Source organism: Bombus pascuorum, chromosome 6, assembly GCF_905332965.1.
Source record: "Bombus pascuorum chromosome 6, iyBomPasc1.1, whole genome shotgun sequence".
Lineage (NCBI taxonomy): Eukaryota > Metazoa > Arthropoda > Insecta > Hymenoptera > Apidae > Bombus > Bombus pascuorum.
Genome location: NC_083493.1, coordinates 978,098 through 1,554,813, shown reverse-complemented (window position 1 = coordinate 1,554,813; position 576,716 = coordinate 978,098). Strand labels below are relative to the sequence as shown.

General features: G+C 33.8%; 12 protein-coding genes and 1 long non-coding RNA gene across 24 annotated transcripts; 4 read left to right on the top strand and 9 right to left on the bottom strand.

Moving 5' to 3' along the window:
* Nucleotides 1–226,900: 226,900 nt before the first annotated feature.
* Nucleotides 226,901–290,541, bottom strand: LOC132908403 (DNA-binding protein D-ETS-4). Of its 3 annotated transcripts, none has more exons than XM_060962394.1 (6): nucleotides 251,341–251,499; nucleotides 244,173–244,558; nucleotides 243,316–243,998; nucleotides 241,958–242,112; nucleotides 235,980–236,175; nucleotides 226,901–234,401 (listed from the first exon to the last, which is right to left on the bottom strand). In XM_060962394.1, the coding sequence occupies exons 2-6, from the start codon at nucleotides 244,556–244,558 to the stop codon at nucleotides 234,049–234,051; spliced, it is 1,773 nt and encodes a 590-aa protein (XP_060818377.1). In that variant the 5' UTR covers nucleotides 251,341–251,499; the 3' UTR covers nucleotides 226,901–234,048. The 3 variants fall into 3 exon arrangements, with proteins under 3 accessions (XP_060818377.1, XP_060818376.1, XP_060818378.1); XM_060962393.1 differs by lacking the exon at nucleotides 251,341–251,499 and adding an exon at nucleotides 289,579–290,541 and having other exon boundaries at nucleotides 229,976–234,401; XM_060962395.1 differs by lacking the exon at nucleotides 251,341–251,499 and adding an exon at nucleotides 289,579–290,541 and having other exon boundaries at nucleotides 234,397–234,491.
* A 12,586-nt stretch (nucleotides 290,542–303,127) lies between these two features.
* LOC132907923 (mucin-2-like) lies at nucleotides 303,128–324,129 on the bottom strand (the record flags this gene model as incomplete). Its single annotated transcript, XM_060961380.1, has 17 exons — nucleotides 303,128–303,261; nucleotides 303,542–303,856; nucleotides 304,394–304,608; nucleotides 304,744–305,542; nucleotides 306,694–306,762; nucleotides 306,855–307,481; nucleotides 307,645–307,824; nucleotides 308,022–308,102; nucleotides 308,214–308,387; nucleotides 309,715–313,524; nucleotides 315,922–316,077; nucleotides 316,231–317,880; nucleotides 319,466–319,552; nucleotides 320,647–320,802; nucleotides 321,270–321,326; nucleotides 321,906–322,573; nucleotides 322,941–324,129. Coding segments are annotated over 17 exons (10,302 nt in total), but the record flags the coding sequence as incomplete, so codon positions are not given.
* Nucleotides 324,130–324,146: 17 nt separating this feature from the next.
* LOC132908351 (uncharacterized) lies at nucleotides 324,147–559,408 on the bottom strand. Of its 2 annotated transcripts, XR_009658352.1 has the most exons (4): nucleotides 559,398–559,408; nucleotides 347,323–347,390; nucleotides 344,142–344,232; nucleotides 324,154–324,282 (listed from the first exon to the last, which is right to left on the bottom strand). It is a non-coding gene; the product is annotated as an uncharacterized LOC132908351 (long non-coding RNA). The 2 variants fall into 2 exon arrangements; XR_009658351.1 differs by lacking the exon at nucleotides 559,398–559,408 and having other exon boundaries at nucleotides 324,147–324,282; nucleotides 347,323–347,852.
* Nucleotides 351,170–357,057, top strand: LOC132908404 (phospholipase D2). Its single transcript, XM_060962396.1, has 15 exons — nucleotides 351,170–351,443; nucleotides 351,950–352,132; nucleotides 352,249–352,609; nucleotides 352,688–352,808; nucleotides 352,870–353,293; nucleotides 353,361–353,596; nucleotides 353,789–354,056; nucleotides 354,129–354,291; nucleotides 354,390–354,653; nucleotides 354,735–355,008; nucleotides 355,075–355,295; nucleotides 355,372–355,608; nucleotides 355,695–355,935; nucleotides 356,015–356,344; nucleotides 356,426–357,057. Exons 2-15 carry the CDS (start codon nucleotides 351,985–351,987, stop codon nucleotides 356,525–356,527), a joined length of 3,390 nt encoding a protein of 1,129 aa, XP_060818379.1. The 5' UTR covers nucleotides 351,170–351,443; nucleotides 351,950–351,984; the 3' UTR covers nucleotides 356,528–357,057.
* Nucleotides 362,394–364,231, top strand: LOC132908133 (signal recognition particle 9 kDa protein). Of its 2 annotated transcripts, XR_009658317.1 has the most exons (4): nucleotides 362,394–362,689; nucleotides 363,088–363,156; nucleotides 363,237–363,465; nucleotides 363,805–364,231. XR_009658317.1 is itself a non-coding variant. In XM_060961810.1 (3 exons), exons 1-3 carry the CDS (start codon nucleotides 362,483–362,485, stop codon nucleotides 363,330–363,332), a joined length of 372 nt encoding a protein of 123 aa, XP_060817793.1. In that variant the 5' UTR covers nucleotides 362,394–362,482; the 3' UTR covers nucleotides 363,333–363,639. The 2 variants fall into 2 exon arrangements, 1 of the variants encoding a protein (XP_060817793.1); XM_060961810.1 differs by lacking the exon at nucleotides 363,805–364,231 and having other exon boundaries at nucleotides 363,237–363,639.
* Nucleotides 363,028–425,887, bottom strand: LOC132908129 (band 4.1-like protein 4A). Of its 6 annotated transcripts, XM_060961804.1 has the most exons (18): nucleotides 425,782–425,887; nucleotides 425,076–425,201; nucleotides 424,050–424,358; nucleotides 417,095–417,288; nucleotides 391,340–391,444; nucleotides 390,300–390,439; nucleotides 379,203–379,300; nucleotides 368,531–368,651; nucleotides 368,273–368,360; nucleotides 368,067–368,183; nucleotides 367,443–367,955; nucleotides 367,100–367,314; nucleotides 366,551–366,626; nucleotides 366,324–366,409; nucleotides 365,545–365,703; nucleotides 364,461–364,734; nucleotides 363,852–363,958; nucleotides 363,028–363,571 (listed from the first exon to the last, which is right to left on the bottom strand). In XM_060961804.1, the coding sequence occupies exons 4-18, from the start codon at nucleotides 417,206–417,208 to the stop codon at nucleotides 363,535–363,537; spliced, it is 2,250 nt and encodes a 749-aa protein (XP_060817787.1). In that variant the 5' UTR covers nucleotides 417,209–417,288; nucleotides 424,050–424,358; nucleotides 425,076–425,201; nucleotides 425,782–425,887; the 3' UTR covers nucleotides 363,028–363,534. The 6 variants fall into 6 exon arrangements, 5 of the variants coding, with proteins under 5 accessions (XP_060817787.1, XP_060817788.1, XP_060817786.1 ...); XM_060961805.1 differs by lacking the exon at nucleotides 424,050–424,358; XM_060961803.1 differs by lacking the exons at nucleotides 424,050–424,358; nucleotides 425,076–425,201; nucleotides 425,782–425,887 and adding an exon at nucleotides 423,437–424,031.
* LOC132908128 (thyroid receptor-interacting protein 11-like) lies at nucleotides 426,184–470,261 on the top strand. 3 transcript variants are annotated; one of them, XM_060961799.1, is made up of 13 exons: nucleotides 426,184–426,468; nucleotides 426,684–426,763; nucleotides 429,847–429,921; nucleotides 461,277–461,444; nucleotides 461,998–462,105; nucleotides 462,762–463,170; nucleotides 463,285–466,008; nucleotides 466,162–466,265; nucleotides 466,367–466,466; nucleotides 469,005–469,086; nucleotides 469,247–469,436; nucleotides 469,823–469,918; nucleotides 469,993–470,261. In XM_060961799.1, the coding sequence occupies exons 1-13, from the start codon at nucleotides 426,366–426,368 to the stop codon at nucleotides 470,143–470,145; spliced, it is 4,392 nt and encodes a 1,463-aa protein (XP_060817782.1). In that variant the 5' UTR covers nucleotides 426,184–426,365; the 3' UTR covers nucleotides 470,146–470,261. The 3 variants fall into 3 exon arrangements, with proteins under 3 accessions (XP_060817782.1, XP_060817783.1, XP_060817785.1); XM_060961800.1 differs by lacking the exons at nucleotides 426,184–426,468; nucleotides 426,684–426,763; nucleotides 429,847–429,921 and adding an exon at nucleotides 437,857–438,200; XM_060961802.1 differs by lacking the exons at nucleotides 426,184–426,468; nucleotides 426,684–426,763; nucleotides 429,847–429,921 and adding an exon at nucleotides 441,508–441,959.
* LOC132908130 (protein lethal(2)essential for life-like) lies at nucleotides 471,724–472,712 on the bottom strand. Its single transcript, XM_060961808.1, has one exon. It carries the CDS (start codon nucleotides 472,572–472,574, stop codon nucleotides 471,876–471,878), a length of 699 nt encoding a protein of 232 aa, XP_060817791.1. The 5' UTR covers nucleotides 472,575–472,712; the 3' UTR covers nucleotides 471,724–471,875.
* On the bottom strand, nucleotides 475,243–476,547 carry LOC132907905 (protein lethal(2)essential for life-like). The gene is made up of 2 exons (XM_060961361.1): nucleotides 476,012–476,547; nucleotides 475,243–475,896 (listed from the first exon to the last, which is right to left on the bottom strand). Exons 1-2 carry the CDS (start codon nucleotides 476,154–476,156, stop codon nucleotides 475,784–475,786), a joined length of 258 nt encoding a protein of 85 aa, XP_060817344.1. The 5' UTR covers nucleotides 476,157–476,547; the 3' UTR covers nucleotides 475,243–475,783.
* LOC132908131 (protein lethal(2)essential for life-like) lies at nucleotides 476,746–479,143 on the bottom strand. The gene has a single exon (XM_060961809.1). It carries the CDS (start codon nucleotides 478,826–478,828, stop codon nucleotides 478,229–478,231), a length of 600 nt encoding a protein of 199 aa, XP_060817792.1. The 5' UTR covers nucleotides 478,829–479,143; the 3' UTR covers nucleotides 476,746–478,228.
* Nucleotides 480,736–481,818, top strand: LOC132908346 (protein lethal(2)essential for life-like). The gene is made up of 2 exons (XM_060962290.1): nucleotides 480,736–481,226; nucleotides 481,433–481,818. Exons 1-2 carry the CDS (start codon nucleotides 480,905–480,907, stop codon nucleotides 481,678–481,680), a joined length of 570 nt encoding a protein of 189 aa, XP_060818273.1. The 5' UTR covers nucleotides 480,736–480,904; the 3' UTR covers nucleotides 481,681–481,818.
* Nucleotides 482,521–483,431, bottom strand: LOC132908345 (protein lethal(2)essential for life-like). Its single transcript, XM_060962289.1, has one exon. It carries the CDS (start codon nucleotides 483,275–483,277, stop codon nucleotides 482,693–482,695), a length of 585 nt encoding a protein of 194 aa, XP_060818272.1. The 5' UTR covers nucleotides 483,278–483,431; the 3' UTR covers nucleotides 482,521–482,692.
* Nucleotides 485,858–508,705, bottom strand: LOC132907621 (uncharacterized). The gene is made up of 4 exons (XM_060960874.1): nucleotides 508,699–508,705; nucleotides 486,795–486,863; nucleotides 486,569–486,703; nucleotides 485,858–486,473 (listed from the first exon to the last, which is right to left on the bottom strand). Exons 2-4 carry the CDS (start codon nucleotides 486,847–486,849, stop codon nucleotides 486,181–486,183), a joined length of 483 nt encoding a protein of 160 aa, XP_060816857.1. The 5' UTR covers nucleotides 486,850–486,863; nucleotides 508,699–508,705; the 3' UTR covers nucleotides 485,858–486,180.
* Nucleotides 559,409–576,716: the final 17,308 nt, after the last annotated feature.

Sequence of the window (576,716 nt, the reverse complement as noted above, 5' to 3'; positions counted from 1 at the left end):
ACTATTACGTAATGACTTATAACGTTATATACTATCACGTAATAACGTATAACGTTATATACTATTACGTACTAACGTATAATGTTATATACTATTACGTACTAACGTATAACGTTACACTATTACGTAATGACGTATAACGTTATACACTATTACGTAATGACGTATAACGTCATATACTATTACGTAATAACGTATAACGTTACATACTATTACGTACTAACGTATATCGTTATATAGTATTACCTTATTACGTATAACGTTATATAATACTACGTACTAACGTACAACGATATAAACTATTACGTAATAACGTGTAACGTTATGTCCTATTACGTAATAACGTATAACGTCATATACTATTACGTAATAACGTATAACGTGATATACTATTACGTAATAACGTATAACGTTATATACTATTACGTAATGAAGTATAACGTTATACAGGGTGCGCCGTTAGAATCCGGACAAAAGAAGTTTTGTGCAGAAAGTTGTTTATTTAAGTCAATACACAAAAACACATGAAAATGTTGTTATATCTCATTTAAAGGGTCCTTGCTGAGAACTTTTATTCTATGTAACCACCCTCTGCCTCTATGACCTGCTCTATTCTTGCTCTAAAGCGCGAGCACGCTGACTTCAACTGGTCGCGTTTAATTGTCGCGAATTCTGACTCGATAGCAGCTCGTAGGGAGTTGACGTTGGGGTGCCTGCATTTATTAGTTTGTCTCTCGATAACGCCCCACACGTAATAGTCCAATGGGTTTAGGTCGGGACTGTTAGGAGGCCAGAAATCTTTCGACCAAAACATGTCCACATTGTCAGAGAGCCAATTTTGAACAAGATGACTTGTGTGAGCAGGTGCGCCATCTTGTTGAAATAAATACGGCCTTCCAGAAGCCGTAATTTCCATCCACGGCTTTATTACTGTCTTCAGGACCTTCAAATAAACCTCCTTTGTGATTCTTTCGCCTTTTTGGAAGAAGTGCGGAGGCATGACGTCGCCCTCACTTGAGACAACGCTCAAAACGTGAACACTTGCTGGAAATTTGGTTTTGCCCACAACAGGAACATCTTCGAGATTGTGGGCCAGCCAACGGTCGTTCCTCCGATTCACTTTGGCATCCACCCGGCGCGAAGACTTTCTATAATCGCCGCTCTTCTATCGTATTCCGGGTTTTGCTTAACGAGTTCTGTCATTTTGAGGTTATAGAAGACTTATTGACATATTTAACTAACTTCAGAGTCAATCAGCACAAACATCTGAATTCTAATATGGTGGGAACTACAAATTGAATTCTGTCCGAATTCTAACGGCGCACCCTGTATACTATTACGCAAGGACGTATAACGTTATATACTATTACGCAATAACGTATAACGTTATATACTATTACGTACTAACGTATATCGTTATATAGCATTACCTTATTACGTATAACGTTATATAATACTACGTACTAACGTACAACGATATAAACTATTACGTAATAACGTATAACGTTATATAGTATTACCTGATATACTATTACGTAATAACGTATAACGTTATATACTATTACGTAATGAAGTATAAAGTTATATACTATTACGAAATTACGTATAACGTTATATACTATTACGTAATAACGTATAACGTTATATAGTATTACCTAATATACTATTACGTAATAACGTATAACGTTATATACTATTACGTAATGAAGTATAAAGTTATATACTATTACGCAATGACGTATAACGTTATATACTATTACGTAATAACGTGTAACGTTATATAGTATTACGTACTACGTATAACGTTATATGATACTACGTGCTAACGTATAACGATATAAACTATTACGTAATAACGTATAACGTTATATACTATTACGTAATGCCGTATAACGTTATATACTATTACGTACTAACGCGTAACGTTATATATTATCTAGCTGATACCGTATAACGTTATATACTATTACGTAACCACGTATATCGTTATGTAGTATTCACTTATGACGTATAACTTTATGTAGTATTACCTTATAAAGTATAACGTTATGTAGTATTACCTTATAACGTATAACGTTATATCCTATTACGTACTAACGTATAACGTAATATACCATTACGTAGTAGCGTATAACGTTATATACTATTACATAACAACGTATAACGTTATGTCCTATTACGTAATAACGTATAACGTTATATACTATTACGTAATAACGTATAACGTTATACACTATTACGTAATGACGTATAACGTTATATACTATTACGTACTAACGTATAACGTTATATACTATTACGTACTAACGTATAACGTTATACACTATTACGTAATGACGTATAACGTTATATACTATCACGTAATAACGTATAACGTTATATACTATAACGTACTAACGTATAATGTTATATACTATTACGTACTAACGTATAACGTTACACTATTACGTAATGACGTATAACGTTATACACTATTACGTAATTACGTATAACGTTATATACTATTACGTAATAACGTATAACGTGATATACTATTACGTAATAACGTATAACGTTATATACTATTACGTAATGAAGTATAACGTTATATACTATTACGCAAGGACGTATAACGTTATATACTATTACGCAATAACGTATAACGTGATGTACTATTTCGTACTAACGTATATCGTTATATAGTATTACCTTATTACGTATAACGTTATATAATACTACGTACTAACGTACAACGATATAAACTATTACGTAATAACGTATAACGTTATATAGTATTACCTAATAACGTGTAACGTTATGTAATACTACGTGCTAACGTATAACGATATAAACTATTACGTAATAACGTATAACGTTATATACTATTACGTAATGCCGTATAACGTTATATACTATTACGTAATAACGTATAACGTTATATAATATTACGTACTAACGCGTAACGTTATAGAGTATTACCTGATTACGTATAACGTTATATACTCTTACGTACTAACGTATAACGTTATATAGTATTACGCAATAACGTATAACATTATATACTATTACGTAATAACCTATAACGTTATATACTATTACGTACTAACGTATAACGTTATATACTATTACGTAATAACGTATAACATTATATACTATTACGTAATAACGTATAACATTATATACTATTACGTAATAACGTATGACGTTATATACTATTACGTACTAACGTATAAAGTTATATAGTATTACCTGTTTACGTATAACTTTATATAGTATTACCTGATTACGTATACCGTTATATACTCTTACGTAATAACGTATAACGTTATATACTATTACGTAATGCCGTATAACGTTATATACTATTACGTAATAACGTATAACGTTATATAATATTACGTACTAACGCGTAACGTTATATAGTATTACCTGATTACGTATAACGTTATATACTCTTACGTACTAACGTATAACGTTATATACTATTACGTAATAACGTATAACATTATATACTATTACGTAATAACGTATGACGTTATATACTATTACGTACTAACGTATAAAGTTATATAGTATTACCTGTTTACATATAACTTTATATAGTATTACCTGATTACGTATACCGTTATATACTCTTACGTAATAACGTATAACGTTATATACTATTACGTAATAACGTATAACATTATATACTATTACGTAATAACGTATAACGTTATATACTATTACGTAATGACGTATAACGTTATATACTATTACCTAATGACGTATAACATTATATACTATTACGTAATAACGTATAACGTTATATACTATTACGTAATGACGTATAACGTTATATACTATTACCTAATGACGTATAACGTTATATGCTACTACGTAATAACGTATAACGTTATATACTATTACGTACTAACGTATATCGTTATATAGTATTACATTATTACGTATAACGTTATATAATACTACGTACTAACGTACAACGGTATAAACTATTACGTAATAACGTATAACGTTATATAGTATTACCTAATATACTATTACGTAATAACGTATAACGTTATATAGTATTACCTAATATACTATTACGTAATAACGTATAACGTTATATACTATTACGGAATGAAGTATAACGTTATATACTATTACGCAAGGACGTATAACGTTACATACTATTACGTACTAACGTATATCGTTATATAGTATTACCTTATAACGTATAACGTTATATCCTATTACGTACTAACGTATAACGTAATATACCATTACGTAGTAGCGTATAACGTTATATACTATTACATAATAACGTATAACGTTATGTCCTATTACGTAATAACGTATAACGTTATATACTATTACGTAATAACGTATAACGTTATACACTATTACGTAATGACGTATAACGTTATATACTATTACGTACTAACGTATAACGTTATATACTATTACGTACTAACGTATAACGTTATACACTATTACGTAATGACTTATAACGTTATATACTATCACGTAATAACGTATAACGTTATATACTATTACGTACTAACGTATAATGTTATATACTATTACGTACTAACGTATAACGTTACACTATTACGTAATGACGTATAACGTTATACACTATTACGTAATGACGTATAACGTCATATACTATTACGTAATAACGTATAACGTTACATACTATTACGTACTAACGTATATCGTTATATAGTATTACCTTATTACGTATAACGTTATATAATACTACGTACTAACGTACAACGATATAAACTATTACGTAATAACGTGTAACGTTATGTCCTATTACGTAATAACGTATAACGTCATATACTATTACGTAATAACGTATAACGTGATATACTATTACGTAATAACGTATAACGTTATATACTATTACGTAATGAAGTATAACGTTATATACTATTACGCAAGGACGTATAACGTTATATATTATTACGCAATAACGTATAACGTTATATACTATTACGTACTAACGTATATCGTTATATAGCATTACCTTATTACGTATAACGTTATATAATACTACGTACTAACGTACAACGATATAAACTATTACGTAATAACGTATAACGTTATATAGTATTACCTGATATACTATTACGTAATAACGTATAACGTTATATACTATTACGTAATGAAGTATAAAGTTATATACTATTACGAAATTACGTATAACGTTATATACTATTACGTAATAACGTATAACGTTATATATTATTACCTAATATACTATTACGTAATAACGTATAACGTTATATACTATTACGTAATGAAGTATAAAGTTATATACTATTACGCAATGACGTATAACGTTATATACTATTACGTAATAACGTGTAACGTTATATAGTATTACGTACTACGTATAACGTTATATGATACTACGTGCTAACGTATAACGATATAAACTATTACGTAATAACGTATAACGTTATATACTATTACGTAATGCCGTATAACGTTATATACTATTACGTACTAACGCGTAACGTTATATATTATCTACCTGATACCGTATAACGTTATATACTATTACGTAACCACGTATATCGTTATGTAGTATTCACTTATGACGTATAACTTTATGTAGTATTACCTTATAAAGTATAACGTTATGTAGTATTACCTTATAACGTATAACGTTATATCCTATTACGTACTAACGTATAACGTAATATACCATTACGTAGTAGCGTATAACGTTATATACTATTACATAACAACGTATAACGTTATATACTATTACGTAATAACGTATAACGTTATACACTATTACGTAATGACGTATAACGTTATATACTATTACGTACTAACGTATAACGTTATATACTATTACGTACTAACGTATAACGTTATACACTATTACGTAATGACGTATAACGTTATATACTATCACGTAATAACGTATAACGTTATATACTATAACGTACTAACGTATAATGTTATATACTATTACGTACTAACGTATAACGTTACACTATTACGTAATGACGTATAACGTTATACACTATTACGTAATTACGTATAACGTTATATACTATTACGTAATAACGTATAACGTGATATACTATTACGTAATAACGTATAACGTTATATACTATTACGTAATGAAGTATAACGTTATATACTATTACGCAAGGACGTATAACGTTATATACTATTACGCAATAACGTATAACGTGATGTACTATTTCGTACTAACGTATATCGTTATATAGTATTACCTTATTACGTATAACGTTATATAATACTACGTACTAACGTACAACGATATAAACTATTACGTAATAACGTATAACGTTATATAGTATTACCTAATAACGTGTAACGTTATGTAATACTACGTGCTAACGTATAACGATATAAACTATTACGTAATAACGTATAACGTTATATACTATTACGTAATGCCGTATAACGTTATATACTATTACGTAATAACGTATAACGTTATATAATATTACGTACTAACGCGTAACGTTATAGAGTATTACCTGATTACGTATAACGTTATATACTCTTACGTACTAACGTATAACGTTATATAGTATTACGCAATAACGTATAACATTATATACTATTACGTAATAACCTATAACGTTATATACTATTACGTACTAACGTATAACGTTATATAGTATTACCTGTTTACGTATAACGTTATATAGTATTACCTGATTACGTATAACGTTATATACTCTTACGTACTAACGTATAACGTTATATACTATTACGTAATAACGTATAACATTATATACTATTACGTAATAACGTATGACCTTATATACTATTACGTACTAACGTATAAAGTTATATAGTATTACCTGTTTACGTATAACTTTATATAGTATTACCTGATTACGTATACCGTTATATACTCTTACGTAATAACGTATAACGTTATATACTATTACGTAATAACGTATAACATTATATACTATTACGTAATAACGTATAACGTTATATACTATTACGTAATGACGTATAACGTTATATACTATTACCTAATGACGTATAACATTATATACTATTACGTAATAACGTATAACGTTATATACTATTACGTAATGACGTATAACGTTATATACTATTACCTAATGACGTATAACGTTATATGCTACTACGTAATAACGTATAACGTTATATACTATTACGTACTAACGTATATCGTTATATAGTATTACATTATTACGTATAACGTTATATAATACTACGTACTAACGTACAACGGTATAAACTATTACGTAATAACGTATAACGTTATATAGTATTACCTAATATACTATTACGTAATAACGTATAACGTTATATACTATTACGGAATGAAGTATAACGTTATATACTATTACGCAAGGACGTATAACGTTACATACTATTACGTACTAACGTATATCGTTATATAGTATTACCTTATAACGTATAACGTTATATCCTATTACGTACTAACGTATAACGTAATATACCATTACGTAGTAGCGTATAACGTTATATACTATTACATAATAACGTATAACGTTATGTCCTATTACGTAATAACGTATAACGTTATATACTATTACGTAATAACGTATAACGTTATACACTATTACGTAATGACGTATAACGTTATATACTATTACGTACTAACGTATAACGTTATATACTATTACGTACTAACGTATAACGTTATACACTATTACGTAATGACGTATAACGTTATATACTATCACGTAATAACGTATAACGTTATATTCTATTACGTACTAACGTATAATGTTATATATTATTACGTAATAACGTATAACGTTATATACTATTACGTAATAACGTATAACGTTATACACTATTACGTAATGACGTATAACGTTATATACTATTACGTACTAACGTATAACGTTATATACTATTACGTACTAACGTATAACGTTATACACTATTACGTAATGACTTATAACGTTATATACTATCACGTAATAACGTATAACGTTATATACTATTACGTACTAACGTATAATGTTATATACTATTACGTACTAACGTATAACGTTACACTATTACGTAATGACGTATAACGTTATACACTATTACGTAATGACGTATAACGTCATATACTATTACGTAATAACGTATAACGTTACATACTATTACGTACTAACGTATATCGTTATATAGTATTACCTTATTACGTATAACGTTATATAATACTACGTACTAACGTACAACGATATAAACTATTACGTAATAACGTGTAACGTTATGTCCTATTACGTAATAACGTATAACGTCATATACTATTACGTAATAACGTATAACGTGATATACTATTACGTAATAACGTATAACGTTATATACTATTACGTAATGAAGTATAACGTTATATACTATTACGCAAGGACGTATAACGTTATATACTATTACGCAATAACGTATAACGTTATATACTATTACGTACTAACGTATATCGTTATATAGCATTACCTTATTACGTATAACGTTATATAATACTACGTACTAACGTACAACGATATAAACTATTACGTAATAACGTATAACGTTATATAGTATTACCTAATATACTATTACGTAATAACGTATAACGTTATATACTATTACGTAATGAAGTATAAAGTTATATACTATTACGAAATTACGTATAACGTTATATACTATTACGTAATAACGTATAACGTTATATAGTATTACCTAATATACTATTACGTAATAACGTATAACGTTATATACTATTACGTAATGAAGTATAAAGTTATATACTATTACGCAATGACGTATAACGTTATATACTATTACGTAATAACGTGTAACGTTATATAGTATTACGTACTACGTATAACGTTATATGATACTACGTGCTAACGTATAACGATATAAACTATTACGTAATAACGTATAACGTTATATACTATTACGTAATGCCGTATAACGTTATATACTATTACGTACTAACGCGTAACGTTATATATTATCTACCTGATACCGTATAACGTTATATACTATTACGTAACCACGTATATCGTTATGTAGTATTCACTTATGACGTATAACTTTATGTAGTATTACCTTATAAAGTATAACGTTATGTAGTATTACCTTATAACGTATAACGTTATATCCTATTACGTACTAACGTATAACGTAATATACCATTACGTAGTAGCGTATAACGTTATATACTATTACATAACAACGTATAACGTTATGTCCTATTACGTAATAACGTATAACGTTATATAGTATTACGTAATAACGTATAACGTTATACACTATTACGTAATGACGTATAACGTTATATACTATTACGTACTAACGTATAACGTTATATACTATTACGTACTAACGTATAACGTTATACACTATTACGTAATGACGTATAACGTTATATACTATCACGTAATAACGTATAACGTTATGTACTATTACGTACTAACGTATAATGTTATATACTATTACGTACTAACGTATAACGTTACACTATTACGTAATGACGTATAACGTTATACACTATTACGTAATTACGTATAACGTTATATACTATTACGTAATAACGTATAACGTGATATACTATTACGTAATAACGTATAACGTTATATACTATTACGTAATGAAGTATAACGTTATATACTATTACGCAAGGACGTATAACGTTATATACTATTACGCAATAACGTATAACGTGATGTACTATTTCGTACTAACGTATATCGTTATATAGTATTACCTTATTACGTATAACGTTATATAATACTACGTACTAACGTACAACGATATAAACTATTACGTAATAACGTATAACGTTATATAGTATTACCTAATAACGTGTAACGTTATGTAATACTACGTGCTAACGTATAACGATATAAACTATTACGTAATAACGTATAACGTTATATACTATTACGTAATGCCGTATAACGTTATATACTATTACGTAATAACGTATAACGTTATATAATATTACGTACTAACGCGTAACGTTATAGAGTATTACCTGATTACGTATAACGTTATATACTATTACGTAATAACGTATAACATTATATACTATTACGTAATAACGTATGACGTTATATACTATTACGTACTAACGTATAAAGTTATATAGTATTACCTGTTTACGTATAACTTTATATAGTATTACCTGATTACGTATACCGTTATATACTCTTACGTAATAACGTATAACGTTATATACTATTACGTAATAACGTATAACATTATATACTATTACGTAATAACGTATAACGTTATATACTATTACGTAATGACGTATAACGTTATATACTATTACCTAATGACGTATAACATTATATACTATTACGTAATAACGTATAACGTTATATACTATTACGTAATGACGTATAACGTTATATACTATTACCTAATGACGTATAACGTTATATGCTACTACGTAATAACGTATAACGTTATATACTATTACGTACTAACGTATATCGTTATATAGTATTACATTATTACGTATAACGTTATATAATACTACGTACTAACGTACAACGGTATAAACCATTACGTAATAACGTATAACGTTATATAGTATTACCTAATATACTATTACGTAATAACGTATAACGTTATATACTATTACGGAATGAAGTATAACGTTATATACTATTACGCAAGGACGTATAACGTTACATACTATTACCTACTAACGTATATCGTTATATAGTATTACCTTATAACGTATAACGTTATATCCTATTACGTACTAACGTATAACGTAATATACCATTACGTATTAGCGTATAACGTTATATACTATTACATAATAACGTATAACGTTATGTCCTATTACGTAATAACGTATAACGTTATATACTATTACGTAATAACGTATAACGTTATACACTATTACGTAATGACGTATAACGTTATATACTATTACGTACTAATGTATAACGTTATATACTATTACGTACTAACGTATAACGTTATACACTATTACGTAATGACTTATAACGTTATATACTATCACGTAATAACGTATAACGTTTTATACTATTACGTACTAACGTATAATGTTATATACTATTACGTACTAACGTATAACGTTACACTATTACGTAATGACGTATAACGTTATACACTATTACGTAATGACGTATAACGTCATATACTATTACGTAATAACGTATAACGTTACATACTATTACGTACTAACGTATATCGTTATATAGTATTACCTTATTACGTATAACGTTATATAATACTACGTACTAACGTACAACGATATAAACTATTACGTAATAACGTGTAACGTTATATCCTATTACGTAATAACGTATAACGTCATATACTATTACGTAATAACGTATAACGTGATATACTATTACGTAATAACGTATAACGTTATATACTATTACGTAATGAAGTATAACGTTATATACTATTACGCAAGGACGTATAACGTTATATACTATTACGCAATAACGTATAACGTTATATACTATTACGTACTAACGTATATCGTTATATAGCATTACCTTATTACGTATAACGTTATATAATACTACGTACTAACGTACAACGATATAAACTATTACGTAATAACGTATAACGTTATATAGTATTACCTAATATACTATTACGTAATAACGTATAACGTTATATACTATTACGTAATGAAGTATAAAGTTATATACTATTACGAAATTACGTATAACGTTATATACTATTACGTAATAACGTATAACGTTATATAGTATTACCTAATATACTATTACGTAATAACGTATAACGTTATATACTATTACGTAATGAAGTATAAAGTTATATACTATTACGCAATGACGTATAACGTTATATACTATTACGTAATAACGTGTAACGTTATATAGTATTACGTACTACGTATAACGTTATATGATACTACGTGCTAACGTATAACGATATAAACTATTACGTAATAACGTATAACGTTATATACTATTACGTAATGCCGTATAACGTTATATACTATTACGTACTAACGCGTAACGTTATATATTATCTACCTGATACCGTATAACGTTATATACTATTACGTAACCACGTATATCGTTATGTAGTATTCACTTATGACGTATAACTTTATGTAGTATTACCTTATAAAGTATAACGTTATGTAGTATTACCTTATAACGTATAACGTTATATCCTATTACGTACTAACGTATAACGTAATATACCATTACGTAGTAGCGTATAACGTTATATACTATTACATAACAACGTATAACGTTATGTCCTATTACGTAATAACGTATAACGTTATATACTATTACGTAATAACGTATAACGTTATACACTATTACGTAATGACGTATAACGTTATATACTATTACGTACTAACGTATAACGTTATATACTATTACGTACTAACGTATAACGTTATACACTATTACGTAATGACGTATAACGTTATATACTATCACGTAATAACGTATAACGTTATGTACTATTACGTACTAACGTATAATGTTATATACTATTACGTACTAACGTATAACGTTACACTATTACGTAATGACGTATAACGTTATACACTATTACGTAATTACGTATAACGTTATATACTATTACGTAATAACGTATAACGTGATATACTATTACGTAATAACGTATAACGTTATATACTATTACGTAATGAAGTATAACGTTATATACTATTACGTAATGCCGTATAACGTTATATACTATTACGTACTAACGCGTAACGTTATATATTATCTACCTGATACCGTATAACGTTATATACTATTACGTAACCACGTATATCGTTATGTAGTATTCACTTATGACGTATAACTTTATGTAGTATTACCTTATAAAGTATAACGTTATGTAGTATTACCTTATAACGTATAACGTTATATCCTATTACGTACTAACGTATAACGTAATATACCATTACGTAGTAGCGTATAACGTTATATACTATTACATAACAACGTATAACGTTATGTCCTATTACGTAATAACGTATAACGTTATATACTATTACGTAATAACGTATAACGTTATACACTATTACGTAATGACGTATAACGTTATATACTATTACGTACTAACGTATAACGTTATATACTATTACGTACTAACGTATAACGTTATACACTATTACGTAATGACGTATAACGTTATATACTATCACGTAATAACGTATAACGTTATGTACTATTACGTACTAACGTATAATGTTATATACTATTACGTACTAACGTATAACGTTACACTATTACGTAATGACGTATAACGTTATACACTATTACGTAATTACGTATAACGTTATATACTATTACGTAATAACGTATAACGTGATATACTATTACGTAATAACGTATAACGTTATATACTATTACGTAATGAAGTATAACGTTATATACTATTACGCAAGGACGTATAACGTTATATACTATTACGCAATAACGTATAACGTGATGTACTATTTCGTACTAACGTATATCGTTATATAGTATTACCTTATTACGTATAACGTTATATAATACTACGTACTAACGTACAACGATATAAACTATTACGTAATAACGTATAACGTTATATAGTATTACCTAATAACGTGTAACGTTATGTAATACTACGTGCTAACGTATAACGATATAAACTATTACGTAATAACGTATAACGTTATATACTATTACGTAATGCCGTATAACGTTATATACTATTACGTAATAACGTATAACGTTATATAATATTACGTACTAACGCGTAACGTTATAGAGTATTACCTGATTACGTATAACGTTATATACTATTACGTAATAACGTATAACATTATATACTATTACGTAATAACGTATGACGTTATATACTATTACGTACTAACGTATAAAGTTATATAGTATTACCTGTTTACGTATAACTTTATATAGTATTACCTGATTACGTATACCGTTATATACTCTTACGTAATAACGTATAACGTTATATACTACTACGTAATAACGTATAACATTATATACTATTACGTAATAACGTATAACGTTATATACTATTACGTAATGACGTATAACGTTATATACTATTACCTAATGACGTATAACATTATATACTATTACGTAATAACGTATAACGTTATATACTATTACGTAATGACGTATAACGTTATATACTATTACCTAATGACGTATAACGTTATATGCTACTACGTAATAACGTATAACGTTATATACTATTACGTACTAACGTATATCGTTATATAGTATTACATTATTACGTATAACGTTATATAATACTACGTACTAACGTACAACGGTATAAACCATTACGTAATAACGTATAACGTTATATAGTATTACCTAATATACTATTACGTAATAACGTATAACGTTATATACTATTACGGAATGAAGTATAACGTTATATACTATTACGCAAGGACGTATAACGTTACATACTATTACGTACTAACGTATATCGTTATATAGTATTACCTTATAACGTATAACGTTATATCCTATTACGTACTAACGTATAACGTAATATACCATTACGTAGTAGCGTATAACGTTATATACTATTACATAATAACGTATAACGTTATGTCCTATTACGTAATAACGTATAACGTTATATACTATTACGTAATAACGTATAACGTTATACACTATTACGTAATGACGTATAACGTTATATACTATTACGTACTAACGTATAACGTTATATACTATTACGTACTAACGTATAACGTTATACACTATTACGTAATGACGTATAACGTTATATACTATCACGTAATAACGTATAACGTTATATACTATTACGTACTAACGTATAACGTTATATACTATTACGTACTAACGTATAACGTTATACACTATTACGTAATGACGTATAACGTTATATACTATCACGTAATAACGTATAACGTTATATACTATTACGTACTAACGTATAATGTTATATACTATTACGTACTAACGTATAACGTTACACTATTACGTAATGACGTATAACGTTATACACTATTACGTAATGACGTATAACGTTATATACTATTACGTAATAACGTATAACGTTACATACTATTACGTACTAACGTATATCGTTATATAGTATTACCTTATTACGTATAACGTTATATAATACTACGTACTAACGTACAACGATATAAACTATTACGTAATAACGTGTAACGTTATGTCCTATTACGTAATAACGTATAACGTCATATACTATTACGTAATAACGTATAACGTGATATACTATTACGTAATAACGTATAACGTTATATACTATTACGTACTAACGTATAACGTTATATACTATTACGTACTAACGTATAACGTTATACACTATTACGTAATGACGTATAACGTTATATACTATCACGTAATAACGTATAACGTTATATACTATTACGTACTAACGTATAATGTTATATACTATTACGTACTAACGTATAACGTTACACTATTACGTAATGACGTATAACGTTATACACTATTACGTAATGACGTATAACGTTATATACTATTACGTAATAACGTATAACGTTACATACTATTACGTACTAACGTATATCGTTATATAGTATTACCTTATTACGTATAACGTTATATAATACTACGTACTAACGTACAACGATATAAACTATTACGTAATAACGTGTAACGTTATGTCCTATTACGTAATAACGTATAACGTCATATACTATTACGTAATAACGTATAACGTGATATACTATTACGTAATAACGTATAACGTTATATACTATTACGTAATGAAGTATAACGTTATATACTATTACGCAAGGACGTATAACGTTATATACTATTACGCAATAACGTATAACGTGATATACTATTTCGTACTAACGTATATCGTTATATTGTATTACCTTATTACGTATAACGTTATATAATACTACGTACTAACGTACAACGATATAAACTATTACGTAATAACGTATAACGTTATATAGTATTACCTAATAACGTGTAACGTTATGTAATACTACGTGCTAACGTATAACGATATAAACTATTACGTAATAACGTATAACGTTATATACTATTACGTAATGCCGTATAACGTTATATACTATTACGTAATAACGTATAACGTTATATAATATTACGTACTAACGCGTAACGTTATAGAGTATTACCTGATTACGTATAACGTTATATACTCTTACGTACTAACGTATAACGTTATATAGTATTACGCAATAACGTATAACATTATATACTATTACGTAATAACCTATAACGTTATATACTATTACGTACTAACGTATAACGTTATATAGTATTACCTGTTTACGTATTACGTTATATAGTATTACCTGATTACGTATAACGTTATATACTCTTACGTACTAACGTATAACGTTATATACTATTACGTAATAACGTATAACATTATATACTATTACGTAATAACGTATGACGTTATATACTATTACGTACTAACGTATAAAGTTATATAGTATTACTTGTTTACGTATAACTTTATATAGTATTACCTGATTACGTATAACGTTATATACTCTTACGTACTAACGTATAACGTTATATAGTATTACCTTATAACGTATAACGTTAGATAATACTACGTAATAACGTATAACGTTATATACTATTACGTACTAACCTATACCGTTATATACTATTACGTACTAACGTATAACGTTATATACTATTACGTACTAACGTATAACGTTATATACTATTACGTACTAACGTATAACGTTATACACTATTACGTAATGACGTATAACGTTATATACTATTACGTACTAACGTATATCGTTATATAGTATTACCTTATTACGTATAACGTTATATAATACTACGTACTAACGTACAACGATATAAACTATTACGTAATAACGTGTAACGTTATGTCCTATTACGTAATAACGTATAACGTCATATACTATTACGTAATAACGTATAACGTGATATACTATTACGTAATAACGTATAACGTTATATACTATTACGTACTAACGTATAACGTTATATACTATTACGTACTAACGTATAACGTTATACACTATTACGTAATGACGTATAACGTTATATACTATCACGTAATAACGTATAACGTTATATACTATTACGTACTAACGTATAATGTTATATACTATTACGTACTAACGTATAACGTTACACTATTACGTAATGACGTATAACGTTATACACTATTACGTAATGACGTATAACGTTATATACTATTACGTAATAACGTATAACGTTACATACTATTACGTACTAACGTATATCGTTATATAGTATTACCTTATTACGTATAACGTTATATAATACTACGTACTAACGTACAACGATATAAACTATTACGTAATAACGTGTAACGTTATGTCCTATTACGTAATAACGTATAACGTCATATACTATTACGTAATAACGTATAACGTGATATACTATTACGTAATAACGTATAACGTTATATACTATTACGTAATGAAGTATAACGTTATATACTATTACGCAAGGACGTATAACGTTATATACTATTACGCAATAACGTATAACGTGATATACTATTTCGTACTAACGTATATCGTTATATTGTATTACCTTATTACGTATAACGTTATATAATACTACGTACTAACGTACAACGATATAAACTATTACGTAATAACGTATAACGTTATATAGTATTACCTAATAACGTGTAACGTTATGTAATACTACGTGCTAACGTATAACGATATAAACTATTACGTAATAACGTATAACGTTATATACTATTACGTAATGCCGTATAACGTTATATACTATTACGTAATAACGTATAACGTTATATAATATTACGTACTAACGCGTAACGTTATAGAGTATTACCTGATTACGTATAACGTTATATACTCTTACGTACTAACGTATAACGTTATATAGTATTACGCAATAACGTATAACATTATATACTATTACGTAATAACCTATAACGTTATATACTATTACGTACTAACGTATAACGTTATATAGTATTACCTGTTTACGTATTACGTTATATAGTATTACCTGATTACGTATAACGTTATATACTCTTACGTACTAACGTATAACGTTATATACTATTACGTAATAACGTATAACGTTATATACTATTACGTAATGAAGTATAAAGTTATATACTATTACGCAATGACGTATAACGTTATATACTATTACGTAATAACGTGTAACGTTATATAGTATTACGTACTACGTATAACGTTATATGATACTACGTGCTAACGTATAACGATATAAACTATTACGTAATAACGTATAACGTTATATACTATTACGTAATGCCGTATAACGTTATATACTATTACGTACTAACGCGTAACGTTATATATTATCTACCTGATACCGTATAACGTTATATACTATTACGTAACCACGTATATCGTTATGTAGTATTCACTTATGACGTATAACTTTATGTAGTATTACCTTATAAAGTATAACGTTATGTAGTATTACCTTATAACGTATAACGTTATATCCTATTACGTACTAACGTATAACGTAATATACCATTACGTAGTAGCGTATAACGTTATATACTATTACATAACAACGTATAACGTTATGTCCTATTACGTAATAACGTATAACGTTATATACTATTACGTAATAACGTATAACGTTATACACTATTACGTAATGACGTATAACGTTATATACTATTACGTACTAACGTATAACGTTATATACTATTACGTACTAACGTATAACGTTATACACTATTACGTAATGACGTATAACGTTATATACTATCACGTAATAACGTATAACGTTATGTACTATTACGTACTAACGTATAATGTTATATACTATTACGTACTAACGTATAACGTTACACTATTACGTAATGACGTATAACGTTATACACTATTACGTAATTACGTATAACGTTATATACTATTACGTAATAACGTATAACGTGATATACTATTACGTAATAACGTATAACGTTATATACTATTACGTAATGAAGTATAACGTTATATACTATTACGCAAGGACGTATAACGTTATATACTATTACGCAATAACGTATAACGTGATGTACTATTTCGTACTAACGTATATCGTTATATAGTATTACCTTATTACGTATAACGTTATATAATACTACGTACTAACGTACAACGATATAAACTATTACGTAATAACGTATAACGTTATATAGTATTACCTAATAACGTATAACGTTATGTAATACTACGTGCTAACGTATAACGATATAAACTATTACGTAATAACGTATAACGTTATATACTATTACGTAATGCCGTATAACGTTATATACTATTACGTAATAACGTATAACGTTATATAATATTACGTACTAACGCGTAACGTTATAGAGTATTACCTGATTACGTATAACGTTATATACTATTACGTAATAACGTATAACATTATATACTATTACGTAATAACGTATGACGTTATATACTATTACGTACTAACGTATAAAGTTATATAGTATTACCTGTTTACGTATAACTTTATATAGTATTACCTGATTACGTATACCGTTATATACTCTTACGTAATAACGTATAACGTTATATACTACTACGTAATAACGTATAACATTATATACTATTACGTAATAACGTATAACGTTATATACTATTACGTAATGACGTATAACGTTATATACTATTACCTAATGACGTATAACATTATATACTATTACGTAATAACGTATAACGTTATATACTATTACGTAATGACGTATAACGTTATATACTATTACCTAATGACGTATAACGTTATATGCTACTACGTAATAACGTATAACGTTATATACTATTACGTACTAACGTATATCGTTATATAGTATTACATTATTACGTATAACGTTATATAATACTACGTACTAACGTACAACGGTATAAACCATTACGTAATAACGTATAACGTTATATAGTATTACCTAATATACTATTACGTAATAACGTATAACGTTATATACTATTACGGAATGAAGTATAACGTTATATACTATTACGCAAGGACGTATAACGTTACATACTATTACGTACTAACGTATATCGTTATATAGTATTACCTTATAACGTATAACGTTATATCCTATTACGTACTAACGTATAACGTAATATACCATTACGTAGTAGCGTATAACGTTATATACTATTACATAATAACGTATAACGTTATGTCCTATTACGTAATAACGTATAACGTTATATACTATTACGTAATAACGTATAACGTTATACACTATTACGTAATGACGTATAACGTTATATACTATTACGTACTAACGTATAACGTTATATACTATTACGTACTAACGTATAACGTTATACACTATTACGTAATGACGTATAACGTTATATACTATCACGTAATAACGTATAACGTTATATACTATTACGTACTAACGTATAACGTTATATACTATTACGTACTAACGTATAACGTTATACACTATTACGTAATGACGTATAACGTTATATACTATCACGTAATAACGTATAACGTTATATACTATTACGTACTAACGTATAATGTTATATACTATTACGTACTAACGTATAACGTTACACTATTACGTAATGACGTATAACGTTATACACTATTACGTAATGACGTATAACGTTATATACTATTACGTAATAACGTATAACGTTACATACTATTACGTACTAACGTATATCGTTATATAGTATTACCTTATTACGTATAACGTTATATAATACTACGTACTAACGTACAACGATATAAACTATTACGTAATAACGTGTAACGTTATGTCCTATTACGTAATAACGTATAACGTCATATACTATTACGTAATAACGTATAACGTGATATACTATTACGTAATAACGTATAACGTTATATACTATTACGTACTAACGTATAACGTTATATACTATTACGTACTAACGTATAACGTTATACACTATTACGTAATAACGTATAACGTTATATACTATCACGTAATAACGTATAACGTTATATACTATTACGTACTAACGTATAATGTTATATACTATTACGTACTAACGTATAACGTTACACTATTACGTAATGACGTATAACGTTATACACTATTACGTAATGACGTATAACGTTATATACTATTACGTAATAACGTATAACGTTACATACTATTACGTACTAACGTATATCGTTATATAGTATTACCTTATTACGTATAACGTTATATAATACTACGTACTAACGTACAACGATATAAACTATTACGTAATAACGTGTAACGTTATGTCCTATTACGTAATAACGTATAACGTCATATACTATTACGTAATAACGTATAACGTGATATACTATTACGTAATAACGTATAACGTTATATACTATTACGTAATGAAGTATAACGTTATATACTATTACGCAAGGACGTATAACGTTATATACTATTACGCAATAACGTATAACGTGATATACTATTTCGTACTAACGTATATCGTTATATTGTATTACCTTATTACGTATAACGTTATATAATACTACGTACTAACGTACAACGATATAAACTATTACGTAATAACGTATAACGTTATATAGTATTACCTAATAACGTGTAACGTTATGTAATACTACGTGCTAACGTATAACGATATAAACTATTACGTAATAACGTATAACGTTATATACTATTACGTAATGCCGTATAACGTTATATACTATTACGTAATAACGTATAACGTTATATAATATTACGTACTAACGCGTAACGTTATAGAGTATTACCTGATTACGTATAACGTTATATACTCTTACGTACTAACGTATAACGTTATATAGTATTACGCAATAACGTATAACATTATATACTATTACGTAATAACCTATAACGTTATATACTATTACGTACTAACGTATAACGTTATATAGTATTACCTGTTTACGTATTACGTTATATAGTATTACCTGATTACGTATAACGTTATATACTCTTACGTACTAACGTATAACGTTATATACTATTACGTAATAACGTATAACATTATATACTATTACGTAATAACGTATGACGTTATATACTATTACGTACTAACGTATAAAGTTATATAGTATTACTTGTTTACGTATAACTTTATATAGTATTACCTGATTACGTATAACGTTATATACTCTTACGTACTAACGTATAACGTTATATAGTATTACCTTATAACGTATAACGTTAGATAATACTACGTAATAACGTATAACGTTATATACTATTACGTACTAACCTATACCGTTATATACTATTACGTACTAACGTATAACGTTATATACTATTACGTACTAACGTATAACGTTATATACTATTACGTACTAACGTATAACGTTATACACTATTACGTAATGACGTATAACGTTATATACTATTACGTACTAACGTATATCGTTATATAGTATTACCTTATTACGTATAACGTTATATAATACTACGTACTAACGTACAACGATATAAACTATTACGTAATAACGTGTAACGTTATGTCCTATTACGTAATAACGTATAACGTTATATACTATTACGTAATGAAGTATAACGTTATATACTATTACGCAAGGACGTATAACGTTATATACTATTACGCAATAACGTATAACGTGATGTACTATTTCGTACTAACGTATATCGTTATATAGTATTACCTTATTACGTATAACGTTATATAATACTACGTACTAACGTACAACGATATAAACTATTACGTAATAACGTATAACGTTATATAGTATTACCTAATAACGTGTAACGTTATGTAATACTACGTGCTAACGTATAACGATATAAACTATTACGTAATAACGTATAACGTTATATACTATTACGTAATGCCGTATAACGTTATATACTATTACGTAATAACGTATAACGTTATATAATATTACGTACTAACGCGTAACGTTATAGAGTATTACCTGATTACGTATAACGTTATATACTATTACGTAATAACGTATAACATTATATACTATTACGTAATAACGTATGACGTTATATACTATTACGTACTAACGTATAAAGTTATATAGTATTACCTGTTTACGTATAACTTTATATAGTATTACCTGATTACGTATACCGTTATATACTCTTACGTAATAACGTATAACGTTATATACTACTACGTAATAACGTATAACATTATATACTATTACGTAATAACGTATAACGTTATATACTATTACGTAATGACGTATAACGTTATATACTATTACCTAATGACGTATAACATTATATACTATTACGTAATAACGTATAACGTTATATACTATTACGTAATGACGTATAACGTTATATACTATTACCTAATGACGTATAACGTTATATGCTACTACGTAATAACGTATAACGTTATATACTATTACGTACTAACGTATATCGTTATATAGTATTACATTATTACGTATAACGTTATATAATACTACGTACTAACGTACAACGGTATAAACCATTACGTAATAACGTATAACGTTATATAGTATTACCTAATATACTATTACGTAATAACGTATAACGTTATATACTATTACGTACTAACGTATAACGTTATATACTATTACGTACTAACGTATAACGTTATACACTATTACGTAATGACGTATAACGTTATATACTATCACGTAATAACGTATAACGTTATATACTATTACGTACTAACGTATAATGTTATATACTATTACGTACTAACGTATAACGTTACACTATTACGTAATGACGTATAACGTTATACACTATTACGTAATGACGTATAACGTTATATACTATTACGTAATAACGTATAACGTTACATACTATTACGTACTAACGTATATCGTTATATAGTATTACCTTATTACGTATAACGTTATATAATACTACGTACTAACGTACAACGATATAAACTATTACGTAATAACGTGTAACGTTATGTCCTATTACGTAATAACGTATAACGTCATATACTATTACGTAATAACGTATAACGTGATATACTATTACGTAATAACGTATAACGTTATATACTATTACGTAATGAAGTATAACGTTATATACTATTACGCAAGGACGTATAACGTTATATACTATTACGCAATAACGTATAACGTGATATACTATTTCGTACTAACGTATATCGTTATATTGTATTACCTTATTACGTATAACGTTATATAATACTACGTACTAACGTACAACGATATAAACTATTACGTAATAACGTATAACGTTATATAGTATTACCTAATAACGTGTAACGTTATGTAATACTACGTGCTAACGTATAACGATATAAACTATTACGTAATAACGTATAACGTTATATACTATTACGTAATGCCGTATAACGTTATATACTATTACGTAATAACGTATAACGTTATATAATATTACGTACTAACGCGTAACGTTATAGAGTATTACCTGATTACGTATAACGTTATATACTCTTACGTACTAACGTATAACGTTATATAGTATTACGCAATAACGTATAACATTATATACTATTACGTAATAACCTATAACGTTATATACTATTACGTACTAACGTATAACGTTATATAGTATTACCTGTTTACGTATTACGTTATATAGTATTACCTGATTACGTATAACGTTATATACTCTTACGTACTAACGTATAACGTTATATACTATTACGTAATAACGTATAACATTATATACTATTACGTAATAACGTATGACGTTATATACTATTACGTACTAACGTATAAAGTTATATAGTATTACTTGTTTATGTATAACTTTATATAGTATTACCTGATTACGTATAACGTTATATACTCTTACGTACTAACGTATAACGTTATATAGTATTACCTTATAACGTATAACGTTAGATAATACTACGTAATAACGTATAACGTTATATACTATTACGTACTAACCTATACCGTTATATACTATTACGTACTAACGTATAACGTTATATAGTATTACCTGTTTACGTATAACGTTATATAGTATTACCTGATGACGTATACCGTTATATACTCTTACGTACTAACGTATATCGTTATATAGTATTACATTATTACGTATAACGTTATATAATACTACGTACTAACGTACAACGGTATAAACTATTACGTAATAACGTATAACGTTATATAGTATTACCTAATATACTATTACGTAATAACGTATAACGTTATACACTATTACGTAATGAAGTATAACGTTATATACTATTACGCAATGACGTATAACGTTATATACTATTACGTAATAACGTATAACGTTATATACTATTATGTACTACGTATAACGTTATATGATACTACGTGCTAACGTTTAACGATATAAACTATTACGTAATAACGTATAACGTTATATCCTATTACGTCATAACGTATAACGTTATATACTATTACGTACTAACTTATATCGTTATATAGTATTACCTTATAATGTATAACGTTATATACTGCTACGTACTAACGTATAACGATATAACCTATTGCGTAATAACGTATAACGTTATATTCTATTACGTAATAACGTATAACGTTATACACTATTACGTACTAACGTATAACGTTATATACTATTACGTAATAACGTATAACGTTATATACTGTTACGTAATAATGTATAACATTATATACTATTATGTAATAACGTATAACGTTATATAATATTACGTAATGACGTATAACGTTATACACTATTACGTAATGACGTATAACGTTATATACTACTACGTAATAACGTATAACGTTATATACTATTACGTACTAACGTATAACGTTATATACCATTACGTACTAACGTATAACGTTATACACTATTACGTAATGACGTATAACGTTATATACTATCACGTAATAACGTATAACGTTATATACTATTACGTACTAACGTATAACGTTATATACTATTACGTACTAACGTATAACGTTATATACTATTACGTACTAACGTATAACGTTATATAGTATTAGCTGATTACGTATAACGTTATACACTATTACGTAATGACGTATAACGTTATATACTATTACGTACTAACCTATAACGTTATATACTATTACGTACTAACGTATAACGTTATGTAGTATTACCTTATAACGTATAACGTTATGTAGTATTACCTTATAACGTATAACGATATATCCCATTACGTACTAACGTATAACGTTATATACTATTACGTAATAACGTATAACGTGATATACTATTACGTAATAACGTATAACGTTATATACTATTACGTAATGAAGTATTACGTAATATACTATTACGTAGTAACGTATAACGTTATATACTATTACGTAATAACGTATAACATTATATACTATTATGTAATGACGTATAACGTTATGTAGTATTACCTTATAACGTATAACGTTATATCCTATTACGTACTAACGTGTAACGTAATATACTATTACGTAGTAACCTATACCGTTATATACTATTACGTACTAACGTATAACGTTATATAGTATTACCTGTTTACGTATAACGTTATATAGTATTACCTGATGACGTATACCGTTATATACTCTTACGTACTAACGTATATCGTTATATAGTATTACATTATTACGTATAACGTTATATAATACTACGTACTAACGTACAACGGTATAAACTATTACGTAATAACGTATAACGTTATATAGTATTACCTAATATACTATTACGTAATAACGTATAACGTTATACACTATTACGTAATGAAGTATAACGTTATATACTATTACGCAATGACGTATAACGTTATATACTATTACATAATAACGTATAACGTTATATACTATTATGTACTACGTATAACGTTATATGATACTACGTGCTAACGTTTAACGATATAAACTATTACGTAATAACGTATAACGTTATATCCTATTACGTCATAACGTATAACGTTATATACTATTACGTACTAACTTATATCGTTATATAGTATTACCTTATAATGTATAACGTTATATACTGCTACGTACTAACGTATAACGATATAACCTATTGCGTAATAACGTATAACGTTATATTCTATTACGTAATAACGTATAACGTTATACACTATTACGTACTAACGTATAACGTTATATACTATTACGTAATAAAGAATAACGTTATATACTGTTACGTAATAATGTATAACATTATATACTATTATGTAATAACGTATAACGTTATATAATATTACGTAATGACGTATAACGTTATACACTATTACGTAATGACGTATAACGTTATATACTACTACGTAATAACGTATAACGTTATATACTATTACGTACTAACGTATAACGTTATATACTATTACGTACTAACGTATAACGTTATACACTATTACGTAATGACGTATAACGTTATATACTATCACGTAATAACGTATAACGTTATATACTATTACGTACTAACGTATAACGTTATATACTATTACGTACTAACGTATAACGTTATATACTATTACGTACTAACGTATAACGTTATATAGTATTAGCTGATTACGTATAACGTTATACACTATTACGTAATGACGTATAACGTTATATACTATTACGTACTAACCTATAACGTTATATACTATTACGTACTAACGTATAACGTTATGTAGTATTACCTTATAACGTATAACGTTATGTAGTATTACCTTATAACGTATAACGATATATCCCATTACGTACTAACGTATAACGTTATATACTATTACGTAATAACGTATAACGTGATATACTATTACGTAATAACGTATAACGTTATATACTATTACGTAATGAAGTATTACGTAATATACTATTACGTAGTAACGTATAACGTTATATACTATTACGTAATAACGTATAACATTATATACTATTATGTAATGACGTATAACGTTATGTAGTATTACCTTATAACGTATAACGTTATATCCTATTACGTACTAACGTGTAACGTAATATACTATTACGTAGTAACGTATAACGTTATATACTATTACATAATAACTTATAACGTTATGTCCTATTACGTAATAACGTGTAACGTTTTATACTATTACGTACTAACGTATAACGTGATATACTATTACGTACTAACGTATATCGTTATATAGTATTACCTTATTACGTATAACGTCATATACTATTACGTAATAAAGTATAACGTTATATACTATTACGTAATGAAGTATAACGTTATATACTATTACGCAATGACGTATAACGTTATATACTATTACGTAATAACGTATAACGTTATATACTATTACGTACTAACGTGTAACGTTATATACTATTACGTATTGACGTACAACGTTATGTATTATTACCTTATAACGTATAACGTTATGTAGTATTACCTTATAACGTATAACGTTATATACTATTACGTATAACGTTATATACTAATACGTAATAACGTATAACGTTATATACTATTGCGTACTAACGTGTAACGTTATATACTATTACGTACTAACGTGTAACGTTATTTACTATTACGTATTGACGTACAACGTTATGTAGTATTACCTTATGACGTATAATGTTATGTAGTATTACCTTATAACGTATAACGTTATATCCTATTACGTACTAACGTATAACGTTATATACTATTACGTATAACGTTATATACTATTGCGAACTAACGTGTAACGTTACATAGTATTACCTGATGACGTATAACGTTATATACTATTACGTACTAACGTGTAACGTTATATAACACTAGGTACTAACGTACAACGATATAAACTATTACGTAATAACGTATAACGTTATATAGTATTACCTAATAACGTGTAACGTTATGTAATACTACGTGCTAACGTATAACGTTATATAATATTACGTACTAACGTGTAACGTTATATAACACTAGGTACTAACGTACAACGATATAAACTATTACGTAATAACGTATAACGTTATATAGTATTACCTAATAACGTGTAACGTTATGTAATACTACGTGCTAACGTATAACGTTATATAATATTACGTACTAACGCGTAACGTTATATAGTATTACCTGATTACGTATAACGTTATATACTCTTACGCACTAACGTATAACGTTATATACTATTACGTAATAACGTATAACATTATATACTATTACGTAATAACGTATAACATTATATACTATTATGTAATGACGTATAACGTTATGTAGTATTACCTTATAACGTATAACGTTAAATCCTATTACGTACTAACGTATAACGTAATATACTATTACGTAGTAGCGTATAACGTTATATACTATTACATAATAACGTATAACGTTATGTCCTATTACGTAATAACGTATAACGTTATATACTATTACGTACTAACGTATAACGTGATATACTATTACGTACTAACGTATATCGTTATATAGTATTGCCTTATTACGTATAACGTTATATAATACTACGTAATAACGTATAACGTTATATACTACTACGCACTAACGTATATCGTTATATACTATTACGTAATGAAGTATAACGTTATATACTATTACGCAATGACGTATAACGTTATATACTATTACGCAATGAAGTATAACGTTATATACTATTACGTACTAACGTATAACGTGATATACTATTACGTAATATCGTATAACGTTATATAGTATTACGCACTAACGTATAACGTGATGTCCTATTACGCAATGAAGTATAACGTTATATACTATTACGTACTAACGTATAACGTGATATACTATTACGTACTAACGTATAACGTAATATACTATTATGTAGTAGCGTATAACGTTATATACTATTACATAATAACGTATAACGTTATGTCCTATTACGTAATAACGTATAACGTTATATACTATTACGTACTAACGTGTAGCGTTATATAATACTACGTACTAACGTACAACAATATAAACTATTACGTAATAACGTATAACATTATATACTATTACGTAATGACGTATAACGTTATGTAGTATTACCTTATAACGTATAACGTTATATCCTCTTACGTACTAACGTATAACGTAATATACTATTACGTAGTGACGTATAACGTTATATACTATTACGTAATAACGTATAACGTTATGTCCTATTACGTAATAACGTATAACGTTATATACTATTACGTAATAACGTATAACGTTATATACTATTACGTACTAACGTATATCGTTATATAGTAGTACCTTATTACGTATAACGTTATATAATACTACGTACTAACGTACAACGACATACACTATTACGTAGTAACGTATAACGTTATATAGTATTACGTAATAACGTATAACATTATATACTATTACGTAATGACGTATAACGCTATGTAGTATTACCTTATAACGTATAACGTTATATCCTATTACGTACTAACGTATAACGTAATATACTATTACGTAGTAACGTATAACGTTATATAATATTACGTAATGACGTATAACGTTATATACTATTACGTAATAACGTATAACGTTATATACTATTACGTACTAACGTGTAACGTTATATACTATTACGTATTGACGTACAACGTTATGTAGTATTAGCTGATTACGTGTAACGTTATATACTATTACGTACTAACGTATAACGATATAACCTATTACGTAATAACGTATAACGTTATATACTATTACGTAATAACGTATAACGTTATATACTATTACGTAATAACGTATAACGTTATATAGTATTACGCACTAACGTATAACGTGATGTCCTATTACGCAATGAAGTATAACGTTATATACTATTACGTCCTAACGTATAACGTGATATACTATTACGTACTAACGTATAACGTAATATACTATTACGTAGTAGCGTATAACGTTATATACTATTACATAATAACGTATAACGTTATGTCCTATTACGTAATAACGTATAACGTTATATACTATTACGTACTAACGTGTAGCGTTATATACTATTACGTATTGACGTACAACGTTATGTAGTATTACCTTATGACGTATAACGTTAGGTAGTATTACCTTATAACGTATAACGTTATATCCTATTACGTACTAACGTACAACGACATAAACTATTACGTAGTAACGTATAACGTTATATAGTATTACGTAATAACGTATAACATTATATACTATTACGTAATGACGTATAACGCTATGTAGTATTACCTTATAACGTATAACGTTATATCCTATTACGTACTAACGTATAACGTAATATACTATTACGTAGTAACGTATAACGTTATATACTATTACGTAATAACGTATAACGTTATATACTATTACGTACTAACGTGTAACGTTATATACTATTAGGTATTGACGTACAACGTTATATAATATTACGTAATGACGTATAACGTTATATACTATTACGTAATAACGTATAACGTTATATACTATTACGTACTAACGTGTAACGTTATATACTATTACGTATTGACGTACAACGTTATGTAGTATTACCTTATGACGTATAACGTTATGTAGTATTACCTTATAACGTATAACGTTATATCCTATTACGTACTAACGTATAACGTTATATAGTATTACCTGATTACGTATAACGTTATATACTATTACGTACCAACGTGTAACGTTATATAATACTACGTACTAACGTACAACGATATAAACTATTACTTAATGACGTATAACGTTATACACTATTACGTAATGACGTATGACGTTATATTCTATTACGTAATAACGTATAACGTTATACACTATTACTTACTAACGTATAACGTTATATACTATTACGTAATAACGTATAACGCTATATACTACAACGTACTAACGTATAACGTTATATACTATTACGTACTAACGTGTAACGTTATATACTATTACGTACTAACGTATAACGTTATATACTACTACGTACTAACGTATAACGATATAACCTATTACGTAATAAAGTATAACGTTATATACTATTGCGCACTAACGTATAACGTTATATAGTATTACCTGATTACGTATAACGTTATATACTATTACGTATTAACGTATAACGTTATACACTATTACGTAATAACGTATAACGCTATACACTACTACGTACTAACGTATAACGATATAACCTATTACGTAATAACGTATAACGTTATATACTATTACGTAATGCCGTAGAACGTTATATACTATTACGTAATAACGTATAACGTTATATACTATTACGTACTAACACATATTGTTATATCGTATTACCTAATAACCTGTAACGTTATATAATACTACGTGCTGATGTATAACGATATATACTATTACGTAATAACGTATAACGTTATATACTATTACGTAATGCCGTAGAACGTTATATACTATTACGTAATAACGTATAACGTTATATCCTATTACGTCATAACGTATAACTTTATATACTATTACGTACTAACGTATATCGTTATATAGTATTACCTTGTAACGTATAACGTTATATAATACTACGTACTTCCGTAAACCGATATAAACTATTACGTAATAACGTATAACGTTATATACTATTGCGCACTAACGTATAACGTTATATAGTATTACCTGATTACGTATAACGTTATATACTATTACGTATTAACGTATAACGTTATATACTATTACGTGCTAACTTATAACGTTATATAGTATTACCTAATTACGTATAACGTTATATACTATTACGTACTAACGTATAACGTTATACACTATTACGTAATAACGTATAACGCTATATATTACTACGTACTAACGTATAACGATATAACCTATTACGTAATAACGTATAACGTTATATACTATTACGTAATAACGTATAACGTTATACACTATTACGTATTAACGTATAACGTTATATACTATTACGTACTAACGTATATCGTTATATAGTAGTACCTTATAATGTATAACGTTATATACTACTACGTACTAACGTATAACGATATAACCTATTACGTAATAACGTATAACGTTATATACTATTACGTAATAACGTATAACGTTATATACTATTACGTAATAACGTATAACGTTATATACTATTACGTTATAACGTATAACATTATATACTATTACGTAATGACGTATAACGTTGTACACTATTACGTAATGACGTATAACGTTATATACCATTACGTGCTAACTTATAACGTTATATAGTATTACCTAATTACGTATAACGTTATATACTAATACGTAATGACGTATAACGTTATATGCTATTACGTAATAACGTATAACGTTATATACTATTACGTACTAACGTATAACGTTATATACTATTACGTACTAAAGTATAACGTTATATACTATTACGTAATGACGTATAACGTTATATACTATTACGTAATGACGTATAACGATATATACTATTACGTAATAACGTATATCGTTATATACTATTGCGCACTAACGTATAACGTTATATAGTATTACCTGATTACGTATAACGTTATATACTATTACGTAATAACGTATAACGTTATATGAATTACGTAATAACGTATGACGTTATATAGTGTTACCTGATTACGTATAACGTGATATACTATTACGTACTAACGTATAACGTTATATGGTATTACCTGATTACGTATAACGTGAAATACTATTACGTACTAACGTGTAACGTTATATACTATTACGTATTAACGTATAACGTTATATCCTATTACGTACTAACGTATAACGTTATATAGTATTACCTGATTACGTATAACGTTATATACTATTACGTACCAACGTGTAACGTTATATAATACTACGTACTAACGTACAACGATATAAACTATTACGTAATGACGTATAACGTTATACACTATTACGTAATGACGTATAACGTTATATTCTATTACGTAATAACGTATAACGTTATACACTATTACTTACTAACGTATAACGTTATATACTATTACGTAATAACGTATAACGCTATATACTACAACCTACTAACGTATAACCTTATATACTATTACGTACTAACGTACAACGTTATACACTATTACGTAATGACGTATAACGTTATATACTATTACGTAATGACGTATAACGATATATACTATTACGTAATAACGTATAACGTTATATACTATTACGTACTAACGCGTAACGTTATATAGTATTACCTGATTCCGTATAACGTTATACACTATTACGTACTAACGTGTAACGTTATATCCTATTACGTGCTAACTTATAACGTTATATAGTATTACGTAATGACGTATAACGTTATATACTATTACGTAATAACGTATAACGTTATATACTATTACGTAATAACGTATAACGTTATATACTATTACGTACTAACGTATAACGTTATATACTATTACGTACTAAAGTATAACGTTATACACTATTACGTAATGACGTATAACGTTATATACTATTACGTAATGACGTATAACGATATATACTATTACGTAATAACGTATATCGTTATATACTATTGCGCACTAACGTATAACGTTATATAGTATTACCTGATTACGTATAACGTTATATACTATTACGTAATAACGTATAACGTTATATAAATTACGTAATAACGTATGACGTTATATAGTATCACCTGATTACGTATAACGTGATATACTATTACGTACTAACGTGTAACGTTATATACTATTACGTACTAACGTATAACGTTATATGGTATTACCTGAATACGTATAACGTGAAATACTATTAAGTACTAACGTGTAACGTTATATACTATTACGTACTAACGTATAACGTTATATACTACTACGTACTAACGTATAACGTTATAACCTATTACGTAATAACGTATAACGTTATATACTATTGCGCACTAACGTATAACGTTATATAGTATTACCTGATTACGTATAACGTTATATAGTATTACCTGATTACGTATAACGTTATATACTATTACGTATTAACGTATAACGTTATATACTATTACGTGCTAACTTATAACGTTATATAGTATTACCTAATTACGTATAACGTTATATACTATTACGTACTAACGTATAACGTTATACACTATTACGTAATAACGTATAACGCTATATACTACTACGTACTAACGTATAACGATATAACCTATTACGTAATAACGTATAACGTTATATACTATTACGTAATGCCGTAGAACGTTATATACTATTACGTAATAACGTATAACGTTATATACTATTACGTACTAACGTATATCGTTATATACTATTACGTAATGAAGTATAACGTTATATACTATTACGCAATGACGTATAACGTTATATACTATTACGCAATGAAGTATAACGTTATATACTATTACGTACTAACGTATAACGTGATATACTATTACGTAATAACGTATAACGTTATATACTATTACGTAATTACGTATAACGTTATATACTATTACGTACTAACGTATATCGTTATATAGTAGTACCTTATTACGTATAACGTTATATAATACTACGTACTAACGTATAAAGACATACACTATTACGTAGTAACGTATAACGTTATATAGTATTACGTAATAACGTATAACATTATATACTATTACGTAATGACGTATAACGCTATGTAGTATTACCTTATAACGTATAACGTTATATCCTATTACGTACTAACGTATAACGTAATATACTATTACGTAGTAACGTATAACGTTATATAATATTACGTAATGACGTATAACGTTATATACTATTACGTAATAACGTATAACGTTATATACTATTACGTACTAACGTGTAACGTTATATACTATTACGTATTGACGTACAACGTTATGTAGTATTAGCTGATTACGTGTAACGTTATATACTATTACGTACTAACGTATAACGATATAACCTATTACGTAATAACGTATAACGTTATATACTATTACGTAATAACGTATAACGTTATATACTATTACGTAATAACGTCTAGCGTTATATACTATTACGTAATAACGTATAACGTTATATACTATTACGTTATAACGTATAACATTATATACTATTACGTAATGACGTATAACGTTATACACTATTACGTAATGACGTATAACGTTATATACTGTTACGTAATAACGTATAACATTATATACTATTACGTAATAACGTATAACGTTATATACTATTACGTAATGACGTATAACGTTATTCACTATTACGTAATGACGTATAACGTTATATTCTATTACGTAATAACGTATAACGTTATACACTATTACTTACTAACGTATAACGTTATATACTATAACGTAATAACGTATAACGCTATATACTACAACGTACTAACGTATAACGTTATATACTATTACGTACTAACGTATAACGTTATATACTATTACGTACTAACGTATAACGTTATATAGTATTAGATGATTACGTATAACGTTATACACTATTACGTAATGACGTATAACGTTATATACTATTACGTACTAACCTATAACGTTATATACTATTACGTACTAACGTATAACGTTATGTAGTATTACCTTATAACGTATAACGTTATGTAGTATTACCTTATAACTTATAACGATATATCCCATTACGTACTAACGTATAACGTTATATACTATTACGTAATAACGTATAACGTGATATACTATTACGTAATAACGTATAACGTTATATACTATTACGTAATGAAGTATTACGTAATATACTATTACGTAGTAACGTATAACGTTATATACTATTACGTAATAACGTATAACATTATATACTATTATGTAATGACGTATAACGTTATGTAGTATTACCTTATAACGTATAACGTTTTATCCTATTACGTACTAACGTGTAACGTAATATACTATTACGTAGTAACGTATAACGTTATATACTATTACATAATAACGTATAACGTTATGTCCTATTACGTAATAACGTGTAACGTTTTATACTATTACGTACTAACGTATAACGTGATATACTATTACGTGCTAACGTATATCGTTATATAGTATTACCTTATTACGTATAACGTCATATACTATTACGTAATAAAGTATAACGTTATATACTATTACGTAATGAAGTATAACGTTATATACTATTACGCAATGACGTATAACGTTATATACTATTACGTAATAACGTATAACGTAATATACTATTACGTACTAACGTGTAACGTTATATACTATTACGTACTAACGTGTAACGTTATATACTATTACGTATTGACGTACAACGTTATGTAGTATTACCTTATGACGTATAATGTTATGTAGTATTACCTTATAACGTATAACGTTATGTAGTATTACCTTATAACGTATAACGTTATATACTATTACGTATAACGATATATACTAATACGTAATAACGTATAACGTTATATACTATTGCGTACTAACGTGTAACGTTATATACTATTACGTACTAACGTGTAACGTTATATACTATTACGTATTGACGTACAACGTTATGTAGTATTACCTTATGACGTATAATGTTATGTAGTATTACCTTATAACGTATAACGTTATATCCTATTACGTTCTAACGTATAACGTTATATACTATTACGTATAACGTTATATACTATTGCGAACTAACGTGTAACGTTACATAGTATTACCTGATGACGTATACCTTTATGTAGTATTACCTTATATCGTATAACGTTATACACTATTACGTAATGACGTATAACGTTAAGTAGTATTACCTTATGACGTATAACGTTATATAGCATTACCTTATAACGTATAAGGTTATATACTATTACGAACTAGCGTATAGTGTAATATACTAATACGTAATAACCTATAACGTTATGTACTATTACGTAGTCACGTATAACGTTATGTAGTACTACCTTATGACGTATAACGTTATGTAGTATTACCTTATAACGTATAACGTTATATCCTATTACGTACTAACGTATAACGTTATATAGTATTACCTGATTACGTATAACGTTATATACTATTACGTACTAACGTGTAACGTTATATAACACTAGGTACTAACGTACAACGATATAAACTATTACGTAATAACGTATAACGTTATATAGTATTACCTAATAACGTGTAACGTTATGTAATACTACGTGCTAACGTATAACGTTATATAATATTACGTACTAACGCGTAACGTTATATAGTATTACCTGATTACGTATAACGTTATATACTCTTACGTATTAACGTATAACGTTATATACTATTACGTAATAACGTATAACATTATATACTATTACGTAATAACGTATAACATTATATACTATTATGTAATGACGTATAACGTTATGTAGTATTACCTTATAACGTATAACGTTAAATCCTATTACGTACTAACGTATAACGTAATATACTATTACGTAGTAGCGTATAACGTTATATACTATTACATAATAACGTATAACGTTATGTCCTATTACGTAATAACGTATAACGTTATATACTATTACGTACTAACGTATAACGTGATATACTATTACGTACTAACGTATATCGTTATATAGTATTACCTTATTACGTATAACGTTATATAATACTACGTAATAACGTATAACGTTATATACTACTACGCACTAACGTATATCGTTATATACTAATACGTAATGAAGTATAACGTTATATACTATTACGCAATGACGTATAACGTTATATACTATTACGCAATGAAGTATAACGTTATATACTATTACGTACTAACGTATAACGTGATATACTATTACGTAATAACGTATAACGTTATATAGTATTACGCACTAACGTATAACGTGATGTCCTATTACGCAATGAAGTATAACGTTATATACTATTACGTACTAACGTGTAACGTTATATACTATTAGGTATTGACGTACAACGTTATATAATATTACGTAATGACGTATAACGTTATATACTATTACGTAATAACGTATAACGTTATATACTATTACGTACTAACGTGTAACGTTATATACTATTACGTATTGACGTACAACGTTATGTAGTATTACCTTATGACGTATAACGTTATGTAGTATTACCTTATAACGTATAACGTTATATCCTATTACGTACTAACGTATAACGTTATATAGTATTACCTGATTACGTATAACGTTATATACTATTACGTACCAACGTGTAACGTTATATAATACTACGTACTAACGTACAACGATATAAACTATTACTTAATGACGTATAACGTTATACACTATTACGTAATGACGTATGACGTTATATTCTATTACGTAATAACGTATAACGTTATACACTATTACTTACTAACGTATAACGTTATATACTATTACGTAATAACGTATAACGCTATATACTACAACGTACTAACGTATAACGTTATATACTATTACGTACTAACGTACAACGTTATACACTATTACGTAATGACGTATAACGTTATATACTATTACGTAATGACGTATAACGATATATACTATTACGTTATAACGTATATAGTTATATACTATTACGTACTAACGTATATCGTTATATAGTATTACCTAATTACGTATAACGTTAAATACTATTAGGTACTAACGTATAACGTAATATACTATTACTTAGTAACGTGTAACGTTATATACTATTACGTAGTAACGTACAACGCTATATACTACAACGTACTAACGTATAACGTTATATACTATTACGTACTAACGTACAACGTTATACACTATTACGTAATGACGTATAACGTTATATACTATTACGTAATAACGTATAACATTATATACTATTATGTAATGACGTATAACGTTATGTAGTATAACCTTATAACGTATAACGTTATATCCTATTACGTACTAACGTATAACGTAATATACTATTACGTAGTAACGTATAACGTTATATACTATTACATAATTACGTAAAACGTTATGTCCTATTACGTAATAACGTATAACGTTATATACTATTACGTACTAACGTATAACGTGATATACTATTACGTACTAACGTATATCGTTATATAGTATTACCTTATTACGTATAACGCTATATAATACTACGTACTAACGTACAACGACATAAACTATTACGTAGTAACGTATAACGTTATATAATATTACGTAATAACGTGTAACGTTATGTCCTATTACGTAATAACGTATAACGTCATATACTATTACGTAATAACGTATAACGTCATATATTATTACGTAATAACGTACAACGCTATATACTACAACGTACTAACGTATAACGTTATATACTATTACGTACTAACGTACAACGTTATACACTATTACGTAATAACGTATAACGTTATACACTATTACTTACTAACGTATAACGTTATATAATATTACGTAATAACGTACAACGCTATATACTACAACGTACTAACGTATAACGTTATATACTATTACGTACTAACGTACAACGTTATACACTATTACGTAATAACGTATAACGTTATGTCCTATTACGTAATAACGTATAACGTTATATACTATTACGTAATAACGTATAACGTTATATACTATTACGTACAAACGTATATCGTTATATAGTATTACCTTATTACGTATAACGTTATATAATACTACGTACTAATGTAGAACGACATAAACTATTACGTAGTAACGTATAACGTTATATAGTATTACGTAATAACGTATAACATTATATACTATTACGTAATGACGTATAACGCTATGTAGTATTACCTTATAACGTATAACGTTATATCCTATTACGTACTAACGTATAACGTAATATACTATTACGTAATGAAGTATAACGTTATATACTATTACGTAATAACGTATAACGTGATATACTATTACGTAATAACGTATAACGTTATATACTATTACGTAATGAAGTATAACGTTATATAATATTACGTAATGACGTATAACGTTATATACTATTACGTAATTACGTATAACGTTATATACTATTACGTACTAACGTGTAACGTTATATACTATTACGTATTGACGTACAACGTTATGTAGTATTACCTTATGACGTATAACGTTATGTAGTATTACCTTATAACGTATAACGTTATATCCTATTACGTACTAACGTATAACGTTATATAGTATTACCTGATTACGTATAACGTTATATACTATTACGTACCAATGTGTAACGTTATATAATACTACGTACTAACGTACAACGATATAAACTATTACGTAATGACGTATAACGTTATACACTATTACGTAATGACGTATAACGTTATATTCTATTACGTAATAACGTATAACGTTATACACTATTACTTACTAACGTATAAACGTTATATACTATTACGTACTAACGTGTAGCGTTATATCCTATTACGTGCTAACTTATAACGTTATATAGTATTACCTAATTACGTATAACGTTATATACTATTACGTACTAACGTAAAACGTTATACACTATTACGAAATAACGTATAACGTTATATACTATTACGTACTAACGCGTAACGTTATATAGTATTACCTGATTCCGTATAACGTTATACACTATTACGTACTAACGTGTAACGTTATATCCTATTACGTGCTAACTTATAACGTTATATAGTATTACGTAATGACGTATAACGTTATATACTATTACGTAATAACGTATAACGTTATATACTATTACGTAATAACGTATAACGTTATGTACTATTACGTACTAACGTATAACGTTATATACTATTACGTACTAAAGTATAACGTTATACACTATTACGTAATGACGTATAACGTTATATACTATTACGTAATGACGTATAACGATATATACTATTACGTAATAACGTATATCGTTATATACAATTGCGCACTAACGTATAACGTTATATAGTATTACCTGATTACGTATAACGTTATATACTATTACGTAATAACGTATAACGTTATATAAATTACGTAATAACGTATGACGTTATATAGTATCACCTGATTACGTATAACGTGATATACTATTACGTACTAACGTGTAACGTTATATACTATTACGTACTAACGTATAACGTTATATGGTATTACCTGAATACGTACAACGTGAAATACTATTACGTACTAACGTGTAACGTTATATACTATTACGTACTAACGTATAACGTTATATACTACTACGTACTAACGTATAACGATATAACCTATTACGTAATAAAGTATAACGTTATATACTATTGCGCACTAACGTATAACGTTATATAGTATTACCTGATTACGTATAACGTTATATACTATTACGTATTAACGTATAACGTTATATACTATTACGTGCTAACTTATAACGTTATATAGTATTACCTAATTACGTATAACGTTATATACTATTACGTACTAACGTATAACGTTATACACTATTACGTAATAACGTATAACGCTATATATTACTACGTACTAACGTATAACGATATAACCTATTACGTAATGACGTATAACGTTATATACTATTACGTAATAACGTATAACGTTATACACTATTACGTATTAACGTATAACGTTATATACTATTACGTACTAACGTATATCGTTATATAGTAGTACCTTATAATGTATAACGTTATATACTACTACGTACTAACGTATAACGATATAACCTATTACGTAATAACGTATAACGTTATATACTATTACGTAATAACGTATAACGTTATATACTATTACGTAATAACGTATAACGTTATATACTATTACGTTATAACGTATAACATTATATACTATTACGTAATGACGTATAACGTTGTACACTATTACGTAATGACGTATAACGTTATATACCATTACGTGCTAACTTATAACGTTATATAGTATTACCTAATTACGTATAACGTTATATACTAATACGTAATGACGTATAACGTTATATGCTATTACGTAATAACGTATAACGTTATATACTATAACGTACTAACGTATAACGTTATATACTATTACGTACTAAAGTATAACGTTATACACTATTACGTAATGACGTATAACGTTATATACTATTACGTAATGACGTATAACGATATATACTATTACGTAATAACGTATATCGTTATATACTATTGCGCACTAACGTATAACGTTATATAGTATTACCTGATTACGTATAACGTTATATACTATTACGTAATAACGTATAACGTTATATGAATTACGTAATAACGTATGACGTTATATAGTGTTACCTGATTACGTATAACGTGATATACTATTACGTACTAACGTATAACGTTATATGGTATTACCTGATTACGTATAACGTGAAATACTATTACGTACTAACGTGTAACGTTATATACTATTACGTACTAACGTATAACGTTATATCCTATTACGTCATAACGTATAACGTTATATATTATTACGTACTAACGTATATCGTTATATAGTATTACCTGGTAAAGTATAACGTTATATAATACTACGTACTTCCGTAAACCGATATAAACTATTACGTAATAACGTATAACGTTATATACTATTGCGCACTAACGTATAACGTTATATAGTATTACCTGATTACGTATAACGTTATATACTATTACGTATTAACGTATAACGTTATATACTATTACGTGCTAACTTATAACGTTATATAGTATTACCTAATTATGTATAACGTTATATACTATTACGTACTAACGTATAACGTTATACACTATTACGTAATAACGTATAACGTTATATACTATTACGTACTAACACATATTGTTATATCGTATTACCTAATAACCTGTAACGTTATATAATACTACGTGCTGACGTATAACGATATATACTATTACGTAATAACGTATAACGTTATATACTATTACGTAATGCCGTAGAACGTTATATACTATTACGTAATAACGTATAACGCTATATATTACTACGTACTAACGTATAACGATATAACCTATTACGTAATAACGTATAACGTTATATACTATTACGTAATAACGTATAACGTTATACACTATTACGTATTAACGTATAACGTTATATACTATTACGTACTAACGTATATCGTTATATAGTAGTACCTTATAATGTATAACGTTATATACTACTACGTACTAACGTATAACGATATAACCTATTACGTAATAACGTATAACGTTATATACTATTACGTAATAACGTATAACGTTATATACTATTACGTAATAACGTATAACGTTATATACTATTACGTTATAACGTATAACATTATATACTATTACGTAATGACGTATAACGTTGTACACTATTACGTAATGACGTATAACGTTATATACCATTACGTGCTAACTTATAACGTTATATAGTATTACCTAATTACGTATAACGTTATATACTAATACGTAATGACGTATAACGTTATATGCTATTACGTAATAACGTATAACGTTATATACTATAACGTACTAACGTATAACGTTATATACTATTACGTACTAAAGTATAACGTTATACACTATTACGTAATGACGTATAACGTTATATACTATTACGTAATGACGTATAACGATATATACTATTACGTAATAACGTATATCGTTATATACTATTGCGCACTAACGTATAACGTTATATAGTATTACCTGATTACGTATAACGTTATATACTATTACGTAATAACGTATAACGTTATATGAATTACGTAATAACGTATGACGTTATATAGTGTTACCTGATTACGTATAACGTGATATACTATTACGTACTAACGTATAACGTTATATGGTATTACCTGATTACGTATAACGTGAAATACTATTACGTACTAACGTGTAACGTTATATACTATTACGTACTAACGTATAACGTTATATCCTATTACGTCATAACGTATAACGTTATATATTATTACGTACTAACGTATATCGTTATATAGTATTACCTGGTAAAGTATAACGTTATATAATACTACGTACTTCCGTAAACCGATATAAACTATTACGTAATAACGTATAACGTTATATAGTATTACCTGATTACGTATAACGTTATATACTATTACGTATTAACGTATAACGTTATATACTATTACGTGCTAACTTATAACGTTATATAGTATTACCTAATTATGTATAACGTTATATACTATTACGTACTAACGTATAACGTTATACACTATTACGTAATAACGTATAACGTTATATACTATTACGTACTAACACATATTGTTATATCGTATTACCTAATAACCTGTAACGTTATATAATACTACGTGCTGACGTATAACGATATATACTATTACGTAATAACGTATAACGTTATATACTATTACGTAATGCCGTAGAACGTTATATACTATTACGTAATAACGTATAACGTTATATACAATTACGTAATAGCGTATGACGTTATATAGTATTACCTGATTACGTATAACGTGATATACTATTACGTACTAACGTGTAACGTTATATAATATTACGTAATAACGTATAACGTTATATGTTATTACGTGCTAACTTATAACGTTATATAGTATTACCTGATTACGTATAACGTTATATACTATTACGTATTAACGTATAACGTTATATACTATTACGTGCTAACTTATAACGTTATATAGTATTACCGAATTACGTATAACGTTATATACTATTACGTACTAACGTATAACGTTATACACTATTACGTAATAACGTATAACGCTATATACTACTACGTACTAACGTATAACGATATAACCTATTACGTAATAACGTATAACGTTATATACTATTACGTAATAACGTATAACGTTATACACTATTAAGTATTAACGTATAACGGTATATACTATTACGTACTAACGTATATCATTATATAGTAGTACCTTATAATGTATAACGTTATAAACTACTACGTACTAACGTATAACGATATAACCTATTACGTAATAACGTATAACGTTATATACTATTACGTATTAACGTATAACGTTATATACTATTACGTACTAACGTATAACGTTATACACTATTACGTAATAACGTATAACGCTATATACTACTACGTACTAACGTATAACGATATAACCTATTACGTAATAACGTATAACGTTATATACTATTACGTAATAACGTATAACGTTATACACTATTACGTATTAACGTATAACGTTATATACTATTACGTACTAACGTATATCATTATATAGTAGTACCTTATAATGTATAACGTTATATACTACTACGTACTAACGTATAACGATATAACCTATTACGTAATAACGTATAACGTTATATACTATTACTTACAAAAGTATAACGTTATACACTATTACGTAATGACGTATAACGTTATATACTATTACGTAATAACGTATATCGTTATATACTATTACGTACTAACGTATATCGTTATATAGTATTACCTTATAACGTATAACGTTATATATTACTACGTACTAACGTAAAACGATGTAAACTATTACGTAATAACGTATAACGTTATATGCTATGACGTACTAACGTATAACGTTATATACTATTACGTACTAACGTATAACGTTATATAGTATTACCTGATTACGTATAACGTTATATACTATTACGTATTAACGTATAACGTTATATCCTATTACGTACTAACGTATAACGTTATATAGTATTACCTGATTACGTATAACGTTATATACTATTACGTACCAACGTGTAACGTTATATAATACTACGTACTAACGTACAACGATATAAACTATTACGTAATGACGTATAACGTTATACACTATTACGTAATGACGTATAACGTTATATTCTATTACGTAATAACGTATAACGTTATACACTATTACTTACTAACGTATAACGTTATATACTATTACGTAATAACGTATAACGCTATATACTACAACGTACTAACGTATAACCTTATATACTATTACTTACTAACGTACAACGTTATACACTATTACGTAATGACGTATAACGTTATATACTATTACGTAATGACGTATAACGATATATACTATTACGTAATAACGTATAACGTTATATACTATTACGTACTAACGTGTAACGTTATATCCTATTACGTGCTAACTTATAACGTTATATAGTATTACCTAATTACGTATAACGTTATATACTATTACGTACTAACGTATAACGTTATACACTATTACGAAATAACGTATAACGTTATATACTATTACGTACTAACGCGTAACGTTATATAGTATTACCTGATTCCGTATAACGTTATACACTATTACGTACTAACGTGTAACGTTATATCCTATTACGTGCTAACTTATAACGTTATATAGTATTACGTAATGACGTATAACGTTATATACTATTACGTAATAACGTATAACGTTATATACTATTACGTAATAACGTATAACGTTATATACTATTACGTACTAACGTATAACGTTATATACTATTACGTACTAAAGTATAACGTTATACACTATTACGTAATGACGTATAACGTTATATACTATTACGTAATGACGTATAACGATATATACTATTACGTAATAACGTATATCGTTATATACTATTGCGCACTAACGTATAACGTTATATAGTATTACCTGATTACGTATAACGTTATATACTATTACGTAATAACGTATAACGTTATATAAATTACGTAATAACGTATGACGTTATATAGTATCACCTGATTACGTATAACGTGATATACTATTACGTACTAACGTGTAACGTTATATACTATTACGTACTAACGTATAACGTTATATGGAATTACCTGAATACGTATAACGTGAAATACTATTAAGTACTAACGTGTAACGTTATATACTATTACGTACTAACGTATAACGTTATATACTACTACGTACTAACGTATAACGATATAACCTATTACGTAATAACGTATAACGTTATATACTATTACGTAATGCCGTAGAACGTTATATACTATTACGTAATAACGTATAACGTTATATACTATTACGTACTAACACATATTGTTATATCGTATTACCTAATAACCTGTAACGTTATATAATACTACGTGCTGATGTATAACGATATATACTATTACGTAATAACGTATAACGTTATATACTATTACGTAATGCCGTAGAACGTTATATACTATTACGTAATAACGTATAACGTTATATGGTATTACCTGATTACGTATAACGTGAAATACTATTACGTACTAACGTGTAACGTTATATACTATTACGTACTAACGTATAACGTTATATCCTATTACGTCATAACGTATAACGTTATATACTATTACGTACTAACGTATATCGTTATATAGTATTACCTTGTAACGTATAACGTTATATACTACTACGTACTAACGTATAACGATATAACCTATTACGTAATAACGTATAACGTTATATACTATTGCGCACTAACGTATAACGTTATATAGTATTACCTGATTACGTATAACGTTATATACTATTACGTATTAACGTATAACGTTATATACTATTACGTGCTAACTTATAACGTTATATAGTATTACCTAATTACGTATAACGTTATATACTATTACGTACTAACGTATAACGTTATACACTATTACGTAATAACGTATAACGCTATATATTACTACGTACTAACGTATAACGATATAACCTATTACGTAATAACGTATAACGTTATATACTATTACGTAATAACGTATAACGTTATACACTATTACGTATTAACGTATAACGTTATATACTATTACGTACTAACGTATATCGTTATATAGTAGTACCTTATAATGTATAACGTTATATACTACTACGTACTAACGTATAACGATATAACCTATTACGTAATAACGTATAACGTTATATACTATTACGTAATGACGTATAACGATATATACTATTACGTAATAACGTATATCGTTATATACTATTGCGCACTAACGTATAACGTTATATAGTATTACCTGATTACGTATAACGTTATATACTATTACGTAATAACGTATAACGTTATATAAATTACGTAATAACGTATGACGTTATATAGTGTTACCTGATTACGTATAACGTGATATACTATTACGTACTAACTTATAACGTTATATGGTATTACCTGATTACGTATAACGTGAAATACTATTACGTACTAACGTGTAACGTTATATACTATTACGTACTAACGTATAACGTTATATCCTATTACGTCATAACGTATAACGTTATATACTATTACGTACTAACGTATATCGTTATATAGTATTACCTTGTAATGTATAACGTTATATAATACTACGTGCTGACGTATAACGATATATACTATTACGTAATAACGTATAACGTTATATACTATTACGTAATGCCGTAGAACGTTATATACTATTACGTAATAACGTATAACGTTATATACAATTACGTAATAACGTATGACGTTATATAGTATTACCTGATTACGTATAACGTGATATACTATTACGTACTAACGTGTAACGTTATATACTATTACGTAATAACGTATAACGTTATATGGTATTACCTGATTACGTATAACGTGAAATACTATTACGTACTAACGTGTAACGTTATATACTATTACGTACTAACGTATAACGTTATATACTACTACGTACTAACGTATAACGATATAACCTATTACGTAATAACGTATAACGTTATATACTATTGCGCACTAACGTATAACGTTATATAGTATTACCTGATTACGTATAACGTTATATACTATTACGTATTAACGTATAACGTTATATACTATTACGTCATAACGTATAACGTTATATACTATTAAGTACTAACGTATATCGTTATATAGTATTACCTTGTAATGTATAACGTTATATAATACTACGTACTTCCGTAAACCGATATAAACTATTAGGTATTAACGTATAACGTTATATACTATTACGTCATAACGTATAACGTTATATACTACTACGTACTAACGTATAACGATATAACCTATTACGTAATAACGTATAACGTTATATACTATTGCGCACTAACGTATAACGTTATATAGTATTACCTGATTACGTATAACGTTATATACTATTACGTATTAACGTATAACGTTATATACTATTACGTGCTAACTTATAACGTTATATAGTATTACCTAATTACGTATAACGTTATATACTATTACGTACTAACGTATAACGTTATACACTATTACGTAATAACGTATAACGCTATATACTACTACGTACTAACGTATAACGATATAACCTATTACGTAATAACGTATAACGTTATATACTATTACGTAATGCCGTAGAACGTTATATACTATTACGTAATAACGTATAACGTTATATACTATTACGTACTAACACATATTGTTATATCGTATTACCTAATAACCTGTAACGTTATATAATACTACGTGCTGATGTATAACGATATATACTATTACGTAATGCCGTAGAACGTTATATACTATTACGTAATAACGTATAACGTTATATGGTATTACCTGATTACGTATAACGTGAAATACTATTACGTACTAAAGTATAACGTTATACACTATTACGTAATGACGTATAACGTTATATACTATTACGTAATGACGTATAACGATATATACTATTACGTAATAACGTATATCGTTATATACTATTGCGCACTAACGTATAACGTTATATAGTATTACCTAATTACGTATAACGTTATATACTATTACGTACTAACGTATAACGTTATACACTATTACGTAATAACGTATAACGTTATATACTATTACGTACTAACACATATTGTTATATCGTATTACCTAATAACCTGTAACGTTATATAATACTACGTGCTGACGTATAACGATATATACTATTACGTAATAACGTATAACGTTATATACTATTACGTAATGCCGTAGAACGTTATATACTATTACGTAATAACGTATAACGTTATATACAATTACGTAATAACGTATGACGTTATATAGTATTACCTGATTACGTATAACGTGATATACTATTACGTACTAACGTGTAACGTTATATACTATTACGTAATAACGTATAACGTTATATGGTATTACCTGATTACGTATAACGTGAAATACTATTACGTACTAACGTGTAACGTTATATATATTACGTACTAACGTATAACGTTATATCCTATTACGTCATAACGTATAACGTTATATACTATTACGTTCTAACGTATATCGTTTTATAGTATTACCTTGTAACGTATAACGTTATATAATACTACGTACTTCCGTAAACCGATATAAACTATTACGTAATAACGTATAACGTTATATACTATTGCGCACTAACGTATAACGTTATATAGTATTACCTGATTACGTATAACGTTATATACTATTACGTATTAACGTATAACGTTATATACTATTACGTGCTAACTTATAACGTTATATAGTATTACCGAATTACGTATAACGTTATATACTATTACGTACTAACGTATAACGTTATACACTATTACGTAATAACGTATAACGCTATATACTACTACGTACTAACGTATAACGATATAACCTATTACGTAATAACGTATAACGTTATATACTATTACGTAATAACGTATAACGTTATACACTATTACGTATTAACGTATAACGTTATATACTATTACGTACTAACGTATATCGTTATATAGTAGTACCTTATAATGTATAACGTTATATACTACTACGTACTAACGTATAACGATATAACCTATTACGTAATAACGTATAACGTTATATACTATTACGTAATAACGTATAACGTTATATACTATTACGTAATAACGTATAACGTTATATACTATTACGTTATAACGTATAACATTATATACTATTACGTAATGACGTATAACGTTGTACACTATTACGTAATGACGTATAACGTTATATACCATTACGTGCTAACTTATAACGATATATAGTATTACCTAATTACGTATAACGTTATATACTAATACGTAATGACGTATAACGTTATATACTATTACGTAATAACGTATAACGATATATACTATTACGTACTAACGTATAACGTTATACAGGGTGCGCCGTTAGAATCCGGACAAAAGAAGTTTTGTGCAGAAAGTTGTTTATTTAAGTCAATACACAAAAACACATGAAAATGTTGTTATATCTCATTTAAAGGGTCCTTGCTGAGAACTTTTATTCTATGTAACCACCCTCTGCCTCTATGACCTGCTCTATTCTTGCTCTAAAGCGCAAGCACGCTGACTTCAACTGGTCGCGTTTAATTGTCGCGAATTCTGACTCGATAGCAGCTCGTAGGGAGTTGACGTTGGGGTGCCTGCATTTATTAGTTTGTCTCTCGATAACGCCCCACACGTAATAGTCCAATGGGTTTAGGTCGGGACTGTTAGGAGGCCAGAAATCTTTCGACCAAAACATGTCCACATTGTCAGAGAGCCAATTTTGAACAAGATGACTTGTGTGAGCAGGTGCGCCATCTTGTTGAAATAAATACGGCCTTCCAGAAGCCGTAATTTCCATCCACGGCTTTATTACTGTCTTCAGGACCTCCAAATAAACCTCCTTTGTGATTCTTTCGCCTTTTTGGAAGAAGTGCGGAGGCATGACGTCGCCCTCACTTGAGACAACGCTGAACTTTTCTCGCCGGAGAAGGAGAACCCTTCTCGAACCACTCTGAGGCTGCGTATCTCTTAGCAATGTCGTATACCGTCGATCTTGGGTAGCTAAAGAATTTTATAATTTCGACCGGCGTTCTCCCGGCGCGAAGACTTTCTATAATCGCCGCTCTTCTATCGTATTCCGGGTTTTGCTTAACGAGTTCTGTCATTTTGAGGTTATAGAAGACTTATTGACATATTTAACTAACTTCAGAGTCAATCAGCACAAACATCTGAATTCTAATATGGTGGGAACTACAAATTGAATTCTGTCCGAATTCTAACGGCGCACCCTGTATACTATTACTTACTAAAGTATAACGTTATACACTATTACGTAATGACGTATAACGTTATATACTATTACGTAATAACGTATATCGTTATATACTATTACGTACTAACGTATATCGTTATATAGTATTACCTTATAACGTATAACGTTATATATTACTACGTACTAACGTAAAACGATGTAAACTATTACGTAATAACGTATAACGTTGTATGCTATGACGTACTAACGTATAACGTTATATACTATTACGTACTAACGTATAACGTTATATAGTATTACCTGATTACGTATAACGTTATATACTATTACGTAATAACGTATAACGTTATATACTATTACGTAATAACGTATAACGTTATACACTATTACGTATTAACGTAAAATGTTATATACTATTACGTACTAACGTATATCGTTATATAGTAGTACCTTATAATGTATAACGTTATATACTACTACGTACTAACGTATAACGATATAACCTATTACGTAATAACGTATAACGTTATATACTATTACGTATTAACGTATAACGTTATATACTATTACGTGCTAACTTATAACGTTATATAGTATTACCTAATTACGTATAACGTTATATACTATTACGTACTAACGTATAACGTTATACACTATTACGTAATAACGTATAACGTTATATACTATTACGTAATAACGTATAACGTTATATACTATTACGTTATAACGTATAACATTATATACTATTACGTAATGACGTATAACGTTGTACACTATTACGTAATGACGTATAACGTTATATACCATTACGTGCTAACTTATAACGTTATATAGTATTACCTAATTACGTATAACGTTATATACTAATACGTAATGACGTATAACGTTATATACTATTACGTAATAACGTATAACGTTATATACTATTACGTACTAACGTATAACGTTATATACTATTACGTACTAAAGTATAACGTTATACACTATTACGTAATGACGTATAACGTTATATACTATTACGTAATGACGTATAACGATATATACTATTACGTAATAACGTATATCGTTATATACTATTGCGCACTAACGTATAACGTTATATAGTATTACCTGATTACGTATAACGTTATATACTATTACGTAATAACGTATAACGTTATATAAATTACGTAATAACGTATGACGTTATATAGTGTTACCTGATTACGTATAACGTGATATACTATTACGTACTAACGTATAACGTTATATGGTATTACCTGATTACGTATAACGTGAAATACTATTACGTACTAACGTGTAACGTTATATACTATTACGTACTAACGTATAACGTTATATCCTATTACGTCATAACGTATAACGTTATATACTATTACGTACTAACGTATATCGTTATATAGTATTACCTTGTAATGTATAACGTTATATAATACTACGTACTTCCGTAAACCGATATAAACTATTACGTAATAACGTATAACGTTATATACTATTGCGCACTAACGTATAACGTTATATAGTATTACCTGATTACGTATAACGTTATATACTATTACGTATTAACGTATAACGTTATATACTATTACGTGCTAACTTATAACGTTATATAGTATTACCTAATTACGTATAACGTTATATACTATTACGTACTAACGTATAACGTTATACACTATTACGTAATAACGTATAACGTTATATACTATTACGTACTAACACATATTGTTATATCGTATTACCTAATAACCTGTAACGTTATATAATACTACGTGCTGACGTATAACGATATATACTATTACGTAATAACGTATAACGTTATATACTATTACGTAATGCCGTAGAACGTTATATACTTTTACGTAATAACGTATAACGTTATATACAATTACGTAATAACGTATGACGTTATATAGTATTACCTGATTACGTATAACGTGATATACTATTACGTACTAACGTGTAACGTTATATACTATTACGTAATAACGTATAACGTTATATGGTATTACCTGATTACGTATAACGTGAAATACTATTACGTACTAACGTGTAACGTTATATACTATTACGTACTAACGTATAACGTTATATCCAATTACGTCATAACGTATAACGTTATATACTATTACGTACTAACGTATATCGTTATATAGTATTACCTTGTAACGTATAACGTTATATACTACTACGTACTTCCGTAAACCGATATAAACTATTACGTAATAACGTATAACGTTATATACTATTGCGCACTAACGTATAACGTTATATAGTATTACCTGATTACGTATAACGTTATATACTATTACGTATTAACGTATAACGTTATATACTATTACGTGCTAACTTATAACGTTATATAGTATTACCGAATTACGTATAACGTTATATACTATTACGTACTAACGTATAACGTTATACACTATTACGTAATAACGTATAACGCTATATACTACTACGTACTAACGTATAACGATATAACCTATTACGTAATAACGTATAACGTTATATACTATTACGTAATAACGTATAACGTTATACACTATTACGTATTAACGTATAACGTTATATACTATTACGTACTAACGTATATCGTTATATAGTAGTTCCTTATAATGTATAACGTTATATACTACTACGTACTAACGTATAACGATATAACCTATTACGTAATAACGTATAACGTTATATACTATTACGTAATAACGTATAACGTTATATACTATTACGTAATAACGTATAACGTTATATACTATTACGTTATAACGTATAACATTATATACTATTACGTAATGATGTATAACGTTGTACACTATTACGTAATGACGTATAACGTTATATACCATTACGTGCTAACTTATAACGATATATAGTATTACCTATTTACGTATAACGTTATATACTAATACGTAATGACGTATAACGTTATATACTATTACGTAATAACGTATATCGTTATATACTATTACGTACTAACGTATATCGTTATATAGTATTACCTTATAACGTATAACATTATATACTATTACGTAATGACGTATAACGTTATATACTATTACGTAATAACGTATATCGTTATATAGTATTACCTTGTAATGTATAACGTTATATAATACTACGTACTTCCGTAAACCGATATAAACTATTACGTAATAACGTATAACGTTATATACTATTGCGCACTAACGTATAACGTTATATAGTATTACCTGATTACGTATAACGTTATATACTATTACGTATTAACGTATAACGTTATATACTATTACGTGCTAACGTATAACGTTATACACTATTACGTAATAACGTATAACGTTATATACTATTACGTACTAACACATATTGTTATATCGTATTACCTAATAACCTGTAACGTTATATAATACTACGTGCTGACGTATAACGATATATACTATTACGTAATAACGTATAACGTTATATACTATTACGTAATGCCGTAGAACGTTATATACTTTTACGTAATAACGTATAACGTTATATACAATTACGTAATAACGTATGACGTTATATAGTATTACCTGATTACGTATAACATGATATACTATTACGTACTAACGTGTAACGTTATATACTATTACGTAATAACGTATAACGTTATATGGTATTACCTGATTACGTATAACGTGAAATACTATTACGTACTAACGTGTAACGTTATATACTATTACGTACTAACGTATAACGTTATATCCTATTACGTCATAACGTATAACGTTATATACTATTACGTACTAACGTATATCGTTATATAGTATTACCTTGTAACGTATAACGTTATATACTACTACGTACTTCCGTAAACCGATATAAACTATTACGTAATAACGTATAACGTTATATACTATTGCGCACTAACGTATAACGTTATATAGTATTACCTGATTACGTATAACGTTATATACTATTACGTATTAACGTATAACGTTATATACTATTACGTGCTAACTTATAACGTTATATAGTATTACCGAATTACGTATAACGTTATATACTATTACGTACTAACGTATAACGTTATACACTATTACGTAATAACGTATAACGCTATATACTACTACGTACTAACGTATAACGATATAACCTATTACGTAATAACGTATAACGTTATATACTATTACGTAATAACGTATATCGTTATATACTATTACGTACTAACGTATATCGTTATATAGTATTACCTTATAACGTATAACATTATATACTATTACGTAATGACGTATAACGTTGTACACTATTACGTAATGACGTATAACGTTATATACCATTACGTGCTAACTTATAACGTTATATAGTATTACCTAATTACGTATAACGTTATATACTAATACGTAATGACGTATAACGTTATATACTATTACGTAATAACGTATAACGTTATATACTATTACGTACTAACGTATAACGTTATATACTATTACGTAATAACGTATAACGTTATACACTATTACGTATTAACGTAAAATGTTATATACTATTACGTACTAACGTATATCGTTATATAGTAGTACCTTATAATGTATAACGTTATATACTACTACGTACTAACGTATAACGATATAACCTATTACGTAATAACGTATAACGTTATATACTATTACGTATTAACGTATAACGTTATATACTATTACGTGCTAACTTATAACGTTATATAGTATTACCTAATTACGTATAACGTTATATACTATTGCGCACTAACGTATAACGTTATATAGTATTACCTGATTACGTATAACGTTATATACTATTACGTAATAACGTATAACGTTATATAAATTACGTAATAACGTATGACGTTATATAGTGTTACCTGATTACGTATAACGTGATATACTATTACGTACTAACGTATAACGTTATATGGTATTACCTGATTACGTATAACGTGAAATACTATTACGTACTAACGTGTAACGTTATATACTATTACGTACTAACGTATAACGTTATACACTATTACGTAATAACGTATAACGTTATATACTATTACGTACTAACACATATTGTTATATCGTATTACCTAATAACCTGTAACGTTATATAATACTACGTGCTGACGTATAACGATATATACTATTACGTAATAACGTATATCGTTATATAGTATTACCTTGTAACGTATAACGTTATATACTACTACGTACTTCCGTAAACCGATATAAACTATTACGTAATAACGTATAACGTTATATACTATTGCGCACTAACTTATAACGTTATATAGTATTACCGAATTACGTATAACGTTATATACTATTACGTACTAACGTATAACGTTATACACTATTACGTAATAACGTATAACGCTATATACTACTACGTACTAACGTATAACGATATAACCTATTACGTAATAACGTATAACGTTATATACTATTACGTAATAACGTATAACGTTATACACTATTACGTATTAACGTATAACGTTATATACTATTACGTACTAACGTATATCGTTATATAGTAGTTCCTTATAATGTATAACGTTATATACTACTACGTACTAACGTATAACGATATAACCTATTACGTAATAACGTATAACGTTATATACTATTACGTAATAACGTATAACGTTATATACTATTACGTTATAACGTATAACATTATATACTATTACGTAATGATGTATAACGTTGTACACTATTACGTAATGATGTATAACGTTGTACACTATTACGTAATGACGTATAACGTTATATACCATTACGTGCTAACTTATAACGATATATAGTATTACCTAATTACGTATAACGTTATATACTAATACGTAATGACGTATAACGTTATATACTATTACGTAATAACGTATAACGTTATATACTATTACGTACTAACGTATAACGTTATATACTATTACTTACTAAAGTATAACGTTATACACTATTACGTAATGACGTATAACGTTATATACTATTACGTAATAACGTATATCGCTATATACTATTACGTACTAACGTATATCGTTATATAGTATTACCTTATAACGTATAACGTTATATATTACTACGTACTAACGTAAAACGATGTAAACTATTACGTAATAACGTATAACGTTATATGCTATGACGTACTAACGTATAACGTTATATACTATTACGTACTAACGTATAACGTTATATAGTATTACCTGATTACGTATAACGTTATATACTATTACGTAATAACGTATAACGTTATATACTATTACGTAATAACGTATAACGTTATACACTATTACGTATTAACGTATAATGTTATATACTATTACGTACTAACGTATATCGTTATATAGTAGTACCTTATAATGTATAACGTTATATACTACTACGTACTAACGTATAACGATATAACCTATTACGTAATAACGTATAACGTTATATACTATTACGTATTAAATTATAACGTTATATACTATTACGTGCTAACTTATAACGTTATATAGTATTACCTAATTACGTATAACGTTATATACTATTACGTACTAACGTATAACGTTATACACTATTACGTAATAACGTATAACGTTATATACTATTACGTACTAACACATATTGTTATATCGTATTACCTAATAACCTGTAACGTTATATAATACTACGTGCTGACGTATAACGATATATACTATTACGTAATAACGTATAACGTTATATACTATTACGTAATGCCGTAGAACGTTATATACTATTACGTAATAACGTATAACGTTATATACAATTACGTAATAACGTATGACGTTATATAGTATTACCTGATTACGTATAACGTGATATACTATTACGTACTAACGTGTAACGTTATATACTATTACGTACTAACGTATAACGTTATATACTACTACGTACTAACGTATAACGATATAACATATTACGTAATAACGTATAACGTTATATACTATTGCGCACTAACGAATAACGTTATATAGTATTACCTGATTACGTATAACGTTATATACTATTACGTAATAACGTATAACGTTATATACTATTACGTCATAACGTATAACGTTATATACTATTACGTACTAACGTATATCGTTATATAGTATTACCTTGTAATGTATAACGTTATATAATACTACGTACTTCCGTAAACCGATATAAACTATTACGTATTAACGTATAACGTTATATACTATTACGTCATAACGTATAACGTTATATACTACTACGTACTAACGTATAACGATATAACCTATTACGTACTAACGTATAACGTTATATACTATTGCGCACTAACGTATAACGTTATATAGTATTACCTGATTACGTATAACGTTATATACTATTACGTATTAACGTATAACGTTATATACTATTACGTGCTAACTTATAACGTTATATAGTATTACCTAATTACGTATAACGTTATATACTATTACGTACTAACGTATAACGTTATACACTATTACGTAATAACGTATAACGCTATATACTACTACGTACTAACGTATAACGATATAACCTATTAGGTAATAACGTATAACGTTATATACTATTACGTAATGCCGTAGAACGTTATATACTATTACGTAATAACGTATAACGTTATATACAATTACGTAATAACGTATGACGTTATATAGTATTACCTGATTACGTATAACGTTATATACTATTACGTATTAACGTATATCGTTATATACTATTACGTGCTAACTTATAACGTTATATAGTATTACCTAATTACGTATAACGTTATATACTATTACGTACTAACGTATAACGTTATACACTATTACGTAATAACGTATAACGTTATATACTATTACGTACTAACACATATTGTTATATCGTATTACCTAATAACCTGTAACGTTATATAATACTACGTGCTGACGTATAACGATATATACTATTACGTAATAACGTATAACGTTATATACTATTACGTAATGCCGTAGAACGTTATATACTATTACGTAATAACGTATAACGTTATATACAATTACGTAATAACGTATGACGTTATATAGTATTACCTGATTACGTATAACGTGATATACTATTACGTACTAACGTGTAACGTTATATACTATTGCGCACTAACGTATAACGTTATATAGTATTACCTGATTACGTATAACGTTATATACTATTACGTATTAACGTATAACGTTATATACTATTACGTACTAACGTATAACGTTATACACTATTACGTAATAACGTATAACGTTATATACTATTACGTACTAACACATATTGTTATATCGTATTACCTAATAACCTGTAACGTTATATAATACTACGTGCTGACGTATAACGATATATACTATTACGTAATAACGTATAACGTTATATACTATTACGTAATGCCGTAGAACGTTATATACTATTACGTAATAACGTATAACGTTATATACAATTACGTAATAACGTATGACGTTATATAGTATTACCTGATTACGTATAACGTGATATACTATTACGTACTAACGTGTAACGTTATATACTATTGCGCACTAACGTATAACGTTATATAGTATTACCTGATTACGTATAACGTTATATACTATTACGTATTAACGTATAACGTTATATACTATTACGTACTAACGTATAACGTTATACACTATTACGTAATAACGTATAACGTTATATACTATTACGTACTAACACATATTGTTATATCGTATTACCTAATAACCTGTAACGTTATATAATACTACGTGCTGATGTATAACGATATATACTATTACGTAATAACGTATAACGTTATATACTATTACGTAATGCTGTAGAACGTTATATACTATTACGTAATAACGTATAACGTTATATACAATTACGTAATAACGTATGACGTTATATAGTATTTCCTGATTACGTATAACGTGATATACTATTACGTACTAACGTGTAACGTTATATACTATTACGTACTAACGTATAACGTTATATGGTATTACCTGATTACGTATAACGTGAAATACTATTACGTACTAATGTGTAACGTTATATACTATTACGTACTAACGTATAACGTTATATCCTATTACGTCATAACGTATAACGTTATTTACTATTACGTACTAACGTATATCGTTATATAGTATTACCTTATAATGTATAACGTTATATACTACTACGTACTAACGTATAACGATATAACCTATTACGTAATAACGTATAACGTTATATTCTATTACGTAATAACGTATGACGTTATATAGTATTACCTGATTACGTATAACGTGATATACTATTACGTACTAACGTATAACGTTATATACTATTACGTACTAACGTATAACGTTATATAGTATTACCTGATTACGTATAACGTTATGTACTATTACGTACTAACGTATAACGTTATATAGTATTACCTGATTACGTATAACGTTATATACTATTACGTACTAACGTATAACGTTATATACTATTACGTAATATTGTATAACGTTATATACTATTACGTAATAACGTATAACGTTATATACTATTACGTAATAACGTATAATGTTATATACTATTACGTAATAACGTATAACGTTATATACTATTACGTACTAACGCGTAACGTTATATAGTATTACCTGATTCCGTATAACGTTATACACTATTACGTACTAACGTGTAACGTTATATCCTATTACGTGCTAACTTATAACGTTATATAGTATTACCTAATTACGTATAACGTTATATACTATTACGTACTAATGTATAACGTTATACACTATTACGTAATAACGTATAACGTTATATGGTATTACCTGATTACGTATAACGTGAAATACTATTACGTACTAATGTGTAACGTTATATACTATTACGTACTAACGTATAACGTTATATCCTATTACGTCATAACGTATAACGTTATTTACTATTACGTACTAACGTATATCGTTATATAGTATTACCTGATTACGTATAACGTGATATACTATTACGTACTAACGTATAACGTTATATACTATTACGTACTAACGTATAACGTTATATAGTATTACCTGATTACGTATAACGTTATGTACTATTACGTACTAACGTATAACGTTATATAGTATTACCTGATTACGTAGAACGTTATATACTATTACGTACTAACGTATAACGTTATATACTATTACGTAATATTGTATAACGTTATATACTATTACGTAATAACGTATAACGTTATATACTATTACGTAATAACGTATAATGTTATATACTATTACGTAATAATGTATAACGTTATATACTATTACGTACTAACGCGTAACGTTATATAGTATTACCTGATTCCGTATAACGTTATACACTATTACGTACTAACGTGTAACGTTATATCCTATTACGTGCTAACTTATAACGTTATATAGTATTACCTAATTACGTATAACGTTATATACTATTACGTACTAATGTATAACGTTATACACTATTACGTAATAACGTATAACGTTATATACTATTACGTACTAACGCGTAACGTTATATAGTATTACCTGATTCTGTATAACGTTATACACTATTACGTACTAACGTGTAACGTTATATCCTATTACGTGCTAACTTATAACGTTTTATAGTATTACCTAATTACGTATAACGTTATATACTATTACGTAATGACGTATAACGTTATATACTATTACGTAATAACGTATAACGTTATATACTATTACGTACTAACGTATAACGTTATATACTATTACGTACTAAAGTATAACGTTATACACTATTACGTAATGACGTATAACGTTATATACTATTACGTAATGACGTATAACGATATATACTATTACGTAATAACGTATAACGTTATATACTATTGCGCACTAACGTACAACGTTATATAGTATTACCTGATTACGTATAACGTTATAATCTATTACGTAATGCTGTAGAACGTTATATACTATTACGTAATAACGTATAACGTTATATACAATTACGTAATAACGTATGACGTTATATAGTATTTCCTGATTACGTATAACGTGATATACTATTACGTACTAACGTGTAACGTTATATACTATTACGTACTAACGTATAACGTTATATGGTATTACCTGATTACGTATAACGTGAAATACTATTACGTACTAATGTGTAACGTTATATACTATTACGTACTAACGTATAACGTTATATCCTATTACGTCATAACGTATAACGTTATTTACTATTACGTACTAACGTATATCGTTATATAGTATTACCTTATAATGTATAACGTTATATACTACTACGTACTAACGTATAACGATATAACCTATTACGTAATAACGTATAACGTTATATTCTATTACGTAATAACGTATGACGTTATATAGTATTACCTGATTACGTATAACGTGATATACTATTACGTACTAACGTATAACGTTATATACTATTACGTACTAACGTATAACGTTATATAGTATTACCTGATTACGTATAACGTTATGTACTATTACGTACTAACGTATAACGTTATATAGTATTACCTGATTACGTATAACGTTATATACTATTACGTACTAACGTATAACGTTATATACTATTACGTAATATTGTATAACGTTATATACTATTACGTAATAACGTATAACGTTATTTACTATTACGTAATAACGTATAATGTTATATACTATTACGTAATAACGTATACCGTTATATACTATTACGTACTAACGCGTAAGGTTATATAGTATTACCTGATTCCGTATAACGTTATACACTATTACGTACTAACGTGTAACGTTATATCCTGTTACGTGCTAACTTATAACGTTATATAGTATTACCTAATTACGTATAACGTTATATACTATTACGTACTAATGTATAACGTTATACACTATTACGTAATAACGTATAACGTTATATACTATTACGTACTAACGCGTAACGTTATATAGTATTACCTGATTCCGTATAACGTTATACACTATTACGTACTAACGTGTAACGTTATATCCTATTACGTGCTAACTTATAACGTTTTATAGTATTACCTAATTACGTATAACGTTATATACTATTACGTAATGACGTATAACGTTATATACTATTACGTACTAACGTATATCGTTATATAGTATTACCTTGTAACGTATAACGTTATATAATACTACGTACTTCCGTAAACCGATATAAACTATTACGTAATAACGTATAACGTTATATACTATTGCGCACTAACGTATAACGTTATATAGTATTACCTGATTACGTATAACGTTATATACTATTACGTATTAACGTATAACGTTATATACTATTGCGCACTAACGTATAACGTTATATAGTATTACCTGATTACGTATAACGTTATATACTATTACGTATTAACGTATAACGTTATATACTATTACGTGCTAACTTATAACGTTATATAGTATTACCTAATTACGTATAACGTTATATACTATTACGTACTAACGTATAACGTTATACACTATTACGTAATAACGTATAACGCTATTTATTACTACGTACTAACGTATAACGATATAACCTATTACGTAATAACGTATAACGTTATATACTATTACGTAATAACGTATAACGTTATACACTATTACGTATTAACGTATAACGTTATATACTATTACGTACTAACGTATATCGTTATATAGTAGTACCTTATAATGTATAACGTTATATACTACTACGTACTAACGTATAACGATATAACCTATTACGTAATAACGTATAACGTTATATACTATTACGTAATAACGTATAACGTTATATACTATTACGTAATGACGTATAACGTTGTACACTATTACGTAATAACGTATAACGTTATATACCATTACGTGCTAACTTATAACGTTATATAGTATTACCTAATTACGTATAACGTTATATACTAATACGTAATGACGTATAACGTTATATACTATTACGTAATAACGTATAACGTTATATACTATTACGTACTAACGTATAACGTTATATACTATTACGTACTAAAGTATAACGTTATACACTATTACGTAATGACGTATAACGTTATATACTATTACGTAATGACGTATAACGATATATACTATTACGTAATAACGTATATCGTTATATACTATTGCGCACTAACGAATAACGTTATATAGTATTACCTGATTACGTATAACGTTATATACTATTACGTAATAACGTATAACGTTATATACTATTACGTAATAACGTATAATGTTATATACTATTACGTAATAACGTATAACGTTATATACTATTACGTACTAACGCGTAAGGTTATATAGTATTACCTGATTCCGTATAACGTTATACACTATTACGTACTAACGTGTAACATTATATCCTATTACGTGCTAACTTATAACGTTATATAGTATTACCTAATTACGTATAACGTTATATACTATTACGTACTAATGTATAACGTTATACACTATTACGTAATAACGTATAACGTTATATACTATTACGTACTAACGCGTAACGTTATATAGTATTACCTGATTCCGTATAACGTTATACACTATTACGTACTAACGTGTAACGTTATATCCTATTACGTGCTAACTTATAACGTTTTATAGTATTACCTAATTACGTATAACGTTATATACTATTACGTAATGACGTATAACGTTATATACTATTACGTAATAACGTATAACGTTATATACTATTACGTACTAACGTATAACGTTATATACTATTACGTACTAAAGTATAACGTTATACACTATTACGTAATGACATATAACGTTATATACTATTACGTAATGACGTATAACGATATATACTATTACGTAATAACGTATAACGTTATATACTATTGCGCACTAACGTACAACGTTATATAGTATTACCTGATTACGTATAACGTTATATACTATTACGTAATAACGTATAACGTTATATACAATTACGTAATAACGTATGACGTTATATAGTATTACCTGATTACGTATAACGTGATATACTATTACGTACTAACGTGTAACGTTATATACTATTACGTACTAACGTATAACGTTATATGGTATTACCTGATTACGTATAACGTGAAATACTATTACGTACTAACGTGTAACGTTATATACTATTACGTACTAACGTATAACGTTATATCCTATTACGTCATAACGTATAACGTTATATACTATTACGTACTAACGTATATCGTTATATAGTATTACCTGATTACGTATAACGTTATATACTATTACGTCATAACGTATAACGTTATATACTACTACGTACTAACGTATAACGATATAACCTATTACGTAATAACGTATAACGTTATATACTATTGCGCACTAACGTATAACGTTATATAGTATTACCTGATTACGTATAACGTTATATACTATTACGTATTAACGTATAACGTTATATACTATTACGTGCTAACTTATAACGTTATATAGTATTACCTAATTACGTATAACGTTATATACTATTACGTACTAACGTATAACGTTATACACTATTACGTAATAACGTATAACGCTATATACTACTACGTACTAACGTATAACGATATAACCTATTACGTAATAACGTATAACGTTATATACTATTACGTAATGCCGTAGAACGTTATATACTATTACGTAATAACGTATAACGTTATATACAATTACGTAATAACGTATGACGTTATATAGTATTACCTGATTACGTATAACGTTATATACTATTACGTATTAACGTATATCGTTATATACTATTACGTGCTAACTTATAACGTTATATAGTATTACCTAATTACGTATAACGTTATATACTATTACGTACTAACGTATAACGTTATACACTATTACGTAATAACGTATAACGTTATATACTATTACGTACTAACACATATTGTTATATCGTATTACCTAATAACCTGTAACGTTATATAATACTACGTGCTGACGTATAACGATATATACTATTTCGTAATAACGTATAACGTTATATACTATTACGTAATGCCGTAGAAAGTTATATACTATTACGTACTAACGTATAACGTTATACACTATTACGTAATAACGTATAACGCTATTTATTACTACGTACTAACGTATAACGATATAACCTATTACGTAATAACGTATAACGTTATATACTATTACGTAATAACGTATAACGTTATACACTATTACGTATTAACGTATAACGTTATATACTATTACGTACTAACGTATATCGTTATATAGTAGTACCTTATAATGTATAACGTTATATACTACTACGTACTAACGTATAACGATATAACCTATTACGTAATAACGTATAACGTTATATACTATTACGTAATAACGTATAACGTTATATACTATTACGTAATGACGTATAACGTTGTACACTATTACGTAATAACGTATAACGTTATATACCATTACGTGCTAACTTATAACGTTATATAGTATTACCTAATTACGTATAACGTTATATACTAATACGTAATGACGTATAACGTTATATACTATTACGTAATAACGTATAACGTTATATACTATTACGTACTAACGTATAACGTTATATACTATTACGTACTAAAGTATAACGTTATACACTATTACGTAATGACGTATAACGTTATATACTATTACGTAATGACGTATAACGATATATACTATTACGTAATAACGTATATCGTTATATACTATTGCGCACTAACGAATAACGTTATATAGTATTACCTGATTACGTATAACGTTATATACTATTACGTAATAACGTATAACGTTATATACTATTACGTAATAACGTATAATGTTATATACTATTACGTAATAACGTATAACGTTATATACTATTACGTACTAACGCGTAAGGTTATATAGTATTACCTGATTCCGTATAACGTTATACACTATTACGTACTAACGTGTAACATTATATCCTATTACGTGCTAACTTATAACGTTATATAGTATTACCTAATTACGTATAACGTTATATACTATTACGTACTAATGTATAACGTTATACACTATTACGTAATAACGTATAACGTTATATACTATTACGTACTAACGCGTAACGTTATATAGTATTACCTGATTCCGTATAACGTTATACACTATTACGTACTAACGTGTAACGTTATATCCTATTACGTGCTAACTTATAACGTTTTATAGTATTACCTAATTACGTATAACGTTATATACTATTACGTAATGACGTATAACGTTATATACTATTACGTAATAACGTATAACGTTATATACTATTACGTACTAACGTATAACGTTATATACTATTACGTACTAAAGTATAACGTTATACACTATTACGTAATGACATATAACGTTATATACTATTACGTAATGACGTATAACGATATATACTATTACGTAATAACGTATAACGTTATATACTATTGCGCACTAACGTACAACGTTATATAGTATTACCTGATTACGTATAACGTTATATACTATTACGTAATAACGTATAACGTTATATACAATTACGTAATAACGTATGACGTTATATAGTATTACCTGATTACGTATAACGTGATATACTATTACGTACTAACGTGTAACGTTATATACTATTACGTACTAACGTATAACGTTATATGGTATTACCTGATTACGTATAACGTGAAATACTATTACGTACTAACGTGTAACGTTATATACTATTACGTACTAACGTATAACGTTATATCCTATTACGTCATAACGTATAACGTTATATACTATTACGTACTAACGTATATCGTTATATAGTATTACCTGATTACGTATAACGTTATATACTATTACGTCATAACGTATAACGTTATATACTACTACGTACTAACGTATAACGATATAACCTATTACGTAATAACGTATAACGTTATATACTATTGCGCACTAACGTATAACGTTATATAGTATTACCTGATTACGTATAACGTTATATACTATTACGTATTAACGTATAACGTTATATACTATTACGTGCTAACTTATAACGTTATATAGTATTACCTAATTACGTATAACGTTATATACTATTACGTACTAACGTATAACGTTATACACTATTACGTAATAACGTATAACGCTATATACTACTACGTACTAACGTATAACGATATAACCTATTACGTAATAACGTATAACGTTATATACTATTACGTAATGCCGTAGAACGTTATATACTATTACGTAATAACGTATAACGTTATATACAATTACGTAATAACGTATGACGTTATATAGTATTACCTGATTACGTATAACGTTATATACTATTACGTATTAACGTATATCGTTATATACTATTACGTGCTAACTTATAACGTTATATAGTATTACCTAATTACGTATAACGTTATATACTATTACGTACTAACGTATAACGTTATACACTATTACGTAATAACGTATAACGTTATATACTATTACGTACTAACACATATTGTTATATCGTATTACCTAATAACCTGTAACGTTATATAATACTACGTGCTGACGTATAACGATATATACTATTTCGTAATAACGTATAACGTTATATACTATTACGTAATGCCGTAGAAAGTTATATACTATTACGTAATAACGTATAACGTTATATACAATTACGTAATAACGTATGACGTTATATAGTATTACCTGATTACGTATAACGTGATATACTATTACGTACTAACGTGTAACGTTATATACTATTACGTACTAACGTATAACGTTATATGGTATTACCTGATTACGTATAACGTGAAATACTATTACGTACTAATGTGTAACGTTATATACTATTACGTACTAACGTATAACGTTATATCCTATTACGTCATAACGTATAACGTTATATACTATTACGTACTAACGTATATCGTTATATAGTATTACCTTATAATGTATAACGTTATATACTACTACGTACTAACGTATAACGATATAACCTATTACGTAATAACGTATAACGTTATATTCTATTACGTAATAACGTATGACGTTATATAGTATTACCTGATTACGTATAACGTGATATACTATTACGTACTAACGTATAACGTTATATACTATTACGTACTAACGTATAACGTTATATAGTATTACCTGATTACGTATAACGTTATATACTATTACGTACTAACGTATAACGTTATATAGTATTACCTGATTACGTATAACGTTATATACTATTACGTACTAACGTATAACGTTATATACTATTACGTAATAATGTATAACGTTATATACTATTACGTAATAACGTATAACGTTATATACTATTACGTTATAACGTATAATGTTATATACTATTACGTAATAACGTATAACGTTATATACTATTACGTACTAACGCGTAACGTTATATAGTATCACCTGATTTCGTATAACGTTATACACTATTACGTACTAACGTGTAACGTTATATCCTATTACGTGCTAACTTATAACGTTATATAGTATTACCTAATTACGTATAACGTTATATACTATTACGTACTAATGTATAACGTTATACACTATTACGTAATAACGTATAACGTTATATACTATTACGTACTAACGCGTAACGTTATATAGTATTACCTGATTCCGTATAACGTTATACACTATTACGTACTAACGTGTAACGTTATATCCTATTACGTGCTAACTTATAACGTTTTATAGTATTACCTAATTACGTATAACGTTATATACTATTACGTAATGACGTATAACGTTATATACTATTACGTAATAACGTATAACGTTATATACTATTACGTACTAACGTATAACGTTATATACTATTACGTACTAAAGTATAACGTTATACACTATTACGTAATGACGTATAACGTTATATACTATTACGTACTAACGCGTAACGTTATATAGTATTACCTGATTCCGTATAACGTTATACACTATTACGTACTAACGTGTAACGTTATATCCTATTACGTGCTAACTTATAACGTTATATAGTATTACCTAATTACGTATAACGTTATATACTATTACGTACTAATGTATAACGTTATATACTATTACGTACTAACGTATATCGTTATATAGTATTACCTTGTAATGTATAACGTTATATAATACTACGTACTTCCGTAAACCGATATAAACTATTACGTAATAACGTATAACGTTATATACTATTGCGCACTAACTTATAACGTTATATAGTATTACCTGATTACGTATAACGTTATATACTATTACGTATTAACGTATAACGTTATATACAGGGTGCGCCGTTAGAATTCGGACAGAATTCAATTTGTAGTTCCCACCATATTAGAATTCAGATGTTTGTGCTGATTGACTCTGAAGTTAGTTAAATATGTCAATAAGTCTTCTATAACCTCAAAATGACAGAACTCGTTAAGCAAAACCCGGAATACGATAGAAGAGCGGCGATTATAGAAAGTCTTCGCGCCGGGAGAACGCCGGTCGAAATTATAAAATTCTTTAGCTACCCAAGATCGACGGTAATTTAATTTTGTTGTGGGCAAAACCAAATTTCCAGCAAGTGTTCACGTTTTGAGCGTTGTCTCAAGTGAGGGCGACGTCATGCCTCCGCACTTCTTCCAAAAAGGCGAAAGAATCACAAAGGAGGTTTATTTGGAGGTCCTGAAGACAGTAATAAAGCCGTGGATGGAAATTACGGCTTCTGGAAGGCCGTATTTATTTCAACAAGATGGCGCACCTGCTCACACAAGTCATCTTGTTCAAAATTGGCTCTCTGACAATGTGGACATGTTTTGGTGGAAAGATTTCTGGCCTCCTAACAGGCCCGACCTAAACCCATTGGACTATTACGTGTGGGGCGTTATCGAGAGACAAACTAATAAATGCAGGCACCCCAACGTCAACTCCCTACGAGCTGCTATCGAGTCAGAATTCGCGACAATTAAACGCGACCAGTTGAAGTCAGCGTGCTCGCGCTTTAGAGCAAGAATAGAGCAGGTCATAGAGGCAGAGGGTGGTTACATAGAATAAAAGTTCTCAGCAAGGACCCTTTAAATGAGATATAACAACATTTTCATGTGTTTTTGTGTATTGACTTAAATAAACAACTTTCTGCACAAAACTTCTTTTGTCCGGATTCTAACGGCGCACCCTGTACTATTACGTGCTAACTTATAACGTTATATAGTATTACCTAATTACGTATAACGTTATATACTATTACGTACTAACGTATAACGTTATACACTATTACGTAATAACGTATAACGTTATATACTATTACGTACTAACGTATAACGTTATATACTATTACGTACTAAAGTATAACGTTATACACTATTACGTAATGACGTATAACGTTATATACTATTACGTAATGACGTATAACGATATATACTATTACGTAATAACGTATAACGTTATATACTATTGCGCACTAACGTACAACGTTATATAGTATTACCTGATTACGTATAACGTTATATACTATTACGTAATAACGTATAACGTTATATACAATTACGTAATAACGTATGACGTTATATAGTATTACCTGATTACGTATAACGTGATATACTATTACGTACTAACGTGTAACGTTATATACTATTACGTACTAACGTATAACGTTATATGGTATTACCTGATTACGTATAACGTGAAATACTATTACGTACTAACGTGTAACGTTATATACTATTACGTACTAACGTATAACGTTATATCCTATTACGTCATAACGTATAACGTTATATACTATTACGTACTAACGTATATCGTTATATAGTATTACCTTGTAACGTATAACGTTATATAATACTACGTACTTCCGTAAACCGATATAAACTATTACGTAATAACGTATAATATTATATACTATTGCGCACTAACGTATAACGTTATATAGTATTACCTGATTACGTATAACGTTATATACTATTACGTATTAACGTATAACGTTATATACTATTACGTGCTAACTTATAACATTATATAGTATTACCTAATTACGTATAACGTTATATACTATTACGTACTAACGTATAACGTTATACACTATTACGTAATAACGTATAACGCTATATATTACTACGTACTAACGTATAACGATATAACCTATTACGTAATAACGTATAACGTTATATACTATTACGTAATAACGTATAACGTTATACACTATTACGTATTAACGTATAACGTTATATACTATTACGTACTAACGTATATCGTTATATAGTAGTACCTTATAATGTATAACGTTATATACTACTACGTACTAACGTATAACGATATAACCTATTACGTAATAACGTATAACGTTATATACTATTACGTAATAACGTATAACGTTATATACTATTACGTAATAACGTATAACGTTATATACTATTACGTTATAACGTATAACATTATATACTATTACGTAATGACGTATAACGTTGTACAATATTACGTAATGACGTATAACGTTATATACCATTACGTGCTAACTTATAACGTTATATAGTATTACCTAATTACGTATAACGTTATATACTAATACGTAATGACGTATAACGTTATATACTATTACGTAATAACGTATAACGTTATATACTATTACGTACTAACGTATAACGTTATATACTATTACGTACTAAAGTATAACGTTATACACTATTACGTAATGACGTATAACGTTATATACTATTACGTAATGACGTATAACGATATACACTATTACGTAATAACGTATAACGTTATATACTATTACGTACTAACACATATTGTTATATCGTATTACCTAATAACCTGTAACGTTATATAATACTACGTGCTGAAGTATAACGATATATACAATTACGTAATAACGTATAACGTTATATACTATTACGTAATGCCGTAGAACGTTATATACTATTACGTAATAACGTATAACGTTATATACAATTACGTAATAACGTATGACGTTATATAGTATTTCCTGATTACGTATAACGTGATATACTATTACGTACTAACGTGTAACGTTATATACTATTACGTAATAACGTATAACGTTATATGGTATTACCTGATTACGTATAACGTGAAATACTATTACGTACTAACGTGTAACGTTATATACTATTACGTACTAACGTATAACGTTATATCCTATTACGTCATAACGTATAACGTTATATACTATTACGTACTAACGTATATCGTTATATAGTATTACCTTGTAATGTATAACGTTATATAATACTACGTACTTCCGTAAACCGATATAAACTATTACGTAATAACGTATAACGTTATATACTATTGCGCACTAACGTATAACGTTATATAGTATTACCTGATTACGTATAACGTTATATACTATTACGTATTAACGTATAACGTTATATACTATTACGTGCTAACTTATAACGTTATATAGTATTACCTAATTACGTATAACGTTATATACTATTACGTACTAACGTATAACGTTATACACTATTACGTAATAACGTATAACGTTATATACTATTACGTACTAACACATATTGTTATATCGTATTACCTAATAACCTGTAACGTTATATAATACTACGTGCTGAAGTATAACGATATATACAATTACGTAATAACGTATAACGTTATATACTATTACGTAATGCCGTAGAACGTTATATACTATTACGTAATAACGTATAACGTTATATACAATTACGTAATAACGTATGACGTTATATAGTATTACCTGATTACGTATAACGTGATATACTATTACGTACAAACGTGTAACGTTATATACTATTACGTAATAACGTATAACGTTATATGGTATTACCTGATTACGTATAACGTGAAATACTATTACGTACTAACGTGTAACGTTATATACTATTACGTACTAACGTATAACGTTATATCCTATTACGTCATAACGTATAACGTTATATACTATTACGTACTAACGTATATCGTTATATAGTATTACCTTGTAACGTATAACGTTATATAATACTACGTACTTCCGTAAACCGATATAAACTATTACGTAATAACGTATAACGTTATATACTATTGCGCACTAACGTATAACGTTATATAGTATTACCTGATTACGTATAACGTTATATACTATTACGTATTAACGTATAACGTTATATACTATTACGTGCTAACTTATAACGTTATATAGTATTACCTAATTACGTATAACGTTATATACTATTACGTACTAACGTATAACGTTATACACTATTACGTAATAACGTATAACGCTATATACTACTACGTACTAACGTATAACGATATAACCTATTACGTAATAACGTATAACGTTATATACTATTACGTAATAACGTATAACGTTATATACTATTACGTACTAACGTATAACGTTATATACTATTACGTACTAAAGTATAACGTTATACACTATTACGTAATGACGTATAACGTTATATACTATTACGTAATAACGTATATCGTTATATACTATTACGTACTAACGTATATCGTTATATAGTATTACCTTATAACGTATAACGTTATATATTACTACGTACTAACGTAAAACGATGTAAACTATTGCGTAATAACGTATAACGTTATATGCTATGACGTACTAACGTATAACGTTATATACTATTACGTACTAACGTATAACGTTATATAGTATTACCTGATTACGTATAACGTTATATACTATTACGTAATAACGTATAACGTTATATACTATTACGTAATAGCGTATAACGTTATACACTATTACGTATTAACGTATAATGTTATATACTATTACGTACTAACGTATATCGTTATATAGTAGTACCTTATAATGTATAACGTTATATACTACTACGTACTAACGTATAACGATATAACCTATTACGTAATAACGTATAACGTTATATACTATTACGTATTAACGTATAACGTTATATACTATTACGTGCTAACTTATAACGTTATATAGTATTACCTAATTACGTATAACGTCATATACTATTACGTACTAACGTATAACGTTATACACTATTACGTAATAACGTATAACGTTATATACTATTACGTACTAACACATATTGTTATATCGTATTACCTAATAACCTGTAACGTTATATAATACTACGTGCTGACGTATAACGATATATACTATTACGTAATAACGTATAACGTTATATACTATTACGTAATGCCGTAGAACGTTATATACTATTACGTAATAACCTATAACGTTATATACAATTACGTAATAACGTATGACGTTATATAGTATTACCTGATTACGTATAACGTGATATAATATTACGTACTAACGTGTAACGTTATATACTATTACGTACTAACGTATAACGTTATATGGTATTACCTGATTACGTATAACGTGAAATACTATTACGTACTAACGTGTAACGTTATATACTATTACGTACTAACGTATAACGTTATATCCTATTACGTCATAACGTATAACGTTATATACTATTACGTACAAACGTATATCGTTATATAGTATTACCTTATAATGTATAACGTTATATACTACTACGTACTAACGTATAACGATATAACCTATTACGTAATAATGTATAACGTTATATTCTATTACGTAATAACGTATGACGTTATATAGTATTACCTGATTACGTATAACGTGATATACTATTACGTACTAACGTATAACGTTATATACTATTACGTACTAACGTATAACGTTATATAGTATTACCTGATTACGTATAACGTTATATACTATTACGTAATAACGTATAACGTTATATACTATTACGTACTAACGTATATCGTTATATAGTATTACCTTATAACGTATAACGTTATATATTACTACGTACTAACGTAAAACGATGTAAACTATTACGTAATAACGTATAACGTTATATGCTATGACGTACTAACGTATGACGTTATATAGTATTACCTGATTACGTATAACGTGATATACTATTACGTACTAACGTATAACGTTATATACTCTTACGTACTAACGTATAACGTTATATAGTATTACCTGATTCCGTAAAACGTTATACACTATTACGTACTAACGTGTAACGTTATATCCTATTACGTGCTAACTTATAACGTTATATAGTATTACCTAATTACGTATAACGTTATATACTATTACGTAATGACGCATAACGTTATATACTATTACGTAATGACGTATAACGTTATATACTATTACGTAATGACGTATAACGATATATACTATTACGTAATAACGTATAACGTTATATACTATTACGTAATAACGTATAACGTTATATACTATTACGTACTAACGCGTAACGTTATATACTATTACGTAATAACGTATAACGTTATATACTATTACGTAATAACGTATAACGTTATATACTATTACGTACTAACGTGTAACGTTATATCCTATTACGTGCTAACTTATAACGTTATATAGTATTACCTAATTACGTATAACGTTATATACTATTACGTACTAACGTATAACGTTATACACTATTACGTAATTACGTATAACGTTATATACTATTACGTACTAACGCGTAACGTTATATAGTATTACCTGATTCCGTATAACGTTATACACTATTACGTACTAACGTGTAACGTTATATCCTATTACGTGCTAACTTATAACGTTATATAGTATTACCTAATTACGTATAACGTTATATACTATTACATAATGACGCATCACGTTATATACTATTACGTAATAACGTATAACGTTATATACTATTGCGCACTAACGTATAACGTTATATAGTATTACCTGATTACGTATAACGTTATATACTATTACGTAATAACGTATAACGTTATATACAATTACGTAATAACGTATGACGTTATATAGTATTACCTGATTACGTATAACGTGATATACTATTACGTACTAACGTGTAACGTTATATACTATTACGTACTAACGCGTAACGTTATATAGTATTACCTGATTCCGTATAACGTTATACACTATTACGTACTAACGTGTAACGTTATATCCTATTACGTGCTAACTTATAACGTTATATAGTATTACCTAATTACGTATAACGTTATATACTATTACGTACTAACGTATAACGTTATATCCTATTACGTCATAACGTATAACGTTATAAACTATTACGTACTAACGTATATCGTTATATAGTATTACCTTGTAACGTATAACGTTATATAATACTACGTACTTCCGTAAACCGATATAAACTATTACGTAATAACGTATAACGTTATATACTATTGCGCACTAACGTATAACGTTATATAGTATTACCTGATTACGTATAACGTTATATACTATTACGTATTAACGTATAAGGTTATATACTATTACGTGCTAACTTATAACGTTATATAGTATTACCTAATTACGTATAACGTTATATACTATTACGTACTAACGTATAACGTTATACACTACTACGTAATAACGTATAACGCTATATACTACTACGTACTATCGTATAACGATATAACCTATTACGTAATAACGTATAACGTTATATATTATTACGTAATAACGTATAACGTTATACACTATTACGTATTAACGTATAACGTTATATACTATTACGTACTAACGTATATCGTTATATAGTAGTACCTTATAATGTATAACGTTATATACTACTACGTACTAACGTATAACGATATAACCTATTACGTAATAACGTATAACGTTATATACTATTACGTAATAACGTATAACGTTATATACTATTGCGTACTAACGTATATCGTTATATAGTATTACCTTATAACGTATAACGTTATATATTACTACGTACTAACGTAAAACGATGTAAACTATTACGTAATAACGTATAACGTTATATGCTACGACGTACTAACGTATGACGTTATATAGTATTACCTGATTACGTATAATGTTATATACTATTCCGTAATAACGTATAACGTTATATGTATACTATTACGTACTAACGTATATCGTTATATAGTATTACCTTATAACGTATAACGTTATATATTACTACGTACTAACGTAAAACGATGTAAACTATTACGTAATAACGTATAACGTTATATGCTATGACGTACTAACGTATGACGTTATATAGTATTACCTGATTACGTATAACGTTATATACTATTCCGTAATAACGTATAACGTTATATACTATTACGTACTAACGTATATCGTTATATAGTATTACCTTATAACGTATAACGTTATATATTACTACGTAATAACGTATAACGTTATATACTATTACGTAATAACGTATAACGTTATATACTATTACGTAATAACGTATAACGTTATATACTATTACGTACTAACGCGTAACGTTATATAGTATTACCTGATTCCGTATAACGTTATACACTATTACGTACTAACGTGTAACGTTATATCCTATTACGTGCTAACTTATAACGTTATATAGTATTACCTAATTACGTATAACGTTATATACTATTACGTACTAACGTATAACGTTATACACTATTACGTAATAACGTATAACGTTATATACTATTACGTACTAACGCGTAACGTTATATAGTATTACCTGATTCCGTATAACGTTATACACTATTACGTACTAACGTGTAACGTTATATCCTATTACGTGCTAACTTATAACGTTATATACTATTACCTAATTACGTATAACGTTATATACTATTACGTAATGACGCATAACGTTATATACTATTACGTAATAACGTATAACGTTATATACTATTACGTACTAACGTATAACGTTATATACTATTACGTACTAAAGTATAACGTTGTACACTATTACGTAATGACGTATAACGTTATATACTATTACGTAATGACGTATAACGATATATACTATTACGTAATAACGTATAACGTTATATACTATTGCGCACTAACGTATAACGTTATATAGTATTACCTGATTACGTATAACGTTATATACTATTACGTAATAACGTATAACGTTATATACAATTACGTAATAACGTATGACGTTATGTGGTATTACCTGATTACGTATAACGTGAAATACTATTACGTACTAACGTGTAACGTTATATACTATTACGTAATAACGTATAACGTTATATCCTATTACGTCATAACGTATAACGTTATACACTATTACGTAATAACGTATAACGCTATATACTACTACGTACTAACGTATAACGATATAACCTATTACGTAATAACGTATAACGTTATATACTATTACGTAATAACGTATAACGTTATACACTATTACGTATTAACGTATAACGTTATATACTATTACGTACTAACGTATAACGTTATATAGTATTAGCTGATTACGTATAACGTTGTACACTATTACGTAATGACGTATAACGTTATATACTGTTACGTAATAACGTATAACATTATATACTATTACGTAATAACGTATAACGTTATATACTTTTACGTAATGACGTATAACGTTATACACTATTACGTAATGACGCATAACGTTATATACTATTACGTGCTAACTTATAACGTTATATAGTATTACCTAATTACGTATAACGTTATATACTATTACGTACTAACGTATAACGTTATACACTATTACGTAATAACGTATAACGCTATATACTACTACGTACTAACGTATAACGATATAACCTATTACGTAATAACGTATAACGTTATATACTATTACGTAATAACGTATAACGTTATACACTATTACGTATTAACGTATAACGTTATATACTATTACGTACTAACGTATAACGTTATATAGTATTAGCTGATTACGTATAACGTTGTACACTATTACGTAATGACGTATAACGTTATATACTGTTACGTAATAACGTATAACATTATATACTATTACGTAATAACGTATAACGTTATATACTTTTACGTAATGACGTATAACGTTATACACTATTACGTAATGACGTATAACGTTATATACTGTTACGTAATAACGTATAACCTTATATACTATTACGTACTAACGTATAACGTTATATAGTATTAGCTGATTACGTATAACGTTGTACACTATTACGTAATGACGTATAACGTTATATACAATTACGTACTAACGTGTAACGCTATCTAGTATGACCTGATTACGTATAACGTTATATCCTATTACGTCATAACGTATAACGTTATATACTATTACGTAATAAAGTATAACGTTATATACTATTACGTAATGCCGTATAACGTTATATACTATTACGTAATAACGTATAACGTTATATACTATTACGTACTAACGCGTAACGTTATATAGTATTACCTGATTCCGTATAACGTTATACACTATTACGTACTAACGCGTAACGTTATATCCTATTACGTGCTAACTTATAACGTTATATAGTATTACCTGATTACGTATAACGATATAAACTATTACGTAATAACGTATAACGTTATATACTACTACGTACTAACGTATAACGATATAACCTATTACGTAATAAAGTATAACGTTATATACTATTACGTAATGACGTATAACGTTATACACTATTACGTAATGACGTATAACGTTATATACTGTTACGTAATAACGTATAACGTTATATACTATTACGTACTAACGTATAACGTTATATAGTATTAGCTGATTACGTATAACGTTATACACTATTTCGTAGTCACGTATAACGTTATGTAGTATTACCTTATCACGTATAAGGTTATGTAGTATTACCTGATTACGTATAGCGTTATATACTATTACGTATTAACGTATAACGTTATATATTATTACGTGCTAACTTATAACGTTATGTAGTATTAACTAATTACGTATAACGTTATATACTATTACGTACTAACGTATAACGTTATACACTATTACGTAATAACGTATAACGTTATATACTATTACGTACTAACACATATTGTTATATAGTATTACCTAATAACCTGTAACGTTATATAATACTACGTGCAGACGTATAACGATATATACTATTACGTAATAACGTATAACGTTATATACTATTACGTAATGCCGTAGAACGTTATATACTATTACGTAATAACGTATAACGTTATATACTATTACGCAATGCCGTATAACGTTATATATTATTACGTAATAACGTATAACGTTATACACTATTACGTATTAACGTATAACGTTATATACTATTACGTACTAACGTATATCGTTATATAGTAGTACCTTATAATGTATAACGTTATATACTACTACGTACTAACGTATAACGATATAACCTATTACGTAATAACGTATAACGTTATATACTATTACGTAATAACGTATAACGTTATATACTATTATGTACTGACGTATATCGTTATATAGTATTACCTTATAACGTATAACGTTATATAATACTACGTACTAACGTAAACCGATATAAACTATTACGTAATAACGTATAACGTTATATGCTATGACGTACTAACGTATGACGTTATATACTATTACGTAGTAACGTATAACGTTATGTAGTATTACCTTATGACGTATAAGGTTATGTAGTATTACCTGATTACGTATTGCGTTATATACTATTACGTATTAACGTATATCGTTATATACTATTACGTGCTAACTTATAACGTTATATGGTATTACCTAATTACGTATAACGTTATATACTATTACGTACTAACGTATAACGTTATACACTATTACGTAATAACGTATAACGCTATATACTACTACGTACTAACGTATAACGATATAACCTATTACGTAATAACGTATAACGTTATATACTATTACGTAATAACGTATAACGTTATACACTATTACGTATTAACGTATAACGTTATATACTATTACGTACTAACGTATATCGTTATATAGTAGTACCTTATAATGTATAACGTTATATACTATTACGTACTAACGTATAACGTTATATAGTATTAGCTGATTACGTGTAACGTTGTACACTATTACGTAATGACGTATAACGTTATATACCATTACGTAATGACGTATAATGTTATATACTATTACGTAATAACGTATAACGTTATATACTATTACGTACTAACGTATATCGTTATATAGTATTACCTTACAACGTATAACGTTATATATTACTACGTACTAACGTAAAACGATATAAACTATTACGTAATAACGTATAAAGTTATATGCTATGACGTACTAACGTATGACGTTGTATAGTATTACCTGATTACGTATAACGTGATATACTATTACGTACTAACGCGTAAAGTTATATCCTATTACGTGCTAACTTATAACGTTATATAGTATTACCTGATTACGTATAACGATATAAACTATTACGTAATAACGTATAACGTTATATACTACTACGTACTAACGTATAACGATATAACCTATTACGTAATAACGTATAACGTTATATACTATTACGTAATGACGTATAACGTTATACACTATTACGTAATGACGTATAACGTTATATACTGTTACGTAATAACGTATAACGTTATATACTATTACGTACTAACGTATAACGTTATATAGTATTAGCTGATTACGTATAACGTTATACACTATTTCGTAGTCACGTATAACGGTATGTAGTATTACCTTATCACGTATAAGGTTATGTAGTATTACCTGATTACGTATAGCGTTATATACTATTACGTATTAACGTATAACGTTATATATTATTACGTGCTAACTTATAACGTTATGTAGTATTACCTAATTACGTATAACGTTATATACTATTACGTACTAACGTATAACGTTATATACTATTACGTACTAACGTATAACGTTATATAGTATTACCTGATTACGTATAACGTTATATACTATTACGTACTAACGTATAACGTTATATACTATTACGTAATAACGTATAACGTTATATACAATTACGTAATAACGTATGACGTTATATAGTATTACATGATTACGTATAACGTTATATACTATTACGTAATAACGTATAACGTTATATACTATTACGTAAAAACGTATAACGTTATATACTATTACGTAATAACGTATAACGTTATATACTATTACGTAATAACGTATAACGTTATATACTATTACGTACTAACGCGTAACGTTATATAGTATTACCCGATTCCGTATAACGTTATACACTATTACGTACTAACGTGTAACGTTATATCCTATTACGTGCTAACTTATAACGTTATATACTGTTACGTAATAACATATAACGATATAACCTATTACGTAATAACGTATAACGTTATACACTATTACGTAATAACGTATAACGTTATATACTATTACGTACTAACGTATATCGTTATATAGTATTACCTTATAACGTATAACGTTATATACTATTACGTTCTAAAGTATAACGTTATACACTATTACGTAATGACGTATAACGTTATATACTATTACGTAATGACCTATAACGATATATACTATTACGTAATAACGTATAACGTTATATACTATTGCGCACTAACGTATAACGTAATACACTGTTACGTATTAACGTATAACGTTATATACTATTACGTACTAACGTATATCGTTATATAGTAGTACCTTATAATGTATAACGTTATATACTACTACGTACTAACGTATAACGATATAACCTACTACGTAATAACGTATAACGTTATATACTATTACGTATTAACGTATAACGTTATATACTATTACGTACTAACGTATATCGTTATATAGTCATACCTTATAATGTATAACGTTATATACTACTACGTACTAACGTATAACGATATAACCTACTACGTAATAACGTATAACGTTATATACTATTACGTACTAACGTATAACGTTATATAGTATTAGCTGATTACATATAACGTTATATACCATTACGTAATGACGTATAATGTTATATACTATTACGTAATAACGTATAACGTTATATACTATTACGTACTAACGTATATCGTTATATAGTATTACCTTATAACGTATAACGTTATATAATACTACGTACTAACGTAAAACGATATAAACTATTACGTAATAACGTATAACGTTATATGCTATGACGTACTAACGTATGACGTCATATACTATTACGTAGTCACGTATAACGTTATGTAGTATTACCTTATGACGTATAAGGTTATGTAGTATTACCTGATTACGTATAGCGCTATATACTATTACGTATTAACGTATAACGTTATGTACTATTACGTGCTAACTTATAACGTTATATAGTATTACCTAATTATGTATAACGTTATATACTATTACGTACTAACGTATATCGTTATATAGTATTACCTTACAACGTATAACGTTATATATTACTACGTACTAACGTAAAACGATATAAACTATTACGTAATAACGTATAACGTTATATGCTATGACGTACTAACGTATGACGTCATATACTATTACGTAGTCACGTATAACGTTATGTAGTATTACCTTATGACGTATAAGGTTATGTAGTATTACCTGATTACGTATAGCGTTATATACTATTACGTATTAACGTATAACGTTATATACTATTACGTGCTAACTTATAACGTTATATAGTATTACCTAATTACGTATAACGTTATATACTATTACGTACTAACGTATATCGTTATATAGTATTACCTTACAACGTATAACGTTATATATTACTACGTACTAACGTAAAACGATATAAACTATTACGTAATAACGTATAACGTTATATGCTATGACGTACTAACGTATGACGTTATATAGTATTACCTGATTACGTATAACGTGATATACTATTACGTACTAACGTATAACGTTATATACTATTACGTACTAACGTATAACGTTATATAGTATTACCTGATTACGTATAACGTTATATACTATTACGTACTAACGTATAACGTTATATACTATTACGTAATAACGTATAACGTTATATACTATTACGTAATATCGTATAACGTTATATACTATTACGTAATAACGTATAACGTTATATACTATTACGTAATGCCGTATAACGTTATATACTATTACGTAATGCCGTATAACGTTTTATACTATTACGTAATAACGTATAACGTTATATACTATTACGTATTAACGTATAACGTTATATACTATTACGTACTAACGTATATCGTTATATAGTCATACCTTATAATGTATAACGTTATATACTACTACGTACTAACGTATAACGATATAACCTACTACGTAATAACGTATAACGTTATATACTATTACGTACTAACGTATAACGTTATATAGTATTAGCTGATTACATATAACGTTATATACCATTACGTAATGACGTATAATGTTATATACTATTACGTAATAACGTATAACGTTATATACTATTACGTACTAACGTATATCGTTATATAGTATTACCTTATAACGTATAACGTTATATAATACTACGTACTAACGTAAAACGATATAAACTATTACGTAATAACGTATAACGTTATATGCTATGACGTACTAACGTATGACGTCATATACTATTACGTAGTCACGTATAACGTTATGTAGTATTACCTTATGACGTATAAGGTTATGTAGTATTACCTGATTACGTATAGCGCTATATACTATTACGTATTAACGTATAACGTTATATACTATTACGTGCTAACTTATAACGTTATATAGTATTACCTAATTATGTATAACGTTATATACTATTACGTACTAACGTATATCGTTATATAGTATTACCTTACAACGTATAACGTTATATATTACTACGTACTAACGTAAAACGATATAAACTATTACGTAATAACGTATAACGTTATATGCTATGACGTACTAACGTATGACGTCATATACTATTACGTAGTCACGTATAACGTTATGTAGTATTACCTTATGACGTATAAGGTTATGTAGTATTACCTGATTACGTATAGCGTTATATACTATTACGTATTAACGTATAACGTTATATACTATTACGTGCTAACTTATAACGTTATATAGTATTACCTAATTACGTATAACGTTATATACTATTACGTACTAACGTATATCGTTATATAGTATTACCTTACAACGTATAACGTTATATATTACTACGTACTAACGTAAAACGATATAAACTATTACGTAATAACGTATAACGTTATATGCTATGACGTACTAACGTATGACGTTATATAGTATTACCTGATTACGTATAACGTGATATACTATTACGTACTAACGTATAACGTTATATACTATTACGTACTAACGTATAACGTTATATAGTATTACCTGATTACGTATAACGTTATATACTATTACGTACTAACGTATAACGTTATATACTATTACGTAATAACGTATAACGTTATATACTATTACGTAATATCGTATAACGTTATATACTATTACGTAATAACGTATAACGTTATATACTATTACGTAATGCCGTATAACGTTATATACTATTACGTAATGCCGTATAACGTTTTATACTATTACGTAATAACGTATAACGTTATATACAATTACGTACTAACGTGTAACGTTATACAGTATGACCTGATTACGTATAACGTTATATACTATTACGTACTAACGTGTAACGTTATATCCTATTACGTCATAACGTATAACGTTATATCCTATTACGTCATAACGTATAACGTTATATACTATAACGTAATAACGTATAACGTTATATACTATTACGTAATGCCGTATAACGTTATATACTATTACGTAATAACGTATAACGTTATATACTATTACGCAATGCCGTATAACGTTATACACTATTACGTAATAACGTATAACGTTATATACTATTACGCAATGCCGTATAACGTTATACACTATTACGTAATGACGTATAACGTTATATACCATTACGTAATGACGTATAATGTTATATACTATTACGTAATAACGTATAACGTTATACACTATTACGTAATGACGTATAACGTTATATACCATTACGTAATGACGTATAATGTTATATACTATTACGTAATAACGTATAACGTTATATACTATTACGTACTAACGTATATCGTTATATAGTATTACCTTATAACGTATAACGTTATATACAATTACGTAATAACGTATGACGTTATATAGTATTACATGATTACGTATAACGTGATATACTATTACGTACTAACGTATATCGTTATATAGTATTACCTTGTAACGTATAACGTTATATAGTACTACGTACTTCCGTAAACCGATATAAACTATTACGTAATAACGTATAACGTTATATACTATTGCGCACTAACGTATAACGTTATATAGTATTACCTGATTACGTATAACGTTATATACTATTACGTATTAACGTATAACGTTATATACTATTACGTGCTAACTTATAACGTTATATAGTATTACCTAATTACGTATAACGTTATATACTATTACGTACTAACGTATAACGTTATACACTATTACGTAATAACGTATAACGCTATATACTACTACGTACTAACGTATAACGATATAACCTATTACGTAATAACGTATAACGTTATATGCTATGACGTACTAACGTATGACGTTATACACTATTACGTATTAACGTATAACGTTATATACTATTACGTACTAACGTATATCGTTATATTGTATTACCTTATAACGTATAACGTTATATATTACTACGTACTAACGTAAAACGATGTAAACTATTACGTAATAACGTATAACGTTATATGCTATGACGTACTAACGTATGACGTTATATAGTATTACCTGATTACGTATAACGTTATATACTATTCCGTAATAACGTATAACGTTATATACTATTACGTACTAACGTATATCGTTATACAGTATTACCTTATAACGTATAACGTTATATATTACTACGTACTAACGTAAAACGATGTAAACTATTACGTAATAACGTATAACGTTATATGCTATGACGTACTAACGTATGACGTTATATAGTATTACCTGATTACGTATAACGTGATATACCATTACGTACTAACGTATAACGTTATATACTATTACGTACTAACGTATAACGTTATATAGTATTACCTGATTACGTATAACGTTATATACTATTACGTACTAACGTATAACGTTATATAGTATTACCTGATTACGTATAACGTTATATACTATTACGTACTAACGTATAACGTTATATACTATTACGTAATAACGTATAACGTTATATACTATTACGTAATAACGTATAACGTTATATACTATTACGTAAAAACGTATAACGTTATATACTATTACGTAATAACGTATAACGTTATATACTATTACGTAATAACGTATAACGTTATATACTATTACGTACTAACGCGTAACGTTATATAGTATTACCCGATTCCGTATAACGTTATACACTATTACGTACTAACGTGTAACGTTATATCCTATTACGTGCTAACTCATAACGTTATATACTGTTACGTAATAACATATAACGATATAACCTATTACGTAACAACGTATAACGTTATACACTATTACGTAATAACGTATAACGTTATATACTATTACGTACTAACGCGTAACGTTATATAGTATTACCTGATTCCGTATAACGTTATACACTATTACGTACTAACGTGTAACGTTATATCCTATTACGTGCTAACTTATAACGTTATATAGTATTACCTAATTACGTATAACGTTATATACTATTACGTAATGACGCATAACGTTATATACTATTACGTAATAACGTATAACGTTATATACTATTGCGCACTAACGTATAACGTTATATAGTATTACCTGATTACGTATAACGTTATATACTATTACGTAATAACGTATAACGTTATATACAATTACGTAATAACGTATGACGTTATATAATATTACCTGATTACGTATAACGTGATATACTATTACGTACTAACGTGTAACGTTATATACTATTACGTACTAACGTATAACGTTATGTGGTATTACCTGATTACGTATAACGTGAAATACTATTACGTACTAACGTGTAACGTTATATACTATTACGTAATAACGTATAACGTTATATCCTATTACGTCATAACGTATAACGTTATATACTATTACGTAATGACGCATAACGTTATATACTATTACGTGCTAACTTATAACGTTATATAGTATTACCTAATTACGTATAACGTTATATACTATTACGTACTAACGTATAACGTTATACACTATTACGTAATAACGTATAACGCTATATACTACTACGTACTAACGTATAACGATATAACCTATTACGTAATAACGTATAACGTTATATACTATTACGTAATAACGTATAACGTTATACACTATTACGTATTAACGTATAACGTTATATACTATTACGTACTAATGTATATCGTTATATAGTAGTACCTTATAATGTATAACGTTATATACTACTACGTACTAACGTATAACGATATAACCTATTACGTAATAACGTATAACGTTATATACTATTACGTAGTAACGTATAACGTTATATACTATTACGTTATAACGTATAACATTATATACTATTACGTAATGACGTATAACGTTATACACTATTACGTAATGACGTATAACATTATATACTGTTACGTAATAACGTATAACATTATATACTATTACGTAATAACGTATAACGTTATATACTTTTACGTAATGACGTATAACGTTATACACTATTACGTAATGACGTATAACGTTATATACTGTTACGTAATAACGTATAACCTTATATACTATTACGTACTAACGTATAACGTTATATAGTATTAGCTGATTACGTATAACGTTGTACACTATTACGTAATGACGTATAACGTTATATACCATTACGTAATGACGTATAATGTTATATACTATTACGTAATAACGTATAACGTTATATACTATTATGTACTGACGTATATCGTTATATAGTATTACCTTATAACGTATAACGTTATATAATACTACGTACTAACGTAAACCGATATAAACTATTACGTAATAACGTATAACGTTATATGCTATGACGTACTAACGTATGACGTTATATACTATTACGTAGTAACGTATAACGTTATGTAGTATTACCTTATGACGTATAAGGTTATGTAGTATTACCTGATTACGTATAGCGTTATATACTATTACGTATTAACGTATAACGTTATATACTATTACGTGCTAACTTATAACGTTATATAGTATTACCTAATTACGTATAACGTTATATACTATTACGTACTAACGTATAACGTTATACACTATTACGTAATAACGTATAACGCTATATACTACTACGTACTAACGTATAACGATATAACCTATTACGTAATAACGTATAACGTTATATACTATTACGTAATAACGTATAACGTTATACACTATTACGTATTATCGTATAACGTTATATACTATTACGTACTAACGTATATCGTTATATAGTAGTACCTTATAATGTATAACGTTATATACTATTACGTACTAACGTATAACGTTATATAGTATTAGCTGATTACGTGTAACGTTGTACACTATTACGTAATGACGTATAACGTTATATACCATTACGTAATGACGTATAATGTTATATACTATTACGTAATAACGTATAACGTTATATACTATTACGTACTAACGTATATCGTTATATAGTATTACCTTACAACGTATAACGTTATATATTACTACGTACTAACGTAAAACGATATAAACTATTATGTAATAACGTATAAAGTTATATGCTATGACGTACTAACGTATGACGTTATATAGTATTACCTGATTACGTATAACGTGATATACTATTACGTACTAACGTATAACGTTATATACTATTACGTACTAACGTATAACGTTATATAGTATTACCTGATTACGTATAACGTTATATACTATTACGTACTAACGTATAACGTTATATACTATTACGTAATAACGTATAACGTTATATACTATTACGTAATAACGTATAACGTTATATACTATTACGTAATAACGTATAACGTTATATACTATTACGTAATGCCGTATAACGTTATATACTATTACGTAATGCCGTATAACGTTTTATACTATTACGTAATAACGTATATCGTTATATACAATTACGTACTAACGTGTAACGCTATCTAGTATGACCTGATTACGTATAACGTTATATACTATTACGTACTAACGTGTAACGTTATATCCTATTACGTCATAACGTATAACGTTATATCCTATTACGTCATAACGTATAACGTTATATACTATTACGTAATGACGTATAACGTTATATACCATTACGTAATGACGTATAATGTTATATACTATTACGTAATAACGTATAACGTTATATACTATTACGTACTAACGTATATCGTTATATAGTATTACCTTATAACGTATAACGTTATATACAATTACGTAATAACGTATGACGTTATATAGTATTACATGATTACGTATAACGTGATATACTATTACGTACTAACGTATATCGTTATATAGTATTACCTTGTAACGTATAACGTTATATAGTACTTCGTACTTCCGTAAACCGATATAAACTATTACGTAATAACGTATAACGTTATATACTATTGCGCACTAACGTATAACGTTATATAGTATTACCTGATTACGTATAACGTTATATACTATTACGTATTAACGTATAACGTTATATACTATTACGTGCTAACTTATAACGTTATATAGTATTACCTAATTACGTATAACGTTATATACTATTACGTACTAACGTATAACGTTATACACTATTACGTAATAACGTATAACGTTATATACTATTACGTACTAACACATATTGTTATATAGTATTACCTAATAACCTGTAACGTTATATAATACTACGTGCAGACGTATAACGATATATACTATTACGTAATAACGTATAACGTTATATACTATTACGTAATACCGTAGAACGTTATATACTATTACGTAATAACGTATAACGTTATATACTATTACGCAATGCCGTATAACGTTATACACTATTACGTAATGACGTATAACGTTATATACCATTGCGTAATGACGTATAATGTTATATACTATTACGTAATAACGTATAACGTTATATACTATTACGTACTAACGTATATCGTTATATAGTATTACCTTATAACGTATAACGTTATATACAATTACGTAATAACGTATGACGTTATATAGTATTACATGATTACGTATAACGTGATATACTATTACGTACTAACGTATATCGTTATATAGTATTACCTTGTAACGTATAACGTTATATAATACTACGTACTTCCGTAAACCGATATAAACTATTACGTAATAACGTATAACGTTATATACTATTGCGCACTAACGTATAACGTTATATAGTATTACCTGATTACGTATAACGTTATATACTATTACGTATTAACGTATAACGTTATATACTATTACGTGCTAACTTATAACGTTATATAGTATTACCTAATTACGTATAACGTTATATACTATTACGTACTAACGTATAACGTTATACACTACTACGTAATAACGTATAACGCTATATACTACTACGTACTAACGTATAACGATATAACCTATTACGTAATAACGTATAACGTTATATATTATTACGTAATAACGTATAACGATATACACTATTACGTATTAACGTATAACGTTATATACTATTACGTACTAACGTATATCGTTATATAGTAGTACCTTATAATGTATAACGTTATATACTACTACGTACTAACGTATAACGATATAACCTATTACGTAATAACGTATAACGTTATATACTATTACGTAATAACGTATAACGTTATATACTATTGCGTACTAACGTATATCGTTATATAGTATTACCTTATAACGTATAACGTTATATATTACTACGTACTAACGTAAAACGATGTAAACTATTACGTAATAACGTATAACGTTATATGCTATGACGTACTAACGTATGACGTTATATAGTATTACCTGATTACGTATAACGTTATATACTATTCCGTAATAACGTATAACGTTATATACTATTACGTACTAACGTATATCGTTATATAGTATTACCTTATAACGTATAACGTTATATATTACTACGTACTAACGTAAAACGATGTAAACTATTACGTAATAACGTATAACGTTATATGCTATGACGTACTAACGTATGACGTTATATAGTATTACCTGATTACGTATAACGTGATATACTATTACGTACTAACGTATAACGTTATATACTATTACGTACTAACGTATAACGTTATATAGTATTACCTGATTACGTATAACGTTATATACTATTACGTACTAACGTATAACGTTATATAGTATTACCTGATTACGTATAACGTTATATACTATTACGTACTAACGTATAACGTTATATACTATTACGTAATAACGTATAACGTTATATACTATTACGTAATAACGTATAACGTTATATACTATTACGTAAAAACGTATAACGTTATATACTATTACATAATAACGTATAACGTTATATACTATTACGTAATAACGTATAACGTTATATACTATTACGTACTAACGCGTAACGTTATATAGTATTACCCGATTCCGTATAACGTTATACACTATTACGTACTAACGTGTAACGTTATATCCTATTACGTGCTAACTTATAACGTTATATACTGTTACGTAATAACATATAACGATATAACCTATTACGTAATAACGTATAACGTTATACACTATTACGTAATAACGTATAACGTTATATACTATTACGTACTAACGCGTAACGTTATATAGTATTACCTGATTCCGTATAACGTTATACACTATTACGTACTAACGTGTAACGTTATATCCTATTACGTGCTAACTTATAACGTTATATAGTATTACCTAATTACGTATAACGTTATATACTATTACGTAATGACGCATAACGCTATATACTATTACGTAATAACGTATAACGTTATATACTATTACGTACTAACGTATAACGTTATATACTATTACGTACTAAAGTATAACGTTGTACACTATTACGTAATGACGTATAACGTTATATACTATTACGTAATGACGTATAACGATATATACTATTACGTAATAACGTATAACGTTATATACTATTGCGCACTAACGTATAACGTTATATAGTATTACCTGATTACGTATAACGTTATATACTATTACGTAATAACGTATAACGTTATATACAATTACGTAATAACGTATGACGTTATATAATATTACCTGATTACGTATAACGTGATATACTATTACGTACTAACGTGTAACGTTATATACTATTACGTACTAACGTATAACGTTATGTGGTATTACCTGATTACGTATAACGTGAAATACTATTACGTACTAACGTGTAACGTTATATACTATTACGTAATAACGTATAACGTTATATCCTATTACGTCATAACGTATAACGTTATATACTATTACGTAATGACGCATAACGTTATATACTATTACGTGCTAACTTATAACGTTATATAGTATTACCTAATTACGTATAACGTTATATACTATTACGTACTAACGTATAACGTTATACACTATTACGTAATAACGTATAACGCTATATACTACTACGTACTAACGTATAACGTTATAACCTATTACGTAATAACGTATAACGTTATATACTATTACGTAATAACGTATAACGTTATACACTATTACGTATTAACGTATAACGTTATATACTATTACGTACTAACGTATATCGTTATATAGTAGTACCTTATAATGTATAACGTTATATACTACTACGTACTAACGTATAACGATTTAACCTATTACGTAATAACGTATAACGTTATATACTATTACGTAGTAACGTATAACGTTATATACTATTACGTTATAACGTATAACATTATATACTATTACGTAATGACGTATAACGTTATACACTATTACGTAATGACGTATAACATTATATACTGTTACGTAATAACGTATAACATTATATACTATTACGTAATAACGTATAACGTTATATACTTTTACGTAATGACGTATAACGTTATACACTATTACGTAATGACGTATAACGTTATATACTGTTACGTAATAACGTATAACCTTATATACTATTACGTACTAACGTATAACGTTATATAATACTACGTACTAACGTAAACCGATATAAACTATTACGTAATAACGTATAACGTTATATGCTATGACGTACTAACGTATGACGTTATATACTATTACGTAGTAACGTATAACGTTATGTAGTATTACCTTATGACGTATAAGGTTATGTAGTATTACCTGATTACGTATAGCGTTATATACTATTACGTATTAACGTATAACGTTATATACTATTACGTGCTAACTTATAACGTTATATAGTATTACCTAATTACGTATAACGTTATATACTATTACGTACTAACGTATAACGTTATACACTATTACGTAATAACGTATAACGCTATATACTACTACGTACTAACGTATAACGATATAACCTATTACGTAATAACGTATAACGTTATATACTATTACGTAATAACGTATAACGTTATACACTATTACGTATTAACGTATAACGTTATATACTATTACGTACTAACGTATATCGTTATATAGTAGTACCTTATAATGTATAACGTTATATACTATTACGTACTAACGTATAACGTTATATAGTATTAGCTGATTACGTGTAACGTTGTACACTATTACGTAATGACGTATAACGTTATATACCATTACGTAATGACGTATAATGTTATATACTATTACGTAATAACGTATAACGTTATATACTATTACGTACTAACGTATATCGTTATGTAGTATTACCTTACAACGTATAACGTTATATATTACTACGTACTAACGTAAAACGATATAAACTATTACGTAATAACGTATAAAGTTATATGCTATGACGTACTAACGTATGACGTTATATAGTATTACCTGATTACGTATAACGTGATATACTATTACGTACTAACGTATAACGTTATATACTATTACGTACTAACGTATAACGTTATATAGTATTACCTGATTACGTATAACGTTATATACTATTACGTACTAACGTATAACGTTATATACTATTACGTAATAACGTATAACGTTATATACTATTACGTAATAACGTATAACGTTATATACTATTACGTAATAACGTATAACGTTATATACTATTACGTAATGCCGTATAACGTTATATACTATTACGTAATGCCGTATAACGTTTTATACTATTACGTAATAACGTATATCGTTATATACAATTACGTACTAACGTGTAACGCTATCTAGTATGACCTGATTACGTATAACGTTATATACTATTACGTACTAACGTGTAACGTTATATCCTATTACGTCATAACGTATAACGTTATATCCTATTACGTCATAACGTATAACGTTATATACTATTACGTAATAACGTATAACGTTATATACTATTACGTAATGCCGTATAACGTTATATACTATTACGTAATAACGTATAACGTTATATACTATTACGTACTAACGCGTAACGTTATATAGTATTACCTGATTCCGTATAACGTTATACACTATTACGTACTAACGCGTAACGTTATATCCTATTACGTGCTAACTTATAACGTTATATAGTATTACCTGATTACGTATAACGATATAAACTATTACGTAATAACGTATAACGTTATATACTACTACGTACTAACGTATAACGATATAACCTATTACGTAATAACGTATAACGTTATATACTATTACGTAATGACGTATAACGTTATACACTATTACGTAATGACGTATAACGTTATATACTGTTACGTAATAACGTATAACGTTATATACTATTACGTACTAACGTATAACGTTATATAGTATTAGCTGATTACGTATAACGTTATACACTATTTCGTAGTCACGTATAACGTTATGTAGTATTACCTTATCACGTATAAGGTTATGTAGTATTACCTGATTACGTATAGCGTTATATACTATTACGTATTAACGTATAACGTTATATATTATTACGTGCTAACTTATAACGTTATGTAGTATTACCTAATTACGTATAACGTTATATACTATTACGTACTAACGTATAACGTTATACACTATTACGTAATAACGTATAACGTTATATACTATTACGTACTAACACATATTGTTATATAGTATTACCTAATAACCTGTAACGTTATATATTATTACGTGCTAACTTATAACGTTATGTAGTATTACCTAATAACGTATAACGTTATATACTATTACGCAATGCCGTATAACGTTATACACTATTACGTAATGACGTATAACGTTATATACCATTACGTAATGACGTATAATGTTATATACTATTACGTAATAACGTATAACGTTATATACTATTACGTACTAACGTATATCTTTATATAGTATTACCTTATAACGTATAACGTTATATACAATTACGTAATAACGTATGACGTTATATAGTATTACATGATTACGTATAACGTGATATACTATTACGTACTAACGTGTAACATTATATACTATTACGTACTAACGCGTAACGTTATATAGTATTACCTGATTGCGTATAACGTTATACACTATTACGTACTAACGTGTAACGTTATATCCTATTACGTGCTAACTTATAACGTTATATAGTATTACCTAATTACGTATAACGTTATATACTATTACGTAATGACGTATAACGATATATACTATTACGTAATAACGTATAACGTTATATACTATTGCGCACTAACGTATAACGTTATATAGTATTACCTAATTACGTATAACGTTATATACTATTACGAAATGACGTATAACGTTATATACTATTACGTAATAACGTATAACGTTATATACTATTACGTACTAACGTATAACGTTATATACTATTACGTAATGACGCATAACGTTATATACTATTACGTGCTAACTTATAACGTTATATAGTATTACCTAATTACGTATAACGTTATATACTATTACGTACTAACGTATAACGTTATACACTATTACGTAATAACGTATAACGCTATATACTACTACGTACTAACGTATAACGATATAACCTATTACGTAATAACGTATAACGTTATATACTATTACGTAATAACGTATAACGTTATACACTATTACGTATTAACGTATAACGTTATATACTATTACGTACTAACGTATATCGTTATATAGTAGTACCTTATAATGTATAACGTTATATACTACTACGTACTAACGTATAACGATATAACCTATTACGTAATAACGTATAACGTTATATACTATTACGTAATAACGTATAACGTTATATACTATTACGTTATAACGTATAACATTATATACTATTACGTAATGACGTATAACGTTATACACTATTACGTAATGACGTATAACATTATATACTGTTACGTAATAACGTATAACATTATATACTATTACGTAATAACGTATAACGTTATATACTTTTACGTAATGACGTATAACGTTATACACTATAACGTAATGACGTATAACGTTATATACTGTTACGTAATAACGTATAACCTTATATACTATTACGTACTAACGTATAACGTTATATAGTATTAGCTGATTACGTATAACGTTGTACACTATTACGTAATGACGTATAACGTTATATACCATTACGTAATGACGTATAATGTTATATACTATTACGTAATAACGTATAACGTTATATACTATTATGTACTGACGTATATCGTTATATAGTATTACCTTATAACGTATAACGTTATATAATACTACGTACTAACGTAAACCGATATAAACTATTACGTAATAACGTATAACGTTATATGCTATGACGTACTAACGTATGACGTTATATACTATTACGTAGTAACGTATAACGTTATGTAGTATTACCTTATGACGTATAAGGTTATGTAGTATTACCTGATTACGTATAGCGTTATATACTATTACGTATTAACGTATAACGTTATATACTATTACGTGCTAACTTATAACGTTATATAGTATTACCTAATTACGTATAACGTTATATACTATTACGTACTAACGTATAACGTTATGCACTATTACGTAATAACGTATAACGCTATATACTACTACGTACTAACGTATAACGATATAACCTATTACGTAATAACGTATAACGTTATATACTATTACGTAATAACGTATAACGTTATACACTATTACGTATTAACGTATAACGTTATATACTATTACGTACTAACGTATATCGTTATATAGTAGTACCTTATAATGTATAACGTTATATACTATTACGTACTAACGTATAACGTTATATAGTATTAGCTGATTACGTGTAACGTTGTACACTATTACGTAATGACGTATAACGTTATATACCATTACGTAATGACGTATAATGTTATATACTATTACGTAATAACGTATAACGTTATATACTATTACGTACTAACGTATATCGTTATATAGTATTACCTTACAACGTATAACGTTATATATTACTACGTACTAACGTAAAACGATATAAACTATTACGTAATAACGTATAGAGTTATATGCTATGACGTACTAACGTATGACGTTATATAGTATTACCTGATTAGGTATAACGTGATATACTATTACGTACTAACGTATAACGTTATATAATATTACGTACTAACGTATAACGTTATATAGTATTACCTGATTACGTATAACGTTAAATACTATTACGTACTAACGTATAACGTTATATACTATTACGTAATAACGTATAACGTTATATACTATTACGTAATAACGTATAACGTTATATACTATTACGTAATAACGTATAACGTTATATACTATTACGTAATGCCGTATAACGTTATATACTATTACGTAATGCCGTATAACGTTTTATACTATTACGTAATAACGTATAACGATATATACAATTACGTACTAACGTGTAACGCTATCTAGTATGACCTGATTACGTATAACGTTATATACTATTACGTACTAACGTGTAACGTTATATCCTATTACGTCATAACGTATAACGTTATATCCTATTACGTCATAACGTATAACGTTATATACTATTACGTAATAACGTATAACGTTATATACTATTACGTAATGCCGTATAACGTTATATACTATTACGTAATAACGTATAACGTTATATACTATTACGTACTAACGCGTAACGTTATATAGTATTACCTGATTGCGTATAACGTTATACACTATTACGTACTAACGTGTAACGTTATATCCTATTACGTGCTAACTTATAACGTTATATAGTATTACCTAATTACGTATAACGTTATATACTATTACGTACTAACGTATAACGTTATACACTATTACGTAATAACGTATAACGCTATATACTACTACGTACTAACGTATAACGATATAACCTATTACGTAATAACGTATAACGTTATATACTATTACGTAATGCCGTATAACGTTTTATACTATTACGTAATAACGTATAACGTTATATACAATTACGTACTAACGTGTAACGCTATCTAGTATTACCTAATTACGTATAACGTTATATACTATTACGTACTAACGTATAACGTTATACACTATTACGTAATAACGTATAACGCTATATACTACTACGTACTAACGTATAACGATATAACCTATTACGTAATAACGTATAACGTTATATACTATTACGTAATAACGTATAACGTTATACACTATTACGTATTAACGTATAACGTTATATACTATTACGTACTAACGTATATCGTTATATAGTAGTACCTTATAATGTATAACGTTATATACTACTACGTACTAACGTATAACGATATAACCTATTACGTACTAACGTATAACGTTATATACTATTACGTAATAACGTATAACGTTATATACTATTACGTTATAACGTATAACATTATATACTATTACGTAATGACGTATAACGTTATACACTATTACGTAATGACGTATAACATTATATACTGTTACGTAATATCGTATAACATTATATACTATTACGTAATAACGTATAACGTTATATACTTTTACGTAATGACGTATAACGTTATACACTATAACGTAATGACGTATAACGTTATATACTGTTACGTAATAACGTATAACCTTATATACTATTACGTACTAACGTATAACGTTATATAGTATTAGCTGATTACGTATAACGTTGTACACTATTACGTAATGACGTATAACGTTATATACCATTACGTAATGACGTATAATGTTATATACTATTACGTAATAACGTATAACGTTATATACTATTATGTACTGACGTATATCGTTATATAGTATTACCTTATAACGTATAACGTTATATAATACTACGTACTAACGTAAACCGATATAAACTATTACGTAATAACGTATAACGTTATATGCTATGACGTACTAACGTATGACGTTATATACTATTACGTAGTAACGTATAACGTTATGTAGTATTACCTTATGACGTATAAGGTTATGTAGTATTACCTGATTAGGTATAACGTGATATACTATTACGTACTAACGTATAACGTTATATAATATTACGTACTAAAGTATAACGTTATATAGTATTACCTGATTACGTATAACGTTATATAGTATTACCTGATTACGTATAACGTTATATACTATTACGTACTAACGTATAACGTTATATACTATTACTCTAATAACGTATAACGTTATATACTATTACGTAATAACGTATAACGTTATATACTATTACGTAATAACGTATAACGTTATATACTATTACGTAATGCCGTATAACGTTATATACTATTACGTAATGCCGTATAACGTTTTATACTATTACGTAATAACGTATAACGTTATATACAATTACGTACTAACGTGTAACGCTATCTAGTATGACCTGATTACGTATAACGTTATATACTATTACGTACTAACGCGTAACGTTATATAGTATTACCTGATTCCGTATAACGTTATACACTATTACGTACTAACGCGTAACGTTATATCCTATTACGTGCTAACTTATAACGTTATATAGTATTACCTGATTACGTATAACGATATAAACTATTACGTAATAACGTATAACGTTATATACTACTACGTACTAACGTATAACGATATAACCTATTACGTAATAACGTATAACGTTATATACTATTACGTAATGACGTATAACGTTATACACTATTACGTAATGACGTATAACGTTATATACTGTTACGTAATAACGTATAACGTTATATACTATTACGTACTAACGTATAACGTTATATAGTATTAGCTGATTACGTATAACGTTATACACTATTTCGTAGTCACGTATAACGTTATGTAGTATTACCTTATCACGTATAAGGTTATGTAGTATTACCTGATTACGTATAGCGTTATATACTATTACGTATTAACGTATAACGTTATATATTATTACGTGCTAACTTATAACGTTATGTAGTATTACCTAATTACGTATAACGTTATATACTGTTACGTAATGACGTATAACGATATATACTATTACGTAATAACGTATAACGTTATATACTATTGCGCACTAACGTATAACGTTATATAGTATTACCTAATTACGTATAACGTTATATACTATTACGTAATGACGTATAACGTTATATACTATTACGTAATAACGTATAACGTTATATACTATTACGTACTAACGCGTAACGTTATATAGTATTACCTGATTGCGTATAACGTTATACACTATTACGTACTAACGTGTAACGTTATATCCTATTACGTGCTAACTTATAACGTTATATAGTATTACCTAATTACGTATAACGTTATATACTATTACGTAATGACGTATAACGATATATACTATTACGTAATAACGTATAACGTTATATACTATTGCGCACTAACGTATAACGTTATATAGTATTACCTAATTACGTATAACGTTATATACTATTACGTAATGACGTATAACGTTATATACTATTACGTAATAACGTATAACGTTATATACTATTACGTACTAACGTATAACGTTATATACTATTACGTAATGACGCATAACGTTATATACTATTACGTGCTAACTTATAACGTTATATAGTATTACCTAATTACGTATAACGTTATATACTATTACGTACTAACGTATAACGTTATACACTATTACGTAATAACGTATAACGCTATATACTACTACGTACTAACGTATAACGATATAACCTATTACGTAATAACGTATAACGTTATATACTATTACGTAATAACGTATAACGTTATACACTATTACGTATTAACGTATAACGTTATATACTATTACGTACTAACGTATATCGTTATATAGTAGTACCTTATAATGTATAACGTTATATACTACTACGTACTAACGTATAACGATATAACCTATTACGTAATAACGTATAACGTTATATACTATTACGTAATAACGTATAACATTATATACTATTACGTAATGACGTATAACGTTATACACTATTACGTAATGACGTATAACGTTATATACTGTTACGTAATAACGTATAACCTTATATACTATTACGTACTAACGTATAACGTTATATAGTATTAGCTGATTACGTATAACGTTGTACACTATTACGTAATGACGTATAACGTTATATACCATTACGTAATGACGTATAACGTTATATACCATTACGTAATGACGTATAATGTTATATACTATTACGTAATAACGTATAACGTTATATACTATTATGTACTGACGTATATCGTTATATAGTATTACCTTATAACGTATAACGTTATATAATACTACGTACTAACGTAAACCGATATAAACTATTACGTAATAACGTATAACGTTATATGCTATGACGTACTAACGTATGACGTTATATACTATTACGTAGTAACGTATAACGTTATGTAGTATTACCTTATGACGTATAAGGTTATGTAGTATTACCTGATTACGTATAGCGTTATCTACTATTACGTATTAACGTATAACGTTATATACTATTACGTGCTAACTTATAACGTTATATAGTATTACCTAATTACGTATAACGTTATATACTATTACGTAATAACGTATAACGTTATACACTATTACGTATTAACGTATAACGTTATATACTATTACGTACTAACGTATATCGTTATATAGTAGTACCTTATAATGTATAACGTTATATACTATTACGTACTAACGTATAACGTTATATAGTATTAGCTGATTACGTGTAACGTTGTACACTATTACGTAATGACGTATAACGTTATATACCATTACGTAATGACGTATAATGTTATATACTATTACGTAATAACGTATAACGTTATATACTATTACGTACTAACGTATATCGTTATATAGTATTACCTTACAACGTATAACGTTATATATTACTACGTACTAACGTAAAACGATATAAACTATTACGTAATAACGTATAAAGTTATATGCTATGACGTACTAACGTATGACGTTATATAGTATTACCTGATTACGTATAACGTGATATACTATTACGTACTAACGTATAACGTTATGTACTATTACGTACTAACGTATAACGTTATATAGTATTACCTGATTACGTATAACGTTATATACTATTACGTACTAACGTATAACGTTATATACTATTACGTAATAACGTATAACGTTATATACTATTACGTAATAACGTATAACGTTATATACTATTACGTAATAACGTATAACGTTATATACTATTACGTAATGCCGTATAACGTTATATACTATTACGTAATGCCGTATAACGTTTTATACTATTACGTAATAACGTATAACGTTATATACAATTACGTACTAACGTGTAACGCTATCTAGTATGACCTGATTACGTATAACGTTATATACTATTACGTACTAACGTGTAACGTTATATCCTATTACGTCATAACGTATAACGTTATATCCTATTACGTCATAACGTATAACGTTATATACTATTACGTAATAACGTATAACGTTATATACTATTACGTAATGCCGTATAACGTTATATACTATTACGTAATAACGTATAACGTTATATACTATTACGTACTAACGCGAAACGTTATATAGTATTACCTGATTCCGTATAACGTTATACACTATTACGTACTAACGCGTAACGTTATATCCTATTACGTGCTAACTTATAACGTTATATAGTATTACCTGATTACGTATAACGATATAAACTATTACGTAATAACGTATAACGTTATATACTACTACGTACTAACGTATAACGATATAACCTATTACGTAATAACGTATAACGTTATATACTATTACGTAATGACGTATAACGTTATACACTATTACGTAATGACGTATAACGTTATATACTGTTACGTAATAACGTATAACGTTATATACTATTACGTACTAACGTATAACGTTATATAGTATTAGCTGATTACGTATAACGTTATACACTATTTCGTAGTCACGTATAACGTTATGTAGTATTACCTTATCACGTATAAGGTTATGTAGTATTACCTGATTACGTATAGCGTTATATACTATTACGTATTAACGTATAACGTTATATATTATTACGTGCTAACTTATAACGTTATGTAGTATTACCTAATTACGTATAACGTTATATACTATTACGTACTAACGTATAACGTTATACACTATTACGTAATAACGTATAACGTTATATACTATTACGTACTAACACATATTGTTATATAGTATTACCTAATAACCTGTAACGTTATATATTATTACGTGCTAACTTATAACGTTATGTAGTATTACCTAATAACGTATAACGTTATATACTATTACGCAATGCCGTATAACGTTATACACTATTACGTAATGACGTATAACGTTATATACCATTACGTAATGACGTATAATGTTATATACTATTACGTAATAACGTATAACGTTATATACTATTACGTACTAACGTATATCGTTATATAGTATTACCTTATAACGTATAACGTTATATACAATTACGTAATAACGTATGACGTTATATAGTATTACATGATTACGTATAACGTGATATACTATTACGTACTAACGTGTAACATTATATACTATTACGTACTAACGCGTAACGTTATATAGTATTACCTGATTGCGTATAACGTTATACACTATTACGTACTAACGTGTAACGTTATATCCTATTACGTGCTAACTTATAACGTTATATAGTATTACCTAATTACGTATAACGTTACATACTATTACGTAATGACGTATAACGATATATACAATTACGTAATAACGTATGACGTTATATAATATTACCTGATTACGTATAACGTGATATACTATTACGTACTAACGTGTAACGTTATATACTATTACGTACTAACGTATAACGTTATGTGGTATTACCTGATTACGTATAACGTGAAATACTATTACGTACTAACGTGTAACGTTATATACTATTACGTACTAACGTATAACGTTATGTGGTATTACCTGATTACGTATAACGTGAAATACTATTACGTACTAACGTGTAACGTTATATACTATTACGTAATAACGTATAACGTTATATCCTATTACGTCATAACGTATAACGTTATATACTATTACGTAATGACGCATAACGGTATATACTATTACGTGCTAACTTATAACGTTATATAGTATTACCTAATTACGTATAACGTTATATACTATTACGTACTAACGTATAACGTTATACACTATTACGTAATAACGTATAACGCTATATACTACTACGTACTAACGTATAACGATATAACCTATTACGTAATAACGTATAACGTTATATACTATTACGTAATAACGTATAACGTTATACACTATTACGTATTAACGTATAACGTTATATACTATTACGTACTAACGTATATCGTTATATAGTAGTACCTTATAATGTATAACGTTATATACTACTACGTACTAACGTATAACGATATAACCTATTACGTAATAACGTATAACGTTATATACTATTACGTAGTAACGTATAACGTTATATACTATTACGTTATAACGTATAACATTATATACTATTACGTAATGACGTATAACGTTATACACTATTACGTAATGAGGTATAACATTATATACTGTTACGTAATAACGTATAACATTATATACTATTACGTAATAACGTATAACGTTATATACTTTTACGTAATGACGTATAACGTTATACACTATTACGTAATGACGTATAACGTTATATACTGTTACGTAATAACGTATAACCTTATATAATATTACGTACTAACGTATAACGTTATATAGTATTAGCTGATTACGTATAACGTTGTACACTATTACGTAATGACGTATAACGTTATATACCATTACGTAATGACGTATAATGTTATATACTATTACGTAATAACGTATAACGTTATATACTATTATGTACTGACGTATATCGTTATATAGTATTACCTTATAACGTATAACGTTATATAATACTACGTACTAATGTAAACCGATATAAACTATTACGTAATAACGTATAACGTTATATGCTATGACGTACTAACGTATGACGTTATATACTATTACGTAGTAACGTATAACGTTATGTAGTATTACCTTATGACGTATAAGGTTATGTAGTATTACCTGATTACGTATAGCGTTATATACTATTACGTATTAACGTATAACGTTATATACTATTACGTGCTAACTTATAACGTTATATAGTATTACCTAATTACGTATAACGTTATATACTATTACGTACTAACGTATAACGTTATACACTATTACGTAATAACGTATAACGCTATATACTACTACGTACTAACGTATAACGATATAACCTATTACGTAATAACGCATAACGTTATATACTATTACGTAATAACGTATAACGTTATACACTATTACGTATTAACGTATAACGTTATATACTATTACGTACTAACGTATATCGTTATATAGTAGTACCTTATAATGTATAACGTTATATACTATTACGTACTAACGTATAACGTTATATAGTATTAGCTGATTACGTGTAACGTTGTACACTATTACGTAATGACGTATAACGTTATATACCATTACGTAATGACGTATAATGTTATATACTATTACGTAATAACGTATAACGTTATATACTATTACGTACTAACGTATATCGTTATATAGTATTACCTTACAACGTATAACGTTATATATTACTACGTACTAACGTAAAACGATATAAACTATTACGTAATAACGTATAAAGTTATATGCTATGACGTACTAACGTATGACGTTATATAGTATTACCTGATTACGTATAACGTGATATACTATTACGTACTAACGTATAACGTTATATACTATTACGTACTAACGTATAACGTTATATAGTATTACCTGATTACGTATAACGTTATATACTATTACGTACTAACGTATAACGTTATATACTATTACGTAATAACGTATAACGTTATATACTATTACGTAATAACGTATAACGTTATATACTATTACGTAATAACGTATAACGTTATATACTATTACGTAATGCCGTATAACGTTATATACTATTACGTAATGCCGTATAACGTTTTATACTATTACGTAATAACGTATAACGTTATATACAATTACGTACTAACGTGTAACGCTATCTAGTATGACCTGATTACGTATAACGTTATACAGGGTGCGCCGTTAGAATCCGGACAAAAGAAGTTTTGTGCAGAAAGTTGTTTATTTAAGTCAATACACAAAAACACATGAAAATGTTGTTATATCTCATTTAAAGGGTCCTTGCTGAGAACTTTTATTCTATGTAACCACCCTCTGCCTCTATGATCTGCTCTATTCTTGCTCTAAAGCGCGAGCACGCTGACTTCAACTGGTCGCGTTTAATTGTCGCGAATTCTGACTCGATAGCAGCTCGTAGGGAGTTGACGTTGGGGTGCCTGCATTTATTAGTTTGTCTCTCGATAACGCCCCACACGTAATAGTCCAATGGGTTTAGGTCGGGACTGTTAGGAGCAGCTTCGTGTTTTAACGAACACAGAATCAAATGACAACGGGCAAATCTTTTAAGCTTGGCGGCCTCGGAGAGCATCTGACGGACTTTGAGAACGTAGGAGGCATATCTAAGATCCTCTTGAGCTATTCGACGGACAATCGTTTCACTCACCCCCAAGACGGAGGCTAATTTTCGGAGAGAAGTTCCCGGATCTTCCAAAATCATGTCTTGGGCCCTTTGAATAATTTCTGGCGTCCTTGTTGATTTTTCCCTAACCTGAACTTTTCTCGCCGGAGAAGGAGAACCCTTCTCGAACCACTCTGAGGCTGCGTATCTCTTAGCAATGTCGTATACCGTCGATCTTGGGTAGCTAAAGAATTTTATAATTTCGACCGGCGTTCTCCCGGCGCGAAGACTTTCTATAATCGCCGCTCTTCTATCGTATTCCGGGTTTTGCTTAACGAGTTCTGTCATTTTGAGGTTATAGAAGACTTAGTGACATATTTAACTAACTTCAGAGTCAATCAGCACAAACATCTGAATTCTAATATGGTGGGAACTACAAATTGAATTCTGTCCGAATTCTAACGGCGCACCCTGTACTATTACGCAATGCCGTATAACGTTATACACTATTACGTAATGACGTATAACGTTATATACCATTACGTAATGACGTATAATGTTATATACTATTACGTAATAACGTATAACGTTATATACTATTACGTACTAACGTATATCGTTATATAGTATTACCTTATAACGTATAACGTTATATACAATTACGTAATAACGTATGACGTTATATAGTATTACATGATTACGTATAACGTGATATACTATTACGTACTAACGTGTAACATTATATACTATTACGTACTAACGCGTAACGTTATATAGTATTACCTGATTGCGTATAACGTTATACACTATTACGTACTAACGTGTAACGTTATATCCTATTACGTGCTAACTTATAACGTTATATAGTATTACCTAATTACGTATAACGTTATATACTATTACGTAATGACGTATAACGATATATACTATTACGTAATAACGTATAACGTTATATACTATTGCGCACTAACGTATAACGTTATATAGTATTACCTAATTACGTATAACGTTATATACTATTACGTAATGACGTATAACGTTATATACTATTACGTAATAACGTATAACGTTATATACTATTACGTACTAACGTATAACGTTATATACTATTACGTAATAAAGCATAACGTTATATACTATTACGTGCTAACTTATAACGTTATATAGTATTACCTAATTACGTATAACGTTATATACTATTACGTACTAACGTATAACGTTATACACTATTACGTAATAACGTATAACGCTATATACTACTACGTACTAACGTATAACGATATAACCTATTACGTAATAACGTATAACGTTATATACTATTACGTAATAACGTATAACGTTATACACTATTACGTATTAACGTATAACGTTATATACTATTACGTACTAACGTATATCGTTATATAGTAGTACCTTATAATGTATAACGTTATATACTACTACGTACTAACGTATAACGATATAACCTATTACGTAATAACGTATAACGTTATATACTATTACGTAATAACGTATAACGTTATATACTATTACGTTATAACGTATAACATTATATACTATTACGTAATGACGTATAACGTTATACACTATTACGTAATGACGTATAACATTATATACTGTTACGTAATAACGTATAACATTATATACTATTACGTAATAACGTATAACGTTATATACTTTTACGTAATGACGTATAACGTTATACACTATAACGTAATGACGTATAACGTTATATACTGTTACGTAATAACGTATAACCTTATATACTATTACGTACTAACGTATAACGTTATATAGTATTAGCTGATTACGTATAACGTTGTACACTATTACGTAATGACGTATAACGTTATATACCATTACGTAATGACGTATAATGTTATATACTATTACGTAATAACGTATAACGTTATATACTATTATGTACTGACGTATATCGTTATATAGTATTACCTTATAACGTATAACGTTATATAATACTACGTACTAACGTAAACCGATATAAACTATTACGTAATAACGTATAACGTTATATGCTATGACGTACTAACGTATGACGTTATATACTATTACGTAGTAACGTATAACGTTATGTAGTATTACCTTATGACGTATAAGGTTATGTAGTATTACCTGATTACGTATAGCGTTATATACTATTACGTATTAACGTATAACGTTATATACTATTACGTGCTAACTTATAACGTTATATAGTATTACCTAATTACGTATAACGTTATATACTATTACGTACTAACGTATAACGTTATACACTATTACGTAATAACGTATAACGCTATATACTACTACGTACTAACGTATAACGATATAACCTATTACGTAATAACGTATAACGTTATATACTATTACGTAATAACGTATAACGTTATACACTATTACGTATTAACGTATAACGTTATATACTATTACGTACTAACGTATATCGTTATATAGTAGTACCTTATAATGTATAACGTTATATACTATTACGTACTAACGTATAACGTTATATAGTATTAGCTGATTACGTGTAACGTTGTACACTATTACGTAATGACGTATAACGTTATATACCATTACGTAATGACGTATAATGTTATATACTATTACGTAATAACGTATAACGTTATATACTATTACGTACTAACGTATATCGTTATATAGTATTACCTTACAACGTATAACGTTATATATTACTACGTACTAACGTAAAACGATATAAACTATTACGTAATAACGTATAAAGTTATATGCTATGACGTACTAACGTATGACGTTATATAGTATTACCTGATTAGGTATAACGTGATATACTATTACGTACTAACGTATAACGTTATATAATATTACGTACTAACGTATAACGTTATATACTATTACGTAATAACGTATAACGTTATATACTATTACGTAATGCCGTATAACGTTATATACTATTACGTAATGCCGTATAACGTCTTATACTATTACGTAATAACGTATAACGTTATATACAATTACGTACTAACGTGTAACGCTATCTAGTATGACCTGATTACGTATAACGTTATATACTATTACGTACTAACGTGTAACGTTATATCCTATTACGTCATAACGTATAACGTTATATCCTATTACGTCATAACGTATAACGTTATATACTATTACGTAATAACGTATAACGTTATATACTATTACGTAATGCCGTATAACGTTATATACTATTACGTAATAACGTATAACGTTATATACTATTACGTACTAACGCGTAACGTTATATAGTATTACCTGATTCCGTATAACGTTACACACTATTACGTACTAACGCGTAACGTTATATCCTATTACGTGCTAACTTATAACGTTATATAGTATTACCTGATTACGTATAACGATATAAACTATTACGTAATAACGTATAACGTTATATACTACTACGTACTAACGTATAACGATATAACCTATTACGTAATAACGTATAACGTTATATACTATTACGTAATGACGTATAACGTTATACACTATTACGTAATGACGTATAACGTTATATACTGTTACGTAATAACGTATAACGTTATATACTATTACGTACTAACGTATAACGTTATATAGTATTAGCTGATTACGTATAACGTTATACACTATTTCGTAGTCACGTATAACGTTATGTAGTATTACCTTATCACGTATAAGGTTATGTAGTATTACCTGATTACGTATAGCGTTATATACTATTACGTATTAACGTATAACGTGATATATTATTACGTGCTAACTTATAACGTTATGTAGTATTACCTAATTACGTATAACGTTATATACTATTACGTAATGACGTATAACGATATATACTATTACGTAATAACGTATAACGTTATATACTATTGCGCACTAACGTATAACGTTATATAGTATTACCTAATTACGTATAACGTTATATACTATTACGTAATGACGTATAACGTTATATACTATTACGTAATAACGTATAACGTTATATACTATTACCTACTAACGCGTAACGTTATATAGTATTACCTGATTGCGTATAACGTTATACACTATTACGTACTAACGTGTAACGTTATATCCTATTACGTGCTAACTTATAACGTTATATAGTATTACCTAATTACGTATAACGTTATATACTATTACGTAATGACGTATAACGATATATACTATTACGTAATAACGTATAACGTTATATACTATTACGTAATAACGTATAACGTTATATACTATTACGTAATAACGTATAACGTTATATACTATTACGTAATGCCGTATAACGTTATATACTATTACGTAATGCCGTATAACGTTTTATACTATTACGTAATAACGTATAACGTTATATACAATTACGTACTAACGTGTAACGCTATCTAGTATGACCTGATTACGTATAACGTTATATACTATTACGTACTAACGTGTAACGTTATATCCTATTACGTCATAACGTATAACGTTATATCCTATTGCGTCATAACGTATAACGTTATATGCTATTACGTAATAACGTATAACGTTATATACTATTACGTAATGCCGTATAACGTTATATACTATTACGTAATAACGTATAACGTTATATACTATTACGTACTAACGCGTAACGTTATATAGTATTACCTGATTCCGTATAACGTTATACACTATTACGTACTAACGCGTAACGTTATATCCTATTACGTGCTAACTTATAACGTTATATAGTATTACCTGATTACGTATAACGATATAAACTATTACGTAATAACGTATAACGTTATATACTACTACGTACTAACGTATAACGATATAACCTATTACGTAATAACGTATAACGTTATATACTATTACGTAATGACGTATAACGTTATACACTATTACGTAATGACGTATAACGTTATATACTGTTACGTAATAACGTATAACGTTATATACTATTACGTACTAACGTATAACGTTATATAGTATTAGCTGATTACGTATAACGTTATACACTATTTCGTAGTCACGTATAACGTTATGTAGTATTACCTTATCACGTATAAGGTTATGTAGTATTACCTGATTACGTATAGCGTTATATACTATTACGTATTAACGTATAACGTTATATATTATTACGTGCTAACTTATAACGTTATGTAGTATTACCTAATTACGTATAACGTTATATACTATTACGTAATGACGTATAACGATATATACTATTACGTAATAACGTATAACGTTATATACTATTGCGCACTAACGTATAACGTTATATAGTATTACCTAATTACGTATAACGTTATATACTATTACGTAATGACGTATAACGTTATATACTATTACGTAATAACGTATAACGTTATATACTATTACGTACTAACGCGTAACGTTATATAGTATTACCTGATTGCGTATAACGTTATACACTATTACGTACTAACGTGTAACGTTATATCCTATTACGTGCTAACTTATAACGTTATATAGTATTACCTAATTACGTATAACGTTATATACTATTACGTAATGACGTATAACGTTATATAGTATTACCTGATTCCGTATAACGTTATACACTATTACGTACTAACGCGTAACGTTATATCCTATTACGTGCTAACTTATAACGTTATATAGTATTACCTGATTACGTATAACGATATAAACTATTACGTAATAACGTATAACGTTATATACTACTACGTACTAACGTATAACGATATAACCTATTACGTAATAACGTATAACGTTATATACTATTACGTAATGACGTATAACGTTATACACTATTACGTAATGACGTATAACGTTATATACTGTTACGTAATAACGTATAACGTTATATACTATTACGTACTAACGTATAACGTTATATAGTATTAGCTGATTACGTATAACGTTATACACTATTTCGTAGTCACGTATAACGTTATGTAGTATTACCTTATCACGTATAAGGTTATGTAGTATTACCTGATTACGTATAGCGTTATATACTATTACGTATTAACGTATAACGTTATATATTATTACGTGCTAACTTATAACGTTATGTAGTATTACCTAATTACGTATAACGTTATATACTATTACGTAATGACGTATAACGATATATACTATTACGTAATAACGTATAACGTTATATACTATTGCGCACTAACGTATAACGTTATATAGTATTACCTAATTACGTATAACGTTATATACTATTACGTAATGACGTATAACGTTATATACTATTACGTAATAACGTATAACGTTATATACTATTACGTACTAACGCGTAACGTTATATAGAATTACCTGATTGCGTATAACGTTATACACTATTACGTACTAACGTGTAACGTTATATCCTATTACGTGCTAACTTATAACGTTATATAGTATTACCTAATTACGTATAACGTTATATACTATTACGTAATGACGTATAACGATATATACTCTTACGTAATAACGTATAACGTTATATACTATTACGTAATAACGTATAACGTTATATACTATTACGTAATAACGTATAACGTTATATACTATTACGTAATGCCGTATAACGTTATATACTATTACGTAATGCCGTATAACGTTTTATACTATTACGTAATAACGTATAACGTTATATACAATTACGTACTAACGTGTAACGCTATCTAGTATGACCTGATTACGTATAACGTTATATACTATTACGTACTAACGTGTAACGTTATATCCTATTACGTCATAACGTATAACGTTATATCCTATTGCGTCATAACGTATAACGATATATGCTATTACGTAATAACGTATAACGTTATATACTATTACGTAATGCCGTATAACGTTATATACTATTACGTAATAACGTATAACGTTATATACTATTACGTACTAACGCGTAACGTTATATAGTATTACCTGATTCCGTATAACGTTATACACTATTACGTACTAACGCGTAACGTTATATCCTATTACGTGCTAACTTATAACGTTATATAGTATTACCTGATTACGTATAACGATATAAACTATTACGTAATAACGTATAACGTTATATACTACTACGTACTAACGTATAAAGATATAACCTATTACGTAATAACGTATAACGTTATATACTATTACGTAATGACGTATAACGTTATACACTATTACGTAATGACGTATAACGTTATATACTGTTACGTAATAACGTATAACGTTATATACTATTACGTACTAACGTATAACGTTATATAGTATTAGCTGATTACGTATAACGTTATACACTATTTCGTAGTCACGTATAACGTTATGTAGTATTACCTTATCACGTATAAGGTTATGTAGTATTACCTGATTACGTATAGCGTTATATACTATTACGTATTAACGTATAACGTTATATATTATTACGTGCTAACTTATAACGTTATGTAGTATTACCTAATTACGTATAACGTTATATACTATTACGTAATGACGTATAACGATATATACTATTACGTAATAACGTATAACGTTATATACTATTGCGCACTAACGTATAACGTTATATAGTATTACCTAATTACGTATAACGTTATATACTATTACGTAATGACGTATAACGTTATATACTATTACGTAATAACGTATAACGTTATATACTATTACGTACTAACGCGTAACGTTATATAGTATTACCTGATTGCGTATAACGTTATACACTATTACGTACTAACGTGTAACGTTATATCCTATTACGTGCTAACTTATAACGTTATATAGTATTACCTAATTACGTATAACGTTATATACTATTACGTAATGACGTATAACGATATATACTATTACGTAATAACGTATAACGTTATATACTATTACGTGCTAACTTATAACGTTATATAGTATTACCTAATTACGTATAACGTTATATACTATTACGTACTAACGTATAACGTTATACACTATTACGTAATAACGTATAACGCTATATACTACTACGTACTAACGTATAACGATATAACCTATTACGTAATAACGTATAACGTTATATACTATTACGTAATAACGTATAACGTTATACACTATTACGTATTAACGTATAACGTTATATACTATTACGTACTAACGTATATCGTTATATAGTAGTACCTTATAATGTATAACGTTATATACTACTACGTACTAACGTATAACGATATAACCTATTACGTAATAACGTATAACGTTATATACTATTACGTAATAACGTATAACATTATATACTATTACGTTATAACGTATAACATTATATACTATTACGTAATGACGTATAACGTTATACACTATTACGTAATGACGTATAACATTATATACTGTTACGTAATAACGTATAACATTATATACTATTACGTAATAACGTATAACGTTATATACTTTTACGTAATGACGTATAACGTTATACACTATTACGTAATGACGTATAACGTTATATACTGTTACGTAATAACGTATAACCTTATATACTATTACGTACTAACGTATAACGTTATATAGTATTAGCTGATTACGTATAACGTTGTACACTATTACGTAATGACGTATAACGTTATATACCATTACGTAATGACGTATAATGTTATATACTATTACGTAATAACGTATAACGTTATATACTATTATGTACTGACGTATATCGTTATATAGTATTACCTTATAACGTATAACGTTATATAATACTACGTACTAACGTAAACCGATATAAACTATTACGTAATAACTTATAACGTTATATGCTATGACGTACTAACGTATGACGTTATATACTATTACGTAGTAACGTATAACGTTATGTAGTATTACCTTATGACGTATAAGGTTATGTAGTATTACCTGATTACGTATAGCGTTATCTACTATTACGTATTAACGTATAACGTTATATACTATTACGTGCTAACTTATAACGTTATATAGTATTACCTAATTACGTATAACGTTATATACTATTACGTACTAACGTATAACGTTATACACTATTACGTAATAACGTATAACGCTATATACTACTACGTACTAACGTATAACGATATAACCTATTACGTAATAACGTATAACGTTATATACTATTACGTAATAACGTATAACGTTATACACTATTACGTATTAACGTATAACGTTATATACTATTACGTACTAACGTATATCGTTATATAGTAGTACCTTATAATGTATAACGTTATATACTATTACGTACTAACGTATAACGTTATATAGTATTAGCTGATTACGTGTAACGTTGTACACTATTACGTAATGACGTATAACGTTATATACCATTACGTAATGACGTATAATGTTATATACTATTACGTAATAACGTATAACGTTATATACTATTACGTACTAACGTATATCGTTATATAGTATTACCTTACAACGTATAACGTTATATATTACTACGTACTAACGTAAAACGATATAAACTATTACGTAATAACGTATAAAGTTATATGCTATGACGTACTAACGTATGACGTTATATAGTATTACCTGATTACGTATAACGTGATATACTATTACGTACTAACGTATAACGTTATATACTATTACGTACTAACGTATAACGTTATATAGTATTACCTGATTACGTATAACGTTATATACTATTACGTACTAACGTATAACGTTATATACTATTACGTAATAACGTATAACGTTATATACTATTACGTAATAACGTATAACGTTATATACTATTACGTAATAACGTATAACGTTATATACTATTACGTAATGCCGTATAACGTTATATACTATTACGTAATGCCGTATAACGTTTTATACTATTACGTAATAACGTATAACGTTATATACAATTACGTACTAACGTGTAACGCTATCTAGTATGACCTGATTACGTATAACGTTATATACTATTACGTACTAACGTGTAACGTTATATCCTATTACGTCATAACGTATAACGTTATATCCTATTACGTCATAACGTATAACGTTATATACTATTACGTAATAACGTATAACGTTATATACTATTACGTAATGCCGTATAACGTTATATACTATTACGTAATAACGTATAACGTTATATACTATTACGTACTAACGCGTAACGTTATATAGTATTACCTGATTCCGTATAACGTTATACACTATTACGTACTAACGCGTAACGTTATATCCTATTACGTGCTAACTTATAACGTTATATAGTATTACCTGATTACGTATAACGATATAAACTATTACGTAATAACGTATAACGTTATATACTACTACGTACTAACGTATAACGATATAACCTATTACGTAATAACGTATAACGTTATATACTATTACGTAATGACGTATAACGTTATACACTATTACGTAATGACGTATAACGTTATATACTGTTACGTAATAACGTATAACGTTATATACTATTACGTACTAACGTATAACGTTATATAGTATTAGCTGATTACGTATAACGTTATACACTATTTCGTAGTCACGTATAACGTTATGTAGTATTACCTTATCACGTATAAGGTTATGTAGTATTACCTGATTACGTATAGCGTTATATACTATTACGTATTAACGTATAACGTTATATATTATTACGTGCTAACTTATAACGTTATGTAGTATTACCTAATTACGTATAACGTTATATACTATTACGTACTAACGTATAACGTTATACACTATTACGTAATAACGTATAACGTTATATACTATTACGTACTAACACATATTGTTATATAGTATTACCTAATAACCTGTAACGTTATATAATACTACGTGCAGACGTATAACGATATATACTATTACGTAATAACGTATAACGTTATATACTATTACGTAATGCCGTAGAACGTTATATACTATTACGTAATAACGTATAACGTTATATACTATTACGCAATGCCGTATAACGTTATACACTATTACGTAATGACGTATAACGTTATATACCATTACGTAATGACGTATAATGTTATATACTATTACGTAATAACGTATAACGTTATATACTATTACGTACTAACGTATATCGTTATATAGTATTACCTTATAACGTATAACGTTATATACAATTACGTAATAACGTATGACGTTATATAGTATTACATGATTACGTATAACGTGATATACTATTACGTACTAACGTGTAACATTATATACTATTACGTACTAACGCGTAACGTTATATAGTATTATCTGATTGCGTATAACGTTATACACTATTACGTACTAACGTGTAACGTTATATCCTATTACGTGCTAACTTATAACGTTATATAGTATTACCTAATTACGTATAACGTTATATACTATTACGTAATGACGTATAAGGATATATACTATTACGTAATAACGTATAACGTTATATACTATTGCGCACTAACGTATAACGTTATATAGTATTACCTAATTACGTATAACGTTATATACTATTACGTAATGACGTATAACGTTATATACTATTACGTAATAACGTATAACGTTATATACTATTACGTACTAACGTATAACGTTATATACTATTACGTACTAAAGTATAACGTTATACACTATTACGTAATGACGTATAACGTTATATACTATTACGTAATGACGTATAACGATATATACTATTACGTAATAACGTATAACGTTATATACTATTGCGCACTAACGTATAACGTTATACACTATTACGTATTAACGTATAACGTTATATACTATTACGTACTAACGTATATCGTTATATAGTAGTACCTTATAATGTATAACGTTATATACTACTACGTACTAACGTATAACGATATAACCTACTACGTAATAACGTATAACGTTATATACTATTACGTGCTAACGTATATCGTTATATAGTCATACCTTATAATGTATAACGTTATATACTATTACGTAATAACGTATAACGTTATATACTATTACGTAATGACGTATAACGTTATACACTATTACGTAATGGCGTATAACGTTATATACTGTTACGTAATAACGTATAACGTTATATACTATTACGTACTAACGTATAACGTTATATAGTATTAGCTGATTACATATAACGTTATATACCATTACGTAATGACGTATAATGTTATATACTATTACGTAATAACGTATAACGTTATATACTATTACGTACTAACGTATATCGTTATATAGTATTACCTTATAACGTATAACGTTATATAATACTACGTACTAACGTAAAACGATATAAACTATTACGTAATAACGTATAACGTTATATGCTATGACGTACTAACGTATGACGTCATATACTATTACGTAGTCACGTATAACGTTATGTAGTATTACCTTATGACGTATAAGGTTATGTAGTATTACCTGATTACGTATAGCGCTATATACTATTACGTATTAACGTATAACGTTATATACTATTACGTGCTAACTTATAACGTTATATAGTATTACCTAATTACGTATAACGTTATATACTATTACGTAATGACGTATGACGTTATATAGTATTACATGATTACGTATAACGTGATATACTATTACGTACTAACGTGTAACATTATATACTATTACGTACTAACGCGTAACGTTATATAGTATTACCTGATTGCGTATAACGTTATACACTATTACGTACTAACGTGTAACGTTATATCCTATTACGTGCTAACTTATAACGTTATATAGTATTACCTAATTACGTATAACGTTATATACTATTGCGCACTAACGTATAACGTTATATAGTATTACCTAATTACGTATAACGTTATATACTATTACGTAATGACGTATAACGTTATATACTATTACGTAATAACGTATAACGTTATATACTATTACGTACTAACGTATAACGTTATATACTATTACGTACTAAAGTATAACGTTATACACTATTACGTAATGACGTATAACGTTATATACTATTACGTAATGACGTATAACGATATATACTATTACGTAATAACGTATAACGTTATATACTATTGCGCACTAACGTATAACGTTATACACTATTACGTATTAACGTATAACGTTATATACTATTACGTACTAACGTATATCGTTATATAGTAGTACCTTATAATGTATAACGTTATATACTACTACGTACTAACGTATAACGATATAACCTACTACGTAATAACGTATAACGTTATATACTATTACGTATTAACGTATAACGTTATATACTATTACGTACTAACGTATATCGTTATATAGTCATACCTTATAATGTATAACGTTATATACTACTACGTACTAACGTATAACGATATAACCTACTACGTAATAACGTATAACGTTATATACTATTACGTTATAACGAATAACATTATATACTCTTACGTAATGACGTATAACGTTATACACTATTACGTAATGACGTATAACGTTATATACTGTTACGTAATAGCGTATAACGATATAACCTATTACGTAATAACGTATAACGTTATATACTATTACGTAATGCCGTATAACGTTATATACTATTACGTAATAACGTATAACGTTATATACTATTACGTACTAACGCGTAACGTTATATAGAATTACCTGATTCCGTATAACGTTATACACTATTACGTACTGACGCGTAACGTTATATCCTATTACGTGCTAACTTATAACGTTATATAATATTACCTGATTACGTATAACGTTATATACTATTACGTACTAACGTATAACGTTATATACTATTACGTAATAACGTATAACGTTATATACTATTACGTAATATCGTATAACGTTATATACTATTACGTACTAACACATATTGTTATATAGTATTACCTAATAACCTGTAACGTTATATAATACTACGTGCTAACGTATAACGATATAAACTATTACGTAATAACGTATAACGTTATATACTACTACGTAATAACGTATAACGATATAACCTATTACGTAATAACGTATAACGTTATATACTATTACGTAATGACGTATAACGTTATACACTATTACGTAATGACGTATAACGTTATATACTGTTACGTAATAACGTATAACGTTATATACTATTACGTACTAACGTATAACGTTATATAGTATTAGCTGATTACGTATAACGTTCTGCACTATTACGTAATGACGTATAACGTTATATACCATTACGTAATGACGTATAATGTTATATACTATTACGTAATAACGTATAACGTTATATACTATTACGTACTAACGTATATCGTTATATAGTACTACCTTATAACGTATAACGTTATATACAATTACGTAATAACGTATGACGTTATATAGTATTACATGATTACGTATAACGTGATATACTATTACGTACTAACGTGTAACGTTATATACTATTACGTACTAACGTATAACGTTATATCCTATTACGTCATAACGTATAACGTTATATACTATTACGTACTAACGTATATCGTTATATTGTATTACCTTATAATGTATAACGTTATATACTACTACGTACTAACGTATAACGATATAACCTATTACGTAATAACGTATAACGTTATATTCTATTACGTAATAACGTATGACGTTATATAGTATTACCTGATTACGTATAACGTTATATACTATTACGTACTAACGTATAACGTTATATACTATTACGTAATAACGTATAACGTTATATACTATTACGTAATATCGTATAACGTTATATACTATTACGTACTAACACATATTGTTATATAGTATTACCTAATAACCTGTAACGTTATATAATACTACGTGCTAACGTATAACGATATAAACTATTACGTAATAACGTATAACGTTATATACTACTACGTACTAACGTATAACGATATAACCTACTACGTAATAACGTATAACGTTATATACTATTACGTATTAACGTATAACGTTATATACTATTACGTACTAACGTATATCGTTATATAGTCATACCTTATAATGTATAACGTTATATACTACTACGTACTAACGTATAACGATATAACCTACTACGTAATAACGTATAACGTTATATACTATTACGTTATAACGAATAACATTATATACTCTTACGTAATGACGTATAACGTTATACACTATTACGTAATGACGTATAACGTTATATACTGTTACGTAATAGCGTATAACGATATAACCTATTACGTAATAACGTATAACGTTATATACTATTACGTAATGCCGTATAACGTTATATACTATTACGTAATAACGTATAACGTTATATACTATTACGTACTAACGCGTAACGTTATATAGAATTACCTGATTCCGTATAACGTTATACACTATTACGTACTGACGCGTAACGTTATATCCTATTACGTGCTAACTTATAACGTTATATAATATTACCTGATTACGTATAACGTTATATACTATTACGTACTAACGTATAACGTTATATACTATTACGTAATAACGTATAACGTTATATACTATTACGTAATATCGTATAACGTTATATACTATTACGTACTAACACATATTGTTATATAGTATTACCTAATAACCTGTAACGTTATATAATACTACGTGCTAACGTATAACGATATAAACTATTACGTAATAACGTATAACGTTATATACTACTACGTAATAACGTATAACGATATAACCTATTACGTAATAACGTATAACGTTATATACTATTACGTAATGACGTATAACGTTATACACTATTACGTAATGACGTATAACGTTATATACTGTTACGTAATAACGTATAACGTTATATACTATTACGTACTAACGTATAACGTTATATAGTATTAGCTGATTACGTATAACGTTCTGCACTATTACGTAATGACGTATAACGTTATATACCATTACGTAATGACGTATAATGTTATATACTATTACGTAATAACGTATAACGTTATATACTATTACGTACTAACGTATATCGTTATATAGTATTACCTTATAACGTATAAGTTATATACAATTACGTAATAACGTATGACGTTATATAGTATTACATGATTACGTATAACGTGATATACTATTACGTACTAACGTGTAACGTTGTATACTATTACGTACTAACGTATAACGTTATATCCTATTACGTCATAACGTATAACGTTATATACTATTACGTACTAACGTATATCGTTATATTGTATTACCTTATAATGTATAACGTTATATACTACTACGTACTAACGTATAACGATATAACCTATTACGTAATAACGTATAACGTTATATTCTATTACGTAATAACGTATGACGTTATATAGTATTACCTGATTACGTATAACGTGATATACTATTACGTACTAACGTATAACGTTATATACTATTACGTACTAACGTATATCGTTATATAGTATTGCCTTATAACGTATAACGTTATATATTACTACGTACTAACGTAAAACGATATAAACTATTACGTAATAACGTATAACGTTATATGCTATGACGTACTAACGTATGACGTTATATAGTATTACCTGATTACGTATAACGTTATATACTATTACGTACTAACGTATAACGTTATATACCATTACGTAATAACGTATAACGTTATATACTATTACGTAATAACGTATAACGTTATATACTATTACGTAATAACGTATAACGTAATACACTATTACGTAATGCCGTATAACGATATATACTATTACGTAATGCCGTATAACGTTTTATACTATTCCGTAATAACGTATAACGTTATATACTATTACGTACTAACGTAGATCGTTATATAGTATTACCTTATAACGTATAACGTTATATAATACTACGTACTAACGTAAAACGATATAAACTATTACGTAATAACGTATAACGTTATATGCTATGACGTACTAACGTATGACGTTATATACTATTACGTAGTCACGTATAACGTTATGTAGTATTACCTTATGACGTATAAGGTTATGTAGTATTACCTGATTACGTATAGCGTTATATACTATTACGTACCAACGTATAACGTTATACACTATTACGTAATAACGTATAACGTTATATACTATTACGTACTAACACATATTGTTATATAGTATTACCTAATATCCTGTAACGTTATATAATACTACGTGCTGACGTATAACGATATATACTATTACGTAATAACGTATAACGTTATATACTATTACATAATGCCGTAGAACGTTATATACTATTACGTAATAACGTATAACGTTATATACAATTACGTAATAACGTATGACGTTATATAGTATTACCTGATTACGTATAACGTGATATACTATTACGTACTAACGTATAACGTTATATACTATTACGTACTAACGTATATCGTTATATAGTATTACCTTATAACGTATAACGTTATATATTACTACGTACTAACGTAAAACGATATAAACTATTACGTAATAACGTATAACGTTATATGCTATGACGTACTAACGTATGACGTTATATAGTATTACCTGATTACGTATAACGTTATATACTATTACGTACTAACGTATAACGTTATATACCATTACGTAATAACTTATAACGTTATATACTATTACGTAATAACGTATAACGTTATATACTATTACGTAATAACGTATAACGTTATACACTATTACGTAATGCCGTATAACGATATATACTATTACGTAATGCCGTATAACGTTTTATACTATTCCGTAATAACGTATAACGTTATATACTATTACGTACTAACGTAGATCGTTATATAGTATTACCTTATAACGTATAACGTTATATAATACTACGTACTAACGTAAAACGATATAAACTATTACGTAATAACGTATAACGTTATATGCTATGACGTACTAACGTATGACGTTATATACTATTACGTAGTCACGTATAACGTTATGTAGTATTACCTTATGACGTATAAGGTTATGTAGTATTACCTGATTACGTATAGCGTTATATACTATTACGTATTAACGTATCACGTTATATACTATTACGTGCTAACTTATAACGTTATATAGTATTACCTAATTACGTATAACGTTATATAATATTACGTAATAACGTATAACGTTATATACAATTACGTACTAACGTATAACGTTATATACTATTACGTACTAACGTATAACGTTATATAGTATTACCTGAATACGTATAACGTTATATACTATTACGTACTAACGTATAACGTTATACACTATTACGTAATAACGTATAACGTTATATACTATTACGTACTAACACATATTGTTATATAGTATTACCTAATAACCTGTAACGTTATATAATACTACGTGCTGACGTATAACGATATATACTATTACGTAATAACGTATAAAGTTATATACTATTACGTAATGCCGTAGAACGTTATATACTATTACGTAATAACGTATAACGTTATATACAATTACGTAATAACGTATAACGCTATATACTACTACGTACTAACGTATAACGATATAACCTATTACGTAATAACGTATAACGTTATATCCTATTACGTCATAACGTATAACGTTATATCCTATTACGTCATAACGTATAACGTTATATACTATTACTTAATAACGTATAACGTTATATACTATTACGTAATATCGTATAACGTTATATACTATTACGTACTAACACATATTGTTATATAGTATTACCTAATAATCTGTAACGTTATATAATACTACGTGCTAACGTATAACGATATAAACTATTACGTAATAACGTATAACGTTATATACTACTACGTACTAACGTATAACGATATAACCTATTACGTAATAACGTATAACGTTATATACTATTACGTAATGACGTATAACGTTATACACTATTACGTAATGACGTATAACGTTATATACTGTTACGTAATAACGTATAACGTTATATACTATTACGTACTAACGTATAACGTTATATAGTATTAGCTGATTACGTATAACGTTATGCACTATTACGTAATGACGTATAACGTTATATACCATTACGTAATGACGTATAATGTTATATACTATTACGTAATAACGTATAACGTTATATACTATTACGTACTAACGTATATCGTTATATAGTATTACCTTATAACGTATAACGTTATATACAATTACGTAATAACGTATGACGTTATATAGTATTACATGATTACGTATAACGTGATATACTATTACGTACTAACGTGTAACGTTATATACTATTACGTACTAACGTATAACGTTATATCCTATTACGTCATAACGTATAACGTTATATACTATTACGTACTGATGTATATCGTTATATTGTATTACCTTATAATGTATAACGTTATATACTACTACGTACTAACGTATAACGATATAACCTATTACGTAATAACGTATAACGTTATATTCTATTACGTAATAACGTATGACGTTATATAGTATTACCTGATTACGTATAACGTGATATACTATTACGTACTAACGTATAACGTTATATACTATTACGTACTAACGTATATCGTTATATAGTATTACCTTATAACGTATAACGTTATATATTACTACGTACTAACGTAAAACGATATAAACTATTACGTAATAACGTATAACGTTATATGCTATGACGTACTAACGTATGACGTTATATAGTATTACCTGATTACGTATAACGTTATATACTATTACGTACTAACGTATAACGTTATATACCATTACGTAATAACGTATAACGTTATATACTATTACGTAATAACGTATAACGTAATACACTATTACGTAATGCCGTATAACGATATACATATACTATTACGTAATGCCGTATAACGTTTTATACTATTCCGTAATAACGTATAACGTTATATACTATTACGTACTAACGTAGATCGTTATATAGTATTACCTTATAACGTATAACGTTATATAATACTACGTACTAACGTAAAACGATATAAACTATTACGTAATAACGTATAACGTTATATGCTATGACGTACTAACGTATGACGTTATATACTATTACGTAGTCACGTATAACGTTATGTAGTATTACCTTATGACGTATAAGGTTATGTAGTATTACCTGATTACGTATAGCGTTATATACTATTACGTACTAACGTATAACGTTATACACTATTACGTAATAACGTATAACGTTATATACTATTACGTACTAACACATATTGTTATATAGTATTACCTAATAACCTGTAACGTTATATAATACTACGTGCTGACGTATAACGATATATACTATTACGTAATAACGTATAACGTTATATACTATTACATAATGCCGTAGAACGTTATATACTATTACGTAATAACGTATAACGTTATATACAATTACGTAATAACGTATGACGTTATATAGTATTACCTGATTACGTATAACGTGATATACTATTACGTACTAACGTATAACGTTATATACTATTACGTACTAACGTATATCGTTATATAGTATTAACTTATAACGTATAACGTTATATATTACTACGTACTAACGTAAAATGATATAAACTATTAAGTAATAACGTATAACGTTATATGCTATGACGTACTAACGTATGACGTTATATAGTATTACCTGATTACGTATAACGTTATATACTATTACGTACTAACGTATAACGTTATATACCATTACGTAATAACTTATAACGTTATATACTATTACGTAATAACGTATAACGTTATATACTATTACGTAATAACGTATAACGTTATACACTATTACGTAATGCCGTATAACGATATATACTATTACGTAATGCCGTATAACGTTTTATACTATTCCGTAATAACGTATAACGTTATATACTATTACGTACTAACGTAGATCGTTATATAGTATTACCTTATAACGTATAACGTTATATAATACTACGTACTAACGTAAAACGATATAAACTATTACGTAATAACGTATAACGTTATATGCTATGACGTACTAACGTATGACGTTATATACTATTACGTAGTCACGTATAACGTTATGTAGTATTACCTTATGACGTATAAGGTTATGTAGTATTACCTGATTACGTATAGCGTTATATACTATTACGTATTAACGTATCACGTTATATACTATTACGTGCTAACTTATAACGTTATATAGTATTACCTAATTACGTATAACGTTATATAATATTACGTAATAACGTATAACGTTATATACAATTACGTACTAACGTATAACGTTATATACTATTACGTACTAACGTATAACGTTATATAGTATTACCTGAATACGTATAACGTTATATACTATTACGTACTAACGTATAACGTTATACACTATTACGTAATAACGTATAACGTTATATACTATTACGTACTAACACATATTGTTATATAGTATTACCTAATAACCTGTAACGTTATATAATACTACGTGCTGACGTATAACGATATATACTATTACGTAATAACGTATAAAGTTATATACTATTACGTAATGCCGTAGAACGTTATATACTATTACGTAATAACGTATAACGTTATATACAATTACGTAATAACGTATGACGTTATATAGTATTACCTGATTACGTATAACGTGATATACTATTACGTACTAACGTGTAACGTTATATACTATTACGTACTGACGTATAACGTTATATAGTAATACCTGATTACGTATAACGTGATATACTATTACGTACTAACGTGTAACGTTATATACTATTACGTACTAACGTATAACGTTATATCCTATTACGTCATAACCTATAACGTTATATTCTATTACGTAATAACGTATGACGTTATATAGTATTACCTGATTACGTATAACGTGATATACTATTACGTACTAACGTATAACGTTATATACTATTACGTACTAACGTATAACGTTATATAGTATTACCTGATTACGTATAACGTTATATACTATTACGTAATAACGTATAACGTTATATACTATTACGTACTAACGTATATCGTTATATAGTATTACCTTATAACGTATAACGTTATATATTACTACGTACTAACGTAAAACGATATAAACTATTACGTAATAACGTATAACGTTATATGCTATGACGTACTAACGTATGACGTTATATAGTATTACCTGATTACGTATAACGTTATATACTATTACGTACTAACGTATAACGTTATATACTATTACGTAATAACGTATAACGTTATATAGTATTACGTAATAACGTATAACGTTATATACTATTACGTAATAACGTATAACGTTATATACTATTACGTAATAACGTATAACGTTATATACTATTACGTAATGCCGTATAACGTTATATACTATTACGTAATAACGTATAACGTTATATACAATTACGTACTAACGTGTAACGTTATATAGTATTTCCTGATTACGTATAACGTTATATACTATTACGTACTAACGTGTAACGTTATATCCTATTACGTCATAACGTATAACGTTATATCCTATTACGTCATAACGTATAACGTTATATACTATTACGTAATAACGTATAACGTTATATACTATTACGTAATAACGTATAACGTTATATACTATTACGTAATAACGTATAACGTTATATACTATTACGTAATGCCGTATAACGTTATATACTATTACGTAATAACGTATAACGTTATATACAATTACGTACTAACGTGTAACGTTATATAGTATGACCTGATTACGTATAACGTTATATACTATTACGTACTAACGTGTAACGTTATATCCTATTACGTCATAACGTATAACGTTATATCCTATTACGTCATAACGTATAACGTTATATACTATTACGTAATAACGTATAACGTTATATACTATTACGTAATGCCGTATAACGTTATATACTATTACGTAATAACGTATAACGTTATATACTATTACGTACTAACGCGTAACGTTATATAGTATTACCTCATTCCGTATAACGTTATACACTATTACGTACTAACGTGTAACGTTATATCCTATTACGTGCTAACTTATAACGTTATATAGTATTACCTGATTACGTATAACGTTATATACTATTACGTAATAACGTATAACGTTATATACTATTACGTACTAACGTATATCGTTATATAGTATTACCTTATAACGTATAACGTTATATATTACTACGTACTAACGTAAAACGATATAAACTATTACGTAATAACGTATAACGTTATATGCTATGACGTACTAACGTAAGACGTTATATAGTATTACCTGATTACGTATAACGTTATATACTATTACGTACTAACGTATAACGTTATATACTATTACGTAATAACGTATAACGTTATATAGTATTACGTAATAACGTATAACGTTATATACTATTACGTAATAACGTATAACGTTATATACTATTACGTAATAACGTATAACGTTATATACTATTACGTAATGCCGTATAACGTTATATACTATTACGTAATAACGTATAACGTTATATACAATTACGTACTAACGTGTAACGTTATATAGTATGACCTGATTACGTATAACGTTATATACTATTACGTACTAACGTATATCGTTATATAGTATTACCTGATTACGTATAACGTTATATACTATTACGTACTAACGTATAACGTTATATACCATTACGTAATAACGTATAACGTTATATACTATTACGTAATAACGTATAACGTTATATACTATTACGTAATAACGTATAACGTAATACACTATTACGTAATGCCGTATAACGATATATACTATTACGTAATGCCGTATAACGTTTTATACTATTCCGTAATAACGTATAACGTTATATACTATTACGTACTAACGTAGATCGTTATATAGTATTACCTTATAACGTATAACGTTATATAATACTACGTACTAACGTAAAACGATATAAACTATTACGTAATAACGTATAACGTTATATGCTATGACGTACTAACGTATGACGTTATATACTATTACGTAGTCACGTATAACGTTATGTAGTATTACCTTATGACGTATAAGGTTATGTAGTATTACCTGATTACGTATAGCGTTATATACTATTACGTACTAACGTATAACGTTATACACTATTACGTAATAACGTATAACGTTATATACTATTACGTACTAACACATATTGTTATATAGTATTACCTAATAACCTGTAACGTTATATAATACTACGTGCTGACGTATGACGATATATACTATTACGTAATAACGTATAACGTTATATACTATTACATAATGCCGTAGAGCGTTATATACTATTACGTAATAACGTATAACGTTATATACAATTACGTAATAACGTATGACGTTATATATTATTACCTGATTACGTATAACGTGATATACTATTACGTACTAACGTGTAACGTTATATACTATTACGTACTAACGTATAACGTTATATAGTATTACCTGATTACGTATAACGTGATATACTATTACGTACTAACGTGTAACGTTATATACTATTACGTACTAACGTATAACGTTATATCCTATTACGTCATAACCTATAACGTTATATACTATTACGTACTAACGTATATCGTTATATAGTATTACCTTATAATGTATAACGTTATATACTACTACGTACTAACGTATAACGATATAACCTATTACGTAATAACGTATAACGTTATATACTATTACGTACTAACACATATTGTTATATAGTATTCCCTAATAACCTGTAACGTTATATAATACTACGTGCTGACGTATAACGATATATACTATTACGTAATAACGTATAACGTTATATACTATTACGTAATGCCGTAGAGCGTTATATACTATTACGTAATAACGTATAACGTTATATACAATTACGTAATAACGTATGACGTTATATAGTATTACCTGATTACGTATAACGTGATATACTATTACGTAATAACGTATAACGTTATATACTATTACGTACTAACGTATATCGTTATATACTATTACGTAATAACGTATAACGTTATATACTATTACGTAATGCCGTATAACGTTATATACTATTACGTAATGCCGTATAACGTTTTATACTATTACGTAATAACGTATAACGTTATATACAATTACGTACTAACGTGTAACGTTATATAGTATGACCTGATTACGTATAACGTTATATACTATTACGTAATAACGTATAACGTTATATACTATTACGTACTAACGTATAACGGTATATACTATTACGAAATGACGTATAACGTTAGACACTATTACGTACTAACGTATAACGTTATATACTATTACGTATTAACGTATAACGTTATATACTATTACGTGCTAACTTATAACGTTATATAGTATTACCTAATTACGTATAACCATATATACTATTACGTACTAACGTATAACGTTATATACTATTACGTAATAACGTATAACGTTATATACTATTATGTAATAACGTATAACGTTATATACTATTACGTACTAACACATATAGTTATATAGTATTACCTAATAACCTGAAACGTTATATAATACTACGTGCTAATGTATAACGATATAAACTATTACGTAATAACGTATAACGTTATATACTACTACGTACTAACGTATAACGATATAACCTATTACGTAATAACGTATAACGTTATATACTATTACGTAATAACGTATAACATTATACACTATTACGTATTAACGTATAACGTTATATACTATTACGTAATAACGTATAACGTTATATACTATTACGTAATAACGTATAACGTTATATACTATTGCGTACTAACGTATAACGTTATATACTATTACGTAATAACGTATAACGTTATATACTATTACGTAATAACGTATAACGTTATACACTATTACGTATTAACGTATAACGTTATATACTATTACGTACTAACGTATATCGTTATATAGTATTCCCTAATAACCTGTAACGTTATATAATACTACGTGCTGACGTATAACGATATATACTATTACGTAATAACGTATAACGTTATATACTATTACGTAATGCCGTAGAGCGTTATATACTATTACGTAATAACGTATAACGTTATATACAATTACGTAATAACGTATGACGTTATATAGTATTACCTGATTACGTATAACGTGATATACTATTACGTAATAACGTATAACGTTATATACTATTACGTACTAACGTATATCGTTATATACTATTACGTAATAACGTATAACGTTATATACTATTACGTAATGCCGTATAACGTTATATACTATTACGTATTAACGTATAACGTTATATACTATTACGTGCTAACTTATAACGTTATATAGTATTACCTAATTACGTATAACCATATATACATACTATTACGCACTACCGTATAACGTTATACACTATTACGTAATAACGTATAACGTTATATATTACTACGTACTAACGTAAAACGATATAAACTATTACGTAATAACGTATAACGTTATATGCTATGACGTACTAACGTATGACGTTATATAGTATTACCTGATTACGTATAACGTGATATACTATTACGTACTAACGTATAACGTTATATACTATTACGTACTAACGTATAACGTTATATAGTATTACCTGATTACGTATAACGTTATATACTATTACGTACTAACGTATAACGTTATATACTATTACGTAATAACGTATAACGTTATATACTATTACGTAATAACGTATAACGTTATATACTATTACGTAATAACGTAAAACGTTATATACTATTACGTAATGCCGTATAACGTTATATACTATTACGTAATGCCGTATAACGTTATATACTATTACGTAATAACGTATAACGTTATATACTATTACGTACTAACGCGTAACGTTATATAGTATTACCTGATTCCGTATAACGTTATACACTATTACGTACTAACGTGTAACGTTATATCCTATTACGTGCTAACTTATAACGTTATATAGTATTACCTGATTACGTATAACGTTATATACTATTACGTACTAACGTATAACGTTATATACTATTACGTAATAACGTATAACGTTATATACTATTACGTAATAACGTATAACGTTATATACTATTACGTACTAACACATATAGTTATATAGTATTACCTAATAACCTGAAACGTTATATAATACTACGTGCTAATGTATAACGATATAAACTATTACGTAATAACGTATAACGTTATATACTACTACGTACTAACGTATAACGATATAACCTATTACGTAATAACGTATAACGTTATATACTATTACGTAATAACGTATAACGTTATACACTATTACGTATTAACGTATAACGTTATATACTATTACGTAATAACGTATAACGTTATATACTATTACGTAATAACGTATAACGTTATATACTATTACGTACTAACACATATAGTTATATAGTATTACCTAATAACCTGAAACGTTATATAATACTACGTGCTAATGTATAACGATATAAACTATTACGTAATAACGTATAACGTTATATACTACTACGTACTAACGTATAACGATATAACCTATTACGTAATAACGTATAACGTTATACACTATTACGTATTAACGTATAACGTTATATACTATTACGTAATAACGTATAACGTTATATACTATTACGTAATAACGTATAACGTTATATACTATTGCGTACTAACGTATAACGTTATATACTATTACGTACTAAAGTATAACGTTATACACTATTACGTAATGACGTATAACGTTATATCCTATTACGTAATGACGTATAACGATATATACTATTACGTAATAACGTATAACGTTATATACTATTACGAACTAACGTATATCGTTATACAGTATTACCTTGTAACGTATAACGTTATATAATACAACGTACTTCCGTAAAACGATATAAACTATTACGTAATAACGTATAACGTTATATACTATTGAGCACTAACGTATAACGTTATATAGTATTACCTGATTACGTATAACGTTATATACTATTACGTACTAACGTATAACGGTATATACTATTACGAAATGACGTATAACGTTAGACACTATTACGTACTAACGTATAACGTTATATACTATTACGTATTAACGTATAACGTTATATACTATTACGTGCTAACTTATAACGTTATATAGTATTACCTAATTACGTATAACCATATATACTATTACGCACTACCGTATAACGTTATACACTATTACGTAATAACGTATAACGCTATATATTACTACGTACTAACGTATAACGATATAACCTATTACGTAATAACGTATAACGTTATATACTATTACGTAATAACGTATAACGTTATATACTATTACGTACTAACGTATAACGGTATATACTATTACGAAATGACGTATAACGTTAGACACTATTACGTACTAACGTATAACGTTATATACTATTACGTATTAACGTATAACGTTATATACTATTACGTGCTAACTTATAACGTTATACAGTATTACCTAATTACGTATAACCATATATACTATTACGCACTACCGTATAACGTTATACACTATTACGTAATAACGTATAACGCTATATACTACTACGTACTAACGTATAACGATATAACCTATTACGTAATAACGTATAACGTTATATACTATTACGTACTAACACATATTGTTATATAGTATTACCTAATAACCTGTAACGTTATATAATACTACGTGCTGACGTATAACGATATATACTATTACGTAATAACGTATAACGTTATATACTATTACGTAATGCCGTAGAGCGTTATATACTATTACGTAATAACGTATAACGTTATATACAATTACGTAATAACGTATGACGTTATATAGTATTACCTGATTACGTATAACGTTATATACTATTACGTAATAACGTATAACGTTATATACTATTACGTACTAACACATATAGTTATATAGTATTACCTAATAACCTGAAACGTTATATAATACTACGTGCTAACGTATAACGATATAAACTATTACGTAATAACGTATAACGTTATATACTACTACGTACTAACGTATAACGATATAACCTATTATATAATAACGTATAACGTTATATTCTATTACGTAATAACGTATAACGTTATACACTATTACGTACTAATGTATAACGTTATACACTATTACGTACTAATGTATAACGTTATATACTATTACGTAATAACGTATAACGTTATATACTATTACGTAATAACGTATAACGTTATATACTATTACGTAATAACGTATAACGTTATATACTATTGCGCACTAACGTATAACGTTATATACTATTACGTACTAAAGTATAACGTTATACACTATTACGTAATGACGTATAACGTTATATCCTATTACGTAATGACGTATAACGTTATATCCTATTACGTAATGACGTATAACGATATATACTATTACGTAATAACGTATAACGTTATATACTATTGAGCACTAACGTATAACGTTATATAGTATTACCTGATTACGTATAACGTTATATACAATTACGTATTAACGTATAACGTTATATACTATTACGTGCTAACGTATAACGTTATATAGTATTACCTAATTACGTATAACCATATATACTATTACGTACTAACGTATAACGTTATACACTATTACGCTATATACTACTACGTACTAACGTATAACGATATAACCTATTACGTAATAACGTATAACGTTATATACTATTACGTAATAACGTATATCGTTATATAGTAGTACCTTATAATGTATAACGTTATACACTATTACGTTCTAATGTATAACGTTATATACTATTACGCACTACCGTATAACGTTATACACTATTACGTAATAACGTATAACGCTATATACTACTACGTACTAACGTATAACGATATAACCTATTACGTAATAACGTATAACGTTATATACTATTACGTACTAACACATATTGTTATATAGTATTACCTAATAACCTGTAACGTTATATAATACTACGTGCTGACGTATAACGATATATACTATTACGTAATAACGTATAACGTTATATACTATTACGTAATGCCGTAGAGCGTTATATACTATTACGTAATAACGTATAACGTTATATACAATTACGTAATAACGTATGACGTTATATACTATTACGTACTAACGTATATCGTTATATAGTATTACCTTATAACGTATAACGTTATATATTACTACGTACTAACGTAAAACGATATAAACTATTACGTAATAACGTATAACGTTATATGCTATGACGTACTAACGTATGACGTTATATACTATTACCTGATTACGTATAACGTGATATACTATTACGTACTAACGTATAACGTTATATACTATTACGTACTAACGTATAACGTTATATAGTATTACCTGATTACGTAAAACGTTATATACTATTACGTACTAACGTATAACGTTATATAGTATTACCTGATTACGTAAAACGTTATATACTATTACGTACTAACGTATAACGTTATATACTATTACGTAATAACGTATAACGTTATATACTATTACGTAATAACGTATAACGTTATATACTATTACGTAATAACGTATAACGTTATATACTATTACGTAATGCCGTATAACGTTATATACTATTACGTAATGCCGTATAACGTTTTATACTATTACGTAATAACATATAACGTTATATACAATTACGTACTAACGTGTAACGTTATATAGTATGACCTGATTACGTATAACGTTATATACTATTACGTACTAACGTGTAACGTTATATCCTATTACGTCATAACGTATAACGTTATATCCTATTACGTCATAACGTATAACGTTATATACTATTACGTAATAACGTATAACGTTATATACTATTACGTAATGCCGTATAACGTTATATACTATTACGTAATAACGTATAACGTTATATACTATTACGTACTAACGCGTAACGTTATATAGTATTACCTGATTCCGTATAACGTTATACACTATTACGTACTAACGTGTAACGTTATATCCTATTACGTGCTAACTTATAACGTTATACACTATTACGTATTAACGTATAACGTTATATACTATTACGTACTAACGTATATCGTTATATAGTATTCCCTAATAACCTGTAACGTTATATAATACTACGTGCTGACGTATAACGATATATACTATTACGTAATAACGTATAACGTTATATACTATTACGTAATGCCGTAGAGCGTTATATACTATTACGTAATAACGTATAACGTTATATACAATTACGTAATAACGTATGACGTTATATAGTATTACCTGATTACGTATAACGTGATATACTATTACGTAATAACGTATAACGTTATATACTATTACGTACTAACGTATATCGTTATATACTATTACGTAATAACGTATAACGTTATATACTATTACGTAATGCCGTATAACGTTATATACTATTACGTATTAACGTATAACGTTATATACTATTACGTAATAACGTATAACGTTATATACTATTACGTAATAACGTAAAACGTTATATACTATTACGTAATGCCGTAGAGCGTTATATACTATTACGTAATAACGTATAACGTTATATACAATTACGTAATAACGTATGACGTTATATAGTATTACCTGATTACGTATAACGTGATATACTATTACGTAATAACGTATAACGTTATATACTATTACGTACTAACGTATATCGTTATATACTATTACGTAATAACGTATAACGTTATATACTATTACGTAATGCCGTATAACGTTATATACTATTACGTAATAACGTATAACGTTATATACAATTACGTACTAACGTGTAACGTTATATAGTATTACCTGATTCCGTATAACGTTATACACTATTACGTACTAACGTGTAACGTTATATCCTATTACGTGCTAACTTATAACGTTATATAGTATTACCTGATTACGTATAACGTTATATACTATTACGTACTAACGTATAACGGTATATACTATTACGTAATAACGTATAACGTTATATACTATTACGTAATAACGTATAACGTTATATACTATTACGTACTAACACATATAGTTATATAGTATTACCTAATAACCTGAAACGTTATATAATACTACGTGCTAACGTATAACGATATAAACTATTACGTAATAACGTATAACGTTATATACTACTACGTACTAACGTATAACGATATAACCTATTATATAATAACGTATAACGTTATATTCTATTACGTAATAACGTATAACGTTATACACTATTACGTACTAATGTATAACGTTATACACTATTACGTACTAATGTATAACGTTATATACTATTACGTAATAACGTATAACGTTATATACTATTACGTAATAACGTATAACGTTATATACTATTACGTAATAACGTATAACGTTATATACTATTGCGCACTAACGTATAACGTTATATACTATTACGTACTAAAGTATAACGTTATACACTATTACGTAATGACGTATAACGTTATATCCTATTACGTAATGACGTATAACGTTATATCCTATTACGTAATGACGTATAACGATATATACTATTACGTAATAACGTATAACGTTATATACTATTGAGCACTAACGTATAACGTTATATAGTATTACCTGATTACGTATAACGTTATATACAATTACGTATTAACGTATAACGTTATATACTATTACGTGCTAACGTATAACGTTATATAGTATTACCTAATTACGTATAACCATATATACTATTACGTACTAACGTATAACGTTATACACTATTACGCTATATACTACTACGTACTAACGTATAACGATATAACCTATTACGTAATAACGTATAACGTTATATACTATTACGTAATAACGTATATCGTTATATAGTAGTACCTTATAATGTATAACGTTATACACTATTACGTTCTAATGTATAACGTTATATACTATTACGCACTACCGTATAACGTTATACACTATTACGTAATAACGTATAACGCTATATACTACTACGTACTAACGTATAACGATATAACCTATTACGTAATAACGTATAACGTTATATACTATTACGTACTAACACATATTGTTATATAGTATTACCTAATAACCTGTAACGTTATATAATACTACGTGCTGACGTATAACGATATATACTATTACGTAATAACGTATAACGTTATATACTATTACGTAATGCCGTAGAGCGTTATATACTATTACGTAATAACGTATAACGTTATATACAATTACGTAATAACGTATGACGTTATATACTATTACGTACTAACGTATATCGTTATATAGTATTACCTTATAACGTATAACGTTATATATTACTACGTACTAACGTAAAACGATATAAACTATTACGTAATAACGTATAACGTTATATGCTATGACGTACTAACGTATGACGTTATATACTATTACCTGATTACGTATAACGTGATATACTATTACGTACTAACGTATAACGTTATATACTATTACGTACTAACGTATAACGTTATATAGTATTACCTGATTACGTAAAACGTTATATACTATTACGTACTAACGTATAACGTTATATAGTATTACCTGATTACGTAAAACGTTATATACTATTACGTACTAACGTATAACGTTATATACTATTACGTAATAACGTATAACGTTATATACTATTACGTAATAACGTATAACGTTATATACTATTACGTAATAACGTATAACGTTATATACTATTACGTAATGCCGTATAACGTTATATACTATTACGTAATGCCGTATAACGTTTTATACTATTACGTAATAACATATAACGTTATATACAATTACGTACTAACGTGTAACGTTATATAGTATGACCTGATTACGTATAACGTTATATACTATTACGTACTAACGTGTAACGTTATATCCTATTACGTCATAACGTATAACGTTATATCCTATTACGTCATAACGTATAACGTTATATACTATTACGTAATAACGTATAACGTTATATACTATTACGTAATGCCGTATAACGTTATATACTATTACGTAATAACGTATAACGTTATATACTATTACGTACTAACGCGTAACGTTATATAGTATTACCTGATTCCGTATAACGTTATACACTATTACGTACTAACGTGTAACGTTATATCCTATTACGTGCTAACTTATAACGTTATATAGTATTACCTGATTACGTATAACGTTATATACTATTACGTACTAACGTAAAACGATATAAACTATTACGTAATAACGCATAACGTTATATACTATTACGTAATAACGTATAACGTTATATACTATTACGTACTAACACATATTGTTATATAGTATTACCTAATAACCTGTAACGTTATATAATACTACGTGCTAACGTATAACGATATAAACTATTACGTAATAACGTATAACATTATATACTACTACGTACTAACGTATAACGATATAACCTATTACGTAATAACGTATAACGTTATATTCTATTACGTAATAACGTATAACGTTATACACTATTACGTACTAATGTATAACGTTATATACTATTACGTAATAACGTATAACGTTATATACTATTACGTAATAACGTATAACATTATATGCTATTACGTAATAACGTATAACGTTATATACTATTACGTAATAACGTATAACGTTATATACTATTGCGTACTAACGTATAACGTTATATACTATTACGCACTAAAGTATAACGTTATACACTATTACGTAATGACGTATAACGTTATATCCTATTACGTAATGACGTATAACGATATATACTATTACGTAATAACGTATAACGTTATATACTATTACGTACTAACGTATATCGTTATATAGTATTACCTTGTAACGTATAACGTTATATAATACGTACTTCCGTAAAACGATATAAACTATTACGTAATAACGTATAACGTTATATACTATTGCGCACTAACGTATAACGTTATATAGTATTACCTGATTACGTATAACGTTATATACTATTACGTATTAACGTATAACGTTATATACTATTACGTGCTAACTTATAACGTTATATAGTATTACCTAATTACGTATAACCATATATACTATTACGTACTAACGTATAACGTTATACACTATTACGTAATAACGTATAACGTTATATACTACTACGTACTAACGTATAACGATATAACCTATTACGTAATAACGTATAACGTTATATACTATTACGTAATAACGTATAACGTTATACACTATTACGTATTAACGTATAACGTTATATACTATTACGTACTAACGTATATCGTTATATAGTAGTACCTTATAATGTATAACGTTATATAATACTACCTACTAACGTATAACGATATAACCTATTATGTAATAACGTATAACGTTATATACTATTACGTAATAACGTATATCGTTTTACACTATTACGTATTAACGTATAACGTTATATACTATTACGTACTAACGTATATCGTTACATAGTAGTACCATATAACGTATAACGTTATATAATACTACGTACTAACGTAAAACGATATAAACTATTACGTAATAAGGTATAACGTTATGTACTATTACGTACTAACGTATAACCTTATATAGTATTAGCTGATTACGTATAACGTTATATTCTATTACGTAATTCCGTATAACGTTTTATACTATTACGTAATAACGTATAACGTTATATACAATTACGTACTAACGTGTAACGTCATATAGTATTACGCAATAACGTATAACGGTATATACTATTACGTACTAACGTATAACGGTATATACTATTACGAAATGACGTATAACGTTAGACACTATTACGTACTAACGTATAACGTTATATACTATCACGTAATGACGTATAACGTTATGTAGTGTTACATTATGACGTATAACGTTATGTAGTATTACCTTATGACGTATAACGTTTTATACTATTACGTACTAACATATAGTGTAATATACTAATACGTAATAACGTATAACGTTATATACTACTACGTAATGACGTAGAACGTTATATACTATTACGTACTAACGTATAACGTTATATACTATTACGTAATGACGTATAACGTTGTGAAGTATCACATTATGACGTATAACATTATGTAGTATTACCTTATGACGTATAACGTTATGTAGTATCACCTTATAACGTATAACGTTATATACTATTACGAACTAACATATAGTGAAATATACTAATACGTAATAACGTATAACGCTATATACTATTACGTCATAACGTATAACGTTATATACCATTACGTAATAATGTATAACGTTATATACTATTACGTACTAACGTATAACGGTATATACTATTACGTAATGACGTATAACGTTATCTAATACTACGTACTAACGTATAACGATATAAACTATTACGTAATTACGTATTACGTTACATCTTATACGTCATGACGTATAACGTTATATACTATTACGTAATAACATATGATGTTATATACTATTACGTACTAACGTATAACGTTATATACTATTACGCAATAACGTATAACGTTACATACTATTACGTAATGACGTATAACGTTATATACTATTACGTAATAACGTATAACATTATATACTATTACGTAATGACGTATAACGTTATGTAGTATTACCTTATGACGTATAACGGTATGTAGTATTACCGTATAACGTACAACGTTACATACTATTACGTAATAACGTATAACGTTATATACTATTACGTAATAACGTATAACGTTATGGAGGATTACCTTATAACGTAAAACGTTATATACTATCACGTAGTAACATATAATGTAATATACTATTACGTAATAATGTATAACGTTACATACTATTACGTAATAACGTATAACGTTATATACTATTACGTAATAACGTATAACGTTATATACTATTACGTAATGATGTATACCGTTATAAACTATTAAGTAATAACGTATAACGTTATATACCATTACGTACTAACGTATAACGTTATATACTATTACGTAATAACGTATAACGTTATATACTATTAAGTAATAACGTATAATGTTATATAATATTACGTTATAACGTATAACGTTATAAACTATTATGTAATAACGTATAACGATACATACTACTACGTACTAACTTGTAACGTTATATACTATTACGTAATGGCGTATAACGTAATATACTATTACGTAATAACGCATAATGTTATATAGTATTACGTAATAACGTATAATGTTATATACTATTACGTAATTGCGTATAACGTAATATACTATTACGTACTATCGTGTAACGTTATATAGTATTACGTAATAACGTATAACGTTATATACTATTACGTAATAACGTATAACATTATATGCTATTACGTAATAACGTATAACGTTATATACTATTACGTAATAACGTATAACGTTATATACTATTGCGTACTAACGTATAACGTTATATACTATTACGTACTAAAGTGTAACGTTATACACTATTACGTAATGACGTATAACGTTATATCCTATTACGTAATGACGTATAACGATATATACTATTACGTAATAACGTATAACGTTATATACTATTACGTACTAACGTATATCGTTATATAGTATTACCTTGTAACGTATAACGTTATATAATACAACGTACTTCCGTAAAACGATATAAACTATTACGTAATAACGTATAACGTTATATACTATTGCGCACTAACGTATAACGTTATATAGTATTACCTGATTACGTATAACGTTATATACTATTACGTATTAACGTATAACGTTATATACTATTACGTGCTAACTTATAACGTTATATAGTATTACCTAATTACGTATAACCATATATACTATTACGTACTAACGTATAACGTTATACACTATTACGTAATAACGTATAACGTTATATACTACTACGTACTAACGTATAACGATATAACCTATTACGTAATAACGTATAACGTTATATACTATTACGTAATAACGTATAACGTTATACACTATTACGTATTAACGTATAACGTTATATACTATTACGTACTAACGTATATCGTTATATAGTAGTACCTTATAATGTATAACGTTATATAATACTACGTACTAACGTATAACGATATAACCTATTATGTAATAACGTATAACGTTATATACTATTACGTAATAACGTATATCGTTTTACACTATTACGTATTAACGTATAACGTTATATACTATTACGTACTAACGTATATCGTTACATAGTAGTACCATATAACGTATAACGTTATATAATACTACGTACTAACGTAAAACGATATAAACTATTACGTAATAAGGTATAACGTTATGTACTATTACGTACTAACGTATAACCTTATATAGTATTAGCTGATTACGTATAACGTTATATTCTATTACGTAATGCCGTATAACGTTTTATACTATTACGTAATAACGTATAACGTTATATACAATTACGTACTAACGTGTAACGTCATATAGTATTACGCAATAACGTATAACGGTATATACTATTACGTACTAACGTATATCGTTACATAGTAGTACCATATAACGTATAACGTTATATAATACTACGTACTAACGTAAAACGATATAAACTATTACGTAATAAGGTATAACGTAATATACTATTACGTAATAACGTATAATGTTATATAGTATTACGTAATAACGTATAATGTTATATACTATTACGTAATTGCGTATAACGTAATATACTATTACGTACTATCGTATAACGTTATATAGTATTACCTCATGACGTATAACGTTATATACTATTACGTAATGACGTATAACGTCATATACTATTACGTACTAACGTATAACGTAATATACTATTACGTACTAACGTATATCGTTATATAGTGTTACCTTATAACGCATAACGTTATATAATACTATGTACAAACGTATAAGGATATTAACTATTACGTAATAACGTATAACGTTATATACTATTTCGTACTAACGTATAACGTTATGTACTATTACGCAATAACGTATAACGCTATATACTATTACGTACTAACGTATAACGTTATATCCTTTTACGTAATAAAGTATAACGTTATATACAATTACGTAATAACGTATAACGGTATATACTATTACGTAATGACGTATAACGGTATATACTATTACGTAATAACGTATAACGATATGTCGTACCTCCTTGTGACGTATAACGTTATGTAGTATTGCCTAATAACGTATAACGTTATATTCTGTTACGTACTAACGTATAACGTTATATCCAATTACGTAATAAAGTATAACGTTATACACTATTACGTAATAACGTATAACGGTATATACTATTACGTATTGACGTATAACGTAATATACTATTACGTAACAACGTATAACGTTGTATACTATTACGTGATAATGTCTAACGTTATTTACTATTACTTACTAATGTATATCGTTATATAGTATTACCTTATAACGTATAACGTTATACACCACTACGTACTAACGTAAAACGATATAAACTATTACGTAATAACGTATAACGTTATATGCTATGACGAACTAACGTATGACGTTATATAGTATTACCTGATTACGTATAACGTGATATACTATTACGTACTAACGTATAACGTTATATACTATTACGTACTAACGTATAACGTTATATAGTATTACCTGATTACGTATAACGTTATATACTATTACGTGCTAACGTATAACGATATAAACTATTATGTAATAACGTATAACGTTATATACTACTACGTACTAACGTATAACGATATAACCTATTACGTAATAACGTATAACGTTATATTCTATTACGTAATAACGTATAACGTTATACACTATTACGTACTAATGTATAACGTTATATACTATTACGTAATAACGTATAACGTTATATACTATTACGTAATAACGTATAACATTATATACTATTACGTAATAACGTATAACGTTATATACTATTACGTAATAACGTATAACGTTATATACTATTGCGTACTAACGTATAACGTTATATACTATTACGTACTAAAGTATAACGTTATACACTATTACGTAATGACGTATAACGTTATATCCTATTACGTAATGACGTATAACGTTATATACTATTACGTACTAACGTATAACGGTATATACTATTACGTAATGACGTATAACGTTATCTAATACTACGTACTAACGTATAACGATATAAACTATTACGTAATTACGTATTACGTTACATACTATTACGTCATGACGTATAACGTTATATACTATTACGTAATAACGTATGATGTTATATACTATTACGTACTAACGTATAACGTTATATACTATTACGCAATAACGTATAACGTTACATACTATTACGTAATGACGTTAACGTTATATACTATTACGTAATAACGTATAACATTATATACTATTACGTAATGACGTATAACGTTATGTAGTATTACCTTATGACGTATAACGGTATGTAGTTATACCGTATAACGTATAACGTTACATACTATTACGTAATAACGTATAACGTTATATACTATTACGTAATAACGTATAACGTTATGGAGGATTACCTTATAACGTAAAACGTTATATACTATCACGTACTAACATATAATGTAATATACTATTACGTAATAATGTATAACGTTACATACTATTACGTAATAACGTATAACGTTATATACTATTACGTAATGATGTATACCGTTATAAACTATTAAGTAATAACGTATAACGTTATATACCATTACGTACTAACGTATAACGTTATATACTATTACGTAAAAACGTATAACGTTATATACTATTAAGTAATAACGTATAATGTTATATAATATTACGTTATAACGTATAACGTTATAAACTATTATGTAATAACGTATAACGATACATACTACTACGTACTAACTTGTAACGTTATATACTATTACGTAATGGCGTATAACGTAATATACTATTACGTAATAACGTATAATGTTATATAGTATTACGTAATAACGTATAATGTTATATACTATTACGTAATTGCGTATAACGTAATATACTATTACGTACTATCGTGTAACGTTATATAGTATTACCTCATGACGTATAACGTTATATACTATTACGTAATGACGTATAACGTCATATACTATTACGTACTAACGTATAACGTAATATACTATTACGTACTAACGTATATCGTTATATAGTGTTACCTTATAACGCATAACGTTATATAATACTATGTACAAACGTATAAGGATATTAACTATTACGTAATAACGTATAATGTTATATACTATTTCGTACTAACGTATAACGTTATGTACTATTACGTAATAACGTATAACGTTATACACTATTACGTACTAATGTATAACGTTATATACTATTACGTAATAACGTATAACGTTATATACTATTACGTAATAACGTATAACATTATATACTATTACGTAATAACGTATAACGTTATATACTATTACGTAATAACGTATAACGTTATATACTATTGCGTACTAACGTATAACGTTATATACTATTACGTACTAAAGTATAACGTTATACACTATTACGTAATGACGTATAACGTTATATCCTATTACGTAATGACGTATAACGATATATACTATTACGTAATAACGTATAACGTTATATACTATTACGTACTAACGTATAACGTTATATAGTATTACCTTGTAACGTATAACGTTATATAATACAACGTACTTCCGTAAAACGATATAAACTATTACGTAATAACGTATAACGTTATATACTATTGCGCACTAACGTATAACGTTATATAGTATTACCTGATTACGTATAACGTTATATACTATTACGTATTAACGTATAACGTTATATACTATTACGTGCTAACTTATAACGTTATATAGTATTACCTAATTACGTATAACCATATATACTATTACGTACTAACGTATAACGTTATACACTATTACGTAATAAGGTATAACGTTATACACTATTACGTATTAACGTATAACGTTATATACTATTACGTACTAACGTATATCGTTATATAGTAGTACCTTATAATGTATAACGTTATATAATACCACGTACTAACGTATAACGTTATATCCAATTACGTAATAAAGTATAACGTTATACACTATTACGTAATAACGTATAACGGTATATACTATTACGTAATGACGTATAACGTAATATACTATTACGTAACAACGTATAACGTTGTATACTATTACGTGATATCGTCTAACGTTATTTACTATTACTTACTAATGTATATCGTTATATAGTATTACCTTATAACGTATAACGTTATACACCACTACGTACTAACGTAAAACGATATAAACTATTACGTAATAACGTATAACGTTATATACTACTACGTACTAACGTATAACGATATAACCTATTACGTAATAACGTATAACGTTATATACTATTACGTACTAACCTATATCGTTACATAGTAGTACCATATAACGTATAACGTTATATAATACTACGTACTAACGTAAAACGATATAAACTATTACGTAATAAGGTATAACGTTATGTACTATTACGTACTAACGTATAACCTTATATAGTATTAGCTGATTACGTATAACGTTATATACTATTACGTAATGCCGTATAACGTTTTACACTATTACGTAATAACGTATAACGTTATATACAATTACGTACTAACGTGTAACGTTATATAGTATTACGCACTAACGTATAACGGTATATACTATTACGTACTAACGTATAACGGTATATACTATTACGAAATGACGTATAACGTTAGACACTATTACGTACTAACGTATAACGTTATATACTATCACGTAATGACGTGTAACGTTATGTAGTGTTACATTATGACGTATAACGTTATGTAGTATTACCTTATGACGTATAACGTTATATACTATTACGTACTAACATATAGTGTAATATACTAATACGTAATAACGTATAACGTTATATACTATTACGTACTAACACATATTGTTATATAGTATTACCTAATAACCTGTAACGTTATATAATACTACGTGCTAACGTATAACGATATAAACTATTACGTAATAACGTATAACATTATATACTACTACGTACTAACGTATAACGATATAACCTATTACTTAATAACGTATAACGTTATATTCTATTACGTAATAACGTATAACGTTATACACTATTACGTACTAATGTATAACGTTATATACTATTACGTAATAACGTATAACGTTATATACTATTACGTAATAACGTATAACATTATATGCTATTACGTAATAACGTATAACGTTATATACTATTACGTAATAACGTATAACGTTATATACTATTGCGTACTAACGTATAACGTTATATACTATTACGCACTAAAGTATAACGTTATACACTATTACGTAATGACGTATAACGTTATATCCTATTACGTAATGACGTATAACGATATATACTATTACGTAATAACGTATAACGTTATATACTATTACGTACTAACGTATATCGTTATATAGTATTACCTTGTAACGTATAACGTTATATAATACGTACTTCCGTAAAACGATATAAACTATTACGTAATAACGTATAACGTTATATACTATTGCGCACTAACGTATAACGTTATATAGTATTACCTGATTACGTATAACGTTATATACTATTACGTACTAACGTATAACGTTATACACTATTACGTAATAAGGTATAACGTTATACACTATTACGTATTAACGTATAACGTTATATACTATTACGTACTAACGTATATCGTTATATAGTAGTACCTTATAATGTATAACGTTATATAATACCACGTACTAACGTATAACGTTATATCCAATTACGTAATAAAGTATAACGTTATACACTATTACGTAATAACGTATAACGGTATATACTATTACGTAATGACGTATAACGTAATATACTATTACGTAACAACGTATAACGTTGTATACTATTACGTGATATCGTCTAACGTTATTTACTATTACTTACTAATGTATATCGTTATATAGTATTACCTTATAACGTATAACGTTATACACCACTACGTACTAACGTAAAACGATATAAACTATTACGTAATAACGTATAACGTTATATACTACTACGTACTAACGTATAACGATATAACCTATTACGTAATAACGTATAACGTTATATACTATTACGTACTAACCTATATCGTTACATAGTAGTACCATATAACGTATAACGTTATATAATACTACGTACTAACGTAAAACGATATAAACTATTACGTAATAAGGTATAACGTTATGTACTATTACGTACTAACGTATAACCTTATATAGTATTAGCTGATTACGTATAACGTTATATACTATTACGTAATGCCGTATAACGTTTTACACTATTACGTAATAACGTATAACGTTATATACAATTACGTACTAACGTGTAACGTTATATAGTATTACGCACTAACGTATAACGGTATATACTATTACGTACTAACGTATAACGGTATATACTATTACGAAATGACGTATAACGTTAGACACTATTACGTACTAACGTATAACGTTATATACTATCACGTAATGACGTGTAACGTTATGTAGTGTTACATTATGACGTATAACGTTATGTAGTATTACCTTATGACGTATAACGTTATATACTATTACGTACTAACATATAGTGTAATATACTAATACGTAATAACGTATAACGTTATATACTATTACGTACTAACACATATTGTTATATAGTATTACCTAATAACCTGTAACGTTATATAATACTACGTGCTAACGTATAACGATATAAACTATTACGTAATAACGTATAACATTATATACTACTACGTACTAACGTATAACGATATAACCTATTACTTAATAACGTATAACGTTATATTCTATTACGTAATAACGTATAACGTTATACACTATTACGTACTAATGTATAACGTTATATACTATTACGTAATAACGTATAACGTTATATACTATTACGTAATAACGTATAACATTATATGCTATTACGTAATAACGTATAACGTTATATACTATTACGTAATAACGTATAACGTTATATACTATTGCGTACTAACGTATAACGTTATATACTATTACGCACTAAAGTATAACGTTATACACTATTACGTAATGACGTATAACGTTATATCCTCTTACGTAATGACGTATAACGATATATACTATTACGTAATAACGTATAACGTTATATACTATTACGTACTAACGTATATCGTTATATAGTATTACCTTGTAACGTATAACGTTATATAATACGTACTTCCGTAAAACGATATAAACTATTACGTAATAACGTATAACGTTATATACTATTGCGCACTAACGTATAACGTTATATAGTATTACCTGATTACGTATAACGTTATATACTATTACGTATTAACGTATAACGTTATATACTATTACGTGCTAACTTATAACGTTATATAGTATTACCTAATTACGTATAACCATATATACTATTACGTACTAACGTATAACGTTATACACTATTACGTAATAACGTATAACGTTATATACTACTACGTACTAACGTATAACGATATAACCTATTACGTAATAACGTATAACGTTATATACTATTACGTAATAACGTATAACGTTATACACTATTACGTATTAACGTATAACGTTATATACTATTACGTACTAACGTATATCGTTATATAGTAGTACCTTATAATGTATAACGTTATATAATACTACCTACTAACGTATAACGATATAACCTATTATGTAATAACGTATAACGTTATATACTATTACGTAATAACGTATATCGTTTTACACTATTACGTATTAACGTATAACGTTATATACTATTACGTACTAACGTATATCGTTACATAGTAGTACCATATAACGTATAACGTTATATAATACTACGTACTAACGTAAAACGATATAAACTATTACGTAATAAGGTATAACGTTATGTACTATTACGTACTAACGTATAACCCTATATAGTATTAGCTGATTACGTATAACGTTATATTCTATTACGTAATTCCGTATAACGTTTTATACTATTACGTAATAACGTATAACGTTATATACAATTACGTACTAACGTGTAACGTCATATAGTATTACGCAATAACGTATAACGGTATATACTATTACGTACTAACGTATAACGGTATATACTATTACGAAATGACGTATAACGTTAGACACTATTACGTACTAACGTATAACGTTATATACTATCACGTAATGACGTATAACGTTATGTAGTGTTACATTATGACGTATAACGTTATGTAGTATTACCTTATGACGTATAACGTTTTATACTATTACGTACTAACATATAGTGTAATATACTAATACGTAATAACGTATAACGTTATATCCTACTACGTAATGACGTAGAACGTTATATACTATTACGTACTAACGTATAACGTTATATACTATTACGTAATGACGTATAACGTTGTGAAGTATCACATTATGACGTATAACATTATGTAGTATTACCTTATGACGTATAACGTTATGTAGTATCACCTTATAACGTATAACGTTATATACTATTACGAACTAACATATAGTGTAATATACTAATACGTAATAACGTATAACGCTATATACAGGGTGCGCCGTTAGAATCCGGACAAAAGATGTTTTGTGCAGAAAGTTGTTTATTTAAGTCAATACACAAAAACACATGAAAATGTTGTTATATCTCATTTAAAGGGTCCTTGCTGAGAACTTTTATTCTATGTAACCACCCTCTGCCTCTATGACCTGCTCTATTCTTGCTCTAAAGCGCGAGCACGCTGACTTCAACTGGTCGCGTTTAATTGTCGCGAATTCTGACTCGATAGCAGCTCGTAGGGAGTTGACGTTGGGGTGCCTGCATTTATTAGTTTGTCTCTCGATAACGCCCCACACGTAATAGTCCAATGGGTTTAGGTCGGGACTGTTAGGAGGCCAGAAATCTTTCGACCAAAACATGTCCACATTGTCAGAGAGCCAATTTTGAACAAGATGACTTGTGTGAGCAGGTGCGCCATCTTGTTGAAATAAATACGGCCTTCCAGAAGCCGTAATTTCCATCCACGGCTTTATTACTGTCTTCAGGACCTCCAAATAAACCTCCTTTGTGATTCTTTCGCCTTTTTGGAAGAAGTGCGGAGGCATGACGTCGCCCTCACTTGAGACAACGCTGAACTTTTCTCGCCGGAGAAGGAGAACCCTTCTCGAACCACTCTGAGGCTGCGTATCTCTTAGCAATGTCGTATACCGTCGATCTTGGGTAGCTAAAGAATTTTATAATTTCGACCGGCGTTCTCCCGGCGCGAAGACTTTCTATAATCGCCGCTCTTCTATCGTATTCCGGGTTTTGCTTAACGAGTTCTGTCATTTTGAGGTTATAGAAGACTTATTGACATATTTAACTAACTTCAGAGTCAATCAGCACAAACATCTGAATTCTAATATGGTGGGAACTACAAATTGAATTCTGTCCGAATTCTAACGGCGCACCCTGTACTATTACGTCATAACGTATAACGTTATATACCATTACGTAATAATGTATAACGTTATATACTATTACGTACTAACGTATAACGGTATATACTATTACGTAATGACGTATAACGTTATCTAATACTACGTACTAACGTATAACGATATAAACTATTACGTAATTACGTATTACGTTACATCTTATACGTCATGACGTATAACGTTATATACTATTACGTAATAACATATGATGTTATATACTATTACGTACTAACGTATAACGTTATATACTATTACGCAATAACGTATAACGTTACATACTATTACGTAATGACGTATAACGTTATATACTATTACGTAATAACGTATAACATTATATACTATTACGTAATGACGTATAACGTTATGTAGTATTACCTTATGACGTATAACGGTATGTAGTATTACCGTATAACGTACAACGTTACATACTATTACGTAATAACGTATAACGTTATATACTATTACGTAATAACGTATAACGTTATGGAGGATTACCTTATAACGTAAAACGTTATATACTATCACGTAGTAACATATAATGTAATATACTATTACGTAATAATGTATAACGTTACATACTATTACGTAATAACGTATAACGTTATATACTATTACGTAATAACGTATAACGTTATATACTATTACGTAATGATGTATACCGTTATAAACTATTAAGTAATAACGTATAACGTTATATACCATTACGTACTAACGTATAACGTTATATACTATTACGTAATAACGTATAACGTTATATACTATTAAGTAATAACGTATAATGTTATATAATATTACGTTATAACGTATAACGTTATAAACTATTATGTAATAACGTATAACGATACATACTACTACGTACTAACTTGTAACGTTATATACTATTACGTAATGGCGTATAACGTAATATACTATTACGTAATAACGTATAATGTTATATAGTATTACGTAATAACGTATAATGTTATATACTATTACGTAATTGCGTATAACGTAATATACTATTACGTACTATCGTGTAACGTTATATAGTATTACGTAATAACGTATAACGTTATATACTATTACGTAATAACGTATAACATTATATGCTATTACGTAATAACGTATAACGTTATATACTATTACGTAATAACGTATAACGTTATATACTATTGCGTACTAACGTATAACGTTATATACTATTACGTACTAAAGTGTAACGTTATACACTATTACGTAATGACGTATAACGTTATATCCTATTACGTAATGACGTATAACGATATATACTATTACGTAATAACGTATAACGTTATATACTATTACGTACTAACGTATATCGTTATATAGTATTACCTTGTAACGTATAACGTTATATAATACAACGTACTTCCGTAAAACGATATAAACTATTACGTAATAACGTATAACGTTATATACTATTGCGCACTAACGTATAACGTTATATAGTATTACCTGATTACGTATAACGTTATATACTATTACGTATTAACGTATAACGTTATATACTATTACGTGCTAACTTATAACGTTATATAGTATTACCTAATTACGTATAACCATATATACTATTACGTACTAACGTATAACGTTATACACTATTACGTAATAACGTATAACGTTATATACTACTACGTACTAACGTATAACGATATCACCTATTACGTAATAACGTATAACGTTATATACTATTACGTAATAACGTATAACGTTATACACTATTACGTATTAACGTATAACGTTATATACTATTACGTACTAACGTATATCGTTATATAGTAGTACCTTATAATGTATAACGTTATATAATACTACGTACTAACGTATAACGATATAACCTATTATGTAATAACGTATAACGTTATATACTATTACGTAATAACGTATAATGTTATATAGTATTACGTAATAACGTATAATGTTATATACTATTACGTAATTGCGTATAACGTAATATACTATTACGTACTATCGTATAACGTTATATAGTATTACCTCATGACGTATAACGTTATATACTATTACGTAATGACGTATAACGTCATATACTATTACGTACTAACGTATAACGTAATATACTATTACGTACTAACGTATATCGTTATATAGTGTTACCTTATAACGCATAACGTTATATAATACTATGTACAAACGTATAAGGATATTAACTATTACGTAATAACGTATAACGTTATATACTATTTCGTACTAACGTATAACGTTATGTACTATTACGCAATAACGTATAACGCTATATACTATTACGTACTAACGTATAACGTTATATCCTTTTACGTAATAAAGTATAACGTTATATACAATTACGTAATAACGTATAACGGTATATACTATTACGTAATGACGTATAACGGTATATACTATTACGTAATAACGTATAACGATATGTCGTACCTCCTTGTGACGTATAACGTTATGTAGTATTGCCTAATAACGTATAACGTTATATTCTGTTACGTACTAACGTATAACGTTATATCCAATTACGTAATAAAGTATAACGTTATACACTATTACGTAATAACGTATAACGGTATATACTATTACGTATTGACGTATAACGTAATATACTATTACGTAACAACGTATAACGTTGTATACTATTACGTGATAATGTCTAACGTTATTTACTATTACTTACTAATGTATATCGTTATATAGTATTACCTTATAACGTATAACGTTATACACCACTACGTACTAACGTAAAACGATATAAACTATTACGTAATAACGTATAACGTTATATGCTATGACGAACTAACGTATGACGTTATATAGTATTACCTGATTACGTATAACGTGATATACTATTACGTACTAACGTATAACGTTATATACTATTACGTACTAACGTATAACGTTATATAGTATTACCTGATTACGTATAACGTTATATACTATTACGTGCTAACGTATAACGATATAAACTATTATGTAATAACGTATTACGTTACATACTATTACGTCATGACGTATAACGTTATATACTATTACGTAATAACGTATGATGTTATATACTATTACGTACTAACGTATAACGTTATATACTATTACGCAATAACGTATAACGTTACATACTATTACGTAATGACGTTAACGTTATATACTATTACGTAATAACGTATAACATTATATACTATTACGTAATGACGTATAACGTTACATACTATTACGTAATGACGTTAACGTTATATACTATTACGTAATAACGTATAACGTTATGGAGGATTACCTTATAACGTAAAACGTTATATACTATCACGTACTAACATATAATGTAATATACTATTACGTAATAATGTATAACGTTACATACTATTACGTAATAACGTATAACGTTATATACTATTACGTAATGATGTATACCGTTATAAACTATTAAGTAATAACGTATAACGTTATATACCATTACGTACTAACGTATAACGTTATATACTATTACGTAAAAACGTATAACGTTATATACTATTAAGTAATAACGTATAATGTTATATAATATTACGTTATAACGTATAACGTTATAAACTATTATGTAATAACGTATAACGATACATACTACTACGTACTAACTTGTAACGTTATATACTATTACGTAATGGCGTATAACGTAATATACTATTACGTAATAACGTATAATGTTATATAGTATTACGTAATAACGTATAATGTTATATACTATTACGTAATTGCGTATAACGTAATATACTATTACGTACTATCGTGTAACGTTATATAGTATTACCTCATGACGTATAACGTTATATACTATTACGTAATGACGTATAACGTCATATACTATTACGTACTAACGTATAACGTAATATACTATTACGTACTAACGTATATCGTTATATAGTGTTACCTTATAACGCATAACGTTATATAATACTATGTACAAACGTATAAGGATATTAACTATTACGTAATAACGTATAACGTTATATACTATTTCGTACTAACGTATAACGTTATGTACTATTACGTAATAACGTATAACGTTATACACTATTACGTACTAATGTATAACGTTATATACTATTACGTAATAACGTATAACGTTATATACTATTACGTAATAACGTATAACATTATATACTATTACGTAATAACGTATAACGTTATATACTATTACGTAATAACGTATAACGTTATATACTATTGCGTACTAACGTATAACGTTATATACTATTACGTACTAAAGTATAACGTTATACACTATTACGTAATGACGTATAACGTTATATCCTATTACGTAATGACGTATAACGATATATACTATTACGTAATAACGTATAACGTTATATACTATTACGTACTAACGTATAACGTTATATAGTATTACCTTGTAACGTATAACGTTATATAATACAACGTACTTCCGTAAAACGATATAAACTATTACGTAATAACGTATAACGTTATATACTATTGCGCACTAACGTATAACGTTATATAGTATTACCTGATTACGTATAACGTTATATACTATTACGTATTAACGTATAACGTTATATACTATTACGTGCTAACTTATAACGTTATATAGTATTACCTAATTACGTATAACCATATATACTATTACGTACTAACGTATAACGTTATACACTATTACGTAATAAGGTATAACGTTATACACTATTACGTATTAACGTATAACGTTATATACTATTACGTACTAACGTATATCGTTATATAGTAGTACCTTATAATGTATAACGTTATATAATACCACGTACTAACGTATAACGTTATATCCAATTACGTAATAAAGTATAACGTTATACACTATTACGTAATAACGTATAACGGTATATACTATTACGTAATGACGTATAACGTAATATACTATTACGTAACAACGTATAACGTTGTATACTATTACGTGATAACGTCTAACGTTATTTACTATTACTTACTAATGTATATCGTTATATAGTATTACCTTATAACGTATAACGTTATACACCACTACGTACAAACGTAAAACGATATAAACTATTACGTAATAACGTATAACGTTATATACTACTACGTACTAACGTATAACGATATAACCTATTACGTAATAACGTATAACGTTATATACTATTACGTACTAACCTATATCGTTACATAGTAGTACCATATAACGTATAACGTTATATAATACTACGTACTAACGTAAAACGATATAAACTATTACGTAATAAGGTATAACGTTATGTACTATTACGTACTAACGTATAACCTTATATAGTATTAGCTGATTACGTATAACGTTATATACTATTACGTAATGCCGTATAACGTTTTACACTATTACGTAATAACGTATAACGTTATATACAATTACGTACTAACGTGTAACGTTATATAGTATTACGCACTAACGTATAACGGTATATACTATTACGTACTAACGTATAACGGTATATACTATTACGAAATGACGTATAACGTTAGACACTATTACGTACTAACGTATAACGTTATATACTATCACGTAATGACGTGTAACGTTATGTAGTGTTACATTATGACGTATAACGTTATGTAGTATTACCTTATGACGTATAACGTTATATACTATTACGTACTAACATATAGTGTAATATACTAATACGTAATAACGTATAACGTTATATACTACTACGTAATGACGTAGAACGTTATATACTATTACGTACTAACGTATAACGTTATATACAATTACGTAATGACGTATAACGCTATATACTATTACGCCATAACGTATAACGTTATATACCATTACGTAATAATGTATAACGTTATATACTATTACGTACTAACGTATAACGTTCTATCCTATTACGTAATAACGTATAACGATATAAACTATTACGTAATAACGTATAACGATCTGTACTACTACGTAATGACGTATAACGTTATCTAATACTACGTACTAACGTATAACGATATAAACTATTACGTAATAACGTATAACGTTTCATACTATTACGTCATGACGTATAACGTTATATACTATTACGTAATAACGTATGACGTTATATACTATTACGTTCTAACGTATAACGTTATATACTATTACGCAATAACGTATAACGTTATATACTATTACGTAATAACGTATAACACTATATACTATTACGTAATGACGTATAAGGATATGTTGTACCTCCTTGTGACGTATAACGTTATGTAGTATTGCCTAATAACGTATAACGCTATATACTATTACGTACTAACGTATAACGTTATATCCTATTGCGTAATAACGTATAACATTATATACTATTACGTAATGACGTATAACGTTATGTAGTATTACCTTATCACGTATAACGTTATGTAGTATTACCTTATAACGTATAACGTTATATACTATTACATAATAACGTATAACGTTATTTGCTATTACCTAATAACGTATAACGTTATGTAGGATTACCTTATAACGTAAAACGTTATATACTATTACGTACTAACATATAATGTAATATACTATTACGTAATAATGTATAACGTTATATAATATTATATAATGACGTATAACGTTATATACTATTACGTAATAACGTATAACGTTATAAACTATTAAGTAATAACATATAACGTTATATACTATTACGTACTAATGTATAACGTTACATACTATTACGTAATAACGTACAACGTTATATACTATTACGTAATAACATATAACATTATATACTATTACGTAATAACGTATAACGTTATGTAGGATTACCTTATAACGTATAACGTTATATACTATTACGTAATAACGTATAACGTTATATAGTATTACGTAATAACGTATAACGATATAAACTATTACGTAATAACGTATAACGATCTGTACTACTACGTAATGACGTATAACGTTATCTAATACTACGTACTAACGTATAACGATATAAACTATTACGTAATAACGTATAACGTTTCATACTATTACGTCATGACGTATAACGTTATATACTATTACGTAATAACGTATGACGTTATATACTATTACGTAATGACGTATAACGTTATGTAGTATTACCTTATCACGTATAACGTTATGTAGTATTACGTAATAACGTATAACGATATAAACTATTACGTAATAACGTATAACGATCTGTACTACTACGTAATGACGTATAACGTTATCTAATACTACGTACTAACGTATAACGATATAAACTATTACATAATGACGTAAAACGTTATATACTATTACCTAATGACGTATAGCGTTGTATACTATTACGTAGTAACGTATAACATTATATACTATTACGTAATAATGTATAACGTTATATACTATTACGTACTAACGTATAACTGTATATACTATTACGAAATGACGTATAACGTTAGACACTATTACGTACTAACGTATAACGTTATATACTATTACGTAATGACGTATAACGTTATGTAGTGTTACATTATGCCGTATAACGTTATGTAGTATTACCTTACGACGTATAACGTTATATACTATTACGTACTAACATATAGTGTAAAATACTAATACGTAATAACGTATAACGTTATATACTACTACGTAATGACGTATAACGTTATATACTATTACGTACTAACGTATAACGTTATATACTATTACGTAATGACGTATAACGTTATAAACTATTAAGTAATAACGTATAACGTTACATACTACTACGTACTAACTTGTAACGTTATATACTATTACGTAATGGCGTATAACGTAATATACTATTACGCAATAACGTATAACGGTATATACTATTACGTAATAACGTATAACGTTATATACTATTACGTAATGGCGTATAACGTAATATACTATTACGTACTAACGTGTAACGTTATATAGTATTACCTGATGACGTATAACGTTATATACAATTACGTACTAACGTATAACGTTCCATCCTATTACGTAATAACGTATAACGTTACATACTATTTCGTAATGACGTATAACGTTATATACTATTACGTAATAATGTATAACATTATATACTATTACATAATGACGTATAACGATACGTTGTACCTCCTTGTGACGTATAACGTTATGTAGTATTACCTTATAGCGTATAACGTTATATCCTATTACGTACTAACGTATAACGTAATATAATATTATGTAATAACGTATAACGCTATATACTATTACGTAATGATGTATAACGTCATAAACTATTAAGTAATAACGTACAACGTTATATACTATTACGTTATAACGTATGACGTTATATACTATTACGTACTAATGTATAACGTTACATACTATTACGTAATAACGTATAACGTTATATACTACTACGTGATAACGTATAACGTTATATACTATTACGTAATGATGTATACCGTTATAAACTATTAAGTAATAACGTATAACGTTATATACCATTACGTACTAACGTATAACGTTATATACTATTACGTAATAACGTATAACGTTATAAACTATTAAGTAATAACGTATAACGTTATGTAGTATTACCGTATAACGTATAACGTTATATACTATTACGTACTAACGTATAACGTTATATAGTATTACCGTATGACTTGCAACGTTATGTAGTATTACCGTATGACGTGCAACGTTATATACTAGTACGTACTAACGAGTAACGTTATATAGTATTACCTTATGACGTATAACGTTATATACAATTACGTACTAGCGTATAACGTTCTATCCTATTACGTAATAACGTATAACGATATATACCATTACGTAATGACGTATAATGTTATATACTATTACGTAATAACGCATAACGTTATATACTATTACGTAATGACGTATAACGTTATGTAGTATTACCGTATAACGTATAACGTTATATAGTATTAAAATAATAACGTATACCGTTATATACAATTACGTACTAACGTATAACGTTATATAGTATTACCTTAAAACGTATAACGTTATATAGTATTACCTTATAACGTATAACGTTATATAATACTACGTACTAACGTATAACGATATAAACTATTACGTAATAACGTATAACGATCTGTACTAGTACGTAATGACGTATAACGTTATCTAATACTACGTACTAACGTATAACGATATAAACCATTACGTAATAACGTATAACGTTTCATACTGTAACGTCATGACGTATAACGTTATATACTATTACGTAATAACGTATGACGTTATATACTATTACGTACTAACGTATAACGTTATATACTATTACGCAATAACGTATAACGTTACATACTATTACGTAATGACATATAACGTTATATACTATTACGTAATAGCGTATAACATTATATACTATTACGTAATGACGTATAACGTTATGTAGTATTACCTTATCACGTATAACGTTGTGTAGTATTACCTTATAACGTATAACGTTATATACTATTACATAATAACGTATAACGTTATTTGCTATTACCTAATAACGTATAACGTTATGTAGGATTACCTTATAACGTAAAACGTTATATACTATTACGTACTAACATATAATGTAATATACTATTACGTAATAATGTATAACGTTATATAATATTATATAATGACGTATAACGTTATATACTATTACGTAATAACGTATAACGTTATAAACTATTAAGTAATAACGTATAACGTTATATACTATTACGTACTAATGTATAACGTTACATACTATTACGTAATAACGTACAACGTTATATACTATTACGTAATAACGTATAACGTTATATAGTATTAGCTTATAACGTATAACGTTATATAATACTACGTACTAACGTATAACGATATAAACTATTACGTAATAACGTATAACGATCTATAATATTACGTAATGACGTATAACGTTATCTAATACTACGTACTAACGTATAACGATATAAACTATTACGTAATAACGTATAACGTTACATATTATTACGTAATGACGTATAACGTTATATACTATTACGTAATAACGTATGACGTTATATACTATTACGTACTAACGTATAACGTTATATACTATTACGCAATAACGTATAACGTTACATACTATTACGTAATGACATATAACGTTATATACTATTACGTAATAACGTATAACGTTCTATACTATTACGTAATGATGTATACCGTTATAAACTATTAAGTAAAAACGTATAACGTTATATAACATTACGTAATGACATATAACGTTATATACTATTACGTAATAACGTATAACGTGATATACCATTACGTACTAACGTATAATGTTATATACTATTACGTAATAACGTATAATGTAATATAATATTATGTAATAACGTATAACGCTATATACTATTACGTAATGACGTAGAACGTCATAAACTATTAAGTAATAACGTACAACGTTATATACTATTACGTAATAACGTATGACGTTATATACTATTACGTAGTAACGTATGACGTTATATACTACTACGTAATGACGTATAACGTTATGTAGTATTACCATATGACGTGCAACATTATATTGTATTACCGTATGACGTGCAACGTTATGTAGTATTACCGTATGACGTGCAACGTTATATACTAGTACGTACTAACGTGTAACGTTATATAGTATTACCTGATGCCGTATAACGTTATATACAATTACGTACTAACGTATAACGTTCTATCCTATTACGTAATAACGTATAACGTTATATAGTATTAGCTTATAACGTATAACGTTATATAATACTACGTACTAACGTATAACGATATAAACTATTACGTAATAACGTATAACGATCTATAATATTACGTAATGACGTATAACGTTATCTAATACTACGTACTAACGTATAACGATATAAACTATTACGTAATAACGTATAACGTTACATATTATTACGTAATGACGTATAACGTTATATACTATTACGTAATAACGTATGACGTTATATACTATTACGTACTAACGTATAACGTTATATACTATTACGCAATAACGTATAACGTTACATACTATTACGTAATGACATATAACGTTATATACTATTACGTAATAACGTATAACGTTCTATACTATTACGTAATGATGTATACCGTTATAAACTATTAAGTAATAACGTATAACGTTATATAACATTACGTACTAACGTATAATGTTATATACTATTACGTAATAACGTATAACGTTACATACTACTACGTACTAACTTGTAACGTTATATAGTATTACGTAATGGCGTGTAACGTGATATACTATTACGTAATAACGTATAATGTTATATAGTATTACCTAATAACGTATAACGTTATATACTATTACGTAATGGCGTATAACGTTATGTAGTATTACCTTATAACGTATAACGTTATATACTATTACGTACTAACATATAGTGTAATATACTATTACGTAATAACGTATAACGTTATGTAGAATTACCTTATGACGTATAACGTTATGTAGTATTACCTTATAGCGTATAACGTTATATCCTATTACGTACTAACGTATAACGTAATATAATATTATGTAATAACGTATAACGCTATATACTATTACGTAATGACGTATAACGTCATAAACTATTAAGTAATAACGTACAACGCTATATACTATTACGTAATAACGTATGACGTTATATACTATTACGTAATGACGTATAACGTTATCTAATACTACGTACTAACGTATAACGATATAAACTATTACGTACTAACGTATAACGTTATATAGTATTACCTTAAAACGTATAACGTTATATAGTATTACCTTATAACGTATAACGTTATATAATACTACGGACTAACGTATAACGATATAAACTATTACGTAATAACGTATAACGATCTGTACTACTACGTAATGACGTATAACGTTATCTAATACTACGTACTAACGTATAACGATATAAACTATTACGTAATAACGTATAACGTTTCATACTGTTACGTCATGACGTATAACGTTATATACTATTACGTAATAACGTATGACGTTATATACTATTACGTACTAACGTATAACGTTATATACTATTACGCAATAACGTATAACGTTACATACTATTACGTAATGACATATAACGTTATATACTATTACGTAATAACGTATAACATTATATACTATTACGTAATGACGTATAACGTTATGTAGTATTACCTTATCACGTATAACGTTATGTAGTATTACCTTATAACGTATAACGTTATATACTATTACATAATAACGTATAACGTTATTTGCTATTACCTAATAACGTATACCGTTATGTAGGATTACCTTATAACGTAAAACGTTATATACTATTACGTACTAACATATAATGTAATGTACTATTACGTAATAATGTATAACGTTATATAATATTATATAATGACGTATAACGTTATATACTATTACGTAATAACGTATAACGTTATAAACTATTAAGTAATAACATATAACGTTATATACTATTACGTACTAATGTATAACGTTACATACTATTACGTAATAACGTACAACGTTATATACTATTACGTAATAACGTATAACGTTATATACTATTACGTAATGATGTATACCGTTATAAACTATTATGTAATAACGTATAAGGTGATATACCATTACGTACTAACGTATAATGTTATATACTATTACGTAATAACGTATAATGTAATATAATATTATGTAATAACGTATAACGCTATATACTATTACGTAATGACGTATAACGTCATAAACTATTAAGTAATAACGTATAACGTTATATACTATTACGTACTAATGTATAACGTTACATACTATTACGTAATAACGTATACGTTATATACTATTATGTAATAACGTATAACGTTCTATACTATTACGTAATGATGTATACCGTTATAAACTATTAAGTAATAACGTATAACGTTATATACCATTACGTACTAACGTATAATGTTATATACTATTACGTAATAACGTATAACGTTACATACTACTACGTACTAACTTGTAACGTTATATAGTATTACGTAATGGCGTGTAACGTAATATACTATTACGTAATAACGTATAATGTTATATAGTATTACCTAATAACGTATAACGTTATATACTATTACGCAATGGCGTATAACGTAATATACTATTACGTACTATCGTGTAACGTTATATAGTATTACCTAATGACGTATAACGTTATATACTATTACATAATAACGTATAACCTTATATAATATTGCGTAATGACGTATAACGTTATGTAGAATTACCTTATGACGTATAACGTTATGTAGTATTACCTTATAGCGTATAACGTTATATCCTATTACGTACTAACGGATAACGTAATATAATATTATGTAATAACGTATAACGCTATATACTATTACGTAATGACGTATAACGTCATAAACTATTAAGTAATAACGTACAACGTTATATACTATTACGTAATAACGTATGACGTTATATACTATTACGTATTGACGTATAACGTTATCTAATACTACGTACTAACGTATAACGATATAAACTATTACGTAATAACGTATAACGTTACATACTATTACGTAATGACGTATAACGTTATATACTATTACGTTATAACGTATGACGTTATATACTATTACGTACTAATGTATAACGTTACATACTATTACGTAATAACGTATAACGTTATATACTACTACGTGATAACGTATAACGTTATATACTATGACGTAATGATGTATACCGTTATAAACTATTAAGTAATAACGTATAACGTTATATACCATTACGTACTAACGTATAACGTTATATACTATTACGTAATGACGTATAACGTTATGTAGTATTACCGTATAACGTATAACGTTATATAGTATTAAAATAATAACGTATACCGTTATATACAATTACGTACTAACGTATAACGTTATATAGTATTACCTTAAAACGTATAACGTTATATAGTATTACCTTATAACGTATAACGTTATATAATACTACGTACTAACGTATAACGATATAAACTATTACGTAATAACGTATAACGATCTGTACTACTACGTAATGACGTATAACGTTATCTAATACTACGTACTAACGTATAACGATATAAACTATTACGTAATAACGTATAACGTTTCATACTGTTACGTCATGACGTATAACGTTATATACTATTACGTAATAACGTATGACGTTATATACTATTACGTACTAACGTATAACGTTATATACTATTACGCAATAACGTATAACGTTACATACTATTACGTAATGACATATAACGTTATATACTATTACGTAATAACGTATAACATTATATACTATTACGTAATGACGTATAACGTTACGTAGTATTACCTTATCACGTATAACGTTATGTAGTATTACCTTATAACGTATAACGTTATATACTATTACATAATAACGTATAACGTTATTTGCTATTACCTAATAACGTATAACGTTATGTAGGATTACCTTATAACGTAAAACGTTATATACTATTACGTACTAACATATAATGTAATGTACTATTACGTAATAATGTATAACGTTATATAATATTATATAATGACGTATAACGTTATATACTATTACGTAATAACGTATAACGTTATAAACTATTAAGTAATAACATATAACGTTATATACTATTACGTACTAATGTATAACGTTACATACTATTACGTAATAACGTACAACGTTATATACTATTACGTAATAACGTATAACGTTATATACTATTACGTAATGATGTATACCGTTATAAACTATTAAGTAATAACGTATAAGGTGATATACCATTACGTACTAACGTATAATGTTATATACTATTACGTAATAACGTATAACGTAATATAATATTATGTAATAACGTATAACGCTATATACTATTACGTAATGACGTATAACGTCATAAACTATTAAGTAATAACGTACAACGTTATATACTATTACGTAATAACGTATCACGTTATATACTATTACGTAATAACGTATGACGTTATATACTATTACGTAATGACGTATAACGTTATGTAGTATTACCATATGACGTGCAACATTATATTGTATTACCGTATGACGTGCAACGTTATGTAGTATTACCGTATGACGTGCAACGTTATATACTAGTACGTACTAACGTGTAACGTTATATAGTATTACCTGATGCCGTATAACGTTATATACAATTACGTACTAACGTATAACGTTCTATCCTATTACGTAATAACGTATAACGTTATATAGTATTACCTTATAACGTATAACGTTATATAATACTACGTACTAACGTATAACGATATAAACAATTACGTAATAACGTATAACGATCTATAATATTACGTAATGACGTATAACGTTATCTAATACTACGTACTAACGTATAACGATATAAACTATTACGTAATAACGTATAGCGTTACATATTATTACGTAATGACGTATAACGTTATATACTATTACGTAATAACGTATGACGTTATATACTATTACGTACTAACGTATAACGTTATATACTATTACGTAATAACGTATAACATTATATACTATTACGTAATGACATATAACGTTATGTAGTATTACCTTATGACGTATAACGTTATGTAGTATTACCTTATAACGTATAACGTTATATACTAATACATAATAACGTATAACGTTATTTGCTATTACGTAATAACGTATAACGTAATGTAGGATTACCTTATAACGTAAAACGTTATATACTATTACGTAGTAACATATAATGTAATATACTATTACGTAATAATGTATAACGTTATATACTATTATATAATGACGTATAACGTTATATACTATTACGTAATAACGAATAACGTTATAAACTATTAAGTAATAACGTATATCGTTATATACTATTACGTACTAATGTATAACGTTACAAACTATTACGTAATAACGTATAACGTTATATACTATTACGTAATAACGTATAACGTTCTATACTATTACGTAATGATGTATACCGTTATAAACTATTAAGTAATAACGTATAACGTTATATACCATTACGTACTAACGTATAATGTTATATACTATTACGTAATAACGCATAACGTTATATACTATTACGTAATGACGTATAACGTTATGTAGTATTACCGTATAACGTATAACGTTATATAGTATTTCATAATAACGTATACCGTTATATACAATTACGTACTAACGTATAACGTTATATAGTATTACCTTAAAACGTATAACGTTATATAGTATTACCTTATAACGTATAACGTTATATAATACTACGGACTAACGTATAACGATATAAACTATTACGTAATAACGTATAACGATCTGTACTACTACGTAATGACGTATAACGTTATCTAATACTACGTACTAACGTATAACGATATAAACTATTACGTAATAACGTATAACGTTTCATACTATTACGTCATGACGTATAACGTTATATACTATTACGTAATAACGTATGACGTTATATACTATTACGTACTAACGTATAACGTTATATACTATTACGCAATAACGTATAACGTTACATACTATTACGTAATGACATATAACGTTATATACTATTACGTAATAACGTATAACATTATATACTATTACGTAATGACGTATAACGTTATGTAGTATTACCTTATCACGTATAACGTTATGTAGTATTACCTTATAACGTATAACGTTATATACTATTACATAATAACGTATAACGTTATTTGCTATTACCTAATAACGTATAACGTTATGTAGGATTACCTTATAACGTAAAACGTTATATACTATTACGTACTAACATATAATGTAATATACTATTACGTAATAATGTATAACGTTATATAATATTATATAATGACGTATAACGTTATATACTATTACGTAATAACGTATAACGTTACATATTATTACGTAATGACGTATAACGTTATATACTATTACGTAATAACGTATGACGTTATATACTATTACGTACTAACGTATAACGTTATATACTATTACGTAATAACGTATAACATTATATACTATTACGTAATGACATATAACGTTATGTAGTATTACCTTATGACGTATAACGTTATGTAGTATTACCTTATAACGTATAACGTTATATACTAATACATAATAACGTATAACGTTATTTGCTATTACGTAATAACGTATAACGTAATGTAGGATTACCTTATAACGTAAAACGTTATATACTATTACGTAGTAACATATAATGTAATATACTATTACGTAATAATGTATAACGTTATATACTATTATATAATGACGTATAACGTTATATACTATGACGTAATGATGTATACCGTTATAAACTATTAAGTAATAACGTATAACGTTATATACCATTACGTACTAACGTATAACGTTATATACTATTACGTAATGACGTATAACGTTATGTAGTATTACCGTATAACGTATAACGTTATATAGTATTAAAATAATAACGTATACCGTTATATACAATTACGTACTAACGTATAACGTTATATAGTATTACCTTAAAACGTATAACGTTATATAGTATTACCTTATAACGTATAACGTTATATAATACTACGTACTAACGTATAACGATATAAACTATTACGTAATAACGTATAACGATCTGTACTACTACGTAATGACGTATAACGTTATCTAATACTACGTACTAACGTATAACGATATAAACTATTACGTAATAACGTATAACGTTTCATACTGTTACGTCATGACGTATAACGTTATATACTATTACGTAATAACGTATGACGTTATATACTATTACGTACTAACGTATAACGTTATATACTATTACGCAATAACGTATAACGTTACATACTATTACGTAATGACATATAACGTTATATACTATTACGTAATAACGTATAACATTATATACTATTACGTAATGACGTATAACGTTATGTAGTATTACCTTATCACGTATAACGTTATGTAGTATTACCTTATAACGTATAACGTTATATACTATTACATAATAACGTATAACGTTATTTGCTATTACCTAATAACGTATAACGTTATGTAGGATTACCTTATAACGTAAAACGTTATATACTATTACGTACTAACATATAATGTAATATACTATTACGTAATAATGTATAACGTTATATAATATTATATAATGACGTATAACGTTATATACTATTACGTAATAACGTATAACGTTATAAACTATTAAGTAATAACATATAACGTTATATACTATTACGTACTAATGTAAAACGTTACATACTATTACGTAATAACGTACAACGTTATATACTATTACGTAATAACGTATAACGTTATATACAATTACGTAATGATGTATACCGTTATAAACTATTAAGTAATAACGTATAACGTGATATACCATTACTTACTAACGTATAATGTTATATACTATTACGTAATAACGTATAATGTAATATAATATTATGTAATAACGTATAACGCTATATACTATTACGTAATGACGTATAACGTCATAAACTATTAAGTAATAACGTATAACGTTATATACTATTACGTACTAATGTATAACGTTACATACTATTACGTAATAACGTATAACGTTATATACTATTATGTAATAACGTATAACGTTCTATACTATTACGTAATGATGTATACCGTTATAAACTATTAAGTAGTAACGTATAACGTTATATACCATTACGTACTAACGTATAATGTTATATACTATTACGTAATAACGTATAACGTTACATACTACTACGTACTAACTTGTAACGTTATATACTATTACGTAATGGCGTATAACGTAATATACTATTACGTACTATCGTGTAACGTTATATAGTATTACGTAATGACGTATAACGTTATGTAGTATTACATTATGACGTATAACGTTATGTAGTATTACATTATGACGTATAACGTTATGTAGTATTACCTTATGACGTATAACGTTATATACTATTACATAATGACGTAAAACGTTATATACTATTACCTAATGACGTATAGCGTTGTATACTATTACGTAGTAACGTATAACATTATATACTATTACGTAATAATGTATAACGTTATATACTATTACGTACTAACGTATAACTGTATATACTATTACGAAATGACGTATAACGTTAGACACTATTACGTACTAACGTATAACGTTATATACTATTACGTAATGACGTATAACGTTATGTAGTGTTACATTATGCCGTATAACGTTATGTAGTATTACCTTACGACGTATAACGTTATATACTATTACGTACTAACATATAGTGTAATATACTAATACGTAATAACGTATAACGTTATATACTACTACGTAATGACGTATAACGTTATATACTATTACGTACTAACGTATAACGTTATATACTATTACGTAATGACGTATAACGTTATAAACTATTAAGTAATAACGTATAACGTTACATACTACTACGTACTAACTTGTAACGTTATATACTATTACGTAATGGCGTATAACGTAATATACTATTACGCAATAACGTATAACGGTATATACTATTACGTAATAACGTATAACGTTATATACTATTACGAAATGGCGTATAACGTAATATACTATTACGTACTAACGTGTAACGTTATATAGTATTACCTGATGACGTATAACGTTATATACAATTACGTACTAACGTATAACGTTCCATCCTATTACGTAATAACGTATAACGTTACATACTATTTCGTAATGACGTATAACGTTATATACTATTACGTAATAATGTATAACATTATATACTATTACGTAATGACGTATAACGATACGTTGTACCTCCTTGTGACGTATAACGTTATGTAGTATTGCCTAATAACGTATAACGCTATATACTATCACGTACTAACGTATAACGTTATATAGTATTACCGTATGACGTACAACGTTATATACTATTACGTACTAACGTATAACGTTATATAGTATTACCGTATGACTTGCAACGTTATGTAGTATTACCGTATGACGTGCAACGTTATATACTAGTACGTACTAACGTGTAACGTTATATAGTATTACCTGATGACGTATAACGTTATATACAATTACGTACTAACGTATAACGTTCTATCCTATTAGGTAATAACGTATAACGATATATACCATTACGTAATGACGTATAATGTTATATACTATTACGTAATAACGCATAACGTTATATACTATTACGTAATGACGTATAACGTTATGTAGTATTACCGTATAACGTATAACGTTATATAGTATTTCATAATAACGTATACCGTTATATACAATTACGTACTAACGTATAACGTTATATAGTATTACCTTAAAACGTATAACGTTATATAGTATTACCTTATAACGTATAACGTTATATAATACTACGGATTAACGTATAACGATATAAACTATTACGTAATAACGTATAACGATCTGTACTACTACGTAATGACGTATAACGTTATCTAATACTACGTACTAACGTATAACGATATAAAATATTACGTAATAACGTATAACGTTTCATACTGTTACGTCATGACGTATAACGTTATATACTATTACGTAATAACGTATGACGTTATATACTATTACGTACTAACGTATAACGTTATATACTATTACGCAATAACGTATAACGTTACATACTATTACGTAAAGACATATAACGTTATATACAATTACGTAATAACGTATAACATTATATACTATTACGTAATGACGTATAACGTTATGTAGTATTACCTTATCACGTATAACGTTATGTAGTATTACCTTATAACGTATAACGTTATATACTATTACATAATAACGTATAACGTTATTTGCTATTACCTAATAACGTATAACGTTATGTAGGATTACCTTATAACGTAAAACGTTATATACTATTACGTACTAACATATAATGTAATATACTATTACGTAATAACGTATAACGTTATAAACTATTAAGTAATAACATATAACGTTATATACTATTACGTACTAATGTATAACGTTACATACTATTACGTAATAACGTACAACGTTATATACTATTACGTAATAACGTATAACGTTATATACTATTACGTAATGATGTATACCGTTATAAACTATTAAGTAATAACGTATAACGTGATATACCATTACGTACTAACGTATAATGTTATATACTATTAAGTACTAACGTATAATGTTATATACTATTACGTAATAACGTATAACGTTACGTACTACTACGTACTAACTTGTAACGTTATATAGTATTACGTAATGGCGTGTAACGTAATATACTATTACGTAATAACGTATAATGTTATATAGTATTACCTAATAACGTATAACGTTATATACTATTACGTAATGGCGTATAACGTAATATACTATTACGTACTATCGTGTAACGTTATATAGTATTACCTAATGACGTATAACGTTATATACTATTACATAATAACGTATAACCTTATATAATATTGCGTAATGACGTATAACGTTATGTAGTATTACCTAATAACGTATAACGTTATATACTATTACGTACTAACATATAGTGTAATATACTATTGCGTAATAACGTATAACGTTATGTAGAATTACCTTATGACGTATAACGTTATGTAGTATTACCTTATAGCGTATAACGTTATATCCTATTACGTACTAACGTATAACGTAATATAATATAATGTAATAACGTATAACGCTATATACTATTACGTAATGACGTATAACGTCATAGACTATTAAGTAATAACGTACAACGTTATATACCATTACGTACTAACGTATGACGTTATATACTATTACGTACTAATGTATAACGTTACATACTATTACGTAATAACGTATAACGTTATATACTACTACGTGATAACGTATAACGTTATATACTATTACGTAATGATGTATACCGTTATAAACTATTAAGTAATAACGTATAACGTTATATACCATTACGTACTAACGTATAACGTTATATACTATTACGTAATAACGTATAACGTTATAAACTATTAAGTAATAACGTATAACGTTATGTAGTATTACCTTATAACGTATAACGTTATATACTATTACGTACTAACGTATAACGTTATATAGTATTACCGTATGACTTGCAACGTTATGTAGTATTACCGTATGACGTGCAACGTTATATACTAGTACGTACTAACGTGTAACGTTATATAGTATTACCTGATGACGTATAACGTTATATACAATTACGTACTAGCGTATAACGTTCTATCCTATTACGTAATAACGTATAACGATATATACCATTACGTAATGACGTATAATGTTATATACTATTACGTAATAACGCATAACGTTATATACTATTACGTAATGACGTATAACGTTATGTAGTATTACCGTATAACGTATAACGTTATATAGTATTAAAATAATAACGTATACCGTTATATACAATTACGTACTAACGTATAACGTTATATAGTATTACCTTAAAACGTATAACGTTATATAATACTACGTACTAACGTATAACGATATAAACTATTACGTAATAACGTATAACGATCTGTACTACTACGTAATGACGTATAACGTTATCTAATACTACGTACTAACGTATAACGATATAAACCATTACGTAATAACGTATAACGTTTCATACTGTAACGTCATGACGTATAACGTTATATACTATTACGTAATAACGTATGACGTTATATACTATTACGTACTAACGTATAACGTTATATACTATTACGCAATAACGTATAACGTTACATACTATTACGTAATGACATATAACGTTATATACTATTACGTAATAGCGTATAACATTATATACTATTACGTAATGACGTATAACGTTATGTAGTATTACCTTATCACGTATAACGTTATGTAGTATTACCTTATAACGTATAACGTTATATACTATTACATAATAACGTATAACGTTATTTGCTATTACCTAATAACGTATAACGTTATGTAGGATTACCTTATAACGTAAAACGTTATATACTATTACGTACTAACATATAATGTAATATACTATTACGTAATAATGTATAACGTTATATAATATTATATAATGACGTATAACGTTATATACTATTACGTAATAACGTATAACGTTATAAACTATTAAGTAATAACGTATAACGTTATATACTATTACGTACTAATGTATAACGTTACATACTATTACGTAATAACGTACAACGTTATATACTATTACGTAATAACGTATAACGTTATATACTATTACGTAATGATGTATACCGTTATAAACTATTAAGTAATAACGTATAACGTGATATACCATTACGTACTAACGTATAATGTTATATACTATTACGTAATAACGTATAATGTAATATAATATTATGTAATAACGTATAACGCTATATACTATTACGTAATGACGTAGAACGTCATAAACTATTAAGTAATAACGTACAACGTTATATACCATTACGTAATAACGTATGACGTTATATACTATTACGTAGTAACGTATGACGTTATATACTATTACGTAATGACGTATAACGTTATGTAGTATTACCATATGACGTGCAACATTATATTGTATTACCGTATGACGTGCAACGTTATGTAGTATTACCGTATGACGTGCAACGTTATATACTAGTACGTACTAACGTGTAACGTTATATAGTATTACCTGATGCCGTATAACGTTATATACAATTACGTACTAACGTATAACGTTCTATCCAATTACGTAATAACGTATAACGTTATATAGTATTAGCTTATAACGTATAACGTTATATAATACTACGTACTAACGTATAACGATATAAACTATTACGTAATAACGTATAACGATCTATAATATTACGTAATGACGTATAACGTTATCTAATACTACGTACTAACGTATAACGATATAAACTATTACGTAATAACTTATAACGTTACATATTATTACGTAATGACGTATAACGTTATATACTATTACGTAATAACGTATGACGTTATATACTATTACGTACTAACGTATAACGTTATATACTATTACGCAATAACGTATAACGTTACATACTATTACGTAATGACATATAACGTTATATACTATTACGTAATAACGTATAACGTTCTATACTATTACGTAATGATGTATACCGTTATAAACTATTAAGTAATAACGTATAACGTTATATAACATTACGTACTAACGTATAATGTTATATACTATTACGTAATAACGTATAACGTTACATACTACTACGTACTAACTTGTAACGTTATATAGTATTACGTAATGGCGTGTAACGTGATATACTATTACGTAATAACGTATAATGTTATATAGTATTACCTAATAACGTATAACGTTATATACTATTACGTAATGGCGTATAACGTAATATACTATTACGTACTATCGTGAAACGTTATATAGTATTACCTAATAACGTATAACGTTATATACTATTACGTAATGGCGTATAACGTAATATACTATTACGTACTATCGTGTAACGTTATATAGTATTACCTAATGACGTATAACGTTATATACTATTACATAATAACGTATAACGTTATATAATATTGCGTAATGACGTATAACGTTATGTAGTATTACCTTATAACGTATAACGTTATATACTATTACGTACTAACATATAGTGTAATATACTATTACGTAATAACGTATAACGTTATGTAGAATTACCTTATGACGTATAACGTTATGTAGTATTACCTTATAGCGTATAACGTTATATCCTATTACGTACTAACGTATAACGTAATATAATATTATGTAATAACGTATAACGCTATATACTATTACGTAATGACGTATAACGTCATAAACTATTAAGTAATAACGTACAACGTTATATACTATTACGTAATAACGTATGACGTTATATACTATTACGTAATGACGTATAACGTTATCTAATACTACGTACTAACGTATAACGATATAAACTATTACGTACTAACGTATAACGTTATATAGTATTACCTTAAAACGTATAACGTCATATAGTATTACCTTATAACGTATAACGTTATATAATACTACGGACTAACGTATAACGATATAAACTATTACGTAATAACGTATAACGTTATATACTATTACGTAATGATGTATACCGTTATAAACTATTATGTAATAACGTATAAGGTGATATACCATTACGTACTAACGTATAATGTTATATACTATTACGTAATAACGTATAATGTAATATAATATTATGTAATAACGTATAACGCTATATACTATTACGTAATGACGTATAACGTCATAAACTATTAAGTAATAACGTATAACGTTATATACTATTACGTACTAATGTATAACGTTACATACTATTACGTAATAACGTATAACGTTATATACTATTATGTAATAACGTATAACGTTCTATACTATTACGTAATGATGTATACCGTTATAAACTATTAAGTAATAACGTATAACGTTATATACCATTACGTACTAACGTATAATGTTATATACTATTACGTAATAACGTATAACGTTGCATACTACTACGTACTAACTTGTAACGTTATATAGTATTACGTAATGGCGTGTAACGTAATATACTATTACGTAATAACGTATAATGTTATATAGTATTATCTAATAACGTATAACGTTATATACTATTACGTAATGGCGTATAACGTAATATACTATTACGTACTATCGTGTAACGTTATATAGTATTACCTAATGACGTATAACGTTATACACTATTACATAATAACGTATAACCTTATATAATATTGCGTAATGACGTATAACGTTATGTAGTATTACCTTATAACGTATAACGTTATATACTATTACGTACTAACATATAGTGTAATGTACTATTGCGTAATAACGTATAACGTTATGTAGAATTACCTTATGACGTATAACGTTATGTAGTATTACCTTATAGCGTATAACGTTATATCCTATTACGTACTAACGTATAACGTAATATAATATTATGTAATAACGTATAACGCTATATACTATTACGTAATGACGTATAACGTCATAAACTATTAAGTAATAACGTACAACGTTATATACTATTACGTAATAACGTATGACGTTATATACTATTACGTATTGACGTATAACGTTATCTAATACTACGTACTAACGTATAACGATATAAACTATTACGTAATAACGTATAACGTTACATACTATTACGTAATGACGTATAACGTTATATACTATTACGTTATAACGTATGACGTTATATACTATTACGTACTAATGTATAACGTTATATACTATTACGTAATAACGTGTAACGTTATATACTACTACGTGATAACGTATAACGTTATATACTATGACGTAATGATGTATACCGTTATAAACTATTAAGTAATAACGTATAACGTTATATACCATTACGTACTAACGTATAACGTTATATACTATTACGTAATGACGTATAACGTTATGTAGTATTACCGTATAACGAATAACGTTATATAGTATTAAAATAATAACGTATACCGTTATATACAATTACGTACTAACGTATAACGTTATATAGTATTACCTTAAAACGTATAACGTTATATAGTATTACCTTATAACGTATAACGTTATATAATACTACGTACTAACGTATAACGATATAAACTATTACGTAATAACGTATAACGATCTATAATATTACGTAATGACGTATAACGTTATCTAATACTACGTACTAACGTATAACGATATAAGCTATTACGTAATAACGTATAACGTTACATACTATTACGTAATGACATATAACGTTATATACTATTACGTAATAACATATGACGTTATATACTATTACGTACTAACGTATATCGTTATATACTATTACGTACTAACATATAATGTAATATACTATTACGTAATAACGTATGACGTTATATACTATTACGTACTAACGTATAACGTTATATACTATTACGCAATAACGTATAACGTTACATACTATTTCGTAATGACGTATAACGTTATATACTATTACGTAATAATGTATAACATCATATACTATTACGTAATAATGTATAACGTTATATAATATTATATAATGACGTATAACGTTATATACTATTACGTAATAACGTATAACGTTATAAACTATTAAGTAATAACATATAACGTTATATACTATTACGTACTAATGTATAACGTTACATACTATTACGTAATAACGTACAACGTTATATACTATTACGTAATGACGTATAACGTTATATACTATTACGTAATGATGTATACCGTTATAAACTATTAAGTAATAACGTACAACGTTATATACTATTACGTAATAACGTATGACGTTATATACTATTACGTAATGACGTATAACGTTATGTAGTAGTACCATATGACGTGCAACATTATATAGTATTACCGTATGACGTGCAACGTTATGTAGTATTACCGTATGACGTGCAACGTTATATACTAGTACGTACTAACGTGTAATGTTATATAGTATTACCTGATGCCGTATAACGTTGTATACAATTACGTATTAACGTATAACGTTCTATCCTATTACGTAATAACGTATAACGTTATATAGTATTACCTTATAACGTTATATAGTATTACCTTATAACGTATAACGTTATATAGTATTACTTTATAACGTATAACGTTATATAATACTACGTACTAACGTATAACGATATAAACTATTACGTAATAACGTATAACGATCTATAATATTACGTAATGACGTATAACGTTATCTAATACTACGTACTAACGTATAACGGTATAAACTATTACGTAATAACGTATAACGTTACATATTATTACGTAATGACGTATAACGTTATATACTATTACGTAATAACGTATGACGTTATATACTATTACGTACTAACGTATAACGTTATATACTATTACGCAATAACGTATAACGTTACATACTATTACGTAATGACATATAACGTTATATACTATTACGTAATAACGTATAACATTATATACTATTACGTAATGACGTATAACGTTATGTAGTATTACCTTATGACGTATAACGTTATGTAGTATTACCTTATAACGTATAACGTTATATACTATTACATAATACCGTATAACGTTATTTGCTATTACGTAATAACCTATAACGTTATGTAGTATTACCTTATAACGTATAACGTTATATACTATTACGTACTAACATATAATGTAATATACTATTACGTTATAATGTATAACGTTATATACTATTATATAATGACGTATAACGTTATATACTATTACGTAATAACGAATAACGTTATAAACTATTAAGTAATAACGTATAACGTTATATGCCATTACGTACTAACGTATAACGTTATATACTATTACGTAATAACGTATAACGTTATAAACTATTAAGTAATAACGTATAAGGTTATGTAGTATTACCTTATAACGTATAACGTTATATACTATTACGTACTAACATATAGTGTAATATACTATTACGTAATAACGTATAACGTTAAGTAGAATTACCTTATGACGTATAACGTTATGTAGTATTACCTTATAGCGTATAACGTTATATCCTATTACGTACTAACGTATAACGTAATATAATATTAGGTAATAACGTATAACGTTATATACTATTACGTAATGACGTATAACGTTATGTAGGATTACCTTATAACGTATAACGTTATATAGTATTACCTTATAACGTATAACATTATATTATACTACGTACTAACGTATAACGATATAAACTATTACGTAATAACGTATAACGATCTATAATATTACGTAATGTCGTATAACGTTATCTAATACTACGTACTAACGTATAACGATATAAACTATTACGTAATAACGTATAACGTTACATACTATTACGTAATGACGTATAACGTTATATACTATTACGTACTAACGTATAACGTTATATACTATTACGCAATAACGTATAACGTTACATACTATTTCGTAATGACGTATAACGTATATACTATTACGTAATAAGGTATAACATTATATAGTATTACGTAATGACGTATAACGTTATGTAGTATTACTTTATGACGTATAACGTTATGTAGTATTACCTTATAATGTATAACGTTATACACTATTACGTACTAACATATAGTGTAAAATACTATTACGTAATAACGTATAACGTTATGTAGAATTACCTTATGACGTATAACGTTATGTAGTATTACCTTATAGCGTATAACGTTATATCCTATTACGTACTAACGTATAACGTAATATAATATTATGTAATAACGTATAACGTTATATACTATTACGTAATAACGTATAACGGTATATACTATTACGTAATAACGTATAACGTTATATACTATTACGTCATGATGTATACCGTTATAAACTATTAAGTAATAACGTATAACGTTATATACTATTACGTACTAACGTATAACGTTATATGCTGTTACGTAATAACGTATAAGGTTATAAACTATTAAGTAATAACGTATAATGTTATATAATATTACGTTATAACGTATAACGTTATATAGTATTACCTTATAACGTATAACGTTATATAATACTACGTACTAACGTATAACGATATAAACTATTAAGTAATAACGTATAACGATCTATAATATTACGTAATGACGTATAACGTTATCTAATACTACGTACTAACGTATAACGATATAAACTATTACGTAATAACGTATGACGTTATATACTATTACGTACTAACGTATAACGTTATATACTATTACGCAATAACGTATAAGGTTACATACTATTTCGTAATGACGTATAAAGTTATTTACTGTTACGTAATAACGTATAACATTATATACTATTACGTAATAACGTATAAGGTTACATACTATTACGTAATGACGTATAACGTTATATACTATTACGTAATAACGTATGACGTTATATACTATTACGTACTAACATATAATGTAATATACTATTACGTAATAATGTATAACGTTATATACTATTACGTAATGACGTATAACGTTATAAACTATTAAGTAATAACGTACAACGTTATATACTATTACGTAATAACGTATGACGTTACATACTATTACGTAATGACGTATAACGTTATATACTATTACGTAATAACGTATGACGTTATATACTATTACGTACTAACGTATAACGTTATATACTATTACGCAATAACGTATAAGGTTACATACTATTTCGTAATGACGTATAAAGTTATTTACTGTTACGTAATAACGTATAACATTATATACTATTACGTAATAACGTATAACGTTACATACTATTACGTAATGACGTATAACGTTATATACTATTACGTAATAACGTATGACGTTATATACTATTACGTACTAACATATAATGTAATATACTATTACGTAATAATGTATAACGTTATATACTATTACGTAATGACGTATAACGTTATAAACTATTAAGTAATAACGTATAACGTTACATACTACTACGTACTAACTTGTAACGTTATATACTATTATGTAATGGCGTATAACGTTACATACTACTACGTACTAACTTCTAACGTTATATACTATTACGTAATGGCGTATAACGTAATATACTATTACGTACTATCGTGTAACGTTATATAGTATTACCTAATGACGTATAACGTTATATACTACTACATAATAACGTATAACGTTATATAATATTAAGTAATGACGTATAACGTTATGTAGCATTAACTTATAACGTATAACGTTATATACTATTACGTACTATCATATAGTGTAATATACTATTACGTAATAACGTATAACGTTATGTAGAATTACCTTATGACGTATAACGTTACGTAGTATTACCTTATAGCGTATAACGTTATATCCTATTACGTACTAACGTATAACGTAATATAATATTATGTAATAACGTATAACGCTATATACTATTACGTAATGACGTATAACGTTATAAACTATTAAGTAATAACGTACAACGTTATATACTATTACGTAATAACGTATAACGTTATAAACTATTAAGTAATAACGTATAACGTTACATACTACTACGTACTAACTTGTAACGTTATATACTATTATGTAATGGCGTATAACGTTACATACTACTACGTACTAACTTGTAACGTTATATACTATTTCGTAATGACGTATAACGTTATATACTATTACGTAATAACGTATAACATTATATACTATTACCTTATAACGTATAACGTTATATAATACTACGTACTAACATATAACGATATAAACTATTACGTGTTAACGTATAACGATCTATAATATTACGTAATGACGTATAACGTTATCTAATACTACGTACTAACGTATAACGATATAAACTCTTACGTAATAACGTATAACGCTACATACTATTACGTAATGACGTATAACGTTATATACTATTACGTCATAACGTATGACGTTATATACTATTACGTACTAACGTATAACGTTATATGCTATTACGCAATAACGTATAACGTTACATACTATTTCGTAATGACGTATAACGTTATATACTATTACGTAATAACGTATAACATTATGTACTATTACGTAATGACGTATAACGTTATGTAGTATTACCTTATGACGTATAACGTTATGTAGTATTACCTTATAACGTATAACGTTATATACTATTACATAATAACGTATAACGTTATTTGCTATTACGTAATAACGTATAACGTTATGTAGGATTACCTTATAACGTAAAACGTTATATACTATTACGTACTAACATATAATGTAATATACTATTACGTAATAATGTATAACGTTATATATTATTATGTAATGACGTATAACGTTATATACTATTACGTAATAACGTATAACGTTATAAACTATTAAGTAATAACGTATAACGTTATATACTATTACGTACTAATGTACAACGTTACATACTATTACGTAATAACGTATAACATTATATACCATTACGTAATAACGTATAACGTTATATACTATTACGTAATGATGTATACCGTTATAAACTATTAAGTAATAACGTATAACGTTATATACCATTACTTACTAACGTGTAACGTAATATAATATTATGTAATAACGTATAACGTTATATACTATTATGTAATGACGTATAACGTTATAAACTATTTAGTAATAACGTACATCGTTATATACTATTACGTAATAACGTATGACGTTATATACTATTACGTAATGACGTATAACGTTATCTAATACTACGTACTAACGTATAACGATATAAACTATTACGTAATAACGTATGACGTTATATACTATTACGTACTAACGTACAGTAGCGGACAAAAGTTTAAGACGAAATGGAAGAAATAAATAATTGATTTACTTTCCATAAAAAATATAAATACGGTGTTCTACTTTTGGTATTAACTAATTGTACATTTGTTTGTACACTTAGAAAAAAAATTTCATTTTGATATTTTGCTCAATAGCTAAGTTATAAAAAAGGAACGAAATCTGTATAATATTTCGTCGGTCAAAAGTTTAAGACTATACAAAAAATATTAATTTTTGGTTAAAAAATATACACAATTTTTGTTTAAATTCAATATTTTGTTCAATATCCGTTATTTCTTATCCCTTCGGTACATCTTCTTGGCATAGAATCTATTAATTTTTTATATTAATCTACCGTAATATTATTCCAGGCTGTTTCAATCGTAGAGTAAAGTTCATTTAAATTTTTCGGTTTATAACCTTGTACTGTCTTTTTTATGATGCTTCACAAATTCTCGATTGGGTTAATGTCTGGTGATTGCGACGGCCACGGCAGCACGGTGATATTTTCTTCTTGAAAAAACTGTTTCACAACCCGAGCCGTGTGCTTCGGATCATTATCATTTTGAAAAATAAAATCATCACTCATATTGTTGCGTGCAAAAGGTAACATTGTGTTCTTGAGTATGTCCTTGTATTGAAAACGGTCCATAATTCCATTGATACGACATATCGGACCAGGGCCGCTTCGAGAAAAACACGCCCACACCATAACGTTGCCACCACCATGTTTAAGAGTTTTTAAAACGCACTGTGTTTTCAAACTTTCGCCAATTCGACGTCTAACGTACCGTATCCCGTCAGAACAGACGCGATTGAATTTCGATTCGTCAGAAAACAATACCTTTTGCCAATCTTCACTTGTCCAATGCTTATGAGCTTTAGCAAATGCAAGTCGTCTTTTTCGATTCCTAGAACTCAGCAGTGGTTTCTTTTGGGGTTTTCGTCCTCTTAAGTTAAAGTCTTCTAATCTTCTCCTAACAGTTCTAGCACTAATTTGTGTATCGTTTTCATAGTTTATCTCCGCAGCAATATTATTTGCACTACGAAAACGATCCTTTTCGCTCAATCGATGAATCCGGCGATCCATTTTCGGTGTTGTTTTCCGTGGTCTTCCGTTTTTCGGTTGATCGCAATACATGCCTGTCTTTAAACATTTATACCAAGCTTGTTTACAAGCTGTTTCTGACCTGTTCACTATATTTGCTATTTCGGTGAAGGTTTTACTTTGCTTTCGCAGCCTTACGATTTGTTCCCTTTCGTTTTCAAGTAAATTCTTTGATTTACCCATAGTCTGTTCCTACCTAAATGAATTTTAAGCAATAAAAGGTACACTAAACAATGATTTTGACATTCCAGAATCAAAATGTTCAAAAACTGTACTCGTACTCACGTTTTACACAGATCGTCTTAAACTAATGTCCACTGTTTCCAAGTGCTAGGCGGTAACTAACTGTTGTAACTCCTACATTGTTTGTATTTAACAACTGACTGTCTGAGGTTACGAAGGTCAAACATACAGCTACGTTATTCCAAAGAGACAAACCGAATAGAAGAACAATATGCGTATAAGATGTTTGTAATCCGGTTTACAAATCATCGTCTTAAACTTTTGTCCGCTACTGTATAACGTTATATACTATTACGCAATAACGTATAAGGTTACATACTATTTCGTAATGACGTATAAAGTTATTTACTGTTACGTAATAACGTATAACATTATATACTATTACGTAATAACGTATAAGGTTACATACTATTACGTAATGACGTATAACGTTATATACTATTACGTAATAACGTATGACGTTATATACTATTACGTACTAACATATAATGTAATATACTATTACGTAATAATGTATAACGTTATATACTATTACGTAATGACGTATAACGTTATAAACTATTAAGTAATAACGTACAACGTTATATACTATTACGTAATAACGTATGACGTTACATACTATTACGTAATGACGTATAACGTTATATACTATTACGTAATAACGTATGACGTTATATACTATTACGTACTAACGTATAACGTTATATACTATTACGCAATAACGTATAAGGTTACATACTATTTCGTAATGACGTATAAAGTTATTTACTGTTACGTAATAACGTATAACATTATATACTATTACGTAATAACGTATAACGTTACATACTATTACGTAATGACGTATAACGTTATATACTATTACGTAATAACGTATGACGTTATATACTATTACGTACTAACATATAATGTAATATACTATTACGTAATAATGTATAACGTTATATACTATTACGTAATGACGTATAACGTTATAAACTATTAAGTAATAACGTATAACGTTACATACTACTACGTACTAACTTGTAACGTTATATACTATTATGTAATGGCGTATAACGTTACATACTACTACGTACTAACTTCTAACGTTATATACTATTACGTAATGGCGTATAACGTAATATACTATTACGTACTATCGTGTAACGTTATATAGTATTACCTAATGACGTATAACGTTATATACTACTACATAATAACGTATAACGTTATATAATATTAAGTAATGACGTATAACGTTATGTAGCATTAACTTATAACGTATAACGTTATATACTATTACGTACTATCATATAGTGTAATATACTATTACGTAATAACGTATAACGTTATGTAGAATTACCTTATGACGTATAACGTTACGTAGTATTACCTTATAGCGTATAACGTTATATCCTATTACGTACTAACGTATAACGTAATATAATATTATGTAATAACGTATAACGCTATATACTATTACGTAATGACGTATAACGTTATAAACTATTAAGTAATAACGTACAACGTTATATACTATTACGTAATAACGTATAACGTTATAAACTATTAAGTAATAACGTATAACGTTACATACTACTACGTACTAACTTGTAACGTTATATACTATTATGTAATGGCGTATAACGTTACATACTACTACGTACTAACTTGTAACGTTATATACTATTTCGTAATGACGTATAACGTTATATACTATTACGTAATAACGTATAACATTATATACTATTACCTTATAACGTATAACGTTATATAATACTACGTACTAACGTATAACGATATAAACTATTACGTGTTAACGTATAACGATCTATAATATTACGTAATGACGTATAACGTTATCTAATACTACGTACTAACGTATAACGATATAAACTCTTACGTAATAACGTATAACGCTACATACTATTACGTAATGACGTATAACGTTATATACTATTACGTCATAACGTATGACGTTATATACTATTACGTACTAACGTATAACGTTATATGCTATTACGCAATAACGTATAACGTTACATACTATTTCGTAATGACGTATAACGTTATATACAATTACGTACTAACGTATAACGTTCTATCCTATTACGTAATAACGTATAACGTTATGTAGTATTACCTTATAACGTTTAACGTTATATAGTATTACCTGATGACGTATACCGTTATATACAATTACGTACTAACGTATAACGTTATATAGTATTACCTTATAACGTATAACGTTATATAGTATTACCTTATAACGTATAACGTTATATAATACTACGTACTAACGTATAACGATATAAACGATTACCTAATGACGTATAACGTTATATACTATTACATAATATCGTATAACCTTATATACTATTACGTAATGACGTATAACGTTATGTAGTATTACCTTATAACGTATAACGTTATATACTATTACGACTTACATATAGTGTAATATACTATTACGTAATCACGTATAACGTTATGTAGAATTACCTTATGACGTATAACGTTATGTAGTATTACCTTATAGCGTATAACGTTATATCCAATTACGTACTAACGTATAACGTAATATAATATTATGTAATAACGTATAACGTTATATACTATTGCGTAATGACTTATAACGTTATAAATTATTAAGTAATAACGTACAACGTTGTATGCTATTACGTAATAACGTATGACGTTTTATACTATTACGTAATGACGTATAACGTTATGTAGTATTTCCATATGACGTGCAACATTATATACTATTACCGTATGACGTGCAACGTTATGTAGTATTACCGTATGACGTGCAACGTTATATACTAGTACGTACTAATGTGTAACGTTATATAGTATTACCTGATGACGAATAACGTTATATACAATTACGTACTAACGTATAACGTTCTATCCTATTACGTAATAACGTATAACGTTATATACCATTACGTAATGACGTATAATGTTATATGCTATTACGTAATAACGTATAACGTTATATAGTATTACGTAATAATGTATAACGTTATATACTATTACGTACTAACATATAGTGTAATATACTAATACGTAATAACGTATAACGTTATATAGTATTAACTGATGACGTATACCGTTATATACAATAACGTACTAACGTATAACGTTATATAGTATCACCTTATAACGTATAACGTTATATAATACTGTGTACTAACGTATAACGATATAAACTATTACGTAATAACGTATAACGTTATATACAATTACGTACTAACATATAGTGTAATATACTAATACGTAATAACGTATAACGTTATATAGTATTACCTGATGACGTTTACCGTTATAGACAATTACGTACTAACGTATAATGTTATATAGTATTACCTTATAACGTATAACGTTATATAGTATTACCTTATAACGTATAACGTTATATAGTATTACCTTATAACGTATAACGTTATATAGTATTACCTTATAACGTATAACGTTATATAGTATTACCTTATAACGTATAACGTTATATAATACTACGTACTAACGTATAACGATATAAACTATTACGTAATAACGTATAACGTTATATACTATTACGTACTAACATATAGTGTAATATACTAATACGTAATAACGTATAACGTTATGTAGAATTACCTTATGACGTATAACGTTATGTAGTATTACCTTATAGCGTATAACGTTATATACTATTACGTACTAACATATAGTGTAATATACTATTACGTAATAACGTATAACGTTATGTAGAATTACCTTATGACGTATAACGTTATGTAGTATTACCTTATAGCGTATAACGTTATATACTATTACGTACTAACGTGTAACGTTATATTCTATTACGTACTAACGTATAACGTAATATACTATTACGTACTAACGTATAACGTTATATACTATTACGTACGAACATATAATGTAATATACTATTACGTAATAATGTATACCGTTATATACTATTACGTAATAACGTATAACGTTATATACTATTACGCAATGATGTATAACGTTATAAACTATTAAGTAATAACGTATAACGTTATATACTATTACGTACTAATGTATAACGTTATATACTATTACGTAATAACGTATAACGTTATAAACTATTAAGTAATAACGTATAATGTTATATAATATTTCGTTATAACGTATAACGTTATAAACTATTAAGTAATAACGTATAACGTTACATACTACTACGTACGAACGTGTAACGTTATATACTATTACGTAATGACGTATACCGTTATGTAGTATTACCTTATGACGTATGACGTTATGTCGTACTACCTTATAAGGCATAACGTTATATACTATTACGTACTAACATATAATGTAATATACTATTACGTAATTATGTTTAACGTTATATACTATTATGTAATGACGTATAAAGTTATATACTATTACGTAATAACGTATAACGTTATAAACTATTAAGTAATAACGTACAACGTTATATACTATTACGTAATAACGTATAACGTTATATAGTATTACGTAATAACGTATAACGTTATATACTATTACGTAATGGCGTATAACGTAATATACAATTACGTACTATCGTGTAACGTTATATAGTATTACCTAATGACGTATAACGTTATATACTATTACGTAATAACGTATAACGTTATATACTATTACGTAATGACGTATAACGTTATGTAGTATTACCTTATGACGTATAACGTTATGTAGTAATACCTTATAACGTATAACGTTATATACTATTACATAATACCGTATAACGTTATATAGTATTACGTAATAACGTATAACGTTATATACTATTACGTAATGGCGTATAACGTAATATACAATTACGTACTATCGTGTAACGTTATATAGTATTACCTAATGACGTATAACGTTATATACTATTACGTAATAACGTATAACGTTACATACTATTACGTAATGGCGTATAACGTAATATACTATTACGTACTATCGTGTAACGTTATATAGTATTACCTAATGACGTATAACGTTATATACTATTACATAATAACGTATAACGTTACATACTATTACGTAATGACGTATAACGTTATAGACTATTACGTAATAACGTATAACGTTATATACTATTACGTAATGACGTATAACGTTATGTAGTGTTACCTTATGACGTATAACGTTATGTAGTAATACCTTATAACGTATAACGTTATATACTATTACATAATACCGTATAACGTTATTTGCTATTACGTAATAGCGTATAACGTTATGTAGGATTACCATATAACGTATAGCGTTATATACTATTACGTAGTAACATATAGTGTAATATACTAATACGTAATAACGTATAACGTTATATAGTATTACCTGATGACGTATACCGTTATATACAATTACGTACTAACATATAGTGTAATATACTATTACGTAATAACGTATAACGTTATGTAGAATTACCTTATGACGTATAACGTTATGTAGTATTACCTTATAGCGTATAACGTTATATAATACTACGTACTAACAAATAGTGTAATATACTATTACGTAATAACATATAACGTTAAGTAGAATTACCTTACGACGTATAACGTTATGTAGTATTACCTTATAGCGTATAACGTTATATCCTATTACGTACTAACGTATAACGTAATATAATATTATGTAATAACGTATAACGTTATATACTATTATGTAATGACGTATAACGTTATATAATATTACGTAATAACGTATGACGTTATATACTATTACGTAATGACGTATAACGTTATGTAGTATTACCATATGACGTGCAACATTATATAGTATTACCGTATGACGTGCAACGTTATGTAGTATTGCCGTATGACGTGCAACGTTATATACTAGTACGTACTAACGTGTAACGTTATATAGTATTAGCTGATGACGTATAACGTTATATACAATTACGTACTAACGTATGACGTTATATAGTATTACGTACTAACATGTAGTGTAATATACTATTACGTAATAACGTATAACGTTATGTAGTATTACCTTATAACGTATAACGTTATATAGTATTACCTGATGACGTATACCGTTATAGTATACAATTACGTACTAACGTATAACGTTATATAGTATTACGTACTAACATGTAGTGTAATATACTATTACGTAATAACGTATAACGTTATGTAGATTTACCTTACGACGTATAACGTTATGTAGTATTAACTTATAGAGTATAACGTTATATCCTATGACGTACTAACGTATAACGTAATATAATATTATGTAATAACGTATAACGTTATATACTATTATGTAATGACGTATAACGTTATAAACTATTAAGTAATAACGTACATGGTTATATACTATTACGTAATAACGTATAACGTTATGTAGAATTACCTTACGACGTATAACGTTATGTAGTATTACCTTATAGCGTATAACGTTATATCCTATTACGTACTAACGTATAACGTAATATAATATTATGTAATAACGTATAACGTTATATACTATTATGTAATGACGTATAACGTTATAAACTATTAAGTAATAACGTACATCGTTATATACTATTACGTAATAACGTATGATGTTATATACTATTACGTAATGACGTATAAAGTTATGTAGCATTACCATATGACGTGCAACATAATATAGTATTACCGTATGACGTGCAACGTTATGTAGTATTACCGTATGACGTGCAACGTTATATACTAGTACGTACTAACGTGTAACGTTATATAGTATTACCTGATGACGGATAACGTTATATACAATTACGTACTAACGTATAATGTTCTATCCTATTACGTAATAACGTAAAACGTTATATACCATTACGTAATGACGTATAATGCTATATACTATTACGTAATAACATATAGTGCAATATACTATTACGTAATAACGTATAACGTTATGTAGAATTACCTTATGACGTATAACGTTATGTAGTATTACCTTATAGCGTAATACGTTATATCCTATTACGTACTAACGTATAACGTAATATAGTATTATGTAATAACGTATAACGTTATATACTATTACGTAATGACGTATAACGTTATAAACTATTAAGTAATAACGTACAACGTTATATACTATTACGTAATAACGTATGACGTTATATACTATTACGTAATGACGTATAACGTTATGCAGTATTACCATATGACGTGCAACATTATATAGTATTACCGTATGACGTGCAACGTTATATAGTATTACCTAATGACGTATAACGTTATATACTATTACGTAATAACGTATAACGTTATATAGTATTACCTTATAACGTATAACGTTATATAGTATTACCTTATAGCGTATAACGTTATATACTATTACGTACTAACATATAATGTAATATACTATTACGTAATAACGTATAACGTTATGTAGAATTACCTTATGACGTATAACGTTATGTAGTATTACCTTATAGCGTATAACGTTATATACTATTACGTAATGGCGTATAACGTAATATACAATTACGTACTATCGTGTAACGTTATATAGTATTACCTAATGACGTATAACGTTATATACTATTACGTAATAACGTATAACGTTTCATACTATTACGTAATGGCGAATAACGTACTATACTATTACGTACTATCGTGTAACGTTATATAGTATTACCTAATGACGTATAACGTTATATACTATTACATAATAACGTATAACATTACATACTATTACGTAGTGACGTATAACGTTATAGACTATTACGTAATAAAGTATAACGTTATATACTATTACGTAATGACGTATAACGTTATGTAGTATTACCTTATGACGTATAACGTTATGTAGTAATACCTTATAACGTATAACGTTATATACTATTACATAATACCGTATAACGTTATTTGCTACTACGTAATAACGTATAACGTTATGTAGGATTACCTTATAACGTATAACGTTATATACTATTACGTAGTAACATATAGTGTAATATACTAATACGTAATAACGTATAACGTTATATAGTATTACCTGATGACGTATACCGTTATATACAATTACGTACTAACATATAGTGTAATATACTATTACGTAATAACGTATAACGTTATGTAGAATTACCTTATGACGTATAACGTTATGTAGTATTACCTTATAGCGTATAACGTTATATCCAATTACGTACTAACGTATAGTGTAATATACTATTACGTAATAACGTATAACGTTATGTAGAATTACCTTATGACGTATAACGTTATGTAGTATTACCTTATAGCGTATAACGTTATATACAGGGTGCGCCGTTAGAATCCGGACAAAAGAAGTTTTGTGCAGAAAGTTGTTTATTTAAGTCAATACACAAAAACACATGAAAATGTTGTTATATCTCATTTAAAGGGTCCTTGCTGAGAACTTTTATTCTATGTAACCACCCTCTGCCTCTATGACCTGCTCTATTCTTGCTCTAAAGCGCGAGCACGCTGACTTCAACTGGTCGCGTTTAATTGTCGCGAATTCTGACTCGATAGCAGCTCGTAGGGAGTTGACGTTGGGGTGCCTGCATTTATTAGTTTGTCTCTCGATAACGCCCCACACGTAATAGTCCAATGGGTTTAGGTCGGGACTGTTAGGAGGCCAGAAATCTTTCGACCAAAACATGTCCACATTGTCAGAGAGCCAATTTTGAACAAGATGACTTGTGTGAGCAGGTGCGCCATCTTGTTGAAATAAATACGGCCTTCCAGAAGCCGTAATTTCCATCCACGGCTTTATTACTGTCTTCAGGACCTCCAAATAAACCTCCTTTGTGATTCTTTCGCCTTTTTGGAAGAAGTGCGGAGGCATGACGTCGCCCTCACTTGAGACAACGCTCAAAACGTGAACACTTGCTGGAAATTTGGTTTTGCCCACAACAAAATTAAATTACCGTCGATCTTGGGTAGCTAAAGAATTTTATAATTTCGACCGGCGTTCTCCCGGCGCGAAGACTTTCTATAATCGCCGCTCTTCTATCGTATTCCGGGTTTTGCTTAACGAGTTCTGTCATTTTGAGGTTATAGAAGACTTATTGACATATTTAACTAACTTCAGAGTCAATCAGCACAAACATCTGAATTCTAATATGGTGGGAACTACAAATTGAATTCTGTCCGAATTCTAACGGCGCACCCTGTAGTATTACCTTGTAACGTATAATGTTATATAGTATTACCTTATAACGTATAACGTTATATAATAATACGTACTAACATATAACGATATAAACTATTACGTAATAACGTATAACGTTATATACTATTACGTACTAACATATAGTGTATTATACTAATACGTAATAACGTATAACGTTATGTAGAATTACCTTATGACGTATAACGTTATGTAGTATTACCTTATAGCGTATAACGTTATATACTATTACGTACTAACATATAGTGTAATATACTATTACGTAATAACGTATAACGTTATGTAGAATTACCTTATGACGTATAACGTTATGTAGTATTACCTTATAGCGTATAACGTTATATACTATTACGTAATAACATATAGTGTAATATACTATTACGTAATAACATATAACGTTAAGTAGAATTACCTTACGACGTATAACGTTATGTAGTATTACCTAATAGCGTATAACGTTATATCCTATTACGTACTAACGTATAACGTAATATAATATTATGTAATAACGTATAACGTTATATACTATTATGTAATGACGTATAACGTTATAAACTATTAAGTAATAACGTACATCGTTATATACTATTACGTAATAACGTATAACGTTATAAACTATTAAGTAATAACGTATAACGTTATATACTATTACGTACTAATGTATAACGTTACATACTATTACGTAATAACGTATAGTGTTTTATAATATTACGTTATAACGTATAACGTTATAAACTATTAAGTAATAACGTATAACGTTACATACTACTACGTACTAACTTGTAACGTTATATACTATTACGTAATGGCGTATAACGTTATGTAGAATTACCTTATGACGTATAACGTTATGTAGTATTACCTTATAGCGTATAACGTTATATTCTATTACGTACTAACATATAGTGTAATATACTATTACGTAATAACGTATAACGTTATGTAGTATTACCTTATAACGTATAACGTTATATAGTATTACCTTATAACGTATAACGTTATATAATACTACGTACTAACGTATAAAGATATAAACTATTACCTAATGACGTATAACGTTATATACTATTACATAATATCGTATAACCTTATATACTATTACGTAATGACGTATAACGTTATGTAGTATTACCTTATAGCGTATAACGTTATATACTATTACGACTTACATATAGTGTAATATACTATTACGTAATAACGTATAACGTTATATAGTATTAACTGATGACGTATACCGTTATATACAATTACGTACTAACGTATAACGTTATATAGTATTACCTTATAACGTATAACGTTATATAATACTGCGTACTAACGTATAACGATATAAACTATTACGTAATAACGTATAACGTTATATACTATTACGTACTAACATATAGTGTAATATACTAATACGTAATAACGTGTAACGTTATATAGTATTACCTGATGACGTTTACCGTTATATACAATTACGTACTAACGTATAATGTTATATAGTATTACCTTATAACGTATAACGTTATATAGTATTACCTTATAACGTATAACGTTATATAGTATTACCTTATAACGTATAACGTTATATAGTATTACCTTATAGCGTATAACGTTATATACTATTACGTACTAACATATAATGTAATATACTATTACATAATAATGTATACCGTTATATACTATTACGTAATAACGTATAACGTTATATACTATTACGTAATGATGTATAACGTTATAAACTATTAAGTAATAACGTATAACGTTATATACTATTACGTACTAATGTATAACGTTATATACTATTACGTAATAACGTATAACGTTATAAACTATTAAGTGATAACGTATAATGTTATATAATATTACGTTATAACGTATAACGTTATAAACTATTAAGTAATAACGTATAACGTTATATACTACTACGTACTAACGTGTAACGTTATATACTATAACGTAATGACGTATACCGTTATGTAGTATTACCTTATGACGTATAACGTTATGTCGTATTACCTTATAAGGCATAACGTTATATACTATTACGTACTAACGTGTAACGTTATATCCTATTACGTACTAACGTATAACGTAATATACTATTACGTAATAACGTATAACGTTATATAGTATTACGTAATAACGTATAACGTTATATACTATTACGTAATGGCGTATAACGTTATATAATACTACGTACTAACGTATAACGATATAAACTATTACGTAATAACGTATAACGTTATATACTATTACGTACTAACATATAGTGTAATATACTAATACGTAATAACGTATAACGTTATATAGTATTACCTGATGACGTTTACCGTTATATACAATTACGTACTAACGTATAATGTTATATAGTATTACCTTATAACGTATAACGTTATATAGTATTACCTTATAACGTATAACGTTATATAGTATTACCTTATAACGTATAACGTTATATACTATTACGTACTAACATATAATGTAATATACTATTACATAATAATGTATACCGTTATATACTATTACGTAATAACGTATAACGTTATATACTATTACGTAATGATGTATAACGTTATAAACTATTAAGTAATAACGTATAACGTTATATACTATTACGTACTAATGTATAACGTTATATACTATTACGTAATAACGTATAACGTTATAAACTATTAAGTGATAACGTATAATGTTATATAATATTACGTTATAACGTATAACGTTATAAACTATTAAGTAATAACGTATAACGTTACGTACTACTACGTACGAACGTGTAACGTTATATACTATTACGTAATGACGTATACCGTTATGTAGTATTACCTTATGACGTATGACGTTATGTCGTATTACCTTATAAGGCATAACGTTATATACTATTACGTACTAACGTGTAACGTTATATCCTATTACGTACTAACGTATAACGTAATATACTATTTCGTAATAACGTATAACGTTATATAGTATTACGTAATAACGTATAACGTTATATACTATTACGTACTAACATATAGTGTAATATACTAATACGCAATAACGTATAACGTTATGTAGAATTACCTTACGACGTATAACGTTATGTAGTATTACCTGATAGCGTATAACGTTATATACTTTTACGTACTAACATATAGTGTAATATACTATTACGTACTAACATATAGTGTAATATACTATTACGTAATAACGTATAACGTTATGTAGAATTACCTTATGACGTATAACGTTATGTAGTATTACCTTATAGCGTATAACGTTATATACTATTACGTAATAACGTATAACGTTATATAGTATTACGTAATAACGTATAACGTTATATACTATTACGTAATGGCGTATAACGTAATATACAATAACGTACTAACGTATAACGTAATATAGTATTACCTTATAACGTATAACGTTAATTGTATTACCTAATAACGTATAACGTTATATAATACTACGTACTAACATATAATGTAATATACTATTACGTAATAATGTATACCGTTATATACAATTACGTACTAACGTATAACGTTCTATCCTATTACGTAATAACGTATAACGTTACATACTACTACGTAATAACGTATAACGTTATAAACTATTAAGTATTAACGTATAACGTTATGTAGTATTACCTTATAACGTATAACGTTATATACTTTTACGTACTAACATATAGTGTAATATACTATTACGTACTAACATATAGTGTAATATACTATTACGTAATAACGTATAACGTTATGTAGAATTACCTTATGACGTATAACGTTATGTAGTATTACCTTATAGCGTAATACGTTATATCCTATTACGTACTAACGTATAACGTAATATAATATTATGTAATAACGTATAACGTTATATACCATTACGTAATGACGTATAATGTTATATACTATTACGTACTAACACATAGTGTAATATACTATTACGTAATAACGTATAACGTTATATACTATTACGTACTAATGTATAACGTTATATACTATTACGTAATAACGTATAACGTTATGTAGAATTACCTTATGACGTATAACGTTATGTAGTATTACCCTATAGCGTAATACGTTATATCCTATTACGTACTAACGTATAACGTAATATAATATTATGTAATAACGTATAACGTTATATACTATTACGTAATGACGTATAACGTTATAAACTATTAACTAATAACGTACAACGTTATATACTATTACGTAATAACGTATGACGTTATATACTATTACGTAATGACGTATAACGTTATGCAGTATTACCATATGACGTGCAACATTATATAGTATTACCGTATGACGTGCAACGTTATGTAGTATTACCGTATGACGTGCAACGTTATATACTAGTACGTACTAACGTGTAACGTTGTATAGTATTACCTTATAACGTATAACGTTATATAGTATTACCTTATAACGTATAACGTTATATAGTATTACCTTATAACGTATAACGTTATATACTATTACGTACTAACATATAATGTAATATACTATTACGTAATAATGTATACCGTTATATACTATTACGTAATAACGTATAACGTTATATACTATTACGTAATGATGTATAACGTTATAAACTATTAAGTAATAACGTATAACGTTATATACTATTACGTACTAATGTATAACGATATATACTATTACGTAATAACGTATAACGTTATAAACTATTAAGTAATAACGTATAATGTTATATAATATTACGTTATAACGTATAACGTTATAAACTATTAAGTAATAACGTATAACGATATATACTACTACGTACTAACGTGTAACGTTATATACTATAACGTAATGACGTATACCGTTATGTAGTATTACCTTATGACGTATAACGTTATGTCGTATTACCTTATAAGGCATAACGTTATATACTATTACGTACTAACGTGTAACGTTATATCCTATTACGTACTAACGTATAACGTAATATACTATTACGTAATAACGTATAACGTTATATAGTATTACGTAATAACGTATAACGTTACATACTTTTACGTAATGACGTATAACGTTATAAACTATTACGTAATAACGTATAACGTTATATACTATTACGTAATGACGTATAACGTTATGCAGTATTACCTTATGACGTATAACGTTATGTAGTATTACCTTATAACGTATAACGTTATATAATATTACATAATACCGTATAACGTTATTTGCTATTACGTAATAACGTATAACGTTATGTAGGATTACCTTATAACGTATAACGTAATATACTATTACGTACTAACATATAATGTAATATACTATTACGTAATAATGTATAACGTTATATACTATTACGTAATGGCGTATAACGTAATATACTATTACGTACTATCGTGTAACGTTATATAGTATTACCTAATGCAGTTTAACGTTATATACTATTACATAATAACGTATAACGATACATACTTTTACGTAATGACGTATAACGTTATATACTATTACGTAATAACGTATAACGTTATATACTATTACGTAATGACGTATAACGTTATGCAGTATTACCTTATTACGTATAACGTTATGTAGTATTACCTTATAAAGTATAACGTTATATACTTTTACGTACTAACATATAGTGTAATATACTATTACGTACTAACATATAGTGTAATATACTATTACGTAATAACGTATAACGTTATGTAGAATTACCTTATGACGTATAACGTTATGTAGTATTACCTTATAGCGTATAACGTTATATACTATTACGTACTAACATATAGTGTAATATACTATTACGTAATAACGTATAACGTTATAAACTATTAAGTAATAACGTATAACGTTACATACTACTACGTACGAACGTGTAACGTTATATACTATTACGTAATGACGTATACCGTTATGTAGTATTACCTTATGACGTATGACGTTATGTCGTATTACCTTATAAGGCATAACGTTATATACTATTACGTACTAACGTGTAACGTTATATCCTATTACGTACTAACGTATAACGTAATATACTATTACGTAATAACGTATAACGTTATATAGTATTACGTAATAACGTATAACGTTATAAACTATTAAGTAATAACGTATAACGTTACATACTACTACGTACGAACGTGTAACGTTATATACTATTACGTAATGACGTATACCGTTATGTAGTATTACCTTATGACGTATGACGTTATGTCGTATTACCTTATAAGGCATAACGTTATATACTATTACGTACTAACGTGTAATGTTATATCCTATTACGTACTAACGTATAACGTAATATACTATTACGTAATAACGTATAACGTTATATAGTATTACGTAATAACGTATAACGTTATATACTATTACGTAATGGCGTATAACGTAATATACAATAACGTACTAACGTATAACGTAATATAGTATTACCTTATAACGTATAGCGTTAATTGTATTACCTTATAACGTATAACGTTATATAATACTACGTACTAACATATAATGTAATATACTATTACGTAATAATGTATACCGTTATATACAATTACGTACTAACGTATAACGTTCTATCCTATTACGTAATAACGTATATCGTTACATACTACTACGTAATAACGTATAACGTTATAAACTATTAAGTAATAACGTATAACGTTATGTAGTATTACCTTATAACGTATAACGTTATATACAATTGCGTACTAACACATAGTGTAATATACTATTACGTAATAACGTATAACGTTATGTAGAATTACCTTATGACGTATAACGTTATGTAGTATTACCTTATAGCGTAATACGTTATATCCTATTACGTACTAACGTATAACGTAATATAATATTATGTAATAACTTATAACGTTATATACTATTACGTGATGACGTATAACGTTATAAACTATTAACTAATAACGTACAACGTTATATACTATTACGTTATAACGTATGACGTTATATACTATTACGTAATGACGTATAACGTTATGCAGTATTACCATATGACGTGCAATATTATATAGTATTACCGTATGACGTGCAACGTTATGTAGTATTACCGTATGACGTGCAACGTTATATACTAGTACGTACTAACGTGTAACGTTATATAGTATTACCTGATGACGAATAACGTTATATACAATTACGTACTAACGTATAACGTTCTATCCTATTACGTAATAACGTATAACGTTATATACCATTACGTAATGACGTATAATGTTATATACTATTACGTAATAACGTATAACGTTATATACTATTACGTACTAACATATAGTGTAATATACTAATACGTAATAACGTATAACGTTATATAGTATTAACTGATGACGTATACCATTATATACGATAACGTACTAACGTATAACGTTATATAGTATTACCTGATGACGTTTACCGTTATATACAATTACGTACTAACGTATAATGTTATATAGTATTACCTTATAAGGTATAACGTTGTATAGTATTACCTTATAACGTATAACGTTATATAGTATTACCTTATAGCGTATAACGTTATATACTATTACGTACTAACATATAGTGTAATATACTATTACGTAATAATGTATACCGTTATATACTATTACGTAATAACGTATAACGTAATATAATATTACGTACTGTCGTGTAACGTTATATAGTATTACCTAATGACGAATAACCTTATATACTATTACATAATAACGTATAACCTTATATACTATTACGCAATGACATATAACGTTATGTAGAATTACCTTATGACGTATTACGTTATGTAGTATTACCTTATAGCGTATAACATTATATCCTATCACGTACTAACGTAGAACGTAATATACTATTATGTAATAACGCATAACCTTATATACTATTACGTACTAACATATAGTGTAATATACTATTACGTAATAACGTATAACGTTATATACTATTACGTAATAACGTATAACGTTGTATACTATTACGTACTAACGTATAACGTTATATAGTATTATCGTATGACGTACAACGTTATATACTATTACATAATAACGCACAACCTTATATACTATTACGTAATGACGTATAACGTTATGTAGTATTACCTTATAACGTATATCGTTATATACTATGACGTACTAACATATAGTGTAATATACAATTACGTACTAACGTATAACGTTATATACTATTACGTACTAATGTATAACGTTACATACTATTACGTAATAACGTATAACGTTATATACTATTACGTAATAACGTATAACGTTATATACTATTACGTACTAACGTGTAACGTTATATACTATTACGTAATGACGTATACCGTTATGTAGTATTACTTTATGACGTATAACGCTATGTCGTATTACCTTATAAGGCATAACGTTATATACTATTCCGTACTAACGTGTAAAGTTATATAGTATTACCTGATGACGTATAACGTTATATCCTATTACGTACTAACGTATAACGATATATCCTATTACGTAATAACGTATAACGTTATACACTATTACGTAATAACGTATAACAGTATTTACTATTACGTAATGACGTATAACGTTATATACTATTGGGTAATAACCTATAACGTTATATACTATTACGTACTAACGTGTAACGTTATATACTATTACGTAATGACGTATACCGTTATGTAGTATTACCTTATGACGTACAACGTTATGTCGTATTACCTTATGACGTACAACGTTATGTCGTATTACCTTATAAGGCATAACGTTATATACTATTACGTACTAACGTGTAACGTAATAGTATATAACTATATAATACTATATCGTAATACTATAGCGTTATACGTCAGTATGTAATAGTATATAACGTAATACGTCATTACGTAATAGGTTATTACGTTATACGTTACTACGTAATAGTATATAACGTTATACGTCATAAGGTAGTACTACATAACGTGATACGTGATTACGTAATAGTATATAACGTTATAAGTTATTACGTAATAGTATATAAAGTTATACGTTAGTACGTAATAGTGTATAACGTTATACGTTATAAGGTAATACAACATAACGATATACGTCATCAGGTAATACTATATAACGTTACACGTTAGTACGTAATAGTATATAACGATCTACGTCATACGGTAATACTATATAACGTTATACGTCAGAACGTAATAGTATATAATATTATACGTTATAACGTAACACCATATAACATTAAACCTCATAACGTAATAGTATATATCGCTATACTTTTTAACGCAGCACTATATAACGTAATACGTTATGGGGTAATAGTTAATAACGTTATACGTTATAATGTAATGCTACATGACGATATTCGTTATAACGTAACAATATATAATATTATACGCTATAACGTAATTCTATATAACGATATACGTTATAACGCAATGCTACATAACGATATACGTTATAACTTAATACCATGTAACATTTTACGCTATAACGCAATACTATATAACCTCATAAGTTATATTGAGATAAATATAATGTTATACGTTATATCGTAATACTGTATAATATTGCACGTTATAACGTGATAGCATATAACGTTGTACGTTTTAAATTATCACAATATAACGTTATACGTTATAACGTAATACCACATACCATTATACGCAATAGCGTAATACCATACGTATACGTTTGAACGCAATACTATTTAACATTATACGTTACGACGTGATAGTATACATTGCTTTGCTTTATACTTTATTACTATATAACTTATAATACTATATAACTTATACATTATTACTATATAATCTTATAAGGCAACGCCATATAACTTTATACGTCATAACGTTACGTAATGTAACGTAATATAATATGGCGTAATATAATATAACGTAACATTACATAACGTTATATAATATAATGTGTTAGTGTGTAACGTAATAGAATGTTACGTTTATAATATAGCGGAATGGAATGTATCGTTACATAGTATAGCGTAATAAAATTTGGCGAATAGAACGGGCAGAACTTAGATGAAATCTTTTTACTTTTTTATTTACTTTGTGAACCTCTGTTGTTGGATTTAATATTGGCTAATTTATAACTCATCGTTCTAACTCATAGGTGGTGGCCGATTGATATTTCAGAACATCATATGTTGTCTTTTATTGTTCTATGCGTATTCTGGGGACTTATTTTATTCTTAGCTTATAGCGAGGCGCAGAAAATGCATTGGGTGGTATTCCATATACTATCTATGGTAGTACGAATTCTCGTTCGTGACTTTGATTATTGACTAAGTACAGAATAAACGTGATGCAATATGCTACTTCATATGCCACAGTTTGGAGTCATCTGACCTCTTTACCATTTTGTGTCATATGCAACATTATCGATGCAATATTGAAGCAGTTTAATTCAAAACTAAAGTATTCTATTAAATTACTAATAGAACATAGAACAGATATAGAACAATAGGATGTCTTATAATAGCGTTCAAACTAAGCAATTTTTTTAGTTCTACATACTTCTTCCTGAAAAACTCTCAATACAATTTGTGCATAACTCAAACAGACAAAGTAAACCCAATAAAAAGAGCAAAAGATCAACGACAAGAGTAAGAAAACCAACGAAAGATATAAAAAGACCAACGAAAGAAGCAAAGAGATCACCAAAAATTTACCTCTGTGGATAAACTTCTCGCTCTAAGATAAACAATGTATGTATGTATAAAAAGCGTGCACAATGGGCTTATCCGAGATATATTTTGCATAAAATTAATTCAAACTAAAAGACATGTATCTCACGGTACCTCACGGCGGAGGTATAAGCGCAGCCCAGATCACCAAAAAATTCCGAAGAAGATTTTGGATGATGTATATTAGACTTTGTTAAAGTATTTCTGAAACTGTTATCATTTTTCAATAACAGTACATACTCAGAAATAGTGATATGTGAATTGTTTTACAAGTAGTGGATAACATATTTCTGATATTAAAATTTAATTTATAATAATATTTACAACAGTATTCCAAGCTACTAATATTTGGAAAACGATACCAATTATCAGGTCCCACTACGAGAACGTTTATCGTTAAAATATATGTACATTTTACGTTATACTAAGTTTTGTTTGTTTTCATTTAATGCATAATTGGGGAGATTAAATTGGATAGATTACGTAGAAGGTTTGTGTTTCTATTATGGTTCATGTTCACCAGTAATCGTTATTTATGTTATCAGGAGCATATACTGTAAAATTACGTGATAGTAAAAAATAGTAGTGAAAACTGAAATTTATTAGTGAAGGTCTAAAAGTACTGAGAAGGTTTGTAATATATTTGTTATATCTGATTTTAATATGATATTATTTACATGCGCGCGAGAGTACAAATTATTATCAAAATATAGTGTGCAGGTTAGTGTTATTTATTCGTAAAATATGTATCCTTCATGCGCAATATCATATCTTATTATTAATTATAATTTCATATCTAATTTGTTAAAGGGAATACGGTACAGCATGTAGAAAGTTGTTAAAGATATTTCAATTCAAACATAATTCAATTAAATTATATTTGATTCGCAAATAATTTTATAATTTTTCGAAGCCGGAATTTTTCAAACATCGTTCAGTAAAAGTATATTGAATATTGTTAGTTACTGAAGTATGCACGAATATGGTAGAACTCGTGGGAGTTAATTTCATATCTCAGCTCAAATAATCATATTTGAACATTGAATTCATCACTAAAGCAACTAAATCATAGGTTTTACCAATCGTAGTACGCATTATTGGACGACTACATTTTGTTGCCTTTGATCTGATTGCATTTTGTTTCTTAAATCCCCGATCACGGTTTGATTCCTTGGCTCTGAGCGGACACAAAAGAGTTAGATTCCATCCATAGTCAGTCAACAGTTACACTTCGCATTGGCATTGATTTTATATTAAGTAGTTAAATGAAAAATTAAATATTGTATCTAAAATTAAGTTTAAATAAAATAACATTTCAGGAAGGATTTCAAAGGTTTAGTTATTACACAAAATAAAATAACTCATTAATTTAATTGTTACGGATTGATTGTATTATTACGGTTGTTTATCATTACGGGATTAATTGTTAACTGTTTTAAATTAAGGGTATAATTGTAAGCGTAACAGCGTAATTACTTTTATTTAATAATATATTATTATAAATTAACAACAAAATTGTTTTAAATTAGTGGTATAAGTCTTTTATATTAACGTTACATTTTCGATTAGCACTGTACAAAGCTTCAAGTCTATATAAACTCGCGCGAGAGACGCATGTTCTCTATATACATTTTTGTCAGTATGTATTAGTATCAGATATGTGTCAGATGTTGTCACACCCTCGACAAGATCATGAAAAGTTTTTTTCATTACAACACAATTAAATTTAATTAATTACTGAATAATTTTTAAATTTTTATTGTAAATTGAAGTCTTCACCAATTTATTACAACAATTATTCTTATAATTTCTATATTTTTTACAAGCTAAAATTAAATTTACACTTCAGTGGTACTTGTTTTTCATATAGAATTAGTTTACAGAAGTATTCATTTACATTAAATGCCACTTGTGACAAAAATAATTATACTTTTTTCTTTAAATCGTTTATTTTGCCAAGATTTGTTTTTTTTTTTATACATTTTTGAAATTCACAATAAACAATGAATTAGAGTAAAGTGTGTTAGGCAAAAGTACCGATACGCAACGGTACGACGTAGCCATGCTATATTATGTGTCGTGATTTTACAGTCTTTGTATGTTGTTTTTTTTTTTTTTATTTTTGTTTTTGGAGTTAAGCCGCTGGGGAGCGGAGCTTTTGTGTATTCTTGTTTGTGTTGTATTTTTTGTCCTAAAACTTGGCCGCAAAACAGGACGCTTCGAAAAATAATTATACTATACAGCCAAATATGACCAGTGGTTAAAATTAACCACCGATTCCAAACGGAAAGAAGTTTATATAATATTTCAATTTTTAATAATTACAAATTTTTCAAAATTCTTTTACAGAATATTTAACTTTCACAACCCACCATAATGTTTTACAGCGATTTATAAACTTTCTTAACTTAATTCTAAACATACAACGTTGTTCAACAATTAACTATTAAATATATAAATCTAAGATTATGTTCAATTGTCGTTTTAGTTGGTTTATTAATTTAATTATTTACGTTATATTATTTAATAACGTCTGAAATCTATATTTAATATACTACAGCATTCTATTTATTTGAACCTGTCGTACAACAAATACTTATGTTCTTAATATTCCTCGTTCATATAATAGTAGTTCACGTTCACATAAATGAATTCAACGAGCAGAAGTTTATTTAATCGAAAAATGAGTAAAGTTTTATATAAATAAACGAAGCGCTACATGGTCATAATCGTTACGATGTTATACGCTGCAGGGGGCGTTAGAAACACTCTGATCTTTTTCGAGGTCGGTATTTTAGAACATGATACACGAAGTCAATGACTGTAACGTCTATCCTGTCCTTAATGAATGATATAATTACTGGTATATTCTGTATGTAATCAATGTTTTAATAGAATCATCGAGGTAAATAATTCCTTCGAAGTCCTCGACTGTCGGTAAGATACAAGGAATCGCAATTCCATTCAGTTCGCTGTAGGTCAGTTAGATGTCTCAGGTAGGCTATCTGGTATACTTATGTATACTTGTAATTAATATATACAGGGATCAGCATTGCTTGACTCAACGTCACATAGGGTAAAAGCGACAAGACCGTGTTAATAAGAAAGGAAAAGAAAGTAAAAGGGGAATAGGTGGTTTCATTGGAAACACGTACTTGATGCATGTTCAATTTTACAATCTTTTAGAGAATCATATTCAAATTGTATCTCATAAATAGAATGAAAAAACAAAAGCTCTACAAAGCAAACTTGTACAAATTTTCATTGACGCAATCCTATCAAACAGACATATTGACATCTTCGCCAGAAGTATACTTGACTCGTCCGACCAACGACGAGCGAAGTCTAATATATCTGGGCCGGTTGCGAACCAGGAAGAATCAGAAATTGGCGGAACACGAGATCACGGCGGTATCAAGGCGGTTTTCACGGTAGTTGAAAGAGCAGGAGGATGGCATCCGCGAAACTAGTCAGAGCGATCAAGCGTTCCGATATCGCGACATACGATTTACTGTCATTCGCGCGAACACCGGCTTCTAGATAGATAGAAGAGCTTCTTCCCCTCTGAATCGTAATACCGATAGAAGCGCATGGTTGCGTTATGTTGCCGCTAATTTGGATTTATGTTCGCATTCGCACGTCGCGGCCCCGTCGCTCGACCGTTCGCGCCACTACCGACAGAATCTCCGATCGAACGCTTTTTTTCGCTTCTAGTAGAAATTTCTCTGAATCGTCTCTCGATCGCGATGTTACGATAGAGGAAGAGCATAGAACCAGTTCGAGAGAATGTTGGACGAGCGACGATTTATTTGGTTTTAATATTGTTCGAAAATTGTCTTAGACATGATTTTTTATCATTACGTAACAGATTCCTTTTCACTATTTTTCATGACTATGGAAAAATGTTGATAGACCAAGTTAAAATTCTTATTGCTTCTTGCAATGAATGTTTCAGAAATTTCAAAATTAATACTTTTTCTATTTTGCATCTGTATATTCGCCATATTCATTATTCAAATAAATACAACCGCTCAAAATGATTTCAACATCTAAAGAAATATTACTACTTTCTCTTTGTCTTTATCTACGTTATATGGGCTTCATTGACCCTGTTTAACTATGATCATTGAATTCATTAGGATGTGAATTGCGTTCGTGCAACAAGAAAATCTACTGTTCCATATAAAAATACAAAGTAAGTTAAAAGTTTAACTGTTGGAAATGCTACGTTCTTATTTGCGTTGTATTTTGTAGCATGGTGAGCGTCTTGCGCTGAATAAAAAATCTAACTAAGCGTGTTTTTCTTGTTAATAGAAAATATACAATCACAGCTATTCGATGCGCTTCCTCAAGCTTTTTATCGACTTTCTTAAACAATTTGTATCATTTCGATAGCTACATCAAATCAAATTTGTTCTCTATTATTTCTATCATTATACGACAATACTAGCAAAACGCAAATCCAACGTAACTAAATCTCTCAATTTATCCACAAAAATCTGAACATATTTCAAAATAATCTCTCTCTGTCTTTCTGCCTCTGTCTCTGTCTCTGTTTCTTTCTCTCTCTTTCTCTCTCTCTCTCTCTCAAAAAGGAAAGAAAAACGAGATAAAAAGGAACCTTTTATACGAAAATCTTACATGTAACCCAACAAGCAAGCTAAACAGCCGAGAAAGAGAGAATCGAGTAGGATCACTAAGCGACGGGTAATTCAGCGCGAAAATGTGCATTAAATCCACGACGAGGACAAATGGTAACCTTATATCGATAGATCGAGGCTCATCGACGACAAGGGGTGGTAACTCTGTACGAAAATTGCTTATCCGTCGATGACAGAATGGCACGCAAGAGAAAGAGACAGGGAGAGAGATAAAGTTGAGAGCGGGGGCGGGCGCGAAAAAATGGCAAATCTGATCCGGACAGCGGCGTGGTAGCGAGGGTACTGGCCGAGGTCGTCATTACCCGTCATTATCGTGGCTCGGCCAACCACTGTAATCCGTATTTCATTTTCTGCCGGTTTTTTGCTCCCTTCCCTCTTCCCCCGTCTCTTCCGAGAGCAAGTTGTTACGGCCCTAGATTACAGACATCGTCCAACGACGACCGATAGTTTCCGCGATAGAGCTCCCCTTGGATGTACTCGGCGGTTTGCACCTTCCACCCCTTCGGTTCTCGTCTTTTCCGCGGGTTGTCGTTGCTGCAATCAGCATGGTTGACGAGATCATTTCCATTAAAGTGTTCCACAAGGGAATGAGGAAAGTCTTTCATGGATGTGGAGTTGGATAGAATTTCTTTGGGTTAGATTCTGATTTCAAAGTTTTTGGTATTTGTAACATCTGCTCTATGGATGTTGATCAGTGTCGTGATGAATTGGATCGTTTAATCGAAATGCAAGGTAATTGGAAGATTTGCAGCCCTTCAATTAAAAAGCTCCTAGAATTTCTCAAACTATCCCAACTATAATGCCTTCTTAACGATAATATGAAAAACAAAAGTTTGAAAAAATAAAGAAAATATCAACAATGACCCGGACTTTTGGGAGATAAACAATTTTTTTCCTGTAACTAGCGAAACAAAATGAAACAGAACATTGTGGGTATCGTAGCGCTTGAAACAGTTTCACAGTCGTGCACGCATTGACCTTTCGTTTTGACTCTAACTACATCATGAATTGGAAAAAGGAGGAGATCGACTATTATGGGGATTAAAAAATCGAGTACCAATATCTCGCAATACGCAATTTACCTTGTGTGGACATTGTTAGTGTAAAAAGATAAAGCAAATTTCTTTCTTTATTCGGGGTGTTCGACCGTTCGGGAGGACACGATCACGAAGAAACGCGCAACAAGAGTCGCAAATTACCGTTACGATTTGATAATCGATGCCACGAGTTGGTCGATCCTCTATTTCGGTTAGCATAATAAAGGTGATTGAACTGATGATAACAATTAGTTACCAAATTAATATATGCACTTTATTCCAACAACTTTGTAAATATAAGTAGTTATGCGTGGTGCGTGTAGATGTAATCTCAGGGAAGTATAAACAGTAAGTTAAACTCATGACTGATCAATGAACGGAAAACCAGTCAATAGATAGTGACTGATCTAAGGATGGAGAACCAGTCAAGACATTGCCTGATCAACGGATGAAAAACCAGTGAAGTTCGGTGACGATGCTGTCGCAAAGGAAAATTATTGATGAGTGTTAGTCGCTTGCGGGTGGAAATGATCGTTGAACATGGGAAAAATCCGACCTTCCCACTTTTTACCTGATTGAATAATAAGATTGAATAAGGGCCTTGACGGTAAAATAAAAATGTTTAGTTTTATGACAGTTCCTTAGAATTATTGCGGTCCGACTAATTATATTTGCACAGCTAGTGGCCGCCGTGACCGAGGGATGGATTCTGATTTATGTAGAGAGTCACCGAATGCAACACGGGGAATAAGCATACCCTTCTTTTTCCGATTCTCGACATTGATGTTCCAACGTTAAAACATCGATTTAGGACAGCATCATTTTAAAAGTGGAAAAAGTTGCAAAATGTCGTAGATGATGGTTTGTCTTGAAAATAGTCGAAGAAATTTTATGAGCAACGAGTTTTTGTTTTCGTCTCGTCAGTGTTTATTGAGTTCTTTGGAATTTATTACCTGATTAAGGACTCTTAATTGTGTCATAGCTATTTTTATCTATCTATTTTTATCTACAATGCTCTGGTTAGTATCGCAATAATTGCAGTAATAGGAGTGGAAGTGAATTTGAAATGAATTTGAAAAGCGTGTACTAATTGCTTTATACTGTTGAAATCATTTGATGATCGTTGAATTTCAAACGAGCAAGTATAATATAAATTTTGGTGAAATTTTTTTCTTTTGCTAAATGGTTTTTGCCAAATTCCAAGCTTCTGATACTTTCTACGTGCATACATTAATTTATCATGTAAACAAGTATTTTATCCTCTAAATTGCTAATTATTATTCTCGTGATAAATTAGTAATGTGTTAAATTATCATATTAACTATTTCTGCTTAAGCAGGAGCTTATCAAGAAAATCATTTTTACTTTCTACAGAATGTCACATTTGATCATAGATGGATACGTTTTGAACAATTTAAAAATTATTACGAAATATATTAGGAATGCTACGAACGTCAACTTTTATCCGAATACTATTTTTAAAAATGACATATCGATTACAGTAGCCGTCCAATTTGCATTGTTAATTCACTGATTTTACTAATTCGCATAAAAGGTGCTCCGAAACCAACGAATCATAGCCGTAAATCTCATTTTGCGATAAGATATCGATTCTTTTCGTGTGTAGTCCTCTAAATAGCTGATGATTTCTGATACATCGTCCTTTATAGATCTTAAATTGCCAAATAACTTCCACTGCATTGGTTTGATCTGTGATACGATATTATATATTTTAAACCATTAGGGTAAAAAATCCAAGAATATCTTATAAATTGCAATTTTTATCAAAAACATTTTTTTATAAAAATGGAATTCGATCAAACAAACTTTACGAGACATATTTTCCCACAGATTACGATCAAACACAGTACGTGTAATGTCACGTATATGCAGACTTCCAGAATTAAATAATTTGAACCAGGTGCGTTGAAAGGCTTAGTCATTATAGAGCGGATATTAAAGCATCGATTAAAGGACAGCGAACGAGATTGAATTAATATCTCTCGAGCCTCTAATTAAATGACTCTGGATAAACGAGCTTGGTGATTTTTATTTGTCCCTCGTCATCGTGTGTACTTCTTTGAGATATTACTCGGTGAGCAATTAATTCTATCTTTCTTAACCCCTTTAACCAATCGACCTCTTCCTCTTTGGTTCCGCCGCATCCTTGGAACCGATTACATTCTTGCAGGACAAGGTTGTTGGAAAGGGCGGGAGAAAGACCGGTGAACGTGTCTATGTCGAGGTAATAATATGTAAAAGGACACTCAGGAATACAGAATAAATGAACTTCGCGCGTTAAGACTACGCGTTGAAGGTGTTCGCGAAAGTTGCTAATACTTCGGGTTTTCTTTGATTTTATGAGACAACGTTCGTAGTAAAGTTTTGAAGTTAATATAATTGCTACGAATGAACCGTTCGATATAACGATATGTTCATAAAATATAACAACACAGTAATACGTAACAACGTTGACGTATGGATAAAATAACTTTCTAAGCACTAAAATTGTTCAATCCTCGATCCATTAGAAAGATCATTTTGAGTTTATATTTTAAAACCTGGATAATCGTCTGCAGATATTTCCCACAATTTTTTGGCACGATGGATGTAACGAGTGAGAAACGAGGGAAAAACAAAGCTAAAGCATCGACAAAGGAAGAATTAAACAGGAGGTTAAAGGTTAAGACGATAAGTGGGAATCTCGACAGAAATAGGGAGGGGAAATTAACCTTCTTTCGATAGAAAGATGAGATATACTGGATCGCGAGATAGATAAAGACGGAGGAGATTAATCGTCTGGGATGGCTTTGCTATCGGCAGCTATCAAACGCGCGAGGTTACCTTCTGTCTTGAATACGTACCATACATATATGAACAACTCTGCGATTCAACACCACCCTCTTCCCCTCTTCGTTGCTCGGTCATTCTGTAGATGATTACGATTACGATAATCATCTTGAAAGCAGAAACTCGTTTGGAATATTATGAAATGTGCGCGCAACAATATTTTATTATTAATACCTCCTCCCTGGTACGTTGTTCGATTAATAATTGCTCAATCAATGTCTACGTTTTAGTAACTCGACTCGCTGTTGATGCCCGTCATCGTTTAATATTTATCATTCTCACTTTTATCCTGTTAAATTATTTACTTTGAACGTTTCTTTTTTAATATCGTTGCTAATCTGTAAATGTAGGTTTTCAAAGGGTGAAATATTCTCTATCGTCAAATTTTTGTGGCGAGCTCAATTCTCGAAATTGTTTCTCTTTGCAAAAACGAATCTTATACATTCCCATTATAACTGCAATTTATCAAACAAATAATTTCCCATGAATAATTTTTGATCCCATTATCGCAATCAGGTCAAGACATTGTAGGTAATGGGAAACCTGTAAAAAGTCATCATCAGAGGATTAACAATAATTAGCGTCAACTAGCGAGACGATCATTTACGATATCGAATGAAACGAAAGCAGATCCCTGGGTACATGATCCTTAAACAGCGGCGATAAAAGTTAAATTCGCAAATCGAATCGTTTCTCTTTCGAATTAAACGGAGGTAACACACGTATTTTTCGTAAGATCGATTTACGAATATGAGGACCGGGAACAATATCGAACTGACGTCAGACTCGTTTCCGAGGTCGCACATGGACATCGAGATAAAACGTTGAACACACGGTGATCGTTCAGAGTCGATAATTGAATACTTCTCGCGATTCGGTCGCGGATAAATTGAATATCTCTTTCCGTGGCCAACGGGGACACCGAGCAGACGTAGATAAATCAGATACGCGTGCCGGTGGAATGCAAGGATAAGTGAAAATCGTAGTTCCGATAGGTCGGCCGCGGCATTGTACGCATCTCCGAGATATCATTACGCGAAAATGGACAAAAGCAACTTAGAAAAATCGTTTAATCATTGCTGAAACATATCGGAGATCTCTTGATTCACTGCATATTGCATAGCTTCTTTTTTTAGATAACGGCGGCCAAGGGAGACGATGGAGTTTAAGTTTATTTCGATTTTACGAAGGATTAAGTGCAGTCGTAACTGAGAAAATCCATTTGTCACTACTTTAACCTTGCACAAAATTTTTCTTCGATTATAAGAACGTAAGTTACGATTGATAGAAGTTTCTTTTTATTGAGGAGGAAGTGGTGGCTAATGCTGTAAATGCAAAAGCTTGCCGATTGCCAATGCTGACATGTACATTACACGAGAATGAGAAAAAATTTATGCAGATGAATATTTCAACTCCAAAATATTACTCGTAAAGTTATAATTTATTTACCGCGCTTCAACGGCCAAGTAAATTACTAATGTAACTTCTATAAAGAGCGCAGTGTACGTTTCAAGGCCGATGGATAATCCAAAAAAAGGCGATAATTGTGGTTCGGTAGTACGGAGATCCTTTTTCTTTCACCGAAAGTTTATTCGAGTTCTACGTTTTATACACTTCGATACACTTGGTCCACTCTTAATAGTTTTAATATAATCTGGACAAATTAAGCATCTTTGCCTTCTTTTTATATTAATTTAATAACCAATTGTTATCGATCGATTAATTCAATATTCGCTGTCGCATTTCTACTAATTTCTTGATTACTCTAATTTTTGTTTCACGTCTTGCAAATACAATTTTAATAGTTTTGTTACTTTTATCATACTGTTAACTCTCCGGGAAATGGAATTTTGAATTTCATCGGTTTTTTATTTCCAAGGACATAATATTCTTGGTTCGTTTCTTTCGATTTGTACTATCAGATTACTTTACGCAAAATAATACCAGTGTCCGATCATCGTTCGTGCATTTACTTACCGAGCCACGATCGATCTCCGAATTGGCGCGACAATGCTTGTTGGCCGTAATGAATCTTGGTTGTCGCATAATGAGAGCATAAATTATGCGCTCTGGTACGAGTATCCTTTTCTCTGTGTTGCTCCTCAACGAGATCCAACCCGGTCCCTGCAATAAATTCTATACTATACAGACCATACTTTTGCCCTGCCTCTCTCTTTCCTCCCCGTCTTTCCGTATTCTCCTTCTCTCTTTGTTCTTTCTTGTTTTCTTTTTTCAGTCACTTCGTACCTTTCGCTCTCGGTTTTCCCGTACACCTACACTTCATCTAGACTTCCTTTCCTTCTCCTTCCTTTGCGTTTTACTGGTCTTTCTAAGCTTTTGAAAATTTTTTGCTAATTAATTAGTTTGACAAAGCTAGAAGTTGTCTTATTGTCCTTTAAATTTTTATTTCTTATATATTTGTATTTTCTATCCTTCTACAATTTTTATTTCATTAATTATCTCCTTGTTCTATTGTTAGTGTAAAAAAATATTCACCTCCCCATAATTTCTCTGTCATTGTCATATTTTCTAATTTTCTACAGTGTTCTATCTTTTGAATATCATCTCTTATTTATGCTGCTTTTTCTTTTATTCGTCCTTCACGGTGGTCCCATAATTCACTTTCGTACCTCCCACTTCTTCTCCTTATTAATTTTACCACTCTTATCACTATCTTCCCTTACCTCTTGTGCCAATATCTCGTCTTCGACGTTTCAATTTCTGTGTCATTCCTCTTCAATAAAGAATTCATTCAAAATTACCTGTATTTGTTTGATTATTATTCAAATTACTCTCCAAATTTTTCTATGTGAAATAACTTTTTCCGTGTATCTTACTCTTCTTTTCCATCTTTGCATCAAATTTCCCTTTTCAACAAATCCTTTCCTTGCGTCTCCGCAGGATACATTCCGCAGATCGTTGGTGAAGTTTTTCCACAGTCCTCTTTCACCCATTTTCTCCCCGCGGTTCTATCTTAGCTCGCATCTCATTGTTTGTCCACGTTCCTCTGGTTTGCGCCTCCGCCGCGCTACGTGCAGCGTCGCGGTTCACGTGAAGGTGTATCGGCGCGTGTTCGGCCGCGCTCGACCAGGCTCGTCGCTCGTATATACTTACCTGGCAATTAGTTTTGCGGAGAATGTTGTTGTCCTTGGTCGTACGGACACACGCGCGATTCGCTCGTTTGCGGGGGTGTCCCCGTGCACACGGCAGTCTCTATATCGGCGCGGAACAACGCAGTGGACGGCTTCCACTCGCGGCTTCTCCGAGACCCGTAAAAGCGGCCTCGCAGGAATCGCAGGTGCACACCTCTTAGAAGTTCCACGTTCGTATGTGCCTGGAACTTTTTTCGATTCGCATCCGTTATTCAATTCTCTTCTTCCGTTGATCCATCGTTGCATTAATCAACGTATAATCGGATTTTCAGTTGTTTCCACTCCTGGTTAGGGCCTTCCAGGTAGAAAAGTTTCTTACCGAGAATCAGTAATCTGATGATTTTTGTGAAGGTTTTTGGCAATGATAGATGATGCAGTATAGGAATGTTTAAAAGATGTATAATTACTTTGGAGAAGTTTATTTTAATCGATGTATTTGTTTGTTTCCTAAATAATAAAGTACGATCAGGGAAATAATATCAGGAAATACCAATTTTCCACGTTCACAAGTTTCTACGTTCACAAGATTCCACATTCACAAGTTTTACAAGTTTCCACGTTCGTCTCTTCCAATAAAAGGGAAGTCTATAAATTTAACCAAGAGACTACACGTGTAGTAAGAGGAACAGTACACGATACCTTGAATGATATCTGTGGCTAATCATTTTTAGGTTCGCCCTTTCTATCGACTCGTTATCTCGGGGGAGCGTTAAAACAGGCACGATACCAATTTTTCTCGATTCGAAGCGAAACACATCCACGTTTAAATTACATCTGCTTAAGAGTGTCGGCTACGGGTCCGCTCTCAGATCGCAAAACAATGGCGACCCGATAAAATAACTGGAGGATTCATTTATTCTACGTAACTATACGTGCCTACGTTTTCGTAAAAATACTGACTACCCTACGGATCAGTGATGCGCAATCATTGGCCCCGCATGACCTGTATAAATCTTTGAAAATTTGCTTTTTCGAATTTGGAAAGTAATTTCAAGATGTTTACTAAATTTGCTTCCGTATATAATAATAATAATAATATTATTATTAGTATCCCCTTTGCATGAAGGTTTCTTTTCTTTTATAAGTAATTGAAAATCGTAATAGCTAGTTGCTTATCAGGTATCAAAAAAATTCTTAGATTCAAGGTTGCAAGAAAATGCACCATGCAAAGCAAGATACTTAAAACCTCAGGTGTGTAAAAAAAGATTCTGATTAATCGTAAAATTAGTGATTCGTTTCAAGAAACTGTTGCTGCATTAATTATTTTTCCTACCTTTTAAGAAGCACTCAAGGTGGTCGAGTAAAGTTGAAACACTGCAGACACCAATCAATATTAAACTTTTAATGAGTATCATAATCACCATGAGATCGAAACACTAAATACAATATTAATGGGCAATTCGATATATCTTCGGTAGAAAATTGATTACCTAAAGATTACAATAAAGAGCAGACATAGTTCTTAAAATATTTTCGAACGTCTTCCTTATGTGTTTCTTAATTTTAAATATTATTAATAGCAACCGTAGCTGTATTTAAATATACACAAGGCGTTAATCATTAATTATGACAAATTATTATATTAACACCTTTGAGACGAATATTTCGAGACAATAATCGAATGAAAGAAATATATCGTTTGATTGTTTCTTCATCCACGATTAATAAGATAATTACGAAAAGTATTTGTTCTCATCTTTGTTTTCTAGCGGAATGTCATTGTAATTTAAGATATGCACTTGGACCTAATTAGTATATAAATTCTACAGTAGATACAACGTGGTGCAAATACTTCTCGTAGCCACTGCACATAAAAGGAAATATCCTCATAAATTCGTAACACAAAAGATACGTAACACCTACGTGAAAAAGTAAATCGCCTCCTCATCGAGTTCAATCTTGAATACCTCATCTCGAACTCGTTAAAAATGAACTTTGCGCATCACTGCTCTATCTACGGCCTTAAAAATCCTTCTCCGTCTCTCTTTCTTTAACACTCGCTCCTCAATTTCTGCTCTTTGTTTCCCTTAACCTATGTACACCCTTACTTCGATCGCTTTGGTTAGTTACTCCCCTTTAACGCCGCGGTACTCCTTTTCTGCCAGCGATTCAGCCACGATAGATCGTTGGGAAGAGGCCTAGCCTGTGCTTCTTCGTCGATCCGTCCACCGTTCTCCTACCTCCCTCCTTTACTCTTTCTTCCTTCCTGGAGCAGACGGTTCGATTTTTTCCTCTGGAATCGTGGAGAGTCGGAGGTAACGGAGATACGCGGTGCGAGGTGTTGTTGCAACAAGGTGTTAGATTAATTGTACGATTAAATCGTCGTAAATCTCGAAAAGGGACGCCCACTGCCCTCGTGCCCGCCCCCTTTGCTCCGCGCAGGGATGATCGCAGAAAGGTGAATAAGGAAAAGGAAACCAGAAAAAGAGAGATAGATAGAAAAGAGAAGAGAGCAGCTCGACGTTTCGAGAGCGATACGAATCTTTATGGCAGAGAGATTCTCGCCATCCTTCGGAGTTCAACCCTTTTGTTTTTGCTTGTTGTTGCCGTTGCTCCTTCGCTCGGCCTCTTACTCTCCGTTTGTTTGGCCGAGTTCGCAAATTCGCTATTCCGTTGATTGCGCGGCGTAAATTAGTATGCTCGTATTTGAAGGTGATCAAACAGCTGTCTTTTGCGTGTTTAAGTTTATGTTCAATGTTTGTTTTATGTTAAGCGTTTAAGTTTTGGTGTTGCACTGGTTTGAATATATAGAAGCTCAGGGGTGATGATACCATGTAATCGAACATAATTAAAGTTTTACATTTGTTTTAACGATATACGCAATATTACCAATTCATTAATATTTATAATGAACTTTTTTTTGAACGATTTACATTTTAATTAGTTTATTAAATTTTCATGAATATTGTTATTTTATAATACACTGATTACCTTTAATCGTTTTTCGAAATTTGTGCCAGAATTACAGCTCATTTAACCTATGTCTAACTTCAAACATCTGTTTCTACTTACCGCTTCGTGAAACACAGTTACTTGAGCTACTTATCAATTATTATAGTTATTATAAAGTACACTCAGTTATGAGATCCAAACTTTCTCGATTTTCATGATAGGAAGAAATTTTTTGTATAGACATCTGTTGTGAGATATATGCAGTTATTTTTAACGTGCAGGCTTGTATAAAAGCGTGAAAATCAATAAATTTATTTTATATGTTTCGAATTTGCAGTAAACTGACTAGAGAATATGTAAACTTTCCAACTATCCTTACTATCTGTCGTAATCATTCACACGTTACAATATGTGTGAACGTTACAATTATTTATCGCATCTTATCACACAGTACACTCATGAATACCTGTTTACATTTCCCTTAAAAAATGTTTACCGACCAATAAATCCTGGCCGTTGGTATAAAATTCGCGCTCCAGTTGCCGTGCATCTTCTCATTAATCGACGTAATTACTCCGATGTAGCAAGGGCCAATTAAAACGCTGTAATTGAAATTGCTAGACCGTGGTACCATTAAAGCGACACATTATTGCCTTATTTGTTACTGTTATTTTTAATACCATTAAAGAGGGAGCCATTCTCCTTGAGTTCCTTCTTTTTAATTGACTCGAAAGCAAATGCCAATTTCCATATCGTAAACACATGAAACAAATACGTGAAAATTCATTCGAAAATCTCCTCGATCTTCGATTTCATTTCTCGTCTCGTTTGCTTTTGAAAGCGTCGCAGGAATAATATGAAACATGTTTTTATTTGTATACACATGTTCCTCTGCATTCCTGAAGTTTAATTTTAGAAAATCACAAGCCAGTAACAATTATTTTCTACTTAACGACTTCGTAGTTTTCTTCTTTCCCGCTTTGCCTTTACTTTTTTTATCTTTTCGTGACTGAAACGAAATTCTTCCAAGATTTAATTCCACTGCGATCTGGATATCGTCGTTGAATGAGAAATTTAATCGAGATGAGTCACCTGAATTTATTGTCGATTAGATTCGCATAATTTCAAGACTTTCACTCGCCCATAATCATGAATTACTTTCGCTTCTTTTTACGTTATTGGTTTTTGGCTATGGAAATAAATAGGACTTGAAGTTTTGATCGTGCGTTCGAATATTCTTGCATTCCTCGAGTCAACGAATCCACTTTTTACTTTACTCGGTAGGGATTTCTTGCTTTCGAGTACAATGGAAGATATTGCTAATTACTTTGAAAGTATTTATTTCTTATCCTTCATCTTTTAATGATACTCATTTAGGTAAAGATTGCCTTCGAGATATAAAAAACACTTACGTGACTTTCTAGGAAATATTAGTTGCAGCTTCTAGTGAGTCATTTATTACTCTTTAAAATACTTGTATCGTAAACATGTTCCTTAAATACTTCGTGTATAGGATGCATATAATAGGCTTTCCTCGATCAATTAAAGAATTAGTTAATTAAACAACATTCTAGTTTGTTAATTGGGTAATTACATTTGTACAATTACTATATTTATCAATACTATGATAGATTGATGATATGATAGATGAAGATTTGAAGAAATATCTAAAATATTAACTGAATTAAAGAAAGAAAAAACTACTAGGCATAGACTATGGTAGATTACAAAGGGGAATGTTAATAAAACGCTCTTTTGGGAGGTTTTGCAATCGTTTTTTTTTCTTTTTTTTCTTTTTATCTTTGCTTCGTGTTAGTATCTCGCTTTCAAATCCTGACAGCAAGAACATCGGCATACAATAGAAAATATAATGTATACATATACATACATACATGCGTGTTTGTGGATTTCTGATTTCTATGCAATTAGGTATCGTTGATATTGATATTGATCGTTGTTAATCACTGTGCGCGGTATTTTTAGTTTAATCTTATTTAATAGGGACAATGATAGGACAGGATGATCGACGATGGTATAAATATTTAACTCGTAACAAAATGCCTTACAACAAGACCGATCGTTTTAAGTAACGATGAAACAACTCTTAATCCTAATTAAATAAACTCGTTAACGCTAAGTAACATATTGAATGAATGAGTCTCACTGCCATTGATAAATAATACGCTCGCACCGTTTCGTGATTATGTACAAATTTATAACAACTCGACTAACGGTCGTTCAGAAAAATGGAAGCACGCCTTTCTTCCCCTTTTCTTTTTTATTACATAGTTTCGGGTGTGATGCTGCTTTAAATACAATCAGTTTAATTTATGTAAAATTGAGTAGAGATCATTTCTGGTCTTATAATTTCATTAAATAGAACATTTAATTACTTTCACTTCTTTTCTTTCTTAATAGAGGTTATTTTGTCAATTGTCGCCAAGTTTTCAAATATTGTATACCTCACTTTCATTCGAAACATAAACGTTTTTTACTATTTTAAAAACTCTTAAAAACATCACAGTCTCTTTACAACAGAAAAGACAAGGAAGTATCCGAAAAAGTTGTCTTTCGAGAACTTTCAATCTTCGATTCGTGGAATGTTTTCACATTGCACATTCGTTATTGTACTTGTCTACTGCTTACACCGTCCAATTATAATTATCAGTCCCAGAATCGATTTTATAGCAGCAAGACTTATCTAATTGCCACGCCCCGGATAGTTGGCGTACAACTGTGCTCTGGTACATTATCGACATTGTTCTCTTCGTTCGTATTGGTTTCAACTGTTAGTCACGGCAACGACGAAATCTTGTTGTGCAGCTGCAACTGAAAAGCAAGCTGCTCTCCTCCCAACCACAAACGACTACCTGGATTCTTTAATCTAATCTCTGGGAATAATTCAACGATATTTTTTTACACTGCCCCCTCGCCAGTGACAATAGATCATTTGTAACGTAATAACGGAACCATTATGACGTTCACGATTTTTCTATTACGCTTGGTTTCGTCTTCTCTGCTATTGCAATTCCATCTTCTATATTCTAACGAAACGTGGAACGAAGCACTATGTACTTTTATTTTGAATTTGCGTTGTTTAATAAATTATTCCTATAAACATCATTCTTACAAATTTCGTAAAATTATTGACCGAAAGTAACTCAGTTTGTTTTTCACAAGATGTTTCATCCAAACTTCTATCGAAAGAAAGAATTTCAAAGAAAAATTTCCTCCAGCATTTTTTCAAGATCACAATCGTCCATAAATCCGCCTAAATAAACCGATATTTATTCGTCATTCATTCATTTCACCATCGCGCTTTCTCACTATAATCCCACTAAAATCATCGAGGAGGATCAAGAATTAATCACGAGTAGAAATGCTATTCTCTCTGAATAATCGCTCGTATATATAAGCGTGTTGGAACCACAAAGTACAGCGTGTACTTTGAAACTCGTATACCTTACTGCTGACGGAAGTACCAGCTACCACTAACGCTACGAAACGCCACGAAGCCTGCCACACAATGGATTATCGTAAAATCCCCGAAGGAACGGCCGCGTTAGTAAACCGGTGCACGATTTCTATAAAGTCTCGGGTTGAAAACGAACGATTTGCGACCGTCACGAGAGAATCGACGTGCTACATGGAATGTTTAGGAACTATCAGACTGAAAGCTGCTTAGAAATCTTGGACGCTGTCGCTAGGTTACATGTGGTTAATTACTAGAGGTTGTTTCTTAATTGTTATTGTAACTTGGAGTAAATGATGATTTTGTGAAAAATGTAGGATAATGATCTTGTCCATTTGTAAATTAATCTGGAAGAATATTTAAAGACTATCATCCATACAAATTTTTCTCTGTATAAAATCTTGCAACTAATTCAAAATAAAACATTCTGTCATGATAAAAACAAGAAATCTTCCAAAGAACGCTAAAAACTCAATCGAATTTCAACGAACAAAAAGATCTCGTTAAGAAAGGAAGGAACGATATGGTGTTCGATTAACGATTCTTTTTAAACAGCGGGAAGTGAAAGAAACGGAGAAACAGAATGCAAATCTTTCAGGTTGAACGATTACCTCCACACCGCCTTATCGTTTTTACATCATAACGAACGTCAATTTAAAACCTACACTGTTACTTCAATAAACCTTTCATTTACAAGGACCAAAGCATCTCTCTACAGAAATCCTTGAAAACCTGCAGAGAAACCGCAACATTGACTATCTTTCATTGGTCACAAACGAATCGATTCTTAAGTGAATAGTTTGCATGTTGTTGCTTGTGCACCGATCTCGCCGCTAAAAGGGGGTGGAGATAAATCTGAGAGGTGCCCGATCGAAATCACGTACGTTGCCGAACTGGAAACTGATAATCCGCCGTGGTTTACGATTGTGAGCGATCTTTTCAATGCGTTCGAACGTACGACGACAACAGTCTCTTTTTTCATTGGAGAAGGATCAGGTTATTTTTAAAAGTAATCCTGATAAAAGATGGTTGCGATGTATGTCGTATCGTCAACTTAAGATTCTAATAACAGCAACTTTATGGCGATTGCCGAGCGTACAAGTGCTCGTTCGAGTGGCGACCGAAGAAACAATTCGATTTCGTTTTCTTTCCGTTCGCGATATTACGAGGATCGTGAGGCAGGCTTAAAACGCAGAAACGTGACCGAATTTACATTTCAATCTGGACAAAGTTCGTCAAAAGAAAAGGAACGTTTCCTCGTAGCTTTCTAAATGATCTCGTTTAAGCTTTTGTTTTAATAATTGTTTCGTCCCGAAAAGATATTACTTAAATATTCAGATTGAAATGACTAAAACGTTACTTGTTTATTCCGTTTTATATTGGCTACTTATAAATTACAATATCGTTAAAACTGAATGTGTAACGTTTTATGTCGATGGATATCTGCAGCGTTTGGCATTAAGAGTAAATTCGCAGGTACCCTTGAGGGTAATTCTACTCGTTTATCAGAGCTTATTTTATTTAATTTTATTTGATATTGCACGGGCGATGCAGTCTCTCATATTCAGAACAATTTCTAGAATAAAAAACTAACAGGTTGCTTTCGTTTTGCATTTTTATTTGAAACTGGAATTTTGGAATACGTGATTGAATCATGAGTAATAGCAGTGAGTATTCGTGTTGGCAACAGAAATATTACAGGCTTAAATACTCGTACGTTTGTAATCTCGAAATTCGACCGATGCACCGGTTAAAATTCAACAGGACTCCATGAACGTTTACAACGTTCACGACTTCATGATCCCGATGATAATATACACGTATATAGTCTACAGAATTAACTTTTTATCAGAATTTTAATTCATTAAAATTTGCGAATCACAAACGCGCGGAATTAAGAACGAACATATCTTCCTCTGTCTCTAGATTCGAGAACATAATCGAGCTCGTCGTCATGTTCTTTGGCTTAATGACCTATTTCGAGATTTCGATATATTTGGCGCGGTAGTTGCACATCCAGGACGGGGCGAAAGTTGCAGGTCGTCCTTCGATCGCGTGTCGTCGTATCAATTTCATCGTTTTAAATAATAAAATCTTCCTCGAGTGACTCGTTCTTCTTTATCGTTCAACTTAACATGGTCCGCGGAGACAGAGCCGAAACGCGAAATTGAAACCAGTTCCATAGCATGCCACGCCACGACGACCTCGACATCTTACGTAGAGAACAACTTTCTAACAATGTAACATACATATATAAAATATATTAATACGAATACGAACGAACTCAGTTAAATAAATAATTATTAAAAAATATATAATATAATATAATAATAATAATAATAATAATAATAAAATAAAACGAACATACAAAATGATTACACGTCGAGTATTATATACAACCGATATCGGTGAGCGAAACAATTGGGATGTTAGTAGAACCTATCAATGGGTTCGTTTGGATGAGTTTTTAAATAATCGTAAAATAAAATCGCATTAAATAAACATTACACAGAGACGAATTCCAACTGTTCACTCGATCTTCGATCTCTAAGGTTTTTTCTTAAATATCGAACGAAAAAATCGTTTCTGTTCCAGACTTTAGGACCTGTGGACTTACACCCGGAAGCCTCGAACAGAAGAAGAAGCTCGATACTTCGCTGATCTAAATTCCAGAGGATCCTTATATTTGACCTGTGTAGCCCTAAAATTTTCAAATAAATCATCGTTCGATATTTAAGCCGATATTGAATGAAAGAAAAAAAAAAAAAACGAATAAGGATAGAGAAGACGTATAGAATGAATGCGATCAAAGCTTGATGATTGTGAGGAATTCTATTTTAAGTATTCAGAGCAGGTTTAAATAAATCTTAATAAGAAGCATGGTTAATTAATGATAAGTTAGCACGACGATTAACAGAATTAAACGCTATTTAGATAAAGATTAGAAAAAGAGGAAATGGTGGAAAGGAGGGGAATCTCTTCGAGTAACTTAACAGACGGCTCACGTGAGCCGCCATGATATCTATACGCCTAAAGTGAAACTTACACGCTAGATCGTTCATGGAACATACAATGTTTAATATATCATAGATATATGGGACCAAAATCACCAGAACCAGCCGCGCAAACGTATCAGCTTCGAGCTATTCACGACCGCCATTTTTCTACCGTTTCTTTGTTTTTCCTTTTTTCTCAATTTATTCCTATTTCTACTTCCGTCTTTCGGAGAAACTCTATGCTCTCTCTTCGAGATAGGAAAGACGTGATCGCGCATCCTAGGACGAATCGATCGTCCGTCGATCGTTTCACGCCGCGCGAGTAAAATTTTCCGCACCGCTCGACGCTCGATGCTGCACGTACCTCAAAAGGACGCGTGTCAGATTGCCGGGACTTTCTTCCTTTCTTTATCTTTAAGAACATCGAAGAAGGCACTTTTGAATGTGTAAAAGCTCGGAAAATATGTTTAGAAAAATATGTTCTTTTTGTATATGTCTATAGTATCAAAAATATCTTTCTATTTATACATATACTATAATTTTAAAAATATTTCGCATCAAAAATAGTTAATTGTTTTTATACAAGCGGAAAAATTCATGTTTTATAAACTAGCATTGCCTTGTGGAATATAAATATTGTAAAGATGTTTGATAAAAAATATTCGATTCATAGCACCAAGCATAGATAATCTCAACACTATCAAAGGATTCGATAATTCCCTTTCTTTCTATTTACTCCGATTTCCTATGAAAAAGAAAAATTAAAATGGCGGGACGAATCCAGCATGAGCGAATAGTTCCGCGCGCTGGATCGTCCATAGATCGTGGATCCGTGGATTGGATACAGCTCGAGGCTTTGGCGACCGGCGCTGGTAAGCAATCGTGAGAATAGAGAGGAAAGAGGAGTTTCTTCCCTTTTCTCCAACGAAATCTCCACTGACTCGCTTCTTCCTTGTTGTTCTTCCATCCTCGAACAACAACAATGTTGGCATCACGACGTTGCACGTTCGAAACTCGTAGGACGTACCTCCGAACGAGAACTCGGACGCGTCGATCTTCTCGCCTTTCGATCGCCGCTTTAATAGTCGTAGAAATATCGCGGGTTAACGTAACGTCGCGTTTAAGTGCATCGATAACGTGCTAATGATAATACAACGGTATATAATACCGATTTAATACCACCATCAGTACCTTATAACATTAACATTACGGTTAGTACATCGCTCATAACATTGTAGTAGTATTACTGATATCATGGGAATATAGTAATAATACTAGCAGCATTATCGTACTATGTATATCGTTATCGTTATGTTAGTAAAACGTTAGTGTTAGTACGAGCCATAATATACCGTTGGTGGTTAAGTGGTATCGATACGTTAACACGCGATCATTGATTACGTCGATATTATTATGAAATTATACGTTATTTAAAATTTGATAACAGAAGAAAAAGAATTTAAAAGACAAGTTGAAAACGAAAGATGATATTTCTACGGAAAGCGTACCAGTCGAAAGATTTGAAAACCGACTCTGCAAACGTCCCGACGCCTCCGATAATCGGAACGGGGAAATTGTGGATCGTGAAACGAAGGAGTAACTTACTTTTTAAGGGGTAATCGTTTATGTTACAACGAGAAAAGTCGGGGCAGAAATGAAAAAAGGGACAGAGTGGGGAAGAAAACCTGGGGCGAGGGAGAGGGAAGGAAACAGGATCGCCCAAAACGGGCGTACTTAGTGGTACCCATCCGTGGCACGACGTTATCCTTGGAAGGATAATACACCGAACACGGTGGATCGTATCTTTTTATCTTTGACCTCCGTACTGGTTCTTCACTGTTTTACTTTATCTTCTCATTTTTTTTTTCTTCAAAAGATCAACCACACCGAACAGACACGCACGCAACGAGAGAAACAGGCACGCACACCATCGTTCGTCTTCGCGACGAGTCCTGTGAGAAAAGATTGCACGCAGAAAGAGTCGGAAGCCCTTCGTCGTAACTCCCTTTGAAAACGAATGCCAGCCTCAAGGTATTCAACCTAGACGACCTTGAATCTCGAACCGGCGAGAAGGTGTTAAACTCTTTGCGCTCGTTCGATAAACCATCGATAACTAGAACAATTCGATCGTCCACAATGTCGACAAATTTATCGCCGATGTATACATTCTAATCATATAATATAATATTCTAATCATAAACGAGAATCGACGAGTAATTGCGACAAAGATAGGCGATGCTATTCATCGATGTTACCCCGACACGTATCGCGTTTACATTAAATAATATTATAAATCCTGCGATCGAACGAGATCAAGACTCGACTCGTTCACTCGTCACGTGTTTCGCCGGGAATAAATATGAAACATTTTTGAAAGGCGTCGAGGTAACACGTTCGATGTCCGTGAGCGCAAAGGCTTAACGGAACCGGGATTTACAGACAGTAAGGATGGCAGAACTGATAGACCAGCCTCTGGCTACGTTCCGTCTTCTTCATGATCCCTTTCTTGTAGTACTGTCTGATGCTACGGCTAAGCTTGTCGTAGTTCATGGCCGGCCGATTCTTTCGTTTGCCCCAGAGTCTGGCCACGCGGACCGAGTCCTCGATCTTAAACACGCCCTTGCCACGGTCTAGCCAACGTATACAGGAACCGTGGATGCCAGGGCTTTGCAGCAGCTCCTTCAGGAACTGCCAGAGGTGAATGTGCGAGCCACCGTTACGCATTTTACCACCGCCGCCGCCGCCACCGCCCGTTCCAGCTTGCGAGCCGCAGTCCTCGTCCTCGTCTGCAAAAAGAAACGGCGTCCAGCCAAAACGCCTCGGTTTCGTGAATCATCTAGGACTTTCCCGGATGTGCTTCGTGCGGTGATAGTGTCCTGGCGATTAAAAGTTTTAGGATTTTCTTTTGGCATGCTTCTAACGAGCGGTGTGATGGTTAAGTATATGTAGCTTGATATTCTTGATAATCGGTGCGATGGTTGGCTAGCTTTATTTTTTGTTATTTGGTTATTGGATAGGTATACGGTTATGCGTTATGGGTATGTTCTTTTGAATTCGTTTTTGCTGTTAGCTGATTGATAAGTATACCGAGTGTTCGTTATAACGGTATGCACGATATGATAATGTAGCGAATAATGTAGATAATGTAGCGAAGAAGAAAACATGGTGGAAGGACAAACATTTTGTTGTATCTTTGGGCATGCTCATTTTTAGAGTTATTCTGGGTATTAGGTGTGCGCGTTTGTCATTATAATCATCTTTCCAAGTTCTTGTTTACATAATTTATTGCTAGATTAAAAACTGGAATGAAAGCTTTAGCAGTATCTAATTTGCAAGGTGAATTCTTTCGTTGATTAAATAAGTAGATATATTTATTAAGTTCATGCGTTAGGTATTTGGTTAGTTGGTACATATACACATATACATATAACACGAAGTTCTTTCTAATTAGCATATTAATATTTACGGACAATTATAGCTCGTAACTGGATGAGGTTCAGTGATAAGATACAGTGATAAGGATGCTTGATCCATTGTAATGGTATGGTTAATAAGTGCGCAAAGTTCGTTGCAGTAAAAGGTTATAGTGTTCAGTCGGTGAATAGAAACCATTTACTTTTACAATTACCATATTAATGTTTACTTCCAATTCTAACTATTTCTTCGGGTTATTATAGTCTAAGGTAATTTATTAATCACATCGATGCAAGCTATCTCTACTGTGATGGTAATTTAACGTATTGAAATGTTGTGTTTGTGGTGTATAGTTAATAAATGGTTATGAGAGAATGCATAATTATGGAGTGTATATAATTAATCATAATCAGACATCCTGATTTCTTGTAGTAAGCTAAGATGTTTAGAATATTAAAGTTGGCTTACTGCTATAGCCATTATTTTTTTAAACGTTAGCGGAGTTAATTAATCTGGACATATATATATATGATTATAAAGATGGAAATTTTTATGTTGAAAATTGTAGAGCATATTATGTAGAGAATTGTAGAGCATCATATGTGAGTATTATAATTTTAATAAGTTTGTTTAAGCAGCGAAACGATTCCATCGTTTGAGAAGCTTTATAGTCGTCGCGTGTTTGCAAATGAGATTTTCGTATATTATTATTAAGGAATCTCACTATCTTTAGCACGAATGGAAACTAAGTTCTAGAGATATCCGAACCTTTTGCCTTCCGATTTCTTTTTTGGTTGTTATAAAATATCATTAACTAAATCCTATTATAAAATAATCCTTTTTCGTTAGATTGAAACTGACACGACATTGTAAGACAAAAGAGGTTAAAGTAATCTTGACATATTAAAAGCAGTTATAAAATACTAGACAAGGTTTAAAGATTGACATACCATCGGAGAAATCTCCGCTGCAAGTGGAGCCCTTAACACTGGCTGGAGTTGTATTCGTAATAGGGGATGAGGTGTTATTGTTACTGTTAGATATTTGCACGACAGGGGGAACCCAGGAAGCTGCCAGTGTATTACGTGGAGATTCTTCGACTGTTGCTTTCCAGATTTCTAGTTGCGCATGAAGAATACTTCCACACTAAAACAAAAGAAGCCAAAAGATTGTATAAAAAAGTTAAATAATTATCTAATCAAAGAAATATATTATCGATCTAATCAATCATATTTCTCAAATAGAAATTTTTACTGTTTGACAGGAGAAATTTTCTAAAACTAAACTGTAAAAACATACATATAAATTGTTTTAGTTATGTTATGTTTAAAAACATACATATAAAATGTTCGACAAAAAGATTATCCCATGTTTTCCATCATTTAAAACGAATTGTTCATCGAAATTTCATTACCCACGTTATAACTCATCCGAGAATTTTCCCGTCGAATCGCTCGTGAGAGTCGTTTTCTCTCGCATTCTGAAAAAAATCGCGTTATCTCTAATGGCTCCATATGGAGCCCATTTGCATGAATACCTGTCTCTCGGTACGGTAAGGAGTTCCAAGAATGTACTTTTAGCGGTTGCCATTTGGCAACGGCAGGAACGAACGAGAGAAAAAGAAGGAACGATGGGAAGAGGAGAAGTCAAGAAGAGCCGAGTAGATAAATTTATCATAGCCGAAGATTAATAGCGGCTCGCACAAATTCTATAGTAATATAAAACAATTAAGCTTCACGGTAAACGTATGCACCTAAAGCACCTGGTGGATGAACAGAAATGCAAATTGAAGGCAGTCGACAAAAGTTGCTAAAAAGAATTGGAGTATTCCATGATAACTGTAAATTCACGAGTGAATACTTTTGAAGATGCGACAGATCGTAATTAAAAGGATTTATGAGATTACCATGTACAGTAGAACCGCTGACAGGCGTACAGGAGCAGAAGAAAGAATTTCTTTTATCAATGAAATGTATAATATGCTGATTATGGTAATTAAAATTCGGAATAATTTTTTATTCTCTGCGTGTAATTACATTTAAGCATGTTAGAGATTTTTAAGTACAGACGGGATTCTTTTCTTCGGCGACTCTATAAAGGTTCGATATCATTCAAATAATAATCGTACTTGTAACAATAAACCGAAAGAAGAAATTGCACAAACACGATCCCTAACACATGTACGAAGCGATCTATAAAACGAACTCGATACGCGTTTCGATACTTAATTAAGCAGCAGTAACGTATCTCTTCGACCCGGTTTCAAGGTTCCACCGGAAACCTTAAACTTCACATACGCGCTGTTGAACCCGCTACTACCTTATCAAGGTCGACCAGCAACGTTCCGTAAAGTTGCACGTCCACGCAGCAGCATTCCTTTCTTAATTAACCAACCTAACCCAAGACCATCCAAAACGAGGTAGTACGTTCGAAAGAGCGATAACCAACTAATAGTTATCTGCCAATCAACTAGCAATGAACTTTAACAACGAAGAAATCGTAAATAACAAAAGACAAGAAAGAAGAAGAAGAAGAGAAAGAAGAAGAGTTTGGAGTGGGAGGTTGGAATACGTAAGCGTTAGAATTCCTGCGACGCGACGATGTCGTTGAGCCGCAAGAGAAGAGAAAGCGGCTCCACTGAGACGCAATAGGCAGTCGAGCGAGCCAGGCAAAAGAGCCAGGCATTCAGCCAGCCGTTGACCCACTTTTCGTTCGTTTCTGCTGACCAAATAGCGCGTCCTGTACACGTACACGCGCGATCACCAGTCCTGTTGCACGACTCGCTGGAAGCTGGAACATAGGATCCCACGAGGAGAACCCCGGGGTATCCAACGCACCTGGATGCATGTATGTGCTGCGAGGACCGTGCATACGGTGACTATGTGTCACGCATACTGTAGGGACTCTATGCGCGACGTCAACGGACCTCTACTACTCTAGATAGAGATGGCGATGGCGATAGGTTGCGTGCGTCGAAGTCGTTGCACTTTGGGCAATGGAATGACGCATTAGAACGGTTACACTTGAGGTAGTGGGATGAAATATGGAATTAGAATAAGTTTAGGGTTGTTCTTAGGGTGATTATTTGGATCTCTTAAAATTTTGTAATTTGAATCAGAATTAAAAACATAGCGTGTCAGTGCAGGTATTGGGGGTTGTGTGTTCTTATGGTACCGTATCATGTTTGGTAAGGTTTTAAATTTGCGATTTTATCATCAATTAAGTATCTTTATTTTCATACTTCTTTTAAATGTCTACTTATGAAAGTTCTATATCTGCTGGTAAAAGACATATTTCTTTCATTCGGAATTTTTGAAAAGTACATGAGACACAAAAATAGTAAAGTAATATCACATGATCGTTTCTGATCGCTAAACTACGGATGAACTCATCCATTGAAATACCAGAGCTAGTCAGAGAAAGGCAGGAAATACCAAGAGGGAGGAAGAGGGGATTGGATAAATTACATATTCGTTAAATGCAAATGCTCGCTGGTAATAGAGTGGTCGCAGATTTTTAAATCGGATAGAACTATGTTACGTGGTCTGGTCAGAGGCTCGAATGGCGCACGCGAGCTGGCTCTGTGTAATTTTCAAGCAGTGAGATCGCGACGCGAGCAATGGGAACCCGGCACGATGTTCGATCCACGAAACGTTCGAAGAATCGAATTCTCAGCGGTCGATTATACATACCAGGCCGGGCTCGCACGCCGAACGAATATCCATAACGAATGCGGAATATTACGTTAATAACTTCTTCAGGATTCGCTGCGGCGCCGTATGAATTATTTAACCCGCGGGAATCGCGTTCAATTTCAGGTCAAAGGTAAAACAGTTTGCTTGCGAACCCACCATCTTCTTACTCTAGCCGCATCGCAAACCATAATGGACGAACAATGAGCGGCCACGCTACCGCGTGAAGATCATTATCGAAGAATTCGTGCGAGCACATTTTGATCGAAGCAGGGTGTGAAATTTCTGCCTGTAACGGTGCGTGACTGGATAAGAAAGCACTTTTGTACGAAAGGAGTTGAAGAGTTATACGATGAAAGAAAGATTGTAAGAATGCACACGCTATTCGATAATATATCTACTAGTTCTATATATTAGATTATTGGCTTTCGTATGTCAGATAAATATTAAAAATTTCCTGTTAGCATCTGATTAATAGCGATTTTCACATCGAGACCAAAGGGTACGCGACCGACGAAAGAATTCACGAAATTGGGAATAGTACATGACCGTGAGTTCGATCATGATTCTATGTTAAGAAGTCAGCGGTGGATGCCGTACGGTACAATTATCCAATTACAAGATATAAAGCTGAATCCATTATGCATGACCACTTCTATCTACCTCCGCTAATGCAGGTATATCCAGTCTGTCCGCTATTAATTTCCATTGCGTTCTCGAGATACGATTTTAAGAGACAGGAGGGCTGCCGACGTATCGAGATCACCGGTTTCCGTGCTACGAGTCAGAACGTTAACCTTCGTTCACTCTGCGAAATTACGCTACATCTCATCGCGGATCGTGATCATCATCGAGTTCAGCTTCGGACACTCGTTCGAGACGTTAACCGGGAGTTATTGCCCCCTTTCGTTTACCTATGGACACCGTTAGCGAAGCGTGACATTTTTTAAAATCATCCATATCCAATAATTTACAGAACGTTCTGCGTATATGTCTAATGAATATTCTGTCTCCTCGAAATCATAAAACATGACTAGATGGTAACAAACTATCTCAAAGGACATATCACGTGAATGTGACAACTCAAGCAATAATCAGTAAATCAAGACGAAGACATTTTACATTCATGTTAACAGGAGTTAATTTGTCTTCATCGTGGTTATTTAAGTGGTGCTAGTTGAAAACTGACCAGACATAAATCCACATCTGTATACCTATAGAACCACGCTAAACAAGAAAACGAGATTACATATTATTCTTCGTCAAGATAGGAAAATAAAGCCGGAAACTTTCTCATAAAATTTCATATACGCTACGAAAATACAAATATAGTTTCTCTCTCCTTTTTTGAAAAATTTCTTTATAGTAGACACTTTTTAAATTTGTTGTCGATTTTGCTAACACTCTCCTAGACAAAAAATCGCGAAGTTCAACTATTTTAATTCGTACGTCACGTCGGAGAATTCTCGCTTTAAGGCTCGTTCGACTCTACTCAATAACGGTCTATCGAGCTGAGTACAGAAATCTGCAATCTGTGTGAGGCTAAAAGCACGTATTCCAGCGACGTACAAAAGGTGTATCTGGAGAATTCTGGTTCCGTTAAGCGGCACAAACCGTATTATTACGCCAGTTGCTTACTCATACCGTCGCGTCGCGCCGTTCCTTCCAGCCCGTCCAGCATGGATTACGAGGAAAAAACGTGGACGCACATCGATTCCCAGGAAATTCACTTTCACCGGACCTTGTCCATGAGTGTTTCTCGAGTGACTCGCGCCATTAGTTTCTTCATCGAATGTGGTCAGGTCAGACTTTTTATTTCGTTACGTTTCCCTGCTTTTCGCAACGAGAACCACCAAACCGCAATATTGTGCGTACAAAATGGTGTTCGATAAAACGTAGTTTCGCATATTAGCTTCCACAGGCGTGTATCGGAATTTTTGGACACTTTCTGTCGAACATTGGAAATGTTTTATTCAAATAAAAGTCGTTCTTTGTAGCGATGTAGTTGAAGAATTTTTTATGTATAGATCGGGGAAACTACCTTTTGAATTTGACGACTTTTTGAAACTACTTTTACATTTTTACCTTGATTGATTGGAATTTGTGTGATATTAAACAGCATTGTTTTTAAAAGCGCACACACTCTCTGTACAATTAAGACACTTTGCTGCATTTGATTTAGTAAGTTAAGTTAAGTTGCATTAGTAGCATTTAAAATAACGTAACCGCGTGCATTGTCTGTTAAAAAGAAATTCCGACAGCGATAATGCCAGAAATGAAATTCGTTGTAAATTCTTGGACCGACACTAGATAACCTTCTTTTAAAAATATCGACGCAGATGACATTGTCGACAGATAACGAACGAGAATATTGCCTATACGTAGTAATCGTAATTCATTGAAGCATTTCGCTATCGAGATTATGTTTTTCTCTTTAATTATAAACAAGTGTTCTTTAGTCATTCTACTAAACCGATAAAAGAATTCATAAACGATTAAAAGAACGAATGGTTTATTAATTGAAATGTTATGTCATATTTTAAACTTGTTACATTATTATTACTTTGTACGTTGTGCAACTAGGATGTAATTAAAGATAAAACGATCGCTCATTCAATTTCCAAGGAAACGAAAGATATTTTGATGCTAGATTTATCATAATTTTATTCTGTATCGAAATGAACTTTTCCTCTTAATAAATATAATTTCCTTTTGAAGAAACATCAGAAAATCTTTCAAATCAAATTTTTATCTCCAATTACATTAATCGATATCTTTGGGATAGATGAACGAACTGTTTTCTAAACGAAACTCAAACTAATACTTTCATAGGAGTCGCTAATAACCAATTCTAGTAATTGACGCAATTATATGTAACCAGTGGGTAACAACGATGAAACTTCCTCATCTCGCGGCACGATTCTCTTATTCAGCTCCTGAACATCACCAGCAGGATGACGCGCGTTTATCGTCGCCGGCAATCACCGACAATGACGTTCAACCAAACATTTTGCACCGGCAATTTATCGAAACACCACGAAATTCCATTGACTAATTGCTTCGTTAAAACGGTCTGCGAATAATCATCGTTGGTTGCTGTCTCAAGAACGGCATTGCGTAACGGTACCCGTTGAAAGTGCGACTTATGCGCTGGCCGATTTAAAAGCAGACGAGTCGGCGAACGACAGAACCAGCAGAGCCGTAATCAATCTTTCGTAAGATTATTCTCGACTTACCTGAGGGGCACGCTGACAGAATTCCTCTTCCGTCAGGGAAGCTAACGTAGCACCGTCCACGTTGAAGCTCTCCAGTGGCACCGAGGGCAATTGCAGCTGCCTTCTGGCCCATTGGATCCAGGCTGCTACGTCCGCAGCACTCCAGCGTCGTGGCTCTGCAATTATTCCAATTGTTTCCAATAATTATCGATGCCAATACATTATTAGATATTATATCGATATTAAATTTTTTACTTTGTCACAATGTTAATTTATTTGCGAAGAAGAAAACACGTTTGACGAAGCATAATAATTACGGCGCTAGGTTTGACTAATATAAACACTGCAAAATAAATAAATTTCATTTACATTAGTTTCAAACAATACACTTTGCCATGTATTTTTGTTCTTTTTAGTTTCCAATTCCATGTTATAGTTTTACTACTCGGAATGTCGACATAGATTTTATTTACGTACTCGATACAATACAATTTTATCATACTTACATCTATTGTCACTTCTATTTGACACTTATGCCATTGCGTACACTCATTTCTCATATAGTTGAGACAATTTTTAGCTTTGAAACACACGTATCGAAGTTTCACGACACGCGATCGGTACAGTTACTTTCGATTTCACTGTCGAACTTTCTACGTCCCATCGCGATGCTCGTTCTATTTCGCCGATCTACCTCGCGAACTCTTGTTCGTTGATTGCAAACGATACTACAGCCATTCGCACTAAAATCGTGTCATCCCATTGTGACGCGATCACAGGTATCGAACATTTTTTAGTTAGTTAGACAAGTTGCGGAAGAACGGTAGATGATCTTGGGTGAAGCCCTCAAAATTTCGTAACCGTGAAAGCACGGTGTGACTCCGTAACTTATTCCGAACATGACATCATGCGACCAACTAATAGTCGAACCGGTCGCTCCTACGTCCACGAAGATAACGTCGAACGTTTGCCCGCGGCAAGGTAGCAAGAAGGTCTAAGAGTCTAATGGACGCTCACGCATCTTCTTATTGCTTATCGAGGTTACATCTATCCGTGGTTTACTTATTTATTACGTTGCATTAGTTCGCGATGATAATTTTTCGATTCTGTTTTGTTGAAAGTATGTTCTAACGACACCATTTAATAAGGCACAGGTCTTGCGCGATTTAATAATTATACGAAGAAGAATCATGTTATAAAGAATTAAAAACAGAAATTCAGAAGTCATAATCCGAGTCAGCTATCGCCACATACTTTCTACTTTATCTTTTAATTTTAAAGAACGTGATCGGTCATTATGTAACAACGAAGTATCGTATACTGTATACAGACACGTAAATTTTTTGAATATTAATCGATTAATCAAAGAAATCACTCACCGGGATGAATACCAAGAGCCACGCAAGTATTGTCAAAGTCCTTCTGGAGCTGCTGGATGGCCAGACTGAGGACAGGTTCGATCTGTTCTCTCGTCAGATCACCGACACATTCGCCGGCTTCCATGTCTTCCACGAACCCTGTCCCGACGCTACCCAGATCCACGGGTCTCAAATTGTACTTTCTTTGAAAGCTGGTATCCCTCAGAACCTCTCTGAGCAACTGATGATCGCTCTTTTGTCCGTCCTTGAACAGCTCCTCCTCCTTTTGCAGAGGATTTCGGACCTCGTCCTGTATTCTCTCAAGTTTCAGAACATTTGTTCTCGCCGCGTCCGCGAAATCCTTTCTGGTACCTTTAAACAGCAAGTTTCTCAAAGGAGAACTGTTCTCGAGTTCCACAGGATCTGGTGAGGAAGAAGTGCTCGATGAGGAGGACGACAACGGGGAGGAGGAATTGCTGGTGTTGCCACTGGTACTGCTATTGCTGCTGCTACAACTGGATCGAGGCTCCTCCTTGAATAGGATTTCCTTCAGCAACGGGTGTCCTTGCACTGCGGTATCCTCTTTCTTCGCGAAGAAGTCCGCGTCAAGGCTATTGTAAATATCCTCCTCTGTCCTGGGTGGTGTGCACGGCACTGTACAGTCAGTAGAATCCTCCCTGTAGCCTAGACTCTCGGCTAGGAGTCTGAAATCAGGATTGTGGAGACCGTTTGTTAATATAATATACGATTCAAATTGCAACTTCAATTTGCAACTGCAACTTTAAAACAAACTAGCATTTTATCGAAAACTGTCAAAATAGAGTTTCGTAAATTCGTTTAATTTAAGAAACTAATAAAATAGGCAGAACATAATTTACCTGGACTCCTGCAAAATAGCGAGAAGATCAAGGCTCTTTTCTCTCTTAACCGGTTGCTTCGCGGAAGGTTCTGGACTAGTCGGATAGAATTGAGCACTCTGAGGACTCCTAGGCACGTAGTAGGGACTCGTCGGGTATCCTGGTGAACCTTCGTGCGAGTAGTTAGGGGATAGTTCACCACCGGCACCGGGGTAAGGTGAAGTCGAGTAAGCGGTCGGCGAACCGGGGCGAGGCGATTGTGCTTCCTGTTTGATTTGCGTTGCTTTTAGTGTGCTCTGCGTGTTCGTAGCGGCATAATCGTCCGACAGAAGGGACAAATCGAACTGGAATGTGCTGTAATCGAATGACGGCGAATAGCCGGCTGCAGTAGGTACTGTCTGTGGCATCTGAAACAAACATTTTATGATCGATTTTACGAGTTTTACGTTTCTAGAAGAATTTGTTGCGAAGAATGTTCTATATTTTTTGCAGGATGACCGTCTGTATTTTCGAATTTTGTTGAATGTGGCAGTTGAAATTAGATTAATAAAATACAATACCTATGCATTTCCATATCATTATAATGCACGTATGCATAAAAACTGATGAAATGGTCAACAACTTTAATGATCTGACAAGAAGAAAACGAACTGAACAGAAACTCAACTGAGGTTATAATGTTTTTACTTTCCACCCCCGACGACTCACGATTTATTTCGGCGCGTACAAGTGAAAAAAAGATCTAGTCGAAATGCTACACTTTCTTCGAGAGTACAACGACGGACCAAGGGTCCATTTATCTTTCCGCGTGTTTATTGCCCGTCCCGTGCTTAAACTCGTGTCAGTTTGTTACGCTTCGTAAGTCACTTATGGCTTAAGGCGATCTTCCTACTCATCTCTGAAACTTGCGAACCGGCCGAGGTCGCGATATCGTTCTGTCAACTGTCTAATTCGAACGTTAACGTCATGATCATTTCGATATGAACGTATAATTGCGCTCACAAGCACTTTATCTCTCGTCTTTCACTGGAAATTTTCATACTGCTTTGAGAAAGTTGATAAATAGAAATTTTACACTATGTAAGCGTAATCGGAATTTTATTATATATAATTTTATTACACAAGAAATTATAGTCGACTATTGTTTCATTTTGATCTGGAAATTAACAATCAATAATCGCTATATATACATAGACTGTTTGGTATCAGTATGAAGGTATAGTGACGTAATAAACTAGTACAGTGATAAGCGAGTAAAATTAGGCTTGAAAGAACACCGAAGAATATACTACTGAAATATAGTAAAATGAAAACAAGTAAAACAAAATTTTAAGAAATCTAACATATGAATAGCTTCTAAGTTACATGAAGTTGTATAAGATTAAATTCAATGTATCTTGCGATAACGACGAGCGTTGTAGATGCAGAATGCACAATAACATTAAATTAACCTACTAGCGAGTGCTGGAAAAATCATTTTCATAAATAATATGAGACTCTTTGTGTAAATATTTTATAAATACTTTTTAATTATTTATAATTATGTACGCTACGCCTTACAGCGTCATTAATTCAACGAAATATACAATAAAAATTCCTCTTCTCCATCGGTGAAAGGAAGAGCACACGGTAATTAAAACTTCATCCGGTCGGTCCACCGAGCACGAGTTCACGGGATCAAAGGATTCGATAGGATCAGTCGCGGGATATCGTGGCGTGAAAATAGCGCGGCTTTGCTATCTGGTCTCGCGATCCTCGCTGTAATAATAAATATCTGCCTCGGTTTCCTTGTAAATAATCGTTAACGACTCGCTATTATCTCGAGTCTAGGGTCGAAAAAAAGGTAAAAAATAAAGGTAAAAGTGGGCGAGTAAAGGAAGTCCTAGTGGTTTGAGCCGAAACGAAACGAAACACTTTCCCCGACGTGGTATGCCTGTGCACCTTAAGGGCCCATTTATCTTTCCGTGTGTTTATTGCCCGTCGTGTGTTTGACCTCGCATCAGTTTGTTACGCTTTGTAAGCCCATTACAACGTTCCCAGTGCATCTTCCCTACGCTCAGGCGGGGTCGCGTCTGACATTTTGACGTAGTGCCCCGCAAAGGTCGACGCGAAATAAACGATTATACCCATACACGAGGCCGCGGATTTGCACGCTTACAGTGTATATACCAACGTAGAGACACAATACCATCCCTTCTCCATCTGTAAACGTGTAACATCGCGTATACCGTCATGGCTAGAGAAACGAGGATAGAGAAGAGTAGAAGGAAGAAAGAGAGGACAGCTCTAGGAGAAGAGATACGGGAAGGCCGAGCCACAAAAGAGGACCGCGTATTTCTCGACTTCTCTCTAGCCTCCTGCGAAAGGTCCCGGCAAGAAAGAGAATGTTTATCTATGCTGATGGGATCTATGGACTATGGAATCCCCGGCCGAGCTTTCCTGAATCGCCTGCGCAAAAGAATGGGTTGCTTTAACCCCTCTGCCGCACAAGCAGAATACGGACGGATTGGTATTCCGGAAACCGATCAACTTGTTGGAATGAAATTTTAAATGTTGCCGTTGAGTTTTACTTTTGCGATGTAGATTAGAACAGGTTTATAATTAAGAGTATCCTAGACGAATGATTGATGTTTGGTACTTCAACTCCTTTTTTATAACATCTTGTTTAAGAAAATCAAATCCAATGTTATTTAACAGATTTTAAATAGTTACACGATCATCGATTAATTACTGATCAATCCACGCTTATAATTAAGAAGCTTAAGTCAAACGACATAAAAACAAACGGTATCGTTTGAACTGCTTAATTAACTGACAACATGGGTTGCGGCATATACCCGTTCGAACTAAAGTCTCGTTTTTACGTGATAGGAGGTTAGATACCACAAAATCTTCTCCGCAATGACGAGTTTTTAAGGTTTTCTCAGTTTCCTGCTATCTCCTTAGTCTTTGCTAGGGACCAGTCATTGACGTCACTGGCCAACGGTGCAACTGCGATCTTTCCTTTCGTGCATTAAACGCGGATTCCAACCGAGTTACGGATCCGACCTCATCATTTTCGAGAAATCAACACCTCTTAGTTCGATCGCTCTGTCCAGAAAAACCAGCTTCGACGAGCTGCGATTTAAGAGCTCGATAGATCGATGTATGGTTTTCTCGTCGTAATTAATTTTGCTTAAAAGGCTACTTTTTGCGCGACAAACGAGTATCTCCGCGAAGAGCCACGATAAAATGTCATTTTAATGGCTCGTGCTTGGCCATGAATCGACTCGTAGCTGCATTTTTTGCGGAACTCATTGGAGATATTAATTGGGATGGTTGCAGCGTTTGATATAATTGGACAAAAAGAACAGAGAATATTTTACTTGTCATTTTTTTGCTTCTGATAATATCTGGAAACGTAACGATTTGAAATTGATACTGCTCTTGTTAAATATGTTTATAAATCCAATTTTTATTCTTTTCGTAATAAAATATATCGATTCGTAATTCTAGAGGGAAAATGTTATTTTCATAGATCACGATGCTTTTCTATTGCGTCGTGATAGAAAGACGATTTTTCTAGCCCAACTTAAAGTTACGACTTCGTTATATGTACTTCATATCTATGTTTCATATTACATAAGCGATACAATTTTTCGACACATTTTCGTGATTCGTTTATATTTATAACTCGTGACAACTCTGATAAGACGGTAGTGACTCATTGATTCGCGCTGAATCATTAATTTAATAGAAAGCCTGAAATTTCTGGTGTTTCGCAATCATTGCAAAATAATCAATCTTCTTATTGTCAGCTAAAAGTTCGTATTCATCTAAGTTACATAATTGAAATAACAAAACGTTAAACAAAAGACACATTATGTCGTTAATAGATAAAATTTAAAAAATGTTATATACGACGCCCTAAATTTTACCCTTAAACAGCTGTTTATATGGAAACTTCCAGTCCAGCCGCAAAATAAACGTAGATAAAATGCAAATATCAAAGTCCAGTGTCGAATTTGAAGAAGATCGATAAGAAATTATCGGTTTCACGGTGATATGCACCTTCGAAGAAACAGTTTCCAGAGGAGACCAGTTACCAACGTTTTATGATAACTACGGGATTATCACAGTTGGGATTTCATAACGAACAACGTCTGAGCCAAATGAAATTTGCGCGTGATCGATAATACCCTCAGTTAAAAAATCTTGACTTTCGATAGCGTTCATCGAAGAAAGTCTCTTGACGAATTCCGTTAAACTCTCTCAGCGCGGCGTTTAATTAATTTCCGTGTGTGCATTTGGATTTGTGTTCATCATCTGGCGGCGAATTTATTTTGACCAGAAATCCATATCTCGTGATCAGTCATTCACTTTTATTGCAAGTTTCTCGTCAACACTTGTAAATAAGATATGACATTATACAACATTTCATTTTATTTTCACCTACCAATATAATTCTTGTACTTTGAACCGAGACCGAATTATATCTAAAATTCCAAGATAGGGTTCAAGAGGGGTTCTTGACCCGGCAAGAGAACAACAGCCGGGTTCAAGGACAATAATTTTACGGTTCATAGGATCATACACCTTGGATGATCTCTAATCCATCGTGACGTAACGAATTTAGAAAGGAGAATGACGTCAGCTTTAACAATAATTCTTTTTCAACTTCTTTTTACCGTGATTTTTCGACGGCCACGACGAAATTGTGCCTTACCAAGCTCCGATAAATCTTTTTTCTACTTTTATTCGGTCGATACGGTGGCTTGATTAGTCTGACAATCAATTGTACGAATTGGATCGTTTTCTCAAATACATTTTTTCAGAGCAATCAAAGCAATTTCTTTTGATATTATATCTGTTATATAATAGATAACGATCTAACGATATTTTTGATGCTTGTTATTAAGCACGTGTTTTTTTCTCCGGATATATTTGTAATCGTTTTCATTGAAATTCTAATCGTTTCTTGCGAGACGCGCGTACATTAATCTTTCATTAATCGTTTAGTCGTTCGTAGTTGGCATTGACGGTTGTTGTCAGTCTGCGTATCCACTGTGTTATACAGTGATGGACAGAAGAAAGGAAGGATAATACTTATATCCGAGAATGGATGACTCCATAAAAGTAGATCTGTATTCATAAAGTTTTAAGGTGTGGTAAAAGTTCTTACACGAAGATGAAGAATATCTACACGCTGTTTAAAAATATTGATGGTAAAAAATCTTGTGAATGAAGAAATTTATATATATCGACCTTTTTGTGAAATATTTAATTGAAATAAAATATTATACGTAATATGTAATTATCGTCGTATTATATTCCCAAGATAAGGATGTTCTGATTTATCTTACACTCGGGTTATTATAATATGTATTACTTGGTATAAAGTGTCTACTGATTTTGCAACAATCTTATTTTTTATATATTGATATAAAAGTATAAATTACTGGAAAATTGTCTTCTAGAGTATGAAGCGATGATAACATTGTTTCATAGCTAATTCAACATTTTCATTTAAGTAAAGTCTTTCTATTAAAAACATCTGTTGAATATGAAAACTGTTCTATTTTTTATTTAAACCAGTGCAAATAATTTCAATATCATGTGTGAAACAACGAAAAATGGACGAGGGGAACCACAAGAATTCCATCGCGAGAACTTCTCACGTTGTTTTCATCGAGTTCATTCATTCGCTCATTCACGCGCATCAGTTGCAAACTCCCCACCGGCACTTCATCTTTAAACAACCAGTCAAGTGAAGTTATAAACAATTATACCTCTCGTCTGGCTACTTGCCTTGAGTCAAGCACAAAGGAAAACCAACTTCGCGCATCCTTTTCTTTCCTAAAGAAGCAGTCTCAATGAGGCAAGCTCGGATATAAATAAGCAAATGACCATTATTCGCACAATTTAATCCTTCGGCCATTAATCGGCTGAATTTGTTTAATCCATTCGAGCCTGATATTTTTAAGCTGTAATTATAAAACGATTCCTGGGTTTTAAATTTTTAATTTTTCAACAAATCTGATTGTGAACTATTCATTTCTTAGCTTTATGTTCCATGAATGATAGGCTTATTATATTTTATCTTCGCGCGATTTTATGGCTCCGAATGTTTCTTATGGGTTAATTGGCATTAGTATCTATGCAGGATGCATATACTTTCAATTAAAAATGTTAAGTCAACAATTTTTTATGTCCAAAGAGTTTGGAATCCAATTTTTATGTGACGAGTATTTATAAATCTAGTTTATATTTCACTTCCAAATGTTAAATAAAGAAGTAGTATTCGATTAAAGGAACTAAAGCGTTAAAATCGTAAAAATCGTCTAGATCATTATGGTTCTCTCGATTATACTCATTCGATAGGAAGCCACTGTACAAGGTTACGAACGAGCAAAAAATCGGTGATCGTAACTTTTTGTCGTAATACAGTTGCAAAGACAGGGTCTCGATCACGATCGTTTTATCGTTCGAGAATATTTATGCCAGGGATTTCCCTTGCGAATTATCGTTGCTGTGACAACACACGAGTCGATCGTAATCGTCTATTCTCGCCAATTCAGCCATGTATGTGTCGTTTGCCGGTATTCTGCGTAATTAATTCCAGTTACGTTACACACGGATAACCGATGTCAGCTACCCTAGTGTATGCGTAAATCATACTTCGACTGCATCACATAATTGAACATAACTCCGGAAATGTCATTTTCAGATCGTTGCCTGACGCTTTGTCAATTGGAAGTATTATTTCTGCGAATATGGATCGAATCAATGAACGACGTAACTTATTGCGAAAGGGTTAATCACTAGATTCAAAAAATAAGTAAATTTGCAACGTATATGTACATATGATGATTATGATTAATGTTTTATAATGAAAATATATATATATCTAAATATGTTTCCCTATCAATGTTAAAAGTACCTGTATATTTTTTAATTTTGGAAGAATTTTCTTTTGGAAGAAATTTTCGAACTATGGTCGAAAATGCGATAGGTACTCGGTAATGGGCGAGTCGATCGAAATTGCTTTCAACTTCCTTCGCGTGTTTTTTTTTAAATGGTAACCGCCCTCCTCGTGGAAACGGCAGAGAGACGATTTCGTATTCAGGAATCCAGTTCGATACACTTCCATGAACGAACGAAACGCGCGGCAATATTAATACGCTCGAATGTCACAAGATTATACCGTTACCTGTCATGACATTCTGCGCCGATCCGCATACTTCTCGTTCAGATAATTACCATCCGAGGCGACGTGGAACAAGCCGCGAGCATAGAACTCATCGGGGCCAACTTAACGAAGCCAATCGAATCTCATTCGACACCGTTTGGTCGATCGACAATGTAGGAAAGAAGGTCCAGTCTCAATTAACCTTTGCTTTGTTTTTGTTCCTGAAACGATAGCCCATCGAATAACGGTAGAGAAGTAGTTTTTCATTTGGAACGTTTAATCTGCGAGTATATTGTTTGTAATTGCATGGCAACACGTTGACGACAATCACGACGACAGCACAGGTAATTGTATAATACTTGATGCAAAAAGAAGAAAAAAGTAGAAGAACGATCGATTAATCTTCTTTCTTCGGAGCAATTATGCGTATTCTATTATGTAACGCGATTAACTGGAGTTTATCTACAGGGCAGTGATGAATTACGTAGAATTAGATGAATAGAAAATTGAATAGTCGGAATTAAAGGATTTAATTGAAGTTTGTTCTTTGAGAAATCGATGACGGAAACCGACTTTTACATTGGTAGTCTGCGATTTCAATCAGCTGGGGAATTAGATTTAATGAGAAGAAAAAATTAATAAGTTAAATCGTAATCTTCGTACTATGCTTTTGATTCGGGTTATCGAGACTTCTCTTTTCTGATAATCGGGAGAATTGACCATTTCTATCTAAACTTTGAAAGTAGAGGAAAAACATTGATGAAAAACTATTAAACTAGTGAACAGAATTAACTAATTGCAATTGTTCGAGTAAACTTGTTAAATTGCACGAACAACACTATCCTCACGAATCTTTAGAACATTGTCAAACAACTTGAGAAATTTTAAAAATAATTTCAGAGTATGCTTTTCACTGAAGCTCCAAGTACTGACGTGTATGAAATGTGATGTTAGTAGTCAGATAATTAATGGAAAATAAAACGAACGTCAAAGAGGCTGATGTAAATCTTGCTACGAAGAAATGATAGAAAACGATGTAAATAGGAATTGTCGATTACAAAGATATTTTTCTGAAGTCACGTAACCGATGGAATGAATTATGTCTTTGAATCAAATCGATTATCTGTAGACACAGCGAGAATCAAGAAATAATGTTCCATGCGAGATTCAATTATTTTAGCCTTGACAATCGATCGTAAATTTAAATAATAATATTAAATCACGTATTAAAATCACGTTTCTTAAAAATTCTCGCAGCATCGAAAGAGATGTTATTAAATCATCGACATTGACAATCCACTTCAAAAAACACGGATTTGTAATTTCTTATAAATTATACACACTGTCATATAAAGATTTTTTAATTTTCTATCAATTAGAAGCACTCGTAGCTATAAGATAATCGAAGAACATACTTTTTTCCAATTTCACATCACTGAAATAATCGTTGAACGAAGCATATTAAGTGAATTCAATTTTCATTATACAAAAAATTTAATGAAGGTTTGCATTGTTTTAATTTGTCACGTTATAGAAATCACTGAACCACAGATCACTCTAAGACTCACTAGAATTTTAAGAATTATATTATTATTTATCATAAAGGGTTGACCAGCATCGTGAATGCCAATGTTTTTCTAAATTGCTGAATGACGAAAACACTCCTTGAAAACTGAATATTGTCTTAGAAATCTCACGTGACTACGCGGGCGGTCGAGTACCTGAAACGGACGTGAACGACCGTCGCTCTGAAACACGTGTACCATCCATGACAGTTGCGTACTATCTAAGATCATCGTCCCTCACGATCATCCTACCTCCCATTTCTCTTAGGAGGAGGAGCACAATTTTTCGCGCCTATGAACGGTCTGGTCCCCGACTTAAGTAAGGAACTGAAAAACGGTGATTCCCACATACATTTCTCTCGATTAATTTTAGAATTTCTTCATCTCTTTTACAATTAATTTATACGGTCGTACTTTTATTGCATTGAATCATTGAATTTCTACATTGAGTTTCGATAAGCATTTTGTAGTTTATGGATATTTTAAACAACAATATTTCTCGAGCCTGTTAAGTCATCGATTTACATATATACATACATAAGTACGTTTATTTTCTGTTTCCGAGAAATATTTTTTCTACTTTACTTGCATCTTTTCTTAGAAACGATACTTATTCCTAGATTCTATACTACAGACGATGTGATTGTTAATTTTTACAATGAATCCTTATCTATTTGAGTATCACCAGTAATATCTACCTTGAACTTAAGCGCATAATTTATGCACAAAACATGACTCGAAGTTATGAACGATAGCGAAGAATAAATTTAAAATTCTTTGAAGTCGGATTTCCATAGATTTTTACATAAATTTTTCATTCATGTTCCTTCAAATTTGCAATAAATGACTATTAATATTCCAAGTTTATTTCAATTTTCGTGTTAACTTCTACAATGTTCTTGCTCACCTTTCCAGGCTTTTCTAAAAGAAATAAAAAAATTTAAAACAAAAAAAAAAAAAAAAAAAAAAAAAATAAGAAAAGCATATTTGTCTTTTATTATTCGCAGTTATCCTTTTTCTCTTTCTCGATTACAGGGACGAAAAAATTCTTTTCTCAAGCAAGAGCTTTATGAGAATCACATAAATGTTACCTTAATTATTTTCAATTGCTCCCAGCATACTGTACGAACTCAATTATGATCGAAACCCTCGATACGTCTCGATTATCGATTCACCACAATCTATAACGTACGAACCTCGGTGACCTTACTGCAAAACCTTCGACACTTTTTAATTGTGGATTCCTAAAACTGGTGTTCACGATACTTCTACCGAACCGCTAACTATATCACATCAATAGAATGTCTGGCTTAATAAAATTAATCTAAAATCAAAAAACATAACACAGGAGTGGCTTATTTATAATTCAACCATATAATCCAACTATGCTTAACTGTTCAGATGTTATTTCCTAGAAATAAAAAATTATCTTTTTCCCAACTAAATCAGCTTCAAATTTTGTTATAATACTCATATAATACTAATATAATATTAATTCTGTTACACTAATACAGGTATGGATATCATTCACAAAACTATAAACATTCACAAAACTTTGTCTCATTTCTTCTTAAAAGTTGTTTGTAGGAACCAAAATGAGCAAAGATCGTTCCGTATGTACAACGGATACGATAAATAAGAGCAATAAAATAGTAGACGAGAAAAATTGGGTACAAAGAAAAGACACGGCGAAACAAGCCGGTCGACACACATAAAACAGGAATAAAGAGAAACAGGTGAAAGAGGGCTAGAGGGAAGAAACAGCCAGGAAACAGAAACTGAAATCAGAGTTCCTAAGTAACTTGTACGGAGTTGGTGCGTGTATACGAACCTCTTGAGAGGTGAAATTATGCTCGAACTGGCGCATAACGATAATGTGCATAACTTATGCGCATATAATGCGAGTATGCCGCGCGAACCATCGCATCGTAGCGTTGCACCTTCGTGGCATTGCTATATGGAATGCCGCCACGGTAAACTAACTAAAGATTCCGAATGGTAATAATGTTGACTAAACACGGTCGCGGGAACGAGTCTCCTTATTCCTGCATCTTTCTTCGCTCGAGAAGGAATCCACACCTACACATCCGGTGGCTACCAATGTTCTTTCGAGCTTCGGAATATAGACGGTTTTAGTACAGGCAATTCTTAACGGTTGACTTTATAATTTGTATAAAAGAATTCTTCTTTTGTCAAAGTAAGGCTAATTTTATGAGTTCTAAAATGAGTAAAATTGTGGGATGAGACTGTGAGAAAATTGAAAAAACTGAATAATTTAAAGTCAGTTTAGCAGACGAATGTTATTAGTTAAATTGATAAATGCATAATTAGTTTAAGATTCGATACTAAATCCATTGAAACAGGATAATGATACCGAAAACTCGAATTTAGATTCCACGTATTCGATGTAGCAGAACAAGAATCGCATAGATAAAGTTGTGTAACAATACAAAACGAGATACCCGCCTGGTGATTGAAAAATGCGGAATAACAAGGCAATATTAGCGCTAAGAACCGTAAACCCTTTCAAGTTCTCTGCATTCGAATAGTTAAACGACGTAGTCGCAGACATTAAATGACCAAACGTAACTGTGAGCCTATCGCAGTTCCTTATTCTCACGCTTGTCTTTCGTCGAGTTCACCAGCGAGACTTCATTACAATGCTGCTTCGTTGCATAGAACAAAATAGCAAAAAGATCATACAATTTCAAGGCGATCAAGATAGTGGGATAGAAATTCTAGCCGATATGTAAAATACATTATTGAGATATTTGTAATTTATAATATAAAAAATAGCATGGGGTAATAAAATAAACCGCTAGATAAGGCATAATAATATCTCAGAGAGTAGATATATACGTAACTTGAAAGAAATAATTTTATATGGATACCGGTCGTATACATTATTAAAGAAGATATTGGAGATGTTCTTCAGTTTCAGAGCTATTTCACAGATAACATGAATTCGTTTTGTTAAACAATGTTATACCTCACGTCGTTTTACTTCTTATCTAAAAACATAACATTTTTAATATTTAATGTTCTTCATATCTTTCGATTCATAAAGTTTCACTGCTTGATTTTTTAGATCATATCATATATATTATAAACATAGAGTATATAGTTTAAAAAATGTTATAAAACAACGATCGAATATTTCAAAGTATTCGAGTAAGCGTTTCAGGAAGGACCTTCTTTATTTTACAAATTTGATACCGTTAGAAGGGCACCTGACCCGTAATTTGTAAATACAAGTTAGGCGGCGCGGCACGTCGAAAAATGGTGGAATCGGGAAGAAGATGAAGCGGGAAAAGTGGTCGGCGAGAGAAGACAAATAAATAGGGAGTTGTAATAGCGTAAATAGTAACATAATACCGCATAATGGGGGCATAACGCAGCTTCGTAATGCCGTCGGTGCATCACCATGAACAAGTTACGGCAGGTCTGGCTTTGTCCGCCATGAGCAGCCCTTAAGGCCGCGTTATTAAGCGTTTTATAGAGCTCGTCGGATCTTCGCAAGGCCCTTGTCCTAGAACAGCTACGTGGACGTTATAAATTTGACCTGTTGCCAGTACGAACACCTGGATGTTCGTACTAACCGGCTCAACCCGATATCGCAAACGATCATCTCATGTTTTTGCCATGGAAAAACGATAATATGCCTCGTTCGTATGATAATTTTGCGTTTTTATCGTTGTTATGCGCGATTTACCACAGTGCTGTAATTAAAAAAAAGTTTTGAAGAAATAGAATAGATATTTTCGTTTATGTTTGAATATTGGACAATTATAAGTGATATTTTAAAAGTTTACCTACGTTAAATAAGTTGTATTATTTTAATAGAAATTATTTCGTCTGTTCAAATTTAAGCCTTAGTTGTTTGAAACAATAGTACAGTAATATTAAGATTGCCTGAAATTGTAGTGATACTTGGCTTGCGGAGACTTTGATGCGTGGATAGGAAAGATCGCCGCTTGTACGTCCGAAAATAACATTTCCACATGCACACATGTACTACACATCGAAACAATGAGTCATAAGACATTACAACTTTAAGAAAACTCAAACATTTACTGCACCGTATACTACCTACAAAAATAAATTATCCGAATGGAGAATACCTGGCATTAGAATTTAAGCAAACGAACTGCCTATCGCCCACCGGAATTAGGTATATATTTTCTCAAGAAACAGGATGCTGCCTAAACTTCAAAGCTTAAGAAATGATACGCTTCTTCCGTTTACATATCGAATACAATTTTAACTGTTATCTTTTACATTTAATTAATACTTTGCAAGTTAAAAAGAAAAATCACTGTACATGCAAATTTTATGATTTTAACAAGAAACGTCTTACAAAGAATAATAGAAAGGCACTTAAATCCTTTCAAACAAAACATGTTTCTCTTCAATATGGTTGAAGATGTTATAACAAGGAGAGTGCAACCACGCTATATGTTACAAGATTTTATAGGAACGGTTGAAACTGAAACGTATTTGAAACCATATTCGAGAAACGGTATGTAAGACGCACAATAACGCACTCTCCAGCTAGATTGCATTCAAAACCAAAAGTAAAAAAGTACTTCTCTTGAGTGATCGTAAAATCTCACAAAAAACAGAGCAACATAATTTAGAAGCTACTCAAGATGATTGAGTACCTCGATCCGGATAACTCGAGCGTATTTGAGACAATAAGTGTACATTGTTATGAAGAGAAAGAGAGGAAGAGAGAAAGGAAGAGAAAAACCTAAGAAGCCAATATATTAAAATCTTATCTCGGCAAAATAGAAAACTTTTTCCACTGAATTTTTCAAACGTTATATATAAGTTTCTACATTTTTGGAAAATTTGCATTACACTTTCTCTTAATAAGAAAATAAATCTTTTTTCTCTGTACTCAATCTTCTACTTTTCTGGAAAATTTAGTGCCTACCGTCAATCAATTTCATCAACTCTGTTACTTTCGTGGAAATTTTATTTCCCGCATTCATCGTTCGAAAGAAATGAGAAAGGACAAGATACAAGGTGGGAGATAAATCTTGGTGAAAGACGCGTGAACAGACTAAACGGCACCAGTGCCGCTATTACTTTACGCGAATCAGCTTGAAGGTAAGCTTTTTGCCGCTAAAACGCGGTTCTGCGCACGCTACCTCGACCGCATAATCGAGTCTCGTTAATAATTGCCTCATTATTGCGCACCGTTGCGCCGCATCGCTTGTAGCCGAGATATTGGCAGTGTTCGCTATTAATAACACTTAGCCGCCCACGCATCGCCATTGTTGCGAGTGGGTCCCGCGCGTTACACGTGTGCAACGCCGCGATCACGGTGCATACATTACGATTCAGCGTCGAGGATGCACACAGCGGTCCAACAAAGGCGCGAAAAGCTCGCGTTCCGCATAATCCAACGATTCAATTCTACCGATGCGGTGCGGGGGCCTCCGATCCAGACCGTATTCATCTGCCGCGCTGCGGGCCTTTCTTTCTACTTCTTCGCTCGTTCAGCAATCGAACCGACCGCCAAGGAATGCCACAAATCAGAGGAAAGGGGGCCGAGGAACGTCACCACTCGAATTAACAATCGTAAGAATAATGTAACGGGTCGAAATTGCTGTGTTTTGATAATCGAATGTGCAGGATCATTCTGACGATTCAAGTTTCCGCATAGATGCTATGGATTTTTGCGAGGATAATGTTATGTGTATATTGTAATGGCATCATAGTGTATCGTATTTTATTGAGGAAGTATTGTTCGTAAATTTATATTTTAAGATATTTGAAATTTAGATTTGAAGGTATTCATAACTGCGTGGGTATTCACGAAAGAGTTTTTAGCATATACTTTTTTATTGTAATTGAAAAACACTAAATTTAAAAACACGAAGATTTTATATCTTTCTTTGCAAGATGTCAAATGAGGAAAACATTCATTCAAATTTACTTTCCCAAATTAGCTCTTACAGATTAATGCGATATGAGCGTACTATGTTTGAACGAATAAGATACAATTTTGCAATCAACGATAACTTACCTAAACCCAGTATCCTCTCGATCTACTATGTGCAATTTCACAAGATTTTGCGATTTTCCGCGATGCAGTCATTATCTATAAATTTTCTCATTTTCACCCAATCGTATGAAACAATAGCTACTTAAACATCATCCGGCAATCTTATTCACCGCGCGCGTATATAAATAAACGAATACAACCATTAATTTTCTTAAATGGAGCAGTAGTTTGTATCGCGTAGTTGGTCGATCGTGATCGACTGTAAATCGCGACTAAGTTTGCGATACGTATCGATCGTAACGATCGTTAAATAAGAAAATCAGTGAATAAAGATTTGTATCGGGAAAAACCGTCTCATGAAGTCATGAGTCGTATATCTATTGTTAAAGAATCACGAGCCACGACGCCGATACAATCTACGACTTTTTATGCATTCCCCAACGTGATACGCGGTTTTTTCCAGGCGAACAAATATAAATATAATTCTTGAAAATTGTTCCGCCTGATCGACTTTGCTTTGTTCTCTTTTCCTTCGTTTCTTACCTTCTTTATCTATCCTTCTGTCTTCTGCCGTTCAAAGGAGATCATAACTTCAATAGAAAAAAAGAAGCAAGACTCGAGAGCGAAAGAAAAAGATGTGTATACATAATAATGTGTATACATATTAAACAAGTTGCTTCGCTGCCCGTCGAGTTCCGGATATAGGAGCACAAATCGTTGTTTACGATAAGATAAAACCTTGCTCTGCTTTTAAATTAACTACACGGAAGAATGCCGATCACCCACGTCCGTGGTAGAAAAAACCCAGGGAATCGAACGTATAACGATCGATACGATCGATACACATCAAACGAACGCGTTTACTAAACGATTATTGATTCTTGATCAGGAAAAAAGAAAGAATAGTCCATGGGTGTTCCGGTATTTGAAAAATGACTACTGTTTCTAGTCAACGATCTTTCCTTTTCTTTTTTTCAGTTCGGCGAGTAGTATGTTATTCGTGACATATTTCTACTGGAGAGCGATATTAATCTTCCGCAGTTTGGTTATACCGTGTTTCTACAAATCGAAAAACTTTAAAGTAGAGGGACTGTTTCGACTTTCGTAGTTCAAGTTAAAATTTTGTCTTGTTGCTGTTTCGTCTCCCTTTCGAGTTAAAATTTCAATTCGTCCTCTAATTTTAATTCAGCAATTGAAATCATCGAGCGATCAACTTTACCCAAATCACCCCAAAGAAAAATTGAATTTCCATGGAATCGAATTGAATTTTTTACCACACGACACTCTCGTCTATCTAATCATGATACCGTGTCGAGATAAAACGCTAGCCACCCAACTCTGATCCCTTGTTAAACATTAATATTAACACCCATAAAACATGATGACTAAGTTCACATTCGTCACTCAACCCCGATACGATCAGAGTCACGGAAACGTTACATATTCCGTTGATTCAGAACTATCGCATTTTTCATTTAATATTTGTATCAGTGTCCGTCACAACGCGTCGTATTACCATTAAAATGCACGTTGGCGAGCAGCTTCAATTTTATGTTCCATCAATCCACGCCAGTTGATCGTGCATCTGTCTCGATCGCACACAACTCCTCGATTCTCGCGTGCTACAAGATCGCTAACTCGTGCCATCGTAACGTCACGGGCTCTCATATTCACGGTAAAAAAGTGCATGCGTAAATCGCAATCACAGGTGAGCTAGTCACTCTTTCTGACTCACCCTGTACATCAAACATGCGCGTTTTTTTTTTCTTTCGGTTACGTTGGCACGCACGCACTCGCTTCCTCCTTCTGTTTTTTCTTGCACCCTGTTCTCAGTATACAGAGATATTCTATCTCGTTTACGTTAGATGGTACTTTCGATGGGAGGAAGAGAGACAGAGTTAGGAAGTCGGTCTCGTCATGTGGGACCGCGATTTGGAAAACCCGAAGTGGCCGACCTTGGAGGTGCCAGGCCGTTCTCCACGCGGGAGAAGGACAATCTCCAACCTCCTTTCTCTCTTCCTCTTCTCGAGCTTCTCTCTAGCTCTTTCTTACTGCCTTATTTTTTCCTTTCCCTTCCCTCGTTTCTTGTCTCACTATTCTACAGTATCGTTTTGGAGTCTCTCTCGATCTTTTTTATTGCACCATGATCGTCCGTCTTCGTTCTCTTCTTTCTATAATTTATTCTTCTTCCTTGCCTTTATGGTTCCTTCGATCGCTCTTTTCTCATTTTTTTCTTTTTGCTTCCTATTTGTTCCTACGGTATCTATTTTAGTTCTTCTATAGCGCTACTATTTTTATATTCTTTTTTCTATCCCGCGAACTTGTGTACATTCGTGTTGCTTGTTTGTTGCTCGTTTGTTTTTCTTAGTTCTTTTCTAAACCATACAGTGAGTAGGAGGAGGGGGTATTTTGATCCATCATTTTCTTGGACTGTTCTTTCGCCTCATTCAAAACGACATTCAGAACGACGAACAACGAACTATTTCGAGCGCTACGTGGCGAAGAATGTTATGAGTTACGGTTCTTCGCGCTGTGGCTTGCGCAATATATATACCGATTGAAACGTTGACAGGGTGAAAGTGGTGAGGAGGGGATGGAGACCTCCTATTTGCGTCAAATTTCTTTGTATTCCGCGCATAAGATACGTATAACTTCTAATATCTCGATACCTTACCGTGACGAATCAGTTACATCTTTAACTTTAAAATTTTTGCTTCGTAATATGTTTCGTCTTGAACCTTGGTTTAATAATCCATAGTTGTTTCGCAAGATTGCTATCTTCTATATTTAAAATTTCTAAAAATATTTTTAATCGAATATTTTAATCGCGTGTTGTACTAAGCAAAGAATATATCATGCCACTATTACCCATACGAAGATTCGTCACCACACAATCCACGATTAAAATTCTAATCAGAGTAAATGAGGACTAGGAAAATTTTCACACAATGAACATTTCATTATCGTTCGAAAAACATCGAACGTTTTAATTTCCAATTGCGAACGAGCACGACTGTCTAAAATAATTCCAAAGGCAGTTAACCGGCCGGCAGAACCTGTATAAAAGATTAGACAGAGTAGTTTCTTTTCCTTTATTCAAGGAGGCATCGTGCGGCGCCTTTCTCTTTGCGCAACCGTTCCATTTCCAGACAACAAAAGCCAGTCGATGCTTCACGTATCGCTGAGAAAAAGGTTTAATAGGATTTGCTAAGCAGGTAAATGTCGAACTACATACTTGAATAATTTATTTCGCCCCGTGAACCGTATCTGGTTGATCTCGATTGAAAAACTTAACGTTCGATCCAGCCATCGGCAATCCAAATAATTAACAATTTTTCCGCGAACGTTTTAAATCAATTTACAGATGATAAACAGTTAAATACTCAACATGATCGCGGTGTTTAAACCATCTGGAGTCACATAAAAAATCGCATTGCGATAAATGATCGTTAAGCAACGTGGCAAAGCGGTGAATCCCGTGAATCACCGCGTAAATTGTTTCGTGCAATTTTATCGATTTCCTAATAAACGCCTGAAAGATACGCTCATTAATTATCCATAGTTTGGTCAGAACACGCGTTACATCCGCACTGCTTCGCTCCTCCGGAAAATTAAAATGCATCATTTGCGTTAATTCCAAACGACTTGACCGATTGAAATATTTATTCAACACACGACTTTCTCTTCGAGCCTTTCGACTCGCTTTAAATGGTCAAAGTTTCGCACTTTCCAATTTAATCACTCTGTAGATTTAACGGCAGCAATCCGAAAGATTTAGAAATGTGAAAGAATCGAAACGGCCAGCGCAGGCTCAAGAATACTTGTCCAAAGATTAAATGAACCGATCGTTGTTGTCGATTAGCCGATGTGGAAGTGATAAAACATAATCGAATGTTGTCGAGTGACTGACCATCGAATATTGTTGTTACGAAGATTCAGGATAATGTCATACGATATATTAGGACGTGAATCAGCAAAGTGCAAACAGTAATACAAAGTCTTTCTTTGTTTCTCGATTTTCGATTGATCAAGATTCGATGATATGTTGTAGATTCAAAGACTATAAAATGCACCTTGTGATTTTGTCGAACATGAAAGGTTTGAAAGACATCTTTTATGAAAAAGTATATTTTAAGTATTATAAGTAAGTAAAAGTGTATTTCAAGGTAATTATTTTAGGATTAAATTGAAATAAAAATTTACACGTAAAAGTTAAGTTTCTTCGTGGCCATTTCGAAAATCTATAAGTACATCGTGCATGGACATAAATCGCATCGCTATTTTATGCTCCACTGTTATTATTGAAGCGAGAATAAACTGTCGGAGGCGCAATCACCCGAGGATACATATTTCACTTGAGAACACTATTTTACGCGATGTGTTGATCGTGCCGACTCGTTTCGCGCCAGTTTTCAGAGTGGCACGATAAATCGTAAGATCGAGCAATTGCGCATGTACACCGCAAGAAAATACACGTTGCTCAATCCTTTAATAGTTTTCGCGAAGTTTAACAGTAATAAGGGATAGGTAATTTCATTTTTCGTTATTACATTTCGTTATTACATGTTAAAATTATATTCCCGTTTAATTCTCCGAAGGAATTGAATATTTTATAATGAAAAAATAATATTGACGAAACATCGTATTTTAACAAGTTTGTTTGTACTTTAAAAAGAAACAAACGATCCTTAATTAGATTAAATTCAACCCGTGCAACATGAAAAAGCTATCATCTACTCGCAAATCAATCACTGTCAGACTTACCTCGCGTTCGCAACTATAATAACAATAATAATTAACTCGAACCAAGATCAAACTAAAACAGTAGAACTAATTAAGGTCAACGAGATTTGGTTCACGAGAAACCGAATAATTCGATATCACGGCTAACAAGTAGTTGGTATAAAGCCAGTTTTATACATACTGGATTCGGAGAATTGCTCATCAGTGCAATAGCATGTAGCATATGTATGTACGTATATAGCGTTTATTCGATAAATGACATTCGATGAACGACAATTAGTATTTAGGTTGGTATTGTTTTCCTTCCGTAAGTAGGCTGCTAATATTCACTCGAATTCATATGTTTGTATACACAACATGAATAGAGACTTGTGTTACACTCTAGATCTCATACGAGCAACTTACTTGGACATGTCTACATACTATGTTCGTTCTCGCTCGTTTAAACTTTTCACAAATGTACAAACTTCCGAAATCTATTCGTAAGGATACAAAAATTCTAATCTCAACTCTATCATGGATTCAAGCTTACTCTTGACCCCTTTCACGTCTATATGAGCTACTGCATCAATCCACATTCGACGCATATGGTCCCTCCATGAATGACGAATATTCGTTATTTATTTATTGTTGAATGGCGAATGTATAAATCCGCCTTTGCGTGTTACAACGCGTAGCTTCGTCTGCGAATCTGACATATGAATTATGACCGACTCGTTGCTCCGACATTGAGTCAGGGCCGCCTTCGATTAGTATGGCTCGTAAATGGATTTAATTAAAGGATCGCGGCCGCTCTACTCTATTAGCCGTATGAAATTCATTGCTTTTACGTTTCTTAAACTGTGCTCGTTTACGCGCATTGTGCTCAAGCAGCACGATGCTGGTACAACACGATGAAACACGCGTTTCAGAGCGCATTTGTCAAATCGGGGTTCACTACTCTCGCACACGACCGGTACATCGTGCTGGAAATATGGTTAATTAAGAACGGGATCGCGCATTGCGAACAGGACGAGAGAGACTTTTCTTACGAAGCTTCGCTTCGTGCTTCGCCGCGCAGCGCCGGCCTCGAATGTAGGCAAGTAGATTTGGGTGGGTGCACATGGACACGTATGCGTGCAAGAGGGCGAGTAAGTAGCGTACGGACGCTTCTACTTAACAAGCCGCGCGAATTACGTGATTTTACGCTGGGCTGCGCGTTAAAAATGTCCGAGCACCGGCTGATATGTGAAATTTGTATCGCGATATAAAGAAGGAGTTAATTCGACGAAGGAATACATTCGAACGGAAGATTCCTCTCCCTCTCTTTCTCTCTCTCTCTCTCTCTCTCTCTCTCTCTCTCTCTCTCTATTAACTTATTAAATAGGGAGAACGAATTGACATTTAAAAAAATTGTAGAATATCATTTAGTACTACAATACTTTCATATGACTAGAAAGCTTTGATACTATGAAAATGAAATGTAAAATCTGGTATGACTGCATTGGAAAATAAACGTATGTGTCAATACTGTTTGAAATTATTTTATATAGTAGAGAGGATCAATGAACTATTTGTTCCACTACACGTTAACACCTGTCTTTGCATAATTAAATAGATACGATGAAAACCAATTTGTGAATATAAACTATATGATTTATTCTCTTCCGTGTTTAATAACCTTTTTTCAGACAAATTAATTACAAAAACACTGAAAAGAAAACGACTAAGAACCACATATAATTGCTGGACGGATTGCCTGTCGTGTTATCGCTGCGTTTCCCGTATCTAATTAACATAACCGCACACCGTGGAGCGGCACGTAACACGCCGAGAGTGTTCACAAAGCCCCCCATCTATTACCATTTACGCAACGGGTACCGATCAGACCGTTATGACATAATTTATTCGTTAATAAGCTGGTCGCAACGGCCGACGATTCGCCATGAACGAAAGGCGAGGGAAAACTCGGGGAAAACGCCGGGGAATGTTGACGCGCGTTACACTCCGTGCATTAACAACGAGCCGCGCTGTTAAGGCACGTTGTTAAGTCGCGTTGTTAAGTCGCGCGTTTAATTGAGGATACCGTGAACAACGGTGTAACCAACGAAAGAAACAGGCATAGTCGGCCTGATCTCGAAACGTTGCCGTTCAATGAATACCGAACTTTTTGCATACGAAGCAACACTCGGTATTCGTCGTGCATTCGGACGATCCGCTCCTTCTTCGACCGAACATACGTAATTAGGTTATACATACGTTTCGACTGACGATCGTCAGTTCGTGCTCGATCCAGTTGATTGATGATACTTCCGATTTGGATATTTTCTATGCACGTTTGAAACTATGTAGGACCTTAAGCGTCAGCCTTCTGACTACTTTAGCATTTTTCCTATCTCCGGTTAAAATACTGCTACAAATATATTTTCAATCTTCTACTTTGAGGACCGTTTCTTCCCCTTCGGTACAAATGATCTAGATGCTTTTTCTTGTTTTTGCGAGTTCATCACCACGATTCTACAGATCGAGAATCGAAGATGTTACAACACATGTAATTTATGAAACGAAGGATCTATGAATCAAATACAAAGGAGCAGTGCATTAAATATGACATGTGATAGAATAATTCGAGGGATTTGTATTTTGCACGTCAAAGATCGATGAGAAGCTTATTTAAATTATATATACTACAACATTATATATCCTACAAATTAATCCGAGAGCTTCGTAAATGTGGAATAGAATTTTAGGTTAATATTGAATTCTAAGGAAATCTAGAATTTCTTATTCGTTAACGTTGTCAACTTTAAAGTAGTTTTTATCCTTTTACATTTCATTAACTTCTACTTTGCTTCTAGGTAAAACACAAGCTTCATGCAAATGAGTATTTATAAATGCACATATATTTAAAATTTCTTATTTGAATACTCGTTCTTAAAAATATTTCGACGATTAAATTTCTCAAAATATTTGTCCGCTGAAATAATGGAATATCTTATAGGGTAACAGCTAGTTGATATAAACTGACGCTATCATCATTGCGTCCACCGATAGGTCTTTTATTCATTGTTTATACAGATATGAGTTCAATTTGTGGCGAGCTTTGTGCCCATGTATAGCGTTTAATATCATGGTAATAAAGAAGCTTGAAGCATACGTTTATGCAAACTGGCATCTGTTTTACATATTTTTATTCGCGGAACGTGTTTCCATGGTTACACTCTACAAATTTAACATGTATTTTAGAATCTTTACTACGATACCTATCACCCTTAATAACGAAAAATTACAAACCTGTCATCGTGAATAAAATAAATTTCTTTTTTCAACTATTTATCAGATTACTATCGGAATCCTTCGTTGGCGTTAATTTACTACATATACTTATTATTTTGACATCGTGATATTACTTACTGGAAACTCCTAAGTAATTTTTTCATAATACATGCAGAAATACTATGTTAATTGACAACAAATTACGCGTAAAGAGCGATTGCTTTTGGAGTATCATAGATGCATTATAGGTATAATATACATACGTGAATGTATTATTACATTAATGAACGTATTATGCTGAATAATCTCTTAAATTTCTACGCTGATAAACCATGAAATCGCGACGCTTTCGATCAGCGTTTCCTCAGAAGCACGTCCACTAGGTTTTCAGTTGATAATAATCGACATATTACAGGGAGCGCACGCTAGACTGCGGAAGATCTGGGATTTTCATCGCGACATAGTTTACGACTTTGGACAGATCGATCGATCGATTTTCGGTGGAACGTAAAGCTTTTCCCGGGCTAGAGAAGAAAAGGTGGTATCCCGCGCATTCCGGCGGTGCACGTGGCACGTACACCTACCAACGAGTCGCGTTTTATATCTGCCGGTAACGTTCGCGGCATATTTTATACTCGCTGACTTATGTTTAATTCAGCGGAACACCGTGGCTCCGTAGCTCGCATACGGACAGAGAGAGGATCGGCGAATGCGGGAAGATTGAGCGTAGATTGGCCGGGTCGAGGGAGCAAACGTCGTGAAAAAAGAACGGCCGGAACGGGTTAAAAATTGAAAACGCGGCAATAATTTATTTTCGCTAACATCCAAGCGCGCCTTCCATGTCGACCCGCTCCACGCCTCGAGCATTTCGATGCGCGATCGCCTTTGGTCTTCTCGCCCCTCTGACTTCTCTCACCTACCCCCATGTATTTCCTTCTTCTACGTTCGGATTAGGCGAAGAATCTGTAGAAAAAATGTTCGACGGAGAAAAGATTCTAGATGGATGAAAACATTAATTGTATTGTATGTGATTTGCTCTTAATTGATCTAAAGGGGACTGACTAAGATTAATCCTTTCACGAGGTATCTCTCGTGTCTTTTCACTGACAGTGAGAACGTGCTTACCCTATCCGAGCGACTTCGCCTAAACGATCGGTCAACAATTCGACAGGTAAAATCCACGAAACATTCCCAACTCTTGGTTTATGACGTTTTTATTGAAGAGGTTCTGGTCGAGGCTTTGCCATATTTGCGGTCGGCCAACGCTTTCGCGCCCGATAAAGAGTCGACGGTTGAAAAAGAGCGATTCGCAGGAAAAGGGGATGACAAGATACGCTCTCGGAAACGTCTGGTTGTCGCAGAAAATTGCGAGCTGGCGTAGGAGGTTCTCTGGTCACAATTTTCTTCTGTTCGTCCCACGTTTCGCCGACTGTCGTCACACCCGCGCTTCACAAAACACCGGTGGGTGGACTGTAGTATTTGCTATATCGTCCGGTGCGTGCTGCTTTAAATATAACGCACGTTACACGCTCGCGAGACACACGATGTGTTGTCGTAGCGTGAATTCATGCTCGGATGATATAGTGACGTTCGCTCGAAAAGTCCGGATGATGAATTGATGACGCCGCGCGACGGTACTTCGTGCGACTCGTCGGCACTGTTTCCTTCGGATCGAGATCCATCTTACCGCGGGACGGTATTGTCGAGCCAGAGAATAGATGTCGTGGAAATTATAATTGGTCGGATAGGTTCCATAGATGCGTGAGGCTTTTCGAAAAATTGAGGTAAATCGGTGCGCCGCGGCATAATGATTTACGTCCCTGATATTTCGGACGACTTTGGAAAAGTTGTAATTGATCGATGTAGCGATTTATTTGATAATCTATATTGGTTTTTCTGAAATTTATCATCAATATTTTATGTATATACTCATTTTATTATATCGTATACGAGTTCTGAAAATGTAGACTGTGCTATCTCTAGAAAGACAATCAATAAGATAACGGGTTGGTGTGGTCTTATATCAATAGCTAGTATTATATGTGTAGGTGATTATAAAAGTAACCTAAGCCATATATTTTTCGTTTCGAGATATTTACGATTTTACGTCTGACGCATGAACTGAATTCAAACAACTAACTGCAGCGGCTCAATTTCTATTACTTTGCAAAAATAGTTCTAGATTATTACAAATAGACGCACCGCAAAGTAGCTGTTAAATCCGTCTTTTTTAGATTCTTGATAAGTCACTTTTATAATCATCGGCATATATAAAATTTATAAAACCCATGAAACCTAATCTTTGACGCCAATAATATTATCTGTGTTACGTTATTACTTCTTTCTTCGTGTTATCGTCGATTTACACGTCGATATGGGTTCGATAATTGAGAAGTTTTGTTGGTGCAATTATGATCGAATCTTAATTACGACATATGCATGAGTCTCAATCGGAAACAATTCCTATTTATAATTTTATTCGCAATTATAAATTACCCAGAGAAGTCATAATTTGCACATGAAACTACCTTATCTATACGTATCGAACAATTTATTGTTAAACAATAAAACCGAACACTGATCCCACTTTGAATTACCCTAATCTCCCACGGAGAAAGGAAAACATCCCTAAATTTAAATATAAAATTGCAAGATCATCCAAGAGAAATATAAAAGAACGTTTTGAGCGATAAAATCACCAAGAGGGTTCTACGTGGACCGTCATTCTCGTTTAATATTTTTTCACCGGGTGCTCGTTGTACCGTCTTACGAAAGTACGCGCGTATATGCATCGAATACGGCCCGAAGAGACGTTCACCGTCGTATTTTCTATCGTAAAATCGCGGCGAACACTGTCGCAAGAACGGTCTCGTTCGAAACAGCCGCGATACTTAGAGCAGAACAAGAGCTCCGCTCTACGATTGCATCGACATTGCGGAGGCGAATGTCTCCGCGACTGGACTATCGTTCCACCGACAACGATGCAATCGAGGGCACCGATCGATGTTTCCTGCGAGGCTGCTAAAGACATAACGTTCTCATGTTTACGATACCTGGCCGCGACGATAATTCGCTGGGTAAGGGCGTACGTAGCCGCGCGAACGTATTATTCGCAGTTTGTTCGCAAGAATATGCTCGCGCGACAGGCGCGGCCTTATTCACCGTGTTGATACGGTTTTTACGAACATCGAACAATCTATGGTAAAGGTGTTACGTGTGTGTATGCGCCTTCGCAAAATTTCACACTCGTTTAAGTCTCGATTTTGTGCACGCGCGTGCGATTCCTCGGAGGTTGAGAATGACTTGATCTTTGGATTCGTGATCGAAAGGTCAAACGAGGTATCGACCGAGAATTATGAAGACAATACGTAGAAGAATTGTATATTCGGCGCGAGCTAGTATTTTGACTCAGATATAGCTGGATCCCAATTGTTTTATTCCAAGACGTTTGAGAAGATTTAACCTTTGCATTACGAAAATTAGATAAAAGGCGTTATCCATGTACCACGAACATTCCATCATGGATAGATTCTAGTAGAAGAAATTATTCGTAATTAGTAATGGCGCATTATTCAGAAGAGTTAGACGGACAAAGGAAACTCAAAAACCTATAGAATATTTGATGAAAGTGGCGAGGAAGAATGTCTTTAGAATCGGTAGCACAATGCAACATTCTCCGGAACTCTCTTGAAATATGATATTTCTAGCTCACATTGGAAAGTAATATTAATTGCTCTCGTTTTTCACGATTCAAACGAGATGTAGACTGGCAACAAAGTAGCAGGGAAAGGCAAAGAAGATAAATGATACGGCAAACGCGATAAGAGTGTGAAGAAACAATAAAGGCCAGAAAAGGTGTTCCTGAAATATGATAGGCTAATAATATATCTTTGAATTGGATATTTGCGGTTTCTATTCTTTGTGTAAAGTACGGGTTAAACGAGAGAAAGGTTTCGCGAAAGGTCAATGCGAAAATTTGTGCCAGAGAATCGAAGGAAGTAAAAATAGAAAATCCTCCGGATAGCAACTTGATATTTTCCGTATACCGTTCGAAAATAATCGAATGCCATAACATTACATACTTTGGTATTGTCGTGTGCTATAAGTAGACGGGGAATAGCAGAAAAAAGATAAATATAAAAGTTGGAGTGAAACTATTGGATTAGATGTGACATAACCGGTAAGTGATATAAATGATTTACATTTTACTTTTTCCGCGTATATTTGTATACATTCGTTATTTACAATTAACATTTATATTTAAATAATATTAGCATGTAATAAAGGATGTACAGAAAAAGGAGTTGTGTAAAAGCTGATGTGTATGAGGTTTTTAAATAGGGTGAAAGGTTTAACGAATTAAAAACATAAAAGCATCGGTAAGATATGAATATCTGTGTATTAAAAATTACACGAATTCCTAGAAAAGATAATTCACATTTACTAATTTTCCTCAAATATTTTTTCACCCATCGATTTATCCATCTGTATCAAAACATTCTGATACTTTCTGATATTTCAGACAATGCTGAAACAAAAGATCTAATATAATATCTAAAATATCTAATACACAGAGAATCGATATATTTCTATTGGCTATAAAGTTTAATTAATCGAGTGTCGACGCAACGAAAGCGAGCCATGCATGAAAGAAACGAAAAGGCAAACACGAGAGAATTCATGTCTAGGAAAGAGAAAGGGTTCCAGCAGGCGTTCCTGGAACGTGGTATGGATGGCATCCTCGGAAGATAATACTGTATAGCCGCATACGTAGACGAGTACACGACGCGACGATTGTGCTCGCGTAGTCCGGCATTATAATGGATTCAAACTAAGGGTTTGTATTGAGATATCAGTATGTGGCCGAGCACCGGTAATGGCCTCCTGTTCTAAGAACCCGCCTCCTGTGTATCCAGAGCAGATAGAATATGCACGGTACTCTCTCTTTCTGCATGTGCAATGTGGGGTATAACTATCTATATATGTAACCGTGTAGCTGTAATCTCAGATTTCACCCCCTCTTTTCCTTTCTAACGATGCAAAACGGATTTTAATGTCGTTTATGGGAAACGTCGCAGAACATTATAATTGAATCATTCCAAAATCATCTTGAATTTAGATGAACTTTATTCTTCCTACATTTAATAATTTATATTACTGTTTCTGTAGTATTATTCGGACAATTCGTAGTTAAATTTCCTTGTATCTTTACTCTTGGAACACAATTTTCGTTCGCAAGGTATCCAGATCGCGTCTTTGAATAATTAAAAAAGATGATACTATCTTCAGCAAATTTCTATCTATTACTAAGGCGATAAACATTAATCACATTTTACAAAAATGAATAAAAATGGAAGGGAAGATCTACAGCCGACGCTACGTTCCTAAAGTCTCACATTTCATAGACGTTGCGTGGAATCCAGGATTAGACTAGATCGAAATCGCGGATCCTTATTGAGATATCAGTGGGTGACTGCGGCAATGGTGGGCCTTGATTCTCAGAAGCCGTTCATGTAGCGCGGCTCGCGTGCCCTTCTCGCTTCTGATACGCTGCATCGCTCTCTATCTCGGCATCATAACTTATAAACTTGCATTCATGAACGAAAAGGTGAGAGGGAGAGCGTGGTGCTGTAAATTCTGGCCACGACGTCGTGTACGTGAACGTGTAGAATTAAAACTCGATACTATAACTCCTCGACGGATTTTTCTTTTTCCACCGACGGATCTGACGTTTACGCGTCGGCCCGCCGTTTGACTCAACCTTGATAAATATGAGTTGGAGCCCGCGCAATGCTAGACTACAGGTGTGAACTCTTTCAGGATGCATTAAATCTTTCCAGGCGGAAGACATCGACCAGAAGGATTCAACAGATGGACTGGCGGTGCTGCTGGATCAAGGAAATGAATTTCACCGGAATTTATTAGGGTTGCTGGAGAACGATCGCGTTAAAAGATCGTGCGAATGGTCGGGATCGGGGTTATTCTGAGTCATGTGAGTCAAAATTGTTCGAGTTTGTGTGGATTTGTGAAAATTTGCGAGAAGTTTATGAGAAGAATCATTTGTGGAACGTTACAAAAATGTGATCAAGATTAGTGGGTATGAATTTAGAAAAATGTTTGGCAGATAATACTGATATTTATTTAAAATACTTGCAGATACAACTGCTAGAAGTAGTATCAACACACCAATTTGTCTATTATAGCATTTACGTATTAATCTATTACGCCCAAGTATATTAAACTTCGTATCATCTTTGATACTTTCATATGATTATAGAAATGTAATGCTCTGAAAATATAATGCAATATTTGATTTCAAAAAATGCTTCATTGGAAAATAAGGGTGTGCCAACACTCTCTGTAACCACTGCAATTCAGAGGCAGGAAGTACATGTTGCGACGAAGCAAAATCCTTCCTTTATTGAATATCTTGAACCCCGTGAAAAATGGCGTAGATCTTTAAAAAATGTATGGTCTATTAACTAATAGACTCATTCGTAGATATCTAACATTGATTACCATGGGAGGACATGGTTTTTGTACCCAGAACGAATGAAGAGAAATAGAGAATGAAGTGCGGGAAGACAGAAGCACACGAATTTTGTAATGTCATTAAAAACAGAGGTCGCGGCGAGAGGTGTAGCATGGAAGAAAAAAAAAAAAATAAAGAAGTGGAAAACAGTCACGAGCGGACGAGCCTCAGGTATCGTAAATCACTATCGACCTATTCTATTCAAATGAAACTCGTGTTCTCCCTCTGTGCAACGTCTTTTACTCCCCCCTACCGTTATTTCTTTCTCTGTTCGTACAATGTGTCCATGGATTTTGTTTTACTTGGAATTCTTGCGTTAACGAAAGTATTAGGGACTTATCTGATATTCCGAGCTGGCCGATTACATTTGCGATTAAATTGAAGCCATTTGTTTTCATTAAAAGGGAGAGAACTAAACTATGTTGGGACACTACTAATGAAATCGCATAACCCTTTCATGGTTCGCGTAACAAATAATCTATGAACAAGTTTTAATGTATCATATATAATTCATTGCGGTGTCGCCTGTTAGTTGTTACGTCCTTTAGGATATTTTCATGTTTTTCAACTGTTAACAAATTACTTACGTTTAAGAAAGATCTTTGTAAAACAGTACAAGCTTCTTTATTTATTAAAATTACCTTAGGAATATTTTGTAAGATACACGTATAATCCTAGCTTTAGATATTACACGAATAATAAAAAGATATAGAAAGCACAAGACATACATATATACAAAAGCTATTAAAAACATTCATATGATCAAAATGCTAGTTACATAGTATGAGAAGGATCGACTAGAACCGATAAGAGAAAAATGAGAGCAGAAACGCAGCGGTATAATAAAGGCTGATTCTAGGACTGAGAGAAATCATCCACGGAAGACTTTCTAGCTAATCCAAAAGCGTCCGTGATTTCGATCGTCTTAAATCGAGGAAACGCGTTCCGCGCGCGTATTCAAATTACCACCACCGCCGGATCGTTGGAGCGTGAGCACGAAAAACGAAAAGAACGAGGAAAAAGCTTTGAGAATCCGTCCATTAAACGTACGTAAAGGCCGGCCCGTATGTAGGCGACTCGCGGACAAGAGTATCAAGCGGCCTAACGGTAAAGCCATGTACCGAAGAAACTCGGTTGCTGCACGACTGCCTACGTACTTACCTACCAGAGACACGTACGTATTACGTATATACCTTTGCATTAATGTGCGTGCTCGGGTGCGTGAGCACGGTCACTTACGCGTAGAAAATTCAACCAAACAAGAAAAAAGTTAATTAGCACGAACGTTAAATCTTCGCGAATGACCGGCTACCGTACATATTTTACGATCTTTGTAAAATAATGTGAAAGCATAATTAGACTAACATTTATACATACAAATATATGCGCACCAGTTAACATCGCTATCATCAGCAGCTCGCTTTGATTGTTCTTGAAATTCGTAAAATTCTCGAAATGTGATTCGCGCGTTGACCTACTTTATTTCCAGCGAAATTTGTAACATAGTGTAAAATGTAAAATATTGCAGTTTACAGAGACCATTTATATGATTATGATTTAATCGCCGATGACACATTATGTCGTTAAATATTCGTATTTTTATCATATAAAGTACATTAATTAAAGTTTATCTACTCGACGAATTTTCATTCACCGAAACTAGTCTTAAGATACATACGTCTACGTAATTATTAACGTTATTACCTTCGACTAAACAGTTTGGCAGAACGACGCATAAAAATAATTATCACATTTTAATAACTATACGATTTTTCAAGATGAGAAAAATAATTCTTACGAAACCTAACACTGTACCGTGTAAGTAATATCGTCATCAATCTCTATCATTACAAACACGTTAATAGTATATATATACATATTTATATCGTAGAAAATACGTAGAATTTAGTGACATGAAAAGAACAAGCTCCATTACTAACTTCCGCGACAACAGAAGAGTTTCCTGATAATTTTCTGATTAATAATGGGATAATAATCGCAAATGTCGTAACAAGAATTTATAAAAATGTTCTTTGTCTGCGTTCGTATTCATCTATTGTAATTTTCACGATTTTTACACTGTATAAATCAGAGAGTACGCAAGAGAGGAAACGATAGGTACAATGCAATCTCGAACGTTTGAAAAAATTACCGACATTGATATCCTTGGCACGCGTTACGTGATTAACAAGCTCTTGATGTTTGCAGTTTCACGTCTAACTCGAAAACGTATGCATTCGCGGTTATAAAAGTAGAACGAGGGGAAAGCCAATTACCGCAAGCGTTTCATTCGTACAAGCGTGAACATCCTCCTCGCGTTAGTTGCACTATCATGAAAGTTAACAAACAATTTGATCGGTGGATTCGATATCCGACATCCGATATAATATGTTTAACAGGAATCAAGGTAATAAGAGTTGGAAGCAACCGTCGACGTGGATGACGTATTGATTATTTTTACGGAATAACTCTGCCGAAACATTTTGAAAAATTAGATTTTAGCAGAAATGAACAGAAAATCCCATTTTGTACAATAAAATATATAATTTAATCTAATTTTAATGTAAAATTTATACAACTGTTAATAATTGTACGTAAAAGTTATATTCTAATATATAATATTTAACTCGCGTATTAATCATAAATGAAATTTAATTTTTATAATAATACATTCTTATTAGATTATCCTAGATAAAATCAATTTTACCATGTAGTCATAGTAAACAAAACGATTGAGAGGAAATTAACGAGCGATTATCATAATCTTTATTAATTACTCTTGTCACGCGTCCACGAAACCCGTTACGTTTAATACTAGAAGAGAAAAATTCAACGACAGAGACCCTTGTAATTACGAAACCATCGAGGACGTGACACGGCTGTAACGCTCGCGACGATCGTAAACGAAGGTTATGAGTTTCCACAGACGTTAGCGAATTTTTCACCGATTATTCTTTGCCTTTCCATCGAGTTGTACGCGAAAATAAGATTTATGGACAACTCGCGAGCGCGTCAAACGTTTCGCACTGTCGCACGTGGAAAAAAAGGCTGATTATCATTAGAGGGTTCTATAGTGTAAGAAAAAATATAATTTCTACGGTATAAACGCAGTAGTGTTAAATGAACATCTCCAGGCCGCGATAAAATGATGATTCTTCCAAGAATTTGCAAACTCTGAAAATATTTCATCGCACCCAAGAACGATAATTAATTTTTCTGAACAATCACGTTGCATGTGTTTTCTTAGATTTACATAATTTGCTTAAGACGTTGACCTTTGCATACTGCTGATTCGATGTTATTAAAGTTTAATATTTTCCAAACTGCCAGTATTTATATAATTAATTTCGTTCTTCCGCAATAAGCAATTTACCAACATGCACAGTCAAGTAGTTGTATATTTTCCTTGATAGTAATGTTATTAAACTACTCGAAGATTTCTGTTTTCTCGGTGTTTGCGACTATTACTTTATAAATAAAATCAAAATTCTTAAATGTATGCAACGAAAAAGTAATATCGACGAAATGCTAAAAACACGTTGCTGAGTAGAATGACGAAACACAGTGAAATATGTATGGCATTTGTCAACGAGTGAAGAAATTCCATCATAGCATGGAGATTTTGCTGAACTTTCTTTCATGAAAACGGTACCTACTCGCACAAGGAAAACCGTTCTAACAAAAACAGCGCGTCGTCATAAAATGGTAAAACCACAACACACTGTGGTAACTATGATGTGGTAACTATTTTGCATTAAGGTTGTTACGAGAATAAGAGAAGCAAGTACAACGATATCTATTTGCTTTTAATCATCCACTTTATCGTCTAATTCCACTAAGAAAATTAATTCAACAAAATTTTAAGATTGAAGAAGGGAAGAATGGAACTACAATTAAAATTTACGCGTGAACTCGATCGTCGTTAAAAATGTTTTCCAAATACCTGTTCTAGTGCTTTCCCCCTATAATATCTGCGCACAAAAAAACTGGATGTTTTTTCGAAATTTAGAAAGTCGACTTTCATACAATCGCTGTAGTCCACCTACCAACTAAGTGTTAATAGAAAAACCTTGTCCTTTCTACTCACGTACGCTAATTTCAAACTAAACGTTGTTCGTCGATTACGTACTGGCATTCAACTAATAATGCCGCCCATTACTATTCCATTCAGGTCGTAGCTTGAACCTTCGTCTCTCAGTTCAAGTACGAAGACGTAAAAACAAAATCAGAGAAGCAAAGAAAACGGGGAAGGGGAGAAAAAGAGGAGAAAAAGGAGAAGAGGAAAAGGTATACGGAGGAAAGAAAAAAAAAGGAAAAAGAAAAGAATGTTAGTTTTGTAGCAGGTACGGGACAAAAGCATGAATGGACGAACGGTCCCGCGACGATTCTTAATTATGTTTGCATGACACGCGAGTAGTTACGGATAACGTTAGGGCAGACTTGGGTAATTGAAATGCATCCGCGTAACGCGGTGTAACAGCTGCTTATTGTTCCTCCTTGGTGCATGCACTTTTGCTCCTTCTATCTTCCTCATCCGGATGTGCGTGAAACGGTCGCTGCTATCGCGGAATCCGGTCGCACTTGGACGTCTTACGTTCGAACGTCACAGAACATTAACCGTAAGTATTACTCACCGACCTATTCGCACGCGCATATTTGAGGTCTGGCTATTTACCTATATGCTTTCTAAAGATGATACAGACTGCGAGAGCCGTGCGCGCGTCTTGCATCACGAAACTATTCATTCGATCAATTAATTGATTTTCCAACGTTATTAATGGTCCTTTCCTGACGCTTGGAACGTACGAGGGCTGCTCATTAACCTCGATCGGCTGGTGTATCTCGTATATTTTGCACACGTGTTCTGCGAATATATTTTTTCACGTGATATAATTATGTTTGATGGTCAAACGACGCATATCGATAGGTAAATTCATTTTCAGTGGCGAAGTGTAAGGTTTGCGATTAAAGCGATTGTGGTAATCGATTGCTTGAGTTTTGAAATGGAACTTGAGAATATTACACGACGATGTGATGCAATTATGTTTGGAAAAATGAATGCGGCAGACAAGCTGTGTAGAAGGTTCATTAAAATATGTTGCGACCATTGTTTCTAGTTTAATTAGCTTAGTTAAACTGTGAGAGAATTCACTCGGTTCGACGAAGCATCCTACAATTAGTAGCACAATCACACAAGCTAACAGTAATTGCAATGGATTTATGAAATTTTAGTTATAACGATGTCTGTTGGAATTATTCTATTTGAAATACATACATATTTAGGGAAATACAATCTAAATTGGAAGAGAGAAACGTTATTTTAGAAGATCTGCTGGCTGACAATGAAAGTTATACCCTATTATGTTAATTAAATATCGAATGAAAATTCTAAAGCATCTAGACGCGAAATTTTCTAATATTATCTTGTATTATACATATTTTTTCACATTTTTTTCCAGTCAATAAATTGTTACTAGTAGCAACGGATGTAGGCATTCTTACATAGAATATCTGGTAAATTAAGCAAAACTATACTTAAGATAACAAGTAAATAGTTATCTCATGTAATTATATGTACTTACTAAGTAATAGCGAACTGTTCCTAGGAAAGAAATTATTCAGTTATGTATAAAATATAGTTTCTCCACCGAGAAATTCGCCGTTATAAAAGTTCGAATTTATGCGTAAAGCCATCAAACAACTTTTCTAACATGGAAACCGCTACAGAAATCAAAATATATTTTTCACGTTCTCGTTAAGCAATGTATAATCTCTATATAATTTTCCGAATTAACAAACAACACAGAAAATTATAAAACCAAAGCTAAACGAAAGTTAAATACTAACTGTTTAGTGGCTTTCTTGTAATTTTTTCTTCTAATCTAAAAATTTCATTAAAGCAATAACGTCCACAATATATGTTTATAAGATATTTTAATCAACTGGTAATTTTCTAAAATCACGACATATATAGACACTACATATAGTGATATTCCATCGAAAATGGGAAAATTTTCAGCGCAATAAATAACTAACCAACGAAGCATATTTTACAAACTGAAACTTGTATGAAGCACTCATTAATTCTGGAATACGAGGATCACGTGAAAGGGATAAAGTAACGATGCTAGCTTCCAAGTAACTAGGAATGGATTTGTTAACATCGAATTAACGTCTGAAATCCGTTTATGAGATGCATCCACTCGTACGCGAGCGTTTTGCTGGGGTCAATTGTCGGCAAGAATTCCGTGTAATCGTATAAGATGAAAAGGTGTACGTGTAATAAACGAGGTGAAAGTAAGAGACGGGCGCCAACGTAGTCTAGATCGAGACAACGAAACCTTGAGTGTATCACGATTCGACGAGCAACGACGTTTCGTAAATGATCACACGCGGTATTAGACGGTATCTTATCGTCGTTGATTCCTACAATTCCTTAATTAATAACTCCGCTATCTCACTACATACGACGCTGACAGGCACGAATCTACTGAATGATAGAATAGACGTATGTTTATACGAATGGAGAGTACGAATTGTCCCCTTATACTCCTTTGATAATACGAAATTATTATTAAACTTTTCATATTTTTAAATTAGTTTTCAATATTCGACATTTTGAATCGACAGATACCCAAATTACCAATATCTACAATACTGCATCGTGTCCGCCTAAAGTCCCTAACTATCTACTTTACCACCTCCATTGATTCCAGTAGTAAGGGTCAACGAAAAATGCTCGTCCACTAGAACACAGACATTCCACGCAACTCGAAGAAGCTATCGCGATTTATCGTCGCTTAGGACATAAGCATCGCAGAAAATAAAGTGGAACAACGGTCCATTCTCGCGGATCGCGTATTAAGAGCGTGTGCACACACGAAGCGAGCAAATCGTTCTACAGGACGGGAATCCCCAGGAGGTAAGAACGTTGTTGGTGCGCTGCTCGCCGCGGCAACAAAGTATATTTTAAAGGCGGTACCACGAGCCGAGCGGAGAAGAACGAACGAGGTTGAGCGACAAGACAAAGAATATCAGCTCGTAATGGCCGCTGTAAATTTCGCGTTACCGAGGCCGAAACGATACACCGGCCGACGGACAGACGGATGGACGTTCACGTACGACACAACGCGTAAAGGGACGCATTCGCTCCCAATACAGTGGGGAAGAGATTGTGAGAAACGCAAACTGAGGATCATCTTCTCGTAACCTCTACTTTCTGCCGAAATCCATCGACCATCAAGGATATATCTCGATTCCTTAACTCTATCATGGCCCTTGTATCATTTTTAGTCATTCCTGTTTTTCTTTTGTTAAAGGATTCTCTATTTTTAAAGAAATAGTAAGTTATCATTAACATAGCCTCTCCTATTAGATACTAGAAGTGGTATTTAACGAATAAAATGATAAGGAAAGTTTCGTTTTCCATAAAATTCAAAAATGCTTTTCTCGTGGAACAAGAAGGCGGTTGGGTGGAAGAAATTCCAACCACCATAAGAGGATTAAGTAGGAATAATTCCCCGAAGGCGTTGCACGGGCCGCGATAATTCCACGGCGAAGGACACCCTCGAGAGCTGGCTTCTTGGGCGTCTTTTTGCGAACAAGTGTCACATGGACGCAATGCGGTTTGTCTGTGACGTGTATTATCGATACATATCGAAGATATTGGGTTTTGTGACAAGTTTTTCGAACGACGTTTAATGTTAGCATCAACGTATGGTAACGATATGTTTAATATAAGAAGGAAGTGATGGACGGATCAATTGAGCTTTTGAATAATGGAATCTTGAATGCTGTAATTATATGTAATTACAGAAAATTAGCATTATGACGGTCCATGTTCCATATTTATTTAAGAAATTAAAATTGGTGGTATTTTGGTTAATGGTTCCTTGACTGACCGTGTTGGGAACTTGATAAATTGCCCATTTAAATCATTTTATTTCTGAATAAAATATATCTTAACATCCCAAATATCGATTAAAACATAGTATGAATATTATTTCAATAATTTTTTACTCGGTACTTAATATATTACATGCAAATATTCAATTATATGCGTTTAAACAGCCGAACTAGAATATATAAAATGAGTAAATTAATGAATAAGATTGAAATGAATGAATTAAATTTTAATAAAAAAATATACAGATACTCTGCAACAATATTACTAAATATCGAAATCGTAATTGCGTTTATCATAAATTAACGTCAAAAATAAATCAATCGTTGTTAGCACACATTTAATTCGCCAAATAGTTATCTCATCGTATCTTTATCACGATTTCCTTGCAGCCGATATCCAGGTATATCGCTCGTATTCATGCAACTGGCGTTTCAATATCATTTCACACACGAAGAGTCGTGAGAACTCGCGTGTTTTCAAGTTCCTTAGAAGCTACTTGCTGCTTTCTTTCTTTTTATCGTTCCCTCCTCCTCGAGCCGATCGCCGCGCGTAACTTTCTCGATGCGAACCGGAGAAATATCAAGGGGCGATCGACCTTTGAAAAGTTGCCTTTCGAAAATCGGCGCTCTCTAGCCTCGGCAAAGCCTCGACCTCGCTCGATTTATCTCTCTACTCCGCGGCATATAAAACGCCTGTGTATTGATCATTACTACTATTTGCGTCAATGCTGACCACCCACGTGCACGCACCGAACGCTGATTAATGCCTCCGATTTCGGGCTCCAGATCGTTGCTAGATCGTTGTAGATCGCGGCGGGCCGACACGCGAACCAGCGTCACTTTTGCTACACGTACCGACGTACCGCTCGATCGTAACGGTTGTGCAAGGCCTCGCGCAACCACTTTTCAGGCCTCCGCGAAACGGCCTTTCTATTGGTATTTAAAGATGCCATTGATATTCGTCAGTCAGCAATAAAATCGGGCGTTAGCCGATTTGATTTATAGGAATAACGACAAACTACCTTACCGCATTTCATTTGACGATGAAATAGAGAATTTTAGCAAAATTTTTTTAATCGGCTCTGATAATTATGTTAGAATACGACACGGCTAACATAATAAATATAAATAAATATGATAAATCCAGTTTTGTTGATTTTCTCACCTTAATGTTATTTTATAACTAAGAAATAGTCTATCAACAGACATAATTGAAAATAAGAGAAGATATAAGCCCGTTAAAAGTAATTTTCAAATTAACAAATTTTTGTAAAAAAGAAACTTAAAATACTGCTATTAAAACGAACAATATTTTAATATCGCCCATAGTTTATCATAATCTTTCAGTATGCATTATAGTATTATGACGCAATATTCTTAAAATTTGAAAAATAAGCCAGTACTAAATATCACGTGATCACTTTTCAGACCTTGGTCAAATGACCTTCTTATTGGTGTCTAGAGATACCATTGATCTTCGGTGTGGTTAATACCACAAACTCAGCCAGCATTCGAGTGGATTTATTAATATCATGTAAATCGATACGACTTTTCGTTTTGTCTTGAAATCGAAGCGATGATTTGCGAATTTCGTATGGAATAATGAGTAATAAATGTTTTTCGAATTTCCTTACTTCCAATAAAAACAATTTCATTTAAGTTTAAAAAATTAATAATGTTTGACTATGAAAATTGAAAGGCGATATTTGTGTAAAACTCAAACAATAATCAAACTATTATACTTTCTCGGATCAGAATGATATAATTCCAAGGTACACGCTAGATTACGTCGATGATAACTACTGAAATGATTCTCGCGAGCATTAATTTCCCAAATATGTATTTCCAAGCAAAATTAGATACGAAAAAGAGAATGTTAGGAAGCGAACAATTCTATACTATGTTCTTGATTCGTTATGAACACATTTCTTTTACTTTCTACATAGACTCTACACGCGCTAAAAAAATCTTAAAATACGCCTAGATTGCAAGACTGCTATTTATTGAAAACTGATCCCCCATGTTTTCGTTTACTTATAGAGTATCAAGCGAAACAGCATTGTTTCGTATCTTTTAACGATCATATTCGAAGCAAGTATAACGACTCTTGTAAATATTCTGATCAGTGATATACGTATATCGATGTATGTACATATATCAATGAATCTAGCGTTGGTAGAACGAAAAATCGACAAATCTCACGTATGTAAATCGGCATTGTTCGCAGGACGTTGCAATGATCGCTGTATTGTGCCGTATGCGTGTAAATCCGTGCAACCCAGCTGAAAAGTTCGCAACGTTCGCCGGAGAACAAAGGGGGTAGACACCTGAGTAGCACGCGGGGAAACGCGGTTCCGTCGGTGCACTTAAACATTTTTTCGTTGGAATAATACCGGCGAATTCTTTGGTCCGCTTGGCCCCGAAGCAGCGTAAAGAACGGAGGGTGAAGAACGAGCAAAAGGGCGAAAGGGGACAGGCGCGATGCGGTTCCAAGAAAGTCGAGAAGGTCACTGCGAACTCTTTCTCGGCTACCAGAAACCAATGAAACAATGAATCCACCGAAAGAATCCACTCGAACTTTCGTTCTTACCATTACTTTACTCGAACAGATGGTTTAAAAATAACTAAAAACAACGATCACACAACTGTGCCAATTTCTTAAAACAAAAAAGAAAAAAAACGATTTGATATTTTTATTTTGATATTAAGATACTGATTAGTTAAATCTATATATGTCAAGTTTTCTATTATCTATAAGTCTTCTAATCTGATTTCATATCTGTTCTCTATAAAACTCGACTAAAAAACATTTTATTATAGGCATAATTATCTTTTGTGTATAAAGCAGCAAAGACCGGATTTAGATAAATCATTGGTATTTCGCGAGGCAAATAAAATTTTAAATGACATACATTAAACAAAACATTTAATTCGAAGAAGCATCTTCTGATTTAGAGATGAGAAACAACTAGGCTCCAGTGTCTTATTCAGAACGCCTACTTGGTCTTTCCTGTTTATATAGCGCCGCGTGTCTTCAAGAGTCTGACAATACCTTGTTCACGACGCGTCCTCTGAATACCATGGAAAATCCACTACTTTTTTCATCGCTGACTTCTATCTGTTCTTCCTCATATTATCAAGCGGTGCTTTCTAACTATAAGATATAAATTATTTCTCTAAATATCAAAAAATGAATTATTACGAATATACTTGCTATTGTTATGATAATTTCCCTAGTCCTCTTATTTCTGAAGATACAGATTTCTATGCTAAAACATAACATTTACCATTTGTACTATTTTTCCTTAAGCTCGTGCATCGTCTACTCAGGATCCAAATCGTTCGAATCGCCGTTCGAATTCGGTCACGCTCAGCTACGTGCAACTCATTCAAGGACTCCGGTTATATCGTTTATCAATACGGTCTAAGAGAACTCTATTAATAAACACCGCGATTTTCTTTTCCCCGTGCCTCGACAACGGTACTCCTCTACACTAAGACGCGCAAGATCGTAATTACAATCTCGCGAGTCCAGTTATATAACAAACGCGTCTAACGTTTCGATGTTGCGTATCTCTTTTGTTCCTCCATTACGTACTATGCGTCTGTTTGACACTAACTAAAATGTTAGACAAAGGTCAACACGCGAATACAAGCTACGCGAATGGTGTTCTTCGCATCTCGTGGTGACGCGGTACGCACCGTGAAAGCGCGATAAAAAAAAAAAAACGATGAAGAAAAGAAAACGAAGTCGAATCCGCAAAAGTCGCGTCATGGAAACGAGTCTGGTGCAATTACTACGAGGCCTGCTATCCTCGGACCAGGAACGAACGACCAACCACGCCCTCGCTAATGCGAGACCGGGACAGGATTTCGAATTGCCTCGGCAAGGACATCAACTATATACAACACCCGACACAAAGACCGGCTAGTGAGATTTTTAATTACACCCTGTTTACGTGGTCAGCCGCGAGAGAGTATGTCTGACTGCCAGTTTGTATGTCTGACCAGCTCTAACCGTCTCTTCTCCGACCAACCGATTTATGATACTTGAACGCTATTCACCATGCTTAACTCAAGTTTCGACGATCTGCTTTACGGATAATTATCCGGATGTTTCGCGGTTGTTCGTGAATATGGAATTCCGCCAAAAATCCGTGTTACATAGAAAAAGTTGGGTATGGATATGGTGAATCACGATATGATGAAATAGACTTCTTTTTGACGTATACTTTAGGTTTGAGAAAAAGTTTTGCAAATGGTTGCGATGAACCATGATCGTGTTAGATCGTTTCGTATTCTATGGACATTCGTGACGTTGCAGACATATATTATGCGTAGTTCGAAAATATTCATTTTTCAAATTCAGGATCTTATTTATAAATACGGTGTTTAAATAAAAGGTATATCAAACGAAGGTCGTATGAATCAGGAAAGTATTTACGCTCTTAAAAATCGTAGCGAACAACGTACGCACCTGTGTTGTGTCGCTGTTTTATGAGTAATTTTACGAGCACAATAAGATACAATCTTCATTATAGGCAAAAAAGATTCGCGAAAGAAACTTGTACGGATATTGTGAAAGTGTTAGAATTGTATATCTATTTAAAACTGTAGAAGGTAACACATAAAATAATAAATGATAATAAATTAAAAAATAAAATAATAAGTGATGTGTATCGAATTAAATGATAATAGCGGATACTGAGAAAGCTTAATAGTGCGTATTATGACGTAAACGTTTCAGTGCTATCACGCAACATTACCAAAAGTCTAAAATAGGGTTGGGAAAAGGTGAATATGTTATAGGAATCATCATCGTTAGGTGTAGATGCAAAATGGATCACTGAATGTATTAACGTTAAATATTAATGTATAAACGCAAATGTAACTATAACTACCATGGTAAAATATCGCATAAAAGAGATCGACAAAACTCGATACACACCAAATCGATAAATCCATTACATAAACACAAACAGAGTAGATACTTTATTATTCTTAAAATTTCCACATTAACTTTGCCAATAATTGATCGAGTGCAAATGTCGAAGTGAATACGGAATGAAGTATCGTATTCAAGAAGAGGGAATATTTTAATAGGAACAACAATCCGTTCTAAGAATCCGTTAAATGATTTTAAGAAGGTTGAAAACATCGATAACGTACAACTAGGCTGACTTAAAAGAAAACTTTATGTGCGCAATTGAAAGACAAAGGTGGCAATGCAGAATAGCGAAATTTTAGATACATCTAATACGTGAATATGGTAATGTAAAATTCATGTCGTCGGGCTTTACAGACTTCTTTCATGAATACATAATTCTATTACAGAATATACGCATTAACCACTCGATGAAATGATTTGAGAGGCGAGATAAAGCAAGCCCACATGCGAAATAATTGTCCGCGATATAAAAGCGGAACAACGATACAAATTTCCTATGAGTGACATATAGAGAACTGTAAAACAGAAATAGGTCGAACAGTTACGCACAGCTCGAGGAAGAAACTTCAAAGAAGAACTGCAATTACGTTTTTTTCGAGCGAAGTAAAAATAAGTTGTGAAAGCGAAATTCCTGACCGCTTCTTATTTATTATTATCTGCTATATATACTATACTATTACCTGCTATTTACAAAGAAAAAAAGAAAAGCACCGACGAGCAACAAATAATTTTAGCGACTGCATTACACATCAAGTTTATCGTCAAGTTATCAAGAATGAAAGGAACCAGATAAAAAGGAATGGATTAACCGCTCTCCCCTATCAATTCTCACCTACCGCTTTACCTCGTCTTCGTGTACATAACCAGATAAAAATTCTGTATGCTTTGAAAATAATCCGAATGTTATGTCAACCAGAATACTATAACTGAAAGAAAGTAGTAATTTTTATATCGAGTATCCCGAGGAAGTTTTAAATTAATAATTAAATTTTTTATCTAAATTAATTATCTGTTTACTCTACTTTATCCTGATCGAATGAAATAACAAACTAACCAAATTAAATATTGCAGTTACAAAAGTATAACAGTATGGAAAACTTGATCCTAGTTGATCGAGAGACATCTAATTATGTGATTATATTATGACCAGTAATTGGTACAGTCGTAAAACAAAAAATGCATCTCCTAATGAAATTTCGAGACAGAGAAACAGCACATTTTGCTTCGTTTTTACTGCAAAATTTTCCATTACGCACCAGCTGAGTGAATTTCTCGTACCTGACTATCAACTGTTTAGTTGTAGTAGATTCGAAAGTTAGCCTTCCGCGCGACCGTCTCCGACTGTTTGTATCTTTCTACAGCAGGGCCGTATCTAGTTAAACAAACTGGGACAATGCGTTCATAACAGCGAAACTGCATTTTCATCAATCTGCGCGAAAGATAGTTGTATTGAATAATTTCAATTATACTCAACCTCGATTAAATTGTAGGACAAACACGTCTATTTTGATTCATAGGAAATTATGAAAGAAGAACGCGACGTTCATTTGCATAAAATTCAAAATACACTAGATGTGCTTTGAGTGATATATTATTCAAAATAATTAATATGAATTTACATGTAGCTTTTGTTAGTAAAAGACAATTTTTTACCACAATAAAATTTATGAATTATTTAATATTAAATGGAGTACAGATTTACAAATATCTTCAATTCGTAACAGCATTGAATGAATTATGTTAGTCGTTTAAATGAAGCTCACTTAAATCATATAATATGTGTACAATTACTTTAGAAAGAAGTACACTAGTAGAAATACTAATAAAAGAACACTTTAAAGAGAGAAGTACGAGTATGGAAATTCGATTTAAGTAATGAAACTGCAATTGTATTAAAATGCTACATTAATCGTAAAATTTCTAACGCATATACCAAAACAAATAATGATAAAAATTACGTATTTGTACTTTATATGCCGTTATATATTATTTACAATACACATGTCTGTATGAGCACGAAAACGTTCGTCGCGGAACAAAAATATTATGCAAGGTGTTTCCTAGAATCTTGCCTTTTATCCATCGGTGTAGATATTCCAGTCAGATAAATTTATCTCGCTTATTTGCAAATACATCTCGAGAAGCAGCAATTTTAGAGGCAACTAACGAAAGGACAGATGTTACGTACGGACACAACTTTAATCTTCGCGGAAAAATTATCCTGGTCCTCGTTGACAGGTCGACGACGTTTTTGCTCATTATCGTCAACCAGCCGGCTTAGAATGGCATTTCACTTATAAAACACCCGTTGCCTCTAAAGTGGCTCGCTTAAATTAATTCTAATTGCCGTGCGTACGCCTTGCGTGCAAATAAGTTTTACCTCAAACAGCCTCGAGAGTTTTGTCAGAATCCACTATTAAAAATCGCGTGAGTCCGTTATCCGATTGTCTTCCGAGAATAGCTAATTTTTGAGAACAATCATTAGTCAGTAAACTATAATATATTTTGTAACGTTTTATTAATTTTGAATGACGTTTCATTATCCTAGATTAATTAAAATAACAAGATAGAAAGAAAATAAATATCGCGATTTCTTTTTCTAGTAAAAAATTTTAATGTTGTGTTTATTGTTCTACTGATTTGTAGCTTATAATTATATTTCAGTTGAAATTTTATCTTTTATTCTATCTCATTATACCTTATTTTATTTTATATAATGAAAATATATTGTTGTACATTTTGAGTATCGAGTTAATGTATCAGTTAAAAGTTATGGCATATAGTATGGCAGCGGTTACAAAATTTGCGCTTAATTATAATTGTATTCATGGCGAGGGTACTGTACGTTTAAACAGTGTCAGCTTTGGCGCGAATTCTCTCCCTACTATTACGTACGTATTCAGAACACGACATCTAATTCAAAACACTACTTCGCATACAATACAATTTTTTAAATCTATTTTAGGAAAGGGTTTACATTTACGATATTTTTATTTAAAATTTGATAGTATATTTGCGTTTTTTTCTGACTGAGTAACATTATAGCCTAACAAAATTTGACTTTCTTGAAAAATCAATATGATATTTACCTTTACTAACCCAAGAAATATCTCATAAATGAAATACAATTTTACATTCCTCAAAATGTTAGATAAATAACAGTAAGCAATTGTATAATTAAGATTTATTCGATTTAAATTAGCTACTCAAACGCAATATACACACGCCCAAACTGTTATTGAACATATCTATCCACATTTTATAGCTCGCAGCAAGTAAACAAAAACAAATAGCTCACCGTCTCCACCATGTCGAAGCCACCACTGTATACCATCGTCGTATTCGTCGGTGATTCTCTTTGTGCTATTACACTTTTGACTATTTTTTTCTCCGTCTGCCAATTGACGCTGCCTCGAAGGATAGCAGTCGATCTCTCGAATCGAACAGAGAGATCGACTCACTCGCTAGAGTGGCTCCAGTCTTCACGTGAATGTAACGCTCTATGTAAGATACGCTGTATCGTCTTCTCACCCAATGTTTTGTTTTCTTCGAGTCACTTATTATTTCTTCTCTTCACCTTTTTCAGTCTCTGTCTCTTTCTCTGTTATGTCTCGTTCGCTGTTTCCTCGCGCGTTTACTAACCTCCTCGACTTCTCGAGGACTTCGTTTGTCGCGTGCGACTGACTGACTGACCGAACAGCGAACGCGCGGTCGCCGCGAACGAACTTCGAATTCGAGCGTATCGAACTTAGCCGAGCCTAGCCGAGTTTCATCGAACACGACTCGACCTACTATCGTGCGCGCGCCTCTCTCGCGCGCCTTCCTCGCAAAACTTCCGACAATCCTTACGTACTGGCACCCTCTGCGGAGCCGATCTATTCCTCTGGGTCACTTGAACGATTATCTTTAGAAGTTTCCTCTTCCTTTCTTATATTCCATTCCTTCAAGGCATCCAACCGCCAATTTCAACGTGATAACCTCGAGAAAGCAGCGAGTACAGTACATTCACTTGACATATTCACGTGTTTTTGAGGTTCTGTCAACTCACATATCACTTGATTTTCAAATCTCTCCAAATTACACTTATGTTATACGACAATTACACGAATTCGAGGTAGGTGAAGGTACTTGTTCAATCGATTATAGCGATTTATACGCGTGACATATCTCGAGTCACCTTTGGTATGACTGGTCTGAACGAACGGCGCGGGACGAGTTCGTACAAGCCGTCGACACGACCTACTAAAGATTCCTGCGCATGCGCAGTATCCTCTCCGTTTTTACCGATGATTCTACAACCGTAATTTCTTAATAATTTCTTAACAATTTATAATTGTTAATTATAATAATTTATGAAATAAAAAAGAGACCAATCTTTTAAGATAAGCATTAAGACTTCATTCCAACAAATATATAGTTTAAATAGAGTTATACTTAGACAATTACAAGCATCGAAACAAAATGTTATGACGTATTACATATTAACGTGGACATTACAATAGGAAAACGTAGGACACATGAAGAAAAAGAGAGATATGAAAAAAGATGGTATCATAAAAGGCGAAAATAACCGATGAAAACTTTTGTTATGCCATTCCTTTCGCACGGGGTGCTAGAGTAGAATCCGCTACCAGCCTTGATCCGACAGTAAATATCCCGGTACACGCGTAGCGGGCTCCTTGGAAACGCACTCTAACGATTTGCGCGAGAGCACGCAGGTATTTGCGTGGGCGATTAGTCAGCGATTAGATCCGCGACACGCTTTATGGAGGAAAAGTGGACACAATAGCCCTTTCTGACTTATGGCGGTGCAGGACGATGGCGCCGTTGGAGGATTGTGAAACGGATTCCAGGCCAGACATTTGTAAAACTTTACGGAGATCAAACTATCAATAAAAAGCCGGAAATTACTAATTGTTTATGTTCGATCATGTAAATGCTAAAGATAATGAGAAGATGTTTTTCAAGAAAAACGGTGATTCGAATACAGGAAACAAAAGGGATTATTTGGAAAATGGGAATATAATCTATGATGAAACAAGAAATTAATTCGAGGACCACAATAGATTTAAGAAATATGTACAATAGTACACAATGGTAAAAAAGCATAGAGATAATCGGTTACACCCGTACTCTACGACGAAAACCATTCCATTCAGAGAACTTTATTCTTTATTTGCAATGCATTCTTCGATGAGAATTACAATTTGCTCATTCATACCATACTTTACGAGACCTCGAAAGAGAGAACCAATTTGAAACGCGTTGAATCTTGTGAAAAATAATTTTACAACATATTTAAGTATCATGGCGTCGTTTCTACTATTCTACAATACATACGATCCTACAGAAGACAAATTGCTCAGGATTCTTCAAATGTTTCGTGACAACACTAGCAAAGACGCGTGCCACTGCGCATTATAGATCATGCGATCGTTGACTGATCTGATCGGAAGAAAACTTTTAGCGCGAACGTAAGAATGAGATAAATCGTTTTACTAAAAAAAGTAACGGAAATCGCAAATTACCGTTACGCTTTTATCCGCGGGAAAAGAAAGAAGAAAAAAATGATTAACTTAACTTTGCTAACTTTGAAAGTACAAATTAACTTTTAATTATATCGTTCATAATGTAATTCTGATTAGAGGAAATGATCAATCATGTGGCAACGATCACTATTGGTTTTTGTATCTACGTGCGTCATATATGTAAATTTGTTCCTAAATTCTCCTTTTAAAAAAGCATCGAATGAACTAAGCTCGCACGAGAAATCGAACGATTACGTGTGTCTTTCAAAAAAGGTAGGTAGCATTCGTTTCTCTCTTTTTCTCCTCTTAATTTTCTTCTTTCGACTGTCTTACCTTTACATCAATAACTTTCTAACGTTTTATCCAATGAATCACAATCGGTTGTGTTTAATATTGTGTGGCTCGTTTGCTTAGATTTATACACTTGGATTATTAAATATTTCAACTAATTAACATTATTTTGATTAAATGTATAAAATTTCAGCTACCTAATTATGACATTACGAAAATAGATTATAAGAAGATGATTATTTTTAAACGATTACAAGAGAATGGGGTGGTAGCCGTTGATTCAAAGTTTTGTTTCACGAGATTCTGTTTCGAGCAAGGAAAAAATTCTTATGCAAATATAGGAGATACGTACAAAGCGAGATGATAAATTTTACCGCTCTATTGATCTATCGATTTCAATGGCTCTTACTACCTAATAAAAACACTTTGAGCGTTATTGTAAAACTGTTCACGGGCTAACGATCAGGCCTACCACTCAAGTACGTAGTTTACGTGACTGTGCTCGAATCAGTCTTTCCCCATTGCGAAAGTCTGTATCCGGCTGGGAAATTAATTCGTTTGCATTTGAAAAAATCGACTTACGTTCATTGATGCAAATTATCACTCGCAGATACGCTTTTCTCTCGGGCATTTCGTATAATTTAACCATTCCTTTTTGTTTCCACTACATTTGAATCTCTTGCTAATTTAGATTGATTAAAAAAGTTGTAAATGAGATGTTGCGTTAACGTAAAGTATTACCGTCGATCTTTAATACGTTAAGATAGCAAGATTAAAAAGACTAAATTACTTTAATGGGAGACCATCTTACTTATGATTGTTTTATCGTCGATTTGATTGGATAAGCAGAATTGCGTCATTGGGACGGAAATCGGGGGAACTTGCTTCAGTGAAAACAGTCTCGGTCGTCTCGCGGTCTGTTTTGTGCAGTCTGTTTCGCAGGAGAGGATCGTGTGAGAATAGCAGAAGCGAGTAGAAAATAAAAGCGGTCGACTGGTAGTGACGTCGGTGTTCGCCGCGTTAACGTCGTTCAGCTGTGAGAAAGCATGAGAAAAGAAAAAACGAAGAGGATTTATGTCGGGAAGGAAAGAACTGCAGCTCGTATGCGACTGCTCAAGTACAAGGGCACGTACGCCCTATTCGCAATCTGCGACATTTGTGGCGGATATGCGGTATAAGCTGACATTCAGTACATTTCTTCTTCTCTTTTTGGAAATGAACGAATCAGACTAGAAAGCGTACAGATTTAGAAAAATCGAAGGAACGGAAGTGATTTCGTCGTTATATACATCTTCTTTGATCGGAGATCAAAACAAAAGTAATCAAATAAAAATATTTGAAGAGAAACAGCTAATATGTATTTTTTAAATGACTCCAATAAAAAATTGAAAGGAACAAATCCTATCCCTCTCCACGCTTCATTAAACGAAAATGATAAACGCCTTAATAATCAAGAAACCGTTTAAACCAACTTACCGATACATTAACCTGTAACCATTCGATTAAAGTTCGGAGCAAGCCATAAAACAAAACGGCGAGACATTATCGTATCTCAGGCGTGGCGAGGCTCGAGAGGAAAGTGAACCAGATCACTTTTCCTTTCTTCAAAATTTATCGTGCCCCGGTCATCTGCTAGAATCTTGGCATCCAATTATCGTGATGCCATCGGTAACCGAGGACAGAAATAATTTACGGCCGCCATTATCGTGGAATTTTCACATGTTTTCGTCCGGCCGAAAGAAAATCATTATTTCATCCACGATGAAACATTATCTTCCGGCAATCGAGCAATAATTGTCCACCGTAACCGAGTCGGTCCCGAAGATATCCCATTGTTCGAGGGATCTTGGCTTGAGATACCAGAGATTTTTCATCGTCCTGCATCTTCGTAACGTTCGCGTATTGCGACCACCCTGTGGTATCTTGCATGAGGTCTCCGTAGCATCTTTAGGCCCCGTACACACCCGTATACCGATACCTTCAAAAATTGTGGCTATTGTTTAATCGTAAAGAATATTTCCGATCTATACAAAAATCTTACAATCTATTAAAATCTTTACAATTATTTCTTTGGATGACATCTGCCGTGTCACATGGAGAGTCGATAGTACTTACATGGTATTTAACAGAATTGAAATTTGTACTTTTCAAATATCAAGAAAAGTACTCTTACGATTTGGTAAAATAACCATCTCACAATCAACCGCGTGGGTTTTTACCAACACCTGTAATCGTCTCGCAGAAAAGACCATTCCCTTTCACCGGGACTAAGTAAGCGTTATATCTTCTTTTTCAGGCGAGTTAATAGTCGACGGCGCACTTAACAACCATTCATCTAGATAGTATTGCAATGATCGCCACGTCTAGTTTCTCTTAAGCAGCTAATTAACAAACCAGTCGCTTGTTACGCCCAGCAGATTCGCGTTTCGCGTGGTTCATTAGACGTTTACGTGTTCCTAGCACGACTGTTCCTTAACCGAGGTGAGCAACCCGGCGTACGCTTTGAACCGAACGAAAAACCATTCCATGGAAATGTTTCATGCCATGGAATGAGGTGAAACGTGGCTACGATGACGCCAAACGCCATCGAAAGTTATTAGTTTCGCACCTGCACCCGATGACGCAGATTCATGGCGAAACGAGTCGGCCAGCTTTCGCTAGATAAAATCACCAACGACAGGACGCAGATCGAAAAATCGTGTATCGAACGGGCGTGAAAGCCAGGGCGAGGTAATTACAACACAACAGATAATACCAGCCATTATCTGGCATATTCGCGGTGTACGATGCGGTTCGCGAAAGGTTACGACACGCGGCATTGCAATTCGTATCGTAACCTTTCGCAGATACTGTTGCAACCTTTTAGAATATGCGTTCTTTCTATCGATGCACGGTTTATCATACAAATTAATGCTCTGCGACTTTTTAGCGATCACCTTAATTTATAAGATGCGGCGATATTAGACTACCGTGACTGTGTTCCTTTCTGAATGGAAGTGGTCTACATGCACTTTAATTTTATGTTCCACCTCGCGTGATTATTTTATTAACGAAGATACTGCTAAGAATTCTCATTAATACCAATGAATACCTTTTCATTTTAGATTTATCAATGATTTACCCCATATGCTTGCGTTATTAATGAGAGTTCATTCATTTGGAAGCCAAATTAATCGATTCCAGTTTTAAGAAATACCTCTTGATCTTAATAGATTATTATAATAGATCTTAACAGAAATCAAACGATTATCCTCGGTAGAATGGATCAATTCTGCAAGACTGGATTATCTCGTGTAATTAAACAAATTTTCTAACCAGGAAGTAAAAAAATGAAATAAACGCAATATTCGTTTTTAGCGAACGGCTTTTAGTAATTTAGTAAAGAACTGCATCACGGTTCGTTGGCGATGTAACAACATAGGGTGTTATGGCATGTCTATCCGCGCGTGAGTCATCGGTGTTCGCGCATAGCTCCTCGAGTCATAAGTTTCTTAATGAGCATTCGGTGTTAGAGAACGAAGCATAAGAAACAGTGCGCCTTAATCTTCGTCTTATTGCATTAACATTAAATTTATCAGTGATTTATTGTATTCATACGAAAGCTAAACGTTATGTCTCATGTAATTCTGGGCTAAAAGCTAACATGACAGTAATGGACTTACAAACATCCCAGTCCTATTACACCCCGATCGTACTCTGCCCTCTTTTAATAATAATCTACTGTGCGTAATCTTTCACCAGAGTGACGTTTCACGCGAGTAAGTTTTCTGAAGATACGATAACTCGATCAAGCCGAACGAAACGAAGCATTGAAATGATTGTTGTGAGTCGATCTTAAAGCGATCGGCGCTTATTGAAGAGCAACCTGAGTAGGGGGTGGAGAAAAAAGATAGGAGGAGTACTGCAAGAAGCAGAAGAGGAGGAGGGACTGGGGGAGGGGGAGAGAGGGGACAAGAGAGAAAGAAAGAGAGAGAGAGAGGCAATGGCAACGTGAGAAAAAGAAGAACGAGAAGAAGAAGAAAACGGCGAAGAAGACGAAGGCGGAGAGGAAACGCTGAACGAAAGAGGAAGAAGATAGAGAGAGGGGCGACCACCTCCTCTTCAGGGTGCTCTTACCGTGCGTAAATATAGGGCACACCACGTAGCCGAGTGCACCGTGGAGGGTGACCTCGATAACCCTTGGTACCCGAGGCAGCCGTACGATGAAGAGGAGGCTGAAGAAGCGGGACGAGGTGGAGGACGGTCGAGAGGGTGGGCAAGACGAACGGGAGAGAAACAAGTCGCCGAGCTAGCGAACAGAGGAAAAAGGAAAGCCAAGCAGGGAAGCTCGACCCGTCGAGCCGTGCCAGAAAAGGACCGCGCGAGAACGAACGAGGATAAAAGGGAACAGAGTTCGGAGGGAGGAGGAGAGGTAGTACGCTAAAGAGACGTACGTTCCCACACGAACCCCCCAAGATGCGTCCTGGCATCGTCGGGCCTGAACCCCCGATGCCCAGAAGCTGATAAAAACAGCTACAAAACTGCCTACCGGTGTTTTCTGCCTTTTGCTCCTGCATTACTCCCACCGTGATTCCCTCCATTCCCCTCGTCGCCGCCGTCTTTCTTCGCCACCTTCTTCGCCCCTCTCTTCTTTGCTCCTCTTTCTCGCCTTTCGGTAAAACACGAACCAAGGGGAGAATGCGATGCCGCTGGCTTCGAGCTTGCGGACCTCGAGTTATGCGCGCTACTACCTCGATTGACTCGTTTTCCAAATACCCGCATGATGCTAATTTCCTGTTTCATCTACCGTTTGGCGGCCGTTTCTTTGGAATACCTCCCTCGAGCCAAGAGATTTCCGGTCGCTCCTGTTGTGGTCCGATTTCTCGTATGCTTGAAAGAAAAAAAAAGAAAAAAAAACAGAAATATACGATTCCAATTATTATTATTTGATTTGTTAGATACGTTATAATAATTTTAAGTCGAATGCATTTTGATGGGTAATGCATTTCGAAACGACAGAGATGAAATCTCCTCTGTTGTTATATTCACGATTCCAAACTTTCTATTCGTACAGGATTATAACGACTGCGAGAGACGATAAATATATACGAGCAAGGACGTCTTTAATTATCCGGCGATTGGACAGATCGGTGAGCCAATTTGCGGTTCGATGTGCGCACCGAATCCTTTTCGTACTGAATCATAGAAAATGTGTAGCAATACACGTAGAGAGCTGAGTCACAGCCTGTCATCTCTGGAATCATTGGTTAAAAAGAAATAGCCGCGCTGTTCCTGCGCATTCCCACGATAGATCGGTGTCGCAATCGCTACAATGCGCGGCTCGATTGCGCACACATGGAGAATCGAATCGCAATTACACGGCCTCTGCTCGATCGTCTCTCGTATACGCTACACCGATCGCAAACTTTCGTGAAAATCTCCCCACCGATCAATGAAACGATAAATCGTTCTTGTCCGTTGATGGACGATTTTGCTCTTCGCGGCTTGATTAGCAGTCGCTCCGGTTTGTTACTTTTATCCCTTGAGATCGTTGTTCAATCGATGATACGGAGGTTTGAGTAGCCGTGAAACTTCCAGCCTTGATAGGGTGTCTGTTCGTAACCGGATCATGGTGACGAAAATTAATGTTTGGGAGCTTAATTAGATTGGCGTTGTTTGTAAAAGGATGTGTGTGCTTTGTACGAAGATGATCATCTTTGCTGAGATATCGAATGTTCATGAGGGTACTTAACACATTCGCAACCGCTGACGTAAAACTATGCCTTGTTACAAGGTATGGTTGATCACTATCGAAGTAAAATTGCGTCACCTTACAAGAGTATAGAAAGATGGTAGATGTTTATATAAATATACGTTACAAAAAGAGGAAAAAGGAGGAGCTTCGAAGAGGAATTCGAAGTAAATTTTAAACCAACCAAAAGGGAGAACCTTTCATCAAATCGATAACATTCCATTATACCATTATTAAGCAACCGATTAATATTTATCTACTATTCGGCCTCTTCTCCCAACGCAAATGAATCATTCGAACCGCGATATTCCCATAAATTATCCCCCTCCCACACCCTGTTACGATCCACCCTTTAACGAAGAGAACAAATACGTAGCAAACTGTGCGGCTATCGGTTCGCGAGGAGCAACGTGTACGACACAGAACGATCGGCGTAGCAAGCACGCGCTGCAACAACAACAAGCCGCGGCACAATCTGTAAAGAGAAGAGAAGAAATGAGAACCTGACGAAAATAAATCTTTTGCTCGAGACGTCGGAAAATCCCCGTACAGAGCCGTACCTCTTCATCTTCCGTGGATCTTCCGTACGGTGCGCTCGTCGATCGATCCTATCTCGCCCGTCGTCGATCGTGGAAGTGAGCCAGCCTCGATAATGCCGCGTCTACTTAGCAATTCAACCAATAAATTAAATATCGAAGGAGCCTGCAAGGAACTTGAAACGTTATCGTCGAGTTCTCGAGCAGCATCGTCGACCAGTACACGTACGCAGATCGGTACGCATCTCGCATTCTCAATGACTGCCATTAGCTGTAATTATCCGCGAGAGAAAGAAAAAAGAATTCGCGAAGGCATCGCGAGCACGCGTGGGTGTTCCACTCTTACAATCGTTCGGTGCGTACGCACACGCTTCCTCCTCTTTCATCGTCAACTTCTTCTTGTTCTTCTTATATTCCTCCTCCTCCTTCGATTTCTTCTTCTTCTGCTGTTGTTACTGCTGTTGCTTCACCTCCACCATATAGGCAAACCGGGCCTGGATACGCTTGCTCTCCGTTAATTTATTTAAATTGCCGAGTACCAAGTGGCATGTGGTACCAAACGATTCGAGCCGGTATTGTCGGTGAGCTCTCTTGTTATTTATCGGCGCGAAATTCCGTTTCAGGGATTTTCGTGGCAAGTCTGCCGGTGAAACCTGCACACAGGTTTACCACGTTTTGCCTTTTATCCTCGAGCATGGTTCGCGCTTCCACCATTAAGCCACGGTGAACACTATTGCTCATGGGCTATGGTAGTAATGGTGAAGTATAAACAGTAGTTCGATATCGAAAGTGGTAGACGCATTCTGGTTTCGATCATTAGGAACGTTCCAAAAAGAGAAAGATATGAAAAGTAGTAAATAATGAATTTTTATTTACGTTGATTTATAGTTTCGTTTAAGGCAGAGACATCGTCGTCGTATGCATAGGATGAAAGATTTCTTTGTTAACGAACGGATTATTCCGCTGCTCAAATATGATATTTAATTATCGTAGTTCATTCTTCAAGTACTAACGATGTAATACATTATTGTGATAATATTTTCCTGGCTAGTATATTCCTCTGGTAATTATTCTTTATTCAACTTGGAATAGTTTATTAAGCATTTTCAGTAGCAGTTTTATCAAATGATCGCCGATTATATATTTAATAGGCACGTTCAATTAAGCTACAATGCTCTTTCGTTATCTTGAATTCTTCACATGGTTTCTGTGGAAGACTAATTATACGACTTTTATGATAAAATTTTCCTTACCTTTAAGGAATAATACTGAAATCGATTTCCGTGAAATTTATGTCACTGAATATTGCAGAATGTGCCATAAAACACAGAACGATAGTGCCACAGAGAATCAGATTTTCAAATACGATACTTTGTAAATACTAAACGTCATTAATGTAGTTAAATGTAGTATATATTATTCGATTCGCATCAAACAATCAAGCACTTACGAGCGAAACTTAACTGTATAACGATAGTAACGTTATATGAATACCACATTTATCTTGGAATGCAACATCGTACGTTATGAACGCCAAATGGTACAAGTAAGAATGGATGCACCGCGTTTAAAGTCTGTTAATTATTACAGTTAAATCCCTATATCTTTAGAACTAATTACACTTTCGTTCCAGATACACACATAAAAACATTTCGCTTCTTCTGTACAACCACAGTTTATTCTACGTTTCGAATCATCATTATTATTATTGCAAGTGACTACTATATCAAGGAATTTCTTCATAAAACTGAATGATATCTCTTTGTAATCGTTATAATAATTTAACATATTATCATCCGAAAGCGATCGATTTGTAGAAAAAATGAGAATCATCGTCAAAAAGAAGAAGTAAAAAGTTTTTCGATCTAGCCCGGCAATCTAACGATTAAATCCCGAGCGATTTCGATAATTGCTTTCTGAGTATGTATATATATTTATGACGATGAACGAAGAATGTCTGCACATAGTAAAATTATAACGAATGCAACATGGATCGAGCGAAACAGGTTGAACAATAAAAAAAATGTGCGCGAAGACCCCTATGATTCATCTTTTGAAGAAAGAGAAACAACGTGCCTCGAATTAATTCATTATTTTATTTACTTTATTCTATTTACGTTACCTCGTGCTCTGTCCATGCAACGGAATAAAATGAACCATTTTTATAAATAAAAATATTGATCCATTATTCTATTTACTTTATTTTACATATTTACGGTGTATATGCAACTCCGATTCAGGCGTACATGCAACGGCATAAATCGAACTGTTCTCATAAATACTTGGTAATTATATTGTATGACCTGAAAGGATTATTTATTGTTTCTGTCAGTAGGAGAGGAAGGTTCCTGTCACTTTCTACTTCTTCATACTTTGCATCCTATCTAGTCAGCTGTCCCTAATGACTGTTAAATACGTCATAGCGTGTGATTAATATTCCAGACCGACCCTCGACGTTGTTCTTGCCGAAGAAACGGAATACGAAGCGCAGGAAAAAAGAAAGGAAAGCTACAGTCCCTTTCGTTTTCGTCTCTTTTTCGTCTTTTCTTTACTTTCGTTTTTTTCTTTCCCTTTCTTATAAAAAAGGCATATCCTGCAAACTACTTTGATCCAATTTTAAGTTGGTTGTATCGTTGTTGACAATAGTTGAAATCATATGTCATGCTAATCATGCTAGTGAAACAAGTTTATCTTCACACTCTGATTATTATGGTACGATGACGGATGTTGTATCTGGAATTATCCTGAATAACAATTTCCGTCCTGTTCTACGGTGACACGAATAAAACGGCCATGGTAAGAAAAAATGGCGGCGAATGCGCGTCATAAACTTTTATGGATGAAAGCAATAGCATGTATATATATATTATAGTTGTTTAGTGATTAAGTTCCCAATCGTGTATTTATAAGGAACTTGTAGTTTAGTACGAAAGATACCTGAGCAAACAGTTAAAAATAATATATTGCAATATATTTTACATCTCCGATGTATACGTAGCGTGATTGTTAAAATTTATTGACTAGGAAAATCAGAAAGTATGTTCTATTTATATCTGCCATCAGAAATACAAAAGATCTACTAAAAAAGATTATTCTTTAAATCGTTCTTCCCAAATTCCTCGTTTCTCGTTCGTTTCATTACACTGTGAAGGGGTTAAATAATACATATCTCTACAATTTCTACCTACTTATAAATTTTTATATATCTTTATACACAAAGAAAAGAACGAAAGCTTATTCCTTATATATTAAACCTTATAAATTATTCGGAAGAAAGGTACGATTCTGGACTGAAAAAAAGGATACGTCCGTTTCCCGGTTCTATGTTTCCCGAAACATTTTTATTATTATATTATCCATTTACAAACAAGGCTTCGTGAGTCCTACGATTAACTAATACAGCTAAGCCGGGAAATAAAGGAGACGGATCTCAGGAAAATTGGAATTCCATCGAACTGCTACGACCAATCGACGGAATATCGCGCGATAAAAATTAATATAACAACGTCGTTTGCTACGTGGAATACGCAATGCCGCTAAATGTCCAATAGGAAAATACCCGTCAACGTTTCAACCCTTAACGCGGTAGTTAAGTAACCAAGCTTATTACTAGGCGCTACCATTATCACTGAGCTACCATACGTACGAACGAAAGTCAAACAAGACCCAAGGATCGTGCACCGTGCATACGCTTCCAGCTTTATTATATAAAAAAGAGAAAAGGAACGCAACGCACCAGCGGCGAAAGGTGCTCGCGAACCGTACACACAATGCTCCCTTCACGCTTCTCTGTATACCCTTGTCTTATTCTCTTATATTCTCTTTTTCTTTCTCTCTCTCTAACATTTTGTTTCTTTTATATACATACTCACACGTGCACACACTCTTTCTCATGCTCGCTCTCATTCAAAGATATACGTTTAAGTTACCACCTTCTTCTTAAGCAGCATCGTCGACAAGGTCGTGGTTAAGTCGATCTTTGTGGGTGGGCCCTGCAAATCGATCCGCGTTTCACACGTAGAACGCCGCGAATCGTCACTGTCTCGCAAATCGTGACGAGGCGCGTCGCCTCCAATTAATTACCTTAATTGCAACGAACGTTACAAATGTTTCAAAGAGGTACGGCTCCGTCGAGAGAGAGAGAGAGAGAGAAAGGGCCCTGTCGCGTCGTTCGGCCCTACCCCGAGAAACGTTTGCAAGGCATGGAACTGATCGATCCCATCGCGACTCACATCGCTCGAGACTTTGTATTGATTTCGTCTTCGATGTCGGACCTCTCAGCAGAGAGGTACTTTTGACGCTTAAAACACGGAATAGATATCATTGTTTGTCATTAGAAGCATTCAAATTGTAGCATATAATGAAATTTCCAAGAAACTAAACGATGCAGGATAAGAGAAATTTTGACACGCGATAAAGCAAACAATTTCGATAACGGTCGTTAAGGAACCTCCGTGTTTCAAGAATTAAATTACAGTTAAAATGTCATGCTCGCTATTAGCTAGATCGATTAAATTAAAGTATGTAATCAACCTACAACTATTACAAATAATGCAATTACAAATAACAGAGCAGAATTTGACAAATTTCATCCCAACATCAGGTAAACATTTAATCTACCGATGATATCTTTTAAAAAGACCTGTAAATAAATTGACAGTGAATACATACTTATCGAAGGTATTGCTATCACCGCATCCCTCGAAGCAAAAGTATTTCAAAGTAGATCGTTCTAAATTATCACATTTGCGTCATTCTAAATTTTCACGTGAGCGAATTAATTTTATTTTATAGATTATATTAAATTTCTTTCCTTTTCGTAAGCTTTACCCTACCACTTCGGACACAATTCTAGTACCATTTCTGACCAGTGACTGCAACTGTTGCGCAGCTCCCTGAAACATAAAGAATCAATAGGAATATTATCGAGCTCTATAGTTGAGAAGTATTATTTTTAAAAAACTGATGAAAACTGTAATAGATAACAAATTCATCTTTCTAAATTATGTGCGCTAATCGACAGAATTCAACTATGGTTGGGTAAACGTAATTGGACGTAACGTGACAGGAACGTCTGGCTGATTACCATCTGTTTCCTTCATCATCTATCAACGAGCGTGAAAAACGCGAGCAGCGAGGAAGTTAATGAATAACGATAATAAGAAAACAACTTACGCTTATCGCAGCACCGAGAAATTGACTGAATGCTCTGGTAGCACCAAATAATGCGCTATTTCCAGAATTATCACCGGCTGACTGTGCCGGCGTGCCGTAATTGGAGAAAGAGCTAAAGAGAGGTGGTGGATACGTAGAGCTTGGTGACCACGTTGTAGTGCGTATCCTTGGTCCTGAGGTTGGTCTCAGTGTCACCGTCTTTTTCGTGGTATCCGTTGGTCGGGTTGCAGCAGTAGATGCCGGCCTTGTCGTAATTGTCGAAGACTCGCTAGTAGGGGACGCAGTCGGAGCAGAGGTGACGCTCTGCCCGAGACTCTGTTACAAGACCAGCAATTATTTTCTTTCATCGCGCCCCGCTCTTTGTTGCCTCGCGCTTTGCCCTTGTCATTCGATTAACTATCGCCGAGCTCGCGTCTAACTGGACCAATTTGTAAGAATTATATCAAATTGTTTCGTGTCGTTAAACTTTCCGTTATTACACTCTATGCATTTTTGCAATTAGAAAAATATATCATTCCAGGGTATCCGGATACCTGCTTACTTTTTGTGTAAGAAACAATTTGAATAATGTAATTTAATCATAAAAATTGATGTTCAAATATCCTAAAGTTTCCCACATCAGTTTAGTTATTTCAAAAGTTCTTTATCTTCAGGTTACTTAATTGAGTAAGCTTAAGTCAGATAAAAATGGTCATTCGAAGTAAATTGATATAAAGACTATCGTGATTAATCAAAGTAATGTTATCTGAAATCAATAACTATATTCTACGAATCGTATATTTGCAACATGTACTAAGTACATTGCTGCCAAAATTTCAGCACGTTACAAACTATTTAATTGATAACACTTACGGCTAACTGGAGTTGCTCTCTAATATTATTGGCCGGAGTTGGTGGTTCTATACCCTGAGCTTTCAATAATGCCGCCAACAAAGCGGCGTTACTGACTTCTACCGTCGGTGATGGAGTCGTTGTTGTTAAAGCTCGACCGCTTAAGATCGCTCTTAAAAAGGATTGATCATCCTGAGTTAATCCTGATACTTTCTTCGAGGAACCAGTTTTATTATCTGTAACAAACGTAACGCCACATCTGATACCAATTGTTTCCGTGATCGTATTATTACAGAATTTCAATCAATTTTATATAACATATCCTACCGTACTTTAACCTACTGCTACAAGTATCGTTTTACGATACTTACCCTGTTCAACAGCTCGCAGAAGCTCAACTATGAACTTTGCATCTTCTTCGGGAGAATAGGTCGACGTCACCACACCAGGCAACCTCGGATTTGGATTATTAATCAATGGTTGATCGGTGGTCGAGATTGTAAACGGCGTGGTCACTGATTTTTCCTGTACGATTGAATTTGGACTATTTACTTGAATTTTCGAAATGTCCACGGCCTTCAGAGTCGCACTAGACGGAATTGTTGTCGTTTCTAACTTTTGCATGGTTTGGATTGGTTTCGGCATAATATTAACCGACTTTTGCGTGGTTTTTGGCACCGGTTTAGCTTTTACAGGCTTCGGAGTTGTCGATGATCCGAATAAACCTCCACCGAGGAGAGCCTGCCACAGAAGTCCACCAAAGCCTAGTGGTGCCTGAGTGGTGGTTCTAGGTCGAGAAGTGGTTGCTAGTTTAGCTTTAACAGTTACAGGAGCTTTAGTGGTGCTTATCAAAGTCGTTTTAGCCGTGGTCGAAGGAGAAGCTGTGCTTATTTCCACGCTTCTTCTGGTGCTAGTGGTTGTAACTGGTTTCCAAGTCACTTGCACGGGTGTCAAACTACTAATTACTGGTCTTTGACTGGTTGGTTGCTGTGTTTCCACTGGTTTGCGCGTGGATGTTGAAACTGTAGACGCTGGAGACAAATCGATTATTATTGGCTCAGAAAGAGATGTCGTTGCTGACTTGTAAATCGAGTTTGGCGAAGCATTTTCGATACTGATAGCTTTTGGTGATCGAGTCGGTCCCGGATTTTTCAATGCCAGTTCCAAAATCTGAAAATAAAATATGGAAAGAAAGTTAGGAAATGACAGTTCTGTTCTACACTGCGCAGATTTAATAATGCTTCTCTTTAGGACACCGTATATACGTGTATATGCATGTATATGAGGTATTTAAAACTGGATACCCGTGAAGGTATGGTATGTTTTATTTTATTCATTGATCAGAAAGTAAAACACAATCGAATCAAAGCAAATTTCACGTACAAAAAAGGTTTCGCTTTCCTGTACTTCATAAATCTACAGGAATATTCGGAACTTTAATACGGTCATATTACGACTACTCTTTTTACAAGTCAAATATTTCCAGGAAAAATATTCTCTTTATTTCCCACTACTAATTTCGTTATACGATAACGATGTACATACTAATAGCGTTATCGTCCAATGGGCTATTTATTGCTATTATATTAATGCCATCTACGCACGCATTAAGTTCTGTCGACAGACAACGTTAACGAGAGATGACATATTGAACGGCTGTTGCGAGGAATAGAGAAGGCCGCTGGCAAGGACGTTCCAGTCCATTCACCGTGACTGGTCGATCATATGATTGCGATCGTCGCAGATCCGTCATTATGTCTTTCCGAGAAGGGCGTGACTAAAGATAATCTGCGATCTACCGAATTTTTCGTCTTGTACGACTTCCATCGTTGCAATTTTATTTATACGTTGTGCAGAAACACGAGAAAGAAGTTTAGTCTAGAAGCGAGAAAAAAGAGAATCGACGTGATGTAGCTTAGAAGCTGGAGCTCGATCTTATTAGAAACAGAATACAATTCGTCGCACAGTCATATAAAGGAGTGAAAGGATCGTTTAACGTTAGCGACGCGGCTTGTTCCTTGGTTTTCTCCTCGAACGATCATTGCATTTTGTATTCAAGGAAGATCACAAGTTTACTAAGAATCTTATTTTTAAAATTTCTTCTACTTCATATTTTTAAAGAAATGTGATATCCTATGTAGTATAACATATGTCGATCGCAACAATTTATTCATTTATGTGTATAAAATATAGTAGTATCACATTTGATCAAGGTCGAAATACAGTAATATTGTTTCGATTGCGATTTACTTATTATGATATACTGAATACTTCGTTTTTATATTTTATGCACTATGTAATTTATTGTACACATTACTTACCTTATTTGCCAAGAGTTGCTCCACTTGTGTCAGTGTCTTCTGACTGGTACTCCGCGAATTACTCTGTAACTGTGTAACAAAAAATATATGTATAATATACATAATATTTTACAGAAATTCGCGAAGTTATTAGAAATACGTATAAAAATTTATCTACTTACCAACGAATTCAGGAAGGCCAAATCATCGAACGTAGTACCAAAAGCATTCTGCTGTCGCGTATTCAACAAATTTTTTGGTAAATTAGATGAATTTATTTGAGAAGAAGTTGTTGCTTCAGAAGTAGCTCCTGCCTGTGACGCAATCATCACCCTTTGAACAATTGTTGGTGGCTCCGAAGTGATGGTAGGTGCTGCCATCGTGGTAGTTGTTGGCGTCATTGTAGCCACTGTTGTTGGAGTCATTGTTGTACTTGGAGTGGTAGTTGTAGTGATAGTTGGCGCCATTGTAGTTGTAGTTGTTGGTGCCATCGTAGTAGTAGTTGTTGTTGGTGTCATCGTAGTAGTAGTTGTTGTTGGTGCCATCGTAGTAGTAGTTGTTGATGCCACTGTAGTGGTAGTAGTAGTTGTCGTTGGTGCCATTGTAGTAATGGTAGCAATAGTAGTAGTAGGTACAGGAGTTGTAGGTGTAGTTGTAAATGCAACAGGCGTTGTTGGTGGTGGTGGAGGAGGAATGGATCCTATGTTACCTCTTGGAACTCCAATCGTATTAGAAAATGGAGTAAAGACTTCGACAAATGGATTGATCGGACGAGCTAAGGCTGGGCCATTTGGTTCTGACAAATCGTCCTGAGAACGAGAATCATTTATATAATTTCAACGAAATATATCTATAATAAGTAATATGATATAAATGAAGTATAGAAAAAATAATGCTTTTTCAAGGAAGTACGTAATTGTAAGTTGATTCTGAAAAACAGTGATTCGAAGGTAAAATTTAATGAATACGAACCAGTCTGTTAGATGCCACTGAAGCTGTTATTACCGGCGAGGAGGTAGTAATACCAAAGATTTGGTCCAAAGGATCCCTCCATGGGAATCCAGGCGGAGCTGTGACTCGACCTCCTGGTTGATTGTTCAGGAGATTCTCAAATGATGGTACAGAAGGTGATGGTCCTTCGTTTGCAGCAGTCTAAAGAAAATAATATAGATTGATACGTATATAATTTAGAAATTCAAAATTATTATTTCACGAATAATAGTAAACTTTGATTTCCAAATTTTAAATATTTTACAAACAAATCAAAACCACCCAAAGAATAATATTTCGATAAAATATGCAAGATGAAGATAAGGAGCCGTTGAATTCCTCTCATTCCTTTAACTTACAGCTACTGAATTTATATTCACACTGAGAACGCGCGGGTTAGAGGTGGAAGCCCCATCGGTCCAATAATTGACGAACTTGTCCTGAAACATTCGACGTTGCTCTTTTTTTTCGCTGCAGAGATATGTTGCAGCGCTGAAAGAATCAGCCGCAGCATCGTTGTAAATCATGTTCTGTCTCTCTTGCTTTCTTACCTGTCCGATGTACACGGAGCTGCGTTGACCTCCGGCCTCCTTCGTCCTGGTGGCCTCGTCCCTCTCTCGATCCTGGACGATACGACCGCCCTGCGAATCGGTCGGCGGTCGACCGGTACTTACTATCGGCGTCACCGACACTGTCCTCATTTGCGTATTCAGCAGGGCATTGCTCTAAACAATGCGAAACCATACACGTTCTTTAAACCTTTCAAAACAAACTTACATCTCAAAAACGATACATGAGAAACTTGTAATAGCGAAACTTCGATCGATCGTTCCGATTTCATAAATAGGAAAAATTAAATGGAAAAATAAATAATCATAGTACAACATCATATTCTTTTTTCTTTCTTTTTTTTTTTTTTTTTTTTTTTTTCGAAGGTGAAGAAATCCGTATAATAAAAGTGCAGTGATTCTCATCTGCTTACCTAGTAACGTGATAATAATAAATAAAAAACGATCGATTAATATTTCGCTATATTGGACGGGCCTCGCTAAGTAATCGGTGGGAATGAACGATGAATGAAAATGAAATATTTCTCAAATCCTGTTCCGAAGAGTTTATCGAATACCATAAAATTATTAATTTCTTTCTTCATTTTTCTCATTTTTTTCTTTCCCTACTCTACCATATTTCGCAAAGAGAATTTAAATTTCAAATATTACAATTTTCTGAACTGAAGTAATCGACAATGTAAAGTGCACCTTCAACTTTACTAAACATAAAGTGCGTTTCAAAGTGCGCGGTGCATAAAAATAACAAACATGCGACATATATAAATAATTATTCACAAATTTACAGTGAAATTATACACAACTCCCCATTATACAAATTAAAAAGTTTTATGTGGGATGAAATAACACGTTGAAGTAGGCATTGGATAAATTCTTTTTACGACGATACCGAATCGAAAGAACGAATTAAAACAACGTGAAGTAAGAAACGTAAAGAATTTAAAAGAGAGATAATAGATATAATTAATCCACACGAAATTGGAAAATTAGTACTACCAAAGAATCTACTTTAACAAAACCAAAGCGTTAAATAAGAAGCAAGTGTTCTGTGCCATTATTACCATAAAAATTACGATATTAACTATAAGTAACGAAAAAACTGTCATAAAAAATTTACATACATATGTGCATATAAATACAAGACATAAAGAACACAGAAAAGATGTATATAAATGAAAAATAAAATAAATCAACAAATCGAATCTCAAATATTTACAGAAAACCCGATATATCTAAACAATTACGAATATTTACATCCTAATCCATACACTCAAACGTAGTCAGAATTTTCCAAAAACAAATTTCACCCTTTTACACTTTATGCAACAATGACACAATAATTTTTGAAAAAGAGGCAAAAGTAACACGCGAAATGAGAAAGAGACGACTGGTTCATTTGGAGTAAACCGTATGTTCGCACGAGTTCGAGCGATGCACGCACGGCTAACGATCGATGATGATGAACAGGTGGAATAAGAGATACCATTTCGTTGGTGCTCGGGACACTAGCAGGGGAACCAAGTGGCCCCGTATTATCGGGTCCACCTCCATTGGGGCCGACGATCGCGTTACCAGTAAGGCCAAGATCAACGATGCTGGGGCTTTGGACGTTTCTCATCGGTTCAGCGACAGGTCTATCGTTACTATTGTACACCGGGCCTCGATATTGATTGTAAGTGCCTTGGTTAGCCTGGTTATAATACGGTCTGGGTGGTGGCCTGTTAGTGGTAGTGGAAGTGCTAAGTGAGAACACAACCTCGACCGGGTTCCTAGGTGGATCCGGTATTATCGTTCCATTCGGGAATTTTCGAACCAGCCTGCCGTCCGGGAAGATACCGAATATCACGTACGGGCTGTCCACGTTTCTAGCATCGATCAGGTTATCCTCTGGCCGCTTTCTCACGATCGTTTTGTTCGGGTAGATTCCGTACACTAGGTAGTCTCGTAGAGGGGCTCTGGTAGTCGAGCTTAGGCTGAAACGTGGGGCAGGTGTCAATCTGCTGCCGCCGAAGCGACCTAGATAAGGCATTGTGGAACTCTGAGAAGCTGGCCTAGGTGGAAGGCTGGTAGCTGTTGGCACAGTCGTTCCAGGGGTAGCTTGCATGGGCACGGTTGTTGCTTCCGTAGAAGCAGAAGTTGTACTCGTAGAGTCGTTCGTAGTACCTCCTGACATTGTGGTCGTACTTTCCGACGAAGCAGTTGTCGTCGATGTTCCAACTTCGGTAGATACGAGATTCTCTTCTATATTGACCGTAGTAGTTTCCGTCACAGGGGTGACGGTGATGACGTCCATTCTCGTCGTTTGAGGTGTCGATGTCCCCCCGTCAGGAACGCGTCCTGTACTCGTCGACGTCGCTGTCTCAGTCGTGATCGTCGTCGTCGTCGATTCGACCGAAGATGAAGTGGTTGTAATGAGGGGAACGTCGGGATCCGATGAAGTGGGAAATTCTGAGGACATTGATGAGACGATCGAAGTATCTGGGATCGTAGGAGTTGTGATCTCGGTCGTTTGGCCGATTCCCGAACCTGCCGTCGCTTGGGCGGTTGCTGATGTCGTATCCTGGAAACGGGCAACAATAGTTGGAGATTTGTTTTCAAGATTTGGGGTCGTTTGGGGGACGTTTTCGCTGGGTGCATTAGTAGTGGTTTCCATGACGGGAATTGTAGTCGATGTTAGCGAGAATTGGTTAGTAGTGACTCCCGTATCGTCAATAGAGTTAACATCCTGCTGCGCAGCGGTTGTAATTGATGACGCGGTGGCTTCGATGGTTTCGTTATCAGCGCTTTCGGTGATCAAAGATGCCAACTGAGTCGTGGACTCTGTTGTTTGGTTAGTTTCCACTTCTACGTCATTTACACGTTCAAGCAACTCTACTGTAGGTGCCAATGTGGTTTGTTCGAAGGATATTGAGGGTGTCACAGTGATCGTATTTACAGAGGAAGCGGTAGTTTGAAGAGCTACGGTAGTTATTTCGGGTTGAGTAGTAGTGCCATTGTCTGTCATAAGCCGTGATGTTACGGTTGTGAGACTGGTTAATGGTACGGAGACTCCTGTAGGTTCAGTGACACTTTCTGTAACCTGTTCGGAAACTATTTGTGGATTGGTTGCCGTGATCAGATTAGACGAAAACAAATCGAACGTGTCAGTGGTTAGCTCGAAATTCGTGGCGAATGTGGTTGTCGGTTCTGAACTTTGTGTGCTGGTGGTTGTCTGTGTCTGAGTCGTGGTATCGAGACTAGTGTCAGCATCCAACGATCCGCTAAGCGACAGAGTGACTCGTGGCTCAATTTCTGTCTTAAACGAGGGAGTCGTCGATTCTACGATCTCGGCAAGGGGTCCTAACGCTACTGGTGTGGTTTCGGTCTGTATGCTCTCTACTTCGTCATCGGACATGTTACTCCGAGGGGTTGTTGTCAGTGTATCTGTCAGATTTTCAGAAGATACGGTTGTAGTAAGGTCTACCTCATTCTGTGAGGGATCAACCGGAATAGTAGAAGACTCTACATTTTCTGACATGGCATTGGAGGAAAAAGACGATGTTTCTGCAACTTGGGTAGTGCTGAGTTCGTCGTTGGATAAGCTCGGTCGGTATATCTCGTTTTCCATTAAGTTATCTAATCTAGATGTGACGTTTGAATTTTGCCCGGCTATTTCTTCCTGATTATCGTTTATCTCATCCGAAAAAAGTGTTTTGGCAATGGACATTAACTCCGTTAGTAAAGTGTCGTTGGTGGAAGTGATCGTCGACACAGTTGTTACATCAACGCTTAACGGGGAAGTCGAAGAATCGTTTGAATCGCCTACAGTGGTCGAATCTGTGTCCGATACTGTCTGAAAGTCTTGTGTGATTGTTGTAGATGTTATTGTTGCTGGTGTTGTGGTTGTTATTGCACTTATTTCATCCTGCGTGGTGGTTTCCTGAGTAAATACCATTGTGGGTGACGAAGCAGCAATTGAATCTGCGCTTTGGGTAGTTACTTCTTCGATCGTTCTTAAACTCGATTGCTCCGTTGTAACCGACGCTAGGGTAGTCGTTCCCGATTCTTCTTGATTGATCGCCGTTTCATCCCTCAACTGCGACAGGGACTCCAAATTACGATTGCTACTCGAGTCTGGTATCACGTTCGATGTTTCCGTCGTGGGAGACAACATCGTCGTTGAATCTTGACTCGGTACCGTGGTCGTGGACATAGTCGCTTGCAATCGAAACAGGATATCCTGTGCGAGATCTATCAGCCTAGTTCGAATAGTGGACGTGGGTATCGCCGTAGTTGTCTCTATATCGATCATATTACTCGAATCTGCTTCGGTCGTTAGAGCATCGGTCGAGCTAATATCGGCTGTCTGAGTAGCAGTAGTATCCGACAGCGGTATGGTATTAGTCTCGGGATTTTCAGACGTTGTCGCTGTGTTGGTGACAGTTGTCGAAAAGGTAGTCGTCTCTATTGTATTCTGCGAAAAATCTATTCTTGACGTAATATCGATATTGCCAGTCGTACTCTGCGTTGCCGTACTAACAGTGGTGGAACTCGTATCACCCTCAAACTCGGTACTACTACCTTCGGATGTAGAACTAATAGTCGTAGAAGCATCCGTGATAGAACTCACGAGTTCCTGATTGGTCGAATTGTTGTCTGCCGAAATGGAAGTTTGAACATCTTCCGCACCTTCGACGTTCATCGTCGTTGCATCTGTAGACCGCAGAAACGACTCTGTGCTAGTTGACTCAGTGACATATATGGAATTGATGTTGGTGGAAGTTTGTTCCGTAGTGAAGGATGAATCTCTACCGATGGAAACTCGTTCGGTATTGGAAACCGATTCTGTACTGGTGAAAAGTTGTTCGGTACTGGAGGGCGATTCTGTGCTGGTGGAGGCTTGCTCGGTACTAGAAGACGATTCTGTGCTTGTGAAAACCGGTTCGGTCGTTGAAGGGGTTTCAGGGGCTCCTGTGGTAACCGCGGGGGTGGAGTTGTCCGGATCCTCGGGTAATCTCGGGGTCTGTGTGCTGTCCTGAATAGTGTTCGCGGTGGTGTCTGATGTCTGTGGGCTGATGGTTGCTACAGTGGGGCTTGTGGTGTCATTGTTAGCGTTATCGCCGATATCGTTAACGGCGGTGGCGTTAAAGTCTACCTGGGAAACACTGCCAGCTTGTTGTCTTTGCAGCTGTGCAATCGCGTTTCCCTGTAACTGTTCGTTCCTGATGCTGGCTGACTCCAATGCCTGATAAAGGGTCAAGAATCTCGGCTCGCCAGGACTTGAGACATCGATTGGTGGGGCCGAACCAGAGTTCTAGAAACAGAAATTACGTGCGTGCATGGGGTGCTATACATTAAATTCTGTGCCGAATCGGAACTGGTGACTTCCTTTTATGTACAGTTTCTACGTTGCGTCAATCGGTGTATTTACAATGGAACAAGGGATCTAAAGTACGCGTTGTTCGTTCATTAAGATCGACAGTTGAAAGATAAATCGATGTAAAACGAGGGATTATGAAAGTACATCGGTCATTTCGCAGATTAATTGACCTCATAATTGAGTGAGCATACACCATCTCTTGGTAGAAATACGAACTAGCTAAGGAAGAGGAGAAACCGAGGTTGCTTTAATGCATCAAGAAAATACAGCTATTAGCAAAGGAATGGTGAGCTAGAAACTCGTTCTCCGAGCGAAGGATCGTTTATACAGGCAATAGAGACTGGTTGCCCGCTCACTTTGATTTTTTCCTTTTTATCATAGCTGTTAATCCTCTCTCACAGAGGTCTCCAGTGATATCTCTTTAACAACAGTATCTTCGAACAACATTGAAACGTGATTCCATTTAACAAAAATTTTTAATATTTTTAGAAATTGCTAAGACCTGATAAAGATAACAACGATCAAACCGATTCAGAAATAACATATATCATACGGTATTTGTAGATTTTCACATGTCAGTTGACAAATGCATTAAGCAATATGAAACTAATTTAAAACCTGAATTCGGACAACTTGTTACAGAAATCCGAGATCGAGGCTGCATGAAGGAGAAGTGAATTCGTGACCTTAAGTCGCGTATCCTTATTTTCGTTCATAATGATTTTAATCCACCCACATGTCCTAAATACCATCCACGTTGAGACACTTTTAATGCAAACACATGACGCAGCGTTCATTTACTTTCACTCGTTAGCGCTTCGAACGCTGTGAAACGCGGATCACGAAAATTTGCCTATGTAATCGGAATGCGCTCGTATTAGAAAGTCAAGCCCCGTTACGTCGAATTTCAACAAAATGTTGCCTCGTTGGGAGTATAGTCACGTTACGTTTATTCAATTTTCATAAGTTCGTGGATATCATCGTGAGAGCATTCATTGAAGTCAGAATCGAACAAACCAACTTACATCGTAATCAGTACAATGATATTCTTTCATTATGATTTTCTAGATTTATAGTTTAGAGATCAATAAAAAAGTGTACTTTTGGAATGGCTATTGCTTCTCAATTATGGCATTTCTCTATCTACCTTTAATAATTCTGACAGTAATTTTGATATGATTCGAAAGAATAATTTATGGACGCGATTAAATAAGAACGAACAACTGCATGTCGCGTGCGATCCAAAAACCAAAATATTTATTATCAAAGATATGTATATATATATATGTGTGTGTGTGTGTGTGTGTGTGTGTATAATCTTGTATAACACAATATATGCATTATGGTGTAAGTAAAACAACGTAAGTAGCTGTACATATTAGTAAATGCAAACCCATGATAACAATTAGCATGAATCACAAAACTAAAAATAAACGTTAATCACATAAATGGTTATGTACTTTTTATTCGTTTTCTTGTGTTACTTATAATTTTTTTTTATAATTTAACCATAGAAAACGTTGCGTCTTCTGAACGAGAATTGTTCACACTATTGAAACTTATTGTGCGATACTCGTATCTATGTCGACAATACAAAATTGTACTAGCTGTATGGAATGGATAAAAAGAGATAAAAAGAAACGACTCTTAACATTATTGATAATATTTTAAAGAAAGCTCGGTAAGTATGATAATCCTTTGCGAACGATGAATCGTTATAATATTAATGGAAAAAAAAATGATTAATAATTATTAGTAGCGCGTCTGACTAAGTACAATCCGAATGATTAAATCAACGCAGTTTATTCGTATCGATGTCATTAGAATCGAGACTTCCAGACGGAGTTGTGATGACACCAATGTGATCGGTCCACGATGGTGGTGCGACTGCTCCGATCTTCTCGGCTACCTTCGTGGTGAAAACCTTTTAAGCACAGAAAAAACGACCACACTGACTCACTGTTAACCACCTACAACTTTCTTCTTCTGCCACGTAATCTTACCTCGGTAATCATCGTCACGATCCATTTCTTTCGCATATATACGACCTTCCATAATTTTTTAACGCTACTTTATAGTTTTCTTTTATCGAGAATGAACATAATATTCTTAAATTTTCTCAATAATATCCATTGAACTTATTGTGAAAATTAAGAAATTTGCGGTGCAATGAGATATGATGAGACTAAAGAGTATCTTGCTCGAAGAAATTAGAAAATGAATTTGAAGAATGTAGGAAAGTCTAACATGTTTATAACGTTTAATCTTTTGTTAATACTTCCTGAATGTTGTTGATATCTTTTTAAACATTTAATATCTTAACGATCTTACCTCTAAGGGTGTAATTGGTGTAGTCGACGAACTAGTAATCGATGGCACAGTGGGCTGATAAATATTATTTTGTTTTCTAACGAATAATTCCGCTCCTTTGTATCTCGCACTAAAGCGGGGTGGTTGTCCACTGGGGGTGACTCTGGGTGGTGAATTCTGTTCACAAACAACAGGATCGATTACTTAAATTAAATAAACGTTTTACCGACCTAAATGGAAATTCTTTTTTTAAATAAAGTTTCGAATTATTAACAAAACGAAAGACGATCGACATTTTAATTTTGTCAAATAATCAAGATCAATATTTACCACGTTGTTAACGTTACTGTAAGATCCGGAAAACACAGGCGTCTTGTTACCAAGGGAACTCAGCAGCGGTGCCACCGTGCTTCTCAGTTGCTCCAGCAGTGTACTGTTTCCGCTGAGAAACGTGCTTCTGGTCGGATTGAAGACATTCGAGTTACCACTGTCGCCGTTGCTGCTGCCGGTAATTCCTGGCGTCTCCTGCGCCGTCTCGTTCGCGATCTTCAAGTTTACCTGTGGTCCCTGTGCTACCGATCGAGGAGATATCGTGGAAGTCTTTAAAGTGGCGTGGTATTTTGTCGATCTCGGTGTGATGGCGATTCCTACACCGTCGACCTTCGTACTGGATTCAGTTAAAGTCGTGGGAATTTCTGAATGTCTTCGATAGGTCGCGGTTCTAGGACGAAACTCGATCTTTCTCGTCTGTGCAGATAAACCCTCCGTTGTCGCCGATTTATCATCGATAGATTTTACCGAAGACTTCTTCTTCGAATATCTGCTGGTAGCTACGGGTAGTTTCGTGGTAAAGATAGCTTGATCGTCCATCGTCTTCTTCTCGAAAGATTTCTCGTTGTTTCGTTTGCTGTAACGAGGTCTAAAAATGGGCTTGGTAGCGCTGGTAGCAAACTTCGATTTTTTTGTAATGTTCTCTTCTTGGGACGTTTGCGATTTGCTCTGTGTGGAGGAGTAGGATTTCTTAGGTGCCGACGTCGTGAAACTTTGTTCGATCGTGGCAGACTGCTCTCGTAATTTATTACGTGATTGATAGCTATAGGATTTCTTCGGTTTGATAGTAGTAACGGGATCGATAGTCTCGATGCGTTGAGTGGAGTAAAGCGAAACCTTCATGTTCTTGGTCGGCGTCGAATCCTCTTCCTTCGACTTCTTTCCTCCACGATCACTGGCTAAACGAACCCTCGTCGAGTCGATGGTTGTTGCCGATCCCTGTTCAGCGGAGGTTATCACGGACGGGTTCGTGGTTAGCACATACGGTTTGGTCGTTTCCTCCGCAATGGCTCTCTCTTCGATCGAGATCGAAGTGACCATTCGCTCCGCAATGACCCGCCCTTTCTTTAAACTATACGGTCTGCCGGTAACCTTTAAAGAATCGTCGTGACCTTTCCTCGAACTAGGAAGTTTCAAGGTTTTCACGCTGACCTCTTCCTGAGTGCTTTCTACGGAAGTGGAAGGCCTGTTGCGTCCCGATGCTGCGACAGCGGGCTTAGAGTATTTGGCGACCTTGCTCGTCTCATCGACCACCGGCACGCCGGTTGGTTTCCGTTTGCTGAAAGAGGAGGCCGTGGTTGCGTCGAGATCATTCTCCTCGATGTTCAACTCTGGCTTCACTAACCTCCTAGCCAGCTCCAGTTTCATCCTCGATCTTTCAGCGAACAGAGCGGCTGACGATTTTTTCACCTGAAAGGGTCGTTCAAACAGCTCCGTTTTAAGATAGTGGAAAACCGCTGTCGAGACTGAAGCCGGCTCCGGAAGCTCGAGCGGGAACTCTGTTAGTGTGCCACGGTCTCGACGAGCTTTCCATCGACAGGAGACGTTCTCAAGGTCGCTCGGAAAGCATACACTCACAACAGGTCGGGAAACGAAGGACGGTACCGATTCGATTATGGGAAGACGACATAGCGCGCGGCCGATATTTTCCTACATGAAGAATAGGAGCTTGAGGAAGCGTAGAAACGAGACGATCCAGGCCGCCATTTGACTCGTAACGAGCTCGAGCCACGATTTCACTGTACTGGACAACAACTGGAAAGTTTAATCAATGTTATCAGCACACGCGACTCGAGGATACATTTCATTGAGTGCGAAAGAAGGAGAGCGAAGTGTGAAAACGACCATTTTGTGAACGATCCATAGAGACGGTGACAAACGCGGTGACAAACTAATCGATGTACAAAATAACGCAAGCCTGGCTCCAATGAAGCTTTTCTTATTTCCATTAATCGTATGCTATAAAAATGAATGGTTAACTTCGTACTAATGTGAAACTATCTATCGTTCCAGTGAGGAAAAAAAAATCATGTATCATCTAACAATTATTCGAGGATGGTTCTTAAAAGCGCCGATCAAGCGATTAGCTGCGGTGAGGAGGTGACATAATTCAGTTTCCCGTACAGTCATGAAAGTTCTTCTGTGCTCTTTTTATACTGTAGTCTGGTTCGGTGTAAATTATAGCGAGTCGATTGCAAAACAAAAGAAAATAAGTTTGTAGTTTATAGATCTTTCGTTACTTGTTTTATTAATGAATAATGGGAATTTTGGGCATCGATCGTTTTATCGACGACGTAGAATGAAATCATGCATGTCCGAGAAAATCAGTTAAATTAATCGATTTAATGAAATGAAATAATTTTTCGATGTACTACTTATGGAGTTACTCTACATTCTGACCATCTATTATTGTTAATTTTGTTTGATATCTTTAAATACAGTTTTTACTTGAAGACAAAGGATCTTTACCACAAACTCAATTTCGATGTAATTACGAGACTGAAAGTCGTTCATTTGTTCATGGTTTCGAACAGAGGTAGAATGTATGATCCTACAGAATAAAAAATTTATTGACTCTGTAACAAATTGCGTTTCTCTTCTCTTACGTTTACTTTCTACCACGTTTAATTCTTCTTCTACCTTTCGTTCTAAAAAATTTACTGCTGAACATCCGATATCATCGGAATTAAAGATAATAAAAAATGCCGAAAAGAAATTCCTTGAAAGTAAACCCAACAACTTCTGGTTGTTTAGAAACCGATGATGCAATTAAGAAAATTATTATTTTATGTGAAAAACGTCATTCATGTAAATTTTATTCTATTATTCTAATGTGCTACCTAGGAAATTTTCCCACTTTTTAAAATTTTTAAAGCATTTATTCTTGTTTCCATTTATTATCATATGCGGTAAATATAAGAACAAATATAAGCGACAAATGTAGCAACGATTTAAAGTGAAAGTCACGAAGTTAAGACATCGTGGGATATATAGACGCTCGGCAAATACTTAAGATCATTTTCACAGGAACAAATTTTACTCTACATTCACGATTCATTATTTTCACATAGAATAATTTCTTTTGGCTGCTTTGCTTCATCCCTGTCATTAACCATTCCTCGTGTCTATAATGAAGAAGAAATTTAGAAGTCTAACCATCAATAAAATAGATATCTTACGTAGAAAACCTCTTCCAATAGAAGACATAACTCCGAACTCTACCTATCAAAGTTACCTTGCTGGGAATAAATCGGAACGCGTTATGTTCAGATAAGTCAAATAAACCTTCACTTTCTCCATCGAGAACCCAATACAAAAGCAACTGAACGAAAACCAAAAACCAGTTTATAAACTGCGTAATGCATGTAAGTCCTGAATAAGTCGGGCTCGATAGGTAAGCACATTTCCGCGATAAACGAAAGTAAAAATAGAAGTCCACTTCTGAAGAACGTTTCGATCAAAGTTTTATATTCGTTTGGACCTTGAGAGAACTCCACGTCGAGGATTCGTCGTTCCTCGTGTTAAAGGATATCGTTCGATCCAGTCGCGTTTGGAGGTGAACGATATCATCGAAGCAGTTGGTTACGATGATGTATCGCAAGATCTCAAAAGCATCTGATTTTACCAAAATCGTAAGAACGATGCAGATTTTTCACCAACCACCAGAGGGAAGCTTGTCTTTCAGTTGGCATTTCTTTCCCTTTGTTAATCGCGCATCATTGTCCAGTCTCAGTTGGTCGTCAATGATGTTACAAGCGAACGATTACATAGTTCGTAGCCTTTTACCTCGCCAACAAATTAGTGTTGATTCCAAGGCGAAACTTTAGTACATATATTCGTACGTAAATTGTTTTGAAGCTTTTTAAACATTGCGAAAATAGTGAAAGAAGAAGTATCTTAGACGATCACAGCATTTGCGAATATACAACAGAAGAATTATTTCTTAAACTATTAAAGATACAGTTAACATATAGATATTTACTGTTCTTCGCAAAACACTTTCAAGCGAACAATCTTTCTTAGTTAGGTTTGCGATAGTTTGAGAAATAATTATATAAATCAATCGTACTACGTTTACACATATATGACGTTTTCCTAAACTGCAGCATTTTATATAACAAAATAGTAGCTAAATAAAATTCACAATGACCAAAGCAAAACAGAACGAAACAACGTATTTAAGAATTTTCAAATACTAATGACATCGACATAAATATAGACCAAGCACTTCTATCGACAGATAATCGATAAAACGATAATTAAAAGCCGCTAATCGTTAGAAACGAGACGCATTAGAAACGTTTGCAGTTGGTTTCTCCTAAAAATGGAAGAGAAGCTCTACGAACGCATCGAGGAGAAGATGGATACATAGAACACAAGCGATCACGTAATACAATGATTTATCTGTAGTCTTACGCGTCGCAATCCTGTGCCATTTATCAACGTTAAGGGATTCACGACTAAAGTTTCATCCGTCAAAACATTTGCTGAAGCTGCGGTTTCGAGGTCGTCAGGATCGAACGCCATCGAGTTGTTCCTCGAGCGTCGACCATAGATATTCCTCTCTTGTTCCTACACGAATTGTTTTGACTTCAAAATGCAAATTACTGATTCCTTGACTATTACGATAGAAACAGTACTAGTGTCTATTTTATTGAGCCGTTGGAAAAAAATTCGCCAAAAGAAAAGAACGGTAAAGTGGTAATTGTGTGGTTTGTTACGTGCATGCTGATTAAGTTGTTTAGTGTTAGAAAATGTATAATACATCGTCCCATTTCGTCGCAGTCATCTGTCGTTTTTTAATTTTTTGTTTAGTCCTTCAGCGGTTTATTGTACCATTATTTTACAACAACGCAATAATATCAGTCAGTGTCAACGATTACAACGTCTACGTATTAAGGTACTGTCGTAATGAAAGCTGTAGACTGTTGAACTAGAAGAGAAGCATAGAAATGTATGTTACACTTTATTAATTAAAAAACAAGAGAGTCTTTGTTTAGATGCTGTAAGCTGATATGAAGGGCACTCTGAACTCTTACCTCCAATGGCGTTCTAGAGGTCGTTTTTGAGGCTGGTATTTTCGTGTTGGTATTCTTCTGAAATCATACTTTTCGATTAGGACACACCATATTCTTTCTAGAATTCTATCAATCAGGATAATAACGCTAATCGTTATACGCGTATTAAGTTTTTTCCATATATTGCATATATCATATGTATATTGATTCGGAAATAATTTTAAATATTTCACAAGACATAGAAGAAACTGTGTGTGAAACGTGTTTAAAAAGAAGTAAAGTGTTATATGACTAGTCGTTCGCGTGTAAGACTTATTACTTATTACACAATGAAATTAATTGAAGTAATGAGACAGTTGAGAAATCGTTCGTTCGTAATGGGAGTGACAACACTTAAACATTCTTTAAAGCTGAAAGCATACAATTTCTTGTTTTAAGTTCTCTATTCTTCGATTGATGCAGTTTTATTACAAGTACTATTCATAGTGTTACCACTTCCTTTGTAATTCAATAATTATGTTCGAGTACACATATCTCTCTCTATAAAGCTATCTATATTTCTTTTTATCTGATAAAACTGCAAACTTATAGGATATTTCGCTATTGAAATGTAAGCTTAATTCCAATTAAAAAATCCAATTAAAAAATAGAACTCACCAACTGAGTTAACCTCGCCTTAAACTCAGGCGGATAATTATCACTCTCTTCAAGTGCCGCGGTCACCTTGCCATTTCCAAAGGTTTTGTTGCCTCTTCTGTAGCTCTTGGTCGTGGTTTCAGCCACCGTGGAACTCTCGTCCGTCGTTTGCAGCTTCTTGAAGCCTCTTTTCGTGCCAAACGTGGAACTTTCGATAGTTGTTATAGCTTCGGTGCTGGTCGATTGTTCGTTGGATGGCACCACTTCGTTCGTTTGATCCCTTGGCGAAGGCACGATCGTCTTCGAAATATTTTCAGAGTTAAAATGAGCTGGTCGCCTCCTGAGCGTCCAACCTGGATTTCCATGCGACTGGGAATCGTTTTTCCACGAGACAGTTTTTCTAGACTCTGTCACGTTTGCGGATCCTTCAGGCGAGGGTTTTCGACCTCTGAACCCTAGTCCGTGATTGAAAAAATCCTCTTTCTGTTTTCTACCGTGACTTCCGCTTCTGCCTCTTCCTCTACCTCGTCCTGATGCTTCGAGGGTTGAAGCAGAAGTCGATAATGGTCTTGATGTTGCTCTTGGACTTGGTGTAGTCGCTAATCTTATAGTCGTACTTGTTATTTCAGAATCGGTGACTGTTACGTCGGTAGAAACTGTTGTATCTGATGCAACAGTTGTAGTAACATCTGTTTAAGGAATTTTTATTTAGATAATTTCTATTATAAAATTCTATTTTATTATATTCTTCTATAGATCTTCTATTATAAATTATATTTCTATAATTTTTATTTATATTAGTTGTATAATTTATTATTTATATAAACAAAATTTAATATTTTATAATATAATTTCATTCTTTACAGCTAATTCTAATTACATAATTAACTGTTACGTGTAAAACTGGATGTTTCACTTTCAAGTAAGATAAATGAACCTTTTTATGTACCATTAAAATTATTGCATTAAAATTCAATCTACAATCAGGTTATCAAATATTCTTTTAACAGCAAGACTATATTTAAATTATTATTAATGATTAACTAATTATCTCACCCATAGTAATAGGTGTGGTAACATCCGATCTTGACTTGCCTCTCGATCTTCCACGCATATCCTGAGTATCCTGTCTACGACTGTCGATAGCTCTTGGAGTAACATCGGGAATTCTCGGTCTCCTATCCGAAGAGTTTCTTTCCCCAGCCACTTTCCGCTTCACATTCCTTTCTGAAGCACCGTCCGAAATAGGTTTCGTATTATTTTCCACGTTTCTACCTCTAGACCTGGATCTAGATTCATTCACAGAATTCTTCTTGATCTCGGAACCTCTGGAACGTTCTCTGGAAACCGTATTCCTTCTCGAACTAACAATCTGTTCGTTAGCTTCTGTCGTCGTAGAATCACTGAACTTTGAAGATCCTCTTGGAGAAGCAGATCTGGATGATCCAGAAGCCTCGGAGTCGTTCGACCGTCCACGACTTTTCGATCTTTCGAATCCTGTCCGACCGGATCTGGATGATTCTTTAGCGTCCGATCTTCTCTGAGAAGCTACATCAAATCCAGTGGTTACATTCGAAGCTGGATTTCCTGTTTCACCTACAGTGAGAGGAATATCGACTCTTACACTTTCGGATTCTGATAAAAGAGGATCTGGACCTCTTCGAGCAATAGAATTATTTTCCGCATTGTTCACCTTCGATCTACCAGATCTGGTACTCCTTTCAATCTTTTCTGTAGTCGATCTACCTCTACTTTCTCTTCTAAACGAAGCTGTAGTGGTTTCAACGTCCCTAAATTTCTTACTGTTGTACCTTCTAGACGTAGGGATTTGTGTCTTTAGATCTTTCATCGAATAAGTCGTTTGAATCTTTCTTCCGGTTCTAGACCTCGAAGACTCCGTGGTTGCCAGGAACACGGATGGACCTTTGTTGTCCAATCTCTCAGTGACAGTTGAATTATTCGCTCTTCCATTGGACGTTCTTCGAGAAATGAATTTTTGTTCATTATTTTTTAACTTTGTTCCTTCGTTGCTTTCAGAAAAATATCTTTTGCCGTCTCGTCTGTTAATCGTTGGCTCTATCCTTTTAGTTTCCTCGAATCTTTTGCCTGAAGTTCTTCTCGGCTCGCTTGTGACATCTGTTGTTGTTGAAATACTTCCCCTTTCGGTCGTTCTGATCGTTCTAACGGTCGAATGTTCGCTCGTGTCGAACTTTGATTCTGAATTGATCACAGAAGCTTGGATCGTTCTTTCGAAATTCGAGAGCGTTTTCGATTGCGCTGATCTGTCCCAATTCGTTTTGGATCTCGATGGCGGCGAAGATGATATTGTGGTTGCTTCCTCCAGTGATTTAGAATTGAATCTCAAAGTGCCACGATTTGTAGCTTTATGATCATCGATCTGAACAAATTATAACCATTAGCATATATTATTTTATACTGTTAGTAATTTTTAATACAATAGTATTTTTATAGTACTGAGATTAGTATTAAATTACTCGCAGATCCAAAAAGTTTGTTGTATTTGCCTAAGACAATTTTCCCCCATCACATTCAAGACGCTTGGATGCATTCTAACGGTATAACACCGATACGTCACGGCGATTTAATTAGTTATATTATCTGTTCAAACAGTAATCATTAACGCAACGTGCCTGCATTCCGTGTTTAAGTCGGTGTTTTAAATAAATTAACTCTACACTAGGAAATTCATTCACAATCAGACCCAGACTGCTTTCGATTTGGTTCAAACATTCAAATTTATTCAAATGTATGCATTACACGATCTCCATTTTCATGGTTAAACTTCATAATAATCGTCGCGATGACAGGGAAGAATGGATCGTTGATTTCAGCGTTTATTAGACCGACGTTCATTAGATTCTGGTTAGTGAAAATTGTCGTTTAATCAGATATTTCGCTATTAACTACCGGTTTTGAAATTGTAGAACGATCGATTTGCGGAGCAATTTATAATGCATCAGAATGCGACGAATCTCATTATCTATTTCCATAATGCGACGATAACGCGACGATTTCGCGTGTAAAGGATGTTGCATCAGCGGTTCGACCACGATCGCGATCGATGATTCTTTTGTAAATCCTGTTATGAAGATAGTCGACATTATATACATATACAAAGTAAAGTCGATATACAGGATCGCCGAGGAAAAACTTTATCGTGTTACAGGTGAGCTCCGATGAAGAATGTTGTGCCACGTAATAGGTGACATTTGCTTTGACGATCCTAACGTCGATGAGACAAAGTTAATATCCTTAATAGGCTAACAGATAATTTTAACACGCTCGCGCTTGTTTTGTTCCGTGTAATAGAATGTATTAATTATAGAAGGTACATATGTATATCGATATACAGGGTGCCTTAAATTCTTTTTCACAAACGATACTAGAGTGGTTTGCTATACTAGGGAGTAAAAGTAAAAAGAAAATATTATAATAAATATATGTATATGCCGACACTGTCAATGAAAAGTGTGAGGCAATATTGATATTTTTAGTTGGGAAAACATGTGGCAAAGAAAAAGCGGGAAGCGAAGGGAAACAAACTGCTGATGGATTATTACTACATCAGGAAGAGAGAACAGGTTCATGAGATAAAGTTAAGGTGAAAGCATCATGCTTGAGTAAAATGCAGGAATATTTGCAACTGCTTTGACTTTTTAGAACAGATTATTGATGTTCTTGGGAATGTTGCAGATTAGATTGTGAAATAGTAAACGGAGTTAATGGTTCTCTATGATGCTCTACTACATGCACTGTAATTATTTACAGTGCATGTAGTAGAACATCACAGAGAACCATTAGCCCCGTACATAGAAATGTATGTACATCTTCGAAAATGTTAAAGGTGAAATAGCCAAACTGATAAAAAATCTACAATATTTCCGCACTATGTTGAACTATTTCTACTAAAACTATGTAATTATTGAAATTGAATCGAAATTTAGATCATATAAGCTCGCATGAACCGATATTATTCTGGTTATAGTTAATCGAATAGTAGAAATGTCAGAAATTGAATTACTCTATTAAATCGTGAAAGAATATGCATTAAATATTTATCAGATATTCGCCGAGAATAGTTAAAAAAAAGTTAATAAGTTGACGTTTCATCGTTTAAACAGATAACCGGTATTCATCTTGAATTACAATTCTTCCGTGTCTAACGACAATAAACGACGTTATAACTAGATTCGTGATTTCATTTACTAATCGTTCAGTTCGATCATTGCTAATCGTACCTTCAGTCACGAAATTAATTTGCCAAAAAAAGACTCAAATTTTGATTTCCAATTCCTAGAGAACCCACAATTTTTGTGAATTTAATTACACTTTCAGTTGAGAAGATTAATACAAGAAAAGACCGTCTCTTTGATCTTTCCGTATTAAACTGTGCAAGAAATTAATTGACAAAAAAGATATCGTGAAATAGAGTTCTGAAAGTAGTACTCGTTGCCGGACTGTTATTTTCTTTCCGAGTAGTTAAACATAACATATCAAATAGCAGCAGTTACTATAATTTTCCGTTGTGTTGGCTACGTTAGCGGAAACTTTGTCTATTAGTTACACTCTTTCAATTGCAACAACAAATCAATGCGACTTCTTGAGATTTCTCAACAATAGTACGATAGATAGATAATTAATAAATTTGACTTTTAAACGATACAATTTTCATAATTAGAGTTTAATAGATAACTTATTCTTCTAAGAATGAATCATTCCTTGGTTCCTTGTACACGTGCAACATTATGATTACATTAGCAACGATTCAGGGTAAACATTATCATATGTTAACATTATTCTATATAGATCCTTCCTAAATCATTTCCTATAGAAACTAAGCTTAAAATCTAACATTGTTGATACTCAGAGTATCATCGCATCATACTGTTCTATGGAACTAATAAAATAAAAATTCTTACAACAAAATTTGAAACAAATATCGTTGCATCACGCAATAATGACGCATTGACGATAAAAAAAAAAGATAGTTCTATCGTTTCTGCAATACGAATAACCTCCACAACCACGGGTCAAGTGGCTGTATTTACCTAAGAATTTTTTAAGCATTATAATACAAAGACAGTGATACTTCGACGTGGCTTGGTGTTCCAGTTTCGTTTATCCTTATCTGTCCATAAGGTAGACGTAGCGTGGAATCGACACTGAAAGTAAAAGTCGGTGTTTCACGTCACGTTACCTAGTCAAGCATGCAGCCGAACTCGAGAACAGCCTTAAACACGGCTGGCTGAATGCGCGACTAACTACTGTAAATAGACCTGCAAAATAACGTCTCTGCTGAGTTTCCCAAGCACGAATCACTTCTTTTTCGCGACATTTTTGTCAGACCAGCTGAAATCAGCTAGATAGAACGATTCGACAACAAACTGTTTTATATAGATATACTTCTCCTCCTTTAAACAAAAGAGCGAAAGGACAGGTATCGACAAGGAAGACGATCGAAAGAAGGGGTAAAAGGATCTATCGATCGATCTTCTCGATTGTGAAAGGTGTGTTCTCAAGTCCTGATAAAAGGAAAGACGAATCTCGATAGAAGTGAACGCACTTTCGCTGGATGAGACTCGTGACATGAAACCTTCCCATTCTCGCTCAATTAACTTGGCTATGATTCAAGCGAGCATAGTTACTTGTTGAATCTGAGAATCAAAGAATTAGTATAGATTACTGCAAATAAAATGATAAATTGCTACATGAGTTACACTAGTTGTTCCTCATTTGGCGCACGATATTAATTTCAGGGTTGAGAAATTTTGCCATTTATATCATGTATGGTAGAATGCATTATGTTTTATCTGGTCTGAAATCCAGCACGTGCTTTTATTGTATTTTAGGCATATCTAAAGTGATTTTACGCATTTCGTAATTACAACTTTGTGGACTAGTTTTAATATTAGTTTCTAGCTGGTTTGGTTCATATATTCTAGAATACTACTTTCCATATGTGTCCTACTAAAGATCTTCTTTTGCTGCAACGGTTAATAAAAATTCATCAATCAAGCTTTACTTGTTTAACATAAAAAGAGAAATTTTATTCTGAGATGACCTCGATTTTAATACCATATACCGAATAAGAGACGTCTGATGAAAACGATAATCATCTGTCAACGAAATTCATCAAGTTAACTTTCTTCGCGAAATGCAAATCGAGTATTCAAACTGAAGATTTGCAAAAAGATCACCATTTTCCTTCAATCTCTTTTTATACAGCTGAATCAATCCATTTTCAACTTGTGAAATGTAAATCACTAAATTATACTCTATGTACTCTATGAATTCTGAGAGGCCACTAATTATATTTTCACAATCTGCCATCAATAACGGAGATCCCGACATATCACCCTCGAGCAAAACGAGGTGTACCCTAGAATCCTCTGAAACTGAGTGAAGATATTTGAAATTGCACAATGAGCGCGCAAGTGAAGTTGAAAAATCGCAAAGCGCGTAGGAAAATTAACGCTATGAATAATACCAGAACATTGCCATTCCGTCCTACATCGCAATTATGTCCGCGCTCGCTTTCGAAACAAAGCGAAACAACAATTTTCTTTATTTGGCACAAACCAGTCAAAATGGTGTCCAGATCGGATCTACATAATGGTAATATGGATATTCGCATAAAACTGTATCTGGCTAGCGACAATGGTGTATCTAGCTAACAGGAGAAGCATGTGAGAAATACCGTGAAGGTGGTAGTGTTATTTTCTAATCTCTTTAACTCTATCAAGTATGCGATTTATCGTAATAGTTTTAGGAATTATTAAGCTAAATCCTTTTACGATATTTAACTTATTGAACAAGTTTATATCTCCGACATTTTCGTATTGGTATGTACATAACGTTAACAGATAAATATCAGACATAACATAATTTGCCTAATTTCTATTCTTAAATATTATGTATCTCTTCGTATTTCAATCGTCGTACAATCCGAGTACAATTATTATTTTCTGATTTCAAAATAAAATAACGGTTGTAATTGCCGCGAAATTCATACAAGTAGGACAAAATTAGATGATTCTCTATAATTGCACACTTTCTTACGCTTTTGTAATCGCTATTAACGTTCAAAAGGATTTCCCAAGAACTTTCCTACGAACCAATAAATTGATCCTTTAAAAAGCTGAAATCAAAGTGCAGTTTCTCCCATTTCTAACAAACGTGTGATATTCGATTATTTTTTCCGATAAGATAAAAAATCAGCAAGAGATAATCTTGAATTTTTCCATTCGAACGGCTGTACGTAACAATGAAGATCCTTGCAACACGAATACCTCCCCTATGTAATTACAAATTGCCTGTTTATTTGCGTAATTGGAAGACACGAAACGAGATTCTTGCTAGTTAAGGGAATCTTCGGTCGAACTCTCGCCATTGGTAATTTCAAATACATCTCCGGCGATTATGAACATGCAATACAATATGTAACAATCCTGTAACGGGAAATGGCAAACATAATTGGGCTTGCACGATGTTCCAGTAATTAGAAAAAATGTAACTATAGTTCTGATGTGAAAGATTGGTTCGATTCGTATGTGTAATCTTTATTACATGCAATGAAGTAACATTGTTACGCGATTAATAGGCCAGATATAATTTATTCCTGATAAAAGAAAAATAATAGATTCAATAATATGTTGCATAAAACAGTTAACAGGCTTTGTGCACAAGAGATAAAGTAAATATCGTATAATAAAATAAATAAAAATGTTGCATTCTCTATAATTCAGTTTCTATCAAAGATGTTTTTATATTTTTACAAACATTGCACTGAAAAGTAAAACTTTATTACGCGTAATTAGTACAAACGAATTACTGAATTTTATGTTTAAATGTTTGAAATTGACTGTAACCTTACCTAATCACTTATCATCTAACAAAACAAAAGTAAACGGTTTTAACAATCTTAATGTTTGTCGACGCTTGCGAACAAATTTGAACTTCAATCATAGTCAAATTACTTTTACAATAATTACGTCATGACATCGGTATCATATAATTCCCACATCTTATCTCAAAATTTTGGTAGATAACAAGAAGAATCTGCATACTGTACCATGTCGAAGGTTACATAACTTAGATATTGAAATGCATAAATCTTATTTGTAACCATTTGTATCATCGACAATATGATTGAATGAAAATAGAAATAATCCACATGGTCTGTTATTATTTATTTGAAGCCAAACTTTCCTGTTATCATGTCCTATGTTATTATGTACGTGTTGTCGATATAGCAGCGCAATCGTATGTAATATCGCGCGCTGCAAATTATTGGAAAAGTGTATTACGCTGACAACGGTGAGAGGCCGATTCATATCCTCGAAGGTAGACCGCTTCGCCAGTGTCGAACCAACTCGCGAAGGACACTACCCGAGTGTCCAGAATCAACCAGAATTTTGTTCTCCTTGAAGACATGTCTTCAAGCATTTTAAATCTCAGACCCTTATATGTATTTTCCTTTTTTTTCTTTCTATTATTTAATTTGTTTCAAACGGGTGAAATTACCAATTAAAAGGTGCAAATTGTTATTCCATTGAAATTTACATACATCGGTAAAATAAACATATACTTCATTCTAGACTTAAGAGAGAGTCAAAAGATATCCACCGAATTCGAAGCGTTGGTAAATATTCTAAAATCTTAAGCGTCTTAGGATTAATTGAATAAATGACGAATATACCCATTACCCCCTTATAATAGTTTTTTTCCAAAACTGATATAACTGACTAATGCCTACTTTATTTTAAGTATTCAGAATTTATAAGATCAAAACTTACCGTTCTAACAACTTTTGATTTTTTGTTATCTTTCCCCATTGTGAAAAGAAGGCTACATGTCATTTACATTTAACCGTTGAACGATATAAATAAAAAAGAACAAAAGTGTTCGTCGTCAATGATCGATACTTGAGCGTATTGTCCTTGGATTTCGACAGGGCTCTGATTTGCCAGTTTGCATCTCAATTTCGATGGAAGGTGTACTTTCACCGTCTAGACTTCCGACATCGGTGAATCCGTAAAAGACAGCTGATTACCTAGCGGTTAAGACTACGAAACCGACAGGCTCCTAAAGCCAGAGGACGATTATCACCGGTTCAACCATCTCGATTTAACCAATAAGAAAGCTCTGGCAAGAACGGTGAATTATTCATGGAATTATTAAATATTTTCCACGTCGCTTGACTCCATGATCCGAGACATGGACGCGATTTCACCTAATCAGCACTTCTCACTGTAACCAGAAAATGATGGAACAATCTTGCGAAATCTTCATAATCATTTATTCAAATTCTAGCTAGATCCCAAATAGATATTATCTTGAAGACTAGATGCTATCTTACGGATAAACATTGAAAATGAATTATTATTAATCAATCGTTTCTACCGGATTGAATCGAAGCAATCAGTATTTAAATGCTAGTACTAAAGCTATTGTTCACATTGATACTATTGATCAATCAAAACCGTTACAAAAAGAAAACCTCACCTGAATTTAAATATCTTTCTTGTATCTGACAACACGTACATGTGACTGCAATCAAGTTGGAATAAATGGAACAACGATAGTTAACAAAGAAAAACTTGGACAAAATCCACAACCGGGTTTCGTAACGATTAAACGACAAATCAGGCAACGCATTGACCTAATAGATTTAATGAAATACATCTAAGAAAAGGTAGGCAGAATTGCGCAAGAAAATGTAAATTTCAACCTCTTCATTGAGATCATTTGTACGAGTGGCAGACGTTAATATGCAGAAGCGACCTGAAAAAACTGGTTCACAAACACCAGGGTGTGGTTCCTGTTGGCCCCGTAAAACGATCCACGAGATCCTTTCCAAGTACGATTTTTTTTTTTCAGTATCAGACTTTTATAAGGAACTTCGACGATTTCTCACTTCATACATACGTATATTGTACATGATACAGTTTAAAAGTGTCTTATAAAATATTTTTATTAAAAAGGTACGAATAAAAGAATTTATAATGATTTTATCTGTCTTAATCACTAGCTATGTAAATAAAATATCGTGACGCGATACTTACAAGCATTAAAGCAGTTTCGGCTTTTTTAAAATTCTATTCTATTCTCGTAAAATGTGACACGTTTCTTAAATTTTACTTTATCCTATATCACTCTTTAGTTTAGTCTAGTCGATAATATAGTAATATAATTTCTCTTGAGAGAAACGTAGAAATTTCAGCTGACAATCTTAAAATTTGCACAGTTTTAATTAAAATTCAAATGATATTGGAAAGTTCGTTTCTCTTCATATGATGGAGATACAAGAAGCGTATTCGGAAACGAAAGAGAAATTGGAGGAAGCGAATTAAGCATTTCTCTGATAGTGGTATTAAAAAAGCTAGATCCGTGGACTCGAGATGCCGCAATTTTTATATAATTCGAATTCCTCAGGCACACGATCCGAGAGCAGGGCCCCGTAATGTCACAAAATGGATTCTAGAGTCACTGCGTTCTACACGCAACGTGAAATTGACAACTTAAGCAATTCACTTGGAACATTATGTTATTCTACATTCACTCTAGTCGGTCCGAATTTAAACCGTTCCTCGATCAAAAGATGATATCATTTCCCAGTACTTCGCCGTAATAAGTAAGATCTTTTAAAGACAATTGTTTTAAGAATGATAAATAACAATGGAATTGGACACGAAAACAAAATGATGATTCGATTAAACGAATTTTGCATTGAATCGCATTCTATCAAAATCACAACGACCTTTAACACAATTTCAAACCACAAACCAGAACGGCATCAACTTTCTACGGTGCCGCAAGCAACATAGGTCCCCTTCATCATTTACCTCTACACACGATTTATGAATCGCAAACCCACTAACAGTCCTATTATAGTTTTTTCACTACGTAATAAGTTGATCGAAACCGCCACATATTTGCGATAGCACTGTGGGAACCAAGGTGCTTAATACAAAATTTATATACAGCATTGTCAATTAATAAACTAAAATACTTCTCATGTACATGGAATATCTAAGTATTCTATCGATTTTATCTGTTATTCAAAACTAACTGCTTTTATTATTGTAATTTACAGACACAAACTAGTTAGAACTTAATTTAAAAGATCGTGAAAAAGAAATTGAATATGAGTTAAATAAAATATGCAACCAAGAAGTAATACATACGTCTATCATTTGGTCGTTTCTGCGCTTAGCGGAGTCGATCGATACCGCAACAAGTGCAATTGAAACATTAAGCAAGATTCACGTTGAAGGACGCGAATTTTCAACGTAAGAAATTTAGCAAGACGTGAGCAGTAGATTAATTGACGTGATTTAACAAAGCGTTTCAATCGATTTCTTTCTTTAATATTGAGATTACTACACTGAAGGTATGTTATACACAAACAAACATAAATAATTATATACTTGATACTGCGATTATACTTAATCAGATGATTGATTAAACCATTGAATAAATTTAAATCCACTTTTTTCATCTTTCAAAGAAATCTTCTTGACATTTGTTATTATTATTATTATGTCATCTCACGTTTGTATCATTCCTCGTGTTCAAAATTATATGTACTGTGTAAAATAGCATCTGTAAAAATCAAGACAGAAAGCAATATTGGCATTCGTTCGAAATAAAATTTTTTTTTAGTTTCAGAAATGTCTGTATATTACACAAATGCAGGAATCGTCAAAGAGTAGTGATTCGAAAATGAATGTGGAAGAGATCGATTGTCGCGTCATATTATGTGATCACTTTCGACTTAACTATCACTTCCGACGTGCAACTTCCGCCTTTCCTCTACATTTACATATCGCAGATCTTGGCCGAAAACCAGGAATTTTATCAAACATTATTATCCTTTTTTTTATAAATAATATTATCATCAAATTAAGAATTTAAATTCTATGAACTCTTTCCATTTGGATCTTTTAAATCTTATACATTTCACAAATTCGTAACTCATGTAAAGTGTTAAATACGTTACGTTATTTTACAGACCAGGTTTCTTGATGCATGAACATTAACTGCTTTCAGCGTAAAATTCACGAGTAGTCTTCCGATTCACGATCTTTAACGAAGAGTACTACAAGTTGCGGTTCTAAAGCAGCGAGGTCATTATGAATTATGGAAATCACAGCGTTAGCATGAATTATGCAGAGCTCGCTATTCACACGTTAGACCTAATTTCCAATCACGCTAATTCGGACTACAGATTATCGTGATCCTATGAATTATGAAACTACAATATGCTAATACTACAATTTCTGAGCTCGCGCTATTACTTGATATTACATCCATAATCATTCTACGTTGAAATTGATAACTAATTTACTTATAAGTGTAAGAGTGTACATCATTTCAAGAAAATGAAGAAAACATGCTGATTACTGACGTTCGTCAAATTAGAATTATTTATTCTTTGGTCATAGATGAATTCACTAAAACTTGATATACGTATACATATATATGATTTAAAGCACTGGATGCATGATGTGTAATTACATAAGGACTAAAAATCAATTACACATGAACCAATCGAACCAACTTAATTACGAACAGCATAGTTGTCGAAGAAATGATTGCAAATCCAATCGGAGAATTCATGGCGCCATATTGCACGATATAGTATGAAGCAATTTTCCAAGAAATGAAATGATTCAACGAACGTCTTATCTCTCTGTTATCTAAACATTTTACATCTATCAAAAACGAAATTTTTCTATTCGTTTCGTCGAAGAATTTCTCTCTATTGCGCATAATGCTCGAAAAAATCTACGCGATAAATCTCTACAAAGAATAAAACAATTTTAATCGTACGAGATACCAAGCCTATCGAGAAACCGGAAACGAATTTGCACGAAGAAGCGGTGTGCAATAACAGAGCGAATCCGTGATGAGAATCACCGATTAGCTTTGTTTCTTAAAAAAAAAAAATGAAACTGAAATTAAAGGTAAATACCGTGGTCTCAACACGCGTGTGCTCAGCACGAAAAGTGCAGAATCGCACACGAGCCTGCATACAATGCGAGAAAAGAGAGTCCGTCGACAATGGTGAAAGAAGAATACGGAAAATTAGACAGTGCCAGAGGATCGACGTGAATCGCTTTTACATCGGTCAACTGTGGAGAAATCAAACAGAAGTCTGTCCAACCGTATGAAACGTGAAATAATTACGTCGGTTGTTTCTTTATTTCACCTTTATGCGGTGCTCTCGATTGCATGATTTCTGTGAAGTTACAAAGGAACGCGGAAACATGCCGGTGTGTAACTCTTCTGAAATGCAAACATTTCTTTTGGTCAAATCGTCATAACTTAACGAGACATACGACAATTTCAGCAATAATAACTTTCAGAGTTCGCTTCAGGGAAAATAAATAATACTAAATTACAGACTGACTTGTTACGTAATGTTTCATAATGGGCGCTATTTATTGTTAAATAAGTGGGAATTAAGATAATTCGCGAAATAGATATTTGGTATACGTATTGAAATACATTAAACAAACGATACTGGTACTTATTGCTTCGCTGAATTCGAAAATGATTAGTCTTAAAAATGTGATAAATCAGAGATAAAACGAATGATACAGAATAACATGGAATATCGCAAGATAAATGAAATGGCATAAGGTGAAGAAAAACATCCTTAATGTTCCTAGTAAAATACATATAATACCTGATACACGCAAAAAGATAATTCCACGTTAAGGGTTTTCTACACTAACCAAACCAGAGATAGAAACAAAAAAGACTACAACGACTCCTGGAGTGTGTGTAACACTTATTGATAAGTAATTATCCCAGCGATAGCAACAGAAAAATCATGAGACGTAACATGGATAAAAACATAAAAAATAAATAACGCCGCGGATTTCAGGAAGTCAGTCAAAGTAAACGATGCAGAAGAGACGCTTTCTCCGGTGGAAAATCTGATTTAGATTAGGCTTATGTATGCTTGTGCAATACATCGTGCTGCATACATCGGCGAGCACATATACTTGTATAAAACTTTACACGGCCAATAAACTTGCACCGGTGTAGATGGGTGCACTTGCTCAAATGGAAAGGTTCGGCAAACGCATCGCACTATTACTGACAAATGAACGTCATTTGCATTAGGACAATTAGGTATGCGATATCTGGAAGGATGGAGACGCGAGTCTGTAAATAACTGTAAATAACTGTAAATAACTTAAGTATTCTGGAAGTACTGGCAATATTTATATTATCGTAAACGAATTTGTATTTGAGATATAACATGAAGGATGATATGTACCTAGAAAAATTTGGAAAATTCGAATACTGGCTTTCGAAGAATGGAAAAAAAGTACAAGAAAAAAACGACTGAGACTACTTTATGAAATTGAATTATACGTTAATGTACACCATGGCCAAGCCAACTTTTATTGCAATCGTTCATAATTTCCTCCTGAGTATAATTAGAACGACAATCGCCGGCAAACCACAAAATAACTCGCCTCAACAGTGATGCAACAGAATACACGGAATGTAATAGGTTAGTGTAATGGAACATATTGAACGTAACTACACCTGCAACAGGATTAAAGGCAAGAAATATAAGTAGGCATCTGCTCTTGGTTTCCAGCATTAACCGTCCTCAATGGTGAACAAGCCACGAAAAAATTTTTATTTGATGTATCATAACATTTGGATCGGCAATTGCGTCATTACTACTTGAAATTGTTGGTGAAAGAATTTCCAAAATTCTGAATTGAGAAATCAATATCACTATCTGAATAAGAAAATAGATGATAGAATATTTATTTTTCCCCGATACTAAAGGACATGATTAATTAAAAAATCATAATTTGTCATTTGAATAGAATTTTCTATCCAATGTGAATCATCGCAAGAGAACAATGACACAAGTCAGATTTTCGTATCACCAATTTATCGAATAATAAAGCATCATAGTTAACTCTAATAGTACATAGATAACTCAATGAAATACTTCTATCTTTAATACCTATAATACATATAATCTTTGATTAATTGAAAGCAGTTTTTACTAATATCGAAGGCCTTTTTCCTTTCACGCGTTTCTGACTTTTTCACGCTTAATTTCTATCATTATGCGTTCCCGCATAGAGTAATTACTTAAAGCTACTTGACTATATGTATATGTTGATTAAGGTTATTGCAGGCACCGTTATACGATATCAGAATACAACATTATGAAAACCAAAGGTCATACAATGAAATATTAATACGTAAATATTGCAAGTTATAAATAATATGATAATGCTATACAAAAAAAACCATTATATAATAATATAATTATTGTAGTTCTATTGATTTACAATTTAATAGCTAAAAATGTAAAGTGGTAGTAAAAATTTATGAATGAAACAACTATGTCAGGAAAAATACACCAGCTGTTTTTGTGAGGTATCTAAGTAACGTGTGCAACAAGTAAAGTAAATCTATGGGAATCGTGCCTCAGATATCGTATTATGATACTACTTTACGATTTAATTCAATATTGCTACTTTATTATATTATTTAATAGGTTCCATGATTAATATTCTCGGGATCCCAGTCTCAAGAACAAGAACGGCATACAATACGATCATTCTTATTTGTAATACAAATTAGAACAAATAGTACGCAATACATTTTTACATCTATTGTGTTTTTTAAATATAAAACACTCGTGTTTCTCTTGATTTCTCTTTAACTCCTTCGCCTCAGAGAATTTATTCAGAATATACCCATCGTATTGTTACAAGAAATAAAATGTCCAAAAACCTATCGAAAAATTTCAATGTCACCATAAAAACTAGCTCCTTTCCAACTCTGTCTGCCTTGAATTTAAAAACTTTATTTTTATTGCCATGATTAACCTAAAATTTTATATAATTAATCTACTTAGTTAAATTAATTCAGCAAAGATGAATTTCGTTAAATCCGTTTTCACGATCGAGCGTTATGATCGCAATTTACTAAAACCTGTCAACAAACTAAAATAATATTCTTCGTCCAATCTGTGACCAATAAAAAACAACATTGAGTGAATTCAGAAATAGCTGATACGCTCTAATTTTTTTCGCGTCCAGCATTAATCGATCAAGGATCCTGCTATCTTTCCGATGAGACTGATAAGGATACTAGAAATCCAGTGGTAAGAGTAGACGACCTTGTACCGTGCACCTTATTCCACAAGACGATCTATAAATCCACGGATCGATGCTCGAAATGTTAATGTTGTCCATAATTATATGCAACCAGGGAGATGGATAATAACGGGATATTGCAAAGCATCGTCAAGCCTCATAAAAACCGTTCCAGATTTATAAACGTCTCTCTTTGCGCAATTTTTCCCTTATGTCTACTGCTCTGTCGTTTCTATATCTAAGGTTTACAAAAATTTCTCTTGTGCAACGACATATCGGTGAGTATACGGTCTTCTCGTTAGGTGGATGAGTGAGATGAGCTCTTAATGCGTTTTAGGTACGAGATATGAAGAAACGATAGTTTTCGATATACGCAATATTTGTCCGCTTGGATGATCTTAAATAATGTTTGCGCGTACGGAGGAAGGGAATATTTGTCCGCAATAAAGATTAGAGATCAATTTGTACTGATTCATCGACAGAGAAACAAACGACAACGATCGAATTCGGACATATTTCACGTTTGACGAATGATGTCGACTATAGTCTTCTGTCGCATTCACTACGCTTTATTTACAGATTTATCTTTTCTTCTGTGTTTTTGCTAGAAATCACCAGACGAAACTTGCAGAATGTTTTAATTCCCTTTGGAAAGACATATGGTAATTTATAACGGATAAACGTTATTAACTAAAATTAGACATTTTTTGAATAGTCATAGATAATTTTTTAAATAGATGTATAAAATGCTTACATGACAATAAAAAATTCGAACAAACTGCAGAACACAGATAACTTTCGTCACAAGTTATTCTACGCGCAATTTTAATTCGGCTTGCCACGAATCATCATTATAACGCGCGTATCCACAATTGTTCGACTTTCATTATTCAAGGTTTCACGCTCGTGTTCCCCTGATTATTATAACAAAGATCCACGTTTTCCGTATTTCTATTGTATAATTTAAACATTCAAATACAGATATTTCTCCGTCTTCTTTAATCATTATTATCTCACGATAAGGTCAATCTTGTATAACGAAGGCACGCTATATTACATTATTAAAGTAGCCAGCCCCTTCGTCGAAGAAACGAAATCCGCTGACCTCATCCTGCTGCTTCTTTTTTTCGCATTGCGATTCGATTACGCAAAACCGAGCAAGGAATACGAAGTGCCGTAACACGGGAAGCAACGCCTGTAATAGATGTGTAATTTAGATTAAGGATCGTGGATGATGTGCATTAACTTTCAGTAAGATCGGCCGACCTTTTCTCCTCCGAACTTCATCAACGAACAGCCAACGGAACTATTAATATTTCCAGACGAATTGCGTATTTGTACAAAAGGCATTCAACACCACGACTGTCCTATTTTTTTCTTTTTTTTTTTTTTTTATTCGAGATACGCTTAAATCTCAACATATTTACGAAATGCTAAATGAGTTTCTACTTTGCGCTAATCCTTCGAGAATCAGACCATCGAACTAAACTCAAGACTCGGAACTCATTTAACGTTGCAAAATACATTTTAGGACACGTTGTTGCTTGTCAATTAATACTCTATTTAGGATTAATAATAAAGTTCCAATAATTTTGCGTTACCCAATATTACATTTTATAATACGAAAGAAAACATCGCGGAACAAACAGTTATTTAACTTCTTCATCGATCAACTGCAAATGAAACTAATCTTGGTGCTGGACAAAACTTGTAGATTCTTAGGCTATTAATGAAACATTATTTACCTTTAGAGAGGCGTAAGTGTAACCACCATGAAAGTCGACCACTAATTATTTCTGGTCAATCACATTCCCGTTCGGAACGTATTGTACGAACGTTTAAATACCACATGAAACTTCCGCTACATGTACAATACAAATTGTCAAAATAAAATTAAATGATGAAAAATTACAACGTTTAAATGCTTATGTGCAGTGTAAAGGAGCGTATCGCCGCTACAATTGCATTTCTTTTTCCAAATGTAAATATCATTTCTCATTTCAAATCTGCCTGTGAATATCTACCATGAAATTTCTCGGGACTAGGAAAAGTATAAAAACGACCAATTTTCGAGCCGCGTGTGAACGTGTGAACGAAAATAACTACGTATCAAATTAATTAGTCGCATCTAGGATAATTACACCAGAATAATTGATCGCTCTAAACCGACTAGCTGACTGTTTTCACGATCCTGGCGTATTTAGCGAGCTCAGGTGACACCATATCGAAATCTAAAACAGATAATCCTACAAACTGCGCGCTCGCTGTAACGTATAAATTTTAATAAATAGTTGATATCTAAGTAGCTTATATAACGGGTGGATAGAATACAATTCTCGGTGATTTGAGGGAATGTTAAGAAAACTTATAAACTATTAGAAAAATAGTGGATCCACTGCAATTTAATAAATGATAGGCGTAGACTGTTTCCAAATTATTCCAATTTTAGTCGATGAGTACATAAATATCTATATCTTTAATTGGTCAAATTTCTGCTTATAAATAGCAGAATGAAATAGTTAAACTATAATCAACAATCTGACTCTCGAAGAAGACCGATAGGAATGTAATCGCATAAATAAGTAATATGACCTTCAGAGTGTTGAACTTAAAGTAGCAGACCGCTAGTTTTAATCGCTTCGTATTAATATTCACATTTTATTCATTAAATGAACCTGACATTAAATTCTAAGATCTAAATAAGTACAAAGCTTGGAACAACTATTTTCTATCACGCTCACAACAATGTCACTGTTCAATGACACGCATAATTGCGTCCGGTTGAACCGTTCTATCCACCGTCCACCGCTCCAACAGGCCAAGACTGTGCAAACGCCAGCTGCCACAGGGTTCGTCATGCGAAATTATCTACAGCGATTGGAAAAGCACAAAATTTACGAACACCCGTTGTATTATTTGCTATGAAAGACCGGCGCACGACTAGGCGTGGTCCACGCGAACCTGCAGTTCTCTTTCCTTCCTTTCTTTTCCTCCGCGTTCATTTCTGTCCGTATCTCTCGGCTATCCGCTATCGAGCCGCTTTTCAACGATACACTTGCGAGCTCGTTCGAGGTAAGCACGCAATGTAACCCGCCGGGGTTCGTACAATTTTCGGTTTCACCCGTAGTTAATAAGGTGAACTTCTCTTTTATAAGATATCAGATCTCAACGATTTTTATTTTTGAACTAATTTTTAAAATGACGCGAATTGTCATGTGTATTGATAGCTATTAACGAGTGTTTGTTGGATGTTCGGTTTCATTAGTTTTTAAACAAATTAGTAAGTAAACTGCTAATGTTTACGCAAATTTACATTTTTATGAATACAACTAAATAATTTAAATTCAAATGGAGATTTGTTTCCTCTTCTAAGTAATGTAAAGGTTGCTATTTTTTATACCTTTTTAATTATCCGTAATTTTCTGAACGCTTCTGTCGTGTTCTGTGAATCCTACCATGCGAATTAAACTTGACTGCAATTCAACCCCAATATCGTAATAAAATGAAAATGCATGCCAGTGACGATGATTCCGGTATTTACGCGAGTGAGCTGAAGCGTTTCAGCTATGATTTCGCGAGAGAGGTGAGAATAGGAAAGTAATTACGACAGAGAACGAAAGAACGAGGTATCGTTGTCGAATTCGAACTAGAACGGACCTTGATTGATGGATTCGTTTATGTTGTTAATTTCAAATACTGTTCTAACAACAGTACGTGTATGACAATGCTATGATATTGAAGCAAGAGTGCTATCAAAGTTAGAGACACTCGATGTATGCGATGATCAGTGTAATTGAGATTCAATGTTTGGCATTATTGATGACCATTGAAGGAAGATCATATGACAGAATTTTGAAATTCTTGTTATTTGATCATCTCGTAAAATTCAATAGTTTGAATAAACATAACGTAATAGGTATATTTCCCTTTCCCTTTCCTTCTTCGAGTGATTTAACGAACAACTGTAATGCGTTTGGCGCAACGTTAGAACCGATACCCGTTACTTCTACTTACGATTAAAACTTTCCAATCGTGGACACGTGACTAGGGGCCATGCTTATGACTTTGTTGGACGATGAAAGGATTCGCGACGGTCATTTTTGCAGCTGGCGAACACGTTCCGATAACCTTTGCGTTAGGGGAACGTCCGAGATGATCTTCGTCGTGATTGTACAGTGCAGAGCATCGGGAAATGGATTCGACGATCGGACAACTTTGATCTCTATCTTCCCTATACGAGGTGTATGTTTTGGAATAACAATAATGGGTTTACACAAGAATCTCGTTACGATTATGTTGTGAATGTTTATTTCAGCTTCAAAAGTAAACTGTGGTACTCGAGTTACGTGTAAATTCTAATCAAGTATCAATTATCACTTCGTAAATCAGAATTCTATTACTTTTTACGTTACCTTTATAAGCTTGAAATACGCGCTTCGAATAAAATTTCCATTAAATAGATCTGACATAACTGTTAGAATAAAATGTAAAGTTTATTAATCTCTCAAATAATCTTACTACAAGACACTCTAAAGAACCATTTTTAAATTATCTATTCACAGAAAAATATCAAAATCTCTTAACTTGTTTAAGAATAGAAAGATTCACAGCTTAGATTAAATCATTAACTGAAAATAAGACCAATAAGAGTGAAAATAAAGAAAAAGCAACTAGATTCATCTTTCGATCGAGAAAACAAAATAAAAAAAAGAAGTCGCGGCTCTATTAACGCTCATTTTATGGAAAGTGAATTCATCGATACCGGATACTTTCTATCGAGAAACCAACGCCACGTTTCTATCTTCTAAGTAATGTAATTAGTTTCTTTTGCTATTATAATTTTCTTCTCTCTGCCTCTTTTCAACCGATTTTGTTTAATCATTTTTTATGTTCAAACAGTTTCAAAATAACGCCTACCAATCCCATAGAAGTAAATGGTATAGCGTAAATTGCTAACTTCCAACCATGGTTTACCAACTTAGCAACTCACGTTTCTGCGCATTCACGTGATATTAAAGATTTTTTTCGATTGATAACCTCCCTAAATTGCATGACGCGATTAGGTTAACGTTACACGCGTCAAAGACCAACGGGAAACAGTGAAACGAGCACGATGAAGATGCGACTTAACGACAGGAAGCGAAGGAACGCGTCGCATTTTCCACGATAAAAACGCCTAGGATTTCCTTCTCGAATCACCGCTGTCATACAGGCCATTCACACAAATAACTTGCTTCCTTGATTACTAATTATCCGTATGCAGGTTCAATTACGAGACGTATTCAAATAACAAGGATTAATTCGTTCCACTAGTGCGGTAGCCTTCGTGGAAAAGAAAATAAGAAAAAAGTAAATTAACACCGCCACCTTACTAGACACGGTATCAGCAACAGAGTATCCTTGACACAAAATTGTGATAGAGGTACTCTTGGATCGTATTTTGAAGAAAAAAGATTACTGATAAGTATCGCGAGTAAATAGAAGGACAACTCTGTAACTGATTAAAAATTTGTATAACTAATGTATACGTGGCTTCGGTGAAAGTTTAAAACTTAACAATCTCTGAAATGAATCGATGTTTAAAATTAGAAACAAAATTGTTATGAATAAATGTTCAAGCAAAGAACACATTTAAAGAAACTGAAATAAAAAAAACTTATTAATGTATAAAGGGAATATAATCATTAATTTCTTAATCGGAATAGGATGCAGATATAAATCATGTCTCGAATAAAATAAAACTCTCCAGTATAATTTATAGTTTCAGTAACAATTACGAAAAGTCAAACCATTCATAAACGCATCCGATAAAAAAAATTCTGTTATAAAATCTTCCATAGCACCCTTTATATCTATACTAGAATGTAATATCTATTATATAATTGTTAAATGACATACGTTATCACATAATAAATTATACTCTAAAGATTTCCTACATTTTAAAAGTAACATTAATCAGTATAAAGTTATAATACTAAATCAACCGAAATCGTTTATTATGCGTTAAGACGTAATTAAGTTTTCGCTGCTATCTAAATGTAATCTTTATGCGGAATTGGTTCTTCTATTGTAATCATTTACTTACCTGAGTACTATGCTCGCGAAGACCATCGGTTGTGACGAAAAGCAGCACCACCAATGCCACAACCGTACACCACGAAAATCTTCGTACCATTCTGCAAAACAACATACTTCCTTTAGTTACATTTTTTCACTTATTGTTTCTTGATGGATTAACGTAGTATCTATAACAATTACCTATTTATATATTTTTATAGATACTATATGAATCTATATGATCTTCATCCCCTTTCTCGGATCACCCTATACGCAAGAACACATAATGCAGACGCGTGAAAGTCAAGCACCACCTTCTACATTTAAGTCTACTTTTACTCGTATAATTCTTGGCCTATTAACTGGTGAGTATATTTCTCGGTAACTGTACCATGACGTTAGAGAACACGTAGAAGATCATACTAAAAACTGAGTGATTTTTGTATATCGAATCGAAAAATATTTTTCTCGAAATTAACCCTGATATTAAATTATATCATCGACGTGTCTTGTGTCGGATCAGATTATTTTTACGTCGTTAAGGATGAATACACAATTATCTCTTTTTCTTCTATATCAAAAAGATCGATCGGAACCTTATTTTTATCCCGCAGCGTTGTACCAGAACGCCTTCGCCTCTCTATTCGTTTCATTAAAAATAACAGCAGCTGACACGCTGTCATTTAATAATATCACGATCGTTATTCCGTGGTTTTCCGAGAAACGTCAATTTAACTTATAATTTCCGTTTATGTAATTGTAAATATCGTTAGACACGTTAGGTCGTTTAATTGAATTCGTTGATATCGCAAATAATTCCGCTGCCTGGAAAAGTAACATCTCGAAAGGAGGCCAAGGTACGTTTCGTGTCAACTGGAAAGGTTTAAAAATGCCCATAGTTCCTCCCTACCCTCTGTACTGGATGGTAACCTGAATCAGTTGCAACGATGCTTCTCATACGCTACAATCGATATCAACTTAACTTTTATAGTTATCTTAAAAAAGTGTGCAGAGGCTCGACTGTGAGAACATATTCCTCACTTTGGGAAGCTTTGGGAGGTTGAAGTATACGAATGACAATATTTAAGTATGTGTCTCTAATGGTCTATGAGCATATAGAAATGTTCTCGGAGAAAAGGAAACAAGTTTGACGAAAGGAAAAATTTCCCTCGAGATCTCAATCACTCTAGTAAATTCTAAATACCATTAGAAACTGTGTAATACCAAAGAATCTTTAAGTTCATTAACAAATATAACGTAATGTTCTAATGTAACATACATTGCTACGTAGAAGTGCATTTTTCCACATTTTTTTTTTTTTTTTTTTTCTTTAAAAAATCAATTCTGAACTAAAGAATTGTAAAATTATAGAATTTAATCAGGAAAGCGAGAGAGAGAAGGACCTTCCCTAATTGCAAGATTATTCTAGTTGAAGCATTAATTCTACTTTATCTAAATTAGGAGGATAAAAAATCGGTTTCTATATGCGGAGAATTTGACAAACGGCAGATCTAACGAGGTCGTCTCAAGTACGCGGCCAGTCGTGATGATCGTGAGCTGTTTCGATCCTCTTTCCTCTGTTGGCGCGAAGATCAGTAAGGAGAGGAGGAAGATCAAGATCAGCTATGGATCGGCGACCGTACTCGAAATACCGTTAGACTCAGCTGCGTTGCATTACGATTCATTACCATCGTTCATTCAACTTCTTGTTTTCTACCGACAGATATGTCAACGTTTGTTGCTCGATTTCCATAGCTTTTTCACGTATATTTTGGAAACATGCACTGGTAAAAATTGTCAATAAAATGGACAAAAATTTTAATTGCTTTAGTGAATTGGATTGAAGATCTAAATTTGATTTAACGAATTATTTTTATCGACAATTAAGGAAATTCGTTAATTCCTTTGTAATATTATGTATTACAATCTCTGACTAAAAACGTTCTCGAGAGAACAGTACTCCAGCGTCCGATTCCTTTCCACGATCGTTCGTGCGCACGAATCTGTTACGTGCCAATCGAAAGTAAATTCTCTGCTACGGTATATGCACGTATCAAGTTTCGCTCGCGATTGTAAAGCATATTCCGTAGAGAACTGTATCTTCAATAGAGAATGAATTTTTCGTAAAAGAATCGATTGTTCCTCTTAAACAAAGATATATGTATATACAAGGATATGGACGCCTAGTACCATTTTCGAATAAAATACGAAAACTCGTATAAAGAAAATAATTATAACGCGAACTCGGACTTAATATGACCAACTAAACGCTTTCTTTCAATTGCTCAATTTCGATATATATATAAAAAAAATACATACTTTAATTTCACAAAACAAAGCAATATAGAAAACTGGCAAGATAAGGAAAGAAATTTCTCCGAAGCACGTTGCTCATGCATCGCTGATCTCGAGGCCAATTTTCAGTATTACTATTCGATTTAAATTTCTTTGTCGTGCTCGACGAACAGACTACCGCACCGAACCTCGTCGCAGAGAAAAGATCATTTCGGCACGGCCTGCTCAAGTAACTGAGTTTTACGTAAGAAATGCCGGGAACATCTGGAAGTTTGCGCGCGTGAAAGTGGACTACCAAGTTACAGGCAACGGTCAGTTAATTCCGCGACCGTTCGGTTAATATTCTGCAACACCAGCCAGTTCCCGTAGAGATTACGGAACAGCCAAGCACACAGATTCGATAACCAACTTTTTCATTAACCGACTGTCATTCGAACGGGTTTTTAGATGTATTTCTATTGCAGCTACTCTCAGGAAAATTATTAACTGGTACATCAACGAAACCTTCTTCCCTCAAACACTAAAGTGTTTCGATCGATTTAAATTATTTTAGCTTCGCGTTATCGATGTTGAATACCGAGACGAAGCCGAGGTATTTTTGCACGACCCGATCATCGATATCGCCGATTAAACGCACCAAACGATTACACAACTAGTTTAAGGACGATCGTTCTATGCTCCTTATTATCCGTCCATCGACCTCAAGGATCGTCTCTACTACGTAACCAACCATAAGTCGACTAACGAAACGCAGAACACCAGAAAAAAAATGAAACATAATCTAGGAGGCACATCTTATTTCTCGCTCGTTGCAACAACGACCTTGCCAAGTTTCATTTCAATAGACGACTCATGATTTTCCCATATCAAAACAAAAGAGCTGAATGTTCCGGTCGCACTTGAATTCCACTCACCTTGCAACTTCTTAGACAAACCCGATCCAATGTTTCATTTCAGTCCACCTGTCTTGTTGTGGTTCCTCCTACACGCTCAAAGGTGCCCTCGCTTTCAGCGCACACAAATTATCAGAATCAATCACAAGGATCACGTTTTACTCTGTATCAAGCGTATAGCAAGAGAACATTCAACTATCGAACTATCGAATCAATCCATTTGTTGATTACGTTTTGCACGTCCGCAAATACAAAACGAAAAAGGTTCCTCGAAAATCACTGAGAAGAAATCGAAGTAAGTTTGTAACGAGTGTATTAACCGTACACGTAACTCGATCAAGTCAGATGGAAGCGATCGACGCGCATCTTCGCGAGATATTCGGCTTTGCACCGGTGACAGCGCGTGGTAGTATGTTTGGGACGTTAGTCGACAGAATGCTCGGAGACAAATGGAAGTCGATCGAACGACCGCCGTGTCAAAAAACCTGCCTCTAAATGGGGGAGAAAAAAAGTGTTCGCCCGACTATTTTCCCTTTCGCCCGACTCTACGCCACCACCACCACCACCACCACCACCACCACCACTACCATCGCCACACCACCCAGCGCGTTTCTGTTCTCTGCGTCCTATACGCTGCCCCTACCTCCAGGTACAGGTACTTCGAAAGCATCCCCTCCCGCGACACGTCGCCTCGTTCCTCTTACTGACTGATAGCTACTTTGATATGCGTGATTTCCTGCGATCCGAGAATACATACTTACTTACTAACACATATACGCGTGTTCGATTATGGGCCACTTCGATCATTATCGAACCGAACCGTAACACAAGACGGATGAAATTAAAAGTTGCTTCGACCAGATAATTTTAAAGATCGAATTCTGAACCGATATAAATTCTCTTTCATTTGTAGACCAGATGATCTTAAAGATCGAATCTTGAAGCGATACGAATTCCCTTTTGTTTGCTGATGATCGAGAATTCAAAATGAGAAAATCGTATAAAAGCAAAATTATTGTAAATAGCATATAAAATTACTATTTATTAGGATTTAAGTTTAGATCAATACATAATAAGAAATAGTTAAAGAATTAGTGAAAAATTAGATACGATATAGCTTGTAACCTGAGATGTCAAACGATTTAAATAAGAGTCCCTTTAATTACTTCACATAATGTTATTCCATCAAAAACTAGAAAGTATAACGAATGGCGAATATATCAATAAAGAATGGCTAATCGAATAAGTTCTTATGTAAATGACTATTTACATGATTATTATGTTACGAAGACTACATATTTGTAAGTTAGAAGATGTTTTGATTATCTTCTGAATAATTCTGATAATTCTGAAAGAATATTATAACGCTTAATCCTGGTATTTTACACGATTGTAAATGAACTATAACAGTCTTGACAAGTTTAATAACAACAGCTTTTTTATGAAAATTGCATCATGCAGTCATTTAAAAAATAAAATATGTAGTTCAAAACATGCTAATTTCATCAATTAAAATTTCACTCATATTAATAGAAAATTCCATTAAAAAAATTCCATAAAAAATCAAAATTTTAGTCGAATTATTCACTTTGTGAATTTATATTATCCAATGAAATCTTTTCCACATAATACCAATATAAATATAAAATGAAACACTTCTAACTTGTAATCTATTAATACAATTACATTTAAAGAGCATGTACTTACATGAAGCACTCCCTTATATTGTTTATAAAATGGAATACGTTTATTCGACTCAATAGACAAATCATTTTATATAATTAGTGATGTAGAATCGCGCTTACATATGCCTTGATCCACTAATGTTAATAACTAGATTTACATAATTTATATGCTACATTACACATATTTATATTACGTATAGAACACACAAGAATAAAAACACCATTCCCACACGTAGTGTTAATTATGACGCAAACAATTCTAAAGCATCTTGCTCAAACAGTTCCATCCCCTATTATTTTGAAATCTGTTATTGCACAAACTAAACTATCATAAAAAATGTTGCGTTATTTGAAGCACACTGTTTCGTCACAAATCCTTGATTAATTATCTAAAATCGTCAAGACCAATGATTTCCTAATCGTTTACAGAAGTGTATCTAATCAATGATTTACAATGATATTCGGCCTTAAATTAACATACTACTGCAAGCAAACGTAAGAAAAGAATTTGCAATAGATTTTTCTGTATCTCGATTAATAAGGAGATACGATCATAGGAATAGATAAAAGAATAGTTAAATAATAAGCTTAAATATTTAAGGAAGGTTTTATCATAATTCGATAAAAACTACAGACAACGTCAAGTAAGTTAATAAAAGAATACAAAGAAAATAAAAGATGTTGCTTCTCCTGAATTATTATTACATTACGCGTTCATTGCATCGCTTTCCCTTGACATTCTAATCCAGGAATAAAATCGATCGTTTGCGTTCCAATTCGAAAGTAGATCGCAAAACTGAACAATTACTTTTCCTAATAATCACATGGCTGCGCGCTTCCTGCCTATACTCCGTAATATAAGAAATATCGAGTTTTCGGATTGCAAGCGTAAAGAGTACATATTATTAACGGAAAATGAGGTTACATGAAACCCTTTCATAAAACGTTCCACTTTTCTTTGTATCCGACACATACGCTATATATACGTTAAACTTGATTGTTCGAAGTAATAATAATGTTTGACTGATTATTGTTGTACGGTGAATGTTTTTGCGATTTCAATGACATCTCGAGTCGAAGTTTTGCACATAAAAGAGCGATTCGATTTTCGGCAAGGAATTGTATCTACATGAATTGCCATGATTTTTAATCAATCAATTCATTTTATATAAACGTATCTTTATATAAATACATTTTACCAAGGTCAAAATACAAATTAATTTAATAGTAAGAAATTCTGAAAGGAAATTTTTTCTGTAGCCTTCTATAAATTACGTTTAGATTATTTTGACACAGACTTTACACAAATATCTTTATGTCTTATCAGTGTCTCCTTTGTTGAAACGTACGTATGTGTCAATAAATATCAACAACAAGAAGTTATTGTTAAGATATCGTTGATAATAACTATGCATATGCATGGATTTTTAAATAATTCTTAGAAAATAGTAGCTGAAGAAAACAACAAATGTACTAACAATTATTTGATAATATTTAAAGATTTGAATTACTTTGATGTTTTAGAAACATATTTAAAATTTTGCTATTTGATTTTTAATTAGTATTGTGTGTATCTTACGTAAGTATTACTCGCAATATAATAAACATGAGTAATGGTATATTCGTCAATATTGATAAACAAAGGAAAGAGACAAACATATTATTAAACCATAACGTCTGTGAAAAGATAATTTATCTACAACTCCACAAAAAGAAAGTAATATAGTAATTTATTACGTCTTTTAAGTAAATCTTCATTTACAAGTAAATATGCATATCAATGGATCACGTATAAGAGAGGACGCTACATGACAAACAAAATTCTTAATACACGTTACGAAAAGCAGCTAAAGATTTCAGAACATTATTCGTACGTGAAAAGAAAATACAAGATTTTTATTTTATATATTTGTAAGTACATACATATATATTTTTCTATGGAATTGCTATCTTTGTTGATAAAACAGAATGATCAAACATAGATCATGTCAATATAACAGAAAATAATCTTCATAAATAAAGTCACGTACTTGTGAAAATTTAGTTAGTTAATTTGTGAAATCTATTGGATATTTTTACTTCCAAAATGTAAAATTTTAATAGAAAAAGTTTTAATAGAAAAAAAAACAATTTTAAACTAACGCTTCACACGTTTCAGTAGAAAATATCCATACCGACAGTTCTTAGAGTCCGATCTACAATAGTCAACAAATGTGTATAACAGACGAGATATGTATAAGTCGCTTAATCTGTCATATAATGAACAGCGATGAAATCACTCGTATAATCAATCAATTATGACGATACTACCTATGATAATGGAATTATCTGAGAAGTATATATCAATCTCTTACAATATCATGTAAAATTCATTACCTTAAAACTGTTTATGGAAAGAAGTGATAATATTTATAACCTTAATAACGTGACATGTGACATTTAATAAATAAATAGGTTGTATCCTTTTATTATATCGTTCATAATTTTTATCGTAACTTTAAGTTCATATTTTTAAAGTGTACAATATGAAAAAATTTTAATCGATAGATAAATACCAATAAACATGTAATGAAATAAGTCTGGCAATTTACTTTAGTCTTGTTCATGAGAATTACATCTGACTCGAATTTATAGTCGATATTCTAAATCTTTCCTGCGCACATTAGATCATTTTCTTAATCAAGAAAATACATTAGTTCTTTGTCATCACATTTTTTTTGTTCCACCATATTACTACTTATCTATTCACCTATCTATTAATAATGTACATATTCGTCAGTGTGTTATTCTTAAATAACTTCTACTGTTGTATGTACTATTTCTCATTAATAAAGATAATTTGTGTAACATAAAAAAATTATTTGATATTGCAAGAAACAGGAGTATAATATAAAAGTTATTACAAGTTGAAGGCAATGAAAAGTATATTGTGAAACTAGTTTAACTTAATTACGTATGTTTAGTTATCTATTGATAATTTTGTAGAATACTGTTAACAATGTCTGACAGTATTTTAAACGAAAAAGCTGAGAATTGTGTTTCTCACGATCCTGAATATGATGATACACTGGGTGTACCTGACTCATTAGAAATTACTATAAATGAAAATGAAAATATTAATTCTAATAATGATACTGATAATAATGGTGAGTTTATGACTTTGGTTCGTTATTTCTGTGTTATTTAACTGACTTCCTTTAAAAATAACATTCCAACTATGTTAGTAAAATGTATTGTGCATTGTTTACTTTATTTAAACTAGAACGTCCTGGTGTGATACCTTTCTCTGCTATACACGACTTACCAAAAAATTTTAAAAGCCAGTATCGTAATGTTTTTATTCCTGGTGAAGAAGTGCATGTGGACATTATAGACAATGAACGTAGCGTAACAACACATCCATTGAATCCAAATTTGTATACTATCGAATTTAGGCATGGACCATTTATTTGGACAATTAAGAAACGATACAAACATATCCAAAATTTGCATAACCAATTGAAGATATATCGCACCAGTTTAAATATACCTTTTCCAACTAAAAGTCACAAAGAAAGAAGATCTAGTTTGAAAAGTTTGGGGGATACAAAAGAAGGGAAAGGTCGTAAAGGTGCACTACCAAGGTATAAAGATACATTTAAAAAGAAAATACGTTTATTTATTGTAAACGACCAAAAAATGGGATAAACTATTTTTTTCAGATTTCCAAACAAGCCTGATGTTTTAGTACCTTATGAGCAACTAGAACATAGAAAAAAAGCATTAGAAGAGTACTTAACTAATTTATTAAAAATAAAAATTTATTTGCACCATCCAGAAACAGTGAGTTAATAATTTGCATTTATTTATGTGATGATTACTAACAAGTATAAAACATTTTCAGGTCGATTTTTTAGAAGTCTCACATTTGTCATTTATAGAAGATTTAGGAATGAAAGGCAAAGAAGGAATTGTTTTAAAACGAACTGGATCAGGTGCAAGAAGTAGATGTAACTTTTGTGGTCTTCTTGAGGGCATGTGTTGTATTAGATGTACTCATTTCTGCACATCTCTATGTAGGAAATGGCATTCTCGACATCTTGTTGTTAAAGATACTTTTGTTGCCTATATTGAACCAAAAAATGGTAGCATAAAATCGGTGATTTTAATGGATAATGGTTTCGGAATCAGTTTTGGTCTGTATACAACAGGATTAAGAAATGGTATACAAATAGTAAATCTTAGTAGGCACATACTAATTAAGTGCTGGACAAGAAGAAAGGCCAAAGAATGGCTGGAATTTATACAAGAAGTTAGTAACAGGGAAGGTAAGTTCTTTGACTAGTGCGTAACGTAAAGCTTTGAAAACTTAATTAATAAGTTATGTTAGTACAGGTCGAGACTTTATACAATCGAATCCGCACAACTCGTTTGCACCTTATCGTTCCCCTATTCCAGCCACATGGTTTGTAGATGGATCAAGTTATATGTCTGCTGTTGCAGATGCGTTAGAAGATGCAAAAGAAGAAATTTTTATTGCAGACTGGTGGTTATCACCTGAGATTTATATGAAAAGACCAGCTATTCATAGTGATTACTGGCGATTAGATAATATTTTACAAAGAAAAGCTGTAAGTATATCATTAAAAACATTGTGTTTATTAATTATTCATACTAATATTTTTAACACTATATCCTATCAATGCTGACAGAAGTTGAGGATTCTTGGTAAGGCTAATGTAATTTTGAATATAACATATAACGCTGTCAAAAATTGAAAGAAATCACGTGTATATGTTTATAATAATCAATTCTTTATTTAGTTTGAAGGAATCAAAGTATATATAATGATCTATAAAGAAGTAGAAGTCGCACTGGGCATAAACAGTTTCTATAGCAAACAACGACTAGTTGAAAAATGCCCTGAAAATATAAAAGTATTACGTCATCCAGATCACGCGCGAGTGGGAGTGTTTCTGTGGGCACACCACGAAAAAATTGTCGTTGTTGATCAAAGTATTGCTTTCCTTGGAGGAATCGATCTATGTTATGGTCGATGGGACAACAATGAACATAGATTAATAGACTTAGGTACATGATACTTGAAATTAAATACCGATCATTATTATTAATTGCATTTAATTTTATTGTTCTCAATTACAGGCAGCACCCATCATTCCAGTATTTATATTCCATCCAAAGGTAGATTTACCAATACCAGTAGTAAAAAGGTATCAAATGCCAATGTAAATAAGCATGTTTTATTACCATTAGCTATTGCAACTAACACAGTTGTGATGGCTACTACCAAATCTATACCTGTGTTGTAAGTTTCTTTCTTATTATTCTCCATAAATTTTATATTTCAAATTTTCTTTAAGTTTGGCTCAGCTACTCATTTTATTTGACTTTTTTTTTCTTTAGGCCAATTATAAATAATAAGACGTCGATATCGCCATTCTCGACATCACAGTTAAATGCTGGTGATCTATTACTATTACAACCAATAGAAGAATCAGATACTATGAAATGTGATACACCTAATCTGGAACGTAAAAATTTATTTGGGATGGCAAAAAACACCATGGATAAAATGAAACACAGTATTAAGTTGAAAAGACAAGAATTAATTAATATGGTGTATAATCCACACGAAGAAGATAGTGATGAGGAGAATGTTATGACTACGTAAGTTTATACTTTAGAAAGATATGTACCAAAAACTGGATATATTTTACATCAATTAGAGAATATTACTGACATTTTCAGCTATACAACTCAAACTCCAATTGAAACTAGTCAGTCACTAGCATATAGCGAAAATGAAGTTTCAGAATATCCAGGTGTGGCTAAATTATGGCTGGGAAAAGACTATGTAAATTTTATTGTTAAAGACTTTAATGATCTTGAAAAACCTTATCAAGATCTAGTAGATAGGAGCAACACTCCCAGAATGCCATGGCACGATATAGGAGTTATGGTACAAGGTGCAACAGCAAGAGATGTTGCCAGACATTTTATTCAACGTTGGAATGCAATTAAGGCAGGTACTTTCTAATTTTGTAACAATCTAATAATTAAATAACATTTATATAATTTATATTTGTAGATGGAAAAAGCAAAATTAAATTTATGTTATCCATTTTTGCTTCCAAAAACGTACAATAATTGCAGTAGCTCTGTACCATTTATTGAGAAATCTACTATACACAACGTCAACTGTCAAGTATTAAGATCAGTCAGTTCTTGGTCGGCTGGTTTTCTCGACTCACAAACAATAGAGCGAAGTATTCAAGAAGCTTATATTGAGGCTATTAGTAAAGCAGAAAGGTGAAATTAATTTTTAAAAACATGAAAAATGATTAATTGCCCTACTGCTATTATAATGCACATTTTTCTATTTCAGGTATATATACATAGAGAACCAATTTTTTATAACACTTGCATCCATGCAACGATCTGCAGTAAAAAATCGTATTGGAGAAACATTATTGAAACGCATTTTAAGAGCACACCGTGAGGGTGCAGTATTTAGAGTATTTGTAATAATGCCTTTATTACCAGGTTTTGAAGGCGAAGTTGGAGGACCAACTGGTACTGCCCTACGTGCTATTACTCATTGGAATTATGCTTCTATATCAAGGTAAAAATTCTATTATACAATTAAACTACAACTAAGGATGAAAAGTGAATGAGTTGAAAAGTTGGAAATATTTGCATTATAAATAGGGGTAAAGATGCTATCTTAAGTCGGCTAATTGAAGCAGGAATAGAGGATCCTAGAGAGTACATTACATTCCATGGTTTAAGGACGCACGCAATGTTAAATGGTACATTAGTGACAGAGCTAATATATGTTCACAGCAAACTATTAATTGTGGATGATAATACTGTTATCTGTGGTTCTGCTAATATTAATGATAGAAGCATGACAGCAACAAGGGACAGCGAAATTGCAGTAATAATTCATGTATATATTAATATTATTTTAACTGACTCAACTGTGTAATTTTTTATCATTTCAATATTAACTATTCTATAATTTACAGGATCAAGAATTCGAAGAAGGAAGAATGAATGATATACCGTTTCCTTGTGGTAAATTTGCAGGATCATTGCGGAAACAATTAATTTCTGAACATTTGGGATTATTTAAAACAAATGAAGATATAGATGTAACTGATATAATTAAAAAATCATTCTACAAAGATGTATGGTGTGCTAGGAGTAATCAAAACACAGAAATCTATGAAGAAGTATTTCATGTTATTCCGACAGATAAAGTTGTTAATTTTTCTATGTTAAAGCAATATCAAGATGAAGAGCCACTTTCTTCATCGAATACACTTTTGGCTCAAGAAAAGGTTGAACAGATTAAGGTATAGTTTAAAAACATTATTATTATTATTATTTTTATTATTTTAACAAACTTTATCTTTTCATTTTTAATTTTATTTTAGGGTCATTTAGTAAACATGCCATTGCACTTTTTATGCAATGAGGATTTGAAACCAGCTGCTGGTACTGTAGAAGGAATGATGCCAACAGCACTGTGGACTTAAATTTTTGACATTCGAAACCAATATTAATGAAATCAGTGATTTTAATATTTTTTATAATTGTATACAAGTTAATCTATTTTTAAGTATTTTATTGACCAAAGTACAAATGATCACTCTGTGCTTATGACTAGATATTTTATTATATGTATAAACTGCTAGAACTAAGGTTGTATATCACTATTACTTAAAAGCATTTAGAATATTTGAGAGCATAAAGGATTAAGACGAGTAAAATGCTAATGAAAATTCAGGTCAAGATGATACTTGGATTGTTACTTATGCATTAAATTGATCATAATTGTACTTTAACATTCCATAAAATCTAACTCTCAAAAAGGAATCGGGTTATTAATGTTGATGTGATAATAGTTATTAATTTGAAGATAATTTTATTTCATCAACCATTTAATATGCTGAAACGTCTTTTATTAATAACATCTTTTATAAAAATGCTCATATGAATGTTTAAGTTTTAACGGTGTGCCTTTTTAAAAGTTGAATTTTATATTATAACATTTATTTTATAATACTATTTATTTGTATTAAACGATATATAAAATAAATAACATGTCGTTCTTTACCAAGCTAATATTCTTATTTCTTTATATCTCTGTTACGATTATTCCATATAAATATTTAGTGAATCATTCTTGTATTTCAACTTATCTGAATAGCCAGCAGTTTGATAAATCGAGAGTTAAAATAATCAATGTTGTGCTGTATAATCATGTGTTCCGATTCAAAGTTCCAATTTCTAATGTCAAATTGGTAAAACACGCAGACTTAGAAGAGTATGGCAAAGTCATACAACACCTAAAGACAAGCGTAAGCTAAATAATGCAACAAGAAAATAACCAAAATCTTTAAAAATTATAAAAATGTCTGTTTTCAAAAATATTTTACTAATTTGTCTCCGGAGTTTTCCTTTCGACTGTCGAAGCGTGTGTAAACGTGTGTCTAGTGCCCAGTGAAGTTCAAAATACAAGTGACGACCCTCCGTCGAAAGTGAGTTTTTTCTATTTTTTTTTTTTCTTTTTTTATTTGCTTTTAATTTACAATCAATTCTCGTAGAGAATTTTAAGTAAATTTATCTGGCGTGGTACTATGACATGATTAATAAGTATTTATAGTATGATTCTACTTGAATCTAGTGCTTAGATCTAAGGTGTAATGTCTTTTTAGCCTGCGGATCTGTTCCGACGTGTCGAGTAGTTGAGTAATTAGAGAATTTTGGTGGTTGTTAACTCTTGTGCTATGTCTATTGCTGAATTTGAATATTTCTTCTTTGACTGTGGGTATCTTGATGTCGTGATGTATTGTTTCGTTGGTGACGTACCAGGGTGCATCTATTAGGGATTTTAAGGTTTTCGATCGGAATCGTTGGAAAATTTCTATGTTGGAATTACTTGCTGTTCCCCATAGTTGGATTCTATAGGTCCAAACAGGTTTTAATATGGCCTTGTATAATGTAATTTTACTTTGCGTGTTTAAGTTGGAGCGTCGACCGATGAGCCAGTAGAATTTTTTAAATTTTGCTTTGAGTTGTTTGGATTTATTTACGATATATTGTTTCCTTGTCAATCTTCTGTCCAGAATCATGCCCAGATATCTGACTGGCTCTTTATCTGGAATAGGTATATTGCTTATTGTCATCTGTGGGCAAATTTGTTTCGTGAAAGTTATATGACTGGGTTTGTTTTCATTGACTTTGAAGCGCCATTTGTGGAACCACTCTTCCATGGAATCGAGACCTCGCTGGAGAGTAGAGGAGGCAATTGTCGGGTCTGAGTGCAAGGCTAATAAGGCTGTATCATCAGCAAATGTCGCTGTGGTTATCTATGTCGAAATTGGTAAATCTGCAGTGTAGATGTTGAACAGGAGGAGTCCGAGGACATTGCCTTGGGGTATGCCAGCTTCTATTGGAAATGTTGAGGTTATAGCGTCTAAGTGTTTTACCATGAATTGTCTGTTGGTTAGGTAGAATTTTAGGATGGAGTAGTAGGTGTGTGGTAGGATTTTCTTTAGTTTGAATAAAAGTCCTTCATGCCATACTTTGTGAAATGCCTGTTGAATGTCTAGAAATACCGCAGTGCAATATTTTTTCTTTTCTAAGTCTTGGGTGATTTTATGAGTTAGACGATGAATTTGCCCTATCGTAGAATGTTGCTTCCGAAAGCCGAATTGATGATCCGGCATTGTTTTCAACTCCTCTAAGAATGGAAGGAGTCGTTTCGTTAGCATCTTCTCAAATAGTTTGGACAAAGTGGGTAGAAGACTAATTGGGCGATAAGAGTTAGTTTCCTGTATTGGTTTTCCAGGTTTAGGGATAAGGGTAATTAATGATATTTTCCAGGACTTAGGATAGTATTCAAGGTGAAGAATTGCATTAAAAATAGAAGTAATGAGAGCAATCCCTTTTTTGGGAAGCTCCTTGATAGCTTTCTTACTTATCTGATCATGTTCCGATGCTTTCCTGGGGTTTAGCCAACATATTAATTCAATAACTTCCAGAGATGAGAAAGGTTCAATAGGAGGAGACATCTGGAAGGGACAGTGCAAGTATTCCGTTATTTCGGCGGCAATAGTGAAGGAATACGGTTTGAAGACATTAGTTAGGTGGTTTGCAAACAAGTTGGCTTTTTGTATAGGGCTACGCGTCCACCCATCTTGCGGACAGCGAATGGGGGGCGGAGATTATTTGCGGAGGACGAGTGAGTTTCCTGGATTCCTTCCATGAGTAGTTGAAGTCACCTATGTGAGACAGATTAGCAAGATATTTTTGGAAACAGTCAATTTTTGTAATTTTTAATGATTTTGGTTAGTTTTCTTGTTGCGTTATTTAGCTTACGCTTGTCTTTAGGCGTTCTATGACTTTGCTATACTCTTCTAAGTCTACGTTTTTCTGCGATTTTTATTAGTATGTAATGGGGCTATTCATGTTTATTGACAAAACACTTAGTAGGGGTGGAAGAACGGATCGCGTTTATTATGCTGGTGTTTAAATATTCCGTGGCTGCTTCTATACCTTCGTTTGTTTTTAGGGATATTGAGGCTGATGTTGAATGATTGAATACTTCTCTAAAGAGCTGCCAGTTTGTGAGTTGATTATGAATAAAGCCATTAGGTTGGTTTTCGATAATTGTTGAGTTTATTGTTGACGGGTGAATGATCTGAAGAGAGTTCCACAGAAGGGTTGATTTGTATGTATCTTGGCGAGATGTTTTTGGTTATGAAGAAGTCTAATAGGTCAGGCAGTTTGTTAGTGTCAGTGGGTCAGTAAGTGGGTTCGTTTGCACTGAGGTAGTTAAAAAGGTTTCTGCCTCTTACTGTGACAAGTCTGCTACCCCATTGCGTATGTTTAGCGTTATAGTCTCCTCCAGCTATGAATCTATTGCCCAGGCCTTCGAGGAATTTATCGAAGTTTTCTGTGGAAATAGAATGTCTAGGAGGACAATACTGCTGATGCGGTGATTGGATCATGCCAATCTTCTATTGCTACGTTTGTGGCTTGGAGGTAGTCCTTTTGAAATGATGGAAGCTCATAGTGTTTTATGCTGGTCTTGATGATAATTCCGGTACCGCCGTGGGCCTTTCCACTGGGATGTTGAGTATGGTAAAAGTTATAACCATTTATTTTCAGATACTTTTTATCGGTGAAGTGAGTTTCAGATATGAGCATTATATCGATTTGTTGTTGTTTTAGGAAGAGTTCTAGTTCGTATTTATGCTGAGCTAAACCGTTTGCATTCCAAAGAGCTATGCGTATTGGTTTTATTTTACGTCGAAAAATAAAACAATTTTTTTTTGTTACACACTAAACCTCATAATATTTTTAATTATTTTCAACCAACCGCATATTCTGAGCTCATAATGTTGTGGTATTATACGTTACAGACGAAAAACTTTACACGCGTCATTAAGAAATTAAAGATAGCACACCTGGACTATCTTTTTGACGAAGAGTGTAAGCTGTTAGAACGAATGAATAGTTTTAGACTGCTGATATCTATGCAAAATGTTTTGTACATTTTTTAATACTTAGTATATTTTGCAGCTATTTATATATTTGTATTTATCATAACTGTACAAAAATCCGCGATTTAACTTTAATGCCTAGTATTGACCTAAAAATAATTTCTAATATAATTGTGTGGTAGGCTTTATTTGTATATATTTATACATATTTGCCCTCCTTTTTAAGTTTAACCTTTTCAGAGTTTACTAAATTGACTTTTATTTTACTCTTTATTCTACTTTCACTTTTATATTTTTTTACTTTAAACTTTACTTTAAACATTAAACTTTAAAAAGGTTAAACTCGGCACATGTATATGTACATATCTTTATATAAATATAATTGCAAGTAAATATATGTATTTATTTCGAATACATTCGAGGTTTGCACGTTTGAATGTGGTTTGTAGAATAATATGAGAATACTGTTAATTGTTTAATGTTTATACATTAACGCATAGATTATAAAAATATTGAGCGTACTCTAGGATTGTTAAATCCTCCCTTCATACATTCAGGTGGTCAAGTATATATACACAGTATATACGTATGTATATACATATGTAGCGGCACATGAGTAGAGGACAATTCAAATGATGTTTTGCCTCGGAGTATAAAGATGGTTAGGATATAGGTAATGTAATAATAAATAAACTCCGGGCAAAACAATGTCGCCTCTACGTGCAACCGTCGAACAAAGACGAATTTCTATTTTCCGGCTCTATCTCGACCAGTATAAATAAACGGACGTGATCGCGAGCAAATCAGTATATACCAAGTATCTACTAATTATCGATCAATATCTACGAGTTATCAGCGAGATATTATACACTGTCTTAGCGAATACATTTGAACGAGCGTCTCTCGACAGTATTTATATTTATTAATTTATTTAATTTTTTTAAATATATTTGACGGGTTGCAACAGCAAGTTCTCGTTATTCTGTATTACAATCCTCTACAAGTCCTCTACACATATATATGTAAGTACATGTGTATATATATGTATATATATGTATAATTGGAATTAAAATGAGAGAAAAAATTTTCAAATGTCCTTTTTTTTATATTAATAACAATCATAGCTCCTTACTTTTACGCTTGTTTACTACTCAGTGAAAGTAGCCTTGATTGTCTATAATTGAGAAAAATAAGAAAATAAGAAATTAAAGAATTTTATGAGTAAATTATACACAAATTTTCTTTTATAAAAAAAATCTATTTGATTTTGTAAAACTACTTATGAATGTATTAAAACATTACTATCATTTAGAACAAAAACAAGACTACTATAAAAATATAAAGATATGTATAACAATCACTAAATCCTTTTTTTCTCAATAAATGAGCCTCATATAAATTATTAAATGCATTGATTTCCTCCTAGATTGAGATACAATACAAATTATAAACATGTGTTAAATATACTTTATTTCTTAAAATACATACATGCATGGTGTATCTGTTAAAGAAATTTTTAAAGATGTTTTATTAGTTTTAAATTATTTAGTTTAATAATATTGTGATGCAAATCGAACCTGCAAATGCCCATTAGACGTCCTTTGTCTTTATAACCACAGACGCATGAATACATAAGTTCTGTTGGCTCTTATTAGTATTTTTTTAAAAGTACTTTATCAAATACTCATTGTTTATAAGTAGAGGACGCTAAAAACAGTATAGAATTTCTAAATGGAAATGGCGATTATGTTAAACCAAGAAAATCCATAATGTGATCTGTCTACTCTTATATATTGTCTATGGTTCAGCAGCTCTGTTTATACGACCGTGGTTACGTCTATTGTATACTTCGTACGCGGCCGCAGTGCGGCGCGCCGGCAAGCAAGGGCAATAGACTAACTTATCTTCAGGGACGATCACGAAAACAATTTTTTTCACGTTGATCATTCCAGAATTCCGCTTCCAACACGGCAGCTGTTTATGTTTTCCTCACATTTTGCCTTCCTTAAAATCAACGTCCTTTCTGGCAATGTGTTGAATACAAATTTTTATTTCTTAGAATTATTAACATACTATAATTTTGTTTATATAGTTCTTGCTTTGTTACAAATAAAAATGACATATTTAAGTTCGTGGGAAGAATTTGAAAAAGGTGCTGAGAGGTTATATCTTCAAGACCCAATGAAGGTGTGTTTTAATTAAATTAATGTTCATTTATACATTTTTTATTCATAAAATACATATTGAGATGTATTCTAATTAATAACATAAGGTATAGGTTATAAAACATAGGTTATAAATCGTAACTGAGATGGGTATGACATGATATGTCATATTGAAAACTAAACTCTGCTTAAACAAATTTTTTAACTAAAAAATATATCATATAGAACTGTAAAATTTTTAGAACGTGAATTTTCACTGTATTAATTGGTATATAAATAATACAAATGTATTCTATGCAAAATATTTATTTATTTTAATATTAGATTACAGGTGAAATAAATAAAGTTTATAAAGGCAGATCACATTTATAAATAGTTCAATAATCATGAAGTCTATAATTTATTATTTTGTTATTTTAGGCTCGGTATACAATGAAATATTGCCATAATAAAGGTGTTCTATGTCTAAAACTTACAGATAACAGAACGGTAAGCTTTATCCTTATACAACTTACCTTGTAAGTCTTAAAAATCTACTTAAATAATACATTTATAATTTTCTTCCATAGTGTCTACAATATAAAACAGAGATAGCACAAGATTTAAAGAAGATGGAAAAATTTATAGGAAACCTAATGAGGCACATGGCATCTAAAGATAGCTAAATAAGGACTAGATGAGATTAGGGACACTTTTTTAATCAAGGAATAAAAGTGCTGCGCATTTAATTCATTGTTTACGTTGTTCCATTTCATAAGATTCAGTGATTGATGGGATTATAGATTTAATTTGAATGAGGTATAAAACTTTCTTAAATATACAATATGTGCATAAATGTCTATTTTGTATTTATTTAAAGCTTCATGCTCATTTCGGGCGGTTCCGTTGCCTCCTTGTTAAAGTTCTGAAACAGTATAAAATAAAATGTATCGTGGCATAAGTTTATTTAGAAATAAATTCATTTAAAAATAATTGTTCCAAATAAAAACCATTTCAAAGTACAAAAATATGGTATACTAAAATTTATTTAAAAATACCAATACTTTTCAGAAAGTGTAACTGTGTGCATATGTGTAACAGCAGCATGTAGTGCATTAGTTATTAATAAAGCCGAACTTAATTTTAATTTTTTACTAGATATTATTGTAAAAGAGAAGCACGAAGCAATGAAAAGAAGCACTTACGATATAATGGGCTGAAGAACAGCATCCAGAGTAGTATCAACAGGAGGGTAGATTTCTTGATTTGGAGACAGTTCATAGCGTACCTCTCCCCCTAATTGCATTTGCGGCTATACCAAACAAAACTATTTTACTAATTTACTATGCAGAAGATTGTACGATACAACACACTACATTCTAGCAACAGTATTTCATTGAATCGATTTTTCTTATCGCACTATGATTCAAAAAGAAGAAAAATGATGTAACAAAATACTGTGGCTAGCAGAGAAAGAAATAGCAAGCCTTAACCACATGTATGTGTAAAAAGCATTCAGTGCATCTAAAAGATTTTCGTACAATAAGTGCACAATCTTAATAAAGACAATTTATCTATCATTTAAGATTATAGTAATCCTTCTTTCTTTCTTAAAAGCAAAAAGCTTAAACTACTTGAAGCAAAAGTGTTACCCATTATTTTCTAGTAATATTTTGCATTTCAAGCAATAACATAGTGAAGTATAATTACGTGTAGAAAGCAGAAGTAAAGAAAATAATGAGTTTCACTCGAAACCAAAATCGATAAACGAAAAATTGACGTTGTCATAAACGAACAAGCGAAAAAATACGTACTACCCGAGTAGGCTTAGCGCTGTCGGCGGAACTTGAGCAGCAACTTGAAAATTCCTGCGGTGTACTTTCCCCGAGCCCACTGTCCACATTACTTCCTATTAATATTCTGTTGTTACGAGTATAATAAAAGTCCTTCCTCATATTGCACTCGTTCCTACTACCATCGTAGTATTTTGTCTCGACTGGACTCGGCCTGGTCGGCGGCAAATTATAACTTCCGTCGCGACTATGTTGTATCATTCTTCTGTTTCTTTTGCCAACGGGTCCGATCGTTCTGAAAGTGATTCCTTGACAATCTTGCGATATCACGGCAAAATTTAAGCACAGCCCTGATCGGACACCAACGACATCGATGCATATTTTAGTTTATCAAACGTTCATAACATGGTTAATACATACTACGAGCCATATTGCATTCCCTAACGATACATATTTTTATTCACATTACAACACTAAGTTTTACTTAACAATTTCTCCATTCGTCGATCACTTACATACGTACGCCAATGTATTTAAAAGTCTATAAGTGTTTAAGGAGAGAATAACATTACTGGCTACCTAAAGAGGGGTTCAGGGAATCGAGTCGACTGGCACAATGAAAATCTCGATCTGGATCGTTGACAATGATTATCTACCAGAACTTCAACACTCCCATATACCGATCACAATTAATTAACGATTAACACGATGCATTATACCATTACATAGAAAATACACAAAACATTTCAAAAGAAAACACACACGTACAAATGCTACAATTGTTTTTAGAACGTATTTTTATGGAACAGCAATGTGCTTTCATGGTATAGCGAAAAGCATCAGTATAGGTGCCAGCCAGGAAATAAATAAACAGGTGCGACAAGCTGTTAATCTCATCGATTTATTAAGGACCTATCATGCTTTAAATAAATAATAGGGGGCATGCTTGAAGTAGATCACGTACATGCTCTTAATAAATTAAAAAAAAAAAAAAGAACACCGCATGCAATGGGAAAAATTTCAAACAATGACTACGGATCCCGTCTCATCCTCCAGTTGCGGAGGATGACTCTGGATGTTGCAGGCCATCTTGAGATCATCGTACCTAGGTAGGGACGACGAGTCTGCGTCATCCAATCGAGAATTGCTAGACTGTAGCGTACATTGTTGTACGGATGATTGCGATTGAACCACTGTATATGGTATCTCTCGTCGTTGCTGCTCAGTCATTCCGGAAGTATCGACTAGTCCAAACTCCAAGTGTCTGCAAAATCAGCCATTGTTTCATTGTTTTACATTATGTTGTCTTACACAAGGAAATTCATTATTTTTACAGAAACTTCCTTGCATAAATAAATCATTGTGCAAATTGTTTGGTATAAATAATTCAATTTCATTCACACCAGAAGTAATTAGATTAGTATACATATATTACATGGTAATAATAAGATTGTTCGGTTTATATGTACACGGGATACAGTTGTTTCATTTGGAGGAAGAAATATAATACAAAGTATTTGTGCAATTTTAACATTAAATATGTACATTTGAAATTAGATAAATTACATTTATATTGGAGATGACGAGGTAGATAAAATTCACTTTGGATCATTTGGTTTTCATGCATTTAATATCTAACTTTAACTAATTTAACCATATATCGCTATAAACACAATAAAATAATATTGAAAATTTTATACAAAATAATATTACAAAAAGTTTATACTTAATATTATACTTACCCCTCCAAATCAAACAATTTTTTCACGTGTTCTCTCTTATCTTTATTTTTACCGAACAAACAGCATAAAAAGATGAGAAAGGAAACATCTATTTGATAAATAATTATTTCAGTATTGTTACAATTTCATAAAAAAAACGTACTTCCTAAGTTCGTCTGGCAATGGTTGCTTTTGAGAAGGACTCCGGTGTCTACTTCTATGCCTTCTTCTTGGTTCCGTGTGGCTCACCTATTAAAATATTCATTTTAACCAGTTTACATTTACGATAATAGGTAAAAACGCACAGGAAACTGTACGAAATAGGGAAGACGAAAGCATCACTGAATATTGAATAAAAGAAATAATATTCAACATCTTATTCGAACTTACAACAGCCCGTTGAACTCCTTCGCCTTTCCGCTTCTGCGCTTCTTTCCATTGCGGTTCGGAATCTACCAATTCGTGTCTAAAAAGATTTACGCACGCATATGTAGAATGTTTCAATTCCAAAATATTCGTGCATAGTATAAAGTGTTTTATGATAAACTAAGTTGGCTCGTTCCACTTGTGATTTTACATTAAAGACATACTTCCCAGGCGCGTCGTCATTAAAATAATTATCACCTTTGTATGCTCTACGTACCCTACCGTGAGAATATAATGAGTACAAGGGTCTCCTTCCCGTCCTCACGGTCGATGAACTTGCACAAGATATTCTATCAAGATCTTTCGTTTTCACATCGCTGTCTAAGGGGCCTTTATTATACCGATTAATTACCAATTAGGCTAACTAACGTATATCTTAGAATTTAGACGTCTAATTGTCTCAATGTACGATAACAAATGTAACGATGCTGGTCAACGCAGTTAAGTTGTTTCTTTCGATTAATGCCTAATCGTTGACGACGGTGAGCATAAATAAATACAAGAAAATCCTACCTAGATGATCGGGAGCTTCTGTGCTTTCTACGGTGCTTGCGATGGCCCGATCTTGTATCCGAACCTCTTGATAGTTCGGATTCGCAATCAGAGTGACGACTATGTCTTCGATGACTATGACTATGACTTCTTCTACGGTGACCACCGCGACTATGACTGTCTCCTGAACTTTGGCTCTCTACAGAGCTACTCCGTCGTTGGAGTCTGCTCAAGAGCTAAAAAGTGAATAACGATATAGCATTAACGTTAAGGATATTGAAATTCAACTCATTTCTGGTACACAATACGAAAAACTATAAAATGTAATCAAGTTAATAACAAATAACAGATGTGAAGAACGTACTGCCGGTGCCGTTCCCGCAGAGCGGACCGACCGAGGACTAGACGAAGTGTAAAGACCACGAGGTTGGCTCTGAGTCCACGGCGCGCTCCTGGTGCTCCTGGGACTTGAATTATTCATTTGTCTCGCATTTTGAGCATTGCACAGAACGTTTCCCCCGACCGAATTACTGCTCGGATTTGAATTCACTGTCGCGGGTGTTTCCACGAACGGGCCGACCATTTCTTGGCCTTCGACCACGCGTCGCTGTGCCCTACGACTGGGTGTCCTCTGGAAAATCGGCGGTGGATTCCGTCTGATCACTGTGTGCTTCTCAGAGCTAGACGGAGGACTGTACGAGCGGAAACGAGAGTAAGGACTCAAAGGTGGTGGACCGGTGGCCATCAACCGGAAGAATGCTTGGTGTTCCAAACAACACTTCCATAGATGTCTACAGGCACCTTTTGACGGTGACTCGAAACCGTGCGTTCTCTCCTCAGAATTTTTTTCGCTGACTCTTAGCATGAAATATCTACCCTGAAAGAAGTAATAGGATGATTTTTATGTATTTTAATGCTAATTATAGTAGCAATTTTGATATGTGAAACACATAAGTGAATAATGTTTCGAGAAATGACGTTTACCTACCTTATAATAGATTTTATTGATTCGAGGCCAGTAGTAATTTCCCACTTTGGACTTGTTACGTAGTAGAATTATCCCGCTCGGTGTCAGACCCAAAAAATACTCCACATTATCTTCGCCCTGCGGATCGAGATTACCGGTTTTCTACACATTATTGTGTTTCGTTAAGACATCGGTAACCTTTGTTCGTTTAAACAGCAAGTACCTACCAAAACGGGATGCAAATCAACCCCGTACATTTCCAGCCATTTCACCTTGTCCAAATAATTCAGCTCAGCGGCAGAGGGTAATTGTCCTCTGGAAAAGGAGGTCATTGTTACTTTAAATTACCTTCATTATTAATTGCGTGTATTGTGAAATCTATCACTTTACTTTCTATACTATATGTGAAACAAATGAAAGCGGATATCTCCTTTACAGATGCTAAGGAATTGTGCTAAGGAATGTAATGTAAATGTAAGACGTACACGAGAGTTTTATGAAGTTCTACTATACGATTTTCCAATTCCGTAGTTTGGTTTGCCAAGAACCGAAATTCGGTAACGTAGCCCACAGAATGTCGTCTTGGATCGTAGTCTCCGAGTTCCGCTGAAAAAATTATATTAAGTCAGTGTTATTTTAATTCAATTAATTCAATTCTGGGAATATATCGCTTATTTCTAAAATTTTAAATTAGTTTATCCGGGAAAACAATATGTATAAACTCTTTTTCGTAAAAACACGTGCAATTACGCTCTAAAAATTGATGACTCCCTGGTATATGTTGTATATTGTACACGTAACAGGTCACAAATATTTAATGTTTTCTCATTACGTAATTCCATACATTTTCTTTACACGGACATACGAGTTCATCGAGCATATAAGACGTACACACGTAGAACACGTTCACGATTTATTTTCAAAACATTAAGCAAATCGTCCAGTAACACGCATTCCGTCAACCGGATGCTTGCACGCATTATCTACGCTAGGAAAAAAAAGTATGATAGCACTCTCATCCTGCAATCTACGTACGCACAAGTTGCACCTAGTCCACCCTTCTTTTTCCTCTTTCTCCTTAGTTTCTTACCCTGCACGATCTAAACGCATGCAAGTGGGAGAATTTATGCCTTAAAGTTGCTGTCGCATTTTTCTTAGAATATCGTGCAATGCGAGTAAAAATTAAATGTGGTACAATTTGTAGGATTTTATTGGAGATAAATATATATTGAGATAATTTGTGCATTCTATTGAAGATAAAAAAGGTGAAAATTAGAAAATTAAACATTTTGTGATTACAATATTCAAATAGTTAGATACATGTAATTATTTTTTCGATAACATAGGAAACGATTTCTATCTAAGTGATTGTATTACTCAAGCTTGTTTGAAATTTGAGATCTATATTTCTGATTTACCATTGTCTAGCTGTTGTCCTCGTTTCTTTTGTCTTTGATGCACCTAGTTTATCAAGATATACGAGGTAACCAATTCAATTGTATAAGAAATTCCGTTTTGATGCACCAGTTTAGAACTTAATATATTAAGTTGTCCTAAAAGTTTCTTTTGTTTTGTAAGGAAACAATAGATAATCCATTTTGTTCCAATAGAACCTAATACATTACGGCACAACATTGCATGCAAATTGCAACAGTGAAATTATTCGAACGTAATGCCACTTACGTAGGATATTAGTCTCTATAAAATATCACAACTATAGATATTATTGCTCATATTATAATATACATCATTAAAATTAGTTATTATTAAAATATAAAGGAAAAGTATCTTTTATTTTATCGTTATTATTTAGTAAACTTTTTACTTTTTACTACTTTTCAAACTTTCACAAACCCAGTGACACATGCTGCTGACTGAACGATCGCAGTCTGCTCCAATATGCTACTTTCCATCGTAACGTGTAAATTCCAAATGCAAAAATGCTTAAAAATGTCCCAACAACAGAATCAATTAAATTCACTTGGTCGCGTTGTGTAAAACTAAGATTTCAATGTCTACGCAACTAATCGCATAAATCTAATTTACATAAAGGAATTTTAGCTCGTCGGAATTTCGCTTCTTTCGTCCTATCCCCAAGTTCTGCTTCTTCGAAACCTGTCACCGTCAATTGCTATAGGCTGCAGCACGGAAATGCCCTCCAGAAATCATCCTAGTCGCTTAATTGAATCACTGACTTTGATGAATATCGGCTGAGACCAGCACGAGGGGCACTTTATTTTCTCGCTGGTTTGGTCTCTCTCCGGTCCTTCGCCTACCATACAGAACAGAATTCCTGCACCTTGTCGTCGTCGATTTCTTGTATGTTCATTCGGTCATGTAATTATGAGACCGCTGGTCGTAGACTACGAAACGATCGTAATCAAGCCGCAAAACGCGTTATCAGGGTCCCAGAAGTTTTGTCTAAATGAAGAGGAATTTGTTCGATGATGAAAATGGTATGCGGAAATGTTCGACCATGTGGACGATTATGGAAGAAGAACTGTCTCGTACGTGAAGAAAGAAGTAGTGAGTGGAACCGAGAAATGCGACTCGATCGATAAAAGTCGTCGCTCGTAATTAAAACCTTTGGATTCTACCTTTACATTTAACGAAACAACGATTTGATCGTTGATCGATGGAAATTGGTAATCGAAGGCGAATGAGGTGTATTGAATGGCACGAGGAGCAATCCTTCTTGGTATTGAAAGTTGTTGAAAGTTGCGAATATTAGTTGTGCAGCTTGTTAGTTCGGTTTAGAAGGCGAAGGAGAAGTTCAAGCTCGTTGAAATTAAAAAGAAAATTTAATTAGGCTTAGAACGACGTAAGGGAATATACGGTAATTTATATGTTGACTTGTTGATTAGTAGCTAACTATAATTTTCCTTCTTTGAAATTGTTAAATCTGTAAGTATTATTTTTCAGTTATTTTTCATTTATTAAATGTGAAATTTTTCAATAAATGCAAAAATAAAAGATGTAAAAACGAATATTTTGTAATTGAAAAAATAAACAAAACAAAATGTTTATCGATATGGCTAATTGATCATTCATATTATCCTGGTGGCAATACCGATCGAATGACTTCACGAATACCGTGAGTTCCATAAAATAAATTGCTTAGAACGAAAGTCGTATCATGCTGCTGAATCATAGTCGATAAAGTACGAAACAAATTTCTTTTCAACTATCCAGCTATTAAAATGTTCCTAAAAGGTTTCATGTTAGGAACAATGCATTGCCATTCTAACAAAAACATTTATAATATTTATAAACAAATATTAAAAATTTTTATTTCTGGTTATTATTTGTCAGATAACTTTTATATCAGCTTTTATTAATAACTCTAGTTATTTGAGATTTTATTCCTGGGAGAAACACAAACTTGTTCCAAAGTAGTTTGGTACATCGTAAGCAAGAATCACCCTTTTGATCTACGAAATTGAAATTATATTTTATAAAAAGATACGGAAATCCTTTCAAGTTACATTTCACTGACCGTCCTTTGTACATCTTTGATTCCTATCCGCTTGACCAATAATTTCCAAGGCCCTTTATGCTATTTCTTTTCGCATTTCCAATTACAGAAATGAAATGAGCTAGCCGAATTTCTTCTGTCAACGCAATTACTTCAATGGCGTTTTCGTTTACTAAAAATGTTTCAATCAAAAGTTATATATTCAGTTACGTAACGATATTTTTTATACAAAGAGATATAAAAGTTCAAGTCGCATATTAAAATTAGCTCTGATTGAAAACTTAGTCGATTCAATATTCACTTTGAAATAAAAATCGCTTAAAATAGTAATTTCATTGAGTGGTATTCATCTATATGAAGGTACGCATCATTAAGAGACGACGGGAAGCAACGATAACAGGTTAAACGTACGAAACAATTAAGTTTTCAAATAGGATTCCATTGTTCGTGTTTGAATGAGGCATTCTCGAGAATTTTTCTTCTTGTTCGAAGAACGGAAGGAGTCGCGGAATGACAGTGGGAGTATAAATTAATTTACGAAGCGAAACAGCGCTCTAAAAATGAATCCATCCCGTCCGAGTGAAGGAAGCTCGACAGTGCAAGAAGAAATACGCGTGACAATAATGGAATTCACCCCAGCGAGACTCAAAAAAAAAAAAGAAAAAACGAAAGAAACGCCTAAAGGTGTTTTCGTCGCCGTTGTAATGGCATTGTAAGCTCAAAGCTCCTTGGCTATCTTGTTTGAGATCTCTGTGGAGTTGGACAACGCTTTTCGCCGGCGCAAGCATTATCTCCCATTCGTAAAACGACGACCGGGTCTACTTATTTCCAGAGTAACTCCAATATTTGCGGAAGTTGAGCGTAAAAGGGTTCGTCGCTGGACGAATCAGATTCATTGCTCGAAAGAAAAACGCGTTACCAAAGAGTGGTGCATTTTTAGAGGAGACATTGGAACGAGAAAGAGATAAAAATCATGTACGAGTGACTATCCTGGTTGGCGAGTTGATTAATATTCGTCGTTAAACTGTCTTCCTCGTAAAATTACTTCCCGACGCTGAACAAGCGCGTAATTGCGTGCGCTATATAACGGCCAAGTTTCGCTCTCGTCCCTTCTTTTTTTTTTTTTGTATTCATGGGAGAAAAAGGTTTCTTTAATTGCTGCGAGTCGCATGAACCAAGGAAAATGTGGAATTTTTCAAGGAGACGGTGCAATATCAAGGGTTTGATTAAATAGATGCGATGAATAAGTCATATGAATAAATTTGAAAGATGATTTTCCACGTATAGACATGAAAATATGAATTTCACAAAACAATTCCATTCAGACGAGCTTTGATTATGAAATTCGCTAATATCGTTTTTACTGAAAATATTTCTTTCGCGCCTTGACTTTAAGAAATTTCTCGACTTTTACTTAATTTTTCAACGTTAAGTTGTTTGTTATATATTCTCTGCTCGTTGCTTTGTACTCTTCCTGTTTACTCTTCGTTCTTTGCCAGTTGATTCTCTGTCAATGACTAGTTAATTCAAAGATCCTCGATTATACTGTAGTATTTAAAACTAACAAACTCAAAATCAATATGTATTCTATCACGTATCTTCCCTATATACGTACTTACTCTATCTCTTTACACCATTCCAAGTATTTAATGTTTGCTTATCATTCAACACATGAGACGTTCATTTATGTTGAACGTTACAGCAGTTTATTAGTTTAACCTTTACGATTGCTGAGGCAAAGAAAAAGAACAAAGAAGGATTAAAATTAAGATACAATAAAAAGGATATTAAAATCTTGAATTTCTATTAGACAGTTAAGAAGCTACTTTGAGATAACTCTTTCACCGCGGTAAAAGAAACAGACAGTGACTAGTATTTTTAGTGTTACGCAAATCGCAATCGCGAGATCTCTGGTAGATGAATCACGTTCCGAAACGAAGACTTCTGGTTCGGTAGTATCGAAGGAAAGAGCGCGTCTCGCGTGGAGAAGCGCGGAAAGAAAGGCAAGCAGGAAAGTCGAACACGTAAAATTCTGTTGCTCAAGATGTTGCAATCCATCGTCGTGCGGTGATCTCATCCGTGGCGAACCGCAGTCGCATTCAGAGAAGTTTATCTCCATTTCGCGAAGCAAAACGCGTGCCATGTCCCTTTTTCTCTCTCTCGTCAGTTTCACGCCTTCCTCGTCCGTTCCGCGTTTCGTTGTCAACGGGCAGAGAGACTGAACAAGAAGAAAGGGCATTCATTTCGTCCCTTTTGACGGCGATGAGACGCAAACACGACCGTATCTTTTTCTCTCGTTCTCTTTTCCTCTTCCACTGTATCTACCCTTTCTCTATTTGCATGACTTTGAATCTCAGCAGCAGATAACTAACGCGTGGACCTGGAGCTTTCTTCTGGTTGGCTCTTGCCAACGTCGTCGTCTTTCCATCGCGTGCGTTAGACGAGAACGCGTCGATGTTTCGAAATCTTCAACCGTTAACTTATTTTTTAGTTCTTAGTATTTCTTTTGAGTATTAACTTATACGATATCATTTTCTCCTAACATTTTCGTTCTTCTCGTCATTTTCCTTAATATACCTAAAGTATATCACACGCTATTGTGCAAACGAAAACTTCGACTCAAAGATACAGGAAAGGAGTAAAATCTTTCACGAAGATTGATTACTTTCTCTATTCTATCTATATTTGAACGGAAGTATTTCAGAATAGAAACGAGTATCTGCAAAGGGTGGAAAGTTAGAAGCACTTTAGGAAAGTTTAACTCGTTTCATGGCCGTCTCTTTTCACCGACAATATTGAAATCACATGCCGTTCAAACGTTCTGCGAATTTTTTTACATTACTTTCGTTGAACCGTGTCTTTGCTGGATATTTTATCTGTACTCTGTATTCAGAAGACAAAAGATTCCAGAACTTTTTTCGAAGCGTTCCTTCTATCTGTTACTTTTGACAAACGTCTGAATTGTTTAATTAATTACATTTACGATCAAAATTTTCGTCACGGCGTATAATTTTGTAAGATATTTAATATTTGTTAAATAATATGATAAGAATATAATCAATTAGAAATTTAGTAACACCAAAGAAATGAAATATAGTTTCCATGCTAGATATTTGCCTGCAAGAGTGCAGGATTAATTCAGGTTTTGCAACGGGTTCGCGATTAACATGAGCGAAAACGGGCGAAAACGGGCGAAAACGGGCGAAAACGTGGTGATTTTTCATATCACCGTGTTTTTACCATTGGCGAAAGTGCTCTCGTACAGTCTCTTGATTTCAGACTGTGAAGTAAAAATGAGGATACTCTTTCGTACTTTTCTATTTCATGTTGCTTTTCTTGGGATTCCATTTAAAGGTGAAAAATATATTCAGACGTGCATATTGTTTTTTCTTTTAACTCCTCGATTACGATATACAGCATTCCACTTAAATTAAGAAAATATAGCTTCTTTCAAGTACGGATTTAATGAAAATTTAAATAAAAGGTAGATTGTATTATGCAAAGTAAATAAAATCTGTGAAGAGATCAATTTTGTTCATTTCGAACGAAGATTCTTTCAAAATATATTTGACGACCAGTGAATATTAAATTCTCTCAGCACGATTCGTAATTGTCTTTCGATTCAAGACGTGTAAAGCTAAGTCTACACCGACAAACGATTGTCCCCAGACACGTGTCGCAGACAATCAGTGTTTATCTTTCGTGCAAAATCCGCAGAAAGACAGATGCTGATTGGAAATGTCGACTTAACTTAAAGCTAGTCGCAATTTCCACGTTTATCGGCGTGCAAGTTCATAGAAAATAGAGAAAAGTATGTTTCGTGATTCTGAGCAGGTGAATGCGGTTCTCCAAAAAGATTCGATGGAACGGTGTTGCGCATTGCCTGTTCACCGGAAAGGCGATGAAAAAGAAACGATGGTGAAGTGTAATTTCGACGTGGCGGCTTTGTGCCGCGTGGGTGCATAATGTAGCACCTACCATGCAATTTTGTTTAGACTCTCTCGGAAATAAGCGTGCCCGAGCGTTAGGCGTTGCCCCGTGAAATTTCCACCGGCGCTATCCTTGTCTTGCAATGTTGACGGCTCGGAACCAAGGCGGCGTTATCGCGATAAAAATTGCACACGTTTCATCGTTCTCTTCGTGTTTTGTCTACTTCGACCATAGGGAACGCAGATTGCCGTCGCGTAAAAATCTTATCGGGCACGACTCACTTTCAAGCGGTAACACGGTGAAAAAAGATGGGGATAGAGAGAATAGTGCAACGATTCTTCATTTGAAAGCGTATCAGGTTACATGATGAATGATTCGAGTTACTCAGTTTCTTCCAGGTATATCGTGTTTTGATAGAAAGATCTTTGGATTGAAAGCAATAGTGAAAAATCGGTAGAAATTGAGCAGCAATTCCAAGATATTTTTACAGTGAAATTTTTTTAACCGATGCATGTTAATAAGTAAGTTATTGTTATATAAATCTATTTTAGTTATGTGACAAATTTAAATAAAAAATCATGCGAGTGAAATTGTAAACAAATAATTTTTTATCAATGTAGTAAAATAATTTTGATAAATGAATTTTGACTGCAAAAGAATCAAACTCCTTTTTCCTTACCGTTTCCGATAGAAACATGCTACTGTACAATACTACAGATAAATTGATTACACGCGAAATTATATGCGTTAATTGAATTACTGCATCTAAATCGTATCAAGTTCATTAAATAGAGTGATTAAACGTTAGCATAAATTTGTACAAATCATAGGAAATGAAATTTAACTGAAAAAGCAAAAACGATCGTTAGAATCAAGTTTTTTCTTATCAAAAGCTGTCAATACCACTTAATACTCGAAATACTAGGAATTTATGAGGTACCAAACATCAGTTATTAAGCTAATTATTTTGGACCTTTATCAAGTAACGATGTGCAACATTAAATCTCAAATTATTACAAAATTCTTCAAAAAATTTTCTTAATAATAGTTTTTATTAATAACTTTATATCTACTGAAATCTTTGTGTTTCCTTAACTTCCTTTATTTTCCATCATTATATTAAGAAATAAAATCACCGTAAGCATAAAGTCACGTTTAATTTAGATCTAACCATTAACTGCTTTATTATAAATTTATGCGATCGTAAAATACTCGAAACCTGTGCCTGTAGAATCTTCTCGATAATTATCGACTGTTTATCGTCGATAATTGCGTGAAACTAGCCTTCCGAGATCAAGCATAACGTTATCGTGGGTTACACAAACCCGATTCCGTCTATTTTTTGCATAATGTTATTCCAGATGAGAAAACCAGAACGACCTCTTCTTTGCATGCAAGATTCAAGGACAGTGCAAATCGTACCGGAAGATGATGCCAGGAAAGTCGAGTCGTTGACAGTGAAACAAAAGGAGTTACGCCTCATTTTCAGAATTATAGTGGCATCTCTAATGAGGAACGAGCACTCGGAGGCCATTTGTGGTTCACGTTGGTAATTGTCTCGGCAAGATTACTTGGTTAAGCGATTTTCCTTTACGCCTGCTTGCAACTCGACATTTGCGCGTTCCCGGCCAAGAGCGCTCTGTTTCTTCGAATTGTCTTCCCTTAATTGGATGTGATTCTCGGTTTCAATTAGCGCAGTTCTTTTAGCGATAATTACGGAAGTGTCGTGTTTAACGAGGATCAAAACTGATTTAAGACTATTTTTCTAAAGGTTTCGTTGAAATTCTTGGAATTTCTTTATTAAATCTATTAGAGTAATCTACAAAGAAATACCAATCTCTAGGGAAAATGAGAATATATGTTATTGAACTAAAATTAATCGGTACATTTCACGCGAAAATAATTTGTCTCTAATTGAAATATTTTATGAGAATAGTTAATTTCCTTATATTTCGCGTTTTTGTTAATATATACTTGATAGGAATCGTTACCATTAAATTCCATAAATCGTGTAATGAAATTACACCTTGTATTTGGATTATTATATTATAGTTTTGAAGGAATTAATTTGTGGACTCACGAAGAAAGCTACGATATCAATTAAGTTAAATTCCCCAGTTAGTTAAGAGTATATAGAAGGTACTAAGAATTGAATGGTATAATAAAATTTATCTTATTACTTCACTGTTTTCGTCAGGGTAGTCATCGCTAAAACTTCAGATTTACAAGATCAAAGCAGAATACCTAAAAAGATCGAATGTTCTAGCAGATAAAATTTGAATGAAATTTCCAAAGGAATTTATGAGACCTTTACTGACTGGAACTGGTATTTCACGAACCATTATTTTGCGTCCTTCGTTAAGCATTCACAAAGCCCTGAACGCGTATGTTTAGATTTTTTCTATTGAGAAAGATTATTGTTAAAATTTTAAATAGAAAGATTATCCCTGATTTAATAGAAAATATCAAATAGTTGTCTTTACCACAATTTTTTTTTAATTTACTTAAAGGAAAATATGATTAAATGCATCCGTTGCGCTTATTGATACTAAAATTAAGGTCCTGTTACAAAAGTAATTATTTAACCATTTTTAAGAATACAACTGCATTTCACAATATCAAATACCGTTGTACAATCAACATTAATTAATATTAATTAACACGCTTTTCGGTTTATTTTTGCGATCAAATAGAACTGTGCAACGTTAGCTAGTGTCCCTGAATTCTTAAACCTATTCCTTTTAAAAGAGTCGCTGCTTTACGCCGAAGGAACAGATTCTCTTTTGAATTATTTCGTTCAATTAGCACAGGTTCGAGTTCCTTTTCGTTGAAAAAATTGTCTCATTACTCGGGCCGGGAAAATAGTTAATCCAGCTTTGCAACGAACATGTTTGGAACTGAATGTTAATGCCGCAACGGTATTACCAACTCCTCCCATTCTTCCGCATCTACGAGTTAACTTTCTTTGACCTTGAGAAGATTAATACGCCGGGATTTAATTAAAGCTACCAATTTTAATCATAGCGTTCATTAGAAGCGGTAATAATCTTCGTGCTCAGTCGGCTGACGGAAGCCGCGTTGTGAAAAGAAATCGAGCGAACATTAACCATCTGATTGATTGCACTTGCCGCATTCGCTTCCGTGATACATTTGCATAATACATTTCCCTCGGAAAATTATAGCTTTACCGGTTTGAAAAATCTGTCCTTACTGTGAAATCGCAAAATAGACAGATTTTTGATCGTTTAAGAATAAGATCCTCCATTTTTATTTCCTGTGATCGAGTAACGTAATTTGTTCACGTCGACTATTTGCATCACATTTTCGAGAAACAAACAAATAAAAACCACGCCTAATTATTTCATATTCTTCTCCGGAGAAATAACTTGCATATATATATTTTTGTTGCGCCATAAGTTTACGTGATCGGAAATTGATGGATTTTAAGATCTTCGTTCAATTATTTATGGATACCTTTTTTCTTTTTCACCGATGTCGTCATAGCAAAATTCATCAGCTGAAAAGAATGTTTGCGAACTTTGTCGCATGTTACGTAATACTTTCTAAGACACAACACGCGGTTCATAAATAACGTCTATATATAAATTCATTTCATATACGTTGAAAATATCTATACCTATTGTCGCTTTTGGTAATAAATCATACAAAACCTGCCTCTAACGAGTAACTATAATATTTATTAAAAATGTATATACTTTGCGAAAGTAATGTGAAAAAGGTCATATTCTTACATTGGACAACGTATGCTCCTAATTCCGCGGCCAGGTCGAACGACACAGGAAGTCGTCCTTGAAGAATATCCTGCTTCACTTGGAGGAAAAACTGGTACCTTGAATAAAAAAGAACACATATTTTTATCGTACGAATAAAAAGGAAAAATAAGACGACGAACTTTTCCTTCGATAGTTTTCGATGAAAATTTAATTTTAACACATCTGTTTTATTTCTAATATTAAAATTGTTTTATGTAATATATAACCACACAGCTCGGAAGATAATATAGTATTACATATAATACAATAATAATATATAATGTAGTAATATAAATTTTTATACAATTCTTCTTGCACACAATTTATCGAGATAATATTTTATAAACTAGGTAATAGATCTTTCCTTCTCTCAAAGATATGATAAAGGAAACGTTTGGCAGCCACTGTATGTATGTCGCGTATATAATTAATGACGTATGACACGTATAAACGTCTTGCACACGAGAGAAGCAAAAGAAACGAAGCAAGAGAAGCGAAGCAGAAGTAGCGAAGCAAAAGTGGAAGAAGGAGAAAAAGACGAAGAAGAATGGGAGGGAAAAAAGGAAAAGTTACGAGATGGGGTCAACTTGCGGCTCGACTCGCCGCGAACTTCGATTTTGCCATCGTTGCCCTCGCGGTTTCTCCTCTTGTAAAGTCGTCGTTAAAGGATTTCGTAGTTTCTTTTTCTTTTCTCGCTTGTACCATCCGTTGCCACGACCTTTCTCTGCCGATATCACTTGCCGTCTCTTTCCTTTCGTGCGCGTTCTGCCTTTCGTGCTCGTATGCACATGCCTTTTCCCTCGCAAGCAGATTCCTTTTCGCTAGCACACTTTTTTCCCACTTCTTCTTCCTCGTTTTTTCTTCATTTTCTACCTGCCAATCTCTCGTGCCTTCTCGTTCTTTGCTCATCCACCAGAATCGCTTTCACCCCCCGTTCTGTCTTGGAAAATATCTCACATTCGTTCCGACTGCTTTCCCGTTGTCCTATTTGCAAACACGATTTATCAGCGGCGAGCCTGAGCAATATATTTTTATTCAAGTCCTGTTGACACGGCGTGAAAAGTTCACGAAGAGTTTTGAAAAGAGTTTGAAAGCGATTAAAGTAAATATCAATAAGTATCTTCCTGATTCTTAGAGTCTAAAATAATATTTGATTTAAAAGTCTAATAAAGTTCTTTAAGAAACATAGTAACGTTATAATCTTCCCTCATATCCTTGAGCAGTATCTCTTTTCTTTAGCTCCAGCAATAGGTGTCTTTTATAGAAAACGACATCCTCGCTTAAAGTACCGTTTGCTTGGCTCGTCGCGCGATAAACTCCCTTTCTATTTCATTTTCTTGATATACAGGATCTCCGAACGCTGTTTATTAACGCATGAATAATTCCCCGACCGGTTGTGAATCCTCCACATCCTTCGAAGCCAGACCGAATCCCCGACAGACTTTTTCCTCTTTCATATTCCATTTCTTTCCCATTCCCCCGCGCTTTATCTTTTTCCTCCCTTAGTCTGCTGATGCAAGGATTACCTGCGAAATTCGTTTTAGGGTAATTCCGTAGGATTTACCATCGCTCTTCCGTTTTTCCCGCCTCTCCATCCGCGAATTCTCGTCGCGCATATCGTTCGTCTCAAACACAAATATATACGCGTATATAACTCTCGTCTCGTTTGTACTCTCTCTCAACAGACTGCAAAAGAAATTTAATATATTATCCTGAAATCATTAAGATCCCATTTATTAAGTTCCTCTTTTTCGCTAGAGGGATTCTTCGTCTCTTCTTTTTCCAGTCATCGCCTCAATCAGTCTGCTTTCTTGTCTCGTCTTCCTCGCGTCCCTCCCTCGTTTAACCTCGTCCTCCCCTTCTCTCTCCTGTTTTTTTTTCTCCTGCATACTTGTTCTTTTTTCCTGCTAGGTCCACGTTTTCCTTCCTCTTCTTCTTGCTGCCGATGCAACCTCTGCTCCCTTTTATTCTCGTTTCTCTCTTTCTCTCTTTCTCGGCAACCTCCTGCCTCCATCTCTTGCTTTCTTTTCGCCACCGTTACCCGATCGTGGGGAATACCGCTTATTAACACGCCACGTCAGTGCCTGCCGACTATAAATCTGCTCGCGTTATTAAGGAATTGTCAATTCGCTTTCCGGGCCGCTTTCTCATTTTTCAAAGTCGGATAAAGACGTCTTCACTGCGTTTCCCTCTCGTTTCTCAGGTTCTCGCGCTCTCCTTCGTCTCACCCATACCACTTGAATTCTCGAGGAATTGCCAGGCGATTCAAGTCCCGACCTCTTCGTGCACCGCCTCCATTTACATCGCGTTTCAGACGTTCCTGGTTACGTTAACTTTTTAAGTTTCCGCGTAAACTATGCGGTGTAAATGCCGTGCGCACGCGACGTCAAATGAGATTTGGTTTCAAAACATTTCGACACCAGCTAACGAACTTTTCGCCAATCGCCTATTTTCTTCTTGATCTATTTTACACGTTACAAATTTTCCTTTATTGCCGCTTTTGCGTGCCTTTCTTTTTATCATTTATATCGCCTTCTACCTTCATCCATTTTGAACCATTTTATTTTATTCCTTTCCACGTTCTTTTACTCGTTGCTCGATTTTCGATCTTCGAAAATGTCAGTTCAATGAACACACAAGTATACTTTAATCGTATCAACTTTGAAACGAATTATTCGTTGAATTCTTTTGTTAGAAGTGTAGGATATTTTACAGAAGTAAGATAATCAATGTAACGAAACAGCGAAAATATATTACAGTTAGAATTACCAAAAGGAGTAAGAAAGTAGCGTTAATACCTACGTATGCAAATGGGTTAATCGATTAGCGAATAAAATAAAAAGTCTTTGCAAAAAATTGTAAAGAAATAATAAAAGGTTGCAGAAAGTAAATCAAATTTTATACATTTTCTGCCCTTTGAGCGAATCTCTTTTTGAGAACACCTAATCGACTCGTCTTTCTTCACGGATTCCCTCGTTTCTTTCTTGTGGAACTTTAGTTCGCTCGTTCCTCTGATTCGTTCGCGCGTGCAAGAAACGCTCGCCAAAGTGAGCGATAACGACACGGAGCGGGTCGCGCGCACGCACGAACGAGCGCAGGAACGAATAATTTCGACGCACTCGGAATTCTCAAACGTTACCGGCAATTCTGGAATTCCCTGGAATTTTGAGGTTCGCGATCGACCACGGATCGCATGCAGGCGTGACGTCGAACGAAAATTGTCGGCATTATCGGTGCATGCGCTAAATTTCACGGCAAACGGTGCGTTTTCGCGCTCTCAGAAAATCGATGATCGCTCGTGACTCCAAATGAAAGCACGAGTTCATCGAATACGTGCCTTGAAAAGTGCACAGGAAGAACTGACTGCCGGCAATTTGTTACGGCGTTCTTTCTCTCTTCTTTCATTTCTCTCTGACGTTATTTCTACGGTAAATTATATTCTTTTCAATAAGTATTTCATGTTGTTAATACTGTTTTCTCTTAATCGCGTGTTTTCTCGTCAAATATATTAGAATCTAATAAGTCCGGGCCGACAGAATTCATGACGTTCCAGATGAAATGTGAAGTTTATTGGTTCAGGACGTATCTAAAATCTTGAATATTTCGAAATTAAACGTCTATTTAAAGAAAATAGCAACTGTACCGAAAATGGAAGCTTTTAGTAAATAGCGGAACAATAAACGGCGTGGGTTTACTGGACGACCTAATATATAAATGAAGATAAAACGATATAAACTGGGCAGTAACTTATGACTCACCAAAGTAAATAGCTCGTCGTTTATCCTATTTAATCGTTTCGAACGTCCACGACTGCACCGAGCAACGTGTCGGAGGTGAGCACCTTGCTGAGGAGAGTCTGGGTGACGCGTATCCCATATTCAACGCGCCTTTTTATATTTGCACGCGACCATACACGAACAGATAAAAGTGGAGGATCGTCGAGACGACAATGTCTTATTCTCACCGCACGAACGGATGCGCTACTTCTTGAGCTACGATTTTATGTCACGCAGTCCAGTCGCACAATCTGTATCTGTATTTTATATCCTGTTATATCATGTCGGGGTACGCAGCCAGGGATTTTTGCCGCGTGTTAAGAAGCTTTCACACCGACCGACGACCCGAGGATTTGTGAATCAGAACACGTTACGGAGCCGTGAATTTTTCTCGAGGAGGAAAGCTTTGGGAAAACGGGGAAAGTTTCGTCCGTCTCATCGGGGATTAGTCACAGGTATGATAACATGGAAAGGTAGTATTTCGCTTGGTAGAAGGAATTTTCTACGATGGATTCATAATATTACCTGTGTGATTGGCAATAACTACGTGTAAAGAATTTTTCATTCATGAAAACTTCTTCCTTTTTTCGTCTATATAATTTAATATCACACAATTCATCTTAAATTACATGGATGCATCAAATATGAATATTCAATAAAAATATCGTAACAACCGCCCCATTCTAGAAAAGAATCTTTACAAGTATCCTCTATGCACTTTATCTCGTTTAGTATTTTTATTCAATGAGAAAACTCTGGTAAATTCAGTTGCATGCACATTCCAAGATGCCAATCGAGAAAAATAGTTCACGAAGTTGCACGCTATCGATTTCCATATTGCGCTTGCAATTATAAGAAATTGTACCGGCAAATATCGAAATACAGCCGTGTAAATCGATGTACAAATGGTGCACGGACATATAAAACGGTCCTGTGTGAGCGTGAGCGAGCGAGGTGGAAGCCAGACACGGAATTGCTACGTCAATGAAACATCGTCGAGGGCCTCTGGAACTCGAAGAAAAAGGAAGTTACGATCTCCTGGAGGATCGTGGGCGGACATTAGTAACGATAGGCAGCGGTGCGAGTTGCCTTCTAACGTTTCTGCGCTACCGAGATGAAGAAAAGCCACCTAACGAGATTTTGTGAGATTAGACGATCGTAAAACAACGCGGAGATATCATCGATTATACACGTAATGGTATTCTTGAACAAATCAACGAAATATTCATTGATATAGGAACAAATTAACGAAATATTCATTGGTATAGAATTGCGAATATAAATTAGAAATGATTTTGTAGTTCGTTTAAGATTTATTGAGAAAATTCGAATAATGTTGCATTTTCGTGTTAAACATAATCGTGATCAGATCGGAAATATGTTTATACACATTGTTTATAATCATCTTATGTGAGAAGCTATTTTGTGTATAGAATTACCCTACTCTAAATCAGTATAACGATTTGCTTTATTTTCCTAGGTATACGACAGGAAATAAAAATTTAGAAAAGGTAGACACGGAGAACAAAAGTCGTGAAGAATGACCTACCGAAACGCCTACCGTACGGATTCAGCAATGTTCTTTATAATTTTCATTTTCGGTAGGTAATTATTATCTATCGGTCAACGGTTAATTGCTATGGACCAGCGAGAAATACGCTGCCTTAGGGCTAAATATGCTAATCTATAGTCAAAAACCCGAAGTTAGTTGTTAGACAGAAACGAGAGAGGTGTTTCCGTTTCGATCACCGGAGGGGTCAATACTCTCGTCTGCGGTACTGGTACAGCGAAACGGCTATCAGACGTTTCGCGAACTTTGCATAGTTTTAGCAAAACTCGAACTAACGCATCGACTGATATCTGACCGCCTATTACATATTTTACTCGTTGGGAATTTCTAGAATTTTAAAACGATCAACATGCAATTTGAATAAAATTATAAAATCTCTTTTAATGCTTTTTACTCAACGATAAAAAGCGCCTACATGTAAAAGAAAATATCAATAACATTTTAGAATTAATATTCTAAAAATGCACACTACACGTTATAAAACAAGGAAATAAGAGGGACTTAGACGCGCGACATTTTTATTCGAAATGCATTACTACAGTCGGCAGATCGAATAATTCTCTTCCATCAACCACTCCCTAAACACTCTGCCATTATACACAAATCGTTTATCCAACAACAGTCGTCGTATTTCCCTCGTTATTCGTATTCCATCGTGTAGCTATAAGAAGATCGAGACAACTACGACATAGAATTGGAACGTCCACGATTCTGCCTCGTCGTACAAGCGGAACGACGATGCTAACAGTCACATAAATTTTCACAGTTCGCGTTTTAACACCTTCGAATACCACGATATTGTGAAACTAAATAGTGCTTAACGTTTGTCATCTGCTCGCGAGAACAACAAAACTAACAGCGGTAGGACCGTAAAACGCATATCGCGAACGTGTACGATCGTATCTTTCCTTTGAAAAACTCGCTCCATCTCGGTGAACGCGCCAAAAATCAAGGACGTTTAACCATTTTGCATCAGTGGCCGAGTTATCTTGCGACGTCATTTGTGCGACGTTTTAGGTGAGATGTACATTCATTAAAACGCGAGATATCTGATTTGGATGAAAATTAGTTTGCGAGAAACCTTCGAAGTGCACTGGATTTAAATAATGCCGAACGCAAGATGCATTTAGCATGCACTTTTCACCTAATACGTGTACTCTAATATTCATACAGTCTGTCTTCTTTTATTTTACAGTCTTCTGCATTTGCTTCGAGATTTGCTTAAACATTCTTTCACGAGCATTCGATCCTTTCACGTATCCGTAGAGCTAGAACCTCAGTCTCTCGCAATAAGCGAATAAAAAGAAGCAATCGCACAGAATTCCCGTTCCAACGTTATGGTCTCGATACTGTAACGTTCATTTGGAAATATCGAAAAACAGACATGCGAGATATAGTTATAACCAATCTGCATCGTTTTTGTTATAATTCTCGAATAGCTTTCGATATCTGCGAAAACGAATATGCAGTGATGGCGGGAGCAAATGCGCATCTTACCGGAATTATTTATAAGCGGTTGGTAGCGCGTAGATATTGATATCCCGCGGTTCGTTCATTGTGCAATGGAGTCGAAGATGCAACCACGACGGGGCCTCGACAAGCGTCCATCGATTGCTCATACTCGGGATAAAAGATGAACGCATTTGCATATAGATTGTGTTCGTCTGTTTCCAAAGACGCCTTTTTTTCCTTTTTCCCGGTACACCGGATCGTGTGGCTATACCGAATCAAGCGAATGGGCGTCTTTCCCCGAGTTTTCATTTTAGCGGGAAAATCTTGAACGATGGACGACAAGCTTGATGCCGTGAAACCGCCGAATTTTTCCGCCTTGTCGCGGTAATACATGGTCTTCTAGTGTGACAAATCCTTTTTCTTTGTTAATTTGTTAGTAGCTCTTAACGAATTACGAAAGGGACAATAATACATGGCGATGTTATTGGATTTCGTCGGAACAAGTTGACATCTTAGCAGAAGAAAGGATGGATGAAGATACGGTAAAAGAACGGATAGTGCGATAAAATATTGATTAAGAGCAGGATATTTGGTAATTTGATAGAGCATTATATGACGAGATAGATGTTAGTAATTCATAAGTTAATTTCAAGCAAAGTGATTACGTCTTCGATTCGTTATCGTTGGGCTTTATAACGAATAGGTAGAATTTTTACATGATACTAGGGATTTTTAATTAAGCACTGCCAAAGTATACAAAGGCTAATTGTATGTATATCGATTCGATTGTGCATCGCTTATAACATAACTAATACAGTTTACCAAGAAAAATGAAAACATCATAATGGAAAAAAATAACTAGAAACTCATAAAGCTTGATAAATTTTAAAAATCTGATAGAAAGACAGAATATAAGCTAATATAGCAAGAAAAGAGATCAGATCCTACAAGAAACGGTGAGAACCTGTCTATCTAAATTACTAAAGTTTGGTACCTCGCGACTAATTTGTAATTATATTTGCAGTCTGTATTCATAAACTAAAAACGACGAGAAGTTAAGGATAATGATTTTAACGAAAACCTGCGCTATTCTAGCTTCAAGAAGAGCTAATAAAGAAAACAGGTTTCCTCTGTAATCACGATCATCTATGCAATGCAATGTTAATGTTGCTAGTTTTCAAAATTCTTCCGTACGACAGGACGAAAAAGTTTCTATAACTATCGTACATTGAGACGCACAATTTTCAGATTTCCATGAAAGAGCGATACTTTGCATTTAGATACGTAATAACAAAATTACCCCCGTGTAAGCCCTCGTGAAAGCAATCAAACGAGTCGACGAGTTTCATAGTGTTTCACGAAGTATATACGTAGACACGCGCAATGTATGTATATTTTACAAAAATAAATGCTACGATAATGATACAAAAAACTTACTTGGTAAACAAATCAACATTAATATAGTCAACTACTGAAAGCAACGGCTGCAATCGTTTAAAAAAATTCGTTATTAAATTTATATAAAACATTCTAGGAAACTCTTTGTAGCCCTTTTCCTTTCGTACTACTAAGTTTTACGTTTACCGTCTAATCGCTAATTAATAATTTGCTTCGTGCATCACTTTGTAAGAAATCGAAAAAATAAAAGAATCCCTTACCGTGCTTCCATTACGCGGAAGCGGATCCGGAATATTCGAGATCGACCAAGGCGGTAGTTCTCTTCCTCGACTTCGCACGCGGTCGACCACAAGAGGAAGAAACACCGTGGATGATCGATACCAACCGCAGCGAAGTCGGCAGTCTCAAAAAAATGATTGTTTTATCTTGGCAGGTGGAACTTAAAGGGAAGCAGCGTTCGCAAAGCGGAGGAAAAGGTAAAAGCTAGAATTGTACACAGGGGTTGTGAAACTCCCTTCAGCGAGTAACGAATCAATCGGGTCGGTTTATCGGTGACAGAACCCTCAATTTTTCTCTAGATTTCCATTAAAAAGGTCCGTTACACCCTGCCGTCGACATCGGCATTCGCTTATACTCTTGTCGACGCTCGACCTGCTAAATCGATCCACTCACTGATATATATTGCGTATAAGGCTGATAAAAAGCTGCAAGAAATGACGGTGATTCCTCTCAGAAAGGTAATACCGTTCGTACGAATTTTCGAGATATTTCGCGAATCCGATGGTTACATTGAATTTCTTCGCAACATAGACGCAAGTTTCAATTCAATTTGAAATTACTGGAATCTACAGAAGTTATTGATCAAAGGTAATTGAACAGCTGATTCCAGAGTTAGATATTCAAAGATATATGTACTTCGTCACCGTGGCGTAACTTTATTAAGATCGTTAGAACTTCAGTACAAATCTCTCTGAAGATTCATAACAGAATGCATTGTAGGCTAAGTACAATAGATTCACTCGCAATTGTTGTCTAATAAATTTTAATTATTACTACGTGTTCTCGTTAAAAGCGTTCAAAAGTATTGCTTTCAGTTAATATCTCATACAATGGATCAATAATAACATTGAAATTTACGAAGGACTCATACAAGAGATTACTCGACCTCAAAAGTCTAGTTCCAGTTCTACTTATTATTAATTTATTTACAAAAAATCATCGTATTTCTCTATTGCCTTTAATTCCTTACTTCCATGTTGTGCACTCGATTAATTTTTAGTAACTATCGTCTGTGATTCTGTCGACTGACAAATCTTATACTGCACTAAACAATACATAAAACACAAGATTAACACCCAGACAATTCGTTCTTTGTAATTCGAAGGAAGAATAAAAAAAGAAAAAGGAAAAGATAGTAAGTTACATCGAGTGGAGCGATTTGTTTATCAAAAGAAGAGCGCTTGCTTTACTGGAACGAGTGCAATGTCGGAGAAGGAGTGTTTTAAATTCTTTTAACTCCTTCGCTGGAATGACGCTGAGGTAAAAAGATTTTCAGGCGTGCTTTGAAGAATTTTAAGCCCAACTCATTAGGATAACGAGACAGGCATCCAGTGCCTGTGACACGAGACCTATACTCGTGCAAACGTGTCTGTTTCGTATTCATGATGCGACATGCGACAGAACCGAGAGCTCGTCCGTGTATACAAACACACGCGAACATAAAACGGGAGGTACTTTGCGTTACCAGTGTTGGAACTGATTGAGAGATTACAAAACTTGCTTCGTCCATTAATTCAAGAATCACGACCGGACAATGTAAAACGATGTAAATTTTCGTCAGCGTTAACTACAAAATCGAATTCTATCTCTCCGACTATAATAGCCAAGGAGAACGGCGGGTACTGTTAGGTTCTCGTAATAAACGTGATACCAATCGACGTGTCTCTCGCTTGTGTTGTTTTCTACGCGATTAATCGTTTAGCAATTCAAGCCGAGAAGAAATAACGGAGTGGAAGATTGAGAAGTTCGCGGTATTGTATTTTAAAACGGAAAACGTGTGAATTTAAGATTAATCGTTGTTTCATGTCCTGGATATTATGAGAAGTTTGCGTGGTTCGTAGTGATGATGATGATAATGATACAGGATGAATATGTATAATTTAATTTCTATTAGTACAGCTAACAAGCATACTGACAGCATACATATTTTAAATTGTGAGCAGTATCTACAAAATAAATATTAATAATATAAGATACGAGGCACGATAATTTAATGACACGGAAAAGGAAGTTTCTTCACGACTACGTACATTTCTACCATTGTTATAACATTTTTAATAATTTACTGTAAAGAGTGTTAATAATTTTCATATGTTTATTAATACAAGTTCGATGAATTGTATCTATGTCTGTATCTAACAACCTCGTTCGTAGTACCGTTATTGATAAATTGAAAAATTCTTGAGACGGACAAGATAATAATATTATGAAATGTTTTTATAATCATCGATATTTTCCACGATTATTGATTTTAGTTTGTAATGGTTCACCGATAGCCTGATATATTTCGTTTTATTCAGACACGTCTTGTGACACTTTTGATCCATTAACTTCTCCAATTTGACTCTTTCTGCCATGAGATATATCATATAAATAGCATTCTCGCTCTATTGCATTAATTAAAAAAATAGAGAAACAAAAATATGATCCATCGCATATTTCGCTGAAATAATTCTGTCAAATGTATTTTCCTTAAGCACAGTATTCAAATACAATTATGCCAAAGCTTGGATCGATAAAATTATTTGCGAGAGGGTGGTTTACAGCATCGAGGGTAGTTAGTGGACTATTCGCGTGACAAGATAAATTCAATCTGCTCACCTTGTGATCTCTTCAATGAGCTTGCAGGGGTCCGCCGCGTAGAATTTCACACTGAAGTAGAGAGTGTAGACATCCGAGCTCGGATCTCCTTTTTGGACTTTCAGTTGCTTTCCGATCTTCTTACTCGGGTCGAGCCATTGCTATAAAGGTGCGCGAATAACACAGTAGAGAATTACTTCTAAATAATTAATCCCCTTCCGATCGAGGCGCGTCACGCTGAAACTGTTGATCAAGCAGACCGGAAATTGCAGGCAGCTCGACATTTCCCGTGGATAATAATCCTATCCTCTTATGGCCCGGGGCCGATGCAATCGACTCCCTTCGGGCCATCCTTCCTATGAATTTTTCATCATCGAAATCTAATTAACCGTTCGATATCCAGTTATTGCATTGATCATACTGCTGTTTGTTCAGAGTCACGCCAAAGACGTAACAAGGCACTGCTTCGCGTTAGACCGAGTCAATTTGCCTTTGATTATAATTATAGAAGGGAACGCGTCTGTCTCATACCGTAATTGACAAAGCTTTTCCAGAAAGCGAACAGAATTTCTCACGCGCGCTACCTTGATCTGAAAATTAAGGTCTAAAGAGCTTTCGAAACGACCATATGATATCTAATTCAATTCTCGTGGAAATAAAAAGAAACTTCTTGACATATTTTCATGAAAACAAAAATGAAATTTGAAAACAATGGCGTAGTATATTTTTCAATGAAGTTATTATATGGTGAGATACAATTGCATAATAATTTTAAAGTATGTTAAAAGGTATAGTAAGCGCGGAAAGTACTTAATAAACGTTAGATCAAAAAGATGTCAATGAAAGATTTAATACCTTAATATCGCACCTATATAATCGATACATAAATATCGGGGTAAACACATTTTACTAGTAACAAATTTAACATATCCGGAGTCACCCAACTAGTACATAAACATCAAGATGAAAATATTTGTAAATACTTCCTGCACCTACTATACGCCGTTCGTTGTAATTTCAATCAACTCGATACGGAAGGTCAATAGAAACAACATCCTTACCGTCTGATTGGTGTGATCCAGGTAACGTAGACCGAAGTAAGCAGTCTCTAATAGATTCAGGTGCCTGAACACCCTATCCAGCAGTTCCTGACCAAGGTTCGAGCTCTGGAAAATAGAAAAAAAGAGCAATGTTTGATTTATCCAGTCAATAACAATGCCGACGTTAGCGACACGAGCGGAATTACTTCCTGAACCGACCTACATTAGTATCACCGCGACGACTTTCGATCCGCGCTCGATCGAGCGTGGTGATTTAAATCGTGATGCGCACGCGTCATTGAGCACGTCGTTCGAACTGCATTAGAACGCGTTTATATGCCTTTGTGCACGAGAACCAACTATCTATCGACGCTGATTCAAGGGGAGGTTGTACGACACGTTTCATAACGGTTCCGTCCCAGCCGCAAAATCGATTTCCGTCTGTTTCCAGCCTGAGAATCTCGCGTAATCTGTCATTACGCTCGGTAGATTTCCTAACTGCACGCGGAATAATTAAGTTCTATCCGTAGCGCGAGCAGCCATATCACGATCGGAAATGTGGTACTTCGCAATTATTACACAGGACAGAGTGAAATAGAATTTCAAATTGAGTTTAAAACAAAAACGAGTTTAATACAAAACCAGTCGATCCTCTTGATGTCGTGATAGCGCGTCACTTGTTTTACTGTGATAAATAACAGGTACGCTAGATCGAAACGGTTTCGTTGTCGATGGATCTTGGTTTCTTGTCAATGCTTTGTGTTTTCCTTACATTTCCAACATGCGTGTTTCTATATTTTCGTAATACATCGTTTGGTTTAATAAAAACAGAAATATTTATATTATACAAAATAAATAAGTAGGATAAAGACTGTTTTCCTGTATGTAGATTCGAGAGATCCGAGCAATCGCTGTTTTTTCCAGACAGATACTCGTTCCGTTTCTGTTAAAGTACATTTTAACGTTCGTATATTCTTCTATATAAGAAGTCATTTTTATACGTGTAACGAAATAATAGGTAGTCATAACTTCTCGCACAAGGTTACTAAATGTTAATTCGCTGACGCTTAACTTAAATATATATGTCCGTGATATACCGTTTAGTGCCTATATATTCAATAATCTCGCATAGTCCTCCATTAAACTTTCACTTCCAATGCTATAGCAATTAGCATATCAGGCTTCCAAGAGTCAAATATTCTTTTAGAGATATTAATCTATTTAAACATTTTCGACCCAATCAAAGAACAGTGCCTTACCATTCCTACCTTCAAACAATATAACTCAAGAGAAAACTAACAAAGAACTCCAGGAATCAAAGCAATTACCAAGAATCTAATATTCTTCCTTAGTATTTCTAAGAATCTAATATAAAAGACAGAAGTATCTTGCTAAAACCACCATGAAAAGGAATGCGAACAAGAATTTATTTCCACGATATAGACCTTACAATTTCTCCAAGTTCCTCTTTGCGTGGTTAAGCCACTTCGATCAGAAAAAAGAGGGTAGAAAAAAAGAAAAAGCGAAAAATTCGAGCAGGGACGCCCGATAAAAGAATCGAAAGGTGAAGAATCGAGGATAGTTTACTGCATTGACTCGGCGTCGATTTAACCGCGGGACATCCAGTCGGTGAACTGAGATTGAAATCACCGGTTTCCGGTTCCCAGTTGGCTCCGTGGCTGAGCCATGACGCTCGTTTGTTCCCCTTCGGGGGAAACTAACGGAGATTCACGACGTGTGTTTTCGTACTCGATCGTTTGTTCCTTGAAGATATGGGCTGTGTACGTCCCCGTGCACGTGAATATACGAAAAAGGAAGAATATCCCTGAGTTTGCTCGTAATTAGCGTAGCCGCGTTACCACCTCTTATTCTTTACCCCACGTCCTTTCGTTCTACCGCACCGTCTTCGTCGATCTACTTACGTACTTGGCTCTCCGGCGTGTTCTCCGTTTCTCTTCCGCCAGACGTTCGTTACGTTCAGCCGTCTCCCTCGATCATTCATTACATACAGAAAGCGCCGTTTCTTGCGCGCACACACCACAGGAATTCGAGGATGATAATTGAAGCCGAGGCTGATGTCTCTAACGATCTTGCGGTGGCTCGACTTTGACAAGTTGCGCGCGATATGTATTGATCATCGCCACGCCGTGCACGTATTCGAGACAATTGTTAGTTTGCGGCGTTACGGCTGCCACGCTCCGTCATTTGTCGAGGGAAAGTGTTCTTCGGAAACGAGGAAACCCGGGATTCACGCAAATTAGCGGTGTCTTTCGAGTGATCCGCGTAAATTTTGTTGATTTCCTTTCGTGGGTGTTGAAAGAAAAATTAATAAATAGTAAATTTATAATGTCACGTCGAAACATTTTATGTCGTAATATTTTGTTCACAAATATAATTAAATTTTACGAAATGTTCGATCGAAGTATGTACTACTAAACGATAAAGTCGTTTGAGTATCATTTTTTCTGCCATTTCCTTCGTATCATTTTCTCTTCAAATACTCATTACACCATGAACATTTCGCACACAGATCACAGAATTTTACGACGATAAGTAAACGTATTGTTGATTCCTCTAACGATCGAATAATAATATATCATTTATATGAAAGATGTAAATACGTAGAAACAATCAGTATCTCCATCTTTATTATCCGTTATAGTTAATATCAATGAAGCAAATTTCCTTGAATGTAAAATAATAGAATTGAAATATAAAATTGAAATCGGAGCGACTTTTTCTTAAGTTATTCTTAAAATTTTTCTGCCATAAGATATTGGAAAACCATATTTTACCTTTTCTTATCAGCAGTTTTCAAGATCTCCCTTCGTCTAATATGGAATCTTTTATTCATCAGTTGATACAATCACCGAGGAGGTTTAACCGAAAAAAATTTTACCTTATGACACATTTTTATCCGAATAATGAACGAAACAATAATCACAAACTACTGCACACGTTTCATAAACGTTCATCAATACAGAGGGCACCCGGACAAAAGACCAAGGGCTAGCCAATATCCAATAAAGAAATTCGTTATGTAAAATTAGGTAATGATTTTCGATAGCCGGGGTCAACGACAAAGCATCGGGGTATGCACGAACGAAGAAAAGTAAGGAAAATGAAAGAGAAAAAGCGAGAGAAATATCGAACGAGGCAGCTCTGTCTCGCTCTCGTTTTTTCTTCTTTCGTTCTTTTCAACTCTGGCTGTACTTGTATCTGGATCGCGGCGTCATGAAATTTATTGTAGGTGCCGTGAACCCATCCACGGCTCTGGCATCTATTCTACCTCTGCTGCACCTGCACTTTTACCACGACGAGGTGGTTTGCACCTTCCACGGATCAGGCCAGTTCTTCTTCTACCAGGGACAGGTATAATGACATTGGAATCGGTGCAACGAACGAATGCACAGTGCGCGCCGCTGCGTAATTTGTTGCAAGAGCAAAAACATATTTCCAGCGAAAAATGTGATTACTGCTCCTCCATAGTTTACTTGGTGCGTGTCGTACGAATTTATTAATGAACGAGCACAAGGGCATACGAAGATCGCCACGACAAGTTCATAAATGTTGCACTTTTATCGGAACAAACGGGGACGTGTATCGTGTGTTCGGTACACGAAGGTAGAATTTGTTATATCAAACGAGTGCTCCTGTGGATCACACCATTTAAATGATTCACTCGGTTCCATGCAAAATTTACTTTTTAGGAGCAGAGCAGTTTTCCATGGAAAGATTTTGAAGAGTAGAGCTAATAACGCACGGTCCTAGCCCAGAACCGATTAAAAAGTTAACAGTTCGCGAACTATAGATTGTATTCTATAGAACTTCTGATTTAATAAAATAAGTGCTCCTATTGGAACAAAGGCAAAAAGTAGAAAAACGCGTGAAATTAAAAACAAATATTTAATCGATTTAAAGAAAAGATTCGAATGTTCGAAAAAAAAACTCTAATTTAAAGGGAGTTCTAATATGAGTGCGACGAGTTTTTTCCCTTTATTAAGCTCCGATCGTAGGACAGGAATAGTTTCCTTTGTAACGCTACACATGCGATGAATACGGGCAATTTTATTAAAACGTGCCCTTATCTTCTAGCTCACTCGTTGAATCTCCCACAACGCATACGAACGCGCGATCCAAGTGAAATATAGTGTTCCCGGACCAACGAAGTATATCGCGATTTTATCAGTCGGTCGAAATACAAAAAATCGCCACGGTTGTGTTGCAACCGGAACAATGTTATCATAGGAACATACTGAAACAAAGACGTAATCCGCGCGAAGAAGAGGGACGGCCGAAAAGGAAAGCAATAGTTCGACGAGAGGGAAAGAGAAGAGGAAGAAGACGAACAAGGTAGAAAGGTGCAGAAAAGAAACGTCGATGGCCCAAGGTTTACTGCTCATCTCGACCGGTTACTCTCGTAAGTCCTTTTAAATCTCGGTAATCTACGTAGTTGGCACCGCGAACATCGAAGCTTTTCGAAAACAGTGACAACCATGATGGAAACGAGGATCCCGTCGACCAACGATCAGCACAGAGACGAGCAGACTTTCGTCGTCCACGAGCTACGTGATTCTCGACAGACACGCGTGGCTTCTGAATATTTTGGATTTCGTGGATCGACTGATGCCTTCGTGGAATCGCAAACGAGGGAAATGAAAGGGCTGCATTTTTTAACGAGATTTATGTTTCCGCGTGCAACGTGACTCACGAAAGGAACGGTCGATGAAGAAGCTGGAGAATCCAACTTGCGATATTATGAGCACGATTTGCTCGTAATTCGTATCGGCGTTACGAAGTACGTATTATAAAATTTCGCGTTATTTTTAAAAAAGATTCGTGATCGAGATAGGCACAATCGTCCCCAAAAGGAGTCTTCAAAAAGATGCAGAGCACCAACTGGTTCCTGACCAAAGGTTTGGCGGATCGGAAGATCGAAGAACTTCAATGTCCACAAGAAGAATCGACTTGGATCCCACTCCCTGGCTATATCCCAGACCCGCGATGAAATTCGCCCGGCTGCTTCCAGGATGCATTGTCTTCGCCTTTTTCTTTTCTCTCTCTCTCTCTCTCTCTCTCTCTCTCTCTCTCTCTCTCACTCTCTTTCCTTTTCTTCCATCCCTTCTTCCCTCAGCTTACGAGCGCCAGCGGCTTGGTTTCGGTATATATATATACGACACAGCATCGGTATCGGCGGATACGTATGTATACTACCTGTACGTATAACAGAGCGAAGGTCTATGCCCTGATGCTGCTGGCCCGATGTTCGGGCTCAGGGGTACAGGAACACGCGGCAGGCAGAAGACCAGCAGAAGAAGAAGAGGAAAGCGCTGGAAGAGAGTAGACGGAGGGACGCGACTCGATAGAATCTGGTGAGGCTTATTCCACCGGTCTTTTTTCACCTTTTGCTTACATAATGTATTCTCAAACGTACATACGGCTCTGGGTACTCTGCTACCAGTGAGCCTTTACGTATGGCATCCGCATGGGCCCTCTCGTGCCGTCTGTGTGCCCTCGTGTTGGTACGCGCGTCCACGTACGTGCTCTCTCTACACGCTCTACGCTCTACACTCTACGACGGGATGGTCGTGTGGGTGTACGTGGACGTCCGCGGCAATGGGAGACACTCTTATCGTTGTCCACCCATACGTCCATTGCTGGCCGTTTCGCCGTGGCCGACGCTGTCGTCGTCGTTGTACGCCCGCAAACGTGACGGAGGCGTGTCACATCGGAATACAAAAGGTATAATACCCACATACCGATGCCGCTAACTCATACCTACCGGGGAATACCAATTTTCGAGCTACGAGCTCTGTTCATCGTCGCGGCCTCGACGCACTCCCTCGATCGCCCGCGGACAATTCATTCGCGATACCAGACTACCTATTCGAGTACCTACACGTGATGCTACAGGTGAATGTCGTCGCTTCGATGAATTAACCCTGCTGCTCACGCCAATCTTCACCGGTTTATATCAGAGATCGGTTAAGCGGTAATTCGAATTGTTTTTTCGATATAGTTAACGAGTACTTTAAAAAAATTCTTCCTCGTCTGCGAGCATGGCTGTTAGTAGCAAGAGAATTGATGTTTTCTTGTTGATACTAATGTGATTATATATTTAAATGGATGCTAAGCTAATTAGAACTTTAGAAATCGCTCCATTAGAATAACGCCCTAAGAATCGAAATGCATGAAACTTTTCATACTCGAAACACTAAAATTCCAACGAATTGCAAATTCTAAATATACTTTATAAAATACCTTTAAATAAGCAAAAATTCGACGAAACGAACGCAATAAATAGGAAAGCTCTGAAATTCGATTAACTCCCACGATCGATCACAATTAGCACCGCTCGAGACCGCCTCGTTCTGAATGACAGACGGGCACGAGTAAGCGAACGTAATCAGCAAAACGAAATAAACCGGGAAAGGGAAGAAGGGGAATCGGCTCGTTACGCGGTGAAAATAAATTACACGTTTTCGTGTCAGGAAAGGTAATCGTTAAGCAATTAAATAAATTAGTTAATTAAACGCGCACGAGAGAGGTAAACGCTGGTGGCGCATACACTAATGCGCTTCTTGCCCGGGCACAGAACGGTTCATGCACGAGGACGATACCTGCCCGGGTTGTTTGTCACTTTTTCCAAGCGTTGCGACGGCGAAGGAAGCCTCGAAGCTCCGATGGTTGGTCGCCTTGCGATCGACGGACTCTCGCGTAACTTATCGCTGCTGCAATGCACTGGAACGAAGCAACGCTTCGGTAGTTGCACAGTTCACGTTCATGCACGCGGGCCAGGCTATCGCGTGTAAGCTGGCTGTGGTTCTTGCCGTACTCCGACTGGCCATTATCATTTTTCACGCACAAATCTATGGTTACATTAACTCGATATTCCGCGAAGCACGGCGATTCGTCGACCGACACGGAATTATGAAGGATTCATTCATCGTGGAACAAGCGGCGACTGATTAGCGTTGCTCGATTCCATTTAGCGCGCTCGTTATCTCGGGTATATGTACACACCGAGGAAAAAGAAGAGGGAGAGAGAGAAGAAAAGGTGCGTACGGCATTCTCTGCAAGGCATTTCTATCAGGGTCGGTCGGTCTGTCGTCTATAAATAGTTACATGGTGGACGTAGCCCAGAGAGAGAATGCGTAGTCCATACTTAATATGTATGCCCATGGTAGGAGGGAAGGTTTCGATGGCCGCAAGGACAGCACTTCGTCAGTCCATTTGTCACTTTTTATAAACCACGCCGCTAAACTTGACGTGAAACGTCATGTACCATTGCTGTTTATGATGCGCGCCATGCTTAGGATCGATGTATTATCCGAGAAGTTACTTAGATGGAAACAACACTTTGATAGTTCTCGATACAGCGTTGTTGTTATTACGCGGATGCGAAGGATCAGTCGTTTTTGTTTCATCCACCGCGTGCTTCCTCTATAGCGGTTTAAAGATAGAAAAATGCGTTTCAATCGAAAATGACACAAAAGATGTGGCCAAGTTAATAACGGTTAAACTAAACCGCACGAAATTACAACATATTCTCTTCCAGGTAATTAACTTTCTTGTCGCTGCTATCTTCCTCTCGATCACGGTCACGCTACATCCGTATCACCTCGCGTTCACTTACCCCAAAGTGAACCGAATGATGTTACGTTAAGCTAAGTATCTCACCATTGCAATTTCTTAGCGAGTTTCAAACAACTATACGTTTAACTTACAAACTTACACCGAAGCAAACTTTGTTCCTCAACCTATTCCTAAACTGCTCAAGCAATTGTCCAGAAATCTACCTATCGATGAATACAAATGCCGGGAAATGCCCGATGAAAGAACGAACCATTGAAACAATGAGATTTTCTCCGCGAGTGGTAATACGAAAAGATGTTTCGGCGTTCTACGTCGTAATGGCTGCTATTGTGCAACTTCGAAGGTCATACCACTTCGAAAACGAAAGAAGGTGAGAAAGAGGGAGGAGTGTTACAGGCGGGATAGCTAATGGATGGAACGAAATGAGAACAAGCGTTGAATCCAGCCAGGAAAATCGAGAAGCTCCGGCAAGAAAATTGTGCTCTTAGAGGAAGTCGCACTGCCACTGGCGAGACAAGCCTCCGAGCAACCGAGTAAATAGGCACTCTGTGCGCACAAAAGGTACGCAGTGCGCAACATTTCACCTGCAACAGCCTCGCATCCATAGGCTTTCAGCGGAAAATGCATCGTTGGCTGCACGAGCAACACCACCGACCCCACGGGGGATGAGGCGAGGGATAAAGAAAACGAGCACCACGACCGGCTGGTCTCCCGCGATTCTGCGCTAGCGACTTACCAGCCTGCCGATCCATCCTCCTCCTCTTCCTCCTGATTCTCTTCTTCTTCTCCTTCTTTTTCCGCGCGCGACAATTTCCTTTCGCGTGTACGCTGCTCTCTTCGATTTTTCTCTGTGCTTCGCGGCCATCGTGGCGCGCGTACAACGATGACTATCGTTGGTAGATGTACACAGTTCGTTACTGTGCATCTTCAAGGGAAAAAATTGATTGTCCGATAGATTGAGAATTGACGTTGCACGTTAGCAGTGGTTTTCGATGAAATATGGTGGATGAGGGATCGAAGGTAGGATTTCAACCGATAGAAAAGTTTTTAACAAATTTTTAAAATGCCACTAGTTTGCGTCTTGAGCTTAAAGATTGCATAGCATCATTAAAAGTGCTCACTGCGCTATTTCCCGTACACGATACAGGACTTTGAGGATATGTAAATGTTATTTATACAAAAAGTTACTTCACTGATTGCAAGTTGTTGGAAATGGCAGCTGCCGTCGTCCCACCCTACACCCCGCACACGGATCGAACGAGTGCTTTGAAGGTAAAGTAGAAGAAATATACGTGATGTGAAAAAAAAGGAGTTGGTACGCCGGTTACAGAATGATTGAAAGGCATGACCAAGAGAGAGTTATAACATAATAAAACAAACGGAAGATATTCTCTAAATTCTTTTGTACCCTCCGATTGTCTTTAACGAAATTTTATTTCAATAATGCGGCGAAGAAAGCCACCGTTAATCCGTACACACAATCATCCCCTTTGAAAACTCTAAAAACGCTAAAATAAAAAGAAACATTTCAGTAAGTGTACGGTATAATTAAATCCACAGATACGTATTCGCTTTAAAAAGCGGCAAAAAATAAAGGAAGTGGTTGAACGTTATTAAATGACAAGTTTCGTTATACCGTGTTTCGTGAGCGTACCTCGCGTGGCTAGAATACTAGTTAGTGAAATCTACCACGCAACTTGGCCGAGACAGTGCAAAAACGAGGATTACTCTAGTAGATCTCTTATTTTCTTTCCCGTAAGCTGTAACTACGATGAAGTCGGACAGCTTAACGCGATTAATATAATATAATACGTGCGGCCTAACATCGTCCTACTTCTGCGAGAGCACGACAAGGGAGAGTACATGGTAAGCACTTAAAAGCGTGCTGCGTCACGCGGCCTAGAAAAAGCGAAAGATCGAACGGAACGTGTAAGTGTGTGGACCGAGACGGCACGGCGTGGTGTAACAAAACTAATAAAAGTACAGAACAACCAACTTGAGAGGGAACGAACAAGAAGGAAAGTAGTCGAAAAGGAAGAGGAACAACGACGCGTCGTCGACGTCGAAGGAGAAGATAAAGAAGAGGTGGTTCTCTTCCCTTCTGGCCTGAGGCCGAATGGACTTGGGTATAGGTCCAGGAGGTAGGTAATCATCTTCAGGTTGCGTGCTCGCTCCTCTGTTCACCAGTCACTACAATCGTGTTTCTTTCATTTTTCACATACGTTGCAGGCAAACCGTTTATTTAGGCATACCGCCCTCTCTTTCTGTCTTCCCGTTGATCCCGTGGTGGCCGCTACTTTTCAACACCCGGGGCTAGGGTTTGTCGTGGGAATCGGAACACGTAAACGCGAATCAGGGGCCCCCGAATCAGAGGTTTCGCGGGAGAATCTCGTCGTTTAGCTACGAAACCAGCCCCGTAGGCTTCAAATTCTCGATGAATACCCCTTCCATCGCGATTCTACAGACTCGCAGAAAGAAGACATTCAGCGTAACATCAATTGGTCGGCATAATTCTACCGTGGTGGTAATTGACTTTGGCTTGTTCTCTGTTACAGTTCGTTGGGGCTCATCGGCGATGCTCCGAGAAAAAGTGCTGATCGCTGCTTCCTCGTCTGCAACCGCCCGAGAAACGACCTAGCTGGAGGAGACTGGTGGTATATTTCTTGAAGAAAACACGAATTACTGATGGTCAACGGGCGATTATTAAGGGATTTAATTGCGTTCGAGGATGACAATTAGACTGGCTGACGATTCTTTTTAATTGCTTCTTGTTTGCCGCGAGACTTGCACACTACCATCTGAAAGAAATCTATCGTTGCTATCGAATGCATGCATATATGCGACTCCATATTGCTAAGTAACAAATATTTTTTTAGTCGTTAAATTCAGAACTAGCCAAAATTATGTTCCTTTGAATCAAATATGTATTTTTAGAAATAAGGTACAATATAATAAATAAACTTTTAAATTGGAAATATACGTCGAAAATTGTAATATCTTTTAACTGGTGTACCAAGACGAACTGCAATGTCACGAATTTAGAATCTCGAACGAAGAAGAAAATTGTTTATCTCAGAACGCAAGAGGTGACCTTAAAAACCTTATGCAAAGATAGATAGAGATTAGAAAGATTAGAATAGTAACGAAGCAGAAAGCTTGTCACGGTGAAAATGCTGGTCGCGACTGTCATTTGATATCTCCAGAGCGATGGCTTTAAGAGTATCAAAGAGCACAAGAAAGGTATGGTGAACAACGTTAATAATACTACTGAGGCACGATTAAATCTTTCTTCTGCTTGGATATTCACTCTCATCTTGAGGACGATCTTCCATCGAGCACGACAAAAAGAGCCGTTCGTATAGAGCGCGTTCTTTTGACGAAGTACTCCGTGCGGAAAAAGTTTTAATTTCGCCATTAATTTACAAAAACGAAAACATGCAAAGTAAAAAAGATTTAAGTTTAAAAAGTTTGAAAAACGCGTACATATTTGTTGTTTCAACAAGGCGGATTCGATGATATTTTTATTATTCGAATTGCGCGAGGTAAAAGAAAGGAATTTACGATCTTGCGAAGGAACAAAGAAATCATGATGCTCGACTGCTTCGTTACAGTTTGTTGCGCCCAGGAGAAAGAGAATTTTCGTTAACTTTAACGACCAAACTTTCCCTGCTGCTAACAGGAGATATAAAAATCCGAAACTTTTAAACCACTCGAGCAACAAGAGCCATCCCGTAAACGGGGGAGTTTACTTGAAAACGTGATCTTTATTCATAACGAATCGGAATCTGAATAATCAATACGTCTACCGTGAAGAGAAAAGGGGAGAGAAACGAGGCAGGAAAGGAAAAGCTACAAATTAAACGAAGGAAGAAAGAAAAGGAGAATAAGGGGGTAGGCCTTTTTACGGCTTGTTAAAAAATTATCCGAAACAACGATGCTCCCATCGTTCGCTGGAAGGGAACGAAAGCTCCGGGCAACAAAGCAGAAAATTTCAGACCGGTTTTTCTCTCTTCCTCGTTTACGTCGTTGCTACTTTTTGCAAACGACCGCAGGAACGTCGATGAAAAGTGTTGGCGAACAATGATCCTACTCGAAAAACTATCTCCTTAAGAGATTACGCCTCTGGTAAATTACATTAATAAGCATTGCTCGTAGATAATTGGTTCGAGGTAAAAAAGAAACCAAGGAAAGGTATGAAACTTGTTCGAAAAGTGAAAATTTCAACGAACCGATAGCCAAGAAGAAATCCCCTTCAGAGATGTTTCCGGCTCGCCTTCTTTTCATTCCCGGTCGTTTCAACTACGCGAACTTCTCCGCTCCTTTTGCCGAGAATTGACCGCGAAATGCACGTAGAGCGAGCTCTTCTAATCAGACCTCGTTGAAGGCTCGCCTTCTACGGATGCCACGGATCGTGAACGTAAATTGCAGGGAGATGTCATAGGAGGTAATTGGACGATGCCTCGGAACGCTTGAAAATTATTCTAACGAGACCTACGAAATTTCCCTTGACCGGACATGTTTCATAAAGGTATCCTTCTCGTCCTATTTTATCTTCTACCGTTCTATCGTTTTTTCATTATGGAATATTCGTATTTTGTTCCTTCGCATGGCCGAACCTTTTTTTATCTCATCTAAATCAGACGAGCAAGTTTTTATTTGGAAAGAAGCATGGCACGATATGAAAGAAAAATCGCGGTGAAAAATTCATTCCGCAAACAACATATCGCGTTGAAAAATTTATGGAAGTTAAAAGTTTTATCCACTAAAAGTGATACAAACCGAGATACAACGAGGCAGGATTTGTGAACCGTTTTCCTTGCTTTTACGTAATTTCTTGTCAACCTTCTACACCCCATACGGGAATTTATATCTCAGATAAACGTATCTCGAGTCGAAAGTAAATTGAATAGGAAAAATACGGTCCTGACCATTTTCACTTCAACGCGTGTACAAACTTCCCGAACTTGTTCCTTTGATTCCATTTTCACCCTCGTTTCCTATAAAACCTTAAAAGGTTCGGTTTCTAGTAGCCTTTGCTAAAAGGTATTATCATAAAATTGCACGTGCACTTTTTAATATGTTCACAGCAAATTACTCGCATTACCCCCAATTCCTCCGTACAGATATCCTTCATGAATCAGAAGCAGGGGCGCAAAATGCGTGGAACGTAGCGTCTGTAGCCACTCATTAACCAGCTCTAATATCCGAACAAGCGATAAACAATATGCAAATTCGATCGGATCGAGCAGAAGAGGCGCGATGGCAACGACACGGGAGCGGTGTATCGACGATATCTGGTTCTGCCGGAAAGGGTTACATTTATCCGGTCGCATTATCTTGACGCATGACCATTCTTCCAGGCTGTTCGGTTACGCGAGACTGGTTCTATGATCGGCGATATAAAACCGGGAAGATACCGACCGTATACTGGTATATCGATGGCGAGAAATAGTGTCTATAAGTATCGTGGTTACTAACCGAACGACTCGACCGTTCTAGCTCTAATAATCCGTGATATCACGCTACCCTTTTCTCGGTCTTTTCCCTCGCAGTCTATCCTTGCTCATCCTTGCCTTTTCTTTATCTCTTCCTCTCTCTCCCTCTCTCTTTCTCTCTCTACAGATACGTTATCGTGTTCTTCCTTGCTATCCTTGGTGCTTCTCTCTAATAATAAGAAACTAAGAACCCGTGCGCGTTCCACGAGAATACAAAACCGAACAGAACGGAGCAAGCATCGCGACGTAACCCGATAATTGAAATTGATGTAATCGCGGTGACGTTCCGACACAACGAGACTTTTGCAACCGGCCCTCGTGGAACTCTATTAATATACGCCGCGTTTACGCCCGGGAACGATAAGCGGAATGAAGACAGAGGCAGGATACGCGCGTGGCTTTTTTCATCGAGTGGACAGTAGGTTGCTATGTTCCACCGACATACTGCGAGTTCCAGCGCGTTCGACACGCGGCTAGCCGTGAGTAAGCTCGGGCATAAGCTCGTAAATTGATTGCGAAACATGCTACGACGGAATCCCGATTGGTCGGGCCATTCCTTTCTACGGACAGATGTCACGATAGCTAGCGACTTGAATGACGAGTGGTAAAACGATCGATTTCAGGAAGTGGTGTGATTCAGAGTTTTTAAATGTGGCACTACTTGCGGTGGTATTTCTCCGTGTGACTTGACAACCTCCATTCGGCGAGCTTGTCGTAGTCATTCAGCGCGGTTAAAGGAAATAATACTTTCGTCAAGTAACTTACTCGCGCAGCTTCTATTAAAATTTGCGTTGCATTTTATCAATGCTTCGACACTAACAACATGTTAAAAGATTCAACGATTTTTTAAATTATCCTCGCGTTCCGTACGAAAGTGAAATAAATTATTGACATCTATTGTCATAGCAATCGATAAATTAATCGAATCGATCGAATCCACTAGAAATTTTGATCTATGAGAAAAGATACGATCGCAACACAGGTATTACGGAATTATATTTACGCCTGCTCGCTGGAATCAAGGAAACGACGATCAAATTTTTTTATACAAGAACTTAGGATTGTTACTTAAATGCCATTTTTGCATACGGAGCATCGTTGTATTCTTTCGTTAATCCCTGAGACCTTCCATTGTTGAAAGGTCGTCACGAGGCAGCCTTTGAACACTTTGGAAAAAACGAAGAAAAAAAGAATTGGTAACTCGATTTCTTTCCGAATATCCCCCAATCAAGTCATTCAAGTTTAAAATTCGTCCGGCATGTATAATATAATAGCCGAGGGACCTGGCGAACGCGTAACGAGGGAATTTTTTTTTAACGGCCATTCCTCTCTTTCAGAACAAATTCATCGGCAGTGAATTTAATATATACCTGCATCTATAGTGAAAGGGAAACGAGGATAACAGAGCGTGGAGAGGCGCAGGGGATTGAGGGGGGACGAGAACGAGAGCGATCTACGGGTATAATTAGACTGGTTTCAATTTCACCGTAGAGAGAAACTTTTATCAGGATCGTCGCTCCAGACGTCACCCGGAAACGGAAAAGGATGGACGAAAATCGCTTGGAAAGTTCGGCAGAGAAAGCACCGTCGCAATTGGAGGAACGAGGTTTCTATTGTCCGTAATTCGCGCTTCATGCACCCCTATCCTGCCCCACTCGATGGTTCGCGAGTAGTCGCCTCCAACTTCCGCTTTTTGTTGAAACACGATTCTTCGATGACTTTCGTCCGACGGATTAACGCAAAGTCAAATCGAACCAATCGGGGCTGATTAAATTATGTTCCTCGAGGAAAGTTCAACCGGTCTCCCGGACCAACCTCGCTCGAATTTTCTTTTGTTGACCGTCACTAGATAGCGAAGGGTGAACGCTCGAGGCCAGAGGGGATGGAAGGTGCCTCGAAGGATGATAATTGTTGAACGGAGTAAACAGCATCGTGCTCGTTCCGCACGAATCCTCTCGTTCCGAGACTGAATCTACCGAGAACCTCATTTTCTTCGGTCGTGGGAACTGTTTGCGGAAATTCCGCGAGCTACAGCAAACAATGCCGCGAAACAACAAACGCAGTCTGCTCGTTGTACTTCCATTCGCCAGTTTCGATTTCCATAATTCGCGATTGTCATCGCGAAGGGAAAAACGTTGACGTTGGCATTTCCTCGAACCAAGTTGACGGGGCGAGTTTGCACCCGCAACAATTAAGAAGTTCTAAAGATAAATCGTATAAGTGTAAGTACAGAGAGTAGGAAGGGGGTTTTAAGACATGGGTGAAAAGAGAATTTACTCGGAACTGTACTTGGCTCAATCGGACTTTTGTTTGTATTTAATTGCAATGAACGGTTTGTTCGGTTTGTTGTTGTTTGCCAACGAAAACAGAACTAACTCGTCTGAATTTTAAATTAAGCAAGACATGATGATGGAGTGTCTGTATTCGATTATTAATGCTTTTCAATTTCCCAGAAGATTATCGGTACATGCTCCACCCCTTATCATCTTCTTCCTAAAGAAACATCGCGCACTAATTGCGTACAATTACGCGTTATTACTCTTTACATTTCATAAACAGTTAGGACGATCAGAGACGAATGTGGCAATAACACGATAAAAATCCTATAAAACGGTATAAAAAGTACAATGGATATTTACTCGTACGTATAGTTCACGCTTGGGGTAGTCATCCAGTGCAGAGATACACACGAGTAATGAAATATTCATGAAACTCGATGTAACGCATAATATAACGTATTTATCCCATGTAACGTTTAAATTAGTCGTATTTCCCACCCGGGAGTGAAGTTGCTTCGAATCGCATAAATTATACCCGGCGAATATATAAAACGTGTTTGCCTGATATCCGACTGTTAGTATCGGGTATCATTCACATTTTGCTACTTTAAAATTTTTTATTTTTTTACCTCAAACATGTTTTAACTTAATTATTCCGCAATTATAAATTTTTGAATTCAAATTTTTCATAGAAATACGAGTTACATCTTATAACCATTTTAATTCTAATGTTTGACGTATTTCCTCTCAATCAAAAATTTTCGAACGGTATTTATTAAAAAAAGAAACCAAAGCCTTGGAATATCACAGTAGGAAACACGCACCGAAAATATCACGCTGAGCGTCACGACTAAGCCACTCCAGATATTTTTAACCGATCGAAATTCCATCGCCGAATATCCCATAATTAGGGCTGCTTCGGGGTAGGATCGCTCCACCATATGAAAAAAAAAAAAAAAGAAAAAGAAGAAAATGGAAGAGAACGCAAAAATAAAAGAACAAGGGAAAAGAAGGCGGTTTGGAAACATCTCCTCTTGTCGTGGAAGTTTCGTGTCGGTCGCGGACTTTATTCCCGAAAAATTCAGCGGGCAAAAGACAAGATTACCCTTTCGAATCGAGAATCACCGGTCGACCGAACGTTTCATTCTAACAGCCCGAGGGAAGGCATTCCAGGGATCTCCTTCGACGGAGCATTCCGAAAGTTTTCACGGTCGCTGTTAATCGGTACGGGCCCCCATAGACGGTGATTCCCTCTCTAGGCAATAATTTCCTCGTTTTTAATGTTTGGCGGTGGACTGCTCGCTCGGTTGCGCGCTTACACGAACGCACACGTGTCCATGCTGAAATCCGTGGTTGGCTATTCGAGAGCAAAATGTTCGCCAGGGGAACGGGAAAGGTACGAACTGAACGAAGGAGAAAGAAACCGAAGTTAAAAGCCGCGTGAATTAGTGTGCAGGGTGGATGAGGGAGTTACGGTGTTGCCCCGTGGGGAAGTGGCCCACCAATTTTAGTATATCGCCTAATAACAGACCAGCCAGAAGAAGAAGAAGGTGCCCCGGGTACCTTCATGATACGTACGTCCCTTGTTCGTGCTGCGCCACCCATAACCCACCGCTGACTTAGCCTCTGGTCACGGGAGGTGAGCTTCGTTCAACCAAACCCGCAGCCAAACGAAATATTGTTGAAATTATAACGCGGCAACGATGACGGCACGACTCCTTCGTCTGTCCAACTTAATGGAGGTACTAAGTAGTGATCGGGTTATTCGATGAATGATCCCCGGGTTTGGAGAGAAAGCGGATTCTTTCTCGTACATCTTGCGAAATTATCTGAGGTTTGATCTTCTTAATTAACGAAGGGCAAGTCAATCCCTATCTATCGAGCCAACCTGATTTAGATTTAAACATTTCTAGTTCTGTAAAAAGAAAAGACTATATAATCACTATCATAGTGGGAAGATTCAGATTCCAATTAAATGGTACACCAACAATCCATTCGTTTCCCGATTATTTCCAGAAGAAGCACTGCATACATTAATTCTCCCATCTTACCTGCATCCATATAATATTTCCTTTCCCCTTCGGACTAACCTTCCCGCAACACAAATTTCAATCTGCCGTTCTACCATTCCCACGGTCACCAGCTCTCGTATAACCAAAATCATTATCTTCCCGTATCTTCTCATTCGTATAATCATTTACGATCGTGATTGCGATCATCGAGACACCGTTCAACAGCTTCCTTGAATAGAAATAGAACAACGCGACGAGTTGCTCTCATCCGGTCACGCCGCATTACGCAATATTTTAAATATCCACGGGAGAACGCGCTTCTTCTTTCCTGTCTCGGTTAGAATCGCGCGCGAGTTCAATGAAACCGAACGTCCGCCGATAAGTACGACATTCCTGCGTGATTATGCACGACTTTGATTTAGCCTAGCTACACGCGATCAATAGTCCTGCATCCACCTAGCCATCAACCAGTCACGATTAAACGAAGGCACGGTCAATCGAAAAATAGAGTACTGTTACCTACATTTGATTATTTTAACGATTGCAAACGTATTTGAACTAGAATTTACTGTATATATTAGAAGAGTGAGATTCAATAAAATATTGAGCTTCTCGAACATCAAACTAATAAACTCCACGTTTCTTAAAGCTCTCCATTATCAATTATGGAGAAACCGATGATTCTTTTTCTATAAATTCATTTGTCGCAATCCTATGTAGAACTTTACTAGTTCACAATAATTTCTACAACTGCGACAAAGACAGCTTCGCGATCAGCTATGTTGTTTAAGTGCAATAAATATAAGATCAATGTTAAAGATTCGATTCGACTATACTTTTCTGTATTAAGACTTTCGATTTATCAAACTTAGGGGTTTATTAAAACGTTTACGCTTTCCCTTTCATAGCAGGTATTCGAATCATTAATATCTGTCATACAATGCTCATGATTCAACCTTCTGTACGATGATGTTCTCTCCGATTTTCCAATCAAGTGGGCCCTACGAATAATCGTTGTTGCGTGCGACGCTCGTGCCATGGATCGCGAAAACGCCGCCACGCCACGCCGTATCGCGCTGAAGTGAGACAAGCCGAACCGAGCCGGGCCACAGCAGCAAGCATTACATCGCAAGAAAGGACGATTATAATTATAGGCAATAGTTAATAATTCATAATAAAAGTAATATTATAAATTTAATATAAAAGTAAGAACTAATAGGTAGTAGATAGGCGTGCAACTCGAAGCGCATTAATTAGAATTAATTAGAGACGTTTCACGAGCGGCAACAGATCCTTTATACAGGACTAGTGAAACCCTCCCCCAGACAACGCGATGAATATCGATCTTCGAGCAGCCGATTTAATACGATTCGCTATTACCTGCGCGATACCGGTCACGGTTCCTTGGCCAAGAACGGGAAACGCCGTTAGAGCAGCAATTTCGCGTCAAATTCTTTCGATTCTGACACGCTGTGAACTTAGAACGCTTAACGGGAGTTCTGATATACCGATTCCGGAGTTTAATTATTCTGATTGCCTTTTTAATTAACGATAGGTATAGAATAGGTAGCGAGATGCCGAACGCGAAACTTCGGTCGGAGTGGTTTTGATGACAGCGGTTATTGAAGATTGGGAAAATCTAGCATAAATTGCACGTTAATTTGAGAAGGAAACACATAAAGTAGTTCTAATTCTTGAATTTTCCATTTTGTAATATGAAATAACAAGGTAAACGATGTTTCGTGCCATATAAATTTTCAGCCCCAAAATATTTGATCTCCTATTTACGAAAACCGAATGTCATGGTTGATAGAAACAACTGGAAACATCAAATTCTTTACCTTAAATTATTAGACGTTATCCAAAGGTCAGTTCTTCTAAAAGTTTTCACATGCGCAAGATGAACTTTCCCATATTCGGAAGAGGGATCCGTAATTATTGCGCTGGAACGCAGAGCGTAGTTGAGAGCGGAGTTAATTACTTCTAGATTTTATATACGTCGTATCTCGTTCGCGTAACCACGGACGGAAAGTCAGAAGTCAGTCTTTAGACGAGTGAATGATGAAGCGCGTAGGCAGGCGTATTTTTTTCTCTTAATTGCACCATAATACACGGCAGTATAACATACTACTTCCGGCTGATAAGTAAGTAACACTTTGTTCGTGGTGGCATAGCGGTGTATTGGCAGTGGTGTAACACGTGTTTCTTGTTTGTCATTAACGTCCGCCGTCGTAAAATGCTCGATTACCGTTGATCGATTGCTAAGAGCTGGTTAATTCGTGGTATAAACTCGTCTTTGAAGAATATCGATGTGCGCACGTCTTGAATCGCTGAATATCAATTTGTGAACGCTCGCGCACACTAGCAGGCAATTAGCCCGCACCAATGACGACAAATTCCTCTGCACATTTTATAAATCGAGTCACTTATTAACCACCGCTACCCAGAGTCGGCTGAAATACTAATCAGCAATTGATTGAATATTTGAAATCGATTAATCTCTTTAATCCATCGATTACCGCGTAAACGATTTTCGATTTTTATCGAGAGGATACAATTATTAGCATATATTCTTTGTATACGTAAAGGTGAAAAATTCTAAGAGCAATTATTATACTTTGAATATTTGGTACAAATTATGAACTACATTTATATTATACATCGTACAAAGCATGACTGTAGCTTATACGTCAATCTTTTCTAGCTGTACGATCGTTCCTATATAGATCACTACAAATCACTAGAAGGAACGATCAAAAATATCATCCTGGAATAAGTGAAAAATCTTCGATGAACCTACCTTGTACCTTCGACATTTAGAAGACACGAAACTTTGAGTTCGTGGACTTTCCTTAACGAGACACTATTTGTCCAGCGATAAATCGTGACGAATATATTGAACACTGACGGACAGCTGGAAGTAGTAGATAAATCTAACAAGATCTAAACCCGTCTATCGTTACAAATTGTTGGAACATCTTTCGGTTGTCGAGCAGTCGAACGATGTTTCCACTTTTGACGTTACGTTCGCGATATCTAATTAAAGGGAGTCGCGAATGCAGGGATAATTTACAAGCAACGAAGTTCCCTAGGCAAACTGAAACCAGCGTCTGATAGACAGCGCTGGCTAGAATGAATAATAGGGCAGTTACATGCGCGAAGTGTCTTGGACTTAATGACCCGACCGCATGGTTGTGATGCCGTGAGCTACACGGTGTTTTACATTTCACGAACGATGCGCCCAGGAATCAGGGAATTAAGGTCGATTCACATTTAACGATGCGACAACTATCGACCAAGGAGAACAGTGTCGAACAAGAACCAGTTTCGAGACGTTGAACTCAACCAATAAAAGACGAAGAAACTGAGAAGATGAAGAATTTGATCACACCTTATTACTCGTACAAGTAACATTTTTAATGCCTTTCGCGTCACCTTAAGCAGAAATAATCATCCTAGATACAGATATAAAAATGGGACTTATCGACATGTTTTCTGTTACACTCATAAAACGCTGAATTATGCAGTAAAGTATGGAATTCTCATTTTAGCGTTGTGCGGGAACATCTATAACTTACAGGTTATTTCTGTGTAACGAACATCATTGGCATTTCATATTTGATATACATAATACCCAAAGATCGAGATAGGAAAGCAACCAATACCAAAGGAAAAGATCTAAATTAGCAAAATCTGAAGCGAGAAACCAAAATTTAAACATATGTATTTGTAGGAAAACCCTTGTAATTGGTATAGTAACACAATTGCAACGATAAGAGTAAATTGCAAGGCAAGCCTGTCGTTTTGCGTTAAATGCAGCGAAAGAAATTACTAACACGAATCCTTTATCATCGATACCAATTGCAGAAAATATTCACAGCCGACACGAATATCATTCAAATACGTAGTTCCTCCGAAATCAATCTTCGCGTGAAAAGGAAATTACTTTCGGTCTCGGAACAGCGACCTACCTTTCTGTCAGGATTGGCAAGCAGGCTATTGTGAATCGAACCTTATAGTAGGTGTGTCAATCAGTAGCAAAGTAATAGCCGGTTTTAAGTGTCGTTTCGCGTGCGTTTAATGACGGACGGAGACGCGAAACCGCGATTCGAAGACTATGGGATCGCCACGAAAGAGGCGCGTCCAATGCCGCGTAAGCTGACAGGCTTACTCTAACATCGCGTGATAGCATCGTCGAAAATATGCCGGTATCGGGAACCACCGACGATGCTTTACGAAGGAACGTGGGTGAAAGGGTGTCCTTTTGAATGTAAATCAACTTGGCGTATATCTGCTATATATTACGGGTGTATGAATGAATTTAGCAAGAGGCAATATCTTCCAGCAACGAAGAATACTGGTTATTATTGAGCGAAACCCTTGTGCGTTACATGATGCAATATCTACGCGGCAATATCGACTTCGAATCATTCGAAGAGCAAATAAATCGGTTTGTAGGTTTATGAAAATTAGTATCATCGATTATACAGTTTCTACATAGTAATTATTAACACGATTATTACCAAATATTCACTCCAAAACGGCAACGTAATAACATAAAAAAGGGAACCCCTGGTATACTAATAAACTCAAACTTCATTGTAAAACATCCCTTTCGAATCCTGTACAATATGGTTGATAGAACGGCTGAAATTAAAAATTAAGATCTATTCTATTTTTTGTCCAATCTCACAATCAACATTCGGAAGCGTACGAAACCGAACAACTACCGATCGACGATTTGAATCATAAAGCCAAGAGAGTAAAGAGTAAGCCAAGAGTAAAGAGAGGCCGTTCCACAAGATTAACCATGAATAAAGTAAATGAAAAAGGTTTTAAGTCTGGGTTCGTGGCATACCGTGCTCGCGGATACAGACATCAATGAACATCGAAACCGTCAATAACCGACATCCACCGGTGCAATCTTGATGGCAATTAAGCCGCATCACAGTGCATCATTAAATCATAAACCTTCGTCGGCCAGTTTATCCGCTGGATTTCGCTCTCCCACGCGCCAAACGGCCGTTAATTTGCCACCGAATAAAACTAAAGAGAGCCTCCGGCTGTCGGGTCTTCGTTCTCCGACCGATCTGGCCCGTGCACACCAACAAACAACCATCCTTAACTGCCCACCATGGCCTTCGATTAATGATCATTGAGTTGGCCAATTACGATCGATAATTCCACATTTTCTCTACGTACAATCGATGGTGGTCGTCGTCGATCGATCGCATTGTCCACAATCCTCGCCAAAATGCACAATCACAAGAGATAATATGATTTAAAATGTATATATGTTTTAAACTACGTTTAGTAACCTTCAAGTAATCGAGGAGCTACCCGAACATTTTATAAGACAGTTTTTAAATGCAATATACGATATAAGTCCAAATTCTTAAGTTCAAATTGAAAAGGACTTTTTTTACAGTTGAATGAAAAGATGCGGATGATTGGTCCAATGTTGATTTAATCGCGAAGCGGTACTGTATGGTTCGTTTGATGGTGAGCTTTTACTTTGTAAACTTGTTAAACGCGTTAAATCACTTCGACATCTTGTATTCTCGATTCATCCAAAAAATTTACAAGAAAGCGTATCAAAAGTGCACAATCTCAACGCTCGTTGAAAAGGCGACATTCACTGCTGTGTAGGTACTTGCATGTACGCCAGGCAGGAAGATTGAATCGTGGCGTGTCTGAGAGGTTTTTAGCGTGACGCGCGACGACGGAGAAATGTGTGCAACACGGGTGCGTTGCTGCTCTGCGTTCTTGCCCCTGGCGTGTTATAGTAGGTCGCGGCGTTAAATTTCGGACGATGATTTGTGCGCAGAATTGGTCGCGGTGCGGGCGTGCTTCGCGCGCGCAATTGCCGCGACGATGAAATATGGAATGCGTGAGGTGACCTGTTTTATGACCGGGCATCCTACTCGCGATCGACGATGAATCTTTGAAAGGATCGGTATTTTTGTCGTGAATCTATATGAAATATTCAATATAGAAAAAATTATTGAATGAGAGATTCAAAGTAATTTGTGGATGTTGTTATTTTGACCGATGGCGCAGTATATTGGCCAACGGTAATTTTGGTATTTTAGAAGCAGAAAATACGATTAAAATAATATGCCACATAACTATCCAGAAATAGCACTGAGCAACAAACTCGAAATAATTTTCTTCACAAATACTAGACATTTACAGAATTTAATATTATTAAAATAAATGTACAAATGAGTCTTTCATCGAAAATGGCTTGGTAATTGTAATCAATATAAATTGATAAATCTTAAATGTAAGTTATGCTTTATCGTGTATTCCTTGAAATAAATAATACGATTTATAAAATGGATGTAGGTTGATCCTTTGCGAATTCCTATCAGAATTGAGACATTTATTAAATCGGCATGTTTCGTCGAAAGAAGCGCCAGTCATTTCGCTCCCCTTAATGAGCGTACGTGATGGGCATATCGATAATTATTATCGATGTATCGCACACGACAATATTCAGATACGTTAATCGTTTTATACCTGTGTTAAATAGCGATTAAATGTACATTTTCCACATTGTTACACGTATTATAAGACTGATAAATGTTTAAGTTAAAATATTGTGCGTTTAAGACAAAAAATGTTTTTATGCCTTATTATTGAGAGAATTGGGGGAACGGTTAAATAATCAAATTTTTATTAAACGCAATACGCTGGTGAAGACCTTTCTAAACATGAAATATTAGAGATAGAAAATTGTTGCATCGAGTACCAGTAGCAAAAAATATACGACTCTCTTCTGACTACTCATGCAATTAAAGTATGTAACCTATGCAGTTAGCAAAACATCCGTTATTTAATACTTCACACCTTTTTGCAAACTAACGTTAAGACTTCAACATATTGAAACTAAAAAAATTCATCAAACGGTTAATGCGCTAATGAGAATCAAAGAAAAATTACATTCCGTTTTCTGAATTACCGCATTTTTTCTCACCATCGTTATTTACTACACTATGTTCATTCTAAAATATTAAGTCACAGATTTAGTCAAAACATTCCAACAAACCAGAGTAACAAATTTTACCCTCTATCGTACGAGAAATTTACGAATTCTGATGTAATAACGTACTACTTCTCAGATAAAAACAACAATTTTATTTAATTCTTGTGATGTGAATAAGTATCACTTTCCTCGATGATAGTGCTAGATAGTCAGGAAAATCGTATCGAAAGAGAATATCTGTAGTAGATAGACAATTACGAAGCAACAACACAATATCTACAGGCAAAAGCAATTAACAGCATGTTCATTACGTAACGCGTCTGCGCGAAATTGCCCCATGAACTGATAATCATTCTAAAATAGACGAATATCGTCCACTTTTGGTGATGGAGCTCTTAAATACTGAAATAAAGCGGGGTCTCTTGAAAATTATTTACTATTTTTACGAAATGCATTTAAACCCCGGGAAACAGGAAACGTTCAGATTGTAATTGGAATACCTTTCTGCCTTTTAGAATGTTGTGTAATTTGCTTGCAACATTCCATGTTATATTAAGGAAATAACGTGGAATAACGTATTTTCATCATGTTAACATGAAATGGTTCGTCCGAAGTCCCGTTCAAGCATTAATAATATCAGGCGGAATCTATCTTGTTAATAGTAATGAATAAAATTAAAGATAAGTCATATTTTATGCTTCAAATCATGCTATGCTAGAAACATGTAATGTAGCGAATTATTACACGTACAACATATGCATCTCCTCTGTGTCATGATTCTAAAAATAATATAATAACTACTCCACTTATAATATTATTCTTTCGTTGAGTACACTCGTACGACACTATTTCTTCGAATTTTATTAGCATATTTTGCTAATTCGCAAATTTTCTCATATGCTTCATGGCTTCAAAGAAAATTGAGAAATGTAAGATGGTAATTCTATTCAATATCTACATTAATTTAGCTTGTCCGTAGAGCAAACCACAGTGTTAAGGGATATCGTGTATCGCGATTTGATTTTAACACGTAAAAAGACACTTTTGTCGGACATAAAATTATTGTTAAAGGTATACGCGAAAAGGAACACACGTTAGCGACACAAGTTCGCCCACATCGCCTACCCACCTTTTATATACTTGATTTCTATTGCCAGAAAAGGCATATGCGTGGGTGTACGAAATTTCTGCGCGCTGTTACTAAGTTGTGCATAAAAAGACGCGATTAATTTCTCGTAAGAATAATTTAACGATGTAGTCGTAACACATGTGAGATCATAATGCATGTACTTACTCGTTATCGTAAATAGATGAAGCTCGCGGAAGGGCATTAATTAATTATCCGTTAAAATCCAAGTCAATGAATATTCTAATTAAAAAAGACAAAAGATCGGATAGAAACTCACCAAAACATCCTGCAGTAGTTCGTGTTCGTCGAGAAGTATTACTTTGCAATGAAGAAGACGGGGCCTACGGCTTCCGGCCGGCCGAAGTCCAGGGCAGAGCCACTCCACCACCATCTCTTCCTTCGGCAGCCCTCGTTTCCCTTGTGATTCCTTCCTGGCTTTACTCGTTCATCCGCTCATCGGTTTCGGTCATCCTGAAAGATGAGGACGACGCTGTAATCCGATCAAAACTATCGCCGTTGTAGCTCGTACACACTGATGCAGACGAACACGATCTAATCTCGACGTGTTGTCGGGGAACAAAAGACCAGAGTTGCGAGACATTTAACCCTTACGCGCTTAGTAACGCGCGTTCTTTTTTAAAAGGAACGAATAAATTTTCGATCGAATGCAGCCTCCGTGGCATCAATATTACATTCCCCTGAAATAAGTTTTCACCGTGTTAATACATAACACTCGATGACTAAATCTAACACGCTCGAGTAATCATTCATTAAATACTAACTCAGTTATAATATCATTATATGTGTAGTACCAGAATACTTGTTCAATGCTCGTTTTGTTAAAATAAGAAATATAATTAATAAACGAAATAAATTAATATCCGACGAATAATTCACTGCGATTCGGAGCGATGAATGAAGCAAACCTGAAAACGTTCGGAGTTCTTCACATGCGAGTTCAATGGGCCTAGGTTCAACGAAACCAATTAAAATTGCCCCGTACGATGAATGAATAAATGGACGAATTAACTAATGCTTTTGAACCTAAGGGAATTACGTGTCCACCGCGACAATAGAATAATGAAACACTAACGAATCGCAAAAGCGTCAAACTCGATGGCCTAACGATTCGTATGGCGGAGGTTGGTCGAAAAGAAAACTGACTCGTTGATCAATCAGTAGGAGGATATCGCTGGATCTGATCGTTAATCAGATAGATATCTATCTTATGTCTTCCATGAGATCCGTGGACGGGACACGCTTGTGCGACTAATAGAGTCGACTTCGTGAGCAACAAGAAGAAAACAAGGAAAAAAGCGAAGGAAAAAGAGTAGGAATAGAGAAAGGAGGACATGAAAGCAAGTTGAATTATCTACATCTCTGTTCGAAACGTCGTCGAAAAAGACGCGTATAAGAGTAGAATGATTGGCTCGGTGCAATTGATTTCGTGATTTATGACATCCAGACACAACCGAAGAAGATCGAAAGTTGCTGAGAGGAAGAGTTGATTTTTCGATCGCTTCGTCTCCTGCAACGTTCGATCTTTCTTTTTCTTTAAAAAGACAACTACCATCTAGAACCTAGGCGAACGTCGAGAAGTCCTTCCGCGATAACAACATAAAAAATAGATCCGATGAAAAGTCAACGAGGTGGTTCAAAGTGAGAACTGCCTCCATACCATTAAGATACATCACGCGATCGTGCTAAGCACGATAAATTATCTACAATGCAAATTTCTACGGTACACAAATCCCGAAACGGTCTGCTCCATCGACGCATTCGTTTTAAGTATATCAAGCAAATTTATGCACGCCTCTTTCCCGCGCATAATTACCGCGCTATAAACATTATTTACATAACAAGTTCAAGTAACAAATATCGTGGCGACGCGGTGTAAAATCCGTACGATGCGGAGCGGCGCAGCTGAAACAGTGCCAGCCGGTTTCAACTCGGTTAAACGCATCGAACGCCGAAATACAACTCTGAGATTCAAACATGCCGCCGATGTGTATCAGGAACATCGATCCTCCGCCAAACTAAATACTCGCGTGCTATATTGAACGTCAACTTATCAATTAAATTACTTGATAAATCAACGAAACAGAATAACGTGAATATCAATTATGCGTTTTTATACACGATCCAAACTAGCAGCACGTGAACCGACCGAGAAAATGCTCTCAATTGGAAATCCTCTCGAACACATGCCAACAGGTCTCCGATAATAATTTAGATAATTTTTTTAATCCAATGCGACAGATAGAATCCTATCCTAACAGGGAAGAGATCCAGTATGTAACGTAATTTTTTTTATGAGTTTAGTGCGATAGTGACTAACGATACTAACGCTGCGCATTATCGTTGCAGCAAAAACAGAATTTAGAAAGAATTCTTGACGCAAAAAGCAATAGCTAGAATCAGCGAATCATTTTACTGGCGAAGTTTGGACAATAATACCGAGCATAATCGATCTACTATAACTAGACGATCACAAATTTATTTTCAACGCCTCGAACCACGAGGCGCTTCCTACTCTGACTCTAAAAAATCGTAAACAGCTCGCTACTCGCCATTCGGCTACTCGTCTGTACCGTTAGCTCATAGTTCCGACGTAAGTAACATCTCGAATACGATCGCCTGACTATTCGACGCGCGCTCATCCGTGCGGTAACCCACGTGTATGTAGTATGTACACGCGCTAATACTATACGAGTGGCTGTCACTTAAAATACCTTCGCTTTGAGACCTGTTGGTATGCATCTGCACTTTGGTTGCTAGGCTGCAAAAAATTTACTAGCAAGCAAAACCTCCTGGAGCCAACGAAATCGATATGGAGATGAGAGGCGGCATTCGCTATCGCGATGCGGGTGTTCCATATTTATCGATGGAATATATTTAACTATCGATGGAAATATTAATACAAAGGCAGAAGCAGGGAACGAGTTACAGAAGTTGGCGATCGTCGTAAGACGTAGCGAGTTTAATTGTAGATATTTTAAAACGTTTGAAGTACGTAATATAAAGTGTGACGATCGTTGCATTATCATCGAGTTAAAGGAGAGTAATTCTTTTTTAATAAAAACATTGATCCAATTATAGTAAATTAGGGGAAGAGTTACGGTACTTTGAATTCTTCGAAACCTACGAGGGTTGCAGTATAACTTTATACGTTTTATATTTGTTCTGATTAGAGACTATGATTGTCAACGTAATAAAAGATTATGTGCACATATCGTTGATATTATTAAATTTCCAGTCTAATACTTTCAATACTTATATATGTAAAACTACAAAATTATATAAATTATTAAAAACTAAAGGTACGTTAAAACATTTTTCCACAACTTTTTCAATCTCGTTTAAAATCGAAACGCCTACAGCTCTCCGACACAATGCATCTCTCATGAAACCCGGTTACCAAGACATCGAAAGCACACACCATTATTGCAATTCAGCCAGAACATATTCACGATACGGTATCTCATTGTCTCAGGCTATTTATATCGCGACGCTATTCGCGTAGGTCACGGTGATGCACGGCCGAACGAACCGATTAAAAAGCGAAGGTAGCCGCTGCGCCGCGCCGCGCCGCGCCATGATGAGTGCATGTACGCCGCGAGTGCATCGTGAGTACACCGCAAAAAGGATCCAAGGGTGTATTGATAAATGCGCCGGTATATAGGCGAGGGTAAATCATCGAAGAACTTCTTTCCCGTTGGACTGGCACGTCGGTGCAATTTAAATATTTAAACTCATTAAGCCGGCGCAAAATTACGCCGCGAGACTCCGACCATTTCGCCATCCATCCAATGTATTTCAATCGCGGCGATTTACAATTGAATATTTGTCCATTCGTTTTACAATGTTCGAGTGGCTGATCTTCGATTCGAGAAAGAACGTTCGTAAACAGTAGGAGGGCTGTTTTCCTCTCTTTTCTCTTCGGTCTGCTACCTCTCTGTCCATCCCCTTCTTCGAAACTGGACTCAACTAAAAATTGCGCGTGAACGTTGACCGGCGCAGCGCGCAATATATCAACCCTTGAGAAGAATGTCCCTACGCTCGACGAATCGCTAAGAAAATTAATGGTTCGTGCTTCGCATTCTCCAGAGAAGCTTTGAATGCCGAAGGTATCCTGTCGTTTGGAAAGTAGCCTTCTAGGTTCTGGTAACGCGTTCACGCTCCCGAGTGCTATCGCACCCTCGGTGCGTTCTCCTCCTGGCTCGCGCCATCGTCTCGCCGCGATCGTCGCGGTTTTGTGAACGTGTTCACGTATTATTCATTAGCTGACGCCGTTCACCGCTGTCACGCCGCCTGATGAATTATTTTATTCGTTCGTACACGCCGCGCGTACCAGCGTCTCGATGTCGAATTCTAATCGAACACAGCTGAAATCTAGTGTCTTTCACGTACAATCAAGATAAGTTATTGTGCGTGGATTTTTGCAAAACGACCGTTGGAGCTGATGGGGTTGGGAAAGAATATTGCGAGACTTTCGAAACTCGTTGCTTGAATTTTGATCGTGTGGTAAGAATCAGGTCACTCGAGTCGATCAGACATACGAATCGACTCTGCTACTTTAACATATTAAAATTAATCCGATATCCACGTGATCATGCTGCGAATTAAACACAACAGATCACTCTGGCGTTAATGTTACACTCTCACTCGCTTCACGCAAATTATTCATACGAACATAAAGTTGATAGAAGAATAATCCTCGCGTAGCAATTAAGAAATAAATATTATTTTCTTAGCCACATCAAACTATCAAAATTCCTTCTGAAAAGCCAACCTATTAATTTGAAATGTTATCGTCGATGCCTAACCTTAATCAATCAGCCATCACTCGGTCTTAATACCTCGTTATCCAAACCGTATAGTATTTTCTCCTAACGAAATACGCCTACGTTTCTAAACGCGACTGCCTAAGACTGATATTCTCCTATATCTTTTTTTAGTAATAGATCTACGGAAATCAAGGCCAGGTGTGGTTCTGGTCGTCTATCGTTTCTCCGTGGCAACGAATGTAATTGTTTCCCGTCACGTAAAAGCAGAAACTTTCGAGCGATAGACGCCCGTGACAAGTCGCTCCGGCAGAAGGTCAAGAGACCAAGGTACACCTCGCGTCCTCGTGTCGCGGTGAAAAATGTCTGTTCAATGTGCCGAACTGTGGCGAGTGCCGTTGAACTCTGGCAAACGCGAGCTCCAATGTCTTGCTCGATGCATCGGTGAAACAGGTTTTGTATCCAGAATCCCCGAATCTGACCCGGGATAATAGAAACCGACGAAACTTAACAAATTGCCACACAGTTGACCCTTATTGCGGAATTAATTGCAGACGAGGCTGCCTTGTCAGATTAACGCGTCCGTTTTGCTATTCGACTGTGACACGATACCCTTCCAGAACAAGAAAGAGAAAAGAAAAAAAAAGAAAGAAAGAAGCTCGATTCGCTCGTTCTCCTTCTCGATTCACGAAATTCGGGCTCGACCAATGATGTTTCATCAATGGACACCACGGTCACGATTACTTTGTTCCGATGGTTGCGACGTCCTACATGCCGTGTAGTCGTTAAACGAAACAAGCTCCTTGAAACTGATGCAGTTAACCGATACGAAGCTGCAATTTCTTGTGCAAATATCGGCAGCGATAGTGAGCTGGCTTTGATTTCGTTTCTCGCTCTTCTTTATCCTTTTCAATTCGCCATTTTTATTCGGGAGAAACGGTCACTTTATGCGATTGATGATCAATACCAAATGGCGGTTAAGTAAAAAATAAAATTTAGACAAGTACATCGAGGTAACGGCGAGAACAACAAAAACAAATGGACTTGCATTATCTAATTAATCCAGTCAAGCCTACGGGACAGAGTCTTGCGTGGTAAAACGAACGAATGGAGTCGTCCTTTGACTCCTTTGACTCCTTTGAGCCTCGTTTCCGGTTTCGTCTAGCCTCATCTTCTACGAACATCGACGGAGGACGCGACTCTCTCGATCCCCCTTACTTTATTCGTACACAACTATTGGGGAAAAAGAAGCGCGCTCGTACAGCCCCATAATTGGTGCTTACAGCTAATAGCCCATTGTCTACCGTAAAGAAGCGGGAAAAATGTTTCATTTATCTGAGACGTTTTCAGAAGCAGCATTGGAAGGGACAAGAACGTCGACGATACATTTCAGAATAGAATGCGAAATGCGTTCTCGTCCCACATTAAGCATTCGTCGATCGGCTTTAAGGAGGCATTAAATTACGCCGACCATCAATTTTTCCCATTGCCCGTGCCTGGCCCTTCTATCGTTCGCTCATTGATAAGACAAAGGGAAGAAACACACCGTGACGAAGTATTAGGAATATTATCGCATCGAATACAAACGGACTCCAACTTTTCTCGTATCGATAAAGAAAGCTTAACTGCAAGAACTCGCAAACCAAATAGAAAAAAATCAAAATAATAAACGAAACGTCTGTTTAAAAAGCAGCGGTCGATATCGATATGATACGTTGAGTGTCAAGTCGAAACAAAGACGTTTTCACCATAGAAGATTACAAAGGATAGAACGAAAAAAAAAGAAAGTATGATTGGAGGTAAAGTTGGTAAGAACAGAGTTGAATGATACACACCTTGACCGCGAAACTTAGATCCCAGATCGAAGGTACGCTGTCGCCGCGTTGATCGATGCAGCACGTCCCGCTAGAAGGATCATCACACTTCCGGTGTGTCGAATCACCGCAGGGTCCATAAAACGTCTCCGTATTGACGAACGCGCGCACGAGTCACGAATTGCAGACGTACTATTTATAAGTATGTACGTTGAAAACGAAAAACTGAACAAAAACCGTGCGACGAGCGAACCCAAGCCAAGGAATCGAGCGCCGTCGGTAGTTCACTGGACGCGCGTGAACCAATCGACACGGTGCTGGTGCATGCACTGTGACATATCAGGCGGTGATTTTCGTCTGTCGGGCGAACTCGGCGAGAGCGGGAGCTCGCCACGGCTTAAACTGACCGCGCAGCGAGAATCGATGCGTAGGAAGCAAGTTGGATCGGTAATCGATGACACCAGTGGATTAGACCGCGGCTCCGAGTGTACTGTGCCGTGCTGTGTGTCAAGAGCAGAAGGAAGAATAGCAGTGGATACAACCGCGTACAGAGCGAGCAACGTCGTGCCAGGGCAGTGGCTTGGCTCGGATCAGACTGAGCCGAGTCAACCGTAGGATTCAGATGTGCCTTTACCTTGCGCGCCTTTCCTTTCCTCTACCTTTCCTTCGCCACGCGTTCCGTCTTGCTCGCGCGCTCGGACGTCTCGTGCTGTTCACTCTGTTAATCGTGATCGCGTGGACAGTGACGTAGCTCGCCACTCGGGACTCTTCCTTTGCCCGTTTCGCTCAGCCCTCTTCTTCCTCTCGTGATCGAAACTGCGGCGCGTCACGCGACTACCAAAACCTTTTCAACGCCGATTGTTACTTGGTTAAGTTGTTGCGATTATACGACCGATTCCACTGGCAGCCAGACTAAATCGACAACACAAATTTTTCACCGGACCTGTTGCCAGAATCAGATAGTTTCGAAATAAATCATAATTGCCAGATAGGTGGAAGAATTGTTGCCAATGCAAATCGATATTCATATAGACACTCATTATTGTACTATACATTATTGTACTAGTTCGTTCATCATGTTGTTGTTTATGCTATTATACTATTTATTATACTATTATATTCTTACTAGTTACTATTATATTCTTACTAGTTCTAATTTGAAAATTATGAAATCGCCTGTTTCTAAGAAATTATTCGAATGCTACATTGTCTTGTATACCGAATAAAATACTACTTTGAAATAGCTGTTTATTCTTTTAAATGACTACTGATTTATTTCCTATGTATGTACCACGAAAGCATGATCTGTGCGTAGTTTAGGAAATGTATCATCTTCGCACTAAGTAAAGGATCTTTAAAAATGGTAATAATTAAATCATCAATCATTAATTTTCTGTCATTCTATAGAATTTAAAATACATTAAAATTCTAATAAAATGAAAATTTACATGTGATTTGAAAGTTACACGTAATTGAAAAATAAAGACAGCGTTTGTTTCAATGGAAAAAGATAACCGTTTATTAGCAAAAAAACTGTAACTAACTTTTCACGTAACTAAAAACGAGCCCGTTTACTCTCGTGTACTCGAGAAAAACGATACGGCACTGCGTGTAAGCACAGCATAGCGAAGCGTCTGTCCCTTTCTCAACCGCTACTCACCTTCCTCTGTTGAGGATCTCGGCCTCGTGCCCATCATTCTTCCTAATACTTTGGTACACGCCGCAGAGAAAGGAAGCCCCGTAAAAAGGTGCTGCTCCATAATGCCCATGCAATCGGGTTGACTTCCTAAAAATAAAAGGAAATACGCGACACCTGAATTAAAAGAACGAGAAGAAAAGGAAGAAAAAAGAGGTAAAACAGAAGAAAGGTTCCTTCAGAATAATCTCTGTTGAAAACTTTACCACTTTTCAAAATGGTATGCCACGACGCTGTTCCGAGAAGATTTTTTATTCTCGAATTAACATTTATCAAACTGGATAGAGAAACTGAACAATTTATTTGCCAGGGAATGATAAAATAAATTGACGCGAGAGCGTCCTATTTAAAACAGGTGTTACAGGTGCATGTTTCGTGGAATAACCGTAGAGCGTTTTCAAACGATTCCGGTGCTTCTCCTCCAGATCTTATCATGAATTAATATGTATTTCGAACATTCCAAATAACGAATTAAAATATTTATGCATTCACCTACAACAAATATGCAATATCGTATTAGATAAACACCGGAATATTGTGGTTAATACTAAATATAATAAAAATATTATTACTTCACTGATTAAAACGTCTTCGTAGGTCTATATAAAATTCAATAAAATCAAAACGATTTTAAACTGATTGTATCAAATAGAAAGAAAATATCAATTACCTTATCATTCTTCTAGTTAATGATATTATATTGCGCATAATGATTTGGAATTGCTCGCACAAGAACTGCTCTGAAATGTTTCTCACGAAAAAAGTGTCAAATTCAGTCGTTAATACTGCACTCTTTAGATATATTAAAGAACTAAAAAGCGAGTTTGTCGATAAGAAAAGTCGCTCGATAAATGTATATGCTTTCCTGTGATAACATTGTAACATTATTGATTGAATTAGCAAACTATTTTTATTGACGTCAGAACAAAATAAAAGGAGACAGTATATCGTAAATATCAATAATAATTTCAATAGATCAGATTTTATACCACCATATGGTACACTATTATTTAAGCTCAAAAGGTCCCGAGAAATCTAGTAATTTTTTACGTAACGTTGCCGACAATGCTAGCAACTAAACTTGTATGTTTTGCGAAGGTTACTACGTGCGAGGTTCCTGTTAGTTCATGTTTTGATATTTTTATGCCGTTAAGTAATGTAGTTTTGTCAAAATATGCAGTGCATATAAGTTCGAAAAACAGTGTTCATATAGTCCTTAAAAAGTACACTCAAGGATAAGTGACGACGTGTAAAATGGCGTGGTTCGGTGACGGACTGCCTAGCTTGTCGAATTTAAAGGGACAGTTAACAAGCTTTACAAAGGAAGTCTTATCGGAGGGTATAGTAGAGGAAATAGGTACGTACAATCATCTGTAAATCATGTAATCAATGTAAATCATAACCTAGTATCACGTAACGTCAATTACTGACGACTGTCAATGTAAGAGTTTATTTTATCGAGTGAGTGCGTGACGTAATGGCGGGAAATTCAAATCGTAAAGATATAAAATGACGAATATAACTATTTATAATTTCATCGTTTACAAATAATATTATAAACTTTTTGCATAGACGAACGATCGAAAGCATTAAAGGAAGCGAACGAAAGATGCGTTGAATTGCAAGAAATACTCAACTCGAAAGACGCTGAAGTAAGTATAATTTTGGTTTTTAAATTGTTGATTAATAATTCATTAATTTATTAATATGTATTTTTAACTGTCTTAGCTTTGCATAAGAATGTCATTGAAAATATCGTTATACGGAATATACATATACATAATGTCCTGCAATATGTAATATTCAATAGGCAATGTTTTGAAAATGGTAATACTTTAAATGTAAAAAATTGTCTTGAGTGTATTTATTTTTGTATTTTACTAAGTTTTCATATTTTCACGGCATCTCTAACATTGTACTAATTTTGATTCTACTAATCGATCGCATAACATACTTTATTGCAAATTCTTTACATATAAGCAGATGTTGACTACTTCGATAAGGACACAGTTACCTTGCAGTTGGAATTATTTTAACAGATGTTGCTTTCCATATTAAACGGGATTGAGTACTATGTAAACACGTTTACCTTATCTCATATGACACCAAACCCGAATCCTTTCAATTCTCAACAAGGAGAGATAGGAAGCTGTCCTTTATTACATAAGCTATCAATCATACTTTTCACGTAATAAAGCGATACCATTATAATATATTTTAGAGCATTAAAAAAAAAAAAAAAAAAATAATGACATTGTTTCTTACCAATCTTTCAAAAGAAGAAAAATATCATTCGATTTCATGACATTTTACACCTTAAATTCCCGTCTTTCTCGTTAAAAACTCATCTAGGAAAGAGCTTAAATATTCCATTTTCCTGGGTATTGTAGCATTGCTTTCATAAAATATTACATGTTCGACCTTCGAACAGCAATCGTTCTATTGTGCAAAAATAGTTTCATCAGGGGAGGGATGGCGAAGGGGGGCAGTGGGGTCATTGAAGTCTGCACGGTCACGTCGTTCCGGTCTGTTATCGCGGACAATTTGTGGAAGCATAAGGGACCGAAAGCGTGCATCACGTTTGTTCATGCTTTTGTGGTAAGCTTCAGGACGGTACCCTCTGTTGTTCTAGGAACCGATAGATAGCGATATCAAAGCCTTTGGCTCTGCATTAACAATACTCGCGTCCTATGCCCTCTGCCTTCTTTGGAAATACCTATATATATAACGTTGCAATGTTAACGCACCGATTGACTTTTACGTCATACCTCGGAGATACCGTGTATTTGCCACGAAACGCAACTATTCGTAAATTGATCGCGCAACTATATGTATATGTGTGTACATATGTACATATATAGGTGGGAAGAGTTTTGGAGAGGGTGAAATTTATACGATAAAATGAATTGACTAATTAATCATGCGAAGACAGGAGGGAAAGATAAAGAATTTGGGTAGCGAAGAGCAGGGTTTTATTTTTTTGTGTACAGAGCGAATTACATGGAAAACAAGGCAAATTTTTAATGTAATTTTAATTAGAGATTTATAATTTACGAAAGCTTATAATAAATAATAGCAATTGTATTAATCTTCTATTAATAATCATGTTTTGTCTTATTGAATCATTATGTGTTTTAGATAGTCGTTCTTTAATTTTGTAAATCATTACACTCGTTATCACGTATGATCATAGAAAATGAAGTTATATTTTACATCAAAATTGTACGTAACTATTATGGTAGTGCAGGCGTATAAAACTGTTGAAACTCTGAAGCATCTGTTAATCGCGTTATCAACCTGCTGGAATCGTAATATCGTTTTCCAATATTAACGTTCGATATCCGAGCCGTGTTCCTAGAATATAAACTACATGGTTTAGGGAGTGTCTTTGATCGAATACGGTGGTAATTATAAAGGTCGATCGCGTATTCTTTATTGGTTTTTTCGTTCAATTTGTTTTATAAAACTTCATATCGAAACGTTTTAATAATAATTTCGTTAAATTCTTCCTCGAAACTTTATATTAAAGCTGTTCCATATTAACTCACTTGCTAGATATGTTTACAGTAGATTATATAACTTTGATAAATTTGTTGTATCTTTCTTCTAAATTAACTCACTTACTAGATATGTTTACAGTAGATTATATAACTTCGATAAATTTGTTGCATTTTTCTTTTAAATTAACAATTCTATTGAAATTTGAATAAAAGATGTACTTGTAGATAACAAATTTGACATTAAACTCTATATATATGAGAACCCTTAGAAAATATTAATAAATAGACATTATTATTCCGTTGTAATCACCAAAATCTCTAAATATCACAAAATTCATTTTTCCTTGCATATTTTTCTCTGAAGCAGGCTTATCAAATTATCGTTATTTTTCATAAAATATTTCTTCGTCGAAACCTATGCTTACAGGTCTAGAAACTATCGATAACAATAATGATAAAAAGATATGTAACCATGTAAGCGCATTACTTGTGGTCGATTTAGAACGTTTCAAATCGTTTCACTTTCGTTGCTCCCAGCTTTCGTAGTAAGATTATGAACCGTATAGGTGAAATAACGTTTGAAGAAGGGGTTTGGTGGTGGTTATCGCAGCGCAAACCTGAGATAAGGAAGGCAAACAGAAACGCGCATCGTACGGTTCGTATACCCACGGCGTACCACCGGACTTCCTTCTGATTATGGTTACCAATATTTAAGTCCGTAGCATGATTACCACGTTTCCCATGTCAACTGTCTTTTTTTTCCTCCATTTTTTTTTTCGCTCCCCTTCGCTCCCAGGTTAGGAGATACCGATTTTTCGTTGCTGCTTCAACAAAATCACCGAGTTTCAGAAATAAATACTTCTGACGCCATTATAGCTATCGAACACGTCACGAATAATCTTCGAACTCGTTTCTCAAAATTTCAACATTATCATTTTTTTATTGTTAGATTACGATGAAAATCCGTTCTAACTTGGATAGTTTGTGGTACTTTACTAATTAAGCTTAGAAATTCATTTTCAGAGTATCGAGTATTCTTTAATCAAGAAACAATCCAGGGTATCTTGAGTTTATCGCGTTCCGATATCAATACATAATCTGCGCCAAGAATGTGACTCGATATACATATATATGTAATTAGGCAGCAAATAATTTCAGCGATTATGATTATGTTTAATTCTCTATGCTAGGAGTATTAAAATACTACTAAAGACTACTTATCTCATTTTGCATAGATTTCGCTACTACGGCGGCAGAACTGTGAACTCCAGAAGGCTGTCGTCGAATTAAACGCAAAACCAAAGGATTCGGTGAGTTTCTGAAATCTTAATTTTTTACTAATACTGTTATACAAGGTTATACGAGAAACTCCGTTAGGAATGTGGACACGTTTTAACCGAAAACTTCGAATAATATTGTCTTCTTTTATACAAACTTGCATATTCAACGCTAGGACAGTCGCAGAATTTTATATGCATTCATGACTCAGTAATAACACGTTGTTAGTTTAGTTTAAAAAGTAGAATATAATAAGGTTGAACGCTAAGCAATAACGTTAATTAAGTATCCAGTATCCATAGGTAATTGTGTTCGTATAAGTTACCAGAAAAATCAGTTTCGTTATTAATTGGTACAGTTGAACATACATGGCCACGAACTTTCATTCGTTGTAATTAGTCGGTCTTGATCGGTTCGCTTTCGTTGCTGTTACCGTTGCCAGTGCCGTTGTCACTGCCGTTGCTGTTGCCGTGCACGCTGTGTAATGCTGAGTAGCAGCTGATGAGGCAGATACAAAACTGCTAAACACTGTTTCTTCTTCGCATTTCATTTGTACGTCTCGCGCTCTTCTACTCCACTCAACGCTTCCAGACGCGTCGTCGGTAATATACGACGCTTAAAACTTCGCTAAGTATGTACATACTTGTATTGGCTTACAAATTCTCTTCGCACTCTGAAATATATATTCTTCTATCTCGTGTTACTTTTTTTTCTTTGACTTGTGTGCCACTTTTACGGGATTTTAATGCCATTTATTTGAAATAAGTTATCTATTTTCTGAAATAGCTTTTATCTTTAATTAGTATTTATAGAAGCTACTTCCAGATAATTGCAAACTTCACTAACGTCTAAATTAATGATTCAACTTGTACGCTTATCTCTGTTCGCTAGGGAATTTGGCTCTATTCTACTTTGTCGTAAAAATCAATAACGAAATATGCATATGCTAATAACATAAAAAAGTGCAAAGAAAAGTTAAACAGTCTTTTTTTGAACTTGATACTTGTTAAGAGTAGCTGAAGTCAATACGTAATTAATTACGCGGCGAAAAGGTTAACGTTAGGAATATCCAAGTTTTTGGAGAAATCTGCTATTATATACATTTTTTATGCAGAAGAAAATATACGTGTTTAATTCAGATCAAATAGTTATATGTAATGAAAATAATTATCGCTAATTGTCGCTAATTCAGCAATGTATCATTCTGATGCAAGTGACGTTTCTAGCGTTAACTCTTCTGCTGCGGTATTCTTGGAACTAAAAGCGTTCTTGGTATACAAACCGAGACAGCTTTCGTTGTATGTAACACGAAAGAAATATAAGTATAAATAATGATACATATTTAAATATGTACTTTGTACAGTCTGATGCGATAGATGTATAAGAATAACACTGACTTCGTATTTCAAAGAACGCATACGTATATTGTAGCAAATTTTCATTACAACCTAATATGTAGGTAGTTAGAAGACTAATAAATAAACGAAAAATTTCTGATTCTAATATTTTGTCTTTCTTATTATATTTACATTTTTAAACAGGAAAGAATACAATCATTGGACAATTTTTAACAATTCTGTTGACTTATTCTACATATACAATTAATATTAAATCAATGGCACTTAATAGCATTACCGTAGTTACAATAAACTTTCTTAATTCGCTGTCTCGTAAAACAAGCATAAAACACTGAAAGAAGCATTTCACGCATTTGAAAATTATTCAGCGTCCCATCTATCAATGGAATAGCAGGCGGTACGCGAGTTCCGTTTACAAATGTATTCCTGAATAATATTCATTAGCTTCCTGGTGCGACGTTCTTTTACCATAACCAACGTAACAACAAAAATTGCGTCGCAATAGGTAAAGCAATTTCACGTGGTTTTCACGCAGCTGTTGGGCGCGTACCATTTCATTCTGAGCTCACGAGCAACCTGAGTTCCCTGAACCCACCGACAACCATGTATGCAGAAACGACCGTGTAAGTACAAACGCGTCTCTCTCGAGTGTTACACGCCTCGACAAAATGGAAATGAAAAAGGAGAAACATGGAAATGGAAACCATCTGGACAATGAACGTATCGTAAAGAATCAGTTGCACGATCGACGAAGCACGTACCCTGCTTCGACTCGTAACTTTTACCCTGTTAACATTCGAAAGACGATAACTCATTGTTAGGTCATCGCAATAATAATCCGCGATCGAGTGTCATTAAATTGCTTGCCACGGTGCGTTATTAAGTTTCGAAAGTGACGCAAGCGTTTAGACGCGAATGTAACGCGCCGTTGTGCAACCTGAATGAAGAGCAACACCCATTTGCTACCGCTTCCCGCCCAATTCGAGGTTATTTTTTCCGTGTGCCATTTTCACCATCGTAATTCGAACGATTGAAAAACGAGAAGATTGCAGTTTGGTACACGAACATGGAAGGGTTTACAAAAGCTAGCGTTTTTATTTCTTTGTCCAAGGGAGACTCTGTTGGCATCGAAAGTATTACTCCCATTGCTTAAGACATTAAGGATTAAATATTTCTTAAAAGAAATAACGATAAAGAAATATCGAACGAATCTTTATAATCCCTTTTCACAACCGCAGTGTTAAAAGACTATATTCAACTATGCAAATTGATTGACAGAGGGTTGCAAATGAATGGCTTAATGAGTCAGTAGAGTATTTTCCTTGAATCTAATGCAATCAAGAAGCAATTTGACATTGTTTATCATATGGCTAAATTATAGTATATAAATATTTAAAAAGACTATCGAGACCCAGAATTTCCGCATTTTCAACTAATGGTCAATTTGTATGTTTTTATTAACTAATGTAAGGATAATTTAGTCTGTTTAACTGCTCTTTGATGTCGTAAAATTATTTGAAAAAGCAATCTCACGTCTGCCATCGCAAAAACTGCAGTCCTTAATTACAGTATCTTAGCATAATAGATATTCCGTTCCTATGTTTAATTGGCTAAACCACTTTTTATGCTAGATTATTTTCTTATAACCAGTAGCTCGTAAAATTATATATAACTTGAAGATTTTATACAAGTGAACGAAAATACATAGTATAAAGGTAAAAAATACATGTATCTAATTTTTATCTTAAGCATGCTACATCGTTTTATTGAAAGAAATATTTACTCTTGTCAAAGGAAACGATAAAATTACGCGTTAAGGCGTGCATATACATTTTAGGACAAAACAAATTAAACGAATGATTCTTTAAGTTTAATTAGTTGTCGGAGTAGGTAGTTTATTAAATTCGTATTAACTAGAAAGATACATTGTTCGGATTATCCGAGAGGATAAATTATTCCGTACTAAAACAGTTACGTAACTTCGCGAATCAAGAAAGCAATTTCAAAATTAAACACGAGACGGTCTAATCTTCTTTCTCGCTAATAACCGATCCGATTAAAAATGATAGAAAACAAAATAGAAAATGAAAAAAGGATACAAAAATTATTGAGTGTTTATCGAAGTTGGCAGTATCAAGATATAAAGAATAAAAAATGTCGTAGAAGGAGATGGCTGAAAAGGCCACTTCGATATTGCACTGTTTCAGTACCACGGCAAGAACGTTCGCTAGGAATGCGAGATAAGCTCGATAACCATAGCCTCGCACTTTATTTCATATCTTGGACCAACAAAGGATTGGTCTTAAACCTCTCTCTGTTCATCCTCATCATCGTTGTGAGCACTGTTCAAAAAGAAACGTTTCATTCTGTTCTACATTTTTCTTATTGTCGTACCATTTTAAATTCGTGCCTAGCGGCTATTCGAATTAAAATTAGTCGTTCTACACGATCGCGATGGGGTCGGGCACGTGTGGCTTCAATGCGACCGATCACAAGACATTGTGCCACTCACGAGCACCGGATGTAGCCGGTGACCTCCGCCACTTCGGCTTTTAATAACTAATCAGATGCTGAAGCATCGTGCTGTTTCCATCAGAGCGATCGCGTAAGAACTTGCGATTAAGCAAGATAAAATTCGTCGCAGTGAGTCATTCCTCACCGACAATGGTTCGCGACACATAAGTGGTCGACGCATCATTTTTAATCGTCGCGGTTAATGCATCGTAAATTACTTAATGCTAAGTTTATTTATAGTATGATACGAATTGTGCCCGTTTTCTATGTATGCTGAAGGAATTAAAAACGTGACCCTGTATCCGTATAAGTATGTGCAGGTGAAACATGTTACGCGCAGATACGGCCTCTTGAAGATGAATAAAATGCTGCGTTGATAGTTATTAATACAACTATAAGCTTAATTTGTTATCTGTGAGACAGTTTATCGTATTCGCGTTCGTACTGGCTAAATACATATTAACTTAATAAGAGCACGTTAATTGTCGTTCCATAATGCCATTTGAACTTGCATTTAGCACTTATGTGTTTTCAAACGTAGCTCGATAAATGACCGACCTCGTTCTATAACATCTTTACGAAATAGAAATAAGCGTTATCGAATTGGTCGTTGGAAAAGGCACGGTTAGTTTTGCTGCGTAAGTGTTTCGATAAAAAACGTGTAGATTTGATGGGAGTAAATTCCTGTGATATTTAAAACATCGTAAAATGATTGATTCTGGAAAAATAATAAACTTCGATACACGAAGATAAATAACCTTCCATAAAACTGATTGGAAACTTGAAAGAGCGAGTCGAAAAACTTTGATCTATCTCGCTTTTCTCGTAATTAATTCGAATGAGTTAAACGTTTTATCTTTTGACGAAAAAAAGGAAACGCATCGATCCGATCTAACCAGCGTGTGCCAGCGTTAATGGTTCGTTTTCGTTGATAACGCATCAGAGCATGATAGGCTGAATAACGGGGGTGCTTAGTCTCCGGGGGTGATAGTGTCTATGACTACCCTCCACGAATGGCTATAAATGTAGGTCGAGCGAGCTTTCACTTCGCTTACGTGTCTATCGCTACTCTGTTCGTCTAATTAAGAATTTCGCCAAAAGGTCAGTAGAACAAACCCTTAAATGTTATTTTTATTCGTTAATATTAGAACCACCGCCCCACGCTATCTCTTTGAACGCCACTTTAGTTGATAGCTTTTAATAATACGACCGCCATGAAATTTCAATCGAGAACAAAGTACTATTTACGAAACAGTATCGCTTCTTTTATTCCTTTATTCGAATAGTCGGTAGTACACGATTGAAAATTTCAATAAATCAAACAAAATGGATTAAGTTTGCTTTAATAGAGGCTGCTTCGCTTGCGAGGATATCGACTATCGGCATTATGTCGATAAAATTCGAAGAAAATCTGATAAAGTATGTTGCGAAACATTCGCTGTAATTGTGCCGAGATAGTGGAAAATAAACTGTTAACTAAATCCATCTGAAATCTAATTGTGCGTTAGGTCTAACAAACTAATAACTATGCTCAAGTATAAATGTTTTCCACCATTTTTGGAATCAAATTCCAACATATTCTACAACATATATGTATCTGTATATGAAATTAATATTTCAATAGCTTCAATGCGATCTATTCGTTAGATATAGCTTTTGTTATCACCAACCTCCTCTTTATTTCCAAATACAATGATATCGATCGCTGTTCTCAAAGTTATCAAAAAATCTTAAGACGCTTTTTAATGATAAACGTGGACAAACGTGGACGAACGTGGACAAACGTGGACAAACGTGGACAAAAGTGTTTTATCACGAATGACGTACCAGGTTAGTTTCCAGTCGGCGAAACAGTACTCTTACGGTGAAAAAGGAAATTCCTCGTAGGTGGGCTGGTACCCACAAAAAGACGACGCTGACTGTGATGCCAGTGGGGGAAGAAGCTGAAGAGGGCAATCCCGTGATTATCATAATGTCACCGGTAATGTACCTTTTCCACTCTGGTTTCCTTCAGCTGCGCCCGCAGCACCCGTTCACATAGGGGCCGATAAAAATGTCCTGTCGTTAACAGTGACGCGTTATACATTCGTACACAAACATATCCCAACGGAAAAGGTGGTAGCCTGGCCTAATTACATTATTCATGACGATGTCTGCGGTGTTCTTTCGTCTGAACGACACATTTTGCCCGACAGAGGAAACTTTTTTTTAAATGAATCTTTATGCGCTCTGGAAAGTGCGGATTCGCGACGTGAAAACATTCCGTTACTTCTAGCAAAGTACGGTTTACAAGATTTTTACCTTTCAACTGGTCACTTCTTTTCGCTTCCTTCATTGCAAAGGGATAATGCTAACAAATCGAAGCAATATTCATAGGCATATCATAAATCGTAGAAAATTTAAATGTTTGGTTTGCAACGCGTTGTCTAAAGTGAAGGTAGTACAAGATTCGGTATGGTTTCTTTTTCCACGTTATAAATTTTTTCTTGTGAGTGTAACGATTTATGGTGAATACATAGAATGCAGAAGTTTCATTCAAAATGGTAATAGTGTGTATTCATTGTGAATTTCATCTCGTGGAAGGACATCTTCGTGCAATTTGTTCCTTTAGAAGGATTGTATCCTCGTCTGAACGTTTTGTACCTTGTAATGCAGACTACATTTATCACAAGGTATGATTTGTATCATCGTAATTTTATGCAATTTCTTCGGTCTGATTACTTTAGAATTTTGTTTCTAAATATTTATATTACTCAAAAACAGATTAAAGCGGATTAATATCTTGCTGAAATTAACCCTCGTTTATTAATTTTCTACTTACTAACTGAAGGAGCTTTTGTCTAAAAATTTATCCGACAAAAAATTAACATCGATCGAAATGAAAAAATAAACTTTCTAGAAACGTAGATAACTTAATTGGCTCTCAACATGTTCATTATCCTCGACCTCTACTTCTGGAGCTAAAGCTCGCATTCATTTTCCACGAGTACTTATACCATAAAGCTAGATATTTTTCTACTTTTTCTTCTCATTTTAACTAGTTAGCAGTTTCATGTAATTCTGAAGTTTCTAAAACTTTAACCAACGCGATTCTACCTTTGTACTCAGCCATACTTTCTCTTGATGATCCAAAATATATGAAAACAGATATTGAAGTAAACTTTTGATTCAAAGTTTGAATATTCTCACACGGAAGAGATGCACGCGGTAACCTAGCAACATTAGGAAGTATCGTATCGTGTCTTGTCTCCAAGGCTCAAGGATCGTCATCGTGGTATACAAAGAGACTCGTGTACGATCATTTGCGTGCAAACGTGACAGTGTCTACGACACGCAGTATGCGTGCAACGATCGTCCATCGCTCGGATGCACTTGCGTTTGTCATCGGGAAGCGAACTAATGGAATTGCATCGAGCGTGGCATACGCACGTGCAAGCCGAATATATTGTTGTACAGATGCACCAACCAACGCATCGTATTAAACAAAATGATAACAATTTTAAAATGACGATTGTTCATAGATCAATCACTTTGGTATTTTCTTTATTTAGGTTATCGTTGATTAACGATCTCTAGGGCTCGCATCCGAGACTACTTCTGTCCTCGTCTGTTAAACTGTTAAAATAGAGTCGATAAAGCGATATAGATTTCTGGGAAAGATGGTCTGTACTGACCTATCAGACACCCGCAAGATCATCAAACTAAACATTGCATTGTCCTTAGTCGCGCTGTTAAAAGGGGGTCCAGAAACCAATCGACCACAAAATGACAATTACATTTTCGTCCAGTGCTCTATCTGGTAAAAGGTAGGTAAATGTAGAGTCACTGGGACATAAGCTTACGTAGCGTCAAAGTTTGGCTAGCGGCACACGTGGCCGCCGCGCCGCGCCGGTGTAACTGTGCGTTTTCTACTTGCATTTCTTTCTGTTTCTGTTCTCGGAGCCCGCGGTAATGTGTTTTTCGTTTACACAAGCCCGACTGTACTTGGTTCGGATGTATGCTCGCACACGCACACCGGATCTACAATATACACCTATGTATGTAGCTGTAAAAACACCGTATGTACATACGTATCTTTGATATCTCCGTTCGCGGTTGTGGCGCGAGCGTTTGTGTGTCAGTAGTAGAACGTGGCCTCTTGGTGCGTGTGCCCTCTCCATAGGGAGGGTTGCTAGGTGGTAGGAGGTGGAGTAGTCGCGAACGCACAGTCGCTTCTCGACGATCGGACCGTAAACGTGGCGTTGCTGTCCAGCACGTGACGAACGTGCTCTTTCCTGGCCGCGAGCGAACTCCTCCGTACCGCAACCACGCATCTACGCAACTTTTTCTCCCCTGACCTTCCATCCCTGGGAATTCTTGTGGTGTTTCATTCGAAGGCAAACGTAAGGAGGTGACTACGTTTGGTGATTCTTATTGGCAGATGAGCACGACTCGTACAAGTAAGAGGATATGTCTTTTTTATTTGATTCTTTTTAAACAGACGTTAAGTGGGGTTCGATAGCTGCAATTAACTTTCAGCTTTGATGGATTTTGTTAGTTTCAAATGCTATAAATACATACTCGAATTGAAATTCTAGATAAAAGAGGTTGGAAAGATAGTGGATAGAAAAAGTTTTAATTCGTGACGTATCTATTTGATAGAGGACTTGTCAGTAACGCATGAATTTAGAGCATAAACGTATGTTTGTATCGAGTGTACACGCACGCTCGCTCGTAATAGAGGTATCCGATAAGCGATATTTAGCTGGAACCGATTAAGAGTACGAATCGAAAGACACCATGACAGGATTACCGTATCGGGCAGCCGCTGCTAATATTTGTCACGATTCCCGATAAGAATCGCGTTACAATGTTACATATCGTTGATTCTTCGGTACGTTTAACTAGCTGTAAAACGAATGCAAGAGACACACGAGACACAGAGACATTGCGAACTTGCAGTATATTACATTTCCTCGTACTGTGTCTCAAAGAGAGCGTTCATGCTCGATCGTAATGACGCGATGCTCCTTAAAACCTGCACCCGAACGATATTTAAACCCAATCGAGACGTACTATATGTTAATAATCATTCTTCACGATCAAATTACCTCATAATAAAGATTAATTGCACGACAGACCTGGATGGCGCAGAGGGTGCGCAACAAGTTTCCAACCGGGCACAGTTTAACCTCGCCTCTTCTAGATTGGAAAACATCCTCCATTAGAATCGTCGAGTAATTACCAACTTTTCTGCCCCTAAAACTATTTATCGAGACATCTAATTCGTTCCAAGTCTTTCTCGACTCGTTCCGAGTTTTTAATCAAATTGTATGATTTTTCTTTGCGACTTGCGTTTAAAAGCAAAAAGATCTCTCGCAAAGAATCCTTCTCGATAATCAGACGAAAGGATAGGCAACCGATATGTTACTTACACGAATGCAAATTATGTTCGTACATGGTGATATTTACCATAGAGTTTACCGTTTCTCCGTATCTTAAAATGGCTATTGCAACCGTCTCGCGGCCCATTTGTCGACGATGATATTCAGTACGGCGTAACAAATCGCTCGAAACGTTGCGAACATTATAAACAGGATTAACACTCGCTATGCAAATAACCCTATGAAATGATTTTCCACAAACGTGTTTCGAAACGCGAACGCTGCTGCACCCGGTAAACATAGAGATTTCCGGCGTTGAATCGCGCAACTGCGTCATTGGTTCATATTTTGAGAACGTGGATCGATTGTTAGGATATCGATGGTCATATAGTTTCGTTTTTAGGACGGGTTATCGACTGAACGGCTATGACTTAGACAATATTTTGGGAAGGCAAGTATCGAAGAATTAATACAACGCAGTGGCAAAAATATAGTACAGAATTAGAAAATATAGTACAGAAAGAATAGTATAGTATAGAATTAAATATTATCGTTTTAAATTTTCTTCGTTTAAGCTTGTGCGAAACAAACAGTTCTTCTAAATCATCATCTTCCAAAAACCATACATCAAGACGAGTAAATTTTTTATACAAACACCTTAATCACGAGATATTTCGTGTTTTTTACCAAGTCTTATTACCAAGTCCTTAAATAAACTATTATATTAACATACATCCTATAGAATAAAATTATTACCAATATTTTCAACTGTCAATATTATCTTTTTGAAGAACTTTTTATCTAATATCTACTTTTTAACTTTTAAATAAAAAAATATTAGATTTAGTTTTACCTCGAACGACTAAAAATGAAACGCGAACGGTGAAACGCGAGCACGCTATCGGTAGATAATAGACGAAGGACGAACTTACCTATGATTACTTAACGAACGGAACGATTAGCCGTATACACGTTCGTTACCGTCATCTTTGTTGTAAAAGTCAGTGTGTAGGCTATCGCGTGATAAAATTCGCAGTGCACGCTTATTTGAGTGCCATAGTGATTATGTGCACCAATACCGCGATGTTTTCCGTTTTTAACGTACTCTTTTTTCTAATCGTTGACGTTTCGAATGAATTGTGGTCGTTTAAAATCCATTTAAAAATACGCATCCTTCACTAACGATGATTAATAGCGAAGATTAAAAATTTCGTCGACGTAAAATGAATTTACAAAACAAGTTTCAGTGATTCGAAACTCGTCTAGATGTATAGATTCTTGATTGACGATAATTAACACTATGGAAAGTAGAACGTGGCACGAGAATGATATACATAATATTTTTTCTACTCGGTGCCATCACGTTGTTATGCTTCTAAAACTGTGACTAAGATTGCGTATCGTACAATCGATAGATTAACGTACAGCCTAATTTATCGAAGTTCTATACAGACGTGACGTTATTCCGATCGCGCCGATACAGCTGGCTTTTTTATCGCATAGAACTTATAACGTTTTCATTATCGCACGATGCAAAACGTACGGAAAGTTAATACTCGCTTGTATAATATTCACGTAAGCGAAACCGATATTCAAATGTCCGCTTAACATTTCCCTATTAAAACAAGAATGAAAAAAGCAATTGGAATATTCTTAAACTTCGAGTGAACCGAACAAAACGTGTCATTTATGAAATACGTAAGTTGTATGGAACGTACGTACATTACTTGGAATTAATTAAGTCGATCCTTGTACTTTAACCTTGGAGACAGTAGTTCAGAATCCTTTGTAATGTTCAGTTGCACCTGTGTTAGTTTGTTGCTTATCTATCTTTTTTGCATGTCACGTTTCCAACATGTTATATTGATAAGTGATAAGCATTCTTAAAAAGTCAATTCGTTACTGAAACTAAGCGAATTTGTGTCTTTTAACTATTCTCCTAAGTATATTCTTTATTTTCATTTGAGTTCTAAGTTTACCTAAGAAAGTTCACAAACGTCGCTAAAATTTCATACGATTTCTATACGAACGCAATCGAGATAGCATATTATCGCGAAGGATCTTGTCGATTGGAAATATCTTCCAAGTTAACAAGTATTTTTCTAAATAACCAGACGAACCTCGCACCTGAATGAAAAGGAAAAGTTGTTCACAACCGCGTGCCATGAAAATAAAAATACCGGTAAAGATGCAAGCGTCACCAAGGCCTGCGTTCACCGATCGAGTTGCGCAATACGAGTCTTCAGAATTACAGTATTCATTTTTTGTTACATGAATTTATTTTGTCAAAAGCTACCGACAGAATCAGGTAAATAAATTTTCCGTGTTGGTAGATTTTCAACGGAAAACTGTATCGGAAATCTCGCAGAGAGCCAAATAGAAAATTTACACAATAAAAGCACAAGAATCGAAGGTAACAACGCAAATATAAAACAAGATTAATAAAGGCGTTTAGAAATTAAAATTTCACGTCACTGTAAAACTCACTGTTTGAAATATTTTCCATCAATAAACGAACGGAAACAAGCAGCAAATATTGATTGTTTCCAAATAAAAAATAAGTATCGAACAATTACTTGGAAAAAAATGAAAAGCAGAAATATCCGTGAAGGTGCAAGAGTAATCAAGGTCCCCGTCCAGCGATCCAGTTGCGCAATAAAACCGTCACGTGATTGTCGTACCGTGCTCCGCAGTTGCAAGAGTCACGTCAACGTAACAAGACGATCCGAGATTCGCAGATTTGGAGTAACGATAGATGTGCGCAAAAAATTCAGTGTAATATTTTCCGTTCATTAATTCAAGAGACCACGATGCAGCGACGTGTTTCGACTTTACGTAAGTAACCGTTGACAGTCGTGTCCAAAGTTCAGACGATAATGAAAAAGGGGAAACGCGACAGTTTGAGAAACAGTCGAGAAATTTCTATCGCGTCAAAATGTTTTGAGCCGTTGTCGAAGATTTTTGCAAGTAGGATGTTCGATCATACGAATAACGATAAGAATAGTAGAATATTACCAACACCAACACGTGCATCGGCGTTACATTTTAAAAATTTTACATTCTTCCTATGTGTCAAATATTTTCACACTGAAGCAACAGAAAGAAATATACACAGGAATCTATCACGAATATTTGAAATTAAATCTTGGCCTTCCATCCTAATAAATGCAAACCAGTTTGCATAATTTCTCGAATAGATATTCAACAATCTATCATATTGCTTGTGAACATTCGCGAGGTGTTTGATTTCTACCGATTAGTTGTAGGCATCTTTTGAGATCCTCTAGAAAAGGATCCGGTTAGCTTGTAATTTATTGCGAAACGTATAAAAGCAATGTACACACTTGTTTTGGAAGCTTGGCTCCAGATTTAAACTTCCAAAGTGTGTTCTCTAAGTTAATTAAAGGAAAAGAAAAAAAATCAATACCAATGTCTTTAATTTTAATTTCAATTTAAATTTAATTTGCAACAATACGACCGTGCACACTGCACAGAAATTTCTAACTTTCCAAATCCTTCGTATCGAGTCATTGATCCAAGGAAAATCATCATCTTCGGCCGACTAATCTGTACGGGAGAATGTTCAAATAACAGTTTCATTCAGAACGAAGTAGAGCGCGGCGAGCTTTTAGAAAACACGTTAGATCGTGCATTCCGGCGGGAGGAAACTGTTAAGACAAATAAATTCGTTAAGTATATCCGGGTAAAAATTTTCACCGGGACATATGTGGCACATACAGAAGGAGAGGAAACGTACACGAACACACAGGCGAAACGTATTCTAGTGGCTTCGATGCTCATCGAACACCAGAGCCCAGAGCGTAGGGGAGAAACTTAGGCGTGAATTGAAACATACGACGCGCGGAATGCTGTAAACTCGAGTAAATTAACACCGACATATTTTCACTTAACGAAAGGAAAGGAAAAAAATAAAAAAAAGCAGAAGAGAAAACTTAGGAGAAGAAAAAAGGTAGACTGGCAAAATTTACGGCGTTATTTGTTTCGAGTCACTGACAACTGTTTCGTCACGCATGAATCTCGACGTCAACCAGCTAAATGAGAAGTGCCAGAAGAAATGATTTTTCAACTGTTTTTATAACTGAAGATAGCGCTAATGCGCCATTATGTACATGTAATCTCGGGCTGGAATCAAAGCCGTTGTTGAATTCGGGGGAAGTAATGTAATATGCGGGGGAAGGCAAATAATTAAGAGGTAAATTCGATGATAAATGTAGTTCATCTTTTCTGGCTGTAATTTTTTGTTTGTAGAAATGAACGGGAACTATAATTATTATACAACTCACTGTCAAAGAATTTTATTACGATATCTGTACCCTTTATATGTAAAAAGATCATGACAATCCATGGAACTCGTAAAATACCAAACAAATCTTTCGTTCCTTTTCCTCTACTACTACATCCTTTCTGTAGTTTATAAAATCTAGCTCTAAAACATTAAACATCTTATTACATGAAACTTTTTTTTATCGAGCAACGCATATGCCTACTTCAAATAGAAATAACAAAGAAAGTCTCGACTCTTTTGAAGAACTTTACACTTCACATTTATCGCTACAATTGGCTTTGTTCTTTGTTATCGTCCAATGTTAACAACGTCAACGTTATTAACAATAATCCACTCCAACCAAATTTTTCTAAGACGGCGCGATGCGTCGATCGAGCAGCGCGTTTCACTGATCCTGGGGTGTGAGAAATTATAGTCGATCGTCTATTAACAACTGATTAATTGGATAGACCGATGGAAAACGGAGTTCGCTGGAAATTGTGAAGGATCGCAGCACGGTGGAGCAACGAGACGTCACGGCAATTATTTGAGATTTCCCGGGCGCGTTTAAAGCTGTCCGCGCAACGAGCCTCTCTAGAACCGATTTGAATCAAGTCGAGTCGAGCCGTTCAATCGGCTTGACTACACTGGAAACTTTCGTTTTCACGAGAAACAGACCGATGTCGATAGTGGCACGAGGAAACATCGCAGTCGGAGTCGGAGCGATCGCGAGTTAAATCGAGCCAGCCGGGGGGAGGGGGGACGTTACAATTTCACGGTAGCGGAACAGAGAATGAGATTACCCACGTACCACGAACCGCAAATGCGGCTTCTCCCGATCTCTGTGCTCGCATACGCTCGCATTTTTAAACTCGACGCGACGCCACGTGTAATGCACGGCCTGATCTGCTCATGGATGACCAAAGATCGATACGTGATCGTATATAATTGATACCAGAAAACAGTAAACCCGTGTATTTGATTTTTATCCGACATCCTCTGCGAAACGCTACTCTAAACTATGATAGAATTATCTGGTATATTTTAGGCCATTAATTAATATTTGAAGAGAACAACAAAATACGCTTTCGATTAATGAAAAAACAATTTATCAAAATTACACTATCGTAGATGAAAATGTATTCTGGAAACAAGACTTTTGCAAAACATTTGATTCGATAATTTTTAGTTATAAAATTACGGTTTGAGAAAAAAATGTATAGCAACCAGTTTAACGTATGTATTATATTAATCGATAATTTTCTATTGATTTGTTAAAACGAGTAAGTGGCTGTAAATAATAGTTTTCATGCCACTTTGTACGAACTGGCTCGTTGCAAACCGATCATACACAACAATCGTAAATATCAGTAACGTTAATAACGCTGGTCACAGTTCGCCGTTCGTTGAATCAATCTCGTGCGACCGATACAACTTTGACAATCATTTTAAACTATAACAAGTACGGGCTTTGAAGTGTCGCGAATTACCAGCATCGCGTAGGGGGACACCGAGATTGAGTTGCGGGTAAGTTGACAAAGTTGTCCCGGCAAATTTGTCGCTACACATTTGCACAGGAAGGCAGTAATTCATTATTACGTTACTGTGTTGACATGCAATTAACCACGATTAGCAATTGGTTAAAATATAATCAAATTTGCTTTGAAATCGGATCAAACGCATTGTTTCTTTCCAAAGTGTCAGCTGCAATATCTTGTCTCGATTTGGCGCGTAATCGTTCGACATTAATACGCTAATTTTGTTTCGCAATGTATTGTTAAGAATCTGTCCTGCTTATTCGTGTTTGCACGAGTCAGGTTTTATGATTGAGTTCTGCTTTAACCTTTTGATCATCTTCTATCGTAATCACGTTTCATTTTTATGAAAGCATTTTGTAATTCAAAAAGGATATATAAGAAGAAATTCTAGGAAAGTCTTCTTCGAAATTAGAAAATTCCTCTAAAATCTCTAGAAATTAAAAAGTTCCTTTAACGTAATTATTATACATTGGAAGCATTCCGAAACCTACGGTGGACGTTGAAAATTACAAACAACTTCAAATTCTTGATAAACGATGGAAATAATAGCGAATTTTGATTTCGTTACGTTAGCTAAAGTCTCGCTTTCCTATATCGTGAATAATAAAGGATAAACATAGTTTCTTCTATTTTAAACGAGAGGAATAAAACATTCAGAGGTATGGATGGTTTCTAGCAATGAAACATGTTTGAGCTGTTCAAAGAACACGAACGTCTGACGTCTTTAAATATGTCAATTCGTTCTTTCATTCCTCTTCCTCTCTTTTTTTCATTTTTTGCATAATACCAGTACTTTTCATCGTTTACTATTATCGCTACTATTCTACTATTTCATGCACTCTTGCCTTACTGAATAAATAATGCCTCAAGGCCCATTCCTGAATATATCTAAAAGTTTCCTAGATAACGATTATCGCTTGTGACTGAATTTTTATTGTCGAATGGTTTAGATAGCGATATATCGCGGATCACTAATAAATATACATGCAAAAATTTATTAACTGTTATTTACAACTCATGCAGTTGTCCTCATTAACAGAAAATAATGTCCCAACCTGACATTTCTTCGTTAACACCGCGAACGATAGTTTGCGTCCACAAACTCGGAGGGACTTGTGTTTTCCGACGCAAATTCTTAAAAGTTTGTAAAATTTCCTAATTGCGGCTGGAAAACTTTGCAACATGATAATCTAGTTACGAAGGAAGGAAAGCTGTCAAAAGGAACTCGGAAAAATCGTTCTCTCTTGTAAGTATTTCACGAAATCTTCCAAAAGCTGTCACAATGCTTTTAGGAAAATTTTATCAAATGTTCGCTAAGAACTACTACAAGTTTCATGGTTTCCGAGTTGCGACATAAGATTGGAAGTATTTAATAAGCCATTAAACAGTCACGTAGACCTACATACATATGTATATCACCAAGAAACGTCAACTGATACGTAACAGTGAATGATCATTTTATGAAACACTGCCATTTACATTACTAACGCAGGATGTACATAACGTAAGACTTATCAAGAAATAACTAAGAAAACATAGTATACAACAACATAGTGTAATTTATTAGTGATTCTAACTATCACTGTCATTAACACTGATATTAGCACACATTTCCTAATATCACCTTGTACCATTTACTCTCCCGTTTATAGGGAGACTGCGGAAAGTTTCTTTTTCTGGAACGATGAGGTGTACCAAAGATCATGAACAGTCGATGAAACATTTGCCTGTCATGATACGACTATTGCATCAACGATATGCATTCAAATGAACTTTTTACGTGAAAAGTTAAGTCTTATCCTGTAACTTTAAAGACGTAACTTGTACATAGGAATAAAGCAGATCAATTTCCTTTTAGAACAAGGAGATTAATATTCACACAAGACCTATTTATATTTTTAGAAGAAACGCTACTACTATGGAAATGCTGCCAAGGATAGCTGAAAGGCGTAATAGCTGTATCGAAAGAGAATCGAATAGAAAGCAAATCGAATCGGACGATTCGTAGGAATCTTTTTTATCGTACGTTGACGATAAAATTGATGAAATTCACATTAATAGTACACACGAACGCTACATTACACGTCCTACGTAGTTAAAGTATTTGGAACGTATCGAGTTCTTTTTCGAACAGTCGATGTTTTATCAACTTGATGGAGTGAATAAGCGCTAACACGTTTCAAGTACCAGCCAGGTTGCCCTCTTTTTCACCAAAAGCCGTCCGTTACCTCTTATCGAGTCCGACCGAACGCCGCGCCCCGCCGGTGTGAATTTCCAACGCGTCTCGTTCATTGTTTAAGGTTTTACGAATTCCATGAACTGGATGCCGAGTTTCTCTAAGGTCTTTCACACATGCCAGTGTGTATTTTCGGTGCTATTATTTGTTCAAGAATTACAAAACGGGGAGAGACACTCGCTTCCCAGGAAGGAGAGGAAGAAACCTGCTTTCCGGTGAATCTCGACGACTCGCATAGGTGAGCTCGAGAACTCGACGAACTTCCAGCTTGTGTTGACTTTATTTCGGTTACGCGAAATCGCGCGACATATGAGATTTTTCCGTTCGCATTACGTGACGTGGAACACAATGGCACGTGTCGAATGAGTAATACACTTTCTGAAACAGCATCGTACCTTTTTTCTTCTCTCTCTCCATTTCTCGATGCGTCACGCCGTGTCGACTACATTCTGTTTGCAAACGCTCGAACCAGATACGTATTCGACGAAACGGAAGGGAGTGTTGAAATATTTGAAGATAAATGCAGGACTGTAGAGGATAATACAATGAATTGTTTCGTTGTCGGTGACACAGACATCGTTAGGAGTTTCAGGAACTCGCGGATAGTTGTAACTATCTTAATCAGGGGAGCGAAAAAGATTGAAAAAAGGAATCTTTGTTCGAGAGTTAAGCTTTAATAAACTGACATAAAATGTCAGCTACAAGCGCGTCTTTCCACACGATCGAGCTGATTCGTTCCCGCTTTTTCAATATTTTGAATCACACGCGGAGCGTAGGCAACGCATTAATTAAAAAGTGGTCTGCGATATTGCGGCTGACTGTGAATCCAATTCCCTTATCTTCGGCTGGAACGCGCTGAATGCTAACTTCTCAGTATCTAACGCGAGACACGGTGTACCTTTTCCATCCTGCTTGGCAATATCGCGAGAAGGGAACGAAGACACCGGTGGACTTACTCGGAAAGAGCCGAGGAGGCAGTAGAAAACGAAGAACAGGAAAAAAAACGCAGCGATGGGAACAACGAGTCTCGTCGCAAACACACTTGTCACTTTGCTGACTAATCGCCGCTCGTCTCCTAACTCTGATCCTCTATTTCGTGATCGTGTGTCCTCAATGGGGAACATTCTCGCAACCGTTCGCGAAATTTAAGAGCCAAATTTGCTAATGTCACGATAAAACTGAGCGTCGGGTCTGATAAAGAATCTCGAAAACTGTGATAATTTATGGTAACACAAGTAGAATCATGCCATCGACGGCATTTGACGGTGATTCGTTTCTTTTCCAGGATTTCAATCGGTGATCGATTTTCTACTAAAATAAAGAATTTTGAGAATGTTCTATAAAGTTCATTTTGTATTGGTTAAGCTTGAAACTGTTTTTTGACTGATAATATTGACTTTCAACGAGTGTTTTATTTTACGCCGAAACACGTAAACTAACTTCAAAGAAGCTTTTGCCTGCGCTTAATAATAATATTTTGCAGGTAGATGCAACGTTTCGAAAGTCGGAAGTATTTAATCGAATATAAAATCGAATACAACGATGTATAATCACGAAGTCCACTCGACAGGGAGATGAAAAGAACGAAGCAATCGTTTTGAAATAAGCGTTTAAGAAGTTCGTGTTGGTGCAGCGAAAGGATTCAGAAATGAAGAGAGCGTAAAGATTCCTTTTTATGACTGGATTTATCGGAGACGATAGAATATTACAAAGATGACGTAACTTGGTGACCAACATTTATTATAATTATTCACTGACCCTTAAACCGCCATTATGGCGCCTGTGACCGCTCTGCCCTGTACACTGTGTCCAATTCTTAAGGACTCGAGAACTAAGTAACGAAACATTACAAAAATATGAAACGCAGAAAATTCTTAAAAAAACAGGGCGCTTATAAAAGTAATCTGCTTTTTTATGAGTACAGGCCTTTTTACAGACTGTAACGAAACATCCATTTTTATGTAAAATTGGAAAACAATATTACTAAATCTCGAGTTCTTAAAACGGTACATTTATCATAATAGGATCGAAAGCATTCAACTGATTTTTACTTAAGTATCTCTGTTTGCAGAAAGCAGGATTAGGTAAGAATATTAATGTTGTCAATAAATTTAAGTAGCAATATTAATGGTATTGATAGAATTGAATAATAGTATCGACCTTTGACTATGTATGTCAAGGTACTTAGCCTTCGATACGTAAGACTAAAGGCTGTTCATCGTTCAATAGTAAAGAAAATACAGAATTCTTAAAGTAATTTCTTTAAATCTATTTTCATCCATATTTCCTACATTTAATTAAAATTCAGACACCCTATAGAAGCATACAGTCTGTATGATGGTCACCATCGAATTACGTCATTGACCTCGCGCGACGTTATTACGTTCGTACCGGTACAGGTACAATGCACTTCGCGGAGTATTGGAGATTAGGGCAGTACGTGTTAAACTGAAACACTAACGACACAAACGGATGTAATTATGCCAGGCGATATGTCTGTTTCATACCGTAACAAGACTTGATAATTCGCGAAACGGTCGTACCACGGCGTCCTCTTTATTTGTGAATTGCCGAGGATTTTTCGTCATAAATGATATACATATTTTAGCAATATTTCTTTCGGTTGTATTCTTGGTTCCTTGCGTGTACGTGATAAAGCAACGCTTATAACATTTTATGGTATTAAGAAATTCGAAGGTAGTGTTGCTTCACCACTGTGAAAATTGTACTGTTCTTTTCTAGTTTTTTAAAGTTACTAACCGACACTGGTAAAATTCAATCGCTGCCACGATTTTATAAAAGTGGAGATTTTAGACTTAATACTTTTTGCACCGTTGATAGGAGGTAAATGTGGTAGCAGAATTCCTCCTAGTCACATTGTGCGCATACACATGCCCGGACAGCATTTTAATTAAAGAGCTTAATGCAACATGATCGATCGTCTAAAGCAGAGCCGTTTCAGTGATGCAGGTGTTTGCGCTATCCATTGTTTCGGTTGGTACAATACGTCTCCCCGCTATTACCTTTCAGTTTCGTAAATTATATCGCGTTATCGACGTGTGTTTTTCCATCCCTTGTTACACAATACAATTAACCTACATGCACAGCAACGAGCAGCAAATTTTATGATATTTTGAACGAACATTAGTCGAAGATAATATTCATAATAAAATGTATCGGTACATTGCGTTTAAAGAGCAATTAGTTACCGACTACCGACTAGCTGAAGTATTATTCTACGATAAATATTCTTCCTGTAAATTATTTTTTCGCTTTTACGTTCCAGGCTGGCGCACGTTCATTGTGCTAATTCGTTCGGCTGTTTGCCTTTTCCCTTTCCATCATGCACACTAAGTATGAATAGTTTTTCGAGTAACAGGAAAGTAACAACCCGCATTGTGTGCCGTATAAATTCTCTTCATTTTGTAATCTGCTTTACGCTTGTCCTTTCAATTTCAGCGATTTCACGCTTTTTATCGAGTCTGCTGCCAATTCTTGTATTAATCCTCGTGCTGTGTTGTCTCTCTTCGAATCACTAAACATTATTCTGCATCGGCAATTTTACATCAGCCTGCATTCTTTAACAATTATAATAACAACTTCATAAATAATATAATATATACGTAAACTTTCCATTCCTTTTATTTTTATGTTTCTCCGAGGTTGGAAAAGTTATTCGGAATTTTAAGCACCTACCCGCATATTCCCCGAATTGCAACTTTTAGGATAATCCGAGAAGTTTTGGCTATCAATCTGCTTTCTTTTACCCGTTTCATTCAGGAGATCATTTGATGTTGTCGAAAAGTGAAAATTAATCGTCAAGATGAATAACGATTAATGAACCGAGTTACAAAGTTTTCAATTTAATTTACTGGATTCGCAATCGTTCGAATTCAACCCAACCCGTGTATAGGCATACTCTTTTGTAGAAGAAAACGTTGTTTTTATTGTAAATTTACGCGTAAGACCATCGGTAGATAGAAATGCCACGAGCTGCACTCGAGACTGTGGTTAATATTTGCAGCGCGAACAATGCTCCCAGTGGCTGAATACTCGAACGTTCATTATTCCTGATACCTGGACTCAGTCCACTGGACTGACATATCTAGGTGGAGGGAACGGGGGAACCTTTGGTTACGCACTTCTTATCGTGACCTCCTTGCGTTGCTTGTCCGGCTATTCTGGTGGTAATTCCCTTTCTTTTCCATTTTCCCTTGTTTTTGTCCGATATAATTGCCAACCATGAGGTGTCTCGCTGTCTAACGTTGATTTTCGGGTTTCAATTTTGACAGTGAAATTGCTCATAACTTCATACCAATCTTGGAATAGTCGAGTTTATTGTTTCTTTTTTATTGTTATTTTTTTATTGTTATTGTGATAATTGTTATCAATTTTTTTACTGTACTGTTTTTACTGTGTATTTGGAATTATATCGTTTTATATTTATGTGTGGAAATGTCGCTTTGAAAATATCTTACCAAATTATATAAGTTTTTAGAATTTTAGAATCAGTGAAACGTAATTATATCGACAAGTTGTTCATTGCACGAAGCCTATAATTTTCAGCTAACCCATTTTCGACTAAAATAATCGAATTGATATTAACGTTCATCTAACTCGAATCCCGCGTGAGCGATAATTGCCTTTCCAATGGCAATCAATGAACGCCATTTCTAACCCCGACCTGCATTTTACTCCAATCACGCTACGTAAGAAATAATCATTCGGTATTAATTGATTGCACAATTTCATTTTCAATTGGTTTCGTTTATAACTAGCAGACGCTAACGTGTAAGCATTTCGAAAAAATATTACGCGAATGAAATGTGAAAATTTTAATATAAACGGCCAAATATTTCGATACAGTCACTGTCATGTTTACAATATCGTATTTAATTTATTTTACAATCGAAATGATTCGATACAAATATGAAACTCGTAAAAAGATAGAGAATTTTGATTCAAATAATATCTACCATATTTTCGCCAATTAACTTTTATACGGTGACTTAATTTATCATTTCAAATGGAACAATTGAAAAACGTGAGAAGTGGAAAGGATGCATTGAATAAATTGGTAGGAGTACCTATTTTGAATTACTAAACGACGTAACAATTCGAGAACAATTTGCGATATCAAATTGTGTTCCTTGACAGTTCGTAATTTTTATTGATAAATCCGATGACGAATATTTCGTGACGTAAGAGAGATAGTATAAATCGGAAGCAAAACGGATCATTTGCTGGATAGGCTGAAAGGAAAAGTGGGGGAGAAGAACGAGGTATACAATTAACAAAATCTCGCGTTCCAGAGTTGGTATTGATTTACGCGAGATGAAACGAAAGTGTATGTAAACGGGCAATCGTTGCGCCGTGCCACACAGTTACGCGTAGCTTGTAATATTTTGCATAATTGCATCCATGTTATAAAATGCATTGATTATTAGATCCTCGCACGAGAGACGCAGTTAATAATTATATCTGATTATAAATGATAGGTATTATTAAAACCATTAGTAATTAAAAGTAAAACTTTTGTTCTTCGGTACCTTGAATTTTGCGTCTTTAATTCATACAAATTCCGAGAGTAATTAGAACTTGGACAAAATGTGACTGTAGTATTGTAGCTAAAAGACTCTGATCTTTTAAGCCTACGTTCACATCCTGACACTTTTTCTTAACCATATCCTGATATTTTGCTTCATGAGTTTTCTCGAATGAGTAAACGTGGCTACATATTCTTAATGTTTTCATTTCGTTTACTTTTTCTTGTTATAACATGTAGAATGATTCTTTATGACGACAAATGGTTTTATTTGCAATTTAATTATAAGAACTTGACAATATAGAATTGAATAACATTTCATTTCAGTTTCGTTTAACTTGCTGAACGTTGTTTAAGTCGATGAATGACAATGAAGGTACTCCATTACCAAGAGAAAACATAGTAAGTTTCTAGCTCACCACATGTCCAACGACAGTTCTCATAACTGTCGATTCTTGTCTTCACGTTTAATCGTTCGCTATCGAATAGAATTTTGCGCCTCGTGCAAAGAAATGTGCGATGAAGTTCCCTGCAATTAAAACAAAGCACGTGAACACATACAAACGGTATGACGCAAGTTTTATTACAGTCTGTGTTGACATAGCACGCGTTAGAATATCGAGTAGAGCATCTGCGTGGTTTAAACGTAGCGGTTCAATCGCTTTCTGCGAGTTTTCCATTCCAAAACGTCGAAATAGAAACGTCGATTGAAGACATCTTGAAGACGATCGTAATTAAACGTTATCTGGTCATTGTTAGTCACGATTGTTTTTTGTGTACTATAGCATCATTCGAGTCCCATGGAATTTCACAATTTTACCATATACATGAGTAAATAAGTATAAAATTATGATTCTGGAACGACTTATTTGTTAAATGGAATATGCTTATTTCTTGTCTCGTGTAGATCCTATAAATCGAACGAATTGGTTAATTTAGAAGATTGAAATATTTTGCCTGATTAAAATTAGTATAACGTACATTTCTATGAGTAAGTAATAGAGGTGCTTCCTTTCCCACGGTTACTATCAGTATCCGTATTGTATAGTTCGCCGCGTTACTTCGATAAGATGACATGGTTACACATGAACCATTTAAAAGTAGGATGGTTCGAAGAAATTGTGTTCAAAACAGGCAGAACTGGTATACTTTTTTTTATCAGAATCAATTATTCTCTGCAACCTTTTTATTTTTTACTATGTAATATGTCAGATGTTAATTAGAAATTAAATTTATTTAGACTCTTGCAAAAAGAAATAAGTATTATTTGTAGAACAGATTATGTTGTACTTGTCCTTGTTACACGTCATTCACTTCAATATCTATTTAACGATACTCGTACAACTCGTCACCATGTTTGAAGTCCTGTGACGTCATATATCTGTACAAGACTATAATTACTATTTAGAAGTACTCGAAGTACATCTACAATCCGTATAAAAGAAGATTTCAATCTTCATTTTAAGTATCTTTATTCATAATCCTTCGATGGATGATTTTGCCTTCTCTTCCAAGTTTGCTTATAAGTAAATGATCTTACTTATCATCACAATAAAAAAATATATATTTTTTAATGTTGTAATTAAACTACTCGACGTGGCTGTAGTTTAATTTTAAACAACGAAAAATAGACAAAAGTGGTTATTAATTTGTCAATCTATAGTTTTTAACCGACAAGCATTGTTTCATTACTTCTTTGCTTTATTATGGAAATCGAATTTCAGTCTAAACTAGAAAATGCTGGGACTAGAAATGAAGTTCATAATTGACATTCACTATGTGATGTAATCAATTTATTGCTTATCATCATGTCCTGAATTCTATTCTCGTATGTTTTACTATATAACGAAGCTTGTCATTCTTAAAATTAGAATGACTCATACTTTTAGCCACTTGAGAATTTATTTTACATTTGAGTGTCTAGTGCCCTTTGTTAAATTTAAATTCGAGTAATCTTTTTAATTTGTCAAAATCAAGCATGAAAATATGGATTCTAAATCTCTAATTCTCGAAATTAATTTCTCCAGAGAATTCGTAATTCTAGATAGGTAGAGTGCATAATTGAATAAATATTTCTGTGTATATAAATTTTGCTATGACACTTCTGTGTAAATTGTAACTTTGATCCGAATAATTATGTAACGTTGCACTGAATTGTACAAATTGTGGAGTGTGAATATCGCTTAAAGTTTGCGTACAAGTTCTGCAAATTCTGACAACGCAATCATTTCCTAAATCTGATTATCAACGTCTCAATATGAAAATGTATCAACGCAACTTGCAAAATGGTGTGATTTTGTGAAACTTTGTTCCATGTCCGCTAACAAATAGATTTGAATAACGATTTAAACGTTCTTCAATTTAAAATAAAAATTAATTATTAATAATTTAAATATCTTCCAACTTTGACAGCTGCATCCTTAGATTGGAAGTTATAACTGACATGTATTGTAATGCAACTGTAACATTAAAAATTGTAACAAGATTAGGGTGTTTGTAGCGTGACAATATCAATAGCGTGACAAAAACAGAACACACTGATGCTCAAAGATCGTATTCTTCGTATGTTTGAGATTTTCTCTTTAGGAAGCAATATCTTGGCTGTCTGTTCTTACTATGAGCACACAATCAATTCAGAAATGGACATAGCAACTTCGCATTATAATATATCGCATTTTGGACGCCGAAATTACCGATATTACGTATTTCGCATTACGTTTATTTGAAAACGTCGTTGAAACGACGAGGCGAAGACTGAATTTTTGTCAAAAGAAAATTCTTCTAGTCATTTGACACACTATATTAGTCTTTTTAACTACTTAGTACGAGCGGTTTTTCCGCAATTAATCGAGAAGTCATTTTTACAGCGGCTTACTATAGGGATTAAAGAGTTAAGATTTTCAAGCATTCTGATAAAGCTAGATAATATACTAAATAACGTATTATCAAAATTTCAAAAAAATTATAAGAAAGTCTACGCAGCAAATACTTTAAAAGAAAAATACCTGGTTTACTTTTATCTCGATCTTAGTGCAATCATTCAAATAGTTGCTGACTGTACGCTGTACATATATACTTTATCTCATATAGCCTAAGAAAAAAGAGGAAATTTATTGAATGATAATCGCATAAAAGTGCTTAATCACAGATTCCATTTCCTTATCCATAAAGGCGTGGCAAATGCAACGTTTATTACTTGCTGATAATTTCTTCATCGTGTTTATTTCCCCAGATAAATGCATTACTTCTATTTCAATCCTCCTTTTGCTGTCTTTTTTCATCGTCTATACAAACATTATATATATTCCACTACTCAGACATATTTTTAATTCCCCTTCGTACTTCTTATAAACGCTTGCATTATTATTGATACCCAGAAATTATATGCCTCTCTCTGACTCTATTATAAGAAATAACAGATTCATCGCCATCATTAGCATAGAGGTCTCTGCGTTGCAATAATTAACGCTGCTTTTATCACGAATTAGTTTTGGAGTAACCTTTGAAATCGTACAAATAATTACGAACAGTATATAGCGTAACTCTTTTATCTCTTTTCAAATTCACTGGTTAATGCATTTATGAAATTCCAACCAAATCTCAACCAAGATAACTTATAGCTATTTCATCACTTGGTTTTATCATCCCTATCACTAATGAGCTTACAAACGTCATGCCATCAAAAGCTTGCAGAGCAGATAGCATTCATTTTTGTCGAAATGTAGAAAGTAAAGATATACCGACCATCATAGTACGATATCGGAAAACAGAAAATTATTGTATGTTGCTTCAAAAACGTGAACGATTCGTTAAGATCGAAAAATTATTACTTTTCTAGCTCTTTGTGTGCGTATAGTATAGTGTATGCTTTTTGTATAGCAAAAGAATTCTCGTATTTGCATATTTCTAGTCACAGTTTGATTTTCTTTACTTTTGTAACAATTTGATTCATGTGCAAAATAATTGATAAAATAATAATCGATAAAAACTTGGTGTAGAACTTGAATAACAACCGCGATTCAATCAAGCTGCGATCTCAATCGATGATATCACTGATCTCTTTCCACGTACTTTATAATTTCGCGTGTAACGCGAGGCAAGTGTCATGCGATCGTATCAATATATCATGTTCATTTCCTTCGCTTTTATTTCTCAAATGATACACGCGAACGTTTTTAATGAATAACATGCAACATCTTTCCGTAAAGGTAAACCTTTTCATTTACGATCGTCACTTTATAATTTTTTATGCTTCATTAGAGTACTCCGTATCAGGATAGAAAAATATATTTTCTTTGTCTAAAGTAGTTACAAACTTTATATCACAGGTCTATGATATATGTTATTGAAAGATAAAGCTTCTTGACGAAGAAAATTCTGATGTCAATTTTTACTCTTTGTGAATTTCATATGTTCTTTCTCGTTTCAATATATTTACCGCTACTACACTATTTTGATACATAAATGCATCTATCAAAAGTTTATGTAAAGTTTCACCAACGACGACTCGAATCCTTCGGCTTATCACAAGCAATATTCGCGTTGTTATGATAAATCATGAAAATAAATGAAAATTGGAACATAGAAAATATCAGTACCATCGACACATCATTTCTACAAAAAGACAACAATTTTTAAAATTCAAACAGATGGCTTTAAGCTCTACGATAACGAGGGTGGTGTTCGGTTAAGAAGCATATATTAATAGGACATACAAAGAAGCATATGCAAATGCACAGTCAACGTCGAAGTGGTGAACGTCGTGTCTGTTTCGTTCCCCTCTAATTTTCCCTCAAGAAACGCCAAACAAACGCTGCTCCCTGTTCAAACTATCTTCATAACTTGTGTGAACACAGCCTTGGAAGCACGATTCTTTACCATAATAAAAGAAAAATGTGTTAATCGAGGCTATTCGAGGAGGATTTGCAAGGCAAGAAGAGCTCTAAGTTCGACTTATGACATACGACCCTGAGATCCCGAACCTTCTCCGTGTCAGTTCTAAAGTATCGAGTGTTCAAGGTGAAGTAAACGTATAAGCAGGCCGTATTGGAAGAAAAAAAAGGAAACTTTGGTCGCGTGAATCTACATACATATATGCAAGTCAAACGATGCATTATTCCTTGACCTGACCTAACGGAGGCTCCTTTCATATTCATTAGGAGAGTTTGGACCGCAAAAAGCGCCCGCATACTCTCACTACTCAATTGAATTTTTTTTCTTCTTAATTACTCCTTTTTCCTTCTTTACAAATCATTAAGACATATAATACCAATTTTATATTAAAGTGATAAAAAATATATCCTGTTTGTATAGTAAAATGGATAGGCAGCGCAAGGAGCGAATACTAAAATATACAAACGAAGAAACGGAAGAAATTTGACATTAGAATGATTTAAAAAGTAGAATGTTCTTAAATTAAAGAATGGAAACGGAAAGTTATTTAAATTCCTTACTTCCTCCTTCTCCTCGCTGTCTAAAACCGAGATTACCGAACACCGCACCGGGACCAAAAAACAGTTTATCGCGAGCAGAATCGACTTAAAAAAATGTGAGCCGAGGTTGGACAGACAAATGCATAACGCGTGTGCATCGATTAGCATTTGGACAGTGTGCATCGAAAGCTTTTCGGTATCAGTCGCATATCTAAAAGGGTCCTATGAATAATATGCAACGATGCGACACCAAACTGCTTCGACACATGCATCAACGAACGAACTTTTGTTTATTCCTCTCGTTTAAGTTTCCTCATAAAAAAACTATCGTGAAAACATTTTGAATTCAAAGTCTATTCAAATCTTGTACATCGAACTTTCGATAATTTTCAGGAATACGGAATAATATTTCATCGACCACTGCATCCACGAAAGGATTGGATTTCATCTCATGATCATCTTATCGCTATCAGATACCGACTTTATACATTTTAAACGTTGGAGAATTTTTTTTCCAAAATGATGGCACGATCGCGCGATGCGCCTTTGTCAGAACAGAACTGTGAACGTTGACGCGTCTTTTTGTATTATGCGGGACAAAAAGAAAACATACGATCTGTTTGGAGTAGGCAAAGAATTGACTTTTAGATGAAAGAACTTTGAACGGCATGAAGCCCGGTCGAAAGGTGAATCTTTCCTTTTTCTTCTCTTCCACCTTGTCCCCTCCCTTCTTTCCCTTATATGGGGAAACTTATGGTAGGATAAAAACCTATTTGTAGTCTTTTGTCAAGACGATACGTGGCCATAATAACAGCTCATTGAATAATTTGTATAGAAGTATGGTAATGCATGACGACGGACTTTCGAATCAATTGACGGGCGAAAGCTATTTCTCTATTGACACGGACCGAATAAATTTTTACGTTTTCTAAACAATTCCTTATCCAAACGTAATTTCGTTTCTTACGCAATAATCTGTTTTACAGTTGAAGTGGATAATTATTCCATTAACGAATTATTCCACGAAGAGACAGTTGTCTCTTTTTTAACGAGTTAATAGTTCAACTTATTATGAACTTTCGTGACAAATTTTTTAATTACTTTTATATTCACGAAGCTGCTGTTTCATTAATTCCATTTTAATCCCTGCATAGTTTGTATCATTACATTTTCAGAAACTGTTCAACTTTTACAACGATTAAGCTGCCTTTGTAGTAGCAGTTATGGATAAACTTTCCTTTCCTTTAACTGCCGATTAAATTACGTCATAATGCACAATGGAACAAATTTTAAACTATCGAATTTGGAATGGCACATGACAAAAAAAAAAAAAAAAGGAAAAAAGAAAGCAACGCGTTTCAATACAAATTCAATTTACCTTTCTGTATCAGTACAGTGGAGTAAATTGAATTGAATTGAATTGAATTGAATTGAATTGAATTGAATTGAGATATCCCCGAGTCGGTTCGTCCCGAAGTCGGGCGGTTTTTACGTGGATAAAAACAACAAACGAAATATACACGGAACACGTGAGAGAGTTTACGAGGGTTTACATAATCTCGGCAATTTCTATGGAATGACAAGGCTTTTATAAAGTCTCAATTCACCGCAAAATCTTGACATCCTTTCTATCAGGTGTGAGCAATTTGAAAACCGAATATGCCGTTTTCTTTCTCTTCCTTCAAGAGAACCGCAACTGATCATAATTTCGATTGCATAAGTACACCATCCCCACCATAAGTCCTTTTTCCCTAGATTTTTTTTCTTCCCTCTTTCGCGCCCGCACGGTTCCATGGCCGAGCGGCGCCATACTACGTGCATTGTTCACGACATACGGAATACTTATGTAAACGTGTATAACAATACTAAGTTACATACTAATGATACGCTGCTTACCAGTCGGTCGCATCCTGCTTCGAGTCGACTCAAGCTTGCGAAGGAACGTCAACGTGGCACGACTCACGTGTATTTCTTTGGTAGTAGCTATTAGATCGATCGAGCTTACCTATGAAATCGTTAAAATCGATGCGTTAATTGATCGTGTATTCAAAAAGAGATTTTGGATGAAATAGATCGAATAATAGCGAGTTTTCTTCCCCACAAAGATTGCATGCATCCGAATTGGTTGTTGAAATGCAACTTTGCAATTACATTTTGATATTTAATACTTTCGATTTCGATAATTAATATCTTTTTTGATCGTGTAAGACTTACTAATATCAATTAGAATCAAACATGTGATCCTCGCGAGTTCGTTCACGCGACCGCGATGTACTGGAACGTACTTTCAACTATGTACTGTATCTCTTTACGAAAGTATAATACGTATATAGTTGGAATCTGAATTAACCATCGAAACATCTTTATACGATAGTTTAAAATTTGTCACATTTAATCAGCAGATTCAAAATTCTCTTGATGCAAGTTTGGAAAGCGATGTAACCTTTTTCGCGCGATATAACGGAATAATCGCGAGTTTCCTCCCGGACGAAAATTACTCGCATCCGACTCGGTCGCTGAAACGTCGCGTTGCGACGCGGTATCTACCGATACACGTCTCGGTAAATATTTTCCCATCTTAACGACGTGTACGACTCTTTTTCCCCTTGTAGACGATCGCTCGTTTCACAACAATTGTTGCAAAAGACGTCGCTTGATGAATTTTCAATCGAAAGAGGTTGCTCGCGTTTTCTGATGCACTGATGCATTAATGCACGCCATGCTTTTGAAATCATCGGGATCTGTCTACAGGGCCTTCGTGAATTTTCTTAGCTCTATCTCCAACACGATCGTGTCTCCTGTATAATGTTATCATGATAGAACTTTACGTAATAAAACATAAAATTGCGACCATATAATTGCGTCGATATAAAATATAATATAAATATGTATAAAATATTGGGTTGTTCGGAAAATGCGTAGCATTTCTGATAGTCAATATACTTTGTTGCGTAGTTGGTGAGATTAAAAGGGGATTATTTATTACGAACCTCTACCCGTTTCTGGTTGAACTAATAAGTAACAATAGGTCATTAAAAAATTATGGATATATTATTTCATAGAACGCTAACTCTAAAGATAAAAACCTTATAATTTTAATGATCTGTTTGTTTCAGAACGATAGTAACCACGATGACGAGGGCGAAGTATTTTTCTGGGATCCGCCGTCCACGAAAAATCGAAATTCAAAAAGTCGGAATCACGTGCGACAATTGCAAGAACAACTGGCACAAGCCACCGTGAAAATACGAGATTTAGAAATCGAACTTAAACGCATTCAAAAGGTAAAATATGAAAAATTCTCTATTATGTATAAACAAATATTTTGAACCAAGTTCCTTTTCTGAAAAATAATAATTTAATAGATTCAAAACTGATCGACACTCGTTGCATATATAATATTTAAATTGCTCCGTGTACCTAATAATCGCATTGTCTTCTTTGTCCCACTAAACATAAAAGGGATAATTAGCATCGCAATTGTTTTCAGATAATTGCGTTTAATTTTAACTCTGTAGCGACGTCCGTTTCATGCATATATACACGTGATAACATATGTCATTACGCGTTATCTTCAATCAATATCATATCATTGTCACCTTATTAGTTAAGATATCTATGTAATATACTTAATTCACTATTGCCGTTTTCTAAACTGCGCAATATAAATGTTAATACGTTGTCGACAGTTCGAATACATCTATCTCTTTCTATAGCATTCGCCGTAATATTTCATTTAAATATTTCATCTTAAGAAATTTTGTTTTATGATACATGGGGTACTTTAGAAAACCTATTAGTTAATATTAAATAACCCGTTACAATTGTTAACTCCAGGGTAACAATTCCTCTTTGAAAGATGAACTCACCGATGGTCATCAAAAAGCGGAATTCTTAAGAGCAAAGCAAGATATGGTGAACCGTATAATACAAATGGAAGAAAAGGTAGGTATATATATATCTTAGTAATTCTTAGTAAAAGTAAAACGAAGAAATAACTTATTTCGAAAAATCTGTACCCAAGGAAGCTAGATTTTTTTACTTAGAGGATATATTTCGACCTTCGAGTTTGTTAGCATGATTAAGAAACATTCCTAATAAATCACTGTGCTTAATTGAACGAATTTAAGATTACTAACATGTTAGTGTTAACAAATATATGACTATGAAAATAAGAAGTTTCATTCTGAATAAAACGAAACGCGATGTAATTCTTCGAGTTACTTAATTTTAAACGATGCGATGTATTTGAAGACTTCATTCTGATCAAACGAAGCAAATGATCAAGCACAAAGATACTTATTTTTTTCAACTGCTAATACTAAAGTTAAACGCTAAATGTATCTATTCATAGTTTTTGTGAAATAAAGTCTAACACATTTTTACGCTGTGAAGATCTCCTTAATGAAAATAATACATTTCTTTTTTTAACTAATTAATTCAGTCTTTCGAAGACTTAAATATTTTTATATTATTTTCCTAGAATAAAGAGAGGCGTTCTTGAGTTTAAAGTTACACAAAACATTTGAAAAATTTGCTTTACAGTATTAAAACATTTTATGATGAACGATACACAGTAAAAGCAAAACTATGTTAATCAGAGCCGAGAAACCGAGAAAAACACGAGACGAATGCAATCGGATGAAATAGCGTTGATCAACGATTTCCGTACGGTGCTGTCCAAATTGAACTCCCTCGAGAAGCTGGATTTAGTTCGTGGCGCGCTAAAAGCGCTGGAAACTGAGAACGAGAAATATAGCGAGGCTAATAAACAAGAAAAGTCTGACTTCGATGAGAAATTTAAGAGGCCCAACAGTGTAAGCCACGAGACCGCCGCGTTGAAGCCTAATTTCGACGTGAGTTCAGAAAACCACATGCGAGATGAACTTATCAAGGCATCAAGCAACAGAGAATCGGAATTGTACAAGAAAATCGAGGAACTTCAGGAAGAAAATAAAAGATTGTTCGCCAGTGTGGAAGAATTGGATCAGCAGCATGAACAATCGATAGGTAAGCATGTCTTTAACACTTTCCATCTGATAATGCTAGTACTTTCTTCTATTTTCTTAAAAACTTGATATAAAATAAATGATTGGTCGTTTCCATTTTCCTTTTAACCCTTAGAAAAACTATTGTCCCTCAAGGAAGAGGTCGAAAAAAAGCACCAGTGCCTTCAAAATGCTTATGAACAGCTTTACGTAGACTACAACCAGGCTCAAGATAAAGTCGTCCAACTGGAAAGTAAACTCGTGGAATTCAGTACGCTGATACGAACAGAAACTGTCGACCATACCGTACAAACTAACAGTTTAGAGAGCGTAGATAAGCACATCCAAACAAATGATCTAGAAATGGAAGAAAACGAATCGACCGACGAGCAGGATGAGGGAAATGTGGTCGACGAATTAACCAAGAGGGTGAAGAATATTTTGAAGAGTTCCTTTGTAGAAATAGAACCGGATGAGTCGATTTTCGAGGCTCTGGCGAAGCAGTACATTGACGTGAAATGGACGAAAGACGTGGTGGAATCGGAAACTGAATGGTTGCACGAGGAGGTAAAGCGTCTTCAAGTAGAAAATTCCGCGTTGCGCAAGAAAAACTCGTTAAGAAAGAAAAATGCGATGCTACGAAGTACTTGTCCAAACGAAACACGATTAAAGAATCAAGGCCAGTCGCCACCTGCATCTCGAACGAGAAAATCAGCAAAATTAGAAAATATTCCAGAAGATATAGAGGACACGTTTAATACAATGGAAAATCTGAATCGGAGATTGCATACGACGTTGGATGAGAATGACAAATTACGAAAGAAGATCGATTTATTGGAGAACACGGAGAAAGAAATGCAGGAACAACTGAGAATATCATTGGAGAAGTGCAAGTATTTAGATGAGAATATCGAATTCGTCGAGGAGCTGAAATTCGATCTTGAGAACATGAGACAAGAATTGAAAACGTCCGTTTCTAATGGAAAACAATTAGAAAACAGTTTGGCGATTCTGCGAGGTATGAAAGACGAAATTCAAAAGGAAAACGAGGAACTGTCTCGGAGAAATGAACAGTTAGAAATAGAGATCTCACAGTGGCGTGAAAGTAATTCAGAGACAGGGAATAACGATATGTTAAAAGATCTTCAGGAACAATTAGCCAAATCTAATCGCGAGAAAGATGACTTAGACTACGACATATTAAACATGAGAAAAGAATTGGACGAAGCATTCAACCAAATAGAGTTGAAAGAAAGTTACATAGCGAAGCTGAGTCAAGAGAACGAAAGTTTAACGAAAGAAAAGATTTCCTGGTTAGAACAGTTAACTGCCATTCAAGACGAATCCAACGATAAATTAGACTTGGTAAACACGGAAAAATCTTTGTTAGAGCAAGAACAGACGGAATTGAAGGAAACGGTAGCGAATAATAAAAAAGTGATAAATGAAATTAGGGAACGATTACGAGAGTCGGAAGAAAAGTACGTAGAACTAAAAAGTGAATTTTTGTCGATGAACAAAACGACCGAGAAGCTTCAATTGGAAAAAGAAAATTTGCAAAACGAAATAAAGAAACGCGAAGAATTAAAGAGTGAATTAGAGCTTAGCGAGTTAACTGACAAATTTTGTTCCATGCAGAACGATTATGCTCAAATGGAGAATAAAATAGAAACATTACGTTTGAAAGAGAGGGAACTGATAAAATTACAAGAGAGTTTCGCCACCGTTGCCGAAGAAAATAAAACTTTAAAAACCGGATACGAAGTAGCCAGGGATAGCTGTATCAAGTTGGAGCATGATATTGCGTGTCTACAAGCGGAGAAAAAAGAGTTATTAAATCGTATAAATGAAAATGTCTGTGATAAGGAAAAGCAACAAATTACAGCTATTTTAGAGGAAAAGATACGAGAAAATGATACCTTGAAGGATGATAACAGTAAATTAATGGCGGAAATCATCAATTCGCAAAAGAAATTACAAAAGGCAATTGATGAAAATACAGAATCAGCTGATATGGCCAAAGAAACGATAGAAAGTCTATCTCATCTTATTAGAGAAAAAGACGAAGAGATTAATAACCTGAAAAGCGCACTCCATCTTGCAAAGACTGATACAGAAACACTCGATTTTGCGACTATAAAGAACGAAAGGGACGAACTTGTGAAACTTGTAACCATCAAACACAATGAAAATGTGCAATATCATGACGAAATTCAAAGGTTGACACACCTCTTGAACGAACAAACATCGCGAGGTCAGAACTTGCTAACAGAGAAAGACTTAAATGTCTCTGAATTAAAGGACATAGCTACTCTGCAGCATGAACTGCGGACAGTCGAACAACGTTTGAGAAATGCCGAAGAATCGAACAACAAGGAAACTTGTGGGATCGTCGAACACTCAACGCAAACAACGGAAATTGCGATTCTTAATGAGAAATGTAACGCGTTGGAAGCAGCTCTAATTCAAGAGCAATCAAACAACAGAATGCTACAGAATCAACTTAACGAAAGCCAAGGCAAAGAAGCGAACGCCGCAAAGGAGTTAGAAAGACTACGAGCCCATTTGGTTGAAATGGAATCAAGCTATACTGAAGACGCTTTACTTGCTGAGGAAACGCGAAAAGAATTAGAAGTGAAATTACAGCAGGCTGAAGAAAAAATGAAGAGCAGTTCAAACGCGTATACGTCCGCAAGTATAAGAGCAAATCAACAAGTAGAAACGTTACAACAACAAATGGCGTTGATTGTTCAGCAAAGGGATGATATACAAAATAAGTTAGCTATCGCTGAAGATAAGATCTTATCACAGACTACGTCCTTAACTAATTTACAGATAGTCTTGGAACAATTCCAACGAGGTAATTTAAAATATTTCATAATCTCTGCGCACAACGTGTCTTATACGAAATTATCGATTATTATTATTGTTGTTGTTGTTGTTGTTGTTGTTGTTGTTGCTGCTATTATTATTATTAATTGAAACTATAATAATTTTCATTTATAATTTTTAGATAAGGAAAAAGATATCATAGCGGCAACTGAGAGAATTCAATCTAAACTAATTGAATCCCATAAAAAACAAGAAGAGTTGGCCAATGATGTCACAATTCTTAAGGTATACTTATATAATTGTATGTTTATACATAAATATTTAAAAAAAATTGCTTATCTAATAGTTAATAGGGCAATATATAATTTTTTAATAATTGTTAATAGGAACAATTAGCTGAAGCTAAAGAATGCTTACAAGCAGCATCCAGATTAAGCGAACAACTCGATAAAAAAACAGAACGAATCGAACAGCTAAACCAAGAAGGTACTCGATTCTATTATTACTACAGAATATTACCTTTGCCTGCATCTTGTTTCTTTTATATTTCGCATGATTAGAATTTTTTGCAATTAATTCTTCAATCATTATTTATCGATAGCAAATTTACACAATTTCATATTTCCAAAATCACAAAAAATCAATACATACATTCGACGTAATTAGTCTTAAGATACATTTGATAATATAGTTTTCAAAAATTATTGTTAAATGTGAGGAAATAATATGCACATGTGCTTCTTTGGTGTGGATTATAAATATTCGGGATTTTTTCATGTGGTTTTTAATGTAATTTACAAAATAAAGTTTCAAGTATCAAGAAACTAAATGTATTGTAATTAAATATCTAAATTTCATAGGTAAAATAAAGCTTGGTATTATTTAATTATTAAAATTTGCAATATATATTGCTATGTAACATCAATGCTAAATATTGAGAATAAATTGAAGTACTGAGAATAATTCCCTAATTTTCATATTAATTTTCTTATGTGAAGTATTTTATTTTTATTTACACTTTAAAATATGCTTATATTTAAATTTTTTAAATGAATTATTCTCATATAATTTAGATTTTACGAATTGTATTGTACCTAGATTAAATTTATAAATATTTTCTAGCATGTCCTAACTTTTTACTAATATGCAAAATAATAAATATATAATCGCACAAATTGTGTATCATTATTGACAATATGCAATGAAGAATACAAAAAGTATTAATATTGGACTAAAGTATCGGTATAATGCATTTGATCAACAATATGTATATTGATCCTTAAAATCCCGTTTCTACATAAAGTAGAAAAGCACATGCGGTTTTTTTATGCAAAAGAATCTGGTGCTATAATAGCTTGCCTATACACAAAATATCACACATGTTCTAATTATAATTTATGCACTGGTGAAATGGTTAAATCCCACTCTATTATCATCAGTTTGAGTGTGACCTGTGACTAATCTGCAAAAAGCAAACACGTAAACAATCCGGTGATGTAGTCAAATATCAGCTGGTAATTCTGGGATTTTGACAATAGCCCAGGATTCTTGCTGGTATCCGGCTACGAACTGGACGATCGCCTTAGCGCACTAAATCACATCTTCGTTGGCTCATGCATTGCCACTGGTGCTGGTACCTTCTCCTGTTTTTCTACTTATAAATTCCTATATACTAACATATAAAATATTGTTAGATAGCAAGGGTACAAAAGTAAAAAGATTTGTTGTATGGTTTCTTTTCATCTATGTGTAAATTATATTTTCTAATCTAATCTAATTTATGTCATAATATTTTGTTTATATCACCGAGGACTATATTAATATTGTTAAACATTCTTTTTATATATACATTACATCTACATTCGATAGCTAATTTATTTTTTCAATTTATACAACTGGAATGTTGGTGCACACATAGTATGAGAGTTATATAATATTGTAATCTTTTAATTCTTAAGAAACAATACTAATGACCATGAATTTACAATACTACTGCAACCATCACACTAAGTAATAGTAGTAATGTATGATGATATATGTATTTTTATAACTGTAATCTGTAACTATAATCTGTAAACTATAACTATAATCTGTAAACGAAATACAAGTGAACTACGTATTTCTCTAGTTTCCTCTGTAGTTAAAGTTAAGTTTAGCACTCAAATACATCACAAATAAATTAAGACATTTAGTCATACATATACATATGTTGAAATAATACGTAATACATAAACAGATCTATATAAACACAAAATTTGGTAGCGTTAGTGTGGGTAATCTCATGCGGTAACTGTGAGCGTGTGAATTGTAAAAGCTCATATTACCTCGTGGGGTTTCCCACCCGTTACCGTTATCCTACAAGGATGAAAAAATGTAGATAAAGGTTTTCATTCTACTATCTATGACGTACATTTTTTTATTTTATCTTTAATCATTAATACTACTAGAATTGTAATTTATTTAATTTTTGTCAGAGTAAATTGCCAGAGGTAAAATTAATGTAGCCATTGCAAAATTATAGTAATTTGTAAAATAAAGTACACAATCATTTATTTATAAAGAATTATAATGAAATCATATTAGAATAGCTATTGTACTTTAATGTAATGTATTGTAACATACTGAAGTACTTATTATATTAATATAGCTTTCTTACTTCTAGTGGCATGCGTCATAGTTTGCTAGTATGGCATGATAAATGAAGAATGCAGCATGAGCAACTAAGACATGGGTGTGAGTATTACATCAGGTACTGGTGTGATATTCAGACAACCAGTACTTGTGTTATACTTACGCTCATGTCTTTTCAACCTCCAAATCCGCCAACTTTACAACGCTGGAATGCACATGTCTAGAAATGAAACATCCAACATGCTAAACTTTTCCTTAAGCAGTTATTAATTCTACTGAAATTACATTTTTAAAGATATAATTGATTCAAAATATTATAATAATTATTTTTTGACATTTAATGATCTTTTTTCTATTACTCCCTTTCTTACATGGTTTGTCATATATTTCTAGTGGACCGGTTAACAAATCTTGTAAATACTGCTGATCACAGGATAGAAGAGGCAAAGCAAAGTGGAGAGGGAAAAATTGATAAGTTAGTATTCATTTCATATATTTATGAATATGTTTTGTAGAGAGAATTAGAATTTCACACTTTAGTTATGTTTCTAAATTTAAATTTATCTATTGTTTTGTATAAAATTATCGTAAAAAAGATTTTCTTTAATTGTAAATAAAACATTCACTTTTTTCAGGACTCTCATTAAAAACCTCTTATTGGGTTACCTGTCCTCGTCGGCAGCAGATAAATCTTCGGTGCTTAGAGTGTTTTCCACAATTTTGGATTTCAATGAAACAGAGAAGGATAAAGCAGGGTTGAGTAATACAGTCGGGCAAAATAGCTGGTTTTCTCGTTTAACTGGTGGATCTACCGTTCCTAATAAGGTAAATTAATTTTTCTTTTAAAACAGGTTTTTGCACTACACAATACAAGATTACTCATTAACAAATACATCAAATAAGTTTAATATTATTTTCCATTCCACGATACATATATTCGCGGGTCTTATAAATTACTGTTGCGAGATATCGAGATACCGAATTATTTGGCGCTAGTTATACATATACGGTACATGACATCGATCATACCAGAAAAAAAATTTCCTCTCTGATCATACACTCATTTACTTATAAATATACATAATTAAATAAATATTTTATGAAATATACATAATTAAATATATACTAACTTATAAATATACATAATTAAATAAATATTTTTATGCAAAATATGAAATATGATATAGAAATGAAATAATTATATTATTTAGGATCAAGAAGCGTCTTTGTCAGCAGCATTTATTAGATTTCTAGAAAACGAATCGAAACCTAAACCACAATTACCAGCATTACCACTTCAAACATCGGTAAGGACAGTATTTCTTTGTTTCTTGTTTATACACATATGTGATGTTTTCCATTGGACTATTTTTTTTCCTAGCCATTACCACGACCTGGTCATAGTAGGCAACATTCTACGTCATCAACACAATCTACTTCGTTACTTTCCAATGTAAATTTACCAACATTCCCGGATTTTATCCCAGCCAGAAATACAGGATCTATTTTGAAAGAAGTATTGAAGGACAGCTGATATTAATAATTCCGGTATATTTTATGCTTTGTAAATTCTAAGACTGTAGCAGAAAGCAATGTTTAAAGAAGACATTTGTTTACCAAGTTCCACTTAATAAAAGTAAAGAAAAGAAATGATTATTGATAGATTGCGGATTGTTATGCATTTATGGCAAATTTAAAGATGCAAGAATGTATAAAATGAACATATATAAAATATCCAAAATGCAGTGCTTATTATAACATTTAGATTAAACAAATCTCTACATAGATCCTAGTCTTTTAGTTATGCTCGTTAAAATGTGAATTTGCATAAATATCCGCAGTCTAATTACGAGATTAATTCTATTATTCTTTTATAAAAGAAAAACGTTGTTTTTAATAAATTTATCAATTAATTGTTAGTTACGATAATGCACTATTTCTTTAAAACATCGATTTTTCTAGTGTAAAAAAATAATCTAAATATTTTTAAAAAATCTTACTGAATAAAGTCTAGTAAAAATTATATGTAGTAATTCATGGTGCTTGCAACAGAAATGTTTAATGTGAATTAAAAGATTCAATTTTTCTGTTTCTTGACAATAATTTAGAAATGTAAATTGGTAAAAATATGTCATAATTAATGTAAAACGAAAATTTTGTCAATTCAAAATAATCCGTAATTACACCGTTTCATCAAAAATATTAAGACACAAAATTTTTTATCTTAAATTGTACAACGAATGAAATAGTAAATAGAATATATTTGCATTATTAAATTTGTTCATACTTGTTTTATGTTATTTGCAAAGATTATATTAAATTAGATGTAATCTAATTTAGAACTTGATAGGCACTAACTACAAGTTTTATTTATATCTTTATAATCTTAAACATTATAATGTTCTGAGATAAAATATTTAAGCTACTTCAGTCAATTTACATTAATTGTATATAAACTATGTATATTTAAAAAACAAAGTGGTGGGCTAGCAATAAATAATAAATTATAAATTAATATTACATATAATATATATGATATTGTAATTGTATTGGCTAAAACTCTTAGTAAGAGTTACAAATATACAATCTTTGTATATTATTTACTTCTATTAGATCTTACAGTTTATTTATATTGAAATATTTTAAATATGGAAACATTAACACCTAAATGTAGCATAAAAATTATTGTTACATTTTGTAATTTATTTTTCAATACTTTTTTTTATTAAATTTCATCTATATTTCATATGTATACAATATAAGCTTATAAAAGTTGTATTTTGATAGTTATTGTTCGATAATTTTCAATTACTATACATAATTTTTACAATTTAATAGCAGCTGAAACCTTTTTACAATTATATATGTAGAACAAATTATTTTAACAATAATGTTCTAATGTTAATGTCTATAAGCTAATAGTGTAATGTAAAGTAATCCTCTCATATTTTTGAATAACTAAAATAAATAACAATAACTTGAAAACTAATACTTTAATTTTCATATGTTTTACATAGACATTTTATAGATTAACAATCTAGAAAGCACGGATTAAATGTGAAGAATATAGATAATTTTTTATATATATACATATATAGAAAGAGATTCAAAATTATATTTTATTGAACATTTTATTTAAAAAAAAATCTTAACTTATAGTACAAAAATCAAATTACATGGCAAAATGCGCTTTGGCATGTATAAAAACGGAACAGAACACAAACAGAAGAACATGTATTAATAATTTAACACATCTTTTAGACTTTATTTTTCTTTCTTCTCATCCTCCTTTTTCTCTTCCTGCTTCTTCTCTTCCTGCTTCTTCTCTTCCTGCTTCTTCTCTTCCTGCTTCTTCTCATCCTGCTTCTTCTCTTCCTGCTTTTTCTCTTCCTCTTTCATCTCCTTTTCTTCTGCTCCCCTCAATGCTGGTTTACCCGTCTGCTCAATAGTAACAGTTCTTTCATTTTGGATCTTCGGTTCGTCCTTTCTAGGCGCAGTGATATTGAGTACACCATCAGACGACAGACTAGATGTTACTTGATCAACATCGCATTGCTCAGGAATCAAATATTTCCTGGTAAACTGTCTCGAGATCCAACCATGCTCGTCTTGTTTCTCTTCGTGCTTTCCCTCGACGATCACAGAATTGCCAACGATTTTGACGTTGATTTCTTCCGGTTTAAATTGCTGAACATCTAAAATTACCTGGAACTTGTCCTTGTCCGCTTTTACCGTAGATGTACCTCCTCCTCCGCCTTTTCGCAGGAGTTCACCCCATGGTCTATAGTACATCAGTGGGCTTCTCAATCTTCGATCTCGAAGGGGTAAGATGTATTGATCGAGGATACTTGGATTCAATAATTGCTCAGGATACAACCCCAAACCAAAATTCTGATCGAAGAGTCGGTGTGGACGGTCCAGTTCTTCCCACCAGTCGGAGAACAGCAACGGTATCAAAGACATTTTGATTGAATTACTTGGTAGCTATATACGTTAAATAACGTATTCAATTGTAGATTTCTTCACAAGAATTCACTTTTGACGTTCACAGTTCAAATGTTTGTAGTATACTGTTTCTATGGCTCGCGACGCGCGTATTTATAGCTGCCCTCTGCCAGCTGTACATGGCGGATGAAGTATCCAGAACATTCGAGATTCAGAGTTAGGAAGTTTTGAGAAAATTCTCTATTCTACTTATCTACAAAGATACTTTTACACATAGATATTGTTCCTAGCTGTCTATAGAATAATTTTATACATATAGTAAGTACAAATATGATAATTAAAAGGATCTTTTATCTATAGCCGTACACCTGGTGAAAGTTAATATTTTTGTTTATACAAAAGTAACATATATATCTGAAAGATTTTACTTCAGAAGGAAGAGCTATTCGATTATTGTATTATTATAATCTTCCTAGTTACATAAGAATTTATGAATATCATAATTGAAATGCATGAATTTTATAGTATTTCAACCGTACTTCAATGAAACTTTACATTTACAAAATATTTTCTAAAAATCAATCAGTTTATCAGGTTTTTAACTTTATCATCATGAGTATCAATCACAAATAATGCAGATACTAAATATATATTGTCATACTTATTGATTTTTCAATAAATTACATGATTCTATGGAAACGTCCAGATACATATTATCCGGATGCAATTAGTGGCAATTCTGCACACTAATCAGTGCAATTTTGGTCTTATGACTCATATATAAATGCAATTGTGTGCCAGAATCTATGATGTTTTAATAAGAATTGGTCATCGCAGGCGACTATCTATTAATAGTACAATGATTTTATGAAAAGTTTTATTCTAGATTTATCTATCAATTGTATCGATCACTTAGCGTGTATTTGTAAAGGTTTATAAAATTTGTAAAGGTATATACATATAAATATATATATATATATATACTTAAATAGAATGTTGAAAAGATGTATCATACACCTACAAGACATGAAAAGATGTAAAATGTTTTAGAAATAAAATAACCAATGTTTCAAGAACTTATCGAAATCCATTAATTACATTTTATAAATATTAAACATGGTTTTATATTTTCAATATATATATTTATATATTGATAGAATTTTGTCATTACTATCGAACGTATTATCGATCAAAATGATTCAAATTTTAATCTAATCCGTTGTAAGATTGTAAATGTTGAAAATAAAAAAGAAATTCACATGTTCTGGGTAAAAATATGGCCTTGATACGTTTAAGGTGATATTTAAAAGATTGTTGGTCGAATTATATTTTGAATGTATTCTATTATGACACATATATTCTCGACGTGCTCTGATATGTACATATGTATGTACAATGTAATTTGTAAATATAACAATACATATGATATATATCGTAATAAATTCAAATTAAACGTTAACTAAAGCACATAGCTTTACAACTATCTATATTGAGTTGTAAATATCTACATAAAATATTCGAGTAATTTATTAAAAGTTATTACTATTACTCAACATAATCCAAATTTGAAAAATTAAGATAGTACTTGAGCAATTGCGATTTTTCTTTTTTCCAGCTGTACTTTCTTACTTCAAAAACAATAAAATTGTATACAAAACACAACGTACTACAAAATATCTAATATAAACGTTTTATTTACTACGTGTTTGTAGACTATTCTTGTACGGTATGAAATTGATGTTTTTCAGTGCTTCTAGAAGCTGCTAACTTTCATGTATGTGTATATGTAATATATGTGCTGGCTGCAAGCTCATATACTACACGTAGCTTATCACAGGTTAGTGTACTCTGAAAAATTCTAGACGCTTCTAGATGCAAATTATAGTATTTTTAAATAACAAATAATTATATTAATAAATTTATGGTTTTATATAAAAGTAAGTTTCTAATTTGATCGAAAAATAATTTTAAAATATATATGTAGTATTTTAGAAATATCGAGAGAAGTATTTTTTCTCATATCTACTTCATTAAATGTTCTTAATTGTTTCATACTATGAATTGCGTCTTTTAGGAGTAATTTAAATAAATTAAATTCAAGGCTTTATATTTGAATATATTTAGCATTTTTTAAATATTTTATATTAGATAAATACTCTAATACTTTATATTAGAATATTATTAAATATATTTTATTATATAACATCGCAATATAACTAGTGGAAAATTATTTAACATAAATAAATAAGCTAAACTGCAGAAAAATTGCCTTTTCTCCGATTTGGATGATTTTGAAATATGTTATAAAATATGTTATACTTTAAACAACTTTTTCCTACACATATAACCATCGGTTAGTTCCAGCTTTCGAGATATTCGCAAAAAGCTGCTGGTATCACTACAGTGAATTCTGTCTATAATTGTACGTCCATGGCAGTATATGCGTCAGTTTGGATGCCGGCCGCCTCACGATATAGTGTGACGGTTGGATAAAATAATATCTAACTCAAATCTAATTCTTGTCTTTTGTTTAGAGTTTATACAGGTTTATATATATGCAACAACCAATACTAACGCATATGTTACTATAACTGCACAATTATAAGCAAAATTCATCATAATTGTACCAATAGTTTTTTGCAAATGCCTGGGAAATTAAGGGTAATCGTCGGTTATATGTATAAGATATGTAAAGTTGTTCAAAATGTTAAGCTTTAAAACATATTTCAAAATCATCAAAATCGGAAGAAAGGTAGTTTTTCTGAATATTGACTAATTTTCTGTATGATTTATTAAATAACGTAAATAAACATTGCATATTCTTCACTAAATCTAGTATTAAATATTTAACAAATGGGAGGGAAAGAAGTAGAAAGAAACTAATGTTGTTTAAGTCAAAAAGAATAGTTTATTTCTTAAAGATGACAATAATACAGATTTTATATTTTTAATACTTACATTTACACACAATGTACAATCGTTGTCTTATAACATTTAATAAAAAGAAAGAAATGAAATGGATAATTAAGAAATAAATGATGAAGATGTTTTATACAGTTTTAACATTGCCTTTTTTACCACGATGATGTTGTTGTTGTGATTCTGATGTGTCGTTCGTATTATCATCTTGATTGTCCAAAGCTGGTTCATCCACATTTAGGTTGTGAAGTCTGTTTTCTAGGTGCCAAAATAGATAAAATACCGTAAGACTACAAATACAATTCCATTTAGTTGCTATCGCATTGCGATGGTATGATATATTTTCTAACAAATTGCGTAGATACCCATCCGTGCTCGTTCTTTTTTTCATCGTGTTTAGCTTCGATTGTGACGTTTTGATCTAATCATACTTGGAATTTATCCTTATCAGCTTTTGATTAAACTTTTAAAGAATGGATGATATTGATGATGAAGATGATGATGACGACGTCTTTTGCCACGTCTATGCGGTCAACAGACCAAAACTTCTGCGTTTAGAGGATCAAGATCATTGAAAAAATCATCTGCATCTACCGTCGTGCCAAAATACTGATCCCAGAGGCGATGAGGTCGGTCTGGATCTTCCCACCAATTGAAAAACAACATCGGTATTAGCGGCATTGCGTGATTATTTTCAATGTAAACTCACAATGTTATGTACATTTGATGTAGGAATGTTCCCGCACTTTTCGAATATAACTAATTTAAATGCTTCATCTACTAGGAAATTATTATAATGTTTATTCTATGGAATAATATATTCTATGGAATTAATGTTAACATTAATTGTTAATAATCACTAATAGGTTGGGAAAACATTAACATTGTGCAATAAATATGAATTATTGTTGATTTACTTCCAATTGATTGTGCCGTAGTACTATTGCATCGTTCACACGTGAATCAACCGGTGGCAGCCAAGCAGTTATCTTTATACAACTTTATACTACGTATGTATTCGTTATGCAAGTAGCAAAAGTGATGAGAATACATACTACCACCACGCATTCAAGAAGATCCTGGAAAACACTAGGTTAGATTAAATATCACCGTCGTCTTTTTATCAAACATCAGGTCTACACAGCACACTTGCGCAACATAATGTAAATACAGCTCATAGCTTTAACGACCCATGAACTGGTTCTTTAATGCACAAGGGTTCAGAGACATTTAAGTTCGAAATCGATAGCGGATTGCCTATTCATACAATATGTAAAATTCATACGTATTTTGTATGATTGTACATATTTGTGCAATTTCGTGTAATCGAATATATTACGCAATACACACATAAGTAACTTGTTATGAGTCATAAACTTGATATGTGTATGTATTTGATATGCTATGTCATGAATTTAAAATTAGTCACGAACAGTTCCGAATTCTTTGAAAATTTTAGATCATAACAAAAACAATATAAGTCATTTATATTTAAGTGTACAATATACGTACGTAAAATCCATGAAAATTTATGTTTTAGTTTTAATTAGGTATGTTATCATTTGTGACGTTCATTAGTATCAAAAGTAGTAGTGTTAACGACGATGTATTTATTATTCTATTTTATATTTACAAAAAGACAAATACAAATGTTTTTAATTCAGTTTACAAAACCATTTCAATGAAATTTAACGGGATAAAAATACAAAACAACGTTTATATCTCTTGTAATTATTTAATTTAGTTCTAATATATTTCTCAGTAAGGCAGGAAAGAATAAAATAAAATACTTCTTTATCTTACAATTAGGAGTGTGCGGGTACCTAAGTTTATGGGATCGGGACGGATTGGTAAAATTCCGGTGGGATAGGGCGAGATCTAGCTAGAAAGTTTTTTTGGACTAAAATTTGACTCAGATACTTAGCAAGATGCTGCGGGTACTTGTAAGCATGAGACGGCAGTCTAATCTCAGATCGGTTTATATGTAAACCTTAGATCAATAAATACCATACTTAATTATTTATAGTTTTTTTATTTTTATTTCATACATTTTATTGGTAAATTTTAAGAACACAAAAAGCATAATTGTTCTATATTTCCTGCTAACAACATTGCATCGTCAGCTAAATTATCATTAATGTTTGAACTTAACCTTCTTTTACACCTACCACACATACATGCATAGATATACACATATCATAAATGCAGTCTCTATTAATCATGAGAGTATTACATATTCGATAGGATATGATTTCCTATTCGGTAATTTCCTAATACAGATACATCTAAAATTGGTATTACTGTTAATATCCTTTAGAGATAATATTGATTGAGTAGAACAACTAATAGTTCGTTTAAAGATGATTAAAATTTTAAACGAAATTATCATTTTCAATTGCTTCCACCAAATAATTGATATAAATGATACTTACATTACCTTTAAAATAAAATGAATCTCTCATAATATCTGATCTGTTGCCTGCAAGACACATACAGCAGTTGAGCTACTTGCTTACTTACTTTCATACATACGTTACATAGGACAACTTATTAATTCCAGTACGTGTAATTTAATGAATATTCATTCGAATAATACAAATCAGGATATATGTTAACAAACATATATATTTTTTCGCTGATTTTGCTTAAAGCATTTCGCTGATATAAACACCAAATAAATACTCGCGATAGGAGCTACAAATAGTATCGAAGAATAAGGTAATACAAGTCGGTATATCACTCGGTGCTGAGCTTCAATTTTCCTGCGCCTCCTCCTCCTTGTCCTTGTTTTCTTCCTTTTCTTCGTTTTCTTCCTTTTCTTCCTTTTCTTCTTTCTGTATGACGCATACAGACGGTATACCGGTCTGCTCGATTTTAATTACCCTTCCGCTATCGAAAGTTAATTTTTGCTTGCGTGATACAATGATCGAAAGAACGCCGTCCGATGAAAGTTTCGAGGAAACTTGATCGACATCGCACTGTTCTGGAATTATGTATCTCCTCGTAAACTGTCTGGAGATCCAACCATATTCATCTTCCTTTTCTTCATGACTTGCTTCAACAGTGACAAAACGGTCTACGACTTTAACATTGATTTCTTCAGGTGCGAATTCCTGCATGTCTAAATCCACATGGAATTTGTTTTTGTAAGGAAACACGACTGATAGACCCCCATCTCCTTTACGCAGGAGATCATCCCATGGCCTGTAGTATTTCATCGGAGTCTTAGATACGTACACACGCGTTTTTGAAATCTGAACATCTGGATAAATTCTATGGAGCCAAGTTTGATCTAAATGAGGATACTCCGTACTTTCCCACCGACTGAGATGAGATGATTGTTCTAGAGACATTTAGATTCGTAGATTTCTGACTGATTCAAGTAAATTAGATTAATTGAGGTTCTTCGATTTTTCGAGATTTAATATTATTATAATCTCAATATTTGGTCACTTTGTGATAGATGCACTAACACGAAGACTGTTCAGAACAGACTGCAGTATTTTCCAACATGACCGTAGCATGTAGGAGAAGCGCTTCTATCGATCAGACAAGCTTATAGAAAATTTGCAAGCATGCGCAAAACAAAATTTGTTGAAGTTTGAAAAAATAGGTGGATAATTATACAAATGACTCGAATCCAATATTTTTTTTATCCTTAATATTCAATCTCGGATAATTCTATATAAATAGTGCCAAAGCCATCAATTTATAATGGTTTTTAAGTTATACTCTTTTACTATCAACAATTGCACTATCATTTCAGTAAAAGAATACCTTTGTGCAAATAAAATTGAATCATTAAAGAACATAAAAGAATTAACTGAAAAATTTACTCAAAAGCAAAATATTTTTTAAGGATGTTTTGAAATAAAAAAACCAAATATAATAAATGCTATTTTGGGAGTGATCAATAGATGTAATGTAGGTACATATATACAATCAATAAAATAGGATATAGTTCAACTGAAAAATAGTGACGTTTTGATTGTAATGTAAAATTTCTGTGTTAACCAGCATGTGGTGAAATTTTGTCGAAGATCCCAGCACCAGATCGCTAAAATGTCTCAATATAATAAGTATAAAACTGTGCTATTTTATCACATGTAACTACATAAAATAAGTGCATTCTATTATTAATAATATTAATAATATTAATTAATTAATTTTCTGTTCATGTTAGAAAATGTTTTTAATTGTTTTAATTTAATGTAATTGCAGTATGTATTATGTGAATGAAACATAAAACGTTAATATGAGCTATAAGAATATGCAACAAAAAATATAAAGATCTTTGAAAGCTTAAATGTGACCTTCATCAAACTCTCTAACGTTATTTCAAGGTTAAAAACCTTCATTAGATGTCACTCTTAATACCATATAACTTTTATCTGAAACATTTTTTCGTATTTCTGATACTGAAATAATCATTTGTAGATATTTGAAACGGACATAATGTACATATGTACAACATTGTACGCGGTCAGTGTTTCCTTTAAAAATTCCTTCAGAAAATCGATACGAGTAGCCATTAGTATCACATATACCATGAGAATGTCAAATTTAAATAAAGAATGATAGTAATTTAAAAATATAAAACAATATATCAAACATGGTATATTTCATGCAAAATAAATTTATTACAATAACATGAAATATTATCTTATAGTTTAAAAATTATGTCTATTAAATGAGAAATAAAAATTTGACAATGTACGTTACAAAATTAACGTAACTAATTTAATTTCCTTTATTCAATAATATATTCAATATTATATTATACATACCTCTCTATATATGTATATGTATTATTATAATATGTATATACAAATATACGCATGAATCATTATTCGGTTCGTTAATTAATATTTTCATTTTTAAATGTAATAAGAATATATGTCTTTGTCATATAGAGATCACAAAGCTGATGCAACATTACCGAACTTTAACTAACTAGGTGTAACGAACTAGGTTGATGCAATTTATCAGAAGTTTTGAATAGGCAGCGCAAGATTATTTTAGAAATATTTACAGAAAGATGCATTACACGATATTAAATTATGTAAAATAGAATATGTACATGAAATCTACCATTTATTTCGCCCCAAAATGTTTTAAGTAAAAATACTTTACTTTTCGCTATCAACAATTCTATTTATGTTATTAATTACTATAAGTTATTAAATCGATCGAAATATTGATCAACCTATATTTTGATAGAAGTTTTCAGAATTTTCGAGAAAAAAATTTGACTGCCGTTTCTATCATCCTCGCATGTGCGAAGCTCGTATTGATTATATAAAGCATTGGGTTGCCGACATGCGCTGTCAGTATACAGAGATCAAGCAAGGAATATGCATGCCTTCTTGCTTCAATTGCAAAATTAATTCTATCTTCATAGAAATATCGATAAACAGAAGAATTAAAAAATGAGAAGGGGAATGAAATTAATTCCAAGATTGTTCTCCCACTGGTGGGAAGTGTTGGAGCAACCACACCAGTTATTTGATCAGCATTTTGGCAGAGGATTACGATCGAATCAATTTTTTTCTTCGGTATTTGAAAGACCATCTTTTAAATCATTTCCATACAGTTACTATCGACTATTGATAAATTGGGAACGAGACGAAGAATGTGGACGGTCCATAATGAAAAATGATAAGGACAAATTTCGGGTAATTCTCGACGTACGACAATTCAAACCAGAAGAAGTCGGTGTAAAAGTCGTTGACAATTTCATTATTGTAGAGGGTAAGTGTCTTTAAGATACATTTAATTAATATCCCGAATTTAAAAATGTTAAAAAGAAAATTATATATCGTTTGTCCCTTTTATGATGTAATATTAGCATCTATAGAAGTGACTGCTAACGAGTCTTACAAAAATTAGCTACAATTATTAATAATTGTTACGATATTGTTATATATTAAGAGGTTTATAGAATGTTATTTTTACAGGAAAACACGAAGACAGAGCAGACGATCAAGGTCTAACCTCCAGACATTTCGTTAAAAAATATTTAGTACCAGATCAATGTGATCCTGAAAGGGCTACGAGTACTTTGTCTACGGATGGTATTTTAACAATAACAGCACCGTTAAGGCCAGAAACTATTGAAAGAAAGCGAGAAAAAACCATTAAAATCGAACAAACGGGAAAAGCGATGGAAGACGACGAACTTCTGAAAATAAAGCAAAAGCAGTAAAAGCTTGTATATATATTTAATATTTTTACCTGTTTTTTAGTGAACGCAGATACTTATGAAAATATTTTTTTATGTGTATTAAGAATTTGAAGATTGTGTATGAATAAATAATATATGTACGTACACATATTATACAAATTGTGTAATGCTTCTTAGCCACCTGTATCACTTGTATTCCTTATATTCGCTTGGACAGTGTAATTAATCTTTTCAACTATTATGGAAGTTATCAAGCTTAACAATAAGAAAAAATAAATGTTTGTGTGAAATGAAATCGAATCAGATAATATTATAGGCAATAGGAGTATTCTATGATATCCGACAACGTCGTAACATAAAGGTTAGGCCAGATTTCGTTAAACTTATGCTTTACATTTTATTGATTGTTATTCATATATTGCAGAAGTAGATGTACATATAACAGTAACTTGATTATGTTTCTCCATTTTGGAAACAAAAAAATCATTAAGTATCGAAATTTCTTTCAATTACGATATATATAGAGATATATAGATATATATAGAGAGTTGAGATACAATGTTTGTTATATAATGTAATAGACAGCTTATTTCATAATTTTATATTTGCTAACAAAAGATATTGATATAAATTTCCAGCATTCCATAGTATAATATAGTGTTAAATATAAAAATAAAAAGTAAAACTTATGAGTACTATTTACTTACAAATCTATTAACAAAAAAAAAAAAAAATATATAAATTTTACATACTTGCAGATAATGCGTATTACATTCACATGTTTATGAAAATAAAGCGTATCACGAAACGAAAATGAAGTAGCTATACTTATTAACATAATTAGCTATTAATAACTTATGTTATTAACTAATATTCACATAATAGTTAATGTAAATGCAACGACAAGAATATGACAATGTTGTTCGTTATAATTTATATCGAACGATAAATACACAATTGTTATATTAAATAGGAAATATAATAAATGGTAGAATTTTACCATTAGAGATAGAATATGATAATAATAGAATTTTTAATGCTCTTCTTTTTCTTCAGTTTGCTTCATTGGTTGCCGCTTAGGTGGCTTCAGTTGCATTGCTGGCTTGCCAGTCTGCTCTATCTTTATTACTCGTTCGTTTTCCATGGTTTTTTGATCCTTTTTTGGAGCGTTAATACTAAGGACACCATCTGTCGACAACTGCGATATGACTTGATCAATGTTACATTGTTCTGGAATCAGATATTTTCTAACAAATTGACGAGAAACCCAGCCATGATCGTCCCGCTTCTCTTCATGTTTTGCGCTAACGATGACAAACTTCTCAACAACCTTAACGTCAATTTCGTTTGGTTCAAATTGTTGAACATCGAGCATGACTTGGAACTTGTCCTTATGTGCTTGAACAGTCGAGATGCCTCTATCGTTAAAGAATATCGATTCACTCCATGGTCTCCTAACGTAAGCATTCCTTTTTCGTGGTTGTATATATATTTCCACTCGACTTGGCGGCGTTAATTGTTCCGGGTTGAGACCCAATCCGAAATTCTGATCTAGCAGACGATGCGGCCGATCCAACGTTTCCCACCAGTCAGAAAACAGCAATGGTGCCAAAGACATTTTGCGATGATTTAGCTTGATTAGTGGTAATGCACCAAGATATGTAACAGGATACTCTTGTTCAATGAAATTTCGTTAAATTCGCTCAAACTCGCGATCTTCACCGCTTAGCTGTTAACGAAACACTGACGAAGGCGGTGCCCACTGGCTGTATTTGCTGCGAGTATGCGCAGAGCATAGTCACGACGTTTCAGGAGACTTTGAGAATTTTCCAACTGTTGAGCATTGTGTATTGATTTATTTTGAATGTTAATTTGTTCTCATTTGATACGCGTTGTAATCGTTAGCATAAAATTAAGGAACACTGGATTTGGAACATTCCTTTAAATACATTTGTAATGGAATTTCATTCAACAGAGCTGTCAATAGAATGTAAAAAGCGGTTAATTTCCAGGTGGGACTCATAATAATAATTAAAGATATAATAGATTATTGTGCAAAAATTACATAATGCAGATAGAGAAATCGTATCCTTTTAATTACGTATTTATCGAAATAATATTTCATAGCATTTATAGTATAATAAGCTACATATAGCACAATTTTTGTGATGCGATTAACAATGACATAAATTAAAGGCTTTACATACATTGTATACAAGAGTATAAAATGTCATATGTAATATCAATATAGAAGATACGCGAAGGTTCGAACTTGTAGCTTTTAATTTGTATTGTTAACCGCGCGTTATAAAATGTTCGCGCCCTTTCAGTCATTGAAATGACAGTGACGATACTTTTAAATATTTCTTATATTATTTCAAATTATACACATTTCAATCAGACGTCACATATACTGAGTCATCATGTTTTCCCACATCTTAATTCTTTTTTTTGTGCCTGGAAAATTCGATTTCCAGAAAATTCTATACATTTATCGATTACTGCTACGCCCCCCTCCCCCTATGTTTTCGAGCCATACAAATATGTATATATGTATTCGCGCGTAACTTCGATTGAATTTGAAAGAAACTCTTAGTCTCGGTAATCTCAGTGTTAACCTTTAGCGCTTATTGGCGTACATAGATAAATATGTATTTTATTGTGTTCAAAGAGTAAGAGTGAGTGCAATTATTAAATCTCTTACAAATCAAGAAAAAGAAGTAAAAATTTGAGGTGGCAAGATTATATTTTAAAGGTTAAAATAGAAGTGGAACAATGTTTCTACTACCGATGCTATTTTCCAGCTGGTGGAAAGGTTTTGAGAGACGCCAGTGTATTTTTAATCAACATTTAGGACTTCCATTGAGTTCTGATTTGCCAATGTCTTTAGTTCTTTAGGATGCTGACCTTTTGGTGATAAGACCTCGCTGCCGAGGTTTTCAAAAATTCCAGCCATATGAAAGAGACGTAGATTACAAATCTAGTAGAATATCTACTGTACAAGCTGATAAAAATATATTTCATGTTACCTGGACGAAGAAGGACAAGATGAGCATGGATTTATCTCGAGGCAATTTGTACGAAAATACCTTGTGCCAGAATAATTCAAATCAATCAATTAAAATCAAGTTTGTCTTTTGATGGAGTTTTGATTATTACTGCACCAAGGAAGGAACTTGATCCACAATCAAAGAATGAAAGAATCATAAAAGTTCAAATTACAAGGCAACCAACTTTGAGAAAAAATTCAAATCTAGCTGAAATACTAAAGAAAAATCAAGTTCAGAAGAACTCTGTACCACAGAGAGGGCAAGAACATACAGTAAAGATTGCTTAAGAAGATAGTTTAATGTAAAATTGATTGGATGATAGTGACAAATGCCTATTCTTTTACAGTATGTGTAATTTAATCCAATACATAAGTTCGAAGCATCTTTATTCATTTCATGCTAGTCAATAGAATAGTTAGACATTCTCATTTTATTTAGTTCCTTACTCTTTTCATATAATCATAATTTGAATCTGTATATTTTAAATAAGTGCCAAGTTAGTTATAAAAATATGTATCTGTAAAATAAATCGAGAGGAGGTCCAGTATAAAAGGTAGCTATGCCACAATTATAGTATCGTGAGATATGAAGACTTTCAAGAAAATTTGTTTCAATAGAAATTGCATAATTAAGATTATAATTTTTTAATTTAAAATTATTAATATGAAAATAATGTATCTGGCATAATGTTGTACTTTTTATTTTATTTTCTATATGTTTAAATATGAAAATTGGATTAAAAAAATAACTACATAAAGCTATTTCAGTTATATAAAAAATCACAGCGCAGATAGGAATTTTGCTACGTAATTATATATGAACGGATAATAAACAAATACCAAGAAATTTCAAAATTAATAAAAACTTTTTCCACCTTTTGTGGCATAGCTCCCTCTTGCACTGAACCGCTCAATTTTCCCTATTGTTACATTTTCATGTACTATTTAACATTCATCTATCATAAAGCATTCTTTTAAAAATAAAGCTACTCTTTTTGTATAACCATAAATTCTTAAATTCCCCTTCCCTTCCCTTATACATAAATCATATTTAAACTGTAATTTATACCTTGATAATTTTCATAAATAAATACAACATATTTATAAAACATCAATTTTATTAATATTTTGATACACTTCATTATATATATTTATCATATATGATAAAAATATAAAAATATAAAAGTTAAAACTTGCTTTGTTAAATATGCATTTAAAAGGCAGTTTTTTAAAAAAATGGACGGAATCTTACGTATAAAAACATCTAATTTTTTCTGATTGGCTATTTAAAAAGACAGCAATTTATATGTTTTACATATAAAAATAGTTACTCTTCATATTTAAATGATTATTTACACTATATACAGCAATTTACTACTTAGATTTGTTGAATGCAAATGCTAATCGAAGTAAATAGACCGAATTTAATTTTCTAAAAAAGAGCCAATAAATTTATGATACAAATTTAATATTCAGAACACATTTTGTGTTGCAAATTGTTGTATTATGATACCCAAAAGTAATAATACTGTTGATACAGTAATATTATCAGCGTTGTTACATCTATGGTCAAAGTAACAAAAACACCATGTTACTTCATCATAATAGTCTCTATGAATATCTAATTGCCAAATGGAATTATTTACATAATGTCCTAATTGAACATCTTTTGCAGCTGGTCGGCAACCTTCATACCGATCAGCTGGAATATCTTTTCTAAAGCTACGAACAGAACTTAAACAATCACGAGTTATCATGGTTTCAGCTGAAATATATATTAGAAATATAATTAATATATTGATAATAAATTTATTTTTAGTTGTATCTAAGAATACGATACATATATGAAAAAGAAATTACCTCCTTTTCTCTCAATAATTTTTATACATTTATCATCATATTCTGGACAAGTTTCACCCCAGTACCATAGCCAATTTAAAGGAGTGCCACACCCAGGTTGATTACTATTGCATCTGTAGCAATATAAGCTGTCTCCTAAAATATAATGTATATTATAAAAATAATATCAAAAACTGGATTAACCATACTCTTTACACAATGGTGAATTTAATTAATTTAATTTTACCTTTATTAACAAGTACAGTCAATAAGACAGCAATAAGAAACATTCGTTTATTCATTTTTGTAATGTAATTGATACGAAAATTTGCAATCTAAGGTGTTTTCTATATTAAATTGATAGATTTATTACTTTGATGCTAATCTATGATATGTAATACAATAATATATAACAAGTATCTTAAATGTTACTGGAATGACGCCAACAATAATATTTACTGATACTAACTTTACTTTCTTAACATCTTTACGTATTCTGTATGTGTATGTACATAGTATATTCTGTTAACCTAGACCTAGGATATATGTTGGTGGCTCTGTTGGTGACTCAGTTGGTGATATAGTGACACTTGTAAGATTCTAGTGATTTTATGTATAGCTTACACCTGGTGTCTTTTTATTTTCAGTATATCTTCTTTAAAATTATTGTATTTAAATTATTGCATCATATATAAAACTATAATATTTTTAATAATTATTTGTTTTAAGCCAATACTATTTTATTTTGTTACAATATTTCTTCGTTAATGAATTGACAGATTTGTCATAAATGAAGTATCGGTCATGGTTACATAAATAGGTTTGAACACTCCTAAACCGGCAACAGAAGAAATCGTCTAAAGGTTGAGTCGTGCAAAATCAACATGGAAGACAAGAAAGGTCTCATTCTGCGCATGCGCAATACATGTGTGTGTGTGTGTGTGTGTGTGTATAGAAATATCATGAGTATTCAGACGGAGCTAGACACTTTACTCATCTCTGTCTATCTCGCAAGAACGAGAACCTTGTTGTCTTCCATGTTGATTTTTCATGACTCAATTTTCAGATGGTTTTCCCTAGTGAATGTCGAGATCTATTTATATTTTCGTGCAGTGAATTACAGGTCTATACCAACGAGGTGCAGAATAGACGTGATATACAATATGCAATGTATTTTCATATCTCACATTATAGAGGTCATTTGTTCCTTATCATTTTTCTATCACATGCGACGTTATCGATTCAGTACAATACTGGTTTGAATTGGAACTGAAGTTTTCTATATGACTTACTGTCCGTAGAATATATGTATGTAGTCCTCTCAGCGATGATGGTCTTGAACAATGGATTTTCCTTAAATTCCTTGAAATTCTATAAGAAATACCCACGAGTAGAATCAACGTAAGAAATGCTTGGAAATAGAAAAATATTTGTGTGAAAAACATATAAAAGCGTAAGAAGTTTATTCTCTACATTTTGAACTGACGGTAAGCGAGTAAAGAGCTATCCGGTAAGTGGGGACCTCTGGCTTAGAAATATTAATATAAAATCTTTTGTTATGTATTTCTTTCAGTTCTGTTTAATTAAAATTAAAGTGCCTTCGTTTCGAAATCAAAGAACAAGTATTTTGCGCAACGATTTTATATATTGAATACTGTATTTTTTAAGTTTAATTCCATAATTTGTAATTAAAAATCTTGTGAAAATAACTATAGTATTTAATAATTCAGCATGTTTAGAAAAATTGTTATGAGGCAATTATTAATTTATTAATTACCAAAAATGTAAGGGCTTAGAAATATGTTTAATGTATTCTTCGATAGGAATACTTATTTCAGTATACCTCTCAAAATAAATTAATATATATATATATATAAGTATACTCTGTATACTGCATTAATAACTATTAAGGTATGAATATAACTAACGTCTTGGATTACGAGACTCGTGCAAATCTAAGAGAGTAAACAGAGAGGAAACGCGGTATCTTGTTGTCATTTCTGCTGCTGGAATCGGTGGCACTATATTACGATCGTAGGATATCGTTTAGAGAAGTCCTCATTGTCGCCGAACGAGATCTCCGGATTTTGTCCTTATCCTCGGACAACCGGCGAAAACTTTCATGATAAACTTGTCGGGAATGTCCTCGAATCGCTGCTTCTGTCCCTGTTACCTCTCTCCTATCACCGTTGCTCACCGTTTCCGCCACAATCGACCACTGGTGGGGTTTTCCCTTCGAACACTGAAAACGCGATTGCGTAATCTCGAAGAAAGTATATGTATAGTTGCACCTTCTTCTTCCTTGCATCGTTTCAGATACCAAGATATAGATACGGAACAGGACCAAAGGTTCGAAGCGGAGAAAATATGCGAGAGACCGAAGGGTACGAGATATCTCATGGATTCTGAGAGTAGTCGCCCGAGGCGTTCAACCAATTAGCTAACTCCACAGTACTTCACCCTCGAAACCGCTAACGAAGAACCTAAGCGAAGGAAGAAAATCGAGAGGATGGAGGGAAATCCAGATATTCCTTGCGAGGTGGATCCTGGTTACTGCGTGGATTCGCCCGCGGCTCTTCCCACCGTTACGACTGCCCTCTCTGAGGACGTATGCCATCCCCGCATCATGTTTTGCTCGTTTTTACTTGTCCTCCTGTTTATTTTGGTAAGTGTCTCACAACCAACTGGATTTCGAATTACTTTACCGATTCTATCATCAAACTGCAAAGACTACACGTGATACAGTTGACGTATAGTTGTCAAACTAGTTTCTAATCCAGAAACCAGAAAACCAGTTTCTATTTCGAGAACTAAATATTACTAAATTGAAATCATTAACTAGTAGTATATTTTAATACTAATAATTTTTAAAATAATTTTTAATATAATTTTTGCTTAAAATTTTTTAAATTTCAAACTTGAAGCTTCTTTTGAAAAATTTCTTTAGACAATTTTTTGTTTTGTGGCGGAATAGATGTTTTACGACTACATTTCTATTTTGCTCACACTTTGGTAGGTAAAGGTCTCATATCGTGCAATATGCTCATTTGCTTTTGTATTTATTTTTGTTTCAAAATTAGTCAAGGAAAATGTTTACTTTCCCTCATGAGATATTTCGCCTTTCACTTGTTTGTTGCTGATGCGAAACTTTTAGTTCGAAATACACTTATTTTCAGTGAAAATTCTGTTTCCATGTCCATGTATTTATTTGCTGCGAAGCACAAAGCAACTACTGCACAATAGACGCAGAAATTTGTCCCATAAACAGATATTACAGACAAGACGAATAAATTCAAAGGATTTAATGAAATAATAAAGACCATATGCATATTAAATTGGATACAGAAATTATTCAATTCGTTTCATAAACACATAGTGAAAAAACACAATGATTTTGTAATTCTTTGTGAATATTTCATAATTCATATTTCTTAAATTCGTAGTATCATCATCGTTCGAGTTTATCCACTAAAAAATTGTTAATTTATAAGAAATCTTTTCTTTTTCCTTTTTTACGAATCTACAATACAATCAAAGAGTAATGTTACCGTATGCATCAAACTTCGACTTCCATTGGCATCATCTCGATCTTTTCCCCTTTGTTTTTCCTCCTTATTTTCCCGGAAGTTCAGGCCGCAGAACGTAAAGGGTAGTTCAACGAGATCGCTAAGTTTCGATCTTGGTTGCCATTTAGTGCTTTGAAAAGTGCCTGAAGCAGCGAAACCGGTAGACAAGCTACTCGAATGGAAAGAAGAGGGGGACGAAAGAAAGAGTAGGAAACAAAATAAGAAAAGTTTAAAATAAAGCAAAGATATAAATATAAAAGTTGATAATTGGAAATCAATTTATAACAATTATACGAAGCAAGGGTAGTGAGTATTAGTTTTGATAAATAGAATAGAGATAATAACATAAGAAAATATAAATACCGCTAGGTCGGAATTAAAAAATTGCTATTAAATAAAATTGATTTTTGTTTTTGATATGTCAACTTTGATGTAACTTCAATTCGAATGCAGGTTACGTTTCGCGCGTATCCGGTCACCTTGTCACGGCGCGTTTATCAAATTCTTGTTTATCGAAGCCTTGAGTAAATTGGCTTGGAAGGTGGGCACTACTCGGTCGTGGAGAGATTTATGGTTACCACTGACTTCCATGGAGTTTTCCACGCAGAGTGGCAGACTGGTGTCGGAGACGCGGTGCTCTCACGTCGCTCGCAACGTGACGGCATAACTTTGCATAGACCGATATGTATGAGCCACCTACGCGTCATCCGTATGTACAAACACTTCCAGTCGAATCTTGTGATCGAGATAAGGCGTTCGGTTTCGAGCACGAAGCACGACTCGTTGGCATCCACATCGCAAGATAAGTTACGACGCGAATACGAAAGAGTCGCTTCTCTGCAAATTTATAGGGAATCGTCTTCTTCTTCCTCTTATCGCGATAACTTGTGTAAATGCACTAACACGCTAGAATCGACTCGATCACGCGCCAGAACGTTTGTTCACGTCGCGTGGCAACATGTGGAAATTTTTAATTCGCCTGTGTCATGCTATATTTGTTGAATGTCGGCCAGCAACAAAGTCGATATAGATTCATCGATGATTATATGTTCGAAAGGAATGGGCGACCTATTCAGCTCCGGTTTCGATGACATTTTCCTTTTTTTTAATTTCCCTCTTCCTTTATTTGGTCAGTGAGGTTTTTCACGTTAGAAACAATGAACAAACTCGCTCTAAATGATCGAAAAATTACTGTGTGTTTGCGTGCGTAATATGTGTTGACAAATATATACAATGTTTTCCAGCGATTCGTAACGAACGATTCGCTATTTTTTCTTTTGCACCATTTTCGACGTGACATTGGAGTGTATAAAAATTGGAATTGTATGTAACTACCCTCTTTTTGGTATTTGGTGAGATATTTAGTTTCACGAATAATTCATAGTATAAAATTACAGACGCAGATACTAGACTGAATTAATTTACATGTAGGTTACTTTTTCCATTTTTTAATTTTCTCGGAACTCGTTAAATCATTTTCACACGAACTCTAATATGCAGCAATTCCTCAGGCAAAGTAAATTTACGTTTCCTTATGTACTCGGCATGTAAATCTTGACCCCGAAACAATTTCGAACTTAAAGCTGGTTCGCGAATGCAAATACCTCGCAATTGGGTGAACGGTATTCCATGGTAGAAATTGACTTTTGTAATTTTTATTGAATCGAAGCATCTACCTATCTAGCATGAAACATAGTACAGGAAAGTTAAACGCGGAACATTACGCGTGAATTTTTAATGTACTTCCGCGGTATATTATACTAAAATAGTAAGAATCTTTGACAGTTTGCTTGGATTACGTCGATTATTTATCTTGTACTTTGAATTTCGTTGGATAATTTAATCGCGTGAGAAAGCGTCAGAAAGTATGTTGTATGTAATTATGCGTGAGCAAGCTCGTAAATTGTTACAAGCTGCCTTTTTGGAAAGTATAGAGATAGCAAGAGATCAAACATCTTTGTACGTAAGAATTAACAAATTTTTAAATTACCTTTGTCTGCTTTAACATGACGTATGGTTATCCATAAACGGACAGTGTTAACAATATTAGTCGCTGTTAATCCATCCTATGGTTCGATTAATCTTCAAATAATTGACATTGAGTGCATGTAAATTTCCCGATCGCTTATAAATTCTATCAGTAACGATTGCCATGCTGGGAACGGGCCGGCAGAACAAAATTTCTAGGTCGCCTCAATATTATTCCCTCTCTCGCGCGTAATTTACGCATATCGATGTACCGATGCAATTTTTTCCGGTCTCTCTTTTTTTCCTCTACCTCTTTTTTCTTTTTTTAGCTCTCGTTCGTTCATGATCACGGAATTTCTCGTAGATTTAAAAAATCCACTGTTACGTTGCCGAACGTTTCATCCGGTGTACAAAACGCTCGTAGTTTCGCATCTATCGACTATCGACACGCGTACACGCCCATCTCCTCTCACCCCTTTATACACGTGCGCGCTCGCGTGTGGAAAACGGAGATGCGGCTCACACTGTCATTTATTTCGTTCTGCGTACGTACGCCAGGTTTCCAACGTATAAAAAAAGCCCTTTAACACGGGTGCAGTTGAATTTGGTTTTAGCTGGTGTACTACGTACGCGACAGAGGGCAGAGGCAAGGGAGAGAGTTGAAACGTGCGTGTGTTCAAGATACGTTGGATATCGGTATTGAATGCGATGTTCATACCTCCGTACTCCTCGATAGTACTTTTCCACGCATCGCATCGTTCGCAGATAGAATTTCGATTTGCTACACATACGTGTACTATATATATAGCTGTGAAAAAGAATGCGCGAATTGGGCCACTGGACCAATACTGCGTGTTCTACCTATTCTATCGGCTGCTCCTCTTTCTTTGTCTCCGACCCCTTTGCTAGATGATACATTGTTTTATTCTTTGATTTGCTTAATTTTTTTTCCGTTTCGATCCGTTTTATAGTCAACGGATTGTTAATCTGTTAATGCATGTCTATCGTTGATCACGATTTAGACGAAAATGGAAAGATTACGTTCGATGTTTGAATGTCTCAGAACAGCGTATTTGGAAAAGTGTCTACATATGCGCACATATTTTTGTTCGGAGATGTATATGCTGCATAGTAGCACTTCAACAGGCGATATGCTTTTCAAGATAAAATAGTAGAATGTGCAATTTTTCTCACCAGCTTTAGTTTGCGAGAGATGTTAAAAACACGCAGCTAGTGCATGCACTTGGTTAAAGTTCGGTTCAATGATTTTCGAACATGTAGGCATGTGTTTGTCACATTTACATATTATTGAGATAAAATGTTAATGATGTCAGATGTCATGGTACATCTGAAAGATACATGTAAAATGTTCTTTTAAATATTTTTAAATAAACATATCACGTCAACAAATAATTAATTTTCTTGGAAATAATTATAATTTTTTAGTATTGAAACCGGTTATCTCTGTGAACAGTTATGGAAATTGAAAGAGGAAGAAATTTTCGACAAATTCCTAACGACAAATCAATTGCCGCTGATGTAATCGTAAGCATTGAAAACAAATCTCCGTGTGTTAGTAATCGACCAAACTTTCACTTGTTTCCTGTATTAGCTAGATTAATTGTAATTCGAATTCGATGTCGGAATGCGCGTAATCCTTTTGGGACACATAATGCATGCTGGTGTACGATTGAAAACCGTAAATTAGTGATTTGCAGACAATTGTCGTGTTCCCCACTATTTTTCTTCTTTTCGGGAGTGGTGGAAGAAAGGAGAAAAAGCGAGAGCGACATTGTTCGATGACGTGTTTTCTCTTGTATTTCGCAATCGTATCGAAATATCAGTGTATTGCGTGTATTGGTGTTAATACGAATATCGCAAGAAAATTGATGCGTTTTTATTGTAATGCACTCGAAACTTCGCAACGATGTTATTGAAATTTTATGCTGAACGTCTACGATTTTTTCACAATTTTTCTCCTACGCTCGAGTGTCATATTAATGGAAAGGAGCTTTACAGTTTTTTCAACATTTAATAAACATTAATATATACATATATGTATATTTCATACATGAAACGTATAAAAAATATGTTCAAGGTATTGTTTGGTATACAATATACGTTCTTTATCATTTAATCGGTTCCCGAGCGTGCGATAGTTCATTTATTTAAATTTTACCGTGCCCATCGAAAAAGTCCCATTTTCCTTGTTGCGTTAATCATATTATCAAGTTCATATTGAATATGGTCTGCTCGAAAAGTTCGTAACTTATAATTTCATATGGAGTAGAAAGGTTTTCATATAATGATTACAAATTTTCGTTCTAAAGCTTTTGAAAAGCTGCTTCCAATTTATAGTATTACATTTATATCTAGAACCGATATTTTTCATTAGTTTATTCATGTCGAATCTTACTTATCGTTCCGTTTATGGAAATCACGAACAATTGTTAATTGTAAAGCTTATTATTAGCGGTACACCGTTGAGTCAGAACATCGGCGCTTTAAAAGGATTATCAAGCAACATCGTAGCACATACCGAAGCACCGTACAATGAATTTTATAAATAGAATTTTAATCGCGCATCGTCCGTATGTACGTTAAATTGGTGGATCGGGTCAATGTGTTGCGAGATATTAAGCGGTTTTCACGCAGAAACGAATGGTCGTTCCTATGCATGCATTGGCATTATCGCATCGTTCACGTGAATGGACACAACGCGTGCGAATTGCTCGTATTCGCGATTAATTTTGTCGGTGCACAATCATTCATCGTTCACCGAGATTACGATTTTTCAAGATTCCCTTGTTGTTTCGTATGTGCTAGTTAATCTGTCATTTTGATGTATGTGACGTGATATTCGCGTGAACTTTTTTGTCGATAGATAGTCAATCTTGTCAAAACCCGTTATATTTTGCTAGACATTTTGTTATGAATATTAATACGATGCGCGGAAGGAATAGTTAGCATTTTAGCGTTTAATTAATCATATCATGATATCATATCAGTAGTATGGTGGCTTTGAATACAAAATTTCACAAAACAGAAAATGGGAATTACGTTTAGATATTAAAATATTACATTCTCTAATTTGTTTACTGAAACTACATATCAATATCTTAAACATCAACCATACATTAATGACATCGATGTTACTAAAATAAAACGTAAATATATAAAAATTCGGAAATATGTAACAATTTTCTACGATTATCGAGTGTAAATATTTGCAACGAGAAACTGCATCAACTTTGTCGGATCACGTTGTGTTCTTTAATTATCGAAACACAAGAAAATCTCTTTCGTCTCTGTGATCCTAGGAAGTATTGAAAGAATGCTCAAACGTGTGTAATTTGTTAGAATTTCTTGATTTGTCTTTTTATTTTCTACATTACTCTGTCGCAATTTCTCTGCTCTGTGAATTTTTATGGTCGGCTGGTGATTATACCGACTAATGATGTGCTGAAGTGCATCTCTCGCGAGCTTTCCAACTCTCGACGTGACAGTCCGCCGTACTTCAACGGCTCCGCGAACCTGTCGTTCCTCCTTATGTTTATTAAAACATTAATGAATGAAGATTATTTCAGCGGCTGTATAATTGAGTCGGTCGAGTGGCAGAATCTGCAGGGGGATAACAAGAATTATTAAAACCCTATTCGTACATGCACGCTGCCATCACCCCTTATCGTTACATGTCTCAATCTTGTTCGTTTAATTGCATTATATAATTGCGTGTCAAAATACTATATCGAGTTTATAGTTCGTTTTTTTCTGTTTCCGTTGATTTCTTGTATCATCATAAATATATCGTTATAGGTTTCCGAGGAAGGCATTGACATTAGAGAAAATGGGAAGGTTTTAAGCATTCTTTAAAATGTTTTCATGGAAAATTAACTATAAGCTATAATGTATAATACTTAAATCACATATAAAATATGTTTTATATCGTACTAATTAATGGAGGTATTTAGGTGAATATCGCGTATATAAAATATATCAAAATCGTTATTTTCATGCAAGTCTTTCTCAATCTCAACGATGTACACTTTTATGTATAATGTATGATGAGAATTAAAAAATTTGTTCCGACTGCGTCCGTTTGAAATTAAATTCACACAGTTCGCACACGGAATAACCTTTATAAACGACTCGTTACAAACAGCGGCGAGAAACGAGAACACGGTAAACGCGTCAATTACCATTCCGTTCGTTCGTTTAATACAATTTGTCACGTGCGAATAAAACAATTCACAACTATCAAACGCACTATGCCAACTTAAGTGCGTGTATTTGATGCGCCTCCGCCCCCCGATACTCGCCCACTCCCCCTAAAACACATCGACGAGAATTTGATTTTCAAGTGATACTCGTCCTGGCGAGGATTGCACCGGTGCATCGGTCAGCATGAATTTCTCGACATGTGTATGCGTATAAAACGGATGATTGTCAGAAGTACATTCGCACGTGTAGTTGAAATGATATGGAAATTAGCTGTAGGCTGTACATTGTGAAGTGCCAGCTTGTGCCATTCATTCTTTCCTTCGTGTCGAATATATCTTTTTTGCCCTCCGCCGCGTAACCGCGTTAACGTCGTTAGGATGGCGATGTGGCGAACAAAAATTCCATGTCGTTCATTAGGAGGTTATTTTGATTAATAATTATCGCGATCCAATGCAGGGAAAATGATCTTTGTCGAATTATCAAACTATTGTTATCAGGGAATCGATTTCTTTATGCAGGAGAATTTTGCAGCTTTTTTTTACTCGAAAAACCAAGATCTTCATTGGCAAAAGGTCGATATTCGGATGACTGACCGTGAATGAACCCGAGTTTGGGAGTTTTGAACGTTTCTTATTCGCGAACTAAACTCTCGAAAAGAATGGGCGCGGTTACGTAGCATGGCGAGTTAACCGAATTATTCGTTCGCACTTGTAACTTATTCTGACGAATTGGCTTGGAAGCGAACGGGAGGAAAGTAAAAATGAATTGGGGGAAAAGATAGATTGATAGGCAGCGGACAAAGAGAAGGGGGCAGCTGGGGTAGTGCGCAAGGAAAAGTTAAGCGAGATATATTGAAGCTGAAACTCGCGCGAAAGAAGGGCAGTTATTTCAGAGAATTTTTCTTTGTGATTAAGTTATTTTATCGAGTGATGATGGTAGGATATTAATCGCAGTTATTAGTCATGTTGATATTTCCTGCAGGAGGTGAACGGCGAAAAATCGATCGAGCTGGTAATAGTTACACCTGTATTCGCGAACCTTATTAACGACGAGGACAAAAGGAAATAGAAGACAGACGCGTTATTTGCCCGGTGAAAAATTTTAGATTGTATAATTTTATTGGGTCGAAGGAAGGATTCGAATTAAAGAATCGTCAGTGTCGAAACCGTAAGTAGATTATTACGCTTTATAATTTACTTTGAAAATATTTCTTCAGCTACTACCTTCTTCTTTTTTATATTTTTCCACCGTGAAACTTTTTTCTTCGTTCTCTCTTCTCTCTCGAAATGTCGATGCATTATTTTAACCGCGAATTCCTCCATAAAATTCTCGCAGCTCCCATTTATCCTCTTCCAGCCGCGCGTATGCAAATGAATGTCGATATATGTACGATGACCTCGACGAGATTGCAGGATGAGAGAATTGCAGAGCTTCTGGATGGGACTGAACCTGTGATACGTTCAAATGGTGGCGGTGCCGGTGCAAACCGCAATTCACTAATTGTTTTTCAATTCGTAGCAATCGATGGTTCGTGGGCACAGTCGCGGTTACCAGTTTGTCGTTGCTCGTGTTGGGAATCTAATTTTTCTCTCGGTCAACAGGACACCGGCTAATACGATATTTTCGCATAAATGTCTCGATCTATCGATTTTTTTATTTTTAACCTTAACTAAAAATAACTTTGTCTTAAATATATTTAAACGTGTCACGGAATTAAACAAGTAGAAAAAATTAATCTTAAATTAATCCTGAAAAATATTGGAATTGCGAAGATTTGAAATATTTCGAAATATTTTCAATATTCTATTCAATACAATAAGCAATACTTCTCGTGAGGTAACTTTATCTTTCGACTTATTTCGCGAGTTTTATTCTCGGATAGTTGTCCTATTTTATAAACTTGTGTTGTGTAATATACTTACACATTGAGATAAACTTAGCCTGTGTATACAATAATTACTGCAAGATAACGGGAGTGGTTGCATTAATTAATTAACGAAATTCATCCAATTTCAACTCCATCTATGCATCGAAAGTAACCAGAGTGATTAATTATTTGCCAGTACTTCACAAACTCTTCGAGTTTTCCATCTTGTTATTCTAATTATTCGGTGATGTTTAATTTTAACGAATTTTGAAGCAGTTATTCGATAAAGATATCGTATTTCTGCGGACAGTTGCATGATGTGATAGAATATTTAATTAGCATTGAAATTTCGAAATTTTTCCTCAGAATTTTGTTCGACAAAATAAAATAATTGAACGAGAATTTCGTTAGCTTCCGTATTCTGTCAAATCGCTAATAAATCGGACATAATTTCCACATGGGCCGGCGTGTTAATTAGAAAGGGCATTTCCGGACGTTCGCGGTGACCCCCATGGATACTGCTGAACGCGGCACAGTCAAATTATCCTTCGTCAGTTAGCCACATCCGGACATGACCGGGCAACAATGGCTAATTTATAACATAATGCTTCGGTATACGAATAGTTGCCGGGCCATTTATTCGCATTAACCATCATATCCGTTTCCATCTTGCGCTTTCGAAATATTTATCGTATCTCGTTATGATAAAGCGTAAATTCCTCTGGGTGGCTTTCACTTTGGAACTTTACGTGTTCCCTCCTCCCTCTGCCATCTATATCGACATTTGGAATACATTGGCGTATTTCGAATCAATCGTCCGATCAGCTTAACTTATGACGTAAAATAGTAAACTTAATTTTTAGTATCTGCTCATATTTATTTTTATTGTTTCATTTCTAATTCTTTATTATTTCGTTCAAGAAATGGTTGACGGAACCTTAATTTCGCTTATAACTCAGCTCGTTTCAATCCTGATAATTTGACCAATTTGAACGAGACAGAAAGTTACAGATATAGAAAGTTTTATTAAATAACTATCATTAACGATACTTTGAAAGAATCGTATCGATCATTTTGTCTGAATATCGAACAAGATGCGATATATTCGTCCGCATATATTTTCCGCTAAATTTCATTTCGTATCAGATATTCATATGAAATTGATCGATATTTCTATCCAGCTGGAAGGTACCATTTTTATCTCAATTTCCTGTCACGTAATGAACTTACCTTTCGATTACTCGATGGAAAAACGGAACAACAAAATTCAATTGTCGCAGCATCGTTGTGAAAACCTTTTCGTCGACTTTATAATCATTCCGGAGAAACGAACGTTTATCGAAACAAAGTCACCGATGTATATATGTAGGTCGAGGGAAACGACGAAAACACGATGATGGAAGCACGCTTGCAAAATCTGTCTTGCTTTTCGGGGCGAGCTGTAATCCCATCGATTTCGTACAATTCTGTAACGTTTTTCACCAGAGTGTAAATTCTGCTGCAGATATTCGAACTGGCATTCTCATCAAAATTCCACCTTGTGTCCATCGTAATCGCGTTTTCAACGCTTCTACGAATCTATTGAACACCTAGTGTATACGATGACTTTAACTTGAATCGACCGGAAGGTATACCTTTGTCCTACCTCAGTATTTGTCATTCTACGATCCGTTACTGATAAGACGAATCCGAAGATCGTGTCGCCGAAAGTTTAAAAGCGTCGGTAAAATACACGAATGAGCGAATATGAATTTGAATGATATGATTTAGATAATCAGATTGTACACTATAATTTTTACTAAGACTTAAGGAACGCAGAGCAATAAAACCTAGAAAATAGAATAACGATAATTCGACGGTAATCATGATTTGATCATTATTTATAATAATACTGAAACGTATATTATAGGATATATCTTGTTTCGTGGAATCCTATGAAAAACCTTAAGAATGAAAAAGGACGGGATACGTCAGAAGAAAGTCAGCTATAAATCGCATGATTGGAATGATGTATAGCGTTGACATGGAATAGTTGTGGCTCTAAAGCACGATGCACAGCCGAATGAATTCTGTTTAGTTTGGATTTAAGCGACGGAAAGGGCATTTCCATCGATGCAATATACCGTTAATAAATAGTATGAATATTTAATTACCAATAAGGAATGTACAACGCGTTAATGCATCCTGGAGAGCAGTGCCTTCTAATTGGAAGAGTATTCGGGCTCGTTTCCATTATTTTCCATTTAAGTTTATATTTAACATATTTTACACGTTTCATTTTCTTAGAAAAATTTAAATTATAATTAATTTTCATGTGGAATAATTCCAGCGTTCGATTACGCTGAAAGATTTATATGTGTAAATTGGACAGAATATATTTTACTTTTATCGAATCCATTCCAACATTGAATTACAGAAACTAGGATCGCGAAAGACGTTCGATTTCTACGTTGCAAAAATTGAGAAGAACATCGACTGATCTTATTCTTTAAAATAAAAGTTATCTCATATCTTCTTGCGCGAGAATTTGAAAGGATAACGGCGTTTCTTGTTTTCGTCACGTTCGTATGCTTTCGTCTTTGCTCCCTCTTTCCTTTGATGCATTATGAATTGGAAATTACATTAGAATATCCTACACATACATATGAGTGCATTAAGGGAACAGGTGCCGATATGGATTCTCTTAGCATATTTCAATAATCGTGACCGGTTTGATTTAGTTGGTAATCGTGGCCACCATATCATTAGCTTTATAATAATTTCCTGAAGGTGGAAAACTGTACGATAACGGAGGAGAGTAATCAATTCCCATCGATCGATCGTTTCATTGTAATTAGGTACTTTCTACGCCAGAGATTGCCCGGATTTCTTCCCTTTAACGTAAACTGCGTAATTAATCTTATTTTACCTACCCGCTTATTTACAGCTTGTTTTTAGTTAGATTTTGTATTCACTTAATTCACTATATCGTATAACGTTCATTATTGACTAACGTTTAATCGATAGCTAATTATAAACAAAAGAAATCAGTGGAAAAACGTTGGCGAAGCAGAAATATTCAGAAGCTTTTATATACGCGCATACGACATTTACATTGAAATTCATATTCACGGTATATGAAACGTTTCCCTCATCGATCATTAGTGTAATAGGACCATCTATTACATAACATGACAGAATTCACCGGAACCGGTACGCACCGACTGATTAATACGTCAAACTTTTGCTTTATCTCGATTCGATCGGCGACTTCTTCAACATTCGCCTCCTTTTCCCCTTCGGAGCGAACTCCTCCCGGCAAAACGACTCTGATTATGGGGAAGACAGGCGCTAACTCTCAATCATTTTCGAAACTCGCGTGTAATCCGAGGTCGATGTAAGAGCATGACGGAGATTGGCTATACAAGCCGTTCTAATGAGATAAGTTCGCTCATTGTGCTTTACTTTTAATATTCCTTGCCCCTTCCCGATGTCGATGAGGCCCTTAAAGAGCGAAATATTATCTGACGTCGTTTTCAGCAATTTTACTCGTCGTATTTCCCAATCGCGCCACGTTTTGTCGATGTAAAGATTGCCAAACAAAAATTGGCTTTGTCGTAATGAGCAGATCAATCTTCAAAAGCCATAGTAATTACATTGTTGCAGTTGAGGAGAAACGAATGCTACTTATACCAAAATATTTTCCAGGTGCGGTGAGCAATGCAGCACCATGTGTCGCAAAATATCAGCTTAAAAGCATGCTTTTATTTTTTGATATATTGCATTGTTAATCGGCTCTAGTTGAGGTTAGTTCGCAAGCCCCCGGAGGGCTGAGCGGAGCTTGAAATCTGCTTCGCAGTTTTGCCACCGCTACCGATTTTTTCCCTCCCATTTCTGTGTATGTATTCTCGTAAATGGGAATTTCAAGCGGTTCAGATTTTTTTCTCGCTATCGTGCCCCCGCAGTTTTTCCGATTTGCGCCGTATTAAAGGACTAACGTATCAACGATGGTCATAATCGAAGTTAAAAGTGGTTTGTATCGAGTTAATTGACACGGAAAAATTTGATACTTCTTTGTTTCTATAATTTCCGTAACGGCTGGAACAAATGGTTAGATAATCAAGGTGATACATCCAATTCAGAATATTAATTTCACGACTTGTATGTTGCGCGTCTATTACACGCCGTATAATTGTCAGACCAAATCACCTTTATCGACGTTCAATATAATAACAGCGAAATTTAAAAGCCTATCCATTCAAACCGAGGTAGCCCCGGATTTTCTTCGACATCGCTACTGATACACTAAATTCCGGGAATAATTGAATTCAAAGACAATTTGTTTGATACAGTCGGCAAAAAAAGTTTTCTTCTATTTTGTTCGAACATTTATACTACTTGCCCATTTTGTTAACATATAAGTTTTATTCTTTATAATACGCTGTGCACGCAGCCAATTCGAAAGAAGCACATTATTATATTATATTCTGAACGAAGAAGAAAATAATGATTGATTTTGGTAAATAAACAGGTAAAGTTAGCAATCAAATTTCGAAATAGTATCATTATAGAACTGAGTACTGAAAACGTAATTTGCAGCTTGTAAATTGAAGAGAATGACAACGTAATTAAAATCAACTCGCTGATCGAAACCTTTCTCACGTAGGATTTCGTTAATGGTTGCACGTTGGTTCTGGCTGCTCGCAGTAATACCTATTAACGCGTTGCTACGTAATTATCGTTACAACTGCGATAAATTTCGTTGATCTGATACGTATCCCTCCAGCCTGATTTTCCTATGGATCGGTAAATGCAATAAATAATCAGTCAGTTGATCTTTACTCTCGTGTAATTCGTCAAAATTAGAAAAAATAGACGTAAATAGCTAAAACGTTTACTATAGCGTTAACAATGATTAATTTGCTGTATTTAATTCCCTTTAGTGACACGGTATCGAAATATAGTCGCTTGAAAAATTGAATTTTACTCGTTTTTGTATATACTGATACAGGTACATATATTAAAATAACATTTCTTACGCACGCTACATTTCGATCCGTCATGGTATTATTTGTTCGACGAGATCGCACCTCTTCATATTTAATCGATTTTCAGCAGTGCTTGAAACATAGCCGAAAATGTTTGAAAATGATACTGTAGCTGGCAGCTAGTGTTCAGCCTTCACTCGCATGACAATCATCACCGTGTTTGATAGAAAATTTTCAATGAGGCGAATCATTGTTTTACCTACTTCAAATTGCTTCATAACAGCCTCTGTCCATATTCGGGATTAAAAATCGTTCGGGTATAGTATACTGAAACATTTTCAAGCGCCCTTGTTTTGTAATGATTTTTTCGGTAAGATTTCCTACGGTAGGAATGATATAATATCTAAATATTATCGATATGATACTATTAAGTTGCTTACTTGTAATAAGCTTCGACAATTCTAAGAATATAATTTGTGAACTTAACAAGTCATCAAGCTTGTTATGAAAAGAGCATTTCACGTCACGAATAGAACGAGCAAAGATAGATAAACAGATTCATCGTCTGTAACGTTTATGAATTTAAAGTCGCGTCTAAAAGAGCTGCTGTAATCAAATCACAGGATTGGATGGAGTATAACACGTTTTCGAACGCGACTATTTGGAATGAAAGCGCGAACTCCTGTTAGGTTATCTTCCGAAATTGGTATCGATAGCTCTGGTTTTAGCTTTGAAGCTTCTACTTTCACAGTGTTGGAAAAATTCTATGCGGATTACGCATTCGCGCTAACCAAGCTGTGCCCACTCAAAAGGGATGAGGATCTAAAATAAATGAGAACCCTTTTTTCTCTTTTTTCATCTCCTTTTTGTTTTTTTGTTCGTCCTTTTTTCGGTTAATATTCGATGTACGATCGCAAACATGCACGCACGGGCATGCACGCGCTTCATTTCCTTGCTGGGAAATTACGTTTCGAAAATCCATTTTCAATCCTTCATACGTCCGCTCTTTCCAACGCGCGTGTACACGCTCGTTCTCACGCGCACGAGTTGCAGCTAGCATGGCACATGCCGCGACGAATATCTATACTCTTACACGCAGATACGTGCAGTGCCTCACGATGAATTACCTCGGTCTATTGTTTCCGTTCTTTTCTGCGATACAATAAGAGACAGGCTGCCTCTAGCGCTGGATACTGGTTAATTTTGTAACAGATTCAGTGCATCTATCACGCGTTTCGCTTTTCCTTTTACGAGGTTTAAATAAGAAACTATGCCCGAGGCACTATAAATGTTACAGAAATTAGAAGTAGATAAGCATCTTGCCACTTGCATAACAGATATCAAATTTCAAACTCTTATTTTTTATCGCCTACGTTTACTTGGCGCAAAAATGTTCGTCATTTAAGGTCCAACCGCACGATTTCTGAAAGAACGTGAGCCACTTTCAAACTCGCAGAGACTAAGAATCGTCCGATATATCATAAGAGAGAAACCGACGAAGCCAGCCAGATTATACAGCTGTAAATCTGTCTTGCTGGCAAAGAATACAATGTTTAGAATAAAATACACGTTGCTGTCGTGCGCGGCGAAAATCTAAGCGAAGTAGCTTCCAGTTGCACGTTTTAAATCGGAATAAGAGAAGTATTCTCTGTATATAAATAACTGGTAAAAATGTGTTCAATCGTATACTTATGAAGGCACACGTCTCATTTCGTGTCTCGAGGTTATGGTGAACGAACTACGGAATAGTAGATGGTTGGTGGGAAGCGAATGGCCGAGACATTCTTGTTATTTTAGTGGCAAACCAAGTATAGGCACTACAGCACGCTTGGCCTAGGTAGAGGAGGCCCTTTCGTCCAAAGTTTGAGGCCACTTCAGCCAGCCGACTCACAAATTGGACTCGCAGTTTGGTTAAAGTATAATTGGCATTCGTTCCTGATAACGAAGCGCTGTCGTCGCCGTGGCCGATGTGTTTGCTATTCCATGCAGGTGTAGAAATTCGGCCTTTCATCTTTCCACCGAGGAACATGATTTCTATGCAGTTAGATCGCCATGAGTTTGTATTTTATACGAGCGAAACAATGGCTGAATGATAAAACGAGTTTCCTTTCCAAGTGAAAAGTGAATTATTTATATGGATTCATATAGATCGAGGATAAATTAGGAAGCGATATCGTTAGTTTAGTAAACGAGGTATTTGCTTTCATGAACGATGAGAGCTATCCTCTAATATCGGAGCAAACATCAGTCGGAGAGCATACAGATTTATTGTTGGTACATGGAGCAAAATTATTTGATCCGAGCAAGCGAAAAGTCGAAACGTGCAAATAAATCTAGCGTTTTATCGATTAAAAGAAGAAATGAAATTAAGCGTCTGACACGTGTCAACTGATGTGAAAATTCGTTACTTGTTTCTAGATGAGAGTACGTTTGCTTGTTTAATTGAGATTTCGATTGACTGGTTACCACAGAGGTATAAACATGGAATGTATGAGCGAGCCGAGAGAGCAATATAGGAATAGAAGGAGAACGCTGCACAGATGACACTTGTGTCCTTGTTCAATAATGTATGCGCAATCGTATAGTAAATATGCAGGTGTAACAGCAATCAATGTGTAGCGTCAGTATACATGTCTGATTAGATAAGGAGAGAAGACGCCTCGATGCAGCATTCTCTTTCTATTCTTACATCGCATCCATTCACACTTTGCATGGTAACATATAACTCTCGTATTCTATCTTTATATATCTACGTTGGTTACCGGGAATTTTCATATAATGTTGCTAACCTGCCAGAGCCAGAAGTATATGGACTTGGTAAAAAATCTTTTCTATTTATATGTTCGTCGAAAGGTATCGAAAACTAAGAATATGAGTATTTGTAAAGTTTTTATTAAAGAAATGAGAATGAGATTTCACGCGATCATTTCTATAATGTACTTCGTAGTACCCTTGAAGCAGATTTTTCTATCAAACACCGGATTTTGAGGAGTAGCCGTGTCGGATATCTCGTCTCCTACCTCGCATTTGTATGTATCTCAGACGACTCGATATGTTCTCTACAAAAGTAGGCGAAAGGTAATATCCTTTTGAGAATTCACAGAGGGTATAGAAGTCAGAGATGGTACTGTAGCAGAGAGAAATAGGCGGAAACGCAATTGTGTGGCATACAGTTCTCTTCACTTCGTATTTTCTATGTACACTGCCGGCGGTCTGTCGAATAAATTGACATCTGTCAATTTCCTGTTCGCGTATTCATAAAAATTAAATACCTCCTTTTGTTTTATTGCGGAATATGTTTACAACGAAATTACTTCGTGTTGTGGCGTTGTTGTACCATTTTTTGACATATTTAGATAGCTACACGTTTCATGAAATTTTTCTATTCTCTTTAGAATCGATGAGAAATAAAGAAGATATTAGTTTATTCGGCGAATTAGTTCATCAATAAGAGAGAAAATTAATCATTTGATCGCAAAGTGATTGACAGTAAACGCAATCCTTTGACCCACGGAAGGAAAATAAAGAGCAGATTATCAAGTATCTGTTAACGTATGTATGTACGTATGAGTAAGCTAGGAAAGTTGCGGCGCATCGTTACAAAAGTTAGAGAAAACCGGCAGATTCGCAGAAGCGGAGAAGAGGAAAGGCTGAGGGTATACCGAAGCGTGTTCAAGGCATGTTGCTGTCGGGAGTCATCTCGATGGGGATCGAGGGCCCTGCACCTGACTGTTTCATATTTAAAGTATATTTTCGTCGATCGTACATTTATTGACGCGGTTGAGGATACGTCTCATAGTACGTGCTGTGACAATATATCCTCGGTACCGAGGAAGCATCATTTCCGGTGACTTCTCCGATGAAGAAACCTGCCAGTCAGAGCCAGCCCGAGCCAACCCCCACGGTCTGCTTCAGCTTACAGCTTACTTACGGCTTGCTTCATGCCTCTCTACACCTGGTTGGATGTGTATAGGCATCGAATACCGACAGACCGCTTCCTCCCCCTCCTTTCCCCCTTCTCAAAATCTTCTGCCCGTTTCTATGAAAGTCGCGACTTGATCGATCGTGCCACTTCTTCGTCTTCTTCCTCTTTATCATCTCCATTCTCCTGCTTCACCTTCTCGCTCACTTTCTGCTTCCCTGTTTTCCTTCATTCTCTTTCTTCGTGTCCTTCTCTTACTAATTCTCTTTCAATCGCGCTCGAACAACATCGGTAACGTTAGACTGCCATCGGTCTGCCGATCTGTGGATTTGGGTTACGATTCAATTACAAGTTCTTCGAGAAAGTCAGCTGCATTCTCCGAACCGACAGCGTTTTAAAATGTTTCGAGGGATGAACGTTAGGCCGTTTCCTCAATTTCGTGGCAACCCGTCATACCGCGTTCGAAACTTTTCAGGAGAACGCATAGACTCTATCTAGCATAGACGCTATCTAAATTTTCTATATCGTAAGATACATGCTCCTTGTAACATCGTAGTTCTTCATATGATCTCGATCACCAAGCTTACGTCTGATCATAGTCCAGCATCGTTGTACCGTATTGCAGTTTCGACTCGTTACGCGGTCGTATTAAAAGCCATGATTATCATATCTCGAACGTTCAGCCAATCACTCGTGCAGTGGTCGCAAGATTCGTGATTTCGAGCAAATATTTGCTATTGGCCGCATCGTTGAGCTATACATGAACGTACACAGGTGCATCGGCACCAGCACATCGCACACGTTCGTACACGTGTACATTACACGTAGACGCATGGCGGGTTGAGCCGGAGAGCTTTGCGCGGCAAGAGTTCGGCCGCGCAATCCGCAGCCGGAATACTAACTCACCTAATACAATCAATTATTTCCCGCGGAACATTCTCTCCTTCTGTTTTACTTCCAGGTACTGGCGTGGCGCGGCATTGCCAACCCTCCTTCGTCCCTTTTCAACCTTAGCCACGACCTCATTCCCGCCGCCTAACTCTCGGATCTCTTTTATGTACGTGGTCACCGACACATACAGACGAACGCACACGTACATCGTCTGTGAATACTACGCTTATAGATATACATATATTCGTCGCTGCAACGAGAATTATACCGAGTTCGTGAATATGGTACACGTACATTCACGATAGGAATTATTCTCGGTGTTGGTGAATGTCCGTACGTTCGATGGACATTGTGCTCGCTATTGCAGTGTGCATGCACATGCAAACATCTACGTTATGGTCGACACTTGTACGGACTGTTTGGGGTGGGGAATTACCGAAGTCGTGGCATTTAATGAATTTTCTTTTGAAACCGAGAGCTTCTGCGAAGGCGTCGAACAGTTTCAATGAGATCGCGCGGTTGAATCGATTATAGAATGGATGGCACGTACGAGTCGTCGTCGGAGAAGCGAGTAGAAAATATACGTCCGTAGTCAGACGTACTTCGTATGGTATGTACGTGTCGAGATCCAACGCTTTCTGCGTTGCAGAAAGTTAGTTAATAGTACTAAGAAACGAAGAACACAGCACAACATAAATTCCCTTTATGTTTCTTTACATCGATTATCGAAGATTTGAATTCAAAAGGTCACGAAAATTTTTGTGGTATCCATCGAATCGACGAAACGAGAGTATTTGTGATGTGACTGTGACTGTAAGTTAAGAATTTGCCATAGAACTGCAATTCTACGCTTATTACGGTTACTTTCTACAAAATGCATCGTGGACATCAAGCATCTCGAACAGGCGGTCGAAACGATAAATCAAGAAGTTTCTCCGCAGATTTAAGAAACTCGCACAACCAGCAGTGAGATGTCGAGGGGTACAGCCTCGATATATCGTGCATAATTACTTTCGTCTGCTCGATCTTTTGGATACATTCCCGACTCGCTGCAGCTGTTACTTCTCGTTACGCTCGCGAAACTAGCTGCACGCTTCAAGTTCCAACCAGCCAGCTCGAGAACCTTTCCACGAAGACTGGACGAAACAGCAGAACGATTTCGAGGGGTGAGGGCAAATGGTATGAGGGACGATGAGGTGGGAACGGGGGTAGGTCCGACGAACGAACACGTACATCATTACGTTTGTGTCGTCGACAAGCGGGAACTGCTTAATCCCCTTTTCAGTTTGTCATGGACGACTGTTGCGTATGTTGCGTGGCTGGGAATAAAATATATAGCACCGAGTCATAATGAATGTAGTCGGATCTGTTGCTCCTTTTGTTTGTCTCGTTCCAAGAAAAGATGCTTTTTCGGTACTCAAATATTTTGTAGCGCGAGTATGATGTTCTCATATGTTTTCTCCTTGTTATTTCTTGCTCTTTAATTAGGTTTTATGGAGAAAGAGGTATTCATTCGGGAATTACTGGCATACTCATTATCATTGATGTTCTTAAGATTAATGCCTTTAAGTTTCCTAGAAAATTCAAAATTCTATCATTTTAGAATCTAAATTAATAATTAAATATAAAAACTATTGATATATATATATCAATTGTTTTTATTATGATAATATTGATATATATTTATATCAATTGTTTTTATTATGATAATATTGATATATATTTATATATCAATTGTTTTTATATTTAATTATTAATTAATATATATATAATCTCTGAAATTTCCACGTTCCTTCATTTAACACTACCGCCGGAAATTAGCAGTTTCGCGGATCAGAAACTAACGGTGATTTCTTCGGAACTTGCGAAACGGACGATCGCGGCTCGATTGCATCGAGAAAATCGAAGACTGCCGGAGACATAGAGTTCAGAGAGTGAGCGAAAAGCAGTAGGGTAGAAATCAAAGGAGGGGCAGGAATTGGAGGAAGGGAGAATACAAATAGAAAAAGTTCAAAATGTGGAACAGTCCCAAGGACCTCCAGATTGGTCTGGAATCAATTAAGCTGCTGTGGCGTAATCAGTGTATTGGTGGTTGCATTCGCGTGGCCAAAAGTAACTTGGCAGTTTAGGGTAGTACATACGTGTGTACGGTACATAGATATATATTTACTTGGAAGATTCACGCCCCAATCAACGGTAGGATGCCTAGTATTTACGAGCGGTGCCACGACTCTGCTCGTTTTTCCTCTGGAGAATGCACACATACCTACGGTCCGTTTCTTTCCCTTTCGCTCTGTCCGGTTCTTTACGATTGTCCCTTTTCCTTATTTCTCTCATAGCCGTTTTGGCCGCAATCCACGACGACCAGGTAATTCGAAGTACTAGCTGCAAATCACCTGTCGATCGTACATTTCGAGCAAAGTATGATCACTCGTGACTTTGGGGAGGATAAAAGTCGACATGACTGGATAGTCGTCTCGCGAGTGGGAAGTACGCGAAATACGATCGTTTGCGTTTCGTTCTCGGAAGATTAGGAAAACGAAGGTGACGAAGAAAAAATATTTTTAAAGCTCCATGTTTCTAGAATGAATGTGTGATAAGTAGGAGAGCCAAGAATATAACGTCATTACTCGATAATTTTTATCTTTATTATAGAGCAATGTCGTTTGTATAACAGCTCGACGCATTTAATTTGACGATTCACCTTATCCAAATATGATGAAAGTCGTCGAAGCGGAGCTTAAACCGAAATCTCAAGTATCGAGAATATTTAACCGAGCTGTGACCCGTCATCTCGGAACGTCATTCCGGCCCGTCTCCCCGGAGACGCATTAATTTCATAACGTTAATGACGCAACGCGACGCACAACCTTACGGGGCTCGACCTCTTATTTCTCCTTTCCTACCCTTGTACCGTTCCCTCGGTACTGAGTATACATATACATCCTTCATCCAGCGCCTGTTTTTCTCCGGCATTGGGATCTCGAGTCGTGCGTCTCCGTCGAGCGTGTAGACGTGCAGGGTCAGCCGGCGCACAACTTTCCTGCGATCTTGATTTCATCAACGTGTCTCCTTTTATTGTTGCCAGTTTACCAAGAGCTTAAATATTTTGTCGTGTTGGCTGTGGTACGATTTGCTAGTAGACGGGACAATAGCTTCGCCCACTGGTCGGGCCAATCAAGCAGCTATGAAAGATCACGTTCAACCCCCAACCCCCGTAACTATCTGTGCAACCTTCGAGTTCACCGGCAGCCATCCCTTTACTCCAATCCACGGCTTCGTACGGTAGGATAGAAGGAAGCCTGTTAGCCTCGAACCTAGGGGTTCGTAACTGTTACGAGCTACCTATATCCGCAAACTAGGCTGGCTTGTATCAGACCAGTTTTCTCCAACATGGAGCTATCCTTCGACTGCATCGGTTCCATCAGCACCTCTTTCAACCAATCTATCGGTCTATCTGGCCGCGTTAAAATCATAACCGAGGCTTGTTTGAGTTACCGAATGGCGTATTCGTTCTTCGATTCGTTTTCCCGTACGATTACCTCGTCGAACTTTGTTCGCGCCAACGCTTTGATTTTAAGCTCTTCCTTGGATACGCTATAGCGTTATTCTTTCCAGAGGAAAACGTTCTTTATTGTTTTGTATCGTCGGATTTATTCAAGATTCGTGTGATAGTGAAAATCAAGTGTACTTTAGATAAGATTTCTCGCAAAGATTTTAGCGTTCTAATAACAATAGATACTACTTTATGAATGATGTTATAATGAAAATATCACTATTCTGGCATGGTAAATGTTTAATATCTTCGATATGAATTTGGTCACGTAAACATAATTTTGGATAAAGTATGATTAACTTCGTTTTAACATTTTTCATTCAACTCACAAGGAAGTAAAATCTGCGCCATCAAGGCGCGTCTTTCCGTCATTTGCATAACAGCACCTTAAATATTTCCCTGTATAAACTAACGGTAAGTGCCGAGTAACATTCGAATTTTCGTAGTTTCAAAATCTCGGTGGAATTTACATTCGATCATATTTGTTGTTGCTTTCTTTTCTAAATATCTAATACTTAAAAATAATAACGTATGAAATCGGAAGAAATAAGGTGAAGTTAGCATAGAATCCTTTACCTCGACTTAAAATCGAAGTCCATTACCAATTACTTACTCCCGATTGAGTATCGATCCGGAGGAATCGGTTTAAAAACAGCAGCGAATCTTTCAATTTATCAGCCGGAATCGCGTTTTAAAGGTTGTCCTTTAATTCCATAACTCAATCCGTCTCGCCATCTCGGACAATTAAATATTCCGGGAAATGTTTTATTTCCCTTCGCTCCGATTCCTTAAATCGATGTTAAAATCAGCTTCTCTCGGAACGAAACGAATTATCGCGGCTCGAGCTTCGCAAATTCCACGAAAAAGAGCTTTTGCTTTTCAGTGGTGCGTTGCTTCGTTTACACTGCATATCATCGGCGTTTGCATCTGCAAGTTTGTTGGATAAGTTATTTTTTGCCGATAATAAGGCAACACGAAGAAAAATAGAAGAAAAACGTGGAGAACGAAGATATTTTGCGGCATTCGCGGCGTTCGATATTTCGAGTAAACACGGCCGCGTTTGCATTCATTGCGACGCGATGGCAAAGAGTAATTCCTCGATTTTGTGGCCCTCCCATTTGGCCGCGCAGATTTCGTCGACTCGGCAAACTCGTCTTTTCGTCCTTCAAAAATTCGCTGGTCTCGGAACATCCGTGACTCTACTCGATGATACTGGCCATCCAAGATTTCACGAGCTCAGCTTTCTTTCAGACGCGACGTAATTTCTTCGTGCTTTCCGTTCTCCGCTGAAGCAACACCACTGAATCAAAAATTATCCATTTTTACAGCGATGTCTTCGTTCCTCGATTTTTCGGAGAAAAATCGCGCAAAGACGCGAATATTTCGTTTTATAATCGTAATCAATTAATTCAAGTTTACAAAAATTTACGATTAAAAGACATTCATCATTTCTTTGTAATCTGTTCTACATTACATTTCATCAGTAGCAATAGTAAAATCGATATAGTCATAAAATATTCACTACGAGAGACAAATTTTTCTTCGATCAATATAACAAATAGTACTTAGAAATTTGTAAAAATAAAATTTGCGTAACATCGCATATTGCATATCATGAAAAAGAAGTGAGAAAGTCGAAAGTGTCTATAATACAAAATTGAGGGAAAAGTTGACGTAGATAATTTTTCAGCGCAATCTGTAAAGTATAAATAACGGTTGCATATTGTTAATGATTCGAATATTTATCCTAAACAACCCCCTACAATTTTTTCTAGCACGTAACCACCCTGTCACGGTACGATCAATGGTTTCTTCGCTTCTTCCTCCTTTTCACCCGATACTTAACAACATGCGCGCGACGAAGGGAGGAAAATTTGCAACCACATTGCATGCAGCCTACGGTCGCGTGAAGATACGTGGCGAGGCTATATTTTGTAGATTCAGGATGTAAACCCTACACGTGAAAATGAATTTCATCGTGTGCAACTGCGACAGAGACGGGAGAGGATGTAGACACATGGTCGGGATTCGATATGAACACGAAGAAAAAGTGCTGCGTAGACGAGGCATTCGGAGGATAAGAGAGGATGGAGGATGCGGTGAACAGAAGTGTGGCGGGAAAAAGGTAGTGGATCGAGTAGTTTGGTATTCCAGTGACTACCTGGGCTGCATTGCATCACGTATGGCGAACCTGAGCTATAACATAGGCCGTAGTTTATGTTGGATATCTGGCGGGGATGAACGCCGGTTAGACACTTTCATTAAGATGCTTTGACGATAGCGTATTTTGCAATTTCCCTAATGTATGCGAGATTTCTAGACACGAATGATTGATCGATTCTTAGTATTTAAAGCAACTTTTCTTATATATCGTGATAGAGATATAAATGGTGATAGAGATAGAGAGAAAAATAGAGAGAGAGAGAGAGTTCTTGGGAATCGTTCTTTCAAAAATTCGATTTCTTTAATTATATTCATAAAGATATATAACAGTAATTACTTTAAAAGAGAAACCACAATTTTCTTCGACGTCGGATAAGGGGATTTTCCACCGAGCTCGACGATCAGTATGTTGACCGGAACGGGGACTTCTTATCTGTGTCACTCTGTTCTTATCAGGGGCGAGTTATGCCTTTTAAACGAAAGCCGTCCGATACGGAGCCGGCTGTAATCGTGAATCGGTCAATCGAACGTTTTCGAACGACCGAAGGCCTGGTTTTGGCCGGAGCAAACGAAAGAATGAATCTGGAATCTAGGAATTCATTCGTTGCCATGCCCGATCCGGTTTCCGTAACGTCTGCTGGTACGATCAGACTTTTCTATACATAAATGTGGCAAGCTTCCAATGTCGACCGTCCACCTTGCTTAGGTGCACTGTGCTACCTTTACACCGATTCCACTCTCTGTATATACGTCTGGTGTCCTGTCCAGTGAGCCGCGTGACAGCTAATATCCGACCAGGAAACTAACACCCCGCCTTGCTGAACCACCCCGTTTCGTCCCTTCTCCTGCCGCGCTAGCTACCCCTCTGTTCGCACCTCCGACGTCGCCCTGCTTCATTCTCGTCGACTAACCTGTCGCATCCCACAATATTAAAGGAGAAAACTCCATTTCAAATATTTTCAAATGTCTCGTCTTTCTTTTTTCACACTGCCTTGTGGGTCTACTCCTCGATGCTTATTAAGTTTCCGCTATTATCATTTTTCTCTTCTAATTACGTCACGGTCATTTTGTTAACTCGTCAGTTGCGTATTCAGCGGCACGGCAGAACGTTAGCATAGCATAATAGATAATAGATGATAATATCTAATATAAAATAATACAGAGAGAAAATAAAAAAGATTATTTTGTTATCTACGGAAATTTGCATCCACTGTATATATATAAAGGAAAAGGAGAAAGACAATGGATGAATAATTACTCGTTAATAATCTCTTTTTCTATTTGAATCTTTTTATAGCATGTGTTGTCGAGCGAATTCTTTTTGCATGACTGATCAACGAACACTTACACGTCTATCGAAAACGTCGGTGAAAGGTACGCGCAGTTTTCGTTATCGGATCCGTCATTCTGTATGTCCGATCGTGTCCAACTTGTAATCCTTTCGGATTCATTTCTCTTCTCCTCGAGTGTTCATTTTAATGGATGTTGGATAGCATTCTCTCGATGCAGTTATGCCAGTATTTCGACACCGTGGCATACACGATGTTACGTATGCATGCGTATCTCTATTAGAGCGCTTCACTGTCACCGTGAGTTTTCGGTCGAATCTCGGTCGAAGGGGCTAACAGACATCCAGAATGACAAGTGAAAACGAATCGTGCAAATATCTAATAATAGATCGTTACTTTTCGCGAAGAGATTCGATCTGAATGAATTTTATCGAGTCGTTTCATCGCAAAGCGAAACGGTGGGGTTTTCCTCACTATGCGATGGAAAAGTAGCAGTTCGGCGCGAAACCACAGGCCAGACGCTTGAATTATTAGTTGCGCGTTGATGAAGTTAATCCGAAACTTGCCGAATAGCCAACTACGGGTCACCGTTAATTTTAATGCAACCCGTTTCCGGAGTTTTGTCAACCGCTTGTTCGTTAAACTATATTCGTTGATACTTCGCGTGTGACGCGATGAGTGTTTCGTCGCGCGAATAATTCGGTCGACCACGATGCAGCCTCTATACTGATTTTAACTCGTTCTGTTTAGCGTCAAATAAATCTAGATATCGTTTGTCGAAGAACAAATGCCATTGTAATACATTATGCTAATGTCTAGTGCGAGTAATTTCATAAAATATATTTTTAAACACAGGAGCACTGGCAAATATCTTGTATCTTGACCTATCGGCCTTGATAACTGTGCTCACCCATGGTAAATGTACATACAAATGTATTTTTTTTAACGATGTAGTTTTACAAATGAAGACAATACATGTAATTGAATTGTTTCATAGGTCTGGCGTAATATTAACGTCCCGATAAGCCGCCATGCGGTGGGAGTTCGTGAAACGAGATTTTTGCGAAGGTTGAAGACGTAATAATCGAATCCAATATTCGTTCTTTTCAAACGGCCGTTCGTTGACAAAAAGTGAAATTTGCTTGAGAAGACAGGACTGTCAGCGACAGCCTCCGCGCGGCGATATACTCACACGTTCTCTTTCTTCCCCTATTTCTCTATTTCTTCACGTGTGCCGTCTGTACACACGTAAGGGTGAACACGCGTACAAACTTTTCCTTCTTCCGACGTTAAGTCAGACGTACACCAGCTAGAAGTTACGCGTTCAAATTGATTTTCCATATATAAATCTCGTTTCGACGCTACCTGTCGCTTTCTCCTTTAATCTTTTAAATATTTATTCAGAGTAAATTGTTTCTTTTCTACGCGTTGAACGCGGGTGGCATGTCGTTCCAATATTTGCACGTTAAATATTTGAAATAAAGAAAGTAAATCGAGCATTTGTGAAACATATAAAATGTTTAGGTGTCTTTTTTTGAAAAGTCTTTTTTTTTATTTACTTCTACGACAAAGTTATTTCCATGATGCTAAAGAAGATGTATTTCTAGAAACAATTTTCAATCCTTCGATACTTGTTTGCTATTTTCGTAAAACATTTCGTACTTTCTGAGACAGAAGAAAACTTGACGCAAAGTTCTACCATTGATTCAACACACAGTACTTTCAAAGATGATCTCTCTTCATATTTTTCCTATACCTGTCGAGTAAAGAGAAAATATTTCATACGCCAATAATATAGAAACTTCGTATACTATATCGCAGTTACTACGATTACTTCTCATTTAACCATAGTACGATATTTCTTACTCATCGAATTAACACGTTTTAGTGGCACGTATACCCTGTCAACGGGTGATTTATGGAAAAGTCAGGACGCAATGTCGACGTTTATATCGGCAGATATTTATCGGTCGTCCTTTCGTTTACACTGGTTTAATCGAACCGATCAGCGAGCTTGTTCATTAATCAATTTTGAGGGTTGCTGTACGCCCACTCGCCCACCCAACACGCTGAAGTCTTCATAAATCGTTGCACTATTAGCGAGCTCGCTATCCTGCCACCAGACTTACGTGATAGAAACACTTATCCACGCCACGCTTCATCCTTGCACCATATGCTAACGTGAAGCATTTATTAGCATTCGTTTTTTGCTTCGGTAGCTTCTCCATAGATGGTCGATTGGTTAACAGAAGCACATCTGGAAAGGAAAAACGTTATCGTATTCTATCACATACTTCAATTTTTCAGTGTTTATAATATGTCTATTTCATATAACATAAATAATTTGCCTATTTCTCCTCTCTATTCATCTGCTTCCCAAACGATCGATGGCTGTGTATCCAATTTTTTATAATCGACAACATATTGAATAAAAACTCGTACGATTATAAGATCGTGCTTAGTTAGTTTTCAGCGCGTTTCATTATACGTCGTTTTTACAAATTCGAATGTTCGAGTAGTTGAAAGTTAAGCGATAGGCAGTTTAAAAAGATTTTCGTTCCTATTAAACAAATTGTTGCCTTTCTATTCGAACCAACTCGTACGAGGGGATGCAAGTAAGAGGACAATCCGCGACAACGTGTATGCTTGGTATTCCGTACGTGTAGCGTTTTTTGTTTTCGCGATGTGAAAGCAATTTGGGAACAATGCGTGTGCGATTCGTACCAGCACGGAATGCGTAACTGTTAATACGAGCCGATGACAGATTTTAAAAGCTACCAGCTCAAAAGCTGTGCCAAAATATCAACGCTCGTGTTCTCCCTGATCTCGTTAAAACGTCCAGAAATATTTTTTTTTTCTTCACTTTAGTATCTTCTCCACTTTTCCCAATTTTCTCTCATCTTTTCCTCTTTTTCTCGGATTCTTTCTTTTGAATTCCAACTTCATCCCTATTTCTCAGCTGATATAATGATTTTCATATTCTGCTCTTAGTCTACATTTTCTTGTTTACTGTGTCAGGAGTCGTTTCCATTGTTCGACAAGAAGCTTTTTCCAACCTTGTTCTTTTTTGTCTCTGCACTGTCTGTTTTTTTTCGAAAGTGTTTTCGACGATGTCGTGTCTCTTTTTTTTATGTAGGCATGCAACCGAGCCTCTCTGCGTAGCCTGGACGCAACAACAACGGTCTCGTCGGTGAATGGTCCTCGTCGTGCTCTATCTCTCTGTTTTTGGACTTGCTTGTTCCCACGTGGCCCGACACGGACATCGTCCGATAGGTATCACTCTTGTCAACACTCTAGAAGCACGTTCGCGAATTCTGCGTTTTTATCGGTTTATTAGCCATTTGCGAAGTGCTCGCTCTGCGGACTGATCGGACATTTCTCTCTTTCGAGACTGCACCTCTTTGAATGTTAAATCGATACACGGGTAAAAGATCGACGTAACGAAAAGATAATTAAATTGCTTGAACAACGAGTTTTATCGGATAAAAAATTACCTCTTTCAAGCCACGATATTCACAAACTTAAGAATTCAAATCGTGAGCGCGAAAATATTCGAACTTGGACATTTTTCTGCCCGACGCGTACGTCGATCTATCGCCTGTTCTCCATGGGGACCACCCTACGTCTCGTAATACCCCCCACGAAAGGAACGAATCGGGCTCCCATGACGCGTATTACTGTAATTTCGATTTTATTGCAGCCAATTTGCTCGATCGTCGGGGACCGAACGAAGAACTCTCGTTAATCATAGGAGCAAAATATGTTTGAAATATAAAACTGGTAGTTATGTGACAGGCTTCGTACGGCAAGAGAGTGTATTGGCACGTAGAAAGCTAAAAATTATAACTTTTGGCAGGGTACGTGGACTCGGTAAAAGGATTTCGTACGGACAAAAGAAGCGAAAGGTGGGTAAGGGGGTAAAAAACCGAGAGGAAGAGGGACAAAGAGACTAGGAAGAAGGAACAAGCGAGAAAGAGGGTGGTAACACATTCTTTTGAAAATGAATTGCTATTCAGAAGCATCGGGACGACGCAATTACATTTCGATTGTTTCATCGTTTGAATAGTCGCTGATCAATTGTATTGAGTCTTAATTGGCTGTAAAGTCTCGGGGACTAGGAAGTGGGATTGTCTGCCGCTTATGCCGTAGTTTTGTTTGTCCAAGTCTTTAGTCTGTTCTGTCGGAGATAATGCTTCTGCGAGCTGAGACGATACGATTGGATCGATCCAGGACTCAAACGTCGGTCTCGGGAAAACGATACGTGATATAAGCGAAATAACGTTGAATCAAATTGTCTTTGAAATAATAAGAGAAAAAGGGAAAGGAGCGGAGGTTAGTCCGTGCAATTAATGGGGTAGTTTCAGATGTTTCTCGAGAAGGTAATTCGATTCGATCCTCTTGGCTGGTTATTAACCGAAATTGGTACTTTTTTTCATTCGCGGAAAGGTCCGATTTAAAGTTTTGGTGACTTGGAAATTTTACTGACAGGAAGCAGTCTCCGTCATTATCATTCGTTGAAGGTGAGCCGCGGTTAACTTGCAAAGTAAATTTTAACGAAGAGAAAAGAAGCCAAGATAAAAAAAGGATTGGCTAATCCGTTGGAACTTTCCTCATAAAAGTTCTTATTTAATTGCTTTTTCGTGGGTTTCTTTAGCATGAGCGGATTGCAAGGGCTACGGTGACGCGCCCCCAACATGTCACGCGCAGAGTTTTTCAGTTAACGGAATGAAGGAAATCATTTGAGGGAGAAAATGAAAATAAGAGACCAGATGTGTCCCGGGCAAAACCTCTTCTCTGATTGTCACATCATTTTCTTCTTTTCGTTTCCATCCCCCCTCCCCTCTTGTAACGATACGCTCGACGTCTTACTGTATCTCCTACATTTGCTACAACGATTCGTTCTACAAATTTCAACATTTCATTTTAAACGCTGTCCTACGTCAACTTTTACAAATTACGTTTTTATTCAATTCTTCGAAGCATTTTATTGTTTTACGACATATTAAACGATCGATCTCCTATTGCTCGCCATCTAGAATCGCCTCTTCTCGGGATCAGAAGAATGATCAACGTCACAGCTATTAAGCGCGAATAAATCGTGTAACGATGACATCGATAACCCAGTGTTAAAATTATTGCCGACGTGACAGCGGTTATCATTTCACAGCGTTACTCTCTTAAAGATATTACTGGCATCCGCGTCCCCGTGAAACCGCAGAAGTTTCTCTTAATGACGAAAGTGGAGCGAACTCGTATCAGAAGTCGATAGGGAGGGGTTGCACAAGGAATGGTAAAGGGTGACGGCTGATCGTTTCGCAGGGGAAAATTCCTTCTGCGCGATAACCACGTGGTTGCAGCTATACCAACGAAATCATGCGATCAAACGTTGAATCAACACGGAATCGAAGATGTCAGAATCCGCAGAAACCTATGGGCGAAGAACGAAGATTACCAATGGCAATGAAAGAAAATACTTTGCCTGAGATTGAGAGGGTGGTTTACCTTTCTTTCGCTCGGAGGCTATCTGCGGACAAGCCTAAAACGCGTTGCCCGTCAGACTTACGAACCTTCAAACTTACATCAACGAAATGAAAGAGCCGTGCTTCACCCTCTAACCTACCCTTTTTGCATCCGTTCTTCTTCAGTTACTTCCACTCTTCGATCCCTACGTCTCTGTTTCTGCCAAACGCCCACGTCGATCCGACTTTACCTCCCTTTACTGCTAAAATTGTAGACATCCCTGGATTTATGTCTGCAGTATTAATTCTCGTGTTAAGGGAGTTTTTCGCGTACTTCGCCAAAGCAATGTCTTCGCATGGCAGTGTGTCCTACCGATCCTATTAAATTATCTTCAGATGGATCTATGTACGCTATTACCATGCGTCCATCCATGCGTGCCATTAATTTTACCCTAGATTAGGAATGTTTGCGCCGTGTGATATCGCGGTGAAGAATGGTACAAATGCGTTGAAAACGATGAAGTTGATATTTTGTGCAGTGATTTAAAAATATTTTTATTATACTTATTTAGTCGAGAAGCTGAGTGACGTTAAATGTGTTAAAAATATTCCAAACATATGAATCTTTGCTACGGCTGTTTTCTAAACGTCAATGATATCGAGACAATTTTTCTACAATGATTGATAGATCATAGAAACGATCGACGATAGAAGTAAAGCAAGATAAGGAAGATTTTCATACACTAATACACGATATAAACCAATCCGTTACAAATTTTCGTTCGAACGTTTTACATATTCGTATAAACAAATTTACAGAGATCTTCGAGGCATATATTTATAACTGGTTTGGCAAATATTTAGTTTCTATCCGGCAGAAGGATAAACTTCGGCTGGTCGTGCTTTTTCAAATATTTGAAAGGTCGCGCATATTTCCCGCCTACCGATCCCGGTTAATTTCTGCGCTATATTTTCGTTGCTCCAACGCGGACATACGTTGATAAAATATTATTTTGTTGCTACGTGCGTTCACATTTTACCGCATATTCGTGCTGTACATGTCGTTCACGTACTGCGATGGAAAAACCGAATATGCTTCAGTTCCACGCGGAAACTTCGACATCGAGTTTCAATATTTGGCAAAGTTTTTCGAAATACTCGTTCTACTCGTTGGTACTTTTCTAACAGGAACGAAATATTTTGTCTGCGCCGAACCAACAAGACGCTTCGATGGCTTTCTGCGCGAACTAGACATAAAAGTTTAAGCAAAAGCATTGAAATCTTTTGACACATAATTAACACCTTCGTACCGTCTATATCTATAACTATATATCTATCCGCTTTCGAGAATACAAATTTTTGATTATATGCTACTTTTTTCATAGTTGTTGGTTTTGACTTTACGTTTTACATGATCTCATAAGTTAATCATTGGCACTTTAAGTTTATGGTTATCGTATCTGATTAGCATTATGATAGAAATTATACGGTGCTTGAGTATAGATAAAATCTTCTTTAACAAGAAAATCCAACTGAACTGTTTTACTGAATTTACTATGTCTGAAGATACTCGATCCTTCTTGGTCCACGTTTCTCTCGATCGTTTGTAAACAGAATCATAACTACCGCCATATCTACCGATAAGCCAATCTAAATTAACAAATGGTTATCGTGCGCATCTAGTCTTTTGAGAACACCATCTTCTGTTCCGAATTGCATCGCATTGAAGTAAACTTCAACTTTATTTTCGCAGGTCAAATTGTCGTATTTAAATTTGAAAACGTAATGTCCAAATTTTTTATGAGATACTCTTGCAAGTAAGTCGTAGAATAATTAGATCAGAACATTAGAGAATAATTCTTTCTTGTACGAATCCATGACACAATCGAATATGTATAACGTTTTTGTAAAAGGAGAAAAGGATATCCAAACGGTGGGGCCTGTAAATTTTCACAGCAAAATATATGAATGATGTAAAATCACAGTTTAAAAGTATCCATGACAGAAGTTTACGGTAGTTCCACGCTCTATTTCACACGAGAAAACTCGCCGACGATTTTTCACGAAAATGAAACGTCATACGAAATAAGCGTACAGTAGGTACATCCGCAACTTGCTTTTGATAAAGGATGAGTACTATTACTCTAATGGTGCCACAGTCACATTCTAGGCGATTCCGCATCAACTGTAAATATTTATCTTCGCTTTTCTCTTGCGTTTTCTCGTATTACTTTTAGTTGGGAACAGATCATAATATCGTGGTATGGATTTAGGCAATGGTTGCCTAATGCACTTTCGAATATTTGATAAAAGGGGAAATTTTTCTTTCGGTGCATCGAACATTGTCAGGTATCATTAAATTATTTTATCAATTTTGTTAATTTAATAAGAGAACGTTCCATTATTTGTATGGAATGCGAATCCATGGTTAGTATTGTATTCAACGCAAACGTAAGTAACAACAGTCGCCTGTCAATAACTCTGTAGGCTACAAGGTATCGTGTCATTTCCTGTGAAAATTCCCGGAGTTCGCTCGAAGGAAATATCGTCTCGCCACTTATCAAAATAGCCAGTAAGCATTCACGTTTCGACTGTCCGGAGACGTCCTTTCTTTGGCTGTAGTCTCTGGGCTGGTCTGTCGTAAATAGGATGGTCTGTCAGTGTACGGCCACAGCCGCTCTCCAGACGAGTCAAACAGGGAAAAGCACATTTTCCGCAGGAGGTTGAAATTAGCCGCGTTCTTGGCGGTTTCCTTTTCCGCCGGCTGTGCGGTGGCACGTTGCTCGCATGTTGAACCGGCGCGGTGTGTGCGCGTGTGAAACGTACCACGAAAGTCGGGGTGGTTGGAAAAAGAGCGTAGGAGAGAGAAAGAGAAAGAGAAAGAGAGAGAGAGAGAAAAAGCAAGAGACGCGGAGGCGCGGGCGACGCTTTGGTCGAAACGGGTCGGGACTAAGAAAAGTCGAAAATCTTAATTCGGGGGCGGTACCGGCTCCGTGATGCGATGGGCGGTGACTTCTAAGCGGCGATTGGCTTGCTTCGGTAAAGGGTGAGAGATCTCCTACGGGGGTGGAGGAGATATGCGCCGTGATGCCAGGACGTCGGCGTGTGCACGTCTGCCCGAACCGGCGGTCCCCTCTGTACTCGAGGACGCCAGTCGACGCCGGGCGTCCCGAGCGTACAGTCGGGGAACTGTCGTTGTCCTTTGACGATCGCGGGAACGTGCTTCGATCGTTCTTACATCCTGGTTGATCGAGGATCGCCTCGGTCGATTGACCGCCGTCGCGTTCATTCTACTGGACGGAATCGTTGGTGAACATTGTAACTTTTACATTTTAGTTGTATCTGATTTCGGATGTAAAGCTTGGAAGTGGTGAAGACGGAGGGTTCGATCGGAGCAAAGTTAATCGATAGCGCGCGTGTTTGTTCGTTTCGCTATCGCGTGTGACTGCTCTTAGGATGCGCTGGAGGGACGTGATTTTTTATAAAAGCTTAACCTAATCAAGAGGCGCGAGTCGACCGGAACTGTGGTTCCATCCTGGAACATCGCGAGTTCTCAACCTGTGATCCGTTTCGATGGAAGGTCGTTCGGAAGGGTCTTCTGGAGAACATTTCCGGTGGATGCTGATCGACGCTCTGACCGATAAATCGCTTTCAGATCCGAACGGGCGTGCGTGCGCGGACAAACATCGGTGTGGACCATTTCGCGAGTGGGAGGACGACCTTGAAAGTTCGTACAGGCTGTCGGAGAAAACAAGGGACTCTGTCGGTGTGTCTGTTCGTTGCGGATGCGTATCTTACGCGGATCGTGCTTGTGCTACCGGGTTCGTCAAATTGCAGCCAAAAATACTGGTGCTTGTTAACGGAAGCAAAGGAACGTCTTTCAATATCGTACCCAGGATGGCGACTATTTTCGTCGTCTTGTGCCTCCTGCTGCTAGACACTCGACCAACGGTTGCAGCTAACAATGGCAAGCGAATTTTCCATGTCTCTCGTCTTTTCTTTTTCTCAATATGTATTCAATGTTTTATTCTTGTTCTATGATACTCGAATATTATGATACTCTAATATTAAATACTATCATATCGCTTCCTGATTTCTGACTTTTCCTAAAACATGCATACGATATATTTTTCGGTATTTACTTTTAGTTTGCTTTTTTCTTTTTTAAGAAAAAATTGTATTCTGCTTTGCCTACCGCGGGCGGTCAATTTGACCGGCCGATAAAATATTTTAGTTACTCTTATAATAAATGCAATCAGTACAAAGAAAAGACTATCTCAAGGTCAGATGACAAAAAGAAATCAATAATAACAAATAATAACAACTGTTATGCCCGTAACTTTGTCATAAATCATAATCCATCCCTTGATCAAGATGGCTACCAGCTGCCAAGACATATCAATTCAGGCCCATAATAATTCTAACTGCTATAAAATTTAGCATTTTTTACAGTCCATTGTTACAAACATCTTGAAAGTCTAGAAGTTTCTTGGCGTTATCGCTCATTGCGATAAAACACGGGAAATGCGGGTTTTTCCTAACTCCACACTTGAGTAACAGTTTGTTAGTCAATCAGTCGACATTTAACTTTGTTATATCTAAAACTCAAACGGAAAACATCTCAGAGCGTTTTCAGTGAAGTTGTTGTAAAAGGAAAGGTAAAGCATATCAAATTTGACAATAATTTTTTATTCCGTATGTGGTGTTATTCTGTGACAAATATTTACCCTAAGAATGTCAAGACTTTACAAAAAAAAAATTACAAAAGAAAATAACGGACATAGAAGAAGACTGTTCAGTGTGCGATGAACAAGAAACTTCAGCAACTGAAAACGGCATGGAAACACATGAAAAGCTATTTACAACCGAATCAGGGTTGAATATTATTTATAAATAAGTGTTCACGTCCAGGGCAAAAAGGAGAGAAATTATCGTTGACAGCTAAGAGTGCGACTGATGTAGAGAAACAACGTATTGAAACTAGGCCCGATGGAGTCGGATGCAAGTCCCAAACCTGGCAGGACATCAGTTTATAATATTTTTGGGGATATACTAAACGGAATATAATGAAAGGACAAATAAAGACGACATTTTATCTTATCATTGATCATCGTATAACGGTTCATATAATAAAATGTACGGAAGAAGCATTTAGAGTATTGGTGACTAAAAGGGAGTTAGATGCAACAAAACTAGATACATTTATTGCTCTCCTATATGCCCGCGGTGCATATCAGGCAAAGAATTTAGATGTTTCATATTTGTGGAATAAAATTTAGAGACCTTGATTTTTTCAAAAACAATGAGCAGGTATAACTTTGCTAAAATTATGAGGTTTATACGATTTGATAAGTAGAACGAAAGAATCCAACGTTTACGAACCAATAAATTTGCAATGGTATCTACAGCATGGGGCCGATTTATAGAGAATTCATAAAATTGTTATAAACCTGGTGCATACATCACATTTATATAAAGAATCGCGGGAAAAAATCATGCAATAAAACTATCAACAGATCAACTATCAGATTCATTACTACAAAAAACTTGTAAGTAAAAAATTGTAAAGGTTACAAAATTACGAAAATTTATTTAAAATGCGGGAAATACGTATGCGGCAAATGTACATTTGATAATAAGATAATTTGTAAAAAAATACAGCGAAGTTGAATAAAATATATCTCTATATAAATAAAAGTGTAATTTTATTTAAATCTATAATTGAAATTAAACAAAAGAAAATTTTGACGAAATTTTATGAAAGTTTATCATTTTATATGCATTTAGTTATAAATTAACCATTATCTATGTTAAGGTTATTCGATGTATGTGGAATCAAAGAAACGCGTGGGTAAATTGTAAAGTATTGTAAGTATATATATATTGTAAATATTAAAGTACAAAGTGTGGAATACAATGTAAGCTGGTCCAGATCCGCACGCTGACTAAAAGAACCCTGAAACCAACGTCACACGTGTACCGCTTATGGTCTGTCATCGACGCATTCTTTTGTCTATGCGCTATCGATGACCTTAGCGCTTGAGAAAACCGAAGACCAGATGTAGAGTTTTCTTAGAAGTGGCGATCACTTCAACAATCTAAGTTAAATCATAAAAACTATTACTTCTTTAATCATCGGTCATTTTGACCGCACATGGTAAGGATAGGTATACACGAAGTAGGTTTAATGTTAAATATGGTTAAATTTGTGTAGAAGTTTGAAAGCGGTCAATTTGACCAGCACTGGTAGGTTTAGTGTTAAACGCTTTATCAAATTTTGTTCACTCAGTCATAATTTATAACTCACGATTGGGACCTTGAATTTATAAAAGCACGATACATAGTATCTAACTGTCGATGACATCAATTCTTTTTCATATATTTCCATTGATTTCACATGAGCAAATAAAGTCATACTTGAAGATCGTAATGCAATCGCTTTTGTAAGTCAGGCTAGATTGTATTATCATTTATTTCGGCTAGTGACGAGAAAATTAGCTGTTACTATTGCTTTAACAGATCGGTGGTTGATCAGTGTTGATCTATATCGTAAACTTCATCAAAATCGACGTATGAACGGTCCACTATATATTCTGTCCCTCTTATTCTCTTCGTAGCGCTATTCGTGCCTGATCGAGCGGCGATTTAAACGCATATGGTCCGATCAACGCGTAATCTCGGATTTCATTTTGGCTACGTTAAATCAGGAAACCGACAACAGCTAAAGTGTTCTAGGAAATTTAGCATGTCCAAATAACGCGCGTCAAAGCCGTTTTATCGACGAGAAATAAATGTCGCGATATCGTGCCAGATCGATAGCGATAAAAACAAAGTAGCCGATTCAGTTAATCAACTGTTTCTTTTTTCCGTAAAAATTGAACCGGAATTCGGCGAACGCGTGAGTGAAAATTATTTAAACCGTGATTGTTTGATAAAGCTATATAGTTGCGAGAAAAAACGGTTGTTAAATTTATTTATTTCGAATAATTCTTTCAGAATTGTTTAGGATAATAAAATGTAAAATTCAATAAAAGGAATTTGCAAAAATTTATGAATTACGAGTATCACATGGGAATGTGATAAGTTTATTTTTCTTGATTTTTTTTATTCTTATACCGTTTGGTGCTCTTCTCCCTCGTATCTTTATTAATTACCTTTGTGATTTTCATATCGCTGTTTTAAAATACAATAAGTTGGCTCTCCGTGACAAAAAGAGAGGAAAATAAAATTTGTAGTGCAATGGCATACAAACACCTCGTAAACAATAAAAAAGCTATCGCAAAAGCGGCTTTGAAAAATTACAATCCAAAATCGTTTACACCATACAGATTCGGATTTTCACGAAAAAAAGAGAGAGTCCTTCTGCCTGTTAGGATCCATCCACGCGAGAATAAACTCATCGAGTGAATTCACGCGCGACTGCGACGTAAATCATTCATTCGAAGTTTTACGTATCTGTATCACGTATGATTTTTAGCGGGAGAACATCATGATGAATGACGCTATAAAAGTACACAGTCACGTATTAATGTCGCTGTTCTTCACGCGACCAAATATGTACTTCCACTCGTAAATATGCAATCAAACGTTAAGCACAGGAGAGTACAGCGCGAAAAAACGTGTGGAGCTATGCTTAAATATTTGAACGACTCTTAATGACACGTGGAACACGTCCCACGTGCTCGTAGAATTATTCAGACGCGCGAAATAGCACGCGTAAGACAGATTTACTCGCTGCTTTCGTCCGAGCTTGTCGAGATTAGTTTCCTTTTCGACGATCTTTAAAATTTTACGTCTTACGCGTGTAACGAAACTTCCCTTTCTAAGTTTTCGCAGGATATAGAAGTAGAAAATCCCTGGAATATTGGTTTTTCGTCCTGAATCGTTTGTCTGCCGTGTAAACATTCAAAGAGTTACACTGGTGATAATTCGATGCAGCCACTTTCGCGCGTTAAATACATTTTGCGAACCGCGAAACAATCTCGACTGGAGTCCTTTGTCCTTGGACGTGTCGAGCAAAGCTCCTTTGTGTTCTCCGTCGCGTAGATAGTTCTCTTATGTTAGTGATGGTCATGGTCGCCTGTGAACGACACCTTTCCTCATAGCCGTCGTTTATGGCGAGTCTCGGCGTCGCAAGAAGCTCGTTTCGGTTCTAATACGAGGCCGGTGAAATTACACTTCAATGGCGAAATTGCGGCCGGGAATGAGCTACTAGGTCTCGCGCATTACTATGCATAATTCATAAGCGAGGCGTCGCGTCACGGCGGAACCACGATCGATAAATATTTTTTGAAGGCGGAACGACGTAAAAGTGCATGCAAATGAATTGGCCCTAATGTAGCTGTAGTACTAGATACTTATACGCCGTTCTAAGCACACCTCGGACACTTTCTTTGGGTAAGGAGGGTGCGCGTGCGCCATCTCTCTTCATCCTGTAGGTTCGTGGGCGGCTTTTATTGTCTTGCACGCGCGACGTACTTACGTTCAACTTTCGACAATTAACATTTTTTGCGATCATAGGAACGCGAACCAGCGCACGAATAAATTCCGTGGTAATACAGCGGGCGTCAGCGACACGGTGCGGTGGTTCGTCATTTAAATCCACCTGTTTTCCTCCCTTGCTATCTTTTCCCTCGCTCCCTTACTCTCTTAGTTCTGTTTCGCTTCTCGTCCTTCGCCCGTTTTGCTTTATCGTTTGTTTTCTCGTTTGTATTCTATTTTGTTTCTCGTGTGCTTTGCTTCTTGATTCGCTTTTTCGTTGCGTTTCCGTATTCGCGGAACAATGATTTATTAATCGCCAGCAAAGAGAAACGCGGAAGCTGGCGTAGCAATTTTCGTGTTTGCTTGTCGTGCATGCGTTATTCATACGTTATCGAGTAATATGCGATACATTGTTTTCGTGACTATTTCATTGACGTGCGCTTCACCGAGTCGAATTTGGCGTGGAATATTTGTATAGATTGACACGAATTACCGGAAGTAACATCGTTTTCCTTCTGCGTTTTCCACCTGCGTTAACCTATGGATCAAAATGATCGATCTCGTCCGATGATCTTTCGTTCTACGCGCTGACTCCTTCGTAGGTACTTGCAAATTTGATTCTGCTGGAATTATTCTAATCGAAAATGAATATCTCGGGAGATCTCGTAAATATCTCGTAACTTTATTTTTATTCGTGAATATATATCAAAGCTCATTATTCAAATATCATGATTGTTCGGTGGTCGCGAATTGAAAGAACTTTAGCGAAATAATGCACATATATCGGACCTGTTTCGTATCGTCAACATCATCTTTGGCGTCTTCCAAATGCAATCGTTTTTATGGCTGTTTCACCGACTATATTGCCGGTTTTTGAAGTCGAAACGTAGAGACGCCATTATCATCCCTGCTGACCGCCGATCGAATGCGGATTTTATGGGGTGATTATTCAATTCCCGTGCTACTATTCTCTTGTATGCTCAATTTCACTGGGACGGAGCGAGAGAATCGAGCAACCAGAATACGAGAGAATAGATAGTTTCGAGAACAGATACATAATGTGGAAAACCTCTCATTGTCTTGGTATCAGATCTCACGATGGTCGACGAGTAAAATCGTTTCCAGGATCGGTTCGGCCGCTTTGCCAGCGTACATTTAATACGTTTAAGTAGGTAGACTCGGTCTATACGAGTTCTCCCTATTCGTTGCACGGCATTATCTAATTTCAATGAATTATTGAAGGAGTTTGATAACAAACGTCGGCTCGTGGGTTAGACCACGAGCATACATCTCTACTTTGGAATCTATTCTTAAGTTTGCTTATCTCGCTCACTCTCTTTTCATCCTTATTCGTTAAGTCCTCGTTCACGTCCCGTTCCTTTTTGTATCTTGTGCCTATAACAGTTTCTTCGAGTAGCTATCGTTTCCCACCCTCCAACGAATCTCTCCATGGAATTATCTCATCGCCCGAGGGTTGCCATCTGTTTCGCTGGGGGAGCACACCCCTAATTAGGTACAGCGACAGTTGTAAGCGCGTTAAATCTAATATCAATATCTAATGTGGCTCGTCGGCGCATGCGCTCTATGTGACAAAAATACTAACGATTTCTATACATATGGAACACTTATTCGTTTTTCACGACACGACTCGTGAGTTGATTTAACTCATGGATAATCGCGGACATCGTATGGCCAAAGGGAAAATATTTCGATGTTACGCCGGATTTACGACGAATGGAACTCGTACTGAGGGGTTAGGAACGTTTAGAGACGAAGGGCTATCCGATGATCTGACTGTTATGATTTTCTTTCTGGTTTGTTTCGCGTAGGGTTCCTTCGTAACTGTTCTCGGCGTTTATGTAATACGATTTAGGTTTCGGAAATACGAACACGAGCAGAAAGATAGTTTCTATTCAATGTGAAGCGTCTTAGACGAAAGAATTATTATTATTTTCTTTCTGCTTCTCTTAGTTTGAATTTGGAAAGAATTTTGTTCTTGCGTTTCTACGTTAACTTAAATTAAACTATACTGACGTGTGAAATATTACGTTATCTAACTTTTCAAGGAGAAAATTGCTTATAAAATTGCGAGAAGTTCGCGAAACGTTTATTGTGGTATTTGAGACGCAATATTCGAATTCGATCGCAATATTCTCATTACGTTTACATTTCCATATGTTGGATTAATCTAATGCCGTTCTTTGTCGAGAAACGATCGGAAAGGGAGACGTAACGACGACTGGGATTTCTCGCTTGGCCTCTAAATATTGTAAAATGCTAAAAATACAGAGATGCGGGCCAGCTGTGGTACGGATTATCGTACTTTTCTCTTTGCGCACGTACACGTTCTTGAATATTCATCTGCTCTCATCCGATTATCGTGAAATATCTCTGTTTCGGCTCGCTTTTACCTTATGTTAGAAGATAAACGGTCAGACAAAAGAGGGTGAAAACTCATGACTGAATAACGTAATTCTTTTTTTCTGTTTATGCTGATTACAACGCGAATTACAAACCTAAGACAAGATGATCAAAGAGTGCGTCTAATTGATTATACGTGGATTGTCTTTTCCTATTGTTGAGCGAGCAGTTGGTAAGCAAACAAAAGTCACGCAATTTTGTTCAGGTATAATGGGAATTCTTTAACTTGTGAATCGATATCGTACCTACTCTAAATATAACGAACAGGTTTGTTCAGGCTGTTTAAAGCTGAACTTTTTGTTAGAAAATTTTAACAGCGTCGCAGGTTTGAATGGGATTTACCTTGATTCTTCAAGGGCTAATTCCTCGTCATGAAATTACTTTTTTTTATTGTATAATCGGATGTCGTCTGTATATATATAATTGTATATATATAATATATCTGTACGATTAATAATTCTACTCTAGCAATTAATTTCTACAATTATTGAATTTCTATAAATATTATTGGTCATGATGCTCGCTTTTTATTTTAGAACTTTGTGCATATACACTAGTTTAGCAGTTTGGTAATTGTGAGCTAAAGTTATATTGTATTATATACGCTTTGGAGAAACGTAGTCTGTATTCATGGGTTTAATACTCGGCGTGTGTTCGGTCATGTCAGAAATTTGTCAAGTCAATCTAACTCTCGAGTTCTCTCGTAATTTATGTTGCCATGATAATTTTATTATTTCTATAACATCAAACTAATAGAAGTTATTAAGATAACAACTATTCAGTGTGTGTCAATCATGATTCGTCATACATCAATTCTCAAAGGGACAATTATCCCATGTAATGTTGTCCCATACAATCGATGTAGCAGTTATTCGATGGAACGCATTCTACGATTGTTCTAGTTATTTTCGTCGTGGATTATACGCACTTCTTCGGACAATAACGCGTTCGCACTATTTATCGGTATTAATATTACAAAAATTGCTGTTTCGCGAAGCGTTCCTACCCTCGATCAAAAGTTAGGAATACAGACGCAGTCGATCAAATGAGATAAACATTGGGATCTTCAGCGACGGCCCTGCGTTATTGGCATGAAGTGTACAACAGCCGTCTCGCGTGTCCGTACATGCGTTTACAGCGAACGCAATCCCTCTTATTGGGGGTGGAACGAGCAGGGAAGTCGGGAGGGAGGTTTGCAGATGGTAGAGGGTATACACGCTAGTGGGATTCTCGTAGTGAGGACCCTTCGGGGATTCTCGCTTCATGCATTTTATATTTCGTCGGACTTTGATTCCTAGACGGACCATGTGGCCCATGGGAGTAATCCTTAATCTTTGATCGGAAATTATCTTTGATCATGGTTCAGTCATCGGACGTTCTTTCACTTTTTCTTCTTATTCCGCGTCTCTGTTCTCCCTTGGGTCTGGAATGAGTGCCCATTCCACCCGCTGCTTGTATTCCAGAACGGGGAAACGTCGGTGAACGAGGACCGGGAACGGGGACACGCAGACAATGGGGAAGGAAGCCTCTGGTTGGTGGAACCTCTTAATCTCGTATCTTATAAAGTCCCGGAGTGGATACGCGCGGACTTCGTAATGCAGACAATTTTCGGAGGAGCGAGGAGGCGATACTTTCCCAGAGCGAGGCGTGCCGTTTCCGGACCGGATTTACGGAGTTTATATCGTGCCGCGCCGCGTGCAACCCGGTTAGGATACGTGATGGACCCTGATATGTTGCGGCTGCTCTTTGATAGAAACCGGGCACCAATATCGCCAACTTTATTACTCGCTTAGGCTTAGTAACTTTAAAGCGGTCGTTTTATCCTCGTCGTGTTTATTGCGTCCTTTCTCCCCTTGCTCTCCTATTTCATTCTCGTCAAAATTTAAACATATATCTTATAATCATCCTCTTCCTTTTCCACCACCCATAAAAATAATCCATAAAATAGTTTTCACGCATCGCACAATACTTACAATTTATACTACTTCGTGAATTTCAAAGTAGAACGCGTCGACGTCTCTAAATCGATAAAATTTCATATTTTCGTTTACCAAGAATCTCATTCTCCTCGTAAACCCTGTTATCCAGTTCTACATTTAAAACTCCGAAATACTTTAGCCAAGTAAACGCATCGATCGAGTACAAAGCTAAAAGTCACAGGAAGAATCAAACGGCAATGCTTGTAAATCGTGGAAAGTGCGCGTATCCTAAGACCCGTTCGTCTTCGAGTGGCGAAATGATTTTCCATTACCATTCGACGGGACTCGAACGGAGGAAACTCGACGGCAGCCCATATCTGTTTCCCATTCGAGTTTCCCGATTCCGTAGCCGTAAACATCAGCGGATCTCGCTGTGGAAGCACGACCACCTCTCCGCATTTCGGCGAGCGTTGTTGAATCGGATTCAAAATAACGGCACACTCGAAATAACGTCGTTTTCGCCGCTATCGCCCAAGTCGATCCACTTTCCTCTCTTTCTCTCTCGTTATCTTCCGCTTCTCGTCCCTGGTTCCGTGAATCTTGAATACGTTGTTTGCAGCGACTGTCGTCGACCAGTCTCGGTGTCTTTAATCTGTTTGCGAAATACTTGCATCCATGGTGTGACAAAGCTACATGATCAAGGAAAAGAAAGAAAGAAAGAGAAGAATTGCAGAAGGGTGGAGGAGAAGAAGTGTGTGTAGCTCTCGAGAAGAAATCCTCGCGCGGACGATCTCAACTCGGCTTACCAAGTTGGCGAAATACTTGGGGGCTTTCTCATCCTCTCGTTTCCTCTTTCCCGTTCGCTTACTTCTGCCTACAGTCTTCCACCCTTGCGCCTCTGTTGACCAGCAGTCTCTCCTTCGTTTTATCCGTTTTCCTTCCTATCGTTTTAGTCTTTCTTCTTGTGTGTGTGTGTATGTGTTTTTTTTTTTTTTTGTTTGTCGTTGCTTTGCCCGCCACACTCCGATTGCGTACGTGCGGCTAGAAAGCTTCCAGTTTCTCCTTCTTTGGGGACACCCCCGGCTCAACTGACTGCCGGGTACCTCAGAATCTTTGAAGTTCTTTTAGTCTCCAGTTGCTGTCTCTACGTCCTTCTTTGTTTTTCTTCCGCAGGCTTTTCAGTTTGGGCTGGATTCGTTTCTTTGTTTCACTTTGACGTTACACGTTCTTGTTTGACTTGGAACTAACCGTGTGTATTTGCGAGAAACTTGATCCGAACGTACCTTACCTGCTTTCGTAGATAACTTTGAATTGTTCGATTAGCTTTTATCATGGTAGACGGACGAAAATAATAGCTGATTTAGCATTTCGTTCGAAGATTCAGGATAACGATAAAAGTTCCTGCGCGCGATTATTTATGCCTTATTTATAGAGGTGTTTCATAATTTTACAACGATTTATGGAATAATATTCTCCTTAAAATTACGCTCTGCTTGAAATAAAAATTTATTTCTGATTATTATCCGTCGTCAAAGTAAAATTTCAATGATAACAGTCGGCAAATAATTAAACACTGCCATCGTGGTCCAATAACAGCGTAGAAGATTGTATCGCGAAATTGCGACGATGTAAAACACCATGACGGCAGCATTACAGTTTCTTCGTCCACAAAGTACATCCAATTTAAAATAAATTTCCAGAAACCTCAGTAAAGTCTGTTAACAAAACTGCTGAATATTTTCACAGAGGTAATCACTCGTAAAATTATAATTCCTCCAGTCTCCGCGCCCAACTTCCTCGCTTCCTTCCTTTGTATTTTCTTCTATTCGTTTCTCTATTATTCATTCTATACTATATTTACTCTGTACACTTTCGACTGTTTAGATCATTCGAAAACGGCGTGTTAACAACAAACGACGTTCATTGTTAGCAATTTCAATGAAGTAGTTTATTCACAATAAAAACTGTTCGAGAATTAAAAAGTAGGCATGCTATTGTAAATTATCAGTCTCTCTCAGTTCTCCTCTTACTTCTTTTTTTTAAGAGTCGACACTCTATTCCATTTAAAAATCTGTGGCTCTAATCCCTCTCCTCGTAAGACAAAGTCTGGTCCCGTTAGTTCGCCACAAGATGAGTCGAATTGAGCAAAAGGTCTGTGGGGAATCTTCGAATCCAGTCTCCAAGTGGTGCAGCAATTTATTGGCTCTGTGAAAGGACGCAAGTGTTCTCCGGTCGTCATTCACCTTCTTGAAGAGTTATGTTCAAACGAGAGAGAAAACTTGTGTCCCCGGGTGCTCGAATATTATTTACAGTTCCATCCGGACCCGGCCGATGTTTGCAGTTCGAGTCCTTTGAATCGTACCCATGTATTTAATGTCGTTACATTGAAATTTCATGAAGTCTCTTTGAGGGTTCCGATTACATGGCTCTATACAGGTTGACCAATTAAAATATGTAGATGCCGCGCAAACACGAACCGCCCGCCTATCGAGTTCGTTTTATGAATCGATGAGCTTCGAGGGTGTTGCCGAAAGCGTAAACATTAAACACGTTATTTGTTTCTCGCCCAAAATTTTATTATTTTACAGCAAGCTTTTAATATTTTAAAGATCGAGTTGATGTGTAGAGAGAAATTAAGGGAAACACGTCGCGTATCTTTGTTCCTAATTAAAGAGCCGAGAAATACGAGCTAAATTCGATTGATTATAATTTTAAAATTTATTCGAGAAAGTCGCACCATTTATGGCGACGCGATCGAGGAACGATATTTTTTCATCTAAAAATACCTATCGGCAAAAGCGGGGATTAATTTTTTCGACCAATTGGAAACCGTCAGCGGTACGTTTTTAATTTATGAAAAGCTACTACGTAGCGGGAATTAAATTACGAGGGATCATGATGAAACAAAAAGTAGCGGTAGCAGTAACGACGGCGCGACGGAGGTAAAGTATAACGGTTGACAAACATTAGGACGGCGAAATGAAATTTATCGAGACAAAGGGCACACGGTTAAAGCAATTACAAGAACGGGGCGTGACGTTTATAATTCGCGTCTCGAAAGCCGCTTACAAGAAAACCATTGATGCCGGTGGATTTATTAATTACACGCCATCTCCAGTCCGCCTCTTTTGTCTCGAATCCCGCCGCCGTCTTCGTCGTCGTTGTCGTCGTTGTCGTTGTCGTTCCTCTGTGGCGATGCTGAGCCAGTCGACACAATCTAACGTTTCTTCCAATCCGTGAAAGTCGAAGTACAGATCGCGAGATATTATACCGGCCAGAGGATATAATTCTTATTACGTCGTAACAGTTGGAACGGGGTTTTCGGGCAAAGGTAGTGGAAAACTGGCGGCGTTGATGATGGAAAACAGAAGGAGAAAGACCATGGAACGAGACTTTCCTTTGAAGGTTGCCGCCTCGCTGCAATAGCCGTTTCTAAGAGGGCAAAAAAGTATATTAATTGGCGTTGCGTTGCGGTGTTATTAAATTCTTATGGAAATACGAGTACGGCACAAGGCAGGATTATAAACTTCGCTATTGCGTTATAAAATTTAAATAATTTCGAGTTCCCAAGCACGGTGTACGAACCATTGAACATACCGCCTTTTCTCGTTCCACGCATTTTTCACGATAGAAAGAGTCGATCGGACGATCGAAAACAGACCAGCGAAAGATTGAACGAACGAACGAGAAAAAGCAGGGAAAAGCTTGGGATTAAGGCAAGTTACACCAAGTAGCCGCGGAATACCGTAGAGACAGATACAAGCTTTAAAGGTACATGGCTGCAATCAGATATTCAAATCGTGTTTACTAAATCAGACTTCTCGTCGTGCTTCCTCCACCTTCTGTATTTTTTTTCTTTCTTTCTGCTCTCCTCTTTTTCTTTTACTCTCCCTTATCTTTTGCTTCCGTTCCCTCGGTTCTCTTCTCCCATTGCCCCTTCTCCTTTTTCTTTCTCTCTTGCCGTCGAGTTAACCGATAAGTTTGCTTCTGTCTGTCAGTACGATGCTGCTTGCTGCCGAGTTAACAATTCGGTTAGAAAGTTAGAGACCGTTGCTCCCATCCCCCTCTTTTTACGGCGCGCGATCTTTTCGGCGACGGACAGTTCGATGGTCTTCTACTTGAAAGAGATTGCCCTCTCGTTACGAGTCTGGCGGACGTTGGACTTCGTGCCACGAGTGAAAATCACAAAATTCGACGATTCTTTGGTCTTCCAGCGGAACAGGGGAACAACGAGCTACGTGTTGAATTTCAGTCATGATTAGACGAGGAACGGAAGCTTTTGTTATGTCATGAATTTAGATAACGTGTACGTGAAATTTGGTTTTAACAGACGTACATATGCATATAAAATAAAACAGATGTTGGATGTAAATGAAGGAAATATAAAATCTTTCGCTATAATCGAAAAAACTCAAGTGCCTCGTTCTAGATAAAGCACAATTAATTAGCTTTGTGAATAGCCTTATAAAATTTCGGTGTCAAGGTTCGTTATCGTTTTATGACATAATTTTTCTCAAACTCTAAAAAAATTAATTCTCGTCGCGGTTCAATCGTTTCAGTCATTCTTCTTTCAATTTGCAAGCGATGAAAACTTTCTTTTTTACGAGCCGTGTCGTAAAACATCCTCCGAATCGCTGCCATAACACAGTCGCGTAGCACGTTTTCTTTCCTTCGAAATTGAGCTCTTTTTTTATTCGAAAATAAGCACCGATTCATATTTTTTTTCTTTTTTGGCCATGGGATTAAATAATCCAGGAACATAATTCACACGTGGTGCCAGACTCTTCCAGTATTAACAAAAATTATCTTTTGATTAATCTTCCGCTAGGGGCGTACAGATATTCGCATCACGAATCTTATAGATATAGTTAGAAGGGATCTATCCCTTCTCATTGAAACACTCACCCTTAACGTACAAGGCCACCCTCGATGGTAGCGTGTTTATCTTGCCCCTTACCCCTCTTTTATGGCAAAAGAACTTTCCTTAACGACGATCGTTTAGAAATCTGTCGCGTGTCGTTAAATTGGAACAAAGTTAGTTTTTATTTTTAATAAAATGGTTAAGCGATAAAAAACACCACTGAATTTTTGTTTAAAGATTATTTTAACTACAATATTTAATGTCTTTATCTTTCTATTTGCTATGTTTTTACAACTTTCTCTGATATAATATCATAATTCCTTTTATATTATTAATGAATTCGAATACTTCTGTAACTTATCAAGACACGTAAAATTCCTGTTTTATTTTGTAAAATCAAACGGCTGATTTGTTTCGAATTTTTTCAAGGTTGTCATTAATAATTATACAAATTGAATTTTATCTGCATGATCTGCAGTTTCAATAATAACACAGAATCCTCTTAATGAACTCGATAAACATTAAGATGTACGTAAAATTATCTGCAAAATCAATTTAACCCACAACATTGATTGTACTAAAATATCCACATTTAAAGAAGAGATAATAGTTATATATCAAAATTATATCCTAAACACGCATAAAAGATTCAAACTTTTTCTCTAGAAAAATGGTACCGAAAAATAATAAGGGAATTAATACATATTTCTCCTATAAGCTAGAATCTCTAAGTGGCAATAACATAAACGCATAGATGCAAAACTACTCGATCTCACAAAGCTGGACACTTTACATAGATCCTATCCTCTCATCGGGTCCGTGACGTGTTTCCCCTTCTTTTTTTTTTTTTTTTTTCGTATTTCCGAGGAGTCAGGCTAACTTATAAATATGATAATACTCAGGGAGACCAAGCAGCAGTCACGAAATAACGCCTTTCGAGTTTGGTCCTTCACATCCTCCTCCTGGCCCGGTCTCTTCCTTCGCTGGAGGATTCACCCTTATCGAACGTCAGGCATTACCCGGTGTCGCGTCTTCCTTCACCGCTTTACGATATTGGAAATCCGAAAATGCGAATTAAAGTCCGTCCTCTTCTTTCCTCGTTTCCCTGTTTGCACCCTCGAACCACCCTACTTCTCTTCGGTTTAACGGGAGGTGGATATGTACCGATGCAGTCACCGTCTGTGCTTACCGTCCACACAGAAGGAAGAAATGCGTGTAAATTGTTGGAGGCTGAAAGCCATGCGAGACGGCGACTCCTCGGTTGTTCGCAAATCGAATTCACCTCGGTTACGCGGTAATCGAAATTCGGTAGTTTGCTGCGTCTGCTTTCCAATCGGTGCTTTGCTTCACAATGATTTCTGATATTGCTTTTAAAACGATCGTAGGCAGTGGCAGTAGACTCTTGAAAAGTCTTAACCGAGCTTGCGATTGATAATTTGTACACGCAACAGCGGAATTAAAGGGTCGCAAAAATTTTGGTCGAAAAATTGCCATTTGTGAATCAATTATTCAACTTTGGATACGACAGCGACAACTAGAATTCGTTTCACGAACGATATGTAATTAGCAGAGCATAAATAAAAAACAAGCTTTCCATTTTACATCTTCTTTCTTCGTTTATTGTTAAGTTGGACAGCTTCGATGATTTGTCACGTACAAGGTGCAAGCTTTTGTAATATTATCGAGGTTGCATAATTAACGAAGACAAAGACCGTGCTTGCTATGCGACCGTGAAACTAATTAGTCTGAGAGCATGTTAAACTCGCGTAAAGGCGTAACAGGTAACTGGAATTATTGTCGTCGATGTCGTGGTTAAGAATCTCGGTTAATTACGCCACGCACGGTAAGCATTTTCCACGGTGTACGTTATTTCAAATTACGTATATTCAGATACATATACTTTTCTCACCGAGATCGTATTCATTCATTTTCGTTGTTGTCAGTTGTTAATAACATTCGAATAATTCGCGCGGAGAAAATTTAATTAACTGAAGGAAATGTAAATAATATACATTTCCAACAGTATTTAATGTCCATACAAGCAAAGATTAGATTTAAAATACATGTTTACATGCATTTTAACGGAAACGGAATTTTTGATATATTGTAAAAAATCTTACAGCTAACTTTATCCCGAAGTCTATTTCCTTAACTTCGAGCCAGTTGCGAAATAAACCCACCTTCTCTTCATCCTCTTGAGATTCGTTTCCTAACTAAATCAATTGAAGTTTTCCCTTTAACATTCCAACGCGAAGAAAAACTTCCATATAACAGAGATCAGCTCTCTATATAATGTCCGATAACAATACAAAAAATCTATCCTGAACCTTCTTTACATTTGTAATATCATTAAATGTTGCTTTCCTACAAAATGTATTAAAAAGATCGTCATTTTGTAGTATGTCGTTAAATCAAACTAAATATTAAGGACGCAGGAAATAAAATGCATATTTATGGGAACGAAGGACTGCAGAAGCGCACGATCGATTCGATCATGTTTCCTCGAGACTCTGTGGCGGAATGTAGTCGAGATGGGGATGCAGAGAAACCACGAACAAGGGTTTCCCTGACCGAAGCTAATCCTCTGTAGGTAAGCCAAATGTAGTCGGAAACAAGCCACGGACTTTGCATCATCGTTCTGTGTCCTAGTTCGAAGTCGGATATGCTGATCTTGTCGACACCGCGTGTTGCCGTTACGGTTCATTGGCTATGAATAACGAAAGATATTTCTGAAAAGAAGCGAGAAGAAGTTACTGTCTATTTCCCAGATTTTTGCACTTTTACATTTCAATTTCATTTAAACGTAGTTTCTATCAGTACTAATGGTAAGCAATGAAACGTTTGTTCGAATTGCGAATATTTATAAACATCGTAATTCAATCGTTCGTCACTTCAACACATGACTTTAGTAAAACGAAAATTCATTCGCAATCTTTCCTTTAAATTATTGTAACAAACACTTCGTGAATAAAACCTGGTAAAAAAATGCAAAACAAAAATAAAAATTTCAAGAAAACCGATTTTGATATGAACAATTAAGAAAATTGTTTGAATTATTTTCCTTGATCGATACTCATTTCTTCGAACGGAATTATCGTCGATGTTTCAACAAATGTGTATACACACATGATAGGTCGCCGCTAGGGTGTAGAGATCTCGAGCGCATTTTCCAAGTATACATAGAGGGTTGTGGTTGTGGCGATCCTTTGAATGCGCCATCGACACGGTAAATACAAACAGCGGCGGGCTCATTAGAATAATTATCCATGCTTGTCCACGTTGGCGGACGGCGACGACTTCTAATTAATCCGAGTACTTCACTATGGAAATTAATTCAACAGTATATCGGCCTCCTTTCGCGGCGGCACCTTTATAAGTTCTCCCTAAGGTAGTGTAGGTCCTGCACCAGCAGCTGCTCTTCGTATGGAATATTTACGGACCACGGTTGCATTCGTACAACGTCGTTTAGCATGTCACTAGGATCATCGTTTGAACGTCAGCGTTAAACCTAGCGTTTCAAAAGTGGCCTTGATTTTTTTCTTTTTCTTCTTTATTTCATGACACTGGTCTTCGCTTTATAATACAAACGATAAGTCGTTGTCACTCATTCTTAATCTTTAAACAAGGAAAGAGCAAACACAAACAAGGAAGGAAGAAAGAGCATACACACGAGAATAATATTTTAGCGTTTCACGATTCTTTCGAATTGATTAATTTAATATATATTGAAGAAATAATTTAGAATGCGTGGAAGTACATGCTTTTACTACGTTTTAATATTTTATTAAATTTGAAATTTTATAGCTGCGATTAATCTAGATTTCCTTGCAGATCGGAACTACCCATCTGAGCTACTTCTATACAACATCCCGTGAGGAACGGTAATCAATTACCGAGGTCGATAAGAATTCACTTATTTCAGGAGAATTTAAAAATGTTGCAACAAAGATCGTACCACTAAAATCCATTTTATTCCATAACACATTTAAATGTTTCTTTTGTTCTTTACTTGCACATTTACTTTTCACGTTAATTATCACAGGAAAAAAGAATATAAAAATGACAAGAATAACGAACAAGAGAAAAAGCAACTTTTTATTTTATCACGTTACAGAAAGCTATTTAATAAATTTACTAAACGTCTTGTTATATAACACTATGACATTATCTTAAATTTGGTCTTAAAATTCATATGTTCGGAACTCACTGGAATACATTATTAATATTAATGGTAAGGAATTATTTAGAAAATTGTTCGTTAATGTTGCATTTAGAGCAACTATATGCGCTCGAACGCGGCCGTATAACCAAGTGCACAGTCACAGGTCGTTCGTCACCGCGGACGAACGTAATCCTTCCTTTACCGTTCATTTCAATTTCATTAGTCGGTCTATATGAAGTCCTGCACTCGCAGTTGTAATATTCTCCTCGGCTGAAATAGCCACGATCCCCACTCTATTTATTCACCCGCGTAATTCACAACCGGAAGGTGGCCATCGACCGGAAACGCATACACGGATGTGGCCATTGTTATCCGACCTCGCGTCAGGATGCCCCACACCATCTCTAACAGCAACCAATCACAACCTTACACGTCCTCTCGTACGTTCTGCTTATTTTTAGAAGATTCGTACGAAATATCAATTCGTCCTGGACGTTAACGATCTTTCATCTTATTGTTAGTCAAGAACGTTTCGTTCTCCCGTTTCCAGATTTAAACGTAGTCTGATAGCAGAGCGTTTCGTACAATTAGAATTACTCGTGCTTAATGGCAAGGAAATAACGAATCTTATAATATACCGGATGTTTCGCCTAACTTTCTCACCAAAATTACGGAGAGAGCGAGGTATCATTCTTTACGGGCTTAAACCAGAACTCGCAATTTAAACGTACAATAGAACAATATCGCAGCCCTTTATTCGGCTAGCTTCATAACAGCTCCGCTTTCATCTAGAAGATCCGGAAACGTCCACGATGTAAGTCACGATGATTCGTTAAGATTAAGCGTTTAATACAATTACACCAGGGAAATTGATGTGATCAACGCCTTTTCGCAAAATTGCCTTTCTTCGTTCTCTTTACTTTATCATATTTTATCGTTTCTATTAACGCATTGTTTTATTTGTAATAGCTTTTCAGAGATCTCTTTATATTATCGTTTCAGCGTAATAAGATTTAAATAAATGTCGATGCGTTTAATTAGTTAAATAAAACACGACGATTAAAATAATCTGCTTAACGAGAAACTAATGTTCCTGTTTTTCGAAAATTCTTAATCTCCACTCGTCGTTTCATCCTACTTCTTATTTCCTATTCAACCTACAAGCATGCATACTCAACATATAAAAATGCGAAAGTAAGTTCTAACGATAACAAGCTTCCTCTATCCAAAAAAAAAAAGATTCAATGTTTCATGCGTAAAGTATCTTATAGCTTCGTGAGAGTACAGAAATATTTCTTGACATAACGAAAACAGAAAGGAGAAGATGATTTTACTTGTTACGATCGTCATTAAAAAAAAAAAAAAAAAAAAAAAAGAAACCATGAATGAAACATTCCATCGGCGAAGAGTTAATGAATCCGAATCGGAAGAGAATACAAAGTCCAACATTCCGGGGTGTTCTTCGTGGATTTCCAGTGGGCTGGGTCCAAATCCCAAGGGCGAAAGGTTAATTATCGGCGAGAGGTTAGCGAGATGGGGAATGGAAAGCGCGACATGAATATCGGAGTATCTGTCTGCGATTCGCGGACCTTGGCAGTTCGATTTTGTCGAACAACTGGTGTTTACTCTGGTTTGTTCAAACAATGGACGTGTCTTTTTTGCTTCGCTCTCCCTCTTTGTCTCTCATCTCCGTTTCGAGCAGCAGAGGTTACCACGTCTAGCCAACTGTGTGTGCTAGCGGTGAAAGAGCAGAGGTGAAAGGGGAACGGTGGATGGAAGGAGAGAAGAGAATGAAAGAGGGCGAAAGAGAGCGCAGAATGGTGGCTAGAGCGAGGTACAACAAATATAACGGGTGGGCGAGCAGCTGGCGAGAGTCGCCGGGTGATTTCGCAGGATTTTGTAATTGAAACGCTTTTCGAGGTAGAACCAAGCAAGGAACACGATGGATAAACGCCGCTCTTCTCCTCCGTCGTGGCTCCCTTTATTTCGCGACTCGGTTAGCTGCAGAGAGGCAACTTAACGAAATGTCCAACGCTATTTTGGTCCCGTCCCTTCCGTTCCCTTCCTTTCCCTTTGCCGTTACGTTGCGCTATATGCGTCTTCTGTCTGTTTCTCCCGAATCTTCCACTCCTTCTCTTTTCCTTCTTACTCCGCTTTTTCTTGTATCTGTTTCATCTTCACCATTCTTGCTCTCGATACCATCCTTACCATCTACGCTCGTTCTTTCTTCGAGAGTGTTGACACAGAAACTCGAGGCCGTGATCGCAAACGAAGTTTTTACCGAAATTCGTTGGTCGGAATGAAAAATCTTCTTCGCGGTTAACGTTCGATTCGTGGGTTGGTTAATGACGGCGACGTTAGGTACTTCGCTTGGAATTTACATCTAAATGAGGCCTTTGTCCGTTCTTTTCGGCCAGGATTCCCGTCTAAATGACTATTTTAAAGAGCTGACGAGTTGTTTTTCTTCAATTTCATTCTGTCGAGTTCATTTCATTTCACTTAATTATGCCTCTTTTCTGGCTATTCTGTCGATACATATACGCAAGCTGTAATAAATAATTCAAGTTCCTCTTTGACTCCGTAAAAGTAATTATACATGTTTGTTTCGACTTTGCGCGTTTTCTATTTTCAATGGATTCTGAGACAATTATTGGTCAAAAATATTAAAAAATGTCTGTTAACTAGCCGTTAAGTAAGCAATAATTATTATCGTTACCATTTATATAAGGATTACATAATTTTTTCAACGTGTTTGGTCTTGTTTCGTACCGTTCAAAACTTTCACGTGTGCAATTTCATCTCTATTGCTTGATATAAAAAGAAGGATAGTACTTGGCCAATATTCGTCGAATACTTGAGTTAGTCTGGTATACCTCCGAGATAGCAAAATATGCTGCCAATAGTTTCACTGTCAAAAATTCACTTCCAAGCCTGATCGTACTTTCCTAGCGCATTCTAGGCGATCCTATTTCGAGATATACACCTCATAAAATCGTATTGCGTTTCATTTGTCGTGCTTTATCGAAGCGAATATCCCCGGCATTGGAGTTCGCGACAACTCGATATTGTTCGTCGCATATTTTTAGAGCGTACACAGCTGTGCTCGAGTCTCCTCTGACATCTCTTCGCTTTCGATTCCCTCTTGGAATTCTCTTGTCCTTCTTTTGCTTCTCTTGGTGACGATGATAAACCACTGGTGCGCACTAGGGAAATCCGTACACAGAACAAAGACCGACAATTCCTTGGCACGTTGTCACGACTTGTCGCTAATGAACATCCCTCGCCGATTTTAGATGCTGGTCACTGACGAGCGCGAAACAAAAAGAAAGGAACAGAGGTGCGCACAGCAGAGCTGATGTCTGTATTTTCGTCTAAAATAGAATGCGCGTTCTTAATTTCTACGAACTTCTGTTTCAGGATTTGTTCACTGAAGCTGATCAGTGTGTTGAACACAATCGGTGGAGTGTTAATCACGAAATAATTATAATAATCACGAAGTTTAAGTACGCAATTGAGATCTGATAATTGAAATGGCGGTCGATGTATCCAAACGTAGCCAGGGGATCGAAGGTCAAGATTGACTTTCCAACGGTAAAAGATCGACCAAAAATAAACCGAGTATTTGCGGTCCACTTTGGTAGCGTACACGATTGCGTGGCTGCGCGATAAAAAATAACGTAATACACTAGCGGAACGGTCCTTCGAAAGCGTAGTTACAGCGTCGTAGCGAGAGCATTGTTCGTATCCATAAACGATTCACGGAACAACGTTTCACCTCTGTGAAGCGTAAACACAAAAACGTCTGCTTAAGCGGTCTGGCCGCACGCTGACGCCGCGCCGGTCAAAATGAACTCTCCATAATTAAACACAGTCACGGTAAATTAAAACAATAAATACCGAGGCGGCGCGTAACGAAAAAACAGAGGGGAAGGGAACGAATTTGTCGACGAATTTTCGCCGCGCTATGTGCATGTATTCGCGCGTATATAGGTACGACGTCGTGTGCTGAACTGGTTTCGCCGCACGGCATAATGCACGATCCTCGTTTTTCCTTTCTGCGCGATTTCTCGGTTCGTAAATCACTCTATCGGCGAACGAATGGCGGCCGATATTTTACGATCAATTCGCCGACGCGCGCCGATTAATTGCGAATTATGCCGCGCCTCGCAATCCATCGATCTTTCTATTCCTGTCGGAAGATGACGATCGATGGCTTGTATAATTTATCGTAATTAGTCCACGTCAAATTATAACTTTGACAGATTTTTTCATGATATCATCTGTATATAAAGTTTGGCCTTATTTCGTTTATATCGATATGATTTGATTTTATAGTATTGTCGTTGTCTGTATGGTGCATTTATTGTTAAAATTATCTCGCAGAAAAATAGTTTTGAAATTTAGGTTATTATGATACGGTTCCTAAAAATAAGAAGAATTTTAAAGGTTTTTAAATTAAAAAAAAAAATTAAGAAAAAAACATTTGTATTTTTGAATTTACCATTTTGACTCCGTCCAAGATAATTTCTTTGATAGATACAAAACATAAATATGAATAACCACGTCTATAAAGCTGGAATTCGGAAAAGCAAAACTTCGTTACTCCTTATTTCGTTAAACCTTAATCTCATTTTTCTCTCTTTAACTTGAAAATCAACGGAGTTTTTCCACAATAACGATAAACCTCTCTTGTGGTTGTTTCAATAAAATTCGCACAAAAGTTTCAACCTTCATAAAAAATCAAAACCCATCGAACTGGTTTCACCAGAAAAGCAGTCGGATCGAGCGATAAAAATGAATTTTTTAAACAACGCGCTACTAACAGCGATACCTACACGTACACAAAGCTCGCTTCCAGACAATAGTCAATTCGCAGTGGAGGGTGCAGCGTGCATAATTTTCAGGACATTTCTACGTTGCGCGATTTCACGCGCAGCGGTTGGCAGCGTTGATACATTTAATCGTCGGGTGTTTCGAGCGGTCGCTCGTGAATCTTTCATTATTCGATCGCGTCTCCGTGCGTGCATTTCATCGTGCCCTCGAGAATATTAGTGGTCCTTTGTCCAACGTGCGCCGTTGTAGCCGGAAAATCGACGTGGACTCGATAGCACGGCGTGTTGCGCTTTTCATTCGATTATCGATTTGCATTCTTGAATTGTCCGGCCGCGAAGTGTGGTGTTTTGTTCGAATGCGGATAACGCGACCGAGAGATTCGGATTCCGCGTGGATCGTTACAAGCTTTCGAACCAGTTCCCTGTGTATCTGGCCTCCCGCTCCTATTTCACCGTGCCAACGCGGTACGGCGTTCCGCTTTCACCGAAAATTTTCCGGCATAATGCAACGTCGTTTATAGGCCTTGATGCGCGCATTCGCGCCGCGTTTGTTACAATCTGTTGGACATCGATGCTGGTTTATCGCGTCCACACTGGTCGCGGATAGCGAACCGACAAATAATGTAAGTTCTTGCATCACGATGTCGTTTATGAAGTTGATTTGTGGCCAGTTTGATTGTAGCTCACCAATTAAATTGTCGTAATCATTGAAAATATGTGGATATGGCGTGTATAACTAATTGCGGGGCTTCCGAGCAAATTGAGTATTCGTTGTTCGTATGTTCGTTATTTCTTTTCGCACAGATTTTGTTTTATGAAGATCATACTGTATAGTATGATTAAAAGATTATATGCAGATGAAACAATTAGTTATGGAAAGTGTAACATAATTTTTATAAAACTTAACTCACAAACCTATGATCGTTTTATATTCGCAACGATAGAAAAGCTACTTGTTAAAGTAAATTCGTTTAAAACACGATTACAATAATCAAACGAATATTCGTATCAACGTTTTTCCTGCCCTTTACGTTCAGCAAACGAGTCGTCAATTCGGATATAAACCGATTATTCTTCGATTAACCGGTGTAGAATATTTTCTGCCATTAACACGTTGTACCGGTTCTCACAAACAGACCACTGTTGGCAATAGTAAAGGAATGTAGTTATAAATTGCTCGCTACGGCTATCTCCGATTAAATCTGAATCGTCCTCGATTTCGTAGCATTCGAAATTGAAAATTACGCTCGGGTCATCGACAGTCATGGCGTTTTTTCGGTCGCTGTACCGTCCCGATTCAAATTGGCCGGCCAGCGCAAACATTAATTTTCGTGGCTGGACGTGGGGCTCGGAAAAAAGAGGGTAGAAGCAAGAGTATTCGCTCCAAAAGTGGAACGACCTTCCGTTCGTTGGACATTTGTAGACCACTAACCATTGAAATAGAAAAAAAAATTACCACCACTACTGCAACCACCGCTATCCATGCAATTACATTTGCGTGACTGCAAGTTTCTTCCGTTCTTTGTAAACAAATAACATTATTCATTAGGCGGCGCTGTTCGTTTCTTTTTAGAGAGAGGGCACTGCAAATTTTAAAGCGGATCTATCCTAACTTTTCAAGGAATTTTTTGATAGAACGATTTGTTATGGGAGTCAGTTGTCTGATTATCAAAGTATTATTGTTTTTATGATATGATAAATGGGGCGACGATAAATATTATTTTTACCACAAAAAGGTATAATTCCCACTTAATTAAATGTGACAGCCATTTTATTCGAAATTATTTTCGTTATCAACTGCAAACAACATGGTAAAATAGTTTCAAAGAAATTTCCTTGCTAATTCTCAGCTACCTCTCATCGCGCCAATAATCCTACTTCCCCTGGGCAAAGAACGGTGGAAAGCATTGGTTGCAGCACAGTGGCCGTCCCGCAGGATAATTGTACCGATAACGCGGCGATAGGACGCGTACGCGATCCTCACGGGAAGATAGGGATCGCAACACGGCTGTGTTCTGCACCATTGCGATCCGTAGATCGTGAAGCGCGGCATAGTATAACGTGTCCACAGTGTTCTCCAACACGCGATTAACATTCTCCAGCAACCGTTCGCCTAGATGCCCCCTGGCCACCAGTTCGTCCTCTACCCGTATCCACCTCCCTTTAAAATACGGCACCGTTGGGTCTACTGACAGAGGGACCGTGTAGGCTCTCTCCCATGTTCGCTATTAACTTCTCGCATTGGCCGATCGGATCGATAACGGCGTGCCGATGTACCGGCCGTTATCTTCTCACTAGGCTGCATTAATGCACCTCCAGTTATTGGACAAAATGGTTCCGGGCCGCTCTGCGAAACGCTACTCGGCCCTACGGCTCGATACATGCCCCGGTGATCTGTGATGCATTCCGCTCACCCGGGATTGCTTTCTCGGCTTAATAGGATATGACAGAACACGCAGAGACGCGGAAAGCTTGCCTTTCCATCTATCTACCTATGAGCGCATCAAGATGTCTCGAAAGGCGATGTATGCCGATCGTTTCGGGACGAAGAGAAAAAATCGTGTACACGGTGGATGAGATTGATGCAAAGGAACCTGTATTTTTACAGAAATATCTGGCCGGAATGATGGAAAGTAAGAGATCATTGGAAGGCGTAGTACATGCAAGATGTGTGTTTAAAGATAAGGAAGTTCAGACAGATTCCAAAATGATTGGAGATTATCTAGACGGGAAAATATGTAGGACAAAGGGAATATGGGAGAATGTTCTCGATATGAATTTAAGAAATATGTAATACGAAATAACATTTTCTTTTCTAAACGCACGTGCTGTCGCAAATGGATGCCACAAATTTTCCCTTCAGCCATGTGCAAACACAAAAAGGTTAATTCTTCAAAGAATTGGACTCTATTTAAATCAAATTTTATGAAGATTCAGTGTCTCTCTCCCTCTCTCTCTCTCTCTTTCTCTCTCTCTCTTTCTCTTTCATTGGATGAAGCTAATGCGAACACTTCAGAGTAGAATCACACCTGGCCTGTAAATCCTTCGTCAATCCCCGATCACAAACGGGCTTTTACCCGCGCGTGTTCGTCGAATCGGCTTAATAGCAGTGCATTAGTTGAATTATGTTAACAAATAGGTTATATCACGGGACGATAGATTCAATTTCGATCTAGTTCGATCTAGTCAAATACGCATACGAGAAGTCTATACAACTGTTGACGAGAGGGAAGAGCGGGCGAACAGGAGAAAGAGAAATGAAATATCATCAATGATATGGGGTAATTATTCAGTGTAGCCTGTTCCATAGGTAATGGAACCTCGGTTCAAAGCGGATCTCTCTTTTCTTGGATTTCTCAGTTAGCTACCTGTTTATCCACCTGCATCACGCATGTACGCACAATTGTACACGTTGCAACGGCACTCTCGTGTCGACACGTTCTCCTCTTGGCGCGCATAAACTGGCTGCGCAATTACGAAATGCGTCGTTTTCAACGGGTCACAATGGGCCGCAAGAGGGCGTGGCCGAAGAGGAAGCAGCCGGCAAACTGAGGATCCCGGATCGTATCGTATACATGCTCACACACGCGTGTTCGATCCTCACGATACGATCTCGAACGCATCCGGCGCATCTACCGGATTCATTACGCACGCGTGACACCGAACGCCGGTGCACCGTGTGTGTCACGCGTGCACGCTGCGTGCATCCGTGCCACACCACGTGCCTCTGCTCTCTACCAGCCTGCACTCGCATTCATGCTCGCTCTCATGCTTTAACCTCGCCTGTATATGTCCGTATCATGCGAACGCGCTTGGCAGAAAGGTCCACACGGACCTGCACGTGCCGACCCGCGTACCACCTGATTGCCATTTCCGAGGAGCTTCGTTAATATTTAGGCTAACCGCGCTACCGAATAGCTGCGGCTGACTCCACACCGTTTCCTACCCTGGATATCATCGTCGTTTTCTTTATCCACCACCTGATACGTTGCATACCGAATGAGATAACGTTAGTCGGGGAAAGGTTGGCCAATATGTGAACCCCTTGGCTCTGGCACGGACTGCGGAAACAGTAAAGTAAAGAAGGAATGCAGATGGGGCTGTAGGATGCCGAGATGATATAATGGAAGAATGTTTAGCTTTCATCTTAGATTTACTCTTTCTCTTTCTTTTAGGTAGCGCTATTAGTTAAAAGATTTTACATTTTTATATGTATATCCGATTTTGATATTCAAAATGGTACGCAAAAGTATTTATAATTAGGGCTATGTTATAAATCATTTTACATGTTGTGCTACAAGGAAACGAATTTCGTTAATTTTTGTGGAACTGATACAGTTACGTCAATCATAAAATATACATACGTATACTTCCGTTTTTCTAAAAGCAGAAATACTATCCTATTTATACCAAATTAAAGGCGTATTTAAAATTAAAATACCTTATTTAGCCATTTTGGTTTGGTTTTTAATTTTGACACAGTCGACTAATGGTAGCTATTGTTACAGCCGTTAGATAAAAAATCGTATTATACATAGATAGGAACCGTAGTGACAAATATCTGATATTCGATATGTTGTCGCGTAACTGCGACAGCTTGATAAATTTTTCATACTTGCTTTAACCCGAAACTTATACGAGTTTTTAAAATAGAATTTAAACGAACGAGAATTAAATTAGCTTTTCCAATTTCCAACCATACGTTCGAACCTTTCTTTCTGTCGTCTTTCACCTCTTCGGAGTTATTGAATTATTTTCCACAGAAATAGCAGAGAACTTAAAGAATCAAGATAGAATCGAGAAAATTTCAAGGTACGTAACGATTAACTATTATAATTTCATAATTTTTATTACAGAGGATAAAAAAAGAACACGGAGCAATAATCTGAAACAAGTTTGTTTTTTCTAAGGATTCATTTTCGAGAAAATTAAATTCAAACATCGCGTTGAATAAACGAGCATCGCCTGGCTACGTTATGAACCTAATTTATCGCTACAAAAATTATCTCTTTAAGCGTTGCAAAAAATTTACTTAAACTTTCGATGCGTTTCTACCATAGATCAAAAATTAATCCTCGACCGGGCTCGCTAGAATAATTCCATCCAACTCTGATACAACTTTCCTTACGTTTAAACCGACGCGATGGCTTATCTAGTCTTCGTCAAAAACTTGACTTCAGACCTGACTGACGCGTTTTTTTTCCACCTTCGCGCAAGGATGTCGGTGGATGACGATAAACGGGGTGCCGATAAAGTGTTCGCTGCGATAAAACGATGAATTTTCAATGGACGCCGACGCAGATAGCGTGGTGGACGAAAATATACGACGGACAGTCTCCTTGCGATCGTTCTTACGTGGCTCTTTACAACAGGATAGCCGAGCATCTTGGAAAGCGGTCACGTACAGTTAAGAATGACCTCGCTGTCCAACCCCACTCAACGTAGACGATTTATTCGCGACATCATAAACCAACGCGTCACACGTTATGGTGCTTGTGACTAATGAATTCTGTGTTGTCCTCTATGTCAAGGGACAACGTTTGGCAACTTTATCTCCTGACATTAGCGTAGATATTGTCACACATATATATATATATATATATGTATAATTAAAAGGAAAATGAAAAAGAATATGAAGGGAGATTTATAATTAACCGAATTTTAGGGATGTACGCGAAAAGATAATTGGTAGATACTGCGTCATTTGATTTATTTTGTCGGAAAATATTTGAATGCAGATTTTTTGGAATGGTTTATAAATGTATAATAGGAGTAAGGTGGGTATAAATCCACGACACAATCGAGCCGGGGATGATCCCTCGTAAAAAAATGATTTGTGATGTTTCTCTGAGTCGTGTTTTTACGAATGGCATTTTTACTAAACGATCACGCACCCAAGGTTATTTGAAAATTTTATTTTTTGGAAAACAAAGTCATTATTGAACAATATTTATCTTTGATTTATTGTTCTATTATAAGAAATAATTTCTTTCCGTATTATGCCTCGTTTCTTATATCTTTCCATAAGATTTTTAGTGTTACAAATTAATAGTCCCAATTTTTAAAAGTATATGTCATTGTCTATTTGTTATAGTTTATCCACAAAAAGATGCTTAAGCATTATAGCTATATTGTACAAATATTGTTTCGACGAGACGCGAACAGCGGGAATTAATCAAAGAGGCATGCGTCGAGTAAATTCGACTCGTATTATCGTTCCATCGACGTTTATCTCTTATTAACCAGGATCATAGAGTTAACGGTTGTGTTATTAATCGCTCTGGCCATTATTTATGCATCACGTATGAAAGCATTTAACCTGTGCCATATCCACAGTTAATATCTGCACGTTGATGAGCAGAATATGTGATTTGCGAAACGTGATATATCATAATTGAAGAAAGAACATATGCTCAAGTTGTAAATGTTTTCATTATTAAATTATCCTTATATTAATTATATTCGTATATTTCTTTCTTTGCCATTAATCAGATTTTATCAATACACTTTTATTCTCGTATATTAAAGAAACTGTATCTCTATGTTCAAGATAGATAAAAATATAGAGATCTCTTTACTTCTGTACAAAAGCATCTTGTTTGTTTTATCACAAATTTGGTAATTTTCCGTCGAAATGATTCGTACAGACATAGTTATTAATGAAACGTACATTTTATTTGATACAGTAATATAATGTAATTTTCCAATTACATTAAGAGATATATTTCATACTGCTATCATTAATTTAATTAATTAGGTATATCGATATGTTACACTATTGGTTTATGCATATGATTGTATGTATATAATGCACAGATACGTATATTTATCAAAATCACGTTTTCAAGTTTATTTCATCAATCTGTTTAAAATGAAAATTAGCAAATACTTTTCATACGATAGTGATTTTCCATTACACGAGCACGTAATTCTAAGAACTTTGCTTCTAATTGTCTCCGTATTAACATTAATACGAGAATATTGCTAGAATCCTCGTTCAGGTGGAAGGAGTACGGAAATGGAGCAGTTTCACTTCGAGGATGATAAATGGTCGATTAGAGGTGACTATCGTTTCCATTGAATCGTCGTGCCGTTTTTTAAAGTTTACGCTGGTATGATCGATGATTAGAACAACGCTTAAGCAAGGAAGGAAGAAATAATGTTTGGGCTACAATCGCTACGGCAAACATAGAGTTAGAACATTATGATTACGATCGAGTGCACTTCTACGAAACGCGTGTGCTTGTGTGTTATCGTTCTTACATCGGGATTAAAGGGCTGGGTCGGGTCATTCATGTGAAAGGAGGCTGACGTCGTATTATTAAAGAAGTATTACGAAATTCGTAAGCAATTTTCGTCTAAAAACGGTCTTTAATAATTCTTTATTTCCTGATATGTCTCTCAGACTTATCAATGATTTATTTGCACCACCTAATTTTACATTAATTTCTATTGTATACGAAACAGTAAATACGTAATTCTTATTAAAAGTATAAAATTCCTATTCAGAACATATCTTTGTAAAATTATACGAAAGATCATTCGTACGTGACTTTACCCCTGATGTCAACGCGATTCTTACTCGCCGTATTTTCTTCTATCATAAATCTTAATGAATCAACAAACATTGTATCCCTATCATGCGTATCGAATTCCTGAATTCTCCCCAGTCGGGAGAAGAATGGGAAGATGGAGGGTGTATTCAGCAGATTTTGGATGCCGTGTTAACTCAGCGGCGGCTGCAATTTCTGGAAAAGAAGCAGTCAGCAGAGCGGAGAGGTGAAGCTATGAAAGGGAAGGCCGTGCCGCACGGTCATTACATGGACAATACCACATTAATGGTTTAAATCGAATTTAACAGCCTACGAGGCTGTACCGCGTCAGTCCCTCCGTTTCTCCCTTCGTCTCTGGCTCTCACGAGGGTTTGCCCCCCCCCCCTACGTTCACCCTACGGTACGGCCCTGCTGGCCATCCCTTACACTGACGTCAGGACTAACACATTGACTGCGATACCGCGGAGAATTTGATTGCTTTACGGGTTAGCCGTGATTAGGTAATCTGCCTGTCTCATCCGACCCACCATCGTCCCTCTAAGGGGTGTATCGTGGTATTGGCCGCGGATTTAGCCGAACGACCCGGCCGGATTTGCCGTTGATTGTTGTCGGTCCCTATGCAAGCAGCCGTTATGATTTGCGAAATATGGCCGATAAGGACCAACGAATTCGGATGGCGCTGCTAGAACGGTATTTGGAGGATGTATCCTCGTGGATATATGGGGATTTGTTTTTTCGCTCCTGTTTCGCGAGTGAGCTTTTGGAGTGTTGTTACAGTAAGCGAGAGACATTCCGTTATTTGCCACAGTTCCTACTGTCCTACTATCCTTAGTGTATGGTAAGATTTAGGGACTGATCTAGGCGTCTGTGGGACGGGGATAAATTAAGAATTATACTAACGTCTCGGTGATGTTTTTTGCGCGAAATGGAAAATGAATTTCAATCAAGAAACGTTTTCTCTAATAATCAGCGGTTAAAGGGAAAATCGCGCGGAAAAACTAAACTGGAACACTCTTTATATACTATTGGCATTTTTTGTCCCGCCAATGAGAAATATTATTTCGTGAAATCAGCAGCGCGTGGAATGTAAGGTTCCAGTTTAAATCGAGCCGCATCGCTAGCCGATAAATTGAACGCGTAATATGCAACGTTGTTAGCATATCCGCGTTTTGATTGGATCCCAATGCGATCAGTTCGTGCAATCCAATAATTCTGCCACTTTATTCGAAACTGAAAAGTTCTCTATGCACGCGATCCGTGTTTTTACAGTATGACGAGCTGAATCTCTAGCTTTGTTGTTTGGTGTACCAAGCATAAACACAGATTTGGCGGTGAACGTTTTCCTTTTTTTCTTTTCTGTTCAATTTCCATTTTGAACATTAACACAACCGAGAAGTAATTTCGGGACAAACATTAAGATTAAGCGGATCGTTGAGATTACATCGTCGTACGTCTTGATCCCAACATATGGGGTAAGAAACGACACACCCTCATCTCACTTATAAATCATTTTATCTTCGTAACGCAACCCCTATGAAGAAAAATGCGCCGCGTGACGGAATACAAAGCCCATCAGTTTTTCATTTAACCGCGCTCTCTTTTCTTATGAGTTTTATGGTTTCTCGTGTAATTGTTGGATACAGTAGAAAAGCATTTCGCTGTAATATTAAAAAAACAAAATTGGTGGATGCGCGGAAGAAACGTTTAAAAATACAAAGGAATTCCAAATCTATTTTTATTATATTTCATGAATTCATTTTTAATAATGTCCTTATACCTTATTCTGGATTTAAAGCAAATCACATAGAAACAAATAGAATCGTGAAAATTGTATTCTCAAGGACAAAGGGTTAGATTTACAGACGAAGATGAAAAAATTGAGGTTATAAAAGAACGTCTCTTAGGAAACATCTCATTATAACCGTGCGCAAGCAAAGATATATGAAAATATTCCACGAGACAACAGAATTAGATCCAATGGAAATGTTAATCTTTACAAAATGTACGCAACGTAGATAAAATTCTGAGGTTCACAACGCATTATCGAAGTTGCGAGGATTCGTGAAATGCTCGCTTGGCGAATTACGAGGCAGCGCATAGGTATTACCTCGTTTCATCGATGATCTATATGTGCCACGTTTACTGCAATGTGTTTCTAGTTTCATGTACCGCATCGCGGTAGTCCGAACATTTGAAAAATGCATACCCGCGCTACGATCGATCGCGACCGCTCCTGTTCGCAGCACCGACGTCACGCGTATCGACTTTTAAATTTTATCGATTCCCCATTCGCGTATGATAATGCCGATTCCGACTGGTGAACCCGATTGCGCTCTCGTATACCAGCAAAGTTTCCACTTGCTTCAACTAGCTCGTGAGGTAGATCGTGTTAAACGCGTGATTTATAGGTGATAGGATGTTCGCGGTAAAAGAAAGTATACGAGGGAAAAGTAAATAAATTACACGAATAATGTGACTCTATGACACATTGTACGAGGTTTGTATTGGTCATGGGTTCTTACGGGTTCCAGTTTGTTATTCATTTCTGATTCATTGTATTCCATCTCTTGATTATACTCAAGAGAATAATAAAATATATACATTGACCGATACGCGTATTCAATCTTACCACACTATAATTTATCATCTTTCTCTGAGATTACGGTGTCGCGATCAACATTAAACGTTCTCTCTAGTCCATTATTTCTACTGCTGTCCTTTATTCATATTCAACGAAAGCAATCTTGATAGCTCTGGACCCTCGACCGCCTATTCAACCGCTTCATCAGTCTGTTATCAAGCAAGAAATTAATCCATATGCACATTCATCGTCCTATCCTGGAATGTTCAAACCAAACAGCCAACCAATATCTTTCGTTTTTGTCGATGGCTAATCTGGCCAATGCTGCGAATCGCGATACATCCATAAACATCAGTTCGGACGCTAAATTACACTTGCCAATGTTTCTCTTGCATAGTTAGCTGATTGGTTGGCTGTGCAAGTTGTCGCCGGTAGACAACGCGCAAAATCGAAAGCGCCAGTTAGGTATATTGCATTTCGTATACAGGTAGCATCAGTGGTCCGACGCATAGAGGGTAAATTCTTGTGTACACGCGTATAGCGGGAGAATCAGACGAGCGTGTTGGTGGGAATATGTGCATGCACCGGAAATATATACCAGGGTCTCGATATTACCCCCGTCCAGAATACCGCAATGCATACTGAGTAGCCTTTCCCGTTTTCTCTATTATACGGTCATCTAACATACATAGCATATCAGATTCGCGAGTAATAATGAATCTATCACTGGTTCTATCATAAACAAACGGGCCGCTGTCATAAGTTCGATTTCTGGTAACGCAGGGCATCGAGGAATGAGGAATCGGGAGGTGGTTTCGATTTTGCTTCCTATGGTAGTGGTGTTCATCTCGCGCCTGCTATACTTTGAATGTTAATATCGAGATGCCGGTGGTCGGGTGGCGTTTGCCCGTATCGTTGTTCCACGCGTTCTCTGTTGCTACGTGATCGCGCCGGTAGCAGATGCCGAGCGTCTCTGTCGGCGTTTCTCCTTCTTTGGGTAATTTTCGAACGTCTGTGACCACAGTTTCGTAATAGGAGGAAATTCAATCAGTGAAGAGGTTTCAGGCTTGTATTCGAGAATTTCATGGATTTAGAAGATGGCCTGAAATGTTTGCCTTTTAGATAAGATTTGGATAATGATATTCGGTATAAATTGAATTATGTAAATCATGATAAGAAATAAATCAGACATTCCAACAAAAATCGTATTTTTCAAATAGTCGAATTTTGTAAACTTAGAATTCCGTTGTGTAGTTCAATGCAACATTTGTTTTACCATTGGTTAATTTCTTTGCAACCGCGAGCCACACAATTTTCCGTAAAGAAAATTGTCTGTTTATTTCATCGAAACGGCAGATGGACGCGCGAACACCTGTTGAACGTCTGTTTACACTGTAAAAAGGTATAATCTTTGTCCTGAATTGTAGATGCGTCGTTTATCGTTTTGTTTCGTCGGGTACCATGCAATGGTCGGAAAATCGAATCGTTCTCCACGCTTTTGTTTAACGATTGAGAAAGTTCGCTCGATGAGATAGTTCTGCAACATTTCGCGTAGATAACGAGATAATTCGGAGCGAACACGGACGTACCATCGTTTCGCAACTTTGGATGAATCCAAATTGGAAGTTGCTGCCTTCTTCTTTTCCAATCACAGTCAGTCGGAAATTGGAAATTGGTGTTCGAATCCCCATTAACATTTCTCGCTTGGACTTTGTTAGCATTGTTTGAATTTCGAACGAGGTTTGGCGGCGCATTGCATCGACGATGAACATGGAAAATAACAGGGCATGGAAGCGGAATTTTAAATTCCATCTTATGTAATCTCTTTCCACGATTTATACATTAGTGAGGGAATTTTGCTAAGGCATGAATTTTGAATTTTCAATTTTTATTTTAAGGGCGGATAAAAGAGGTAGATAAATTCTATTATGATTATATTTAAGAACAAAGATAATCACTAACGACGCATGAAAAACAATAGTTATTCAGACAATTTTCTATAGTGTTTACTTATGAACGAAACTTTTTAATCCATTGTTAAAAGCTTCAGTCGTTTCAGAGGAAATTACATGGAACAATAGGGAATACGTTGCGTTACGATACATAAACTTTATGCATCTTCTATACTACATAGAAGATAGAGAATACTAATGATCTCATGATTCTCAGACGTTGCTTTCAGATAAACTCGGAATAAAGTCGGAAGCATCCGGTTAGAGCGATATAATCTCATCAAAATTTTCCCATTTTCGCTATTTTTGTTATAGATACCAGTCTCGTTATACACGCAGAAAATCGAATTAAGTCGGCATCCAAGCTTGGTGGAATGAATCATTCGCGATGGATCATGGTTTTATCATCTCGACGCTGTTAAAAATGCCATGTAGCGTGCAGTCCTGTCGGAACAGAATTTAATAAAAAGCCGCGGATCATCTATACGACCTCGTAACTGCAACTCGCTCGTAAACCGAACCGAATGCCAAACTCCTTTTTGCCTGTTGTGATTCTCTAGAGGCGACGGTATAAAGCGATAATTAGAACGTTAGATGTGTTTTCAACGAATTTCATTACCTCCGCTATAACAAGACATAATATAGGAATGACAAATAAATCAGCGTCATCGTTAAATTTCCCGTGAAGAACGTCGATGTGGAATCGATACGAAACGATAAATGGTAGGGAGCATTGCCTTGTCGATCGTTTAGTCGTCGCGCGAACAATGTTACTCTGTTTCATAAACATACGTGCACGCCAGGGCACATGGATAGCAATTGCAAATTTGAAATTATTCGTACGAAAAGATGGCGGATCGATGCCGACATGGACGAAGCGTCAACGTAGAACGTTATATGTATTTTTCATTCGCTCGTAAATCTCAGCGTTTGAATATCAAACGTGGAACGTATATACGTATGGGTGTGCATATATCGCGAGGATTGCAAAGTATAAGCGAATATAAGGGAATGCTAACAACATTTGCATTTTATGAGGCACCCAACATGCTCGCCGAACCCCACAGGGTGTATCACCGGTGGTCTTTTCGAAATGGTCCGTCGAAACAGTATGCTCAAATCAGCTTTCCCAGATTTCATCGTTAAATCACCATTATGATTGAAAGGTTTATTGATTTTTCCACAAGTGAAAATATATAGGATTATAAGTGGATTCGTGTTTGGATTTTTGGATCCTCTCATGCGTTTCTAATTATATGAACTTTAAGTGCTTTTTAATTTAATAATCGTGCGAATGTATCGTTTAAGATAGAAAGTACAAGGAAGAAGATTTGAAAAGATACATTAATACGTAAAATTTTGTCTGACTTTATATAAAATTTATTAATAGGGTTGATATTCATTGACAAAATTAGGTTGTTAAAGTGTATATTGGGTGGTTATGCTGTATCTCTTATACACAACTTTGCACCAGTGTGTGGTAAATGAAGTGTTAAGTACCATGTAAGGACTTCATAACTTACAGGTTGAACTTAGGGAAAACCGTTGAGAGTTAATGGAGTAACAGTTATAGAAGTTTCAAATTTAAGTACAATAATTTACAGTGCATACGCCATAAGCGTGCGCTCGATTCCCCCTTTGCAATCATTTTGAAGTCAGTAAACAAAGCTTTAAATAAGCTCCCCAAGCACATTGGTGCTGCGTTGCTTAGCTTGTAAAAAGCGGGTATATTTTAACTTTAGAGCTTTAATTTTAATCCCATCATTGCATTCCACGAGCAATCTAAAACAAATTTTTATCTCGTATCAAATTTTTCAAAAAAGTTCACTAGTTCTTTGTCTCGAATTGCTATTTTGTTCAGCGAACTTTATTAATCATGGATACGTATAAACTAACTAGAAGTCACAATTAAAACAAAATGTAACAATAAAATAAAGTTTTCTTTATGTTTAAAATGATGTACTCTCGTTACAACGAAAGAAGAAAATCTCCAAAATAATCTGACAAAGTAAAGTTTAGCTTACCCAATAGCAAACCTAAACCCTAATGTTCTCAGTAATGTGGGCAAAAATAAAAAGGAAGGGCATTCAACAGAAAAGTTCAAACGCTGAGGCGTCTTCATTTAGTAGATGCTGACGGTTGTAGTAAGCATTTACTCTCGAGCGTCTTTCTCTGTTGGTTCATCGCAAAGACAGTCGCTTACCACGTTTCACCGAAAATGTCAGAGTTCCTCGTGAACGTGTTCTCTATGATTATTTATGGTTAATACGTAAGAAGCTTTCTGCAACAATACCAGCTATCAAAGCGAATCTCGAGCGACTAGGATTCACCTTTAATTAGTGTACAAACGAATCGACAATACATGGCAATGATTGACACGGAATGGTTAGCCACAATGGGCGCCATGCTGATGCGGTGAATGTATAATTAGCGTCAAGTGAACTGTCAGATTGCTTTGATCTCTGAAACGTAATGTATTTTTTTCTACTAACTGACCTTTGACACGGTGGCGATACAGCAAAGCACCGCGGAGTGTCGCGGGAAATATCGAAAACTTGCTTGAGGAAGTGTTTGGCCTGGTAGTGGATATCTGAGTGAATAATCCGTTTCAATTAATAATTTATTACCGTTATACAACATAAAATGGCAAAATTTTTTATATTTTTGCTACCCTTAAAACTTGTAAAAGATTATTCATATCTTTAATTGGATTAGTCTGATAATCGATTTGTAACTAATAATAATTTCATTTATCAGCGAATAAGCCATTTCATCGGTATCGTAAGTCACAACGATGCATCGTTACCCAGTTCATGGGAAATTTGATGAATAATTTCTGGAACCAATGAAACCGTAGTAGTAACAAGTGAATAATAATCAGAAAGCGTGCATAAGTCTGACATTAAGTTTTGATTTCGCGGCAATGACCGCAGAATAATATTGCTTTACGGTTGACGGAACAACTCTCTTATATATCGATGTCGAAGCGTGCCAGTGACTTTTATGAATAGCTTTATGCAGGTAAAGGAAGTAGTTGTTAAGACGACAAGGGAATCCACAATCGAGATCATGGAATCAGGCCAACGACCGTAGTAAAACATTACTTGTAGAGAAGTTGGTTTCACGCACTTAGGTACGTCGTAAAGAAGGCAAGGGAGGAATAGACGCAGAAAGAAGTGGCAGGGAATTTACGTCAATTTGTAAAAAACTGTCGCTGCGAGGAAGCTAGGCATTAGCCGACGATTCTCGCGAGGATCCTACCACACTATTCCTTGGGTTTGAAAATTCGCCTTTTTCTTTCGCTCCGCGTTCGCACGAAAGAGGATTCACCGCCTGGGTCACGTTCTTTGGTTTTGTAACCGCCTGTGACAATCACGAGATTGGTTAAGGATTTAGTTTGCGTATAACAGTGGATATATAAGTGTCCAATAAGATATTCATTGTATTTCGCCTGTGCGTTTGACAGATTATTCCGAGTAAATAATCATAATGCCTACATACAAAAGAGAATAGAAAGAAAGAGAATAAAAAGAAGAAAGAATGAAGCAACGAGGTAATTCATCGAATGAATTTTAATCATCTTTACGGATTTTTATTATGGCAGGTTGTTACAATACAGGTTACAATACAGATTGTACAAATAATTTCGCGAAAAGCAAAAGAAGGTGGTAATTAATTTCTATGAAAAATTATGTTGTATCATATTACCCAATTTTAATTACATATTGCACGTCCATAGGGAATAATGTAATAATTACAGTTTTCATTTAGGTTTGAGAAGGACTAACTAAAAAAGACGAAATGATAAAGTATCCTCATTGTGAAAAATGTAATATCTAAGATATCCGATAAAATTCTTTTATTACATTACAATTTGAGATATTTTTTATGTGTCGTCGTAACATAGGTATATGCATGTTCAATCGAACAGCGTAGGTAGAAACTTTTATTATTTCATAATTAATGATGAGGATTTCCTTAAATGAATAGAATCTTAGGATTACGATTTTCACGTTACTTTAGCAATTGCTTAATTAAACAAAAGCCCGGAGAAAGTTGGAAGAGGTCGGAATGAAAGATCTTATGAATAAATAAGCCCCGGCTCGATTCGCTGCAGCCAAGCGCGATACGAAGGAAAAAACATGGCTTTACTGCATTAAGTTAGCTGGTTCTATGGCTCGTTTCTTCCACTGACTTAATTCTTTTCACAAGTTCTGCTTGCCTACATGCGAAAACGTAATACAATGGAATAATGTTATCATTATAAGGTCTGCGCTAATTTACGCGAATGGCGTGTATGTTTCAAAAATAAATATGCAGCCAGAAAAGTTGGACGCTTAATTACACGCACTACGTGAAATGACAGCTGGTTTGCTGGTTCGTCTAGAGCGCGCATGGGGACGGAATGTCATTGATTGTTGTTGGTCTTTAGCAATAATTGACGACGATAGAACATGTGAATGTCCATTAGCAGCAAATTGAAGGTTTGTTTGAATGGTTAAGAGAAGAGGATAATTTATTTGGCATCGCGAGTGCTTTATAAAGATTAATTTAATTTGGTGATACTGATTAAATTAGTTTTGAAGAAAGTTTAACCGCTTTCGTTTGTTTCATGCGAGTCTAAATTTGACTCGCTGATCCTTTTTTGTTAGATCGTTCCATAAATAACGTAGTTTTCTGACGAATGAGTGTAAAACAACGAAAGTCGTCGCAACTTTTGTTGATTCTACATTTTCCATTTAGCTTTATCCTCAGTAATCACATTAATAACAAGTACAATTCGTCGCAAACACTTCTTGTCGCAAAAGTCCCATAACGAATTGACGTTAAAAAAATCGGAAAATTCGGGAGGCAGAGGGCGGAACGTGATAGCCCGGGGACGGTGAACCGAAAGGTATACAGTCGAAGAAGGAGCACAAGGGGTTTGGCGGGGTTGGTATGCCGTTTTTCATTTCGTCCATTGACGAGGTACACAATTCAGGAGCCTATTATGGCTGTTATTCTTTCACTGGCCGACAGCTTCGCCCGCGGTGTATACGCGCCACGACAGACAGTCGCAATGACGTTCGCGCACCGATACGTTATTGCGTTTCGTTTCGGTGCAACAAGCGACGCAATATACTGCTTGACAGTGTGTTCCTCCCGAGCGCTGCGCATCCTGCGCGTGTTTATTTACTGCGCTCACAAACGATCGACGACTCCTTTCCTTTCCCTGGTTCCATTCGCGAGGCAATCACGATCACGACGATAACGTGCGACAGCGTTAGCGCAACCGCTCTCGGTGCGAGCCGCGTAACTCCGATTCGGCCCTTTTGTGGCCACTCGTAAATCATCCACGCGAGATCGTTTCGACTAGCTTTCCAGCCTTTCATTGGCCACCCGATTTTTGAGGATGATTTGTCGCCAAAGAAATACCTTTTTGGTCTGTAGTCCATCGTTTCGATCGCAAGCTGCACGTTTTATAGACCAATTGTAACTCTCCGCGATCCTTTGTCGGGGTGTAATTGTTGTTTCGATAGGAATAACCATGTCAAGCCTTTTCACGAGACGATGATGATTCAAAGTTTTGCGTAGCCTAACCAGAGATGCGATTTTGGCAATTCATTTTGTATAGAATATTCTGTCCCAATGAGCGTATCATTAAGATTCTCTTTTTTAATCATCACCCTTTAAAAGCTTCTGATAGAATCAGCCGTAATAATTTTGCGACCATAGTCATGATTGGTCGAATTTCACAAACTAACCTTGACTGTATCCGTGATACACTTCTAATTCTCGTTACTTGAAGGCGATACATCAACAACACGTGTGTCTTATAATCAGCATAACGTTGTCGTCGAACGAGCCGGTTAATTGTTTCGAGAGATGTACGAGATTGACCACAAACAGCGAACGGATGACGGTATCTTTTAGAAGGGCGTCGTACAAAAGAGATTACCAACGACATGTCGGGCCAATTATTGGCCTGAAGGGTAAGAATCGATGTCACCGGCGTGGACAATCGTCACGGAACAGGCTTTTAACGTGGCGAACGATCGTCATTGTTGTCGTTTGCCGCGTTTCACCCACGGCTGCGCGTCGACAATTCTATGGAGTGTCGTTGCTTTCCTCTTTCTCTCTCGTCTACGCAGACCCTCCACCATCACCAACAATTCCTTCTCTCGCTCCTCTGTCTTCTCTCTACCAACGGTTGCTCTGGCACACAGAATCGTTTCAAGTTTAGCCCCTCGTCGTACCGTGGCTTTCTCGTTTCAACACGGTCTATGGTTCTACGGGGTAGCATCGGCCACAACGAGCCCGTTGTATCGGCGTATAAGCGTCGTACACGCCACGATGTGGTGTGAGGTGAGATTTACGAGCTATGCGGGATCCAACGTACACACAGACGCGACTAGCTAGTTGGTGTTACGACTAGCGAGCCGGCGTCGTTGTGCTTTTTCTATAGTTCGGTGATTAAACAGTTTAATATCACAAATACCGGGCTGGACAATACGTCGGTCTCGACAGGTTGGTGTGGGTACCGCACCAGCGGCCGCGTTCGCGAGCACCCACGACACCCTTTGTTCCCGCTGCGTCTGGTCCATCACCTCTCCACCCTCTCTCTTGGACCGCACGAGGATTTTTGAGATATTTCGTTTTGCTGCATCTCTTTCCTGTTCTATACGCTCGCCTTCCCTTTTTTCACCTTTTGCCTTCTGCTTAAAAAGGCACGAGACCGGGTATGGTATTCAATTGTGTCGGCGTGGCGGAATCCTTTTTGGATAGTTGTTATATCGAATGGCGATGCGTTGGTTTTTCGGGAAAATAAGAGCAACAAACTCGGAAATAGAGGCGGCGAATGAAAAATGAGATACGAGGAAGTTTGAAAGGAGAATTTATAATGCGACCGGACAGAGGTTTCCGGGGAGAAAGAGTAATAATGGAGGCTGTTAGAGGTGCTGCGGTAGGTTGTCGTGGTAGGTGAAATGCAATTTTGAATGTGTATTACGGTATATGCGTGCAATGTGTGTTTACGGTGAATAGGTGTGTACGTAGATTTTAAAGTGTTAATAGCAGTGGCAGAATTGCTTAATACGCGGAATAATGAACTAGCGATACGTTTGTGGCGTACACATATTTGAAAAATGTGAAATTTGGTTTTGGGCAATTCCATAAAGCACCTTAATGTCGAAATACCGATATTATCGAGACAAAGTTGACAAAGGTTATACATCATTGCGGAAAAATTGGAAACCGCATAAACGGTCCACAGCAGGAGACGTTCAAATAAATAAAAGTTGCTCTCTGACTTCATTCATCTAGATATTTTTCTTCGATAACAAACGATATTTCAAACGAAAAAGGCTTGTCCGGTTCTTGTTTTACCTATATTTCATCAGAGATAAGAGCAATTATTTTGTAGAACGGTCTTTGTTGTTCGGAGATCGCTTTTCAATCCGTTTATTACTAAGCTTTCAGGTTTGAACTTCTTCCCGCAGTGAATAGATACAAACAAACCGGGCTTGAACGTTTCTTTGGGGAAAATGAAATCGTAAAACTCTCGTCACCGTAAAAGCTCGAATCGCTGAATGCAGAAATCAAGCATGGAGATCTCTTGTTTCGTCAGAAAATAAGAGAGACGAAACGGCGCGTGCACAGTTATGCCAGGACGAGTTTCTTAAACTTTATCTTCTTCCTCGTAACCTTGGCTAAATAAAAAGTTTCAATCCATCGTGTCTCGTGCGTTTATCCCATAAACGTGAAACTGTCTTTCGCTGTTTTAGTTTATTTAATTTTCATCGTGATATCATATTTCTTTTTTTTAATCTCGAAGGTCATGTGCCACAATGGTAATCTTGTACAATTGAAAATTACGATTTTATTTTCCGTATTATATATATAATTGCTTATACGTAACTTGTATATAATTTCTCATTTGTACCGAGAACAAAATTAACAGGCGAAAACCTAATCCCAATGGAGAGAGAAGAATAGAAAATTCGTGGGGGATTGGTAAAGAAGGTGAGGAGGCAGCCGGTGACCATCTCCAATCAGCCGACACTGCGGTCGAATCGATTTTCGTAATGAATTGTGGCTTGGTAACTCCTACCGCCGAACCAATATTGCTTCTTCAGGGTTACAACTTCTTTCCGTCCTTCGAGTCGACCTAAAACACGATCACTTCTAGTTTTCGATTAAAGCTCCAATACTTTGACCACAGAATCCCTTGTTTCTGAAAGGATACTCGTTGCGTTTAAAATTCGGAGGAATTTCTGTTCGTACTAAAACACGGTAAATGTATAATTATACGTTTCAAAATTATTGATGAATGAACAGAAACCATTCGTATTGACTATCGTCGATTTAGTTAACACGTGTGCTGCTTGCTAATATTAATAAATTGTTGCGTTAACAGACAGTGACATGCAAAGTGGAAAAAGTGCGATTCCGATGTTACTTACATGAGTAAGCCAGCCGAATAAATGCAAATCCTACGGGACGGTATTTCTGAAGTATGCGAAATATTCCTGGAATGGAACGTTTATAATGTGTTCCTTCAAGCATGATGAAATGAGGTATCGCGGTCTGATTTAAGTGTGCTATCGTCAAAGAGAAGTCGTGAACGCAGTTCAATCAACGGTTCATCGACTACTTACTCTCGTTTCGTTCGATTTTTTCACATTGTATTGTTTTCAAATAGATCGAATGATTGTAGCGATACTAAAAAGATACTACATACTAAAAATATTAAACCAACTAATATTGTTATGTAATTAATCAATTAAGAAGTTACATAATTAAGATTAAATTACTTGATATATGCATTGTTAAGCGTAATAAAAATTGGATGACACGACAGTCTGAACAGAATGGACAGGAAAATAGGGAGAATGAATATCAGAAGCATCGAAAGATCTTGCTTGCTCGGCGGCTAATCGACTCATTATTTCAACGAATCACAACTCGATACGGGAATGATAAAACACTCGTTCGGTCTAAACAGCTGTTAAGTAGAAACTGGTAGTACCATGCGGTAAATAATCGATATTTACCGCAGAAATTATCACGTAGGCGGAGTTCAATATCGTGAACGATGCTCGCATTCTTGACTAGATCCTAGGTTACATCCTAGGCTAGAGGCAGCGCGGGATTTGAAAAAATATGAATAGCGCATTCGCTTTTCAATGTAAAATCCTATACACGACTTATTCCGTTCACGCAAATCCCTTTGAATCGGACAGCGCCGCAGAATTCGGTTTGAAAAACCTTGCAATTCGTCCATCAAACCGGACGCTCTGCGCGACCGCCGCTGGCTGCAATTTCATCGCGCGAACAGATAGAGAAGAGAGAATCGAGGGGGAAAATGGCACGGCGCTGTCTCCGTGAAAAAACGCTAGTTCGCGAAATACGCGTATAAGCGTGTCCTGAAGGTTGCGGACGTAGATTGTTAGCGGGGCTCAATCAACGTATAGGCGTGACACGAACGGCGAGCGCAACCGATGGAACGAGATACTGTGAAAAGCAGCGGGGAGAGCAAGAGGACCGAAAAGGAGGGTCGTTGTCGCGCGCGTCAGTGGAACACAGAGGGAAAGGGGGCGTTCCGTGTGACCACTAGATTAGTTTTGTTCGAGGCAATTTGAATTTAGATTAGTTGTCGCAAATTGCCGCGACCGATCACCGTGCGCGCCCGCTGATACGTGCAACCGTCTGTAGCCTCGTTTCCAGTCACGCTTATTTCTACGATGACGCCGCTCTGATGGTGTCTCTAGCACTCGATGAACGATGAAGCGATCGCTCGTTCGGTGATTGGATCGCCATTTCGTTTTTCCGTTAGAAAGGTTCATGATGCAGCTGCGTTCCATTGTTACGTCCTCTTCTTCGCCCGGGACGTACAGCTGTCTTTTTCCTGAAGAATAATGACAAATCAATTTTTAGTAATCACGCTTCTGTGTTGCAATCAAAGAATGGTTTCTATAAAGTTCTGCTATTAAGTGTTAAATTCCTAAAAGCAACGATAATTAAGCAAAAGAAATGGCGAAAATGTTTCGCTGAATTCAATACTACTTTCATTAACTGATCGTTCAAACGCTGCTGCTCGAATTAGAAGAAATGGCAGCGTATGTAAATAGCCGCGCGAACAGATCGACCATTGGGGCATTGAGGCGTGAAACGAGTCGTAATTAACGCGCGGCATATCACTGGACGAAATAATTACGCGTATCAGTATCAAGTGTCGAATCGGTCCTCGAATTTTCACAATTGGGCCGTGGCGTCAACACGTTTGTATCAGCGACGTCGCGTGCGGTTAGCCGCGTTTGACATTTTCCGTAATTGCATGATATTGGATGGATAGGCAGTCATATCGCTGAGGTCGCAGGAAAATGAATTTAAAAAAAGGGAGCAAAAAAGTAGACGAAAAATCGTGCAATGCGTTTACGTGGACGAGCGCAGGCTGTTCGCAATAATATTCGATCGCTGTCGTCGGAATGGTTGCTATTTTGATAATCAACGAAAAACGTCCTACTGGATCGACAACGATCGGATTATTGTTGTAATTGTTTAGAATTGATAAGGGAAGAATCGTTTTATTATATTTACGTAAATGTTTATGGTACCTATAGAATAGGTACGCTAAAAGTGGTTGGAGTCGCGTAATCAATAACTCACCCACCTAACATACTGCACATGTATATATAGATCCACTTTAAAGCATAACTATACTTAACACTCTTTCGTTTTATCACGATCCATACATCCAAGCTAACTGTACAGATGACAGTAGCAAAGACATTGAGTTCGCAAAGGAAGCGTGTGGTTTCGCGCCTTGCTGTCGGTCTCGGTCTCTCCATTACTTTTCCGGTCAGCGTCGACATTAAAGTAGTTTTCATGAAAGTGTCGTCAGTACGTGGAACGTGGTAAAACGCGGACGATCGCGCATACACCGAAAGTCCGAGGTGACCAAGCTAAGCTCCTAGATTCGGTCCGGTGACGAGCCTTCAAAGCGTCAGGATGTCTGCGGAAATTAAATTTCTCCGGTCAAAGTAATTCCTCACACGTATCCGCACTCTGGATGACTGTTGTCCTGCAGAGGGTGAGAAACGCCGGCCACAGCATTCGAGAAAGGCTGTCCGTCCTGTTTCTTCGTCGCTGACCGTTGAAGGCGATCGAGGAACGCTGAAAGATCCTGCCATCCTCCCTCGACCGTGTGTCTTTTGAGGTTTCTCGATTCGCTTCCTCTTTCGTTTCTCGTCTGTTCGGTGGTCCGTCACGTGCGGCTGTTTCCTCCTTAATGCGACGGTTATCCCAGAGATATGTAAATGGATCGCGACTTTTCTTGTGGATTTTTCATGCCTGTAACGTTTTTAATGGATTGATATTATCTAGATCCAGAATTCCCTCAACCTGTGGATCATTACCCTCGTTATATATAAATAAATATATATATTATTCCTTTTTGGCGATCATTACGGTTGTTACAAAAAATTAAATCTTATATTGATAAAACATTATACTAGAGTCTTCAGAATAAGATAGTTTATAATTTAGTTAACACGTAACTAGTCGATAAATAGCAAGTTACTAGAACAAAATGCATTAAGTATAGTGTAAGGCTCGGTGCTATAATTACCTCTGTAACTCGACTTCGCTAGATTAATTACTCGGGACGCGAACTAGCACTATTGCAGCGAAATCATTCCCTTTACATTCAAAATTTTTGTCAAAAGAATATCACGCAGGAAGCTCATAAATATATGGGAGACATTGGTGTCGTATTTAAGCGAGAATAATCTTTTCATCCAGTGAAAGGAATGCTCGAGGCTAACAGTTGAAGAGAGGAGAGGCGGCCATCCCCCCGAGAGTATCTCTTAAGACCGATTCACTTCACTCAGTTCAAGTCGTTTCCCTTTCTTCCTCAGCTTCCTTTTCTTTTTTCTTTCTTTTCCTCCCTTTTTTTAAACGTTCTCCTCCGCTCGACAGCGCGTAGAATCCTGCTGGCCGCGCGTGCTAAATTTTTTTTTCATATGCTGCGTGGTCAGAATTTATGCGACCGAGATCCCAGGGCAATAGGGGAGCGTCCGCTTGGCGGACAGGAATGAATAGAGCGGCTGGCTCCCGGGTACTTTACAAATATGTGACCAGAAAACACATCGAGAACGTGCGTCCCTTTTCCTCTTCGTTCTCTCTCTCTCTCTTTCTCTTTCTTGTTAGATTCGATATCATCCCACTTTCGACTGCCCGTTGTCCTGGTGCCTTCACTCGTGTGAATTTTGTTCACTTCGTCTCTCGTTGTTGAATTTCACGGACGGTGCTCGTAGCTCTCTCTCTTTCTCTCTCTCTCTCTCTTTCCCTTTCTTTTTTTTGTATATTCGACGATTTTTCTGCTTGGTTTTTAAGTGCTCTTCCCCCCCCCCCCCCCCGCCCTGTTCGACAGCTTTTGTATTTGCTTCAGAAGGAGAGCCTCGAGTGTAGCGTTTGACAACTTTCACGCTTACTTTTTGCCTCGTTTCTCTGTGTTTCAGACTTTCTTTACTAGTGTTTTTAATTGTACTTTTTTCTTGTGTCTGAATATTTTTAGATAGTTTCGCCATTTTTGCACTTTGTATCGGAGAATCATGGAGCGTATATAACCATATGCGAATACTGTTCTCTTAATTATTTTCAATTATATTCCATTCCGTTTTTGTCATCCAGCAGCTGGAATATTAAAAGCTAGGCAAAGTTCTTATATTTCTACTTCAAATTTCACTTCATACAAATTGTTACATGTGAAAATACTTGTATATTCGATATTTTGATAGGACAGAATAACATTTCCATTACATCAAAACTAACAGAAAGTAACGGGAATAATTGGCGAATTATTTGCGAAAATTAGTTTGCCTCCTACGATAAAGAATTAAATTATCGAATCTATTATATTAAATGTTACCTAACATTAAAATATACATATATAGGAGCACCTAAGAAAAGCACCTAAATATGAACGGCATGGAATCGATTAAATAACCATTTTTAATATAGATAGTTCACGTTTCTTTTTTCTGTGTCACCTTTTTCTTATTTTCATTACCTTATCTTATCAACATCGTTTTCATTTCTGACCCCATTGTTATTACTTTAGATATCGTAAACTAATACCAGTATTTTCGTGACAAGTTCCAAAAATTGTCTTATTCCCTCAGTCCTTTCTCTATAGATCTCTTTCCCTTTAGCCACCAGCCACAAGTCTCGCACGGTTCCTTTCGCAATATCGCGTTTGCGTTTATAAACTTTCCGGTCCCCGGATCCACATAAATCACAGTCGTTCGCCGTGCGCGTTTCGCGATGCTCCTCACGCGTGTATCCATCCTTCTTCATTTCTCTTCATTCGACCTTTTCTCTTCTACCCAGTTTCGCCAATTTCTCGTTTCTCTTCCCCGCAAGTTCTACTCTTTCGTTCTACTTTCCCCTCTACCCTGGTTCTTCCACCGTCTGAATCCCCGATCCGAGTGGAAAGGGAAAGTCTCGATCCCCGCGGCTGTCCCGTCACGAATTCCCTTGGAATCAAATATCTGCTGTTGTTCCGCGACCAAATTTACGTAGTCTTCCTTGACTCTGCCAACTCGATGAGTTATGATCTTCGGGAACCAGTTATTTCTACGCGATCTTTTCCTCTTGTATCCTTCGTTTTCCTTCCTTTTGCCACTTGTTTTCCTAGTTCATATTTAGTCCATGGAATTGAAATGGCGCTAGATGGACACGAAGACAAATTTTTCCCAGCAAATAAATTGCATTATGTTAGTACGCGCGATTGCGCGAGTACAGCCTCTCGTGATTTACATGGATTGGGGAATAAAATATAGAGGTTTCGCGACGTTCCTAGGATTTCGACGGGAGAATATCGGCCAACGAGAAGAGAAATAAACAGATGGATTTCTTGTTTACCGAAAATATGCTGCTCTAAGAGCAACGAGATGGCGTGTGATCGATAAATTGTCTATCTTGCGAAGCGATTTTCGAACGAGATTCAATGGCTACTCCTACAGCTGCTCCATATTGATGAGAACACTGTTGGAATAAGCAAATTATATAGTTATTTTTCCGTCAAGTTTGCAGCTGTCTGCTCGTTATGCAGTTATGAACATTGAAATTTCAACATCCATTAAAGATTTTAATTGAAACTCGTTCGACGGACGCGCTTTTCGCTCAAATAGTTAAGTATTGAGTATAAATTCGATTGCGTAAATCGGGGTGTCTTCGAGGTGAAGCGATAACTCTAATCTCTCGTTATTTATCGATTCAATATTTGAGTTTAGCCTGTGAATCGAACGAAACAACGGGGGAATATGGAGGAAGAAGCGATCGTTCCCTGTTTTAATACCGGCGTTTCGACGGTCGAAACGAAAGCACTTCGCGGCCCGAATGATCTGAAACTTATTGAAACGTTGATTGAAATTACTGGTTCAGCACGTAATTAAAGCAAAGCTTATTCGATATCCAATAAATCGGAATTTACTTTTAAACGGACTCCGGCTGTTATTTTCCAATTAAAAGTGTGATTGCATTAGGTTCAAAATTTCGAACGATCCTCGCACTGATTACATAATGAAACAAAAGCGTGATATCGAAATGATTATTGTTTCATCGGGGACATCAGAGCCGAAAATCACTGGAGCTTTCTCTTATAAAATGTCGATAACTGAATCGCTTCTTTATAATATCGCGTTCTACGTATGTTATAATACAGAAATATCTTAATTATCAAAATTTATTTGTAGATTTACTCGTGATTTTCGCTATGAAAGGAGGAAAAATACCTGGGGTAAACGAAAAAAAAAGTACTTCAGATATTTTATTTTTGCCCCTTTAAAAACCTCGGGATCTTTAATCTCGTTTTACAAAATTCCCTCTTTACAATCCTAAATATCCTTCTATTAAATTCATAACTGAACGATCAATTTTAAAAGTGCCAAATCCATAAACCCACAAAGAGCGTGGAAATTCTGACAACCGTTCGAAAATATTCTAAACAAACGCGTTTCGCCGAGAGATTGTTGGGATTAATCGGAAGCAACATACAACGGCGTTACGTTCGTATTGTCGAGAGGATTTTGTTGACAATTCGGTTTTCAGAAAATTTGTCGCGTTCGCGAAGAAGTGTCGCGTTGACGTGTTCGTGAGGAATACCAACCATTTTCGATCATAAAGGCGGACGGGAAATTAAAATCGATTAACTGCCGTTCGAGGAGCGTGTGCGTGTATTCGCTCGTCTCACGGTCTCTCGAGATTGGCACGCGTGCAACAACATCGTCCTTTAAACTCCTATCGTTCCATGGCATTTTGCTGGAAAACTGGCGCACCGTGTGACGAGTGGGCGGTACGATCGACTACGCACCTTCACCATCGTCGAGAGGTCCAATAAACTACATTCCACGCGATGAATATAAATCTAAATTGTCCGCGTTTTCTCTATTGCTGAATGGGTTGAAGAGATTGTTGATGAGTCGAAGAGATTGATGGAGTTGATTACTCTTTATGGCATATAGAAATAAAATTCATCGAAGTTCATGGAGTTTGTAACTTTTGTCGTAGGAGAATATTCGAAAGTTTGCTCTTTAGAAAGGACATCGAAGGGGAAGGAATCTATTGCAATTTATTTCAAATACTAAAGTAAAATCATTAAACCTTCATTAATCGTTTGATTTTACAAATATTGAAAATATTCGATCTCTTTTCTGTAAATTTCGTAATATCACTAAATAAATGAGCAAATTTATTAATTCGTAGACTAAAATACGTTTACGGTAAAAAAGAAAAAGAACAGTACAGTATTAAAGTGATACTTAAAATTTAATTTTTCCCCTTGAGATGACCTTGCGTTGGGTCGCAAAAGAGGGTGAAAACGTGATAACAGACGTGAATTTTTTGGTTGGTTTCCTGAATTTTACATAAAGTCTGCATAAAACTGCTACGCGAAACATGTATGTATGTATGTACGTGAGAATGCTGCTCATACTGTTAACTAGGAAAACAGTAACAATTCCTGTAATCTTGGCTTGTAAATCAATATTATCGTACATTCTCAATATATCCGTACCTGAACAAGTTTTGCGCAATTATAAAAAAATGTATATACAAATAATTTATTAATTTAAAATTAATTACGCCAAAATATAAATGGAAATAGAATCGAAATTTTCTGTTTGTTTCAATATCAATCATTTTTCAGTGAAAAGAATATTGTAAATTGGTAAATTAGTCACTAGTTACGTCCAATAAATAAAATGTTACGACGCATTCTTTACTTAGATTTTCTCTGTATTTTTCAACGTTCTAGTTTCACTGCAGTATTTCACGTCGAACTCTTTTATCTCGGTATAGAGCATAAAAGAACGAATTACAGCAAATTGTTCGACCGTAAGCAACGACTGTCTTGTTTTCTGTACGTCACGCTAAACGCATTAGCGACTGCTCATTGTATGACATAGAAACGCTCGAATACCTTCTTAAACGAAGCACGTGCTTGATTAAAAAATTGTACACTCGGACGTCTGTCGAGATATCCAATAAACGACAAACGATTCGATGAATGCGAATCTAAATATCGGCATTTTCTTGTTGCTGCGCTGTCCGAACCAACCTTATTTCCAGCTCGATGCGAGAAATCGATGTCAGTTAGCTTCTTTTTCTTCTTCTTTTCTTGTTTCTTCATGTCTGATGCACAATGGTCCCATTACGGTCTCTATTTATACCAAAGGTGCGCTTAAAAATGCATCCAATATGCTGTTGTCGTTTTGCCTTACTTCTTATTTAATAAAGAATGCTGTTAACGAACCAGTACTTCTGACTTCCTTCCTCAGAAGTTGAAGAATATCCGCTACATGTATTTAGGTCAAAACAATATATATTCTGTAGCCTTTTTGGCTCTTCCAATTTAATTTCTATTATTACCCCTACAAAAGTTGATACTTTGAAAGAATTACTAAATTTGAAATTAATCATATTCTGTTTTTGCTCATTCCCCGTTTCATTTCTTTAATATGGGAAGCCAGATCGTCGGAAACGTATCAGTGAATTAACGCGCATGACAGCGTTCCAATTTCGTTAATAATCATTGATATTAATGCGATTCTTTAATTTTAATTTAATAATGAGTAATATATATCCGGTTTCAAATCTAACGAAACACGGATAGCCATGTGTGGCTCGTTACAACAGTGAACTTAATACCTATTTCAATGTTAATTTGAATATTGATATCAACGGAAAATTCGATGAAACCCGCCACTCGAAATTTGTAACTTTGTGCTTTTAATTCCGTTTTAATCATCGAACGCTATAATTGCCCGCGAATCATCGATACAAATTTTATGTGCATTTTTCGAGTAGAAACAAGTTATTTGATGAATGAGATCGATTTGATAATTGAAAATGATCGCATGCATTATCCAGGTTTGGTTGTCGACGATTTGCATTTCAATTTTTGATGATCATATTAGTCGTCTACGTGTGTGTGTTCTGTGCTATGTGAACCTATCGAGGAAGGCGTAAATTCAAACATGGCGATTTAAAGGGTAC

Coding starts and splice junctions, on each gene's coding strand:
- LOC132908403 (XM_060962393.1), bottom strand. CDS start 289,614: ATGGTATACAGTGGTGGCTTCGACATGGTGGAGACG. Junction 244,559..289,578: donor GCTTCGACATGGTGGAGACG/GTGAGCTATTTG, acceptor TGTTTGTTTCAG/ATGCCACAGACAGTACCTAC. Junction 243,999..244,172: donor GCTATTTTGCAGGAGTCCAG/GTAAATTATGTT, acceptor TCCTGATTTCAG/ACTCCTAGCCGAGAGTCTAG.
- LOC132908130 (XM_060961808.1), bottom strand. CDS start 472,574: ATGTCTTTGATACCGTTGCTGTTCTCCGACTGGTGGGAAGAACTGGAC.
- LOC132908131 (XM_060961809.1), bottom strand. CDS start 478,828: ATGTCTCTAGAACAATCATCTCATCTCAGTCGGTGGGAAAGTACGGAG.
- LOC132908129 (XM_060961804.1), bottom strand. CDS start 417,208: ATGGTGGTGGAGTGGCTCTGCCCTGGACTTCGGCCGGCCGGAAGCCGT. Junction 391,445..417,094: donor AACTACTGCAGGATGTTTTG/GTGAGTTTCTAT, acceptor TCTATTTTCCAG/AGCTCGAACCTTGGTCAGGA. Junction 368,184..368,272: donor TTGATTTGCATCCCGTTTTG/GTAGGTACTTGC, acceptor CTCGATCCGCAG/GGCGAAGATAATGTGGAGTA.
- LOC132908345 (XM_060962289.1), bottom strand. CDS start 483,277: ATGTCTTTGGCACCATTGCTGTTTTCTGACTGGTGGGAAACGTTGGAT.
- LOC132908133 (XM_060961810.1), top strand. CDS start 362,483: ATGTTTTCCTCACATTTTGCCTTCCTTAAAATCAACGTCCTTTCTGGC. Junction 362,690..363,087: donor ATCTTCAAGACCCAATGAAG/GTGTGTTTTAAT, acceptor TTGTTATTTTAG/GCTCGGTATACAATGAAATA. Junction 363,157..363,236: donor AACTTACAGATAACAGAACG/GTAAGCTTTATC, acceptor TTTCTTCCATAG/TGTCTACAATATAAAACAGA.
- LOC132908128 (XM_060961799.1), top strand. CDS start 426,366: ATGGCGTGGTTCGGTGACGGACTGCCTAGCTTGTCGAATTTAAAGGGA. Junction 429,922..461,276: donor ACGCAAAACCAAAGGATTCG/GTGAGTTTCTGA, acceptor TGTTTGTTTCAG/AACGATAGTAACCACGATGA. Junction 469,437..469,822: donor GATCTACCGTTCCTAATAAG/GTAAATTAATTT, acceptor TATATTATTTAG/GATCAAGAAGCGTCTTTGTC.
- LOC132908346 (XM_060962290.1), top strand. CDS start 480,905: ATGAGAAGGGGAATGAAATTAATTCCAAGATTGTTCTCCCACTGGTGG. Junction 481,227..481,432: donor CAATTTCATTATTGTAGAGG/GTAAGTGTCTTT, acceptor TTATTTTTACAG/GAAAACACGAAGACAGAGCA.
- LOC132908404 (XM_060962396.1), top strand. CDS start 351,985: ATGTCTGACAGTATTTTAAACGAAAAAGCTGAGAATTGTGTTTCTCAC. Junction 355,609..355,694: donor AATTATGCTTCTATATCAAG/GTAAAAATTCTA, acceptor CATTATAAATAG/GGGTAAAGATGCTATCTTAA. Junction 356,345..356,425: donor AAAAGGTTGAACAGATTAAG/GTATAGTTTAAA, acceptor ATTTTATTTTAG/GGTCATTTAGTAAACATGCC.
- LOC132907621 (XM_060960874.1), bottom strand. CDS start 486,849: ATGAATAAACGAATGTTTCTTATTGCTGTCTTATTGACTGTACTTGTT. Junction 486,704..486,794: donor GACTGTACTTGTTAATAAAG/GTAAAATTAAAT, acceptor ATTATATTTTAG/GAGACAGCTTATATTGCTAC. Junction 486,474..486,568: donor AATTATTGAGAGAAAAGGAG/GTAATTTCTTTT, acceptor TATATATTTCAG/CTGAAACCATGATAACTCGT.
- LOC132907905 (XM_060961361.1), bottom strand. CDS start 476,156: ATGCCGCTAATACCGATGTTGTTTTTCAATTGGTGGGAAGATCCAGAC. Junction 475,897..476,011: donor AAACGCAGAAGTTTTGGTCT/GTTGACCGCATA, acceptor AAGTATGATTAG/ATCAAAACGTCACAATCGAA.